This window comes from Macrotis lagotis, chromosome 1, assembly GCF_037893015.1.
Source record: "Macrotis lagotis isolate mMagLag1 chromosome 1, bilby.v1.9.chrom.fasta, whole genome shotgun sequence".
In the NCBI taxonomy this organism is placed as follows: domain Eukaryota; kingdom Metazoa; phylum Chordata; class Mammalia; order Peramelemorphia; family Peramelidae; genus Macrotis; species Macrotis lagotis.
Genome location: NC_133658.1, coordinates 431,589,670 through 432,082,099, shown reverse-complemented (window position 1 = coordinate 432,082,099; position 492,430 = coordinate 431,589,670). Strand labels below are relative to the sequence as shown.

At 37.0% G+C, this 492,430-nt stretch overlaps 4 protein-coding genes, 3 non-coding genes and 3 pseudogenes across 40 annotated transcripts; 6 read left to right on the top strand and 4 right to left on the bottom strand.

Moving 5' to 3' along the window:
• Positions 1–43,876: 43,876 nt before the first annotated feature.
• Positions 43,877–63,152, bottom strand: LOC141504321 (glucose-6-phosphatase 3 pseudogene; annotated as a pseudogene).
• A 6,993-nt stretch (positions 63,153–70,145) lies between these two features.
• LOC141518784 (large ribosomal subunit protein eL34-like) lies at positions 70,146–70,477 on the top strand (annotated as a pseudogene).
• An 89,540-nt stretch (positions 70,478–160,017) lies between these two features.
• PPP1R13B (protein phosphatase 1 regulatory subunit 13B) lies at positions 160,018–282,367 on the top strand. 5 transcript variants are annotated; one of them, XM_074213211.1, is made up of 18 exons: positions 160,018–160,132; positions 204,931–205,078; positions 218,187–218,306; positions 222,601–222,677; positions 247,338–247,439; positions 251,632–251,806; positions 253,806–254,002; positions 255,225–255,389; positions 258,417–258,597; positions 263,572–263,685; positions 268,910–269,079; positions 270,210–270,711; positions 272,125–272,882; positions 274,906–275,043; positions 275,134–275,267; positions 276,094–276,260; positions 278,321–278,520; positions 280,541–282,367. In XM_074213211.1, the coding sequence occupies exons 1-18, from the start codon at positions 160,124–160,126 to the stop codon at positions 280,580–280,582; spliced, it is 3,399 nt and encodes a 1,132-aa protein (XP_074069312.1). In that variant the 5' UTR covers positions 160,018–160,123; the 3' UTR covers positions 280,583–282,367. The 5 variants fall into 5 exon arrangements, with proteins under 5 accessions (XP_074069312.1, XP_074069311.1, XP_074069314.1 ...); XM_074213210.1 differs by having other exon boundaries at positions 274,903–275,043; XM_074213214.1 differs by lacking the exon at positions 160,018–160,132 and adding an exon at positions 160,594–160,694 and having other exon boundaries at positions 274,903–275,043.
• On the top strand, positions 170,812–170,947 carry LOC141510785 (small nucleolar RNA U109). The gene has a single exon (XR_012475185.1). It is a non-coding gene; the product is annotated as a small nucleolar RNA U109 (small nucleolar RNA).
• On the top strand, positions 231,508–231,652 carry LOC141510784 (small nucleolar RNA U109). The gene has a single exon (XR_012475184.1). It is a non-coding gene; the product is annotated as a small nucleolar RNA U109 (small nucleolar RNA).
• Positions 282,368–282,736: 369 nt separating the features above from the next.
• ZFYVE21 (zinc finger FYVE-type containing 21) lies at positions 282,737–328,602 on the bottom strand. The gene is given in 9 exon segments (XM_074213208.1): positions 282,737–283,380; positions 285,075–285,211; positions 287,641–287,694; positions 288,303–288,394; positions 290,284–290,359; positions 297,833–298,001; positions 301,625–301,675; positions 328,235–328,438; positions 328,441–328,602. Coding segments are annotated over 9 exon segments (975 nt in total). The 5' UTR covers positions 328,597–328,602; the 3' UTR covers positions 282,737–283,344.
• A 221-nt stretch (positions 328,603–328,823) lies between these two features.
• Positions 328,824–389,932, top strand: XRCC3 (X-ray repair cross complementing 3). 5 transcript variants are annotated; one of them, XM_074213205.1, is made up of 9 exons: positions 328,824–329,086; positions 338,363–338,456; positions 343,770–343,860; positions 344,016–344,153; positions 356,912–357,016; positions 380,801–380,955; positions 386,519–386,731; positions 387,050–387,096; positions 387,350–389,924. In XM_074213205.1, the coding sequence occupies exons 3-9, from the start codon at positions 343,806–343,808 to the stop codon at positions 387,567–387,569; spliced, it is 933 nt and encodes a 310-aa protein (XP_074069306.1). In that variant the 5' UTR covers positions 328,824–329,086; positions 338,363–338,456; positions 343,770–343,805; the 3' UTR covers positions 387,570–389,924. The 5 variants fall into 5 exon arrangements, with proteins under 5 accessions (XP_074069306.1, XP_074069304.1, XP_074069308.1 ...); XM_074213203.1 differs by having other exon boundaries at positions 356,804–357,016; positions 387,350–389,918; XM_074213204.1 differs by lacking the exon at positions 328,824–329,086 and adding an exon at positions 329,280–329,362 and having other exon boundaries at positions 356,804–357,016; positions 387,350–389,918.
• LOC141510469 (U6 spliceosomal RNA) lies at positions 330,005–330,112 on the bottom strand. Its single transcript, XR_012474954.1, has one exon. It is a non-coding gene; the product is annotated as a U6 spliceosomal RNA (small nuclear RNA).
• On the top strand, positions 348,593–353,541 carry LOC141506426 (small nuclear ribonucleoprotein E-like; annotated as a pseudogene).
• Positions 375,243–452,984, bottom strand: KLC1 (kinesin light chain 1). 26 transcript variants are annotated; one of them, XM_074213191.1, is made up of 16 exons: positions 452,894–452,984; positions 433,081–433,342; positions 431,991–432,221; positions 427,860–427,938; positions 425,352–425,577; positions 424,262–424,349; positions 423,405–423,506; positions 422,149–422,322; positions 421,922–422,021; positions 418,490–418,539; positions 418,340–418,407; positions 411,395–411,503; positions 409,584–409,745; positions 403,399–403,529; positions 384,660–384,732; positions 375,243–383,080 (listed from the first exon to the last, which is right to left on the bottom strand). In XM_074213191.1, exons 2-16 carry the CDS (start codon positions 433,339–433,341, stop codon positions 383,078–383,080), a joined length of 1,857 nt encoding a protein of 618 aa, XP_074069292.1. In that variant the 5' UTR covers position 433,342; positions 452,894–452,984; the 3' UTR covers positions 375,243–383,077. The 26 variants fall into 26 exon arrangements, 15 of the variants coding, with proteins under 15 accessions (XP_074069292.1, XP_074069288.1, XP_074069290.1 ...); XM_074213187.1 differs by lacking the exons at positions 375,243–383,080; positions 384,660–384,732 and adding exons at positions 396,904–397,599; positions 398,857–398,923; XM_074213189.1 differs by lacking the exons at positions 375,243–383,080; positions 384,660–384,732 and adding exons at positions 396,904–397,599; positions 398,857–398,923 and having other exon boundaries at positions 409,611–409,745.
• Between the last annotated feature and the right edge of the window lie 39,446 nt (positions 452,985–492,430).

The window sequence follows — 492,430 nt, the reverse complement described above, 5'->3', positions numbered from 1 at the left end:
TATTTCTACTAATCGGGAGGATAGTAGACTGTTCCTCGACCTTGCATTCCAAGTCAAGTTACATTACTTCAATAAGATAGTTATTTTCCTGAAGTTTATTCTCGCCATCTGGATGGTGATGTAATATTTTATGAAAACCTTTCATTCTTTTCTTTGTTGTTGGGGTACATTTTCCCAAGAAGAATTTAACTCTGAAGACTAACGAATGAGTTGATAAAAAGGGAGGACAGGGAGGAGGAGCAGTTCCTTTATCTTCACTACCTTTGTGAGACTTGGAGTGTGCCCTTCTCTTGAGAAAAGCAAATAAAAACCTTTCTTTTTCTCAGACCAGTCCCTGAAGGTTTTGTTTAGTGTATTTTTATCACACATATTAGTGATCAGAAATGAGTTCTAAGAGGGGAAGCAGAAACAGATACCAGCTCAAGTCACATAGTAAGGGTTATAATTTGAACACACTTTTTCCAATTCCAAATCCAGGTCTCCTTCTGTACCATCACTCAGATACTTCCATGTGTCATAGTCCCCCAAGTTATAAATTCATTTAGTGTCATGGAAAGGGAACTGGATTCAGAACCAGAAATCAATTCAAATTAACAATTATTTGCTAAAGTCCTCTTTATGTGAGAAGTACAGGGACATCACCCAGGATAACAGAGATGCAGGTAAAGTTCCAAAGTCCCCCCTTTCCTCTCTAGTATTGCTAAATGCCTCCTCTTTGAGACTTACAGAAGCTTCAAGGTAATTTACATGACTCAGGCACCTGCTACTGGGGCAATGATGAGAATGGAAGAGGGAAAGGAAAAGAAAAGCACATTTTTGTACTCATCTTCAGAAGGATTCAATTGCAGATGAGGACCTTGGTGGGGGCTGGGGAAAGACACATGGCCCGTACTCTTGGATGAGGAATATGTAGAATAATTTCACTAATTCACTAACCCAAATGCATCCATGCCTAGAAGTTTCAGGATGATTCTGCAGAGGGAGTAAGAAAGATCTTGATAGTCTCTTGAATGGCTCTTACATGGGTGAGGTATTTGTCTAACTAATAAAAGAAGCAAAAATATAATGATCATCTCCAAACATATCTAGCCCAGCCCCTGCTCACCACCCTTTTCCAACTCCCAGTGGTCAAGAACTCAGTAGCCCCTAGACACCTAGCTAAAGGATGAATGGCACTATTCACATCCCCTTCCTAGGCTCTAAGAAATCATCAACTATAAATCTTACTGAGAAAAGGACCTTACTAACTGCTCTGTCCCTGAGTCATGGTGACTATCATTCAGAGACTGAAGTGATGATCCTAAAGTACAGGTCTGACCATAGCACTCCCCTACTTAATATACACCAATAGCTCCCTATCATTTCCAGGATCAAATTCAAAATGCTCTGTTTGGCATTCAAAGTCCTTTGCACATAGCTCCTTCCTCCGTGTTCAGTCTTCTTACACCTTACTCTTCCATGCAGGGACACCAGCCTCCTGGGTGCTCCAGGAACAAGATTCTTCCATCTCTTTTGTTTTTTAAAGATTTTTTTCAAGGCAATGTGGTTAAGTGGCTTGCCCAAGGCCACACAGCTAGGTAATTATTAAGCGTCTGAGGTCGGATTTGAACCCAGGTACTCCTGACTGCAAGGCTGGTGCTCTATTCACTGTGGCACCTAGCCGCCCCCTCTTCCATCTCTTGACTCCAGGTTTTCTCTCTGGCTGTCCTACATACCTGGAATGTTCTTCCTCCTCTGCTCTAACTTTGACTTCCCTGACTTTCTCTAAGCCTCAACTAAAATCTCAACTTCTTCAGAAAGCCTTCCCCAAACCCTCTTAATTCCAGTTCCTTCCCTCTCTTAATTATTTCCTATTTAGCTTGTATGTAGCTTGCTTTGTATATATTTGGTTTCATGCTATCTCCTCCATTAGACTGTAAGCTCCAGGGGCAGCTAGGTGACACAGTGTATAGAGCACCCACCCTGGAATCAGGAGTACCTGGGTTCAAATCCGACCTCAGATGCTTAATAATTACCTAGCAGTGTGGCCTTGGGCAAGCCACGGTGCAGCAGGTAGAGTGTTGGAAGTCAGGAGGATCTGAGTACAATCCCAGCCTCATACACTTATTGTAAGTCCTTGAACAAGTCACTTAACTCTGATTGTCTCACCTCCAGGGCTATCTCCAACCATCCTGATTCATATCTGACCACTGGTCCCAGGCTCTGGAGGAGAAAGTGAAGCTGATGACTTAGTCCAGCATTCCTCAGTCAAATCTGATTCACATTCATGTCCCTGAGACAAAACATGGCTCATAAGCATTTAATAACTATTTATTGATTGATAAAGTACATGGCACATAGTAATGCTATATACTGTTGTTATTATTATTAGTCAGAAAAGAGCAGTGATGGATAGTGGACCTTCAGTGAAACAAAGATAGAACAAGGGAGTTCTGGAAATGAGCTGTAAGATGAAGAGGAAGGGGGCAGCTAGGTGGTGTAGTGGATAAAGCACCGGCCCTGGAGTCAGGAGTACCGCAGTTCCAATCAGGTCTCAGACACTTAATAATTACCTAAACTGTGTGGCCTTGGGCAAGCCACTTAAACCCATTGCCTAGCAAAAAAAAAAAAAAAAAAAGATGCAGAGGAAGAAAGCAAGGAAGCAGAGGGTATGGCTGATGGCTGAAAAACAAAGCCACAGGACAGACATCAGGATGGGGGCAGGAGGCCATCTGGCCAAAATGTTTATGTCAGCCTTAACCCATCCCACATTGCACAAAAAGACAAGACTTATGTAACTGGAGTCTGGCAGAGAGGCAGAATGCCTCTGATGCTGCTAGCACAATCAGAGGCTAGGGAACCTGCTTCCTAGTCAAGTTGAGATGACATGTAATGGAGGATGCATGCATTCCCAATTTTCTTCAGCTGTCCAGTCTTGTCTTAAATCCTAATTGTTTCCATTTAGTGAGGAACAAGGCTGTATGGGGAAAGTCTTTGGCCTTCTCCCCTCTGAGGCTGACATGGCCCCATGAAAATGGGGCTCTCTGCTATTAACTGTATGGTTGTTTCCTTTAAATTGAAGGGATTGGAGTCTGTAGACCTTATCATCCCATTGTTTTAATATCTGGATTTTGTAGCCAGTTCTTCTGGCTGACCCAAAGGTCAAGGAATGACTTTTAGGACCCGGTCCAGTGGTGATAATGATGATGATGTTTGTCATTCTTACTCAAAGAATTCCATGATGTAAGGGCAGTCATTCCATGACATATAAGTGAATTGGATTTGAGTCAAGAGAACACTTCTTCTAAGTTACCAGCCTCACTTTCTACTCTAGAACCATCTGGGTCCAGTGGCCAGATATGGATCAGGACAATCCGAGATGGCTCTGGATGAGAGGCAATCAAGGTTAAGTGAATTGCCTAAGGTCATACAGCTAGTAAGTGTTTGAGGTCGAATTTGAATGCAGGCCATTAGTGAATGGAATGGCAAGTAACTCTAGTGTCTTTGCTACAAAAAATTCGTATGGGATCACAAAGGGTCAAAAAAAGACTGAACAACATAATCCAGTGGTAGGTAAAAAAAGGACTCATGAAATAGTGAAATAGCATCTGGATATAAACTTGATGGGACTAAATCTATGCAAAAATTGAAATGAATTCGAGTCCACTCTCCAGAGACCAAAGTAAGACAGAAGTTAGTGTGCCCCAGAGATGCTGAAGCAAAATGTATTTCTGTTCTTTTTACATCTTCAAAGTAAATATCCCTTTAAAAAAATATTGGTGGTGTTCACTTCAGTAGCATATACACTAAAATTGGAATGATGAAGAGAAACATGTCATGGCCCTGTGCAAATCAGCACACAAATTTGTGAAGCATCTATATTTTTTGGCAGTCTTAAGTTTTTAGTTTTTAAAATCACTAATTTTTAGATGGAAACACCTTTTCCAAAAATCTCACAGAATTTTGAGACCATTAAAACAGTTTAATATGGAAAAGAAAATTTTTTGATGTTAGTTAAATGTAACTGGGGAGTTAGATACCATTGGCTAATAGTGTGGGGACACCATTGGTGGGAGACTGAGACAATAGCATGAAAGGAGACATTCCAAATCTCTCAGGTTACCTCTAGAACATTGAGAGAGAAAAGTAGCCTTCCTGGGTCTGGGGGAGTCCAGTGCAAACTCAGTTACTTGTGTAACTTGTAACTGTCATTGTGGTCCTGTCCTTTGGAAACAAAATGACTATTGCTTATATAGAATCACTACCTTTCTTCCAGGAGTTGTCCTGCAGCCTGTAGTATTATCTGATATAATATTGCTATTGATTGTATTTAAGGCATAAAACAACATCTTAGACATCAGAAATTAAGTTATAATTTGTTGTCATATTTCAGTTATGCTTGACTCTCTGTGGTCTCTTTTGGGGTTTTCTTGGCAAAGAGACCAAAGTGATTGTCAGTTCTTTCTTTGGTTCATTTTACGAACAAGAAATTGAGGCTAATCGGTCTTAAGGTTTAAAGTTCAGAACTTCCTGCATTCTATAACCCCCCCCCCTTTTTCCTGTTCCTTCTATTTTTGACCACATAGGTGTGCTTTGTACAAACCCTTTTAAATTTAATATAATCAAAATTCTCCATTTAAAATCCTATGAATCTGCCCACCTCCTTCAGGCCCCTCTAAGGGGGGCCTGACCTCCTCCTCAGAGGCCAGATCCGGGCCTTGAGGAGAGAAAAGAAAGAAAAAGCTTCTCCACCCTGCTGGGAGAAGGAGTTGAATGACCTAGCACATGACCCCCCAGCTCAGTGTTCAGCAGGTCCTGTTGGAGATGACATGTTCCATTGGCAAGCTACAATAATAGGACCAAATGATAGTCCCTATCAGGGTGGAGTATTTTCCTTGACAATTCATTTCCCAACAGATTATCCCTTCAAACCACCTGAGGTTGCATTTCCAACAAGAATTTACCATTCAAATATTAACAGTAATGGCAGCATTTGTCTTGATATTCTACGGTCACAGTGGTCACCAGCACTATTTCAAAAGTACTCTTGTCCATCTGTTTTCTGTTGTGTGATCCCAATCCAGATCATCCTTTTAGTGCCTGAGATTGCACGGATCTACAAATCAGATAGAGAAAAGTACAACAGAATACCTTGGGAATGGACTCAGAAGTATGCGATGTAATTAAGTTATTGGATAACCTCTACAAATAAAGATAGGGGAACTCTGAAAGAGAAAGCCCTTTTGATTTCCATTTGACTGCTTTCTATGAGCCCGCACCTCATCTTCCCCTGTGCACATGTTTACCTGATACAGCAGTGCTGAGTGTTGTACATACTTGGAACAACAAAATAGAAATACTGTATATTTCCTGTAAAATCCTATGAATCTTTTTGTTTATACATTCATCCCTTATCCATAGATTTAACAGGTAAAATCTTCCATCCCCCCCCTTAATTTACTTATAATATCACCCTTTATGGGTAAATCAAGTGCCCATTTTGGCTTTCTTTCCCAATTTTGACAACCCCCATTCCTTCAAGCAACTCAGGGGTCATGATCTCCAGTCCTCTTCTGGAAGTGTGTGTACCACTGTGGTCGTGGCCTTTGAAAGATTTGTGCAAGGGTGGTTATGTGGATAGAGTCAGGAGGACCTGAGTTCAAATGTGACCTCAGACACTTAATGACCTAGCTGTGCGACCTTGGGCAAGCCACTTAACCCCATTGCCTTGCAAAAACTAAAAAAAAAAAAAAAAGATTTGTGCAGAAAGACTGAACAGGCTTTAAGTTGAGTATAATGTGGAGTCCAACTCTCATCATACAAACTGACAAATGAGGCCTCCTGGGATGATTGTGGACATGTAGGTTGCTCAGGAGCCAGAACTCTGGGCCTTAGAGGGGTGATTATGACCCCAGGCAGGTCCCTTCGACTTGCCCGCCTCAGTTTCCTCATTTGTAAACTTAGCTGAGGAAGGGAATGGCAAACGTCTCCAGGAGCCCTGGCCAAGAAAACCCCAAACGGGGCCCAGCCCCAGGAGGGGACGCTCCTGGAGGCAACTGAGCAGGTTTCCCAGGAGCTGGGGCGCGAGCGGCCGAGGCGGGCGGCCCAGCCGTGACCTTGGACAAAGCGCCCCCCGAGCCCCGCCCCCCGCTGTGCCCGCCCACTGTTCCTCCCGCCCCCGTCGCTCTCCCAAGCCGCGCGGAGCCACCAGGCGCCGCTGGAGGGCGCCGTAGCGGGAGGCCGGCGTCCGGCCACAGCGACGAGGCCCCGCCTTTTCCGGCGCTCGCCGGGACGCTTTTCCCAGCGGTCCCCGCGCGCCTCGGGCTTTCGGGGTCACCTTTCAGAGGCCTTGGCCTTCCGCCGCCGTCCGGGCCCCCCGCGCGCGCCCCGTCCGTGCAGAGACCGGCCACGGTGAGAGAGGAAGCCGAGTGGGCCCCGGGCCTGGGGGCAGGGGAGGCGGGGGCCGAGGGGAGCGCAAACCCCGTCCGATTTGAACTTGGCCCCCCCTTAAAAAGGAGGCGCTGTTGTCGTCCTCGCCTTTGAGGGGGGCGGGCAGGGTGAGGGCCCCAGCCGGGAAGTGACCTGGACGGGGTTTGACTCGACTTAGTGCTTTTGGGGCGCTTCCATTTTGAGTCGGGACAGAGAAGAGACAGGAGGGGAACTGGGGGGAAGAAAGGAAATGGGGCGGAAAGCTAAAGCCTTGGGGAATCGGCTTGGCCGGGGGACATCGAGGTGAGCGGGAAGGGATGGAGGGACCAGGGAGCTTTGGCGCCTGCCAGAAGGAAAGGTGAGCCCGAGAGCCGAAGCCTGCCCGCCTCGGAGGAAGGCCCGGGGCCACAGCCCGCGTAATAATGCATCTATCCAGAGCGATCTAGAAAGAGTGGGATTCCGTCACTAACGGGGACCTAGCCTTGGAACAGAAAAAGAGTTCAGAAACTTAATAACTTTAGGCAAACCACTGGACTTGACTAAGCCTCCGATCTTTCACCCGTAAAATGAAGGATTTTGGGACGACATGACCTTGGAGATCCCTTCTAATGAACTCGATTTTACGATTGACTTCTTTCACCTGATAGTAATAATGGACACTGTACACAAAAACTGCATTCATTATTTCATTTGTTGAAAAGTAGTGTGAGATGTCATCAAAAACATTTATAGGGACAGCTAGGTGGTACAGTGGCCCTGGAGTCTAGAGGACCCGAGTTCAAATCCGGCTTAAGACACTTAATAATTACCTTAGCTGTGTGGCCTTGGGCAAGCCACTTAACCCCATTGCCTTGCAAAAACCTAAGAAAAACAACATTTATGATATGAAAAGGGGGTAGGCCCATCGTGTAGCAATTGTAACTAAAAAGATAGACTTCTAGTTGGATTTATGAAAGGTTATATATAAAAGTTGAGATAGTGAATGAATTGTATGTGACAGTGGAGGGAGTATTTAAATGATCAAGTTATCTCACAGTACTCCCAGCTTTTCTCCCTTGGTTTGGAAGACCTGTGTTTCAGTCCCTGCCCTACCATCGTCTGTAGGGGTATATCCTTCAAGGCCTGATGAATCTGCCACAGGAAGCCTTTCTAGACCCTTCTGTTATTGTCTCCTTTCTTCTACTGCCCAATATAGTTTCTCAGTAGAATATGAGAATGTACTATCTTTGAGGGTAAGAACTAAACTTGAATTCAGGAATACCTGGGCAAAACACTTCTCTTGTGTCTCTGTTTCCTTTTATCTGTAAAATCATGGTGCAGGTGAAGGAGGATGGTTCCTTCTAACATTGAATTTGTGTTTTTATGGAATTCTTAAATGATTATATGACTTTGTGCAAGTCTTTGTGCACTTTGGAAGTTGGTTTCTTCATTTGAGGGGATTGGACTAAATGGGTGTCTCAGATCCTTTCCACTCTGAATGTATATGATCCAAAGGTCCTTACCACCTGATCATTTATGTTGAAGGCACCTGAAGGCAAATGTCTAATTCATAAATTTCTAACTTGAAAGGATCCCAATTCAGGTCCAACCCCTTAATTTTACCTTTGGAGTACTGAGGTCTAGTTAAGGTCACACAGGCCTGGTTTGAGCCCAGGTCCTTAAGCTCCTAATCCAGCATCCTTCCACTGCACCTCTGAAAGCTGTGTAAAAAGGGAACTCAAGTATGAGGTAGAAGAATTAGTTTTGGTAATGTACTTTTTCACAAATGACTGCTGCCATTTACTTACAGGTTTCTATACCTTTAAGCAAATGTAATTCCTACCTCCTTAGGTTAAGATTGTGCCTGTAATGGCTCAGTGTTTTGAGAGGGCCAAGGGTAGATTGAAATGGCACCAGGAATTAGAGTAAATTGAAATTACATTACAGCCCCAACTCACAACTGTGTCCTATGAAGAACAATATTTGAAAGACTGTCTCCTGAAAGCATTAATTTTTGCTATATGAAAATACAACATGGTATGGTGAAAAGAAGAATAAACTGACAATCAAAGAAACAGCCTGGGCTCCACTGGACCATTTGTTTTGTGACCTTGATGGAGTCACTGAACCCATATTTCCCCATTGGGAATATTGAGGGATTGAGAAGTCTGGGGCAGAAATAATTGTTTAGGAAGAAGCATTTTGTAGTTTATATAATTCTGTGTTGGGTATATTTGACTACAAAAGGTACAACTGGGGGCATATTTAGAATTTATAGGGAAGATATTTGCAGCCTAGGTTAGGGGGAAGAGGCAAGTTGATGTAGTAGAAGTATATGGATTATTCTCTGTACTGAATATGTCACAAGTCCAGTCCAATATTATAAGGAAAAACTTTTAAAAAATAAATCTGTAACAATGGAATGAACTTGTCAATTTGAGTTCCCTATCACCAATAAATCAACAGACATTTATTAAGTTAATACTAGGTACCTCGATAGGCCCTGTGATGTAAATAGCAAAAATCCCTCCCTTCGTGGAACTTACAGTCTTCCAGGTGGTGTAATATGTACATATATATTATACCTACATACATAGGTACAGATTTCAGGAAATGGAGTGTTGCTGTGAGAAGAATTGAGAAAGGATGAGTTTGGAGGATGGATTAGAGACCTGAGACAAATCAATTTTTTAATAGTCTAGGCTAGAGGTAATGGGGGCCTGGACTCAAGAAGTTAATATAGGAGTAAAGAGAAGGAATGTAAAAATAGAAATGACTGCTTGAATATGTGAGGTTCATCAAGTCAATAAAAAATCAAGGGCCTATCATTTGCCAGATGCTGGAATACAAAAAAAGCAAAAGTCTGTCCCCACTTTCAAGGAGTTTATGATTTCATGGGGAAGATAATAGGCAAACAAATATATACAAAGCAAGTTAAATTAAAAGAGCGAAGACATTGGAATTAAGGAGGATTGTGAAGGTTTCCTGTAAGAGATTGGATTTTAGTTGGGACTTTAAAAAAAGTCAGGGAGGTCAGTCATCAAAATGTGATCATGGTATAGCCAGGAGGCTAGTGACCCTGGATCTAAGAGTATGTCTCAGTGGGAATAAAGTGTAGGATCACTGGGAATGTAGGAGGGTGCCAAATAGCCATAGGAATAGGAAGCCCCTAGAATTTATTGTGTAAAGAAATGACATGATCATACCTGTGTTTTAAGAAAAGAAGGAGCTGGAGAATGGATTGGAAACACTTGAAGCAGGCTGACCATCAACAGGGCTGTTGCAGTAATTGAGGTCTGAGATGATGAGGACCTTTTGTAAGAGGTCCTGGCATTGTCAAAGTAAAGAAGGGTACATATTTGAGAGATGTTGTAAACAGCTCGAATATGAAGTGTAGGGCTATGCTCTGAGGTTAACTTAGTCAAGGGGAGAGATAGTGAGAAATTCAAGATGGCTCCTCAGTAGTGGGCCTGAGGGACTGACTTGCTTAAAGTTAATAAATTGGGATAAAACCCCATCTTTTGATGTATTTACAAGTTTCACTACCCCATAAAAGCTACTATACTTTGAGGAGTCACAATTTTCCTCTTTTATGATACTCCTAATTATAAATTATGGTTTCTCTATGCTTTAGTAGATTGTAGTGAGTGACTGAAAAAAAGTCCTTCATCTGATGATGTCTAACAGGAAAAGCAAACAGACTTTTCCTCACACGGTTGTGAGGTAGATGGTGTGATTATTCCTATTTTACAGATCAGGTCACTGAGGCTTAGAGAAGTTCACTGACTTGAGTGGACACTGGATGCACATCAAGGGTTCATTCTGTTATTACTTTTTCCTCAATGAATGTAGGCAGAAGGTAATAGAATTTATAGTCCATAGTAGCCAGTAACATGTATTCTCTAAGAGACTCAGGTGTTTTTGTTTCCACTTGGGGTTTTTCAGTACCACAAGAGCTATACTTAGCATTTCAAAGGGAGAGGGTTTTGGGGGGTCTGGGTTTTTTTTCTACTTTTTGCCTATTAAACCACCACCCACCAAATCTGCCTCCCCTTTCTCTTATCTCTTCAAGATTACTTCTGATCTTTCCTTCCTTGAAATACCTTGTGTTTGAAAATGAGGCACAGCTACTCCACATCCACTGTTGGGTTAGCAAGCATTCTGTTAAACATAAACATAAAGCTAGGTGTTACAGGAGGTAGAGCACAGACCCTGGAGGCAGGAGGACCTGAATTCAAATCTGTCCTCTAACACAATATTTATTTTGTTGTGTGACCTTGGGCAAGACACTTAATCCAATTGCTTTGTCAAAAAAAAGTAATACTAAAATGAGTGGCACTAGATGGAGAGTTTTTTAAAGTTGAGCTTCTTTAATGAATCTCGGTGGTAGACTGTCTAGGGTATATGAATATATAAATAGACAAACATTCAGAGCGTACTGGTAAAGAAACTCCTAAGATGGGGATACAAATATAAATAGGAACGATAAGCCTTCAAGGAGCTTATTTTGTAATTGCGGAAAAAAATAACACTAGTAGGAAAATGGAGGACCTGGAAAAGTGTTTTATACTGGGCCTGGTAGTATTGCTTTGATTACTGTTATCAGATCTAGAGTGTAAAAGGAGGGGAGGATGGTTACTCCAAGCCCAACAGGAAGACATGGAGATAACTATGCAGTGGTGGTCAGCCTAAGACCAATAAGATAGGGGTGTGTTTGTGTATGTGTGTGTGTGTGTGTGTATAAAATGTCCTATCTTACAGGAATCTTAAGAATAGTGTGTAGCTTAATACCCTGATTTTACAATGAGAAACCTCTGGGTTTCTGATCCATGGTACTTACCAAGTCACAAAAATAACTGGAATGTGTGTCAAGAAGCTAAACAAAAACTAAGCAAATAAGAAAGTATTAAAATTTTAGATTGCTTTAGTTAAATATTTTTTGTAACAAGAAAAGGAGTCATAGAATTTAGAGCTGGAAAGAAATCTTAGAGGTCTTTTACATCTTTTGTTTTTTAAAGGAAGAAATTTATGAGGTGAAATTACTTGACCCAGATTATCTAGGATTACCAGAGTAGAGAACCCAAATTCCTTGACTGTGAATCCAAGACTCTTTCCCATTGGATATTACTGTTCTTCCTGTAGTCTCTCTGGTCAGACTTTAATCCAAAGTATTTTAAGCAGGATTCATGCTCTAGTTAAGTAAGGTTTAGACTAGACCTCAATGATGTGTTCTTCTGAATCTGGAATGCTTCTTATGATTCTGTGGAATAACAATGCAAACCTGCATATGATAAGTGCCAGAGATAGGAAGGGCTATTGAAAATTCAAGAGGGGGGTGACCTTCCATGAAAGGGGAGAGCTCAACCTGGGTCTTATGAAAGAATAGAAAGGATTTGGAATGTTGAAGGTTGGAGGGGCAGTGCAGGCATGCATGCAGAAGCTAGTATATGGGTGGGAGAGTGAGGAAATTCTGCTCAGTAAATATTTTTGAATGAATAATTATCTGAACTTTTAATAGAGTGAAATCTACTGCTATTATTAATTTTCAGATGTTACAGACCTTAATAAAAACTGTTTGGACTCCACTGAGGCCCTACTATACCCAGATTTACCAAGAAATCTGGGTAGGAATGGGTGTGATGGGGTACATCGTTTACAAAATCAGAAGTGCTGGTAAGTTGCATTATGTGTGGTTCTTGGAAAATGGGAAGGGAGAAGAGGGGGGAAAGGATTCTGGTTGGGAGTCATGGATTGGCATAACTAATTTCCATATAAATCTTGATTTTAGTAGGGATATATTTAGCACATTGGACAGCTTTATCCATCTCAAAACACTATGTTAGAAAATATCTTGCTTTGAGACCTTTAAATTATTGGATATTGCTACTTAAAGGTAAAGAAGACATAAACCTTTTAAAATCTAAGATTTGGAAAGTATTGTTTATAGCTTTTCTGATTTTCCTGATTTCCTTTTGGTAAACCAACGGAACAGGGTTGTAGAAGCCACCAGTAGTAATTTTATGTATTATATTAAGGTATGGGTAACATCCAGCTGATCTGGCCAAGTTTGGTCTGGCCAAGGCAACTGCAAGTCAGAACTCAGAATTCAATAAATCTAGTAGGTTTTAGGGTTGAGTAATTAAAATTAAACTATAGCCTGCAAATTATATTATATTATTATTATTATATTATATATATATTATATTATATTATATTATATTATATTATATTATATTATATTATATTATATTATATTATATTATAAATATCCAAATGGCCCTTGGCAGAAAAATGTTCCCCAACCCTATGATAAAGTGATAAAAATTATGATAGGTTATTTAATTTGGATTAATGGATAAAAAATGAGCAAATAACAGAGACTAATAATATGTTCTTCTAATTTTTAGATAAAAAAAGTAAAGCTTTGAAAGGTAAGTCTTTTGGGAAGGAATGGGATGGACATGGGTTCTATTTTTTTAAAATAACATTTTTAACACTATAGAAGGATCTCAGACATCCTTAGTTTTCAAAATATATATAATATATTGGAACTGGGGTTAAGTGATTTGCCGGAAGGTCACACAGCTAGGTAATTAGTAAGTGTCTGAAGCTGTACCTCCTGACTCCAAGGCCAGTGCTCTATCCATTGTGCCACCTAGCTGCACCCAAAATATATATATATATATATAATATAAAGGGAATTTTTTAGATGATCATATTTGAGTTATACATTTAGTGGCAGTAAAATAGAATTCTCAAAACAATTTTTGCTTTGAAATTGTCCAAGATGATTACATAATAAAATTTGAGCCACCAGATCAGCCTTGCTAATACTTTTAAATAAACTACTAATACTGAAGAATATTTAATTCAAAACTTGGTGGTGCCCTGGAGTCAGGAGTACCTGAGTTCAAATCCAGCCTCAGACACTTAATAATTACCTAGCTTTGTGGCCTTGAGCAAGCCACTTAGGCCTATTTGCCCTGCAAAAAAAAAAATCTAAAAAAAATAGCAAAGGGAGGAAGAAAAGCTTTGTAAAGGAACTAGATAAATTGAAATGGTCTAACTTGATATCAACTTATGACTATTTCATTATCCTGCCTGTTCCACATAGACCAATTTATATGAAATAAATTGTTTTTCTTTTAAAAAACTTCAAAATTTTGAAATATAAAACTTGTTAGAACTAATAGATAAACTAATAGAAAATTAACATTTATACTTCCTTTTTACTTTTATCTGTGCTTCCTTTACTAGCAGATTGCAATCTTTTTTGTTTTATTTTCTAAATTACAGTACCATTTGTACTATATTTTTGTTTCCAAAGGTTCAGATTCAGCTGCTCATGGACATCATTGAGTGAATTTACCTTAGGATTTTTCATAACATCAAGCTGGCTGTAAATTTGGGCATTTGACAATGGAAGAAATACAAGGATTTCCCATGTTAACTCTTAGGCTTCTGTTCATACCATGAAATAAAGTCATATATATATATACATACAGGATGATTATTGTGTTCCAATTTAATTAAAATATTATCTTTTTTGTTCATCTAGTTTTTACAGCTTTGATCTATGTATACATTGCAAATTCAGCATTTGTGTTGTAATGTATCTGGTGGATTCACTGTAATTACCTCTAAAATAAAATGATTAAAATTTTTAGAGCTATCAAATTTATGTAATTCTAGAGGAGCTGATTTATGTCAGTTAATAATTGAATTTTTTATTTTTTAGGTTTTTTTTTTTTTTTAGTGTTTGCAAGGCAATGGGGTTAAGTGGCTTGCCCCAGGCCACACAGCTAGGTAATTATTATGTGTCTGAGGCTGAATTTGAACTCAGAGACTCCTGACTCCAGGGCCGGTGTTCTATCCACTGTGCCGCCTAGCTGCCCTAATAATTGAATTTCTAACAAAGTTTTGGGGAAAAATGTATCAGAAAATATATTCAACTGTCCAAACACAAAAAAACCCCCACAAACCCCAAAATCGTATTTCCCATAATGAATTTTCTCTCTCTCCCTACTTCTCCCCAACCATATACACAAATATGTTTTACAACTGATTTAACCTGTAATTTAAGATAGGAGAAGTTAAAATGTTGAAGTGGAAATAAGCATTCACTGTGTCCTCCAGGTTTACAAGATTATTTCTTTTTGGGGTGGCTAGGTGCAGTGGATAAAGCACCGGCCCTGGGGTCAGGAGTACCTGGGTTCAAATCCACTCTCAGACACTTAATAATTACCTAGCTGTGTGGCCTTGGGCAAGCCACTTAACCCCATTTGCCTTTCAAAAACCTTTAAAAAAAAGATTATTTCTTTTGCTTTCATGGATTGAATGAGTACAGTATTCTCACTTCCTCATTAGTTTTAGTTTTTTTTTTATTTTTGCTTTATCCATTAAGCCACCTAGCCACCCCCCTCATTAGTTTTAATTGATCTTTGTACCTGAGAAAGTTTATTGATGCTTTTTTTTATATTGGTCATTTCCCGCCAAATTCCCTTTCCACACAGATTGACAGAAAAAAACCAATATATTACAATTTTAAAAAATTCTATTTTATTTTCAAAAAACAGCCTTCTCTCCTTCCTTCTTGTTTCTCCATTGTGAAAGCAAGAAACACGAAACTCCAAGCCAAAAAAAAAATGTGTTTTGGTACCCATTTCTTTATTTAAAAAGCATATTTCAGTCTACACTCTTTAAGTCCATCATATCTCTGTCGGGAGTTGTAGGTACTATATTTCATCATGTCCAGGAATTGTAGTTGTTTCTTGTGTTAGACTGAGTTCTTAAGTTTTTTTTTCTTTTTAAAAATATATTTGTTTTAATAGCCAACATCTGTTTTGCTAGCCTAGCCATCTCCCCCCCCCAAAAAAAAACCAGTTGCAAACACAAGAGAAACAACCCATTACACACATGAATAGACAAAACAATTTAATATTATCGTGTCCTAAAAAAAGTTTTTATCCTGCATCCTGAGTCCTTCATGTTTCCATCAAGACATAGATAGCATGTTTAATTGTTAGTCCTGGAAACCTGGTTGAGCATGACAATAGTAGTACTTCAGCACCATAGTATTCCATCATATTCATGTACTGTAACTTGGTCATCCAGTCCTCAAATATGGACATTTTATAATTCCCATTCTTTGCCCCCTTGAATAGAGAGTTTGTTATGAATTCTATCTCCCTTAATCTACCTACTTTCAATTCCTGTGCTTTCCCAATTTCACAGTTGAATGAAATGCATTTGTGTTTTCTTTGACCAGTTCTCCCATCATTCCCTCATTTGTATAGATGTTTACTTGTGTATCCTTGAGAGATATTTCCCTAATCTTCATTTTCCCTTTTGATATATCCTCTTTTTTTCTTTATTATGATCAAGACAAATGCTTCCAGATTTTTGTATAACTAATCCTAATGATAAGAATCAGAGGGAACATATATCATCTATTTATTATCGTCCATTTATTTACTTTTTTTATGTCTCTCCATTTCATTGTACTTGAAAGTTTCCAAGTAGCTCTGGTCCTTCCATAAGGAATGCTTGCATGACCTTTTTCTTTAAAGATCATTTTTTTCCTCTGTGATAGACTCAGTTTTACTGGGTGAATGCTTTTTTGATTCATCCCATATCATTGACCTTTCAGATAATCCTGAATGTGACAACATATAGAAGTATTTTTCTTTGCTTGCAGTATTTTGTCTTTGATGTAGAAGCTTGGAATTTTGGAATTTCTTTCTAGATGTGACCAGTGTATTTTTTTTTCCCGTCTTGGCCTTTGGTTCAAATCTGAGAAACGGGGGCGGCTAGGTGGCACAGTGGATAAAGCATCAGCCCTGGAGTCCAGGAGTACCTGGGTTCAAATCCAGTCTCAGACACTTAATAATTACCTAGCTGTGTGGCCTTGATATTTCTTCAGAGTTCAATGATACTTAAATTTTTTTCTCCTTGATCTATTTTCTAATATCAGTTCTAATATCTGTTTTCCAATATACAATATTGTTTTTGCCTGATATTCTATTTTTCTTTTTTTTTAATTTTTATTTAAGGCATGAGATTATATGACTTGCCCAAGGTCATATAGCTAGGCAATTATTAAGTGTCTGAGGAAAGATTTGAACTCGGGTCCTCCTGCCTCCATGGCTGGTGTTCTATACATTGTGCCACCTGACTGCCCCTCTACTATTTTTTCAACATTATTTTTACTTCTTTTTATCTCATTAACTTTGATTTCTATTTGGTCCATTCAAGTTTTCAGGGAGTTTGTTTAGACAAAGTTTTGTACTTTTTGTGCCAAGCTACAATTCCTTTTCCAATTATTCCATAATTCATTTCTTTTTTATTTTTTTTCTGTAATCACATAACCATTTCTTTTTTACAAAAAGATTTTATTTATTTTGAATTTTATAATTTTTCTCTTAATCTTACCTTCCACCCCCCACAGAACGCAATTTGCCAGTCTTTACATTGTTTCCATGGTATACATTGATCCAAATTGAATGTGATGGGAGAGAAATATCCTTAAAGAAGAAACAAAGTATAAGAGATAGCAAGATCAGACAATAAGATTTTTTTTTTCTAAATTAAAGGTAATAGTCCTTGATCTTTGTTCAAAGTCCACAGTTCTTTCTCTGGATACAGATGGCATTCTCCATTGGCAGACAGCCCCAAATTGTCCCTGATTGTTGCACTGATGGAATGAGCAAGTCCAAGGTTGATCATTGCCCCCATGTTGCTGTTAAGAGTTCGGTTCATCTCAGTTATCAGTTCATGCAAATCCCTTCAGTCTTCCCTGAATTCCCATCCTTCCTGGTTTCTAATAGAACAATAGTGTTCCATCACATACCATTTCTAAAAAACATTTAAAACTTTTCAAAATTTGCTTCATTTCTTAAAAGTTGAGTTTATACCCAGGTTATGGTTTGTTATTTTTAAAGCAATGTTTATAGATGTCTTTGAGTCATTTTCTTTTGTATTTGTGCCTTGGACATCTTGCCACTATAGTAGGTCATTATATTGGGGGGGGGTGGCCAGGTATGAATTGGAGACCTCTTCTTGGGCCACACTGTCTTCCTGAGCCCTTGAAAGGCCTCTGTGCTCCTATGTCTGATCCATCTCCATTGTCCAAAGACTTCAGTACCAAGTTGGACTGGATGAACTCACCGTGAACTTTTCTGGATTTACCCATCAGGATTTAATCTGGTGAATTTTCTAGATCTAGGAAGCTTATTGAGAGAAACTTCCTATCACTACACAGTCTTGGCTTTGCCTCTCAGTAACTTTTAGTATCTATAATAACTGCCCACCTCTTCTACCAAGACAAGGAAAATGTGACTGATCCTCTGGAGTCAACATGGGTCATTGCATTTAATTTGAGTTTAATTGTTTTCATTTATATTATAGTTATATTTTCTCCTGGTTTTTTTATTCCTTGTCAATCCACACAAATCTAACCAATCAACAAGAATTTATTAATGGGTCAAACATAATGTTAGGCACTGGAGTTACAAATACCAAAATTAGACAATTTTTAACAGCTTATCTTTTCTGGTGTTTATTTGAATTATCTCTTGCAGTGCAATAATATGTTCTTACTTACATATCCCAGTTTGTTCATGTATTTTCCAATCAACAGGAAACTCACGATTTTGCCCTCTAGTAATAAAAGTTTTGCTCCACTTAGCTAAAGTAGTCTTTGGACAATAATCTGTCAGGTATCCTCTGCCCACTCTTAGGATAGTATAACCTACCATTACTTACACCTTAAAGAACTTTTCTGGCACAGTGAAGCATGAGAGCCTGATACTAATTAACTAGGCATAGTTATCCCTTCAATATCATTGGGTATAAGGTGCATAATGAACCAGAAAATCTGCATAAAAAGTTTGTATTACAGTATTAAGTGATAAAATATGTTAATATTATATAATGCTATATCATATGTATTTCTGAATTTTTAAACTTTTTCTGTGCATGCTACTGTCTACAATTTCCACAAAACTCCCCCCCCCAATTCCCATTTAATCTCATGCCAATCTGCATTATATCAAAACTACTATGGGAAAAGTCATAATGTGGAAGGGATAACTAAATTATTTTTATAACTTTTATAAAAATCTACCTTTTATCCCAACTCTGCATTTTCTATTCATTGATATATATATATATATATGTATATATATATATATATATTATATTGCAGTACTGTTGTGCTCTTAGACATCAAAATTTGCATCAAAGAAAGTATGCACGTGTTTATTCTTTGAGAAAATAACCAAAACGACATAATTCCCTCCCCAAACTAAAAGGCAAGTTTATGAAGCAAGTTCACCTGGTTTTGAGCAGGGTAGCATCTTACCCCACTCATTGAGGATCAGAATTGCATCCAGTTTAACTGGAGATAAAAATAGGTATCAGTGAGAGAAAGGTAAATGATTTGTGCAACTTGATCACTTGAACTGCCTTCTTATCTTTGCCTTTGAGAAGCATTGTATGGGTTTTAAGAGAATCTCTAGGTTCAGGACAAAAGTGACAGGGAAGAACAGAAACAATGAAGAGAACTGTCCTAAAGACTTAGTGAAGGTAACCTCTTTATATGGGGTCTCAGAATCAATACATTAAAATTAAGAATCTTTGAAATCTCCCTCCAGCCCAAAAAATTAGAGTATCTTGGTGAATATGGAATGGTAGAGTTGAGTCCTGAACCCACATCTTTAGTCTCCAGGAGCATTGCTCTCATCCCATCTCCCTTACCCCTAAAATATTCTCCCCACTAAACTTTACCTTTTATTCATAAGTTCCCTGAAATCCCAGCAATTAAAAATCTAAAAGGTTAAGTTTTGTTTTTAAAATGAAAATACTTCTGACATTCATAAATTGGCATGAATTATTTTGACTGAGCTTTGCTAAGTTTCTTTGCTCAAGGTGGAAGATGACGGGACATTGGGAAGCCTGAGAAGAGCAGTAGGAGGTGGGCAGCTACTAAGTGAATTTCCTATTTCAAAATAGAACATATGGTCTGGTCTTTATCTAAAAAAGGTCATGGAGACTTTCTTATTCCTCTCCTGGCCTCTCCTCAAATACAAAGTAATACTATGAATTGGCTATATTGAGAATAAAATGGACTTATAAAACTCAGTTCTGTTAAATCTGAAAAGTACTTGGAGATGATCAGTTCATTACCCTTTTACAAAGGAAAACTGAGGTTCAGGGGAGGAAACATAATTCAAATTCATGTCATCTGGATAGTATAGGCTTCTTTCCATTCTACTATGTAGCTCTTAAATTTTGATCATTTGAAGAATGCATGTTTCATCAGAAACATAAAATTGCTTTAAATTTTGTTTTTGACTTAGAATTACTTATAGACCAGCTCAAAAATGTGGTGGCTAAACCATACTAAAGGATCCTTGCTTTGACTCAGAATATTCCATGTCAACATTAACTGTTCTATTTCAGTTTCATTAAATATCTCCCAATTTCATTTTGATCTGCTTTTGGAGAATTTGGGTGCATTATGTATCTGGAATAGACCAAGCACAACCTGTTTAATACCTCTGGTAGGGAAGAAGAATATTTTACTCTCTAGGTCTTTTGGTAGTGAGGAAGTTATGTTTTTGAGGGTGAAAATTTAGGAAAATTATACTCAAAATGGGAAATCATCAGGCATCTATTAAATGCCTTCTATGTACCAATTGATTTGCAGAAAACAATCACCAGTGATATTTTTTGATCAAAATACTCATCTTTTGACATTGACCAATAGCATGTCCAATATGGGAATTTATTTTGTTTGACAATTTGTTAAAGGGTTTTTTTTTCTCTCAATTCTGAGCAAAGGGAGACAGAAGGGAGAGAAAATACATTTTTGTTCATCTAAATAAAAAAAAGCTATTGCCAAGCCTAAATTATATATGATAACTTCTGTATGAAAACTCATTCTAGCAATGCAGGTCATTAACCTATTACAAGTGACTTGACCAAGGTTGCATAACTAAGGAAGTGTCAGAGATGGGATTTGAATAGAGCTCTTCCTGACTATAGCATTCTGTCCGCTAGGCTATTTTGCCTCTCCAAGTCTGAGCTATAACAACTTGAAAGAAATGTGGAAAATATTTATGGTATGTAAAATAAAATGGTTTTGAATTTATGATATATATCAAAAAAGTTATTTGTATGTAGTAACTGACCTCTTCAACTTCACAGAAATTTCACTGGATTACCAGTCCATCTTATCTTTAAAACAGATCACAAGTCCCCTTTTGTCATCCCTCTGTCTTTCCATACATAGCTAATAAGCTGTTTCAATAACAGACACATAGTCCCTCATTGATCCTATATTTGAAGCCTTTCCAACCTGTTAAGACTTGCTAGAGCTTACGTGAATAACTTTGGAGAGCTTTGGGGCATCTCCATGCCATGAAGGAGAAAAACTTTAGTAGAGGAATGACTTGTTTCAGAGAACAGTGTGGTTTTTATGTGTGTGTCATATGGTGGTAGTGTGTGTGTGTGGGGGGGGTGTTGAACTTTTTAAAATTGGCAATTAGATTTTAATTAAATCAATTTCTAATTCTAATTTACAAACATTTTAATTATCCATCTCATTTTTATAGAAGGAGAAGTAGAATGTCTTCATTTCTCTTATATTAATAGTATATTGAGAAAAAGAACTCTCTTACAAATTGCAATTGCAGTTTGGTTTTTTTTTCACATTTTGAAAGAAGTCTGCTATCACAAAAGCATTCTCTAGAATTATAGCCCATTTTTATAATACAGTATATTTAGCCATAGCTGAGAGCATCTGATCAGATTGGTACCTGCTGTGTTTTTAAAAGGTTAATACATCATGCCTTCAATCTAGATTGATTGAGAGACCTTGAAATGCTTTTTTTTGGCAGAGAATCTTAATCCTTATTTATGGATTTTCTTGAATAAAGTGCAAAGTCCTCAAAAACTGAATTCTTTTTAATGTTCATGTATGAGGCCTATGCAGCTTCTTTTTTTTGAGACTTGATTTCCTTTTTCCTTTTTAATTTATTTCCCAACACACACATCCCAGTTACATGTCAAAACAATTTTTAACACTTGTTTTTAAAATTTTTGAATTCCAAATTGTCTCCTACCCATCCCTCCTCATTGAAATGGCAAACAATTTGATTTGGTTATATATGTATAGTCTTTCAAAACATTTCCATGTTAGTCATATTGTAAAAGAAAACAAAAAAACCAACCAAAGAAACAAGAAAAAGAAGTTTAAAAAAAAATATGCTTCAAGATGATAGAAACCAGGAAGTTGTCTGTAATAGGGTAAATATGAGTATGTATATTATTTCCTCTTCCAGTTTCCAACTCTGTGACTCACTACCCCACCTTGGAAACTCCTCCAACTTCTTCTCCACTGTAAAAGTTCTTTAGCTTATCTTTGTTGTGAGAAATTTTACCACAATCTACCTCTTCCTTTCCCCTTCTCCCAGTTTCCCTTGGAAACCACAGATTCTGGAATGACAGAACTCACAAAAAGGCTGAGTGAAACAATTTTCCAGCTAAAAATTTCTTGGAGGGATTTCAGGAGAGGTTGGTCTCACTTGGGTGAAAGGGGACCACAGCCCAGCACAGGAGGGGTGAGGGCAAGTCAGAGGAAGATTTAGCTGATCTGTAACCAAGGCCCATGAGTCCTGACTTGGCATGCCAATGGTACAGTGGACCAGCAGTGAGGACCCCAGCCCCAACACAGAAAACAAATTACAAAACCCCAGAAACCTGCAGCAGGTGGGTCTGGATTAGCTACCCTGGTGCAGAGAGCAAGCTATTAACATTTGAGCTCACTAGGCAAATCCAACAACCAGACCACCCCCCCACCCCCAGCACAAGAAACTTAGGACTATTCTTACTGTGCCCCTGAAGTAGAGCTTAACTTTTAAATTTCAACGAAAAACAACCCTAGAAAGGTACTATATCAACAAAAAAAAAAATCAAAACACAAACTCAGAAGATGAAAATGGAGAAATGCCTATATGTGAAGTTTGAAAGGGGAATACAAATTGGTCTCAAGTCCAAAAAGCCTTCATGGAAGAGCTCAAAAATGATTTTAAAAACCAACTAAGATAGAAGAAAAATTGGAAAAAGAAATGAGTTATGTAGGAGAATAAGGAAAATATTGTCAACAGCTTGGAAAAGGAAGCACAAAAATTGACATGAAAACAAGTCCCTAAAAAATAAAATTAGCCAAATGGAAAAGGAGATACAAAAGTTAACTGAAGAAAATAACTCCTTAGAAATTAGATTTGGTCAAGTTGAAGCCAATAATTCTGTAAGACATCAAGAATCCATAAAAGAAAATCAAGACTGGAAAAATGGAAGAAAATGTAAAGTACCACATTCGAAAAACAAGTGACCTGGAAAATAGATCCAGGGGAGAGAATTTAAAAATTACTGAACTTTATATAATATATATGTATATATTTTAATATAAACATTTTGAAATTCTAACATTTTGTTTTCCAATTATATACAATAGTAATATGTACCTATCATTTTTATAAGGTTTTGAATTTAAAAATTTCCCCCACCGTCCCTTTTCCATGCTATACATTGATCTAAATTGAATGTGTTATAAGAGTAAACATTAAACCCCCCCCCCCAGAAGATGAGAAACCTCAAGAATAGAGAGGAAAAAAAATGTACTAAAATCTGTGTTCAGATTCCAATGGCTCTGTCTCTGGGGTGAGTTGCCTTCTTTATCTTAAGTCCCCCAGAGAAGTTGCTTCAATATTTTTCCCACAGCTGCAATTACTAGCTGTACCTCCACTCTATTCCTCCCCACTCTCATTTATTCTATTCTCTCTCTCCTTTCATCCTGGCCCTGTCCAAAAATGTATTGAATCTGAGTAGCCTCTCCCTCTATCTTCCCTCTCTTCTGTCACCTATTCCCCTGTTCCCTCCCCCCACTCCCCCTCATCCCATCCCTTTCTTCTTATTTTTCTCTAGGGTAAGATAGATTTCCTCACCCTATTAAGTGTGTATGTTATTTCCTCTCTGAGCCATTTCTGGTAAGAATGAAGGCTCACTCATTCCCCCTTGCCTTCCTGCTGTTCCACTCCATTGAAAAAAGCCTTTTCTTGACTCTTATGTGAAATCTCTCAGCTTCTTCATCTCCTTTTCCTTCCTCCCAGTACTTTTCCTTTATCACCCACTGACTCCATCTCTTTACCACACCATATTCTGCTCCTTCTTATGTCCTGTCTATATATGCTCCTTCTAACAGCTCTTATAAATGAGAAAGTTCATATGAGTTATCAATATCTTCTTCCCATGCAGGAATACAAACAGTTCAGTATTATTAAGTTCCTTATAGTCCTTCTCTTCCACTCCCTCTGTGGTTCACCAGAGTCCTGTATTTGGAGATCAAACTTTCTGTTCAGCTATGGTTGTTTCAATAGGAAAGTATGAAAGTCCCCTGATTCATTGAAAGTCCATCTTTTCCCATGAAAGAGGATTTTCAGTTTTTCCTGGGTAGTTGATTCTTGGTTGTAAACCAAGATCTTTTGATTTCCAGAATATCATGTTCCAATCCCTACAAGCCCTTAATGTAGATACTGCCAGATCCTGTGTAATCCTGACTATGGAGCCTCAGGAGCTGAATTGTTTCTGGCAGCTTTTAGAATTTTCTCTTTGATTTGGGAGTTTTGGAATTTGGCTATAATATTCCTGGAAATTTTTCTTTGGGAATCTCAGGAGGTGGCCAGTGAATTCTCTCAGTTTCTATTTTACCCTCTGCTTCTAGGATCTCAGGGCAGTTTTGCTCTATTACTTTTTGAAAAATGAAGTCTAAGCTCTTCTCCTGATCATGGCTTTCAGATAGCCCAATCATTTGAAAAAATTTTTTTTCGATCTGTTTTCAAGGTCAGTTGTTTTTCCAGTGAGATATTTCACATTTTCTTCTAATTGTTGGCTTTTTTTTGGAAGAGTTTTATTTCTTCCTGATTTCTTGCAAAGTCAGCAGCTTCCTTTAGTTCCATTCTTCATTTGATGGAATTATTTTCTTCAGAGAGCTCTTTTATCTCCTTTTCCAGTTGGCCAGTTCTCCTTTTTATGGCATTCTTCTCCTCATTTGCCTTTTGTTTTGCTTTTACCATTAGGCCTAAACTGGTTTTTAACATATTTTCTTCAGTATTTTTTTGTATATCTTTCACCAAGCTGTTGATTTGGTTTTCATGATTTTTCTGCATCACTCTCATTTCTCCTCCCACTTTTTCCTCCATCTACCTTAATTGCTTTTCAAAGTCTTCTTTGAGCTCATCCATAGTCTGAGCCTATTTTCTATTTCTCTTGGAAGTTTTGGATATGGAAGCTTCAATTTTGTCACCATCTGAGGATGTTTTGATCTTCCATGGGACTAAAATAATTCTCTATGATCAGATTCTTCTTTTTCTGTTATTTACTCATTCCTCAGCCCAAGATAGCACTTCCAAAGCTTTGAGGATTTGTTTTGGTGGGGGACAACCCACTGGACCTTTATTCCTCCAAGGTCTTATGCTCTCTTGCCTGTGCTTTGATATGTAGATGGCCCCTTTACTTCCCTCTGCCCTGGAGCTATAAGGAAGATCCTGCTATCTTAGTATAGAAGCACAAACTGCCACCTGGATCTGAGTGTAGGCAAAGAGCAGAGTCCTACCCAGAGGGAGAGCAGAGAAATCTCTGCAGTCTTCCCTGACCCCTTGCTGTCTCTGAGGGTGCAGACTGCTTTCTCCAGATTCTCGCTGCAGATTCTGCCACCAGTGATCCTCACTCCACACTCATTCTGGTGCAGCAGAGTTCTCTCCCCACCCCTTCAAGCTGTTGCCTGTGATCTCTGGGCTAGGATGGGCTGGGATGTGGCCACAGCTTTTCTTCCAACCCCTGGTCCTGATGAAACACACCTTTCCCAAGGAACTTCTAAGTTATCTTGGACTGGAAAAATGGATCACTCAGTCTTTCTGTGGGTTTTGTCCCTCTAAATTTTGGCTAGAGTCATCATTTTTTGGTTTTTGGAATTTGGGGAGGGAAGGAGTTCCCAGGAAATACTGCCTTCATGCCACCATCTTGGCTCCACCCCTATATATTTTCTTCAAAAAAAAAAAAGAATTACTGGGCTACCTGAAACGTATGATCAAAAAAAGAGCCTGAACAATTTCAAGAAATTTTCAAGGGGACGGCTATGTGGCACAGTGAATAGAGCACCAGCCCTGGAGTCAGGAGTACCTGGGTTCAAATCTGGCCTCAGACACTTAATAATTACCTAGCTGTATGGCCTTGGGCAAGCCACTTAACCCCATTTGCCTTGCCAAAAAATCTAAAAAAAATTATCAAGGAAAACTGTCCCATTACCCTATTTAATATTTATTTATTGTCATTTTGTACAAATAATGTTTTTTATACATTAATAAAATATTCTTGTTTAAGAGTAAACGAAATACGCCCTCTGCCAAAAAAATACAGACTCGCTTGAGAGATAAAGGGGAGAGAAAAAAATTAAAATTAAAATAAAAAAAATAGTAGTAATAATTGTAGGCATGGTGAGGTGGTGCAGTGGACAGAACACCAGCCCTGGAGCCAGGAGCACCCAAGTCCATATCTGGCCCCATACACCCAACAATCACCCAGCTGTGTGACCCCATGTAAGGCAGCCCAACCCCACTGCCCTGCAAAAACCAAAAAGAGAAAAAAAAATCCAAAATAAAATAAAATAAAATAGTCAAAATGGAAAGGGCAGCTGGGTGGCAGACAGAGCACTGGCCCTTGAGCCAGGAGCACCCGGGTCCAAATCTGGCCTCAGACACCCAGCAATCACCCTGCTATGCAGCTCCAGGCAGGACACCCAGCCCCATTTGCCCTGCACCCCCCAAAAAATAATAACAATAAAAAATGTGCTTCAGTTTGTGTTCCAACACCACCAACTCTGTCATGGGTAGATCACATTCTTTATGATAAGTCCACAAAAATTACTTCCATATTTTTCCACCATTGCCATTGCTGATCGCAACTCCCTCTTTTGATATTTCTCCACTACCATGTACTATATTTTCTCTCTCCTTTCACTCTGACTCTGCTGTAGCATAGCTGAGTAGTGCAACAGATACATCCCTGGCCCTGGGGCCAAGAGGCCCCGAACCCCCATACCACCCCTTAGGCCCAGCATCCACCTGGCCCTATGGTCCTGGACAGGCCATCCAATCCCAGCCCCTTGCAAGAAGTAAAAAAGAAAATGTGTTATATCTGACCACTCTGCCCCCATAGTCCATCCTTTCCTCCTTCATTCACACACCCCCCTTCCTGCTGTCCCCTCCTCCTTCTTACTCCAAATGTCTATACTGCATTGAGTATATATGCTGTTTCCTCTCCTAGCCACCTCTGATGAGAGCGAAGATTCCCTTATTCCCCCCTTGCCTTCCCCCCTTCCATATTACAATGAGCAATAGCTCATTGTAATAAAGAAAAATCTTTTTATATGAAATATCTTGGTCTATTCCACCTCTCCTTTTTCTTTCTCCCATTCCATTTCCCCTTTTTTCTGTTGACTCCATTTTTACACCATATTTTATCTTCAAATTCAGCTTTCTCCTGTACTTCATCTATAAAATCTCCTTCCACCTGCTCTGTTAATTGAGAAGGTTGATATGAGTATTATCAGTGTCATTTTTCTATGTAGGAATACATGCAATTCATCATCATTAAGTCCCTCATATTGTCCCCTTTTCCTCCAACCTCTATGCTTCACCTGAGACACGTATCTGAAGATCAAACCTTCTGTTCAGCTCTGGCCATTCCAACAGGAACATTTGAAATTCCCCTGGTGTATTGAAAGTCCATCTTTTTCCCTGGAAGAGGACATTCAGTTTTGCTGGTAGTTGATTCTTGGCTGCATTCTAAGCTCTTTTGCCTTCCGGTATATTATCTTCCAAACCCTATGGGCTTCCAATGTAGTTGCTGCTAAGTCCTGTGAGATCCTGACTGCAGCTCCACAATATTTGAACTGTGTCCTTCTGACTGCTTGTAATATTTTCTCTTTGACTTGGGAGTTCTGGAACTTGGCTATAATATTCCTGGGGGTTGATTTTTTTTTGGATCACTTTCTCAGGGGGATCTGTAGATTCTCTCCATATCTATTTTGCCCTCTTCTTCTAGGATATCAGGGAAATTTTCCTGTAGTAATTCTTTGAAAATGATGTCAAGGCTCTTTTCCTGATCATGACTTTCAGGTATTACAATAATTTTTAAATTATCTTTCCTGAATTTGTTTTCCAGATCAGTTGTTTTTTCAATGAGATGTTTTGCATTTTCTTCTAATTTTTCATTCTTTTGGTTTTGAAGTATTGAGTCTTCATTTCTCGTATATTCAGCAATCTCCCTGAGTTCTATTCTTTGTCTGAAGGATTTGTTTTCCTCAGAGAGCTTTCTTATCTTTTTTCCATCTGGCCAATTCTACTTTTTTAAAGCATTCCTCTCCTCAGTAACTTTTTGAACTGTTTAATCCATTTGACATAAGCTGGTTTTAGCATGCTATTTTCTTAAGCATTTTTTTGGATTTCCTTGACTAAGCTGCTGACTTCATTTTCATGTTTTTCCTGCATCTCTCTCATTTCTTTTCCCAGTTTTTCTTCTAACTCCCTCATTTGATTTACAAAGTCTTTTTTGAGCTCTGTCATAGCCTCAGTCCAATTTCTGTTTTTCTTGGAGTCTTTAGATGCAGGAACTTGTGTTTCCTCATCTTCAGACTGAGTGTTTTGATCCTTCTTGGGCTCACAGGCAAAATATTTCTCAATGGTGTTCCTCTTGTTTCTCTGCTTGCTCATTTTCCCAGCCTAAGCCTGTTTTGGGGTGCTTCCTGAGCTTTTGGGACACTCTCACAAGGATCTCCTCAGTGTGTGAGGCTCTGTCCTCCCTCCTGGTTTATGAATGACCATAAGTGACCCCCTCTGTCACGGGGCTGAGGTGTGGGGCCCCTGCTGTTCTATAGGGGGGCCTAGACAGCGATCAGGATCTGAATGTGGTCAGAACCCCAGAGTCCTGTTCCAGGGACAGAGCTCTGCAGTCTCTCTCTTCACTCCCCTCCCTAGCTTCACTGGGCTCATGCCCTGGGGGCTCCTGCTTACCAGCTCCTCCTGCTTGTGTTCCTGGATATGGACTGCCTTGGCCAGGCTGCTTGCTGTGTGCCCTGAGGGCTGGGCTTCATGTGCTCACTCTGGCAGAGGTTCCCCCCATGTTCCCCCAAGTTGTGCTCAGTGTTCCCCGGGGTGTAGATCAGGAAACTCCCCTGCTGCTCTGAGCCCTGGCTCCTAGCGACCTAGGGCTGCCTCCAGGAGGCTGAAGTTCTTTTACTCTGGCAGGCCACCCCTCTGGCGGTCCACCCCTCCAACCCTGGGGAGCAGAGCCTTTCTGCTCTTTTTCAAGTTACCTTGAGTAGGAGAACTGCCTCGCTGGGTCCCTCTGTGGGTTCTGTCTCTCGAAAATTTAGTTAAGAGCCCTTAGTTTATAAGTTTTATGAGAGAGTGTCTAAGAGAGGATCCTCTCTTGTCGCTATCTTGGCTCTGCCCCCCCCCCCCATTATCCTAGAATGAGAGAGTAAAATAGAATGAACTTTGAAAATTATCTTTAAGGGGCAGCTAGGTGGCACAGTGGATAAAGCAACGGCCCTGGAGTCACGAGTACCTGGGTTCAAATCCATCTCAGACACTTAATTACCTAGCTGTGTGGCCTTGGGCAAGCCACTTAACCCCATTTGCCTTGCAAAAACCTAAAAAAAAATACCTTTATATGTAATTGGAATTTTTTTAAATTCCTTTATAAAAAAAAGTATGCTTCAATCTGCCTTTTGACACCATCAGTTCTTTCATAGTAGCCAGGTAGCATTTTTCAGTATAAGTTCTTTAAGGGGCAGTTAGATGGTACAAACCCTTGAGTCAGGAGGACCTGAGTTCAAATCCAGCCTCAGACACTTGATATTTACTAGCTGTGTAACCTTGAGCAAGTAACTTGACACCATTTCCCCCACCCATACACACACACACACACACACACACACACACACACACACACGAAAAAGAGACTAAATAAGATTCCTTCTTTTGCCACTCCAGAATTTGAATTGTTATTTAAAGGCTTTTCTCTGCCATTTTGCTACTGTCCTCAAGTTATAAATTTCCAAAGAAGCAAATTGGTCAAGGACGATAGGGTCATTGGGCCTTGATTTTAAGTAAGCAAAGGAATGTAGAAAGCCTTGAATAAGATACCCATGGCAATCAGAAGAAGGTATAAGAAGAGAAGAAAATAATCTGGACCAAAATCATTAGATCAGGACACATCAAAACTTAGGGGGCAGAGAAGGGGTGTTCTGATCTCAGGTGAGATTTTCTACAGGCCATGACAGAAGAAGGAATCAGAATGATGACCTGTGTCAGGTGCACCCACGTCAATTCAAATTTCTAATTCTAAATAAGCACAGATTCCCTCCCACACAAATTGGCAGCTCTGAAACACAAGAAAGAAGCCAGGAGTTTTATAAAGGAGAAGGAGAGAGGAAGAAGAGGAGGAAGAGGAAAAAAGGAAAAAGAAGAGGAGAAGGAAAAGAAGGAAGAGGAGCCTTTGGCAGTTTTCTAGCAAATATCTGATTGATATTCCACCTCTGACATGACAGGGAAGGAAAAGGCTAGGGGCTAGATAATTTTTCTAGCTCAGAAAGTTTCAGAGAAGATGCAGGCAGTAAAAGGAAGGATGTAAAAGTGCCAGGTAACATATTGTAAAATAAGTATAATGTATTCAACAAAGACAAATTGTCCCCCAAAAAAAAGGCTTCACCAAAAATGACTTGTCTTAGGAAAGGCTAGGGTCAGAAAACTTTAAGTTTTCTTCAAAACTCAAGTCCAGACTTCCTGCCAAGATGGCAGAGAGAAGACAGGCACAGTTCTAAAGTCTCCTGATCTTTCCCAATCTATCATATGAAATAAAACTCTTAACATAAATCTGACCCACGAAAGCCAGAAAGAAAAGCCAGGAGAAAGAACATCTACCTCAGGATTTGTCTCGAGAAGCAGCATTGGACGAATTCGGGCGGGTGACTCAGGGCTCAGAGGGAGGATCAGCCCCAGATCAGCCAGATTAGCAGCTGAATTGGAGCCAGGAGTCTGAGAGCCTGAGAGCCCAACCTGCTGGATCAGCGGTGGGGCTAGATGGCAGGGGCTTGAGTCAACTAGGGAGCAGAGGCACTGGTGTTGGCGCTGTCCCCCAGGAGCTTGCGGACAGGGCTGGGGGGAGTGTTCCGGTGCAGGAGAGCAGGGGACACCATCCCTGGGCTCCTCTGGTCTGAGGACCTCAGAGTCCACGCCTCCATTACAGCTGAGGCCTCTACCCAGAACAAACAATTGCAGGCTACTTCTGCCTCAGGCCCAGGTATGTGAGAAGAACCAGCCCAGCTGACAATCCAGAAAAAAATGACCTCAGGCCTGGGTAATGAGCACCATTAATTGAAGGCAAAAGAATTCAATAGCTCCAACCCCTCCCTTCAAGCAAAGGGAGAAGGCCTCAATCAAGGTCACAGACACTCCAGAGACAGCAACCAGCGCCTCCTACTGGCCAGCTGAGAAACTGCATGCAGTGAGTAAAGCCTTTAGTGATCCCAAGCCCCTGTGAACCAGCCCCTCCCCACCTCAAGGTATTAATAAAATGAAGAAGGGTCAGTGGAAAGGTGGATCCATAGAAAAATTCTTGGAAGGGAAAGACCCGAACTCAGAAAGACCTAGAACCTCTGAGGAGAATACAATCTGATATTCAGCACAGAAAGACTTCCTTGAAGAAATTAGGAAGGAGCTTAAAAATCAATGGGAGGGGAGGCTAGGTGGCACAGTGGATAAAGCACTGGCCCTGGAGTCAGGAGTACTTGGGTTCAAATCTGGTCTCAGACACTTCATAATTACCTAGCTGTGTGGCAATGGGCAAGCCATTTAACCCCATTTGCCTTGCAAAAAAACTAAAAAAAAACAACTGGAAAATTTGGGAGAGACAATTAATACCTTGCAAGAAGAAAACAAATCCTTAGAAAATAAAACTGGACAAATACAAAATGAGAATAAATTTCTCAGATCATCAATTGGACAATTACAAAATGAGAATAAATCTCACACATCATCAACTGGACAAATACAAAATGAGAATAATTCTCTCAGATCCTCAACTGGGAAAATGCAAAAAGGAAATAATTCTGTCAAAACCTCAATTGGTCAAATGGAAAGCTCTTTCAAAAGTAGAATTTACCAATTTGAAAAAGGAGTTGCAAAAGATTAATGAATAAAACTCCTCCCTAAAAAAAAGAATGGAGTCTGAAGAAACTAATGACTCCATGAGACAGCAAGAGCCAGTTAAACAAAATCAAAAAAATAGAAAAAACAGAAGAAAATGTAAAATACCTCATCAACAAAACCACTGACCTCAAGATTAGATCCAGGAGGGGCAACCTGAGAATTATAGGACTTCCTGAAAACAAAAGCCTGGACTTAATATTACAGGATCTAGTGATGGAAAACTGCCCTGGTATCATGTAACTGGAGGGCAAAGTAGTTATTGAAAGAATACATTGATCCCCACCAGAAAAAGATCCTAAAATAAAAACACCAAGGAATGTTGTGGCCAAATTCCAGAACTATCAGATAAAAGAGAAAATCCTGCAAGCAGCCAGAAAGAAACAATTTAAATATCAAGGAGCCACAGTAAGGATCACACAGGACCTGGCTGCATCAACATTAAGGGATCGAAGGGCCTGGAACAAGATATTCCGAAGAGCAAGGATGCTTGGAATGCAGCCAAGAATCTACTATCCCACAAAACTGAGCCTTCTCTTCCAGGGAAAAAGATGGACATTTAATGAATGGAAGAATTCCAAAAATTCCTGATGAAAAGACCAGAGCTAAATAGAAAATCTGGACATCAAACAGGAGATTCAAGAGACATATGAAAAGGTTAAAAAAAAGGGGGGGGGGGGACGGTAAAAGGAACAAAACTCCTATTCAGTAAGTTGAAATTAGCTATATCCCAGCACAGGGAAAAAAATTCTCATAAATCTTGAGAATTGTAATGCTAACAGAGAGAATATACCTAGCCAGAAATGATGGACATTCATGATCTATCCATGAGACTGCTATCTAATGGAATGTAACTGGCTTTAACCCCACTTGGGAGAAAGACTCTAATAACGCTCAAGAATTTTAACTCTATTAAATAGAATATACTTAACTAGAAGTGACAGACACTCAGAATTTTCTATGACTCAGATAAAATGATCTAAAAAACACTACCTCCTTAAAAAGGGGGACAGGAAAGAGACTGGAGGAGGGAGGGGATTGAATGGGGAAAATCTCATTATACTAAGAGGTACAAAATACCTATGGTAATGGAGGGGAAGAAGGGAGCAGATGAGAAACCCCTGAATCTTCTTCTCATAAGACTTGGCTTAAAGTCAACCTACACATATTCAGTTAACTTATAAAACATCTAACCTTTCAAGTATTAAAAGGGGAAAGGGAGAGGGGGGATGGAGAAAGGGAAGGGGAGTGGGGAAAAAGGGGGAAACTAACAAAAGGAAGGGAAGGGAAAAGGGAAAAAGGGAAAGGGGAAAGAAAGGGGAGGGAGTGATATAGGAGGGCAAGCACACTGAAGAGGGTGGTATTCAGAAACAAAATACTGGGGAATTTGGATAAAGGGGGGAAGGGGGGAAAATACAAACAGAGTGAAGATAGCATGGAGGGCAATAAAGAATTAGTAATCATAACTTTGCATGTGAATGGGATGAATTCTCCCTTAAAACATAAGCAAATAGCAGAGTGGATTAAAAACCAGAATCATACAATATGCTGCTTCCAAGAAACTCATTTGAAGCACAGATATACATATACAGTAAAGGTAAAAGGGTGGAACAAAATATATTTTGCTTCTGCTGAAGTAAAAAAAGCAGGGGCAGCAATCCTTATCTCAGACAAAGCAGCAGCAAAAACAGATAGCATTAAAAGATATAAGGAAGAAAACTTTATCCTCCTAAGAGGTACTATAGACAATAAAGTTATTTCAATACTGAATATATATGCACCCAGTGGGACAGCATCCAAATTCTTAGAGGAGAAGCTGAAAGAACTACAAGAAGACATAGACAGCAAAACTCTGCTAGTGGGAGACCTCAACCTCCCACTCTCAGATCTAGATAAATTGAATCATAAAATAAAGAAGAAAGGAGTTAAGGAGGTAAATGGATTGTTAGAAGAATTAGATATGGCAGACTTATGGAAGAAACTGAATGGCCATAGAAAGGAATATGTACTAGGACATAAAAACCTAATGATCAACTGCAGAAAGGCAGAAATAGTAAATACATCTTTCTCAGATCACAATGCAATAAAAGTCATATGCAATATTGGGCCAAGGAGATATAGACCCAGAACAAATTGGAAACTGAATAACCTCATATTAAAAAATGAGTGGACCAAAAAACAAATGATAGAAAGAATTAACCATTTTATCCTAGATAATGATAATAATGAAACAACATACCAAAACCTATGGTATTCATTCAAAGCTACTCTCAGGGGATATATTATAGCTTTAAATGCTTACATGAATAAATTGGAGAAAGACGAAATCAATGAAATAAACATGCAACTAAAAAAATTAGAGAAAGAACAAATCAAAAATCTCCAATTAAATACCAAATTAGAAATTCTAAAAATTAAAGGAGAAATTAATAAACTTGAAAGCAAAAAATCCTATTGAATTAATAAATAAAACCAAAAGTTGGTATTATAAAAAAACAATAAAATTGATAAACCTCTGATCAATTTGATTAAAAAAAAGAAAGAAGAAAACCAAATTGCTAGTATCATAAATGAAAAAAGTGAACTCACCACCAATGAGGAAGAAATTAAAGTAATAATTCAAAATTATTTTGCCCAACTCTATACCAATAAATTTGATAATCTAAGTGAAATGAATGAATATTTACAAAAATATAAGTTTCCCAGTTTAAATAAAGAAGAGATTAAATACCTAAACAACCCTATCTCAGAAAAAGAAATTCAACAAGCCATCATTGAACTCCCTAAGAAAAAATCTCCAGGGCCTGATGGATTCACAAGTGAATTCTACCAAACATTTAAGGAACAATTGGTTCCAATTCTATATAAACTCTTTGGAAAAATAGGGAAAGATGGAACTCTGCCTAACTCTTTCTATGAAACCAATATGGTGCTGTTACCTAAACCAGGAAGAGTTAAAACTGAGAAAAAAAATTGTAGACCTATCTCCCTGATGAATATAGATGCAAAAATCTTAAATAAAATCTTAGCAAAACGATTACAACAAGTTATCCCTAGGATAATACATTATGATCAAGTAGGATTTATCCCAGGAATGCAGGGTTGGTTCAATATTAGGAAAACTGTTAGTATACTCAATTATATCAACAACAAACTTATCAGAAATTATATGATCATATCAATAGATGCTGAAAAAGCTTTTGACAAAATACAGCATCCATTCCTACTAAAAACACTAGAGAGTGTAGGAATAAATGGACTGTTCCTTAGAATAATTAGCAGTATCTATCTGAAACCATCAACAAGCATTATATTCAATGAGGAGAGGCTAGAGGCATTCCCAATAAGATCAGGGGTGGAATAAGGGTGCCCATTATCACCACTACTATTCAATATTGTATTAGAAATGTTAGCTTCAGCAATTAGAGAAGAAAAAGAAATTGAAAGAATTAGAATTGGGAAGGAAGAGACAAAACTCTCACTCTTTGCAGATGACATACATGATGGTCTACTTAGAGAATCCCAAGAAATCATCCAAAAAACTACTGGAAACAATAAGCAATTTTAGCAAAGTTGCAGGTTATAAAATAAACCCTCATAAATCCTCTACTTTTCTATATATGTATAACAAGATACAGCAGGAAGAGCTAGAAAAAGAAATCCCATTCAAAGTAACCTCAGACAATATAAAATACCTGGGACTCTATTTGCCAAGACAGACTCAGAAACTTTATGAAAACAATTATAAAACACTTCCCACACAAATTAAATCAGATTTAAATAACTGGGCAAATATGAAAAAGGGTAAAAACATCACTTGTACAAAAATATTCATAGCAGCCCTGTTTGTGGTGGCAAAGAATTGGAAATCAAGTAAATATCCTTCAACTGAGGAATGGCTTAGCAATGACGATTCTACCAAAACTAAACTATCTGTTTAGTGCCCTACCAATCAAAATTCCAAAAAAAGTACTTTAATGAGTTAGAAAAAATTGTAAGGGGAGGGGCGGAGCCAAGATGGCCACATGAAGGGATCCAGTCTAAGGAACTCTCTGATAAAACTCATAAGCTAAGGACTCTAACTAAACTTTCGAGAGACAGAACCCACAAAGGGACCCAGTGAGGCAGTTCTCCTACTCAAGGTAACCTGGAAAAGAGCAGAAAGGCTCTGCTCCCCAGGGTCAGAGGGGTGGCCCACCAGAGGGGTGGTCCACCAAAGCAAAAGAACTTCAGCCTCCCAGAGGCAGCCCCAGGGCACTGGGAGTCTCCTGAGCTGCACCCTGGGGAGCACCGGGCACAAAGTGGGGGAACAGCTGGGGACCTCTGCCAGAGCAAGCACATGGAGCCCAGCCCTCAGGGCACACAGCCAGCAGCTTGGTCTTTCCCCAGCCCTGATCCAGGAAACAGAAGTAGGCGGAGCCGGTAAGCAGGAGCCTCCAGGGCATGAGCCCATTGAGCTGAGGGAGGTGAGTGAAGAGAGAGAGACTGCAGAGCTCTTCTGTCCTCTGTCTCTGGAACAGGACTCTGGGGCTCTGACCACATTCAGATCCTGATTGCAGTCTAGGCCCCCCCATAGAACAGCAGCAGCCCCCCCACCTCGGCCCCATGGCAGAGGGGGCCACTTATGGTCATTCACAGACCAGGAGGGAGGACAGAGCCTCACACACTAAGACCCTTGTGGGAGTGTCCCAAAAGCTCAGGAAGCACCCCAAAACCAGGCCCAGGCTAGGAAAATGAGCAAGCAGAGAAACAAAAGGAAGACTATTGAGAAACATTTTGCAAATGAGCCCAAGAAGGATCAAAATACTCAGTCTGAAGATGAGGAAGCACAAGCTCCTGCATCTAAAGACTCCAAGAAAAACAGAAATTGGGCTCAGGCTATAACAGAGCTCAAAAAAGACTTTGAAAATCAAATGAGGGAGTTGGAAGAAAAACTGGGAAAAGAAAGGAGAGAGATGCAGGAAAAACATGAATATGAAGTCAGCAGCTTAGTCAAGGAAATCCAAAAAAATGCTGAAGAAAATAGTATGCTAAAAACCAGCTTAGGTCAAATGGATAAAACAGTTCAAAAAGTTATGGAGGAGAAGAATGCTTTAAAATCAAAATTGGCCAGATGGAAAAAGAGATAAGAAAACTCTCTGAGGAGAACAAATCCTTCAGACAAAGAATAGAATTCAAAGAGATTGATGAATTTACCAGAAATCAGGAATCAATACTTCAAAACCAAAAGAATGAAAAATTAGAAGAAAATGTGAAATATCTCATTGAAAAAACAACTGATATGGAAAACAGACTTAGGAAAGATAATTTAAAAATTATTGGAATATCTGAAAGTCATGATCAGGAAAAGAGCCTTGACATCATTTTCAAAGAATTACTACAGGAAAATTGCCCTGATATTCTAGAAGCAGAGGGCAAAATAGAAATGGAGAGAATCCACCAATCCCACCAAGAAAGAGATCCCAAAAAACCAACCCCTAGGAATATTATAGCCAATTTCCAGAACTCCCAAGTCAAGGAGAAAATATTACAAGCAGCCAGAAGGACATAGTTCAGATATTGTGGAGCTGCAGTCAGGATCACACAGGACTTAGCAGCAACTACATTGGAAGCTCATAGGGCTTGGAATAGAATATACCGGAAGGCAAAAGAGCTTGGAATGCAACCGAGTATCAACTACCCAGCAAGGCTGAATGTCCTCTTCCAGGGAAAAAGATGGACTTTCAATGAACCAGGGGAATTTCAAATGTTCCTTTTGGAATGGCCAGAGCTGAACAGAAGGTTTGATCTTCAGATACAGGACTCAGGTGAAGCATGGAGATTGGAGGAGAGGGGGGAAATATGAGGGACTTAATAAGGATGAACTGCATGTATAGAAAAATGATACTGATAATATTCATATGAACCTTCTCAGTTAATAGAGCACGTAGAGGGAGCTTTTATAGTTGAAGCACAGGAGAAAGCTGAATTCGAAGATAAAATATGGTGTAAAAATGGAGTCAATAGAAAAAAAGGGAAATAGAATGGGAGAAAGAAAAAGGAGAGGGGGAATAGTCCAAGATATTTCACATAATAAGATTTTTTTTTTATTACAATGAGCTATTGCAATGATATGGAAGGGGGGAAGCAAGGGGGAATGAGGGAACCTTTGCTCTCATCAGAGATGGCTAGGAGAGGAAACAGCATATATACTCAATACAGTATAGACATTTGGAGTAAGAAGGAGGAGGGGACAGCAGGAAGGGGGGTGTGTGAATGAAGGAGGAGAGGATGGACTATGGGGGGAGAGTGGTCAGATATAACATATTTTCTTTTTTACTTCTTGCAAGGGGCTGGGATTGGAAGGCCTGCCCAGGACCATAGGGCCAGGTGGATTATGGGCCTAAGGGGTGGTATGGGGGCTCAGGGCTTCTTGGCCCCAGGACCAGGAATCTGTATGCTGAGCCAGTCAATGACCCTACAGCAGAGTCAGAGTGAAAGGAGAGAGAAAATATAGTACATGGTAGTGGAGAAATAAGAAAGGAGGGAGTTGCGATCAGCAATGGCAATGGTGGGAAAATATGGAAGTAACTTTTGTGATGGACTTATCATAAAGAATGTGATCCACCCATGACAGAGTTGTTGGTGTTGGAACAAAGACTGAAGCACATTTTTTGTTATTATTATTTGAGGGAGGGTGCAGGGCAAGTGGGGCTAGGTGCCCTGCCTGAGGTCACATAGCAGGGTAATCTTTGGGTGTCTGGGGCCAGATTTCGACCCAGGTGCTCCTGGCTCAAGGGCCAATGCTCTGTCTGCCACCCAGCCACCCCTACTATTATTACTATTTTATTTTATTTTGGGCCTTTTTTTTTTCTTCTTTTTTGGTTTTTGCAGGGCAGTGGGGATCAGGTAGCTTGCATGTCACATGGCTGGGTGATTGTTGGGTTTAAGAGGCTGGATATGGACTCGGGTCCTCGTGGCTCCAGGGCTGGTGCTTTGTCCATTGTGCCACCTGGCCATACCTACAATTATTACTATTATTTTTTTTATTTTAATTTATTTTCTCTCCCCTTTACTTTTTTTGCCCAAGCAAGTCTATCTATATTCAAGGGGGGGAGGGGTTTTTTTTACTTGTAAACAAGAATATTTTATTAATGTAAAAAAAATTGTACAAAATGAGAATAAAAAATAAATTTAAAAAAATTGTAAGTAAATTCATATGGAGAAATAAAAAGTCAAGAATTGCCAGGAGCTTAATGAAAAAAAGTGCAAAAGAAGATGGTTTAGCCCCACCTGATCTAAAATTATATTATAAAGCATCAGTCATCAAAACTGTTTGGTATTGGCTAAGAAATAGAGTGGTGGACCAGTGGAATAGACTAGGTGTAAAAGCAGGAGATGATTATAGTAATCTGCTGTTTGATAAACCCAAAGACTCTGGCCATTGGGATAAAAACTCCCTCTTTGATAAAAATTGCTGGGATAATTGGAAGTTAGTATGGAAGAAACTTAGATTAGACCAACACCTCACACCCTTTACCAAGATAAGATCCAAATAGTTACAGGATTTAGATATAAAAAAAATACTATAAGCAAATTAGAAGATCAAGGACTAGTTTACCTGTCAGATCTATGGAAAGGGAAGCAGTTTATGACTAAGGAAGAGTTGGAGAATATCACCAAAAACCAATTAGATGATTTCAATTACATTAAATTAAAAAGCTTTTGCACAGACAAAACTACTGTAACCAAGATCAAAAGAAATGTAATAAATTGGGAAACAATCTTTACAACTAATGATTCTGACAAAGGACTCATTTCTAAAATATACAGAGAACTGAGTCATATTTTTAAAACAAAAAGCCATTCCCCAATTGACAAATGGTCAAAGGATATGCAAAGACAATTTACAGATGAGATCAAAGCAATCCATAGCCATATGAAAAAAATGCTCTAAATCATTAATTATTAGAGAAATGCAAATTAAAGCTTCTCTGAGGTACCACCTCACACTTCTCAGATTGGCCAATATGGCCAGAAATGATAATGATCATTGTTGGAAGAGTTGTCAGAAATCTGGGACACTATTACACTGTTGGTGGAGCTGTGAACTCATCCAATCTTTCTGGAAAGCTATTTGGAACTATGCCCAAAGCCCAAAGGGCAACAAAAATGTTCATACCCTTTGACCCAGCAATACCACTACTGGGTCTATATCCTGAAGAGATGATGAAAAAGGGTAAAAACATCACTTGTACAAAAATATTTATAGCAGCCCTGTTTGTGGTGGCAAAGAATTGGAAATCAAGTAAATGTCCTTCAATCTGAGAATGGCTTAGCAAACTGTGATATATGTATGTCATGGAACACTAGTGTTCTATTAGAAACCAGGCGGGATGGGATTTCAAGGGAGGCCTGGATGGATTTGCATGAACTGATGCTGAGTGAGATGAGCAGAACCAGAAAAACACTGTATATCCTAACAGCAACATGGGGGTGATGATCAACCTTGAAGGACTCACTCATTCCATCAGTGCAACAATTGGGAACAATTTTGGGCTGTCTGCAAAGGAGAGTGCCATCTGTATCCAGATAAGGAGATGTGGAGTTTGAATAAAGTTCAAGGACTATTCCCTTTAATTTAGAAAAAAGCAGATATCTTATTGTCTGATCTTGTTACCTCTTAGATTTCTTGTCTCTTCTTTAAGGATGTGATTTCTCTGTCATCACACTCAATTTGGATCAAGGTACAACATGGAAACAAAGTAAAGACCGACAGATTGTTTTCCGTGGGGGGGGGGGTGGTGGATGTAATTTTGGGGGGGGAAATTGTAAAACTCAAATAATATCTTTAATAAAAATAAATTAAAAAAAAAAAACTCAAGTCCATTTTGCTACACATATCTCAAATTGGAAGGAAGAGCCTCTTTCCCTTCCTAAGGCTGAGGAGAATATGACTGATAGCACAAGTATTTTTTTCTGGAACATGTATTTCTCACTGGTTTGGGGAGAGTGACAGTCACTGCTATTCCCTATCTCCCAGCTGGGCAAGAGGAAGACTTTGACCTTGAAGACCCCAGAAAAGAATAATGATTAAAAATCAACCAAATAGAACAAAGCAAAAACTAGATCTTGGAGCCAGGAACAGAACCCTAACTAGGCTCCTCATCCTGAGATTTTCTAGGATGGAATCCAGTACTGACTAAGAAGTTGTTGTTCCCATGATTTCCAGAAGTTGGAAATTTCTACAAGTTCCCAGGTGCTGGAGCAATGCAATGCAGAGTACTAACCAAACTGGTACCAAATGGACAAGAAAAGGGTGAGACAGCTGGGTCCCTCCACTGCCACTAGCACTCCTCTGGGACACAAGACCAACTTTTCATTTTCATCCATCTCAACAGAGAAGAACCTCTCAAAGTAGGTTCACTGAATTTCTTGCCTTGCAAACTATCTGACACCCCCCTTACTGTGGCATACGGAGTAACCTGTGTGTTTAGTATGATCTCTTTAAATAGTGTTTTGGGGTTCTTGTTATTTGTTTTAAATTTTTAAAACTATTATATCTGTGACAATTATAATTATCTGAATAAGTGTGAGATGATTGCAAAGGAGGGAGGATAATCTTGAAAGGAGGAGATCTAAAAAAATGAGAATTTGTAAATCCTAATTTGGATTTGGACAGTGCAAACTAGCTGAGGATTTAGAATGACATATTAGAGATGAAAGTTTATGAGAGAGGAGAGAGAAGAAAGAGACAGAGAGAGAGAAAGAGAAGAGGAGAGAGAGGAGAGACAGATAGAGGAGAGAGAGAGAGAGAGAGAGAGAGAGAGAGAGAGAGAGAGAGAGAGAGAGAGAGGAGAGGAGAGGAGAGAGAGAGAGAAGAGAGACAGGGCTAGAGAATCAGAGACAGAGATGAAGAGAGAGAGGGATACGGAGACAGAGACAGAGAGAGAGAGACAGGGGAGAAAGAGAGAGAGAGAGAGTCAGAGAGAGAGAGAGAGAGAGAGAGAGAGAGAGTAGAGTCAGAGACACAGAGAATCTTTTGGAAGATAAAACCAGTAGATGTGGGCTGATACTGACTCAGGAGGTAGGTAAGTTACAGAGGTAACCATTACTTTCTTTTCCCTGAAAGTCAGTATATGCAGATTTTGAAAGGAAAACCTGCCAGAGAAAGGAATGAACTGTTGCATGTACTGTCAGACATGGTGGCTAGATTAGTTGATTTTACTCAACTATTTTCCTTTGTTGCAAAGGTGGGTTCAAAATAGAGGTAGTATTAGAAAATGATTAATGTAAAATAAGTATCATGTAAAAAAATTTTAATTTTCATCTTCTCTACAAAAAGCTAGAGTAAAGCAAACATTTCTTTCTGTCAATAATCAATTTAAAAATTGGAGAATAAAAGGTATACTATCACTGATATATATAATCAAGCATCTGGACAATTTTGCTTAACTATATTTAGGGAACATACTTTTTAGGAAGGGTTGTTTGCATTTTTATTGAAAAGTGTCTATTGGATCCCCCCTCCCTCCAATAAAAAAGGAATCAGGAAAAATGATGAAATTCTAAAAATGAGTTTCAGTCTTACCTAGCAGATAATTCTGGGCTAAAAGTCTACATTTCTTCTTTTTGTATGTATTTCATTCCATTTTTTTCTGTTTGTTCCTCATCCTCTTTGAAATTTGCCTTAGTAAATTTAGTTTTAAAAATTACCTTAAGACATAATTCATGATGCTTAGGCTCCTCAAAAGTGGTTTCACCAAATTTCTTTTCCTGATATTGTAGCTTGAGCAAAGGATTATTATCTCCTTTTAGCATATAGGAAACTGTTCTGTCTTAACAACTTTGAAGTTCACATTTTAGTTTTGTTTTCAGCTCCTAACCCCAAACAAATCACAAGTCAATGAGTAGGTATCCTAGTATAAAAAGACCTCCCTACTGATTTCAGATTCCTAATCTGAATTTGAATTTTAGACTAATTTGGAATTTGGAATAGACCAGAATAAAAGATATCTTTGTAGAAGTAAATCTCTTCATTGTAGTTAGTGAAATTAGTGGTCTAAATTGATAGCAGGGAGAATAGCTAAAGTGTTTCTTTAGATTTAGTGGATCTGTGATCTTGTCATCATAGATAAACCCTCCAGGGGTAAAACTTTTGTTTGGGGGCTCTTCTGTTTACCACAAATCATCTGTGCCTTCTCATCTATTGTGACTCTTATCCATGTCTTCCAAAAAATCCTTCTAGGAGTGTGTGTGTGCTGGGGTAGGGGTAGGAGGGGGGGAAGAGGCTCAATATGCAGGAGGACTTCAATGAGATCAAAAGAGCATGTGAGCTGTTCATCAGTCATTGCCTATTTGTGGGATAGTTCACTTCACTTTCTAGCAATTCCATTCTCTGATGACTACCACATGTCTCTATTGACCTTGGGTTGACCTGTAGCTGTAATGCTTCAGAGACTGTGGTATTTAATATTTCATAGTATTTCCCCATTACTGGAAGACTAGTGGAGTTATAAAAATGAGCTTTTGTTTCAGGGGAAAATTTGGGGTTATTTGAAACATTGTACAATTTCCCAAAGTCAATCCAGTTAGTCAAAGTCTTTTCAGGTCTTTGACTCTTGGATAATTTTCCAGATATCCCTTCCAACTTTTGGGATATTTTTAAAAAATTCTGAACTTAACAATACAAATTAAGAGAAACATTTTCATATATAAAGTAGAACTGGAAAAAAAGAATAGTTTTTGTTTTGTTTTTTTGCCACCAGATTTTATTGGGGCCTTTGGGGATTGGCCCCTCACAGTGTTGGCAGTTCTTTTGTCCTTTTTTTTTTCCAGTCTCTTAAAAAATTCAAACTTTTTTTTTGGGGGGGGGGAGTCAGGGTTTTGAGAAAGGGGAAAGATGGACAGGGCCAAGTCCCCTTCCAGGTAGACATTCCCCTCTCTGAGGCTAAGTTCAAGTGATTGGGGTTGGAATAGGCATGTTGGGAACACAAAAGAGTCTCCAGAAGAGTGAATGAAAGGAAGCCTTCATCTTGGGCAGGGGTAAGTAGCAGTCACAATGGCAGCAGGGTGTGGAGGTGAGGGGGGGAGTGAATAGGAGAGGTCTCTTGAGTGAGGCCTCTTTGGTGGGAGGTAGAAATCATTGGGAGTGTTGGTTGGGGGAAGGGAAGGTGGGGTCACTTGGATTTGATGAGTGGGGCCTCTTGGGGACTGAGGGAGAGGATCATCCAGGGCACTAAGACAGTGACAAGGCAGGGCCAAAGGGTAAACTTGAGAAAGTTAAAGATGTAGAAGAGGCTGATCTGGGGTGGGTTACCCAGCCAGTTAAGGAGCCCCAAAAGAGTTAGGACCAACAGCTGGCAAGCAGCTTGCTGTAGGATTCCCAACTGTACCCGCCTGATCTGAGCATAGAAGGGTGAGTGCAAAGCAATGGCCAGGCCTAGGGCAGCTCCAGAATCCCGATTTAGGGAAGAAAAAGGCCTTGTTTCCATGTGCAGCCACTCTGGGTGCTCACACCACTTGGAAGCCAGGTGAATGGACCAAGTCAGATCTATTCCCAGGGAGATGAGGCTCCAGTAAATGAGGCTGTCACTGAGCAGAAGTGCCAGTGCTGTCAACCCATAAAAGCTGACTGGATGATCAACAGGGACACGTGGAGTCATCAACTATCCCAGTGGAGCACCAGCTATCAGGCCACCTATCACCTGATGGGGGAAGTGTGCGAGGATGAAGATTCCCGAGAGTACAACTGCCAAGAGAAATGTGCTATAAGCCAGGCAGGGCGTCAACTTAATCCAGCAGCTGCGACTTTGTTTTGCAAGCTGGCCTGAGGCGGCCATCATGATGGGCCAGAGGGCAGCTCCCATGATCATGCCATGACTGGAGGGACGGCCTGGCCCAGTTTCACAGGATACAGGGAACTGGTGAACTCGGGCAGGTGCTTCATTATAGTATCCAGATTCATGAACCCACCAAAAGGGCCTGTCTCCAAAAAGAAACCACTTGGAGAGGAGGTTGAGCCACTTGGTTGTCAGGGTGATTCAGAGCAGGGAAATGCCCACATTGGCGGCAGGCATGGAAGGTCAAGGGGAAGTCAAATAAGAAGATGCACTTGGGTCACCCAGGAAGGTAACCCAGAGCCAGACGTCCTCCAGTCAGGCAGGGCAGCTGTCTCTGCAGAGTCTCTGCCACGTGATGCCTGCTCCCAGGGTAGATTCCACGCCAGGAGTGGCGGGCTCTGGAGGCCCCGGCCTGGCAGTGGGGGCCGCTTCTCCTTCCACCACCCACTTTGCACCCCTCAGTGAGCTTCTGCCAGCGGGTCAGCGTAGCGGACAAGCCTCTAGAGAGGGCATTTTCTCCCAGTTCCGACCAGGCCACAGCGGGCTTGGGGAGGCGGCTCTGGAAACTGTGGATCTCTGTTACATATGGCTTATTTTTGCTTTTAAGTATTTATTTAATTCAGCATGTTTCTTTCAAAGCTGTTACACTCATCTGGGTTTTTTTTTTCCTTTCACTCTTGGTTGCACTTTTAAAAAAATGCTTCAGTGACCCTCTTTTTTTCTTTTTTTTTACAACCCTTATCTAGGATCTCTCTCTCTCTCTCTCTCTCTCTCTCTCTCTCTCTCTCCACCCCAGTCCCCCACTTCCCTTGTAACAAACATGCATAGTCAGACAAAACAAAATTCCCACATTGGCCATGTCCCAAAATATTTTCTCCATCTATTATCTCTCTGTCAGGAGATGGGTATCCATTGGTCCTTTGGAATCATAGGTGTTGTTTCCAATGATCAGAGTTCTTGAGTCTTTAAAAGTTTTCTTTAGAATTTTTTATTATCATATAAATTATATTCCTAGTTCTCACATCATACTGCATCAATTTATACAAATCTTCTGAATTTTCAAACATTTCTTATGGCACAGTGTTATTCTATTACATATAAAATTTGCTTAGCCGTTCCTCAATTTATGGGACCCCCTTTAGCTTCCAGATCTTTACTTTCTATTTATTCTCATTTTGTACAATTAATGATATTTTTACATTAGTAAAATATTCTTGTTTAAGAGTAAACGAGATACCCCTCCCCCCATAAATATAGACTTGCTTCAGCGATAAAGTAAAGGGGAGAGAAAAAAATTAAAATTAAAAAAATAATAGTAATAATTGTAGGTATGGCCAGGTGGCACAATGAATGGAGCAACAGCCCTGGAACCACGAGCACCCGAGCCCACATCCGGCCCCATAAACCCAACAATCACCCAACCGTGTGACATGCAAGCCACCGGATCCCCACTGCCCTGCAGAAACAAAAAAAAAGAAAAAAAAGACCCAAAATAAAATAAAATGGTAATAATAGTAGGGGTGGCTGGGTGGTGGACAGAGCATTGGCTCTTGAGCCAGGAGCACCCGGGTCCCAATCCAGTCTCAGACACCCAAGGATCACCCTGCTATGTGGCCCCAGGCAGGCCACCCAGTCCCATTTGCCTTGCACCCCCCCAAAAAAATAATATTAAAAAATGTGCTTCAGTCTTTGTTCTAACACCAATAACTCTGTTGTGCGTGGATCACATTCTTTATGATTAGTCCATGGCACAAGTTACTTCCATATTTTTCCAACATTGCCATTGCTGATCGCAACTCCCTCCTTTGGTATTTCTCCACTACCATGTACTATATTTTCTCTCTCCTTTCACTCTGACTCTGTTGTAGGGTAGCTGAGTGGCACAGCAGACAGATCCCTGGCCCTGGGGCCAAGAAGCCCCGAGTCCCCATACCACCCCTTAGTCCCAGAATCCACCTGGCCCTGTGGTCCTGGACAGGCCATCCAATCCCAGCCCCTTGCAATAAGTAAAAAAGAAAATGTGTTATATCTGACCACTCTCCCCTCATGGTCCATCCTCTCCTCCATCACTCACATCCCCCCCCTTCCCCCTGTCGCCCCCTCTCCTTACTCCAATTGCCTATACCCCACTGAGTATATATGCTGTTTCCTCTCCTAACTACTTCTGATGAGAGCGAAGTTTCCCTCATTCCCCCTTGCCTTCCCCCCTTCTATATCATTGCAATAGTTCATTATAATAAAGAAAAGTCTTATTATATGAAATATCTTGGCCTATTCCCCTCTCCTTTTTCTTTTTCCTATTACATTTCCCTTTTTTTCTATTAACTCCATTTTCACACCATATTTTATCTTCGAATTCAGCTTTCTCCTGTGCTTCAACTATAAAAGCTCCCTCTACCTGCTCTATTAGCTGAGAAGGTTCATATGAGTATTATCAGTGTCATTTTTCTATACAGGAATACATGCAGTTCATCATCATTAAGTCCCTCATATTTTCCCCTTCTCCAATCTCTATGCTTCACCTGAGTCCTGTATCTGAAGATCAAAGCTTCTGTTCAGCTCTGGCCATTCCAAAAGGAACATTTGAAATTCCCCTGGTTCATTGAAAGTCCATCTTTTTCCCCTAGAAGAGGACATTCAGGCTTGCTGGGTAGTTGATACTCGGTTGCATTCCAAGCTCTTTTGCCTTCCGGTATATTCTATTCCAAGCCCTATGAGCTTCCAATGTAGTTGCTGCTAAGTCCTGTATGATCCTGACTGCAGCTCCACAATATTTGAATTGTGTCCTTCTGGCTGCTTGTAATATTTTCTCATTGACTTGGGAGTTCTGGAACTTAGCTATGATATTCCTAGGGGTTGGTTTTTTGGGATCTCTTTCTCAGGGGGATCAGTGGATTCTCTCCATTTCTATTTTGCCCTCTGCTTCTAGGATATCAGGGCAATTTTCCTGTAGTAATTCTTTGAAAATGATGTCAAGGCTCTTTTCCTGATCATGACTTTCAGGTATTCCAATAATCTTTCCTAAGTCTGTTTTCCATATCAGTTGTTTTTTCAATGAGATATTTCACATTTTCTTCTAATTTTTCATTTTTTTGGTTTTGAAGTATTGATTCCTGATTTCTGGCAAATTCATCAATCTCCCTGAATTCTATTCTTTGTCTGAAGGATTTGTTCTCCTCAGAGAGTTTTCTTATCTCTTTTTCCATCTGACCCATTCTGCTTTTTAAAGCATTCTTCTCCTCCATAACTTTTTGAACTGTTTTATCCATTTGACCTATGCTGGTTTTTGCATGCTATTTTCTTCAGCATTTTTTTTTATTTCCTTGACTAGGCTGCTGACTTCATTTTCATGTTTTTCCTGCATCTCTCTCCTTTCTTTTCCCAATTTTTCTTCTAATGCCCTCATTTGATTTTCAAAGTCTTTTTTAATCTCTGTCATAGCCTGAGCCCAATTTCTGTTTTTTCTTAGAGTCTTTAGATGCAGGAGCTTGTGCTTCTTCATCTTCAGACTGAGTGCTTTGATCCTTCTTGGTCTCATTTGCAAAATATTCCTCAATTGTGTTCCTCTTATTTCTCTGCTTGCTTATTTTTCCCAGCCTGCGCCTGTTTTGGGGTACTTCCTGATCTTTTGGGACACTCCCACAAGGGTCTCAGTGTGTGAGGCTCTGTCCTCCCTCCTGGTCTGTGAATGACCATAAGCGCCCCACTCTGCCATGGGGCTGAGATGGGGGGGGCCCTGCTGTTCTATGGGGGGGGGCCTAGACTGTGATCAGGATCTGAATGTGGTCAGAGCCCCAGAGTCCTGTTCCTGTGGCTGAGGACAAAGCTCTGCAGTCTCTCTCTCTTCACTCCCCTCCCTCCCGAGGTTCAATGGGCTCATGCCCTGGGGGCTCCTGCTTACCTGCTAGCCTGCTTCTGTTCCTGGATCAGGGCTGGGGAAAGACCAAGCTGCTTGCTGTGTGCCCTGAGGGCTGGGCTCCACGTGCTCACTCTGGCAGAGGTTCCCCGCTGTTCCCCCACTTTGTGCCTGGTGCTCCCCAGGGTGCAGCTCAGGAGACTCCCCCGCTGCTGTGAGCTGTGGCTCCCAGCGCCCTGGGGCTGCCTCCGGGAGGCTGAGGTTCTTTCGCTCCAGTGGGCCACCCCTCTGGCGGGCCACCCCTCTGACCCTGGGAAGCAGAGCCTTTCTGCTCTTTTCCAGGTTACCTTGAGTAGGAGAACTGCCTCATTGGGTCCCTCTGTGGGTCCTATCTCTGGAAAGTTTAGTTAGAGTCCTTAGCTTATGATTTTTATCAGAGAGCGCCTAAGACTCCATCCTTTATTGTTGCCATCTTGGCTCCGCCCCCATTTTTTTCCTACTTTCTATTAAGACATCTTTTGGGTACATATTTTGTGTCCATTGAAGATCTACCAAATTCACCATCTTTATACAAGTCAATATTTAAAATGTTGAATAGTGCCAGGGCCAAGGATAGAGCCCTCAGTTATTCCAAAAGAGATTTCTCTATTAATTTCTAACCTTCTGGATCCAGTAAATTCAGTAAATATGTACTAAATAAATGCTTGATGATTAATGGATTACTAAATCCACCTACTGTATTTTCATTTGTGTCCCTCCTTCTTATCCACAAAAAATAATATAAGAAATGCATGCAAACTAAGGCTTCTATTTTGATTATTCTCCTAATCTATCATTCTAGTAACCTGGTCAAAAATAGAGGTGAGGTGAGTATGCCATGACATATTCTTGATGAATCCATGTTTGGTTCCATGGATTATGGGTCAGCATTTTCCACCTTAAATACTCATGAGCAATCTTTTTAATGATATGGTTTAGAACAAATAAAACCACTGCAATGTTTCTGACAAAGGACTCATTTCTAAAATACATAGAGAATTGAGTCAAATTTATAAAAAAAAATCATTCCCCAAATGATAAATGGTTAAAGGATATGGAAAGACAATTCTCAGATGAAGAAATGAAAGCTATCTATAGCCATATGAAAAATTGCTCTAAGTCCTTATTGATTAGAAAAATGCAGATTAAAACATCTCTTTATACCTCTCAGACTGGCCAGTAATGACTAGAAAGGAAAATGATCCCTATTGGAGGGGATGTGGAAAAACTGGGGCACAAATGCATTGTTGGTGGAGTTGTGAACTGATCCAGCCTTTCTAAAGAGTAATTTGGAATTATACCCAAAAGGCAATCAAAATGTACATACCCTTTGATGGTAATACCACTACTGGGTCTTATCCTGAAGAGAGCATGAAAAAGGGTAAAAATTCCACATGTACAAAAATATTCCTAGAAGCTCTTTTTGTTGTGGCAAAGAATTGGAACTTAAGAGAATGCCCATCAATTGGGGAATGGCTGAACAATTTGTGATATATACATATGTGCATGTATATATTATATATATATATATATATATATATATATATATATATATATATGATGGAATACTATTATTCTATAAGAAATCATGAGGGATGGGACTTTAGAGACTGGAAAGGCTTGCATGAACTGATGCTGAGTGAAATGAGAAGAACCAGAAGAACATTATACATACTAATAATTACATGGGGTCATGATCAACCATGATGGACTTGTTTATTTCAGCAGTACAATAATCAAATACAATTTTAAAAGACTTGTGATAGAAAATATCGTCCATGTCCAGAGAGGATGCTGTAGAGTTTAAAAGAAGACCAAAGCTCATTATCTTCAATTAAAAATATATATATATGGTTTAGAATTTTCTCAGGAATTAAAATTCAAAATCATTATTTTCCTCTTTCCAGTTCTGCGGTACCTCTCCTATTTTCCTGGATGCTTCAAAAGTGATCTTTCCTCTTGTTTCCATCAGAAGCTTGCCTCATTGATAGGGAAAAGGAATAAACACTAATTAAATATCTACAATGTTCCAGGCATTATGCTAAGACCTTATTAAGTATTTATTATCCCCATCCACCCACACACATTTATCCCCTACCTAGTGAGACAGATACTATTATTATCATTCCCATTTTATAGTTCAGGAAACTGAGGCAGATAGAAGTTATGTGATTTGTCTAGGGTCACACAGTTTATAAATTTCTAAGGCCAGAAGTGAAAACAATTCTTTTCCTGACCCAGAGTTCTAGCCCTGTGCCATCTATCAGAGCCACCTCTCTGACTCTCTCTCTGTCTTTGTTTCTTTCTCTCTTCCCCCCTCTCCATTTCTGCCTTTAGTTTTTCATCCTTCACACTACTTCCAAAGTAATATTTCTATGGCTTTTTTTATTATCTCTAGGATGAAATACAAACTGTTCAACTTAGAATTTAAAGTCCTCTTTAATCTAGATCCAAAATTACTTTTTCTAGACTTTTTTACAAATTACTCCTCTTCATGTAGTTTAGATTCTAGCCTCTGTTTCCCTCCTTGCTATGCTGTCTCCCATCTCTGTACCATCTGACAGACTTTTTCTCCTACTGAGTAGCTTCACCTTTCATAATCTTTCTAAGCTCCACTCAAATGCTACTTATTGCCATTTCTCTACTTTCCTGTTTGAAAGTGTTTCTCCTTCCTCAGATTTTCTTGTTTTTCTTTTTGTATTTGCAAGATAATGGGTTTAAGTGACTTTGTCAAGGTCACACAGCTAGATAATTATTAAGTGTCTGAGGACTTATTTGAATTCAGGTCGTCCTGACTCCAGGGCCGGTCCTCAGATTTTCTAAAGCATTTCATGCTAAAAGTAAGTTGCAATATTTTACCAACAGAGATTTGTACAATAGAAATACTTTCCCAAAGGGTGTTGTCAGAGACCAAATACCACAGAGCTGCCTAATCATATCCCTGCAGCCCAGCTGGGAAGGGGGGGGGGGGGGAAGTCAGGCATTCTTTCCTGCTGGAGCTGGGAGGAAGTTGGGGTGGGGCTCAACTCTCTTGGGGTGAAAGCCAGCTTGCTCCCTATTGTTGCCCCATCTCCTATAAAATTCTTTTCCTCCCCCAGGTGAAAACATTCCTAGTCATGCCTCTGAATAGAAACTGTCCTAATAACCTAGATAACTCATCCACACTTATTAATCAATGCTACCAGAAAATGACTGACATGATAACAAATTGGAGGAGTTCCAAACCTCTGGAAACACCCAATCGTTTGCCGAAATAACAGTTCCTGTTCCTCTTGCCCTTTTACATTGACAAAAGTATTTCCTTACCCTAGTGTGTGAGGGAGATGATAGAAGTGTTCCTGGTCTGGTGGGACTTTGCTTGTTCTCTGTGAATTACCCAAGGACTTGAAGTGTACTTTTCACAGAGGAGTGGCAGCCAAAAAAACCTGCTGTATTGCAGGGTAATCTTCCCCCTCTCTGACCTCTCTCCCCAACTTCAAGAGTCAGCAACCCCTTTGACAATGAACTATTTATGTAAGCCAAACAGATAGTCAAAAATATAAATTATATAATATAAATTATAAATTCCTTACTAGATGCCTAAGGACAGGATTATAAATTTAAGCAAAGAGCTTGTATTCTAATCGAAGAAGACAATACACAAAAAGGGAAGATCAATGAAGGAAGGCGCAGAGGGAAAGGTACCCAATGCAGGGTCATGATGGAAAAATCTATGGGAGTAATCCAGGTAGAAACAAAGAGATGGCTGAAAAACAGATTTTATTGATTTGTGAGGGGGAATACAGTCACTGTTTCAACTGGGCAAAGAATAGATACACACTATTTTAGAGATTCTTGTATGAATGTCATCTCATCAGTTAGGAAAATACTTATGACTGGAACATTGTGTTGAGCTTATCCTGGAACAGAGAAGAAAAGTGGTTCTCAGGAACATTGTGCTTCATAAACGATTTCTGTGGCTGACAATTCTAACAAGGTCATTTTGCTAATACAGCTCTGTTCAGTCATGCCTTTGAATGGTCTCCCTCTCCTTTTCCCCCTTTACAACAACAGTGTTGCCAAAGACAAGATAATAGGGATGCTATCCATGTGAATGAGCTCTTTTGGTCATTCAGACTTCTGGTCATGAGGCAAAGAAACAGATATCACAGAACCAGAGTTTGTAAGGAACATAAAAGATGAATGAATCCCATTCTCCACCTTGGCAAACCTAGAAAGTCTTGTATTTCTCCACATTCTTTTATTCCTGAGGAAGGACAGTATGTGCCCTTTGCCTCCTCCAATTTCTTTTACAAGACATGATTGTATGCATGTACTCAGTGGAGAATTTCCCCAGCCCTTAGAAGATCTAAAGGGGAAAACAATCATGAAAGAAAAAGAGTTAATTTTGACTATCTTTGTTCTGATGAGGAAGGATTTTTCCTATTTTCATTTCATTTTAGGTATTTCAACTGCTACAATCAGATACTAAGGATCTAATTATATGAGAAGGTCAAATATTATTCCCAAAGAACTGGAGATCTAGAGCCAAAATGGATTATTTCCCATGATTTAATGGTTTGCTTCATCCTCGAGATCAGAACTTGAGACAGCGAATTAAAAGGTTGCTATTGTGTCAAAAGGGCAAAGACACCTGCTGCCATTTTGGAGCTGGCAAAAGTGATTCCCCGAATATACCTTTCTAGATCTCTTTTCATGTTCCTAATGAACTGTTAAAAAATGAAATGAGCAGTCCCAGGAGGTAGTGTAAGTAGCCCATCATCAAAGCTGAGACTTGACTTCTTGTTAGAGAGATTATAGCAAGTATTTCTGCCTAGGTAGGCATTAGACTTGATGCCTTTTGAGATCCCATGATTTTTTCAGTTAAAAAATATTTAAGCACCTACTATGTGTTAACCACTGTCTGTGGCAAGGGCTAGGAATACAAAGAAAGGTAAAAGAAAATCCCTGGGGGCAGCTAGGTGGTGCAGTGGATAGAGCTCCAGTCCTGGAGTCAGGAGGACCTGAGTTCTCAACCCCATTGCCTTGCAAAAACTTGAAAAAGAGAGAGAGAGAGAGAGAGAGAGAGAGAGAGAGAGAGAGAGAGAGAGAGAGAGAGAGAGAGAGAGAGAGAATCCCTGCCCTTGACAAATTCACAATCGATCAGGGAGAAAACATAAACATGAAAATGACTATATTCAAACAAGCTACAAACAGGATAAATTGGAAATAATCACAGAGGGAAGGCAAGGTCACATAGATGATACTCTGAGTGGGGATTAGATCCAGTAACTCCAAGATCAGGTGTATTTTTATGATAACATGATCACTATGTCTTATAAAATAAAGGGATTAGATAAAATTATCTCTGAACTTTCTGCCAATTCCTGGAGAATCCTAGGATTTCTAAAGTTTCTTCTGGTTCTAAAGGCTATATTAAATGCTACTAATTTAAGATCCTCTGAATATAAGAATATTGAATCCACTATAACTACTGAGACAGAAATAGATTCATTATGGTCCTGGACAGTCCTTTAGAGGGCAGTGAGGAACTGGTTCCCCTCAGGTACTAGGAGGAGTGTCTGGAGACTTTTAGAACAGGGATCAGACCCCAGCTAAACAAGGTTCTACATCTTCCTGGCAACAATCCACCCTCTTTCCTTATAACACCAGAAAGATGAGTGATAATCAGTCAAACAAGGTGTAAGAGAGGAAGCTTCTCCTCCACTCTCCAGGAAATTGTCTCAGGCAAAGGATTAAAGGATTAAAGCTATTGGTTTACATTCTAGGTTGAGTGGCACTGTTGTCTGAACATCTAGTTTTGGGATACTTAGATGGTCCTCTATTATTATACATTATATATAAAACATATATAATTCAATATGTTACTTTCAAAACAATCCTGCTTGTCTATGATTCCTTCAATTTTCATGTTCTTCTTAAGTTTCAAAAAATATGTGAAGACCTTTATTTGCCAAGCAAAAAAGTTTCCTTAATGATTCCAAACAATTTTTCCCCAAATACATGCAAAAATAGGTGACAACATTTATCTTTTTGCAAACTTTTGAGTTTCATATTTTTCTATCAACCTCTCTTCCAACTCATCTCCCTATGGCAGAAAACAATCTGATATAGGTTGTACATATACAATTGTGTTTAACAAATTTCCTTATTAGTCATGTTATGAAAGAATTATACCTAAGAGGGAAAAAAGCATGAGAAAGAAAGTAAAACCATAAAAGAAGGTTTAAAAAGTAAACATAATATACTTTCCTCTGCATTTTCTGGATGTAGTATTTTCCTTAACAGGTCTCTCAGAATTTGTCCTTGAACTCAGTGAAGATTTTTTTAAGGGTAATTGAGACATAAGTGTGTTTGTAATAGGCAGTAGGAACCAACCGAGTGGGAGAAATTGAAGATGAGAGGCAATAACTGATGGAGTGAAATCTAAGGAATTCAAATAAATCAATAAGGATATAAGTAGAAAGACTGGCAAGGAGAAGGGGTATCTTTCCAGTTCCTCTTAACAAAACAAAAGTAAAAACAACCAATCTTCTCATAAGTTTTCTTTCCACTTAAGCTTTTGTCATCTTTGTGACTTCCGAGACCATAACTCTCTAATATGTGTTATTTTCCTCATTTAGAATATAAACTTCCTGGGCTGCTAGGTGGCACAGTGGATAGAGCACTGGCCTTGGAGTCAGGAGTACCTGGGTTCAAATCCAACCTCAGACACTTAATAATTACTTAGCCATATGGCCTTGGGCAAGTCACTTAACTCCATTGCCTTGAAAAATCTAAAAAAAAAAAGAATATAAACTTCCTGAGAGCAGGGCCTAAATCACTTTTGTACTTTTATTATTTTTTTCAAATGTCCAGTACTTTGTGACTCCATTTGGGATTTCCTTGGAAAAGATACTGGAGTGGTTTGCCATTTCATCTCCAACTCATTTTACAGATGAGGAAACTGAGGCATATAGGATAATGTTCAGGGTCATATGGCTAGCAACTATCTTAGGCTGAATTTGAACTCAGGAGTCACCTAGCTCATTCATTCATTTATTCATTGTCCTTGTTTCTCAGGTATTGAGTAAAAAATAGCTAATAGTGTTTTACAATGACTAATTATCTCATCTAATCCAAAACACATTTCTGGATTAATTGATCCAGGATAGAGAAGGCTACAATCCCTGTCCACATTTCACTTCACATTCATTCCTCATGTTTTTGAGATAGAAAAAGCTTTTGATTTGGATTGAGAGGTCTGGGCTTTGAATCCTGTCTCAATCACTTGCCATCTATATGACCATGAACAGTCCAAGTCACCTCTCTTCTCTGGGCTTCAGTTTCCTCATCTATAAAATGAAAGACTGGACTAGATGATGACAAAGGGACTTTTAGGATTAAGTCTATGATCCTAACTCCCCTTTTTAATTTATAATTTTTTATAATTATATGTAAAGACAGTAAGATTTTGTAAGATTTTGAGTGGATTCCATATTTCTCTGCCTCCCTCCCTTCCCTCCCCCTTCCCTAAGACAGCAAGTAATCTGATATAATTATATCTGTATAATCATGTTTAACATATTTCTACATTAGTCATGTTGTGAAAGGAAAAATAAAGGGAAAAAAACCAGAAACCATGTAAAAGGGAAAAAATACTAAACAAATTTTTAAAAGTAAAAATAATGTGCTTTATTCTGTATTCAGTTTTTTCTCTGGATATGGATGGTATTTTCCATCACAAGTAATTTAGAATTGTCTTTGATGTGATCCTAACTCTCCATCAAAGTTGGGTTGAGTTTTTCAGTTTATCTTTAAGTATAAAAATAGCTCCATTTTGGATCTGGCCCAACATAGACCAAAAAAAAAAAAAAGACATTTTTCCATGTCAAAAACCTGAGGAATGAATATGAAGTGAAGTATGTGCGCAGGGATTGTAGCCTTCTCTTCCTGGATCAATTAATCCAGAAGTGTGTTTTTAGCACTTGTTATATTCCAGACACTATTGAGGTAATAGGTTATATTACCTCTACGAACTTGGGTGAGTTACTTTCCCTCTTTGTTTTAATGTTCTGGTATCCTAATCTATAAAGTGAAGGAGTTGGATAAGTTTTTTTTTTAAATACCTTCTTAGATGAAATCCAACTCGAGACTATGCATTCTCTTTGCTATTCCAGGGATCTTCCTGAAGGGGGCCCCCATGGTCCATGAAGGGTGATGAGAGGACCAGGCCTAGGTCAAAGTTAATGTACTTGACTCAAGAGGGCACCCACGTAACCTCCCTAGGTTAAGTTGTGAGGGAGTCACCCAAAAGGATCCAGGAAATAATGTTCGAGCTGAGGGGGTCATAGAAAAATATATTATAAATCTTCAAAGCTGGAAGGGACTTTAGAGATCATCTTCACCTAGCCCATAATGAGGAAATGGAGACCCCCAAGAGGGGAAGGCCACACCCCTAGTCCATGGAATAGTTCAGACTGGATACCAAGCATCCTGCCTCCCATGCCAGGGTTTTTTCTAAGAATGTTAACATAACAGGTGATTTCACCTATAATGTAAAAATTTAGGAAGGCAGGACAGGGGATCCTCCCAACAAGGGGAGAAAGGTTAGTCTCACTTCTCCTTTCATGGGAATCTTTGGGGTGATCTTTCCTTCACACCAATGTCCTGGTTTCTTTCCTATTAAGTGACTTCCCTGCTCAAAACCCTCATTTCCCAGCCTAGGGCTTTTTTTCTTTACACCTCATGAATACAGGGATGCTTGCTATGGGTGGAGGCAAAAATCTCTAGGAGTCTCCTATGAAAACATCTATCTATTATTTAATAGGTAACACAATAAGCGTCAGCATCCATTAATTGGTGAACACAGTGATGAATTGGTTGGTTGACTGGATGGCTCCAGCCTAGTGAGCTGCCAAGAGAGAATGGATGCAGAAATGGGTCACTGGGGAATATAGGAAAGGGTCCAGAGCCTAGGCTATGGGCTCATTGTGAAGAGTCCTTGCTATCCAGGGAAAATAAAAGACAGTTGTTCTTTGGGTGATTTTGAGAAAGTCTCTTTCCTTTTCTGGGGAAGTTAGATCCTTAATTACATCATTTGTAAAAGGATGGCTCAATTTAGCAAAAATGGACAGACCACTGGACCTGGGAAAGTTGTAAGGCTTGGCACTGCCCACAATATACTTGATTAGAAACCCCATTGAGTCCAAGTTTTTTTCCCCTTCTATTGTAAAATGAGAAGGTTGAACTGGAGATTGAATAAAGGTTCTTCCAGGTCTGATTTTTTTTTTTAAATCACTAAAATTCAAAATCAGAGATGACCATAAAATGAACTAGGCTCTCTTTGATGATGTGTCCTAGTGTCAGGTCTGTTTTACTCTACCTTCTATTTAGTAGCAGAAAATCTCTGGGGTTGTGCAATGTTTTAGAGCATGCTTTGGCCCAAGACTCTGGGGGTCTTGTTCCAGTTTTCTCACTATCTAATGAGTAAGCCCCTTACCTTCTTGAATCTTCTCTGGGCTTTAGTTTCCCCCATATTTAAAAGGCAGGCAATAATACTTGCCCTGCTTCCCTCCCAAAGCTGTTGTAGGAATCAACTGAAATAATATATAAACAAGGTTCACAACTTGTAAAAACTTGTAGATGTGAAGGATTATTATTATTAGTCACCACCCCCTAGAACCAGTGTGACCTAGGAGTCACCCCAAGGACAGCTCACTTGGCAAGGAATCAGGAAGGCGATGGCACCACACTTCCTCACAATTCCCCAGCTAGAGTCAAGTTCATAGGATTCTAACAAATCTACCATTCCTGGGTGGGATAGCTAGCTGGCACAGTGGAGTCAGAAGGATATGAGTTCAAATCCAACTTCAGATGCTTGACACTAACTAGATGTGTGGACAAGTCACTTAACTGTTTGCCTTGCATCCAGGGCCATCTCCAGTTGTCCTGATTCATGTCTGGCCCCTGGACCTGGATGTCTTAGTACAGCCCCTCATTCAAATCTGGTTCAAGTGCTTGTCATGGCTTCACCTCCCTGATGTCATAGTATTCTTTGAGACTGAAGGACAAACATCATGCTAGGCTCAAGGGGCTCTACAACTGCCCCCTCTTCATTGAATCTTCTATGCTTTGGACACATTTACATGGTTGGTCCAGGTTTATTCCTAGGGTTTTGTTTTTGGTTTGTTTTGCTTCCACACCAGTGGTCTAGGGAAGATTTACCTATAGCTTAGGTTTGGTTTATGTCTAGGGTCTCTCCAAAGAGGGAAATAAAGGGATACTCACAACAAAAGATTCTCATAAGGGTATGTTAACAGACTTAAAACAGGCAGCTGTAATAACCACTGCTTATCCTCTCCTGCAGAGTTGACACAAACATTAGAACATGATGCATTTTGCACATTTGCTGAAAAGGCATTTTCCATTTTCCCTCAGCTCTGTACTGTTTAAACAATTCTATCCAGACCCATGTCGTCTGACAAACCTAACCAGGAGTGATATCTCTGACTCAGAAACTTCCCATGTCTTCAGCCGGCTCCAACTAAGAGACCCTAAGCCTCTGAGACTGGCTAAATGTATGTAATCTGGGAATTGCTATTCAATCACCTCTTTCTCTCTTTCTCTCTCTATGTGTATGTGTATGTGTATGTATGTATATATATATGTGTGTGTGTGTGTGTGTTTGTGTGTGTGTGTGTGTGTATGTGTGTATTTGTTTGTTTGTTTATTTATTTGAAGAGTCTGGAAATATATGTATTTCCAGACTCTTTAGTTGATCATGGCTTTCAAATAGTCCAATAGTTCTTAAATTATCTTTCCTGGATCTCTTTTCCAGGTCAGTTGTTTTTTCCTATGAGGTACTTTACATTTTATTTCTATTTTTCCAGTCTTATGATTTTGACCGATTCTTGATGTCTTTTCGAGTCATTAGCCTCCACTTGCCCAATTATAATTTTTAAGAATTTATTTATTCATCTATTTGTCTTGGTGAATGGGTGGGTTTAAGTGAGTGATTCTCCCAAGGTCACATAACTAGTAAGTATCAAATATCTGAGTTCACATTTGAACTCAAGACATTCTAACTCCAGGGTTGATGCTCTATCTCATGCACCACTTAGCTGCCCCTGGTTTCTTTTCTTTTTTTTTTTTTAAATTTGTTTTTGTATCTCTTTTTCCATTTGTCCAATTCTACTTTTTGAATTCACTTCAATGGATGTTTTTCCTGTTTGGCCATGGCGGCTAGTTGGCGCAGTAGATAAAGCACTGTCCCTGGAATCAGGAATACCTGAGTTTAACTCTGGCCTCAGACACTTAATAATTACCTAGCTGTATGGTCTTGGGCAAACCACTTAACCTCATTTGCCTTGCAAAATACAAAAAAAAAAAAAAAAAAAAAAGATGTTCCTCTCTAGATTCAAGATCATGTCCCTATGAAAGACAATAGTATATTTCGATCTTTCCAGGAGGATGAGAGGAAATATGAGATCGAGGATTGAAGGAAAAGTAGGAACAAAAACTGAACTGAACCTAGAGTCACGGGCTTGCTATTTATTCTTTATCATTATTATTATTATTTATTTATTTTCATCCATTTGTACATGCATATTTCCAAGTTACAAAATTTGCCTCCACCATCCCTTCCCACCCTGCTCCCCTCAGTAGGGAAGTTAGGTTAGCATTTTACATACATTTGTTAAATATATTTACAAATTAGTAATTTTTGGCATGAGGAATTAAGATTAAGGGAAAGAGATACATAAGAGATAATTTTTATAGAGTGTTCATCAGATTCAGAATGTTTTTTTTTTTTCCTGTATGTTATGTTTTGTTTTACTTCCTTTGGTTGGGGATAGTATAGTCCATTACCAGTCTAATACAGTTGTCCTAGCTCTCTGGACTGCTGAGAGGAGTTGCATCTATCAAGGTTGTTCATCTCCCATTTGTTGTTGATTTGAACATTGTTCTTTTGGTTCTAATATCTCACTCAGCATCAGATCCCATTAGTCATTCCATGCTTCTATCGTTTATGGTTTCTTATGGAACAATAAGAACAATAGTATTCATGTACCAAACTTGTTTAGCCATTCCCCAATTGATGGACATCCCCTCAATTTCCAATTCTTTGCCACTACAAAAAAGAGCTGCTATGAATATTTTGGAACATGTAGAACTTTTCCCATTTTTTTATAATTTCTTCTGGATATACACCTAGAATTGGAATTGCTGGGTCAAAGGGTATGAACAGTTTCATTGCTCTTTGGGCATAGTTCTATAGTGTTCTCCAGAAAGGTTGGATCCTTTCACAACTCCACCAGCAATGTACCAATGTCCCAATCCTCCCACAACCTCTCCAACATTGATCATCTTCCCTTTTTCTCATCCGGGATAATGTAATGGATGTGAGATGATGCCTCATTGTTGTTTTAATTTGCATTTCTCTAATCAATAGTGATTTGGAGTATTTTTTTATATGATTATATATAGCTTTAATTTCTTCTTTTGAAAACTGTCTGTTCTTATCTTTTGACCATTTATCAATTAGGGATTTACCTGTGCTCTTTAAATTTGATGCAATACTCTATATATTTTAGAAATGAGACCTTTAGGGGGCGGCTAGGTGGCGCAGTGGATAGAGCACCGGCCCTGGAGTCAGGAGTACCTGAGTTCAAATCTGATCTCAGACACTTAATAATTTCTAGCTGTGTGGCCTTGGGCAAGCCACTTAACCCCATTTGCCTTGCAAAAAAACCTAAAAAAAAATTCTTAAAAAAAAAAGAAAAACAACATGTGCATAGAAATGAGACCTTTATCAGAACTCCTGGTTGTGAAAATTGTTTCCCAGCTTTCTGCTTTTCTTCTAATTTTGGCAGCATTGTTTTTAATAGTGCAAAAGCTTTTTTAATTTAATATAGTCAAAATTATTCATTTTGCAATTTATCATGTACTCTAATTCTTGTTTGGTCATAAATTTATCCCTTTCGTGCAATTTTTCTTTTCCCTTTATCAAAGGATAAAGGATAGTGAGAAACAAAGGAAAACCAACCTAGAATTCTCTCTTCCTTATCCTTTGCCTGTTGAAATCTTATTCATTTTTCAAGGCCCAGCTCAAATGTCCCCTTTTCCAGAAAGATTTGTCAATCTTGGAAGGAACCTTAGAACACAGAACAACAGAATGAGAAGGAGCTCTTAGAGATCATCTGGTATAAATCATGTATTTGTCTCTAAGAAAGGTAGTTAGATGGTGGTGTGCCAGTCCTGTGTTCAAATCCTGCCTTATTTACTTATTATGTGACCCTGGGCAAGTCACTTAATATTGCTTATTTCAGTTTCCTCATCTATAAAATAAGCTGGAGAAGAAAATAGTAAACCACCCTGGTATTTCTGCCAAGAAAACCCCAAATGGAGTCATGAAGAGTTGGACATAGCCGACCCACTTGAACAACAGCAGCACTAAGAAAACTGAGGTTACACAACAATTAGATTACACATTTATTACATTCTGTCTTGTACTGTAATGGTGTAGAACCCCATGGGAGTAGGAAAGGGAACTAGATGCGTGCAAAACTAACCATAAGTACAGCTGATCATATATGCTAGTAAAGACATCCCTTATTGATCACTGAGTAGGAAGCATATGTCATCACCAAAGAGCCCAAGGGCTGTCCTATAGGAAAAAGGGTCAACTGAGACCTTAATAGTATTGTATAGGTTCTTTTCAAACTGCTCAGCACTGGACTACAATAGGTATCTACTAGGTTGATTGAAAGAATGAAGAGAGATCAGAAAAGCAGTTGTTTTAGACTTTCTTTGTTTTTTATGTTTTCCCAAAAAAAAAGCATACATTTAAAATTAAATATTGATATCAAAGCAGTTTTTCATTTGGCCCTGTCCATTACCCTGTGAGTGCCCCCTCAATGGACACCCTGGGGGGCCTCTCTTCTCTCAGTGTCTCAAGTCATGAAAGCTACTTGGACTTCCATTCATTTGACTGAAAAAAACTCCAATTCTGTTGTACAAGCTGGACTATCCTGAGAAGAAGAATTAGGGGGATGAGCAGACTGGAATTAATCCCAGTTCCACCTAGCTGTGTTTAGTCTGGAGAAGAGATTTGGGGGGTGGGGGCATTACTGTTGTCTTGGAGGCTTTGAAAGTCGATCTTGGGAAAGAAGGGCTACATTTCTTCTCAAGGGCCCCAGAAGAAAGAACAATGGGAGGAAGCTACTTTGGGGAGACTGATCTCAATAAAAAGTAAGAAAGAACTAATTTTTAAACATCCAGAACTGTCCAACAATGAATCTAGCTGCCCAAGGAAGTTTGGTGTCCCTAATGTTCAAACAAAAACTAGAACACTCCAATGGGACACAGGGGAGACAATTCCTGTCTTGAATTGCAGAGTATTGAAATAACAAAAGCTTGTAGCATTTATGGTGTTTTAAAGTTTACTGCATTGTCTTAAGGGATCCTAGTCTGTGAGACAGGTATTATTGTTATAACATTTTATTTAACAGCTGAGGAAACCAAGACCCAGAAAAGTAAAGTGATTTGCCAAGTGACACAGCTATTAGTTCTGGTGCAGGATTTGTGCACAATTTTTTTTTCATATCTCCTTAATACTGCCTATCATACAACCTTGCACAGAAGAGTAAAATTTGAGATAGAGGAAGGGGAAAGAATTAAAAAGGTATGTGCAAAACTGACCATCACGTAGCTGACCACACATACTAAAATCGCCATGGCCATCTCCTTTATAGATGATCACTCAGTAAGAAGTAGCCAAGGTTGTCCCACTGTCCCTCAGAGGTGGAAATGATGACTTCCAGAGACCATTCTAACCATAAAATTCTATGGTTTTGGGAGTGGGCTGGATTAGAAGGGATCATACTTGGAGTAAGTGAGCAACAATAATAAAATGAGAGGAATTCATTCCCACCACTACCCAACAATTCTGAGACTATATATCTAGTCTGTTAGGTCCCATAGTATGCTGGTGAGTAGTGTGGAACAGATGATTAGGGTAGGGTAGAAGACTATTTCCTTCCTTCTCTCCACCCTAATTAGTAATTTGGTAATCAAAACTTGTTATGGGGAAGTGCTTTCCATCTGGACACACCCTTGTCCAGGCCAATTAGACTGGTATTAAAATCTCCATTACCCTAAGTTCCAAAGACAGGGGACTTGAAAAAAAGGCTTTGGTAGGTGTGGCTGAGGTGACCAGACCTGACTATCTTGTTTCACCAGCTGGGTCAGAGGAAGGTCCATGAACAGGTAGAAATAAAATTCATGGAGCCTGAACCTAGAAAGTCCACTTTAGACCACTGCACATACTACATAAGAACCTCTCTCAGTCACTTTTCCTGTTAATCAAGATGCCAAGACACAATGACATCAAAGCAGTCTATGATGAAGCTTTCTGTAGTTTTGGCATGAATCACAATATTAGTGACAACTGATTTAAAAAAAAATTTTTTTTGTTATAAATTTAATAACCACCAACAACCATATAAACCCAAGAATGAAGAATTATCTTAAAGAAAACTCTTGGGGCGGCTAGGTGGTGCAGTGAATAGAGCATCTGCCCTGGAGTCAGGAGTACCATCTGGCCTCAGACACTTAATAATTACCTAGCTGTGTAGCCTTGGGCAAGCCACTTAACCCCATTACCTTGCAAAAAAAAAAAAACAACCCTAAAAAAAAAAGAAAAGAAAACTCTTAACAGTTAACAAAATAGAGCTAAACAATTTAGTGGACAAGGAAATAAAAATGAAGTCTATGTATCCCATTCCAAGTCTACTTGCTTTACATTTTTAAGACACACAGTCATAGTCAGCGTATATAGAATTTTTGTCACTTTTTATTGGCTTGCCGTATTTCTATTTGTATTTCATATTTAGGTTTTTATATTTTCTTTTAAAAATTATTTGACAATATTTTCAATACCAAATTCCCTCTTCCACTTACCCACACTGAGAAGAAAAAAAACTCTTTATACATATTAAAGCATCTTGCTTCACATTTAGTATTTTTGATAGCATCAAAATATTCATACATTAATATACCATGATATTGCCAAGTCATACTACCTATTTTGATTCTGTTCTCTGCCTCTCTTCCCAACCATTAAAAAAAGAAACAGGAGAGGAAAAGGTCAAGAATAATCCAGGCTACCCTGTCTACCAGCTGTAGACTCAGGTTCCTGAGACCTCTTTAACATGTATGCTGCATTTGGAGTTTCTTCCAGCTTCTCTGTACTCAGGTTCAGATTTCTCTCCTTCTTCAAGAGTCATTGGCTTTGTGGTAATAGGTGATGAGAGGAACCACACCTGAAGCTGGGACTGTGGAGATTCAAATATTGTCACCTCTTAGAGGATTTTAGGCTCTAGTTGACTCTAAGCTGCATAGATAAACTTTCCTACCATCCCACAGATACTAGAAAGTCTGCTTCATTCTGAAGTTATGACCTTCATGAAGGTTGCCAGATTCCCAAAGTATTTTGCTAATAGGTTCAGTTCCTATTCAGGGCCTTCTGAAATACTTTTATCAGCACTCTGTTATCCCCAGTCAAGATAGCTCAATTAGTGGAATTCATTTAAGCCAGTTACCAAAGAAAGTCCTCCTCCCTGAATTCCAAGCATATTAATAGCTGCACCCTGTTTGCAATGGGAATATCCTCAAAAAGTCAGCAATTCCACCTTACATTTCTTAACACCAGGGAAATTAAACCAGGGGAGACCGGTGATTCTTTTAGGTTTCTAACCTGCAGTTTATAGATGTACTACATGAACACATTTCCGTACATTACCAACAATATCTAGAAAGAAGAGATAGAGAAGTTCCATCAACAAAGCTATTAGGGAGCTTATTTTCCAAGAAGCTATTCAGATATAACTACAAAATATTCTTTATAGATATATAGACCTAAATAATTATAGACATTATTTGCCAACATAATGAAATGGTCATACTATCTAAATTTTTATATATATTCAACACCACAGGCATTGTGCCACCAAAGATTTATTTCATAGAAAAAATAATGAAATTCATTTTGAAGAATAACATCAAGAATTCAGGAAAGATAATGAAAAAAGAAGGGAAGAAAGTGGCTGAGTATAGCAGATGTCAAACTATACTATAATGCACTAATCATTAAAACTGTTTGGTACTAGTTAAAAATAGATTAATCGATGGAACAGAGTAGGTACATAATGTTCAGAAGCAACTGTACATAATGGCATGGTGTTTAATAAATCCAAAGATTCCAGATACTAGAATAAAAACTCATTATTTGACAAAAAAGTTGGGAAAACTGATAGCAACTTTTTTAGAAATTAGAAGTATAGATCAATATTGCATACTATACATACCAAGATAAGTTTAGAATATCACAAATGAGTTTAGAAGAGCAAGAAATAAATTTACTTTTTTTTCCTATGGTAGGAGAAGAATCTGTGGCCAAACAAGATATAGAAAGGATTACAGAAGATAAAATAGACAATTTTGATTACATAGAATTTAAAAGCTTTTGTATAAACAGAACCAGCTAAAATTAAAAAGGAAAGAGTTAATTGGGGAAAAATTCTTTGCAGCAAGTTTCTCGTATAAGTTTCATATCTAAGATATATAGGGGATGATTAAAATTTATGAGATGAAGAGCCATTCCCCAATAGACTTATGGTCAAAGAATATAAAGGAATATAAGGAAGAAATCCAAACAATGATGTGTGTGTGTATGTGTGCGTATACATTTATATATATATATTTTTTAAATGCTTCAAATTGTCAATAATTAGAGAAATGACTCTATACCCATCAGATTGTCAGAGACAAAAAAAATGGAAAATGGCAGATAATGGAGAGACTGCAGGAAACAGCACAATGATGTTTTTGTTAGTGGAGCTGTGAAGTGGTCAAGTCAATCTGGAAAGAAATTTGCAATTAAATATCCAAAATCACTAAACTCTGACCTGGCAATACCCCTACTGGGCCTATACTAGGCCCAAACCCAAAAATGATCAGAGAAAGAGAAAAAGGATCCATATGTAAAAAAAAAAATGTAGTACTTTTTTTGAGAGCAAAAAACTGGAAACTAAGGGAATACCATTCAACTGGGAAATGGACGAATTCAATTATGGCATATGAATATAACAATATTATTGCACTGTAAAAAAAGACAATAGGGAAAGTTTCAGAGGACTAGGGAAGATATAAACAGATACAGAAGAAGTGAGAACAAGGGTAATTTATACAATAACAACACTATAAAGAAAAACAATTTTGAAAGTCTTAGGAGTCAGCTAAATGACCAGTCGCAATTCAAAATACCAGTGGTACTGCATACCACCCATCTCTCAATAGAAGAATTATAATGAATTATAATGAACTCAAGATGCAGAATGAGATGCAGAATTTTTGTGTTTGGTCAATACAGACATTTGTTTTGCTTAACTAGGTATGTTTGTTACAAGTGTTTTCCTTTTCTATTTCTTTTCATTTGGGGGGAGGGAGGTAGAAAGCAGAGAGGATCTAAGTTTAGGATTCTCCCCTCCCAAAAAAAAAAATGGAAAACAAATAGAAGAAAGGTCAGAAAGACCAGCAGTTTACAGGACAGGTTTGAAAGTTACATTTTGAATTTATTATATATTTCTGAAGAAATACAACCTTTAGGGGTGGCTAGGTGGTGCAGTGGATAGAGCACCGGCCCTGGAGTCAGGAGTACCTGGGTTCAAATCCAGTTTCAAACAATTAATAATTACCTAGCTGTGTGGCCTTGGGCAAGCTACTTAACCCCATTTGCCTTGCAAAAACCTAAAAAAAAAGATACCAAGTATCTGCTTTGTTCCAGAAACTGTTCTAAGCTTTGGGAAATATGACAATGTCAACTAAGAACCTCAAAAACAATCATATTTTTTAACCTAGTGTTTCCATTGCTAGGACTTTGTCCTAAAAATACCATGAAGTGGGTCAGGGATGAACTGTTTCTACAAAATATTTAATTTGTTTTATTTGTAATAGCAAAAAAACTCTAAAAAAACTAGAAACATCCTTTATGTCCAATGATTGGAGAATTGTTTCATTTCTAGGGAATGAACTAATATCTTTTCCATTAATCAATTAATAAACATTTATTAAGCACCTTCCATGTGCTAGGCACTATGCTCAGTATATTTTTTAGAATGTCATGGGGGGGGCTAGGTGGCGCAGTGGATAGAGCACCGGCCCTGGAGTCAGGAGTACCTGACTTCAAATCTGGCCTCAGACACTTAATAATTACCTAGCTGTGGGGCCCATTGCTCTGCAAAAAAAAAAAAAAGAGAGAGAGAGAGAGAATGTCATCATGGGTAGGAAAAACAAACAAATAAACCCAGCCATGTTCTAGCGCTGCTAGAAAAAAAGAGGGAAAAAAAGTGATGCAAATGAAAATTGGAGTAGGTCTAGAGTCAAAGTGCCTTCCAAAAGCAAGTTCTTGGTTGTGTTATTTCCCAAAGCTTAGAACAGTTTCTGGAACAAAGCAGAACTCAGTGAAGCAAACTGCCTGGTCAACTTGGAGAGCCAGAGGAATGATAAAAGCTTATATAAATGCATCATACCTTGTAAGGTTTGGAGAAGGTGCTGAATAGGTTGAAGTAAGACACTGTGGAAGCAGAGCAAGAGTAAAGAGGATAGCAGCCATAGAGTAGGGGCAGAGATGAAAGAGGGAACCTGCCTGCCATGGAACAAGAGAATGCAGGATATTCAAGATGGGATTTTCTTTAAACTTTCCCATTTGGTGGTATGAGTTTGCAGGATTATTATATTCACCTAGAAGTAGGTTACTTAAGCCAATTTTTTTTACTAAAGGGCTGGAATATTAGGAATACACTGTTTGTTAGGATCCTGACTAAATAGTAAATGTTTTTAGTAGTTATTATAAGCTTTATTTTGCTTATAAGAAAGAAATTAAAAAAGAAAAAAAAAAAGAAAGAAATTAAATTTATCCTAGGGGAAAATCAGAAATGAACCAAATTCCATATTATCTTTTTTTTTTTGCAAGGCAGTAGTTAAGTGACTTACCCAAGGACACAAAACTAAGTAATTACTAGATGTCTCAGGTTGGATTTGAGCTCAGGTCCTCCTGAGTCCAGGGCCGGTGCTTTAATCCACCATATTACCTAGCTACTCCTAAATTCCCTATAATCAAAGAGAGTCTGGGTGGGGACATGACCCAAGGAGAATGAGAACCTGATTTCATGCTAATTCAGAATCCTAATCTGTGTAATGATTATTATATGTAGCAATTCACGATTCCTATAATCAGCAACTCAGGTCTGAAAAAGGCAAGGTAAGACGTTCTAGAACATATAGAAACATATAGAAAAATATCTTTCTTTTGATTACACTGAAGAGAATGTTTGGAGGTTTTTTTGGGGGGAGGAGCACCATTAGGGGTTGTGATAGAACAGATATAAGCCATGATCCATTTTGGGTCCTCTGAAAATTCTATAGCTAAAGCTTGGCACTAAGGTAGAGGTATTTGGGCTACATTTTATCATTTTCTTCTTCAAGCTAAGCTTGGTCATTATATTTATACTGGTTTGTTTTGTTCTTTTTTGCTTCATTCTCTCCATTTTCTTTGATGTTTTCATTGTGTATGGTTTTCCGGCTTCTGCTTGCTTTATTTTATATCAGTTCATATAGGCTCTTCTAGGTTCTTTTTTGTTGTTGTTGTTGTTCAATAATAGCCCATTGCATTTGTAATTGAGAAATATGCTCAGACCTTTTAAGCATGTGCAGAGTATGTGTCTGATAGGATCCTCAGATGCACTTAGGAACATGTATGTGCTACCATTCTAAGGTCTTAAGAGTTGAGTTCATTGGCTAGTCCCTTCTTACACATTCATAATCTTAATTTGTTTAGCCATTCTCTCTAATTGGTATCCACTTTGTTTCAAGGCCACTATTACTATAAAAAGTGTTATAAATATTTTGTTGTATATGATTCAATTCAATTCAATAAACAATTATTAAGCACCTATTATGATCCAGGTACTGTGCTGGGGACACAAATTTTTTAAAAAAAGGCAGTTTTTGCTCTTGAGGAGTTCATACTTTAATTGGAAAAGACAACAAATATAGGAGGGTTCATTTTCAGGGCAAATGGAAAAACAAATAGGTCCTTAGGGTATCATAGCAAGGCAGATTGTCATGCATCTTTTTTGTAGTAATATTTCCTTTGATAAAAAATCAAATCCATTTCTGATGTTGAAACCTTTGACAATGCCAAAGCCTTTGGTAGTGAGAATTTTTTCCTTTTAAGTCTTCAGTAGCTGAGGCTGCTGAGGGGCCAGGAGCTGTAGTTCCTACAGAAGTAGTTGCTCAGAGACTTCCCCATTAGGATTACTCTCCTGGAGGATGGATGGCGTTGGGGCCAGGATGGAAGCAGGGCTGGTAGTCTGTAAGACATTGCTGTAATCAAAATTCTTGGATTTGAGCTGCCTCAACCAGGGTCTGAAGGAAGGTGGTAGTTGAATTGGCATGCCTTGTAGAAGGCTCTTCCAGTTTTTTTCTCAAGGCACATTATTACTTTGGGTAGACTGACTTGCCTACCTGATGGTGGTTGAGGTTAATGGTGATCAGGATAGCAGACCCATCACCACAGAAGGTTCCTGGACAGTGGTTAGAGACTTCATATAAGACTTCTAGGACACTTTCTCTTCCTTCTTCTGGTAGAGGCCTTACAAGGAATTAAAAATGGATCAGCTCCTGACATATTGTCGTAGGTTGCCCTATAATATAGCTCTCAACAAAACTAGACTGTCATGAACCCCAGGTAACAGAATTGTTTACCTTTACACCAAGAAAGTTGGAAAAGCACCAAAATCAGCTTGCAGTGTGTGCCAAGGAAGACTTCGAGGTGTTTGTTCAGCGAGACCTAAAGTTCTTTATGAGGCTATCAAAGACAAAAAAGCATGTCAGCAGGGCTTATGGTGGCTTCATGAGTGCTAAATGTGTGTGCTTTCCTGATTGAGTAGCAGAAAATTGTTGTGAAAGTTTTGAAGGCACAAGTACAGTCAAAAGAGTAAATAAAAAGGATTTTTTTTGAATAATATAGAAAATTAAAATGTGGGGAAAAGAGACTTCTGGAATCTCTGGGTCAAAAAGTATTTAAGACTTTAAAATTTCACCCTCCACCCAATTTTGATAGGGGATGGGGAAAAAGCTATTAGGAACCCATAATTCATGCCCTTCTGGAGATATAAAGGAAGCAGGAGTGATTATTAGTGTGATCATTACTACAAATAAGCACTTTGGGAGAGGGACCAGGAGGAAGAGTGATGGAAAGGAGCAGTCAAGAGTGCTAAAATGAAACCATTAAAGGCTATATATTCAAAGTCACTGGCTCTATAGAATGGAGTCAAATTTGCATTAAATACATATGGTAAACAAGAAAAGACCTTTGCTGACCCTACCAGGAATAGACTGTGAAGCAGGGGCACACTACAATACAGAAAGAAAAAGGAGTAGAGGCAGCAGATGAAAGCATGTGGAACCTGAATCTCTTAAGATGATATTTAGACTTGGTCCATTCTATGGTTATGATTGATCTGGGTGGTTGGGTTTTTGTTTTTGGTTTGGTTTTTTTTTTGGAAGCTATGGGATTAAGTGATTTTCCCAAGTCACATAGCTAGTTAATTATTAAGTGTCTGACCTAGCTACTCCAATCTGTGCGTTTTTTGAAGGTGAGAGAGCAAGAGGAAGTGGGGAGATGATCTCTCCTGTGACAGAGCAATTCAACTCTGGTTACCTGGATAGCTTTCTCTGGGCATCTGTGTTGCTGTGGGTACCATTTTGTGCATACAAGCTTCTTGTGATCTTAGGCACTAAATAACCAAAGGAAAGGGCAATGACTCACAAAAAGAACATCATTCCTTCTAATGTGATGAAGGACCACCAGCCTTGCCTTTTGTTCTACTACTGCATCTTGAGATCCTCTAGGCCTTACCATCTGTCCTGTCAATGCCTCCTAACTTCCTTCAGGCATGATCACCTGCTCTATCTCTATGTTTTGAAGTCCCCTTGCCTTGTCATCTTAACTATTTTAAATAACCTAAGGATCTCTGGAATTTGCCATCTATCCTACCTCTGAACCTTCAAGACTTCTTTACCATCTATGCAGAAGCTGAACTTTCTTTTCTGTACTGTCTCTTTTACTTCTTTTTTAAAAAAAATTACTTAAGGCAATGGGATTAAGTGACTTGCCCAAGGCCACACAGCTAGGTAATTATTAAGTGTCTGAGGTCAGATTTGAACTTCAGTCCTCCTGACTCCAGGGCTGGTGCTCTAGCCACTGTACCACCTAGCTGCACCCTATCTTTTCTACTTCTAATTGGAATTGTGAACTCTTTGGAATGTGTGGATTCATTGAGATCAAGGACTGTCTTGATTTTTCTAGACATTCCAAAATAGTATAATGTTTAGGAGCTCTTGATATTTTTTTTCACTCATTCATTCTCTTAAGGATACCTTTAGGACTGGTACTGGAATTTTGGGCTTTGGTATTATGGGGGACTCATCCTATGATTCTATTCTGGCTTTGACATTCTATGGTTTTGTAATTATCCAGTTATTGGAGAGAAGATCCTCATGTAATAAACAATCAATCCATTAATATACAAGACTACTTAAAATAAAGTGCAACTAGAGCAACAGGAAATAAAAGGGCTTGACTTAAGCTGAATTAAAATTTTCAGAGAGCAGAAAAAATAAACGTCCAAAAGTTTTTTCAGACATTTTGCTAGCTTATCATTTTCAAAATTACTGGAATAGACCTAGCAACAGATTGACCTCCCTTGTTTTCTTCTATGTGGATATTTCTGGCATGACCCATTCTCATTAGAAAACTTGACCTCATCCCTGCCCACTTCCTTTGCAACTGGTTCCCCCACTCCCCCAGAGGGTCATTATATTCCATAACTACTGGTTATCTTCTCTGCCTACAGGACTTCTGAGCCTTGCCAAATTTCTTCTTCATGCTGACATACAGATGAATATAAATGTAACCAAACTTCCTGCATTAGGCAAGGTGGTCTTGGATTTCCATGTCCTGCCCCTCCATTGAGCCCCATACTCTAGAATCATGGAATGACAGAGCTGGAACAGACCTTAGAAATCTAGCTCCTTTACTGTAGTCCAGGTTTACCCACCTTGAGTGATTTGATGATACAAATTTGAGTTTGAAACAAAATGAGAAAATCATAATCAGATATTTAATACAAGGTTTACTTGAGCCTAGCATGCAATGGAAACTCAGCTTAGATATAGTGCTGATTCAAGTAGATGAAATCCCTCTCCTCTCCATCATAATTGAGGTTATGTTGACTCAAAGGGCACTGGAACACCCAGAAAGTCTGAAGGTACTGACTCATTGGTTTGCCTTTTTATGCCCTAGGCCATTGACCATAAAAGACATGGTGAAGACAAGTCTTAAAGATAGCTTTCTTGTCTTTTAGGAAAAACTAGCCTAGCCTTCCGGGCAGGGCTTAGAAGAAATGAGCCTACACTTTGGGCTGTAGTAGATGCAGCTATATTTCACAATGAGAACACTCAATGGTATAATCATAGCTAGAGAACTAAATGTCTTCTACTAGATAGTTCTAAGGGAAGTTAGATGATGCCATAGTGCAGTGTGCTGGGCCTGGAGTCATCTAGCCCTAGACACTAGTTGGGCAACCCTGGGCTAGTCATTTAACCAGTTTGCCTCAGTTTCCTCATCTGTAAAATGAATTGAAGAAGGACATGGCAAACTATTCTATTATCTTTGTCAAGAAAACTCAAAACGGAGTCACAAAGAGTCAGATACAACTCAGAAACACAGATACAACACAACAACTCTACTTCCTTTTCTTTCCTTCTTTCTTTTCCCTCTTCAACCTTTCCTTTCCTCTCCTTTCTTAAATAAAACTAATAGACAACAGTTTAAACTCATTCTGCTTGTCTCCATAAGGAGAAACTAAGAGTTAAGGACAGAAGTTTCCAGAGGGGCAGATTTTGACTCAGCAGAAGGAAAAATAATTAATATAGACCAAAAGTAGAATGGGCTATCCTCCATTAAAGAGGCCAAATGATCGTTAATGGGGGAGACTAGAAAAGGGACTTGTTCAGGTTCTAGTTGAATGAGATGACCTCTTAAAAGTCTCCTCTAGCTCTGTGATTGTGGAATATTTACCTACTAAACTTTGATATGGACTCATATTATATATCTATATATATCTCTATATATTATATATATTATATATCTATATATTATATATAATATAATATTATATGTTATTATATGTTATATCTTAGATAGCTGTTAGATATGGATAATGAGTTGAACTCAGAAGTGAATAGGAGAAAAAACAGATTCAATTCATTTAGGAAATTGTGCAAAATTTTCAATGTTTCCAAACTATTTAGCATTTGAGGCAGGGTATTGTATAGTAAAATGATAAACTACTCAGGGCCTCCCAGTCTGAGGTCCCTGTCTAAGGATACAAGGCCAGTAAAAGATTCATCCATGACAATATCTTCTGAGCTATTCCATATTATTTTGACCTGTCCATGTCAAAAGTCATGAGAGCAGAAGCCAGAAATCAGAGATAATGGTATACTATAACACTTTCCTTATGGTCTGAATTTTGTTAAAGTTAGAAAGACTCACTAATCTAATAATCCAATCTGACAAGCATTTATTAAATGCCTCCTAAGTGCAAGACATTGTATTAGGAAGGTACCAAGCATATTAAAAACAGCCTTTACCTCCCAATCAATTGACAAGCCCATCATTACCTCCTATATATTTTCTTTTCTTTCTTTCTTTTACTGGGGGTGTGAGGTGGGGTTGTGAAGCCATGGAGTTAAGTGACTTAGCCAAGGTCACATAGCCAATAATTTCAATTTTAAGGCTGAATTTGGCCTCAGGTCCTCCTAACTCTAGGAACAGTGTTCTTTCTATCCTGCCACCTAGATGCCTCTTCTTTTTTTTTTATTTTCTTTCTTATTTATTTATTTATTTATTTTTCCATCTACATGCAATGGTAATTTTCAACAATCATTTTTTGGCAAAGTTTTAAGTTTTATAATTTTTTTCCTTGTTTCCCCCCTCCCTCTTATAGCAAGCAATCCAATATAGACTATACATGGGCTAAACATAAATCCATATTAATCGTGTTGTAAAAGGGGAATTATACCGAAATGAGAGGGGGAAAAAAACAACACCTAAAACAACTTTTAAAAATTGAAGATAATAAACTGTGGTCTGCATTTAATCTCCATAATTCTTTCTCTGGATATGGATGGCATTTTCTATCAGAAGTCTTTTAGAGCTGTCTCTGATTATTATTGTACTGCTAAAATGAACAAGTCTATCAAAGTTGATCATCACACAATGTTGCTGTTCTGGTTTGGCTCACTTCATTCAGCATCTGTTCATGTGAATCTTTTCAGGCTACTCTGAAGTCCTGTCCCTCATGATTTCTTATAGAACAAGAGTGTTCTATCATATTGATTTAACACAATTTGCTCAATCATTTCCCAATTGATGGGTATGCCCTCAATTTCCAATTTTTTGCCACTATGATAAAAGATATGTTAAAAATCCCTTCCTATATATTTTCAATTATATTTCCATTCTACAGTAGGAAGCTGATGGGAAGAGAAGAAGGAAAAGATAGAATCTCTCAGTAGCCTCCAGCCTCAGTAGATATGAAACTCATACACAGAGACAACAAGCAACAAAGTATTACTTATCCTTTGTTTATTAGATCATTTATTCTTTGTTTCCCAGGTAGCTTTTTAATCGAACCTCAGTCAGTGTCTTTTGGGTTGGGTATCTTTGGCAGAACTCCATGTTATGGGTGAATCTCAGATAGAGCATTGGTTCTTACTAGCTCCATAACTTGGGCAAATCACTTAGGGCCTCTCTGGGCCTCCGGCATCTGCATAATGGGAAGAATGATACTTCCTCTACCTCCCCCTCAGAGTAGATTTGAGGAGCAAAGGAAACAATCAATGTAAAGTGCTCTCTCCAGAAATGGGAATTATTTAATTTCTGTAATGAATTTCCTCCCACTTTCCCCACCAATGTGACTAATCCCTCCAATATAGTCCCCTCCAAGAAATGAACAGTTACGTAGATCCCATTAAAGTTCCCTTCTAAAAGGTTACTTTTCCATAATTCTCATTGGATAGGCCTTTCTTCCTCTCACTCAAATTCAAGTTATGTGCTTGTTATGACATCACCTCCCTGATGTTATGGACTTCTTTGAAAATGAAGGACAAACATTTTTATTATCTATAAGGTCATATGTCCAGCTTTGGATTCATCTCTTTTTTGTAGGAGCCCAAGAAAAGGAGAAAGTGTGGCTAAGGGGAAAGAAAAAAGGGCTAGAAATCACAAGACATTGTTTTCCTCAGCTCCATTATTTACCAGTTGTGTCACTTAGGCTGAGCAGCAGGTTCTTTTGCTTCCCTGAACCTCAGTTTCCTTATCTAAAATATGTGTGTTGGTTGGGGTGTGGGAAGAAGGCTGGATCCAGGATAATCTCTAAGATCCCTTCCAGTTCTGATGTTTGTTCTGTGTACAATCTTTTTGACATAAGGAGCCATATCTCTCAGGGGCCTAAAGATAATTGCAAGGGTTCTGAGTAGCCATATATGAACCAATCATAGTCAAAATGGTCATCCTGACTCAGTATGAACAACTTCTGTAGAAGGAAGGAAACTAAAATTTACTAAGTGCCTATTAGGCATTGTTCTAAGTGCTTTATAAATATCTCATTTTTAATCCTCACAACAACCCTAGGAGATAGGTGCTATTATGATCCCCATTTTACAGTTGAGGAAATTGAGGAAGAGAGAAGTGACTTGCTCAGAGTCACCCAACTAGTAGAGTCTCTAAGACCAGTTTTGAACCCAAGTCTTGTTGGCTCAGGGCCCAGTGAGCTATTTATTGGACCACCTAGCAGTCTCTATAGTTGTTAGTAGTCTGACTCATACACATACAAAACTACATTTGTGTGATATTGTGATCAGTGAAATAAAATTTCACTTTAAGATGTTTTTTAATTAGGGGCAGCTAAGTGGCACAGTGAATAGAGCACTGGTACTGGAGATAGGATTAAATTAAATTAAATTTAAATTTAAATTTGGTCCCACATACTTACTAGCTGTGTGACTCTGGGCAAGCTGCTTTACCCGATTGCCTCCAATTAAAAAAAAAGTTTCTGAATTCATATTAGTTTTTTGTTATCATGTATTTCTCAATCAATGGATAATAGTAATATATTACTGTCATGAAGGGGTCCTCTTCCAAAAAATTGAAAGCCTTTCTTTTGGGGTCTAAAGTCCCTGTCAGCACTGATGATTCTTTCTTCTATGGTTCTAAAAAATTATTCCCCAATCAGATTATAACTTGGTTCAATTCATCCTCAAGCATTAATTAAGTACCTCAGGTATTAGGGCCTAGAAATACAAAAAAAAAAAATTAACACAAGCCCTGCTCTCAGGGCCCTTAAAAAAGATTAAACTTACAAGAGTTTGCAACATGCAACATAAGCAACTTTCAAGGAATAAAGAACTCCACAAGGGTTGTGGGAGGCGAAGCAAAAAACTGATTTGTGAAATGTCCAAGCTTTAGAAAATATTAGACTTGACTTCCAAAGCCAAGATGGCGGTGCAAAGCTAGCATGCTCCCAGACCCTACACATGCTAAATGAAGCCTCTACAAAGACATTAAAGCTACAGCTCTCAGTAAAAAAAAAAAAAAAAAAAAAAAGAAACAAGTTTTCAACTGTAGACATCATGGAGGATCTTCAATAAAGGTCTGTCTCTTTGGGGAAAAGGGGAAGTAAAGCCCTGCTAGATGGAAGGGCGGGAAAGTCCAGGTCCCCCTCAGCTAGACAACAGCACAGATCCTAGCAGCTAGATAGCAAGCCAGCAGGGAGGTTCTTAACCCCAGGTCTTAACCCCTGGGAACACTGGGGCAAAAGACAGGACTGGGTGGGAATAAACCATACTGCATAGGCAGCTCCTGGACTTAAAAGGAAGAAACAAACCTTTATATAGGCAACACCTTGGTCAGCTATACACCAGGTAGCAGACCCCAGCTTCAGCACAAAAAATTTGGAACTATATTATCTATACCCCAGGAACAGAGCTCAACAATCAAAATGAACAAAAAAACTAAAAAAGCACTGACCATAGAAAGCTACTGTGCAGAACAAGATGATAAAAATGTCACCTCAGAAGAAGAAAGCAGTGACAAATTACCTATTTGGGAAGTCTCAAAGGAGTCTATGAATTGAACTCAAATCCAAAATCTCTTAGAAGAACTTAAAGAATTTAAAAACAAAAGAAGAGAATAAGAAAAATGGAAAAAAGTAAGAGTCATGTAGGAAAATCAGGAGAAAATTGACCAAATAAATCAACTCCTTTAAAATAAAAATAACCAACTGGAAAAATAATGCAACTCTTCAAAAAATAAAATTGACAATGCCACTACTGGGTATATACCCTGAAGAGATCATGAAAAAGGGTAAAAAAACATCACTTGTACAAAAATATTCATAGCAGCCCTGTTTGGAGTAGCAAAGATTTGGAAATCAAGGGAATGTCCATCAATTGGGGGAATCATTGAACAAATTGTGATATATGTATGTTATGGAACACTATTGTTCTATTAGAAACAGGAGGGATGGGATTTCAGAGAAGCTTGGAAAGACTTGCATAAACTGATGCTGAGCAAGATGAGCAGAGCCAGAACATTGTGCACCCTAACAGCAACATGGGTGTGATGATCAACTTTGAAAGACTTGCTCATTCCATCAGTGCAATAATCAGGGACAATTTTAGGGTATCTGCAATGGAGAATAACATCTGTATCCAGAGAGTGGAGTTAAAACAAAGACGAAAGACTACTATCTTCAATTATAAACAAAATTATCTTATGTACTACATAATTTTGCTATTTTTAATATTTTATTTTTTCTCAAGTATATGTTGTTTCTCTCAACATATTCAATTTTAATCATTGTATAGCATGGAAACAATGTAAAGATGATCAGACTGCCTTCTGTGGGGGAGGGGTGGGGAGAGAAGGAAGGGTGGGGGGAAAAATAGTAAAATTCAAAACCTTACAAAAAAATGATAGAAACTACTATTGCATATAAATGTAAAACAAAATGTTAAAAAAATAAAATTGACCAACTGGAAAAGGAATGCAACTTGTCTAAAACTCAAATTGATCAACCAGAAAGGGAATGCAACTCAGCAAAAAGTAAAATTAGCCAATTGGAAAAGGAAACATAAAAGCTAACTGAAGAAAATAAAACCTTAAAAACTTGAATTGGATTAATAGAAACCAGTGAATCTATGAGACATCAAGATTCCATCAAACAAAATTAAGTATCTGAAAAAACTGAAGAAAACATATAGATCCAAGAGTGATACTTTATGAATTATTGGGCTACCAGAAAAATTTAAAAAAAGAACCTGGAAAATATCTTTCAGGATATTGTCAGGGAAAACTGTCCAAATATACCAAACCAAAAAGATAAAATAGCCCTTGAAATATACAGAACACCTCTAGAAAGAGATCCCAGGATAAAAACTCCAAGGACTATCATAGTCAAATTCCAGAATCCTCAAATAAAGGAAAAAATACTGTAGCTAGCCAAAAGGAAGCAATTTAAATACAAAGAAAGCACAATCAGAATTACACAGGATTTATCAGCTTCAACATTAAAGGATAGGAGGGACTGGAATGATATTTCAGAGGGTAAAGGAGCTTGGATTACAACCATGAATTTACTACCCTGCAAAATTCAACATATTCCTTCAGGGGAAAAGATAGATGTTCAGTGAAATAGAAAAACTTCTAATAATTCCTGACAAAAAAGATAAAAAGACCAAACAGAGAATTTGATCCTCAAATACAAAACTCAAGAGAAGCATAAAAAGGTAAATGGAAAGAGGTAAAAAAAAAACCCAATATTAGTCAAGAACATTAAATTGTATACATCCCTACAAGGGAAGATAATATATGTTGCCCTTGAGAACTGTATTTCTCTTAGGATGGTTCAAGGGTTGAAAATAATTGAAGAAATTATACTTTGAGAATATGGGTATGTTTGTTTCTTGTCTTTCATTATCAAAGAAGATCAAAATGATATCACTAAGTTTGAGACAAATTATAGTGCATCCAACTGTGGCTGATCAGAACAATTCAAATTTAGAATGTTTTCCCATAAGTGGGACACAAATAGTTCAGATGATATTTACTCTGAATTTATGTATCTCATGTTTCCTTTGAAACTTACTCAGAGAGCTCTTCACATTCTCTGATGAGGGTACCCTATGATGGGTGCTCCTATACCAAGGTCTCTCATGCCTTACAATGCTAAAGTTCTTTTTTTTTTAAGGTTTTTTTTTGCAAGGCAAATGGGGTTCAGTGGCTTGCCCAAGGCCACACAGCTAGGTAATTATTAAGTGTCTGAGACCGGATTTGAACCCAGGTGCTCCTGACTCCAGGGCTGGTGCTTTATCCACTACACCACCTAGCCACCCCTAATGCTAAAGTCCTTAAGGGAGATCTTCAGAGTGTTCCAGTACTTAGAGTACTGAAAGGCTCTATACATAATTAAATCAGACATGACTTTACCAGAAGTTTATAGTACAATAGGGGCAGAGAATGGGATTGTTCTTAGAAGGGGTTGAACATAAAGAGATTGAGAAATGATTTTTATCTTAATCTGTACTTTAGTTAATTAGGGTTTTAGTACCCAGACAGGGGTGCTTAAAGGGAAGGTGGGAGAGAATGTACTTTGACTGATAGTACTTCTATGAGTCAGATAAAAGGAGTACATTTTGATAAAGGGAATGTATGTACAAGACAGGGTTAAAACAAAAAAAAAATATGAAAAGAACTATACTAGAAGAAGGCATTAGTGGATAAATGATACCAGTTAAAGAGGCAAAAGGCCTATTATGGTAGAGGGAAAGAAGGGAGGGTATGAATACTGAATAAATTCTTCTCAGTAGATTTGACCCAGGGCTGCTAGGTGGCTCAGTGGATAGAGCATGGGCCCTGGAGTCAAGAGCACCTGAGTTCAAATGTGGCCTCAGACACTTAATAATTACCTAGCTATGTGGCATTAGGCAAGCCACTTGACCCCATTTGCCTTGTAAAAACCTTAAAATAAATAAATAAAATAGATTTGACCCAAAGAGGGTCAATGCCAATTGGGCTTAAAAATCTATTCTACCCTACAGGGAAATAGAAAAGAGAAAGAAAAAGAAAAGGGAAGAAGAGACTGATAAAAGGGAAGAAAACAAACTTAACATTTAAAAGAAAAGTTTTTTTTTAAAGAAAAGGTAAAGAAGGGGCAGCTAGGTGGCAGTGGATAGAGCACCTGAGTTCAAATGCAGCCTCAGACACTTAATAATTACCTAGCTGTGTGGCCTTGGGCAAGTCACTTAACCCATTGCCTTGCAAAAAAAACTAAAAAAAAGAAAGAAGAAAAGATAGAGAAGAAATGAAACAAAACATTAGTAAGTAGGAATAAGAGGAAAGGAAAGAGAAAAGTACAGAGAAAGATAACATGGAGTGAAATAAAGATTTAGGAATCTTAACTGTACATGTGAATGGAATGATCTCTCCTATGAAAGGGAAGCAGATAGCAGAATAGATTAAAAACCACAATCCTACAATATGTTACTTACAAGAAACACATTTGAAATAGAGAGATGGGCAGCTAGGTGGCGCAGTGGATGGAGCACTGGCCCTGGAGTCAGGAGTACCTGGGTTCAAATCCAACCTCAGACACTTAATAATTACCTAGCTGTGTAGCCTTGGGCAAGCTACGTAACCCCATTGCCTTGCAAAAAAAAAAATAGAGAGATACACACAGGTTAAAGGTATGGAGTATTATTTTTCTATAAGAAACCATGAATGGTCAGACTGTAAAGAATCATGAAAAGAATTATAGGAAGGGAGCAGAACCAAGAGAACATTGTACACATTAACAATTGTGAGTTGATCAACTTTGATGGATGCAACTCCTTTCAACAGTTCAGAGAACCAGGACAATCCTGGGAGATATGTTATGGATAATACCATCCACGTCCAGATGAAGAAAATGAAACAAAACAAAACAAACAAACCTACAAAATCTGAATGAAAACTATATTTAGTTTTTTAAAATTTCTCTTATGCTTTTCCTTCCTCTCCCATTGTTTTCTTTCTTTTCCCTTGATCCTAATTCCTCATACAAAAAAATTGACATCCTAAACAGAAATGTACATATAAAATGTTCGGTAAACTGTTCACAGCTGAGGGGAGGAGGATGAAGAAAATTTTGTAACATAAATATGTATATGGATGAATGTTGAAAAACTTTCATAACATGTAATTGGAAAAATAAGATAATTATAAAAAATTTAGAAAAAACAAAGAAAATATTAGACTTGAAGTTGAGTCTTAGATTCAAGTTCCTGTTCACAACTGGGACACCAAGCTTGTAGGCCTGTAAAGGAGGAAAATTGCCTCAGTTTCCCTATTTATGAAAGGGTTTAATCTTGCCTATACTATCTATCTCATAGGCAATTATAGGGAAAGCACTTTTGTAAGTCATAAAACAATATGGAAAAAGCAGCTAGCTCTTAATATCAAAGATCCATGACCTGCTGGATTGAGTATTGTACTTAAAGAATTCAGGAAGACTTGGCTCAAATCTTCCTTAGACACATACCAGCTATGACTCTATGAGCAAGTGACCTAATCTCTATGTGCCTGAGTTTGTTCGTCTGTAAAAAAGGAGAATATAATACCTCTAATACTTAACTAATTTACATTTGTGAAACTCAAATACAATAATATGTGTCAGATGCTTTGCAAATGCTGTATGAAACTCTGTTACTGTTAGTCAGGGAAGGCTCCTTGGAGGAGGTGGGTCTCTCATATTTCTCAATTTTATGATATGATTCAGTTTCTTTCTGTGTTTCTCTTTCTCTCTCCCCCCCTTCTTTAATGAAGAGAAATTCTATTAATAACCAGTTTCCTCCTCCCCTTTTTGCATGATTCATTTAGCCTCATGATCCACAGGTCATAGTCTCTTCACTGATTCACCTTCAGCCTGAATCAGGAAGGTGACCATTTTAATTTATAAACAGCAACACACACAGATACATACACCCACACATACCAGCAGTTTCCACAGGAAGGCTTTGAGGAAATGTAGGTGTAGATTAGAAAGACTCTTAGTATAATGACTCTCTCTCTCTCTCTCTTTCTCTCTCTCTTTCCATGCTACTGTGTATTTTCTTGATCAATGGATAATAATAATAATAATAATAATAATGTAATTACTGTTATATGGGGGTCCTCAAAAACCCCTCTTTTGTGTTCTAAGGTCCCTGCTGGTTCTAGTCATTTTCTGTTCTATGGTTCCAAAACACTATCCCCAGTTAGATTATAATTTGATTCAATTCATCCACAAACATTACACATACATATATAAACATACAAACAGACACACATACAAGGCATATATATTGTTGACATACCTGTACAATGCAGGTATACAATGCATACATATAAAATGTGCATGCACATGAATACATAGAGCATACATAATACCTTCATTTATCTACATATCATACACATATATACTTAGATAAACATATAGGTTGCACACATGTGTACATGTATAGCATTGAATTGTATCTTGAATATGTTCCAAGACTAGATATTTTGTATATTTTTATCTTTATTTCCTTTCCTCTTGGAAAAATTTTTTTTTATCTTTTTTTATTGAAATTTATTTTTATTAAAGATATTATTTGAGTTTTACATTTTAAAATTTTTCTTTTAAAAAAGTCTATATTTTATTTTATTCTTGGTCTAGACCTTATGACTTCATTCATGTGGGGAATTCCTGGTGAAGAAAGTTCGTGCTAATCTGCAACTATTCTGCAGTTTAATAGTCTGAGAGCATGGCTAGGGTCACTTGAAAAGTTCCTGGCTAGTCTGGGATCACTGAGCTAATATCAAAATCATAATGAACTTGTCTTTCTGACTCTGAGCTCGGTCTCTATTGGAATGCTACACTTTCTCTTAAAGTGATATAGAATTATTATATACTTTTTTCCCTCTCCTGAGAAGAGCTCTTCCTTAGAAGAGCTACAGGTGTAAAAACATTCATGAAAATGTATGAGTTCAGTGTCACTATCATTTCATCAATCCATTTGTAAATTTTTTAAAGCACTTATTGTGTCCTAGGGTTACTATCTTAAATACTGAGGATACAAAAATAAGGCAAAGGATAGTCCTTGATGTCAAGGATCTTACAATTTAATTGGGGTGAGGGGGGGAAGTGGAGGGGGAAGAAGAGCATACAAACAAGATACATACAGGATAAATCAATCAATCAATGTATCTATCTATCTATCTTTAAATATACAGGATAAATTTATAAATAAATATACAGGAAATAATCAACAGTGGAGAGGCATTGCAATTAAAGGGGTTCAGGAAAGACCTTCTGGAGAAGGTAAAATTTTAGCTGAAATGTAAAGCCCAGGAGGAGGAGATGAGGAGGGAAAGAATTTCAGGCCTGGGGAAAACCAGAGAAAATATCCAGAGTCAAGAGATGGAAGATTGTGGGCAGACAAGATTTAGGAGGCCAGTGTCACAGATTATATAGAGGGGTGTATTGTGAAAAAGACTGAAAAGATTAGGAGGGGTTTGGTTATGAAGGGCTCTAAGTGCCAGAGGATTTTTCTATTTGATCTTGGAGGTGAAAGAGAGTTTATATAAGGAAGAGGAGTGACATGGTCAGATCTATTCTTTTGGAAGATCACTTACATAGCTGAGTAGAGGAAGGACTAGAATGGGGACTAAGCAGAAGCCCACTGCAATTGTCTAAATATGAGGTGAAAAGGGACTGTATCAGGATGGTGGAAGTGTCAGCAGAGAGAAGGGAGCATATGCCAAAAATGTTCCAAAGGAGGTATCTAGGTTGGGGAGGAGAATAGAACTCTGAACTTAAGAGTCAGGAAGACCTGAGCTCAAATCCACTCTAAGAAACTTATTGTTTCTATAGTTCTGAGCAAGTCATTTAATGTCTCTGTGCCTCAGTTTCTTCATCTGTAAAGTGGGTATAATTAATACCATCTTGGGTTGTGTGGATGTGAGGAATATAGGGTATTGGTCTTCACAGGGTGTGGAGGGGAGCCCTTAGGGAATCCATTACAAAGGGGGGAATGGCCCAGCCAATCACAAGACTGGGAGAGTTGTCCTAATCCCATTCCAGGGATAGCAAACCCCAAACTGGTTTTCAACTGGTCAAGAGTGACCTAGAGATCTTGACCTAATGCTACTGAGTTTGCACAATTAGGTAAGTGAATATTAACCCACACACCCCTGTGACAATTGGGGTTCATTAACATATCATGTGTTGTGTGATGTGGGGGGGAATCATATTAGGGGCATATCATGGAATGGATGAACCTCTTAGATTGTAACTCAAACTCTGAAAGCCTATGAACATCCAAGAGGGAGGGCAAAGAGTTTGTGAAGACCATAAATTACCTGAGGTTCCAAGACGAATTCGTGCCTCACGCCAAGGTGAGGTACACGTACCTTGTAAGGTGTATCTTGCAAGGTTCATGAATAAAATGTACAATTTTCTCTCACTTTAATAGGTTTTTCTTTTCATTCATTTATAACAGTGGATAAAATGAGATAATGCTTGTAAGGTGATCTATAGACAGAGTAGGTCACCTATGCCCTAGGATTTAATGGAACTATAAAGATTTTTCCTGTTCAAATAATATTCTTCTATTTGTTCTGAGGATCCCTAAAATCTCTTTCCCGAGAGTTAAACACTTTCATCACACAATAAAAGAAAAGAAGATTCTAAGATCAGTGCAATGTGATTCAGTGAAAAGAAACTTGGATTGTTAATTCTATCTAGCTCCAACCTTTCCTCTGACTCAGTGTGTGACCTTGGACAAGTCACTTCCTTCTCTTTGTTTCAGGTTTCTTATTAGCAAAATGTGTGGAATGAACTAAATGATCTTTCAAGTCCCTTTTAGTTCTGACCATCTGTTACTCCATAATTTCCTGTTTGTTCAGAAACTGTTGGGAGAGGGATGCCAGGGACATTCCCACTGAAGTTCAGAGAAAGATAAGAAAGCAAGTATTGTTGTTGTTTTAAGGCACTCAACATTCTGGCTTCAACCTATCTTTCCAAACTGATTACACATTACTCTCCTTAAAGTACCCCACACTCCTGGCTCAACTGGCCCACTTGATGGAATCTTGTCTCCCAACTTCCATGACTTTGCACAAGACATTCCACTACCTAGAATGTTCTTTCCCCTCAGTTTCTTTGAAACTTTAGCTTCCTTCAAGACCAGAATGGATTGTATCATCATATTTTTTTTTGGTTTGTTTTTTAGTTTTTGCAAGGCAATGGGGTTAAATAGCTTGCCCAAGGCCACACAGCTAGGTAATTATTAAGTGTCTGAGGTCGGATTTGAATTCAGGTACTCCTGACTCCAGGGCCAGATCAACTGCCACCTAGCCGCCCCCATCATATAATGTTAATAATATTCTAATGGGGAAAAGACACAAAAGTCACTTTAGAAACTTACTGTCTTCAATGGCTACTGAGGGAGAAAAGTGGAGTTGTTGATTGAGTCTTTTCTGAATATCTACAGAAGTGGGGGAAAGAAATACCATAGGGGGCGTGGCTAGGTGGCACAGTGGATAGAGTACCAGCCCTGAAGACAGGAGTATCTGAGTTCAAATTCGACCTCAGACACTTAATAATTATCTAGCTGTGTGACCTTGGGCAAGCCACTTAACCCCATTTGCCTTGCAAAAAAAAAAGACAAAAAAAATACCATAGGGCAGAAAGGAGGAAGAAGTGGGGTAGAATTTGTTAATTCTCATAATTGTAGCTAGGAAGAAAATTATATAAATATGATGAAAGGGGTGAGAGGAGTACACATTAGATGAATCTCACTCTTATCTGAAACAGATAAAGGAAGGTTAAACATACACACAGTTTGGAGTAGAAACAAGTCTAAAACAGGGAAACAAAGTAGCTCTGGGAGGGTGGTTAAGAGAAAGGATAATTCTAGGGAGGAAATAGCTACAAGGAAAATAAACTTCCTGGCCCTGAGGAAGATATTAAAAAGGTTAAAAATAAAAGCAAAGAACTAGAATCTAAATGTGTATATGTGGGAGGAAGAGGGGAGTGGCCATCATTTGGAAGATGTTTATACAAATTGCGGAATGCAATATTATTTCTCTATAAGAAATGACGAATGAGCTGATTTCAGAGAATCTTGGATACTACTGACTGATTCAGACTGAAGTGAGCAGAGCAAGAACAAGATTGTAAAGAAAAACAAGGAAAGAATACTTAGTGATACAAAGAATGACCAGAAGATTTATAATAAAATGTTACCCATCTCCTGACAGAGAGGCATCAGACTCAAGTTGCAGAAAGAGACATACATCTTTGGACATGACCACTATATAGAGATTCATTTTCATTGATTAAGCTTATTTATTACAAGGGTTATACAAATATATATTTATACATATACACTATATATTTGTACTGTATACCTATAGTGTATATATATATACATATATATACATATATAATGTGTATACACATACACACACACACGTTAGTTCTTGTCCTTTGTTATCAAAGTAGACCAAAAATGACATTACTGTGTTTGAGACAAATTACAGTGTGTCCAACTGTGACTTTTTAGACCAATACAAGCTCAGAATGTTCTACCACAGTTTGAGCATAAAATAGTTCATGTGAACACCTGAAATGCTTGCTCTAAACTTACATAGGTCACGTTTCCATTGAGCTGCAGATTCTGTCAGAATACATACACAGAATATATATCTGTGTGTGTGTGTGTGTGTGTGTGTGTATGGGGGGGAGAGAATGAGAGAAGAGAGATTTATTTTCTGAGTTCAAATCCAGGCTCAGACACTAGTTATGAGAGCCTGGGCAAGTCACTTAACCCTGTTTGTCTTAGTTCCTCATTTGTAAAATGAGCTGGAGAAGGAAATGACAAACCACTTCAGTATATTTGCCAAGAAAACCTCAACTAGGGTCACAACATGACTAAACAACAACAATAACAATAATAAGAATAGTAGGAAATTCAGAAAAATTTCTGAGCAGGAAGTTTTGAAAATAACCTGTAAAATTTATTATATAAAAAAGATATATAAATATGATATCATCATCCATATTTTATTATTATTCATTTTTAATGATGGTTTTCATTAGTTTGATTTTATTATAATTTATTATATTTTATTATATAATATATTTGATATATTTCCATGTTTTAATTTATTATAAAATAATTTTATTTATTATTGATTGATTATTATCATTATTATATATAATATCATTATCTCTATTTTAAAAGTAAGCCATATGAAATGAAATTCAAGGATCACATGTAATCTTTTTGTATTTTACTCAGCTCCATTGTCACCTTCTCCAAAAGTCTTTTCCTTGTTTCTATTAGTTAGTTCCCCTGACTGTATATTCATTTCAAAGATAGATTTATTTATCTGTGAACCTATCCTAGTCCCCTCAGTAAAATGCAAGTTCCTTGAGGGCAAAGAGTATCTCACTTTTATTTATGGATCCATAGGGAAGGGAAGAAAAGGGAATAAGCAGTCATTAAGTGTCTACTATATACCAGCCACTGTGCTAAGCACTTTACAAATATTATTTCGTTTGATCCTCAAAACAACCCTGGGAAGTGGATGTTATTATTAATCAACATTTTACTGTTGAAGAATCTAAGGCAAACAGAGCTTAAGTGATTTGCCACAGAGTTACTAAGTCCCTGAGTCTGGAATTAAACTCAGTTCTTCCTGAGAGAAGACCCACTGCTCTATCTAGCTCATAGTTGGCACCTAAAGAGCAACTAGGTGGTACAGTTGATAGTGCCAGTCCTGGAGTCAGGAAGACTCATATTCAAATCTAGCCTTACACATTTAGTTCTGTGACCCTGGACAGGTCCCTTAACCTTCTTAACTTCAGTTGCTTCTTTATATGCAAAATGAGCTGGAGAAAAAATTAGCAAACCATTCTATATCTTTGCCAAGAAAACCTCAGTGGGATCACAAAGAGTCAAATACAAATGAAAAATGAACAACAGAAAAGTGGTTGATGGATCCAATGACTGAAGGAGAAAGCATAAATGGGGGTCCTAGAAACCTTAATAGGAAGAAGGGAAAATATGCTTTGCCAAGTTCTCAGCTTTTCTATCAGTTTACCCTGAACTTTTGGGAAACCAGAAGGATAGAATTCATGGTAGGGTCTAAGTGTTGGGTATGGATTTAGAAGCATTGAGCTCAAATCCCAACCACACCACAGCTTGCACCCCTACCCACCTAATTCACACACAATCTCTCTGGCACTCAGCTTCCTCTGCTGTAAAACAAGGAACTTGGAAGAGAAGTTCTGGAAGGTGCCTTCTAGCTCCTAATTCTTGGATCCCTATATGTTTTTCTACCAGCTGCAGATATTATTGTGAAGTCTGCTCATAGAAGGTGTAAAATTTTTTGCCTGGGAAGACTGAGTGGGCTGGAGTGGAAAGATAACATTTGTTAGATGTGGTAGCTGTTACTAATCATGATGTCATTCCCCCAAGTGGATTCTGTTGAGACAGTCATTCAATTTAACTTCTTAGGCTTCAGGTTCCTGGCTTATATCATGTGCCTTCTAGTCATCCACAAGGAAGCCTACTCAGACATCTTGCCATCCAGCTATTGTCCCTTTTTTTCCCTATGGAAAAACAGCTACCTGGACCCCCAGACACCATGCCCCTTTCCTGAGGGAGTTAATGTATTCAACTTTGGTGCTCTGAATCTAAACTGTCCTCATTGAAGACCCCTATATACTTCGCCAACCAGTGATATCAGCCTCCTTTCTTGTCCTTCAAGATAATTCATGTCCTAACTCTAGGTAGTGACATTGATTGACTCCTATGCCCCCCTTCATTTCCACCTCCTAGTTTCCCTCAAGTCCCAGATAAAAATCTGACCTTTTATGAGAAACCTTTCTCTAGTTCCTTCCCAAAATTGAAATATCCAATTTACCCTGTATAGGACTTTTTGTCTCCCCATTGGGTTGTGAGTTCTTTGACAGCAGATTGTCTTTTGTTCTTTGTATCTCCTAGCACAATGTCTGCTTAATAAATGTTGATTGACTATTGACAGGTTGGAGAGGGTGAAAACTCAGCTCTCTGGTTATATTTAGCCAGTCCCAGACTATGCTTTACATGCCATCTAGTTATCTTCCAGGAAATGAAGGGTGTCTCTGGCATTTTGCCAGCTGCCCTATGATTGTGCTTACCCACATTCTCCCCATGCCTCTGCCTCTTTTTCTGGGAACAGAAATTAAATCAATGTCATTATTGTTCCCAAAAAGGGTGGGACCCACAACTCATCCTCCTTGTGACTTAAACTTCTTTCCCTGATTTCCACTCCCCTGGGCTGTCTTCCCATTAAAATCTATGCTCTTTGAGGAATGAGGGAAGGAATTGTCTTACTTTTGTATTTGTATTGTCAGTGTCCAACATTTTACAATGCTTCTTCTATTCAACCATCTAATTCCCCCTCAAGTATTTTTTGCTGTCAATTAAAGGTCCTTCCTAGGTCTGGATTTGTGTCAGTAAATAATCTTTTTTTCAATACTATAAAAGTGTTATAATTACATTAATATATGTCAAAGGTTATACTTCCTTGGAGAAGTCCTCCCTAGTTACCCCAACATAGTCAGCTCTATTCAGGTTTTTTTTGCTGGTAAATGTTTAACAAGCAACTTTCAATAAAAAAAAATACCCATAACACACTTTAAAATTTAATCTGAATTATTAAAATTATCTCTTTCTTAAGTCTAGATAATCATCAAAAACAATAAACCAAGCCCTGATTTGCAGTGTTTGCCAATATTCACTAAAAAAAAAAAAAAGAACAAATCAGCCAGTACAAACTGATTCCAGCAAACCACTCCTTCTCTAAACTTCTTTACAATGTATGTGTTTCCTCCTCAACTAAACTTTGATCCCCTTGGAGACAAGGACCAGGTCTTGACCTTCCCTTGTCAAAGCCTCAGCCTGCTATGTAGCCCTGAGCTGGGCTTGTAGCTGACCTACTTGCTGACTGAATAGGAAATGAGTACAGGAAAAGTTCTGGAAGAGCTAGCAGCCCTGGGATTGTGGGTGTGTCATAATGAGCAGCTCTAGGCAAGAGAATATTGATTTTCAAACCAACCAATGACCTAATAGGAATTTCAGCTTTGGTTTACATTCTCAGAGCTTCTATTTTTATATATACGTTTTCTGGTTCTGAATAAAAGCCAATCATTTCCCAACTGGGTTGGGAATTTCTCTAAGGGACTAAAAATAATCTAGGACTTCACTAACTAGTGCCATTACTCTGATTCCTCAACACTATCCCTGGGGCAAGCTTCCAAAGTATGATGTTTCTAAAGGTGGAAGGAATATATGTTTTTTCTTGGGGGATCCATGGGGCTTCCTTGTTCAGAAGCAGCAGCAAAGATCCTTCCTGTGCTAGTTAAAGTCATAATCAACTGAATCTGACAGGGAGGAGGAAAGAGGCACAAGGCAGCCTCCCAGGGAGGCAGACCTCAGTTGGCACTGCCCCATCAGTCACAATTAATTATGCTTCTATGTTCTGGTCTGTCCATCCCATCATGATCACCATTGCCCAAATCAAGCTCCATGGTGGGAAGGAGAGAGGAGGGCAGGGGAGGGAAGCAAGACAAGTTGAAGATGGACTAAGGGAGGAGAAAGAAAGCTCTGGGATAGAGTTGCACTTAGCTTGCTGTCCAGGGCTACTTCAGACCTACTAGTGAGAAACTAACTTTCTAGTACCCTTCTCATATCCTCATTCCCTCTGCTCCTTTTATCTCCCAGAGGAGAATGTGTCCCAGAACCAAACCGGCTTTTAACAGAAAAAGAGGAGCAAAAGAGTACTATTTTGTCACTGGCAAATCAGAGGCAAGGTCAGATCAGAAAACCCAGAATTTCCAAATCATTTTTTTAAGAACAAAATTTCTGGAGAATTGAAGGCTAATACTCAAAGCTATGTTATTATGAAGATCAGAGGAATGTAGTGAGAAGCCTGGAAGCAAAACTGAATGGGGAGAAAGAATTAAGATTTGTTCTGTGTAACCCAAGAGGGTAGAAGACTGGATATAAAGAGATAAGAGCTAAGCAGCAGCAATGTATGGGGCTACTTTGTAAAGAAGTCAAGGTCCCTCTCACTGGAAGTCTTCAAGCACAAGGTATGCCCCTGTGGACATGCTGTAGGGGGGGATTTCTGTATGACTTTAGCCAAGACCCTTTGCTTTGTTGGGACTCAGTTTACTGACTCATAAAACAACCATATTAGACTCTCCATTAGACTCATCCAGCTCTAACCCTAGAAAGCCTAGGACAGTTTAAGAACTCTTGGGGCAGCTAGGTGGCACAGTGGATAGAGCACCGGCCCTGGAGTCAGGAGTACCTGGGTTCAAATCTGACCTCAGACACTTAATAATCACCTAGCTGTGTGGCCTTGGGCAAGCCACTTAACCCCACTGCCTTGCAAAAACCTAAAAAAAAAAAAAAAAGAAAGAACTCTATACTCTTGAACATTCCCTGTATGTACCACAAGGTCCAGACAAAAGATTTTGGAGTTTTGCTTTTGTTTTTGTTTTAAAATTTAATTTTTTTCTATTTACTCTCTCACATACACAAATACACACACAAAGAAAAGGAAAAATAAAACTTTTGTAACCAATATCATGTAAAACGAATTTTCACATTGAACATGCAAAAGTCATGTAGAAAAAATTCTCATATTCAATATGTCTCATTCTGCACTTTCCATCCATCATCCATCTGGATGGGGTAGCATGCTTCAGTATCTGTCTTCCAGAATTATGATTAGTCCTTGTATTAATCAGAGTTCATACCAGACATAGAATTTTAATGTATGAGAGAAGAAAATCAGAGAATTACAGCCCTCTGTACTTTTTAAAAGAACTGACATAGAGACTAGAAAAAAATTTAACTTTCTTGTCCCTTTATCACACTGGGAACAGGTCCCTGCCCCTTCCTCCAAGACCTTTTACTAAGTACTATCTATTTAAGCTTGAGAGTCTCAGAGATCCCATTCCATGTCATCCATAGAGTACTAGCATTGAAAGGGACCAACATTTAGCCTGACTCATTTTACAGATAGGGAGATTGAATCCTAGTGAGGTGAGATCTGTCCAATATCATACTGTTTGACCTGAGCCTAGGAGGAAGCCTTTTAGCTCCTAACCTAGAGACTTAAACATTATATCATGTCTCCTCTTCATCAATTTAACACATACTAAGCATTGATAACAACAATAATAGCTGGTGATCATTTATACAGTGTTTAATAGATTACAGAATTTTTTTTGGCACTAGTTAGTGAAGTCCTAGATTATTTTTAGTCCCTTAGAGAAATTCCCAACCCAGTTGGGAAATGATTGGCTTTTATTCAGAACCAAAAAACTTTTTTTTAATTTATTTTACTGTGATGGGGGATACAGAGAGAGAGAGAGAGAGATGTTTCCTGCCTTCCAGGATCTAGCAATCTTGTAAGGGGGATAAGGCATGGAAAAAAAGAGAACTATATATCAGACAGATTATAATAAGGGTAAGACATAGGTACAGGACTGTAGGTGTTAGGGGAGTAAGAGTCCTCTAAGCAAAAGAATGAGGGATGACATTTTGATGGTATCTGAACTGAGCCTTAAAGGGTTGGATTGGATTGGATTGGATTGGAATTAACCTGATAGAGAGGATGTTGGTAAGAGAGAGCTATTCCAGGAATGAGGAGCCATAAGAGTAAAGAGGGAAAGTTTGGGGCAGGCTCCAACTTGACTGGAACAAAGGGGAAGTAAATGGGAGCAAGATTGGGGGGGGGGGGGCTTGACTACCAGGCCAAAAGGTTTAGACTTTATATTTCAGGTAATGGGGAGTCATTTAAGATTGTTGAGCAGGGAAGTCAAAATCAGAGCAGCACAGTCAGAAGATTGATTTGGCAATGGGGAGAAGGCTTCAATAAAATTTGGAAATGTTCATGTGAAGAGTGTATTTACTCATTGATCATAAAGTATTAGAGTTGGAAGAGACCTTAGAAACGATCTCATCCAACCTCCTCATTTTACAGATTGCATTATATAGATAAGGAGCCTGAGACCTAGAGAAAGTGACTTGTCAACGGTTGCATTAAGTTGCAAAGCCAAGACTTAAATCTGGGTCTCTTATCCAGTCTTCTTTCCTCCAGATGATGATGTGATATCCTTTCTTTGAGGATTATCAAAACAAAATAAAACTTGCCTCAAACTTAATATGACATACATTGAATGATATGCATAATTATTATTATGCTGTGGGATAATTACAGGTAAGTAGTAAGCAGTTAATGCAAATGACCATAATTAGTATTACTTTTACAAGAATAAGTCAACAAACATCTATTAAACACTTCCTAGGCATACAGGCACTGTGCTATAGCTCTGGAGGTTAGAAAGAAAGGCAAAAGCAGTCCTTGCCCTCAAGGAGCTCAGAGCCCCCAGGCAGCCAGGTATTTCTGTTCTCAATCAATAGGGTGGCCATGGTCCAAATGTTCCAGGAACTACTGGTTAATATGTGGTCCTCCTCATTAGATGCTAGAGGAAGCCCTGAATGAACTTGATTTAGTTTGGTTCAGTGGGAATAATAGATCTTTGTCCATTTAGGAAAAAAATCTATTAGAGAAACCTAAACCTTAGAGAGGAGAAGACATAGGAGCCTGTGTGATTCCTTCAGTAGGGAAAGGGAGTGGGAAGAGGAAAGGACAGTTTATGGCTCTCAATCTCAGGGAAGTCTATTAGTTTTTTATTGTTCAGTCATGTCTGATTCTTCTTGACCCCATGGGATATAGCACACCAACACTTTCTATTCTCCACTACCTACCAAAGTCTATTCAAGTTCATGTTCATTATTTCCATGACTCTCTCCATCCATCTCATTCTCTGCAGCTCCCTTTCCTTTTGTCTTCAGTCTTTCCTATCAAGGTCTTTTCCAATGAATCCCATCTTCTCATTATGAAGCCAAAGTATTAAACTTCAGCTTCAGTATCTGACTTTTCCATGAATAATCTGAATAATCTGAATTAATTTCTTTAAGTATTAACTGATTTTATCTCCTAGTTCTCCAAAGGACTCTCAAGAGTCTTCTCCAGGGGCAGCTAGGTGGTGCAGTAGATAGAACACCAGCCCTGGAATCAGGAGGACCTGAGTTCAAATCGGACCTCAGACATTTAATAATTACCTAGCTGTGTGAGCTTGAGCAAGTCATTAATCCCATTGCCTTAAGTAAATAAAAAAAATTTTTTAAAGAGTCTTCTCCAAAACCACAATTTAGATTTTTTTTTTGGCCAGATTTGAACTCAGGTATTCCAGACTCCAGGGCCAGTGCTCTATCCACTGTGACACCTAGCTGCTTCCCAACACCACAATTTAAAAAAACATCAATTCTACTGTGATCAGTTTTCTTTATAGTCCAACTTTCATAGACATACATAGCTAATGGAAAAACTATAGCTTTGACTTTATAGACATTTGTTGGTAAGGTGATTTTAGTATAATGTCCAGATTTGCCATGGTTTTCCTCCTTCCAAGGAACAAGCATCTTTTAATTTCATGACTCCATACCTTAACAGAGCTAACTTTCCTATCAGATTGCTTTCCTGTCTCTAGCAGAGATGCACTGAGGAAATAAAAATTCTAATTGGCTTGTTGCCAATGAAAGGTAATTTTTTATCACAGGGCCTTGTTGGGGTATTAAGATGAGTGTTGAGTTGCATTTGATTCAGGCATTATGAGAGGGGTGGATAGGAGAGAGTATAAATAGGTATAAAGGATAAATCAGTAGGAAAATAATTCAGGATGGGATGGGAGGAATTAATCTTAGAGTAGGAAGAATTCTTGAAAATCATTGTGTTCAATCTTCCTACCCTTAAGGGGAAGTATTTTCCCTACTGCTCGTAGTAGATTTCTTGTCCCCACCTTCATCTTCTCTAAATTTTCTTTCTTCCTGGGCACACTTGAAAAAGATCCTGGACCAGTTTTCTTTCCACTGTGAGTAGACTTGATGAAATTCAATATAATTCACTTTATAGTTTCATAGAATCTCAGAACTGAAAGAGAACTTCAGAAGGTGTCTGTCCTGATATCCCATCTCACATCACCATCTGTCTTCTGGACATCCCATCAGTATCTCAAATTCAGCATTTATAAAACATAACCAATCTTTTGCCCTGAATGTGCCTCTCTTTAAAACTTCCCCATTTCTGTCAAAGGCATCTCTGTCTTTTCAGTCACCTACATTTATAACCTCACAGCCATTTTTAGGTCTTCCACCTTTTTCACCCCACACCCATCTAATCAGTTATCCAGCCTCCACAACATTGAGCATCTTTTCTCCACTCTGATTTATCTCTCCTCAGGTATTGTCACTGGAATCCTATTTCTATGCTTTCTTCTCTCCAATCCATCCCATGCTGCCAAAATATTCTTCTCTCTTCTCAGTCAAGTAACACTTCCGATTCAGAAATCTTCAGTGGTTCCCTACCTGCTTCTAGGATAAAACACAAACTCTTCAGTTTGACATTTAAAGTCCTCCATTGGGGCAGCTAGGTGGTGCAGTGGATAAAAGCACTGGCCTTGGAGTCAGGAGTACCTGGGTTCAAATCCAGTCTCAGACACTTAATAATTACCTAGCTGTGTGGCCTTGGGCAAGCCACTTAATCCCATTTGCCTTGCAAAAACCTAAAAAAAAAAAAATTAAAAAAAAATAAAGTCTTCCATGATCTGCCTTCTTTCCACCTTTTCTACTTTACTGCATATTGCTTTGCTCCACACCATGTAAATTCCAGTCCTTATTAGCTGTTTCCCAAACTTGGCAACCCATCTTCTACTTCCCTAGACTAAGGACATTAATAATTAATAATAATAATAATAATGATAATAATAATAATGAACAGTTAAGTGGATCATTGGCTAATGTACAGACTCATCTTGCTGAGTTCAGATTCAGCCTTAGACACTTACTAGTTGTGTGATCCTATTTATTTAACCTATTTGCTTCTGTTTCCTCATCTATAAAATGAGCTGGAGAAGGAAATAGCAAACCACTCTAGTAACAAAATTCAGACATGATTGAAACAACTCAACAAACCAACAAACAACAGCTAACATTTATATAATGCCTACTACCAGGCATTGTGTTGCTAAGTACTTTACAAATATGTCATTTTATCCTCAAAACAACATGGGAGTTTGGTTCTATTGTTATCCTCAATTTATAGTTTAGAAAACTGAGACAGAGGGGTGGCTAGTAGTGGATAAAGCACCGGCCTTGGAGTCAGGAGTACCTGGGTTCAAATCCTATCTTAGACACTTAATTACCTAGCTGTGTGGCCTTGGGCAAGCCACTTAACCCCATTTGCCTTGCAAAAACCTAAAAAAAAAAAAACTAAAAAAAAAACTGACACAGAGTTTGAGTGATTTGACTAAAATCACAGTTATTACATGTCAGAGGTTGGTTTTAACTCAGATCTTCTTGACTCCAAACCCAGTCCTCTACCCATTGAACAACCTAGCTCTTCTCAATTTCTTTCTTTTCTAATTTTGTATCTTTTTCAACTGAGTAGAATTCCATTCACATATAGAAAATTCCAACTGGATTGCTGCTGATGGAGTGAAGGAAGCTGAAATTTTCCAATGGTGCCCAAAAGGTTGGTAAATTGAATTATTTATCCAAGATGCTCTGCCACCATTTTAGCTTTATAGTTAATATAATTAGAATTGCATTATATTATAATTATGCTATAATAAATATAAAGTATAGCACATTTTCCCTTGTGGGAAGAGTTATTGTTCCTGGAATCAGGATACTTGAATTCAAAGTCTGCCTCTTACAATTAGTAGCAATGTGACTTCATCTAGGACCATTTGGAGTCATCTTACCTATATCTTGTCACTGAACCCAGATGGCTGCAAAGAAGAGAGTGGGGCTGGTGACTTAAATTCAATTCACTTGCAAATCACTGCATCCCATCCCTAAAGTCATGGTCCTCTTGGAGAACAAGACAACAAATGGCCACCACCTTATTTTATACCTTACTTTCCTCCAAGGATTTCCATTCAGTGATACTGACTTCCTTGATGCTCCTAAGCACATCACACCCTATCTCCCAGCATTTTCACTAGCTATCTCCCATCCCAGAATGTTCTCCCTCATTTCTGTCTCCTGGCTTCCATGGTTTTCTTCCAGTCCAAGCTAAAATCCCAACTTCTATATGAAGCCTTTCTGAATCTCTCAACTTTAGTGCCTTTAGTGCCAATTTACCTTGTTTGCTTTTATATAGTTGTTTACATGTCTCTCTTGATAGACTGTTTCTTTGAAAGAAGAATATGGCTTTTTTTTTTTGCTTTTCTTTGTCTCCCCATTATTTAGTTATGGTGCCTAGAACATGGAGTGCACCTAAATAATGTGTCTTAACTTGATTTTGCCTCTTAAAATTCTTAACTTTTTCCCAAAACTTGTCAGGTGTTACCTCCTACAAAAGTTGTTTCTTGTTCTCTTAGTTGTTAGCACTTTCCTTTCTCAAATTACTTGATATTTATCTGTGTACAAGCTATATCTACCTAATAGATTATACATTCCTTGAATGCAGTTGCTATTTTTTATCTTTGTATTCCTCTATATACTATGTAATTAATAAATGTTAAATTGAATTGAATTTTTTATTTTTAATTTAAAATTTTTAATTTAGAACTTAAACATGAAATGATCATTTCTATATATACAGCCTAATGCAAAAAGAGAATTCTATATAAAACTGTGAATCTTTATTTCATATTTATTGCTTTAAAATATATATATATATATATATACTTACATTTATAGGCATAGATAATTTTACATCTTACTTTCAAAACTGTAGGCAATACTTTCTTCTGTTCATTTCTGTGCATTTTTAATGTGCAATTTTAATTTAAATTTGTTTTGTTTTTTGCTAGACAAATGGGGTTAAGTGGCTTGCCCAAGACCACACAGCTAGGTAATTTTTATGTGTCTGAGGTCAGATTTGAACTCAGGTACTCTCTAATCCACTGAGCCACCTAGCTGCCCTCACTTCTGTGCATTTCTCAAAAAGGAAAATAGTACTCTATTGGAATATTATCATTGATAAACCTTCCTCAATCTGATCATCCTTCCCCCTTCCTTTCCCCCTCTCCCCCAATTAACTGAGGGAAAGAAAAAATAAAACAAAACAAACCCTTATAACAAATAAGCATAGTCAAATAAAATAATTCTATTTATTGACCATATCCAAAAATATATGTCTTCTTCATATCATCATAGTTCCTTCAGAGACATGATTGTTCATTACCACAATTAGAGATTTTTAGTTCTTCAAAGCTGTTCTTCTTCATAATATTGTTGTCCTCATGTCCTCCTGGTTCTACTTACTTTATTCTTTATCAATTTCTATTATTTGGAATTTCCTGAAATAATTTCTCATCATTTTTACAGTACAGTAATCTTTCCTCCCCCAACCATTCCCAATTTTTTCCCTATAGAGTTTGATGTATTTCTATACTCTCCTTTGTTCAGATAGGAGTGAGGTTTATCTGATGCACCCTCATGCCCCATCTCTTCCTCAGTGTTGGTATGTTTTTATGTGTGTATGAAATAGCAAGTTCTGCTTCCCCTCTACTTTCTATACTTATTGTATAGTCCTCATTTTACCATTCCTTCTTTTCTTTCTTCAAAGTACTCAAGAATATACATTATTAGCATTATATTATCATAGAGTTCCTTCCAATTGTCCCCCCTCCCCAAATTTGCCTTTCTAGTTTTCTCTCAATTCTAATGTTTGTATTTCATGACTCTGATCTTTTTATTAGGAATGCTCAAGAGTCATCTGTTCATGATAATCCATTTTTCCATTATATTCAGTTTTCTGAGTAAGTTATTTTTCTTTGAAAACCTATCTTTTGCCTTTTGGAATATTGTATTACAAGTCTCTTTATTTTTAGTAGAAGTTGCCAAGTCTTGTGGATTATGACTCTGGTTCAATGGAACTTGACCTTTCTGGATGTTTGTGAAATTTCTTTTTCGCCTGTGGGAGCTCTGGGGTTTGGCTTTGATATTCTGGGGAGCTTTTGTTATAGTGTTCTTCTTAAGAGGTAACTGTTTATCCTTTCCTGACTTGACTATCTTCCACATCATTTGTTTTTGATACCAATTATCTTAAATTTCCTTCTGCTTTGCCTTCATTTGATCCTAATGGTTCTTGCTTTCTCATAGGGTTATTGATTTCTGTGTGATCTATTCTAGTTATACATTACTCAGATCATGTTGACTACTTTGTACTCTAAGCTACTTATTCTCCTTTTAGTTCTTCTCTCCAGAGCTCTTATTTTATTTCTATAAGTTTGTCCTTGTGGAAAAATTTTCCTTTAGGTATCTGCTAGCAGTTATAGAGTTTGATATTAATTTACAATAATTATTCGTACTAAATTTTTGGTGTTTTCTATGGTTGACTGATAGCTCTAGGTTTCAGGTGAAATCTGCCAAGGTCAGATTCAATTTTTTTGCCTATTATAATCAGTCCTACTTAGCCATCTCTTGTGTTTAGACTCTTTCACTGATCTTCCTGTCTCAGTCCTTCTGAATCTTTGAGGTTCCAAGTAAAAGATCCTCTCTAGCAAAACAGGAGAGAATATTAGAGACATCAGAATCCCTGGGTCTGTGTTATTGGCACGCGTAAGGAGGGGTTGGTTGCTGTTCCTTGTAGTTTCCAAATTACTTTCTCAGGGGAGCCCTGGCTTGCTATCTTTGGAAATAAGAGCATAATAGGTTGCATATGCTTTCCTGACCTTCTCTCTTTTAACTGGGAGTCTTCCCTGTCTTGGTTCAAAATTGAATTGAAACTTATCTGAGCAGAAATCCCTTCTACAGAATCCTTGAGGAGTAGGTGAACCACCTTTGCTTGAAGACATCTAATGATCTGTGAAGCAGCATGATCTACTTTGGAAAACTTACCTTCATGTTGAGTTGAAATTTGCCTCAACCATAACAAGTTTGGTCTTTCTTCCCTATGACATCTCTTCAATATTTGGAGACACTATGCACTATATATTAATACCATCACTCCCCAAGTCTGCCTTTTTTTTAGACTAAATGTGTCCCCCCTTCCTCCAATTTATCCTCATCTAGTAAGGTCCATCCCCCATACTGGCCATCCTGCTCTAGCCTCAATATCTTTGCTAAAATGTGGTGATAACTAAAAAAGGAATCAAATTCAAATGTTTAATAACCTCCTAGATATGACGGGTAAATAGGTGGCAGTGTGTAGAGTGGTGGACCTGGACTCAGGAAGACCAGAGTTCAAATCCAGCATCAAACACTTCCTAGCTGTGTGACCTAGGGCAGGTCATTTGACCCTGTTTGCCTCAGTTTCTCCTCTGTATAAGGAACTGGAGAAGGAAATGATAACTACTCTGTCTTTGCCAAGAAAATCCCAAATGGTGTCCTGAAGAGTTAGATCTGACTGAACAGCAACAACTATAATAAAATGTGAAGAGTAGGGACTATGTGGAAAGAGTTCTAGGCTTGACTAAATAGGAGACCTGCTTTCCATTCAGAGCTCTGCTATTAATTTTGTATAGCTTTGGGTGAGTCACATCCCCTCTCTGGGCCTCAGTATTCCTCATCTGTAAAACCAGGATAATAATCCCTGTCTCACCTTTCTCACAGGGCTATTGTGAGGATCAAATGAGAGAATGAATGTCAAGCATTTTGTAAGCATAAGATGTATAAATTGGAGGGTGGGGTGTGAGGATCAAATGAAATGATGGTTGTGAAAGGCTTTGGAAACTAAAGGGTGCTTTACAAATGTGAGGAATTAAGGGGTTAGTAAAGTATAGATGCCAAGGGAGCTTTCATAGGGAGAGGCTCACTAAGTCTCTCTCTCTCTCTCTCTCTCTCTCTCTCTCTCTCTCTCTCACACACACACACACACACACACACATATAAAAACCATACTCAACACACCCTTAGTGTGGATGATGGTTAATGCCAAATAAACAGTGAATCCCAAGTATTTATTAAACACTAGTGTATGCAGAAACAGTGATAGATTATGGAACTATGAAGATGAAATCATCATTGGAGGCTGAATGGATTGGAGGGATTATTCTGGGGAGCATAAGCCTATAGCTCCCCTGGAAATTTCTGAGGACTCTCAGAACTTGATGACTCCTGACTTGGTCGTGGGGGGCGGGGGGAGGATGAAGTTCCTGGCTGCTTCTGACCATGTATGTGAGGTCACCATGAACAGGACAAGCAAGGACCCTCTGCATACTCTTTACTGGAGCCACAGGATACCATATAGAGAGTTGTAGTCCAAAGGGAAGCCATTCCTTCCTTTATTTAACACATGAAATTCCCATCTCCTTGTTGCTTAGGAGTTGGGGGAGGACCAAGAGACCACTCAAAGTCTATCATGTCATTCTAACCCTTAAGTCCTTTCAGTGCTGAGCCACCTTTGGCTCGAAGCAGCAGGAAGTTCTTCATTTTCCAAAGACTGAAGCAATGAGTCACCTTGTCCTTGAAGTTTGAAGATTTTTCCAGGAAAGATCTGAGTTCATGCTCCAAGGAATGGTCCATATTGGGTCATTCAGTCTCCAAGGCAATTCAAGTATAGACCAAGTACAGGCAAAGTAAACAAAGGTAGCTTGGGGAAAAGGATATGTCAGACCCTAGCATCTGAGGGCAGGGAATAGGAAGGGCCTCATGTTGGAGGAGGTCTTTGAGTGAGGTGGGTATTGATGGAAACTTGGAATTCTAAGATCCAAAAGTAAAGAAAGAGTATATCCCAGGCAAGGGAATGGCCAGTACCTAGTCACCAATATGGGAGATGGCATGTCCATGAACCACAACTTAAAGGGCTTTTTGTCTGGACCAATGTGTGAAATAGAGTTTGTGGAATAGACCTGAAAAGGTAGGTTGGATAATGGTAGTAATGACTTTTAAATGTCAAACAAGAATTTGATCCTAGAGGCATTAGTGAGCATATATGGCTTTTTTCTTGTTTTCTCTCTATATAAATGAGTCTTTATTCCCTAGCCAGTTTATGAATACTGCCATCCTTTTTCTACTTCCTCAGAAAAAGGAATATCTTCTCTCTGACAGGGAACCCTTGAGGCCTTAGTTTACTAGTCATCCTATTTCCATAAAAGAAAGACTAACACTGGCCCGAGCATATAATAGGGGCTGGAAAAGTAGTTTTGATTGACAGATAGAAGCCTAGACGTTTACAAATTTTCCTAAGCAGGAAAGACCTGCCCCTCATCAGATTCACTAGGGAAAACCCTTTCCCCCAAAGCAAACAGTCCAGTCTTATCAGAGAGACCATATGGAAAATCAAGCTATTTTTTTCCAAATGTTTTTTAAATCTGCTTTCCCCAGGCTCAGCTCCAAAAAGATGCTCTGTTTACTGACAGCATTTTGTCCATGGCAAGGATACATTTGGTAAATCCCTAAATACAGAAGTGGCGATAGATCCATCTGTCCCTCTTCTCTCTTCTGCATTTTCCTCAGTACTTGTTCCAACTCTGACCTGTTACTCTTCTTAGCCTGTTCAGAGCTTCCTCTGGTTCTCAATTCTTCCTGACAGGGCAAATCAGAGAACTTGTTGGGCACCTAAGCTCAATTTTTACCAACTGCCCTCTTGGAGTAGAGAGCTCTGGTCTTAGAATCACAAGGACTTCAGGGTCACACAGCTTATGTCAGAGATGAGATTCAAAAACAATTCTTGGGCTTCAAGACCTGAATTCTTTCCACTCTTCCAAGCTGCGGCAAGATATGTTTCAAATATTGCTAAAACAAAATGCCTTGCCTCAAACGTGGGATCTTGCCTCACCTCATTCCTTTGCACTGGTTCCAGTTCCCTTTTCAGGTTGGATCACATAGTATTTAAGAAATAGCTTGAAAAACAATTGTTTTTCTAAATTTTACCATCTCTTTGGCCCAGAATCATTGCCTCTAGGCCTTTATCCCAAAGAGTTCAAAGGAAGAAAAGCTACTATATATATATATATATATATATATATATATATATATATACAAAATATATATATGAAGGAACTCCCTTTATGACTTGGCCATTGTAGGAAATTGTTTTGCTCCACTATGCATACATATTACAAGGGAGGAAAGGTGGGAGGAAAAGAAAGTAAGTATTAAATGAAAATTTTTTGAAAATCAGAATATTTGTATTATTTATTAGAGAAATGCAAATTAAAATGCAAACTCTTAGGTGTTACCTCAGTCCTATTTGATTGGCTGTTGACCCAAAAATGGAAATTGATCAATATTGGAGAAAATGTGGGAAAACTAGAACACTAATGCATTGTTGATGGAGATGTGAATTGACCCAACCGTTCTGGAAAGCAATTGGGAACTATGCCCAAAGAACAATAAAACTGTACATAGCTATTGATCCAGCAATACCACTACTAGATCTATATCCCAAAGAGATCATAAAAGATGGGAAAAGACTATTGATAGCAGTTCTTTTTGTAGTGGTAAAGCACTGGAAATTAAGGGGATGCTCACCAACTGGAGAATGGCTGAACAAGTTATGGTATATGAATGTGATGGAGTCCTATTGTTCTGTAAGAAATGAATGATCAACTTTAGAAAAGCCTAGAAAGACTGATATTGAACTGATGCTGAGTGAAGTGAGCAGAACGAGAATATTGTACACATTAACAGCAACATTGTAAGATGGATCAACCAGTACATGCAACTCCTCTCAACAGCTCAGTAATCAAGGATAATCCTGAGAGAATTATTATGGAAAATGACATCCATATAGAGTCTGAATGCAGATCAAAGTATACTATGTTCACTTTTTAAATTTTCTTTTTCTCCCCTTTATTTCTCATGGTGTTCTAATTCTCTTTCACAACATGATTGATATTAATATGCTAAACACGACTGTACATGTACAAGTTATATGAGGCTGTTGCCATGGGGAGGGGGGAGAGAAGGGAGGGTGGCAGAAAAATGTGAGACTCATATAACTTTCAATGGATAAATGTTGAAAATTACCTTTGCATATAATTGGAAAAATAAATAAGGGGAAATTATTTTTAAATTTAATAATCTCTATTTCTGTTATGCTTTGACATTTATAAAATGTTTTTCATCAAAACTGGACTGTAAGTAAGAGGGCCACTCAGCGAAGGGTTTGTGCAAGTCAGCTATGGCGAGGGCATCAAGGTAAAGATCCAGAGATTGAAGTACATTTTTTTGTGGGGATATGAGTCTATGAAAAGCCTTCAGAACAAATTAACAAAAGGACAATTCATTTGTTATGTTATGTGAGCTATCTGATGTCCAAACTTTGGTGCTTTCCCAGGTCCTCAGAGATATCATTATTATTATTATTATAGGAAAATTAAGAGTGGCACAGTGGGTAGAGCACTGATGCTGGAATCAAGAAGACCCAAGTTTGAATCTGGCCTCAGACATTGATACTTAGCAGTTGTGTGACCTTGGATAAGTCACTTATCCATGATTGCCTCACACACACACACACACAAAGAAAAATCATTCTTTTCATTTTCTTCAATGGATTTCAGACAGAAATAGCCCTAACACAAGTGATCATTCTATTAATATTCTCTTGCATTTAGCATTCTGTAAACTATTGCATTATTATTATTAGCACTAATAAAAATTGACATTTATTTGGAGCTTTCAGGTTTATTAAAATGCTTTCAAACATCTCTTTGAATAGGGAGGTGAGGTGATTGTACCTGAATATGTTTAGTGTCGTTTTTTATTATCAGGGGAAGAATGTAGAGGATATATCCATTAAGAGCCAGGTGAAACACTTTTTAAACACTTCCTACAAGTCCTTAATCCTTTGATAAAATGTTCATTTGACTACCTTTTTGTCTGCTTTTTTTTTCTCTCAATAATGCTAACTTAAGGATGATTTTTGGCTAGTTCATCATATGGCATATATTCTTGAACTTAACCTTTAAAAGAAAACAGAAACAGATAAATGGAAACAAAACTGAGGGAATCCAGAGAAGAGAGAAACTGCTCATAGAGAGACTTGGCTTTAGTTCCCTAGAGGGGAAGGTTGTACAGTGCTCAAGATGTTACTTAGAGTAGGGGCTTCAGGAGAATGAGGAGTTCCAGGGGCCAATATGAGAGTGGAAGGAATGTGATCTGACAGCACCAGCCAAGTAACCAGTGCTTCTTGCAAGGGATGTGCTAATATATGTTTAACAGCCAGAAGCCTGAAAAAAAAAAGATGTACACAGAACACACTTTTAAGTTTAATCTGTATTAGTGATATTTTCTCCTCACTTTCTTTAAGTCTAGACAATCAGCAAAACATTAAACTGAGTCCTGAATTGTAGTGTTTACTCATTTCTGAAGTGTAAAAGCTCTTTACTGAAAATTTTACACTCAGCTCTCCAGGACCAGTAAGACCTGACTTGAGCACCCCACTGGGTGACTGGACCCAGAAGAGAGGAGATCCTGGACCCAGTGGGAGTGAAAGCTAAAGGGGAGAGGTTGAGATGGGAAGGAGGAAGCCAACATGCCTTTCTTTGGCACTGTGAGTGATGTGAATTAGGTGAAAGGGGTCAACTCTCTGGTGACTCCAAGCACTTTCAACTTGTGGGGAAGGGGTGGGGGGCTGAATTCAGGATAGCAATATAAGTCTGAGATATAGGGAGGGCCTGCCAGATTGGGGGATTTCTTAAGTCTCCAGCAGAGTCAAGTGTTTACCCCTCTCATGGGGCCCCACCTAGGCTAGAATTCTAGACTTATTAGGAAGACCTGAGTTTGAATCCTCCTGCATATACTTGCTTCTGTGTGATCCAGGATAAATCACCCAAATTCTCTCAACTTCAGTTTCCTCATCACTAAAATGAAGATCATAGTAACACTTAAACCTAAAGGACAGGAGATGACCTGGAGTCAGGAGAACCTGAGTTCAAATTAGACCACAAACACTACCTGTGTGACCCTGGGCAAGTCACTAAACCCTGTTTGCCTCAGTTTCCTCATCTGTAAGATAATCAATCTTTGCTAAGAAAATCCCAAATGGGTCCAGGAAGAATCACACAGGACTGAAAAAAACTCAATATCAAAATAAATATCAATACTTTTGTTATGAAGATAATTAATTATCAGATAAAACATTTTAAAAACCACTTTGTAAACCTTTCTATAAAGGGTGTTGGTTAATTTAGATATATATATTCACATATTCATATTTGTAATTTTATATGTAGTGATTACTGTGTATATATAAATATATATTTATATATTTATATAAAATATATTTACTAAAATAAATGCAAATAAAATATCTATAAATGACTTTCCTTTTTGAGTCTGACTTCAAGTATATATACAATTCTTCAGTTATAATAATAGTAATAAAATTAACATTTTTATAATGCTTTGAGGTTTACAATTTTGTCCCAAAGTTTGACCAGAGTAACTGAGAAACAAACAAGGATTCTGGTTCCAATTTCCCCTTTTCCATTCTTCCAGAAGGAGAAAAGTCACGGAACCCAGAATTTAGGGACAAGGAAGCCTTCCAGATGGTAGAGGTCAGTTTCCTACTTTTATATAGAAAGGCCTAGGAAGGAGAAGGGACTTGACCAGTTAATTACTAGCAAACACCTGGCTTTGACCCACATTTTCTGACTTTTCGTTCAGTGTTATTTCCACAGCCGTACCTTGTCTGTTCCAGACAGGAGAATTCACAAACAGGCTCGTCAGGTCCTGGAGAGTAGGGAGGTGGTTTCTGCATTGGTCTCATTGTATGGAGCATGACTTGGAAAAATAACACCACCATGGGAGGCCCCTCCCTGAGGAAAAACAAGATCAAATAGAGAGCAAAGGATAATAAACAGAGACTGGCAGGCTCACAGAGACAGCCCGCAGTTCCCCCAGCCCTTTATTCTCTTGTGCTTCTCATTTGGGGAAAGAGCTTTGTTGAGCCTTACCCACATAGAGACTCTAGATTTGTGTCCAGAAGATTTGAGTTTTCATGAGACTTTGCTCTGTGACTAGAGTCTGGGAAAACTCCTTTTCCTGAGTTCAAATCTGGCCTCAGACACTTATTAGCTGTGGAACCTTGGGCAAGTCACTTAATCCTGTTTGCCTCAGTTTCTCAATCTTAAATTGAACTAGAGATGGAAATGGCAAACCACTCTACTGTATTTGCCAAAAAAAAATTCCCCTAAAACCCTGCTGGATCATAAAGAGACACAACTGAAAAATACCTTAACAACTGCAAATACCTTACTACGTGAAAGTAGGTGCACATGAAAGTAGGTGCATCTCTCTGAATCTTAGTTTTCTTTATTTGTACTGTGCTTTGCCTTCCCCCCAGGGTTGTTTGTGCAGATCAAATGAAAGAATAGATATGGAACTTTGTAACACACCCACTTTATGTAAAGTCAGCTATCATTGTTATTAAGTTGAGAATAATCTTTTTTGTTTTTAAATTGTATTTATTTATTATTCCAACTACACCCAAAGATAGTTATCAACATTCTTTTTCTAGTAAGATTTTGAGTTCCACATTTCCCCACCTCTCTCTCTTCCCTTCCCCCTCACCTTGACAGGGAGTAATCTAATATAGGTTATATATGTATAACTAGAATAAGCCTTCTGTTAATCTCACATTTAGTTTTAGACTTTCTCCCTTGGCATCAAACATTCCTTGAACCCTAATTTCAGATATATTTACAGTGGGGATTTACAGGGATGAATAAAACTTAGTCTTTGTCCTCAAGAACCTTCAGTCTAGCTCTCAGACTTCATTGGCAATTCCATTTTTACTTCCAAAAACAATGATTTCATAGTAAAGAGTAGAAGTACAAGGCAGGTAGTATCAAGGGTAGAAATCAGCTGGATATTTTAAGTCCCATGAGGAGAGGGAGTCAGATGTGGGCCCTATGTAAGCAAAGTTTTATAAAAATTAGAACCTGATAAAAATTAGAATGATCTATCTTGGGTAAATGAGTTATGGTGGCCAAAATAATTCATCCCTTCTTTGTGACTGAGCCTCCCCCTGGAAGTATTCAAGTTCAGGCTAGGGGACTCATTCTTAGGGATATCATAAAAGGGTTTTTTGAACCTGGTGGGCTGCTTCCCAGTGGCAGTGGTTCAGAATCCATTTGTACCCTCTTCTCCAGCTCCCACTCCAACTCCTTGTTGAGTTTTCCCTGGGAGTAACAATTTTTGGTGATGGTAGTTACCTATCTACTGTAACATGATCTTTCTTCCTCTGGGCTTAAAAAGGAGGCATCTATTCCTTCTTGCTTTTTCTCCCTCTCAAGTAAAATTTCCATTCCTATTTCTTTAAGAATAGTCCTTCATTCTGTTCCTTGCACACAATGCTGTTTCATTCTGTTTCTTTTGGTTGGTGGTCCTATGTTCCTGGATTGCTCTCTCCTCACCCCTGGAGTAAGGTATCTTGGTGTCTGGGGCTAGATTTTTTTTCTTCCCTATTTATTCATTCTATCATTTCTCTTCCCCCAAAAACCAAACAAACAAACAAACAAACTAGGGCAATTAACTCTTGTCTCATGTAGTTTTGGCCAATGATACATCCCAGTCCTAGCTTCACTTGCTAATTGGGCTTTGATTGCTCAAAGTGAGTCTAAATAGCAATTATTTCAGTTCTGGTCAGAAACTAAGAGGTCTTTCCCTTCCTTGATTGATCTTTTATACAGGCAAATTAGGACATTTTTTGCTTCAATTCTTTTTTTTTTTTAAGGTTTTTGCAAGGCAAATGGAGTTAAGTGGATTGCCCAAAGCCACACAGCTAGGTGATTATTGTCTGAGACTGGATTTGAACCCAGGTACTCCAGACTCCAGGGCCTGTGCTTTATTCACTGCACCACCTAACCGCCCCTTTGCCTCAGTTCTTACCTTCTTTTTAATTACTGATTTGGCATTGCCTCAGACAAACTCCCACTGCAACCAAAGTCATCACCAGGCATCTTGATCTATGTCTTGTTCCTGGGACTCCTATGACTCTACAAGAGAACTGAGTGTGGCTGATGAATCTGCTTAGCTCCACCTCACTTAAATTCAATTTATTTGCAAGTTAAAACATCACTGGTCCTTTAGGACAACAACAACAACAATAGCTTCATTAGCTTTCCCAATGCTGGCAACCAACATTATCTTCATTTACACTATATATTTTATATATACAAGTTATCTGTATGCTGTCTCTCCCATTAGAACATGACTTCCTAGAGCCCTGTTTTTGCCTTTCTTTGTATACATCATGCTTAGCACATTGCTTTCTCATTGGAATCTTTGTTAATGACTTCCTCTGTAATCTTAGGTAAGTTGCCTAACCCCTGTGAGGGGAAGTTCACCCATGTGTAAAATGACAGCAATACTCCCTAGTTCCCCAATATGCAAAATGAGGGTAATATCCCTGGCCTGTCTCCCTTCTAATGCTATGAAGATGCCAAGAGATAACAGCCTAGAAGACCTTGACTTTGGTAAACAGGAGAGGTTCCTTGTTTTATTTATTGTAAGTCAACAAGAAGTAGTGGAAAGACCCCTGGACTAGTATCAGGAGCCATTTTCAAGCTCTCTCATCCTTATATTCTCGGGTACGTTACACAATCCTTCCAAGCCTCAGTTTCCTTATTTGTAAGATTATAGGTAATCATTCTCCTACTCCCTGTTTCCTACATCCCTGCAATGTAAAGATGAGAACTGTGGTTAGTGTTATCTCCCTTCAGAAAGCCCCAATAAATGGGAATTAGGCACATGCTTTGGAGTTTGTTGATTCAAGTTTTATCAATCCCAAGGTAGCTAAAAGTGATTTTTTTTCATAATCTGTCCAAGATAATGACTTCTGGGCTTAGATCCCAAAAAACAACTTGAAGCCAATGATCAGCTTTCCCAGTTAATGATTAAATTTTAAAAGCCTAATTTAGAGGGAATGCCCATGGAGATTTGCTCACCAAGGCTACAAAAGGGACCCTGGGAGGTTCTGGCCCCTGGCCAGTTGCCTTAAATCCTTTTACTAGGGCCTCATCTCCCTGAGAGGGAGAGGGCCACTCCCCTCTGCAGGGGAGAGGAAACATTTCTACACCAAGGATAAGTCAACATGGTCTCATTCCAGAACCCAGTGTCCCACACAGAGTCTTCCCTGTGAGATAAGCAAACTCTCTGTGCTCAGGCCAAGCTCCACATTAGTGGTGAAGGGAGGGGAGGGAGGGAAAGCTGAGGCCTGGGCCAGCATCCACCAACACTTAGCATTTACCTGGACCTGGAGCCAATTGGCTCTATTTATTATCCTTGGAGTCCAAAGGTCAGAATTTAAATGACATTTCTGCTATGTCACTGAGGAGGGAGGGAATTGACAGTCTCCTCTGCCCCCCCCCAATAAATTATAGTGATTCAAATGTTCAACATAAATTCAGATTCAAATATAGAAAGCCTCTGTTTGTCATTTAATACCTTTCTCCTACCTTTCCATTCTTTTTATTCATTAATCTCTTCCATTCACTCTAGGAATGCTATTCCTTTTCCAGGTCCCTCTATCTTGGGTCACCAGACCTTTGCAGTGGCCTTCCTCCTTCCTTTTCTGGTTTCCTTCAAGATTTCAGCTCAGATCCTTTCTTCTGTACTTTCCCAGAACTTCATCCCCTTCAGCTGCTAGTATGTTCTCCATAAACTGTTTACTTTCCATATATACCTAGTTATTTATATGTTGAGTCCCCATTTGAATGAGAACACCTTAAGATCAAGGACTATTTTTGCTTTTATATCTTTAGATTTTTTTTTTTTTGCAAGGCAATGGGGTTAAGTGGCTTGCCCAAGGCCACACAGCTAGGTAATTATTAAGTGTCTGAGACCGGATTTGAACCCAGATACTCCTTATTCCAGGGCTTTATCCACTGCACCACCTAGCCTCCCCTGCTTTCATATCTTTAGCAGGAAGCACAGTCCTTTAAGTTAGTGCTTAATAATTGCTTTTTACTTTGAACCTTGAACCTTTATTTGTTTATCTCTAAAATAGGAATAGTAATCCCTGCTCTGTCTCCCTTATAGGGCTCTTGTGAGGATGAAGCAAGAAAATAGATGCATAGTGTTTTATAACCCCAAAGCAATATATATGCAAGTTATGATTTATGATTATTATTTTTATTAAGAGGAAGTTTCTTGTTTTGTCATTTTGGTTGTGTCTGATTTTTTTGTCACCTCATTTTGGGGTTTTCTTTTAATTATTATTTTTTTAATTTTTCAATTTTCCCCCTAATCTTGCTTCCTTCCCCTCACTCTCCACAGAAGGCAGTTTGATAGTCTTTACATTGTTTACATGCTATACAATTTTGGGGTTTTCTTAGCAAAGATACTGGAGGAACTTGCTGTTTCCTTCTTCAGCTCATTTTACAGACAGGGAAACTGAGCCAAGTCACCATTGTGGTTCAGAGTCACATAACTAGTAAGTCTCTGAGGTCTTTTTTTTTTTTTTTTTTTTTTTTTAGGATTTTGCAAGGCAAATGGGGTTAAGTGGCTTGCCCAAGGCCACACGGCTAGGTAATTATTAAGTGTCTGAGGTCACATTTGAACTCAGGTACTTCTGACTCCAAGGCCGGTGCTTTATCCACTACGCCACCTAGCCACCCCTCAAATTTGAAATGAGGTAGAGAGTCTTCTTGATTCCAGGTCCAGAGTCCTATCCATTGCATTAAGAGGAACTTTAGGGCACTAAAGTGAACCTTGAATTTAGAATAAGGAAACCTGGGCTCACCTGTGTGACCTTAGGCAAGTCACTCCATCAAATTCAGACACTTTCTTGAAATTCAAGGTTAATAAATGATACAGTTCCGCCATCCTAGCTCACATGATTTTTAAAGTCCATTCCAATTATGAATTTATAATCCTTTAACCTCAAAAGGTCTATAATTTCATCATTGTGGGAGCCTTCTCTATTGAGCCATTGTAGATCCTAACCCTTCTATATTTTAATAGAAAGTTTCAGAACTGTTGTAACCAAAACAATTCATCCCTTCTTCATGGGCAGCCCTCTCCTGATGAGTTTCTCAACAATGATCTAAATTGGATAGCTGTCACAGAAAGAATGGTCCATTAAAAAGTATGAAAGGCCAGTGGATAGAATTCAAGCCCAGTCTCAGACACTAATTACTTATCTATGTGACCTTAGGCAAGTCACTTAACCCCATTGCCTTGCAATTAAAAAGGCATGATGGCCAAAGAAACAACACAGGTACCATCAGGTGCAGAGTAGGCAGAAGACTCTTCTAGCACATTCTGCCAGCAGTGGGCTTTGCTGATTCACTGAGTTGAGTTAAAATAAAGCTTATTGCTTAAGCATTTCTAACAGGGTATTAAAGGGATCCAGGTATTGGAAAGTGGTTGGGATACCTGGGATCAAGTTATACCATATATCAGAGAGTCAGTTGGCTAGCATGCCAAGACCATGTTATACTCTGGGAATACAAATAGTAAAATAGTCCCTCCCTTCAAGAAGCTTACATTCTAACAGAGGAAGTCAACACATGAAAGGAGGGGGTGTGTAGAACCCAACAGTAAAGAAATGTTATAGAGGAAGTGAGGAGTGTATCCTATAGAAGAAAAAGCCATGGTGGGCTTAAATGGAGATCTTGGCATGAGCTGTTGAATCAGGGAAGCAAGTTGCAAGGTATTTCTAATGTGTGAATTCAAGAGTGGAACTGGGGTAAAGATCCAGGGAGCAGGCTGGAGAGGAGATATAAGGTTGAAGGAAAAAAAAACAAGTACTGATAAAGACAGGTTAAGGCTCAGAGATACAGGATGGACTCTGCATCAATTCTACTGAGCCCTGCATCTCTTTTCCCTCACAAGAACTAGGACTGGAAGGAACTTCATTTTCAGATGATAGGCTTCTTGCTGCAAGAGAACTCAAATGCCATCTAGTGCAACACTCTCATTTTACAGAAATGAGAAAATTGAGACCAAGGGAGTTTAAGTGACTTGTACAAGATTATAGTTATTAAGTAGCAAAATTTCAAAGCCATGTCCTCTAGTTCTAAATTCATTCGCTTGCCCTTTATGAATCTCCACTGTGGCAAATGGAAGCATAAATGGTCTCTGTGTTCATCAACAATGAGTATTTTTCCACACTTCTCCCCTAGAAGCAATGATGCTCCTCATTTCCCATTGGATGTTCCTTTGGAGATGTAGGGTTCAATTGCTCCTACAGGATGGGACACTCCCTCCTGTTATGATTGCTGCAAGAGTAGGACTGTCCTCTGTGCCTCTGAAGTCACCTCTCCCATCCCAGCCTCCAATTGTCCTCATTATTAGACTTCCTCCATCAAATTTGTCACAGCTATGATTTTGAGAAATTATGTTTATCTGGGATCCCAGGTGATGCTGTCCTGGAGCCTACACAGCAAAAATGGAGCAAAAAGGATAAACTATGGTATGATCTATCTTAGTGCTTCTGGAATAAATGACTCCCTATCTTTCCTCCTTTGGTAACTGTCCTCACTCTGGTGACATAACAAGGGATAGTATGATTGGATTATAGCTGTGATGATTGAAAGATTCTAAGAGCCATAGTAAGCCCAACATGTTTATTAATAAAAGGATGGTCATTTGGTCATTTCTCTTTGGGCAGTGGATAGAGCATCAGCCCTGGAGTCAGTAGCATCTGAATTCAAATCTGACCTCAGACATTTGACTCTTAACTAGCTGTATGACCTTGGGCAAGTCAATGAATCCTGATTGCCTCACATCCAGAGCCTTCTCCAGTCATCCTTATTTGTATCTGGCCACTGGACCCAGATAGCTCTGGAGGAGAAAGTTAGGTTGGTGACTTAGCACCACATTCTCTCACTTACATCAAATTCATTTGCATGTCATAATATCACCTCCCTGATGTCAAATCTTCCAGAACAAAGGGCAAACATCATCTCTTAGAGCATGGTGATGGGTTCATAGTTCCTTTTAAAAGTAGGTGCTATTCAACTCTGATTGGTTAACAAGTAATGAGAAAATGAATATTACAGTGAGAGGCTGGGCTATATTACAATGAGGGGTCTTGGGGTTCAGACTTGAGTCAACCAAATCTTGATCAATGGAGACATCAATTTCCATATCTCTTGACCAACAAAAGAGAGAATCTACACTTCCCAGACCTTTTGGAGCAGACACAATAAGCTGGAATGCACCCATTAGTTTAAAATTTGAACTTCTTTCACTATCATTGATTAGATCTTAGTCATTTCAGATGGATGACTGTTTTAGAAAAATTTCCCAAACTGGTTGGTTCCTGGATGACAAAGTAAACAAAGGGGAAAACTTTAGTCCTAATACAATCATTAGTTATTAATTACAAGAGGAAAAATACTCATTTCTCACAGATCTTAGATCCTGCATTCCCAGATTCCATAGATTTCCAGATCTTAGAGTCCTTTCTCTGAAGTGAGATGTCAGTGAAAGTTTCAGATGCATTAGAGGAAATTTTCTTTTTTTTAAAAAAGTATTCTGGGTGTGCCCTAGGTGGATAGAGCACCTGACTTGCAGTCAGGAGTACCTGGGTTCAAATCCGAACTCAGGCACTTAATAATAATTACTTAGCTGTGTGGCCTTGGGTAAGCCACTTAACCCCATTTGCCCTAAAAAAAAAAAACCCTAAAAAAAAGTATTCTGGGGGTGTCTAGATGGTATAGTGGATAGAGCACCAGCCCTTGAGTCAGGAGTACCTGGGTTCAAATCCAACCTCAGATACTTAATAATTACCTAGCTGTGTGGCCTTGGGCAAGCCACTTAACCCCATTTGCCTTGCAAAAACCTAAAAAAAAAGTATTCTGATATACATTCAGAGAATTTTAGAGTTAGAAGTGATCTTGGAAATTATCTAACCCAACCCACTCATTATTACAAAAATGTAAAATAAGATCCTTAGAAGGCAAATGATTTCTAAAGTTCCTCTAGGGTAGTAAGGGCCTGGAAATACTTGTGGTTTGAAAAAAGGGAGAGTGGATTGAAAACTAGTCTCAGAGTCAGGAATACCTAAATTTCTTCTGACATAGGTGCTATTTGTGTATGCCTGAGTAAACTGAGCTTTCAAAGAACCAGGAAACAGTCTAAGACTAGGGGTTGCCGAGCATATGTTTATCTACATTGGTAGATGGAATTTCTTCAGTAGGAGTCCCTTCTACTTCTCCGGAGATTATAAGATCACAAACAAAAATTGTTTAAAGTTATTGGAGCTTCAATCTACTGAAAAGGAGTCAGAAATGAAGATTCCAAGTCAACAGGAAGATTATATTCAATTCACAGCAGGTCAAATTCCCTACAATTCTTCCCTGAGACAGTTAAAAATGAAGCTCACCTGAATCACTATCAATAGTGAGGGGCAGAGTGAGGGGAATGGAAACAATCAGGCCAGCTAGCTATGCATGTCTTTCTTGGTCAGGAGCCAAACATTTGTTTGCCTTTCTATGGGATGGTGATGCAAACATCCAGGGGCCTTCTCAGACCTGACCTGCCAAATAAACGTTTCAGAGTCTCAGCTCACTGCCATGAGAATAAAGGGAGCAAAGATCCTGACCCCCAGATCAGAGGAATACTTGGGCTCAGGTCTTCATCCTTGAGAGTCACCTGAAACCTCAGAATCACAGAATTTCAGAGCTGGAAAGGATCTTTGTTGTTGTTCAGTCGTTCCAGAAATGTCTGACTCTTTGTGACCCATTTTTGGGTTTTCTAAATAAAGATACTAAAGTGGTTTGCCATTTCCCTCTCCAGCTTATTTTTCAGATGAGGAAACTGAGGTAAATAGCTAGTAAGTGACTGAGAGACCAAATTTGAACTCAAGAAGATGAGTCTTCCTGATTTTAGTCCCCACTGCTGGATAGGATACCACACTTAGCTAATCCAGAAGAGACCTGAGGCCAGTTATTCCAACACATACTTGACCAAGAATGTTTATTTTCTTTTTTTAATTATTTGTTTTATTTTGAAGTTAAGAAATAGACCATTTCCATATATTGCTTTTAAAAATATAATACAGGTATCATGTAATTTTCTTCCCTTCCCCCTTTTTTCTTCCTTCCCCACCATTCTAATAATCAGTTTTTTTTTTTCCTTTAGATGCAGTTATTGTCTTCCTTTACCCATCTTTTTTAGTAAATTTGGCTATTTAAAATAGTCCAAGAATGCTTCTACAGAATCCCAAGAAGTGATTGTCTAGCCTTCACTCCAGTGAGAGGAAATTGGCCATCTCTCAATGCAGCCCATTTTATTTTTGATAATTCTAATTATTAAAAAGTTTCTATCCCCCTCCGCCCCCCTCTCCCCTCCCCCCCATATCCAGTCCAAATCTGCCTTCTTGCAAATTCCACTTTTTGGCTGCTGGTTCTGTTCTCTGGGGCCAAGCCAAACAAATCTAATCCTTCTAGCACGTGACAACCTTCAAACATTTGAAAACAGCAATTGTTCTTTTCCCAAAGCCTTTTGTTCTCTTAATAAACATCCCACTTTACTTTAACTCAGCTTTGTTGGGTTAAACTTCCCTAATTCCTTCAGGCCATTCTCAGAGTGGTCTCCAATTTGTCTGTATGTTTTTTCAAGTATAGCTCCAAGAACTGAATAAAGTTTGTATGGAGCATTGAACAGCACCTTTTTTTCCTAGACATAATCTTTCTTTCTGTCAATGCCTGTTTAACAGTTTAACATTTTAGGCTGTCACATCATCACACTGACTGAAATTGTAACTAGAATCCAATAAAATCCCTGATCATAGTAATGGGAATGGTGGTTTTGCCATGCCGCCCACATTCTGTATTTGTGTGGTTGATTTCTGGAACCCAGTTTAGGTAATGTTAATCACTATATCATTGTTGACTTTAGCTACTTGTTTAGATAGAATGTAGGGAGGGGTGTGCTAATAAATTTTTAACAATCAACTCTCAAAAAAATGTACACAGATAGCACTTATGAATTTAATCAGCTTTAATAAAATTTTTTCCATTACTTTCTTAAATGTAGAGTAGACATCAAAAAATAAATCAAGCTCTGATTTACAGTGTTTCTGGAATACTAAAGTGGAAATGCTCACACTGAAAATTCAATAAGTCCTCATGAATCATTTTGAGCTGATTCTAGCACTTCCTTGAATATAGGTTTAGAAGTTTAAACTGGGGCCATTTAGTTGTCCTTCTAAATAGTATAGTATAGTGGAGAGAATATTGATTTCCATCTTGGCTAGGCCTCTGACATACCATGTTTTACCAGTCATTTAAACTCTCTGAGTCTTAGAATCTTTATGAGGAAAGTGAAAGCAATTGTTGTTTGAAGTAAAAGGCACACACTGAGAACTAGCTTCTGATTTATGAAGTCCTCTATCATATATAGACTGCATGATACAGAACCAAATCAGTTAACCTCTCAGTGCCCTGGAAAACTCTGAAAAAGACTATAAATTGGAGACTGGTAGCTAATGTTCATTAATAGAGGGTATTCACTCTTTGGAACTTCCTTCCACTAGTGAAGTTATATCTGGAACAACAACAAAATACTTGTGTTAGCTACCTCCAAGTATCATTGAAAGGAAAATATTTTTAATGAGTTTTTTTTGTTTTTAACTCGACAAACAGATATGAACATTTAATATACATAGAACAGAAAAAGAGGATAATATATAATAACTGAATCTTCATTACATACAATTTTTTTTTAAAAAGAAGTATATTCTAAATTCAGCATTTCAGTTCCAAAGCTTTCCTATTTGTCTATGTTTTCCTCTGAACCTATTTTTGTTTTCTTCTGGGCATTTGAAAAAATGTTTTGTTGACACTATTTTCTTTCTTCTCTTTTTTTGGCATCATTATTACTTGTCCCTGCCCAAAATTATAAAAAAACCTTCCCACAATTTAACATAGCCAAGCAAAATAAATAAAGGAGTTGATGATGTTTGAAAATGCATGTCTCATTCTATACCTCTCTAGTTCATCATATCTTTGTGATGATGTGAGAAGCATGCTTCATTATCAGTCCTCTGGAATTGTGATTGATCACTGCATTCATTAGCATTCTTAACTCTTTCAAAACTGGGGGCAGCTAGGTCACAGTGGATAAAGCACTGGCCCTGGAGTCAGGAGTACCTGGGTTCAAATCTGGTCTCAGACACTTAAAATTTACCTAGCTGTGTGGCCTTGGGCAAGCCACTTAACCCTGTTTACCTTGCAAAAACCTAAAAAAAAAAAAAAGTTTGATCTTAGCTTGCCATTCAAAGTTCTCTCCAAATGAACATCATTCTCTTTCTCCCTTCAGCTCATTATTTCTGGTCATGTACTATCATTCATTGCTTTTAAGTTTTGTTTTCTAGACAAGTCTAATTTCTCTAGGATATCTTATTTTTTTTTTCTATAGGATAATTTCTCTCTTTCTCCTCTGTCTCTGTCCATCTGTCTGTCTCTCCCCCCACCCCCAATTGCCCTAATTGGATTAGGTTGGAAGTGTGAACAATCAGGGACCTAATTCCACTAGTGATTAAAATGATTGAACTTCTCTGTTTCTTCCCTGGGTCATTTTGCTGCCTCTCAGACTGGTGTTTAAACTTACCAAATGTGTAGCAGGATATAAAATAAACCCACATAAATCATCAGCATTTCTATATATGAACAACAAAGTCCAATAGCAAGAGATAGAAAGAGAAATTCCATTTAAAATAACTGTAGATGGGGCGGCTAGGTGGCATAGTGGATAAAGCACCAGCCTTGGAGTCAGGAGTACCTGCATTCAAATCTGGTCTCAGACACTTAATAATTACCTAGCTGTGTGGCCTTGGGCAAGCCACTTAACTCCATTTACCTTGCAAAAAAACCTAAAAAAAAAAAATAAATAAAATAAAATAACTGTAGATAACATTAAATACTTGGGAATCTACTTCTCAAGACAAACCCAGAAACTGTATGAACACAATTATAAAGCTCTCCTCATCCAAATAAAGTCAGATCTAAATAACTGGAAAAATGTCAAATGCTCATGGTCAGGTCAAGTTAATATAATAAACAATGACAATTTTACCCAAATTTTATTTAGTGCCATACCAATGAAACTACCAAATCACTACTTTACCAAGCTAGAAAAATAGTAACAAAATTCATCTGGAGCAACAAAAGGGCAAGATTAGCAAGGGAACTGATAAAAAAAAATGTAAAGAAAGGTAGCCTAGCTCTACCAGATCTAAAACTATACTATAAAGCAGCAGTCAACAAAACTGCCTGGTACTGGTTAAGAAATAGAGCAATGGATCAGTGGAGTAAGATAGGGGTTCAAAAGAAACTGTGGTAAATGATTACAGTAATCTATTTGACAAACCCCAAGATAACAGCTTCTGGGATAAGAACACACTATTTGACAAAAATTGTTGGGAAAACTGGAAATTAGTATGGCAAAAATTAGGCATAGATTCACATCTCATACCCTATACCAAAATAAGGTCAAAATGAGTACAGTATTTAGACATAAAGAGCAAAACCATAGATAAATTAGTAGACCAAAAATACTCATCAATCGAATCTATGGAAAAGGGATAAATTTATGACCAAACAAGAATTAGAGTAGATATAAACTGCAAAATGAATGATTTTGACTGTATTAAATGAAAAGGTTTTTGCACTAATAAAATCAATGCTGCCAAAATTAGAAGAAAAGCAGAAAGCTGGGAAAAAATCTTCACAACCAGGAGTTCTGATAAAAGCTTCATTTCTAAAATATATAGAGAGAATTGTATCAAATTTATAAGATCACAAGTCATTCCTCAAATCATAAATGATCAAAGGATATGAATGGACAGTTTTCAAATGAAGAAATTAAAGCTATATATAATCATATAAAAATGCTCCAAATCACTATTGATTAGAGAAATGCATATTAAAACAACAATGAGGTATCATCTCACACCCATTAGATTAGCCAAGATAAGAAAAAAGGCAAGATGATCAATGTTGGAAAGGTTGTGGGAGGATTGGGACATTGATGCATTGCTGGTGGAGTTGTGAATGGATACAACCTTTCTGGAGAGCAATATGGAACTATGCCCAAAGAGCAATAAAAACTGTTCATACCCTTTGACCCAGCAATTCCAATTCTAGGTCTATGTTCAGAAGAAATTGTAAAAAAATGGGAAAAGTCCTTCATGTTCCAAAATATTCATAGCAGCTCTTTTTTGTAGTAGCAAAGAATTGGAAATTGAGGGGATGCCCATCAATTGGGGAATGGCTAAACAAGTCATGTACATGAATATTATGGAATATTATTGTTCTATTAGAAACCATAAATGGTCAGACACTAGAGAAGCATGGAATGACTTATGAGATCTGATGCTGAGTCAAGGGAATAGAGCCAAGATAACAATGTACACACCAACAACATTATGAGACGAACAACCTTGATGGAACCAGCTCCTCTCCACAGTTCAGAAAGCTAGGACAACTGTATAAGACTGGTTATGGACTATACTATCCCCAACTAGAGGAAGAAAAACAAAAACAAAACACCCAGAAAAAAAAACCAACCCCTCCAAATCTGATGAACACTTTATAAAAATTATCTCTTTTTGTATCTCTTTCCATTTATCCTAATTCCACATACCCAAAGTTGTTAATTTGTAAATATGTTTAGTAAAATATGTATGTAAAATGCTAACTTGACTGTTCCCTGCTGAGGGGAGGGGGGGGGTGGGAAGGGAGGGTGTAGGGAAATTTTTAACTTGAAAATATGCATGTACAAATGGTTGAAAATAAATAAATAAAAATTTTTAAAAAGTTTACCAACTATGTACTAAACTTAGTATAAATACTCAACTGACTTTAAACTCTACTGCAGCTTAGTACTCCTGAGTTTAAGCAGTCCACTAATCTTGGGTTTCTTAGTTTCTTCAACTTCATAATGAATTGGAGAAGGAAATGGAAAACCACTTCAGTATCTCTGCCAAGAAAACCCAAATGGGGTCATAAAGAGAACTAAAAGGATTCAATAAGAACAGATGTTTTCCTTGCCTATATTAAACTTCACCTAATTAGATTCATTCTAGTCTGATTTTTTTGATATGATATGTTGTAAATTCTTTTTGGATTCTAATTTTGTCATACTAACTAACTTTTCAAAGTTAGTGTCATCTTCATATTTGATACAAATGCAATTTCTACTTTCATTTAAGTCATGAAGACTTCTGAGATCTTCCCCATCTCAGGGGACTCTTTCTGTTCTCCCTCTTGGTTTGTATTATTAATCATTGTAATTGTCTCCCCATTGAGACCTGTGATATCACGGACATGTCTTATCTAATTTTTGATTCTTCCTCATGCCTAGGACAATGCTCTACCCACCTTAGGAGTCTAATTAATGCCTGTTAAATTAATCCCAAAATGTGAATTGAATTCAGTTGACTTGAAACTTAGTCCAATGCCACAGATCCTATAGCTGAATAATTAGGATTTGTAGTGTGATGGAAAGAGTGTCACATAAAATTAAAAGACTCAAATCTGGATTTGAACTGTCGGATTGATTCATTGTTTTATGACTGTAGTCAATTCATTTCCTCTTTCAGTCTACTCAACTGAAAAATGAAGAGGATTGGACCTAATGACCTCTGATGTCATATTTCCAACATCATATTTCCGACATGCCATGATTTTAAGGAAGTACTTTAATATGTCAGTAGTCCCATGATCTCATAAATGTAAATATTTTTACCTTATACAATAACCAGCTGTGACACCGTGAGCGAGTCAGTCAGAGATGTGTTGATAAATGTTCAACAACTCTCTGGGCGAAAAAAATCATAGGCAGGCCAGACATTTAAGTTTAATCAGCATTATTGACATTTTTCTCCATAACTTTCTTAGGTCTAGAAATCAACAAAACAATTACTCAAACCCTAAATTATATAATTTCTTTATTTGAGTTGAAAATTTCATACTAGAAATTTGATGAGTGACTCTCAGGAGCCCCCAGCATACCTTTGCAGTCACTTAATCTCTCAGAATACTAGTTTTCTCATCTGTAAAATGGAGACAACCCTTGCACCACCTATCTCTTAAGGTTGTTGAGAGTAAACTGTTTTGCAAACCTTAAATCCAAATGATTATAATTATTATGTCCTCTGTAAATATCATAACCCATCCATGTCTTATCCTTTCAATAAGCACTAAGTGTTTACTCTGCACCAGTTCTAGGTTATTCTTGTCCATATCCCCATATTGATCACACATAAGTTCTAGTCAATTGTACTAGAAGACTCCCTCTAGGACTTCTTACATCTCATGGGTGTAACCTCTGTTTCACTTAGGTTGTCCATTTGTCATCCTTGGCATAAATAAAATGCTTGATGGTTGTCTAAAAGGAAAAAATTCTACAGGGAACATTCCATTATGTTGGTATGTTTCTATGAAGAGCCACTTTCATTGGGCCAAAGTTGACTCTTGCAAAGCAGGAAGATCCAAAGAGATTTGCCAGTGGGTGGGGTTCTAAGGAGGTGGAACTGAAAGATAGAAGGCTATTGACTCTGGCAACTGTAGAGAATAAGGAGCTTATATGGTACTTCTGTCCCTGCTGGGCATGCACAAATGAGAGACACCCCTCCCCCCCCTTAGGCCCCAGTGAATATTAGGGCATAACTGATACTTAAAATAAGTTTTATTTCTGCCTTTTGTTTTCACATTTCTGGATAAATACCCACAGTCCAACTACCACACTGAAACTGAACCCTTCTTCATAACAAAGAAACATTGTTAAGCCTAAAAGAGCCAATAGAGACCCTTTCTTTCTTCCTATATTCTATCCATCTAATCTATCTATCATCTGTCTGTCTATCTATCTACCTATCTATCTATCATCCATCTATCTATCTATCATCTGTCTATCTATCTATAAATCTGTCTTTCTGTCTGTCTGTCTACTTGACTGTCTTTTGATCTGTCTCTATAAGTAGTTTGTCTATCTTTGTTGTGATTCAATTGTACCTAATTCTTCATGACCCCTTTTGGAGTTTTCTTGGCAAAGATGCTGGAGTGGTTTGCAATTTCCTTCTCCAACTCACTTTACAGATGAGGAAACTGAGGCAGGCAAGTTAAGTGACTTACCCAGTATAACACAGCCAATAAAGTGTCTGAGGCAGGATTTGAACTCAGTGAAGTCTTCCTGACTCCAGGCCTGGCCTTCTATCCACCTAACTGCCCCTAGATAGCCTGTCTGGTTATAAACAGATATAGATAGATATAGACCCACCTTTAGATAGACATATAAACAGATAGATATAGCATTCTATCCCTAATATCTCCAACATTGTCTACATCTGGGGTAGATCATTCAGGTTAAAGCAAAGAATACTGAGCTGGGAGTAAGGAGGTCTAGGTTTGATTCTAGTTCCCTGTGGGAACTTGAGCAAGTTATTTCCTATTCTGGGTCTAAATTTCCTTCCCTATAAAATAAGAACATTAAAATCAATTGCAGGGGCAGCTAGATAGCACAGTGAACAAAGTACCACTGGAGTCAGGAGGACCTGAGTTCAAATCCATCTTCTGATATTTAATAATTACCTAGCTGTATTACCTTGGGTAAGTCACCTAATCCCATTGCCTTGCAAAAACAAACAAAAAAATAAATTGCATCTAAGTTCCCAAACAGTTGTGACAGTCTATATTCTTTTCTGCAACTATTCTGTGTTTTAAGCCCAGTGATATATTGTAAAGACAAAATACAGATAAAGATTGATTGAAAGAACTGGGGATGTTTAACCTGGAGAATAGAGGATGTGGGGGAATATCCAAACTATGGTCTTTCAGAATCTGAAAGGCAGGCATGAAGAAAAGGGATCAGATGTTCTGCTTAGCTCTAGTGGTCAGAACTAGGAGGAATGGAAAGCAAATTAAAGGGAAACAGATTTTTTTGCTTATTATAAGCAATCCATTTCAGAGCTGTCACAAGTCACAAAGGACTGACTTAGAAGGTAATGAGTTTCTTCCCATCACTGAAGCAGGTCTTTGAGCATAGGTTGGATGATAACTTGAGGGAGGTCCGACAAGACATTGAATTCCCTTTAGCTCCAAGATTTTGGAAATATCTGAATAGCTGTATTGAATGTAAGATATTGTGGGAAAAAAGCAAGTCACTTCCCCTTAATAATTCTTGCTTTAGGTCCCTCTCTGGATTGTTTAATTATCATTGCTAGAGTTGGTATTTGTTAATGAAATGGAACTTTTGAGGGCAATGATGGTGAAGCTTTAAAAAAATTCATTCCTACCCACCATTATTCTTGTTTCCAAAACAAGCTTCATTTGAGTCCAAAATGATGGGAATGTTTTCAACAAAATAGGAAAACCAGAAAGAACACTGAGTTTGAATGTTAGACCAATTTGTAGAAAGGAAGATTAATGAGAGGTGAAAATATATCAAGAAAGGATCTGTCTCCTAAAGTTTGCTAAATCACTGTATTTAGCCTGACTAGCAAGTGGGTCCCTGCTGGTCTTTGTGAAAGTTCAATGTTTGACAAGGTCTACTGAGTTTCTTGAGAGGAATAGCCCATCTAAAACAGCCTGCTTGGGGAAGAGGACTGACTTTAGTTTCTTCTGCCATTCATTCAACAAGCATTTCATATATAACAAATTATGGGAGAGAGATGAAGATGGAGAAATCTTGCCCTACCCTCAGAGAGCTCAAAATCTAAGGGAAACAATCAAATAGCAATTTTAGGGTCCAGGTCCTGCCCTTAGACAATCCACAGAATGTGGGAGAGAAAGAGGAAGAGAAAGTCACGTGATCTGTAGGATACAGAGATAAATAAGATATATTCCCTGCTCACACAGCGTTTACAGACTAATAGAGGATACAGATAACAGCAATCCCAGGTCATACTACCCAAAGGGACAAGCACAGGACTGTGGATATTCTCCTGGTGAAGGCATAGAGATTTGTTGAGATTTGAAAGATAGGAGAAAGTTGAGGTAAGGACAGAGGTTTGAGGAGAGAGAACTTAACAAGAATAGGAAACAGGATGAATGAAAACACAGGCAGAAGCCAGAGGGTTGAATGTTATTGTTGGTCTTTTGTTCTAGAAGAAGACTATGAGATGAGGGAGGTGATGCCATGACATACACTTCTTCTCTGGAGTCATCTGGGTCCAGTAACCAGATATGAATCAGGACGAGTGGAGTGTCTGAGACCAGATTTAAACTCAGGCCCTCCCGACTCGGCAGACCTTGGGAGTTTAAAAGGGATTGCCCAGTAGATTGGACTAGATAATGACTCATTAAATGCCAGTTCCACAAGAATACATAGAACAAAGAGCAAATAGTGATGCTATCCACTGCACCACCTACCTGCACCTAAAGAGTCTGCTTTGATTGAGGCATAGTTTATAAGCTTATTGAATTTAAAGTTAGTAGAAATTTTGTTGTTATTCAGTTATTTCAACTTTGTCTGACTCTTTGTGACACCATTTGGGGCAAAGAACTGGAGTAGTTTTCAGATTCCTTCTCCAGCTTATTTTATAGATGAGAAAACTGAGATAAATAGGGTTAAGTGACTTGTCCAGGGTCATACAGTTAGTAAGTTTTTGAAGTTGGATTTGAATTCAGGTCTTTCTGACTCCAGTCTGCTCTATACAATCTAGGTTTACCCCTTTAGCTGTTTGTCTAAGGAAACTAAGATCCAGATTAGGAAAGTGACTTAGGACAAAGAATATGTGGTTCTTGAAAGGGCAAAAGGGATCAGAAAGCCCATGGTTTAAGGAGGATAGCAATGGAGGCAAATAGAATGTAAAGTTGCTTATTGAAGGAAGGAAGATGAAATGGGTCAGAACAGACTCCAGTAATGGTTAGTTGGGGAGCACACTTTTTATGGCATATGGACCATAGGAAACAGGGTGGTACAATTTCCATAGGGATTGAGTTGTTTGAGATCTACATGGGGAATGTAATTTGTTCGGGGGGGTCTTCCTGGAGATTGAGAGTTGTTTGAAGTTTTTATGGAAGCTAGGATTCATTTTCTCAGGAAACGATACTCAACCAGGAAACTTAGGTCTGGATCTAGTAGTTCTTAAGTAGTAAAGCTAGGTTTTGGACTACAAATTTAGTATTCTTTCTGCTATGTTGTACAGTTTCTTCTGTGTGGGAATATTTAGGAACAAGGTATCCTCTAAGACCTTAGTGCAGTTTTAAGCTATTAAAGCTTAAACTTTAATGTCAAATTAACATTTTATTACACATTAAGATTTGTTTTAATATTAATATGTTAATGTTAGTGTGTTAATATTAATGTGTTAATATAAATTAATATTTTATTTAATATTAAAGTTTAAGAACTGACTCTAAGGCTTTTGGACAACCTATCCAAATAAGAAATAGAGTAGATCAGTTTTGATGGAGGAAGAATCTGAAATATTTGGAACTGTTTTTTGTGGAAGTTTTGGCAGCAGGGGGTGGGGTGGCGAGGTGGATAGGGAAGGCCTGAGAGAGAGTTGTACATGTGGGAAGAATTCTGGGCATCTGACAGAGGCTGTCAGGAGAATTCAAGGTGCTTCCAGGGGAAGTAGCTGAGAAAGACCTAGCTTCTCCAGGGCAAATCTAATCTTGCTGAGTTAGAAAGCGGCAGCAAGCAGTCAGCTACCACTGATTGTTACACTTGGAGATCAGAAGGCATTAAACATATTCTTTGTTACCCTAAAAGACAGATAAGACCAATCAGAGGAAGTCCTGGGGAGACAGAGCAGCTCAATAGAAGGAAGTACTTCCTAACAATCTGAGTTATCTAACAATGGAAAAGACTACTTCTACAGAGATTGTGAGCTCCTCCTCCTTGGGCAGCACCCAGGAGTTTAAAAGGGATTGTCCAGTGGATTGGACTAGATATGACTGAACAAATGTCAGCTCCACAAGAATACATAGAACAAATAGCGAATATACCCATTTATCCAAATTCATAGCAAAACCGAAATCAGAGAAGGTATACATAGGAAAATATATACTAGACAATACAGCGTGAAGGAGTTCTCCCACTGGGAGCAAGGCTCAAAGAAGAGAGTCCTGGATCTCACCCAATAGGAAACTCCCCAAAGTCTCTAGAGTAGCAAACTGGGAATAGAAACATGATAGAGACTGTGGTTCCTCTTATATCTTCTCAGAGGCCTTTTCCTTCCATAATGAAGTGGGTTGACCTCTGTCATTTTCTCTTTTGAAGCTGGAAAGCAGAAGCATCCAGAAGTGAATCAATGCTCAAAGAAGACTTGAAGCCTGACTGGTCCTTGAAGAATCTTGAAGGGGGTTGACCAAGGCTAGTGCTGTCTCACCCCTTGCCCACTCTTTCCTAAAATCCCCTTGCAAGTGGCAGGAGTTAACGTGGCTTTAGGCTGCATTGAGGGACATTGCCTTCAGGAAAGAGGAGATGGTAATCCCTCTGTACTCTGCCTTTGTCTGACCTCTGACCTCACCTTGGATGATTGGGTTCAGCAAGAAAAGGCCACGGAGAGAAAGAAAAAGGAGACACACACACACACACACACACACACACACACACACAGAGAGAGAGAGAGAGAGAGGGAGACTCAGGGAAGGCATGTTAGCTGTCTTCAAATATCTTGAAGGGTATTCATGTGAAGGAGAGATTAAATTTCCTCTGGTCTTACAGGGTAGAACCAAGAGCAACTGGTAAAAGTTGCAAAAAGGTTAATTTAGCTTTGACACCAGGAAACATGTTCTTACCATTTGAACTGCCCCAAATCAAATCAATCACCTTGAAAGGTAGTAGGTTGTCTTCAGATTACTTGTCAGGTATGATATAGATGACTGCTGAGGTGCTTTCTCAAAATTCTACAGTGTCTTGCAGTTCTAAAGCTATGATCTTAGACTCTCCAAAGTTGCTACCAGTTCTAAATCCTAAAACCATATGAGTAACACTGAAAACTCTGTATCTATGTGGACCCTTGTTCTGGGGATGTGACTACAACATCCCAATCTTAGCACTAAAGAGATTGGGGGAGTTTCACTGGTCCTAGGAGAACACTAGGCTGCTTGGTTTGTTATTATAATCGTTCCTCCCAATGAAGGACTTGCATTACCTGAACATAGTTGAGCAAACTCTATTATCTTTGCATGTTTTTTGACTGCTGCTGATGGAAATTAGCAGAAATGGGTAGAGTAGGATAGACAAAATTATGTTGTTGTTTAGAAAAGAGTCAGATGAGATTTAGAATGAGGTTTTCTAAGGAAGGAGGGGAGATGCTGTGGAGTCACCTACCATGATTTTCCCATGATAGATGGAGCATAAGAGAAAAGGTCTCAGGATGTCATTACTACCTGTGAGAAGAAAAGGTGAGAAAATGGATTTGGCAACTATAGCAACATATTATTACACTGCCCACACTAGCTAGAGGAATCTGGCTCTCTTCCTAACTACAGCTCTCTGTGGAGAAAACTTAAAAAAAATGATTGTGTTGTTTAGCCTAAAGAACAGAAGATTTGTTGGTAGAGGAGGGGAGGTATGATAGCTATCACCCCAGCAGTGCAATGTAGTAGATGGAGTTCTAGATTTGAATCAGAAAATGTATATTCATATACTCTTATTTTTTAGTTGTACGACCTTAACCTTTCAGAGACTTAGTTACCTCATTTGTAAACGAAGGATTGGATTAGACTCTATCTATGATCGCTCTAGGGAAAACATGGAGTCAGGAAGATCTGAGTTCAAATGTAGCCCCAGATTAGCTCTGTGACCTGGACTAGCCACTTAATTCAACTTCAGTTTCCACATCTGTAAAATAACCTGGAGAAGAAAATAGCAAACCACTTCAGTATCTCTGCCAAGAAAACACTAAACGGGGTCATGAAGAGTTGCACATGACTGAACAACAACAAAGTTCCTCTAAATCTAAATCCATGATTTTATAAATCTATGAATGATAGAATGATTCTAATCTGAACCATTCTTTCTCTCCTCCCCCATTCCCCTACTACAGCTAGGTAAGCCCTCAGTGAAGACTGGTGCAAGCAAGACTTTCAAACAGCAAATACAGGAGAAAGGCAGGGAATGGTACTGATTCAATTAAACAAATATTTTTTTATAGGTCCAATATGTATAGGTCTTGGGTTCACTGTCAAGGATAAAACAATTAAAAAATGATGCCAGAGTAGATGGAGGAACAATGGGGTTTTTATCAGAGTTCTTGTCAGAGCTCCAATACTACCTCTGTTATTTACTATCTGGAATCTTGGACAAATCACTTAAGACTTTTCTTAGCCTGAGTTTCCTCATGTGAAAAATAATCACTCCCAATTTTATAAAGTGCTTCAATACATGTACCCTATAAGGAGTTGTGGATATTATCATACTCATTTTCTAGAGAAGGAAATTAAAACTCAGAAATTAAGTGACATGTTCAACATCTCATGATAAGTATAACTCTTGCATCTACTTCTCCTTTTCTGACAGGAAGAGATTGATTATAAACTGAGAAGCTCCTACAACTTCTTTCTCTAACTTGTTTGTTCTCCTTTAGTTAACCCTTGGAAATCAGCTTATATAGAATTTACCCAAAGGGTAAGCTTTTTGTCCTTTGTTGTTTGTCCTTTGTTCTTGAAGAGGATCAATGACATTAGGAATGTGATTTGCAAGTGAATTGGATTTAAGTGAGGCTGAGCCATACAAAGTTATCAGCCTCACTCCAGTCATTGGAGTCCAGTGACAAAACATAAGATGACTGGTGATGCCCCTGATTTGTGCCATAGAGATCACTGAAAGGACCTGTACATGATCTATAGATAGTCAAGAAAATCCTTTCTATTTCTTTTCTTTTTTACGTTATTAAATATTTTATTTGAGTTTTACAATTTTTCCCCCAGTCTTACTTCCCTCCCCCCCCACCTCCCCACGGAAAGTAATCTGTCAGTCTTTACTTTGTTTCCATGTTGTACATTGATCCAAATTGAGTGTGATGAGAGAGAAATCAAATCCTTAAGGAAGAAACAAAAAGTGTAAGAGATAACAAGATCAGACAATAAGATATCTGTTTTTTTCCCTAAATTAAAAGGAATAGTCCTTGAACTTTGTTCAAACTCCACAGTTCTTTCTCTGGATACAGATGGCACTCTCCTTTGCAGACAGCCCAAAATTGTCCCTGATTGTTGCACTGATGGAATGAGCAAGTCCATCAAGGTTGAACATCACCCCCCATGTTGCTGTTAGGGTGTACAGTGTTTTTCTGGTTCTGCTCATCTCACTCAGCATCAGTTCATGCAAATCCCTCCAGGCTTCCCCAAATTTCTGTCCCTCCTGGTTTCTAATAGAACAATAGTGTTCCATGACATACATATACCACAGTTTGCTAAGCCATTCCCCAGTTGAAGGATATTTACTTGATTTCCAATTCTTTGCCACCACAAACAGGGCTGCTATGAATATTTTTGTACAAGTGATGTTTTTACCCTTTTTCATATTTGCCCAGTTATTTAGATCTGATTTAATTTGTGTGGGAAGTGTTTTTATAATTGTTTTCAAAAAGTTTCTGAGTCTGTCTTGGCAAATAGACTCCCAGGTATTTTATATTGTCTGAGGTTACTTTGAATGGGATTTCTCTTTCTAGCTCTTCCTGCTGTTTCTTGTTAGACATATGTTGAGAGCCAGGGTCTCTAAGCTGTTTGACACAGTTGCAGCAAGAAGACTCAAGGCAGTCACACTGCCTGATGGAACAACATTTCCTTCTTCAATATATATAGGGATTTCATGCATAACAATATTCATAGGTTTATTATTGATTACAATATTTACTCACCCTAATACTGGAATGACTATAAAAGAAGGATTTCAGAAAAATTCCTTGAATAAAACAGATTGTAAACTCTGTCCAAATTTAACAGGACTGCCTCTCTCTGAGGCATACAAAAGGCTTCAATATTATGAAATCTCTGGAAAACTCAACACTGGGAATTCCAAGGAGATGTCAGAATATAAACAAGGAAAACAGATACAAGATGGGTCAGATAGAATTCCAGGGGAAATTAATAGTTTTGCCCCCCCTTACCATACACAGGAATATATGAAAAAGACGGTGAGAAAATAGTACAGGTGACTGATATGTGAACTCAAGCAGCCTTAGTTTCATGGGAAAGAATTAAAAAGTCACAGAAACTGTGGTTTCTACCAACAAGGCCTGAAAGAAAAATTGGTTATTAGTTAACTGATGGGTGGACAAGCATAAAGACCCTCACTATAGATTGTTAAGGAAGTGCATCTAAAATCATTACTTACACAAAAAATATAAAAAACTTTCCATTAAAAGAATTGTCTAATTAATAACTTTAAATGAATTAACAATTATACAATGTAGTAATAAATAAGGTAACAAACAGGTTAAGGTCATCATGGTCTGAGTTGGAATAAGAAATCAATTAACCACATGATTATTACATAAACTTGTAATCACATAATTAAAACTTGTAACCATATGAACTATATGATTGATGATGAAAATTGTACACTCTTGTAACCAAGGAAATAATCTCAGCTTGCTTGCTTGAAACATACATGATTCTAAAACTATAAAAATAAATCCAAACAGCTGACAGTCAGTCAACCTGCTCCTGCCTTTACCCACTTGTTGACTCAACTCATTTCCCCGACTCTATCCCTCCTGTCAAGTTCCAAGGACCCCGTGGAGGCTAGACCCCCACAGACATATATAGAAAGGTTGAGGATTTATGAGGGTTTATTTTATAACCTGCAACTTTGATAAAATTGCTTATTGTTTCCAGTAGTTTTTTGGATGATTTCTTGGGATTCTCTAAGTAGACCATCATGTATGTCATCTACAAAGAGTGAGAGTTTTGTCTCTTCCTTCCCAATTCTAATTCTTTCAATTTCTTTTTCTTCTCTAATTGCTGAAGCTAACATTTCTAATACAATATTGAATAGTAGTGGTGATAATGGGCACCCTTATTCCACCCCTGATCTTATTGGGAATGCCTCTAGCCTCTCCTCATTGAATATAATGCTTGTTGATGGTTTCAGATAGATACTGCTAATTATTCTAAGGAACAGTCCATTTATTCCTACACTCTCTAGTGTTTTTAGTAGGAATGGATGCTGTATTTTGTCAAAAGCTTTTTCAACATCTATTGATATGTTCATATAATTTCTTTTAAGTTTGTTGTTGATATAATTGAGTATACTAACAGTTTTCCTAATATTGAACCAACCCTGCATTCCTGGGATAAATCCTACTTGATCATAATGTATTATCCTAGTGATAACTTGTAATCATTTTGCTAAGATTTTATTTAAGATTTTTGCATCTATATTCATCAGGGAGATAGGTCTATAATTTTCTTTCTCTGCTTTAACTCTTCCTGGTTTAGGTAACAGCACCATATTGGTTTCATAGAAAGAGTTAGGCAAAGTTCCATCTTTCCTTATTTTTCCAAAGAGTTTATATAGAATTGGAACCAATTGTTCCTTAAATGTTTGGTAGAATTCACTTGTGAATCCATCAGGACCTGGAGATTTTTTCTTGGGGAGTTCAATGATGGCTTGTTGAATTTCTTTTTCTGAGATATGGTTGTTTAGATTTTACCCTTTTTCATCATCTCTTCAGGGTATAGACCCAGTAGTAGTATTGCTGGGTTAAAGGGTATGCTTATTTTTGTTGACCTTTGGGAGTAGTTCCAAATTCCTCTCCAGAATCCTTTCTATTTCTAATGGGACTTTCCTTTAAGTGACCTATAGTGAAATCATGAGTCAACTGGTTTCATGAGTCAACATTCTCCAGGACCTGCAAATTTCATGTGATTTGCCATGTGGACCATGAACTCCAAATCTCCCTCAGAGAGAGAGAGTTCACCCAAAAGGCAATAAAACTGCATACCCTTTGATCCAGCAATACCACTTTTAGATTTATATTCCAAAGAGATCATTAAAAGGGGGGAAGTTACACACACACACACACACACACACACACACACACATATATGTATGTATATATATGTATATATACATATCTATCTATCTAACTATCTATATAGATAGTTAGATAGATAGATATATCTTTTTTTGTAGTAGCAAGGATTTGGAAATTGAGGGTATGCACATCAATTGGGGAATGACTAAACAAGTTATGGTATTATATGAATGCTATGGAGTACTATTGTTCTGTAGGAATGCATGAGTGAACAGGCTTTGGAGAAGCCTGGAAAGATTTGCATCAACTGATGCTGAGTGAAGTGAGAATCAGGAGAAAATTGTACAGCAACACTGTGAGAAGATCAACTATGATAGATGCCACTCCTCTCAGCAATTCAGAGATCAAGGACAATCCTGAGAGATCTGTTATGGAAAGTACCATCCGCCTCCAGAGGAAAAAAATTTAAGTTCAAAGGCAGAACAAAGAATAATATGTTCACTATTTAAAATTTCTTTCATGTTTTTTTTTCCTTTCTCTTTCATGGGTCTCCCTCTTCATCCTCCCAGTTCTAATTCCTCTTTCACAACATAACTAATATGGAAATATGTTTTTTTCTAAAAGAGGGAGACCATCTCAGGCATGTCCTTATTGCTGACCTGGTTGCACAACTTTGGGATTTCTCTGATTGACTTCTTTAGCATGTCTCACTCCCTCCTCCCCCAACCCCAACCCCAGCATTTTTATTTAGATTCCAAGTTCCTTGAGGGCAAGGACTATTTTTGTATTTTCATTCCTAACATTTAGCACATAGTAGGTACTTAATAAATGTTAATTGTTTGATTATCTTATCAAATCTACCTCTCACTTCTGAACTTCCTTATTAATAATAATGACCTCCAAGAATGGGAAGACTTCTCCAGGTGGAATGGGCAGATAAGGACAATTTGTTCCAATGGCTGTGAAGGTGACTGACACAGATGTGATAGAATGCTTAGAATTTGGTTCAGACATCAAATACACCAAAGTTATTCACTGCATCCTAGACCATAGTCAGTTGTTTTGACTTTTGACCTGCTACTGGATTCCAATGATTATGGAAGAGAGAATGAGGCTGCAACTCTATCTCACTTCAGTTCAATTCATGTGCAAGTTAAGACATCATCCTGTAAAGTCATTTGTCTTCTTTGAAAGCTTTGCTACCACTGTGGTAGCTCTGCTTGCTCTGTTTGCTGTGGAAACATACTACTCCTTCTTCCCCACTTAGGCAATGTATTAAGGAAAAAAATCTTATGACTGTACTTTAGTCTTTCTTATCAATTTTGAAATGATGCCCTGAATTGAAATCTTTTTACATCATTCTTAGATTCAACCAGTTTCTAAAGGGAAAGTCCAGATCAGCTCAGTGAGGATTGGATAAGGCTATGATCAGACTAAAAGCCGGAATATCTTTTGATTAATTCAATTAATGGAAGTCTCTTTTGAGATCACCTTCATTAAATTGAAAGAAGAATTTTTAGAGAGAATGGTTCAAAAGGGATTGAATGTTTGAGGAAAATAATTCTCCAGGTTCACTGAAGTTTGTTTCTATGGTTCCCTCTGATGACTCAAAAACTGCTGCCCACGTGTACCCTTGTTTAATCTTGACTATAGAATTTCATCTTTTTTCTTGAACTCTACTGGGTGTGACTTGAAAGAAGAAATATAAGACACTCCCACCTCACCTCTTTGCAGAGGTGGGAGATTCACAAGGGTTGCCCATCGTACATATATTCAGACTTTTATGATTTATTGATTTTTTATGCTGATTTTCCCTCTTTTACTTTCTTGTCTTTAAAGATAATATGTACTTTATGGAATGGCTTTTCTGATTGGGGAAGAGAGAGAAGTACTGGGGAACCTAGGGTAATGTAAAAACAAAAGACATTCATAAAAATGTATTTTAAAAGAGAAAATGTCTTGAGAAGTAAGATTTTTTTTTCAAAAATGGGATAGATCTCATTCCTTTTGGATTTCTCTCTCTAAGGAAGAAGTTTAGATTAAATAATTAATAAATGTAGTTTTGAAAGACTAGTGCCAAAGTACAAAGGTTTTCTTCTATTCTATACCTCTAAAGAAAATGCAATAGAATGGAAGGTTCATGAACAGATGTAGATGTCTTGTTAAGGAGAAGTTCACCTCTTTATCAGACACCAAGATGAAGGAACACACAGAGAAAGATGATGTCAAGGAAATGTGAGATGAAGAGAAGAACAAAGTCTTGGTGAATGATTTTTTTTTTGGTAAAGTTTGAAACTAGGTCCTTAGCTATTAGAGTGAGGGCAATAGAAATTGTGGGGAACTTGAGAAGTTTTTTTCAGGTAGGTCAAGGTGTGGGATAACTCTGGATCACTTTTGCCCTAGTCTCACTACCCCTTACACTCTACACTTTGGTTGATGTTGGAATTTTCCTTTGTATCATTCATTAAGCAATTATTACATGTCTACTCTATCTCAGATATATTTGTATATATGCATGTTTGTGTATATTTATGCATGTACATATGTATGCATATATGTACATATATACATATATATGTATATATGGAGTGGGGAGGGAGAGGTTGGGTGACACAGTGGATAGAGTATGGTCAGGAAGACTTGTCTCTAAGTCCAAATTTGATTTCAAACTCTTACTAGTTATGTGACCCTGGGCAAGTCACTTAACTCTGTTTATCTCAGTTTCCTCATCTATAAAATGAGCTGGAGAAGGAAATAACAAACCATTCCAGTCTCTTCCAAGAAAACCTCAAATGGAACAATATCATTTGGGGAGATTAGGAAAGGCCTCATGAAAATGTGGCATTGGGGGCAGCTAGAGCACCAACCCCAGAGTCAGGAGGACCTGAGTTCAAATTCAGTCTCAGACAATAATAATCTAGCTATGTAACCCTGGGCAAGTCACTTAACCCCATTGCCTTGCAAAAAAACCCCAAAAATCTAAAAAAAGAAAGAAAAATGTGGCGTTGCTGCTGAACCCTGAAGGAAGCTAGGAATTCTGAGAGGCTGGTAAGGAGGGCACACATTCCAGGGACATCTGGCTTATTCAAGAGCTGATAATGAAAGATAGAGTGTCATAGGGAACAGAAGACTGGTCAGTTTAGTTGGAAATTGCAAAAAAAGGGGAGTGATGTGTGTAACACAGTTTTCCAAGTCTGGGACTTTTTGTGTACTTCTGTGTATTTGTGACTTTAGAGAACGCTGACCCAAGGCTCTGCATAAGGAGCAGAGCTGGTGTGAGAGTTTTGAAGAGGAGAATAGATCTTTGAGAGGGAACACATGTGGTGCTAGACCCTCTTGGGAACAGATTCCTCTTATTGGGGAAAGAGATAGAGACAGACAGACAGACAAACTTTGGATGCTGCTGACACATTGGAAAGTCATGAAAGTCTCATGACTCCTCATCATATCCCAGATTTCCAACTTGTCTCCCTCCCCCAGGGAATTTGGGGGGATCTCTCTCTGAGATTCATGAAAGGGAGACTGGAGCCAGATTGTGAAGAACTTGACTCCATATTTTTATTCTAGGGTAACCATGGAGGACTTCACAGGAACTTTTTGAGGAGGGGAGTGACATGTTCAGACAGGCACTTTAGGAATACTATTCCAGCTGCTATATGGAGAATGGATTGGAGATAAGAGAGATGGGAAGCAGAGGCCAATCAGAAGGCTAGATTAGTCAGGGCAAGAGCTAGTGAGGGTCTGAATTAGGGGGTGGCTGTAAGTGGACTCAAGAGGACAAGGGTAAGAGATGTGATGGTTGAACCAATTCTTGGCAATTAATAGTATGGGGAGAGGGATGTGGTGAAAAAGAAGGAAAAATCAAGGATGATGTGAAGTTGAGAACCTGGGTGGCTGAAAGAACATGGGTGCTCTTGAAATAAGTAGGGAAATATGAAGAGGAGTATGTTTGTGAGGAAAGGTGATGAGTTTTATTTTGGACACGTTGAGTTTCATATGTTTAAGGGTTATCCTTTTGGAAATGTTTTATATGAAGTTGGTCAGGAGAGTGACTAGGGCTCATGATTTAGATCTTGGAGTTATCTGCATAGAGATACTAGAACTCATCAGAGTTGATGGGCCTAATGAGAGAGGATGTAGAGAGAAGAGAAGGATTGGGTTATATCTTGGAGAATGTGCATTGGTTAGATATAAGCATACAGATGAAGCTCCTGCAAAGGAAACTGAGAAGGAGCAGCTGAGGACTCCCTTCAGGTAAACTCATGCCGACTCCATTCTAATTTCCTTTTTCTCTCAGAGTCTGGGCAGTGTGCCTTCCACTCAGTCATTATTTCCAAATGAGTGGTTTTGTTTTGTTTTGTTTTTATAATTCAAGAAAAGTCTTTGTATTTATTTTCCTTTTGACGTGCCATTTCCCATCTTCCTCTGTGGCAACTAGCCAGATTATGTAATTCTCTCCTTCACTCTTCCCAGACTCTCTCCAAAGGTGAGTTCCTTTGCATGTAGGTATCTGCAACTGAAGTACCCAATTGAGGGGTTTATGGTCAAAGAAGAGATTCATTCAGACTTTATTATACGGGGATCTCTAGAAATCTGCAGTTTAATAGCTGAAAACTATAATAAAACTTTTGGAGTATCCTGTATAAATATCAGGGACAAAATCTTAATCTACTTCTGCTTTCAAGTCTATTGTTCACAAACTTCATGCAGGGGATAGGGTAAATGATCTCTAAATCACTTGGAGTTCTAAATAACTCTGATGCTGGAATCCCTGTCACCTGGGAGTTTACAGTCTATTAAAGGAAATAAGCTACATAGGTCACATTTCATTTTTGTCTTTCTTTTAAGATGTATGAAACTCTTTCCTCATAATGCTTTGAAGTGAATATTGCAAATATCATTAACTCTGTTTTTAATAGAAGAGGATACTGAGGCAATAAAAAAGTAAAATGATTTTTCCTAGGACACCCTAACCATCACCTCTTTGGTGTATCCCTCTCCCTACCCAGGAGTTTGTTTTTCATAAGTTATACCTTAAATTCTTTAGGTCCTATGTTCTTCTTTGTAATATAGCATGTATAGGCTATCTTATGTATATAGTACATTTTGCATATACAATATAATATAGTATATATGTATTGATGTTAGTTTTATATTATAGTATATACATACTTGTTTACATAGCATGTGTGTACCATTATATCCATGTGTATATACATATCTGTATAATGCATTATATGTATGTATATTATTTGTGTACACATGTAAGTCACTTTAAGGTTTTCAAAACACTTTACAAATATGGTCTCAGTTTAGAATACAGTGTCTGTGGAGAGGAGAAGAAGGAGATGTCACCAGGGGCAGAATAGAGTTTATCTCTATGGTAACACGGTATGGTGGAACGAGCACTGGACCTCTACCTGGAATCAGACACTTCCTAGTTCATGCCACCATGAACAAATCATTTAATCTCTCTTAACCCTCAGTTTCCCCATCTATAAAAAAGAAGCACTTACCTCACAGGATTGTTGAAGTAGAGCAAGCATTTTAAAACCACAAAAAGAAAGAGATAAATGCCAGCCAGTATTGTCCTAGCAGTTCTTGAATTCCAAGCTAAAAGGTTTGAACTCTATTTTGCAAAACCATTAAGGAGTTTGGCTTGGGGGAGGAGGAGAGGCTATGATCAGAAGCAGTGTTTTAGGAAGATTAATCTGGGAATCACATGGCTCCTTAGATCCTTGGTGGTTGTGTTTAGCTCTTCTACTGTGTTGGCAAGAGTAGTACAACCTGTTCCCTTTTGGCAGACATTATTTCAGCTCATCTGTCTACTTTAAAAGCAGTCTGCCCAAGATTCTTGGCAATGATTTGTGAACCTTTGACCAGGGCTGGTGTTTCAAATATGGGGAAGATTATTTTTCCTTCTGGCTCCTTTGGGTTTGCTCTTTCCTTTTGGTTTTGCATTGTACCTAAGTTGGACTTCAATTATTTTATTTGAGATTTGCTCATTATTTAGGAAATGTATTTGGGCAGAAGGCTGTGGTTGTTTCTCTTTGTTTATATTTTTAATATAGAGGAACTTTTTCTAGGCTCAAGGAGCTGGAGTATTTCACCCACTCCCTTTTCCCAAATAGAATCCCTGTTCTGGACCTAGTACACTGTCCTTAACCTGGTTTATTTCTGGGGGATCCTGACTTCTAATAAGAGAAGGGGTTGGGCTCCCTTTACTACTTCTTGTCAACTCATTGAGGCATGACTCTGGGGATGCATTGATTAAAGATTAAGATTGTGCTTCTTTGTTTTTGGTTTTTGTTTTTGCTCATGTGAAGGCTGCCCCAAAGAGAATGTAGAAAGTTATCCAATGCATAATGCAAATCAGATATAGGTCAGGTATCCTACACACAAAATTAAAACTATTTCTCAAAGATTCATTGACACAATGACTAAGAGCACCACTTCAGTGACTTAATATGTAACTACAGTTAGAATCTTTCAGAGGCAGAGCATAAAACAGCTTGTGAGTTTGCTTTTTTTAGACATTTTACATCTCACCTCAACTCTGCACTATCCAAATAATTCCTGATACATGTCAGCCTGGTTGGTGGTTAAATTGTCCAAAAGTACTAGAGAAGTTGCTCCTTCCCAAACCATAGCCAGGTGCAGTCAAAAGGATTCTGGATCTTTAGACCTCTTGAACTCATTAGGTTGCCTTAAGCTTGGACACATACATCTCTGGATGGATCCTTATTTACCTAAAACTAGAAAAGAAAACTTGAAGCAGAAGAGGCAGACAGGGACCCAAGTGCAAACATGATCAAAGTAACTGTGATTCCTGTGGTTGGGAAGGATTAGTTCTCCCCTCTTACTCCCTCCTCCTACCCCCAAATTTTGGAATTATATGAGGGTCAAAAGAAAAGAAACTGGAAGCTAATCCTACCCATTAAGAAACCAATGAGAACAATGAGAAAATTGTTGGGTTCTGAGCTATTGCCTGAAAATTTACAACATAGATCTAAGTCTACCTTTCCTATGGGCAATACAACATCTTAAACACAAAATTATTGGCATACCAATGAGCATACAGATAAACTCACTCCTCATCCATGGGGACAACTAGAGTACTTGTCACAAAACAATCCACTCATTGATCACTTATCAGAACATGAGTTTATGGTGTTAGTTATCTTTTTATGCTCAATAAACATTTATTAATCTGCTATTATGTTCAAGATAATGTGAAAGGCACTGAGGAGACAAAGTCTAAACAAAAAAAAAAAGAAAGAGATCTGCCCTTAAGGAATTTGTACTCTAGAGTAGGAACTTACATTCAAGTGGTGTGTATCAGTTGTATGTACCCAAGCAAAGGACAAATTTTTTGCTATAGATCATCTTATCTTTGTTACATATACCTCTGCATAATATAGTGTCTTTCATATAGTGGGCATCCCATAAATATTTATTGGTTGGAGAGATGATTGTATAAGATAAATATTGGAGATGGGTGACACCAGGTGAGAGCAGTCCCTCACCCTATAAATATCCTTACTCTCTGATGAATTGCTGCAAGGGGAGACAGGTGTAGGAGGAGTATCCTGCCAAAGGATTCCAAAAAGGCAGTTCCCATGGCAACAAACCTCTTTCCCCTTCCTCTTTGTCCCAGGCTTTAACTCACTAATGCTATTGGCTTCAGGTTACTAACTATTCTTTGTGTTTTTATTTCTCCAGTTTATCATCTCAGACTGGCTAGAGAAAACTTTTGAAAGGTGACCCCAGGATTATGATGGTCCATTATTTTGTAGCCTTCCTTCTCCTTCTCCTCTGGAGGATCAGCCTCTTAATCCAGAGGGGGAAGAAGAGGAAATAAGACAGAGATGGATAGAAAGACTGATGAATAACCAAGAATAGAGCCCTTGATTCTAAAGGACTTCTGCCAACCTCTGTGCTTTATCTGCTATTGAATTAATAAGAAAATCTCATTTTCTTTGTCCACCTCCAGGTAACCCTTAACATCTCCAGGCCAGTCATTCGTCAGGTTGTTGTGTAGATAGAGCTGACTCTCTGGGAGCAGTTCCTGGGCTAGTCAAAGGGGGGAAGATCCAGTATTTTGCAATGGAGTAGATTTATATATTTTCTTATATTCTTTCTACATGCAAATCTACAGGACATGTATATGATTAAATGAATCCTGTAGTCAGCTTAGGGTATGGTGGTCTTTTTGTTGAACTCCCAAACTTAATCAACATACTAAGTCAAGTAAAATATTAGCCATTCAATTATAAAGTCATTATGCTTTATAAACCATGCAGTAGGGATTTGATATGCCATTATTAGTGTTATTTTTAAAAATAAGAACACCTTCGTTTATAAGCATTAGGTCTGATGCAATGGAAAGAACCTTGAACTGGGAATTCAAATTTGGATTTGACTCTCAGTTTTGACACTTATTAGCTAAAAGAACTTGGTAATTCATTTTTCACTAGGGATTAGTTCCCTTATTTGCAAAATGGGCTCAAAAGCACCTGCTTTCTCTAAATTCCTTGATCCCTATGTGTGCAAATATTCCCATCTGGCATAACATATTCCATCTCTAGATTTTCTGTGAAGTGGAATGTAAGTGTAGACTTTTTTTCCTCCTTCTTCTTCACCACTGTTCATATTTAGCATGTAGACTCAATGAGGTAAATTTGTGCCTATGACCCTGGCTGCCTTTTCCACTTTATGATTCCTTTTTTGAATAAATTAGTGAGCATCAACTTCAAGGTGGATATGTCCAGCCTTAGAGGTAATCTTGTGAGTTCAAGAGGTCAGAACATCCTGGGTCTATTGAATGAAGCTTAGTAATGACAAAGACAGGTGTTCCCTGGAAACGACTTCTGTGCTCTTGGAGGAAATGACCAAAAACAAACAAGAGGATTGGCTCAAACTAGGTCATTTTACCAGCTGACCAGTACCATGAGTTACTGGGTAGTGCAAAACTAAGAAGAAATGTAAAGTTCTGAGTGAACAATCCTTCAAACTGCTGATAAAGTTTAAACATCTCTTTCCTTGTTGATGTCAGTAGTTATAATTTTATTTTAAGTTTTTGTTTTAGTCAAATGAATACTTGTGAGTATTCCATGTTTAATTTTCTTTTTGCATATGGAAACGAATATACTCACTTCATAACTGATTCATATTGTAGAGGGAATACTTTTCTATCCTTCAGTTTGGGGGAACCCTGAACATGTCATATTTTAATCTACAAATGTTTTCCCCTGGGTTTCCCCAGGATTGGTGGTTTAACTAACTGAAGTATGTTGACAGAGAGGAGTTTAATCCTTCTCATTAGAGACTAGGCTCTTCTGTGACTGAACCTAGTCCAAACCACATGCATAGGCATAAGTTTCTTCATCTATAAAATGGGGGGATTTGGATTCAGTGCCATTAAAGGTCTTTTCCAGATTCACATGAGTGATTGATATGATTCACACATACGTATAATTTAGAATTAAAATAGACATCAAAGATCATCTTATTCAGTCCTCTTATTGGGGGAAACTGAGACCTGGGGCCAGGAAGTCACTTGCCCAATGTCATATAAATATCAAGTAGCAGATTAGGATTTGAACCTAGGGTCTTTTATTCTAGACCAAAGTTCTTTCTTCTACATCAAAGGTATTGAACCTCTGGCTTCTGGGTTGCATGTGACCCAAGTTTAGTCTGAAGCAAATTAAAATATAATTGGAAAATATTTAACAAAACATAATAAAATAATGATATGATATTAAATAATGTAAAATATAAATTAAGATTATAATAATATAAAATAGCAAATATTATAACATAATATAAATATAATAAAACATCAATAATATTAACATGTATTTTTCTAAGTCAATATGTACCAACAGTACATTATAGGTGGCTTAGTGACTCCAAACATTTGTATTTGAATTTGATACCACTGTTCTACATCCTCATCTTCCCCAGTATTTTCATGTGTTCTCCCACAAATTATTAAGCTTCTTAAATTTATTTTTGTTTTGGGGGGGGTTGGTTTGTTTTTTGCAAGGCAATAGGGTTAAGTGACTTGCCCAAGGTCACACAGCTAGGTAATTATTAAGTCTGAAATCAAATTTGAACTCAGGTCCTCCCAACTCCAGCCACGTAGCTGCCCCCTTCTTAAATTTATTTTAACTTGCTCTGTGAATTCATAACTGTAATTCTTTTTCTAAATTTATTATGAAAAATCTTAGATTTGTAAGCAAAATAATATTCAGTGATATTAATTCTCAAATTTAAAAGGTCTTCAATTCTCAACCAGCTGCTTACTTTCACACAAGCAAAAAAAGGAATGGAGCAGCCTGTTCTTTCCACTTAACAGTTGCATGGGGGGAGGCTTGGATTGAGAAAGAGAGGAAAAAAATACCACTGGTTACATCGATGGGATTTTAGACAAGAGCTGGAAATTCCCACAGCTTTCAGGGCCCTCCCTCTAGACAGTCTAGGGACTACTGCACCCAGATTGGTGAGGACTGGCCCAGGAACAAGAAGCTTTGGAGAGGCGTTGTAAACACTTAATAGGGTTATTTTCTTCCTGAAGAATTGTTTCTAATTAGTTGGTTTCAGGGAATGCAAAATGGGTTCCTGAGTTCACTGGAATATACATGTGGGTGTAGTTCAGGAGCTCCCATTTCTAAAACATTTTCCTCAAAGTGACACAGGGATGGGGGAAGCAGGTAGCAATAGCAGGAGAGATCAGAAAAGGGACTAATGGAGGAGGTAGCACCAGAGCTGAGAGGTGAAGCAAACAGTAATTAAAAGTGGTAGAAGTGAGGAATGACAAAATCCCAGGTATGGGAACAAAAAGCAGATGGACAGAGATGGGAGATGGAGTGCCATGTAAGAACAGGAAAAGAGCCAATTTGATTAGAATACTTGAAGGGGATTAATGTATAGTGAATCTTCAGAGATAAGTTGGAAGTAGATAGTGAAATGTTAAATATCCAACTGAGTAACTTGTATTACATCTAAGAGGTATATATTTTTATTAAGCAGAAAAATGACATGATCCTTTAGAGCAGCATTTGAGCAGCTGTGTGGAGGATGGACTGGGGATGGTAGAAATGGGAGGCTGGAAGATCAATTAATTGTGATGGTTCAACAATCTGAACCAGGGTAGTGGATGTGTGGGTGGTAGTAACCTGTCCTTCATTTTTTTTTAGGTTTTTGCAAGGCAAATGGGGTTAAGTGGCTTGCCCAAGGCCACACAGCTAGGTAATAAGTGTCTGAGGTCGGATTTGAACTCAGGTACTCCTGACTCCAGGGCTGGTGCTCTATTCACTGTGACATCTAGCCTCCCCTGGTCCTTCATTTTCAAAGAGGATCAAGGTCATCATGAGGGTGATGTCTTGTCTTGCCAATAAATTGTATTTAGATGAAGTAGAATTGAGTTAAGTTGTCATCTTCAAGAAAACAGAAGAGAGAGCTATTTTAACTTCAGAATGGACAAGAGGGTGGGTTGGGGAGTGAGAATAAAGAATTGAGAATGGCTCAAAGGTTGTCATCCTGGGTGACTAAAATGATTGTAATGTGCCCTTGGTAGAAGTAGAGAAGTTTGGAAAAATGTTGGGTATAGGGGAAAAGATATGTTTTGTTGTGGACCAGATGAATTTGTGTGAGATATCCATTTTGAAATAATCAATAGGCAGTTATTCTTATATATTCATAATAAGACTAGAGCTCAGGAGAGCTATAAAGGTTGGATATATAGATATCTGAGTTATATGCAAAGAGATAAATCCATAGGAGCTGATGAAGTCATCAAATGAGAGTTTAGAGAAGGAATTATAAAGAGTTCAGAACAATGACTTGGAAGAATATAGATGATTCAGCAAAGGAAACTGAGAAGGAGCTGTTTAGGTAGGAGAAGAGAGCAATATCAAAAAGACCCAAAGAGGAGAGTTTGGTCAGTAGTGTCCAATGCTGCTGGTGAATCAAGAAGGATAAAGTCTAAGAAAAGCCCATCATGGTTGACAATTAGGAGATTACTGGTAAATTTGGGGAGAGAGTTTGAATTGAGTGATGAGATTGTAAGGCAAGCTACTAAAGTCTTGAAGAGCATGTCCTTACTAGCTCTAACAAAGAAGTCAGGAGACTTGGTTTGAATCTGAACTTTGAGGTGCAAAGGAAAGATCACAGATTTTCAATTTGGAAAACCCAGGGTTCAAAACATATCTCTGCCATGATTTTTTCCTCTTGGCCTCATTTTACTTATCTGTAATATGAAATTGTTGTTAAGGAACAAATTGGATAAGTTGGTCTTTGAGGCAGAGGTATGCCAGTAAATTTTTACCAACTTATTCATTGGAAAAAATACCATAGGAGGTACTATTTTTTTTTAATGATTGGAAAAGGTGGATGGTTATGTCTTTTTTTTTTTATGTTTTTGCAAGGCAATGGCGTTAAGTGGCTTGCCCAAGGCCACACAGCTAGGTAATTATTAAGTGTCTGAGACCGGATTTGAACCCAGGTGCTCCTGACTCCAGGGCCAGTGCTCTATCCACTGCACCACTTAGCCGCCCCAGTTATGTCTTTTTTTACAAAATGTATTTATTCATTTTCCCAACTACATGCAATGACAGTTTTCAAGGGTCATTTTTTGGATAGGATTTTGAGTTTCACATTTTTCTTCTTCCCTTCCTTGACTCCTCCCCTTAACAGAGTAGTCTGATATGGGTTATTCATGTATAACGATATTAAACATATTTCCATTATAGTCATCTTGAAAAAGAAGAATCAGAACAAAAAGTTAAAAAAAAACACGAGGGGAAAAACATAAAGCATAAAACACATTTTAGAAATTTAAAATAAAATCCTTTGGTCTGTATTCCGGCTCCATAGTTCTTTTTCTGAGTGTGGATGGTATTTTCACAAGTACAGCATACTTTTAGGTTTGTCCTACATTATTAACATTTTCTTTATCACTTTCTTAAGCTTAAACAATAAGACAATAAATCAACCCCCAATTTGTAGCCATTGCTGATTTCCAAGGTGCAATTGCTCTCACTGACCATTTAACATTTGATTCTAATGAACCTACAGGAAGAGGCTCCAGGACATCCCTGCTTTTGAGGTCCTTTCTAAACTTTGAGAGTTTCTGATTCTGTGAGTGATAAAGCTTGTCATTCATCAGAAAATATAAGAGCAATGGAGAGGCCATGTGTATGCAGTGTAAAGATGAGCAAGACTATGGCTAGGAGTAGAAAGTGGGAAGACTTCTTATAGGGAATTACTGGAAAGCAAAATTGAAAAGCTGATTATGGCTGATGCTTAGGGAGTAGGAAAGATAAAGCTGTGAGCTTGGAAGGCTTCCTGCAAAAAAAGCAGCATTGGAACTGGGGAAGATTTTTGTCAATTTGAGAAGGACAGAGGAGGGAAAACATTCCTGTAAAATGGAAAAAAAAACCCAGAAGCATTTGAAAATAGTATCATAGTGTTCAATAAACTCAAGGACGGTAATTTCAAGACTTCTTGTTTGGTAAAAGGGAACAAACTGAGTAAAGGATATATAATGTAGAATATGTACATATAATGTAGAAGAGGATAGAAAAGAGGTACAAAATGTAAGTGAGGGAAGAGAGAAAGAATGCTAGCATTTTCCATAGCCAATTTCAGTCTTGGTCAAAATGAGTTAAGGAAGAGAGATGGGAAATGTCAAGCATTTCAGGGGAATAATGAATAGTTCTATTTGGTTGGTAGGTAGAGTATGTATATAGATCTAGATATTTAAGCAGTTTGGAACCTGATTCTAGGACTCTTCTTAAGTAGTCTTGGCTCATTAGAATTAGCATAGCCCTTAGAGATCATCTAGTTCAACTTTGTTCATTTTAAGTTTAGGAAACTGAGCGAAGTCTATGATCCTAGAAAGATTAATCTGAATGCCAGGTTTGTGAGAGGAGGGTGAGGAACAGGAGAGCAAAATGGGAGGTTCCTTGTCCCAAATAGGATGCAAAGAATCCTTTTTCTTCTTGATAAATTTGGCAGAAGTGAGTGAATATGGCACTTTGTCACATCCTCTTTCCCACATCCCTCCTTTCACAGCACTTAAGGAAGTAGTAAAATAGAGGCTCCTCAAGGAACTTTGGGATTGTAGCAATGGTGAGATGGGGTGGGGATCAGGGGAATTCAACCACCCCTGTTTGTCCCCTTTATCGTCTTACTGACTCAATCATTGCCTGGATGGGTTTCCTGGGGTACTACTCCATCTCTGTTCTGGAAAGTTTTATCACAGCATCTGCCAATTCTGTTTCTCTCTGTGTCTCTCTTTTAACTCTGAGTGGGAACCAGAGACAGGACCCCAGAAAAATACTTTCTTCTTCTTCGGAGCTTTCACCTTCTAAAATGCATTTTGATTTCTATTTCAAAAAGATTTTATTTTGAGTTTTACAATTTTTTCCTTAATCTTACTTCCCTCCACCCCCCCCCCCCCACAGAAGACAATTTGTCAGTCTTTACATTGTTTCCATGGTATACATTGATGCAAATTGAATATGATGAGAGAGAAAACATATCCTTAAGGAAGAAACATAAAATATAAGAGATAGCAAGATCAGACAATAAGATATCAATTTTTTTTTTTCTAAATTAAAGGTAATAGTCCAATAGTTCAAACTCCACAGTTCTTTCTCTGGATACAGATGGTATTCTCCATCGCAGACAGCCCAAAATTGTCCCTGACTGTTGCACTAATGGAATGAGCAAGTCCATCAAGGTTGATCATTACCCCCATGTCGCTCTTAGGGTGTACAGTGTTTTTCTGGTTCTGCTCATCTCTCTCAGCATCAGTTCATGCAAATCCATCCAGGCTTCCCTGAATTCCCATTCCTCCTGGTTTCTAATAGAACAACAGTGTTCCATGACATACATATGCCACAGTTTGCTAAGCCATTCCCCAATTGAAGGATATTTACTTGATTTCCAATTCTTTGCCACCACAAACAGGGCTGCTATGAATATTTTTGTACAAGTGATGCTTTTACCCTTTTTTCATCATCTCTTCAGGGTATAGGCCTAGTAGTGGTATTGCTGGATCAAAGGGTATGCATATTTTTGTTGCCCTTTGGGCATAGTTCCAGACTGCTCTCCAGAAAGGTTGGATGAGTTTACAGCTCCACCAACAGTGTATTAGTGTCCCAGATTTCCCACAACACTTCCAACAATAATCATTGTCCTTTCTGGTCATATTGACCAGTCTGAGAGGTGTGAAGTGGTACCTCAGGAATGCTTTAATTTGCATTTTTCTAATAAGTATGCATTTTGATTTCTAGTAAATACCTTCAGACTAGCAAAGCCTTGTGGTTAACACAATTAATAAAGACAAATATTGAAAACAAAGAAAGGTAAATAGACTTTAACCATACTCAGAAAGAAAGGTGCTCAGGTTTCCTTGAGGAAGTCCAAAGGGAGAAAAAAGCAAAAATGGCAACTAGGTGGGGAAGGGGATAGAACACCAGACCTGTAGTCAGGAAGACTCCTCTTCCTGATTTCAAATCTGACCTCAGACTAGCTGTGTGACCCTGGACAAGTTGCTTAATCCTGTTTGCCTCAGTTTCCTCATTTGTAAAATGAACTGGAGAAGGAATGGAAAATCACTTTCAGTATCATTGCCAAGAAAACCTCAAATGGGGCCACAAAGCATCCAACATGATTAAAGGAATGACTCAACAACCATAACAAAAAGGGAGAAAAAGGAGATACTGGATTACCTGTGATATTCCTTATCCTTTGTGGCCTACACACTTTGGCTTCCAGAGTCTTTTCTGGCCCCTATATTGTTGTGGTGACTATAGCTGTTCATGTTTTCTACTTTTCTATGGCCACCCAAGTATGATTTACCATTTTCTATCTGAATGCATTTTCTGAAGTTCTGAGGGAACTTCTTTGAATTTTTCTCCTGGCCTCATTGAATTGACTTTTAAAAGGTTACCTGGAAGTGTGGCCTATCATTCTTGTCCTTTCTGATTCATTCAAAGAACCTCCTAAAAGGATCATCTGGCGTCTCTGTGTACACATTTTAACAATGACTTTGTTCTCTGGCCCCTTTTCTGTGGTTAGGATTGTGAAAGACCAATTTCCTCACTCTGAAAGGGTAAAGAATGCTGCACTTGGAGTTTGAAGATCCTGACTTTGAGAATTGACTGACCTTTTCTATTATGTAACCTTGGGCAAAGTAAACAGAATTCTAGATCCTGAGTGGAAGGGACATTACAATCAATTCTCCTCTGATCCTTGCTTTACTTATTTGTAAAATTAATTGAATTCATTCATTCAACAAATATTTATTATTTTCTTGTCCAAATCACCTTGAAAACTAGGGAAATGGAAAGTTTATCTAAGGAGAATCAGGTATGAACACCATTAATATAAATGTTAAGGGGGGACCTAAAGTACAATGAAAAAAGTATCAGTTTACAATTTGAATCCCAAAGTAATAGATTTGAATTACAAACTTGTTTACTACCTACTAGACTTTGGGCAAGTCACTTGATAGTTCTGAGTCTGTTTTCCCTTTGTAAAATGAAGTGTGATGGACTAGATATTTCCCAGCTTTAACATTCTATGATTTTCCTTTAGCCTCCAGAATTACTGATTCTGGCATCAGTCCTAAGTGGCTCTTTGTTAAAAGAAGCCTCATCTAAAGAAAGAGGGGAAAACTGAGGCTCATAACAGTTCTACTTCTCAATTTGTATCTACACTGTTCAGTAGACATGCTGGATATCTGAATATATTTATAACTATGATAAAAGTAAAAAAAATTATTAAATGATAAAAACAAATAGACACATTTAAAGTGATTTAACCTCTAAGGTCACAGAACCTAGGATTCAAACTGAGATCTTCTGTCTTTAATTTGAGCTTTTTTTCCTACTATAATATATAACACATAATAAATGATTAATATTCTCAAATAAATCCCTGCTCTTAAGGAACTAATAATCTAGTAGGAGATATGGCAAACACATTACCAATGATATTTGGTTTTTGCAAGGCAAATGGGGTTAAGTGGCTTGCCCAAGGTCACACAATTAAGTAATTATTAAGTGTCTGAGGCTGTATTTGAACTCAGGTCCTCCTGACTCCAGGGCCAATGCTCTATCCACTGCACCACCTAGCCATCCCCAGATTACCAAAGATATTAATGAAAGAAAGTGTCCTTTCAGGATTCATTTTCCTTAGCTAGGCAGGGAATGGGACACTCAGCATAATTCAAAGAAGCACAAAATATTAGCTCTTCAAGAATATATGTAGACCATGCTTTGGAATTATTCTCTGGGGCAGCTAGGTGGTGCATCAAATAGAGCACCGGCCCTGAAGATAGGAGGACCTGAGTTCAAAACGAGCCTCAGACACTTAATAATTACCTAGCTGTGTGACCTTGGGCAAGTCACTTAACCCCATTCCCTCAAATAAATAAAAATTTTTAAAAAATGAATTATCCTCCAAAAACTCTATCTATACCGGCAGATTGGGCTCTCAGAACATGATTGCTATGAATGTTCAGGGTTCTAGGGTTAACTCAGAAATTCAGAGGTATGGGTATTTTTTTAATATGATAAATAACTCATAAGCCCCCTATAGTGTGCTTTCTTCTTCAATGATTATCAGTTGTGAATGACTTGGCTATTTTCAGTGATCCAGTGATGCAGGACAATTTCCAAGGACTCATGTGGAAAGATGCTATACATCTCCAGAAAAAGAACTGATAAAAGTCTTGAATGTAGATTGGTTGAAGCATAGTACTTTTCACTTGTGTGTTTTTTTCTTTTGATCTTTCACACTATGAGTAATATGGAAATATGTTTTGCATGATTGCATAAGTATAATCTACATCAAATTGTTTACTGTCTGAGGGAGAAGGGAGAGGTGGGAGGAAAGGAGAGAATTCAGAACTGAAAATTTTAAAAAATAAATGTCAAAAATTTTTACATGTAATTGGGAAAAATAAAATATTGTCAAAGTGAAATACAAACATTATCAATTGTCATCGGTCAGACAGATTTAGCTTTTAGAAAGGGGTATTTTCCTTCCTACTCTGTGTCCAGAGGAAAGTAGGCCCAAGTTGGAGAGCTTGATATGAAAAAGTTGTTGGACTTTTTGCCTAATCCTGAATCTGCTTTTGTCACTTCATTCAATCTATCCTTAACTCCCAATTCTTAATATTCTGCTAGGATATTGTAGGAAGATGGGAAGTTCAAAATTCTTTGGGCTTTAAAGTTTATGGGGTCTTTCTTCAGTCAAGTGCAGGGGAAGAGAACAAGATCACAGATGAGTCCCAGGGCTTTGCTCCTTTCACTCATTCAATTACTTATCAGGAATTAAATTGGAATTCTCCACTCTTCTCTACTGCTTAGCACACAGTTCTTAGTTCCAAACTAATTCAATATTTTGTAGGAGATTTACAAAGATTTACAAAAGTTTTCCAATCATTATTTTCTCAATCTGAACATTTGCTGTTGTTCAGTTGTGTCTAATTCTTCATGATTTCATTTGGGGGTTTTCTTGGCAAAGATACTGGAATGGTCTGCCATTTCCTTCTCCAGTTCATTTCATAGATGAGGAAACTGAGGCAAATAGCATTATGTGATTTGACAAGGGACATACAGCTAGTAAGTGTCTGAGATTACATTTGATTTCAGGTATTCTTGACTTCAGGATCAGCACTCTATCTCATCTAGCTACCCTATTGATTGATTTAATAGAGAAGGGATTCAATAGAGAAGGGTTAAATATCTTGACACTTACTTTAAATAGGGAATAATGATTCAATTAATTTACTCAATCACTTTACCCTTTCATATAAAACATAATATGTCAGAATAGGAAGCATCTTCAGAATCAAAGACTATATATATGTCAAAAGTAGGAGAAACTACAAAACTTAGAATATCAGGTTTAGAAGGGCAATTAGAGCAGAAAAATATTTAACCTGAAAGTTCTTCAACATTCTAACTATAAAATATATCTAGATATATTCATAACTATAATAGGCAAAATGTGATAATGGCCTAAGAAAGGTACAAGTTGGTTTAGAGAAGGGGGTATTGCTAGTAGTTGGGAAAGCTTCATTAAGAAGAATCCCCTGAGCTAGGATTTGAAGATAAGTGATATTTTAATGAATGAAGATGGAAGGACATTCCAATTAGAAGAAAAAAGAAAAGACCAAAGCTTCCTATTGCATGTGGGGTCATCTCCAATTGTCCTGATCTATATCTTGCCACATCTTAACTCAGATGGCTCCTGAGGAGAGAGTGAAACTGGTGACTTCACACAGCCCTCCCTCATTAGATCCAATTCACTAGCAAAACATGATATCATCTTCCTGATGTCATTGGTCCTCTTCAAGAACCAGGGCAAACAACAAAAATAGAAGCAGAAACATTTTGGGCCAGTAGCTTGATGGTAAATATTTAACAACTGGCCTTTGATGATTTTGGTGTGAATGTATGAATACACACATTTTTTTTCAAAGAAAGATTTTGTTTATTTTGAATTTTATAATTTTCCCCCTAATCTTGCTTCCCTCCCCTCAACCCCAACAAAAGGCAGTCTGTTAATCCTTACATTGTTTCCATGATATACATTGATCTAAGTTGAATGTGTATACACACATTTTCAAGTTTAATCTGCAACATTAACAGTTTCTTAAATCTAGACAAGGGATCAACAAACTATTGCCAACCCTTTGGAATGTCAAATCTGTTACTGCTATTTGTTAGCTAAATTTTTTTTTTTCATTTTTAAATGAAGATTTATCTAGGGTTCTAAAGCATAAAAGGAAAAGTGTAAATAATATTGCTCTGTTCAATGCAGTATAATATACATATAAATAAATGTATGACTTCTGAATCCTATATTGTTTGTTCCAGTGAGTAATCTGTTTTTTAACCAATACTAAATTGTTTTATTACTGTATTGCAGTATAGTTTGAGATTCAGTACTGCCAGACTCTCTTCATCCCATTTTTTTCATTATTTACCTTGTATTCTTGACTTTTTGTTCCTCCTTATGAATTTTTTTTTAGGTTTTTGCAAGGCAAATGGGGTTAAGTGGCTTGCCCAAGGCCACACAGCTAGGTAATCATTAAGTGTCTGAGGCCAGATTTGAACCCAGGTACTCCTGACTCCAGGGCCAGTGCTTTATTCATTATGTCACCTAGCCACCCCCCCATATGAATTTTAATATTTTTTTTCTAGCTCTAAAGTTTGGAAGCTTGGTGTGTTATGTATAAGCAAATTGATTTAGGTAATATCACTTTTTTATATTGGCATGGTCTACCCATGAGCAGTTAATAATTCTCCAATTATTTAGGTCTATCCCTAAACACTGTTTTGTAGATGTATTTGTATAAGTCCTATGTGTGTATTGTACTGCTAAAATCCCTCCATTTGGAGTGGCTAGGTGGTGCAGTGAATAGAGCACTGGCCCTGGAGTCAGGAGTATCTGGGTTCAAATCCGGACTCAGACACTTAATGATTACCTAGCTGTGTGGCCTTGGGCAAGCCACTTAACCCCATTGCCTCGAGAGAAAAAAAAGAAAGTAGTAAAATCCCTTCATTTTTCCAAACAAGGAAATTGTGAATTGAGAATTTATGAGACTTGTCCAAAATCCCAAGTGAGAAAGAGATTTGAACCCAGACCAATTCCAATCTGATACACAACCTTGATTTCCTCAGTTGTTATGAACTACTCTCTGCCAGCAGATGGTCCATGGTTGGAGAACTTTTCAGTATACCATTTCCTATTCTCAACTTTGCTGTTATTTGTGCAGGTACTGCCATTCTCCCCGTTCCCCAGGCTTCTAGTCTCAGTGTCATTCTTAATTCTTCACTCCTATTAAACCCACAAAGTCAATTTCTTGTTAAATTATTGTCAGTTCTACCTTCACATCTCTCCTCGTCATTCATTCACTTAGCCACTACCCTCGTATAGGTTTTCATGCCTGTACTATTTCAATAGCCTTCAGGTTGTTCTTCCCTGCCTCATATCTCCCCTTGCTCTGCACTGAGCTGCTAAAGTAATTTTCTTAAATTGAAAATCTGGTTATGTCATCTTTTACTAATTAAGCCTTTTTTTTTTTTAGGTTTTTTTTTTTGCAAGGCAAATGGGGTTAAGTGGCTTGCCCAAGGCCACACAGCTAGGTAATCATTAAGTGTCTGAGGCCAGATTTGAACCCAGGTACTCCTGACTCCAAGGCCAGTGCTTTATCCACTACGCCACCAAACTGCCCTAATTAAGCCTTTTTGTTGGTGGTGTTTGGTTGATTCAGTCAGATCCAATTCTTCATGATTCCATTTGGGGTTTTCTTGGCAAAGATACTGAAAGTCATTTGCTATTTCCTTCTCTAGCTCATTTTACATATGAGGAAAACGAGGCAGATAGGCTTAAGTGATTTGCCCAGGGTCACACAGCAGGATTTGAACTCATGAAACTAAATCTTCCTGACTCCAGGCCTGACTCTTCATCCACTGGGCCAACTGGCTACTCTACTGCCTCTAGAACCAAATATAAAATCTGTCATTTAAAACCTTTAATAACCTGAACCTTTTTAGTTTTCTGATCATTTTGCACTTTACCTTCCTCTACTTTACAATCTAGATAAAGTGATTTGTTATTCCTCAAATATGGAATCACCATAACTGATCTACACATGTTCATTGACTTTCCCCATTTCTCTTCATTTCTGCCTTCTGGTTTTCTTAGCCTCCTTCAAGACTTAATTTAAATCCCTGTCTCCAGAATTATTTTAAAATTTTCAAACCTTATTTTCCCACCTCAGTCTTAATTTTCCTAAGTCTATCTGCTGCATCTGAAACTGTTACTTCTCTTGATACCTTCTCATGAGATTATCTTCCATTTACACTGTATCTATCTTGTCTATATGTAGTTATCTACATGTTGTTTCTTCCACTGATTGAGTCAGGACTTTGTTGATAGTTTAGTAGAGTTAAGAATGAACCCACACATTTATTAAGTATTTACTAAGTGAAAAAAGCCCTTACCTTCAAGAAGTTTATACTCTAATAGAAGGATATGATACATATAGGTGAGTGGTAGGTAGCTAGGGAAGGGTATTTTATTCAGGGAAGTCCCAGGGGATGGTAGGTGAAGAATGGAACAGTCCATTGACTTGCCCTTTTCAGAGGTAAAAGGGTAGTGTTGATTTGATTTTATTGAGCAGATTATTGATATGGTCATGCATATGCTATAGGAAAATTAATTTGCAACTGCTTAGAGAATGGATTGGAGAGGGAAGAGATTTGAGGCAAGGAGACCAATTAAGAGACTATTGTTCAGTCAAAACCTGTATAGGGTGTTTGTCACACCCTCACTCCTTCTTCTCTGGACACCTCTTAAGCATCCTCACAAATACCTGGCCACCCACATCAGAGACCATGACCTGGAGTCACTCCCACCCTAATTGGTGACAGCCTCTTCCAGGTCACTAGATTAGAAAAATCCTAACCATGCTTCACTTTATTCCCTTTTCCTCTTTCCTCATCCTCCAAAGAACCTCCTTGTTCTTGTCTATTCAGCCTTTTCTTTTCCTCCTCTCCTTCTGAATCCATGAATGATGATTAATCCATCAATCAACAGATATTTGTGGAGGATCTACATTCTAAAGGGAGGGGAGATAAGTACAAGTAATAGACATATGGCAGACATATGAAACAAATAAATGTCAATATATACCAAGTAATTAAATATATTTTTGGTATGAGAAGGCACTAGGGAAGAGGAGGGGCTAAGTGATCAGGAAAAGCTTCATGAAGTGGAGTCTGAGATGCATGTTAATGGAAAAGAAGGATCCTAAGAGGAAAAGGTAAGACAATAGGTATTTTTAGGCATGAGTTCCATCCAATGCAATGGTAAGGATACCGAGAATGGAATTTTGTTTGTGAGGAATAAGGAGAAATCCATTTTGGCTAGATTACAAATTGCAGGAGGGGGAATAATGTCCAACAAGGATGGATACTTAGTTTTGGGCTAAGTTGTGAAAGATTTTTAAAAGCTAGAGGGGAATTTATATTTTATTCAATTGAAAGTCAGTGGAATTGGTCAAATAGGGGAATTATATAGTCATATCTGTGTTAAAAAAATAACTTCGGTTGATGTGTAGAAGAGGGACTGGAGAGGTTAGCCACCTGAAGCAAGGAGATTGATTTGGAGGCCACTGTAATAATAATCTAAGCAAGAGTTGATAGGGGCCTAAACTAAGGGTGTAGTTGTGGAAAGGAAGATTTGGATTTGAGAGCAATTGTGAAAGTAGACACGAGATTTGACAACTGATTAGATATGTGGGGTAAGGGAGAGCACATATACAGTATAATGCTGAGATTACAAACCTGAGACATTGGAATGGTGGTGATGCCTTCCAACAGAAATAGGTAAGTTTGGAAAAGGAGAGTTTAGGGAGAAAAGATAATCATTTATGTTTTTGATATATAAGTTTTAAGATGTCTTTAGGGCATCCAGTTTGAAATATCCAATAAACATTATTGATTTGAAATTTAAGCAAGACTGAGGCTATTTCTCTATGAGTGTAAAACACAGAGATGTATATATTTATGTGCAATTATCCATTGTCTGTCATCCCCTTATCTTTCCTTATCCATCCATACATCCATCCATTTATCTGCTTGTCTCTTATCCATAGAGATGATAGTTAAATCCATGGGAACTGATGAGGTTACTGATAGAGAATGTAGAGGGAGAAAAGGACACAGGAAGAACCTTTGGCAACACCCACATTTTGGAGGAATAGTGTGAATAATGAGCCAGCTAAGGAAGCAGTCAGACAGAAAGGAGGTCAGCCAGGAGAGAATAGTGTCATCAGAACCCAGAGAAGAGTTTCCTGGGAGGGAGGTTGGGTCAACAGTTTCAAATGTAGCAGATAGGTTAAGAAAAATTGGGATTAAAGAACAAACTATCAGCTTTGTCATTTAAGAGATCACTGCTAATTTTGCAGAAAGCAATTTCAAATGAGGGAAGTGGTTTCGGAAAACAAAGGATTGAGGAATGAGTGAAAGGAGAAAGTGGAAGTCACCTAGATAACTTTTTCAAAGAGTTTGAGATAGAGGATGATTTCTTGAGGGAACAGTAGGGTCTAATATATATATATATATATAAATATATAAGGGTGTGGGAGACCTGAGAGTGCTCGAAGGCAGTAGAGAAGAAATCATTTAATAGGGCAAGAGAAAGACAAGTAGATGTTTGAGAGTGTGATCTGCTGGAGAAGACAGGAGAGAATAGGATCTGGTGCACATGTAGAAAAGTAGGCTTTGGTCAAGAGACTTGGGGAAAGAAGACAGTGGAAGATGATATTAAGGGATTTGGGAAAAGAGACTTTTCTCATTTTCACTAGTTGTTCTCTATATCTGGAATGCTTACTATCAATCCCAAATCTTCGGTATCTAGGCCTCCTTCAAGTTTCAAAGTTCCACCTTTTGCAAGAAATTTTTCATGGTCCTTTAGTTCTTTACCTCTGGGAATTTCCTTCCAATTCATTTTTTATGTATCTCATTTGTAAATAGTATAAATTGTATATTATCTCCCTTGATAGACAGTGAGCTCCTTGAGAGTACAGTCTGATTTTTGCCTTTCTATTCTCAAGAACTTGACATGAGATCTAGTATACAGGAATCACTTAATGAATGCTAGTCAAGTAAAGAATAAAGACCCTTAGGGGGCGGCTAGGTGGTGCAGTGGATAGAGCACCGACCTTGGAGTCAGGAGGACCTGAGTTCAACTGTGACCTCAGACACTTCATAATTACTTAGCTGTGTGGCCTTGGGCAAGCCACTTAACCCACATTGTGTTGTAAAAAAAAAACAACTTAAAGAATAAAGACCCTTAATTGAGAAAGAATGTTTGCCTTCAGATCTCATAGCTCCTTCTCTGGCTGTGGATGGCATTTTTCATCGAGTCCTTCAGAATGGTCTTTAGATATTGTACTGCAGAGAAGAGCAAACCCATCATAGGCGATCATCACCCCCATGTTGCTGTTAATGTGTATGACGTTGTTCTGGTTCTGCTCATCGAGAAGTTAATTTTATTCTAGAGACAAGAGGCACCGGGGTTCGAGTAGAGGAGTAACCTAGTCAGATCTGGGCTTGAAGAAAACAAGCTATGTAGAGGGTGAAGTGGAGTGGGGGAGGCTGGAGGCAGGGAGACCAAGGAAGAGATCTTTATGTGCCGGTGTAAATAAGAAAGGATCGTATAGGCGATGGGAGTTAAATTGCCAAGATGGATGGGTCCCTTGGTAGCCTGAGATTCAAAACCGCCTCCTGCCTCCGAACTCAGGAGTCTGGACCACGAGGCCCCGCCTGGGAGGACAACTCGTGGAAAAGGCAGTTACAGCCCGGCGGGTGCGTGGCGTGTGCGGGCGTGTCTTTCTGCCCCCCCAGTCCCCATCTTCACTGTGGCGAAGACCCGAGCCTGGTCCTCGGGGCGCCCTCGGCACGCAGCCCTCCCTGGCCCGGGCCGGGCCTCGCGGGCCCGGGCTGCCCAAGGCCTCCGAAGGCGCTGCAGGCCCGGGGTTTGGTGCGTGCCCCGGCCCGGGCCCGAGCCCGAGCCCGCTGGGGGAGGGGATGTCGGGCCCCGCAGCCGGGCCCGGGCGGCGGCTCCCCAGCCCAGGCCGCCGCGCCCCTGCCCTCCGGGTCGGGCACCTGCGGGGCTCGGGCCTGGGGGCGGCGTGCAGAACGCGAGCCCGGGAGGGTGGGGCCCGGGGGCTCGGAGCGCGGCGCCCCAGGGGGCCGCCAAAGCGGGCTAAGTGGGAGGGAAGAGGCCGCAGGAAAGGGCAGGGCGCAGCGCCATGGTGGCCCCGGACCGTCCTCTCCCCTCCCGGAAGGGAAGCGGTGCCCACCGCCGGCTGGCGCATTGCCGCGGCCCGAGCGCGGCGGGGGCATCCGGAGGGGTGGCTTGTCGGCCCTGCTCCTCCATTTACAAGACAATACGGCCAAGAAACGTGGGCACGGAAGCGGCCGGGGGGACCGGCCGGAGCAACGGGGCGCTGCGAGCCAGGCCCGTCCCGGAGCGCGCGGGGCCGCCAGCCGGGGGGAGGGGCGGCCTGCCGAGGCCCCGCCCCCCAGCCAATGAGGAGGCGGGGCGGCCCTCGGGGCGGCCGGGCGCGGGGGCGGGGCCGCGGCGCCAGGAGCAGCCTCGGGAGCGGCGGCGGCGGGAGCGGCGGCGGCATCTCCGGCCAGGCGGCCGTCTGGGGCTCTCGGCGGGGGAGGCAGGGAGGCAGCGAGGAGGGGCGGGGGTCCGCAGCGCTGCCGCAACCGCCGCCTCCCCCACCCCGCCGCGCTGCGCCCCCCGCCCTCGGCCGACGCTGGCCGCGCGCTCGTAGCCAGCTCGGCCCCGAGACCCAGCCGGCGGCGGCGGCGGCGGCGCGGCCTGTGCGGGGCGCCGGCGGCCGCGCCTGCGGAGACGTGAGCCCGGCGGCCAAGCTCTCCCGTGCGGCGGCGGCGGCGGCCGAGGACCCGGAAGCCTGTCCGAGATGATGCCGGTGAGTGAGGAAGAGGAGAGAAGGCGGGAGTGCACGCCAGTGTGAGTGTGCGCGTGTGCGCGTGGCCGGCGGGGCCGCTCCATCCCCGCGGCCTGTGCGCGCGCGCGCGTGTGTGTGCGCGCGCGCGTCCTGGCGCGGAGCCCGGCCCAGGTGCGCAGCGGCGGGGGAGGAGGCCTGCTCTCCCGCTCCGGCGCGGCGTGCGTGCGGCCGGGAAGGAAGGCTGGTCCCCGTGCCCCGGGGGCTTGTCCGTCCTCCCCGCGCCGGAACTCCCCTTCCCCCGAAGCCCGGGGAGGGGGTGAACGGCGGGGGACCGATGTCACGTGCAGGCGGGTGTGCGGCGGCGGGGCCGGGCACGCGTGCCCTCTGCCCGCCCGGCGCAGCCGCCTCGGGGGGGCCCTCCTCGGGCCGCCAGCCGGCTCCCTGCCCCGCAGGAGGGCACGGCGCCGGGGCCCCAGCCCCCAAGGCCGCCGGCGCAAGCGGCTAATGACACCTGCAGAGCGCTGCTGACTCAGAACTCTGTGTCCGGACTGCGGAGAAACACAGACGAAAGCATTTTAAAGGGGTAAATGGGCTTATCTTTTGGAGAAAGTCCAGTTTAAATTGCATTTATATGGCTATGCGGAAACATTTCATCTTCCTGGGTATCCTCTTCTATGTGCTCAGTTTTATTTTGTTACTTATTCCTATTGACATCCCTTTTATCCTTCAGAGTTTGCATTTAGGGCAGCCTGATTTTGGTACAGAAAACTATATATTGTTACAGGTGTATATATGTCAGCTGTGTCCCAAAGTGCAGATGAGTTATTAAATTCAACACTTTCTTTGGCTTATAGATCATTGGGATTCTTTGCCACTCATTTTTATTGGTTCTTTTAGCTCTTTTAAAAAAAAAGTTTTCAGAGAACAATTAAGATGGAAATGTAAATTAGTTATTGCACTTATTTATTTTGGGAGATGATTAGTTGGAAGAGAATGTTGTCAGTTGGTAAGGTATTGATATTGATATTTGGATCAACTGAATTTCTTTCATCCCAGTACCTTTTTCTTTAGTTAATTCAGACTTGATAATTTCTTCTCTTTTTATTCCTGCATTTTTTTAGTCCATCACTATTTAAGTTCCCCAACCACTTTGAAATTCTGTCATCTTCAGTAATTCAGTGAATTGATTTGATTAACATCCCAGAAACTAATTTTTACCATGTATTATTATTGTTTGTATATTTTGATGTGACAAGGTTTGTTAATAGCTATTGTCAAAGGGAGAGAAGGGTTGGAAAAAATCGTTATGATTCCATTGCTGTCTTGAAATGAACGCATCTTTTTTTTTTCCAAAAAGAATTCATTGAACTGCAATACTTGTAATTTTTGGGACTCTCCCCCCTCCCTCCCATTTAAATAAGAATGACTTTTAAGTCAAAGTAATTTTACCTGCTATGTCTATCTGGCATTTTCTTCCGGACACCCACGTCTTTTGAAGATAGGAATCCCATTTTATGTGTCTTTCCACCCAGGCTAATAGAACTTAGTGTATCAATTAGACTTTTTGAATTTTTTTGGTTTGATGCATACTCATAATTTTAGAGCAGATAAAATCATGTAATAAATCTCCATTTCCAGGTGAAAAATTGAGACCCAGACTTTTCCTATATACCTGATTTAGCAAGTTAGAGCTTGAATTAGAATCCAAAACCTTGCATCCCATTAGAATCATATACAACATATTTCTAGTCTTTTTTGACATCTTTAAATTGAAGTTTTTCCCCCCAAGAAATTAGAAGCTATATTAAAAAAATACCACATAAGATGATCTTATCCTTACCTCCCCATGAGGTAAGTGTTACAGATGTTGTATCCGTGTTTACAGATGAAGAGAAACTGAGGCTGAGAGAGATGGTGATTTACCTAGCTAGTAAATGTTAGGGTTTGAATTTCAGTCTCCTGACTTCATGTCTAGAACTTTATCTACAATGTCAAAAACTTCTCTGGTCGAAAAGAAATTAGCCCAGCCCTAAACTAATTTAGTCACAAACAATTATTTTAATAAAAACTAAAAATATGACCCAGAACTTTGAAACTATAATTACAGTGATTATAGATCTATAATATAGATACTTAACTATAAATGTTATCTTACAATAGAATGTGTCACTTATTATATGAAGGGGTGATGAAAATATGCATCTGAAAACTTTTGGTATGGCCAGATAGGGATAGAAATTGATGTAAATAAATCCAAAACTAAAACCTGGTTTTAGATGTTTGGAATAGGGAAATAAATCAGACAGGTAGAAGATTGTGTTAATATTAGTAGAAGAGACTAATGGCTGACATTTATATAATGTTTTAAGGTTTATAGAGTATTTTTCCATTACATTTTGTTTTATTTCATTTTATGGGAACCTCACTTTACCCCTCTGAAGCAGGTGTGATTTCTGTTTTAGTAGAGGAGAAATATAAATAACAGCTACATAAATTATAATATAGCTCGGTATAAAAAAAAGCAATAAAAATAGTTCCTTTTTGGGGGAATTTACTGTATATTAAAGGCATAAGTTTACATGGAAAAGTAATTGCAAGAAAATCTGAGGAAGGAGAAAGGGCAAATAAATAGGGCAAAAGGGAAAGGTTTCCTTTGGAGCTGGTACTTGAATTTGTTTCAAAAGGTTGACTGTAGGGGGTGGCTAGGTGGTTCAGTGGATAGAGCACAGGCCCTGCAGTCAGGAGTACCTGAATTCAAATCTGGCCTCAGACACTTAGTAATTACCTAGCCGTGTGGCCTTGGGCAAGCCACTTAACCCCAATTGCCTTGCAAAAACCTTTTAAAAAAAAAGGTTGACTATGAAGGGTCTTATTCTTTTCTCTTTTTTTCCTTTTCTATTTTTTTGAGGGAGGGCTCAAATGGAACCCCAAATCTCTGATAAAGTGCATTGTTTTATACTTCTATAATAGTGAGGATGGGTGACTTTTTGAAAATAGCATAGCAGGGTGATTAAATACCTTAGGAAAAGTTGATGCCAGTTGCTGAATTGTTTACTCTTTTACATTCTAAAATTTAGCTATCTAGCAGTTGTATTAATTTGTACTTGTTATGTAATCTTGTCTGCTATTAATTCATTTCACGTATATATTTTTCCCTAATTAATGAACTTTTTGTTTTGTTTTGTTTTTTTTAGGTTTTTGCAAGGCAAATGGGGTTAAGTGGCTTGCCCAAGGCCACTCGGCTAGGTAATTATTAAGTGTCTGAGACCGGATTTGAACCCAGGTACTCCTGACTCCAAGGCCGGTGCTTCATCCACTATGCTACCTAGCCGCCCCTGAACTTTTTGAGGATAGAATTCAGTCTTTTAATTTTTTTGTAAATAATGGTTTGCTTGCTTAGTATGCTGTTTTTCATGTAAGTACTTACTGTTCATTGTTGATTAAATAAAAGATTGAGACAAAGATTAAAAAGTACAAAGCTAAATACTACAACTTACTTTCTACAGTTTTTTCTTTATTATCAAAATAGAAGTTACTTTATGTTACAGAAGATATTTTTCTTATTAATATTTACTTTAAACTTTTGTTCTGTGGCTAATGGGGATGACCTGTTATAAGACTTGGACAGTCTAAAATATTTTATATATATATATATATATATATATATATATATATGTTTTAATAGGTAATTGAATTAAATGTACAGAATGCCTTTATTCTGCATTCCGAGTTTGACCAAATTACATCTTAATCCTGATTTTATAGAAATCAACTATTAGAGAGGCATTGTGGTAATAATGAAAAGAACATTAGGTTTTTATGCCCCAAACTTGAGTTTAAATTCTGATTTTGCTGCTCACTTTAAGGAGACAAATCTTGTGACTTAAGACAAGTTATTTAACTTAACTTATTCACTTTCTTCATCAACAGAAGGATATTATGTTCTTGCCTTTCTTCTGAAGGGGTTCTTAATTTTTTTTGTGTATGATGCATGAACCCTGATGGTGAAGCCTGTGGATCCCTTCTTAGAGTTAAGTTTTTAAATTCATAAAATAAAACACCTAGGATTACAAAGAAAACAAATTATATTGAAAGTTATTTAAGAAATCAAATACAACACATGCACAGAACCCAAGTTGAGAATCCCTGCATAAAGGATTGTTGAGGATTCTTTTTTCTTTTCTAAATGAGACCTGTGATTTTTGTTAGCGTGGGCAGCTCTGTAATTTTCAGTTGCTTGGGTGTCCTGAGAGGTTAAGGACTTGCTTCTGCTTACACTGGAGATGCAGGGCTATCACCTCTGAGACCCTTCTCTAGCCAATATAGGTATGTGTTGTATAGATAAACAAGGTAGTAAGTGTGGAGAAAAAAAAGAGAAATAAGAATTGTATTTTCTGTTGATTTAGTGAATTTTCTGGTGAGGAAGCTTCTTTTGCCTCTTAAGATCTCTGAACCTTCTTTGAGGTCTGGAAAATTGCCTGGAGCATTGAGAGTTTAAGTGACTTGTCTAGGGGATGCACAGACTATTGTGACTTGATAAGTAGTTCTTTCCCTGAAGCTGGCTCTGTAATTCACTAAGTCTGCTTCCTGCTCTTATACTTGGAAAGGTTGTTTGTAAATATGTCTAAAAGGTAACTTAGAGGAAGAGACTGAACTTTGAAATCCGGAAGATCTGAGTGTCAGTTCTGCCTTAGACATGTAATAACTGTGTGACTCTGGTCACTTAACTTTTTTGTGTCTCAGTTTTCCCTGCTGTAAAATGAGGGGATTAGTTAATAATTTATAAACTCCCTTCTAACCCTAAATATAAAATTCTATGATCTAAAAAAGTATTTAACTGAGTTATCAAAGGACATTAGTGTCAAATAATTATTCATTTAATATAGTAGATGTGTCACCAGAGAAGTTAACTTGCAAATCTGAGGCATCTAGGTGTTTCAGTGGATAGAGTACCAGCTCTGGAATCAGGCAGTTCTGAATTCAGCTGTGGCCTCAGACACTTGATGCTAGCTAGCTGTGTAACCTTGGGCAAAATACTTAAACCTGATTGTCCTCCCATCTCTATTCACCTGATTCCTATATGGTCACTGGGCCCAAATGCCTGGAGGAGAAAGTGAGTCTGGTGACTTAGTACAGCAACCCCCTCATTCGAATTCAATTCTTGTGCATGTTATGGCATCACCTCTCTGATATCATAGTCTTCAAGAATGAAGGAGAAATATCAATTTGCAAATAAAATTTTGATGAATCAAATATTTTGAACACCTAGGAAAAATTTTAAGAGTCCTAGATTTTCTGTTTCAACTTCTCATGCCTTCTTTCATCCCTTTGTCCTGATTCTGAAGCTTTAAAATTGAATATTAAATAAAATGTATTTTTTACATCACTCTAACAATTACATATTTGTTGGTATTATCAAGATATTTTCTCATAAATACCAACACCTTTGTATCTTGAGAATTAAGTGTCTGAGGCTGGATTTGAACTCAGATTCTCTTGACTCCAGGGCTGGTGCTCTATCCACTCTGCCACCTAGCTGCTCCCAAACTAGTTCTTATTGTAAATTTTGCTTTGTGTGGTTTGCACAGATGAGGAATGATTTCTAAATGTGGCTGACAGAATTCTGATACATTATAATTTTGTTTCATTAGTTATTTCACATATTACCTTTAGGGGCAGAGCTATTTAATTAGCCTCCATTGCAAACACTTTTTTTATCTCACTTTCTTTATTTCCTAGCAAAGAAATAAAATAATAACCTTTATTTGAATTTTGTAAGGTAATTTTTGTGGACTATTGTCATGTAGATTAATAAGGGTTTTTGGAAAACTAGAGAAATGAAATAACTTGTAGAAAATTTGTATTGGAAACCTTAGTGTTTAAGAGTTTTTTAGTATCAGACTCTATTGGCATTCTGGGAAAGGCTGAGGACCCTTCTCAGTTTTAAAATGCATAAAATGGGGACAGCTTAGGTAGCTAAGTGGTTAGAGCACCGGCCCTGAAGTCAGGAGGACTTGAGTTCAGATTCAGCCTTGGACACTTGATAATTGCCCGTATGTGACCTTGGGCAAATCACTTAACTCCATTGCCTTAAATTAAAAAAAAAGAAAATGCATAAAATAAAATATCCAGAATTGCAAAGAAAATCAGCTATCTTGATCTATAGTTATCAAAATATTAAAAAAACCCACGTACAATGGTACTCTGGGTTAGGAACATCTAGCAGACAATACATTCCATTCAATTATGTTGTTTCTCCATGTTAAAAAAAATTGGACATGGGTTCAGAAAATTTGTAATTTTTCCTGTGCAAAAACAAATATAGTTGGGGAAAAAATCATCTCAAAGTGGAATGTGTGGATTGCACAAATGAAAGCAATATTCATGATGAAATTTACAAATTTTGATTTTTAAGGAAATAAAATATTATGAACCAGACAATCAGAATCCTTACATTAAAAAGTACCATTTTTGCCAAATTATTTTTCTTTTGGGCATTTTTCCCTCTTTATTCTTTCAGTATTTGTTTTCTCAGAATAATTTCTTTCCATCTTTTCTCATCTCTCTTCTCTTTTGCTGTGGAATAGTATTTGAGGTAGCAGTAAAGGATCTTCTGCACATAACTCTTTTTCCTCACCAAAAGAAGTAGCCATCCTCTTGTCTACTATCTGGGATGGTATAAGAAGAAAGAAATATAATCAGTACTCACAATTCCATTCTGTTTATCATTGATTCTCTCCTTTTATTTCTCTCTCAATTCTGTATACCTTGGAAAGTTCTAGGCTAAACTTTCTGGTCTTTCCGGCCCAGTCTGTGGTAAGATGCCAGCAGAGAGCTGGAACTACAGGGGCTCTCATGTCTTCCCTCGGAATCTGAGGCAATTGAGCCTCTGGAAACTTGGGAATAAAATAGATCCTGAATGTAAACACCATTTGTTACCTAGAAATAATTTCCTTCTTGACTTTATTTGTGAAACTAACCTAGAATTGAACAACATGTCAAAGCTAGAAAGAACAATACCAACATATAATTGTTAGAATGATGTAAAAGATACATTTTATTTAATATTCAATTTTAAAGCTTCAGAATCAGGACAAAGGGATGGAGGAAGGCACTAGAAGTTGAGACGGAAAATCTAGGACTCTCTTAAATTTTTTCCTAGGTGTTAAAAATATTCAATTCATCGTTTTTTTTTTTTATGAAGAAACTGAGCCCCTTGAGAGGGACAGTGATTTGCAAAAAGTTACCCAGTTATTAAATAGTCAAAATTAAGTATTAACCCAGATCTTTCGGGTGTAAACCCAGTGTTCTTTCTACATTTTTAATATGAAAGTGTGAATCACTAAGAGCTTGTATTTCTGTGTGTGTGTGCGCGCGCGCACACACAATTTAATGTGGTAGTATCAACATTATCTTGCTCTACTGTGTTTTTAAAAAATGTTTTATAGGTGCCTTTTACTTTCTTTTTACTATTTTTTAATTAAATTTCACTTTTATGATCATCTCTTACATTTGATTTTTTCTATTTTCAACAATTTTATTTTATTGTTTTATTTTTTCTGCAGTTACATATTGAGAAAATTTTCACATTCATTTTTACAAGATTTTGAATTCCATATTTTCTTCCTCCTTTCCCTTCCTTCTTTTGAAAGTGGTAAGCTGTTTGATACGGTTTATATATGTGCTATCATGTAAAAAAACTCCATATTAGTCTCAGTTGTGAAAGAAGAAACAAAAAGTAAAAAATAATCACAAGACAGAATAAAGTAATTGAAAAAATATGCTTCAGTCTTCATTGAGTTATCAGTTCTTTGCCTTATATATTATATATATATGTAGATGGATAGCATTTGCCTTTGTGAGTTCTTTGTCCTGGTCTTGGATTATCTTTTTACTGTCTTTTAATCTTAGTGCCCTTTTTTGGGAATGGAGGAATTGCTTTTTTTTTTTAAAAAAGCAGGGTGGGGGGTGGGGGTAGAAATCTTAGATTTATATTTTAGATGGTAGAGGTAGTAGAGAGAAGTATACTTTGATGTGAAATGTATTGAACTTCAGTTCCCTCATCTGTAAAGTGAGAGTTTATACTAAATGATCTTCCAAGTTAATTTCCAGCTTTAAAAATATTGAGTTCTTTTATATCCTATGAGGGAGACTTAATTTGAAGTAATTGAATTCTTCAAAAGTGACTGAGATGGATTGTTGTGAGACTCAAGTGGTAAAATATATATATAAATAATTCTATAATGAAAATCAGTAGAGCTATTCCTAATTTAGAGGGCAATATTTATAAGAAATAAAATTAAAGGAAATTTCCGCCAATATTAATTGAATTTGTATGATAGTCAATAATAGTGCAAAAATTAGATGGTTGCGAAAGAAGAGAAAGGTCATGAGTTTGTATCCATTTTTTTTTTTTCCTTTAGGTTTTTGCTAGGCAATGGGGTTAAGTGGCTTGCCCAAGACCACACAGCTAGGTGATTATTAAGTGTCTGAGAACGGAATTAAACCCCGGTACTCCTGACCCCAGGGCTGGTGCTTTATATACTGTGCCACCTAGCCGCCCAAAACTGAACATGATGCTTTAGGTTTTTTTTTTTTGCAAGGCAAACAGGGTTAAGTGGCTTGCCCAAGGCCACACAGCTAGGTAATTATTAAGTGTCTGAGATGGGATTTGAACCCCAGGTACTCCTGACTCTAGGGCTGGTGATTTATCCACTACACCACCTAGCTGCCCTGTATCCATTATTAAAACAAATGTATCTTAAGGTTAATTGGTAATACTGTGTTACTGACTTCACAGGGGTAGTGCACAGGGTGATAACCTTGGAATCAGAAGCTACCTCAAACACTGTCACCCTGGCAAGTTGCTTTTACTATCTCAACCTTAGTTTCCTTATCTGTAAATGGGGATAATAGCACTTAACCTTGTTAAGATCAAAGAAGATACTATATGTAAAGCTGTATGCAAACTTTAAATAGCAGAACTTTGATTTAGTGCTTTTTAAAGATAATATTGCTTAAAGTCCTGTATTAATTTTTTTCTCCTAAATTGACAGGTGTGTAATGTTATTCCCTAGCTCAAAAGTGCTGTCATAATTTAATGACTAAAGGATTTTGGATCATACTTAAAATAAGAAAATATTGTGAGGCTATAATTAATAAAAATCTAGTAGTCATTGTAAAGCTTCCAGTTCTCATTTAGAAATGTTTTATTAATCCTACTAGGTTTGGGGAAAATTTTTCAATTTTCCTCAACATCTTTTCAGTCAGGTGTATTCATTGCAACACATAAGATTACTTGGATATTTCATCTTATGTTACATTACATTGTGAATGTAAGTCACAGGCATAAATTGTGCCTCAAAGAGCAATTGACTCTGATTTTGGTGCAAAATAATGATATGTAACTTGACTTATTTTCCAGTGTTATATTGAGTCAATCACCTTAATCTTCAGTGTTACTGAAAAATAACATTAGAGTTGTATTTTCTAGCTAAGTAACATTTTTTAAAATAAAATTTTATTGATGTCTTGTTTTTTACATCATTATATTTATCCTTTTGCCACTCAAGAGAACCATCTCATTTAGCACTGTTTTTCAGCACAATTGATTGGAAAAGACTGAAAACATGTGCAATATATAACAACTGTGGACATCCCATCTCCAGGAAGGTGTAGGTTGGGATTGTTCTCTCATTTCTCTTCATTCAAGACTTGCTTGAGCTTTATAATTTTGTTACATTCACTCTTGATTATTTTGTGTCTGATAGTTCTTTCTGTTTATATTGTTGTAATCACTGTATTTTTTCTCAGTTTTATTTATATAACTGCGTCAGTTAATGTAGATCTTTCTATTTTTCTTTGTGTTCATCTTACACATTATTTATTTCAGCACAGTAATGTTTCATGTACAAGTAGATGTGTATCTACAAAAAGTACTACTATAAATATTTGGGCATATACAATAACTTTCTTTTTAATAGTTAACTATGGGGCGACTAGGTGGTGTAGTGGATAAAGTACCGGCCCTGGAGTCAGGAGTACCTGGGTTCGAATCCAGTCTCAGACACTTAATAATTGCCTAGCTGTGTGGCCTTGGGGAAGCCACTTAACTCCATTTGCCTTGCTAAAGCATAAAAACTAGACTCCAAGGCCCATGCTTTATCCACTGCGCCACCTAGCCGCCCCTACAAATATATATTTTTTAAAAATTAAAATTATAGTATTATACAGGACCTTTTTATTTCCACATAAATCACTCTAGTGACTATAGAATCTTGGGGTCATAAAATTTGTCACAGGCATAAATTTATGTTTAAAAATTCAGTGCTCAAAATTAATTGACCTTATTTGATTTTGGTACAAAATAATGATTTGCTGCTGTTTCTTATTTTCCATTATTACATTGATTCACTCAGTTTAATCTGCTGTGCTATTTAAAGATCATGTTAGGGGGCACCTAGGTAGTGAAGTGGATAGAGCATCAGCCCTAGATTCAGGAGAACCTGAGTTCAAATCCAGCTTCAGACACTTAATACTTAGCTGTGTGACCTTGGGCAAGTCACTTAACCTCATTCATTGCCTCGCCACAAAGAATAAAAGATCATGTTATGGTTGAATTTGGAAGGTAGCTAAGTTTAATCACTTTGTTTAATTTCTTCATTGTATATTTGATAGCTAGTGTTTTATTTTAATTCTTCCTGCATGTAGAATTTTTTGTGCTTCTAACTGATAGGAGCATAAATATATTCAAAACATGCTATATAAAATATTGGAGTGTTCAGGGCTGCCAGCCTTTCAGAAAAGGCTGAGTAGTAGTATAATTCTCCTACATTGAAGAAACGTGAATTTTACCATCCAGCATATTAAGATTACAACTTGTGATAGTGTAGGAAATGTTACAGATTTTCCACTGTAAAAGATCCACTTTTAAGCTTCATTGTAGCATGGAGATAGCCCTAGGGTCTTGAAGGTTATGTAAGTAGAGCTTAAGATCTGATAGGTTTATTTCTAGTAGGGTGAATTCTTTGACTTTGGCAACACATGAAAAAAAGAGGGATTGAAAAAGGTCCTTGGTGACCATTTTTTTTGATTCTTCAATGTTGATTATAGTGGTTAAGAAGGAAGAAAAGCATGCTGAGCACATTGTTCTGAGACTACTGTAAATGTGAGATTTTGGTCCCACAGCAAATGAGCCTGATTTGAGCCCTGTCATTGTTTTTGTTTTGTTTTGTTTTGTTCTTAGGTATTTTGCAAGGCAATGGGGTTAAGTGGCTTGCCCAAGGCCCCACAGCTAGGTAATTATTAAGTGTCTGAGGCTGGATTTGAACTCAGGTCCTCTTGTTTCCAGGACTGGTCTCTATTGTGCCACCTAGCGGCCCCAGCCAAGTCATTATTGATTTACCACAGGAACTGGAAGAAAAAAGGAAGATGTAAATAAGTAGAAGGATGCTCTCCTTCATGTTAGGGAGGCAAATGAAGCAAATAGAGTTGGTGTCATTGGTGCACATAAAAGCAATGAAACATCATTTCATGTGATACTCTTTTTGTCTTGCATGCTCATGATAATCATAAACAAAAAAAGCTTGGAGACAGTTATATTTTTATGCCACTGTCTAATGCAGAAGAGATTTTTTTTTTAGTTTTTGCAAGGCAGTGGGGTTAAGTGGCTTGCCTAAGGCCACAGCTAGGTAATTATTAAGTGTCTGAGGTCGGATTTGAACTCAGGTACTCCTGACTCCAGGGCTGGTGCTCTATTCACTGTGCCACCTAGCCACCCCCTAGAAGAGATATTATTTGAAAATATATTTAAAAAATTAAACTTAAATATCTTAAAAGACAAGAATGTTTAGGAAAATCCTAAGAAAAGACTTAAAATCCTGTGCTGGTAGCCAGTCATTTGTGCAGTTGAATCAGTTGAATCATTATCTTCTAAGCGCATAGGCAAAAATAAACACAGAATTGGGAGAAAATTTACTAATGAAAAAAGATATACTACTTGAGTGGGTGGGATATTCCCAATAAAACCTTCTTAGGTCAATATTTCTAATGAAGTCCTCTTAGGGTTATGAAATAGTTAGAAAACCATTATTCTTAGAAGAAAGACCTTGCATTCCAAATGAGATTTGTAACACCTGTTTTCTCGATAAGGATATTTCTACTAACTGGGAGGATAGTAGATTGTTCCTAGACCTTGTTTCCAAGACAAGTTACATTACTTCAATAAGATAGTTGTAATCCTGAAGGTTATTCTCACCATCTGGATCGTGATGTAATACTTTATGAAAAGCTTTCATTCTTTTCTTTGTTTCTAGGGTAGATTTTCCTGAATAGAATGTAACTTTGAAGACTAACCAATGAGTTAGAGAGGGGAGGATAATGTTAGGCCATTATAATCTTGCTTGACTGTCATTTTGGGGCAGCTCCTTGATCTTCACTACCTTTGTGAGACTTCTCTGGAGAAAAGCAAATAAAAACTTGTCTTTCGCTCAGACCAGTCCTTGAAAATTTTGTTTAGTGTATTTTTATCACATAACTGTTAAAGATTTATTGGTGCTGAAAAATGCAAATTGGTAAAGGAAAAGATCTTGATATAGACTAACTTGATTGTCTATGAAAGTTTGACTGATAAAAATAGTCTCCACAATGAGGAGGCCTTAAGAACTCAAAATTTAGTTTTTAACCACTAGATACTAGGTTTCTTTGAGAGAGAGAGAGAGAGAGAGAGAGAGAGAGAGACACTTGATAATTAAGTTTAACATCAGTTTAGAATATAATCTCATTTGTAAAACTTGTTCCACAATAAAGACTTGTCCCATAATAAAGCATTAAAAATACTCACTTGAAAACTGGATATAAGACCAAACTAAGCCAAATTTATGAGTTGAGGAAGACGAGTTGATAAGTTGATGAGTTCAGGAAGACAATAAGATGACAAAAGTAGAAGCTCTGTCTGATACATTGTACATGATTTTGACATGTATAATTGATATCCTATTGCTTCCCTATACAGTTGGATTGGGGAGAGATGGGCAGGAGGGAGGGAGAAAATTTGGACCTCAGAATTGAAAAAAAAATGAAAATAAATACTTCAAAAATAAGATAAGGAACAGATTTGTCAGCATTTCTAGAAAATATTTTCATAATCAGTGACTGCCTTGAACCTCCAGTAAATTTAGATGCAATACCTATGGTAGAATAGGAGCAAAATAAAATGTCTCTCAAAGAAGATGGACTGGAAAAGCAGCTAGAAAAGACAAATAACACATGGAAGAAATCTATTTCAGAGGCAATAGAATTTTGAAATATGGTCCATATTATTACTCCCAACAAAGATGATTGAAAGGACATTGGTAACTACTGATGTATTCCTACTTGCTCAAATTTTTCTCCAATCTTTATGAATATTCAACATATGTTTGAGGGTATATTTGATTAAAATGTTAGAATGTGATGGATCATTTTTGTAAAGGTTTCTCAATAGCAGTTTACTTTTCAGAATCACAAATTGAAGGTTGTTTAAAATAGAACCCCATTGTACAATTTGATTTCAAAAATATTTGACTCAGTAGGACAAGTAGAATAAAAATGCCTTCCTAAAAGTTTTCCTACAAATATCTCCCATATATATGCTTATTTGATTCATAAATTTTATTTTATATAAATATATAAACCAAAATCACAGATTACTATTTGTTGCATAGTCATTTTAGTTGTGTTGACTCTTTTGAATCTTTATGACCCTAAAGGGTTTTTTTTAGTAAAGATTCCAAGGTAGTGTGCCATTTCTTTCTCCAGCTCATTTACAAATGAGAACCTAATAATACTGTTTGTCCTTCCATTTTTGAAGAAGACCACAACATCAGGGAGGTGTGATACCAAGACAAGCATGTGAATTGAATTTGAATGAGGGGGTTCTGTGCTAAGTTACCAGTCTCATTTTTTCCTTCAGAACCACTTGGGTCCAGTGCCAAATGTGAATCAGGATGATTGGAGATGGCCCTGGATTCAAGACAATCAGGTTTAAGTGACTTTCCCAAAGTCACCCAGTTAGTAAATGTCAAATGTCTGAGGCTGAATTTGAATTCTGGTCTTCCTGACTCCCAAGGCCAGTGCTCTTACTATCCCACAGATGAGGAACTAAGGCAAACAGGGTTAAGTGGCTTGCTGAGAGTCACACAGCTTAGCTCCTAAATTGTCTCAGACCAAATGTTAACTCAAGAAGGAGTCTTCCTGATTCTAGGTTTGGCACTTTGTCCACTGTATTATGCCTGCCCTAGATCACCATTTTATTTCCCCCAAATAGTTAAGCAAAATGGGTATAGTATTGTGGCTGTGTTTTAAATTTTTTGACAGGATTCTGTCAATATAATCCCCTGTATTTGAATTTGCTGCTTTAAATGTCAGTATTCATTAGATGTAATCAATATATGCATTATTCTCTTGGTTCTGTTTTCTTTACTCTGCATTTACTTGATATGTCTCTCTGTTCCACATAGTATTTTACCGAATTCATGTACCACTGCGCCATTTGTTGGACACAGGGTTTCTTTCCAACCTTTGCTAATAATATAAGTAGCACTACTCTAAATATTTTTTTTGTTCAGAAAGATCTTTTCTTAGTCTTATTGGGTGTACAAATATAAACCTAGTGAGATCACAGGGTCAAATGGTTTGAAAAATTTTGTAATTTTTGTTGCAGAATTCCATATTACTTTCCAGAATAGTTGTTGGGTCATTTCACAGCTTCACTAGAGGTGAATTAATATGCATATTTTCCCCAATTCTACCTAGACCTACTTTTTTCTCATTTTATGCCAAGTTGACTTATTTTTGTTATGAAGTTGTTTTAATTGGCATTTCTTTCATGATTAATGCCATGCTAGTTTTAGGATTATACAAGATTCCTTGATAGACATACAAACTGTTCAGTGACGCTGTGATTATTGAAATCAAGTGAGACATAAAACAAAAATGTTTGCTGAATCCTGGTGAAGTAGAAAGAGAAATGAATTTTGGAGTCTGAAGACTTAAGTTTGAATTCTGACTCTGCAACTTTACCTTTTGTGACCCCTGGCAAGTTACTTAATCTCTCTGGACCTTAGTTTCCTTATTTAAAAAATGAGATGGTTGAACTAGATGGCCTTTAAAGTATCTTTCATTCTGAAGATGAGTTTTTGCGATCTTGAACCCAAATGGAAGAATTCTCTGAAGATAGTAAGATTTTCCAAACTTTTATATTTTTAGATGACTTTAAAATTATTTCATTAAATATAAGAATGTCTAGTTTCTTAAGTGAGATCTGTTGAGATTTGCCTAACAGTCTGGAAAAGAAAAATTAAAGAATACTTTTTTTTAAAGGTTTTTGCAAGGCAATGGGGTTAAGTGGCTTGCCCAAGGCCACATAGCTAGATTATTAAGTGTCTGAGGTCAAATTTGAACTCAGGTACTCCTGACTCCAGGGCCGGTGCTCTATCCACTGAACCACCTAGCCTCCCCAAGAATACCTTTTTGTCTAGCGTGTGATATGTAGTTGAATGGACAAAGTCTTTAGTCAGTGTATATTGAGGTGTGTGTATTTATATATATCTATATGTATCTATCTCTGTGTGTGTGTGTTTGTATGTATGTATGTACATATTTTGGTGAGGCCTTACAGCTAAGTGATGAACTGGACCTTTATTTGAATTAGTTTTAGCTTTTGGAAATATGTGAAGCTCTTTTAGTGCTCCCAAGCTGCTTCCTGAAAAAGAAACATTTTTATAGCCAAGAGTTCGCTGATATGATATGCTGTGTTATGGCATATACATTCTGAGGGTACAAAGTACTGTGGCTATGATTCATGGAATATCACAGTCTCTGAAGTAAAAGAATTCTGGGTGACTCAGAGGGCAGTGTCCCATGGTGGATACAAGTAGGCTGCAATGATGACATCTACCTATGAAAAATGACATAATAATGTAAGACTGGAAAAAATAGAGGGCTGGACACGTGGTGGTGGTGCTTATCCTTTATTTTCTTTTTTTTTATAGTTTTTTTTATTAGAGGTATTATTTGAGTTTTAGAATTTTCTCCTCAATCTTACTTCCCCCCCCCAAGGAAAGCAATCTGTCAGTCTTTACTTTGTTTCCATGTTGTACCTTGATCCAAATTGACTGTGAGAGAGAAATCACATCCTTAAGGAAGAGACAAGAAGTCTAAGAGGTGACAAGATCAGACAATAAGATTTTTTTTTCTAAATTAAAGGGAATAGTCCTTGAACTTTGAAAACTCCATGGCTCTTTATCTGGATACAGATGGCACTCTCCTTTGCAGACAGCCCAAAATTGTTCCCGATTGTTGCACTGATGGAATGACTGAGTCCTTCAAGGTTGGTCATCACTCCCATGTTGCTGATAGGGTGTACAGTATTTTCTGGTTCTGCTCATCTCACTCAGCATCAGTTCATGCAAATCCATCCAGGCTTCCCTGAATTCCCATTCCTCCTGGTTTCTAATAGAACAATAGTGTTCCATGACATACATATACCACAGTTTGCTAAGCCATTCTCAAATTGAAGGACATTTACTTGATTTCCAATTCTTTGCCACCACAAACAGGGCTGCTATAAATATTTTTGTACAAGTGATGTTTTTTACCCTTTTTCGTCATCTCTTCAGGATATAGACCCAGTAGTGGTATTGCTGGGTCAAAGGGTATGCACATTTTTGTTGCCCTTTGGGCTTTGGGCATAGTTCCAAATAGCTTTCCAGAAAGATTGGATGAGTTCACAGCTCCATCAACAGTGTAATAGTGTCCCAGATTTCCGACAACCCTTCCAACAATGATCATTATCCTTTCTGGTCATATTGGCCAATCTGAGAGGTGTGAGGTGGTACCTCAGAGAAGCTTTAATTTGCATTTCTCTAATAATTAATGATTTAGAGCATTTTTTTCATATGGCTATGGATTGCTTTGATCTCATCTGTAAATTGCCTTTGCATATCCTTTGACCATTTGTCAATTGGGGAATGGCTTTTTGTTTTAAAAATATGACTCAGTTCTCTGTACATTTTAGAAATGAGTCCTTTGTCTGAATTGTTAGTTGTAAAGATTGTTTCCCAATTTACTACATTTCTTTTGTTCTTGGTTACAGTGGTTTTATCTGTGCAAAAGCTTTTTAATTTAATGTAATTGAAATCATCTAATTGGTTTTTGGTGATATTCTCCAACTCTTCCTTAGTCATAAACTGCTTCCCTTTCCATAGATCTGACAGGTAAACTAGTCCTTGATCTTCTAATTTGCTTATAGTATTGTTTTTTATATCTAAATCCTGTAACCATTTGGATCTTATCTTGGTAAAGGGTGTGAGGTGTTGGTCTAATCTAAGTTTCTTCCATACTAACTTCCAATTATCCCAGCAGTTTTTATCAAAGAGGGAGTTTTTATCCCAATGGCTGGAGTCTTTGGGTTTATCAAACAGCAGATGACTATAATCATCTCCTGCTTTAGCACCTAGTCTATTCCACTGGTCCACGACTCTGTTTCTTAGCCAATACCAAACTGTTTTGATGACTGATGCTTTATAATATAATTTTAGATCAGGTAGGGCTAAGCCATCTTCTTTTGCACTTTTTTTCATTAAGCTCCTGGAAATTCTTGACTTTTTATTTCTCCATATGAATTTACTTACAATTTTTTCTAACTCATTAAAGTACTTTTTTGGAATTTTGATTGGTAGGTCACCAAACAGATAATTTAGTTTTGGTAGAATTGTTATTTTTATTATATTAGCTCTACCTATCCATGGACAGTTGATATTTGCCTAGCTATTTAAATCTGATTTAATTTGTGTGAGAAGTGTCTTATAATTGTTTTCAAAAAGTTTCTGAGTCTGTCTTGGTAAATAGACTCCCAAGTATTTTATATTATCTGAGGTTACTTTGAATGGGATTTCTCTTTCTAGCTCTTCCTGCTGTATCTTGCTACCTGTCCTTCATTTTCTTTTTTTTAATTTTTTTTTTTTTTGTTTAGGTTTTGCAAGGCAAACGGGGTTAAGTGGCTTGCCCAAGGCCACACAGCTAGGTAATTATTAAGTGTCTGAGACTGGATTTGAACCCAGACACTCCTGACTCCAAGGCCAGTGCTTTATCCACTACGCCACCTAGCTGCCCCTTGTCCTTCATTTTCAAGGAAGATTGTAGCATCAGGGAGGTGATGACATGACAAACACATGAATTGGATTTGAATGAGGAGGTTATGTGCTACGTCACCCGCCTCACTTTCTCCTCCAGAGCCATCTGAGCCTAGGGGCCAGATATGAATCAGGACAACTGGAGATTTCCTTGATTGTGAAGCTGTTAGGATTAAATGACTTGCCCAAAGTCACACAGCTAGTAAGTCTTGAGGTTGCATTCAAATGCCTGTCCTGACTCCCAAAGCCAGTGCTCTATCCACTTCTCCACCTAGCTGTCCAATGAAGGATCACAGATTGACATAGCACCTCTGAAAGGTTCTAAAACTTCCGAAATGGAAATATTTCTCCTCCCTCCCCCATATTAGAAAGGTCTTGTCAGGATTTATGGTAGAAAATGAAGAAGAGCTATCTAGGAGAAAGAGATCTAAATGAGTTTTGATCTTGAATTATTGAAATCATGGACTGATTATTTCTCTTTGCAGAAGCTATAAATGAATGCTTTTTTATATGTGCAAAAACTCATTAACAATTCATGTTTTTATGAATTTAAGTTTTGCAATGTGCTTTCATGGACGAAAATTGTAGAGACAATTTTACTTGAAATAACGGGGGGAACTCACAAATGGAGTTAGTCCAAAGTCAAATGGACTGCCTTTGGAAAGAGTGCATTCCATCTGCTTTGAAGGTCTTCAAACAAAAGACTTAGGTGATAATTTGTTGAGTATGTATAGGCAGGACTAGATGGTCTCAGAAGTACCTTTTGAGGTTCTCTGATTCTGAACACTTACCTGAATTGAGTCCAAATATGTATTTTAATGGATTCATAACAAACTAAAATGTTTTCCTTTACTGAGATTTATAATCTGTGTTGATCCTTGGATTGGTAGAGCCAGAAGTCAGTCAGGTGACATTAGATTTTGGTCTAACACTACTACTGTCTGTTTATCAATTTTTTTAATCTAGGGGATGGCATTTTTTTCTGGGCTTGATTCTTCGTGTGTGTGTGTGTGTGTGTGTGTGTGTGTGTGTGTGTGTGTATACATATATATAGTACTAGCTAGATAATGTTTAAGAATCCTTTATGGACCTAACATTTTCTGTAGCATAGCAGAGTATTTAAGAATGTTGGACTTGGAATCAGAAAGAAAAGGAAAATATCTCTATACTTTCTGCTTTATAGAGTTACTATAACATTTGATTGAGCTTTTGTGTGTGTGGTTTTTTTAATTTTTGCAGGGCAATGGGGTTAAGTGGCTTGCCCAAGGTCATACAACTAGGTAATTATTAAGTATCTAAGACTGAATTTGAACTTAGGTCCTCCTGACTCCAGGGTCAGTGCTGTATTCACTGTGCCACCTAGCTGCTCCTTTAACATTCAACTGAAGTGAGGTATATAAAGAAAGGACTTTGCAAACTTTGAAAAACTTTTTTGTGCTGCTGCTATTATATAATTTTATTGTTGAAATTCTTGTCAGATAGCCCCTAATGGTATTGTTGTAAAAGCTAGTAGGAGATAGTAGCACTGAAATTATTTCGCTTTTCCTGGTTTGGGCTGTGATTTGAAGGAAGGAAAGATAGGCTCACTCTTATGAAGAATGAAGATCAATCAACAAGCATTCATTAAAGTACTCTCTTTATGCAGGCACTTTACTATGCTTCTAGGTATAAAACAAAACAAAACAAAACAGTTCTCCCCCCCAAGAAACTTAAAATGCATTGGGAAACAATTTACACCTAGAACATTACATACAAGATAAGAGTTAGAAAGTAGAGAAGAGACTTGGGAAAATCATTTTTGGCAGCCAGGTGAAGAAGGCAGAGAAAGAATTGAGGAAAAGAGTTCATTTAGAAGCTTTTGGAACAGTGTACATAAACCCAATTTTGGTTGGGATTATGTGAGTGGAGAGATGTAGGAAAAAGAAATAACAAGATTTAGTCACTCTTTGATTATGTGGGGTGAAAGAGTTGAATATGACAATTTTTTGCAAAGTTTTGAACTTGTGCCCATAGAAATAGAGAATTTGGGAAGAAAGGGAGGATGAGGGAAGAAGATGATTAGTTTTGAATTTGTTGAGTGTGGAATACTTGCTTGACTTCCAAATTGAAATGTCTAAAATGTCTGTGATTCAAGACAGGAGTTCAGGAGAGAGATTAGAGCTGGTTATATAAGCTATGGGAATCATCTGCATAGAGATAATAATTAGATCCATGAGAGCTGATGAGATCAGCAAGTAAAACAGTAAAAAAGAAAAAGACTCCAGGATAGATCCGTGGCAGACATTAAATCTCAAGAGAAAAGAGTAACAAGTATTACAGAGGTAGTAAATTGTATAATTGGGATTTGAAAGCCATTTACCTGACTCTAAGTCCCATGCTCTTTTTCACAAGCACAACAGATTTTGTTAGTTAGGCAGAACTAGATTAATATTTCCTGACTTTCAGTGTAAATCTTACAGATTGGCCATGAATTTTCACTCTGAGCCTAGCATCTGGATCAGGTCTCTAAAGAGGTCAATTTGTATTTCATTCATTTTCAGTTCTGTCCAACTCTTTGGAACCCGTTTTGGAGTTTTCTTGGCAAAAATACTGGAGTAGTTTGCTATTTTGCCATTTCCTTCTCTAGAACAGGATAAAAGTGCAAGAAAATATGAATGTTCCATTTTTGTCTTATCTTCTAAAGGAATTTTTTTTTGCAGAAAATTGACTAGACTGACACTGAATAATTAACTTGTGATTATATGATAAATATCCACCATGATTTGTTAAATTAATGATAAATAGTAAATTTTTTTTTTAAAGGTCTGTGCTCTCTAATGGAAAAACCCTGGATGAATTCACAATATACTCTGGCTTCATTCTCTTCTCATAAAGTTTGAAGAAGATTTTTTCTTATAATTTTTTTCAAACAATATCAGATGAAGAGTGTGTTGTAATTTGTTGTAAAATTTCAGTGTCTTTAATCTGACTTGCTCAGATAAACTGAGTTAGACTTAAGCAGTTACATATATATCCAGTGTGGGTTTATTGTTTTTGTGGACTCTGTTCCCAGAACTAATTGTGTCTGTCAGCAGCTTGTACCTGAAACTTAGCCACAGTCTTGGTAGAAATATAATCCTGTAGGTGAACAGTGCCCCATAGAGTGAGAATAGATTGAGAGATATTTAAATTTTAATTTTGAGACTTGGTCATTTTATTTTTTGAGAGACACTTATGATATAGTGGTGAGAGAGGGGAGAATTGGAGTAAGAAAGATAGAGGTTCCAGCTGTGCCATTGATCCATTATATCTATATAACTGACCATGGGGCAAGACATTTAAATTCTCTGGACGCATTTTTCCCTGCCACATAGGGCCATCATGATTCTTGGATGAGATAACTAAAGTGCTTTGAAAACTTTAAAAAATATTTTAAATAGCTGAATTACTATTAAGTTTTAAAATGTCTTTTAAAAATGGACATTTTTCTAGGATTCTTTTACAAAGCATCATATCATTTTTGGAAGAGTTTCATAAGGAAATGAAAGAATGTTTCATTTTTTTTTTGCCTTTCATTCTTATTCCTAAATCCTAGTTGCACATAGTTATTGAACAATGTTAATGTCAAACTTTCTCTTCCATGGAACTTACCTAATTAGGTGAAACTTTATCTATGATATCACTCTGCTGTCACCACTGTAGTCTGGCTTGTTTCGCTAGAACATCTTATCATGTCTCATGTCCTTAGTATTTGAATTTAGATGCCAGTTGGCCTGAGAGACATCTATTTAAGTATTTTTCTTTTTTGTAGTGAACAGATACTTTTGTTTTAGACTGTCCTTTTGTTTTACACTTTAGCTTAGAAAAATATTTTTTTAAATGGTGACGAAAAGGATTATAAACAAGACAAAAGAAAAATTTTGGTTTTCAAGAACTGGATTTAAAACAGAAAAGGAGAAAATTGGAAAGAATAATTGTCAAAAAGGTAGAAATAGTGTGGAATTTTGCTTTCTATTGATATTCCATTTACCAGATTAATAATATTACCTGTGGTAATATAGAATTTATATGTTTTTCTCATCCAGAATTTTTAGTACTCTTAATTTGAATCTGAGAACAACCTAGTTTAGGGCTATTATGCTTTGTTTTAGGAAAAAATGCTAAGTATAAACCTAGTGTAATAGATAACTTTTTTTTGTAGTCATAAATGTTTCTTAACTATGGTCAAACAAGGTGAAGAAATACCATCTTGGAATTATTATTCATTAAAAAATATGATGTTTATACTGTTTGAATATTTGAAAAAAGCTTTTTGTCTTTAATAGATGTACATATATATATATATATATTTATGCAACTAACCTCCATAGAATTAGAATATAGATTTTCGCCTTCTTTTCACATAAAATGGACATGTACCAAGAACAATCCAGTCAGTAGATGTTGGAGATAATACTTTATGTGACCAGGATTGTTTTAAATGGTGAAAGTGGTTTTGTTGGGAAGATTATAGTCTTTTTTTATTCATGATTTAGCTATTTTCTGTTGCAGGTAATGTTAAGAGTTGAATGGATCTTTAGAGATCATATGGTCTGAATTCCCTTTATTGAACAAAAGAAGAAGCTGAGAAGTTGTAATTTTTTCAAGGTCACACAGATAATGGTATAGACAGAATTAGGATCTGTACCATTTTATTAGGGTATCTTGAATTAGAATTAGAACCTGAGTTAAGTCCAGAAGAAAAAAAAGCCTTAAAATTTCAGATTTTTTTTTCCTCAAATATAAATATTCATGGATAGGAAAAGGCATTAGGAATTGGGAAACAGATTAGATAAAGAATAGGAAGAAACTTTGTGAAACTTTAAAAATCATTTAAAAAATGATTTTTCTTTTAGTTTGTCTTTTGTTTTTCATGGTGTTCAGTGTATGGAATTTTTTTCCCTCTGCATGGGAGTGACTTAAGCTTTTATACTGAGATTCCAAGTTCTATGAGATTATTTAGAAGAAAGTATCATTATAGTGAACGAGTTAATAATTTGAATGAATCCTTCCCAGAACATGCGGTTTTGAGATGTGAGACATTACAGAAAACTTGTGTAATATCCAGATGTGAAAACGATTGTTAAACTGATGAAGTTTGTCCTTTGTTCTCAAGAAGACCTTGACAGCAGGGAGCTAATACTATGACAAACATGAATAGAATTTGAGTGAGGGGTTGCTGTGCTGAGTCATCTGCCTCACTTTCTCCTCCAGAACTATCTTAATCCAGGGACTGGATATGAATCAGGACAACTGGAGATGGCCCTGAGTGTGGGGCATTCAGGGGTTAAGTGACTTGCCCAAGGTTACACAACAGACACAACAAGTGTCTGAGGCTGGATTTGTATTCCTATTTCCCTGACTCCAAGGCCAGTGCTCTATCCACTGTACCACCTAGCTGACCTGATTGTTATAGTGTATATAGTGTTATAGTGTATGGAGAACTCCCACAAGGCAAGCACTCCACAAGGGAGTCAGAAGAAATGTACTGAGACACTCTAAAGGTCTCATTGAAGAACTTCAGAATTGATTGTACAGTATAGGAGACACTTGCACAGGACCACCCAGCATGATGTGCCCTTGCTATGAGAAAGTAGAATTAAAGCAGTTCAAAGGAAATGAGACGTGCGTAAGTTTAGAGTACCCACCTGGGGGCTCACATAGACCTGTGATAGAGCATTCTGAGTTTGTATTGGTCTGATCAGCCACTATGGGACACACTGTAATTTGTCTCAAACATAGTGATGTCATTTTGATCTTTGGTAATGAAGGACAAGAATTAACCAGTGGTGTTATAATACCTATCATTTGTGTAGTTCAACTACTCAGTGAGGATTGGTGAGATAACAGAGATATGAAACATTTTGCAAAACTTAAAATAGCAAATACTTGCTGCTCTTATTAGCAACAATTTGGCTAGAGGATGGAAAACCAGCCTTTTAGCCAAGACAATTTTGAGTTCAAGTCCTGCTTCTGTCACATCCTGACTGTGTGGCCTTGGGAAAGTTACATAACCTAGGGATTGGCCAATGCTCTAGGCCAGGGATTGGTATACTTTTCTGTAAAGGATCAGATAGTATAAATGTTTTGTAGCCCAAGAGACAAAATCAAAGATATTATGTAGGTACTTAGGAAGAGAGCAAATTTCCACAAATTTTTTATTTCTGAAATTAAAATTTTAATAATAATAAAAATAATATTTTTTCCTAATGAAAAGATATTTTTTTGGAGGGGAGGAATGTAGGACATTTGCCTTAATTGAGGTTCAAAGTTAGTATTCCCTATCATAAAATTGATTGTGAATGCCCTATTTATTGTTGATCTGTAATGGGATTTTGCTCATTTCATTTTTGAAAATGTCTTTTCACACAGATTAGGTACTACCGCAAATTGATAATCCATGAGTTTATGATTTTAATTGAAGCACAAAGCATGTATAGTCTTAAATAAGTTTAAGACTTATTTCTTCAGTTGTTGCAGTCAAACACAATTTAACTCATTAATTCAAATTTTCCTTGCATGACTAATAAAGTCTACTCAGAAACCTACTTTAGTTGTAGCCTCGTTTTCATTTTTTCTTTGTCAAGAAATTCGATTGTGATGAGATATTCCCTTTTAAATTTTCTAATTTTTCTGATAACTGAATTTCCATGAGTTGCTAATGTGATGTGCTTAATCTGGTGATGTATTCTTTTAGCATAGCTATAGAATCAGTCATTGTGTAATAAAAACAATACTTTGTCATTTAATTCTGTAACAGGAAAGTACAGTGCAACTTTTACAATCCATTTTTCTTGTTTTGACATGATAGGTATGTACTGTTAATAACAAATAAGCAATACTTGCGGCAAGAGTTATAACTATCACTATAGTCTGCAGTATGATGAAGAACAATAAGTATAATGAAATGAGAGTGCCAGGTATAATCTCATATCTGTTGTAGTTAGCCCCAAAGAATTGATAGACAATATGTAGATTCTCATCATTCACATATTGTTTATGAAATTTCATACAATTTTCATGTCATGAAATAGTATTCTTTTAAAAAAGATTTTCCTCCCAACCATTTAATCATGTAAAACCATTGAATCCTGCTGCAGTTTGCTGACCCTTCTCTAGGCCACTTTCTAATAGTACAGGTTTCAGAGAAGCTACCAATCTGTTCTTAGAGAAGGAGTTTCCTCACTGGAGAATTCCCTTTACCAGTGAAATCACAAGTCAGGATAAAAAGTTCAACCATTTAACCAACATTTGACCCTCAAGAGATAATTGATGAGATCTGGGAAATCATTGTAATGAGTACTTCTCCCCCCAGCTGTCTAGACTGGAGTCTTACCCACACCTCTTTATCCTGTGTACCTCCTGGCAGTATCCTCCAGTAAATCTTCTACCAGGGATTTGCCTAACATGCTGGGGTGGGAGAAGGGGGATTCTGCTAGATCTTTTCACCCAGTGTTGGTATATGTAAATAGAGAAATAACTATGAAGTAATTTGAGGAGGAATACTAACAGTATGAAAGTATCATGGAAAAAGAAGGTAGTACTTGAGCAGAACCTTAATGGGAGATAAGAATTTGAGAGGTGGAGCTGAGGAGGAGGCACATAAGGAGCTAGTATGTTCCTCCTAAGGGTGGTAAGGGGAGAATATTAAAACTGGAAAACTAACTTTTGAAACCCTAGTTGTGGAGGGCCATTGGCATGTTGGGGAAGCTTTTCTTTTGTATTTGGAACAATATAAAGCAACTACCAAGGATTATTTAGTGGATCTGTGCCTTAAAATGCTTTCAGTTATTTACATACATACATACACCACACACACGTAATTCAAAATGTATAGATTTTTTTGTTTCATATTTTTGTTTAATAGGATTCTAGATGTAGAATCAGGGAATTACAGCAGTGAGTTGGATTAGGTCAAATCCCAACTCAGCTATTTAGTACCATGGGCAAGTTAACCTCTCTAGACTTTTGTTCCTTATCTAGAGAATGAAGGGATGGACCAGAGGACCTCTACAGTCTCTTCCCACACTAGAGCTATATGATCCTAAACTGGTGATGGTTGTTCTTAACTACCAACAAAGAGCAAGAATATCATCCTGTAATCCTAGAGGTGTCATTTAATTCAAGCTCTTCATTTTGTAAGTGACCCTGACAGCCTGGTGTTGGCCTAACAACAGGCAACTGGTCAATCAAGGTGCATTTTTTTAAAGAGCTAGTACAAGCTATACCTTGCTCTCAAGGAACTGACATTCTTATGGGTGAGAATCATGTACATAAATCTCAAATTTAAATGGAAATTAGTCTTAGTGGGAAGATATTAACTGTTGGGGATCCAAGGAAAGACCCAAAAGATGGGATCAGAGCTGAATTGGAAGTAAGGCAGGAGAATGTGACAGGCATGGGAGACACCATGGGAAGGACCTTGAGTCAACTGATGAAAAGACATGTGAGAGGAACAGCAAGAAGGCCAGTGTACCTGGAGTCATTTCAAGGAAGGAGATGAGTATGTCACTGAGGTTGGGTGCCTGAGGATGGGGAGGGATAAGTTGCTGAATGAAACTGAAAGGTGGGGGTAGGGGGGGATGATAGGGCTGGTTGTGTAGGTCTGAAAATTTAACTATGAGCATTTAAATTAATTAAATCAAAAGAGGTCATAATTGAATCCGTGGGAAATGATGAGATCAAACATCAAGCAAAATAGTATAGAAGTAAAGAGAAGAAGGACCAGAATGGAACTGAAGGGAACATCTGTGATTAGCTGGAGTGACTTGGAGGAGTATTCCATAAAGGGGAGTGAGAAAGAATAATGGGGCAAGAGGAGGAGAATCAAAAAAGAAATAGAATCCTGAAAATCTACAGAATATTGTTCAGTACTTTGGCGAGAGTGCTGAGGAGAATGATAGAGGAGGATGTGGAGGTGCTGGTAGTGGTTGGCTCTCAGAGAGCTTGCAGATAGACTGGACTTGATGGAGTGAGAATGGAAGGTTGAGGTGGTTCCAATGTTTCCTGGTCAGGATGGAAGAAGCATCTGGTAGATTGGGAGAGACTGAATATTGGTGAGAAAGTTCATTCAACAGATTTAAGTGTTAAAGTGTTCCAGGTGCTATGCTAAGGGCTTAAAAAGAAAAAAACAAAAACTGGGTCTTATTTCCAGGAGCACCTAGTCTAACAGAGAAGACAATATTAAACAATTGTGGACCAACTAGATTTCATTTGTGTGTCTGTGTCCTAAATATCCTCCATTTTGAGCAGCCTGTTTTTGTCCAGTGCAACGATCATCCTTTCATTCAGCCAGGTCCCCATCACATATACACATATAATAAATTGGAGATAATCACAGGGGAATTGGGATCGACTTTTTGCTAAAGGTAGAAGTCATGAAGACCATGGTGGGATGATGAGGGAGAGAATTTCAGGCATGGGAGACAGCTACTAAAAATGCATGGAATCACAAGATGGAATGGCGTGTTCAAGGAACAGAAAGGAATCCAGAGGTATTAGATTATTGAGTATATGGAGATGAATAAGAAATAAGAAGAATGGAAATGTAAGAGGAGTCCAAGTCATGTAGGGCTTCAAAAGATAGAACATTTTATATTTGATCCTGAAAGTAATCAAGAACCACTGATTTTATTAAAGGGTGCTAGTGACAGTCAATTTGACAGCTTTTTGGTAAATGAACTGGAGTGGAGAGACATAATGGCTGGGAGACCATCCAATTGGCTATTGTAATAATCTTGGAGACATCGGCCTTTATTAGGATTAAGGCTATGTTAGAGTAGAGAATTGGACCTCCAGAGGAGACGAACTACTGGAGAAGATGTGATGGAATGTGGTTATAGGTTCTTTTTACAAGGATTTGTCTTGGAAAGTGAGGGCTACCTCTTTGTGTGAGACAACACCGAAGGAAGAAATAGCAGGGTAACACATCTGAGTGATAGGAAATATAGGGCAGAGAAGAGGGAACTCTTGGCACATGGCCTCAGTCTTTTTCAGTGATTTAAAGAGGTAAAGAGTGGAGATAGAAGTCCATGAAAGACTTAGAAGGATAACAATGTGATAGTCACTGTGGTTCATAGGAAAGCAAATCAATTAGGAAGTTATAAAAACATTGCCTTGTTGCAGAGGGACCAGACTGGCTATTTGAAGTTCCATGTCAGAAAGCTGATCACTAAGTGATGAAAGGCTTTGGTACAGAAGGTTAGGGGGGGAAAAGTCTTAGGCATGGAGGGATTGAGATCTTCATCTGTGGCGATAGGACCAATATAGACAAAATTGTGGATTTTTTTGAAATATCAAAGCAGTTACTATTCAGTAACTATGGTGACCATGCCAAATGTGTAAGTCAAGCCAAAGACAATAGTTTAGATTCATCTGGTTGCATAAGCATTCTAAACAGTCATGTTTTTTAGGTGGTCTAGGGGTTATTTTTGTTAATAAGAATTAATAATAATAATAATAATAGCTTAAGTTTGTATGATACTTTAAAGTTTAGTAGGCATTTTATATGCATTACCTCATTTGATTTCCACAGCAATCCTGTGAAGTTAGATATTATAGAAATTATTATCTCCATCTGAGTTAAGAGAATAAGAAGTTAGGATTCCAGGAAATAACCATAACAACTTTCCCTCCTTCCATCCTCCATGCTTTATGACTTTAAGACTCACAGCCACACTGCATCAGTAAAGTCTTAAAAATATGAACATGACAGATTGGTAAACATGGAAAAGAATTATTAAAAACTTTGTGTTCATCAGTCACCTCTGATCATAGGCTCAATTGTATAGTAGTAGTAGTAGTAGTAGTAGTAGTAGTAGTAACAATAATAATAATAATAGCAAAGATGATATTTATATATAGTATTTTAAGACTCACAAAGCTCCTTATATATATTATTGTATTTGATCCTTAGAACAATTCTGATAGGAGACTAGGTTATTTCTTTGTTACTCTTTAGGGTCAGAATTATAATCTAATTCCTTTGCATGTGTTGAGAGAGAAATCATATCCTATAGGAAAAAATAAAATATAAGAGATAGCAAAATTACATAAGATAATGTTTTTTAAAATTAAAGGTAATAGTCTTTGGTCTTTGTGTAACCTCCACAGTTCTTTCTTTGGATACAGATGGTATTCTCTATTGCTGATACCCCCAAATTCTTTTTGATTGTTGCACTAATGGAATGAGCAAGTCTATTAAGATTGATCATCACCCCCCCCCCCCCATGTTGCTATTAGGGTTTACAGTGTTTTTCTTGGTTCTGCTCATCTTGCTTAGTATCATTTCATAAAAATCCTTCTAGGCTTCTCTGAATTTCCATTCCTCCTGGTTTCTAATAGCACAATAGTGTTCCGTAATGTACATATACCACAATTTGTTTAGCCATTCCCCAATTGATGGATATTCATTCAATTTCCAATTCTTTGTCACCATAAACAGAACTGCTATGAATATTTTTGCACAAATGGTGTTTTTACCCTTTCTCCTGATCTATTCAGGGTATAGGCCCGGTAGTGGTATTGCTGGATCAAAGGGTATGCACATTTTTGTTGCCCTTTGAGAGTAATTCCAAATTGCTCTCCAGAAAGGTTGGACGAGTTAACAGCTCCACTGGATTACCCACATCCCTTCCAACATTGATCATTGTCCTTTCTGGTCATATTGCCAGTCTGAGAGGTATGAGGGTGGTACCTCAGAGATGCTTTTTTTAATTAATAAAAGATTTTGTTATTTTTATTACACATTATTTATTATTTTTATTAATAAAATATTTTATTAATAAAAGAAAGATTTTATTTATTTTTACAATTTTTTCCCTAATCTTGCTTCCCACCTCCCCACTCCCCACAGAAGGCAGTCTGTTAGTCTTTACATTGTTTCCATGGTATACGTTGATTTCTACCATCTATCCTGAGGTGTTAACAACTCCACTTATTCTTTGGACTTGACCTTTTCAGCAGTTGCTTTCTTTAGTTCAGTTTAACTGATTGATCAATTCCTAAGTTAACAAGGAGCCATTGGTTCATTTTTCCTTCCTTTCTGATTTTACTCATTCTCTAGTTCTCTGCTTCCTTATTTTCCCTATTCTGATACTTCCCTACTTCACTTCAGTTCCTTTTTATCTGTTGTCTTTTCCCTTTAGGGAGCTGGCACTGTCTTGTTTGCTTAGCACAGCCTTGGCACATAGTAAATGCTGAATAAAAGTTCCATTGTATTCTCTGTTCCTCTCCCCTCATTTCCACTTTTTCATCTCTTCTTTTAGGTACATTAGTTGTCTTTATTGGGCAAGGCCCCCCCCCCCCCCCCCCTTTGTAGCCTTGCTTATATTTACTCTTTCAGGTTTTTCTCTTGGGCCTTTTTAAGTCTATAGTTCTTCTGGATTTGTGTTTCATGTTTTCTTTTGTTTACTCATTTTCAGATTCAATTCTCGGACTAGTCCCCTCGGGTCTTCTGTAGTCTTGTCTGCTTTTTAGTTTCATTAGCCCAACAATAATAAAGTGCTGCTGCTTATCTGGATAGGGTGGCTGTTATTGGCTTCCAGTTTCTATCTCAAACCCTGGTTTCTATTTTGTCTTGTAGTGATTCACTGGGGATTAGGATCTTGCTAATCTTTCAAGATACCTGTTTGGGGCCTGATTCCTTTCCTGTGGTGTTCTTAACAAGTCCCAGTGCATGGTTGAAGGTCATGTTTTCCAGCCTGCCTTGATTCCCTCAATATCCTTACCTCCATCCCAAGTGTTATGTTGGCTTTATATTCCATTGTATTCCCATGAGCTGATCCTGCCTCCCTGCCCTCCTGTCCTGACAAGTAGGGGCTGTGATGGTTTCAGGTCCTCAATGATAGAGCTCCATTATATTCTCTGTTATCAGGCCTCTTCTTTTCTCTGTAACTTTTTTTTTTTAAGTTTTTGCAAGGCAGTGGGGTTAAGTGGCTTGCCCAAGGCCACACAGCTAGGTAATTATTATGTCTGAGGCTGGATTTGAACTTAGGTACTCCTGACTTGAGGGCCAGTACTCTATCCACTGTGCCACCTAGCCACCCCTCTCTGTAACTTTCTATGTTTACCTGAATTCTGGGAGAAACAATAAAAAGAGAGGATAAAGATAAGGAAATAGGATGGAGGGAAATGCACAGTAAGTAACTTTGAATGTAAATGGAATGAACACACTCATAAAATGGAAGTGTTTGGTGGAATGGATTAGAAATCAGAATATAAATAATAGGTTTATAAAAAAACATATTTGAAATGTACCCATGGAGTTAATGGGAGGGATTAGAGCAGAATCTGCTATACTTTAACTGAAGGAAAAAAAGGCAAGGATAACAATCATCTCAGAAAAAGCAAAATTAAATATAGACCTACTTAAAGGAGATAAGCAGGAAAACTACATCTTGCTAAAAGGAAATAAAATCAATACTTAACATATTTGTACTAAACTGTGTAGCATCCAAATTCTTTTTTAAATGTTATTTTTAACAATTACATGTAAAGATAATTTTCAGCATTTATTCTTTTGTAAGCTTTTGAGTTCCATATTTTTCTACCATTCTCCCTTCCCTTCCTCCTTTCTTCCCATGGGCAACAAGATCTTATATAGCTTGTACATGTACAATCATGTTTAACATATTTTCTTATTAATCATATACTAGTGAGAGTCCTCAACTTTCCCCCTTCAGAGGTAAATAAATCTAACCATAAAATAAAAAAGAAAGAAGGAAGTTAAGGAAACGAGTAGAATTTTAGAAAAATTAGATACAATAGACTTCTGGAGAAAATTGAATGGAAATAGGAGAATACCTTTTTCTCAACTGTAATGGTAGCTTTAGGGCAGTTAGGTAGCACAGTGGAAAAAGCACTGACCTTGGAGTCAAGAGGACCCAAGTTGGAATACAGCCTTAATCACTTGACACTTAGTAGCTGTGTGACCTTAGACAAGTCACTTAACCCTGATTGCTTCACATCCTGGACTATTGCCATTCATCCCAGTTCACATTTGGCCACTGGACCCAGATGATGCTGGAGGATAAAGTGAGGCTGGTGACTTTGTACAGCCCCCCCCCCCCCCCCCATTCTACTGAAAGTAGATCAAAGATTAATATGGGCAAGATTTTCACTCCAGTTGTAAGTAAATGAATTTTACTCTGAAATAGTCTTTATGTCACAGTCATTGCCGAACCATAAATAGCTATTTCCTGTTGGAACATATGTTTGGAAAGCTTTAGTAGAGTTACAGTTTCTGTTGGAGAAGTTTTTAGGAAAAATCAGGATAGTAAATCCCATAAACTCATGTATTGTTTTCTATGCTAAATAAAGGTTATTTTTCCATTTTTTTCCATTTTTTTCTGATTTTCTTTTTTTTAAATTAAAGATATTATTTGAGTTTTATTTACAAACCCCCCCCCCTCCCTCACGGAAAGCAATCTGTCAATCTTTACTTTGTTTCCATGTTACAACATGGATCAATGTACAAATTGATCCAAATTGGGTGTGATGAGAGAGAAATCATATCCTTAAGGAAGATACAAAAAGTCTAAGAGATAACAAGATCAGGCAATAAGATATCTGTTTTTTTTTTCCCTAAATTAAAGGGAATAGTCCTTGAACTTTGTTCAAACTCCACAGCTCCTTATCTGGATACAGATGGCATTCTCCTTTGCAGACAGCCCAATATTGTTCCTGATTGTTGCACTGATGGAATGATCAAGTCCTTCAAGGTTGATCATCACTCCCATCTTGCTGTTAGGGTGTACAGTGTTTTTCTGGTTCTGCTCATCTCATTCAGCATCAGTTCATGCAAATCCTCCAGGTTTCCCTGAATTCCCGTCCCTCCTGGTTTCTAATAGAACAGTAGTATTCCATGACATACATATACCACAGTTTGCTAAGCCATTCCCCAATTGAAGGACATTTACTTGATTTCCAATTCTTTGCCACCACAAACAGGGCTGCTATAAATATTTTTGTACAAGTGACTTTTTTCACTTTTTTTAAATTTATTTTTTTATTCTCATTTTGTACAAATGTTTCTTTTACATTAATAAAATATTCTTGTTTACAAGTAAACAAAATGCCCCTTCTCCCCCATGAATATAGATAGACTTGCTTTGGCGAAAAAAGTAAAGGGGAGAGGAAAAAATTAAAATAAAAAAATAATAGTAATAATTGTAGGTATGGCCAGGTGGTGCAATGGACGAAGCACCAGCCCTGGAGCTACAAGCACCCGAGTCCATATCCAACCTTGTAAACCCAACAATCACCCAGCCGTGTGACATGCAAACCACCTGATCCCCACTGCTCTGCAAAAACCAAAAAAAAAAGAAAAAAAGACCCAAAATAAAATAAAATAGTAATAATAGTAGGGGTGGCTGGGTGGCAGACAGAGCATTGGCCCTTGAGCCAGGAGCACCTGGGTCCAAATCCAGCCCCAGACACCCAAAGATCACCCTGCTATGTGGCCCCAGGCAGGCCACCCAGCCCCACTTGCCCTGCACCCTCCCCCAAATAATAACAAAAAATGTGCTTGAGTCTTTGTTCCAACACCAACAACTCTGTCATGAGTGGATCTCATTCTTTATGATAAGTCCATCACAAAAGTTACTTCCATATTTTTCCACCGTTGCCATTGCTGATCGCAACTCCCTCCTTTCTTATTTCTCCACTACCATGTACTATATTTTCTCTCTCCTTTCACTCTGACTCTGCTGTAGGGTAGCTGAGTGGCACAGCAGACAGATCCCTGGTCCTGGGGCCAAGAAGCCCTGAGCCCCCATACCACCCCTTAGGCCCAGAATCCACAAGGCCTTATGGTCCTGGGCAGGCCATCCAATCCCAGCCCCTTGCAAGAAGTAAGAAAGAAAATGTGTTATATCTGACCAGTCTCACCCCATGGTCCATCCTCTCCTCCTTTATTCACATCCCCACCCCTTCCCCCTGCTCCCCCCTCCTTCTTACTCCAGATGTCTATACCCCATTGAGTATATTTGCTGTTTCCTCTCCTAGCCATCTCCGATGAGAGCAAAGGTTCCCTCATTCCCCCTTGCCTCCCCCCTTCCATATCATTACAATAGCTCATTGTAATAAAAAAAAATCTTATGTGAAATATCTTGGACTATTCCCCCTCTCCTTTTTTCTTTCTCCCATTCCATTTCCCTTTTTTTTCTATTGACTCCATTTTTATACCATATTTTATATTCGAATTCAGCTTTCCCCTGTGCTTCAACTATAAAAGCTCTCTCTACCTGCTCTATTAACTGAGAAGGTTCATATGAGTATTATCAGTGTCATTTTTCTATGCAGGAATACATGCAGTTCATCATCATTAAGTCCCTCATATTTTCCCCTTCTCCTCCAATCTCCATGCTTCACCTGAGTCCTGTATCTGAAGATCAAACCTTCTGTTCAGCTCTGGCCATTCCAAAAGGAACATTTGAAATTCCCCTGGTTCATTGAAAGTTCATCTTTTTTCACTGGAAGAGGACATTCAGCCTTGCTGGGTAGTTGATTCTCGGTTGCATTCTAAGCTCTTTTGCCTTCTGGTATATTGTATTCCAAGCCCTATGAGCTTCCAATGTAGTTGCTGCTAAGTCCTGTGTGATCCCGACTGCAGCTCCACGATATTTGAACTGTGTCCTTCTGGCTGCTTGTAATATTTTCTCTTTGACTTGGGAGTTCTGGAACTTGGCTATAATATTCCTAGGGGTTGGTTTTTTGGGATCTATTTCTGGGGGGGGAGGGAATTGGTGGATTCTCTCCATTTCTATTTTGCCCTCTGCTGCTAGAATATCAGGGCAATTTTCCTGTAGTAATTCTTTGAAAATGATGTCAAGGCTCTTTTCCTGATCATGACTTTCAGGTATGCCAATAATCTTTCCTAAGTCTGTTTTCCATATCAGTTGTTTTTTCAATGAGATATTTCACATTTTCTTCTAATTTTTCATTTTTTTTGGTTTTGAAGTATTGATTCCTGATTTCTGGTAAATTCATCAATCTCCCTGAATTCTATTCTTTGTCTGAAGGATTTGTTCTTCTCAGAGTTTTCTTTTCTCTTTTTCCATCTGGCCCATTCTGCTTTTTAAAGCATTCTTCTCCATAAGTTTTTGAACTGTTTTATCCTTTTGTGGTTTTTAGCATGCTATCTTCTTCAGCATTTTTTTGGATTTCCTTGACTAGGCTGCTGACTTAATTTTCATGTTTTTCCTGCATCTCTCTCCTTTCTTTTCCCAGTTTTTCTTCCAACTCCCTCATTTGATTTTCAAAGTCTTTTTTGAGCTCTATCATAGCCTGAGCCCAATTTCTGTTTTTTTTTTTGGAGTCTTTAGATGCAGGAGCTTGTGCTTTCTCATCTTCAGACTGAGTATTTTGATCCTTCTTGGGCTCATTTGCAAAATATTTCTCAATAGTCTTCCTTTTGTTTCTCTGCTTGCTCATTTCCCCAGCCTGGGCCTGATTTTGGGGTGCTTCCTGATCTTTTGGGGCACTCCCACAAGGGTCTCAAGTGTGTGAGACTCTGTTCTCCCTCCTGGTCTGTGAATGACCATAAGCGCCCCGCTGTGCCACGGAGCCAAGGTGGGGGGGGCCCTGTTGTTCTATTGGGGGGCCTAGACTTCGATCAGGATCTGAATGTGGTCAGAGCCCCAGAGTCCTGTTCCAGGGGCAGAGGACCAAGCTAGCAATTTCTCTTCACTCCCCTCCCTCAGCTCAATGGGCTCATGCCCTGGAGGCTCCTGCTTACCAGCTCCGCCTGCTTCTGTTTCCGGGTCTGGGCTGCAGAAAGACCAAGCTGGTCCCTGTGTGCCCTGAGGGCTGGGCTCCTCGTGCTCACTCTGGCGGAGGTCCCCCACTGTTACCCCACTTTGTGCCCAGTGCTCCTCGGGGTGTAGCTCAGGAGACTCCCCCGCTTCTGTGAGCCTCCGCTCCCAGCGCCCTGGTGCTGCCTCCAGGAGGCTTAAGTTCTTTCGCTCTGGCTGGCCACCCCTCTGGCCTGCTGCCCCTCCGACCCCCGGGGAGCAGAGCCTTTCTGCTCTTTTCCAGGTTACCTTGAATAGGAGAACTGCCTCACTGGGTCCCTTTGTGGGTTCTGTCTCTTGAAAGTTTAGTTAGAGTCCTTAGCTGATGAGTTTTATCAGAGAGATCCCCAGACTTGATCCCTTCTTGTCCGCCCTATTCACAAGTGATGTTTTTACCCTTTTTCATCATCTCTTCAGGGTATAGACCCAGTAGTGGTATTGCTGGGTCAAAGGGTATTCTCATTTTTGTTGCCCTTTGGGTGTAGTTCCAAATTTCTCTCCATAAAGGTTGGATGATTTCACAGCTCCACCAACAGTGTAATAGTGCCCCAGATTTCCCACAACTCTTCCAACAACGATCATTATCCTTTCTGATGATATTGGCCAATCTGAGAGGTGTGAGGTGGTACCTCAGAGAAGCTTTAACTTGCATTTCTCTAATAATTAATGATTAGTCAGTGAATTTATTAAAGATCATGAGAACAATGAGACAAGGTACCAGAATTTGTGAGATGTAGTCAAAACAGTGCATAGGGGAAAATTTATATTTCTAAATCCCTATATCAGAGAGAGAGAGACAGACAGACAGACAGACAGTCAAAGAGATCAATCAACTGGACATGAAACTAACAAAACTGGAAAAAAGAACAAATTAAAAATCCCCAGCTAAGCACCAAAATGGAAATCCTGAAAATCAGAGAAAAGATTAACAAAGTTGAAAATAAAAAAATAAATCTAATAAAATTAGGAACTGGTTTTTTGAAAACAGAAAAAAAAGTATAAACCATTGGTTAATTTAATTTTTAAAAAAACAGGAAAAATTAAATTGCTGGTCTCAAAAATAAAAAACATAAGTGCTTCACAAATGAAGATGAAATTAAAGCAATTATTAGGAGTTATTTCATCCAGTTATATGCCAATAAAACTGACAATCTAAATGAAATGGATGAAAATTTACAAAGAAAAATCAGTTGCCCAAATTGATAGTATTATTCTATCTTAGAAAAGGAACTTGAGCAAGTTATCAGTAATTTATCTAAGAAAAACTTTCAGGGAATGGATTGATTTACAAGTGAATTTTTTTTAGGTTTTTTTTCTTTTTCAAGGCAAATGGGGTTAAGTGGCTTGCCCAAGGCCACACAGCTAGGTAATTATTAAGTGTCTGAGATTGGATTTGAACCCAGGTACTCCTGACTCCAGGGCCGGTGCTTTATCCACTGCGCCACCTAGCCGCCCCTACAAGTCAATTTTTTTTAATTGAAATTTTATTTTTTACTATATATGCAATGGTAATTTTCCAACTTTCATCCATTCACAAATTTATGAGTTCCACATTTTTCTACCACTCTCCTTTCCCTCTCCCCTCCCCATGGTGGCGAACTTCCCCCTTAAAAACACTGCACATCACAGGAATAAATGGAACCCTTTTTTGTGTGTATATGCATTTTGCTTTTTCTAATTTCATTTAAAGATTTTTGAGTTACTGGAGCCTTTCTTAAAGTGATAAGTAGTTATTTATCAGTAATGAAGATCAGGTAAAAGTCTTCCCAATAAAAGCTTACCTATAAAACTACTTAACATTTGAGCACTACTAAGTCTATATTCCAAAAAATGAAAGAAAAAGCAAAAAGACTTATAAGTAGAAAAAATATTTATAGTTGCTTTTTTTGTGGTGGCAAAGAAATGGAAATCTAAGGGGTTGCCCGTCATTTGGCAAATGGCTGTACAAGTTGTATATGATTGTGATAGAATACTTTTTTGTTCTGTAATAAAAATGATGATTAGGATAAAAGTTTAGAAAAACCCAGAAAGACTGATATAAACTGATGCAAAGTGAAGTGAGCAGAACAGGAAAACACAACACACAATAACAGCACTGTTTGATTATGTTAAATTGTAATAGAATTGGTTACTCTAAAAAATAAAATAATCCAAGATAGTTTCAAAAGACCCATGATGAAAAATGTTATCCATTTTCAGAAAGATAACTGAGTGCAGACTCAAGCATACTTTTTTCTATCCTTTCTCATCTATCTCCACCTCCTATATGGAATTATGTTTTCCCTGACCTCACAAGTATAGTTGATACTGTATTGCTTGTTTTCTCCGTGAGATAACTGAGTCTGAGTTGGGGCAAGTATTTAAACTACAATTTAAAAAAACTGAATGTTAAAAATAAAAGCAAAATTAACAGGTACATATTCTTTTTACCTGAAAAATATCATTACTATGTGTATCAGTGTCTAGTTTTGGAAACAGTCAAATTAGTATTGTATTGTGTTGTGTATAGGAAAGAGAAGTTGAATGTTAACTAGGATTTTAAGAAAATAGTGCATGTTGATTTTTAAAAGGCTAGTTTTGCTGTTTTTCCTGGATTGTTCCAAACTTGAGCAAAGATGATACAAACTGTAACTTGCATAAACTGTTACACAATATGCAGGTTTTCTTCACATAATGTCTTGTTGGTTTAGTTGTACACAATAGTGTGGCTGTCAGGTGACAGATCAAGTGACTGCAGAGACAGAGGCTGCTCTGTGTTGGATGAACAAAACAACAATCCTTGGTATTGTGGAAATGTTTCTAAACTTTCTACTTCTTAGTAGATGATTCCTTAACTATAAAAGTATCACTGTTTGGATGTTACCTGTTTAGAAGCCATACAGACTTTATAAATCTTGTTCTGATTTTTTTCTTGTCAAAAAATGGATATTCTTGTTGCTGTTAAATCTTTTTTTTTTAATTTTTAAAACTTTTAAAAATTATTTTTTTAATGCTGTTAAATCTTTATCCTATTTCCAAAACCACAGGTAGAAGAAAAGCAGTTTATGTTCAAATGAACTCATTTGCCCATATTTCATTCTCTTCGCAGTGGAGTTAGCTTCCAAAGCCCCATCATTGGTTCTCTCTAAAATTGTGAATGAATCCTTTCTCTTAAAATTAAAAAAAAAAGTTTTTATATCACCCTTTTGGTATTTATATCTTGTTACCACCTTCCCTGGCATGTGATTCTTTATTACCAAGAATGAATAAAAAAGGTGAAAGATGCTATTCAGCAAAACTAACCCAATGATAGTATATGCATGTATTGTTCTGAGTCCATATTATGCCTCCTTCAAAGAATAGGTAAGGGTTGCATTTTCTCATCCCTTTTTTTAGGGACAGGTGTTGTTGATCTCTTAAATGTGATGGATTCCCTCCCCCCAACTCCATTTTTATCCTTAATGACTTTCCTTCAGCTTTTGATACAGTTGATCACTTCCTTCTCCTGATTATGGTTTCCCTCAGTCTTCAAGACATTTCTGTCCCATGGTTTTTCTCCTTCCTGTCATATTGCTCCTTCTCAGGCTCCTCCTTTGTTGGATCATAGTCAGTGTCCTGTTTTTAACTACTTGTTTCCTCCTAAAGTTCTGTGCCTCATCTCTCTGTACCCACTCCTTTTGTGATTCATCAACTCTCTAGATTCCATAGTCATTTCTGTTCAGATGAATTCCAAAACTATATATCCAGCTTTACTCTTTTGTAATCATAGAACCATCATTTCTATTCCTCTCTTCCCAGACTACCATATCAGATTAGTTGCCAAAGTGCCTCAGTTCTACTTCCTCAATATATTGGATTCCTATCACATCCACTCACCTTAGTCTTGACCTTCATTATATTTCATGGACTTTTACAGTAGTCTCATACTTTCTGATTCTAGTCTTTTATTAATTTCCTACCCTACTATCAAAGTCAGTTCCCTGAAGCATAGGTTTAACTATGCTATTTCTCTGTTCAAGAAACTCCTGTTTCTCTGTTGCATCTAGAATGAAATACAAACTCTTCAGATTGGCATGGAAAGTCCTTTGTAATCTGACTCCTACTTACTCTTTTTTTCTCCCTGAATTCTCCTTGGTGTAGAAGTCTAGTTATCACCTCAAAAATCAGCCTGTTTTATTTATTTGTTTATCTATCTATTTATTTATGGTTTTTCAAGGCAATGGGGTTAAATGGCTTGCCCAAGGCCACAGAGCTAGGTAATTATTAAGTGTCTGAGGCTGTAGCCTGTTATATTTAGTTCCAACATTTAATTAATTGACCTCTAAAAAGCTCCTAGACTTATTGAATTTTGAGTTTTGCCTGTGGTTGCCATGGCAGTGCCAGACTAAATGATTCTGTGGGTCTTATACAGCCTGGTCAAACGTTCCCAGCCCATTTTAGAATCATTTGTTTAGTTTTCTTCAAGACCAGTCTCAGGTGTCATCCTTGTAGGATGTCTTTTCTGCTCCCTATGTTATATTATTTTGTATTTATATGTGTAAAGGTTGTATTCTCCTTTTATTATGTAAGTTCTTTGTTGAAGTCAAGGCCTGCTTTTTAAGTTTCTTTGTTTCCTTAGTGCCTAGCACAGTATCAAATACCTACTAGATGATATAACATTTTGAATGCATTTGAGTTAAATTTTTTTAAACATCTGAATGCACCTAGTTTATGTTAACAAAATTAGAACCATTTTCTAAGTTACTGTTGTTAGTCTCATCTCTTTTCATAGGTGCATTTTATTTTGAGGGGGAGGAACCAAAGACACCTCAATGCAGTGAAGTTCTATATATGCTACTTTTTTGTCCTTTGCCTTTTTTTGTAACTCAGGGAAAATAAAAAAATTTCTAGTATACATGTAGAGAGCCACTGATCTACCAAAAACTTAATTTGAGGTTAAGGATGAAGAGAAAAGCTAGTTGTTGGGGTTTTTTTTTAAGAAAACCAGAAAATGATCAACTCACTTTTTTAACTAAAAAGAAGCATAAAACTTTATTCAATAAATACATCAAAACCTAAAGTCAACTTTTATTTATTTTTTATTTTTTTCAAGGCAATGGGTTTAAGTGGCTTGCCCAAGGCCACAAATCTAGGTAATTATTAAGTGTCTGAGGTTGGATCTGAACTCAGGGGTTCCTGACTCCAGGGCTGGTGCTCTATCCACTTCGCCACCTAGCCGCCCCTAAAGTCAACTTTTAAATCCATATAATTGGGTTTCAGTAGATACTGTAGGAGAATGGTACATATTTTTAAATAATCACTGTGGTTATCCCTGGGTGTTTAAGGTGTATATTTCTTTAGTCTGACTTAACAGTTAGTAGTTCTTTTCCCTTTCACCTTGATTACCTGTTTAGTCCTTATTTATTCAAACTGCTTTTATTCTGTGTGTGTGTGTGTGGGGGGGGAATGGAGATAAGTGATGTGTGCAAGGTCACACAGCTAGTAAGTATCAAGTGTCTCGAGACTTGATTTGAATTCAGGTCCAGGTCTGGTGCTCTATCCACCAAGTCATCTAACTTCCCCTACTTTTATTCTTTTTTTTTTTTTTTTTTTTAGTTTTTGCAAGGCAAACTGTGTCAAGTGGCATGCCCAAGGCCACACAGGTAATTATTAAGCGTCTGAGACCAGATTTGAACTCAGGTACTCCTGACTTCACCTAGCCACCCTCTCTGCTTTTATTCTTAAAACAGAAGCTATAGGAGCAGCTAGATGGCGCTATGGGGTGGCTAGGTGGCGCAGTGGATAAAGCACAGGCCCTGGAGTCAGGAGTACCTGCGTTCAAATCCTGTCTCAGATACTTAATAATTACCTATCTGTGTGGCCTTGGGCAAGCCACTTAGCCCCATTTGCCTTGTAAAAATCTTAAAAAAAAAAACAAACAGAAGCTATTGATAGATGGAGTTCCCTTTGCATGTAGATTACTTATTTTGATGTTTTCAGCAATGTGGGTTGGAACTATATGGTAGGTTACATTATAGTATTATAGAATTGAAGAGTAAAAAGAGCTGTCATAGGCCATATAGGGGCAGTCTTTGCTAAAGAATGATTCCTATTTACAATTTATCCCCAAAGTTTTCATTTAGCCTCTGCCTGAGAACTTCCAGTGATAGGAATCCATTATTCTCTTTGGTTTTTCCTTCCTTTATCAATACACTTTATTTTTGGACCTCCTTTTTTTACTTAGTGAATTAAAATCTGTTGCCCTATAATGTCCACCTACTTATTCTATCTTCCTCTTCACGATTTTTAAATATATTCTGATACTTCCATCTTATCTTTCTTTTCTTCTTTATGTCAGACATTCATAGTTTCTTCATTTTATCCTTGAAAGGCAGAATTTCAAATGTCCTTATACTTTTGGTTCTAGATCTATTTAGAACTTGTCAGTCTTGTAGTCTTCCAGAATCATAGTTAGTTTTGACATTGGTCAGTGTTCTCAAGTCTTTTAAAGTAATAATGGTATGATACTTTGAGTTGTTGTAGCTCTCTTTGAAACTGCTGCTTCATGTATTCATAAAGTAGAAAAAAAGTCCATTATATTCACTTTCCATATTTTGTTCAGTCATTTGTTAATGAAGAATTCTTAATTTCCAGTTAGATATACAGTTAAGGGCAGCTAAGTGTCGTAATAGTTAGTGTTGGGCCTTGAGTCAGGAAAGCTCATTTTCTTGAGTTCAGAATGTGGTCTCAGACACTAAATTAGTTGTGTCACTCTGGGCAGGTCACTTAACCCTGTTTTCTTCAGTTTCCTCATCTGTAAAATTAACAGGAGAAGGAATTTTTCAAACCACTACCAATATCTTTGCTAAGAAAACCCCAAATGGGGTCATGAAGAGTTATACACGTGAAGAGTTAATCACCAAAAAGCAACAGCAGATTATGTGGTTAAGTGATACTATAGATATTTTTGCACATAATAGTCCTTTTCCTTTTCTTTGATCTTTTTGAGGTATATATGCTTAGTAGTGGTCTTTTTTTTTAGGAATAGTTCCTTAGTGACTTTTTTAGGAATAGTTGATTTCCAGATGCTTGTTTATTATTTTGCCTATCCAATGGAAAAGAAACAGAATCTCAGAATTGCTCTAATTGTCATTTCTTTAATAGTTTGGTGTATTTTTTTCACATGTTGAGAGCTTGGATTTCTTCTTTTGAATAATGATAGTATACTTTGACCGTTTATCTTTTGGGGAGTGGAAGTATTTTCAATATATTAGGAAAATACAATATGTATAGAGATGTAAATACAAAGTGTGTGTGTGTGTGTGTGGTAAATATAAGGTAATTGGGAGTAGAAAGTCATTTGAAGTTGGGAGAGATTTGGGACAGGGAGACCAGTTAGAGGACCATTCTCCTATAGTGAGAGTGAGAGATGCGAGTGGAGGTAAGAAGCAAAATTTTATAACTAAGGGGTTTGGTGAATAAAAGTTTCTCTGTTGACCTTCGGTTTCTGATCTTTGGTTCTCCATCTTTAACTGCCTTTCAGATATTTTGAACTAGATGTCCAAGTAGATACCTGTAACTCGTTATGTACAGAACAGAACTCATATCTTCCCCCCAAATCCTCCCCACCTTTCTTGATACTGTAGAGGGCAACACCATCCTCAGCCTAGCTCATATCCAAGTTGTCGCCAATGTCTGTTGTTTTCAGCTTTGCAACATTTTTTGAATATTCTCCCATCTCTTCTGATACTGTCACCAGTCTAGTGCAGGCCCTCATCACCTCACTTTGGGTTATTGCTTTAGTTTACTCATGAGTCTGCTTGCTTCAAGACTCCCTATTCCAAGCCATTGTCCATTTGCCCACTAAAGTGATTTTCTTTGAAAGCAGTTCTCCTTAAGTTTCCTTTCATCCTTCCCTCAATAAACTCCATTGGCTTCATGTTGCTTTCAGGATCTAATTAGAAAAGGCTCCGTTTGACTTTCAAGGTCCTTCACAACCTAGTTCCCTCCTACTTTTTTATTTGATAACATTTTACTCTCCTATAGATACTCTTAGATCCAGTGGCAGTCCATCTCTCAGCTCCAGGCATTCTCTCTGACTGTTCCTCATGCCTGGAATATTACTCTCCATCTTCCACCCTGACTTCTGATCTCCCTTGCTTCATTTAAGTTCCAGTTAAAATCCAACTTCTACGGAAAGCCTTACCCAACCCCTCTTAATTGTAGCACCTTATCTCTTTTAATAATTTCCTTTTATTGGGGCAGCTAGGTGGCACAATGGATAGAGCACCAACCCTGGAGTCAGGAGGACCTGAGTTCAAATGTGAACAAAGCTACTTAATAATTTCCTAACTGTGTTGTCTTGGGCAAGTGATTTAACCCCATTGCCTTGCGACCCCTGCCCCCTCAAATATTTCCTTTTATCCTGGACATAGTTTGCTTTTATTTATTTATTTGCTTGTTGTCTTTCCTATGAGATTGTAATTTCTTGAGGGCAAGGCCAGTATTTTCAGCCCCCCACCCTTTTTAAGTTTTTTTTTTTTTGCAAGGCAAATGGAGGTTAAGTGGCTTGCTCTAGGCCACACAGCTAGGTAATTATTAAGTGTCTGAGAACCCAGGTACTCCTGACTCCAGGGCTGGAGCATTATCCACTACACTACCTTAGCCGCCCCTTGGCCTCTTTTTCTATCTGCTATTTAGTACATTTTTTGTACTGCCTGACTCTTAGGTATTTAAACAATGCTTATTGACTGATTTAAGTTGTTCTTAAAGGTTAATTTTAAATTAATTACTAATACCCTCAAAAAAGTGACTTCCTGTATGAGTTTCATGGTTCTGTTGAAAATTAGTGACTTTAATTGGGGATTTTTTCTTACAGGTTATATTAACAGTGTTCCTGAGCAACAATGAACAGATTTTAACAGAAGTTCCAATCACACCTGAAACAACATGTCGAGATGTTGTGGAATTTTGCAAAGAGCCTGGAGAAGGAAGCTGTCATTTGGCAGAAGTTTGGCGGGGAAATGGTATGTAGAACATTTTTATTTATTTAAAATATTTTTAAACCACCATGTATTTTATGTATTTATTTTCTTCTCCTTACCCACAAACTAATGGGGAAAAAAATCTTTGTAACAAATAAACATAATTAAATAAAATTTATTTCCACATTGACCACAGGCAGAAGTCTACATAAGTGGTAGAGTTTGTCTTTCTGTTAGGGGCTGGGCAGCATTCTTCATCATTGCTCTTATGGAATGATGGCTGGTCACTACATTGATCAGAATTCTTAAGTCTTTCACAATATTTGTTTTTGTGATTTTGATGTTACAGTTGTTTTCCTGGTTCTGCTCATTTTACTCTTATCAATTCATGCATGTTTTCTCCAGGTTTCTCTGAAACTATCTCTTTTCTTCTTTTCTTACAGCATAAATAATGTTTGATTTCATTAATATATTATAATTTGTTCACCTGTTCCCCAAATTATGGGTACCTTTTGAGTTTTCTAGGACTTTGCTACCACAAAAAGAGCTGATTTTGTACATGTTCATTTTTGTGTATGTAATATGGGTATGTATGTATGTATTCCCCTTTTCCTCTTTCTTAATCTCTTTGGAGTTTTAGTTTAGTAACTGTATTTCTGAGTTAAAGAGTCCAATATAGATTCATGAGCTTTTGGCCATAGTTCCAAATTGCTTTCCAGAATTCTCTACCTATAGTATACTAATTAGTGTTTGTTTTCCCCTGGCTTCTCTAACATTTGTCATTTTCCTTTTTTGTTAACATTGTCAGTTTTGTGTGTCAAATGGACCCTTTACATTAACATTACTTTATTAGTAATTTGGAGTGTTCTTTAATTCCCCAAGGCTCTGTTTTAGCCTTCTTCTCATATACTCTATACTATGTCTCTTGGTAATCTTGTCAACTTCCAAATCTACTTAACCAGCTATATTATCCTTTCTAATAATCTCTGGTCTCACATCTTCAATTGCCTCTTGGACATTTAGAATTGTATACCCCATGGACATCCTGAACTCAGCAGGGCCAAAACCTAACTCCATAATCTTTCCCCCTCTCTCCAAACCCTCCCTTCTTCCTAACTTGCTTATTATTGTTGAGAGTACCACTGGCCTCCCAACCTAACTCTGTCACTCCTCCTTTCCCCAATCCATTCTTTTGCCAGGGCCTGTTAATTTTACCTTGGTCACATCTCTTGCATATGCCCTCCTATTTCCTCTGAAACTATTGCCATCCTGGTACCAGTCCTTACTAACACACTTGGACTATTGCCTATCTTGTTGATCTCCTGCTTTAAGCTTTCTTCTTTCCATCCTTCATTCAGTTGCCAAATCAGATCAGTTGATTTTCCTATAGTGCAACTTGGATCATGTCTCCCTTTCCCTCCTCCCACTTGTGGGCAGCTGTGTGACATAGGATAAAGTGTCACCTTTGAAGTCAGGAAGACTCATCTTCCTGAGTTCAAATCTGGTCTTAGTCATTTTATAACTGTATGACCCTGGGCAAACTTTTGCCTATTTGCCTCAATTTCCTCAGCTGGAGAAGGAAATGGAAAAATCACTTCAGTATCTTTGCCAAGAGAACCCCATATATGGGTCAAGGAGAGCTAGACAAGAGGGAAACTATTGAACAGCAACAGCCCCCCATTTAGAAAACTCAAGTTGCCTTGTTTTTTTTTCCATTCAATTATAAAATGCTTTATTTAGTTTTTTAAAATACTATCTTACTTTTTGCTTTCCTACCTTTCTGACTTTTCTTACACCTTAGACCCTTCCACTGTAATCCAGTGACACTGACTTCCTTTCTGTCCTTAAAGGAATACCCTTTGCATTTGACTTCATGGATTGACTATCTTCAATGCCTGGAATTTTACATCTTCTTTTTTCCCCACTTACTGATTAAGCGGATTTTCTTAAAGGCTCAACTAAAATTTTACTTACCAGAAGCTTTCCTGGATGTCCCCAGTTCTGGTGCCTTTCCATTGAAATTATCTCCAGTTTATCCTGTTCATATATTATTTGTATATAGTTTTCTTAATGTTCTCTCTTACACCTTTCTTTGTATCCTCAATGCTTAACAGAGTACTTGTTGTAATAATAAATACATAAAAATTACTTATTTTGACTTGAAAAGGTAAAATATTATATCAGCTTAGTTTTAATTATATTAGCTTAGTCTTTCCATGAGCAATTAACATTTCTCCAATTATTAGATATGTCTTTTATTTCCTGAAAACAATATTTTGTAAGTATAGCCAGCCCTATGTTATCTTGGTATGTAGATTCACAAATACATATTCTATATATATTTGTTTTAAATAAAATTTCTAGGGTTGTATTAAATAGAAGTAGTGACCAAGGTAATCTTTGCTTCATCTTGTTATTAATAAAAGGTTCTAGTTTACATTCCTTCTCCATGTAGTACTTACTCTTAGTTTTAGTTATATGCTAATTATCTTTGAGAAAAAGTCCATTTATTATTATATTTTCTAGTGTTTTAATAGAAATAGCAATTTTATTTCATTAACAGTTTTTTATTTTTTTGTCTCTATAAATTTTTTGTCCGTGTTATGGTTAATTACACTGAGTTTTTCTAATATTAAAACAACACTGCATTCCATCTTTATGATATGATGCTGTAGTTTCTTTGCTAATATTTTTTTTTTATTAAAGATATTATTTAAGATTTACAATTTTCTCCCCAATCTCACCCCCCCCCCCCCCCCCCACGGAAAGCAATCTGTCAGTCTTTACTTTGTTTCCATGTTGTACCTTGATCCTGTCCTACTGGGTGCATATATATTCAGTATTGAAATTACTTTATTGTCTATGGTACCTTTTAGGAAGATAAAGTTTTCTTCCTTATATCTTTTAACGCTGTCTATTTTTGTTGCTGCTTTGTCTGAGATAAGGATTGCTACCCCTGCTTTTTTTACTTCAGCTGAAGCAAAATATATTTTGCTCCACCCTTTTACCTTTACTAATCTCTCTGCTTCAAATGAGTTTCTTATAAGCAGAATATTGTAGGATTCTGGTTTTTAATCCACTCTGCTAATCACTTAGTTTTACAGGAGAGTTCATCCCATTCACATTAAAAGTTATGATTACTAGTTCTTTATTGCCCTCCATGCTATCTTCCTCTGTTTGTATTTTCCCCCTTACCGCCTTATCCATATTCCCCAGTATTTTGTTTCTGAATACTACCCTCTTCAGTATGTTTGCCCTCCTATATCACCCCCTCCCCTTTCTTTCCCCTTTCCCTTTTCCCTTCCCTTCCTTTTCTTATTTCCCCTTTCTCCCCCCACTCCCCTTCCCTTTCTCCATTCCCCCCTCCCCTTTTCCCCTTTTAATACTTGAAAGGTTAGATGTTTTATAAGTTAACTGAGTATGTGTAAGTTGACTTTAAGCCCAGTCTGATGAGAAGAAGATTCAGGTGTTTCTCATCTGCTCCCTTCTTCCCTTGTATTACCATAGGGTTATTGTACCTCTTAGTGTAATGAGATTTTCCCCATTTAATTCCCTCCCTCCTCCCGTCTCTTTCCTATCCCCCTTTTTTAAGGAGGTAGTGTTTTTTAGATCATTTTATCTAAGTCATAGAAAATTCTGAGTGTCTGTCCCTTCCAGTTCGGTATATTCTATCTAATAGAGTCAAAATTCTTGAGAGTATTAAGAGTCTTTCTCCTAAATGGGGTTAAAGCCAATTACATCCCATTAGATAGCCGTTTTATGGATAGGTCATGAATGTCCATCATTGCTGGCTAGGTATATTCTCTCTGTTAGAGGTACAGTTCTCAAGGTTTATGAGAATCCTTTTCCCCATGCTGGGATATAGCCAATTTCAACTTACTGGATAGCATTTTTTTTCTTTTACCCCCCCCTTTTTTTTTTTACCTTTTCATGTGTCTCTTGAATTTCCTGTTTGATGTCCAAATTTTCTGTTTAGCTCTGGTCTTTTCATCAGAAATTTTTGGAATTCTGCATTTTGTTAAATGTCCATCTTTTTTCCTGTAAGAGAAGGCTCAGCTTTGTGAGAAAGTAGATTCTTGGCTGCATTCCAAGCCCCCTTGCTCTTTGTTCCAGGCCCTTCATTCCCTTAATGTTTATGCAGCCAGGTCCTATGTGATCCTTACTGTGGCTCCTTGATATTTAATTTGTTTCTTTCTGGCTGCTTGCAGGATTTTCTTTTTTTTTATCTGATAGTTCTGGAATTTGGCCACAACATTCTTTGGTGTTTTCATTTTAGGATCTTTTTCTGGTGGGTATTGATGTACTCTTTCAATAACTACTTTGCCCTCCGATTCCATGATATCAAGGCAGTTTTCCATCACTAGATCCTGTAATATTAAGTCCAGGCTTTTTTTCTCTTCATTGTTTTCAGGAAGTCCTGTAATTTTCAGGTTTCCCCTCCTCGATCTATTCTCAAGGTCAGTGGTTTTGTTGATGAGGTATTTTACATTTTCTTCTGTTTTTTCTATTTTTTTGATTTTGTTTAACTGATTCTTGCTGTCTCATGGAGTCATTCATTTCTGTAGACTCCATTCTTTTTTTTGCGGGGGGGGGGGGGGGGGGGTTCTTCATTAACCTTTTGCAACTCCTTTTCCAATTGGTCAGTTCTACTTTTGAAAGAGCTTTCCATTTGACCAATTTCATGGTTTTGAGAGAATTATTTTCTTTTTGCATTTGCCCAATTGAGGATCTGAGAGAATTATTCTCAGTTTGTATTTGTCCAGTTGATGATGTGAGAGATTTATTCTCCTTTTGCATTTGTCCAATTGTACTTTCTAAGGTTTTCTTTTCTTGTTGCAAGGTATTAATTGTCTCTCCCAAAATTTTAAGCTCCTTATTTTTTCAAGGAAGTCTTTCTGTGCTGACGACCAGATCATATTTTCCTCAGAGGTTCTAGGTCTTTCTGAGTTAGGGTCTTTCCCTTCCAAGAATTTTTCTATGGATACACCTTTCCACTGACCCCTCTTCATTTTGCTAAGACCTTGAGTTGGGGAGGGTCTGGTTCACAGGGGCTTGGGATTGCTAAAGGCTTTACTCACTGCATGCAATTTCTCTGGCTGGCCAGTAGAAGGTGCTGGTTGCTTTCTCTGGAGTGTCTGTGACCTTGATTGAGGCCTTCTCCCTTTGCTTGAAGGGAGGGGTTGGAGCTATTGAATTCTTTTGCCTTCAGTTAATGGTGAGTTTTACCCAGGCCTGAGGTCATTTCTTTCTGGATTGTCAGCTGGGCTGGTTCTTCTGCTCACATACCTGGGCCTGAGGCAGAAGTAGTCTGCAATTGTTTGTTCTGGGAAGAGGCCTCAGCTGGAATGGAGTCTTGGACTCAGAGTTCCTCAGACCAGAGCAGCCCAGGGATAGTGTCCCCAGCTCTCCTGCACCAGAACTCTCCCCCCAGCCCTGTCCGCAAGCTCCTGGGGGACAGCGCCAACACCAGTGCCTCTGCTCCTTAGTTGACTCAAGTCCCTGCCATCTAGCCCCACCGCTGATCCAGCAGATCCGGTTCTGGGGCCATTAGACTCGCGGCTCCAATTCAGCTGTTAATCTGGTTGATAAGGGGCTGATCCTGCCTCTGAGCCCCGTCTCACCTGCCTGAATTCGTCCAGTGCTGCTTCTGGAGACAAATGCTGAGGTAGATGATGAAAAATTATTAAGCGACTAAATTAGTTTAGGAAAACACTTCATTTTATAGAAAAAAACTGAGCACCAGAGAGGAAAAAATTACTTGCCCAAAGTACCACAACTTATCAGTGATAGATAGGGTCAGAATTAGATATCCTGACTCAATCTTGGAGTTTTCTAAGACATCACAATGCCTGATATAATAATAAATACTTGATAAGCCAGGAAATAGCTCATCTCCATTAAGAGATGAATCGGTAAAGATTATTCATTAAATACCTAGATATAGTACATTATATCTCTTACACTTTAGAAAATATATTTCTTACCCAATTTATATTTTTATAAAGCATTAATTAATGCAATTTTTTCCATTAAAATTATTTCTGTACTCAACTTCAAGCATAATAGTTGGAAGGGGCTTATATTTGAGCTTTATGGCAATCTAAATTTAAAGTATCTCAGAATGAATGAGAGATAGGTTTCTGTGTCTATACTAGTCTTACCTCTCCCTTTAACTTTCTCTATCATTTAAACTATTCCCTAAATTTCCAAAGGCACTATTACTTTCTGCAGCTTGTAGAAGGGGTTTATGGTCAAATTACTCTAATAGTTTTTCTAATATTAAAACAACACTGCATTCCATCTTTGTGATATGTTGCTGTAGTTTTTTTGCTAATTTTTTAAAATTTATTTTTATTAAAGATATTATTTGAGATCTACAATTTTCCCCCCAATCTTACTTCCCTCCCCCCCACATTCTTTATTGTTCTTTTCAGTGTATTAAGCTCAAATTAGGAGGAGAGCAAAGGGGGAGTTTTTCAGAAATACATGGTACATAGAACAAGCTAAATGTATTTTCATGTTAAAAAAATTAGTACTCATATTAAATTATAGCAGCCACAGTATTTTTATATAATTTCCTAATTATTATTTTAGGTGGAAAATATTGCTGACAATATTTTTCTTATAGAATCTAATTTCATGATGCAAAACTAATATTTTTTGCCTCTTTCAACCTAGCTTCTCTGATTTATATAGTTCGTGATTCTGAGATACTACTTTATATTTGTTGGAATAAAATAAAGCTAGCAGAATTACTCTTTAGTTTCTCATGATCATCCTTTGAATCATAGTATCATACATTTAAGTTGGAAGGAACATTAGAGATCATTTGATCCAACCTCATTATTTTTACGTAAGGAACTGAGATCTAGAGTGATGAAACTTGTTCTAGTTTGCACCCTGGTAGTAAATAGCCAAGATAGGATTGAGAACCAGGTCTTCTGACCACACATCAATATCCTACACCATGCATGCTGTTTAACAGTGAATAAAAGTTATCTTATTTGGCTGATGATGTTTTTGAATTTTTTATGGACTATTTTATATTAATAAAATGTTAGCATTATTACACAGCAGATTCAGTGTTTGGAGTGAGTTTGGAGTTAGAAGACCTGGGCTTTTATCCTAGTTCTGCTAGAATTCTAGCAGAATTCTTTATTCTTTAATTCTTTATTCTTTAACCAATTCTGCTAGAATTAGCAAGTAGTAGGTTCTAGAAGTAAAATCAATTCTAGTCAGAATTACTTTTGACCTTTCCATATGTGCCCACAAAGTGTAATGTAATATCTATAAACAGTTGTAGTCATTATGGGGCAATTTATTTTAGAGATAGGTAAGGCTGAGATGGATTACTTTGAAAACTATTAAATGTAAATTTTATATTTTAGCACTCCCAACTAAGCTATTGATTTAGGAAGGAGGTGATAGGTGATTAGGATGAAGACTTCTGCTAAAATAGAAGAAAACAAAAACAGATTATGAGTTTTAGTAGGCAAACTAGAGAAATAATATTTAAGGAACTTTATAAACATATGATTATATTATAGGATTATCACAACCACATACATAACCATTCTTTCTTTCTTTACCAGGAGGCAAGAGAAAGAAGGAAATCAAAGGATATGTTGAGTCTGTTTTAAGTGATGAGGATTGTAGGAATGCAAACTATTACTATCCTTGTCATTAGCTCTACTAGGTTAAACATAATGTATAGACTTTTAATATGATGAATAGGAGGTTTTATCTTATTTTTTGATTGATATTTATTTTTCTTCTTACATGTTATGAAAGTGTTTCAACATTCATCCACTTGTATATTTATGTTATACAATTTTCTTCCACTCTTCCTTTTCTACCACCCTATTCCTGCTGCAGTGAACAGTCTAATAAATGTTGTATATGCATGTTTGTGTGCAGCATATTTATATATTAGTCATTTTGTATTGGAGGAATTAGGACTAAGGGAAAAGAAAGAAAACTGTGGGATAGGAAGAAAAAACATAAGAGAAATTTAAAAGAAGTGAACATAGCATTCATTGATATTCTGTGTGTGTATTTTTTTCTTCTGTATATGAATGGCATTGGCAATAATAGATCTCCCAGTGTTGTCCTAGCTCTCTGAAGTGCTGAGAGGAGCTGCATCCATCATAGTTGATCAACTCACAATGTTCTTGCTAATGTGTTTAGTGTTCTTTTGATTCTGTTCCCTTTTGTCAGCAATCAGTTTGTGTAATTCTTTCCATGCTTCTCTAGAGTCTACCTTCTTATATAACAATAATAGTATTCCATAATATTACCATAATTTGTTCAGCCATAACCCAAATGATGGCCATTCCCTGGATTTCTAATTCTTTGCCAGTAAAAAAAGAGCTGCTATGAATATTGAATGTGTGGGACTTTCCCCATTTTTTATAATTTTATTTGGACATAGACCCAGTATTGGTAATGTTAGTATAAGTTTTATTGCTCTTTGGGCAGAGTTACATATTACTGTCCAGAACGGTTGGATCAGTTCATTACTCCACCACCAGTGTTAAATGTCCTAATTCTTGAAGGAGATTTTAGAATCACTCTCAGTGAGCTGTTCATACTTTAAGAAGAGACACTTAGGAATAGAGATTGACTGAGGGAACAGCAGATTCAAGACTTCTACCTTATTACCCAGTGATTCTGGGACAGATCAGTTAGTCATCAAGCAATTATTAATACTTTGTCAAAGGCAAAAGTCTGTTTCTGTTCTCAGGAAACTTACAGTCATAGGGAAGAGGGAACATGCAAACAACTTAGAAAATATTATATTACAAAAGTGGCATGTTAGCTGAGATTTGAAAGAAGCAGGAAAGTCTGGAGGCTAAAATGAGGTAGTAGAGAGTTCTAGACAAGGATGGGTGTGAATGTCTGTTGTTGGGAGGTCAAGTAGCTAGTGTGAGGAAAAGCAGATGCTATCCTTGAATGAAATGACTGAAGGGGGTAGTTTGTTTCCTGACAATTTTCTTTTTTGGTGAATCTTAAGTATTGGAGTGATATCTCTAGGTTCTTTATAAAGGTAGTGCCTCAGAATTGTGTATCTTCAAAATTAGTATGTGAACATCTGGTTTCCAAAGTCAATATTTCTAGGTCTGGGTGGAACAATATAGGCAAAGGAAATGAGAATGACTTTAAGGGCTGGATCACTCAAAATACTTGGATATGTTTTCTCCTATCTCACTCATATTCTGGGGTAGAGTGGCAAGCTGCCCATATTATTTTAGTTATTATTTCCTTGTAATTTTGTGTTATTTAAATTCTTATAAGTTAAATGTGTGTATGAATTGACTTTTTTTTTTTTAGATTTTTCAAGGCAATGGTGTTAAGTGGCTTGCCTAAGGCCACACAGCTAGGTTATTATTAAGTGTCTGAGCTTGGATTTTTACCCAGGTACTCCTGACTCCAAGGATGGGGCTCTATACATTGCACCACCTAGCTGCCCCACCTTTTTAAAAAAAATTTTTATTTCTTTATTTATCTATTTTTGTTTTATACAAATTTTTTTATACATTACTAAAATATTCTTGTTTAAGAGTAAACATAATACCCCTCCCCCAAAAAATAGGCCCTCATGAGCATAAAGTAAAGGAAAGAGAAAAAATTAATAATGATGATGATGATGATGATAATAATAATGACTGCAAGGTGGCGCAGTAGACAGAGCACTGGCCCTGGGCCCAGGAGCACCCAGGTCCAAATCCAGCCTCAGATACCTAAAAATCACCTAGCTGTGCGGCCCTGGGCATGCCACCTAATTCCACTTGCCCTGCAACCCCCCCCAAATAATAATAATAATAATAATAATAATAATAATAATAATAATAATGATAATGTGCTTCAGTCTGTGTTTCAACACCTCCAGCTATGTCGCAGGTGGGATCACATTCTTTATAAGTTCATCACAAAAGCTATTTCCATATTTTTCCACCATTGCTGTTGATGATCGTAACTCCCTCCATTCATACTTCCCCACTACCATATACTATATTTTCTCTCTCCTTTCACTCTGTCCCTCTTCTTAAATGTGCTGTAGGGTAGCTGAGTGGCATGGCAGAGAGATCACCAGCCCTGGGGTCGAGAGACCCTGAGCCCATATACCACTCCTTAAGCCCAGCAACCACCCAGCCCTGTGGTCCTGGACAGGCCATCCAATGCCAGCCCCTTGCAAGAAGTTAAAAAGAAAATGTGTTATATCTGACCACTCTCCGCCATGGTCCACCTTCTCCTTCATCACTCACATCCCCCCCTTCCCCCTGTATCCCTTCTCTCCTTACTTTAATGTCTGTACCCCATTGAGTTTCCTCTCCTAGCCACCTCTGATGAGAGTGAAGGTTCCCTCATTCCCCCTTGCCTCCCTCCCTTCCATATCATTGCAATAGCTCATTGCAATAAAAAAAATCTTATTATACAAAAAAATCTTAACCTATTCCACCCCTCCTTTCTCTTATTCCCATTACATTTCCCTTTTAGCCATTGAGTGCATTCCGAGCTCTTTTGCCTTCCGGAATATATTCCAAGCCCTACGAGCTTTTAATGTCATTTCTGCTAAGTCCTGTGTGATTCTGATCACATTTTCTTCTAATTTTTCATTCTTTTGGTTTTGAAGTATTGAGTACTGATTTCTCATAAATTCATCAGTCTCCCTGAGTTCTATTCTTTGTCTGAAGGATTTGTTTTCCTCAGAGAGCTTTCTTATCTCTTTTTCCATCTGGCCAATTCTGCTTTTTAAAGCATTCTTCTCAATAAATTTCTGAATTGTTTTCTCCATTTGACCTATACTGGTTTTTAACATGTTATTTTCTTCAGCATTTTTTTTGAATCTCCTTGACTAAGCTGCTGACTTCATTTTCATGTTTTTCCTGCATCTCTCTCATTTCTTTTCCCAATTTTCTTTTTATCTCCTTCACTTGATTTTCAAAATCTTTTTTGAGCTCTGTCATAGCCTGAGCCCAATTTCTGTTTTTCTTGGAGTCTTTAGTTGCAGAAGCTTGTGTTTCCTCATCTTCAGACTGAGTATTTTCATCCTTCTTGGGATTATAGACAATGTATTTCTCAGTGGTGTTCCTCTTTTTTTCCTTCTTACTTATTTTCCTAGCTTGTGCCTGGTTTTGGGGTGCTTACTGAGCTTTTGAGTATTATTGGGACACACCCCCCCCACACACACACACACAATGGTCTCTGTCTTCCCTCCTGGTCTGTGAATGACCATAAGCGCTCCCCTCTGCCACGGGGCTGAGGTGGAGGGGCCCCTGTTGTTCTATGGGGGGGCCTAGACTGTGATCAGGATCTGAATGTGGTCAGAACCCCAGAGTCCTGTTCCAGGGACAGAGGACAGTTTCTCTCCACTCCTCTACCTAGGCTTGAGCACTCAAGGCTCCTTTGCCTGGGGTCTAGTGCTTAGCAGCTCCCTGCTTCTGGTTCCTGGATTTGGGCTGCTGGGGCCATGTTATTCGCTGAGTGCCCTGAGGGCTGGGCTTCACATACTGGCTCTGGCAGAGGGCCCCCACTGATCTTCCAAGTTGTGCCCAGTGCTCCCTGGGGTGTTGGTCAGGAAACTGTTCCTGTTGCTGTGAGCCTCGACTTCCAGGTGCCTTGGGGCTGCCTCTGGGAGGCTGAAGTTCCTTCACTCTGGCCGGCTGCCCCTCTAACCCTGTGGAGCGGAGCCTTTCCACTGTTTTCCAGGTTACCTTGGGCTGGGGAATTGGCCTCACTGGATCCCTCTGTGGGTTCTGTCTCTCAAAAATGTATTTAGAGTCCTTAGTTTATAAGTTTTGAGAGAGAGAGTACTTAAGTGCAGATCTTCTCCTGTAGCCATCTTGGCTCTGCCCCACCATGAATTGATTTCTGTCTTATATGGGTCAGATATTTCACTTTTCTTGAGTCTCATTTACCTTATGTGGAAGACCCAAGTTCATTTTTGCTTTTAACTTGCTGTGTGACCTTGGATAAATCACTTCTGTCTGTCTCATCTGTAAAATGGGGATAATAATAACACCTACCTTCTTGAGTTTTATGTGAGGATAAAGTAAAATGATATTTTCAAACCTTAAAGTTTAAAGTTAATTCTGGTTATGATTGTTATTACAACAGTGTTAAGAAAATTTAAACATCGCACAAAAGGACAGTGAAAGGAAACAGTGGTTTTGAGTAGACTAAAGAAGAGCAGGATGCAATCAATATATAAAGGTGTGGCCCTTTTGTACTCTAAATTTTGATGATCAGAAGGGGCAAAGATAAAGAAAACTGAATTTTAAGTTAACCCCCCCCCCCCCCCCCCACTAAGAAATTATTTACTGTGTGACAAGTCATTTAACCCTCATTGCTTTGCATACAGGGCCCATCTCCAGTCATCCAGATCCATAGCTGACCACTGGACCCAGGTGGTTCTGAAGGAGAAAGTGAGGCTGATGACTTAGCAACACCCCCCCCCCCCCCCCCCCCCAGCTCACAAATCCACTTCATGTGCTTGTCATGGCACCCTCTTTCCTGATGTTGTGGTCTTCTTCAAAAATGAAAGACAAGCATTAAGTGTTGTGTGTATATGTGTACATTTGTGTGTATAAAATTGCTCTAATAATCTAAACTCTTTTTAATAGACTTGATATTACTTAGATTTATGAGTTCTTTCTTTACAGTGTTTCTTAAAACTTTACAGTTGAAGCAATTTTTTTTTTCAGATAACTGTCAATGCTGAGTAAAATTATTAGCTCCCTGCTTTTGGATATTTTTGATTTTGTAGAGAAGTCCCTATTCTTTGCTGAATGAATAAAAAGAAATCTTCAAGTAAGACAAGGCCATTTGTTCAGAAAAAATGAGGTTAATGTTACAATTTGAAGTTGTGCTGGACTGGGAGAATGAACTGCAGAGATTTTCAGGGTGGAATTCATACATCATGGGAACTATGTGGATATGGAAGTTTAGTGAAAGAAAAGAGGAAAAATATCTAGGTTTTGAGCTTAGAGAACTGAGAAAATAGTGCCTCAGAGAAATTAGGAAGCAAAGGAAAACTTTTCAAATGTTTGTAACACCTTAAAGTAATCATTTTATTTATATTTCCTTTTGTTCATGCCCTGATCCTTGACTCATTTCTGGAATAAATGAGGTATATACTGTTTTGTTTTAGAACGTCCTATCCCCTTTGATCATATGATGTATGAACATCTACAAAAGTGGGGGCCCCGAAGAGAAGAAGTGAAATTTTTCCTTCGTCATGAGGATTCCCCAACTGAGAGCAATGAACAAGGTAGGTGTATTTATGTTAGTTTTAATGAAAAGTTTATTTAAGAAAGATCTGAATGCTGTCTTTACTTGTCAGACTTGGTTTTTCCTCTCTTAAAATGATAAGCTTTATAATAAATATGCATATCATCTCCTTAATATCTGTCATTACATCCTGCAACTATAGTACTCGGTGGAGGTGAGCCACTAACCTCACAAGGCACAACTCATTTCATTTTGGGGGTAGCTCTAATTGTTAGGAACTTTTTTTTTCTTATACACTAAGGCTTTTTCTTAGATGCTTTTCTTTTGTGTTAGGGATGTCTAGAATGTGCTTCTCTAGTCTCTCTAGTCTGCCTTCCTTGCCCCAGGTTACCTCACACAGGCAAGTATGGCTTCCTAGAAAAGGGTCACTACCATTTGACTACATTCAGCTCAAGTTCTTAGTAGTTACCTCTAGTGGGGGAAATACATGCCTCTTTCATGTCACACTACTTATTGAGGCTCTGCTGATGGACTTTCACTTATACAAAACAAACCACTAACTTATCTTGACACAATCTTATTTAAAATCTAAATCTAATTCTTTCTATAGTGGCAAGGGAAATAACATCATAGGGGGACTTAGGCATTAAAGTAAATGCAGGAGTATCTATCACAATCCATATAGAAAACTGGGTCACATTCCTCTACCAATGAGCTTGATGGTCAAATCTTAACTGAGGTTTATGGGTGACTCACAACTCCAGAATTCAGACTTTTAATTCACTGGTCCCTTTAGATACCAGTACCACAGAAAGTTGCCTGCTTTCAGACAAAGAAATTGAAGCTGTTTCTAGTCATATGAAAAAGTATACTAAATCACTAATGATTTGAGAAATTCAAATTAAAACAACTCTGAGGTACCACCTCATAGAAAATGATAAATGTTCTGGAGGATGTAGCAAAATTGTGATACCTACTGTATTATTGGTGGAGATGTGATGTGAAAGTGATCCAACTATTCTGGAGAGCAATTTGAAATTATGTTCAAAAGGGTAATGAAACTGCATACCATTGATCTAGCAATTCCATTACTAGTTCTGTATTCTGTATCCCAAAGATTTAAAAAAAAAAGGAAGGATCTATTTCATTAGAAATGTTTCTAGAAGCTTTCTTTGATAGCAAAGAATTGGAAATTGAGGGGGATACCCATGAATTCGGAAACACTTTGCAGTATATGAGCTTATGGATTGTAATAGAATTCTGGTATGCTATAAAAGAAATGACCAGCAGGATGCCTTGAGGAAAAACCTGGAAAGACATGAACTGACAAAAAGTAAAGTGAACAGAACCAGGAGAATATTGTACACAGTAACAGTCTCATTGAATAATGATCATCTATAGCTTAGGTATTCTCAGCAACCCAATGATCTAAGATGATTCCAAACGTCTTGGAAGAAAAATGCTACTTAGACCCAGAGAAAGAATTGCTAGAGTCTGAAAGCAAATGGAAACCATGTTTTTTTTTCCCCTTTTGATCTGTTTCTTCTTTGATAGCATGACTAATATGGAAATAGTTTTACATGACTGCACATATATAGCCTATATCACATTTTTGTCTGTTGAAGAAAGGGATAGGTAAAGGAAGTTGGAAGAAAATTTGGGATCATTCTTTTAAAATGAATGTTAAAATTTGACTTTATATGTAATTAGAAAAAATAAAATACTATTTTAAAAAAAGAACTTAATTTCAAATTTGGTCTCTGACATGTTCTAGCTATGTGATCCTGGGCATATCACTTAACCTGTCTCCTTAGAGTAATTGTGATGTTAAAGTGAGATAATATTTTAAAATCTTAAAGCATTATATAATTGTTATTATTAAGTCAAGTTCATTAATTCATAGTTTGTAGAGTCTGCTCTTCTCTTATTGGAATGTAAAAGAAGTGGAAATTGGATGGAAAAGCATTCCAGGTTTATTCAGTAGCATGCACAGAGACTTGGAGAAATGAATAGACCTGATAAACCACAGACCCTCCTGGTTGATATAGCAGCAAACTTTTCAGAGAGAGCTGACATTGGGTAGCATGGATGGGAATAGATCAAGGAAGGATTTGAAAACTAGCCTCATATTATTTCTTTTCCCAATTTTCCCACTACCACTCTTATCTCTTTTAACTCTTTCAGGAATTTTTGCTGACCTTGGGACTAGTTAGCATTCTTCTTTGAGGCTTTGATTGTACATTGTTGTCTACAAATTTAGATCTTAGTCTTCCTATCACCTATAATTTTTTTTTTATTGTTTTGGCTGCTTGTGCATTCTTCCAGCCTATTCTTGATTTTGAACTTTATGTTAAAGTTGGACTCTGCTTCCCTGTGGGTGGAAAGACATGCATTATGCCAAACTTTAGGGGTTTTTGGCTGCTTATTTTCAGAGTTTGTTCTGGAGGTCTGCAAGGTGGGGATTTTTTTCCCCCAGCAAGGCAGTGGGTTTAAGTGACTTGCCCAAGGTCACACAGTAATAAGTGTGTGAGGTCAAATTTGAACTCAAGTCCTCCTGACTCCAGGGCCAATGCTCTATCTACTAAGCCGCCTAGCTGCCCTGGGTCTGCAAGTTTTGGGGCATTTCCAAGTTATGATTGGGAAAGTTATGCTTTCCTGATCAGTGCTCTGGTCTTTACCCAGGAAGGGCCTTTGCTCTCCTTCTGCTGCAAGCACTAGCACTCCTCTTCGCCCTGGAACTGTGACCAGGGCCCTGTTCTTCTGCCCCTGCAAGCACTCTGCTCCTCTCTGGCTTACAGCTGTGACCAGGGCCCTGCTCTCTTGTAACCCACCTCCAGTGTACCTCTCCCCCTGTCTACAGCTGAGACCCAACCTATTTATGTGCATTAGAACTGGCAGTCAGTTTCAGCTTCAGTCAATGCCAGCAAGGAGTGCCCTTAATCTTTCTGACCAGTTGTCTGATCCCTTTACTGTCTCTTGACTTAGAGCTCCCAAAGCTGCTGCTGCTTCAGAGCTCCCTCAGGGTCCTACTGTACCCCAAACCTGTGCCCCTTCTGGTGTTACAGACCTTTCTCTGTACCTTCTCATTTGTCATGGGCTGGAAAAATGTTTCTCTCTGAACTGTTGTTGACTTTGCCAGTCCAAAATCAGAGTGGAGAAGTTACTTAATGTAGTTTGGCAAGAATATTGGGACAGTTCAGCTCAATAGAGTCCACTATCTTGCTCAGTATGCTCTTAGTCATTAAATAGTTATTATTATATACATTATTATATACATTCATTGAGTGCTTTTTTGGTATATGGGCATTGTACTAAGTACTGGGGACCTTGAGTTATAAGACTTTAGATGGAGAATTAGCTGTATTTACAGACATACATATACCGGAAGATAAGTGTAATAAGTTCTCTTTGTTTTGCAAACTCTATTTATGTTTCTCTAGGTAGGAACTACTACTTGAAAATTAAAGTTTTGTAATTTTACTTTTTTATTTTCCTCCTTTTTTGTTGTCTGTTTTATTCTTCTCCAGAAAAGTGGACATATATGCCACCCAAGCAATGGAGACTAATATTAAAAGTAAATTCTGCTATTGAAAGTGTTAGCTAACTAGATCATACTTTCTTTGTGAATGGGGAACAAAATGCTAGGAACTAGAATTTTAAATAAATAAAATTTAAGGTTAGATAGTAAATGAATTGAGATTATTGAACAAGGTGGTTCACAAAACTGCCATATTTGAGGCCATTGTATCCATTTTATAATATAGGAGTGTAGCTGTTTTCTTAAAAATGTTTTTAGGATACTATTAATATTTTTCCACTGCTAAGTGTTTGAATTAAATTTTGATGTAATATGGATTGTCCTAAAATTTTTGGGTCACCCTATACAAAATAAAAAAGCTTGTCAAAATAGCTTACCAACTTTAATGCGTTATGAAACTTTAGTAGAAGAAAGGCTTAGCTTTACCCTTAACTGAGACATTTGCGGTATTGTTTTTTAAACTGTTATGTAGTGAAAAGAATACTGGACTTGGATTCCAGAGACTTGGGTTTGAACCATAGCTTTACTTTGTCCATCTTTGGTGACTTCCAGGCTCATCACTTCTTTGCCTCTGTTTCATCTTCTAAAATCGAGGGGGTTCAACTAGATTCTTCCAGAGATTATCTTCCAATTCTAAAGTCTCTGGATTCTGTGATTTTATCCTGATTGACTACCAAGGTGTCATGGAAATTCCAATTTTGTGATAAAAGTTTACTGAATAAATTATAATTAATAAATTGGGGAAATCTATTTTTCATTTGAAGTTTTTAGTAAGAATGATACTTATACTTTCTAGGTGGCCGTCATATCCAAGATCTAAGAAATCAAAGAAATGGAACAAGTACATCTGCTGAGAAACATACTGAAAATGGGGTAGGTAATATTGAATACAATTTAATGTTTAAAGTATTCTTTATTGATAAATGTGGTTTCTGGGATAGCTTTAATCTTTGAAAAAATAGGTTGGTTTTTTTTTGTTTTTTTTTTTTTAGTATTTATTATTTCTATTAATTGTCCAAAGTGATTTAGCATTGCAAAGCTATGCAAGCAGAGTTAGTCCTTCCACTCATGGATTGAATAGGAACTGTGTCAACTTGCAGTGCTCCTGAGGAAAGATTGTAGTCCCTAAGATTCTTGAGCCTTAGAGAGTCAGAAAAATTACAGGTAGTTTTGTGCCCCATTTTTGTTTTTTCTTGTGGGAATTATTTGAGTCCTAGAGTAAGGCTGTGTGCCTTTTACTAGATTAAATCTTATTATTTCTTTTAGCTTCTGAAGCTCTTATCTTATCACCTGTAACTTAGATCCTTTATTAGTGTTTTAAAATATTTGTCTTTCATCTTGATATATATCCTTTGATCAGGTGCTTAAAAGAAGATAGGAATTTGTAGTTGAGGAGCAGGTTTAAAAGAAAAATATAAAGCAGTAGTAATGATTAGGGACTAAAATTGAATGTATATGGGGAGTAAATGGAGAATTAGAGCTTTGTAGAACCTTGAATTTAGAGGAGACTTAAGGGACAATCTAATCTTTTACCTTATGAATCCCCTTTACGATATTCCTGACAAGTGTTTTTCCAGCTTCTGTTTATATACTTCAAGTGACAGGAAACTCACCACCTTGCAGAACAATGCCTTCTATTTTCAGGTGGCTGTAATTATTAGTTTTAACCAATATATAGTTTTCCTTCTTTCTTGAGCAATCCATCAAATATTTAAATATTGTAAAGATTTCCGTTTTTTTGTCTTCCTTTTCTACCTGACTTCCCAAGCTTCCTTTATTGAGGTCTTAGCATTCTGTTAAGTCATGCAGGTGTGGGTTTTTTGGTTCCCTCTTACCTAGGTCTTGTTCTCTTGAATGTATTTCCTTTTGTCCATCACCTTACATACTGCCCTTCTGACTCCAAGACCAGGGTTCTATCTATTGCACCACCTGGTTGCCTTACTACACTATACAAGTTAAATCCTATTTCAGACACTTCCCAGCTGTATGACCTTGGACAAGTCATTTAAATTTTGTTTGCTTGAGTTTCTTCAACTGTAAAATGGGAATAATCATAATAATAATAGCACTACCTCCTAGGATTATTTTAAGTACTAAATGATATAGTTGAGAACTGTTTAGCATAGAGCCCGGTGAATAGTTAGCACCATGAATATTTCTGCTTTTGTCATTGTTGTTATGACATTTTCAGAGTAGTTTTCCTTTTTTGATGTTTCCTTCTGTTCTCTGTTCCCTTTTTATTTCCACTTTCCTTTCTCTGTTAGAAAAGCAAATATTTAGTCAAGCAAGACAAAATCTGACATTGACCTTGCCCAAAAATGTATGTCTCATTCTATACCTGTTATTCATTGCCCATAGGAAAATGACATAAGACAGTTATTCTATATAAGGAACCTTTTGTGGTGAATGGTTTAAAAAAATGATGTGAGTTAATAAGAGTTAATTTGTCCTGTGCTGTGGTGGCAAACGTTTGGGTTTTTCCTACTTGCTTCTTAGAAACTACTGTGATTTCTCACATAATCCTGGGACAAATGGTACAGTGTAGACATTTAGGCTAGGATGATCTATAGTCATTAGTTGTTTCCTTTTTAAATTTAATTTTAATTTAATTTTCCCAATTACATGCAAAGGTAGTTTTCAACATTCATCCATTTGCAAGATTATGAATTCCACATTTTTCTTCCACCCTCACTTCTCTCTCCCTGTTGTCGAACAGTCTGATAAAAGTTTTATGTGTACAATCATAATTTAACATAGTTCCATATTAGTTATATTGTAAAAGAGGAATTAGAATTGAGGGGGGAAAGGGGGCGGCTAGGTTGCGCAGTGGATAGAGCACCGCCCTTGGAGTCAGGAGTACCTGTGTTCAAATCTGGTCTCAGACACTTAATAATTACCTAGCTGTGTGGCCTTGGGCAAGCCACTTAAACCCATTGCCTTCAAAAAAAAACAACGATGTAAAAAAAATTGAGGGGGAAAAAGAACCATGAGTAAGAAAGAAACTTAAAACAAGTTTTAAAAAGGGAACTCCATTCATACTCCATAGTTTTTCTCTAGATGGGATAGCATTTTCTATAACAGGTCTCTCAGGCTTGTCCTTGATCTGCTGAGAGGCGCTGCAGCCATCAAAATTGATCATCTCATAGTGCTATTGCTAATGTGAGCAATGTTCTCTTGGTTCTGCTCACTTCACTCACCATCAGTTCAAGTAAGTCTTTATGTTTTTCCATTGAGATAGTTCACATTTTTCTTCTAGGTTTTCATTCTTTTGGTTTTGTTTTATCAAAGTCAGTGGGTCTCCTTTGCTCTATTCTATACTTTAAGGATTTTCTACTGTTAGATTTTGTGTCTACTTTTCTACTTAACCAGTTCTGCTTTTGATGGCATTCTTGTTTTCATTAGCTTTTTGGACCTCTTTTCGTATTTGGTCCAGTCTGGTTTTTAAGATGTTATTTTCTTTAGTATTTTTTTTGATATCTCCTTCAAACTGCTTACTTGGTTTTCATGATTTTCCCACATCGCTCTCATTTTTCTTCCCAATTTTTTCTGTACCTCCCTTACTTGATGTTGAAAATCCTTTTTGAGCTCTTCCATGGCCTGAGACTAATTCATATTTTTCTTGGAGGCTTTGGATGTAGAAGCTTTGAGTTTGTTATTTTCTTCCAATTAAGTATTTTGATCTGATCTTCCTCATGACCCTTGTAAACTGTTTATTGGCAGATTTTTTTTGTTGTTTACTCATTTTCTCAATCTGTGACTTGATTTTAACTTTTTTTTTTTAAGATGGGGCTCTACTTTTAGTGTAGAAGATGTACTATCCAAAGCTTTTGGGGTTCTTTTGCAGCTGTTTTCAGAGATACATCTAGGGACTTGCAAATTTTCAGTTCTTCCAAGGTCTTATAATATAAAGAGAGGGTATGACTACTCTCCTGGCCTGTGCTCTGGTCTGTGGATGACTACTAGCATTCCTTTCTGCCCTGGAACTGTGAGGAGGGTCCCTGCTCCCCTGTGGCAGCAAGCTCCATTGTGCTTCTGCTTCTTTTCCTGGGACTGGAATCCAGATATGGGAGTGGGCAAAGCAACAGCCTTGCCTCATTTAGCGCAAAGAGACCCATGTAATCTCCTTCTGACCCCTTACCTTTGGTGGATTTTTTTTTGGATTTCCTTGACTAAGCTGCTAACTTCATTTTCATGTTTTTCCTGCATCTCTCTCCTTTCTTTTCCCAGTTTTTCTTCCAACTCCCTCATTTGATTTTCAAAGTCTTTTTTGAGCTCTGTCATAGCCTGAGCCCAATTTCTGTTTTTCTTGGAGTCTTTAGATACAGGAGCTTGTGCTTCCTCATCTTCAGACTGAGTATTTTGATCCTTCTTGGGCTCATTTGCAAAATATTTCTCAATAGTCTTCCTCTTATTTCCCTGCTTGCTAATTTTTCCAGCCTGGGCCTGGTTTTGGGGTGCTTCCTGAGCTTTTGGGACACTCCCACAAGGGTCTCAGTGTGTGAGGCTCTGTCCTCCCTCCTGGTCTGTGAATGACCAGAAGCGCCCCCCTCTGCTACGGGGCCGAGGTGGGTGGGGGCTAGACTGCGATCAGGATCTGAATGTGGTCAGGGCCCCAGAGTCCCCACTTTGTGCCCAGTGCTCCCTGGGGTGCAGCTCAGGAGACTTCCCCACTGCTGTGAGCCGCCAGCGCCCTGGGGCTGCCTCTGGGAGGCTGAAGTTCTTTTGCCCTGGGCCGCCCCTCCGACCCCGGGAAGCAGAGCCTTTCTGCTTGTTTCCAGGTTACCTTGAGTAGGAGAACTGCCACACTGGGTCCCTTTGTGGGTTCTGTCTCTTGAAAGTTTAGTTAGAGTCCTTAGCTTATGAGTTTTATCAGAGAGCTCCTAAGACTGGATCCCTTCTTGTGGCCATCTTGGCTCCGCCCCCCTCCCCAAACAGTAGATTATTATACTCATTTACTACTCTTTCTTTTGTACCTAATCTAATTCACTGATCACGTCTCTATTTCTTAGTCAGTACTAGATGAATTTGATGACTGTTATTTTATAATATAGTTTTAGAGCTGATACAACTAGACCTCCTTGATTTGTATTTTTTCATTAAATTACTTGATATTTTTGACCTTTTGTTTCTCCAGATGAATTCTGTTAACTAATTTTCTAGCTCTGTAAAATAATTTTTTGGTACTTTGATATGGCACTTTAAAAGTAATTTAATTTGGGTAGAATTGTCATTTTTATTATATTAATGCAGTCTAACCATGATTAATTGACAGTTTTCCAGTTGTAATTGCCTTTTATATGGTCTTTCAAAACACCTTATATACTCATTTGAACTCAGAAAAATCCCATGACATGTTATTATTTCTACTTTATAGATGAGAAAAATGAGAATGCAAGAAGGTGTCTCATAGCTAGTGTCAGAGGTCGTATTTAAATCCACACCTTCCTGACTTTTCATTTAGTTTACTTTCTAATTTATGACATGCTGCCTTTGAGTAGCCTCATGGAGTAGACTTCTATGTAAGGTACAGCTACTGAGAAGATCTACCTGTGTATCTGAATTGAGATACTAAATTTAGGTGGTTGTATGCCATTAGTGTATTTACACTCATAATATATGGTAACTGATTAATTCTTGTATCATATTTATCTTGGATGAATTTAAAAATTTAAAAAAAGCCCACATTGAAATTAGGCAGTGTACTTTGTGGAACTATGAATTCATTTACCTTTTCTGGAAAACATTTTGGAATTATACAAGAAAAATTATCAAATTATCAAAACCTTTTGACCCCAAAAATGCATTCATTTCTGTGCATGTACCCCCCCCCCCCAAATCAAAGTCAAAGCGATAGATTCCACATATGTGGAAATATTCATAGCACCACTTACTGTTTGGAAAATATTGAGCAATTTGTGATTATGTTAATATTAATCAATATTATTTTGGAGGAAATAACAACTGAATTCAGAGGTACATGGAAAGACTTATATGAACTTATATTAGAACAAAGAGCTAAAATACAAGAACCTAGGTTCTAATCATACAGGATATGCAAGAAATTTTACTGTAGACCTAATAACTTCAGAAATATAAATGACACAAACTTATAAAAAACTTGAAGGATTAATTTAAAAATAATAGATTTTTTAAAAATCACTAAAATACTATTTTGTGCTCTTTGACTAAAGTTGATTATTTACTAGATTCAACTACAGATCAGTGATTGGAAAGATTCTGTTTCTTAATTTTAGCTTTAAGGTAATCCAAACAATAAAATTTTGAGATATATATGGAGAGAGAGAGACAGAGAGACAGAGAGAGACAGTTTTGACAGTACCCCATAAGAAAAAAGTTAGATATAATTTAGGTGATCAGAGTCATACAACAAGAGCTCCTCTATTGATCCATTAGTCTTGGGAAGTGTTGTCATGAAACTTACATACACAGTGAATAAAGATAGCAAGTTCCTGTTAAAATCTTTTCAGAATTTATAGTGCTAACCAAATGTAAAAGAAATGTAAATAATTAAACTTTCGAATGATGTCTTTTGTAAGTTTTGTAACATTCAAATACTTTGGAAGTTAATGACACTTAAAACCACATTGACTTATAAATAAAGTTTAAAAGCAAACCAACATTAACTCTAGAGTTTATGATGAAACATTCTTTACTCTCAGTGGAAAGGGGGGGAATGGATAGCAAGGCAGTCACAGACTTTGTTATTATCAGTTTTGCTTGACTATTTTTCTTTTATTACAAGGGATGATTGTTCATTCCAATGGGGGAGTATATTGAGGGATGAGGTCTAAATCTGTCAAACAGTATATTTATTGTATTTAAATGCTTCCTTGTTACAAGGGAGCACATTTCTGGGGGGGGGGGAGGTTGGGATGACTATTGGGAAGTGACAGTGATATGGTTAAAAATTAAATTAAAAAATGAATAGCCTGCATTCATGAAATGAGATAGGTTTATTGTACTGTTTCAGATGGAGGAGGGGATAGTTTAAAGTTCAAGGGTTTAATCAGCTTACTCTTATGCAACACATGATATTTATTCTATTGGAATTGAAAAAGAGCCAATTTTAGAAAAATATCAGCACTAGAAAATGGTGGAAAGCTTAAAGCTTAAGCATTATCTAATGTCTTTTAGGCTGAGTATGGTCAGAAATAATTGTATTTTGCTTTTCAATTATTTCTTTAGAGAACTTATTCTTTGTTTATTAAACCTTTCAAATAACAAACACTAAACCCTCAGAAGTATTGCAAGATGGGGAAAAAGATTGCTTATTTTTGAATATAAATAAATTATTATTTTTCTATTTTAGGGACAGTTTATGTAAATAGTAAAGTTAATTTTTGAGCATTATATTATTTCTTAGGAAATGTTCTTAGGAAAACAGATTATAAGTTTTTAAAACCTCAAGATAAAATTTAAGACATCTGAATTAATAGAATAAATCTTCTGTTTTTAAAATTCACAAGTAAATGCTTTAAACTAGGGATTCTTAACCTTTGTGTTTTAGATCCCTTGTCAGAATGTTTTTTAATAAACAAAATATATAGGATTACAAAGATAACCACTATATTGAAGTCATTATCAAAATATTTTTTAAAAACCCTGTAAGGTAATGACTCCATATTTAAGAGATCCTGCTTTAAATATATTCATATGAAAGGCCTAGGCATTGAGAGTCAATGAGACTGTGTGCTTAGAGTTCAGATCTGTGACTTTAGGAACACCTTTACTTAGCCCTTCATCCTTGGGCAGTTCACTTTATACCTCTTTGCCTCAATCTGTTCTTCTGTAAACTGGATATTATAAGGTGTACTTCACATGGCAATGATTTATATAATGTCTCTGGTAAATTTTTAAATGCTATGGAATTGTCAGTTATTTTTAAGGCATTTGCCTTTTCTTTCTACATCTTGGAGGGAAAAGAAAGGTTTCCATTTAAGTGTGTGGTGATATGGGACCTTATCAGGGTTGTAACTTCTTGAATGGAGAGAACAACTTGTGAAGGTTGAATGACAAGATTTGGTGATAAATTGGTTATTTGGAGTAAGAGTGAGAAGTCGAGAATCATGCCCAAGTTTCAGGCCTGGGTGAGGAGTAGTGCTCCTTAGTAGTAATGGAAATAGTTTAGAAGACTGTGTTGCAGTACATTTCAAATTTCATTGATTTGAAATTTCCTTAAGTGATGCTGTTCCCAACCCTCCTGTATGTATCTCATCTGTGCCTTATTCTAATCTCAGTCTCTCTCTCTCTCTCTCTCTCTCTTTTTCTTTTTTGCAAGGCAAATAGGGTTAAGTGGCTTGCTCAAGGCCACACAGCTAGGTAATTATTAAGTGTTTGAGACCGGATTTGAACCCAGGTACTCCTGACTCCAGGGCTGGTGCTTTATCTACTGCACCACCTAGCTGCCCTCCTAATTTTTCCCAAATTAATCCACTCGATATATACATTGGACATTGCTCACATTTTCATGACATTGTGAAGCTAGCAGTCTAGCCCATGGACACCGTCTTTTGGTTCTCCCTCACTTTCATCAAATGACTTCCTATTTTTTTAAATTATAAGTGAATCTATTACATACAGCTTGTTTTTCTTTTTGCCTTAATTTTAAATTCCTCCATAGGAGAACTAACATCCTGCTTTTAGAAAAATCAACTCATTGACCCTTTTTCTTTTTTCTTGTATTACCATCCTCTAAGTACTGCCCCCACCCTCAAGTTCCCAGTAAGCCTATTTTTAATAACAGATAAGTAAATCAAGCAAAAAAAAATTTGTGTTGAATTGGTCATCAGCTCAAAATAAATATTTGATTCCCTATTGTTCATCACCTCTCCAGGGTGGGAAGCATGCTTTATCATTAGTCATTATGGACCATTGCATTGATGATTGTTATTAAGTAGTCAAAATTGTTTTTGTTTACTTTTTTAATTGTATAAGTTGTTTTTCTTTTTCTATTCACTTCACTTTGCTTCAGTCCATAAAATTCTTCCCAGGTTTCTCTGAATCTTTCCTTTTTTGTCATTTCTTATGGTTCAGTAATATTCCTATACTATAATTGGTCCAGCTATTCTCTAATTAATGCACATATACTTTGTTTCCAATTGCTATAAAAATTGTTTCTATAATTATATTTTTATATAGATATATAGATTCTTTCCCTTCGATTTTGATCTCTTTGCTAGTAGTGCTAGTAGGCAAAGGTTATACATAGCTTGGTGACTTAGTATAACTAGATTGCTTTCCAGAATGATGGGATCAATTCACAGCTCTCTCAAGCATTCATTAGTGTTTCTTGTCCTAAAATAACATCTGCAAGAATTGTTATTTTTGCTAATCTGATGAGTGGAACTTGAGATGTTTTAATTTTCAACTTGAAAAATTATTGGTGATTTGAAACATTTTATATGATTATTTAATATGGCTTTAGTTTCTTCATTTGAAAGCTATATTTGCACACTTTTCTTGGGATGACTCTTGTATCTTTTTATTTTTGGTATTTTTTTGGGGGAGCTGGGTTTCTCCTAATGTAACCTTCCTATTGCTATCTTTCCCAGAAGTATGTACCTAGACTTTTGAGACCCACATAGTCCACCTCTACCATTTACCATTATTTTGGTCAAGGTCATTACTGAGTGTTTATTGATGATTAAGTTTTTAACCATATTCATTTACTTTAATTCTGTTTCTGCATGTTGGAATTTAAAACAAACATACTTCTTATTGCAATGGAAGTATGATTATAGCCAGTACATGCTACATAAAACATAGGAGTTTTCAGGGCTACCAACCTTGCAGTAAAGGTTGAGTAGTAGTATATTTCTCCTACATCAAAGAAATTTCTTTATAGAATTTTCTTTCAGTGAGAACTAATGTAAAAATTTTATTTTTTGCGTGTTTTTGTACTGTCTTTAAATTTGTATTTGTGGAAAAAGACCCAGTTTGTAATGTGTACATTGTGATATTTCTGGAAACACAATAGTTTTCATCACAGCCATATACCTCAACCTGTTCAGCCAAGGATTGGGTATCCCCTTAATTTCTAATTTAGTCACCACAAAAAGAACTTCTCTAAATACTTTTATACAAATATGTCCTTTTCTCTTTTCTTTGATCTCTTTGGGATGCTGTCCTATTCGTGGTGTTTCTGAGTCAAAGGATGTGCACAGTTTTATAGCCTTTTGGGCACAGTTCCTTGTTTCCAGAATGGCTGACTATTCTCTCCTCCACTAGCAATGTGTTAGTGTTTCCATTTTTCTATATCCCCTCTAACATTAGTCCTTTTTCTTTTCTGTTATGTTAGCCAGTCTGATGGTGTGAGGTGATGTCTCAGAGTTGTTTTAATGTGTATTTCTTTAATTAGCTGTATTTTAGGGCATTTTTTTCACATGATTTTTGATAGCTTTGATTTTTTTTTTCTGCTTATTTGCTCAGTTCCTTATATATTTGAGAAATGAGACCTTTGCCAGAAAAACTTGCTATAAAATTTTTTAACCCAGTTTCCTGTTGCCCTTCTTACTTTGGCTGCAGTAGTTTTGTTTGTGCAGAAGCTTTTTAGAGCCATGTAATCAAAATTATCCATTTCATTTTCCATGTTAATATATATTAATGGAAAAGTTCTATAGATGATTCACACTGGTGTGTATATGGTAGTCTGGACAACAAGTATTATTCAATTTTTTTTTCCCCATGTGAATAGTTAGACTAAACTTTTCAGAGTGTCTATGGATCTCATTTAGGAGACTCTGCATTTTTCTGGGACTTGTTGCAAAATCAATATAATATCATTAGCAAAAAGGTGCATTGTTAATTGCTCCATGGAAGACCTCTTGCTCTCATTGGCTGCTGCCATTTGTATTGACTTCCAGTTCTCTGATTTGCTTTCCAACCATCTTTGGAATTTCTGAAGGAGCCTTCCACTTATGCTGCTTCTCAGTTGAGAACCCTGTAGGCTATACATCCTGCCTGGTCTCATTAAGAGCCTGCTGGCTCATTTGCTGGATGCTGACATTCTCTCCTTTCCTATTTTTGTGGGCTTCTGATCAACTTTTTAATGCAATTATGAGATGAAAAAAACTTTAAAAATACTGTTTCGTATTTGGATTTCTTGACTGTCATTATTTGTCTTGGTGTGATTTTAAGATTTTTTTGTTGGTGTATGCATGGATGAGCTGATCTGCCTGCCTCCATTCAGGTAGTCATCTTGACAAGAAATATTGCCACATGGATCCTTCTGAGGTAGTAGCAAGAATAACCTGAGTGATCCACAGGAAGATGAAATAATGAAAGGCTACAGAGAGTTCACTGAAGCTATATCCAATGATAGTCCATCATAGACTATCCTTGACAGGATCCTGTTTTCTTGATTGATAGATCCAAGAAAGGAAAGGAATACTCCCTATCTTTTGGGGAGTGGTGCCAATTTATCAGAGATGTAATCTTTGTAAGATAAATCTCCTAACCCTGCTTGACAGTCTGGTATATGATGAAGAAGCTATCATAATTGCTATCTTATGGTGATATGGAAGGTAGAAAATTGAGAAAATATTGCAACAGCAGGCCTAATTTAGGATTTCTTTGTAGTAAAATGTGAACTCTGATCAGAGGGGCTGATTAGGAAGGACGAGTTAGTCTTGATAGTGACACAGCAGGAACAGACCAAATGGCACTATGCTCTCATGTCCTGATGACAGCCATGACTACTGCCAGTTCACATTTATATAGCACCTAATATTTGCCCATCTGAGACTGGATTTGAACTAGGGTTTGTTGGCGGAGGGGAGGAGGCAACCAGAGTTTGGTGACTTGCCCAAGGTCACAACTAGTTCAGTGTCAAGTGTCTGAGACTGGATTTGAACTCAGATCCTCCTGACTCTACATCCTGAGCTCCATGTGCCACCTTAGCTGCCCCCATATAGGTAGGTATCTGTAGATATGGCATTTCTCTTCTCTTTATTTAGATAAAGGCAAATAGCAATTGTGATCAGTAGTAGATAGCTAAGTGGTGGCTTATCTCATTTTAAATCAGCTTTAGACACTTTCTTATTGGGTGATCTTGGACAGAAGATCACTGTCTGCCTGTTTCCTTAGCTGTACAATGGGCGTAAGAGCACCTGCCTCTTGTGGTTGTTGGGAGGATCAAATGAAATAATAATTGTAAAACTCGTGGTGAGTTGCTTGGCACATAGGAGGTGCTTAATAAAATGCTTTTTCACATCCCCAGAAATGTTCAAGTGCCCCTGAGGTGATATGCTGATCCTTGAGAGCGAGGTGCTTCAAGGGGCACTAAAGATGGCAGTGGGGACTACTTTCTCTTTGGTTAACTTAGTAACAATAAATGCTATTCTTATGAGAATAACAACCAATTATTCAGTTGGGCTTCTGCCTTCTGGCAGATGATGTCTCTGGAGATGGGCACCTCAACCTTGACCCAGCCCAGGGCTCCCAGGACAGCTCCCATTTCTTCATAGCAGTCTTTCTGTATAGGCAGTGCTTCTACCCTTTGATCACATCTTCCAATTAAAGCCCATAAACTCTATTTTAGTAACTTCTGCTGCCAGTCACCTTCAACCTTGCGTTAGCCCTTCCCACCCTTTCTACTCTCCCCTCTCCCCACCCTTTTTAGAAAACTTTCTTTTATGAGGGTGTTTTCTCCTTATATAAGGTGTTTGAGGGTAGGAACCATCTTTTTGTTTGTATTTGAACCATCTTTTTGTTTGTATTTTTATTTCCAGGGTAGCACAGTGCCCTGGAATAATGCTTTGTCTTTAATAACTAAATAAATGCTTTATTAAAAAAAAGAAACATGTGTATGTTATGAGAAACATCTGCAGAATTTTTAAATTCTTTCACTGATTGTTAACACCCACTCCCCTCAAGTTCACCTCTCTTCTTTGAAGACCGTAACCATTCAGCCAAATGCATTGTCACCACTAAGAAATGAGTATAAATGAAAATTTTATTTGCTCTGTCCCTCAGGGCTCTTTTATAAATTGGTCTTGTTTCTCACAGTTGGGAGAATGCTGTCACAATTGATAGTTCTTTCTCTTAACTGGAAGAATCACCAGGAAACCAAGCGAAACCAAAGCGAACAGTCCTTGTCAAAAATGAAGACATTTTTAGGAAGGGACCTATTGAACTGATGGAGGAGAGCGAATCACTAGGACTGGGATTGGAGGTCTTAGTGCCTGACAATGACTCTTTTCATGAAAGGTACTAATACTTGGAGGCACAGTCCTGAAATGTATCATTTTCCATTTAATGATGAAAGCCTGTTTCTTCTATAACTTATTAGAGGACCTTCTTGGGTTGAGCAATTCTGAATGAAAGGTAAATAGTGTGGTCCTCTGTCATTTTTCAGGGGTAGGTAAATAGTGTGGTCCATTGTCATCTTTCAGGGGTACCCTGGACCCAGAAACAATAAAAGCTGTTGTTTCTCAAAAGATGAGTGGCTTCTTCAGGGAGTTTATAGCTATAGAAGCACAATGATCGTTTAAGCTAGTTACCTGATCATTATGAATAATGAATAAGGACCTCCAAGATTAGAGACCCCCATAGAGTCATAAGGAAACAGGCATGTAGTACCCCTTCCAAAGTCATTAAGTATAGGCAGTTCTGACATAATGTGATGTGAGTTGCAAAAAAACTCACCACACTATGGAAAATCACAGAATAAAAACCAAAGATTCTAGCATAGAATTGGGGTTCAGGGCACAATACTCAAATCTTTTTTAGTTTCAATTAGTGAAGAGGTAAGAATCTAATTTTTAAAAGTGGTATTTCAGAATTGGACATATTTAAATGGATAAGAAAGATATCAATAATATAATAGGTAGTTACTGTGTCTTTAGCCAAAATAGTGACCCTGTGGGACTTGGCCTGGGACTTGTTATTGGCTAATCAAAGAGAGCTAGAGTGATTTGGTTTTACAACAAGGCCTTTTAGAAAGAAATCTAGCTGATAAATCCAGGATATCTTGCAAGGTTTCTGTGCTCAAAATGTATATTACTTTGGGCAGAGCACCCATAGGTAAGGGTTTGATCTGGCATGTGGTTCTTATGAATACCATTGGCAGATATAATACTTGCTTTTATTCCTTGAATTAAATGCTATAAATGGTTTTGAAATTTCATATTCTAAATTTTGTTTACTTGTCTTCTTGAGATCATTCATTGAAACATTAGAATGCTGGGAAAAATTGAAAAAGCAAGTTTTTATCTTAAGTAGATCTAGTATTTACTGTTGGAAATATTGAAAAAAAGATTCAGAGTCAGTAGACCTGGATTCAAATACTGGCTTTGTCACTTACTATCTGTTTGCCCTTTGGACAAGTTATTTCATATTTCTCATTTGTAAAATGACTGTTGGGAGAGAGAACTTCATTAATAAAAATAGCATATCTTCTAATTTATTCATATGCTTCAGATCTCTTGTTCTTTACAGATCTCTAATACTTTACAGAATTACTAGATTGGAGTCCTTTTCCAACTTAAAACCATATTCATCAAATTATTCATATATAGTAGGTATTAGAATAATAGTTATTTAGATTCTATCTTAAATACCCACATTTAGGTAAATTTAAAAATAGTCCTATTTATCAAATGAATGTTGAAAATTACAAATTTCCTAACCTACACACTTTATAGGGTGAGGAAATCTATCTTATCTTAGAGAAAAATAAGACAGGGATGGGATAAGGGGGAATGGGGGAGGAAAGGGGGGTATAGGCGGTAGAAAAGAGGTAAGATCAAGGGATAGAGCACATTCAGATGCAACACACTTTTGGACAAGGCCAGGTTGAAAGGAGAGAGGGAATAGAATAAATGAGAGTGGGGAGAAATAGAGTGGAGGTATAGCTAGTAATAGCAACTGTGGGAAAAATACTGAAGCAACTTCTCTGGTGGACTTATGATAAAGAAAGCAACTCACCCTAGAGACAGAGCTATTGAAATCTGAACACAGACTGAAGTACAATTTTTTTTTCTCTCTATTCTTGAGGTTTCTCATCTTCTTGGAGGGAGCGGTATGTTTATTCTTACAACACATTCAATTTACAGCAATGTATAGCATGGAAACAAGCTAGAGACTATCGAGACAGCCTTCTGTGGGGGCTGGGGGGAAGGAAGGGAAAGTGGGGGGAAAATTGTAGAATTCAGAGTCTTGCAAAAAATGATGGGTACATATTACTATTGCATAGAATTGGAAAACCAATAAAATGTCAAAATGTTAAAAAAAAATGGGGAGGGGGGAATGAGGACCAAACAGAATGGGGTATGTATTTTCATTAGGATAAACTAAAACATCATTTTTTTTATATTTTGCTTAAACAGAAGTCTCAGGTCACAAAACTGGCTCAGGGCTTAATCTGTCTCTCTTGTACTAGAAATAGTCCTAAAAATAAACTTACTCTGAGAAACCTAAAAAATGAATAAAGAACTAAAGAAATTATTCATGTAAGCCAAAAAAAATAGTTACAAATTTCCTTACATAGGTATGTTTGATTCATTAAGTTAAATTATCGTTGTGCTTTCACAATTTATTTGAAAAAAGTTAATGCTTTATTAGGAAAAAAGCAAGTATAGACCAGTCATGGTTGGATCATAGGCCATATAGAGAGGAAGACTGGAAAGGTAGGAAGGAGCAGGCCGTGAAGAGCTTTAATTCTGGTTAGAGGAGTTTATATTTCTTTCTTGAGGGTATAGGAAATTCCTGGTGGCATTTATTGAGCAGTGCCAGCATCAGTCTGGGCTTTTCTGAGGATGGCCTGGGGCGGGGGGAGTGCCACAAAAAGGAGGCTGTGCCATAGACCTGACTGTGCTATAATCTGGGAGAGAGGCCAGCTGTCTTTCACTGGGATGAGAATGAGTGGAAAGAAGGGGGATCTATAGTAGAAATGTTATAGCAGTAGAACAGATAATTCAATTAGATATATGGAATGATGAAAGTACAGAGTTGTGGAATGATTGAAAGTGAAGTTGTTCTTTTATATATTTTCCCCTGCTTTATGAAGGTGAATAATCTTTGTAATAGAAAGAACTGAACAACAATGGCTTATATGTAGTTGAAATTCAGAATAAGTAGGAATATAGTAAAATAGTTGCTAGTTGCTTTGCTGGAATTCAATTCCCCAGACTTGTATAAACTACAATACTGAAGGATTAGAACAGATGCTATAGATGAGACTACTGAGGGTGATCTCTGAATGTTCTGGATTTTTTTTTTTTTAAGACAAGAAAGCAGAACCTACAAGTCCTAGCTAGTGATCTTGACTTCAATTCCCAGCAAAAGATAGAACATATAATTAAAGAGATTTTTAGTGAATGTCTTGGAAAAGAAGGTGGTGATTACATAAGATTACATGACTTTATCGAAAACCAATATCCCACACTAGAATCATTGCTATTTTGAGAAGGTGACCAGATTCCACGGTCAAAGAGTACTTTAAGTAGTTTACATAGATATTATTAAAGCATTTGACAAAATGACTCTGGCTATTTTTGTTGAAAATATATAGAGAGTAAGTAAAGTAAGCAAGCAGTAAAATGGATTGAGAACCAGATGAATCACTGGATCCTGTAAGAATTGGAATCTCAGAAGGAGGACAACAAATAGTAGAATGTCTCAGGGATTTATTATAGGTCTTTATATTTTTTTGAAAGATTTTATTTATTTTGAATTTCACATTTTCCCCTCCAATCTTGCTTCCCTCTCCCCATCCCCACAGATGGTAGTCTGTTAGTCTTTACATTGTTTCCATGGTATGCATTGATTTAAATTGATTGTGATGACAGAGAAATCATATCCTTAAGGAAGAAACAAAAGTATGAGATAAAGCAGAATTACATAATAAGATAACATTTTTTTAAAAATTAAAGGTAATAGCCTTTGGTCTTTGTTCAAACTCCACAATTCTTTCTCAGGATACAGATGGCATTCTCTGTTGCAGATACCCCCAAATTGTGCCTGATTGTTGGTATGAGCAAGTCCATTAAGGATGATCATCACTCCCATGTCACTGTTAGGGTGTTTTTCTGGTTCTGCTCATCTCACTCAGCATGAGTTCATGCAAATCCCTCCAGGCTTCCCTGAATTCCCATCCCTCCTGGTTTCTAATAGAACAGTAGTGTTCCATGACATACATGTACCACAGTTTGCTAAGCCATTCCCCAATTGAAGGACATTTACTTGATTTCCAAGTCTTTGCCACCACAAACAGGGCTGCTATAAATATTTTTGTACAAGTGATGTTTTTACCCTTTTTCATAATCTCTTCCAGGTATAAACCTAGTAGTGGTATTGCTGGATCAAAGGGTATGCACATTTTTGTTACCCTTTGGGTGTAGTTCCAAATTTCTCTCCAGAAAGGTTGGATGAGTTCACAGCTCCACCAACAATGTAATAGTGTCCCAGATTTCCGACAACCCTTCCAACAATGATCATTATCCTTTCTGGTCATATTGGCCAGTCTGTTGTTCCAACCTTTTACCTTTATATGTATCTCTCTGCCTGAGATGAATTTCTTGTTAGCAGCATATTTGTTGGATTCTGGTATTTTAATCCATTTTGCTATTCTCTTACATTTTAAGGGAGAGATCATCTCATTCACATTCAAAGTTATAATTACTAACTCTTTATTGCCCTTCATGCTTTCTTCCCTCTGTATTTTTCCCCTTTATCAATATTCCCCAGTATTTTGTTTCTGAATACCACTACCTTCAGTGTGTTTGCCCTCCTATATCCAACCCCCTTCCCCCCACCTTCCCTTTGCCCCTCCTTCCTTCATTTCCTTCTGTTGGTTCTGCCTTTCCTTCCCCCCTCCCCTTTTCCCCTTTTAACACTTTAAAGGTAAGATAAGTTTCTTAACTTAACTGAGTGTATGTATCTGATGAGAGTAAGATTCAGGTGGTTCTCACCTCCTCCCTTCTTCCTCTCTATTGCAGTAGGTCCTTTGTACCTCTTAAAGTAATGAGATTTATTTCATTTAGTCTCCATCCTCCCATCTCTTTTACTATCTCTCTTTTTAAGGAGGGATTGTTTTGAAATCATTCTCTCTGAGTCATAGAATGGCCATGAATGTCCATCACTTCTGGATAAGTATATTCTCTCTATTAGAATTACAATTATTGAGAGTTATTAGAGTCTTTCTCCCAGGTAAGGATATAGCCAGTTTCATCTTATTGGATAGCAGTTTCTCGAATAAGTCATGAGTGTCCATCTCTTCTGGCTAATTAAATTCTTGCTAATAAAGTTACAGTTCTGTAGTGTTATTAAGTCTTTCTTCCAGGTAGGGTTACAGTCAGTTTAATCTTACTTCTTTTTTCTTTTCCTCCCCCCTCCACTTTTTTATTTTATTTTACCTTTTCATGTGTCTCTTGAGTATCCTTCTTGTAGTCCAAATTTTCTATTGAGCTCTGGTCTTTTCATCAGCAAAAATTGGAAGTCTCTTATTTCATTAAATGTCCATCTTTTGCCCTGGAAGAGAAGGCTCAGTTTTCCCAGATGATGAATTCTTGGCTTCATTCCCTGCTCCCTTTTGCTTTTCAGAATATTGCATTCCAGACCCTTCAATCCCTTAATCTTGATGCTGCCAGGTCCTGTGTAATCCTTACTGTGGCTCCTTGGTACCTAAATTGTTTCTTTCTGGCTGCTTGCAGGATTTTCTCTTTTATCTGATAATTTCGGAATTTAGCTACAATATTCCTTGGCATTTTCATTTTGGGATCCCTTTCTGGAGGGGATGGTGTATTTTTTTTTTTTTTTTAGGTTTTTGCAAGGCAAATGAAATTAAGTGGCTTGCCCAAGGCCACACAGCTAGGTAATTATTAAGTGTCTGAGACCAGATTTGAACTCAGGTACTCCTGACTCCAGGGCTGGTGCTCTATCCACTGAGCCACCTAGCTGCCCTATGATGTATTCTTTCAATAACTATTTTGCCCTCTAGTTCCATGATATCAGGGCAGTTTTCCATTACCAAATCCTGTAATATTGAATACAGACTTTTTTTCCTCTTCAATTTGTTCAGGAAGACCAATAATTTTTAGGTTATCTCTCCTTGTTATATTATCGAGGTCAATGGTTTTGTTGATGAGGTATTTTACATTTCTATTTTTTTCCACTTTTTTTGTTTTGTTTAACAGATTCTTGTCTCATGAAGTCATTGGTTTTCACAGACTTCATTTTTTTTTTTTTAGGGAAGAATTTTCTTCATTTACCTTTTGCAATTCCTTTTCCAATTGGTCAATTCTGTTTTTGTAAGAGTTTTCCATTTGACCAGTTGAGGTTTGGAGAAAATTATTTTCTTTTTGTATTTTTCCAGGATTTGTTTTCTTGTTGCAAGGTGTTAACCTTCTCTTGGGTTTCTTTTCCCAAATTTTCCCAATTGATTTTTAAATTCCTTCATGATTTCTTCAAGGAAGCCTTTTTTTTTTGTGCTGGAGACCAAATCATATTCTCCTCAGAGGTTCTATGTCTCTCTGAGTTTTAGGGTCTTTTCCTTCTAGGTACTTTTCTATGCCCCCCTTTCCGCTGGCCTTTCTTCATTTCCCTAAGATCTTGTATTGGGGGTGGGGCTGGGATAGAAGAATTTCTGCAGAGCAAGATGAAAATGGTGGGGGAGGAAAGATTTATTATGGGACCCCTTAATAGAGTGAACCATGTTACTTTGTGCTCTCACACTCACCAGTCCAAGCAGCCACAGTTCTAGAATTACAATGACAAAGCTGAATATAGGGCTAGTAATGTAGCTTCTCGGTAAATAATAAGAAGATACGTTATTTGTGCCCATCTGTTTATGAGCAGTTTGTCTCTTTTCTGTCTCTCCCTCCCTTCTCTCTTACACTGTTCCCCTCTCTCATTCCTCCTACCATTTTTTGTCCTTGTTTCCCTTTCCATAACAAGAATGTTCTATTGTTTTTATTTATTTAAATTTTTTTTTTATTTTAGAATTTTTCCCCCAATCTTGCTTCCCTCCCCCACCCCACCCCCCACCCTCAGGAGGCAGTATGATAGTCTTTACATTGTTTCCATGCTATACATTGATCAAAATTGAATGTGTTGAGAGAGTAATCATATCCTTAAGGAAGAAAATAAAGTTTAAGACATAGCAAAATTACATAATAGGATAACGGGGTTTTTTTTTAAATTAAAGGTAATAGCCTTTGGTCTTTCTTCGAACTCCACAATTCTTTCTCTGGATACAGATGGTATTCTCCATTGCAGGCAGCCCCCAATTGTGCCTGATTGTTGTACTGATGGAATGAACGAGTCCATCAAGGTTGATCATTGCCCCCATGTTGCTATTAGGGTGTACAGTGTTCTTCTCATTCTGTTCATCTTGCTCAGCATCAGTTCATATAAATCTTTGCAGACTTGAATTTCTATCCCTCCTAGTTTCTAATAGAACAATAGTAAAGAACATTTTATTGTTGCACCTTCATGACTGGAGAATATGAGGAAGACTTCTAGTAGGTTAGGTAGACAGTAGACAATTTCTGGCAACTTTTTGGGTGAACATGGACAAATCTCATACAAGTAGTAAGTGTCTGAATTGGGAGTTAAACCCATGTTACCTGACCCCAGGAAGTCATACCCCAAATGTGGAATTATGTGATATTGTCTTATAAACCAGGGAAGCTATGTAGTGCAGTGGATAGAATTCAGGGCCTCTGTTCTGGCCTCAGAAACTTACTTACCCGTGTGACCCTGGGTAAGTCACTTAGCCCAGTTTCCTCATTTGAAAAATGAATTGGAGAGGGAAATGGCAAACCACTCCAGAATCTTTGCTATGAAAATCTCATGAATAGACCCAAAGAATTGGACACAACTAGAAAAACTGAACAAGTCCTTAAAAACAGTACTTTAAGCAATGGAAGTCCTTGTTTTTCACTCCTTTTGCAGGTCTTTCCAAAGCAGTATCAGTGACCAGCATTTTATTTATTCATCCAGTGAGTGTACACACACACACACACACACACACACACACCTGCACCCCTCCCACACACATGCATTCACACACACGGAGCTGTGTGCTAGTGCTACTCCAGCCTTCCTGAGTAGTTTGTCTCTTTTTTCATAATCTCTTCTCAGAGGAACTGCCAAGTCAGCTCTTTTTTGACTGTTGTGAGGTTACTAATATGTACCACTCAATCTATCTGTTATATTTTGCTTCCCATGTTATGTTCCTAACTGCTTGGTTAAGATGATTTTTTGAGCCATTTTTCCTAGTTCAAGGCTTTTTCCTGTAAAGTGTAATAGGTTGTTTTATTAGGCCAGAAGGATGTTCCTTTTGTAATAGTAATACTGCATTCATGGGATTTTACCCCAAGAGAAAGTGGTGTCTCAAAGTATCATTAGTTATATTTAAATCAAAAAGGATTTAGGTAGATAAATGAAGAAGTATAACAAATTGTCTTAGGTGTGTGTTGTGTGTGTTGTGTGTGTGTGTGTGTGTGTGTGTGTTATACACATACAACTACTGACACATCTGATATGTGTGTACCATATACATTACAAACATATACCCAAATCTATTATGGGTACAGTAAATTTTTATAGTGCCAACATATAGTGTGTAATCATTAGTTTCTACTTAGAAATGTAAAATCAGGAGAATTCTGTGAATTTATCACTGTTGCTTTTGTGTTTGTGAGTTTTTAGAGGAGTAGACAAGATGATTATTGTCCTTTTCCTTTCCATAGTGGTTGTAAAGAAGTATGTTTTTCTTTTAGAGCAATCAAGTCAGCATAATTTAGATCTTAAGTGAAACAGACTAGACAGCATTATGATAGAGAGCAATGTTTTTAGACTAGAGCCACTCAAACTCTTGACAACAGAATTATTTCCATGAATAACTGACAGTTTCATTGGCAGTGCTAATTCTTTTTTGTCTCTTGTACTTCTCCAGAGTCAGTGCTGAGGGGAGGCTAAGTGGCCAGTAGATAGAGCAGATAGGCCCTGGAGTCAGGAGTACTTGAGTTCAAATCCAGCCTCATACACCTAATAATTAGCTGTGTGGCCTTGGGCAAGCCACTTAACCCCATTGTCTTGGAAAAACTAAAAAACAAACACAAAACAAAACAAAAACAAAAAAAAGTCTGTGCTGAAAGAAATATTAGAGAATTTGTTATAATCTTGTGAAAGTTTTTCCTTCCTCTTTTTTGTTCTTTTCATATTGGGAGACTTGCTCTTTAACCTCCAAAAGGAAAAGCAGTGGCCGTTTCAGGTCATTTAATAATTTGGATATAATTTTGAATGTGATTGTATAGTTCCCAAAGGAACTATGTATGTTGAATATTACAAGGAAATATATTTGGATATAGATAGTAAGGAAGAAACTGAGTAAAATGACTATGTTGTTAGAGTGGCAACCAGAGTCTATTGATACTTCTCATGTCATCTGGAGAATTTCAGATGATGATAAAGTGAGTGAATGTTATTTGTCTATTTTAAAGGATCTCAGTAATTTTGACATTTCAGCATGACTATTAACCTTCATCATTAAACTGTCTGTGGAAAGCACCAGGAAGATTGTGATTTTGTTTTTTTGTTTTGTTTTTTGAAGGAAAGGAGTATTTTGCTCATATTTAAAATATAATCACGTTATTTTTTAAAGTTTTTCAAGTTGAGTTAAAAATCTATCTTGCTCACAGATTCTGTTACTTAAACATGGCTTATTTTCCCCTTTTAATTCTTTGTTTTCTAATAAAGTTTTTTTAAAATTCTAAGCTTAACAAACATCAAATAAAGTTAATTTTTTTAAAAATTTACATGGTAAAACAGAAAAAGAGGAGCATGCATTTAAAACTTATGCATGACTTTCTATTTAAGAGATTCAGTATATAATTTTTCATAGATGTTCTGCATGTCTATGATTCTTTTTGTCCTTCCTGAGGTTCTCTTCTGTACATTAAAAAATATCTGAATTCTTTTTTAGTCTTTATTCTAGATTTCTGTCTCAGCGTCTCAGCATACTGCCTATATTATGTTCCTCCTAATCCTTTTTGATATTATGAGTCACTAGTGATATTTGTACTTATCTTGAATCTTTCAAAAATAGCTTATTGAAAGTAAAATATAAAAAATGAACTATTTATTAAGTGAAATTGTTTTTCTCTAATCAAAAATAGCTTTACAACTCAAATCATGAGTTGAAAATTTTTTTAAAAGTTTAAAGACAAGTTTTGTTGTTTTAGAAAATTATTGGAGACTATTATAGGAACTCATATTTTGAGGGGAAATACTGTTAGATTTGTAGAAACTTGGAAGGATAGCTAATATAATGGATGACAGTCATTTTACAAGACTTTATCTTAGAACAATGGTCTTAATAAATAAAATGAGATTTAAAAGGAATAAATGTAAATTTATATACTTGGGTCAAAAAATCGGTTTTTGCACTTGATAGTATAGAAAGCATATTTAGATAATATTTCCTGTAAAGGACATTTTCTGGTCATTGGTTTGAAATGGCAGTCATACAGAAATACAATTCTTGGCTACATTGAGCAGCTTAATAATATTCAGAATTAGGGAAGAATAATAGTCTTAATATGTGTAGACCACATTTGGAATGTTTTCTAAAACCAGTATCTTTATATTAATATTAAAAATAGAACTAGACTTTCAGTCTTACTACAGCTCTAGCTTTTCCTTTTTATTTGGAGTAAAACTGTCTCTCCTTAAGTGGAGATCGCTGTATAGGTAGTTGGAAATTTCTATTTTTGTAGATGATCTCAGACTGAGTAAGCTTTCAAGGATTTTTATCATTACATAGATTAGGGAAACATTTAAGGAAGAAAACAAGCCCAGATTTAAGTTTAACTTACTGTGTGCCAGTCAGTGTGCTATACTCTTTACAGATATTATTTGATTTGATCCTTACAAGCACCCTGGGAGGTATACTATTATGATCCTCATTTTACATTTGAGGAAACTGAGGGGAAAAAAAAGGTTTGCAGACTTGCCTAGGATCACACAGCTAGTAAGGGTCTAAGGAAGAATTTGAATTCAGGTCTTCCAGATTCCAGATCCAGCGCTCTATCTGCCTCTGAGAGGGAGATTGTATTGAGACTAAGTTGTACAAATCTAAAGTTCTGTATGTAATTTTAAATTGTGAATTCTTAGACTCCAAAGCTACTGCAGATATTAAAAATATTTCAAAGAGCTGGGTGTGACAGCAGTTACATGAATTTGTTATGAGATGTGCAGAAATGGAGATGGGAGGGGCAGCTAGGTGGTGCAGTGGATAGATCACAGGCCCTGGAGTCAGGAGTACCTGAGTTCAAATCTGCCTCAGACACTTAATAATTACCTAGCTGTTTGGCCTTAGGCAAGCCACTTAACTACATTGCCTTGCAAAAACTGAGAGAGAGAGGGAGGGAGAGGGAGAGGGAGAGGGAGAGGGAGAGGGAGAGGGAGAGGGAGAGGGAGAGGGAGAGGGAGAGGGAGAGGGAGACGGAGAGGGAGACGGAGAGGGAGAGGGAGACGGAGACGGATGACCATTAGACAATAGGCCATTAAGGATAATGAGTTGTGCTGTTTGAATAATCATTGGTTTTTGTATTTATTCCTATAAATAAATGTTAACATGAAGTGATTTCCCTGCTTTAAAACAAGTCATATTCATCAGCACTTTATGAATCATAAATGAGTTGTAATCTTAAAAATTGGCTTTATGGGCAAAGTATATAAATTGAAGGGGGATATATGAATGGAAGTGGGAGGTATGTGTGATATATTCAGAAGAAGTCTCTTCCCCAAAATATCAGCTGCAGTTTTGAAGCCTATTAGATCTTATATTTACTTCAAATGTGACTTAATTCTGTAATATATTTTATTATGATTTGCTTAGTTTTATAAAGTTTTTTGCATAATTTTTTTTTTATTATCTCATTTTTGAGAAGTTTGTTTAGAAGCAGAGCTTTTAAGTTTTTTCCTACCACAGGACAAAACACCTTCTATTTTGTATTTAGTAGTGTTAAGCATACTTCTCTCTCTCTCTCTCTCTCTCTCTTTTGAAGGTTTTTGGATTTGAACCCAGGTACTCCTGACTCCAGGGCCGGTGCTTTAATCCACTACGCCACCTAGCCGCCCCTTCTCTTTCTTGAAATTGAAAATTTACACTGAGAGTTGAATACTGATTTTAAGAACTTAGATATTTAAAATTTTTTGGCATCTTAAATTAGCCAAAAACCTTGGGAAGTAACTTTTTGATAGCCTAAAACAAAAATATCACATCTTATGAAGTTTTGAAATTTTTGCTGAGTCAGGAATGTTTGTTAGAATTTCTGCTTATAGTATCTATTATTCACCTTTTAATGGGAATATTTTACTCTTTTTCATATTTAATCACCACAATCATGCATTTGGGTACAATCTTTGGAAAAAAATGTATTTTTCCCATGAGGAATCTACTGGAAGGCCTGCTTTAATTTAAGAATACCAAAGTCTATAGTGTATCTTCGTTTTAAGCAGTTGGAGTAATACTTCTGATGAATATGATTGTTCTTTTCTTTTCAGGTTGGGAATCCCCGGGTTGAACTTACACTTTCAGAACTCCAGGATATGGCTGCTCGGCAGCAGCAGCAAATTGAAAATCAACAGCAAATGTTGGTTGCCAAGGTAAATTTTGAAATGAAAATAGGGAAAAGACTCTAATACCTATAATAACTTACTTTCTGTTGTGATCAGTGTTATTGATTATGCTCAATACACATACATTGTAGCATAGTGGCAAGTATTCCTACCATCACTGATATGACAGAGTAATGGTCCTTAGGACTGCATCTGACCATTAGAACTAAAACAGGTCTTTTTTTCTTACCATTTTGTAACTTTCTTTTTGTCTCTGAAATAAATTTTCTCTCCTTGTCATAGTCATTTCTTTTTAAAATTTTTTTTATTTATTTTTAATTTTTACCCCCCCCAGCTACAAACAAAAAATAAGTTTCAACATTTACTTCCAAAACTTTGAGTTCCAAATTCTCTACATTTTCCCCCCTCCTTGAGAAAGCAAGTTACTTGGTGTAGGTTAAAAACGTATAGCCATGAAAAACATTACTACAATAATTATGTTCTAAAAGTAAACATAATCCTTCTCCTGCCCTACACACACACACACACACACACACACACACACACGAAACCTCAAGAAAAATAAGGCGATGGCATCACTAGGCCAAAGGTAGACATTGTTTTATAATTCTTTGGGCATGGTTCCAGATTGCTCTACAGAATTGTTGAATTATTTCACAACTCCAATAATGCATCAATGCTTTTCCCTATATCCCTTCCAACATTTGTCATATTTTTCCTTCTGTTCTATTACCCAATTTAATAGGTACCTTACAATTGTTCCAATCCACATTTCTTCTGTCAATAACTTTCTTGTTTTTGCAAGGCAATGGAGTTAAGTGACTTGCCCAAGGTCACACAGCTAGGTAATTATTAAGTGTCTGAGGCAGGATTTGAACATAGGTCCTCCTGACTCCAGGGCCAGTTCTCTATCCACTGTACCATCAAGCTGCCCTGGCTTTCAGTATCTCCCCCACCTACCCACCACATAGTTACTATTATTAACTATATTTCTTTGCATTCTATTCTTCCCCTTCCCTTATTCTATTCTTTCTCTCCTTTCACCCTGTCCCTTCTCAAAGGTGTATTTCATCTGATTATTCTCTCCCAAGATCTTCTCTCCTCCCTTCTATGAGCTACATCCTCCCACCTTGTCCCTTTTCTTCCATCTCTTTTCTCCATTTTCCTCTAGATTAAGGTAGATTTTTATACCCAGTTGAGTGTTTATGTTATTCTCTGAGCCAATTCTAATGACAGTAAGGCTCATTCACTCTGCCTCACCTTCCCCCTCTTCCACTCTACTATAAAAGCTTTTTCTTGCTTACTTTATGTTAAATAACTTACCCCATTTTACTTCTCCTTTCCCTTTCTTCCAGTATATTCCTTCTCCCCCATTTATTCTAAAAATATATTATACCTTCAAATTCAGCTCCCTTTTTTTCCTTGTCTATATATGCTCTTCTGACTGCCCTAATAAATGGAGAAGGTTCATATGAGTTAGTTATCAGTATTACCTTCCCATGCAGGAATACAAGTAGTTCAACATCAAGTCCCTCATGAGTTACCCTTCCTTTCCACTTTCTCTGTATTTCATTTGAGTCCTGTACTTGAAGAACAGACTTTCTGTTCAGCTCTGTTCATTTCATCAAGAAAGTTTGAAAGTCTATTTCCTTGAATATCTATCTTTTCTCCTGAAAGCGTATATTCAGTTTTGCTGGGTAGTTGATTCTTACTTGTAATCCAAGCTCTTTTGCCTTGCCTTATCATAATAATCTAAGTCCTACAATCCCTTAATGTGGGTCCCTTGTGTTATGCTGACTGCAGCTTCATGATATTTGAATTGTTTCTTTCTCGCTGCTTGTAATATTTTCTCCTTGACGTAGGAGTTCTGAAATTTGGCTACAACATTTTTAGGAGTTTTCATTTTGGGATCTCTTTCAGGAGGTTATCAATCGGATTCTTTCGATTTCTATTTTACTGATTCTGGGATATCAGGGCAGGTTTCCTGCAGAATTTCTTGAAAAATGTTGTCTAGACTCTTTCGGTCATGATTTTCAGGTAGTCCAGTAAGTTTTAAATTATTTCTTCTAGATCTGGTTTTTCTAGGTCAGTTGTTTTTCCAGTGAGTTATTTCATATTTTCTTCTAGTTTTTTATTCTTTTGGTTTTGTTTTACTGCTTCTTGATTTCTCACAAATTAGCTCCATTCTACATTTTAAGGAATTCTTTTCTTCAGAGAACTTTTACATCTACTTTCCTATTGACCAGTTCTCCTGTTTTAAGGCATTCTCCTCATTGACTTTTTGAACTCCTTTTTTCGATTTGATCCAAACAGGTTTTTAAGTTGTTATTTTCTTGAATATTTCTTGTGCTCCTTCACCAAATCATTGATTTCAGTTTTCATGATTTTCTCACATCACTCTTGTTTCTCTTTCCAATTTTCCCTCTACCTCCCTTACTTGATTTTCAAAATCTTTTTTGAGCTCTTCCATAGCCTGAAACCAATTCATGCTTTTCTTGAAGGCTTTGGATGCAGAAGCTTTGACTTTATCATCTTCTGAGTGTGTATTTTGATTTTCCATAGGACCAAAGTAATGGTAAAGGTTGGATTTTTTTCTTCTGTTGTATGCTCATTTCTCCAGCCTATGACTTGATTTTAACTCTTTGTTAAGGCGAGGCTTTGCATCTGGAATGAAGGACACGCTCCCAAACTTTTGAGGGTTTTTGTAGCTATTTTAAGGGATACCCTCCAGGGATCTGGAAGTTATCGATTCCTTCAAGGTCTTATGGATGAGAAACTATGACTGCTCTCCTGGTTTGTGCTTTGGTCTGTGCATGACCACAAGCACTCTTTTCTGTCCTTGAACTGTGAGGAGGGTTCCTGCTCTGCTGCCGGCAATAAACTGTTGTGCTTCTGCTCCTTTTCTTGAGACTGGGGGCCCCAGACTGTGACCTGGCAATGATTAGAGCATTGGCCCTGATATTAGGAGGACCTGAGTTCAAATTTGGCCTCAGACACTTACTAGCTGTGTGACCTTGGGCAAGTCATTTAATCCTGATTGTCTCGCATCCAGGGTCAGCTCTAGTTGTTCTGATTCATATCTGACCACTGGACTCAGATGACTCTGGAGGAGAAAGAGAGACTGGAGACTTACCACTCACTCAAATTCAATTCCTGAGCTTGTCATACCATCACTTCCCCAATATCATGGTATTCTTTGAGAATGAAGGACAAATATTATTATTTGAAAAAAGAATAATTAGTGACTTTGGAGTAACTTAATTTTTTAAAATGCCCTAGATTTTTAGCATTGAAAAATTCTGTGAATTAAGCAGAAATATTCTACTTATTAAACATTTTCTCTTTACCTCATATAGACAGAGTCCATAGTACATAGGATATAAGAAATTTTAGTACAGTTTTTTAAAATGTGTAAAGTAGTTGATTTGTCAGATTCATGTATTTGATGTACTTAAGGTGATTGAACTTTTAGCATTGATATTGTCCTGAAGCAGATTTTGATATAATGGTAAAACTTTTCCATTCTTGCTGATTGCTAATGTTGTCATTTACCACTACCAACGTACATATTTTGTGCTTTGTATTACAAAAGGATTATGCTCTTATAAAAATATAAAGCAAGTGCAAATTATATTTACTAACCTCTTCAGGAACTCATCTAGAACAAAAGATACACTCTTATTTTTTTAGAGGTTCTTAGAATATTAGAAGTTATACTTGTAGAGGATCTTTTCTTTTTGAATCTAAAATTCTCAGTACTTCATTTCCTTTGGGAAACTGAGCAATGTTTTGGGAACTATTTTGTAACAGCAGGAAATGTGTTACTAAGAGCAGGAAATCAATGTTAGAGGAAACTTAGCAGATGTATTATAACGAATGACTGTTTTGATAGATTATATGAATATAAAAGTTGGGATTGACTGTATTTAATATAATATTCTCTTTGGACTTTTTTTTTTAAAAAAAAGAATAACAATTGTTATTCTGCGTTCACTGTATTCCACAGATCAGCTTGTATCTAATTCTTAAAATTGTTCTTATCTTGTACCTATAATAAATAATTCAGTTTTTTGTGTACTCCAATACATATCCAATAATCCTTGAGGCATTTCTTTAATATGTAGAATTGATCCTGAAATTGATTGTGTCATTTGTTGTATAAATAATAATTTAATTAACTTAGAAAAATATTATTGTTAGACTTTTTTCTCTTTGTTAGGAGCAGCGATTGCATTTTCTAAAGCAACAAGAACGTCGCCAGCAGCAGTCTATTTCTGAAAGTGAAAAACTCCAAAAACTTAAAGAAAGAGTCGAGGCCCAGGAGAATAAGCTGAAAAAAATCCGTGCCATGAGAGGCCAGGTGGACTATAGCAAAATCATGAATGGCAACCTGTGTATGTATCATGTTTTCTAATTCAGAGGCACCATGGACCAAGTGTTTTCTTTCTTTCTTTCTTTTTTTTTTTTTTTTTTTGACTTATTTCTTTAAAGTGAACTTAGAGGGGCAGCTAGGTGGTGCAGTAGATACAGACCGACCTTGTAGTCAGGAGGACCTGAGTTCAAATGTGACCCTGGACACATAATAATTGTCTAACTGTGTGACCTCGGGCAAGTCACTTAACCCCATTGCCTTAAATAAATTTAAAAAAAATTTAAATTAAATGCTAAATTTCTTTTTCCTCTTTTATTTTTTTAGTGAAACTAGTGATGAGCATTATGTAACATACTGTAGTAGGATAAATTTGGAGTTTGCCTCCTGGCTGTATGATTTATTACCTTTCTGATTTTGGACAAGTCACATTACTTTTCTGGGCCTTTTTATTGGTAAAATAAGGGGTTTGGACTTGGCCATTTCTAAGATCCTTTCATCTCAAAATAGTCTCCTAAAATCATTCCAAAACTTAACAGTCATTGAATGTATTCTTAGATTCCTTACTTTGGTCTACCTTTTAGACAGAATCTCAACATTTTCTTATTAGAATTGTTACCATTTGTCGTTGGTACTAACATGAAGCAGTTTTGTCTCTCCGTGTTGACAGTGTAATAGGTAGAAAGCCAGCTTCAAGGTCAGGAAGACTTGCTTTAAGTACCCTCCTCTAATATGTGCTACTAGGCAGATCACTTAATCTCCTAGTGCTTTGGTGTATTACTATGTCTATGAGCTATAGAGAAAGGGGGCTACTGACCTGCTTCTGTAGTAGAAACTTGATTTCCCAGGAGTTCCCTATACAAATGAAATTGCAGATCTAATTCCTATCCATATTGAACACATTGTTGTAATTAGTCCTTTGTGTAAATTGCCCTTTTGCTCTTTTTTTGCATTTTTTCCATATAAATTTCACAAGTTTCTCTGAATCCTTCTCATTTCTTATGGTATAGTAATATTCTATTACATTCATAGTTCAGCAGTTCCTCAGTTATTGGACATACTTTGTTTACAGGGTTTTGTTAACATAAATTATGGTGTTAGGAACATTTTTGTGCATATAAATCTTTGGTTTTCTGTATCATCCTTATGGTCCTAGTTGGGAAGTCACTGAAGTAAGGTTATATGAATAATTTGTATAATTTAAGATTGCTTTCTATAAGGCTGAGCCAATTCAGTTTCCCTCACTGTGAATTAATATGCTTGCTTTCCATAATTTTGTCAGCAATGCATTTTCCTATTTTTATTAGCTTAATGGATGTGTGATGATACTTCAGAATTTTAATTTTATTTCCTTGCTCATAAGGGATTTTGTATGGTAATTAATAGTTGTATTCTTTTGTGACCCCTCTCAGGATTGGACAGAATGGTTCAATTTTATTTGTCAATTCCTTTCAGATTTTGGATGTCAGACTCTGATCAGGCATAAAGTCTCTCCTCTAAACCTCCCATTCCTCCTATATAATCTCATTTTCTTAGTCTAGCTGCATTTTATGTAGAAATACTTCAGATTTTGTACATTCAAGTATATTTTGCATTTTATTCTCTTTCTACTCTGTACCTGATGATTCTTTAATATCTGTTATTGTGAAAGCTGTTATTTTCCATTTTCTCTAAATTTTTTCATGGTGTGACTCAATATTTTGATTTGATACAACTATGCTTTTTAGACTGATCTCCCTGTATCACTAATGGGCATTTCTTTAAGGAAAGGCTAATTATCAAAAGTAGAACAAATTTTAATATCAGAAAAAAAATCTAGAATTACGACGAAATATGTGCATAAGGTTGTACCAAATACATTGAGATTAGGAAGTTGAATTGTCAGTGGTAATATAGTTACTTGATTCATATATTTTAAATAATCTTCTTTGCTTCCATAAAATTACCTTTGAAACTTGAGTTCTTTTTTTTAATTACATCATTTTAATTGAATAATTTTTTACTTGGGGATGGGGCTATTACAGCTGCTGAAATTGAAAGGTTCAGTGCCATGTTCCAGGAAAAGAAGCAGGAGGTACAAACTGCAATTCTAAGAGTGGATCAACTCAGTCAACAGCTAGAGGATTTAAAGAAAGGGAAACTCAATGGATTCCAGTCATATAATGGCAGATTGAGTGGACCTGCTGCTGTGGAGTTGAAACGTTTATATCAAGAGCTTCAGGTAACATGTTGGAGTTTGACTGTGCAGTGAGGGATGCTGAAGAAGATGAGTGTACTGGAGCTCAAAGCCAGGAGCAAAGCTCACTTATCAACAAGTTCTCACAGGTGTTTTTTGTAGAATAACTGAATCTGATGGATTTTCTTGAGTTTGTTTGGGCCCGATTTCTGATTTCACTAATATGGGTACTCTGAATGTAGAAATTCCCTTTGTCTGAAACTCAGAGTCCTAGTGAGATTGGCCTGAGGCCCTGATAGATAGATGAAGTGAGTAGCCTAGAATCATCCAAATAATATGGATCAAACGTAGCAATAGAGCCCTGCTCTTCCAGATTCCCAGGCCAGCTCTATAAAATGCCATGCTTTCTCTCTGATTTACTCATTAGCTATGTAAAAATATAAAACTATATGTACTAAAGTCTCTGTGTAAACTAAAACTTGGTAAACTAAATTTTTATATGACTCTAGCCTATGAAACATCAGCTACTAAATTATTCAATTGTAAATTTTGAGAAATTTTCTTGAAAGTCAATTACTTAAAATTAATTGCTTTATCATTTGTTTTTCATGAAATGTTTATCATAATTTGCAAATTGAGTTATAATTTTTAGTGAACAACTATGTCATTTTTCATTTTTTTTATTTCCAGTACTTTGCTACAATTGTAGGTACTTAATAAGTGTTTGTTGAAATGAATTAAAATAAGCGGCATAGCAAAAGGAAGTAGCAAGACAGGGCCGGTCACCAGCTGTCCCAAATGAGTGTCATTTAGATAGACTTCCTAAATACAGTGCAATTTATCTAGCATTGGATCTTTTGCATGGACAGTGAGAGTCAGGATGAGGCACTTCAACCTTATATAATAAATGAGCAGATTGACTGGCAAAAGGAATTCTGTTATAGTTTCACATGGTTCAGTCTACCAGACAGTTCAGTGTGTGAAAATTACAACAAATATGTAGATCATATTTTCCATGCTTGCCTTGTGTTTTATGAACTATGTGAGTACTTAGAGATGTCTTCCTAAAGAATCTTTAGGCTTCCATTTATGTAGGTATGAAGCAGTCAGTTTGCAAGTTATATTTGGGTGGATATGTACCTGGACCTAATGTAGTCATGTAGTCATGCTATATACCTGAACTTAAAATATATATTTTTGTTTACTTTTCATGGATAATAAACATTTTAATTAATTAAAATTTAATTGAAATAGTATTTTTTTTCAGATTCGAAATCAGCTTAATCAAGAACAGAATTCTAAACTCCAACAACAGAAGGAACTTTTAAATAAACGTAATATGGAGGTTGCCATGATGGACAAACGAATTAATGAGCTGCGTGAACGCCTTTATGGGAAAAAAATTCAGGCACGTCAAAAAGAAAACATTCCTGTAAGATAAACTTTTCCAAAAGACCCATCTCCAAATTTTGTCTAAATTATCCCTCAGACCCCTTGTTAGTAAAAATCATGAAAAACACATGACCTAGGAAACTTGACAAAATCTGAAAGTTCAGTAGCAGAGCCTGAGAGCAAAGTTGGCATTAAAAACCACTGGCTAAAAAGGGCACCCTGTGTTGCTCCTCTCCTCTGACTTGCACACATGTAGACCTTTCTCTTCCCTGGTAATTGGTCCCCTTTTTAATTTTTTCTTCCTTGGTATCTTTCTTCTCTGTCAACAAATGCAATGCCTGGAAGAGATTCATAGATACTGCTTGGCACCGAGGACCAGTTCTTTTATTTTTGGTTCCTCTTGTTTGGAGTAACTGGAAAGAATTAGTGACACCCAGGTCGTTAATATCCTTGTTCCTAGGAAAGTATTAGTAAGGCCAAACCCCCTCAGCTTCCACCACAAGTAGTTGTTCTGCCACCAGCTCACGTGCCCTCTCAGCTTGGGGGCTTAGCATTGCTTCTCTGGATGGCAGGAAGGTGGAGAATGAGGATGGAGTCTGCAGGAAGAGGCTTACATTTTCAAATTCTTTTTGTCAACATTTTCATGATGTCTGCTTACTCAGTCCATGGCCATTAAGGTGACTTGTGCTTTTGAGGGATTCCAAAAACCATGAACAGCATTAGCAATGACACATTTGATTATGATTTCCTTAATGAAAGCTATTAGCTAATAGGTAAGGCTATTCTAGACTAAAAAAAAGGACAGAAAATTTTTCTTCTGATAATGCACATGCCTTCTGTCATTAGCCTTGGGGAAATCTAAAGAAATTATCTGAGCTTTGCAAAGCTCCTTCTTGAGTAACTCTTCTGTATGCTCTCAAACACTTGCCTATAATGATGATACTTGCTACTATAGGAAGAGTATATGATTGTACTAAGACTGAAAAACCAATTCATACTGAATCTTAAAGTGCCTCCAGAGAGGATAATCTATGCAAATCCATGCAAACAAATTGCACAGTTTAAAGTATGCTGCCAACCACAGTATGGATGATGACTTTTTATGGTGAGGTGGGGCAAAGTTGTTTTTGTGAATTGTCACTAATGTCTCCAAAGCTCTCTGTTGTCTTGTGATAAATCTGTTCAAGTCTTAAAACTGGTAGGCTGTTCCATGAATGTTCAAAAAAAAAACCTGAAAATTGATGTTGTTGGAGTTAGTCTCCATGTAAAAAGGGATTGTATTGATTCCAATATTTTTGTCCAAGTAGAGTCTGTGACATGGGTTCAGTCTTTCAGGGAGGGAGAAGGGAAAGATAATGTTAACTTGATATTTGCAGTGTCTTTCTTGGTTCTGAAGATGTTAAATTTAAATTTGAAAAGATCTAGCTTTGGGCAGATATGCCTTTTGACTCTGGAATGAGAATTATAGGCAGATACAATGTTGTATGTGTTTCACCAGGCAGACATCATATTGCATCAGCTTTCTGGTTTGAAGTTGATATCAATGGTCAAAATATTGTATTAAAGGGATGGATATAGATTCTGATGATGAAGAGGATGAAAGTAATCAAATGATCAATTTATCATCATTTGATAGGCTATATCCTCATATTTTCTTCTGCCAGACAACTTATTCAATTTTCAAATACACTACTCAAAAAATATTGTTTGTTATGACTAAATCAGGATAGTCTAAGTAATGAATGTCTAATATCCTTACATAGATGATATTTCTTTGCTTAGCTGATAAGGTAGTTCTTGTCAAAGCAAAAAGGGGCCTGCTAACTTAAGAATTTGCCTGCTTAGACCTCACTAACCTCTATAACACCCCCTACCCACAATTATTTGTTTCTTCCCCTCCCTTCCTCTTTGCTATAGAGACAAATTAAAAATGCAGACTGTCAGGTTATATGCAATAGTATCAACTCTAAAATTCCAACAGCTTTTTTTTCTTTGGAGTAGCTATAGTGGTATACAGGGGAAAAATGGAGAAGGAAAGAAAAGGAAAATTAGGAGATTTGGTTAGATTAGGAGATTTAGTCCTAAAGACTGGAAAAGTTGAAATGGACTATATAACTGCAGGCTGCTGAGCAAGTTAGCTACTAGTTTTCTATATATTATTGCCATTTGACCCTTGCCCAAACTTTGGTTTTCTTTATGATTTGAAATAATTTTCAAAGTGTTCTCAAGTGTCTGTATTCATTTAAAAAAAATTAGAAAACAGACTTCAATATCATTGATTAACTTTCAAGAGTTTATTTGGAAGATTGCCTTTTTAATTTTTTTATGATTAATAACTTATCTATGTGGTTTTTTAAGATGCACATTCCTGTTGATTTTTCAGTTATCAATAAATTTATGTTATACCATTATGAAGAGAGAGAAGTGGTTCTCATTTTTAGAGATTTGATACCTGTAGATCTTTCTGTTCCTAAGCAGTTATGTGACTCAAATGAGATATTATTTTATCCTATCATGTTGTTGCTTATAAATGTAGAGTATTTTGCAGTAAATGAAGATAGATGTATAGTTCTATGTAGTAAAGAAATAATAATTTCATAATCATAACCAGTGACCAATATTGGATCATTGGGGAGTTTTTCTTTAGAACTGTTCTTTTTAAAAAAAAATGTTCATTTAAAAATCATTATAAGAATTCAAATATACAAACAGTAACAAGAGTACAAATAAAAGTAAAATTTAAAAATACTAAGGAAAATATAAATTGTGCTTGTAATTGTATACTTCTATTACTGATTTAATTTTAAGAGAAGACTCTTCAGTTTTTATAATATCTTTCTCCCATTATAATTCCCAAAAGGAATTTTATTTTGTATTGTTAGGTAATATCCTCATGCAAATCTTGATATGTCCTAATATTTATTACTTAATATTCTTGGTTGTACATTAATTCCTAAATATGAAATGGCCACTGTTAGTGTGGGGCGGTTCATCAGTAGAATTATCTTGATTTCTCTTAGCTCTGCGTTCATGCTAATCATTCCTTCTCTTTTCTTTTTTAATATAGTTAAATCGGGTTAATGGAACATCATCGCCACAATCATCCTTGAGTGCATCTGGCAGAATTGCAGCCGTGGGACCTTATATACAAGTTCCTAGTGCTGGGAACTATTCTGTACCAGGTGATCCAGTAAAGCCACAGTCTCTCACTATTGCTTCAAATGCAGGTCATGGAAGATCTAAGTCTGGTAAGTAGAATTAACTCTCTTCTTATTGGGAGAAACCCTAAAAGTTTTAAGGAAATAATCATATATGGTTACAAATGGAGGTTTGGGTGGCATTTTCAGTATTCCTGATACTGATGTGTAGATTTCTTTTTTTTTTAATTTAATATTTATTTTATTCTCATTTTGTACAAATAATGTTTTTTTATATACATTAATAAAATATTCATGTTTAAGAGTAAACAAAATACCCCCTCCTCCAAAAAAATATAGACTTGCTTGAGCAATAAAGTAAAGGGGAGAGAAAAAGATTTAAAAAATAATAGTAATAATTGTAGGTATGGCCAGGTGACGCAGTGGACGGAGCACCAGCCCTGGAGCCAGGAGCACCCGAGCCTATATCCCTGTACACCCAACAATCACCCAGCTGTGTGACATGCCAGCCACCCCAACCCTACTGCCCTGCAAAAACCAAAAAGGAAAAGGAAAAAAAAGACCAAAATAAAATAAAACAGTAATATTAGTAGGGGCGGTTGGGTGGCTGACAGAGCATTGGCCCTTGAGCCAGGAGCACCTGGGTCCGAATCTGGCCTCAGGAACCCAACGATCACCCTGCTATGCGGCCCCGGGCAGGCCACCCAGCCCCATTTGCCCTGCACACCCCTCCCCCCAAAAATAATGTGCTTCAGTCTGTGTTCCAACACCACCAACTCTGTCACGGCGGGGAATCACATTCTTTATGATAAATCCATCACAAAAGTTACTTCCATATTTTTCCACCATTGCCAATGCTGATCACAACTCCCTCCTTTCTTATTTCTCCACTACCATGTACTATATTTTCTCTCTCCTTTCACTCTGACTCTGCTGTAGGGTCGCTGAGTGGTGCAGCAGACAGATCCCTGGCTCTGGGGCCAAGAGGCCCCAAGCCCCCATACCACTCCTTAGGCCCAGCGTCCACCTGGCCCTATAGTCCCAGACAGGCCATCCAATCCCAGCCCCTTGCAAGAAGTAAAAAAGAAAATGTGTTATATCTGACCATTCTCCCCCCATGGTCCACCCTCTCCTTCATTCACATCCCCACCCCTTACCCCTGTCCCCCCCCTTCTTACTCCAGATGTCTATACTCCATTGAGTATATATGCTGTTTCCTCTCCTAGCCAAATATGATGAGAGCAAAGGTTCCCTCATTCCCCCTTGCCTTTCTGCTTCCATATCATTGCAATAGCTCATTGTAATAAAGAAAAATCTTATTATATGAAATATCTTGGCCTATTCCCTCTCTCCTTTTTTTTCTCCCATTATATTTCCCTTTTTTCTATTGACTCCATTTTTACACCATATTTTATCTTCAAATTCAGCTTTCTCTTGTACTTCATCTATAAAAGCTCCTTCTACCTGCTCTATTAACTGAGAAGGTTCATATGAGTATTATCAGTGTCATTTTTCTACACAGGAATACATGCAGTTCATCATCATTAAGTCCCTCATATTTTCCTCTTCTCCACTCCCTATGCTTCACCTGAGTCCTGTATTTGAAGATCAAACCTTCTGTTCAGCTCTGGCCATTCCAAAAGGAACATTTGAAATTCCCCTGGTTCGTTGAAAGTCCATCTTTTTCCCTGGAAGAGGATATTCAGCCTTGCTGGGTAGTTCATTCTTGGCTGCATTCTAAGCTCTTTTGCCTTCTGGAATCTTATATTCCAAGCCCTACGAGCTTCCAGTGTAGTTGCTGCTAAGTCCTGTGTGATCCTGACTGCAGCTCCACGGTATTTGAATTGTGTCCTTCTGGCTGCTTGTAATATTTTCTCTTTGACTTAGAAGTTGTGGAACTTGGCTATAATATTCCTGGGGGTTGGTTTTTTGGGATCTTTTTCCAGGGGGGATTGGTGGATACTCTGCATTTCTATTTTTCCCTCTGCTTCTAGGATATCAGGGCAATTTTCCTGTAGTAATTCTTTGAAAATGATGTCAAGGCTCTTTTCCTGATCATGACTTTAAGGTATTCCAGTAATTTTTAGATTATCTTTCTTAAATCTGTTTTCCATATCAGTTGTTTTTTCAATGAGATGTTTCACATTTTCTTCTAATTTTTCATTCTTTTGGTTTTGAAGTATTGAGTCCTGATTTCTCGTAAATTCAGTAGTCTCCCTGAGTTCTATTCTTTGTCTGAAGGATTTGTTTTCCTCAGAGAACTTTCTTATTTCTTTTTCCATCTGGGCAATTCTGCTTTTTAAAGCATTCTTCTCAATATCTTTTTGAACTGTTTTATCATTTGACCTATACTGGTTTTTAGCATGCTATTTTCTTCAGCATTTTTTTGGATTTCCTTGACTAAGCTGCTGACTTCATTTTCATGTTTTTCCTGCATCTCTCTCATTTCTTTTCCCAGTTTTTCTTCCAACTCCTTCATTTGATTTTCAAAGTCTTTTTTGAGCTGTCATAGCCTGAGCCCAATTTCTGTTTTCTTGGAGTCTTTAGATGTAGGAGCTTGTGCTTCCTCATCTTCAGACTGAGTATTTTGATCCTTCTTGGGCTCATTTGCAAAATATTTCTCAATGGTGTTCCTCTTGTTTCTCTGCTTGCTCATTTTCCCAGCCTGAGCCTGGTTTTTGGGGTGCTTCCTGAGCTTTTGGGATACTCCCATAAGGATCTCGGTGTGTGAGGCTCTGTCCTCCCTTCTGGTCTGTGAATGACCATAAGCGCCTCCGTCTGCCACCGGGCTGAGGTGGGGAGGGGGCTGCTGTTCTATGGGGAGACCTAGACTGTGATCAGGATCTGAATGTGGTCAGAGCCCCAGAGTCCTGTTCCAGGGGCAGAGCTCTGCAGTCTCTCTCTCTTCACTCCCCTCCCTAGTTTCAATGGGCTCATGCCCTGGGGGCTCCTGCTTACCAGCTCGGCCTGCTTCTGTTTCCTGGATGTGGGCTGCTGTGGCCACACTGCTTGCTGTGTGCCCTGAGGGCTGGGCTCCATGTGTTCCGCTCTGGCAGGGGTCCCCGCTGTTAGCCCAAGTTGTGCCCGGTGCTCCCAGGTGTGTAGGTCAGGAGACTCTCCTGCTGCTGTGAGCCATGGCTCCCAGTGCCCTGGGGCTGCCTCCTGGAGTCTGAAGTTCTTTTGCTCTGGCGCCCGCCCCTCCAGAGCCTTTCTGCTCTTTTCCAGGTTACCTTGAGTAGGAGAACTGTCTCACTGGGTCCCTCTCTGGGTTCTGTCTCTCGAAAATTCAGTTAAGAGTCCTTATTTCCTAAGTTTTATGAGAGAGTGCCTAAGGAGAGGATCCTCTCTTGTAGCCATCTTGGCTCCGCCCCAGATATGTAGATTTCTTGTTATGTTTTCTGTTAGTTGTATGATAGAGGATAGAGTTCTGGGATTTTAAAGTCAGGAGGACCTGATTATCCTGTCTCAGATGCTGTGTGATCCTGTGCAAATAATTAACCTCTCTGTAGTTTGGTTTGTAAAATGATCTTAGATTTAATTCCCTTCCTTTACCATTTCACAGCTATAGAGAGCTATCCCCTAAAGCTTTATCTTGGACCTCCAGCTCCATTATTTCAAAGAGAAGAATTGCAGTCCTGTTCTATTTAGTAACAAATAAACTCTCTCCTGAACTTCAGGACTGCCTCATCAATCTCTTAGTGGACATTTTGTACTGGATTTCAAACTAACTGTCCAAAAGAAAACTGTCTTTGGAACCCACCCAGGCGGAAACACAAAACATTTGTGGTTTGACTTTATCTGTCTTCACATATCTATCTTTATTTGCTCTGTAGCCAGCCAGACTGATTTGATGTACTTTACCTAGCCTGGAGGATACTCCTTCCTCACATGTGTTCTTTGGCAAGCTCAGCTTAAGAACCATTTCCTAATCAGTCTCTCCTGGTCCCTTAGGGCCCTCCAAAATCTGTGGATTTGGGGGCGGCTAGGTGGCGCAGTGAATAGAACACTGGCCCTGGAGTCAGGAGTACCTGAGTTCAAATGCGGCCTCAGGCACTTAATAATGTGTGGTTTTGGGCAAGCCACTTAACCCCACTGCCTTGAAAAATCCAACTGCCCATAAAACTGTGAATTTGTTTTTTTCATTTAATAAGTATACTTTACAAGATTGTTTCCACATATAATGATGCTGATCCAGATTTATTATCAATAGTTCATACATATATATTGAGTACTTTCCCCTAATGAAATTAGGGGATTTTTGTTTATTTCCATTTTCTTCCTTCTAATCATTGTCTACATATGTGAAATAATTGGCAAGAGTAAAATGTCTTCTCCTGTGACTAGAATAGGAATAAAGGTAAAGTCTCCTAACTAGGGATCTAACATCCCTGGAACATTGGTCTCTCTTATACTCTGTCCTAATTAGCCACACAAAATCCTGTTTACATGCAGTGTCTGTGAGTATGCTGTTGGGTATTTGGAGAGCTCTTTTCCTTTAAGAGAATATAAAAATTGTATTTATTTTGTGAACTTCTGTTGGCAGTGTCCAATTAAGTAAATTTTTATTAAGCACCTACTCTGTATAAGCAGCTGTGCTAGGTGCTTGTGCAAAGATAAAAACTTGGGATAGTCTTGGCCTCTAATGAAAATAATATTTTTACCAGGGTGCATGTGTGGTAAGTGAAGGTGCGTGTTTTTTATATTGCAGTAGCTAATCAGTTATTTATCTCTTATCTTCTTGACTCTTCAGTGTGTCTCTTCTTAAAGTAGTGAACACTTCTTTTCTTTTTCCATGTCCCTCTAGGAGGAAAAAATACACCAAAAACTACTGAACCACAACAAATCTTATTTTGCATTTCTGCTTTAGATGTCAGTAACAAGACTTAAATCTTTCTATTGTGATTAATGTGAGTTACCTCTAGGTAATCTACTTAAAAATATGATTTGGAGTATTATGACTCTGGAAAGTTTGAGATAAGTTCTTGACCAATTTTGAATCCATGATAAAAGGTAACTACAGTACTAGTTTCTGATTCCTCCTTTTTTGACTCTTGTATTATACAGATGGTCATAGTAAACGCCAGAGGCGTAGTTCATGGACAGTGTCAGATCTTGATGTTGGACCTGACTGCAGCTCTTCACATCATTCTGCAAATTCTGCAGTGCAGTTTGTAAACTGTATGTCAACCAGAAAATCTTGGGAGAGGCTATGATCATCTTTAATTTATACTAAATTAACAATCATTTTTTATTTCTAAACTGATAAAAGTCTAATACTCACTGAAACTTGACAAGTTCTTTTTAGAAAAAAAAAGCAAATATATGAATGAAAATTAGTGAAACTAAATCACCAGAAATATCTTAGAATGAAAACAATTTGTAAGAAATAAGTGTGACTTAACTAGGTAAATATGGATATTGAGATAGACCAGTAATTTGATTAGAAATTACTAAATTTAACTAATCTTGAGATTAGACTTTTAATATAACCTTGAGTATAACATTAACTGTCAAAATCCTCTTGTTAGGCTTATACATACAAATTATATATTATTGTTCATGTTGTCTTCAGCTCTTCAGTTTATTCACGATCACTTAAGTTCTTCAATTTACATCACAAATTATGAAATAAACTCATTGTTTAACACTTAGAATTTCTAGCTTTTATTAAACTATCTAGCTGCAATAAGTTATCATTTATCAATAGCTGAATCATGTTTTCCAGTAAGAAAAGACCTTAGAAAGTCCAGCTGTTAGTATTCTACTATCATGTAATTCTTTTCATAGGTTATCTGTAATTACAGTCCAACTGCAATAAAAACAAATATTTATAATATATTTTTTGCACTAGGCATTGAAAAAAAATTTCTAAACTTTTGGCCCATATCAGGGAACAGTACATGTAATTAAAATTCTGGATTTGTGCCATTAAGTTATTTAGTAAATAAGAAATGGAGTAATTAGATAAGACAAATGTCCTTGGTTTCATGGAACTCAGTGAAAATACATAAAACTTCAGTTATAAATTCCAGGTGCTTACTGAGGTTTAAGGGAAAATATCCATTATGTACAAAACAAAGTGATATGAATATCAAACTTATGTATTGCAAATGCCATAGCAATTCACTTCATAAAAGAATAATTAACTTAATTATATGAAGATAAAGAGATTATCAAAATTATAGAAGATTTTAATGCCCCTTTCTCAAATTTGGATAAACCCAACAGAAAGGTAAAAGAAAAGAGAAAATATAGAATTGAATAAATTGCTAGAGAAAGTAGAACTAAAACTATCTTATATGTAGGATCACTAACGAATCTTACTTTCTCTCAGGACCTCATGGAATTTTTTAAAAAAATTGATCATACAGTACTGAAATATTGCAGATAAATATAAAAAGGCAGAAATTGTAAACACTTCCTTTTCAGATCACAGTGCAATAAAGATAGCATTTGGTTCAGGTTAAAAAAAAAAGACAGTCCCAAATGAAGACTTTAATAATTAAATCCTAAATAATGAGTGAGTCAAAGAACAACCATAGAAACAACTGTTAATTATATAAAAGATAATAACAGTTGTTGAGAACATACCAACATTTATGAGATACAGGTAAAAGTAGTCCTTAAGGGAAAAGTTCTATCTCTAACAATATATATTATCAAAATAGAAATGGAGATCAGTGACTTAATTGTGATTTTTTTGGGGGGGGGAGTTTGTTCTTGGAAAATTGTATAATCCTTTTAGCCAATTTAAAATCAGCAAAATTAATAATAACACATGTTAATTGAAGTCTAAATAGATATCTTAAATAATATAGCCAGGAGAGGAAGAAGGAAGTAGACCTAGCAATAGTAATTAAAAAACAACAGTAGTAACTAAAAAAACCTGGTTCTGATGAGTTCACATGAGAATTCTTATCTAAGACTCATTAATACCAGTGCTACATAATTATTCTCAAATACTGCAAAAGAAAGTACTCTACTAGACTTGAGTTATAAAATAAATGTAGTTCTAATGCCAATGCTAGGCAAGGTTAAAGTAAAGGAGAACTATATGCTAATATCATTAATGATCAGTTAATTTAAAACTATAATCTTGTCAAACATAATAGTTCCTTCAAGAAATAATTTGTTGTGACCAAGTTGGATTTATAATAGGAATGTTATATGTGGAAAACAGAAATGTTATTTAAAAAAAATTCCAATACCACATAATTATTTTGATGGATACAGAAAAGGACTCTGACAAAATATAAAATTAATTTATGCTAAAAAAGGTACAGAGGATGTTTTTTAAAATATTAGAAACCCATCTGTTGAAAACCAAAAAAAACCCAAGTATCATATACAGTGGGAATATAATAGAAGCTTTCACAATGAATACAGGGATTAAAGTATTCTTTGCTGTTATTTGATATAGTTCTAGAAATGCTAACAAGAGCAGTGACATAATTAAGGCTATAAATAGGCTAAGATAATACCATCCGTATTTGCTGATAATATGTTGGCTTACTTAAAAAATTCTAGTGAATCAACAAATTGACTAATTGACACTAATTGACTGATCAACTGATTGACACAATAGCTTTAACTAATTTGCAAGCTATAAAATAAACTCAGAAACAAACAGCATTTCTGTCTTATATCAAAATCCAAGAGGCCATATACATAATTCATTTTTTTCATATACAAAATTCAAAGAAAATCCTATTTAAAATAATTACAAAATGCTTAAAATATTTGGAGATCAATCTACCACAAAATACTTGAATAGGCTTAACTGTAAAGTACTCCTTAAAGAAATGAGGAACAATTTAAATTGCTGCAGGAATCTTTATTATATTGGCATGGCTACTCCATGCCAATATGAAAATACAAGTGACAATACTTTTGAATTTAATTTCCAGTTTTAATGTTGTACCAATCAAATTACCAAAGAATAATACCTTATTTAACTCAAAACAAAATTCATTTGGAAAAAATAGCAAGAATGTCAAGGGGGAGAAAGTACTCTGATAAGGATTATCAGGAAAACCATAAAGCAGTCAATCATAAATTAGGTTCATATGAAAACTTTTACACATATTATACACTGCATTCTAGGTGCAAATGCGAACCTTATATTGAAGGGCATGCAATTAATTTAAACAATTAGAAGAGAAGCACATCATCATACATCTTTTCACAGCTATGGCAAGGAGATACATTCCTACAACCAAAGTGTAACAGCAATTACAGAAGATAAAAACAGCTGATTACATGTAATAAAAAAGCTTTTGCATAAAAAAAGCTTAATATACCTAGAATGAAAAAGGAACTGGTCAAATGGGGGGGGGGGGGACTTCTTTTGTACCAGATTCCTAAGATATGTTTGGCATTATGTTGACAACTAAGACTTGTACATAAGATCAAAAGCCATTCTCCCAAGAGATATGTGGTTAAGAATTACAACTCAACTAATAAACATAAAAATGTTCAAAATTACTAATATCAATTCATCCTTGAACTTTTACTTAAGATCCCATCTTTTTGTCACCATTGTTCTTCTGGTGAGTGTACATTTCTATGAATCATGAAACATGATAGTCTCAGAGGAGTCAACAGTGTGTAACCTCTAAAATTGTGAAAAGTTGTATGATGGATAGGTTACATGTTGCCAAGGATGATTTGTATTTAAGAACTGTTTTGAATGGATTTTTCAGGAAAATTTTAGGATTGGAACCGCTAGGAAGCTGGGCATGTAGTGACAATGAACAATAATTAATACACAGATTATCCTAGGTGTTACGTTTAACATTCTTACTGAATGTTAAAAGACAAAGTCTCCTGTTTATTGAGTAGACAACATTCTCCTTGATTGGATGAGAAGGTACGGATGGACTGCTGTCTTATCAATTGGAAGAAGCATCAGTGTGGATGATATCCAAGTGCTTTTAAGATACACTTTCTTGTCTTTATTTTATCATCTGTTTTCCCCATTCTCTTTAAAAATGTGTTCTTACAGGGGGCAGCTAAGTGGCACAGTGGATAGAGCATCAGCCCTGGAGTCAGGAAGGCCTGAGTTCAGATTTGGTTTCAGGAACTTAATACTTACTTTGCTGTGTGACCTTAGAAAATTCACTTAACCCCATTGCCTTGCAAAAAACAACCCCCCCCCCCCCCAAAAAAAAAAAACGTTTTCTTACATAAAGGCTTTTCTAGCCTGGGCAAGGAGAATGAGAGTTCTTATTTCACAGATCTTGAGCAACTAGCCCCTTCTCTTCAATCGCCTGTTCTTCAAAACTTAACTCATTAACAGCTTTTACTATCTCCTTCTCAAAAAAATGAAAACAGTAATTTAAAATTATCTGAAGACTTTAAAATTTTAACCCCCCCCCCACACACACAGTGTCAAACTTCAGTTCTGTAGACCATTAGCTTCATAAAAGGTTGTATCCTTATGAAATGTTGCTTTTAAGGGTTACACTTAACTTCCAAAAGAGAAGCATGTATGTCACTTAAAGTGACACTTCCCCCAAAATTTCAAAGGCTATTTAAGAATTTATAGCAGTAGGGGGAGGCTAGGTGGTGCAGTGGAGAGAGCACTGGCCTTGAAGTCAGGAGTACCTGAGTTCAAATGTGACCTCAGACTTAATTACCTAGCTGTGTGGCCTTGGGCAAGCCACTTAACCCCACTGCCTTGCAAAAACTTAAAAAAAAATTATAGCAGTGACATAATGACTTTTATCATAGTTTGGAAAATATCTTTTTTAGTGATTTTTGGTAAATTTACTGAAAATTGGTGGCTTGAGAATTTTCTTAAATCATATCATTCTTTTAAGTAGTGATTGATTTAAATCTGATTTGAACTTTTATGCCATATGATTTTTGGGGAGGAGGAACTAGAAATTATTTCAGTGTTTTGGCATTTTCAACAAATTGAGCATAAGAAATTCCATTTGGGAATTTGGAACTGCTTTTCTCATATGTTCTTAATCATAGTTTCATTAGTTTTAATGTATTTTTATCTGTTCTTTGGGGGAAGAGAGATTGGAGGGGACAGGGTAGGGAAGTGAAGGATTTCTAAAACACTTAAGGTAAGTGAAATGTTAACTTGACTTAAAAATTGTCAAAGATGAGATAGGCATAATGAGTATTCGTTATTTTTATCAAGTCTGCTTTTTTTTTTTGATCACCTTAAAATTAAGCTCATACAACACAATTCTTTCCAGCATATTTAAGGAAGATAATGAGCAGCATGACATGCTGATTGGGGAGCAGTTTTTCTTTTTCTGCTGTATCACACTGAGATCAATGACTGTGCTTTGGATTTCTGACCTGGTGTTATTTCTACTTTAGAATTATTTAAATTAATTACTTCTTTGTTAAGAATAAGCATGACTCATCTTAAATTCTTTTTAAGCTAATGATGGAAATTGGTCAGCATCAAAACAAAATGCCAGCACTTCAGTCAAACCAGTTCCAGCAGCCAATGTGGAATGGAAGGAATCCAGCATGGATGGGGCTTTCAAACAGACAACGATATCAAGCCAACCTCTCCCCTTGGCAGCTTTAGCAAGCACAGAGAAGCTGGTATGTTTGTTTTCATCCTTTTGTCCTCTTGGGACATATTTTAGTTGATTTTATTGTATGAGGATAATGAAATTATTTATTGCTAACTATAGTTTTCATTAGTGGAAGATTTCTCCACTAGATTCAGCCTCATTTCTTAAAACAAGTAATTCTGTATGAAGAGGCAGTGTGGTCTAGTGGAAGGTCCCTGAGCTGGAATGCGGAGTCAGAGATCTGGTCCTAGATCAGTCCCTGCTGCCACCGCGAACTTTTGTCAACTTCCTTATTCTTGAGGAGCTTCACTCTCCTCATCTTTACAGTCAGGGGCCTGGATTATATAGTAACAGAATACCCTTCTGAGGTCTAAAATGAGAGAATGTTTCTCAGTAATAGAAGCATTGGACTCTTGGGTTGGGTCCACAGCTAAGTCAGAAACTAACTGGCATGTGGCGTAAGTTGGGTCTTATTTTTCATATCTCCTTGGAGCACAGGCAAAAAGCTGAACTCTTCCAAAGTCATGGTTGGGGAAGGTCTTATTCCCAGGGCACTTTTGAGCTACTTCTCTTTTTGTTTTTGGAGTATAGACCACATTTAAAAACTTGTCATCCAAATCAAACTGTCAGCTTCTCAGCAGAGTTTGAGTTTGTAATTTTTTATTCTATGAAAGTGACTAAGAATATAGGTTCCCTTGTTTATTCCAACTGGAAAAAGATGCTCATTGTCATTAGGTTATATTTACATTTGTGTTTACAGAGTGCTTTATTAAACATCAGTCAAACACTAGCTAGGTAGACGGGTTCATAAGCCTTTCCATACTTTCCATACATGCATATATTGTCTGAAGGGAACATAAGAACCATTTCTTTTCCCTTATATAAGTCATGAATGTCAGTGTTAGACTGCTATTTAGTATAGATAATGATACCCAAATGACTTCAGTAAATGAATGGTTAAAATAAAGTTGCGTATAATTAGATCTTTGTGATAGAACCCCTTTCTTTTTAGTTTATATATATGTGCTGTTAACATTTCCTGGGTAACAAACTGACTAGGCATTATTTTAAATCTTAATTTTTTTTTCAAATCTTTTCTTTGTAACAGGTGTACGTATGTTTTTTTCATCTTCCTTTCTCTTTGAAATCTAAATTTAGGGTACTGATATTGGGAAGGCACCACCCCCCATTCCGGGTACTACCAAACAGTTGCCTCCAAACTATGGAACCTATCCAAGCCCTGTTCCTTTGGGTCCAGGCTCCACAAATTCTTTGGAACGGAGGAAAGATGGCAGCCTCCCCAGATCTGGCACAGGCATAACGAATCGGCAGAAACCTCCTCCCCTTCCCTCTTCAAGCAACTTACACCAGCCTAGTTCTTCACAACAGATTCAGCAGAGGATTTCTGTACCTCCAAGTCCTACATATCAGCCATCTGGTCCACCATTATTTCCATCTGGAGATGGCAGGCCTGATCTCCCATTAACTGTGGCTATTAGACCGTTCTTGACTGACAAAGGATCAAGGCCTCAGTCTCCCAGAAAAGGACCTCAGACAGTGAACTCAAGTTCCATTTATTCTATGTATCTTCAGCAAGCTACACCTCCTAAGAATTACCAACAGGCTGTGTATAATACTCTAAATAAGTCCGTTAAAGCAGGTAGATTGTATTCATATTATTTTTTTCCTTGATAGAAAAAAAATAGGACTTAAATTTTTATAATCAAAATCAACATGTTTCATTTGAAGTTAAACATTCAGTTATGGGCTGTGGAGGAGTAGGTGCATAGGGGAGAAAGTACATTTTAAAATAGTCATGCAAATTAATAAATTCACTTCCTTGTCTAGTTTCTAGTCTTAACTTCTTGAAGTTCAGTCAGATAGATATTTTATATTACTATGAAAAAGTTATAATATTTCAGCAGGAGCTTCCATCTTTGCATTTCTTGAATGTTGAGATATTGCCACTGCTACAGTCAGAGAGACTACTAAGATCAATGGGGGGGGGTGTCAGAAAATTCTTTCTTCTTAATTGTGGGATGGGCTACTTCCAGTATATGGGAGAAAAAGGCAAAAGGAACCTCCTACTCAGACAAGAGCCATTTTCTGGGCCAGTAGATGAGAAAGGCATTGGTTTGAATTCAGTTTACTTTATCTCTACCCAGTGAAAAACTTTATGTTGAATTTTAGGTGCTATGGGAATACAGTGAGTTTGAGGGTATCCAGAATAAAGACTGGCAGCATCTCTGAGTCAGATCCAGTGTTCTCATCTTGACACCAGAGAAACCCATAGAATATTGGGTCCAGTGTGGGACCTAACAAGATATTCTAAGATGACTGTGGTTGGAAGTGGGGATAAGTTTCTGGACTTTGGGGGGGGGGGGGATTTAACTATCTACCCAGCAACCAGCTCAGGAATCTGCAGTACCATTGGGAACAAAATTTTCACAGAGCATCTTAGAAACCCCAGTATGTCAACAGGGTGTTTCTTCCCTTAGCTCCCAGATGAAGAAAGCCCATAGGTTTTTATGGGGTTTTTCTGAGGGAGATGTTCTGGCATAAGGTAAAATTTTCATAAGTAGCTATTTATAGATTTTTTTTTTCCTCATGAGATCTTCATGCATTAAAATCAGGTTTTTATTTACACTTAATTTGCTACAAACACATCTGTTTAATGTAGTCATCTCTGTTTTCTCTCTTCATTCTCTCTTTACTTTTTTCCACTTCTCTTTGTCTTTCTCACTCTATGATTTCCTTGGCATAGGGAAGCCCAAGAGAAAACTCCCTCCATCTTTCCAGGTGGGCATCTGCTCTGCAGCTTTTAAAGTCAGAGAGCTTCCTGAACACTGTGGTTCACACCAGATCACTTCTAAACTTTTTTTTTTCAACCTGTCCTTGTGATTTCATTAGTATTGGTGCTTCCAGTGAGGAACTTGGCCTGGCAATACCTTGTCTGTATTTTTATAGTCCCAGAGAAGGTAGTACTTCTATTCTTCACAAGCAACTATGCAACATGCATGGTGGGTATGGTGTCACTTGAAATGCCCTTCACCTTGATTCTTGTTTCCTTCAGTTTATGGGAAGCCTGTCTTACCATCTGGCTCTACTTCTCCCTCACCGTTGCCGTTTCTTTATGGGTCGCAGCCACAGACTCCTTCTGAACTTACTGAGAAAGAGCAAGAGCAAGAAAATATTCCACCATCTGGTGAAAACAGTAATGTGGAAAACATTCCTCGGCCCCTCAGTCCCACTAAACTCACCCCCATTGTCCACTCACCTCTTCGATATCAGAGTGATGCGGATCTGGAAGCTCTGAGAAGGAAACTAGCCAATGCCCCAAGACCCTTAAAAAAACGCAGTTCCATCACAGAGCCAGAAGGTCCCAGTGGACCAAATATCCAGAAATTGCTGTATCAGCGTTTTAACACCCTTGCTGGTGGGATGGAAAGTGCACCTTTCTATCAGCCAAGCAACTCACAAGACTTCATAGGCACTTTAGCAGATGTTGATAATGGGAATACAAACACTAATGGAAATCTAGAAGAACCTGTTTCTGCACAACCTACAGTTCCTCCACCTGAAGAACCTCCGCCATCATCAGATGCCAATGATAATGAATTACCATCCCCTGAAACTGAGGAAATGATTAGCACTGAAACTACCAACCAAAGCCCTGAGACTGCAGAAGATAACAACAACAACGTGGCTGTGTTCCCAGCTAGTGAGCAGGCACCACGCCCCACTGTGGAGGTCAGTTCTCCAAGAGAAGATGAGGCCCCTGCTCCGCTGTCTCCTTCCCCAGCTGGTCTTCCAGTCACCTCCACTACAGTGGTGAGTGACTTGCTATGATCTTTTTTGAGAAAATCTTGAGCTCAATGGGGTCCTTGGTCTCTAAAGTTACAAGGGACTGGGAGAAATCTACTTGTTTATCTTTCTCTTCCCCCTAGTGGGGACACATTTCAATCAGGAAATTCAGTTCCATTCAACAAATGGCTATTAAGTATTTGTTCTACATGAGGCCTTGTATTGGGTGCTGACGATACTAAGACAGGGAACAGTCCTGCCCATATTTGCTGAGGGACTTAGTGTGTGCACAGATAAGTAAGAAGGAGGTGATCTAAAGAAGTAAATATGATGAGTATTTGGGGGTAAATCCAAAGATTCTGATGTGGCCCCCCTACCATGTTAGTGATGAAGATTCTGAGAGGGAGAAATGAGAAAGTGGATTTGAGCCAGGTCCAATTAACATGTAAGATGGGAGATGTAAAGTTATGTTCTAGTTTGACAGGAACATAGGGTGTGAAAGTGAAAGAAATCTGGAAAAGCAGATCTGAACCAGATTGTGGAGGGCCTTGAATTCCAAGCTGAGAAGTTTAAATTTTGTCCTAAAGGTGATTGAAACCAGTGAAGATTTTTGAGGAGAGTATGTGGGTGGGAATGGGAAATGGAGGGTGATGACATGGTTTGATATTTCTGATAGCCATCCACCTTCTTTACAGCAAGGTGACCTTGGTGACTGAGGATGGCCTTAAGAGAGGAAGAGAATGAAGAAAGCAAAATTTCGCAAAGTTTAGGCAGGAGGTCTTAACCAGGTTATTGGCTATGGGTACAGAAATAAGATAAGATGAGAGATAATTAATGGAGGTATAATTGATAAAACTTGACAACTGAGAAGCAGAATGAGAATAACTTCAAGAGTATGACTTGCTTGTTTCAGAAGATGGGATAGTGCCTTTTCTGGAAGTATGGAAGTTATGGAGAAAGATTAGGATGAGATGGAGAATAGTATTTATTTTATTGTGGATATGTTGTGTTTGAGATGTTTGATGACACTAGGAAAAGAGTCATTTGTTAAAAGGACAGAGAAAGAGGGAAATGAGTTTTTGAGGATAATCTGCAAGAGAAACAAGGAGGGGAGTGGGATTAAGCACAAGGTCTCCAAATTGCCTCCCAGTTTTAAATCTTCCATCAAAAGATGGGATAGGACTTTATAATGCCTAATGATCTTTTTAATACTAAAATACTAGGTTTATGACTTTATTCTTGGTTTTCTTCCTGAGTTCAGTAAGCCTTCCAATTTTTTAAAAATACACTTTTAGGTTTATTAATGGCCCTTTCAGCTTTAATTTATAAATTGTCATATATGTATACATTTACGAAAGTTAAAAATCAATGACTTGTGGGGTCCAAGGGTCCAGCTCATCAGTTGGTAGATATGGGTATGAGGAGGGAGTAGGGAAGGTTTTTTGGCAGACCAGCAGAAAAAAGGAGGAACACATGCCAGGTATGGGGATGGGGAGAACAGACACTTTAGCCATGGTTTGGGGCAGTTTTGTAAAATCATCCAAAATGAAATATCTACTAGGGATAGGAAAAGAATGATTTGGTTGTTACAAAAACAGCCTTGAATATCAGGGTAAATTGTCTGAACTGGATCTAGATAGGCAGGGTTTAAAATTTAGGAGGTACTTAACAAGAGTTTTTATTTGGAAGATAAAATGGTGGGACTGAGTTTTTGAAGATTTTTTTTCCAGCCCCAAATCCTATAATCCTTACCTAACCCTGCAAAAGATCTGGTAGGAAGAAAGAAGGATGATATTTCCTATTAAGAGGCTGTTTAGTAGTCTGTGGTGGTGGTAGGGAATGAAAAGGGAGAGAACTGATGGGAGAGATTGTAGATATAGAATTGGGAGGTAACTGATGGGATGTGGTAGGTGAGAGAGGGCGGGAGGGAGGAGGAGTCAGATCACCCAGTGTTTCCAGTTCCCATGGGTTTTATAGAGATTGTTTCCCAATGTTCTAAGGACTTTTGATAACAAAAGTTAAATCAAAACATATGCTTTCTTCACAGCAGATTAAGCGTACTAATCTGAAGAAACCAAATTCTGAACGGACTGGTCATGGACTGAGAGTTAAGTTTAATCCTTTGGCTTTGCTCTTGGATGCATCTTTAGAAGGGGAATTTGACTTGGTACAAAGGATAATCTATGAGGTGAGACTCTAAGCATTAAAAACCTTTCCTTATTTGGGGGTAATGAGAAAAAGTTCTTTGTGTCTTCACAACAGTCATCTTTTCTCTTAGGTGGAAGATCCCAGCAAGCCTAATGATGAAGGCATCACTCCTTTACATAATGCAGTGTGCGCTGGTCATCACCACATTGTGAAATTTCTGCTTGACTTTGGTGTAAATGTGAATGCAGCTGACAGTGATGGATGGTGAGTGTTTTTTTATTCCATATAGGACTCTTGTTGAATTGATTTTAAAAGTAGACTTGTTGAGATTTTCCTAAATGAGAAAACACATTAATCCTTCACTAAGGAGTCTTATTATAGTGGAGAATGGTATGAATATCATATTTTTAGTCTGAAGACACAGATTGAATTATTTGGCTTCTTGCAGGTTCTATAGCCTTGTGTCACTTAGCTCCTCTAGGCCTGAATTTCCAAATTTACACTTTATATATATATTTTAGGTTTTTTGCAAGGCAAATGGGGTTAAGTGGCTTGCCCAAGGCCACACAGCTAGGTCATTATTAAGTGTCTGAGACCAGATTTGAACCCAGGTACTCCTGACTCCAGGGCCGGTGCTCTATTCACTGCGCCACTTAGCCACCCCGATTTCCAAATTTATAAATTGAAGATTTGGATGATATGACTGCCAAGCTGTCATCAACTAATAGTCTAAGATGTTATGTAAATAAATTACTGTTATTAATAATTCTTTCAGCATTTGTTTCAAAATTTATTACTTAAAAGAAATTTTCCCAGAAATGTTAGTCCAAATACTTTGCTAATAGATTATTTTGTAAATGTAGATAAAGTGACCAAAAGGACTACTGAGTAATAAATAGCATCTTAGGGTTTCAAAGGGACCTTTTATTTTATCCTACAGGAATCTGAGAAACAGAGAGAAAGGGACTGATAATTAATGGTAGAGGCAGGATTATTGCTTTTCTTGTATGTCAGTTGTGCCCCATTCATACGGACATATTCACTCATTAGTTCACTTTTCCATCCTGTGTTTTCTTTCCTCCTATTTCAGGACACCTCTACACTGTGCAGCTTCATGCAACAGTGTTCACCTCTGCAAACAGCTGGTGGAAAGTGGGGCAGCAATTTTTGCTTCAACTATTAGTGACATTGAAACTGCAGCTGATAAGTGTGAAGAGATGGAAGAAGGCTATATTCAGTGCTCCCAGTTTTTGTATGGTAAGGTCCTTGTATGTGAGTAGTTTGGAAGCAGGGGAGAGAAAGTGTGTGATATCTGTAGATACTGTTCTCAGGTATTTCATCTGAAAACCTTCAGTATAGTTGAATTTGGTTAAAAGCTTGGTCATCAGAAGATGCAAGTGACTGTTTTGCAAATGAGTCAAGTAAGCACATTAACTTTCTCATCAAGTTAAAGAGAATGTGTAAATCTGATAGGAAGGATAACTTCCTGTTAATTATAGGAAGATAAGAAATTGATTACAAACTAATGCAGAGAGCAGCGAAAATGTAATCAGGAGAGGTCATTGCGAAAGGAACTTCAGGAAAAGAGGGGTCCATGGGCTTCACCAGCTGCCAGAATGCTCTCTGACAGAAAACAAACAAAGAAAAAGAATATGAACCCAGCCTGGAGAGAGCAAATTTGGTGCAGCTGTGCCCATTGCTCCCATTTAGAGCAGGACCATCTGTGGGACAGTTGCGCTTGTGGAGAGCAAAACAACGACCTTTTCTTTAGCACTAATATACTTCATTGATAATCTCAAGGCACCCCCCCCCCCCCCACATACATGCTTTCAACTTGCCTCCAGGGAACACTTCCACCTGTTAAGTGCAGAGACTTGTGTCCAGGCCTGACGAGAAAAGTAATCGGTTAAGGGGCAGAGAAGAAAGGGAAGAGTCCTGTGTCCTCTGAGGGCTCCATTCATATTTAGGAATGGGAAGAAGTGGGAAGGGAACAAACTGCTTGGCTTAGAAATGTTTTGGACCCATGCCAAGGCTACTGACATTATGATAGAAAGTGTTGGAGCCCTTAATGTGAGAAAATGAGTCCAAACTTTCCAGCTGGGTAAAAGGTAATGAGTTTAATGTCATGCGCCACCTTTCTTTATAGTAGTAAATAGTCCCTGCTCCCTATAAATATACAACCCTTATGATTTTTTTTAGGGTTAAAATTTCTAAGGCTAAACTGAATTCAGGTGACATTAAGAGTATATTTATTTATGAGGTTTCCCCAGTGGCTTCTATTTCTTGGAGAAGTAATGCCATGTGAGTGAAACCTAGAGAGGATAAGTAGTTAGATAAAAAAGACAGATGGAGAGAAACAGAGATAGAAATAATTCCAACAAATTCTTCCAGTCAATTAATAATAGTATAGTCTGCCACTGTTCACTGGAGCTTTTTGCTTGTTTTTCAAATATTTGAATTGATTTTCATATTTTTTTAACTTTTTTTTTCATTTTGGAGATATATTGGTGACAGGGTAGATAGATCACTAGACTTAGAGTTAGGAAGACCTGAGTTTGAATGTTGCCATAGATAGATACTAGCAATATGACCCCAAGAAAGTCACTTAAGCTCTCTGGACCTCTTTTACATCATGGAAAAAAATGAGGGAGCTGGACTCATTTGGCCTCTAAAATCCCTTCAACTCAAAAATCTATGAGTTTTCTTCCTTTTTGCTTTCTTCCATTATATTCTCTGTTGGTTTGAAGTTTCAAAAGAAACTCATTAGTACTATGTGGCTGCCCCTGATTTTTTTCTTTTAGAAAGTTTGATCCCAGGTTTTACTTCAACATGACACTTAAGAACAGTGACACATTGTCATCATTTCAGTGAGGCTTCTGTGAACTACCATTTTGTTGAAATATAGGAAAACTCATCATCCTTTAAGCGCTTCTCACTTGGCCATATCTTATTCATTTAAGCCTCGCTAGGTGGCGTAGTGGATAAAGCACCGGCCCTGGAGTCAGGAGTACCTGGGTTCAAATCCGGTCTCAGACACTTAATCATTACCTAGCTGTGTGGCCCTGGGCAAGCCACTTAACCCCATTTGCCTTGCAAAAACCTAAAAATAAAATAAAATCCTACATTTAAGCCTCTCTGACCTCTATGTGATGTAATCAGATCTGAACTTCTTACTTACAGGCACCATGTTAGGTATGTTTCCAGTGTGACTACTGAACCTTCACACCTTGAGCAGAATTATTCAGTCTTCTGCAGTATTAAGACTATGTGTTTCATATATTCTTGCTTTTTATTTAATATTTATGTTTTGTGAACAGGTGTCCAGGAAAAGCTGGGTGTAATGAACAAAGGTGTGGTGTATGCTCTTTGGGATTATGAAGCTCAAAACAGTGATGAGCTATCGTTCCACGAAGGGGATGCCATTACTATCTTGAGGCGTAAAGATGACAATGAAACAGAATGGTGGTGGGCTCGCCTTGGAGAAAGAGAAGGTTATGTGCCTAAAAACCTACTGGGGGTATGTGATTTGTTACATATGTGTTATATAGTCTTCCTTTTCCTGTTGTCTTCTCTGTCCGAAAGGTTGAATCCACATTCATTTAATATCCCCGTTTATTAAGTGCATTTATTTATTATGTGTAAGCTGAAGGAAATACAAAGATAAATCAGATATTATCCTTGCCCTCATGGAGCTTACAACATGGTAGGTAAGTTATACCCCCAAATTACTGTACTATAAAATTGAAAAATGGAGGATCACAGCATTAAAGTTGATCTCAGTGGTTATCTAGGGCACATTCCATATAGGACTCCCCTTCCCCACATTGTCAACGTGTAGTCAATTATCCTCTGCTACTAGCAATCTCCTAAGGGAGAGCTACCACCTCCTCAGACAGCCCAGGGCACTCTGGAAAGGTGCCTTGCATTGCCATCTTTCACTTACTAGTTACTTCTAGTTTTGCTCTCTAGGCCCGAGGAAGAACAAAGGCTGATCATTTCTATGGGACACAGAGTGCTGGTCCTTAAGAGACAGGAAAGTCACTTAACCTACTTACACGTAAATGTAATCATCTTGCTATCTTTTTTACAGATTAAAATCAGATGAGATATTTGTAAAAAGGGCTTAGTATAGGTGTCTGTCTACCACATAGTAGGCATAATTTCGCTAAACAGGTTTACTCAAAAGCAGATGAAAAATATATATCTTGAATTAAGTTTTAGAAAAGTTCACAAAAACTCAAAAGCTGAAAAGGACTGGAAACTCCTTTACAGCATCTGGGAGATGGCCACCCAGCATCTGCTTACAAAGTTCAAATACAGGGAAGTCATCTTCCCATGGGCCCATTCTACCTTCTTCACCAAGCATCTTCAAAGGCTTGTGACAAAGGAAAAAGTAAAATTGATAACCTCTGGCCTCAGAGTTTACATGCAAATATAGTCAGTAAACTTTAATTAGATACTAACTACTTACCAGGCACTATGCCAACCCTGGACACATAAAGAAAGGCAAAAAGATGAGGTTTTGCTCTTGAGAAGTTTATGATCTAATAGCAAATGGAGATAGGCAGTTCTAATTTCACATACAATGAGTTTATTTCATGCATAGTTAGGACTTAAGCTCAATATATGTTGTCTTTTTCTAAAGCCAATGCCTTTTGTCTTCTACATTGCCTTTTCTGTCATTTGATTAGAGTATAAACAATATTATTATCCTCTGAGAGAGAGGTCCAGATGAGAAAAGCCTGGTTACCTAGTGCTTCAGCAAGGGAAAGGGGAGACAAATGTTAAATTCTAGTAACTTTCCATAACAACTTATGGGAAGACATTTTCTGGATATAGTTCTTAAGACTTAAAGAAGAGTTCAGGAGTTTAGTTTTGATCCTTCTCCACTCACCCTTTTAACCTTTCTGTGAGACTACAATCATTTTCCCCTCAATTCAAAGCGGTTTCCTTTTAGAAGGAGAATAGATAGCTTAAGTCACTTATTGCCCAATTCTAAACCATTCAGAATATCTAGACTACTTCACAACCCTGTTTGTCTTAATGTGCTTGTCTTCCCATAGCTTCTGCAATATTGACTGCTACCATTTTTCCAGGGTAATTTTTCCCATTTTGGGAAATAAGAGACTCTTATCAGTGAAATTTGATGGAAAGGTTTTTTCCATCTCATTTGAGTTTCTTAATCGATCTGCATTGATGTTCTTATGTGTATTGAAGAATTGATTAGGCTGCTATTTTTGATTTGCTCCTGATCAATTTTGCTTTCCTTCTATCCTTGAACTAACTACTAACTAACTAGTTGATTTGATGAATATGAATAGTGCTTTATTGCAGTATAATTTTAGGCCTGATAATCTAAGTGTAGAACAATGGTGATCAAAGTTGGGTGCTATGGGAGAGGGAGTATCCAGCGACAGAGTGGGGGCTGCTTCTGCTTTTTTGAAATGGGTGTCTGACTGACCTGAGATTTCTCAAAAGCACTTATTAGTAAATGTCCAGTAGCAGTATTTCCTAATTTAAATTTTCTTGTTTTCTAGCTTTATCCACGAATCAAACCTAGACAGCGAACTTTAGCTTGAACCTTTCTTTGGAGCAGTACAGTTTTGTCATGAACAGAAATCATTGAAGACCTATCCTATAAGAGAATTGAAGCTGAGAACTCTCATTTTAATGGTGCTCTCATTAGCAGAAGAAACCTCTGCAGTTTGTAAGTGAGGCCCTTCCTTTTAATCTGCCATCATCCATGCATGGTACTTATTTGCCTATGAATTCTGTATTTTGCCAGTTACACCAAATCAAAATTAAGACTAGGCCTTCAAAACAATCACTCCTGTTGCCAATAGAAATCCCATAAACTAGTTGTTAGTTGCCAAAAATTAAATCAAAGTTTGTAAAAGAATTAATTGCATCATAAAAAAGTTAATAGAAGTATCAGATGATTGATCATAGTCATTATCCAGAGTTGAGAAAAGGCATTGGTGCCCCCTAGGCATGGTTGGAAAATTGCCCCAGGAGCCTTGAGGCTAACACATTAGGCGTTATTTATAACAAGTATCTCTTTCAAGCCATTGAGAATGGAGTTTTCTGGCATTCAAAGTGTAGTTATGAAGTTTTAATCAGTGTTCCCAATGGCTTCATGTGTATGTTCCCACCCCCTAGTTAGTCCCCATTTTATTTAATACCAGTAAATTTTTTTAAATGTACATTCTTCTCCTCTTAGCTCCTTAAGACACATTGCTGCAAACTATCATGATTGCAAAGTCAGAGGCTCTTGTAGCACTTTTTTCCCTGTTTCCCTTTTCTTTCCCTACTACCCAATCTCTTTATTTACCAAAAAGGATCTCTTATGGGAACTTATCAGTGTTAATTATAAAATGCAGGTGTGTTCTCTCTTAGGTCTAGATTTTTGATATGCTATTTTCCATTTTGTTTGGATCTGCCAGAGACTGTCATTCACTTCCACTGTTCATTTATTCAAGCCTTTGTATTTCTTTGAGACCTGGTATTAAGGGGCTTTTAAAAAGAATGATTTAATTTATTTGAAGAGTTTTAACCTAAGTAGGTTTGACCAAGTTTGTTTATAAAATCTTCACTGATCTGTGTTTATTATTACTAATAGCTTAAATTTGTTCTGAATCTGAAAGCAGTCAGTAACACTGGAGCTAGAGTCAAATTAAATCATGGTTTAAAGGTATGTCTGAATAGTTGGGAATAAAATAGTTGAACAGAGTCAGAGCTTGAGTAAGTGACTAAGGGATGCAGGGTTAGCAGTTGAAGGACTGAACTTAACCCTGAGAACATCACTCAGTGGGAATATTGTGGTAAAAAAAAAAGGAAATGAATGTATGAGATGGAAATTTTCAACAAAGGGGTAAAAAAAGGCAGATGCATTGAGCCAGGAGGACAGTTGCTATGTCTCAACAGTCCCTCACCTAATTCTGGGCCAGTTATGCAATAATGTCCACTATTTTGTAGGGAAGAGGAAACTAAAGCACTTCACTGGAGTTTGAATTATATGTATATGCTTTTATATACCAAAAGTATTTTTTTTTTTTTGAATTTTATCTTTTGAGTTTGTGGCCATGTTGGAAATATGTTTCTCATTAAAGAAGTGTAGGATTTTTTCCATGTATAAGTCTTGTGTATAATTTATATATGTATATCTATATATATCTATATTAAAAACAATTGATGCAGTGCTGTAACTGATCACATTTTAGCATTATGTGTGTGTGTGCGTGTGATGGAAAGTAAATATATTATTGAAAAAACTTGTATGAATGTGACAGAATCAATATTTCTAAGAGCCTTGATGATGCTAATTCTGATGTAAATGTGCACAAATAAACTATGGTCATCCCTGACTTGGGTCTGAATGTGTCTATATTTGTTTTTATTAAATCGAGAGTACTTCTGAAAGTAGTCTATTCTAATTTGGTTTTGAGCCAGGAGGAAGTTCTTCTGACCAATGAGGCATTCTCCCCCCCCCCCCCCCCCCCCCGCAATTGATTTTTGCTTATTTAACCCAGATTCAGTCTCTTAAATAATGAAAATAATTTAGACTTAGGTTTTATCCCAGTTCTGCTGTTAATTACCTATATGGCATTGAGAAAATCACCTCCCATTTCTGGGCTTTAACCTCCCCATTGGTAAAATAAGGAGGTTGCACTAAAGACCTGCAGGGGTCTCTCTCTAGAAGTTACATGACAAAAAAAATGGAACATGGCTATGAATTTTTCAAAATAGTTTTTAATCATGTTTTATGCACAAATTGCTGTACAATCATTTAATCAGGTAAAAGTATAAAACCTGGACCATAAAAGCTACAAACTTTCAGAAAGTATCAAAAGTTTGTTTAGGAGGTCCAATTAGTGACATCATAAAAGAACATTATATAAAACAATCTAAGGCAGATTTTGTTGGCAAAGAATAGCTCAACATCAGGATATATTAACTTCAAATATAAAGCAAAAATCCTGAGTGATTTACTCCCATAAGAATGCAAAAAAAGGACACTGAAATGACCTACTAGTAAGGAATCTATAGTAAACCCAATATATATTATATAAACATTGAACAGATTATCTTAAAAATACCTGATAGTTTACAGTAGTGTAAGTCAGATTCTTCTCTTTTAGCCCATAAGTACCAGCGAGATAAAATATACAAAGTCAAATGTGAAGCTGCATTTTAAAGCATTAATGAACTGTATACATATTGCACTAGATCAATGAACACTTAGGTTTTTCCAAACACTTTGATTGCATTTCCCAGCATTTACAGAATTAATCAGTTATGAACATATAGGAAGTCTCACAGAGCTTCTCAAATACTTCCACAATCATTGGTCCCGCGATTCATAGAGCAGTTTGGTGGCCTATATTGCAAAAAAAAAAAAAAAAAAAAAAGAGTTAAGATAAAGAATGTGCTTAACAGCTGACTCCTAGGTCAGGAGCAACAAAAACAACAAAGGCAAAACCCCCAAACATTTATAACTGTATTTCTTTTCATACACAGCAACCAAATCAAAGGGTTATTTAATAAAGGAGAAAATTAGTTCTCATAACTAATCTGAGTCAAATACAAAAATTGAGCTTTTTTAGTTTTATCACCTATAAGCAATGGAAAATTTACGTGCCATTTAAGGAAAAGAAGATTCCTAAGAATCACTATCAATTAACACATTTGGCTCCTGTCTCAGAGCCCAGTCAATAATTAGGTATAAAAACCTATGGATAAAGGGACCACTTGAGGCAACATATCTGGATTCAGTAGCCCTGGGTTCGCATTATCACTTCTGCGCCATTCAATTTTCTCATGTTTAAATTAAGGGCATAGAGTTGATGCCTCTTGGGTTCCTTCTTATGGTTAGTGGCTTTTGAGGATCTCAGATGTACTTGTGGTCATTCAACAAATCTCTATACATCTTACATAATACATATACATATATGTATGTGTGTATGTATGTATATATGTATGAAAGCCTTTTGTAGCAGGTGCTCAAAGGAATATAAAGACAAATTAAGTATACTGAGGTTGTAATACCTGTTGGGAATCAGGAGAGACATGGTTTTGGATCTTGGCTCTACAGTTTAACATTTAACTTCTTCAGAAGTAAAAATGGGAGTAATAATATACAACAATATATTAGCTAGCAGTGGAGGAAAGTGCTTATGGACATGGAATCTGTTACAAACATCCAGTTAAGTTCGTGCCTAGTAACTCAAGTTATGTTTAGAATTACTTGCCCAACCCCCCCCTCCAAAAAAAAACCCAACTGCAATCTGTAGTTTTCTTTTGTGCTTGTGATCAAAAATAGTGTAAATAAAGGTTATCTAAAAAGCATCAAAATTGCCTGCCTTCACCTTATTCCTCTTGTTTGTCTTCCATTCTCTCCCCAAAACCAAAGAAAAACACTTTGAAAGTATCAGATTAAATTCCATCTCCTTTTGAAATGAACAGAAAAATACTTGTCTTTACTGAGTAAGACCTCTCCCAGATAAACTGGACTTCATGGTTTTTAAAACCACTTGGGACTTTGTCCTTACTTAGAACTGTATTTAAAATTAGGTATGGATTCTGATTCAATGAATTCTCAACCTATTTTTGTTTTTGTTTTTAGTAAGCAAGGGACCCGATTAGGGTGGGCTTGTTACCCCACCTGGTAAATAGCTAGGAGAATGGAAAGCTTGTTTCCTCTGCCCAGAATTAACTACATCTTCCAGTTGCACAGCTTCTCATTTATTCCAACAGATGCTAAGATATAGCAGGTTCCTCTCTTTCTTCTGGACACTGAAGTGACTCTTCCTGAGGCAGAAGACTTCCCTTGATCCTTGTGTTCTAATATCAGACAGTACTAAGGTGACAGCTATTTTTGGTTTGGAAAAATCTCCTTTATATTAAATAGATAACCGGAAAACCTAATTTTAGACAACTTTTGGGGAGTGCTTTAGGAGAAAATATTCTTCTGATGTAACTTTTTCCAATGGGCTTTGTATGATAACCCCCTTAAATCTTTTTGCCAGGCACCAGTTAGTCAGCTGATAGGAAAGTGAGTGCTTTACAAAGTACCTTATGCATGGCTGCTAACCAGGTAGTTGACTGCTTTTTGTTAGAGTCTTCGCTGGCAGTGAACTTCATCTGGGTCACATCCTGAGCTCCTGGCTCTTTGTACTGGAGAACCATACCAGTCGCTCTAGCATTGCCTCCTGGAAAAGAAGATAGAAGATCCTTCCTTACTTGACATCTATTAAGTGTGGGGCCCTTCTCTCTGAAGAGCAAACACTTAATATTTTAGTATGCCTGTCCTCTTACCTGTTCAAGGTATCTACTTACATGCTCAATTTGCTCCTTCCATAGAACACCAAGGTCTGTTATCTAATGCTACTTTTAAAACATAAGGTTTGTTGTTCAGTATAGTCTCTCTACCATCTACCATCATCTACCATTACTAAGTAGCCTAAAAGGCTTTCTGCTAACACACAAATAAAGTTTTCCTATTTTATTTCAGTGGAAGCTTCCAACCACTCAAATCAACCACCTAATCTAGCAAGTCCTTTAACAAGGACTAAGGTTAGCATTCTTCTTTTTGAACAATCATTTCTGGATTTAGAATATTTAAAGATGGCAGTATTTCCTACCAAACTCCATTTTCCCCTGCTTTCTTTAGCAATTAGTAATTCTAGAGTGGGTAGTACACAATGTCACTTGGTGGTTCAGTCAAGTCTCCTTTAAAACCCACAAGATGGAATAGGATAAGTTTTAGAATTGAATAAATTGGATCACATGTAGTCTTGTCCTATGGCTGATGGCCTGAATATTGGGAACTGATTGGCACCAAATAGAACCAAATCTCACTGAAAAAGAAGGTATTCTGTGAATACCAAAAAAACCTAGCATCTTTCTTCAGCCACATTCCAGGAAAAAGGAAAGCTCTCTTTAGGCCTCCTGTGGCTTTCTGGGTTGAATCCTGAGTGCCATAGTTTAAATGACATTAATAAGCTGAAGAGTATGGAGAGGAGGGTAATCATAATGCTGAAAGGACCTTGAGTTACATGTCATCTAAGGATCAACTGAAAGTGAAGGAAAAAAAAGACAAAAGGGACAGGACAACTATTTTTTAAGTTTAAGGGACTAACATTTTATTCAGCGAGAGAAGGCAGTCAGGCCATGACTGGCCTACTGCATAAGCAAATTAGGGTTTGAAAAAAAACTTAATGTAATAGATGCTTTGAGAGGTGATGTATTCCCACTGTTCAACAGATGCTGGTTGAATATTTCTTAGGCATGTTGGTTAGGAATTCCTTTCAGGAACTGAGCAGTCAAATGACCAAAGTGACTTCCAACTCAAAAATTCAGTGATTCTATGACCATATAGGGAAAAAAACAAATTTACAGTAGAAAGCACCAAACTTCATGACACACTCCACATATTTCTGACACATATCTGCACCTCTAAATAGCTACTGGTCTTACTGTTGTTACTTGCTTCATTTAAGGATTATTTACTTAAAATAGTTGTAGTACTAGAAGGAAAAACTAAGATTAATTTAAGCAACAAAATGATAGGGGAAAAAAATCAAATCTGAATGTGACCTGAAATAGCCAATAAAATGCATTCGACCAGAAGACCTTGCTTTTATGTAATGCATTCCCAAAAAGTTGAATAAAGAAAATTTTAAAGGATTGTTAGGGATTTTTTCAGAAGACTCATATGTAGAAATAAAAATGACCACCAGATGGTGCTAGTCTTTTGTTAAAACCGAATCTAGTTGTCCCAGCTCAGCCCTACATCACTATAGAACTTATTATATTGGGCAAACTTCTACTTTTCTGTGACCCTCTCTGTAAAATGAAGGGATAAATTACAGCCCTTCTATTTGCCCAGCCCCTGAGCCGGGTCTCTAGTCTAGTTTCCTCTTTGTTGCAGAGAAAAGACAGAAGTGGAAAGCAGGAACAAATCTTTCATCTATAAATTTAAGCTTCTACATTTCCACTAGGGTTCACCCTGAGGAAAGTAGCATAGACAGAAGCTTCCTCTTTAATCTAAGTCAGAGAGCAGTTTGGAAAACTCTCAGAGGGCCTTCTTTGGAAACCCTGATCTGTTATCTTTGCCATGAGCTGTCCACCTGAGGGCAAAGTTCCTTCCTACCTTTGGCTTAACACATCAACATCTAGGATCATAATTTGTAGAACAGGTCCTAAAGAGAAGAAGGATCCTAAGAAAACTAAATTGTGATGGAAGGTGGGGGGGAGAAAAAATTTAGATGAGACAAAGTTGGGGGTCTCTGATGAAGTATCCTGGGCAGCAGAGAACACCACAGGGTAGAGGGAAGACGAAGGCTGGGAACTATTCAGCACAACATAGCCTCAAACCTTGCAAAGGGTATTTATGCAGGAAGCATTTTTGGAAAAACAAATGAATCAATAAATGTTTTAAGTTACATTCTTTCTAAATAACTATTATCCAGATATGACCTCATATCATTCAGAGAAGGGAATTAAAATGTAATGGCACACAGAACTTTTATAGGGATCATCAAAGGTGAACAGAAAGAAGGAAATGAGGTTGGGGAAGGGGAGAGAAAAATCACAAAAGCATGCTGTGAGGACGGAGGCTCACATTAACAGTGCTGACCTTCAGTAATGTGTTGGCTCTCCAGGAGGCTGGTATAAGTGTGAATATCTTTTTCTACATCAAGAAGATAGGCAGGCAGTGAGAAGAAAGAGCAATCAAGAGACCCATCAGAAAACAAAGTAAAGTTGTTTAAGTTACACGAATTTATTACTGACCTACTCATTTCACAAGCCCTAAATGCTGACAATTTTCAAGTAAAAAGGGTCCTAAAATTAGGAATAAAGTATAAATGGGAAAAGATTCACATCTAATCAACTATTAAACAAACACACAAAGAAAATAGATAAGGGAATGTTAGAAATTCAGGCACTAATTCAGAAATTTTATATAAACCAAAGCCTTGAGGAATGAGGGTCCTGTTGCACTGAGAGCTCCAGTCTCAATTTTAACTGAATGGAAAATGGAATGGAACATTAAAGGTCTAAGCCAAAAGAAAAATCAATACATACATACAAATACTTTGCTGTCTGCTAACTGGACTAATTGATAGAATCTATGGAAGCCAACACTTTTGCCCCCTAAAGACTGGTTATTTAAGATGAATGCCATTATCCTGTGCCTTTTAAAGGGCATGATTAGAAAGGTCAATTTTCATTCAAAAATGTAAATCCTATAAATATTAGACAATCTTATTCATTAGCACTTTGAAAATTAACTTTTACCTCCAGGAATAAAGCCATCGGTTAGTATTTGGACAGTTGAAATTTGAGCAATTTCAATTTCATAATGGCTGTCTCCATCCAGAAACAGGTATCTGCAGAGAATAAAATGCAAAGTTTTTTCAAATCAAGACAATTTCTTTTATATTCATGTAATAATGACATTACTGAATAACTACTGTATATTAACTATGAAGGCTGCATGTTTTCTGCAGTGCTTCCTAGGTAGAAAGATTCTGCTTGGGCAGCTAGGTGGCACAGTGGATAAAGCACCAGCCCTGGAATCAGGAGTACCTGGGTTCAAATCCAGGCTGAGACACTTAATAATTACCTAGCCGTGTGGCCTTGAGCAAGCCACTTAACCCCGTTTGCCTTGCAAAAAAAAACAACACCCTAAAAAAAAAAAGATTCTCAAGAATAGAACACAGTCCAATAACCTTAGTATATAAGATGATATCAGAATTTTTCCTTCTCCTTAGTCACATACAATGAAAAGGTGGTAAAGCAGGTGAAAAGAACAGTGGGTTTGGAGATCAGAAGATCCTGGATTCATATTTCAGCTGGTGATACCTGGGCAACCTTGGCCTTGAATAGAGACTAGATCTTCTGAAATTTTTCCCAGTTCTAAATTATATATATATATATTATTCTACACTGTTTTAGTATTAACCACCCTTACCCTTCTCTGAAACTTCTCAATTTAGAAGGATCCTAATAAGATTAAGGGAAGGAAACCTTGAGTCCAGCCTTTCTGTATGGTCATCTATTGATGTGATTTTTATAATTTAGTGAGTCTGTGGCTTTGGGGGGGGGGAGAATGGGTGGGCAGCATTCCTTGGAGTAATATTTGAACTTTGAATGAAATAAAGCTTCTTTACAGCAGAACCAAAGTGTCATACTCTCCATAGATTTTACATCTGGGTTTGGAGGTATAAATGGGGTCCCTACCAACACCAGCCATTAGGAACTTATTTAACTAATTCAGGAGCCATCAAGAAATACTATTACAAAGGAACCACAGTAACTGGGAAGAATTATAGGTAACCACTGCTAATCCCTAATCACATAGGCCTAATTACAACAGAGAATTGTTGTGTCTGAAGGAGCTGAAAGTCATGATGAAGAGTTTTTTAGGTCTTGTTCTCAGAGACATTTTAACATATGAAGGAAGACAGCTAGCTAATAGAAATATTAAAAATATTAATAAACATCACTATCACTACCACAGCCTTTGCTAACATTAACATGCCTCATCTATTACTATTACAACTTGTATTTTTACAGTGTTTTCCATTGCAAAATACATTTTCCTCATTTGCCATCTTATGAGGTAAGTATTCCAAGTATTATCTTTCCTATTTTCTGTATGAAAAAAACTGAGGCCCAGAGAGAGATTAAGCCAGGTCTTTTACTAGTCCTCACATCATTTTTGCATAACATACTCTTTTCAAAAACCGAATTTTCAATTTTCTACTGAAAACTGAAAATTTTAGGTCAAAAACAAAATAAGTGAAGGCAAAGGACGAGGCAAGAAAACAATGGATATGTAAGTATTAGCAAGACTAGGAGATTAATTCTGATTAGCAGCTCCAAAGTATTTATTTCAGCAAATAGCCCTTAACAACCCTATTAGCACAGAACTCAACTCACAAGTCAATGAATAAATTGCCTAAATGTTACATATTCTTATCAAAACTAATGTATGGGGGCAGCTAGGTGGCGCAGTGGATAGAACACCAGCCCTGGAGTCAGGAGGACCTGGGTTCAAATCCAGACTCAGACACTTAATAATTACCTAGCCGTGTGACCCTGGACAAGTCACTTAGCCCCCATTGCCTTAAATAAATTTATTTTTTTCCTTGGGTTTTTTTTTTTTTGCTGATCTCTCAGAGGCTCAGCTTTCTCATCTCATTTGGAACTAAGTGGATTGGCTAAGATAATACAGCACATGTCGTAAGTTCTAAAGATACCAATATTTTCTTACCTCTGATTATTAGAAAGGCGACAAATCATCATTTCAGATTTTTCTGATGTTCCTAGTGTTACACAGAAAGTAGCTCCTTGAAACAGAAAGAAATTTAAGAGAAAATACTTATAAGCTTCTTAGCTCTTTAAACAATTCTTTCTCCTTTTTTTTTTTTTTGCCAGGCAATTGACTGGAAAAAATCCTATATCCCAGTTATTGTATAAGAGGTAGATATCCTATTGAATTTTAATTTTATAATAGTTCTACTTAACTTTGTAAGCTGTCTAATAAAGCAGTCAAATAAAACCTGAAAGTTTTAGGGTTATATTTAATATTCAATGAACGTTAAACATGGATTTATTTCTATCTTTTTTTTCCTCCCACACACAGCCATCCTTGATAGGTAGATTCATGAAACAAATACTCTGTCATGCATCATGTCAGGAAGCAAAGACAGAAAGGCAAAAATTAAGTCCTTCCCATCAAGGACCTTCAATTCTAAGAATCCTTATAGGAAAGAATCATAAAGAGAAAAAAAAAATTCAGCAAAAATAGCCAACGTGTCAGCCAAGTCTTCTCTAATGTGTCCTGTTTCACTGCACATTCCTCCATTTTTGCAAAGATGGTTGGGAGATGTTTTCTCATAGCTCTTAGTTATTATAATTTCACAACATTCTATCTTGATTTTTACTGCTGGTCTTTCCAGTTACAGTATTTTAATCACTGTGCATATTTTATTTTTTTTAAATTAATTTTTATTAAAGAGATTATTTGAGTTTTACAATTTTCCCCCTATCTTGCTTCCCCCCACCCCCACTGAAAGCACTGAGTCAGTCTTTACATTGTTTCCATGTTGTACCTTGATCCAAATTGGGTGTGATGAGAAAGGAATCATATCCTTAAAGAAGAGAAGTCTAAGATGTGACAAAAGACAATAAGATATGTTTTTTTCTAAATTAAAGGGAATAGTCTTTGCACTTTGTTCAAACTCCACAGCTCCTTATCTGGATACAGATGGCACTCTCCTTTGCAGACAGCACAAAACTGTTCCTGATTGTTGCACTGATGGAATGAGCGAGTCCTACTGTGCATATTTTCTTCCTGTTTCTGTTTACTTCCCTTTGTATCAGTTCATGAGTCTTGCAGTGCATCTCTACATTCATCATTTTTTATAGCACTGAAATACTAGATTTAAGTACACAATTAGGTTGGCCACTTCCTCAATCAATAGACATCTGTTTTGTCTAAAGACCTTTGCAACTATAAAAATGTGCTGTTAAAAATATTTCGGAGTATATGTGGTCTTTCTTATTATCACTAACCTCCTTGGGCCAAATGCTTAACAATGGGGCTTTTTGATTGCTTTTCAGAATGATCAGGCTCACTAAGTTCTATCAAACATCAATTAGTGTTTCTAACTTTTCCCAACTCTTGCCAACATTGACTATACCAGTCTTCAATCATCTTTGCCAATGTACAATGTATGAAATGAAACTTTAGAGTTCTCTAGATTTGCATTCTCTTATTATTAGTGATACGAAGTGATTTTCACAATGGAATAAAAAGTCTTACTTCAGTCTTAAGCTACTGAAGTTTTAAGAGGTTTTCTTTATTTTGGTCCTGGGCAGTGAAGACCAGAAACTTCCCTCAAGTAACTGTGTGTTTTTAATCATGCAAACAGCATGTCCCATAAACAATTATTTAAGAGAAGTTTCTAGTTTTCACTGTCCAGGAAAAAAAAAAGTATAACTTCTAGTTATCTAGAAACTAGCTTCCCAGAATTCTTCAGTGTTAGTTCAAGCATAAACCTAGAGGGAGTTTAAGAAGAAAGAAAAGATATGACTACACAAATCTTATGGACAACTACAAATTTGGAATCATTTAAAAAAAGGCAAAAGCAGCTTGGCCTAGCAAAAAGAATACATGTGACTAAAACTAAAAACCTTTGGGGAAACAAAGAAAAGAAGGTGAAGGCAACTACTTAAGCTGTTGTTAACAATGTATAAGTATAAATAGTCATTTATGTGGATTTTTTCTTTATTCAAAGTTGAGACCACAATAAATTATTTTTTAAAAACCTTCAGTGATATACAAATTACTTGGGATTAGAAATCACTGAGATAGGGGCGGCTAGGTGGCGTAGTGGATAGAGCACCGGCCCTGGAGTCAGGAGTACCTGAGTTCAAATCCAGCCTCAGACACTTAATAATTACCTAGCTGTGTGGCCTTGGGCAAGCCACTTAACCCCATTTGCCTTGCAAAAAACTAAAAAAAAAAAAAAATCACTGAGATTGTTTAATTTTTTTTGCCAGCAATTGGTCCTGTATATGGGCTCTTCAGTTAATTCTTTGCCAATTGAGTGCTGAGTTCCACGTCTCACACGTGTTCCCTTGCTTTCTTTTGTTCTGTTTTAATAAAGCAAGATGCAACAGCTGTAGCTTTTGAAATACAGCTTCAATGCTTACAAGATGCTGCAGAAGCAGCGAATGTAGGGAATTTAAGCATTTTAGATATTCCTCTGGTCCATGAGGAAACAGGATTGGCTGCATTGAACCACAAAAAGTAAATGCAGCTGAAGTCAACAAACAAGGCCAGGAACTGAATAGCAAACTATTAGGGTGAAACAGCTTAATTAATTTCCCCAAAACAAGCAAAAACCTTCAGAGGGATCTAGTAGCTAGAGTTAGTGATTCTTCTAGAAGCTGAAAGACCAAATAAGATGATGGTAAAAATTTAAAACTACCAAAAGTTTCTATGAAGAAAAAAATGCTTTTAGTGGGCAAGAAATTGAAAGAGCAAATTTCTTAATCTTTCATGTAAGTTTCAAGGTTGTATTATATATTTTGGCTCCATTTGGGAATTTGTAATTCTGTAATTGTGTAAATTGTGTAATTCTATAGTAATTCTGCTTTTCAGAATTACCAATTTATTTATCAGAATTCATTATTTCCTCATTGAGGATGTCTTTCAGGTTCACTGGAAGTTAAAAATTTTCAAAACATTTTTTAGGATGAACTTTTTGCATACTGATGAAGATACCCAGATCATACAGGCTGACATGAACTTCTGACAACAGTTTGGGGATAGCTTTAAATTGAAAAAGTGATTTCATTAGTAAAAATTACCTTTCATAATCTTTAGTACTATTCCTCTCCCCTCAAAATGGGACTCCAGATTGACAATTCCAAAACCTTCAACTAATTCTTTGATGGCACGGTTTCTAGTTCCCTGCCCTGGCCCAGTCTTGTTTCAGCTTATCAATATTCTTTCCAAAATGAGTCCCAACTGAACACAATATTCCAAATGTGGACTGACCAAGGAAGGACACAAAATACTGATGGAAATTTCTCTTTTCTGGACATTTATAAATGTGGTCCAACATTGCCTTTGGCTCCTGTGATATTGCTGACTTATTCTAAGCATGAGTCCACTAAAACTACCAGGTTTTTTTTTTCCACAAGAAGTGCCATCTAAGGGGCAGCTAGGTGGCTCAGTGGATAAAGCACCGGCCTTGGAGTCAGGAGTACCTGAGTTCAAATCCGGTCTCAGACGCTTAATAATTACCTAGCTGTGTGGCCTTGGGCAAGCCACTTAACTCCATTTGCCTTGCAAAAAAAAAAAGACCCTAAAATATAAAAAAAGAAGTGCCATCTAGCTATGCCCACCCTATGGATTAACACTTGGATTAAACCAAATAAAATAGCTTCTCAAATGGACAACTATACTTTATTCCTACTAAAAGTCATCTTATTAGATATGGCTCATCCATTTAGCCTGGCATTATCTTTTAAGAGTCTCATTCTGTCACTCAATGTTAGTTATCTCTAACTGACAAAGATCAGTTTCTTTCCAGATCTGTAAAAATGTAGGGTCATTCAAGTTTTCTATAGGTTACTCTGGCAACAGAGAATATTCTAAGACTCCAGCAAACTCCTTTCATCATACTAAAAGTCACCTCTGACCATAGCAGATAAGTTCGAGGGAGCTTCTAGTGGCACAGGGACAAAATCATAAAGTCATAAGAGATCAAATTTGAACCCAGATCTTCCTACCCCTAGAATTTTACCTGCTATGTCATGCTTGCCTATGGCAATAAACAAAAAGAGCTACAAAACTCACATCTTTTGATCACATCCCTATTGAGGAAGGTCCAGTTTCCTTTTATTGACAATATCAATCTGTATTCATAGATGCTTTAGGGTGAAAATCAAAATTTTTATATATCTGAAACATTTATATATTAAAGAATGACTAAATTGTGGTATGTCATTGTGATGGAACAGGATAATGTCATTAGAGTATTAAATATTAAGAATACAAAAAATACATTTACGCAAAGCAAGGTTAACAGCTGGAAGAATATACATACTGCTTTTAACTATAATAAGTTACACTCAAAGGACAATAAAACTGCATACCTTTTGATCCAGCAATACCACTACTAAGTCTGTTTCCTAAAGTGATCACAAAAAAGGGTAAAAAAACCCTACATGTACAAAAATATTTATAGCAGCTCTTTTCATAGTGGAAAACAAAGAATTGGAAATTGGTGGGATGTTCATCAACTAGGGAACAGCTGAACAAATTGTGGTATATGAATGTGACAGCACTATAGTTTTTTTTTTTTAAAGGTTTTTGCAAGGCAATGGGGTTAAGTGGCTTGCCCAATGTCATATGGCTAGGTAATTATTAAGCGTCTGAGGCTGGATTTGAACTCAGGTGCTCCTGACTCCAGGGCCTGTGCTCTATCTACTGTGCCACCTAGCCACCCCAGAGCACTATAGTTCTATAAGAAATCATGAGTGGCCAGAGTTCAGAAAAGCCTGGAATGGAAAGACTTTCATGAACTGATGCTGAGTGAAGTGAGCAGAACCAGAACACACTGAACAGCAACACTGTGTGATGATCAACTATGATATACTTGCTCATTTCAGCAGTACTACAGTGATGTTTGTCCTTCATTATTGAGGAGAGGGTATGCCATGACAAGTACATGGATTGGATTTGGGTGAGGGGGTACTGTGTTAAGTGTCACTAGCCCCATTTTTTCCTATAGAGCCATCCAGGGCCAGTAACCAGATATAAATCAGGACAACTGTAGATGGCCCCAGATGTACGGCAATCAGAGTTAAGTAACTTGCCCAAAGTCACAAGTGTCAAGTGTCTGAGGCTGGATTTGAACTCCCATCCTCCTCACTCCAAGGTCAGTATCTATCCATTGCACCACCTTGCTACCCAGTACTATAATCACAGATAATTCCAAAGGGCTTGTGATGACAAATACCATCCATATCCAGTTAAAGAACTTTTTTTCTAACTTTTGCAGACAAAACTTAATACTCCAATTTTTAAAAGTTGTCTCCTGTATTATGTTTTTTTCCCCTTTAATGGTTGCTCCCCCTCTTTCACATGATTTTTTTCCCTTATCACAACATGATTAATAAGGATATATGTTTAACACAAGCTCTTTATTGGGGGGGAGGGGGAAGGAGGGGAGGCAAGGAAGGAAGAAAGGGAGAAAATGTGAAACTCAAACCTTACCAAAAAAATGACTGTTGAAAACTATCTCTGTAGGTAGTTGGAAACATAAATAAAATAGTTAAAATTTAAAAATCCAATAATAAAACCATGTGTACAGAAATGAAAAGAGATTGAAAGGGGATTGAACATATTCTTACTATCATATTTTTTTTTAAATCAAAATATAAACAGCTCAGAATTTGGGGCTTTATCTGGAGTTCAAAGTAGTTAAACTATTTTATTTATCTATGACAGATGTTAAGTTTGTGCCCCAAGAATTTATTTTTAAACTGAAAAGAGCCCTGGACTAGAAACAGGGAGACCTTAATTCTAGTTCCAACTTTGCAACTGCATGACTTTAGGCAAGTTATTTTAATTCTTGGAGTCTTGGGTTTCCTATCTGTAAAATGAAGACTTTGGGCCAGATGATTTTAAAAACACCTTTAATCTCTGATACCCTATAGCAGCCTCTGTGAAGAGTCAGTTGTTGTATGAAGAGAGGAGTGGAGTGCTCTACTGCTTTATCTGGCCAACACAGAAAGCAGAGAAGTTTGGGAACATAAAAATTTTAAAAACAAATGTTTTTACATGTAACTGAATGAAAATAATAAGATAGTAAAAAAACAAAAAAAAGCAGAAAAACAGAGAAACAAACAAATCATAGGACAGAAAAGAGAAGAGAGAATAAAAGCAGGGAGAAGATAGTAGAATGGTCCCAAGGGATGCACTGAAAGAAGAATGGCTCTGGAGTCAAAGGAACTAGCTTTTAAACCCTATCTCTGACAATACTTGTCAGACCTTGGTTAAGAAATGACACCTCTCTGGGCTCAGTTTCTGCAGTTGTAAAATAAAGGGGTTGGACTAAATGGTCTCTGAGACCAAGGCCTGCCTGTGTCTGTCTGTCTGTCTGTCTCTCTCTCTCTATATATATGTACATATGTATATATATATATATATATATATATATATATATATATATATATGGATCCCTGTGTGTTCATATTGATTTAGAAAACCACATAGTAATAATATGTTTTATTTTACTTTTATTTCTCTCATTAAATATATTTCACATCACATTTTAATCTGGTTCAAACCACACTGGGATCTATTGTGGGATGCTTGTTTGAACTCTTCTGATCTAGAACACTCATCTCCATACTTCTTTGATCATGCCAAAATCTTTGACCACACCTCCGTGTGTGTGTGTGTGTGTGTGTGTGTGTAAAACATACATATCCAACATTTTTAAGAATAAAATAACAATGAAACATTTTTGATCCTAGCACCAAGAAGATCTACTGAAGTCTGTTGAAAAAGGAAATGTTGACATGTTCAGACCATGGCTTCAGGAAAATCTCTTTGGCAGATTATGGAGATGGGTATGAAGCAAGGAAATCAATTAGGAGGCTATTATTTCAGTAGCTGAGGTGATATGGGTCCCAACTAGAGGATGTAGATATGAAAGATGTTCTGGAGAAATCATCATATTTGGCACCTGTCTGGATATGTGGGAAGATGAAGTGTAGAAGATATGGATGTGAATGAATCTAGGTAATGAGAAGGATAGTGGTACTTTTAATAGAAATAGGAAAACTGAGAAGAGTGGCAAATTTAGGAGAAAAATTAATGTAATAGGGAACTTCAATGAAGATAAATAACTCAGTGTTGAAAATGCTCATTCTATGGAACTCCATATTTTAAGTAACAGTTACTGTAACCAAAAGGTGATCTATATGGAGGGGAATTTTTTGCATAACAAAGAAAAAAACTACTTGGAACAGGAAACAACACGATGGAGTCACATTATAATACTCTCCACATGCAACAGCAATAAAATAAAACAATTTTTTGAAGAATTTACTAAAAGCTTTTGAAAAAAATGAAAAAAGAAAAAAGGTAAGGAAAGGTATAAGAAAGGAAAATACATAAAACACATTGACACTAGATGTTAATCGTTTTAATTTAAAGGACTGTCTTGTTAATTAATCCTCTTCATAAGACTGAGGGTTTAACCATTCAGATGGACCACTCAAATAAGACTTACCACTCATGAGCACTTTGAGTTGCTTGTCATAGAATTCCATTTCTTTCTGAGACACAAGCACACACTCGGAGCACTGTCGTACTGGGTCCACAAAACACATCCGAGGCAAGGGTACTTTTTTGCTGCAGCATTTATCACAGAAACACTTTCCACAGCGGCGACAATGATGCTGGGCAAAGAATCAGGAGATCATTCATTGGCTGGGGATTAGGAGTAGGATGAGTAAAAACAAGGAAAATATGGAAGTAGAGAGATGAAATGAAGAAGGGGAAAAAGTCATGTCATTCAGGACCAGATGTTGAAAATACCACCAGTGATGCCTAGTCCAAATGGCTGCACAAATATAGAAGTCACCAGTTGTGAACTGATCCAACCTTTCTGAAGATCAGTTTGGAACTACACCCAAAGGCAAGAAAATGGTACATACCTTTGATCCAACAATAACACTACTAGGTCTGTATCCCAAAGAGGTCACAAAAAAAGGAAAGGGACCTACATGTACAAAAATATTTAAAACAGCTCTATGTGATGGCAAAGAATTGGAAACAGAGATGCCCATTAATTAGGGAAATGGCTGAACAAATTGTGGTATATGAATATGACAGAGTTCTGTATGAAGTCATAAACAGGTAGACATTAGAAAAGTCTGGAAGGATTTGCATGAATTGATACTGAGTAAAGTGGGAAAAACCAGTATAATACTGTATACACTAAGAGCAACACTGTGAAATGACCAACAGATCTCTCAGCAGTTCAGTGATCAAGGACAATTCTAAAAGATTTGTGATGTGAAATACCATCTACATCCAGAGAAAGAACCATGGAGTCTGAATGAGGACCAAAGCATACCATTTTCCCTTTTTAAGACTTGTTTTTTGTTGGGGGGGGTTTTCCTTTCTTGTAATTTTTTTTCCCCTTTAGATTTCATTCTTCTTTCACAATATGACAAATATAGATACATGTTAAACATGATTATATGTGTATAACCTATATAAGATAGCATCCTATCATGGGAAGGGGGAGAAGGTAAGGAGGGTAAAGAAAAATGTGGAACTCAAAAGCTTACAAAAAGATGGATGTTGAAAAAACTATCTTTGCATGTAATTGGAAAAAAAATAAAACATTAATTTAAAAAAGAAATCACCACTTAAAAAAATCACATTTATGACAAAAATATCCAGTTGGAGGGGCAGTTAGGTGCCACAGTGGATAGAGTACTTGCCCTGGAATTAGGAGGACCTGAGTTCAAATTCGGCCTCAGACACTTAATTAGCTATGTGACCTTGGGCAAGTCACTTAATCTCAGTGCCTTGAAAAAATTAGCCAGTCAGGCCAATATGACTAGAAAGGATAATGATCAATGGTGGAATGCATGTGGGAAATCTGGGACACTATTACATTGTTGGTGGAGCTGTGAACTCATCCAACGTTTGTGGAGAGCAATTTGGAATTACACCCAAAGAGCAATAAAAATGAACTTTGATTCAAGAATACTAATACTAGGTCTATACCCTGAAGAGATCATGAAAAAGGGTAAAAATATTACTTGTAAAAAATATATTCATAGCAGCCCTGTTTATGGTGGCAAAGACATGGAAATTGAGTGAATGTCCTTCACTTGGGGAATGGCTTAGCAAACAGTGGTATATGTATATCATGGAATACTATTGTTCTATTAGAAACCAGGAGGGATGGGAATTCAGGGAAGCCTGGAGGCATTTGTATGAACTGATGCTGAGCAAGATGAGCAGAACCAGAAGAACAATGTACCCCTAATAGCAACATAGGGGTGATGATCAACCTTGAAGGACTTGCTCATTCCACCAGTGCAACAATCAGACAAAATTTTGGGATATCTGAAATGGAGAATACCATCTGTATCCAGAGAAAGAACTATGGAGTTTAAACAAAGACCAAAGACTATTACCTTTAATTTAAAAAAAAAACCCCAATATCTTTATTATGTAATTTTGCTATCTTTTATACTTTATTTTTTTTCCTTAAGGATATGATTTCTCTCTCATCACATTCAACTTACACCAATGTGTACCATGGAAACAATGTAAAGACTTAACAGACTGCCTTCTGTTGGGGATGGGGGAGGGAAGAGAGATTAGGGGAAAAATTGTAAAATTCAAAATAAACAAATAATTTTTTTAAAAAAATTAGCCATTCAGCCATGACAATGAAAATTAATGAGGTACTCAAATCCATTACACTTAGGCAAGCAAGACTTTCTATGTTTGTCCTGGTTTTGGGGCTCACTAACAATTATGACCTCTGAAAGGTCACTTCCCCTTCTACCTGGGCTTTTAGAATGAATGGGCTGTTCTAGATTGTCAGGAATCCAGATGATTCCTTTTCTTACTCTAAGTAGTACAAATGCCTAAAACATTAGTACCATTTCCTTTTGTCAATAGGAGGTAGTGTCCAGGGTAGAGGGCTCTCACAGTTTGAATCATGAAATCTTATATTAGAAGTTTCCCAGAAAAGTCATCAAGTCCACTCTTCTATCAAATATAGGAACCTGACAAGTGATTGCTAACTCTTTTCAAAAGACTTCTAATGGCAGAGAACTTTATTTTTGATGAAATAAGATTTTTTTCATCCTTTGGACAGTTCTTCATTGTATTGAGTCAATATTTGCCTCCCTGTAATTCCCACCAAATTCTACCCTCTGCCTACTAGTCCTCCACAACTACAGAGATAACCTAAAAGAATATTTTTTATTATCTTTTAGATATAAAGATTTCAAACCTTTTCATTTTATAGATGACAAAACTGAGACTCAAAGGAGGAAGAAATGACATATGACCCTTAAGGTCTTTAATCAAGGAGCAAAGTCAGGATTTAAAACCAGGCTCTCTGCCTCCAAACATAAAGTCCTTTGTTCTTAAAACCATGTTCTTTTTAATCACCTTTCTTGAGATTCAGGTTTAGTTAAAATGCACAAAATGCACAAAACTCAAATGAAGAAGAATTAGGTGATGACACTTTAAAATAGAGGAACATTTCATTTTTATTCCCAGACATATGGATAAAAAGGAAATTAAAAATATAAACCCAGGAACCCCTTTGAGAACAGCAAACCTTTTTTCCTTTTTGTATTTCTAGCACTTAGCAGTACTTGGCAAAGATCAGGCACACTAAAAATACTTGTTGAGTATCTGATAAGATATCTCACACACACAGAGAAAGAGACCATTGGATCATTCTGCAATATTTGCTTTTAACTCTAAGGACTAAGAATTAGTTATTTGAATAGTTTTTCATTTGCAGGCTGTGAAGTACTATGTGAGCTAACCTTATACTAAGACATTTCTTTATTTGCTGTTTGAGTGTGTCTGACTCTTCTTGACCTTGTGTACCATAGCACACCAATACAATTCATGGGGTTTTCTTGAAGTGGTTGGCCAAGTGGATTAAGGCACATGGTGTTTAAGAGACTTGTCCAGGGCCACACAGCTTGTAGGTGTCTGAGGTGAAGTTTGAACTCAGGCCTTCCTAATTCCAGGCCCAACACTATTCCCTTGAGTCACCTAGCTGACTCCTTCTGCCTATATATCCCTGTAACTGTGTATATACAGATATATGTGTATACACACACACATATAATATATAAACACATACATGCATATGTTTTTATATATATATATATATATATATATATATATATATATATATATATATATATATATATATATATTTTACCTACATACACTAAATACATGAACCTGTCCCTCACTCTGCCTTCCCTCTCCCCAATGTCTCAGTTTCTTAATATGACCTTACCTTTCTGGTTATGAAGTCAAACTTGATGTCACACTGCATACATCTTGGACACTAAGAGAGAAGAAGACTATGTATTAAAATAAAACATACTGCAGTACTGATGCCAGGGTTTTTTTACTCAAAAGTGTTGTGAGTCTAAAGATCAGAAAAACTAATTCAAGAGAACAAACTTTTTTCCCTGGGCTAGACCCCAGCTAAATGACCTTGGTGAAAGGATTTCCTCCTTTGAGAAATAGTGATAATCCCTGTTGCTTAAAGCATACTTAGGATATGGTAAGAAGGACTAATAAGTTATACTCATATAACAATTGGACACAATCAGTCAGGGGCAAGAGATGCAAGACTTAGTTCTACTTGATCGAGCACACTGAACTATCTATATTAGCAAGTCTTAAACCTGTAAGTCAAAAAAATCATTAACAGTAGCTTACATTAGGAACTCATTCTGTACACAGAAATTTTAAAATAAATTCTGAGTTTCATTGTTTCATTTACAGATAGAAAGGATTAAAATCCTGAATTTAAGAGTTGAAAGTGATCTCAATAGCCATCTAGTCCAAAAGAATCCCCATTGTACCACACTCACTAAGTAAGCATTCAAGCTTTTGCTTGAAGGTCATAGATTTAGAATTGTAAAGGACCTCAGAGGTCACTTAATCCTTTTTACAGATGAGAAAACTGAGGCCCAAGGAGGTTAAATGATTTTCCAAAGTTCAGACTCATTAAATGCCGAATTAGACCTAGGTCCTTTAAATTCAGTGCTGTTTCTACCATGCCAAGCTTTCTCAATCTCCAATGAAGAGGAACTCATAATCTCCAAGGCTACCCAATACATACTTTTGAATAGCTCTAATTGTTAGGAATCTTTTCTTGACATTAAGTCTAAATTAATTCTAAAATTTGTAGCTAGAAAATGGCCACATAACAATTAACTCAAATAACCTCAGATAGTTTTGCATTTGTTTCCCTCTCTTAAAAGAAAAAAAAAATAAGAATGATTTTGGGGTATAAAAATATTAATCAAGAGCTGACTGCTTAAGGTCTTCTATGAGTAAAATTTCTTTCATGCAGTGGAAATTCTTTTAAAATGAGAACAGTTTTACAAACTGATAGGCTTTAGTCATTAGAACTTCTGATGGAGTACTACATTCCAATGAAATCAAATTTGTAAAAAATTACAGGAATTACACTTATTTGAAGGCATCTTCAAGCTATCATTCTACTTCAAGGTAGTAAACTTTGAATAAATTTATAGCATAACCTAAAATTCAACAGTCCTACATATTTTTTTGTTGTTTTTGTAAGGCAATGGGGTTAAGCGACTTTCCCGAGGTCATGGGGTGGCTAGCACTGGCCCTGGAGTCAGGAGTACCTGAGTTCAAATCTGGCCTCAGACACTTAATAATTACCTAGCCATGTGGCTGTGGGCAAGCCACTTAACCCCACTGCCTTGCAAAAACCTTAAAAAAAAGGACTTTTCCAAGGTCACACTGCTAAGTAATTATTTTTTCCAAGGTCAAATTTGAACTCAGAACCTCCTGACTCCAGAGCCAGTGCTCTATCCAGTGTGCTACTTAGCTGCTCCTAGTCTTACATATTCTGATACTGAAACTTGATCTGGTACACTAGATTTGATAAAAAAAAAAAGATTCTATTCTTTTCAAATTTGTAAGGGAATAAAAAAATAAAAATGAAGACTGCTCAATATTAAGTCTAAATATTTTATTCTGCTGTCTACAAAGTAGACTTCTATGATCTTGTACCTTTCATACCACAATAGTCGCTTAATAAAAATTTGATGAATTTGATGATTACCAAAAGAATTCATTAAAATAGTGTCTTCCTGCATGGATCCCTCTTTCCCTTCATCCTGTCTAGGGAAGGAATCACTCCAACAGATTTCCTAATCTCTGTGCAAGTTCTGAGTGCAATGCCTGGCACACAGCATGTGTGCTGACTGACAAGTGTTAAATTAAAAATCTCAAGAAAAGATGATTGTTTCAGTGCTGTCTGTGAAGAGGTCAACTACTGCAGCATTGTCTCTGCCTCCAGAAGGGCGGCTACACTCTGACTCCGACACACACCTGACTGAAGTCTAGTATGGTATTCTTTGCTCTATCCTAACAGTCTAAGTTGCATAAGATTGAAGATTTGCATGAGAAGAAGGATTTTCCTCTTTGGGAGTGAGTCACAGTGAAATCCCAGCAGGTCCGGACCTGCTACTACCAGAACTCCTCAGGGTCATTCAGGTTTCAAGTATTTCATTATTAGGGATAATAACCTACATTCAAAAAAACCCAACAAAGTCTGTATAAGCAGACACAGCATTGGACTAGTCATGTAGCATTAGTGAGGGATACAATTCAGAGGAGTCTGAATTGTACATTAGCAACTACAAGATGTTAAAGAAGCTCCAGAAAAGTATTTAATGTGCTAGGTAAATTTTTTATGGATAATTGATAGAAAGGGACAAAAATCACAGAGGAAGAGAGGGAGTGGAGAGTTTGCTACCTTGATGGTCAACTTATTCCACAGATATTTCCTATCTATATATCCTGCACAAGTCACTTAACTTCTGAGCCTCAGTTTCTTCATCTGTAAAATAAAAGGGGTTGGATCCAATGGATTCTAAGATCCCTTCCTGTTCTGAATCTATGATCCTATTATGTAGTCACTACTAATACTAATAATCTTTCATTTATGTGTTGTCGTGTTTACAGAATAATTTCCATACAACAAAATTTTGATTATATATTAAATATCAGTTTTATGTGCTGTCTCTAGCAGCTTAAGAGTCAGAGGACAGCCTCTGATGCTTATCACTTGTATGACCTTGAGCAAATTACTTAATCTCTCTCCCTCAATTTTCTCATCTGAAAACTGTGAAAATTATACTGTAACACTATCGTCTTTAAAGAAATGAGGAAATAGATGGTTTTGAAGAGAAAGTACACTTGGATTGAACAAAGCTAGAAAAACAATTTATATTTTAATATCAGTATTAGCAAAATAAACAATTATGAACTTTTACAAACTAATAAAGAAAATGAAAAGTAACAAAAGAACAATTTGCATAACAAAAACCACTCTGCAAAAAACCCCAACAACTTTGAATGTTAAAGTTTGAAAATTTAATTAATAGAATACAATGGAAAAATGATGAAGCATCTACCTACCAGGAAAAAAAAATGGTAGACTCAGGACACAGAATCAGACACATATTCTTTGGATAAAGTCAATGAATGAATTTGTTTTGATTGATTATGCATATTTGTTACAAGGATCTTGCTTTTCTCCCCTCCCTTCCCAATGGGGTGCAATGTAAAAAAAAATTTAATGTAAAAAAATGGGGGGGATGTGAGACTGGAGTTTAAAAGACTAATAGATTAGACTTAGAAATAAAGATCTAAGAACCATCAGCATTCATAAATGAAAAAAAGAAATGAGAGTTTTTCAGAGTCACTGTGTTTAACTGAAATCAAAATAACCTACAGTTTAAAGTTAGTTAAAAATCAACAGTTTAATACATACTTAATAGGGTATAGAAATCTATCTTACCCTAGAGAAAAATGAGAAGAAAGGGATGGGATAATGGGAAATGGGAGGGAGGGAGGGGGGAACAGGTGATAGAAGAGAGGGAAGATTGGGGGAGAGGGTATTCAGATACAACACACTTTTGAACAAGGACAGGGTGAAAGAAAAAAGAGAATAGAATAAATGAGATCAGGAAGGAATAGAGTGGAGGGAAATACAGCTGGTACTAGCAACTGTAGGAAAAATATGGAAGAAATTTCTTTGGTAGACTTATGATAAAGAAGTCAACTCATCCTAGAGACAGAGCCAGTGGAATCCGAACAGACTTCTTTCTCATTATTCTTGAGATTTCTCATCTTCTTGGGGGGGGGTTGTTTACTCTTACAATAAAATTACTGTAATAATATAAAATAAATAATCCAGATTTAAGACAAAAAATAACATTTTAACAAAATCCAAAAGATAACAAAATTCAAAGGAAATCCTATTCAAAATATATGCAAAATGCAAAAAATATCGAGATCAATCTACCAAAGTACACAATGTACTAGTATGTATCCAATTGCAAAGTGTTCCTTAAAAAAATCAGTGACTTAAATAGTTTGAAGAATCTCCAGTGTTCATAGCTGAGCCATGCCAACATAATTAAAATGAAAAAAATATGAAAGTTAATTTATAGTTTTAATGCTAAAATAATCAGACTTTCAAAGAAATACTCTACAGAACTCAATTAAACAAACAAATTATATTTGGAAGAAGAAAATAGGCTATTATGGGGAAAAATGATAAAAGACAGGAATGAAAAGTTAATGGCATTCTCAGACCTAAAATTACAAAACAGCACTCATCAAAAGCAATTGATATTGGTTAAAATAGAGAAGTAGAATAATGAAACAAATTAGACAAGGGAGAAATCAAAACAATGGAACTCAATAAGGCAGTGCTTGATAAACCAGAAAATATAAATTACTTAGGAGAGCACTCCCTATCTGATAAATTCTTAGGAGGACTGGAAAGCAATTAAGTAGAAACTAGACCTAGACCAACACTTTAAAAATATATTCCATAAAATATTCTAAATGGATATGTGACCTTAATATCATGATTAAAAAATAAGAGAAGTGGATCACATACTTTCATTTATAGAGAGAGGAAAGACTTTTTTGATTTTTGCAAGGCAAATTGGATTAAGTGACTTGCCCAAGGCTACACAGCTAGGTAATTATTAAGTGACTGAGGTGGGATTTGAACTCAAGTACTCCTGACCCCAGGGCCCATGCTCTATCCACTCTGGTGGCCTAGGAGGAAAGATTTTTCTGGTCAAACAAGGGATAAAGGCAATTAAGAAGAAAATATAGATAACTAATTACATGAAATGGAAAAGCTCCTACAAGACAAAATTAATTTATTGAGAATAAGAAGTAAAGTGGTTGAATGGGGAACAAAATCATATCAAATTTGTGGTAATAATTGGCTTCTAGGATATGGAAATAATTAAGAGACCCTCATAAGACCAAAAACCATTTGTCAACAGTTAATGGTCAAAAGACACAAAGAGTTTCCTCAAAAGAATTGCAAACTATTAACAATTATATCAAAGAATGTTCCAAATCATTAAGAAAAGTATGAGACAAAACACTGTGAAATTTTACCTCATATCCAATATACTGAGAAATAAAAGATGAGAATTGTTGTTTTGTTTTTTGTTTTTAGGTTTTTGCAAGGCAAATGGGGTTAAGTGGCTTGCCCAAGGCCACACAGCTAGGTAATTATCAAGTGTCTGAGACCAGATTTGAACCCAGGTACTCCTGACACCAGGGCCTGGTGCATTTATCCACTGCGCCACCTAGCTGCCCCTAAGAATTGTTAATGTTAGAGATTTGTGGGAAAATAAACACACTAGTGAACTGTTGGAGGAGCTGTGAAGTAACACAAAGGGTACAGAAAGCAGTAGAGAATTATGCAAATTAAAATGTCCCTAAAATGGCCACAGAAGGAGAAGGGGAAATGGGTGGCAGAGTGTATAGAATGCCAGACCTGGAGGCAGCTGAGTTCAAATCCAGTCTCAGACACTTACTAGCTTTGTGACCCTCTCTCAACATGTCACTCAACCTCTGTTTGCCTCAATTTCCTCATCTGTAAAATAAGGATAATGATAGTTCCTATCTTCCAGGGTTGTGAGAATCAAGTGAGTTAATTGTAAAGCACTTAGTATAATGCCAGGCCGATGTTAAATGTTGCTGTTGTTCTTTATATTTCTCCACTTCCTCTTTGACTCAGAGATTTTACTACTAGGTAGGTTTAGGACCAAGGAGGGCTTTTTGAGAAAGTAAAGAATTGGAAACAAAGTAGATGTCCATCAACTAAGGAATGACTAAACAAATTTTTTACATGAATATGATAGAACATTATTGTGCTATAAGAAATATTTTACTTGATGAAACAATGAAAATGAACTTAATGAAAAAACACAAAATATATTTAGAAGAAGATCTGGGTTATTAAAATAAAATATGATAAAGACATAAATGAAAAATTAATAACATTTCCAGATCTCAAATGATAAAGTAGCACTCATCAGAATCACTTGTTATTAATTTTTGCAGACAAGGAGGAAAATTGAAAAAAACTGAAATCTTACTGTCTGATCCTGCTATCTCTTATATTTTATGTTTCTTCCTTAAGGATACGATTTCTCTCTCATCATATTCAATTTGGATCAATGTATACCATGCAAACAATGTAAAGACTGACAAATTGCCTTCTGTGGGAGGGTGGAGGGAGGGAAGTACCGTTAGGGGGAAAATTGTAAAGCTCAAAATAAATAAAATCTTTTAAATAAAAAAGAAAGAAAACTGGAACTCAATAACTCAGTGCTTGATAAATCAGCAAGCATAATTATTTACAAGAGAGTCAAGAACACAATATGCATAATGATTGCAACTAGAGAAACAGATAGAATCACCAAAATAAAGCAACTGAAAATGAATGTTGCAAAATTCCAAAAACAAATATGACATCAAAGAAAAAATTTGAGAGGACATTGCTACACCATTCCTTTGCAGAGTTGAGAGAATTAAAGATATGGTTCTTTGTACATATTTTTAGAAATTCAGAAATATTAAAAACATTATTGATTTCTTTTCTTTAAAAATATTATTTGTATATAAGATGGCTCTCTGGGAAATAGGGAGGGGTACAATGGGAAATTTTGATGACATAAAAAAGACTAATAAATAAAAAGAAAATAAATGTTTCACATACATCACAATATTTTTACAGTAGCAAAGAAATAGGGGAAAAAGTTAATGATTATCAATTAGAGAATGGCTAAACAAGTCATAGTACTTTAATATAAAGTAATACTGATATGCTGAAAGAAACATTGTCTATATACTGATGTAAGCAGAGGAATAGAATATACACAATGACAGCAACAATCTAAATAGAATAACAACAAGATGGAAGTTGAATGTTGTTAAATTATGATGCCCAAGCTTGATCCCCTCCCCAAAAGATAAGAGAATTCACCTTTTTTTTCTTAAACTGAAGAGATAGATAATTGTGGTAGGAGTTGGATTATATTTTGGTTAGTTTTTGAGGACTGGCTCGGGGAAAAGAGATGTAATGTTCTAGAAAAGGAAAGCTATAATAAAAACAAAAAGAAATAAATGTTTTTAAAAAGTCCCTTCTCAATATGCAAAGGCAATTTCCAGATGAGGAAATCAAAGTGAGCCACAGTCATAAGAAAAATTGCTCTAAATTATCACTTATAAGAGGAAAAGCATCTCCGAGGTACCACCTCACACCTCTCAGACTGGCTAATGTGACCAGAAAGGACAATGATCATTGTTGGAAGGGATGTGGGAAATCTGGGACACTAATACACTGTTGGTGGAGTTGTGAATTCGTCTAACCTTTTTGGAGAGCAATTTGGAATTATGCCCAAAGGCCAACAAAAAATGTGCCTACCCTTTGATCCAGCAATACCACTACTGGGTCTGTACCCTGAAGAGATGATGAAAAAGGGTAAAAAACATCACTTGTACAAAAATATTCATAGCAGCCCTGTTTGTGGTGGCAAAGAATTGGAAATCAAGGAAATGTCCTTCAATTGGGGAATGGCTTAGCAAACTGTAGTACATGTATGTCATGGAACACTATTGTTCTATTAGAAACCAGGAGGGATGGGAAGTCAGGGAAGCCTGGAGGGATTTGCAGGAATTGATGCTGAGCAAGATGAGCAGAACCTGAAAAACACTGTACACCCTAACAGCAACATGGGGGTGATGATCAACCTTAATGAACTTGCTCATTCCATCAGTGCAACAATCAGGGACAATTTGGGACTCTCTGCAATGGAGAATACCATCTGTATCCAGAGAAAGAACTGTGGAGTTTGAACAAAGACCATGGACTATTAACTTTAATTTAGGGGGAAAAAAACCCGATATCTTATTGTCTGATCTTGCTATCTCTTATACTTTATGTTTCTTCCTTAAGGATATGATGTCTCTCTCATCCCATTCAATTTGGATCGATGTATACCATGGAAACAATGTAAAGACTGGCAAACTGCCTTCTGTGGGGGGTGGGGGAGGGAAATAAGATTAGGAGAAAAATTGTAAAACTCAAAATAAATAAAATCTTTATAATTCAAAAAAAAGAAGTATATTTTGCTACTTAGTAATCTTCATTAAACCACTGATCCCTGAAAGCTTTTCCATTTATAAAAGATTCAACAATAGATTCTAGAGAGTAGGTTGCAACTTTATTAAAGAGTATTAAATCATAATGAAATTCATTGGTGCAAAGTTAAATATTATTAATATTAAATTTACTGAATTAAATCAAAGTTTTCCAAGGAAAAATAAGCTCCAAATATATGCCCTTTTTTCTCTTGGAATTCCTAGTTATTTTAATTCCTAGTTATTTTGCAGGTATGCTTTATACCAAGAATGGCTAGAGTTTAAATTGTTAGGATCTCTACACAATTTTTTCCAGGTGAATCTATTCAGGTATCAACATAAAGATGGTAATTGAAATGTTGAGGTGAAGCATCATTCCCCCCCCAAACCAAACAAACCCTAAAAGCCCAAAACCTGTTTTACTTGCTCTGATGTTATTTTATATATACATATATGTATATTTAGGTTTTTTGCAAGGCAAATGGGGTTAAGTGGTTTGCCCAAGGCCACACAGCTAGGTAATTATTAAGTGTTTGAGACCAGATTTGAACCCAAGTACTCCTGACTCCAAGGCCAGTGCTTTATCCACTTTGCCACCTAGCCGCCCCTAAAATTAATTTTTAAAAAAACCTAATGCTTAGAGGCTATTGTGATCATGGACAAACCACAACCTTTCTAAACCTCAACTTCAATGTGTAAAATGAAAATAACTTGCCCCATTTACCTGAGAACAGTTGTGAGAGGCAAGTATCATATTGACAATACTAACTCAGCAAAGTGAGCACAACCAAGAGGACACTGTTCACATTAACAATAACATTGTGAGATGATCAACTATGATGGATGTAGCTCCTCTCACCAGTTCAGTGATCAAGGACAATCTGGAGAGACATGTTATGGAAAATGCCATCCACATACAAAGAAATGCAAAGCAGAGCATATTATGTTCCCTTTTTAAAAATTTCTTTTATGTTTAATCTTTTTCTCATGGTTTTTCCCCCCTTAGGCTTAATTCCTCTTTCACATGACTAATATGGAAGTATGTTAAACATGATTATACATACATAACTTTTACCAGGTTGTTTGCTGTCATGGAAAGAGGAGAGGGAAGTGAGGGTGATAGAAAAATGTGAAACTCATAAATTTGCAAATGGATCAATGTTGAGAACTACACCTTTGCATGTAACTGGAAAAATAAAATTAAAAAACAATACCAATTCTGCCACTAACCTTCCATGTTTGACTTTCAGCATGCCATGTTTATTGATAAAATGAACCTTTAAATAGAAATCCCATCTTAACCCTCAGCAGCCTACCTAGCCCTCCCTCCCAGATTACCTTATGGTTTCAGAATGTGCAGGTGCCCATGAAATATAAAATTAGTTCATCTATAAATGCCAATAGTCTTAAAATTTATTACAACATTTGGGAATCCCATGTTACAGAATATTGCAAAGAAACAAAAGCCAGATTTGCAGTTAGAGGACCTTAAAGAATTTTTGTTATGGTTCAATGTCAATATTAAAAGGATGCCTACAGGGGATTAGTCTAGGATATATGTTTATTCAGGCCATTAAATGTTTTTCTTTTATCAATGACTAGGATAAGGATATATAAATGAAGACTCATAAATATCTGCATATGACACAAAAGTGGGAGGGATAAGTTTACAACACAGGTTGACCATCTGGGATCCAAAGGGTCTAGACAGGCTAGAGCACTGTGAGGAACTGAATATAAAAATCAACTTTTAAAGTATCAAATTTAGGAAGCATGGTTAGGCAACAGCTGCTTTGGAAAAAATCCAGGGGTTTTAGTGAACTGCAAGCTCAACATGAGTCAACAGTGTAATATGGAAGCCAACAAACTAACCTTGGGCTTCCCTGATCAGATCTCCTCTGAAGTATTATGTCCAGTTCTGTCCATCATAATTTAAAAAGGTCACTGAAGAACAGAATGTCAAAGCGGGGCAAGCTGAAGGGTTAAATTCCTTGAGTCCATGTCTTTAGAAAGGGCTTGCATGTAGAGAAGGGATTAGGGTTTTTATGTTGGTCCCTGAGGGCAGAACTAAGAGCAGAGGTCAGAAGTCACAAAGAGGCCAACTAGGTTTAATATTAGGGAAAATGTCCTATCAATTCCAGGTATACAAAAGTAGAATAGGCTGCTATCAGAGATCTTGGGTTCCCTCTCCTTGGAAATCTTCAAGTAGAGGCAGCATATCCATCTTTGGGTTGTTATGGGTGCTTTGTATACAGGTGGCACTTGATGTCCCCTGGATTCTTTTACATACCATAATTCTTTTTTTTTTTTGCAAGGCAAATGGGGTTAAGTGGCTTGCCCAAGGCCACACAGCTAGGTAATTATTAAGTGTCTGAAACCAGATTTTTAACCCAGGTACTCCTTACTCCAGGGCCGGTGCTTTATCCACTGCGCCACCTAGCTGCCTCTATTAGAGTCCCACCACTCCTTCAAGCCGGAACATACCATAATTTTGTAAACTGAGTTCATGTTGGCTTTGCAAACACTTTATATTTCTGACTCTAGATGAATTATCTCCTTAACTTTATAGATATGAAAGTAAGATCAAGAGTTAGAAGACCTCAGAAGTTTCTTCTAACCTCTGATATAGGAACCTATAATTTGCATTTCCTACATTTAAGATGACCTGGTTAGCAATTAAAACAGTTCACTAATATGATAAAGAAACCAAGAAATGACTGGAGGAATGTGGGTAAGGAGACAAGTAAAACTTGTGTCTAGGTAGAGAAAGAGGGAAGATTATATTTGGAAACGAAGGTGATATAAGATATCAATACATGTTTAATAGAAGTTAAAATTAATTTTTAAAGGTTTTTTTTTTTGCAAGGCAAATGGGGTTAAGTGGCTTGCCCAAGGCCACACAGCTAGGTAATTATGAAGTGTCTGAGACCGGATGTGACCCCAGGTACTCTTGACTCCAGGGCCAGTGCTTTATCCACTCTACCACCTAGGCGCCCCTAAAATTAATTTTTAAAAAAATCAATAAAAAGTCCAAATAAGTAGAGTAGCAGTACTTACAAAGTATTTTTAATGACTTATGTCTCTCACTTTTCTTTATAATACAACAGATATTTTAAAAGATGGAAATGAAAATCAGGAAAATCTCAGAGCAAAGAAAATAACTGAGACTATTTTAAATAAACATAGCCTTGAGTTCATATCAGACTACTTCACAATATCATCCAAATAAATCAAAGCCCCAACCTAAGGCATATTTTACCTCCTAAGAGAGTATTATTTTAAAAGGGCAACAGGGAGCTATGCAACAGGGTCAAAGTCTCTGGATCTGGGCCCATAAGGGCCGGTAAATAAAAGCAGGCATGAAGGAAGTTAAGTGAAGTCATCTGGGCAAAGAAGAAAGCAAAACAAATAGAGGAATGAAAGAAATTGGAGCAAAAGAAGTCAATCCAATTCAATAAACAACACTAATGAAATCCATCTGTTAGTTCACTCACACGTGCTTTGTATGAGCAGAGGCAAACTTTCCTTCTACTGCTTAATAGATAAATCCAAAACAAAACAGAATCAGTTCCAATGGATTCAACTATTCCCTCTGTGGCAGATTAAACCTATATATTGTTAAACTTAAAAATTGAGAGTTTAAATTGACAAAAATATATTAGGTGTTGTAGGTGGAGGCTGTCTCTCCAAGATGACCACATCAAACAGAGAGAACGAAGAAATGTTTATATATTAAAAAGTTTGTAGTGGCTAGCGAATCAGGTTCCTCACAAATATGTCATTCTGACTTAGCACATAGAAGATGGCTATCTATCACATACCTGATTTAATATTTAACAAATGCCAGAAACTGTTGTGGTTCTCATAAAGTTAACTAGGTTTCCCAATTTCTAATCACTTTTCTTTCTGTGATTGTTAGAATAATTAACAATAGAAAAGATAGAAATTCCAAACTCACAATCCTAAGTTATAGATTGAGAATTTAGACTTTGGCCAGTAGCACTGGCTGTAAAAATTATTAACTCTGACATTCTCCCATTCTGATCAAAGATGACATCACTTATGTAAACTACAGATCAATTAAAGAAAAAAATTGTAGGGAAAATGAAGGACAGTTTGGGGGGTATCATATCTTGGATTAGGAGATGGGCAGCCAACGTAAGGTTTAAGAGGAGCAGAAGAACAGACAAAATATAGAGTCAAAGGGGTAAGTTACAAGATCAAAAGGGGATAGTTCCCTTTGATTAAATAACCCATATAAACAAGAACAAAAGGGAGAAAGCAAACAATAACATAAAATTCTGATCCATTTCTTTTACTTCTGGAGATATTTGATGGATTTCTTTATCTCTGGTGAGTGTCACTAACTAGACTTAACTTGTAGATATCTTCCATTCAAATTTTAGCAAACAAAAACTTATACTTCCTTTATTAAAAGATGAAATTTCGAACATCTTAAGACCATGGAAATTACTATTTGATTTGCAAATTGCCACACTGAGAACTTAGTTACAAATAGAAAATTTGAGAACCAAGCCAAGGGTACTTGACATTATTCATTTATTTCTCCACATATGGAGGATGTTGTTACACTAATAAAATAATGTGCATAATATTAAAGATTCTCCTTAAAAATTTACATATTAATTGAGTGTAACATATACATTTGATAATCATTTTAGAACAGTATATATCCAATAAATGATTTATAAATAAGTTTTAACATTTTTGTCCATGTTTAAAAATAATAAAACACTGGACTAAAAATGGATTGCTCTTTAAAATTTTTTTTAGTGACCATAAATTATCATATTTACTTAAATATTCCCTTAGCATTTTGAAAAACTAAAGAAAAGATCTCTTAATTCCCATAGGAACATGTAGCTGGCACCAGATGACAAGACTATAGATTAGTTTAGCTACCTATTAGAATTTAGATAGATGTAAGCAAAAATGGCATGGATTTATATTATTTTTATACTGATCACCTGATATTACAGGAATTTATCATAAGGACCAGTGGGTGTCAGTTTCCAGGTAAAGTTATGTGAACAAGCTGCCTTGAGTCAGATTTTAAATCTGTGAAGTGCTAGGTGGCACAGTGGATAGAGCACCGGCTCTGGGAGTCAGAAGTAGCTGAGTTCAAATCCAGTCTCAGACACTTCATAATCACCTAGCTGTGTGGCCTTGGGCATGTTTTCATGTTTTTCCTGCATCTCTCTCCTTTCTTTTCCCAGTTTTTCTTCCAACTCCCTCATTTGATTTTCAAAGTCTTTTTCAAGCTCGGTCATAGCCTGAGCCCAATTTCTGTTTTTCTTGGAGTCTTTAGATGCAGGAGCTTGTGCTTCCTCATCTTCAGACTGAGTATTTTGATCCTTCTTGGGCTCATATGCAAAATATTTCTCAATGGTGTTCCTCTTGTTTCTCTGCTTGCTCATTTTCCCAGCCTGAGCCTGGTTTTGGGGTGCTTCCTGAGCTTTTGGGACACTCCCACAAGGATCTCAGTGTGTAAGGCTCTGTCCTCCCTTCTGGTCTATGAAGAACCATATGTGCCCCCGTCTGCTACGGGGCTGAGGTGGGGGGGCCCTGCTGTTCTATGGGGGGGGGGGGGGCTAGACTGCAATCAGGATCTGAATGTGGTCAGAGCCTCAGAGTCCTGTTCCAGAGGCAGAGGACAGAGCTCAGCAGTCTCTCTTCACTCCCCTCCCTCAGTTCAATGGGCTCATGCACTGGGGCCTCCTGCTTACCAACTCCGCCTGCTTCTGTTCCTGGATCTGGGCTGCCAAAAGAGCAGCTAGCTGTGTGCCCTGAGGTCTGGGTTTCACGTGCTCACTCTGGCAGAGGTCCCCCCACTGTTCCCCCAATTTGTGTCTGGTGTTCCCTGGGGTGTAGCTCCGGAGACTCCCCTGCTGCTCGGAGCTGAGGCTCCCAGCACCCTGGGGGTACCTCTGGGAGGCTGAAGTTCTTTCGCTCTGGCAGGCCACCCCTCTGAGGGGCCACCGCTCCGGCCCCAGGCAGCAGAGCCAACATCACGCTCCTTTGAAAGTTTGATGTCTGTCTGGATGGTTCTGTATGACTTTTGCCAAACCATCATATTCCTGGCGATTTTTTCAGATTCATTTTGCTTGAAGATCTGCCTTTTGCACTCAGCAATTTTTTCCATGTGCTCCAGTTATGCTATTTTCAATGTCTTTGTAAATTTTTTCATAATTTTCTATTTCTCTGAGATTCATATCATATATAAACAGGGTTTTTTCCATTGAAAATTCATATTAAGACAACGTACTCAGCATACACTGGTATTGGCTATAGCATTCTTCCTGAGATCCAGCACTGCACCATTTAATGAAACTCTTCACATCACCAGCACCAACACCATCAATTAAGAGACACTTTCTAGGGGTGGCTAGGTGGTACAGTAGATAGAGTACCAGCCCTGGGGTCAGGAGTACCTGAGTTCAAATTTGGCCTCAGAAACTTAACAATTACCTAGCTGTGTGTCCCTGGGCAAGCCACTTAACCCCACTGCCTTGCAAAAAAAAAACAAACCTAAAAAAATAAGAGATGCTTTATAATAACTTCATTGTCCATCACAGCCTCCATGGTATCCTTGGCAAATGCGACTCATCTAGCGGTGGCAGCGGCTCGGCTCAAATTCCCAAAATGCAACTGGGCAAACAGCCATGGAGGCCCAGGTTATTTTTGATCATGGTTTTCAGGTAGTCCAATAATTTTCTTTTCTTTTCTTTTTTAGGTTTTTGCAAGGCAAATGGGGTTAAGTGGCTTGCCCAAGGTCACATAGCTAGGTAATTATTAAGTGTCTGAGACCTGATTTGAACCCAGGTACTCCTGACTCCAAGGCCGGTGCTTTATTCACTATGCCACCTAGCCGCCCCCTCCAATAATTTTTTTTTGTTTTTTGCAAGGCAAATGGGGTTAAGTGGCTTGCCCAAGGCCACACAGCTAGGTAATTATTAAGTGTCTGAGACTGGATTTGAACCCAAGTACTCCTGACTCCAAGGCTGGTGCTTTATCCATTACGCCACCTAGCCGCCCTCCAATAATTCTTAAATGATCTCTCCTAAACCAATTTTCCCGGTCAATTGTTTTTCCAATGACATATTTTGCATTTTCTATTATTTTTTCATTTCTAAAAAAATTTTGCTTGACCGATTCTTGATGTTTCTTAGTCATTAGCTTTATTTATTTTCCTTCAGTTAGCTTTTGCATCTTATTTTCAAGTTGGTCAATTCTATGTTTTAAGGAGTCATTGTCTTTTTCCATTTGCCCATTTGTATTTTTGATGGAATTATTTTCTTCTGTCTTTTTTTTATGCTTCCTTTGTCAAGATGTTGGATTTCTCTTGCATTTCTTTTATCAATTTTTCTACTTGATTTTTAATATCATTTTTGAGTTCTTCCAAGAAGTCTTTTGAAGTTGGAGACCAATTCATATTTCCCTCTAGAACTTCACATGCAGTAATTTTTCTACTATCCTCTTGTGAGCTGGTCTTGTGCTCTTCCTTATCTTTTTTTTCTTCTGAAGTCTTAATTTATTTAAGTATTACCTATTAGTATTTTTTTAACAGTTTATTTTAACAATTTTATACAATAGTAGTTTCCACCTACCATTTTTTGTAAAGTTTTGAATTTTACAATTTTCCCCCCACCCTCCCTTCCCTCCCCCATAGAAGGCATTCTGATAGTCTTCACATTGCTTCAATGCTATACATTGATTGAAATTGAATGTTATAAGAGTAAACATAAACCCCCCTCTCCCCCCCAAGAAGATGAGAAACCTTAAGAATAGTGATAAAGAGAGAGAGAAAAATATATACTTCAGTCTTTGTTCAGATTCCAATGGCTCTGTGTTGAGTTGCTTTATCATAAGACCACCAGAGAAATTGCTTCAATATTTTTCCCACAGTTGCTATTACTAGCTGTACCTCCACTCCATTCCTCCCCACTCTCATTTATTCTATTCTCCCTCTCCTTTCATCCTGGCCCTCTCCAAAAGTGTGCTGTATCTGAGTACCCTCTCCCTCGATCATCTCTCTCTCATCTTTCACCTATCCCCCCCTTCTCTCCCCCCATTCCCCCTTATCCCATCCTTTTCTTCTCATTTTTCTCTAGGGTAAGATAGATTTCCTCACCCTATTAAGTGTATATGTTATTTTTTCTCTGAGCCATTTCTAAAGAGAATGAAGGCTCACTCATTACCCCTTGCCTTCCCTCTTTCCATTCCATTGAAAAAGCCTTTTCTTGATTCTTATATGAAACATCTTAGCTTCTTCTTCATCTCCTTTCCTTTCCTCCCAGTACTTTCCTTTATCACCCATTGACTCTATCTTTTTACTGTATTATACCATTATATTCTGCTCCTTCCTATGTCCTGTCTATATATGTTCCTTCTAACAGCTCTTATAAATGAGAAAGTTCATATGAGTTATCATTATCTTCTTCCCAGACAGTTCAATATCATTAAGTTCCTCAAGTCCTGTACTTGGGAGATTAAACTTTCTTTTCAGCTCTGGTTGTTTCAATAGGAAAGCTTGAAAGCTGCGCTTCATTGAAAGTCCATCTTTTCCCCTGAAAGAGGATGTTCAGTTTTGCTGGGTAGTTGATTCTTGGCTGTAAACCAAGATCTTTCTCCTTCCAGAATTTCATATTACAATCCCTACAAGCCCTTAATGGAGATTCTGCAAGATCCTGTGTAATCCTGACTATGGAGCCTTGGTAGTGTATTTCTGGCAGCTTTTAGAATTTTTTCTTTGATTTGTAAGTTTTGGGATTTGGCTATAATATTCCTGAAAGTTTTTGTTTTGGGATCTCTTTCAGGAGGTGATCGGTGAATTCTCTCAATTTCTATTTTACCCTCTGCTTCTAGGATCTCAGGGCAATTTTGCTGTATTATTTCTTGAAAAATGAAGTCTAGGCTCTTCTCCTGGTTGTGGATTTCAGATAGTCCAATAATTTTCAAATTATTTCTTCTGGATCTGTTTTCGAGGTCAGTTGTTTTTCCAATGAGATATTTTGCATTTTTTTCCCTAATTTTTGGTTTTTTTGGAAGAGTTTTATTTCTTCCTGATTTCTTGCAAAGTCATCAGGTTCCTTTAGTTCCATTCTGCATTTGAAGGAGTTATTTTCTTCAGAGAGCTTTTTTTTATCTCCTTTTCCAGCTGGCTAGTTCTGCTTTTTAAGGCATTCTTCTACTTATTTGCCTTTTGTTTTGCTTTTTTCCATTAGACCTAAACTGGTTTTTTTTTTTTTTTTTGGTAAGGCAAATGGGGTTAAGTGGCTTGCCCAAGGCCACACAGCTAGGTTATTATTAAGTGTCTTGAGACCGGATTTGAACCCAGGTACTCCTGACTCCAGGGCCAGTGCTTTATCCACTTCGCCACCTAGCCGCCCCCTAAACTGATTTTTAACACATTATTTTCTTCAGTATTTTTCTATATTCCTTTCACCAAGCTGTTGATTTGGTTTTCATGATTTTTCTGCATTGCTCTCATTTCTCCTCCCAATTTTTCCTCCATCTCCCTGAATTTCTTTTCAAAATCTTTTTTGAGGTCATCCATAGTCTGAGTCCATTTTCTATTTCTCTTGGAGGTTTTGGATATGGAAGCTTTAATTTTGTCATCCAACTATGGCTAATTAGACCAACATAAGCTCTGAATGCTCTGCCACAAGTCAGGCACAAATAGTCCATGTGAACACCTAGGATGGTTATTCTAAATTTATGTATCTCATGTTTCCTGAGTATGTGTTTTGATCTTCAGTGGGACTAAAGTAATTCTCTATGGTCATATTCTTTTTTTTTCTGTTGTTTACTCATTTCCTCAGCCCAAGACTAAGTTACAGCACTTCCAAGGCTTTGGGGTTTTGGGGGCTTTTTTGGGAGGGGAGACACCCCACTGGGATCTGTATTCCTCCAAGGTGTTATGCTCTCTTCCCTGTGCTTTAATATGTAGATGACCACCTCATTTCCCTCTGCTCTGGAGCTGTGAGGAGTGGTCATGTTTGGCTATCTTAGTATGGCAGCCCAAAGTGCAATCTGGATCAGAGCATAGGCAAACAGCAGAGTCCTATCCCAAGGGAGCACAGAGAAATTTCTGCAGTCTTCCCTGACCCCTTTACCATCTGTGGGATTTGCTCTGGGGGTGCAGGCTGCTTTCTCCAGATTCTCACTGAACCTGCAGCTAGAGCTCCCTCACTCCACACTCCTTCTGGTGTCGCAGAATTCTTTTCCCGCCCCTTCAAGCTGTTCTGGGGCTGTGCTGCGACCAGGGCTGTTTCTGACTTCCATTCCTGGTGAAACACACCTTTCCTGCAGAACTTCTAAGTTATCTTGGACTGGGAAAACGTATCACTTGGTCTTTCTGTAAGTTTTGCCCCTCTAAATTTTGGCTAGAGTCATAATTTGTTGGCTTTTGGAGTTTTGGGGGGAAGGAGTTCCTGAGAAATGCTGCCTTCATGCCACCATCTTGGCTCTGCCTCCCTACCTTATCTTGATAGTAACTTTCTATAGTCCCAGCTTTTCTCACTTCTCTTACTCATTTTGAACTTTGCTCAAAATTGTCTAATCTGAAATCTGTCAACCAATACATAACTTTGAAATAGAGTGGGGAATTGAAAAATTACAGACTCTTTCCTTCCAAAGTTAAATTTTTTTCAGGCAACAATTTACCTGATGTAGACCATGACTAGGAAGAAGAAAACCTGTCCCTCTTCAAATCACTGACCATTATCAAGTACATGGCACCAAAACCATTAAACTTAAAAAACTGTGGGTTAAAATAAAATGATAGAAATATGGGTTAGAAAAGAAATATAGGGGTAGCTAGGTGGCACAGTGGATAAAGCACCAGCCCTGGAGTCAAAAGTACCTGGGTTCAAATCCACTCTCAGACACTTAATAATAACCTAGCTGTGTGGCCTTCAGCAAACCACTTCAGTCTTCTATGTGGGTAATGTTCATGTTTCATAAAAAGGGGAAAAGGCAATATTAATCATTTTTGAGATGCATAAGTGATCAGATGACTTTTCTCCCCATGGTCTGCTGATGGGTTCCTAGCAGCAAAAGGGCAGGACAAAAAAAAAAGAGGAAAAGAAAGGCATGTTTCACAGCTTAAGAATACCAAATAATGTTTTAATCAGGATGGGCAGCAGAGTCTAACCTGGGAGCATAAACTTGAATGTGGTAGTCAATATTAGATTTTGTTCTCTAAGATGACCCCATAAACAATCAATGCTATTTAATAATAAGACTGGGGGGAAAACATATATGAAAAGCTAGGGTTGTACAGCACCCTGCATACTGGCAGACCTAGGTCTCAAATGGAACAAGAGATAAATATTTCAGAGAATGATGAATACAGAAAGCTAGATAAGTTGTTTGTTTGCTTGTTTTAAAGAGAATGTCTAGAAAGATAAAGTAAACAAAATCTATCATGAAGCTTGGTTGGTTCTAATCCTTTATTATCAAAAAGGACCAAAATGATATCACTATATTAGAGATGAGTTACAGTATGTCCAACTATGGCTAATCAGACCAATATAAGCTCTGAATGCTCTGCCACAGGTCAGGCACAAATAGTCCATGTGAATACCTAAAGTGGTTACTCTAAATTTATGTATCTCAAGTTTCCTTTGAGCTGTTTTAACTATGCCTTTTTCATAAAGCACAGCACCTCTCTGATGCAGGTATGCCATGCTGGGTGGTCCTGTGCCAGTGTTTCTGTCATGTACTTGTTTACTATATACTATCTATCTAGATTTGTAGGTACATATGCTATCATATATATATATATATATATATATATATATATATATATATATATATATATATATATATATATATATAGACACACACACACACACACATGCTTTAAAAAGCCAAAGTTTTAGGGGCAGCTAGGTGGTGCAGTAGATAGAACACCAGCCCTGGAGTCAGGAGTTCCTGAGTTCAAATCCAGCCTCAGACACTTAGTAATTACCTAGCTGTGTGTCCTTGGGCAAGCCACTTAACCCCATTTGCCTTGTAAAAAAAAAAAACCTCAAAATTTTTAAGAGAAAATTTAAGATATATAAAACAAAGCACCACATTATTTCTTTATTCCTCATCTGGGCAGATCCTGGAGGCCATATATCAGAGAGCTCAAATTCTGATTGATCCAACAAATTAGAAAGGGTTTGACCATTGGTTGACTATTTAGTTTGAAATTCAGGTTATGTTTTAGAATTTTCGGCCAACTAACTTGGCAACAGGCTGGTAACTCTTCTGGCTGCAACTATCTTTTCTAGATAGATACATTGTAACCTGGGCAACCATGGCCAAGAAACTGCAGCTAATTTGAAGTATTGTTACTAGGTGTGTTTACTGTTACTTCAAAAGACCCTGGAGAGAATCTCTTGGAAGATAAGAAAGATAAGAACAAGGCCTGCAGAGGATGAGAGACTACCTTGATGTGCTATAATTGCAAAAGCTGCAGGGACTTTACAAAGCAGGGAGTAAACAAACATAATTCAGCATGGCCAAGGGCTGATGTTGTATAAATTCCAGTATGTTAAATCCATAATAGATGGAGAACAAGAAAGGTAACCAAGTAACTTCCATAAAACTTGTTACCAAAGGTCAACAATAGAGGCTGGATGAAAGGTGAATTTCATATAATGATTTCTTTTTTTAATGTGTCTAATATCTATATCTATCTATATAGCCATAATTCCTTCCCTCGAGGGGTTTTCAGTCCAGAAAAGAAAGTAAGATATGTACACAAATAACTATAACTTATATTAGAATATGATCTCTTGGATAAATTTCATTAATAGCAAAGAAAAGTAGATGATATTCATATGTAGTTAATGAACTTCAAAAATAACTGAGGAAGCTAGACAATTTTAAATAATCATGTTTTATATGTCATTCACATTGTTCTAGTGGCAAAAATGAGTGTATGTTCCTGCGAGAAAGAATAATTTCCATGACTATTTAATCCAGGGGTGTCCAACCTTTTAACTATTCTGGGTCACACTGCCCAACAAAAACCCCTCAAGGGCTGAATACAGTATTTGATACCCATTCATGAATACAGAGGCAATACTTCAGAGTTGGCCTTGCATGGTGCAGTTTGTACCCAACTGATCTAATTAATAAGCATTTTATTAAGCACCTAAGTTCTAGGCATTGACTAGATATTGTGAATTCAAATTAAAAAAAAAATGAGTCAGCCCCTGTTCTCAAGAAGTTTACATTTAACTAGCGAATAAAATGCTCACATTTAAGTAAACACAGGATATATAAAAAATAAATTGAGTTTTTCTTTGAAATATATAAATTGTCATGAAACAAGGAAGTAAGGATGTTCTAAAAAATGAAGTTTAAGAAACTGAAGGCTGCAAACAGGATAACCAAAAATTAGATGACATAAGGAAATAGAAAAGATCTGTTTCATATAATACAGGAATGAATAGTAGGGGTGAAGTCATGTATAAAATCAATGTAAATTGTTTATGAATTTAACACCACAGGAGAGGAAAATGCTCTGGAATGGGGAACCAAAGACTTGAAAGACTATAGGGACAAAGCCCTATTTGGGAACTCAAAAAATTTGCAACCTAGTGACATAATACATATAAAGTAACTGTCAGGTAAACTTTGGAAAGAAAGAATAAAAAGTATTATGAAAATAAGAGGGGAAAGAAAACTAATTTCCTATGAGAGAAGAAAATAGAACACAGGTGAAAGTAACACCTAAATGCTGTCAGAAAATGTAGCTAGTTAAAGGTTTTAAGTAAATGTCAATGAATTCATTTAATAGACCAATTCTTGACCCAGAAGAATTTAGGGACAAAAAAAAGTTTATTCTGTTAAAGTAACAAAGATATGAAACAGAAATGGAGATTTAGCTAAGCAAATAGAAACAGTACAGTTGGCTGATAGCTGCAGTCATCAGGGGTTAAGCAGCAGCAGAGGACAGAACTTAAGGAGTTATAAGGACATTGCAAGTGGCCCTTGGGAAGAAGGAGGGTACCAGTAGCATCAAGAGGAAAGCTTAAAGAAGGAAATTAAGGACAGTGGCAAGATGACTGCAACTGGGCTGATCCCCTGAGGAGATGAGCAGCTAGCAGAGGAAAAGGCCAAATTTATACAGAGCAAATATCATGCTGGGTAGGAGCCTTCCCCCTTGGGGGGATGGGAACAACATCTGAAACTGTCACCAAGATACACTGGATTGGAGTCCCCAGTCCTCATCTTGGTAAGATAATTTTGAGTTTCTGTGAGATAAATCTGAACAATGAAATGTGGGCCCATGTTATTAATGTAAGGTCAAATCAGAGAAAGGTTAATTATTTAACATGGTCAGCACAGAAAGAAAAGATTAATGATAGAATCTATATTTCTAATATTTCCTCTGCTACAAGAAGAATGTCTTGAATGATACGTAGATTAGTTAGAGTGAGTGGGGAGTGGGGGTTCTTTTCTAGGGAGAAAAAGATTAAGCTAAAATTCAGAGAAAGGAAGATTTAGGGCAGGGTTTGTCAAAATGCAGCCACAGTACTTTAGTAAATGCTAGCTACTGCAGAATTCAGACTAAAATGGCAAATCAAAATATTTTGTCTATTGCTTTGATAAAAACTTTTAAAAATAAGGTTGGACAGCCCTGATTTAGGGTATACTTAAAGAGTAGTAAGTGGTCTAGGAAGTGTGAAATGAAATGGGAGATAAAGCTGGAAAAATAGGGTAGAGTCAGACTGTGGGAATCCCTTGAAGACCATATTGAGAAATCTGGATAAGATAGTCTAAATCTGTCTTATTATCATGGTAATTAGCACCAAATTTAGGGGATACCAAAGGCTCATACCAAATAGAGACTTGATGTATTTTTTTTTTAGGTTTTTGCAAGGCAAATGGGGTTAAGTGGCTTGCCCAAGGCCACACAGCTAGGTCAGTAAGTGTCAGAGACCGGATTTGAACCCAGGTACTCCTGACTCCAAGACTGGTGCTTTCTCCACTATGCCACCTAGCCACCCCTGACTTGATGTATTTCAAAAGAGAAAAAGCTTCTGCAATTTTGAATACACAAAAGGTTTGGCTACAGTCACTACTCACAAAAATCTTTTATTTGCTTTTACTTGGCAAAAACTTCCCTAGATCACCGGATTTCACTCTTTCCTATTATCAAAAACCTTAACAAGATCTTGGTTATTAGGTTATGTTAACTTTACTTCCACATTTATCTCATTCATTCTCCCCTATTTCAACCATCACCATTTTAGTACATATTCTCAATTCTTTACACCTTCGCCATCATCCCCAATCCAAAAATCCTATAGAATATTCTCACAATAAACTTTCCTACTCACAGATCAGAGCAGGCATTGTAGTAATTTTCAATTTGTTTCCCCAAGGTGTAGTACTGTCTGGCACAGAGTGCTTAATTAGTGCTTATTGACTTGACAGAACAAAATAGGAACTTGAAACCCAAAAATAGAAAAAAGGAAAAGGGTCCTTAGAGCTCTTTTATATTTGGTAAGCTCAAGTTACCAGGTCTGAACAAACCATTATAATAAAATAATTTAATGATGTGATCTAACCCAATGTGAGTGATCTATGAAAAATTATGGAGAATAACACAAAACTGAGGAATAATAGGTTGTCCCAGTATTTAAAGAAAAGGAGAAGAAGGAACCATCTACAAATGAAAGATGGCAGTGAAACTGGTTTATGAAGACTTAGAAAGGGAAGCAGATATCACCAAGAGTCAGTATAAACAAGGGTCAATTCAGATGAATGAGCCTCATTTCCTTTTTTAACAGTGTTATCAAATCAGTAGGTCAATAGAGTACTATAGAGATAGTTTAACTAACACTTTATCAAAAGTTGTCTCTGTGAACAAGAGGGAAAATATATAGCTAGTCAACAGTTGAGTTAGATTTAGAAATGGTTGAATGAACAGATGCAAAAAGTAGTCATTATGACATGTCAACCTAGGTCTCCAGTGGAAGTTCTTAGGGATTTGTCTTTAGTGGCTTTTTAAAGAAAAATGATTTGGCTTAAACAGGTTACCAAAGATCTTTCTAGTAGCTCTTCTGGTTTGTTTGTTTTTTTAAGTATTCACTCTCCCCAAACCTTCCTGCAGCTTTCAATTGCTTCCTTCCCCTGGAAATTCCTCCTGAGTTCTCTCACTCTCTCTCTCCTGGCTCTCCTCTTGCCTCCTTTCACTCATTCTTAAGTCTCCATGGCTGGATAATCATCTGCATCTTCTCTTCTAATTGTGGCTCTTCTGCTTCCCTAGGACTCTCCTCTTTCTTTTCTAAAGCAGGAACTCTTAACCTGAGCACCATTGACATTGAAAAAAAAAACACTTTGATAACTCCATAATTGGTCTCCTTTGTAATCTTACATCTTTTTTTTTGTACATTTAAATACATTGTTCTGAGAATGGGTCCATGGGCTTCATCAGAGGTCCATTAAGAATCTACAGTATCTCTTGGTGCTCTCCATGGGTTAAGTGATCACAGCTGTGATCACTCTCAGATCTAAATATCCAGTCATACTCTCTTTCCTGAGCTCCATTCCCACATCATCCATTACCTATCAGACATCTCCAAAGAAGACAAATATCATTAAATACTTAGCACAGAGTCTGGCACATTATAAGTTCTTAAAAAATGCTGGTCCCCATTTCCTACTTCTATCCAGGTGTCACATAGGCACAGTGTGTCTAAAACAAAAGTCATCTTCCCATCTAAACCCATTTCTGGCTGACTCCAAACTTCTGTTGATGGCACAATCATTGTCAACCGGCTTTGCTACTTTCAACTCTTTATTTTTTCTTTCTTTCCCTTCATTTCCCACATACAATCTGTTGCTAAGTCTTGATGATTTTACCATCACATCTCTTGTACCTGTCCTCTTTCTTCTACTCAGGTATATTTAGCCTCTTCTTACCTCTCACCTGGACTACTTCGAAGCCCTCCTAACTGGTCTCCTTGTCTCTCCCCCTCAAACTATCCTTTACATAGCTGCTGAAGAAAATTTAAATAATGCCCAGGTCAAACCATATCACTTCCCTACTCTTGATAACCCCTATTACCTCTAAGATTAAATTGGCTTGGCATTTCAAGCCTTTTATAATCTGACTCCTCCCTACCTTTTCAAACTTCCTTTGATTACCCTTCATGAACTTGCTCCAGTCAAGGTGCTTCTGTACAGGCTGACCCCTTGCTCCAAATATTCCCTTTTACTTTCTAAGTATCTTAGAATCTTCGATTTCCTTCAAGGCTCAGTTCAGTTGTTAAGTCCTAAGGGAAGTTCCTCTTAGTTTCCCAAATTGTGGGTACTGTTCTTCCTCCTTTTATATTTTCTGATCTTTTGACCTGAAGGTAGAATGTAAACATTCTCTGAGGGTAGCAACAGTTTTCTTCCCTTTTGCTTTTTGGCTTGTTTTTTTTTTTTAATTCGTAGTGCTGTAAACACATCATGCATTTAATAAAGTTTCCTGAAAAGGACTAAATTGAAGGAAGGCACCGAATGAATGTCAATATTACTACTGAAGATGCAAAGTTGGAAAATTAATCCAATGGATGACAATCGTAATCCAAACAGCTCTTCAGAGTCTAAGATAGCCTAAATCTATTGAGATGCATTGAAGAGAAAAAACATGAGATCCAAAAAACTGTCTTTCCAAATATAAGACGGGGTGAGTAAAAAACAGCTCATGTGACGTGGCAGCTAAAGAAACTCACTCAATCTTCAGCTGCGTTTGGAGAAGCAACATGTCCAGGAAAAAAAAACAAACGGAAATAATCATTTCCGATGTACTTTGCCCCTGCCAACTGCCAACCCTCTTTTGGTGTACTATCTTCGGTTTTGGGGTGGTATATCTTAAGATGGACATTCTGGCTAGCTGGAAAGAATCCAGAAGAATGTGTGGTCAGGAAAATAGCGAGATTATGTTCTCTGGGACGGAATGAGGATATTTGGTGAAAAGAAAACTTAGGAAAAGCTAAGAGCTGTCCTCCTCACCCCCACCCGCAGGCGCCCACACCCCGATCCCCGTTTAAATACTTGGAAGAGGAATCAGAAACAGAATTTAGTCAAAAAAGAAAACAAAACAAAGTGCAGAGGATGGAGGAGCTCCTGAACAGAACAGTCTCAGCGGCTCCGAGGGGGAGGCGCCCAGCCCGATGGGGCATCACGATCCCCAAGCTAATGGCGAAGATTCTGGCCCAGGGACAGCTCCGAGGCCAGACTCGGGGAGCCTGCAGCCTGTGGGAGGGGAGCCCAGGGCGGGGAGCGGGCGCAGCGAGGCGGCCACAGGCACCCGGAGCGGTGGGGGAGGGGAGAGCTGGCGGAAGGGGCCCGAATCCCTCCGCCCCGTTACCTCCTTGTCCGGCACCCACTGGGGTTCTTCGAGGCCAAAGGGGCTGCCGAAGGCCCGGTGCTCGGGGACCATGCGCAGCCCGCTGGGCGAGCGCACCAGCTTCTTGCCGTCGCGGCGCAGGGCCGCCCCCGCGGCGGCCGCCACAGACGAGGAGGACATAGCCCCTCGGCGCGCTGCGGACTGGCCCCAGCGGGTACTTTTCCACCCTTGGCCACCCCGTCCCGTCCCACCGTCGGGAACGGTTCAGCGGCCCAATCGCCACGCCCTCTGATCCCCGTCGCCCAATCGCCGCTGCAGCTCCGCCCTCGTCCGTCTTCTGCGAACGAATCCCGAGCTAGGACGGCCCCCATCCTCCCGCTCATGCGCAGGGAGGGCGGAGCGGGGCGGGGAGGCGGGTCATGTCCCTAGAGGCGGAAAAGACGAAGAAGGAACCAATGAGCAAGCGGCGCCGCGGAGGCAGCCACGCAGGTGATTGGAGGAGGTGGAGTCGTCGTCCATCATTGGTCCGCGCCGCCGCGCGGAGGGCAAACGCGCCAAGAGAGCTGGGCTGAAAAGCACCGAGGTGCTGCGGCCGCTGAGGTGCCTCTCGGGGCGGCCCGGCCGGGGTGTCTGGTCGCCAACCCTCGAGGCGGGCCCTGGAGCTCCCGCGGCCGCCGGAAGGGAACCGGGAATCCGGCCAAGGCCGCCCGGGGACCGAGGACCGAGAGAAGCTCCCTCCCTTCCCGGGCCCCTCTACCCACCCCCCAGACTGAACCGCAGAAAAATTCCCCGCCTTCATGTAAGATTATAAATATGGCGGCCCGCGGGCAAGGACGCTGAGGCCCGCACGGGGAGGCTGGCGTCCCGGGGCATGTGAGTACTGTGATGGGTCAGGCGCCTCAAGCCCGCAGCCGGTGGGTGGGAGCGGGAGGCCGGGAGCCGCGGAGCAGCCGTCCGGCACGAGAAGACTTGGCCACGTACGGGACGGGACAGTTCCACGAGAGCCGGGCGTCCGGTGGTGACGCGGGTGGGGAGCGCGGGAGCCTCCAGGGTTGGGGGCAGGATGAAATTGGGGCGAGGAGCAAGACGGAGTCTGAGATGCCCTAGGGGCATCCGGGTGGAGGCGGCGCGGGCCTGGGGCAGCTCTGGGTAAGTCTGCCCTGAGATGGTCCTTGGACCTGTGGAGCTTCTGAGGTTCTCCGAAGAGGCTGGAGTGAGCAGAGAAAAAGAGCCCTGAGAAACACTGATAGCGATCCGATAAAGAAAACGAAAAGGGGTCTCACAAAACGTCAACTCCCCTCTTTGGCACTTAAAGCTCTTCACAACCTGACCTTTCTATTCTCCTCTCAGTGTTCTCCACAAGTCAGATAGATTTGCATTTCCTCTTATATGACTTTCCACCTCCTGGCTCTTCAAATTTTTACTTAGCTGAAATGTTCTCCCTCCTCACTCAGGCTTCTTTGGAGTCATTGGTTTCCTTCAGTGAGACTTTATTCTCAGCTCAAGTGCTTTTGCCAGAGATCTTTTTTTTTTTTTATCATGACACTACTTACTCTTTAGTTATGAGTGCTTTCCCATCTGAGGTTACTTTGTTTTCTGTGTATGTGTTTGTTAACTTGTATATATACTCACTTTGTCTCTCCCAAATATACAAACAACTGTTTAATTTGTGTCTTTGTATCCTCTATCCTTAACCCAGTACCTGACACATAGTTGGCAATTAATAATGTGTTTTTGAGTGCCACGAATACCCAGGCAGAGGTTATGGCTTGAACCCACAGTTACTGATAAGAGATATTGTAACTCTTCATGAATTTGAGTGTCATCCTTGTTGCAAGGGCCATGCTAATCTTCTCTATATCATTTCTATTTTAGTATATATGCTGCTGAACTGAGCACAATAAGAGAGAAGGAATTCTTAATGCTTTTTGTGTCTTAGTTTCTGTTGGACTAATATTTATAAATTAAAATAAAAAAACAGGATTATAAAGGAAAGCAATTAAAGAGCTCCTGCTAAAGAAAAAAAAGAAAAGAGGTTTTAGAATGGCATAGTTTGTTGAGGGCAAACAACATGTACATATGCAAGTTTATACAAGTCATATCACAAAGCAGAAATCCAAGGAGCCATCTAACTCTAAATTTAATGTTCAAGTAATTGGTAATTCCTTATTGGACTGGAAACTCCCTAAGGGCAGCAAATGATAAGAACCAATTCAATCCTATAAAACCTCTATGCAAATTGTCAAACTTTGTATCATCCCCAACATCCTGCACCTGTAGATATTATAATGTTGAATGGCTTCTTAGTACTTTAAAAGTAGAAGGAATATTGGTGATCTTGTAGCATTGTCATTTTATAGAAGAGGAAACTGAGGGGAAGCCAAAATCCAGGTTCCCTAATTATTTGTCCAGTATTCTTTTCATTGTAAAATTATGCCTACAGAAACTAGTACTAGGCTTCTTTCCCTGTTATCATTTCCCCTATCCATTTTGATGTCCCATATCAGCTGCTCTGTGCTTGACCCTTCCCAGTGACAACTGTCTGATTTCCCTTTATCTCCCTGTCAGCACAATGTCAGAAAGGAGTAAAGATGAAGTTCAAAAGAAAACCTAGGTCAAATACATGATGAAAGGGAGGTAGAATCTGCAGTCTTTTTGTGGATATGTTCAGCATCTACTTTCAGTGGTCCATTGTATAGCTCCATCAAAAAACTTCCAGTGCCATATTATGGCATGGAGGGAACCCAGGATTCTTGAGATCCATCCCAGCATATAGCCATCTCTGGAAACCACCACCAACCTGGGGAGAACTTGAGAACAAATTGTAATTTAGGATCTGCCTAGCAGAATGTATGAGGTCTTTATTACTAGAAAATTAGTCACCACTTGGTCAAATTTTTTATAGCAATTCATGAAACTATTTATTATGGAGGATATTTTTTTTGGTGGGAGAGTACATAAACCAGTGAAGTTATAAATCTGAAATATTCAAGATATATGCCATAACCTACTGTCAGATTGTAAGGTATGCTCCATGAAGCCACAGCCTGGAAATTATTGAAACATTTAACAAAAAGAATTTTGTAAAATTTAAATTTAATACATTTTGTTTTTCCATTACAGATATTTACAGATTACTCACTTAATAAAGTCTTCTGTAACAAAATAAAAGTTAATTCAAACTAATAGTATTGTGACCTATCTTTAGACCTCTTTGTTTTTAAAGAAACAGAAATCTATCTTCTCTCCCTCCAGTGAAAAAGATTTCTTGAAATACACATTGACAATATTTTTTCTTTTGACACACTTTTTACCAAAGATATAAATAGTTCCTCAAGAACAAAGTACATTTCTCTAAAAGAATTAAGCAAAATCATTCTTAATCGCATGATTTTATCTCATAGAACTTGTTTTTTTTCTACATTATAGAATCCAGATTGGTGATAAAAAGGATGAAGATGTTCTTTAATTTTGGTAGTATGGTAACAACTTGTACTTAGCCAACATTGTTGTCTTTATTTAAATTACAGGAGTAATTTGTGCATCTGGTTGTTATATGAAACTTTTTCTTTCTATATGATGTTAAACCACTGATTGTTAATTGTTGACAGCACTTTGATTTTAGTCTTTGTTAAAAAAAATTAGTACTGCTATGAATATTTGTGTACATATAGGTCTTCTGCTGTCAGCAACTTTTCTAAGAATGTAGTCTTGGGTCCAATGGTATGAACAATTAGTCATTTTTATTGAATAATTACAAATTATTTTCTGAAAATGTTGGACTATTTCTTTAGCAGCATTGACTTAGTGTTCAGATCTTTGCACAGATCTTCCAATGTTGATTTTACTCCCTTTTGCCATTTTAGGGGGGCAGCTTGGCAATGTAAATAGAGAGCTAGTCTCAGAGCAAGGCCAAGGTCCATCTCTCACCAGGCCTATGACCCTGGACAAGCGACTTTACCTCTCATTGCTCTCTTTTCTGAGACTAAGTTTCAGATAAGTATAGATCAACATTGGCTAAGGAAATTCCTCACCTCCATGTACTAATGAAAGCATAGGTCTAGTTCCTTCTCCTATTAATCCTCTTTGCTAATTGGATTAATGTGAGGTTTACTCAGAGTTGTCTTAATTGCATTTTTCTGGTTATTAGTAAATTAAAATTTTGAAGATGGTTGACAATTTAAATTTCTTCTTTTGAAAATTGTTCATATCCTTTGACCACTTTACCTTCTGGTTAATAGGTCATAATTTTACAAATGCACAACACTTTGCAAGACTTAAAATCCTAAATGCTAGTAGTTATTTTTTTTATTATGATTACTGATGAATTTCCTAGATTTTTGAAGACCCGAATCCATTAAAGTTTATAATTGAGTTTGTTTTTTTTCCTTCCCTCACATTCTGTCATATTACCTTCTATCTTTTCAGTCTTTTCAGTCTTCTGACACTTTACTCCCCTCCACACACTCTGGAATCCAGATGTACTTGGCCTCCTTGCTTTTCCTCCTTCCATCTCCAAACTGAGCATTTTCACATTCTTCCATCACTGAAATGCTCTCCTTCCTCATCTTTGCCTCTTGGCTTCCTTCAAGTCTCAGCTGAAGTCCTACATCCTGCAAGAACATCGAAGTCCTCCTTGTCTTCCCCCTTTAAGACTTCCCCCATTTTCTCCTGTACATATCTTATTTGTACATCTTTTAAACAAGTTGTCTTCACTATCAGTGGGCTGTTTGAGAGCAGGAATTGTTTTCTGTCTTTCTGTCCACCTGTGCCTAGCATGGTACTTGGCATAAAATAGGTACTGAAAAAATTAGTTGACTAAAATTTTATTTAATTATCAGTAGGTATATATAGCTTACTTGCTTCTTTTTTTTTTTTTTGCAAGGCAAATGGGGTTAAGTGGCTTGCCCAAGGCCACACAGCTAGGTAACTATTAAGTGCCTGAGGGCGGATTTGAACTCGGGTCCTCCTGACTCCAAGGTCGATGCTCTATCCACTACGCCACCTAGCCGCCCCATTTACTTGCTTCTTGATTCTACTTTTACCAGTAGATTATTTTTTTGTTTCACTGCTCAACTCAGTGTGATACAGATGTGCATGAACTCTTCCTACTCCCCTTTTCCATTTCTCTCTTTACTCTTTGTTTAAATCAAGTTTATGATTTCAATATAGTTATTTCAACTCCCTTTTCTTACTTTCCCTTCTTTATTGTAGCTTTCTGTCTGGTAACCTTTCATGAGGTGGAACTATTAAGGAATGGAATTATCTCCTCTTTGTAGGATGTAAACAGTGATCCAGCACTTACTTTTTCTTATAATCAATCAGATAACATTTATTATGCTTCTACTTTGGAGCCAGACCTGTATTAAGTCCTGGATATACAAAGAAAGGCAAAAATGGGGGCAGTTAGGTGACGTAGTGGATAGAGCATCGACCTTGGAGTCAGGAGGACCCGAGTTCAAATCCGGCCTCAGGCACTTAATAGTTACCTAGCTGTGTGACCTTGGGCAAGTCACTTAATCCCATTTGCCTTGCAAAGCCCAAAAAGAAAAGGCAAAAACCATTCCTGCCCTTCTGGAACTCACAGTGTATTGGGAGAGACTACAAATAACTATGCAAAAACAAGATACACAGAGGATCACTTGTACATAATCACAGTAGAAAGGCACTAGAATTAAGAAGGGATTTAGGGGCAGCTAGGTGGCACAGGATAGAGCACATGCCCCAGAGTCAGGAGTACCAGAGTTGAGACACTTAATAATTACCTAGTGTGTGGCCTTGGGCAAGCCACTTAACCCCATTTGTCTTGCAAAAACCTTAAAAAAAGGGGGGGGGACCTAGAAAGACTTCATACTTAAGATTTTAGCTGAGGCTTGAAGCCAGGAAAGCTAGGAAATAGAAAATTCCAAAGATATGTGGGACAGCCCTTTAACAGTTTATAGAGACAGTTTGTTCTTAGAGGAATAATAGAAAGCCAGTGCCATTGGATCATAGAATACTATAAGGGGAGTACACTAAGAAAATTAGAAAGGTAGGGAAGGATCAGATTGCAAAGAGCTTTAAAAGCCAAAAATAGAATCTTGAGTTAATCCTGAAGTTAATCAAATAATAAGCAGCCATTGAAGTTTATTGAATTGGGGTATAGGGCAGAAGGAAGAATTGACATGGTCAGACCTGTTCTTTAGGAAGATCACTTAGAAGGGGAGAGACTAAGGCAGAGAGATAAACCAGAATGTATTCCAATAGTCCAGACATGAGGTGAGGGCCTTAACCAGGTAGTAGCAATGACAAATGAGAGAAAGAGGCATGGAGGAGAAATATTAAGTACAGTTGACATAACTTAGCATACTTTGGGTATGGAGGGTGAGAGATGAGTTGAAGATAGCACTTTGCCTTGGGGATTATAATGTAATAGTGCCCTCAGCAGTAAGAGGAAAGTTTGGAAGCTGAGAAAAGTTTTGGGGAAATGATAATGAGTCCAATTTTGGACTTGTTGTGTTTAAGAAGTCTGTAGTATATATAACTCCAGATAGACAGCTGAAGATGTGAGGCAGGGGTCCATAGATCTGAGAACCATCTTCTTAGAAGTGATAGTTGACCCTAAGGAAGTTGATGAGGTTATGAAGGGAGAAAAGGAGAGAGTCTGGGGAGGGGGCACATACATGGTTAGCAGATATGACTTAGAAGAAGATGCAGGGGCAGCTAGGTGGCATAGTGCATAAAGCGCCAGCCCTGGAGTCAGGAGTACCTGGGTTCAAATCCGGTCTCAAGACACTTAATAATTACCTAGCTGTGTGGCCTTGGGCAAGCCACTTAACCCCATTGCCTTGCAAAAAAAAAAAAAAGAATTTAAATTCATTGATCTGTGACCCCATTTGCCTTGCAAAAACCTTAAAAAAAAGAAGAAGATGCAGCAAAGGAGACTGAGGAGCAGTCAGAGAGATCCAGGAGAGAACAGAGGCTGAGGGAGAAGAGAATATTCCAAGAGAAGAGGGTGAAGAGAAACATCAAAAATTGGAGAGCAGTCAAGTTGAGAAAAGACTGAGATAATATTATTGGTAACTTTGTAGAATGCAGTATCAATTGATTTATGAAGTTGGAAGTCAGACTACAGCATTGAGAAAAGAATCAGAGTCAATAAATTTATTCGTTACCTACTCTGTGCAAGGCACTGTGCTGAGTGCTGGGGAGATACAAAGAAAGTCACAAGACAGTCCCTGCCCTCAAAGAACTCCTAGTCTAATGGGGGAAACAACATAAAATGAGGACCAAATGCTGGGTGCTGGCAGGGTTGCCTGGCATAGGAAATGATGAAGTCATGCATCTGGAATGGGAAATGATCTGAGGAGGGTTGAGTTTCCAAGTTAATTTCATCTTGCCGAATGATGAGTTTCTGGAGATAATGAAATCCAGGAAAGTAGCCAGTTGGGAAATGATGAGAATTCCTGGATCATCATTAAATAATGGAGCATCTGTGAGGAGATATCTAACCTCCATAGGTTCACTCTTTCCAATCAGATGATAGAGAATGAGAGAAAGGAAGTGGAATCACAAAACAAGTGATCCTCTTAAGGAGTTTGCCACAAAAGGGAGAGAGATATAAGATAATAGCTAACAAAGATTGTTAAATTAACTGAGTTTTTTCATAGTGATAGAAACATGGGCAAGTTTGTAGACAACAGGAAAGCAGCTCCTTAACAAAAAAATCAAAAATTACTGAGGAAGGAGGTCCTAAGGAAACAATCTGTTGAAGAGGAAGGGAGTAGAATGGAATCTCTTGCCTTCTTAGAGGTATAATGACTTCACAGGCATGAAAAAGGTGATAATGGGGGAAGCAGAGTGCCCGAGAAATGTAAGAAAAGGATAAGGGGAAAGAGGGAACTTTTGACAAGTAGCCTCAGTTTTTTTCAGTGAAATATGAAGTAAAATTTTCATTTTGATCAGTTTTCCACTGATTTTGTTTTTCAGAGTCCTCTGACTTTCTCATGAGAAATGAAAGCAAATCACCAATTTTACTTATAAGTCCACCTTTCTTCACGTAATAATGTCCTTTGCCAAATTAATTCTTCTTAGATTTGAGTTGTCTCTCCCCCCTTTCATTTTGGTGCATCACTCAACTTTTCTTTAGTTGTCAAATTATTGATAAATAGATCTGGCTATTTCCCACTGACTTTTTTTATTTGTTTTATCCTCTTGATAATTTGCTGGTTTTATTGATTCCCAAAATTAAAGAGCCTGAGCATACACATTCTAAGTAAGTTAAACTTAGAAATTCTGTTGTACTATTCTTTTCCCACAAATTCCCACAAATTCCAATAGTTCTGGGCAATTTTCTTGTGTATACCCAAAATATAGTATTCAGAATTTTAGCTTTTATAATTTTTTTCAAAGACCAGTGATTTTTCAAATGCTCTTAATCTATCTTCAAACTCAGTTTGTTTACTATGTAGAGATCTCAAGCATTCTTTCAAACTGTTCTTTTTACCCTTTTCTAATTTACTTGTGTATTTTTTGTTCCATCAGCTATTTTCTTTTATCACGTTGTATTCTGCTTCATTAAGATTTTACATCTTCTGTTCTTCAAAGCTTAAATTTCTCCCATTTCTTTTGAATTCTTTTTTTTAAGCTTCTCAAGCCACTCTCAGGATTCTTATTATAGTCCCATTGTAGTTTCTGGAATTCTAGTTCTTGTTGCAATCTTGTTCCTTATCCCTACAGGTCTCTCATCAGCTTTTATGTCATGATATTTCTTCATTGTATTATGAGACCTCTTTTATTTCTTCCTCTAAACTCAGTCTCTTGGTAATCTCATCATCTCTATGTAGATAATTCCCAGATTTACATAGTCAGTCCCAGTCTTTCTTTGTCCTCTGTTGCTTATTGGATATTTCAAACTGGATATCCTTGAGACATCTTAAAATCCACATGTCTTAACACTGTACTTGACTGTCTACCTAACCCCTCCCTACTTTTAGATATCCCTATTTCTTCAGCACCCTTCCAGAGACTACATTCATCTCTCTGTGTCACAGAGTGGATATAATATTTATACTACCTACTTTATAGATTTGGATTGAGGATTGAATGAGATAATATATGTTAAATGCTATATTCAATTACAGCTCATTTAGATAGCATTTATGGTTTACAAAACATTCCATATACATTAACTCATTTAATGCTCCCCACAATCTTCTTAATGTATGTAATGTTAGCAAAATTATGAGCATTTTAGAAATGGGGAGATTGAGACTCAGCAAAATGAAGCCATTTACCAGTTCACAGGAAGTAGTAAAGTCAGGATTCAAACCCACTTGATCTACTCCCAATCTAGTGGTCTTTCTGTTGTATATGATATGATAGACTACAGACTGACAAGGCCTGTTCTCAAAGTCCTTCCAGGTTGGTAGGACCAATCAGACCTTTTTGGGGTCCCTGACATAAATTTTGAAAAATCAGGATCTGCTCTATACCATGATGAAACATTTCAGGAGAATTTTAGTGCTTGCTCAGAATTTTCATGAAATAACCAAATGTATGATACATGTCCTTTGCCCTTCAACAAACTTACAAGATAATAACTTCCTGTTGCCTTCAAGATAAAGTTTGATTCACTGCTTCCTAATAGGTATTCTTCATGCTAGTTAGGAAGATTTTCTGAACATCACATCTGCATTGTCCCATTCTAAGGCAAGTTCCATGCAGTTCTTATTTGAAATGTCCTTCCTTCTCACCTCTGCAGATCTAAATTCTATTCACCCTTCAAGGCCCAATTCAACTTCTGTCATCCTTAAAACCTGTTCTGAAATATTTAAGAAATTAAAGTAAGAAAAAAGTCACCTTATTCTGTCTGCATAGGTCTGGAGAACTACAAGCAGCTTAGTGGAACCTACTGCTTCAAGAGCTAGAGAACTTCCTATCCCCAGGAGTTTTCAAGCTGAAGTTGGAAGGATATTTTTCAGGAATGTTTTAGAGGTGATTCCTACTCAGATATAGGTTCAACCTTTGAGGTTTGTTTCATCTCAGAGTCTATGGTTCTGTAATTAAACTTTCTTGGCTCAGTCTATTATAATTGCTTTTGATGATATTACCATAGAGTTTAAACTTCCCTGGGTATCAGAAATAAAATTGAATTTACTGTCTTTACAGGGAGGTTTCATGGAGACAAATTTAAAGAAAATCACTCTGGAGGATACAGAAAATGCATCAATCAAGTGATCTTTTTCATGCAATTGAAAGCTGAGTATGTCAATGATAAATAGCATCTTTTTCATGTTAATAATTGTGTAAATTTCCTACTACTAAAGTTATATTTTCCCTTTTGCATTTCATTTGTTGTCTTTTTTAGCTGTCTCATATGACATTTTAACAAACTTGTCATTAATAAATATTAAAATTATTTTTATATTTGTTGTAAAACAACTGTTTTGCTTTCATAATTTTACAGGTTTGGGTGATTTCTATTTTTTCCCCTGTTTATTAGCATAAGCGTAATTTTATTGGTCTAAGATCCTGTTACCAAGTTATCATCCCAAATTATGTTTTTAGATAATTGAAAATGACACTATTGAATTTTTCTTAATTTTTCTGAATTAATTTTCTAGATTAAAAAATTTTCTAAGTTTTTCCTAAATCTAACAACCTTATTAAGCATAGAATCTTTTTTATCAAAGATTTTATTTGAGTTTTACAATTTTCCCCCCAATCTTCCCTCCCCCCAAGCCCCCCACAGAAAGCAATCTGTCAGCCTTTAATTTGTTTCCATGCTGTACATTGATCCAAATTGAGTGTGAGGAGAGAGAAGTCATATCCTTAAGGAAGAAAGAAAAAGTATAAGAGATAACAAGATCAGACAATAGGATATCTGTTCTTTTTTTTTTTTCCTAAATTAGAGGGAATATAGTCCTTGAACTTTGTTCAAACTCCATGGCTCTTTATCTGGAAACAGATGGTATTCTCCATTCCAGACAGCCTCAAATTGTCCGTGATTGTTGCACTGATGGAACAAGCACGTCCATCAAGGTTGAACATCACCCCCATGTTGCTGTTAGGGTATACAGTGTTTTTCTGGTTCTGCTCATCTCACTCAGCATCAGGTCATGCAAATCCCTTCAGGCTTCCCTGAATTTCTGTCCCTCCTGGCTTCTAATGGAACAATAGTGTTCCATGACATGCATATACCACAGTTTGCTAAGCCATTCCCCAATTGAAGGACATTTACTTGATTTCCAATTCTTTGCCACCACAAACAGGGCTGCTATGAATATTTTTGTACAAGTGATGTTTTTACCCTTTTTCTTCATCTCTTCAGGGTATGGACCCAGTAGTGGTATTGCTGAATCAAAGGGTATAAGCATAGAATCTTTGATGGGATATATTTCATCAGCTCATAGTACCACATCCTTTGTGCAATTTTTATTTGATTTTTAAGTTTGGTTATAAAAAGTTTTCTTGTAATAATAATTTTATTATGAACTTGTTGATTTAATATACTCCAATTTTTGGTTACACAAAAGCTCTAAAAATACTGTACAAAAAATATAACTCCCATAATTTATGTTTAAGTTAGTAAAGCAGTATTAAACTCATCCTGTTTGATTTTCCTGTCCTCCCCGCTATGATTTACTGCATATTTCCAGATTTTGTCTAGTTATTTTTCTTTAGACTCCTAATACCCAAGTCCCTGAGAGAAGAGAAATAATAGTAAAGAAAACAAAAGAAGGGCAGCTGAATCCAACCAAGAATTGATGTCCATGCAGGAGATAAAAAATTTGCAAACTTAGTGAAAGATTTTATCATTTCTCAAAAAAAGGGGGGAAGGTGATAAAAAACAAGAAAAAAATCAGATATTAATTTTTACTGGAAAAAGGTGACTGAGAGGACATCAATAATTATATCTCAAGTAAATAAATGTAAGAAAAATTTATTAGCATAGCTAAGAGTATCCTTGATGAAAATAAGAAAAGAGATTAGGCAGGCCTTTTACATATGATATTCTAAAGCATAACCCATATTTACAGTCACACAGTTGATTAAAATGAACAGAGAATATAATATTCCACTGTTTGTTCTTGGTTACAACTTTTAAAGAAAAATGTATCCTTCAGGGATGATTTGTTTTTTGTTTTCTTTTTTTTCCCCCTCTCACATCCATTCTGGAAGCGTTCATTCATGATCTGATCCCCAACACTGGAAGTTTTTACCTAGTCTGTTTTTCTCACCTCAGCTAGAGTTTACCCTTCCTTAGACAGCCTGGTGCCCTTTCACACCTGGTGTCTCACTATATTGGTAAACATTAGCCCTCTTGTAACTCTGAACTTCCTAACTTAAGAGCCTTTTGTCTCTGCCTCCTCCAGTATCAGGGACTACAGATGTGAGCCACTATGCCTGACTTAAGTATGCTTTTTCTCTATAGGGGCATGCCCCTAGGGGTATAAGAGCCCCTATTACAATTATAGAAGATTCCTTGATATATGATGTAGCAAAAATTTTGCGTGACAGCCTTTTGCTTACTAATAGGAAATCAAGTATAAAACTGGACAACATTGTTGTCAATATCATGGAGGATATCTCAAACATAATCCAAATTGAAGAGGTATTCTCCATAGATGGTGAAGTCCTTTGGATTTTTCTGTCTATAAACAACACAATATGCTGTAACATGACAAAACTTCTTAAATGAGATACCCAAATCAGTCAAAAACATTTAGGTCATACATACCTGAGCATAAAAACACCAAAACAATAAAAGTTTTTGTCCAAGTATTCATGGTCATTTCAGATAGACAACCATGGAGCAGATCCATCAGTCCATGTTGAATCTTTTGATTAGACATTACAGATGTATAGTGAACTTAAAGCCTTTCATTTTATAGGCAGAAGAGAGTAAATTGAATTGTATGTGGGGAGTTAATGTTTTCAATGATCCCAAATTTTTATTCTTGAAAGTAAAGTCTATCTTCTTATCATAAATATAATCCTGTTATTGATACATGACTGTGAATAGGAGAATAACATAATTACTGAAGGTCCTTGGAGAGGTGCATATTAGGCAAAAAAGAGTTGGAAGCATCTCATCAATAATGAATTATTAGTCTATAAAAAAATCTCAATAAAGAGATATATATATCATTAAAGTAGGAAGTAGGTAGAATGGTAATTTAACAAGAGTGAAGGACAACACGTAGAGACCATGCACATACAATTTATCATCCATGTAATGTCACGAGACTCCACCCCTGCACATTGGATAGTCCCCACATAGGATTTATAGAAAAACATAGTTAAGTGTTTCATAGCATAAGATATGGATGAATTGTGCTTCCCATCATTGGAGAGAATACCTACAGAGCCACCAAAAGCATAACAATGACTAGTCATATAGTTGTAATCAGTGTAGGTATTTTGATTCTTTCTCCACCCTGCATTACTTCATTCTTCCATGGATTTTTTTTATGTGTTTTTTTAATCATGAATTGTTGTCAATAAAAACAAACATCACCAGGTACAGAAAAAATCAAAAGAGATGTGTGTGAATTTGTTACCTTTGGTTTGTTGAGTGTTTAAGTTCATCTCAGAAATAATAAAATTACCTTGTTAACTTCTTAACTCTTCTTTTTCTATATATAATTTTTGTATCTTTAAGATTCTTTTTTTTCACTTTTGTCACTTCCCACTTAATCCCCCAATAGAAGCCCTCTCTTATAACAAATAAGATTAATAAAGGAAAATAACATGTTGGTCATGTCCAATTGTTCCTATTCTTTATAATCTTCATATTTGTCATTTCTTATTATAATAACATTCAATGTTAATCTACCAAAATGTATTCAACCATTCTGTGATCATTTGACAGTTATTTCTAGTTTTTTTGCTACTATATATATAGATAGATAGATAGATAGATAGATGCTGCTAACAGTATTTCTGTACAAATGAAATTTAAAAAACTTATTGAGGAAATCTTTATGATGTAATCTCTACAATTATATCACTAGTTCAACAGGTATGACTATATTTTTTTTGTATTTTATTTTTTCCAATTACATGCAAAGGTAGTTTTTATCATTCATTTTTTGTAAGATTTTGAGTTCCAGATTTTTGTCCCTTCCTCCCTTCCCTCTCCCCCAATCAATCTGATCTAGGTTGTACATGTACAATCATGTCAAACATATGTTCATAACAGTCATGTTGTAAAAGAAGATTCTCAGAGTGTTGCTGTTAATGTGTACAAGGTTCTCCTATACTCACTTCAGTCAGCATCAATTCATATAAGTCTTCTGAGGTTTTTCTGAAATCTCCCTGCTCATAATTTCTTACAGAATAAAAGTATTTCATCACATTCATATATCACAAATTGTTCAACCTTTCTCCTGTTGACATTGAGGCATCTCCTCAATTTCTTTATCACCACAAAAAGAGCTGCTGTAAATATTTTTGTATTTGTGGGTTCTTTTTACTTTTTTTTATGATCTCTTTGGGATACGGACCTAGGAATGATTATTGCTAGACCAAAGGATATACACAGTTTTATAGTCCTTTGGGTGAAGTTCTGAATTGCTCTCCAGGATGGTTGAATCAGTTCACAGTTCCACCAACAGTGCATTTAACTCTAATTCTTGTTATCTAACACCATATTATTTTATAAAAGGATCATTATGAATTCACAACTTCATTAAACTTGTATGCCTATTTTTCTCTAGCCCCCCCCCAAAATCACTGAATTTTTATCTTCATTGCAAATTTAAAGGATGTTAGGTAGTCAGTTGTTTTAACTCATTTCTCTGATTTGTAAATAATTTAATAATTTCTTAGGAGGTTAATGCTAATATTTTATCTTTTGAAAATTATTTATATTTAGGAATGAATTATATATTAATAAACCTGTATCAGTACCTCATAGATCATGGATATCAAGCATCTATTAGAATTGTTTATCAAAAAGATTTCTTAATCTGGGTTTTGTTTCCTTTTTTATTCTTGATGGATTGGTTTTTTGTTATACAAAAGCTCTACATTTCAACACAGTAAGATTTATGTATTTGTATTAGTTCTCAAAATACTTCAAAGAGAAGAAGATAACATGACAAGAAGAAAATTTTGGCCATATTTTTGTCAAAAAAAAAGGTGATTGGGAGAACAAGAATAATACTAAGTCATGTGCCTGCTTTTTCATCTCTATAAAATCTTTATAATAATGATCTATACATAATTTATGACTTTCCTGACTCCAGATTTGGAGACATACAGAGAGACAAAGAGATAGGGGATAGGATTTCCAAACACTAACAACAATTAAAAAATGGTGGGGAGAAAGAATGTCAGGAGGAATCATAATCAGTTTTGGAAGTTATATTTTAAACTTACTATACACATGTAAAAAGGAATGGAAATTGTCCAGAATAGAGTTGCAATTTCATGTACAATCTTATTTTACTGTATATTGAAATGATCATTTTATTTGGATTTTGTTAAAGGAAAAATAATTTTAAAAAAATGTTTTTTGGATAAAGGTTTTTTTTTTGGTCTTATGTTTTGATGTTTCTTTTATTCATAGAAGACTACTTGAATTAATTGTATATACATTTAAGAAATGGATTGGGACCAACTAGAATTGAATCCTAAAGTTATCGCTGCAATTAAGAAAGGTAATTTTAGATATAATTGTAAAAAACTATTTTTAATAATTGATGTAAGGTTTGTATTCCAATTTTTTTAATTACTAATTAAAATCTGCAAAAAAGAATTTTTGTTTCAACAATTGTTTTGATTCCCCTTACTGTATTTATGCTCCTCATTTCAGCCAAACTAAAATCAATAAAAGAAGTTTTGCACCTTTCTGGACCAGATTTGCAGAGACTAACAAAACTGTCCAACACTGATGTCCAGCATTTATTGAAAACAGTCTCATTAGCACTAAGAAACAACTGTGTTTTGACAGGTAACAACAGATAAGAACATTTTATTTGGCACTTTTAAATATCATAAAAATTGATTAATATCAGTGTGGGTCCTGGGATGACCACTGACACAGAAGATTTTGTTCGAATCTTGCTTCATGTTTCAAAATCTGCATGCTTATCATGTAACAGATAAAAAGATGTTAATGGGAGACAAGAAGGTAGTATAATAGAGAGAGTCCTGCACCTAGATTCAGTAAGAACTGAATTCAAATCAAACCCAGGTCATTCATAATTCTAAGACCCTGGGTAAATCACTTATTTGCTGGCTGCTTCAGTTTCTTTGTCTGTAAAAATGCAAGTGTTGGGGCGGCTAGGTGGCGCAGTGGATAGAGCACTGGCCCTGGAGTCAGGAGTACCTGAGTTCAAATCCAGCCTCAGACACTTAATAATTACCTAGCTGTGTGGCCTTGGGCAAGCTACTTAACCTCCTTGCCTTGCAAAAACAAACAAATGCAGGTGTTAGCAGCTACTTCCCAGGGTTGTTGTGAAAATCAGATAATTTAAAGCATATGTAAACCTTAAGGTACTAATTACATGTTAGCATTTGTCATTAGACATTTACCCTTTTTAAAATTTAATTTAATTTTTTTGGTTACCTTTTAAGTCCTGAACCTGTCTACCTTTCTCCTTTTTTTTTCCCTCCCCCCCACCATGTGACACATATATGCATATTTATTTTTTTTTTAGGTTTTTGCAAGGCAAATGGGCTTAAGTGGCTTGCCCAAGGCCATAATAATACTCTTTGAAGTATTGTGAGAACTAATACAAATACATAAATCTTACTGTGTTGAAATGTAGAGCTTTTGTATAACAAAAAACCAATCCATCAAGAATAAAAAAGAAAACAAAATCCAGATTAAGAAATCTTTTTGATAAGCAATTCTAATAGATGCTTGATATCCTTGATCTATGAGGTACTGATACGGATTTATTAATATATAATTATTCCCTAAATATAAATAGACAAAGAATGTCAAAAAGAATTTTCAAAAGATAAAATATTATCATTAATAATAAGTAGGTAATTATTAAGTGTCTGAGACAGGATTTGAACTCAGGTACTCCTGACTCCAGGGCCAGTGCTCTATCCACTGCGCCACCTAGCCGCCCCCAATTTTTTTTTTTGTTTGGTTTTTACAAGGCAAATGGGGTTAAGCGGCTTGCCCAAGGCCACATAGCTAGTGTCTGAGGTCACATTTGAACTCAGGTACTCCTGACTCCAGGGCCAGTACTCTATCCACTCAGCTGCCTAGCCACCCTCTGCATATTTCTTTCTATTAGTCCTTTCTCTGGAGGTGACTAGCATCTTCCTTCATAGATCAGTATTTATAATATTCAAAATAACTTAATCATTCACATTCTTTAAACAGTATTGCTTTATACAATATTCTTTTGGTTCTGTTCATTTCACTCTTTGTTATTTCATGCAGATCTTCCCATTTTTTTCTAGAATAAACTAGCTCATCATTTCTTAAAGCACAGTAATTCTGTCAAAATCATATACCACAATTGTTTAGCCATTCCCCAGTTGATGGACATCCCCTCAAATTCCATTTCTTTCCTGCAACAAAAAGATCTGCTATAAATATTTTAGAACATCTAGGTTCTTTTCCTTTCACCTTGTGAAAAAGACTTAATAGTGCTAATGCTGGCTGAGAGGGTATACACAGTTTTATAACTCTTTGAGCATAATTCCAGATTGTTCTTCAAAATGTCTAGATCAATCCTCAAGTTCACCAAAACTGTATTGGTATCCTAATTTTTCTGTATCCCCTCCAACATTTGTCATTTTCCCCTTCTGGTATCTTAGCCAATCTAATAGGTGTGAAATAATATCTCAAAGTTACGTTCTCCATATATATGTAAGATATGAAAACTTTATTCGAAAAAGTGTCTTTAAAATTTTTCCGCAGTTTTCTGGTTTCCTTTCATCTTAGCTACATAGGTTTTAATTGTACAAAATTTTAAATTTATGTAATCAAAATTATCCATTTTATATTTCAAATTATTTCTATCTTATTAATAAATTTTCATCTCCATAAGTTTTATAGGTAATATGTTCCATGTTCTTTTGATTTACTTATGATAGCTCCCTTCATAACTAGGTCGTGTATCCATTTGGTCCTTATCTTGGTAAATAGTATAAGATATTGGTCTATATCCAGTTTCTTTTTGTTTGTTTTCAGTTTTTTGCAAGGCAATCGCGTTAAGTAACTTGCCCAAGGCCACAGGACTAGGTAATTATTAAGTGTCTGAGGCTGGATTTGAACTCAGGTACTCCTGACTCCAAGGCCAGTGCTCTATACACTGCGCCGCCTAGCTGACCCCTTATATCCAATTTCTGTCAAGAGACTGCTTTCCAGTTTTCCGAACATTTTTTACCAAATGGTAAATTCCTTTCCCCAAAACTTAAATCTTTACACTTGTCAAATACAAGGTTATTATAATCATTTGCAACTATATTTTGTATGTTTTCTCTGTTCTACTAATCCACCTTGCTTATTTCTTAGCCAGGACAGGATAGTTTTGATATTTACTGTCTTATTAGTATATCTCGTTCCTTCACATTTTTTCCATTAATTCCTTTGATAGTCTTGACCTTTTGTTCTTCAAAATGAATTTTATTATTTTCTTCTAGCTCAATAAAATAAATTTTTGATAATTGAATTAGAATGGCATTGAATAAGTGGAATAGGTAGAATTGTTATTATACTGACTCTACTCGTCCAAAAATAATTAGTATTTTTCCAGTTATTTAAATCTGACTTTATTTGTATAAAAGGTGTTTTATAATTATGTACCTGTAGTTGTTGAGTTTGTCTTGGCATATTTACTCCCAGATTGTTTATGCAGTCTACTGGTAGTTTAAATGGGGTATTTCTGATTATGTCTTCTTGAGGGATTATTCTTGCTTTGCTGGGTATTTATTCTTGTTTCCAAACCTAGCTCCTTTGCTCTTTGGAATATAATTGCCCTATGGTATTTTAAAGTAAATGCTGGTAAATCTTGTGTTATTCTGACTGTAGCTCTATAATATTTTTTTAAAAAAATGTCCCTAGTTGCTTTACTGTATTTTCTCCTTGACTTGAAAGATCCCAAACTTAGCTATAATATTTCTGTGAATTTTCATATTAAGGATCTTTTTCATGTAGTGACCTGTAGATTTTTTCAATTTTTATTTTACCCTCTAGTTCTGGAAACATTTTAGGGTAGTCCTACCGTTATTATATTGTCTCCCATCAATCTGTATTCCAGGTCAGTTGTTTTCCTAATGAGATGTTTCACATTCACTTCTATTTTTTCATTCTGTTTTATTATTTCTTGTTGTCTTATGAAGTCATTAGCTTTCCCTTGCTCAACTCTAATTTTTAAGGAATTATTTTCTTCTGTGGTTTTGAATCTCCTTTTTTTCCACTTTATTGACTTTCTTTTTTATCATGTATTTATTTTTAAAATTTTACCCTCATTACATTTAAAAGCAAGTTTCAACATTTACTTCTAAAACCCTAGGTTTCAAATTCTCTTTCCACCCCACTCCCCCCATTAAGAAAGCAAGTTACTTGATGCAGGTTAAAAATACATAGCCTTTATAGGGGCAGCTAGGCGGCACAGTGCATAAAACCTTGGAGTCAGGAGTACCTGGGTTCAAATCCGGTCTCAAACACTTAATAATTACCTAGCTGTGTGGCCTTGGGCAAGCCACTTAACCCCATTTGCCTTGCAAAAACCTAAAAAAACACAAACAAACAAACAAATAAATAAGTAAGTAAAAATACATAGCCATGAAACAAATTACTACAAAATTCATATTGTAAAAGTAGACATAGTTCCCCCACACACAAAGGAGAAACCTTAAGAAAAATAAAATGGGGGGGGGGGGGTGCTTCAGTCTGTATTCAAACACCAGCAGCTCATTCTTTATGGTGAGGTCCATCAAAGAAATTGCTTCGATATTTTTTCCACAGTTGCTATTGTTAGCTGTATTTCCCTTCATCTTATTCTCCCCTATCCCCATTTATTCTATTCTCTCTCTCCTTTCACCCTGTCCTTCCCCAAAAGTGTATTGTATCTGATTGCCTCTTCCCCATTCTTCCCTCTCCTATCATTTATACTCTTTTCGCCTTTCTGCCATTCCTTTCCGCTTCTCTTTTCCTCTAGGGTAAGATAGATTTCTATACCCTCTTGAGTGTTTTTGTTATTTCCTCTCTGAACCACTTCTGATGAGAGTAATGGCTCACTCCCTCCCCCTCACCTTCCCCTCTTCCACTATATTGCAAAAGCTTTTCCTTGCCTCTTTTATGTGAAATAATTTAGCCCATTCTACCCCTCCTTTCCTCCCAGTACATTGCTTTATTGCTCATTAACTTCATTTTAAAAATATATTATATCTGGTGGCTTCCCTGAGGCGTGCTGTACCCAGAGCTGTCACTGTATACTCCTGCCATGGTGTACTGTGGCCAGGGAAAGACAGTGCAGAAGGTGATGGTGCAGCCCATCACCGTCATCTTCAGATATCTCCAAAATCGGTTCTGAATTCAGGTGTAGCTATATGTGCAAGTAAAAATGTGAATAAAAGGCTGCATAATTGGTTTTGATGAGTATATGAATATTGTATTGGATGATGCAGAGGAGATTCATTCTAAAACAAAGTCAAGAAAACAACTTGGGTGGATCATGCTAAAAGGAGGTAATATTACTTTACTACAAAGTGTCTCTAACTAGAAGTATATGGTCAGTGAAGTTAGAAGACAGTTGGAAGGCAATATTTTTTTTCTTAGATTCACAGGGATGCAATAGTGCTACATATTTTTTCATGTTATTTTGGTCTTTCTTTTATGGTTTAACAATAAATGGGTTCTTCTGGGGTTTGTTGCTATTAAAAAATTCTGCATTGAAAAAAATATATATTATAACTTCAAATTCAACTCCTTTCTGTGTCTTGTCTATATATGCTCCTTCTAACTGTCCTAATAAATGAGAAGGTTCATATGAGGCATCAGTATCATCTTTACATGCAGGAATGCAAATAGATCAATATCAAGTCCCTCATAATTTGTCCATCCTCTCCACTTGTCTCTATGCTGAATCCTGTACTTGAAGAACAAACTTTCTGTTCAGCTCTGGTTGTTTCATCAGGAAAGTTTGAAAGTCCCCTGTTTTGTTGAATGTCCATCTTTTTTCCCTGAAAGACTATGTTTAGTTTTGCTGGGCAGTTGATTCCTGGTTGTAATCCAAGCTCGATTGCCTTTTGGAATAGCATGTTCTAAACCCTAACACCTCTTAATGTAGATGCTACTAAATCTTGTGTTATCCTTACTATAGCTCCATGATATTTGTATGTTTCTTTCTGAATTCTTATAATATTTTCTCCTTGACTTATGAGTTCTAAAATTTGGCTATAATACTCATAGCACTTTTCATTTTGGGATCTGTTTCAGGAGGCTATTGGTAGATTATTATTTCAATTTCTATTTTACCCCTTGCTTCTAGGATATCAGGGCAATTTTCCTTGAGAATTTCTTGAAAAATGAAGTCTACAGTCTTTTTTTGGGGGGGGGGCATGACTTTCCGGTAATTCAGTAAGTTTTAAATTATCTCTCCTAAATCTGTTTTCCAGGTCAGTTGTTTTTCCAATAAGATACTTCACATTTTCTTCTAGCTTTTCATTCTTTTGGTTTTGTTTTATTCTTTCTCGATTTCTCACAAAGTCATCAGCTTTCCTTAGCTCCATTTTACATTTTAAGGAATTGTTTTCTTCAGAGAGCTTTTATATCTCCTTTTCTACCTGGCCAATTCTGATTTTTAAATCCTCATTGGCCTTTTGGACTGCTTTTTCCATTTGAACTACACTGTTGTTGTTTTTTTATAAAGATTTTATTTATTTTGAGTTTTACAATTTCATCCCCTGATCTTACTTCCCTCCCCCTACCCCCCACAGGAGGCAATTTGTCAGTCTTTACATTGTTTCCATGGTATACATTGATTCAAATTGAATGTGATGAGAGAGAAATCATGTTCATAAGGAAGAAACATAAAGTATAAGAGATAGCAAGGTCAGACAATAAGATATCAATTTTTTCCCCCTAAATTAAAGGTAATAGTCCTTGGTTTTTGTTCAAATCCACAGTTTTTTCTCTGGATAAAGATGGTATTCTCCATTGCAGAGAACCCCAAATTGTCCCTGATTGTTGAACTGTTGGAATGAGCAAGTCCATCAAGATTGATCATTGCTATTAGGGTGTATAGTGTTTTTCTGGTTCTGCTCATTTCACTCAGCATCAGTTCATGCAAATCCCTCCAGGCTTCCCTGAATTCCCATTCCTTCTGGTTTCTAATAGAACGATAGAGTTCCATCCCATACATATACCACAATTTGCTAAAGTATTCCTCAATTGAAGGACATTTACTTGATTTCCGATTCTTTGCCACCACAAACATGAATATTGTTGTACAAGTGATGCCAAATTGTTTTTTTTTTTTTTAATGTTATTTTCTTCGGTATTTTTTCGTATCTCTTTCTCGAAGCTGCTGACTTGGTTTTCATGATGTTCCTACATCACTCTCATTTATCTTCCCAATTTTTCTTCTACCTCCCTTACTTGATTTTCAAAATCTTTTTTAAGCTCTTCCAAAGTCTGAGACCGATCATATTTTTCTTGGAGACTTTGGATACAGAAGTTTTGACCTTGTTATTTTTTAAATATGCATTTTGATACTGCATAGAACCAAAGTAATTGCCTATGATTGGATTTTTTTTCTGTTGTTTGCTCATTTCTCCAGCCTATGACTTGATTTTAGCTCTTTGTTAAGGTGGGGCTCTACTTCCAGGGTGGAGGGCTCACTGTCCTAAGCTTTCGAAGGGTATTTTTAGTTATTTTCAGGGATACCCCCAAGGACCTCAATTCCTCCAAGGTCTTATGAGAGGCTCTGACTGCTCTCCTGACCTGTGCTCTAGTCTGTGTTTGACCACAAGCACTTCTCTCTGCCCTGGAATTGTGAGGAGAGTCCCTGCTGTACTATGGCAGTATGGGGCCCTAGACAGCAACCTGAATCTGAGTATGGGCAAAGCATCAGAGCCTTGTTTTAGGGAGAGCAAAGAGACCTGTTCAATCTCCCCCAACCCCTTTACCCTTTGTGGACTGAGCACTCTGGAAGCAGCTGCCAGTAGCTTCTTGCTAGGTGACTCCCCAAGGCTGCTCCTGGTCCCTGGGAGCCAGGTCTGAAGGCCCACCTGGACTGGGCTCTGCTCTCCCTCTGGTACTGCCAAGTTTTCCCACCAACCTTCCCAATTGTCTTTGGCAATCCCTGGACTTGAGGGGTCTGGAAACTGCTACCACTTCTTTGAAAGACTCTTTTTTGGGCTTGTGGCCATTTTACTTTTTCTTTGAAATAGAAATAGCTGTTTTGACTTCTCTGTCTTCTGAGCCTGAACCCAAATCTATCTTCTATCACCATAGTAACTATTTATAATTGGATTCTTTCTTTTTTCTTCACTCATTTTTTTTAGTGACTTTTTTCTTGACTATTAATTTATATTAGGATTGGACTCTAGTCCCAAGGTGTGGGGGATAATGTTTTTGTCTTGTTATCTGAACTCTGTCTGGAAGCCTGACCTCAGGAACCCCTCTCTGCCTCTGAGTCATGACCAGGGTCCCCAGAAATGCTCTCACTTCAAACTTCTTACTCTCTGCAGGCCCTCCTGCTCCAATCTTCAGCTCACTCCTCTGCCTGGGACTCTGCTGTCCTTCAAGGGGCCACAGTCAGTGGGTCTCACCTCTCTGAGACATCACTTACTGAATGTACGTACAGCTATAACCTGGGATGATATCTAGTCAGTGCACTTGGTCCCTCATCCACTGCCATCCAGAGGAAGGCATTGCAGTATCCCCTTGCCCACACTATCTGTGGGGTAAAAGTTCCTGAAGTTGAGGCCAGCATATGTAGTTTGATTTGGTAGAGGTAGCTATACATCATTCAGGCCAGGTCACTACCCCTGGAGGTTAGGTTTTTTCCTAATGTCCTCCTAAGTTGTCTTTAGTCAGATAGCTGCTTGACCTCAACTTTTATATGTTTATGTGGCTCTATTCATTTTGAGGCATTATTTTAAATTATTTGTGGGGGGGGAGCTTTAAAAAAGCCAGGTAATTTCCTCCATCTTCCATAATCCTTTCTATCATTGTTATTAGTACCACAACTATGATACTGACAAGTATTACTACTGCTACATCAGGCTCATATCTGCCAGAAACAGTTTTATTTAATTTGTCATTAATCTGTATTCATGTAGTTTCTGTATGGAGATATATGTCCTAAATGGCATAGTACTTCAGTTCGTTGATATGGTTCTTTGCTCCAAGACATTGTCAAGTAACATAAAAATGTTGAACTGGGAAAGTATCTTAAAATAAAATCTGGGTTAATATTCCAGAATTGTTAAGTAACCAAGTCTCTGTCATTCCTCCTACACCATTTCTTTCATTTCAGGAGTTAAACTAAACTATCTTCTTCCTTCCATTGACATCTTAATCCTTTCTCAATTGGGAAGAATAGATGCTAGCAAAGCAATCACTTAACTTGGTCAATTAAAGAGGAGACTGTCCTTAATTTAGTCACAGACCAAATCAGGGTGAGAAATACAATGATGTAAGCAAGAGATATTCCATTTCCTTGAGAAAAGTCATTTTATTCAAGGGACATTTTCAAGCATTTGGAAAAGAGTATTAAAGAAAAATATTATTTTCTACTATTTTTACTTTTGCTAAAAACCAAAAAGGATATTTTTTTAATAAATGCTTCTACAACATAGAATCATCATGTCTGTTTATTAGAGTAAACTAAGGTCCAGAGAACTGATTTATAAATGTGGTTCTGACTCTTGCCTATATGTCTCTTCCATATTATGCTAAATTAATTAGACTAGCTTTATAGAACTTCTTCCCTATTTTCAAAATCTTAAGATTTAAGTAAGGTTTAATTTAGCAATTATTGCCTGATATGGTGATATAAGCCTAATATCCCTGTTCCTGGGGAGGGCTGAGGTTAGTGGATTGCTTGCCCACTGGAAGGCAGAGTTGCAGCTTGGCCAAGCTGACCACTTGTCTACACTAAGTCTAGCACTCATATAGTGAGCCCTTAAGGGTAGAAGGACATTTGGCTGCCTAAGGTGGGGTGAGCTGACCAAGGCAGAAATATATCATGGCATTGTGTCAGTGACTGCTGTACTTGCAACCTGGGCAAGATAGAAAGATTCTATCTCAATGACAACAATAACAAGACCTACCAAAAAATCAATTCAGCAAAGATTTTTGAGTTCTGCCATGTTCAGGACAGATATGACTGTCATTGTTGCAGATAGAAAGGTGAATAAGAGACATTCTCTTCTCTCAGTAACTTACAATCAGTTTGAGAAAGAAGCTTTGCATGAATAACTATAATGCAAGCTAGCTCGTTACCTTTCTTGTTCTGTTTTCACAGTCTGTGTTAGTTCAGAGAAAAGAAAGGTTATTTGAACTGGGGAATCCAGAAGGCTAATCAAGAAAAAAAGGCATATGAGCTGGACTTTGAAGGATTGATGGGAGTCAAAGAGAAAGCCCAGATGGAAAAGAACCTTCTCATCACATAATGAGTCAAGCAATGAGACATTAATTCTGAAATGTGCACAGGATCTTGGAGCATTAAGTGATTCACTTATTAATAGGAAGCACTATTCTTCATATTCAAAGATAGCTTTACTGTAAACCATGCATCATCTACCTAGATTCTCACTGTCACAGGACTTGTGTGTACTGTGATTGCAAGTGAGGTTCCCTTTCTCCCTACCTTATACCTGCTGCTACATTTCTTAATGAGATCCCCTAGCAGTCCTAATGAAATGGCATGGAGAGCACTGGTCTTCAGAGTCTGGCAGAGAGGACTGTGGCACCTGGAACAGTAGACCATCAGCAGAAGTGTGTAAGGATGCTGTAGATCAGTGTCATGCAGGCAAGAAAATAAGGTATAAAGTAGAAAAGAGATGCCTCTTCTGTACAGAAAAGAAAGAGTGAAGGACAGTGACATTGAGAAAGAAGCTAAAGGTAAAAACAAGGAGAACATGGGCCTTTTGTTAAGTGGAGAATGTTGTGGTTTGTGCATAGAATGAATAAGTTCAGGGGCAGTTAAGGTGGCACAGTGGACAGAACACTGGCCCTGGAATCATGAGACACTGAGTTCAAATCTGATCTCAGACACTTAATAATTAACTAGCTGTATGACCTTGAGCTAGTCACTTAACACCACTGCCTTGCAAATCTCCCCCCCCCCCAAAAAAAAAAGAATGAATAAGATCAAGTTCGGGTTCAAGAGGACTGACCTTTAATCTTCTAAATCCCTTAGCATAGTGCCTGACACATTAGAGGCATTATCTAAATGCTTATTCTTTTTCCTTTTCCTAGACCACATGGTTCCCTAGATCATTCAGAGATTGTGATATTAATGATGCTATTATCTTTTGTACTTTGATAACTATTTATAATTTTTAGAGTGCTCTCACCTTTATTTGCTGAGAAGCAGCCTGGCATAATGGAAGGAGAAGCAATCTTAAAATCAGAAGGCTTGAGTTCAAGTTCTGATTTTTGCATTAAATAAGTCACTTAACTATCTTTACCCCAGTTTCTTCATCTGTATAATAGGAATAGTAACATTTCAAAACACTAAATAATATGAGTTGTTACTGTTATTATTTTTATTTTAACATCTCATATTGTTGTTATGTATTATTCTTATCTAAACTTCTCATTTGAACCAGGTGAGATATAGAGGGAATATTTACCCCCATTTCATAGATGAGCATTCGAGATTGATAAAGAGAAATTGAACTTCTAGTGTAAATCCATAAAGCCCCATAATTGTGCTAGCAAAGACTTTATTCTTACTTCTTGCCAAACACTCACTCCCCTATAAATGCAGATGATCTTTCAGAATTAAAACAATTATCTGGGGCAGCTAGGCGGTGCAGTGGATAGAACACCAGCCCTGCAAATGCGGCCTCAGACACTTAATAATTACCTAGCTGTGTGGCCTTGGGCAAGCCATTTAACCCCATTGCCTTGCAAAAACTAAAAACAAATTTTTAATTAAAAAAAATAAAATAGAATTATCTACATGGTATAATTAGGTAGGATAAAAAAAAACCCTAAAAAAATAATAATTACCTAGCTGTGTGGCCTTGGGCAAGCCACTTAAACCTTCATTGCCTTGCAAAAACTAAAAAAAAAAAAATTCTTTTTTAAATTAAAAAAATAAAATAGAATTATCCACATGGTATAATTAGGTATGATATATTTGATCAAATTAATAACATCTTTCTTTACTTGGTCTACTCATTATAACAGAAATTTTAGGCCTGTTCTGTCTCAAGTTTAGTTATATAAATTTTTAGGAGGATTTTGGTTCCTGAATTAGTACCAGACTATACACATAAGCAGCTTTTCTTTGTGCTAGACAACATATTTCATCCTTCCTCTGACTTTATTAGCCTTTTGATTGTATCTCTCTGACTCATTTATGCATTATTTTGTATTGTGGTTATTTGTTTTATGGGTCATAAGCCCCCTTCATTTAGCACTTAACAAGCACTTAAAATAATAATGATTGGCTTTTAAATAACATCTTGTAGTACTTTATACATATCTCTTTTAATCCCCACAAATTTGTGAGAGAGACAATACAAATATTATATCCATTTTACAGGTGAGGAATTTAAGACTTAATATAGTGATTTGCTCAAGATCATAAACCTAGTATGTGGCAGAACTAAAACTACATGTCATTTGACTCTATCAAGTGTTCTTTCCATTAAGCTTTACTACATTGCTTTAAAAAGTTTGCTGAATTCAATGGAAATTTCAAAATGGTGTTTCATGGGACACTTTCCTCATTTTTAATATTGAGTAAATATGGAATATATTTCTGTAGGGTATACTTTATGAATAAAGTACTAATATTGCCATTGAGCCCTACTGATAGATCCAGAAATGCTTAATAAAATTAGTGCTACTGATTTAATAATTAGTAATTCTATTATTTGGATTGAGCCCTACTAGTAGGTCAAAAATGTTGAGTAAAGATTAAAGTTCCTCCCACCCCTGCCAAGTAAAACAATATTTTAAAGCCATTTAAAAGTATCATAAAAGGGCAGCTAGATGGTGCATTGGATAGAGCGTCATGCCTGGAGTCAGGAAGACATCTTCCCGAGTTCAAATCTAGTTTCAGACACTTACTGTGTGTCTTGCTAAGCCACTTCACACTGTTCGCCTCAGTTTTCTCATTTGTAAAATAAGCTGGAGAAGGAAATGGTAAACCACTCCAGTATCTTTGCCAAGAAAACCCCAAATAGTGTTACAGAGTCAGATATGACTGAACCACAACAAACTAGTATTATAAAAAGTTAGCTAACCAGTGATCTTTACTAACGAACTTTTCTCCCAGGAATTTTATTGATAACTAGATAAACCAAAATAAGCCATTGGTATGACAAATAGAATTATGACTTGCCTAAAGAAAACAATTTTTATAAAATTTGAATGTTAATTTGATCATTTTAATGAAAAACTGTTTGATGGTATTTCATTTTCTTTTTTAAATCCTTAAGCACTTCAGATATATTTACAGAAAGAGGAATTCCCAACACAACATAAGAAACTCAGCTTTGGCTGTTCGGTACTTAATAGACTTTTAAGAGGTGGTCTTCCTCTGGTAGGAATTACAGAACTTGTTGGACAGAGTTCAGCTGGAAAAACTCAGATTGGCCTGCAGCTCTCCCTCTGTGTGCAGTACCCTTATGAGTATGGAGGACTAGAGTCAGGTAAGTAGAGGACACTTATCTACCTATATGTTTACTTTTGTGTAGAGCTGGAGGCTTTCAGAGTTAGCTTATAAATAAAGAAAAATTCTCTTGAAATGAGTTCCCAGGGACAGCTAGGTGGTGCAGTGGATAGAGCATCGGCCCTGGAGTCAGGAATGCCTGAATTCAAATCCAACCTCAGACACTTAATAATTACGTAGCTGTGTGACTTTGGGCAAGTCACTTAACCCCATTGTCTTGCAAAAACCAAAAAAGAAGAAAGAAATGAGATCCCAAATAAAATGGAGTAGGGTCCTCCTTTGGGATTTTTCCAAGAGCTAAAATCTGGCATAGGAATTTATGCCATAACTTATTTACATGAAAAACTCAAGTTACCTGGTGATTATTATTACTATCACTTCTACAAAATACAAAAAGGCATTAAAAAAGGCCACTGATCGAGTGGATTCTTTGTATGGTATCTGTGGAAGAATGTAATCTGGTATTTCAATTTTAGGAAGATGAACAGTATTATTAATGAGATCACAGATTCAATAAAGTGTTAAACTCCTGAACTCATATAATAATAATATCATGTGATAACAATATAGTACATTTCTATAACACTTTAAAGTTTATGAAATATGTTTATAACAATAACCCTGTAGAGTTAACTGTGTAAAAATATATATCTGTATTTCAAAGATGAGCAAACCAGGGGCAGCTAGGTGGATAAAGTACCAGCCCTGGAGTCAGGAGTACCTGGTTTCAAATTCCGTCTCAGACACTTAATAACCACCTAGCTGTGTGGCCTTGGGCAAGCCACTTAACCCTGTTGCCTAGCAAAAAAAAAAAAAAAAAGAGCAAACCAACGGTATTGCTAGTTATTGGCAGAGCTGGATTTCAAATGGAGGTCATCTGATTCTAGGTCCAAATTCTTTGCTTTTTTTTTCCCCCCCTCATATACTTTTGTATTTATTTACACATTTCAGGGCAGTGAGATAGTGCAGCAGATAGAATACTAGCCTTGGAGTCAGGAAGACAGGAGTTCAAATCCAGCCTCAGACACTTGATTTACACATTTCTAAAATAGTCTTTCTGTAAGAGTAAACATAATCCCCCCCTCAATAAAAATAGAAAAACTTCACGAAAAATAAAGTGAGATAAAGAGCAAAAGAAAAGTATACTTCATCTGTGTTCAGATATCATCAGCTCTGTCTCTGGGATGGATAGCATTTATTTATTATAAGTCCATTAGAGAAATTGCTTCAATATTTTATTCCCAGTTGTTATTGCCAATTGTATTTCTCTCCATCCATTCCTCCTCATTCCCCTTTATTATTCTTCTCTCTCTCTCTCTCTCTCTCCTTTCACTTTGGCCCTCCTAAAAGTGTGTTATGGTGTAGTGGACAGAGCACTGGCCCTCAGGCCAGGAGGACCCAAAACCTGCCCCAGACACCCAACAATTCCCCAGCCATGTGGCCCCAGGAAGGCCACCGACACCCACTAGCCTGCAAAAAACAAAAAAGTGTCTTGTATCTGACTACCCTCTCCCACAATCTTCTCTCTCCTCTATTACCTACTCCCTCCCCCTGTCCCCTTTCTTCCATTCCCTTCCTCTCCTTTTACCTCTAAGGTAAGATAGAGTTCTATACCCTATTAAGTGGGTATGTTGTTTCCTCTCTTGAGCCATTTCTGATGAGAATGTAGGCTCAATCATTCCGCCTCACCTTCCCCCTTTTACTTTATTATAAAAGATTTTTCTTGACTCTTTTATGTAAAATATTTAAGCCCATTCTACTTCTCCTTTCCCTTTCTCCCACTACATTCCTTTCTCACCCATTGACTCCATCTTTATATATTATAAATTTTTCCTCTACCAAAAAAGGGAAGCTGGGAAGCTTTTTTTTGGAGGAACTGTCATAAACTGTCATATCACTACATCAATTTGTGGAATTGCCAAACCACAGCCCCATGCTGAATGCAGATTTGGAGATCTATAAGGCCTGCTGTCAAGGGTGGGCATACAGCCCCAATACTCAGTGGATCCTCAATCAGATAAAAATATAATGGGAAATGTTTAACAAAATAAATAAGAGTACATTAAAACAAAAAAAAAGATAATGTTAATTTGTGGTTTTCTAGGTCAACATGCCATTTTCAAAAATCTTTTACCATTTGAGTTTGAAGTTATTAGTCTATAGCATCCTATTTTGATCTTTAGCTGACTGTAAAGAATATTCTTTAATAAATTTGTTTCAGATGCCCAAATCTTACATTCTTACTTTTCTCCCATGCTCTTAATTGTACCAAGCAATCATTCATTTGAATTTTTTGATGCTATTTTTCATTTTGGTAAAAAGTTTTATTGATAATAGCCCCATTGATAATAATATATAAATAATTTCTATAAGGTGTTTTACATTTGGAGTCATATTGGACTAGACATTTGATGTGTCTGGGTCTTAGTTTCTTTGTTTGATAAAGATGGGAGTTGAATGTTATATAAGAAGAAAGATCATTTAATTTAATTTTTCATATTGCTGAAGTCGAGTACATAGTAGGCATTTAGTAAATGTAAAGGGCATTCATATTCACATAGTCTTGTACCAAACTTTTAACAAATACCATTTCATTTGATCCTCACAACAGCCTTCAAAGTAGATGCTATTATTATCTTTCTTTGTACTGTTTGAGGAGATTGAGGCAAACTGAGACTGTGATTTTTGTTGCCCTTTGGGTGTAATTCCAAATTGCTCTACAGAAAGGATGGATGAGTTCACAGCTCCACCAACAATATATTAGTGTACCAGATTTCCCACATCCTTTCCAACATTGATCATTGCCCTTTCTGGTCATATTGGCCAGTCTGTGAGGTAATATGTTTAAATTGTTACAGAAAAATTTTGCAAGTTAGCAGGCTTATCTCATAAAATCATAGACTCTTGGAATTGGAAGGGACTTTAGAAGTCTTCTAGCTCAGTTTGTCCTTAATTAGAGAGTCCTTAAAAATTCATTTCTAGACATGGTCATACCACCCTAACTTGAACTTCCTCCACTTTCCTTTTTCACTTTTGAATAAAGTCTTTTGGAAAGTTTTGCATTAATTGACCCTAAATCAACTGTCAACCAAAGCTTCTAATTTTATATTCTGGGATTAACCAGAACAACTCTTGCCCTTCTTCTCCCTGACAGCCATTCAGATGTTTATTAACCTCTAAGCCTTCTCTTTTCCATGCTAAGTAACCTGCATACCTTCTTCAAATATCTGAATGGCATTATTCCTCCTCATCTCTTCATCCTGGTTTACCCTTCTTTGGCTACTTCAGTTTGTCTCTATCCTTCCTAAAATATTTGATGAGGACAGTGAAAATCCTTCCTTAAATTGAGCCAGATTCTACCTTCATATAAATTCTTTCCCACTGACCCTAATTCTACTTTCTGAAGGTAAATAATAATTGCTCACATTTCTATAACATATTACATTTTTAAAGATAGATTCCTCACCACAATCCTATAAAGTATGCATGAGTATTAGTGATCTTATTTTATAGATCAAATTAATGAGGCTGTGGTGGGGTTTAGTAGTAAATTTTCTAGTTTCTTAATAAATGTTGGAGCTAGAATTCAGACTTTTATTTGTGTGTGTGTGTGTGTGTGTGTGTGTGTGTGTGTGTATGTGTGTATTAGGTTTTTGCAAGGCAAATGGGGTTTAGTGGCTTGCCCAAGGCCACACAGCTAGGTAATTATTCAGTGTTTGAGGCCAGATTTGAACTCAGGTACTCCTGACTCCAGGGCCAGTGCTCTATCCACTGTGCCACCTAGCCACCCCCGAATTCAGACTTTTAAATTTAGCTTTCTCCAAATTTCCAATCTGATACTCTTTCCTATACACCACATTCTTTCCTCACTAGGGCTGCATTAGTAGAACACTCAAAATTAAACTACAGTGGCCAATTTGAATTAGCTAAGAAGTAGGACATCTGAAACAACTCTCATGGAGACCCTAAACTTATCCTTGAGGACTGTTTAAATTATTTTTACACTGAAAAGTTTAACTTTTATCCAACTCAAGTATGTTTTGCCCTATTTCACAAGAAATTCAAAGTGCTTCATGCTTTTTTATTGGTCTCTCTTTTTTCAACCCTTCCAGTTCTTTGAGGTAGCATTCTGGTGTTGTGGAATCAGCACTACAATAAAAGTCAGAAAGAGTGTGTTATAGTTTTGGATGTGTATTAACTGCCTGATCTCGAGTAAGTTACTTCCCCTCTTGACCTCAGGTTTTTATCCATAAAATGATGATGTTGAGTAAAAGAAGTCAAAATTCAAGTCAGTGCAATGACTAGTCTGGATTCCAGTGGATTGATGATGCATTCTCAGTTTAAAAATCGTAGACCTTAGTTTTGAATGAGGTACCTTCAGTCAGACATAATCATTTTTCCAAGAAAATCATATTTGAGGTAAAGAATGGGAAGTTTAATAGGAACTGATAGCAACGTGTATGTGGGCGAATTATCAGTAGAACATTAGATGAAAGGTTTGAATAAGAGACCTAAGATCTTCTAGAAATAAGATCTTGTAAAATTTTAAGTACGATTACTTCCCTTATAAATAATGGTTTTATATTTATATATGTTATATATAATACATAAAAGGCATTGTAGCTTTTTAATGGGATTCAAGCTACTTGATAACAGGGAACATAAAGTGTCCTGTGTTGACCATATTTTTGTAATTCTTGATGACACATAATTTATGATTTTGAAAATAGGAAAGCTGATAATATGCCTAAAGTGTTTTAATTTTTAAAAATTAGACTGTGACTCTATGTAAATTATTTAATCTGAATATCTGTTTTCCTGTCTGCAAAATGGAGACAATTATATTCATACCATCTTTGTTACAGACCTCTTGTAAGGAAAGTGCTTCTTAAACTTTCAAGTAGGATAAAAATATGAGTTGTTATCATTACGAATAACCCAAAATAAGACAATGAACACATTTGGAACTAAGCTTTAGAATAGTTCCTTCTATTATGTATAACTGACATTTATGCAAAAACTGTAGCCTGGGAAAATGCTGTATTTTTTGTGGGAAGAAGAATTATTTTCTGGCACTAACAACAGATGGCAGGTGACTTCCAAACAGGACTAACACATTCTAAGAACGTTTTCTTTTAGGAAGTAAGGAAATAGATTTATTTTGTGCTATTAACTCAAATACATAGACATCTATAGACAATAGATAGCAGGTGACTTCCAAAAGGGACTAACACACTGTAAAAATACTTTCTTTTAGGAAGTAAGGAAATAGATTTATTTTCTATTATTAACTCAACTACATTGCCATCTGTAGATAGATTTTGTGTCCATTATCAGCAAGTTACATGACAATTTTTAAACCTCAATAAAAGAAAATTGTGATGTTACATATGCTTCTTAAAATTTTCTTTTCAATTTTTTCTGCCTCCCACCTTCTCCCTTATCCCTAAAAGTAGTAGAATATAAACCATTATAATTAAACAAAATAAATTCTCATATTGCCCATGTCAAAAAATATGTGTTTCATTCTACATGTTTAGTTCATCACTTCTGTTACCAACAGCATGTAGGTAGCATGCTTTATCATCAGTCCTAAAGAATCATTTTGATCATTGTGTTGATCAGAATTTTTAAGTCTTCCCAAAGACTGAAAATCTTTTGGTTTTGCAGTATTTTCATTATAATTTAAATTTTATTCATGAGTTCTGTTTATTTCATTCTTCATCATTTCATACATACTTTCCAAGATTTTTCAGAAACTGTCTTTTCATAATTTTTAGACTGATAATTTTCCATTATATCCATATACATACCATAATTTGTTTAACCATTCCCCAGTTGGTGATTATTCTCTTGATTTCCATTTGTCACCACAAAAAGAGATGTTAAAAATATTTTTTTATTTATAGGATCTTTTCCTCTTTCTTTGATTTCTTTGGGGTATAGACCTAGTTTTGCACAGTCGAGTACTTTCAGAGAATGTGTTCCAGAATAGCTGTACCAAACTACCAGACCAACCTGGGAAAGACCTAGCTTTAAGAAGCCAAGATCTTCACTGCATACAGGACCATCCCCAGTCACCATCATCCATATTTGGTCACTGGACCCAGTGGTTTCAAAGGACAAAGTGAAACTGGTGACTTTGTTCAGTTCTCCCTCTCTTAAATCCAACTCTCTTGCATGTCATGGCATCATCTCCCTGATGTCATGGACTTCTTGGAGAATGAAGGACAAACTATTTAATAACCAAACTATCAGCAGTGCATTAGTGTGCTCATTTTTCTGTTGTCCTTCCAGCATTTATCATTTTTCTTTTTTATCAACCTTGTCAGTCTGATATGATATATCACTGAAGAGTTACCTTAATTTGCATTTCTCTAATTATTAGTAATTTATAGGTTTTTTAGATGTTTGTTGATAGCTTGTATTTCTTTTTTTGAAAACTATCAGTTTGTATCCTTTGACCACTTATCATCTGAGAAATGGTTTTCAGTCTTATAAATTTGAATCTGTTCTTTATTTTAAATGTGAAAGAAAGATGTTTTTAGTGGTAACCTGAGAAATGACCTGCTGTTTATTTATATAGACTTTCCTTTGAATAGTCTTTCTTCAAGCAACTGCAAAATCCATTTCTTAAAAGCTCCATTATTTATCTCCTTTTTTGACAATTTCTTGGTATTATCTATACAGCAAAAATTAATTCATCTTTGCCCTCACCCCTAACCTTGTCCCTTTTCCCAGATTCCTTATTTCTGTTGACATGAGCATGATCATCTTCCCATCTACCTAAACATCCTCTTCTCAACTACCCCATACAACTGACATAAATTCAAATTTGTTCTTCAAGCTAGACTCTATATGTCCTTGGGAGTCAAAACAGACACTAGGCAGACTGCATCAGACTGAGAAACTGTGTAGCTGGTTCCCTTGTAGATAAACAGACCATTCTATCTTCAAAATCTAGCAGACGTCAACGGAAAAAAAAAATTGTTGCTTTTGTCATCTTACTTATTCATGATTACTTCTTCCCTTTGAATGGAATTGATCCTTTTCTACCTCTGTTGCTCTTTCCCTCCTGCTATGCCAGTCTCATTTAAGGAGGGGGTTTCTGACTCTCTTCCCTTCTTTGTTGTAATCTCTAAGAAAGGTATTAGTCTAGATCAGTTTTCTTAACCACTTGAGGAGAAGGTACATAAGACCCTCTAGGAGGAAATGAGCAAAATTATTGGACATTTTTAAGTACTCTCTCTTTCTCTCTCTACATACACATACAAACAAACACCTACAGATATACAGAGATATAGATATAAACACTCACACAATTTTTATTATTCAGTCATTTCAGTAGTATCTAATTCTTTATGACAACATTGGGGTAATTTGCCATTTCTTACTCCAGCTCATTTTACAGATGAGGAAACTGAAGTAAAGAGGGTTAAATGACTTGGCTGGGTTCACATAATTAGTGTCTGTGACTAGATTTGAACTTTGGTCTTCCTGACTCCAGGCCTGGTGGCTCTATCCACTGTGCCACCTATATGTATGTATGTATGTTATCTATATATGCATACACACAGTGTCAACAGGAAATATCAACTTCATGAAATGTGAAAAACTGGGTTTATTACAAGAGAAATGAACATTACATGCAAGTGCAATGAGTTTGCAATTCATATTGAATAGAATTCCTTCTTCCAGAACTTCCTTGTGTGTGCCCTCTTCTAGAGAACAGCTAAAGTAGCTTCTTCTCTTCTACCCTCTCAACAAAGATAACCATTTGCCCATTATTCTGTCCTGTGGCTTTCTTTCTTCATAGTCTATCATCTCATAAATTCTTAGGGCCTCATTTATTATCTTTATCTTCACAGAATCTCCTATTTGGAAGAGCACAAAGGAGCTACCTTGTCTGACCCACACTGCTTAGGAATCCTTCCTTATAACATCCTTAATAGGCAGCCAGTTCAGCTTTCCCTGGAAGAGTCCAGGGAAGAGAAAAACCTATCCCTTAGGAGCAACCAAAGCAGCCCTTTTCACCTTTGGAGAAGACAATGGAAAGGGATGGAAATAAATGCTTAGTTTATGGAGCACCTACTATATGCTAGCCACTTAATGAATAGCATTTCATTTGATCCTCACAAGTCCTATCATTACCCCCTTTTTATCAATTGAATAATCATGTCAATTTTAGGGTATCTGCAATGGAGAATACCATCTGTATTCAAAGAAAGAACTGTGGAGTTTAAACAAAGACCAAAGACTATTTAATTTTTTTTAAAAACTTGATTATGTACTACATAATTTTGCTATCTTTGTTTCATATATATTGTACTTAATCTGTTCCACTGATCTCCCATTCGATGTCTTAGTATCAAATTATTTTGTTGATTACAGCTTTTGTAATACAGTTTGAGGTCTGGTACACTTAAGCCACTTTCCTTCACTTTTTTTTCCCCTTTAATTTCCTTGATATTATTGACCCTTTGTTATTCCAGATGAAATTTGTTATTTTTTTAGCTCTATATAATAATTTTTTTGATAGTCTGGTACGGCACTGAATAGATTTAGGTAGAATTGTCATTTTTATTATTGGCTCAGCCTACCCATGAGCAGTGAATATTTTTCCTTTTGTCTTGTAATTATATTCATATGGTTTCTCATGTATTGGTAGATAGACTCTCAAGTGTTTTATATTGTCTGCATTTATCTTATTTTAATTTTTTGTAAATTTATTTATTTTTCCAACCATATGCAAAGATAGCCAACATTCATTTTTGGGTAAGTTTTTGAGTTCCACATTTTTCTCCCTCCACCTTCCCCTTAACAGTGAGTGATCTGATATAGGTTATACATGTATAACTATGTTAAACTATGTTAATTTTACATTTGATAAATACAAGGAATCAAGGATTTGGGATAAGAACTAATATTCACAACATATTAGTCATGTTGTGAATGAAGAATCAGAATAAAAGGGCAAAAAATATCATGAGGGTAAAAAAGCATATAACAATTTTAAAATGCCTGCATTTATTTTTATTTATTTATTTTTTTAGAGTTTTTCAAGGCAATGGGGTTAAGTGGCTTGCCCAAGGCCACACAACTAGGTAATTATTAAGTGTCTGAGGTCAGATTTGAACCCAGGTACTCCTGACTCCAAGGCTGGTGCTCTATTTACTGTGCCACCTAGCCGCCCCTCTGTGTTCATTTTAAATAGAATATTTTTCTATCTCTTGCTGCTGAAATATATAGAAATGCTGATAATTTATGAATTTATTTTGTATCCTACAACCTTATTGAAATTGTTATTTCAAGTAATTTTTAGTTGATTCTTTGATTCTCTAAGTATACTGTCATACTGCAAAGAGTGAGCTTTTTGTTTCCTGTCTAATTGCCCAAATTCCTTCAATTTCTTTTTCTTCTCTTATTCCTAATACTAACATTTCTAGTATAATTCTGAATAATAGTAGTAATTATGAGAGTCCTTGTTTCATCCCTGATCTTATTGGAAAAACTTCTTGCTTATTCCCATTAGAGATGTTTGCTTTATCATTTTTAAGGAAAGCTCCATTTATTCTTATGCTTTCTAGTATTAATAGTAGTTAATAGTATTAAATGTTGGAATTTGTCAAAACTCTTTTTCTGCACCTATTTATTGCACCCAATTTTTGTTGGTTTTGTAATCAGTATGATCAGTTATATGATAGTTTTTCTGAAATTGAACCAGCCCTGAAGGCATTTTTTTTTTTGTAAATTTCAACTGGTCTTGGTGTATGAACTTTGTAATATATTGCTGAAATCTTACATTTTATTTAAAATTTTTGTATCAATATTCATGAGAAATTAGTCTGGTTTTCTTTCTCTGCTTTTTCTCTTTCTGATTTAGTATTAGTACCATATTTGTGTTGGGAATTTGATAGACCTCCTTTTTTCCCCCTATTTTTTCAAATAGTTTATATAGTATTGGTATTGTTCTTTATATGTTTCGTAGAAATCACTTGTGAATCCATCAGGTCCTGTTGATTTTTTCTTAGGAGTTTGTTGATGGTTTATTCAATTTCTTTTTCTAAGATAAGGTTAAGTATTCTGTTTCCTCTTCTGTTAATTTGGGTAACTTTTTTTTATAAATATTCATCCTTTCCACTTAGATTGTTAGATTTATTGCCATATAATTGGACAAAACAGCTCCTAATAATTACTTTAATTTCATTTTCATTGGTGGTGAATTCACCCTTTTCATTTTTGATGTTGATAATTTTCCCTTTTTTTTGAAATCACATTAACCAATGGTTTATCATAGTAGCTTCAATTGTTTTGGTCGAGTATAAGGTGACGTTCTCAGCTGAAAAGAATGAGGAAGGTTGACGTGGTGATCTTGAGAAGAGAAGGTTTGGAACATATGTTATGGGGTTGGGATAGAAAACCAGTTAAGAAAGAGTAGAATTGATTAGCTACTCTGGGGGCCCAATTGATGTTTTTCTACCAGACCCAATCAGCAATATTTTGTGATTTCTTCCACCCTCTGTTCAACATTGAAATAGGATACTAGAATGTCTAGTAGCTTTGAGGTCATTGCTATCATATGGACCCTATCTTATTTCCCATTCAGCCTTTCTATAGCAATTTAATTTTACCTCTTTGATACACTTATTCTTATAGGTAAGATATCTCACCAATGTGGCTCCTTTCTTCAGAAATGCAACTTGTCCATTCCTGCCCATATTATAGGAGTCTTATTCATGTCTTTTCACAGCTTAACCACATCAAATGCAATGCATATGGTGGGAATTTTGTTTCTTTATTCTGCATCAGATTAGTGGACAACTTGGATTGTTAATCGTCCATTACCTTTCATTGTTATCTTGTGATGAGCCCATCTTTTTCAATCAGCCATTTCTTTTTTTAATTTTTCTTTTCTTTTTCTTTCTTTATATTTATTTATATTATTCTTTTTATTTCATAGTTATTATTGTGTATTATAATTATCTTGATGTAATGAAAAGGAGGGTGTGAATAGGAAGGCAACAGTACTAAACAATGAAGCTAATTTCTCACTTATGCAAAATCATTTTAAGAGTGATCTATGCAAATTTTAAAGGTATAGATGTTGAAAATAAGAGAAAGGAAATACTAGTAGGCTTCACTAAAGTAGGATGCTTCCTTGTATACTATGCTCTGATGGGAAATCTCTTATGCATATGTTGAGATCATTCTAGATTCTTTGATGAGCATGACTGCACGGAGAGCTCTTTTCACCAGGTTGCTAGTTGTGTATAGCCAACAGGGAATGGGACAAGAAGATGTATGGTTTTTTCAAGGCAAATGGGGTTAAGTGGCTTGCCCAAGGCCACACAGCTGGGTAATTATTAAGTGTCTGAAACTGGATTTGAACCCAGGTACTCCTGACTCAAGGGTCAGTGCTTTATCCACTGTAGAAAATGTATGTTTTAGAGTATTTGTCACTTTCTAACATTCTATTCATCTCCTTAACTTCATTCTTGTTTATTTTATGGTTTGATTTATCTAATTCTGAGAGAGGGGGGGTTTAGGTCCCCCACCAGTAATAGTTTTGCTGTTTGTTTCTTCCTGTAATTCATTTAGTTTATCATCTTAAGAATTTGGATAGGGGGCAGCTAAGTGGCGCATTGATAGAGCACCAGCCCTGGAGGCAGGAGTACTTGAGTTCAAATCCAGCCTCAGACACTTGATAATTACCCAACTGTGTGGCCTTGGGCAAGTCACTTAACCCCATTTGCCTTGCAAAAAAAAAAATGTGGATGCCATATCACTTGGTACATAAATGTTTAGTACTGTAATTACTTGTCTGTAGTACTTTTAGGAGGATGAAGTTTCTCTCCTTATCCCTTTTCCTGAGCTCTATTTGACAAGGATTGTTACCCTGCTTTGTTCACTTCAGCTGAAGTATAATATATTCTGTTCCAGCCTTTTACCTTTACTCTATGTGTATCTCTCGGGTTCACAGGATTCTAGTATTTAATCCACACTGCTATTTATTTCTGTTTTATGACAGTTTATCACATTCACATTCACAGATTTATATCTCTTTATTACCTTTCATGCTATCTCCCCTCTCTTTGTACTTTTTTCTTACTCTCAAAGAAAATTAGGCACTTTCCCTGTGTTTAGGATAAATAACTCCTGAATGAGCAATACTTTGTTGATTGTATCAAGTTGCAGAATAGTCCATAACCTTTTCAATGAAATTCATAACCAATTAAGAGATCAACCTAACAGTTTATATAAGGCTTATGACATGTACTTAGTCAATCCTTTGAGTTAATTCATCAAATAGATGTATCTTGAATGGGCCCTGTATATGGGATAGGCTCACAATTGAATAGGGGAAAGAGAATATAGATTATTTATTCTTGGGCAGCTACAGAGTACTAAATTAAGGGTTATCAGGGGAGATATTGAAATGAGGGCACTCTTAAGTTTGAGGAGCTTAAAAATTGATCAGTTTCACCTACTCATTTTATTTACTCATTTCTTACTTAGAAGCAGATGCCTCAAAGATGATGGAATAAAGGCAGGGATGTGCACAACCTCTCTCCCAAAATACTCTAAATACCTTTAAATAATGACTCAAACCAAATTCTAGAGTGAGAGAACCACAAAGAGACTGAGTGAAACAATATTTCCATCTAAGACAACTTGGAAGATCGATGGGAATGGTCAGCTGCACCAGGGTGAGAAAGGTACAAAGGGCAATACTCTGTGAACCAGCCCCAACCATCCAGGAACAGGTCCCTGGCCAGTGGCAGTGATTGTATTGTTGGTGGTTACCAGACCTCTCAGGCCAGGGATTACCAAGGATCATTTGGAAGGTTGGCAGGAAATGTCTGCTGTACCAGATGAAATTGGAGCATAGCCTACCTCAAGTCTCAGCAGTACAGCCCCGACACCAGTAGACCAGGAGTAGGCCTTGGAAACCATTGAATCAGCAGCAGTAACTGCTTCCAGAACTCTTAGGCCATGGATGGTAAAGGGGTCAGAAGGAGATTATAGGGGTCTCTTTGCACTCACTGAGGCAGATCTCTGGTGCTTTGCCCCAGTCCTAGGAAGAAAGGAGCAGTGAGCTTACTGCCATAATGAAGCACGAACCCGCCTCACAGCTCCAGGACAGAGGAATGTGCTTGTGGTCATCCACAGACCACAGCACATGCAAGGAGAGTAGTCATAACCTCTCATAAAACTTTGGAAGAATTGAAAACTTTGGGGTCCCTAGAAGTATCTATGAAAAATGCTGTAGAAACTCTCAGAAGCTTGGGATCGTGTGTCTTCCATCCTAGAAACAGAGCCCCCACCTTAACAAAGAATTACAATCAAGTCATAGCCTAGGAATATGAATAATTAACAGAAGAAAAAAATCCCAACTATAGCTTCTACATGGTAAAATGGAAGATCAAAATATACACTAAGAAGAAGTCTTAGTTTATACATCCAAAGCCTCTAAGAAAAATATGAATTGCACTCAGGCTATGAAAGTCTTTAAAAAGAACTTTGAAAATCAATAAGGGAGGTAGAAGAAAAATTTGGAAAAGAAATTAAAGTGATACAGAAAAATCATGAAAACCAAGTCAGCAGCTTGATGAAGGAAATACAAAAAAAAATGCTGAAAAAATAACAACTTAAAAAGTCAGACTGGGCCAAATGGAAAAAGAGGTCCAAAAAGAGATTGCCTTAAAGATTGCCTTAAAAAGCATAATTGCCCAAATGGAAATGAAGATACAAAACTCACTCAAGAAAATGATTTCAAAAACAACTGACCTTGAAAACAGATCTTGTAAAGATAACTTAAAAATTATGGGGCTACCCAAAAGCCATGACTACATAAAGAGCCTAGATGTCATTTTTTAAAGAAATTCTACAGGAAAACTGCCCTGATATTCTAGAAGCAGAGGGTAAAACAAAAATTGAAAGAATACACTGATCTCATCCTAAAAGAGATTCCCAAAAAGAAAACTGCTGGGAATATTATAGCCAAATTTCAGAGCTCTCAAGTCAAGGAGAAAACTTTGGGAAAAAGTGAGAAAGAAGCAATTCAGTTATCGGTAGCCAGTCAGGATAATACAATATTTAGCAGTTTCTACATTAAAGGATCATAGGGCATGTAATATGATGTTATGGAAGGCAAAAGAGCTTGAATTACAAAGGAGAATCAACTACCCAGCAAAACTAAACATATTCTTTCACGGTAAAAGATGAACATTCAATGAAATAGGTGTCTTTCAAACTTTCCTGACGAAACAACCAGAGCTGAACAGAAAATTTAATATTCAAATACAAGACTCAAGCATAAAAAGGTAATCAGGAAAGGCTAATCATAAGGGGTTTAAAGATGTTGAACTGCTTATATTCTTGCATGGAAAAATGATAGATAACTCATGTGAGTTAGGGCAGTTATAAAGAGTAAGGCACAGATGGGAGTTGAATTTGGAGGGATAATATATTAAAAGATGGAATTGATGGATGAGAGAAGAATATATTGAGAAGAAGTAGAATGAGATGCTATTGCACATAAAATAGGTAAAAAAGTTTTTGTGGTGGAAGAGAGGAGAAGTGAGAGAGTGAACCTTACTCTCAGCAAAATTGTCTCAGAGCGGGAATAATATATACACTCAATTGGATATAGAAATCTATCTTATGAAAGAAGTACAGGAAAGGGACAGAAGAAAGGGGGTGGAGGGGGTAGGTGATAGAAGTGAGAGAATAGAATGGGGATAGAGAAAGAGAACAGTTAGCAATAGTAACTGTTGGAAGAAAATACTGCAACAACTTTCTCTGATAAAGACCTCAGATAATTGAGTCAAACATTCCCTAATTGATAAATAATCAAAAGATATGAACAGTTTTCAGATTAAGTTATCAGTGCTATCTATATAAATCATTTTTTTTAAACATCCTAATTCAATATTTTTTTCCTTAATTCACTATTGACAGGAGAAATGTAGGTTGGAAAAATTCTGAGGCACTGCTTTATACCTATTGGTTTGGCTAATAAGACAGAAAGAGAAAAATGAAAAATTTGTAGGAAAATTGAGAAATTAATGCAATCAGTGCTGGAAGAGTTGTGAAAGGATTCAGCAATTCTGTAGAGCAATTTGGAATTATGCCCAAAGGGCTATAAAACCCATGCACACCTCTTGACCTAGCAACCAGATCTATATTCCAAAAGAGATGAAAAAACAGGAAGAAATGTATAAGGATATTTATGTATATGTATAAGGATATTTACAGCACCTCTTTTCTGGTTGCAAAGATCTGAAAATAGAGGGATGCCTATCAGTTGGTGAATGGTTTAATAAATTGTGGTATGGTTGTATGTGATTAAGATGAAATGGAATCTATTATAAGAAATAATGGGGCAGCTAGGTGACACAGTGGATAGAGCACCAGCCCTGGAGTTAGGAGGATCTGAGTTCAAATACAGACTCAGATACTTAACAATTACCTAGCTGGGTGACTTTGGGCAAGTCACTTAATCCCACAGCCTTGAAAAAACCACAACAAAAAAACGATGAACAGGATGATCTCAAAAACACTTGCATGAGCAGATGCAATGGAAAATGTACTATATACAAAGTAACAGCAATGTTGTAGGATAATCAGCTATGAAGATTTATCTTTTCTCTGAAAAGGTACCAAGAGAACTCTGAAGGACTTATGATAAAGAATATTATCCATCCCCAAAGACAGCTGATGGTGTCTGAATACAAATTTGAGCACCCTTTCTTTTTACTTTATTTTTTTGAGTTTCTTTTGTTTGGGGGGGGGCACCAGGTATGTTTACTTTTACAACATAACTATTGTGGCTTTTCATGACTGTATTTTTTGTTTTGTTTTTGCAAGGGTTAAATGACTTGTCCAAGGTCACACAGCTAGGTAATTATTAAGTGTCTGAGGTTGGATTTGAACTCAGGTCACTGCAGGGCCAGTGCTCTATCTGCTGTGCCACCTAGCTGCCCCATGACTATGTATTTTTTTTTTAGGTTTTTGCAAGGCAAACGGGGTTAAGTGGCTTGCCCGAGGCCACACAGCTAGGTAATTATTAAGTGTCTGAGACCAGATTTGAACCCAGGTACTCCTGACTCCAGGGCTGGTGCTTTATCCACTACGCCACCTAGCCACCCCTATATTTTTAACCTATATCAAATAACTTGCTTTCTCAATGAGGGGGATTGGGGTAGAAGGGAGAGAATTTGGTTTTAAAAGTTTTAAAAGTAAATTTTAGTGTGAGGGGAGGGGGGATCAATTAAAGTTTTGCTTAAGGAGATACAGCCAGCCACAGAAATTCAGAACTGGAATTTAGGTTTGCTGAAATTTTTCATGAATAAAGATGGCTTAATTAATTCCAAAAAAAAAATAAGAGAGATAGGTTTAATTACATATTGGAAGAGATTTTTTGACATCTAGTCCAATAAATCAGTAAAACAATAAGTATTTCAACATTTTTTAAGATGACTGTTGGTTCAAAGGATAGAAGGCTGAGCAAAGAATCAGGAAGACCTGAATTCAGATCCAGTCTCAGGCTCTAACCATGTGACCTTGAGTAAATGACAATCTATTTGCATCAATTTTCTCAAATAGTACAAATAAAGATAATACTAGCATCTGTTTTGAAAGTTGTGAGGATCAAATGAAATGGTCTTTGTTAAAAGTTTGGTACAAGACTATGTGAAGGGGCAGCTAGGTGGCACAGTGGAGAGAGCACCGGGTCTGGAGTCAGGAGTACCTGGTTCAAATCCGACCTCAGACACTTAATAATTACCTAGCTGTGTGGCCTCGGGCAAGCCACTTAACCCCAATGCCTTCCAAAAAAACCTTAAAAAAAAGACTGAATATGAATGTCCTTCGCATTTACTAAATGTGCTATAAAAAATAAAATTGAATAATCTTTTTTTTTGTTTTGTTTTTGCAAGGCAAATGGGGTTAAGTGGCTTGCCCGAGGCCACACAGCTAGGTAATTATTAAGTGTCTGAGACCGGATTTGAACCCAGGTACTCCTGACTCCAGGGCCTGTGCCTTATCCACCGCGCCACCTAGCTGCCCCTGAAACAAATTTATTAAAGAATATTCTTTACAGTCAGCTAAAGATCAGAAAAGGATCCTATAGACTAATAACTTCAAACTCAAATAGAAACATCCCTGAAAATGGCATGTTACCTAGAAAACCACAAATTAACCTTATTTCCTATTACATTTTTATCTGACTGAGGATCCATTTTAGGAGTATTGGGGGCTGTTATATCCACCCATGACAGCTCTGCTAGAGACCTCCAAATCTGCATTCAGCATGGGGCAGTGGTTTGCCAATTCCACAATTTGATGTAGTGATATGACAATTCCTCCAAAGAAAGCTTCCCAGCTTCCCTTTTTTTGTAGAGGAAAAATTCTATCTCTGCTATATTTTTTTATTTATTCTTATTTTGTACAAATAATGTTTTTTTAAACATTACTAAAATATTCTTGCTTAAGAATAAACATAATACCCCCTCCCCCCAAGAAAATTTAGACCTGCATAAGCGATAAAGTAAAGGGGAGAGAAAAAATTAAAAGTAATAATAATAATTGTAGGTATGGCCAGGTCTCGAAGTGGACGGAGCACCAGCCCTGGAGCCAGGAGCACCTGAACCCAAATCTGGCCCCAGGCACCCAACAATCACCCAGTTGTGTGGCCCCAGGCAGGCCACCCAGTCCCATTTGCCCTGTAACACCCCCCCCAGAAAATAATAATAAAAATTGTGCTTCAGTCTGTGTTCCAACACCACCAGCTCTGTCACGGGTGGATCACATTCTTTATGATAAGTCCATCTCAAAAGTTACTTCCATATTTTTCCACCATTGCCATTGCTGATCGCAACTCCCTCCTTTCATATTTCTCCACTACCATGTACTATATTTTCTCTCTCCTTTCACTCTGACTCTGCTGTAGGGTATCTGAGTGGCACAGCAGACAGATCCCTGGCCCTTGAGCCAGGAGGCCCCGAACCCACATACCACCCCTTAGGCCCAGCATCCACCTGGCCCTATGGTCCCAGACAGGCCATCCAATCCCAGCCCCTTGCAAAAAGTAAAAAAGAAAATGTGTTATATCTGACCACTCTCCCCCCATGGTCCATCCTCTATCACTCACATACCCCACCTTCCCCCTGTCCCCCCCCCCTTACTCCAGATGCCTATACCCCATTGAGTATATATGCTGTTTCCTCTCCTAGCCATCTCTGATGAGAGGGAAGATTCCCTCATTACCCCTTGCCTTCCCCCCTTTCATATCATTGCAATAGCTCATTGGAATAAAGAAAAATCTTATTATATGCAATATCTTAGCTTATTCCTCCTCTTTTTCTTTCATTACATTTCCCTTTTCTCTTTTGACTCCATTTTTACACTACAATATATCTTCAAATTCAACTTTCTCCTGTGCTTCATATACAAAAGCTCCTTCTACCTGCTCTGTTGAGAAGGTTCATATGGGTATTATCAATATCATTTTTCTATGCAGGAAAACATGCAGTTCATCCTCATTAAGTCCCTCATATTTCCCCCCTCTCCTCCAATCTCTATGCTTCACCTGAGTCCTGTATCTGGAGATCAAACCTTCTGTTCAGTTCTGGCCATTCCAACAGGAACATTTTAAATTCCCCTGGTGCATTGAAAGTCCATCTTTTTCCCTGGAAGAGGACATTCAGTTTTGCTGGGTAGTTGATTCTTGGTTGCATTCTAAGCTCTTTTGCCTTCTGGTATATTATATTCCAAGCCCTATGAGCTTTTAATGTAGTTGCTGCTAAGTCCTGTGTGATCCTGATTGTAGCTCCACGGTATTTGAATTGTGTCCTTCTGGCTGCTTGTAATATTTTCTCTTTGACTTGGGAGTTCTGGAACTTGGCTATAATATTCCTGGGGATTGTTTATTTTGGATCTCTTTCTCAGGGAGATCAGTGGATTCTCTCCATTTCTATTTTGCCCTCTGCTTCTAGGATATCAGGGTAATTTTCCTGTAGTAATTCTTTGAAAATGATGTCAAGGCTCTTTTCCTGATCATGACTTTCAGGTATTCCAGTAATTTTTAAATTATCTTTTCTAAATCTGTTTTCCATATCTGCTGTTTTTTCAGTGAGATGTTTTACATTTTCTTCTAATTTTTCATTCTTTTGGCTTTTGAGAGTCCTGATTTCTCATAAAATCAGCAGTCTCCCTGAGTTCTATTCTTTGTCTGAAGGATTTGTTTTCTTCAGTCGGCTTTCTTATCTCTTTTTCCATCTAATTCTGCTTTTTAAAGCATTCTTCTCCTCAATAAATTTTTGAACTGTTTTATCATTTGACCTAAGCTGGTTTTTAACATGTTATTTTCTTCAGCATTTTTATGGATCTCCTTGACTAAGCTGCTGACTTCATTTTCATGATTTTCTTGCATCTCTCAAATTTCTTTTCCCAATTTTTCCTCTGTCTCCCTCACTTGATTTTCAAAGTCTTTTTTGAGCTCTGTCATGGCCTGAGCCCAATTTCTGTTTTTCTTGGAGTCTTTAGTTTCAGGAGCTTGTGCTTCCTCATCTTCAGATTGAGTGTTTTGATCCTTCTTGGGATCACAGGCAATGTATTTCTCAGTGGTGTTCCTCTTTTTTCTCTACTTATTTCCCCAGCCTGTGCCTGGTTTTGGGGTGCTTCCTGAGCTTCTGAGTATTAGTGGGATACCCCCACAAGGATTTCCGTGTTTGAGGCTCTGTCTTCCCTCCTGGTCTGTGAATGACCACAAAGTGCACCTCTCTGCCATGGGGCTGATGTGATGGGGGCCCTGCTGTTCTATGGGGGGGCCTAGACTGTGATCAGGATCTGAATGTGGTCAGAGCCCCAGCATCTTGTTTCAGGGACAGAGGACAGAGCTCTGCAGTCTCTCTCCACCTCCCTACCTAGGTTCAATGGGCTCATGCCCTGGGGGCTCCTGCTTACCAGCTCCACCTGATTCTGTTCCCTGGATCTGGACTGCCTTGGTCAGGCTGCTAGCTGTGTGCCCTGAGGGCTGGGCTTCATGTGCTCGCTCTGACAGAGGTTCCCCCTCAGTTCCCTCAATTTGTGTCCGGTGCTCCCCGGGGTATAGGTCAGGACACTGCCCCCGCTGCTGGGAGCCGTGGCTCCCAGTGCCCTGGGGCTGCCTCCAGGAGGCTGAAGTTCTTTCGCTCTGGCGGGCCACCCCTCTAGTGGGCCGCCCCTCCAGCCCCGGGGAGCAGAGCCTTTCTGCTGTTTTCCAGGTTACCTTGGGTTGGAGAATTGCCTCACTGGATCCCTCTGGGTTCTGTCTCTCGAAAATGTAGTTAAGAGTCCTTAGCTTATAAGTTTTGCTCCAGAGCAACTAAGAGATGGTCCTCTCATGTCACCATCTTGGCTCTGCCACCCATCTCTGATATTTTAGAGATGTTCTCTGCTTTTAGATCATTCCAGAATTGCCATGGATGGTAAGGCTTTCTCCACTGCCAAACTAACACTTTGGGATTTCTGAGCAGAGCAGCTGCTTGACAGAGATGAGAATGTCGGCATAGAGTATTTCCCAGTACTATATATGATTTGCTAACAAGGGAGGATTTTATCTGGGATCCCACACTGACAAACTGTTAGAGCCAAAGTGTTACTAAGCACAAACCACAAAGATCAGACGTTAGGGAAAGAATGATTCAAAGCTGATCTACCTGTTATACCTGGATATGGTATTCTTTCTTCTCCCTTTGCACAGATAGTCCACAAAACCAGAAATGTTTTCCCTCTCAGTTCCTCTCCTTTGGATCCCTTATTCCCTCCAAGATTCAGCTGAAGCATCACCTCTTTAAAGAGGCCTTTCCTAATTCCCTCCAGTGTGTTGGTGTGTACACAACTTGTATTTACTTAGCTGTGGACATATATAAACACCTTGAAGATAAAGACTGGCTCACTTTTATATTTGTATCCCTGGTATCCAGCAACACAGTTGGCACTTTGTGGTTTTTGTTGGGGTTTTTTTTTTTTTTTTTTTAGATTTTTCAAGGCAATGGGGTTAACTGACTTGGCCAAGGCCACACAGCTAGGTAATTATTAAGTGTCTGAAGTCAGATTTGAACTCAGGTACTCCTGACTCCAAGGCCAGTGCTCTATCCACTGCGCCATCTAGCTGCCCCCGCTTTGTGTTTGTTAACCTAAATAATAAACCACCCCTTATCTGAAACCTTTTTTTTTAAAGAAAAATTTATAGTTAAATTTTCTTGTGACAAAATAGACCCTTCCCCAAAAAAACTCAACAGAGAGGTAACAAAAAATTTGGAATCTTAGGAGGTGCTCTTCAGTTAGCAAATGGCCAAACAAGTTACGGTACATCATAGAAAACTTGGAAGATAGATGAATTGATGCCAAATGAAGTAAATAGAACCAAGAGGCAACTTCAATTTTGTTTAGACAAACAGCTTTGAAAGACTTAGGTGCACTAACATAATGACCATTAGTCATTTGACCAGTTGACTAATGACTGGGGACTAATCATAAATATGCTACCCAACTTGTAGTTGAGAGGTCCAGATGGGTTAAGACTGAAGAGAAAGATAAGACGTGTTTATGTGTAATTTTTCTACCTTTTGGATATAATGAGGAAATTGGTTTTGTCTAATGGCCTGGGACAAGTCCTTTATTCTCCCTGCCCTCTAAATTTTCTTCCAGCTCCAACTCTGATTTCTAGGTTGCCATGATCTTTTCCTTTCTCCCTTTCTCTTCCTGGGAAGCACTGAGAAAGGAGTAAGAAGCATTAGGACAAGGATTTCTGGCAAGGGACCAGGATAAAAAAAAGGCAGACCTAGAAGCTCTGCTTTGTGAAGAAATAGAGGCAGAAATTTTACCTTGAAGTATTGTGAGAAACATTCCTTCCTGAAAACTAATTCTGAGAAGAGAAGTAAAAATTGCCTTTTAGAGTTAACCACACCTGAAATATATATAATTGGGTAACAGGAAAGTAAGAGAATGTTTTGTCCAGACTGTATTTGAAGCTTACATTTAGAAATGAAGTATAAAACTTAATAAAAAGGGAAAACACAGATGACCTAGTGACATTCAGTCCACCAGCCCATTTGTAATCACTAGTCAACCCAGCCTGTGCCAGGATGCACAGCAAAGCCATATAAGGAGACAGAAGGTGGATGGTCTCCATGAGATAGATGGAATCTTAATTTACATGGATGCTAATAAAATTCATACCCGTATGAAGAAAATTGGAGAGCCAGTTATCTGTTTCTTAAATCATAGGTCTTTAAGATCACCTGATCTAATTCTCTCATTTTATGAATGAGGAAAATGAAACCCATAGATGTGATTTCCCCAAGCTTATAGAAGTAGATGGAAGAGCTGGTACTTGGAAGTAGATTCCCTGACTCTTGGCCTTTCCAACAAGCCAGCACTCTGTAAGGCTAAGCCATGAGGCCTATGGAGAAGACAATACCAAATATGGTCCCTCCATCCATCCTTGCCTGATAGCTTTGTGAATGCCCAGGATTTAAAGCCACCACCTGTAAGAAACTTTTCCTCACTCCATTCCCTAAGAACTAGGAAAAGCTGGGATTACACTTCTCTTTAAGTTCACATGGATTAGAAAAAGTCATAAAGAAGCCTTTCCAACTTAGAAAGTCTTATCCTTTACTTTACATCTTTTATTGCTTTCTATTATATTTAGTTAAGTGAAGGTAGTGATGAAATCTTGTCTAAACTTTGTAGTTTACTTACACTAGAGTATAATTAAGAATGAGGTACAAATCCTTTCTTGGCCATTTATCAACTGTACAGCTTAGGATGAGTTCTTAATCATCCACAAAACAGTGATAAGCCCTGCTTCACCTATCTCATGAAGTTTCTCTAAGGATTAGATGAAACAATGGATGCAAAACGTTTTGAAAGACTAAATTTTTCATAAGCTCATAGATTCAAAGGTAAAAGAGACTGAGTTGACCACCTTCACTTAATAGATGAGGGAAACTGAGGTCAAGTAACTTGGCCGAAGTCACAAAATAGTAATTGAAATTTACCTCAGGTGTCCCCATGACTCTTGTGTCAGCTCCTCTCCAGGGCCCACAGACTCACATCACAGGTACAATTCTTTGGCACTGATTCAGACAAGAGTAAAAGTCTGTTCACATGGAACAGATAATGAAAGCACAGAGAGGGGATGATTGGGCTTCCTGGGATGTATGAAGAGGTTAACGGCAAACATAATGACCCCACAGACTTATAACTAGTAAGGAGACAATTATGTAGGCAGTTTCTTTACCTACAGCCCCCCCCCTCAAATTCTTATTTTGAAAGGTTGTCTGCTCACACTTTGTATGTGATCAGTAATGCATCTCAAAAAGCTTGTGATTTTATTGATTTGGTTTTCTCTCTCTACAACAGATTTTAAACCCTTCATGAAATAAAGTTTTTCATGAGTGACTGGTGAGAAAAGTCATCATCTGATGGACAAAGTTCATATGAGTTAGAAAGAGTCATAGAGAAGCCTTTCCAACTTGGAAAGTCTTATCCTTTATTTGAAGGGCCTTCAAAAGAGCAGGGCTACTTCTGTTCCAGAATGAGGCAACAAAGAGGAGCATCACTAGTAGATGACAAGGAATACAAGAAAGTATAGAAAAACGGGGGGAAACAGGGAGAGGAGAGAGGCTAATTACTATAGAACATATATCCAATTAAATAAAAACCTCTAAAGTGAATCTTTGGAATAAATAGGGGACCTGTTTTTGCATTTTAGGTGTGATCTACATATGTACAGAGGATGTTTTCCCAGATAAGCGTTTGCAGCAGCTAATAGCTTTACAGCATCAACTGAGGACAGATGTTCCACAGGAGATCATCAAGAAAATTAAATTTGGTAACTCTGTCTTCATTGAGCATGCAGCAGACATAGTGAGTATTCTGGCCCTGCCCTGATCCCCTACAAGAATGAGGGGAGGGGGTGGTTGATAAGCCTGGGTTTTGAGATGAAATGAGAGAATAAAAATTCTCCCACATAATATTAAAATAAAGGAAAATGACCAAGGATAATTAGAATGACCAGTAGAGCATAGGTCATCAGACTACTGCCTGCTTTTGTATAGGGCCTATAAGCCAAGAATGCTTCTGTTTTTAAATAATGTTTGCTTATATATAAAAATGTAAAACCATGCTTAGCGTGCAGCTTTTCAAAAACAGGCAGAATACCAGACGGAGATTCTGACCAGAGTCTGCTGATCTCCACCATACAGGGTAGTCTTATTTCTAGGCATTTCAATAACCTGTACAAAACAGGCTGTTTTCAGCTCCATATCAGCCCCATTTAAACAGGAAGCAGTGCATGGAAGTGCCTTGGAAGAACATGTCAAATGGCAGGGCCAATGCAATGAATCTCTGAAACTTTACAGCCAGCTGGATTCAGGATCCTAATCATAATCATAATGCCGGGGCGGCTAGGTGGCACAGGGGATAAAGCACCATCCCTAGAGTCAGGAGTACCTGGGTTCAAATCCAGTCTCAGACACTTGATAATTACCTAGCTGTGTGGCTTTGGGCAAGCCATTTAACCTCATTTGCCTTGCAAAACCCTAAAAAAAAATAATCATAATGTCCATGCACACTTGTTTGGTGCCAGATGCTGTGCATCTCATTTGCTCCTCACAACAACCTTGTGAGGCTATAACTGCTTCCATTTTACAGATGAGGAAACTAGGGAAGTGACTTTTCCAGGGTCACCAAGCTAGTAAGTATCTGAGACTAGTTTTGAATTCACTTCCATAGTGTGCATGTGTACATGCTCCCTAAAGTGAATTTTTTAGATTGTATTGGTCATTATGATTAGATGATATCCTTTACAAAATCATACCTAGAAGCTACATTTCCCAGCTTTCTGAGTGAAGAATTTAGTATGATAAAAAGGAAGTTTGGCAAAATTATCATTGAAGAAAAAGTAAAATTTCAGCACAGGAGATGCAGCATTCAGCTCACTGAACAGTTGAAAGCAGATGGAAACAGTTTTAGTGCCAAAAATCTGCCCCAATCCAGACTCCAGGCCTTTTTGCCACCCTGGATGGTGAAGCCGAGCATGATTGCATTTGGAAGCCAAGTTATCTGAGTTTTTTAGTCCTCCACTCTGTGAAAAGGGGAGATAGTGGTCTAAATGGTCTCCTGGATCCCAGCCCTGATATTCTATGGATCCAAGTTGTGGGAACATAGACTCATGAAGTCTGACATTCAAAGGAATAAAGAAAGAACATTTAGTCCAGTCCAGAGGAGAGACAAAAAAAAGGTCCTAAATAAAGGGAATCTGCTGAATCTGGGACAAATTTGGATAGTGAGTCTAAGGTACACATGTTTTTTTCTCATCTCTGGCTCTGCTCATCAGCTGAATAGAAGAAGGGATTTTAAAAGGTGTCTGCAGTTTTTTGATAAGGAATTTAAAATAATGATTTTAAAAATAAAAGGTATAGAACACATAAAATTTAATTTTAAAAATTTACAGTAAAATACATTAACACTCATAGCTCCAAACAAAATTACATAACAGGATATTATACACAGAGACACAGACCTTTTCAATGCAGATTCAGTACATGGCAAAGCCACAGACTTCAACCCTGCAGTCAGCCCCACAGAGTCTCTGGGAGAGTTGGGGGAATAAATGATGAAAAGGAAGAAACCAGCAGCATTCTCCTTTAAGAGTAGAGGCTGAATACAAAAGGCATTCAGGGACACTGACCAGCTCCTCAGGTTTTTTCCTGTCATCTAAAAAGACTCAGAAAGGTTGTGGCCCTGTGTGACTCTGACAAATCATACAGAGGTTAGTAACAAGTCCCCACAGCAAGAATAGTCATAATGAAACCTTGTTAAATAACCACCAGATCCCGAGGGGGTGCTCCAAGCCTTGACTACAGCCCTACTGGCTCCAGATGGGACAGTGTTCCCAGCAGCGAGAGGTTACAAAGGCAGCAGCTGTGCCCCTGGTGAGTCTCGGGAGAATGTGGATACTTCTGATAGCGAGGTCACTGTAGAAAGGTCACTGAAAGAGAAGACAGCATCAAAGGAAATGGACGATGTTCTTTCTGTCTGTGGGATTCCTGAAAACTGCCCAGAATCTATCCCTTCTGAAGCTCATTCTGATGCCTATGAAAAAAAGAAGGGTTCCAGAAGCCAAGATATTCAAAGCCAATTGAAGTGAAAGCCTAAAGAAGTGATCAAGACCTCATGGCATGCTGCTGGCAGAGCAGGGATTTCTCAAAGCCTAGATTCCTCACAAATCAACAAAGTACCAATGATTTCCTCTTTGAAATGACATCTAAGGAGTTGTCATCCAGCCTGTGGTCTGTCCTGCTCGCTTAGGCTTTTGTTGTCCTCACGCCTTTCTGGCCATGTTCATTGCCTGCTAAGTTACCAGTGGGAGAACAGGGTTGCGAAAGTAAAGGAGTCTCAAGTCAATTCTGTGCCTGATTGACTGCTCTGACAAATAGATAAGCCTGAAGCTTATACTGAAAAGCAATAGTATTTCTTTTTCCATTACTAGAATTGGCTGCATCCTATTTTCAGGGGGGAAGACCATGCACATGTTTGTACCAACATATTGTAAATGTAAAGCATTTTTTGTAGTGTTTTACAAACCTTCAGTAAGGTATATAGTGCAAACTGGCTCCAAGAGTGCCAGCAGATGGATCTGAACAGGGGAAAGGTTTATTTCATATTCAATGGAATTTCATTCTGCTGTACTCCACAGCAAATGCCATTTATGAATTGACTTCCTTCTCTTTTTGTTGCTAAAAGAACATTGTAGCTGTCCCTCAAAAATCTATTTTTAGTTTGGGTGGCCCCCTGCCATCCACAGGGACAGACAGGGTCTCAGTTTCCTCAGCTGTAAAATGAGAAAGGTGTGTAGAGGCCTTTCAGGTTTTACATAATTTACTCTTCCTCTCCAGCTCATTGATAATAACCAAGTTTGATGTCTCTGTGTCTCACCCTTGAGCTCTTATCTCTGCTATGAAAGGGATCACAGTGATGGTTCTTCTATTGATTACAGTTCTCCTAAGTTCTCAAAGGACCTCACTATGTCAGATCTAGGGTACTTCTGCTCCAGTCTAGGCTCAGTGCTGCAGGCTGTGCTCTCTTCCTTTCTTTAAAAATACTGAAAACCGAGAGTCACAAAAGCTACTCCTCACAGCTCTGGTGGCACATGTACTGCAAATCTTTTTATCTTCCTTATACATAAGAGGAAAGGGAGAGAACTCCTTGTTCTTGGTGTTTTGTCTAAATATCTAGGTGTGTGTGGATATGAACATCACTGACCTGACCTTATGTCCCCAGCCCTAGCTCAGTGACTGAAAAAGTTGGCCCTCTGGACCCTGGCCTGCTGTGGCTACTTCTGCCAGCTTGCTTATGCCTTCTTTAATTAATTGCTTAGACACAGATTCAAATGGAGGACAATGTCTAGAGACATTGTCAATAAGTTCCTCCTAGAGGGTAGAGTGCTGGTCTAGTCTTGGGCTGACTTGTTCCAAGTTCTGGACACTTTAATCACACCCCTCTCTCCTAAGCACAGACATGCACATGTACACATGCACCCCTAGGGGAGTGGAGGGGAGGTAACTCACATTAATGGAAGAATCTTCTAAACCACTACTGCTGCCATCATTTTCGACAAAAATAGGTTCTATTGGAGATACCCTAGAGATTTAAACAAAGAATTAAATTTAGTTGATGGGGCTTTCAACGCAAACACAGCAGATAATTTGTTAACATTTAAGCTTGTTTTTCAAAAAGCATCTGAGAGCTCAAGGCTTTCCAAATCATAGGCTCAGGGTTCCGTATCATGCCTTTCTTTCCTTGTATGGGCAGAAGTCTTACTTTCCCTCCAAAATAATAACAGCCCATTGATTCAGGGAAATGAGTGGCACTTCTTCATTGTTGCGGTTTCTGTTAGTAGAACAGATGTCGTTTTTCTTTAAGGGAGGTAAGGAGGGTGAATTCTCCTTTCTCTCAATCTGTGCTTTCCTAGTTTAGTCCAGGGATAGTCACTGCCAGCATCCATTGTTGGGCTTTGTCTCACCACTATTATGCCTCACCAAAAGCCCTTAGAAGGTTCTGACTCTAGTTCCTTTGGCATGAATAGAATCCTACCTAACACCATCACCCTAGTTCTTAACTTCTATGAGCCTTAGTTTTTCTCATCTACATAATGGTAGATTCTACCACAAAGGGCTGTTGTGAGGCTTATGTAAAATAATGTAAGGTTCTTTGTAAGACTTAAATACAATTGTTTCTCTAAGGCCTTTTTTTTAATGTCCTCAGCAAGTCAGGACTAACACCCTCAACTAATGCAGATCAGTATCATTCAACCTGAGGTTCTTAATAAACTTATTTTTTATATCTTGATAATTTCATTATAGTTGCTTTCTTATATATGCTATGCACTTAAAACCATTGTTTTGAGAAGGGGGTTCATAGTCTTCACCAGATTGCCCATGAAATGCAGAGGGTAAAAAGGCTGAAGAACCCCTGCCTGAGAGAGTTGCTTGTTACACAGAGATTGCTACTTACCCAGGATCACACAGTGAAAACTCATCCAACTCCAAGGCCGCCTCTATCCGTAGTGCCTGGTATCCTCATGGGCATTACCAACACATTTTCTTAAATTCCTGCCACCTTCTCTACCTCTTATTTTATATTGGTCAGAGTTCATTTGGGAATAGGAGAATTAAAGAGTGAACTCGTCTGTCAACTCTTCAGTATATGTAGACTGTCATTAATTATCCATGAGAGTGCCTATCAGTGAAAGGAAAGTACAGTTCTCTAGACCAGATAGAGGATGATACTGAGTTAATTTCTTCTGGTGTCCTGCCAAACTGAAACTCTAAGCTGCTGCAGAAGAACCAAAAGGACTGTAGTTCGGACAGGAAAGTTTTGAGAGCCTGATAGAAGTTATAAGATTTGAGTAGTTGTTCTAGGACTCAACATAAATCATTTTTCTCCATCTAAATAATTTAGAATTTGGTCTAAAAATTGTGATCTGAAGGGACCTTCCTTTTTACATCACAGTTCATTGTATTTATGGTAACCTTAGACATGTATTCATGATTTGTTGGTCCCATATACAGGCTAGTTACAAACACCATCTTTAGCTTGACCTTGTTCCAGATTCATTTTTCCAAGCCTGTTTTCCATGTCTTTACTTTCAGTATTCTAGGACAAATTGTCTAAAGTAAAAATTGAGAGTGTCTTATCTGTGGGCTATTATTACACACTCGATTAGAAAACTGGACAGGTGGAGCCTCTCATAATCCCAATTGTATTTTTCCCTCATAATGTCCGACTATAGAGCTTTAAAACCATCCTTAGTTACTGTAGAAAGGTACCTTTGGTGAAAATGGGATGTCAAATGGTATTAGGTTATCAGCCTAGGGTATAAGTAAGTTTCTGCTGCATGTCCCTACTACTTCATCTCTGGTTCCAGGACACATTGATTGAGTGCATTACCAAGAAGGTTCCCATCCTGCTATCTCGGGGAATGGTCCGACTGATCATCATTGACTCTATTGCTGCTCTGTTTCGCTGTGAATTTGGTATCCAGCATTCCATTACAAAAGCCAAATATTTACAGACCATTGGGGCAAAGTTACACCAATTAAGTAGCGGATTCCAGAGCCCAGTATTGTGCATCAATCAGGTATGAACCTTCTTTACATAGAAATATTCTCATAAAAATTTGTTTGGCGTGTCTAAATTTTTTTTGAAGAAAAGGTCAATGTGGTGGTAATACAATTTGGCCTCTTGGTCACATCATTAGAGTGCTATTAGGTATTAATGGACGAATCTAATTTCACTCTGCTGTCTCCCATAGCAAATGATCACTATGTTTCTAAAATACCCCAACCTATTAGTAGTTTGGGTGCTCCCTGCCATGAACAAAGACAGTCATATTCTTTCACCTACCAGACTTTTAAACAATAAATTTATCAGGATGGAATCTGATTTTGTTTTCCAGATAACCAGTACAATGGATGAGAGGGGGCTTGCTGGCACTAATTTGAAGTAAGTCCCATCTATTTTGGTTAGTCATATCTCTGTGTATTATTATGAAGAGTGCTTTTATGTCCTAGGTGTAGGTGAAACCATGATATCCAGATTGAGCTACCCTAGTTTAAAAGAAGCTGCTAGACTGCACTCAATAAAAAAAGAGAAACTGAAATCAGACAGACAATGTATATTGGGGTATTTATGATTTTTAAAAAGATTAATGTATACAAACCCAGAAGTGACCAACTGTGCCTATCTTGTTCTTTAGTGTACTTGAGAGAGTTTCTCCAGCTCTTGGAATAACCTGGTCCAATCAACTACTAATGAGACTGATGGTCAGTCGCCCATCTTCTGAGTTTTTGAGAGATACAGATGCTTCAGCTACTGGAATTGTTGTTAGGACACTGAGTGTCATTTTTGCACCACATCTGCCCCAGTCCTATTGTCACTACACAGTCAATGAAGAGGGTGTAAAAGGAACAGAGTAAGGCAATTACTATAGTTACACCAATTTAGAAGTATAGAAGAAATGATACTTTCTATGAAAAACCTTTTTTGGTATTTATTATATGTGCCTATGTGTACATACTACCAAGTAAGCCCTGTTTTCAAATAAATTTTTTTGAACACTGAATAATAAGTTGAGTCATTCTGTTAGCTTCATGAGTTACTCCAAAGAGGATTAAATTATTCATTTTTATGGAATTTTTTTAAAATAAGTTAATTACTTCTAAGAACATATATTCCCTTGCTGTAAAATTAAACTATCTAGCCTGAGGCATCAAATACCTACAACAAGAATTATGACTTTTAACCCCTATAACTTTCAAGTTAGTCACTAATGAAAAAAGAATTGCTTTTAAGGATAAACCTTAATTTACCATTTAAAGCATTTAACTTCACAGACTTGATTTCACATTAATTGTTCCTTCTATATTGTAGTCAAAATGGTCACTTGCTATATCTCCCTCCCCTTCCTGTAAATGATATTTCTAATGCTTTGGTGCCTCAGCCCAGGCTATCCCCATGTTCTCTTTCATTTAATTACTTAAACTCTACTAACCCCTTTTTTTCTTGACCCTCACCTCCATCATTAATTTTTTTCCTTTTCAATTTTTTACATTCACTTGTACTTGTTAAAATTCCATTCTAGGGGTGGCTAGGTGGTGCAGTGGATAGAGCACTGGCCCTGGAGTCAGGAGTACCTAGGTTCAAATCTGGCCAAAGGCACTTAATAATTACCTAGCTGTGTAGCCTTGGGCAAGCCACTTAACCCCATTGCCTTGCAATAATTAAAAAAAAAAATCCATCCTTGTCCCCTGCCCCCATAAAAATGAAAACTCTTTGAGGAACAGGCACTCTTCAGTTCTTTATCTTTGTATCCTTGCCCCTGTGGCTTGAATTGTAGGTGCTTAATAAATAGTTGTTGAAGTTCAGGTGTGCTCTAAAGACTCTTTATATCTACATTAACCAGTACCACTGATGGAAAATGGAAAGTGTTCAATCAGCCTCCCTCAAAACCCCTAATGACTATAAAATGTATATGAACTAATGAAGAGTGAAGTAAGCTGAACCAGGATACCCATATATATGATGGCAGTAACAATGAAAATGAAAATATAAATATTAAGCCTGGCCCAGGGTGTGCTATAGACATGGAATATCATATTGGCTAGTTTTTCTTAATTCTTCATTCTTGCAAGGGATAGCTTACTAGATAGAAGAAATTTAGTCAGAAGTGAAGGTGATACATGAAAAAGTAAAAAATACATAGTCGGGGGGGAGAGCCAAGATGGCGGCATGAAGGCAGTATTTCCCAGGAACTCCTTCCCCCCCAAATACCAAAAAAAAAAAAAACCAAAGGATGACTCTAACCAAAATTTAGAGGGGCAGAACCCACAGAAAGCATGAGTGATACATTTTCCCAGTCCAAGATAACTTAGAAGTTCTGTGGGAAAGGTGTGTTTCACCAGGACAGAGGCTGAAAAAAAAAGCCGTAGCGCAGCACAGCCCAGAGTCTATAGACTTCATTTTTCAAGAAATAATACAGAAAAATTGCCCTGAGGTCCTAGAAGCAGAGGGTAAAATAGAAATCAAGAGAATTCACCAGTCACCTCCTGAAAGAGATCCCAAAAGAAAAACTTCCAGGAAAATTATAGCCAAATTCCAAAACTCCCAAATCAAAGAGAAAATTCTAAAAGCTGTTAGAAACAAACAGTTCAGCTACCGAGGCTCCATAGTCAGGATTACACAGGATCTGGCAGCATCTACATTAAGGGCTCAAAGGGATTGGAATATGATATACCAGAAGGCAAAAGATCTTGGTTTACAACCGAGAATCAACTACCCAGCAAAATGAACACATTCCTTCAGGGAAAAGATGGATTTTCAATGAAACGGGACTTTCAAACTTTCCTATTGAAACACCCAGAGCTGAACCAAAGTTTGATCTCCAGGTACAGGACTCTGGTGAACCATCGAGGGGGTGGAAGAGAAGGACTAACTATAAGGAACTTGATGTTGAACTGCTTGTATTCCTTCATGGGAAAAAGATATTGATAACTCATATGAAATTTCTCATTTATAAGAGGTGTTAGAAGGAGCACATATAGACAGTGCACAGAAAGGAGAAGAGTATAATATCGTAAAAAGATGGAGTCAATGGGTGATGGGGCAAAGTACTGGGAGGAAGGGAAAGGAGAGGAAGAAGCAGCTGAGAAATTTCACATAAGAGTCAAAGTTTTTTCAGTGCAGCGGAAAGGGAGAAGGCAAGAGGGGAATGAGTGAGCATTCATTCTCAATGGAAATGTCTCAGAGAGAAAATAACTTTATCTTACCCTAGAGAAAAATGAGAAGAAAGGGATAAGGGAATGGGGGGGGGGGAGAATAGGTGATAGAAGAGAGGGAAGATCAGGGTAGAGGGAAGATCAGGGTAGAGGGTGCTCAGATACAACACTTTTGGACAGGGCCAGGATGAAAGGAGAGAGAGAATAGAATAAATGAGTTGTAGGGAGAATAGAGTGGAGGCAAATACAGCTAGTAATAGCAACTCTGGGAAAGATATTGAAGCAACTTCTCTGGTGGACTTATGATAAAGAAAAGAACTCACCCCAGAGACAGAGCCATTGGAATCTGAACACAGACTGAAGTACAATTTTTTTTCTCTCTATTCTTGAGGCTTCTCATCTTCTGGGGAGGGGAGAATAGGGGGTTTATGTTTACTCTTATGTAGAGACTATCAGACAGCCTTGGGGGAGAGGGGTGCAATAAAAATTGAAGAATTCAGAGCCTTGAAAAAATGATGGATACATATTACTATTGTATATAATTGGAAAACTATATATAGAGAGAGTCAGTGATACTCTATGAGTTCTATCAGCTGGAACACATGCTAAGTAATCACCATTCTAACTAATACATCTTCTGGCCAAGGTTACTGAAAGCAGACAGTTTGAGCCATTATGAAACTCTGGCTCTAAGAGATTTCAGAGAATTTCAGCTCTTCTTCCTTTGAGCCCTTGGTGAATTTAAAATAAGAGTATGAACATTTTACTCCCCAGAAAAAAAGATGAAATATGCTACAAAAAGTTAACTTTTGGTATGCACAAAAAAATTTAGTAAGGAAAGGTCTGAATTAGCCTCTGCTCTAAGTATATTGCTCAACCTTTGCCTCTTACTCATAGCCAAGTTTATGAGCCAAGATTAAGAATAAAAGCATAATGGGAAATATTTTTGGTCTTTTCATTCTAAAATATCAAATAAGATAGAGCTTTGCTATTCCTAACTCTAAAGCAAACCACCAATAAACAAGAGTTTCCAAACATAACATTTTTCTTAGTCTTACTTTAAAGAATCATTTCATCTTATCTTCCCACCATCAGGCTCCTTTAGGATTTTGAAGAAATGCTCAAAAATACTTTTAAAACGAAATGAGTAAATCTGCCAATGAAACTATGAAACACTGAAGAGTGCTTGAGAGAAAAGAGAACAAATAAAAACAAAAAAAACAACAGATTCAAATTTGAATTATTTTTTCGTCTCCTTTTAGTCCTAGACTAGTTTCCTAGCCCCTGCAGCCAAAATCAGTAGGGCAAACTGGTCTCTTGAGACTTTTACTTTTTTTGTTTGCTTTTTGGTTTTTTGGCAACGAAATGGGGTTAAATGATTTGCTCAAGGTTACACAGGTAAGTAAGTATTGTGTCTGAGGCCTGATTTGAACTCAGGTCCTCCTGACTTCAGGGCTGGTGCTCTATTCACTGTGACCCCTTGATACTTTTACTAATAAAATTACATTACCTAGAAATTCTACAGTTGTTAATTCATCTTATGATCTGAAAACAAGGCATAAGCCAACAATTTAAGAGACACATTTCACCTTAAGAACCAAGCATCAATAGTGACTCTTCATCTCAACAGATTTTTACAAAATATAACCACTGGTAATATGACAGACAAATCCCTCAAAGCAGAATCGTGCAGTCATAAGAATGATTGTGGGACAAAATTATTCATCATACCTAACAGTTTCCCTTTACCCAAAAAAGCTTAAGTAGCATATTAATAGTTGTAGTTTAGAGAGTACATATATTACAAGGTGCTATATTACCTTCACTTGATCCTTAACCGTATGAGATTGGAACTATCCTGTTATCCTCATTTTATAAACAAATGAGACTTATTCACAACTATATAGCTAGTAAATGCAGGTAGAAAAATATGAACCTTAGTGTTTGAGGCACTCCTACTCTGTCATACTGCCTCTATGCCATACTAATTCTGCTGTATTTTCCTGATTAGGAAAATGAAATTCTGACAGAAAATATTAAACATCTACTATATGAAAACAATTATACAACAATTACACATTCATATAACAGAAAATAGTATTATGCAAGGGAACAACTCTGAATTTCCTTCTGGGGTGGGGAGGAGGGAAAGACAGTGAACAAAGGGATTTTAAAAAGTGGCTTTTTTGGTGTGCCCCTCATTTTTTTCTAGAAGAATCTAAATTCTGACAAATCACTAAGATTTTCAACATTAAAAGCAGGATTCTCTGTTAGGCATTCTCTAGTTGTGATTCACAACTTGTGACATGAAATATCAACCTGAAAATTTAAGGGAAATAAGATCAGTCTGATGGTGTGTTTTATGAGCATTCATGCAAAGCACAATGAATTTTAACTGTAACAAATATGTTTATTTTTATAATTTTTGAGACAAATACCAATGAGTCATCTCTACAAGGTAAATGACATGTTTAAAAATAAGACCAAGGCACTGAGGTGCAGTACATCAATTTAATAGAAATGACAGATGCTTCTGAAAACATGCAGTAAATCCCAAATCAATGTAAACATTCAGCTTTGACACTACTATCAATAAGAAAAATATGGTTATAGAAAGTTAGTGAAAACATTTATGCCAAGCTTAACAAACAGCTCCCGGACAGGCACTCTGTCTGTGCCCATCTCACTGCCTCAAATGTCTCTAACAACTCACATCTCTGCGGCACTTCCACAACAGCCATGTGAGGAGGCAACAATGCTGTCCCATCCCAGCTCAGCAATCCTGACTCCAGAGCATAACACTTCTTCCACCATTTCTCCTACACTGTGCTGCCTATAAATGTCTTTCTAGAGCTTTTATCAAGCAAATAGTATATGTGCAGTTTCCCCTAAAAGGTTTGGTGAACAATATGTATTTTATGCCTTTTTTTTCAGCAGAGAAACAAACATTTTTAAAACTCATGAAATACACAGTAAATATTTTGTAAAATGTTATCTGGGCAAAACTAGTATCTTTTTTTTGTTTTATTTTTTAGATTTTTCAAGGCAATGGGGTTAAGTGGCTTGCCCAAGGCCACACGGCTAGGTAATTATTAAGTGTCTGAGGCCAGATTTGAACGTATTCCTGCCTCCAGGGCCAGTGCTCTATCCACTGTGCTACCTAGCAGCCCAAAAACTAGTATCTTTTAAAGGGAAACTGCAAAAAAAGTGACTACAGCATCACAGAGTCCAAAGTGCTACCAAGAAACAGCAATTCCCTGACCTCTCCAAATAGTCTTTAGCATTAGTAGCTTGGTTTAAAACATTGTCATCCTAGAAAGGAATTGGACAGACTTCTGACCTCCAACACAAGAGCTAGGCTAAAATTTTTACACTATCCCAGAAAATTAACTATTCTTACCTTTAAGTCTGTCTCATGAGATTTGTAATTCCTAGCTTATCTTCCTATCTCTTTATCAAATACTTAAATTATCCCTCAAAATTCTGAAGAATTAAACAGTACAGTGTCTACGTTTTTCAGCCTAGACTGTCTTCTGATCACTTTGTGATACAGTTCATTTTCAAAAGACTTGTATGTATTTACTTCAAAAATGAACTCAGGAAGAGGGATATCTAGATGGTGCAGTAGATAGAGAACCAGTCCTGAAGTTGAGAGGACATGAATTCAAATCTGAAGTTGTGTGACCTTGGACAAGAAACAAAACCCATTGTCCCACAACACACCCACCCACCCCCAAAAAAGACCTCAGGGGAAAGCCCTACATGATTATTTTTTAAAAATTCTAATCAATGTAAACATCTTGGAAATATTAAATTAGTTTCCTAAGTTTCCTACATGTCTAACAGCAATCTCTACAGAACTTATAAACCTTCAGTCACAAGTTTCTAGCAATATTTGTACTCCCTTTCATAAATAAACCTAATTTAACATAAAATTTAAAGCAAAACTCTGACAAGTTACCAAAAATGTACCCAAACTGTACACGTGTACAGGTGAACATGTGAGCCTATCTTATATTGTAAACATACATCAGAACATGTACATGTGAACCTATCATACTGTAAACATACATAAGAACAAGTGCTAATATGCATTTTCAACAACAGAAACTTGTTAAACAAATGTTAAAAACCTACTCTTTAGTAGGCTATTGTAAACTCATTAACTTTCCTTTATTCATCAACCATATAAATTTTAAATTAACTTTGTTTTGTGATTTTTCACTGATCTCTCAAAGTGAGGAAATGATTGATAAAAGAAAGCCACACAATATAAAAATTGCTTACCTAAAGTCCTATTCATAATCTCATTTAAAAACAGTAATATATTCCCAGGGAGTTAATCAACCTTGGAGCAAATAGATTCCTTTCTGAAGAATTCACTAGAGGATAGTTTTAGGTATGACATCAAAGTATTAGTCCACAGAAACTTCACCTCTAAAGTTTCTTATTGATTTTTGGTGCTCACTAGTCATCATAACTCTTGTACAAGTTGCAATTAAGAAAATAAGTGCAAAGACATATATAGAAATGTGTGCAGTATTCCCTTCTCTCCAATGATGGTGATAAAATCTTTTTTGGCCAAACATTAACAAGAAACAAATGGGTTGTTTGAAAATGTAACAATATTAATATAAAAAGACACCTAGGGGCAGCTAGGTGGTGCAATGGATCGAGCACCGACCCTAGAGTCAGGAGGACCCAAGTTAAAATCTGGACTCAGACAAAAACTGCCTAGCTATAACCTTGGACAAGACACTTAACGCCATTGCCTTAAATAAATTTTAAAAAGAGATATATACTTGGATGTTTTTTAAAAAAGCAATTTCATTTCAGACATCCAATTAAAATAGCAACATACTGGTGGATTTGTTTGCATTGTTCTGAAAACCTAATTCAATCAGTATTTTCCAAATTAAACTGTCATCTCAAAATGCAACTAAAAAAGAATGCAAAGTTCTCAAATGGAAAACTAGTTCAGTCTGGTTTCATAAATAATATTTTTCTAATTCTTATGTTCTCAAATGTTACAAAATCCACTTACATAACTTCTAATCAAAAAAGTTATTGAAAGATGAAAGTCTTAACTATATAACTACAAAGAACTGAGACTACCCTAAATTCTTTAACAAAGACATAAAAGTAGGTCTAATAACTTTAGAAATTTAACATGAAATTCTACTTCCAAGTCTTTAGTTCTATCTTTTCTAATTAACTGGCCCTGGCTTTGTTATACAATTTGATAATCAGTCATTAGGCTATTGTTTGTATTTCATGTACAATGCAATCAGTTTTGATTAGGGAAAGGAAAGAATTTTAATAACATGGTACTGGACAGAACAAAATTTCCTGAAGAAGCATGCAGAATGGTCTATTTTCCCTTTTAAAAAAAATTTTTATTTACAAGGTAATGGGGTTAAGTGACTTGCCCAAGGTCACACTGCTAGGCAATTATTAAGTGTCTTAGGCCAGATTTGAACTCATGTCCTCCTGACTCCACAGCTGGTACTCTGTCCTCTGTGCCACCTAAATGCCTATTTTCCTTTTTTAAAAAATAAAACCTATACCTGTGCTTTTTACAGTTTAAGAAACTCCTAGAAAAGAACTCTGGAACTAGTTCTACAAGGCAAATTGACCCCCTTCATTTCAATTTATGCCTGCCCGGGCCACTTAGAGGATAAATAATGTGCTCAGAATCCTATAATCAGTTATATCTCCCCATTGTGTTTTGTTGCCTGTCATTTTCTCATGTGAAATAAAATATGTATTTTATTTATCAAATTGAGATACAACACACCTTATTCTAGAATAGAGCCTTGAAATCAAACAGTCCCTGGTTGGTTCTGCTATCCTTTTACAACTCTTAAGTACAGCTAAAGCATATCTATTTCTATAAAATTTTAAAAGCAAAGGATATGTTCCAGTCTTATGGAACTTATGGGAAGTTTAAATGCTATCAAAATGGGCAATTTGTAGGCTATGTCTCTAGTCTCATTCTTAAGGAAAGAAGGTAGGAAAAGATCAGGCAGTATACTGAAAAAATAGTGATCATCTAGTAATGCTAATGTTGAGGGAACATGAAGTTTCTTATAAATGGTACAATAGACATTTTGATATTCAAAGTTGATGCATATAAATGGGAAAAAAAAGTGCATATATACCCCATACAGATAATCTTCCCATTCTATTACAATATATTACTAACTATACAAATGCTTTTTAACAAATTAACTTTTAAAAATAAAATTGCCATAAAATAATCCCAAAGAGTTTGTTCTCTTAAATTCACCAATAAAGTTTGGTATACAACGAGAAAACTAAAAATTAGCAGCATTATCACCATGTGTAAAATTTCTACATTAGATAGATCCAACTTCAAAAAATTCATTATAGAGATACTAGTAGCAAGTATTTTATAGGAAACATTTAAGTGCAATATATATATATATGTATATGTATATGTATATATACATACATATATATATATGATTTAATTGTTGCATTAAAAAAAATTCCCAATGTTACTCATCTGTATTTAACAATAAGGATGATCATAATCTTTTCTTTTTAGCCTGCTCACAAGCTAAAATTTGTAGATTCTTCTCTAACACAAAGTAAAATTTCTAATCTGTGTGATCTGTTATCTAAATTAATTCTTGCCTTTTTTCTATCAAAATGCTCAATCACTGATGACAGCTTGTAGCTTATTACACTCTCCAAGTCATACAGAATTTCTTAAAGAGTGATCTGAAGTCAGCCCTCATTTCATGAAGTGACCCAGATGAATCCTCTCTTTTAAGTATAGCTTAATTGTTTACAGTAAAGCCTAAAGGAAGACAATAGAATGCCACTTATTGTCCATCCAGAAACTCTCTTGGGTGTAATGTAAGCTGCTAAGGTCTCCAAAAGCACCAAGCAAGACTATGACACAGGAAATGTCATTTAGGAGCTGTATTTCCCACTCTGTGTAGCATCATGGTACAGCACAGAATCAATTATTTCTCTACTTGGCCAAAAACAAAACAAGTAGTCAATATAATTTTAGTGCAATTAATGACTACAGGGAAGTGTGACAGACTGTCTTCACTGCTTGCCAAGCCCCTTGCCATGGATAATCCAATCTTAATTATACAGATGTCCAAAAGTACATTTTTTTAAAGCATGGCTTAAAGCATGTCCAAGATTTTTGGAACATACCTAATACATCTACCTAGAAAGCCTAATTAAAACACTACACTTTGAATGTCTACTCAGGGAGCCAGGCATGATGTGACAGCATGAAATGGGCTGCCAGTAGCAGTGGAGTTCCCCAACAGTAGCAAGCTCAACTTGTCTATACTGTGCCACAGTGAAAAACCAATGAATTTCTTCTGATTGGCTGTTTCAGTCCTGGGAATCTAGAGACCATCCATCCTGTTCTTTCTGTGATAACAAAAACCTATTAGTAACAGCGCTCAGTATAAGCATGGAAAGATAGCCATGACCTAAGTCTCTGTAAAACAAGGGGAAAAGTCACTACATTTTAAAAATTATTTTATATAAATATAAAAAAGCAGAGTCCTTTGTAATGGAACCTCTAATCTACATGTTGCTAACAAGAATGAAGAGGAACCAAAGCTTTGAGAGTCTCAGAGCTTCTTTAATAGCTAGCTTCAGTCCCAGCACCTCAATGGGCTAAGTCAGTGTGACTGGCACTCAGAACTCTCGAGTCTGTCAGACAATTATTTCGTTCCTGCATGAAAATAAAATGGGAAAAAGTTATATTTCATGTAGAATTTCAAATGACTTAAGTAAAATGCTTCAATTGATCTTAAAATACTACTAGTATTAATATAAAGCTAAAGTTGATAGTCATTTTGCTCAATCTACATATGCAAAAACTTAAGACTTAATGTCATGTTAAGAGGCATCAATTACTTTTAGAAAAACAATGTTTTATTTTATTTCTATTGAAGCAGACTCTTAAAAGGTTTTCTTAATGTGCCCTCTAAGTAATTCTCAGGATCAAAATTAGGGTTTCAACTGAATGTGAAGACTTGCAGTTAAGAAATGTGCCTCTCATTAGTTACTTACTTGTTCACCTTAGTGGCATTTTAAGATGAATGGAGGTTGTCACTCTTATGGTGAATAGAAAAAACAATGCACCAATGTAATTAAAGGACTTATGGCCAAAATAGCAAGGAAAAAATAGATAATATTTTTATCATTTGGTATTCATATGGGCAGCCTATTTTTCTCAGGAACAAAGTCAATGATTTAGTAGGGACAATGATCAAATGAGTTATATTGACAGGTCAGAAGGACAAACTCAAACTATGATTTTTTTTTTTTTGGATCAGGATTGGCTTCAACTTAAGGCACTTAGCTGTAATTCCTTATTCAAAAACTCCCAAATCATTCAGTAAAAAGTAAAAAACTAGGCCTATATCAATCCCACAGAATCTTTTAAAGGAAGTACTTTAGCTTTGATGACATTATGATAAAATTCAGACTATAAACTAAATCTTTCAAAGAAATGGGAGTACAGATACATGGTGCATACACTAAGACAGGAAACTGAAAAACACAATGCAGAATATTTGTGAGACATTTCGGCAATCCAACAAAGTGGTAAGTTTCGAAACAATTATTAGTCTAATGTTAGTCGAAGGTTAACATGTTAGTAAAATGTGGAACATTTTAAGACCTTAACTGGACAATACATATATTAACAACCTTTTTAAATGCACATAGTTACAAAAAAGTAATGATTAATATCCTTCTCATTAATGTGGTGAGTTTTTAAAGACAATAATAAAAATTTAGCTCAAAGATTATTAGCTATTTTGCTAATTTGTCTAAGAATTAAGGGTTTAAAAGTTCCTGAAACATTATAAGAATTATTTAAAAGGTATGATAATCCTGTAATTAACTCCCTATTTAAATATTTGGGGCAGGATCTTGCTGATGGTATTTACACATTTAAGAATATCATTTTAGGGCTCCTTACTTGAAAGTGATCTTCAGCAGCCTTGCCACCCATATTAAGAACATTCAGAGAACTGGCACGCTTCATGCTGCAACCAGGACATCAAACATGCAAGGATAAAGCAATCAGAACAATGGAAAAAATCTAATCTCTCCAAACACAAGCAAAACACGGTTACAGCACAGGGTTTTAAGTGTCTTTGGCAATGCTTCAAATTAAAAAAAAAAAAAAAAAGAAAACTTAGGAAAAATATATGGGGCACAATTTTTTAAATGATCTGTTGAAAAGACAGAAAACTGGGATTTCTAAGTCAGACAGTGGATCTACATTTAATATTATGGTCTAGTAAAAGTAGCTGTTTTATGTTTATCTTTAAAAAGTAGACCACATCTGATCAAAATCTGTTTTCTGGTAACAATTTTGCAAAAATATATTTACAAATCAGGTTTAGCAAATGTTTTAAGCTGTATTATTTCACATAAGTTTATAAATTACCTGAATTTTTACAAATTCATCTAAGATAGTTCTTTCAATGTTTCTGAAAAGATTTTCTTTAAATATCTGCTTTAGAACTTCATTCTCATTTGTGGGGAAAAGCAATTCTATTTTTATATCAATTATACTTGTGTTAGGAAAATTGGAACAGTTCATATAGTGGCTATTAAAAATAATTCCAAATTTTTCTAGCTAAAAATCCAAAGTTCATTATTCAAACTACTTTAAATTATATTATATGAATATATATCATTAGAAGTTACTATGAAATTTATTATATCCTTTAACATTCTTCTCAGTATAAAATAATCTTTTTTATAATTATGTTATTGTCATAAACAATTATTTATTTAAACACAGTGTTCTGGGAAACATCTTTAATATGTTTAAAGCAGTATCTTATAGTTTGCTGATTCTTAAGAATCCACCTATTTCAAGTCAAAAATAGTTGATATTAAGGATCTTAAAATGTTTGAGAGTGGGGCACTAAATTCTGAACGTGAGAACATAATAACAATTATCAGTAATATTGTTTTAAATGTAATTAGTTTAAGTCAGTAGCTTTAAGACATGGACACACATTTTGGAAGGTTAGCAACAACCCAAACAGCAAGCACAATGATTCTACTCTCAATTGTTACATTAAAAGTTTACATTCAAAATCCATGAGAAATTTCATTAATATAAAGAGAATAAATATACCCAAACTACCAAATCTTTTTTCCATCTCCTTCCTCTACACGCAAAAAATAGCTGCCGCTGCCCCCCCATAAGAAGGAAGAAAACCCAAAGTCAAAGCAAAGACATTTAAAAATGCAATCTTTACTTCTTAATATTTTGAAGAAGTTATAAATAAACCCAAATCAGAATCAAATGACTTCAAATTATCAAGAATATATTCTTAGGGAAGGCAGCAGTATAAAAATGCATAATCTGTGTAGCCCAATCTGAGCTCAGCTACCTTATCTAATAATCCCTAAAATGCCTTCCAGGTTAAATTGTATATGACTCAGTTCATATATTTTCTTCTACATGGATTGTTTATACCTCTTCTTAATTAAATTGATACTGTTCTTTTAAACAGATAGGAAACACAAAGATAAAAAATTCAGGAAATAGTCCAGAATGTGTGGGACCTACTAATAATTTTAAAATAAGAAAAATTATGTTGGGAATTGATGTCCATTCTGATAGCATTCTGTGTTTTTGGTGAACCAGTAAACACTATTCAGATTTAATGGTTCAAAACCTAAAATGCCTATAAAAAAAAATTAACTTAAAAACAGCATATTCTTTCAATGACTTCTACATAATGCTACTAAAACAAGAAAAATTTTTTCAAGGTTATTATTATAATACTGTTAGCATATAAAATTCCATTTATAGATCATGGATATAGTCATGGTTGGCAATATTTTCCACACTGTACACCAAATTACAATGGTATATAGATATTGGAATTAACCTACAGATATTACAAAGTAACATTTCTGTTAATTCTAGATGAAGTAAATACATAAAGAAGAAATAATACAGTTGGCTTCTAAATATGCCATATATTTAACATTAAATGTTAAAGTCATCTAACATGAGAATTTCCTTTAATTTACTACTCTGATACCTCATCATATTGTGGAAGGTCGCACAAATCTTAGTAGAAGATGTTAAACTAGAAAGGCATACATACTGAGGACCAGACTAGTTAAGTTCTGAGAAGCTCATCAATAGATTTTTTTTTTAGCTACAGGTGTTATCAGAAGACATATCTACTAAGTTTTAAGAGATTTTGATCTATATTCACAGAGGAAATCATAGATTCTTGAAGAATAAGACCAAAATCTATACAGTGAACATTTAGTCCCAGATTCGGCAATTTGATTTTTTTAACTTCAAAAGCATGAACCAAAGTGAAATAACTTCATCTGGTGATTGCCTGAAAAATAATATTCATATTCTCTGACTACTAGAAGATAAAATATTTTAACACCCTTTACAATTCACTAGGAAACATTTTCATCAGTTTTGGGAAAAATCATCATTTACAAAAAAATTGATGTTAAAATGTTATTTGAATCCTAAATATCTATTGGCATTTAGAAATAAAGGCAGGTCCATTTGATTTTAAATATCAGTTTCTTTAGATTATAATCTTACAGCACAGATGTCAAATTTGGTAGGAATGCATACAAAATTGAAGAGGAAAAGAATCACAAATCCAGAGATGTGGGCTTCACCAAAAAGTAGAAAATTTTGAAAACAGATTCTTTTTATTTTCTTTTTTCTAACTTAAAATGTTTATAGAGCTCAATCTATGATAACCAAAGAATACTTGGGCTATATGTCTGTAAAGCAGAATGGACAGCTACTTTGACAACATCTAAGCACGTACCACTATTCCATCTAAACAAGTTTTCTAGCAAAGAAAGAGAGCAAGAAAGAAAATATGCCAAAGCACAAGTTTTAGGAGCCACTTGAAGTTTGACCCCCCCCCAAGTAAAAAACATTCTAAAGACAAACAGAATTTACATAAAAATTTCTTCCAGAGATATGCTCTCCAGAGTATATCACTAACCAACTAGATAAGAGTGCTATCAAACCCATTAAATATAAAAACAAGCTATTGTGCTTAATATTCTAGATGTCTCATAGCTATCACAAGAATGCCTAGATACTAAATACATCCTCAGAAATGTAACCTAAAAAGCTGATTAAATTTACACTAAATCTTCCATACTGATGCAATGAAAACTAGCTGATTAGCTTTATATTTACTTTAAATTCACTTCTGAAAGTTTAGAATTATGTCAATAAAACAAATAAGATTGAAAGCTAATTTTTTTAAACTGGCTAAGCAGCAAATTAATCCACCAGAATGAATTATAATAATGATCTTTTATTCCTGCCTAGTTATCCAAATGAAGACCTCTTAACCCAAGATGAAAAGAAAATAGAATTCACCTTCTAAATATATTTTCACAGAAAATAATCTAAAAATATCAACCTAATCATCAAAGAAGATGCTAAAACTATAAATTACAAACAATATAACAATATGGTAACTAGAGCTTCCATGAAAAATTCTTTGAAAAACATATTAAGTTATTTATACTGGTCATGTGGCAATTTGTTAATTACAAAGCAGTTTAAGTAAAAGAATTTCAACTATGGAAATATCAAATAGAAACAATTTTATTTACCAGTAAAAGTTCAGTATTTTAAGACTACTTTAAAATAATGGATAAAACTGAATTTTGTCTCTCAAAAATAATATATCCTCCAAACTGAGTCATAAGCTCCAAAATGCATGTTTCTCAGGATTAATATTAGTTTTGTAGTTGAAATAAATATCTATGAGCTTTAGAATCCTGAGAAAAATTTTCCAATTTAACACCCTGCAACCCAAAAGCTTAAATCTTCTCTACCATTACTTTCTGAGTCCATTTTGTGTGCAATTTCTTTTTAAAGTAGAAAAGGTTCAATTATCTGTTATTTGGCAATAATTAGCTAAATGTTTTAACTAAATCATAATCTATATGTGAAGCTTCACTATCTTCAAAATTATTCTAATGATAAAAAGATAAAGTCTAAGGAAATTAGTTTCTTAAATAAACTAGGTGGCGCAGTGGATAGAGCACCAGCCCTGGAGTCAGGAGTACTTGAGTTCAAATCCAGCCTCAGACACTTAATAATTACCTAGTTGTGTGGCCTTGGGCAAGCCACTTAACCCCATTGCCTTGCAAAAAGCTAAGGGGCCTAAGCATTAATTTAAATGTTTAACCAATATGACCGAAAATTATTTTCTATAACATCCTTCCAAAGACTTGCTCTCTCTAACCACGTACATGGGCAATTTTTTAAGGTTATCAATTAAGTAATATTTCTTAATTCATACAGGAATAGGTGATATTAAAACTAACAAATCTTTCAATAATAAAGAAACAATTAAAATGGAATGCCATTTAGATGTTTGTGTGTGAAAAAATTTGTAGCTACCAAGAAAACGACCTTGGTCAGCGTTTAGTTTGCAAAAGGGGGCAGGTATCAGCATAGCTAGGAAAATATAATTACCCAGGATTCTTTGGTTCACTGTCTCGTGAACTTCCTCCCTTCAGCTTTCTAACCAGCTTCTCACTGCTGCGTCTAATTGAAGCCCGAAGTTTGCTAAAGGAACCACTGCGCTTTAAAGATCCAGTGCCATCCTGAAAAAGATGTTAACAAATGTGAAGATGCCAACGGTTCCACCCTTCCAAGCCTCCCACAGCTAAAACTGAATGAAAATATTTCACTTCAATATTGAGCTGTTCTCAGTTGTTGCTGATAACAGTCACTATTGTGAGCAGTTTTCTAAATGATTTCTTTCATTTGCAAATAGACTTTAAGAACTGGCAAATCTAACTAAGTGATTAAATGTAATCCATGATCCTGAAAAGACTAAAATAAAAAAGCTCATTCATACCAAAATAATAACACCTAAAGAGAAAAATTAAGGACATTTCTGAATTAAGACAGAAAGGACAATACATTAAAATTATAATAGAAATAAGGAAGCTTCTAGGAATACCATCAAAACAAAATTCCACTTTAATTATAATGTAGTCACTAGGTCCAGTAAATGATGTAGCACCTAAGACATTTAGACCTGGTATAATTAAATTACTTCTAATATTTTAATCCAAATACAATACTCATTTCATGTGTACCATTTACTAAGTGAACCTTATAGAATGATTTTGTTAATTATAGAATATGAACTCTGTTGTCCCCCCAAAAACTCATTCTGGATATGAACAGTAAATTTCACAATATAATATGGAAAGATCAAATCTGAGTTTAGCTTTAGAAATCACAATTTAAACATTTTTACATAATTAAAGTTGCATTATCTTCTACCTTTTGGGTATGGAAATCAAAACCACATAGCAAAGACCTGATTTTTATTCACAAAATCAATCACTTAGTAAGTTTTAGCAGTAACTATCTGCTACTTCTAGAAGCCATATAGTTTTGCATGAAAGGAAAAAAAGAGTACTATGAAGCAGACAGACACCAAGATGGGTCAGTTGGAGTGAGTTTATTAGAAGTTAGAAAGACAAAGATACACAAATCACTGAACACTTAAAGATTAGTAGAGAAAAGCATATTTGCCAAAATTTCACACAAAGACTAAACAGCAATGCTACTTTAGAATAATTATAAGTGAAGACATCCAGAATTCCATATTGATGTTAACCAAGTTATAGGTCTCTAAATACAATTTAAAGCACTTGGAGCACATGCCTTACTTTTACAGTTTAGTAATTCTCAAAATGTCACCATCATGCCATTTTAATAATACTTTGTGTGATACTTTTAACTACCTTTTTTTCATAGTGAACAGCTAGTCGTTCTTACTTTTTTTTTTAACTCATGTTATACACAGTAAATGATTTTATTAACACATTTTGTAGTACTAAATACCTATCTGGCAAAGCTACACATGTACAGAAATAAACCTCCAAAGAGAACAACAGCACTGAAAGGAAGGGCCAGTATACAGAGAAGTGTAGCTCTGACAAGAATCATAGAGGTTTGCTAAAAGCACAGCAGTCAGTACTGGAGAGAGAAGTTAAAGCTTGACGATGGAGCACGCCCGTCATGCAGGAGACAGTATAAGAATCACAAAAGGCATCTAGGCCTGTTAGATAGAAACGAAGAAAGAAAATCTGAATGAAACTGTTTTAAATTTTATTTTCAATAGATTTCTACTTAAAATAACTTTGTTTATAGTATTTCTAGGTCACAAAATCTTTAATTCTTTTTTAAAAAAGAAAAGGTAGTCAGAATTACTTTCACCTACAAGTGATATTTTAATTTTAAATAGATATTCTAGGCATGCTAATGTTTATAGTTTTACTTAACTCCTAACATCAAAATAAAAGTAAATCATTTTAGTCAATGTTAAAAAATTTTCTTAAAATAAAATTCTACAAATGATCATACTTAAAAGAGTAAATCTGCAATGAAAAAAGATTTAAAAAAATAAAAATATAAAAGATGCATTCATTAAACTTTTGTCAGAAATGTTATCTTATTCAATACAAGGGAGAAAATTTTTTTTCCCTTCTGTAAACAAAAAAAAACCATTTAAATTCTTTAAGAAACTAACAGACAAAATGACGTTTCTAGGAACCAAAGTTCCACTAATCTGAAATATTTATGGCACATTTTAAAAGATGAACATATAATTGATAAAATAAAATGAGCTATGAAATTATAATTTCCAAAGGAAGAAATGTGTCATTGGTCTCTGTAATGGAAACAAGACAGTCCAGTGCAAAAAGCCCTAGACAGAATCCAGAGACCTGAATCAATTTGCTAGCTCTGACTCACCATGGAACGTTGAGCAAGTCATTTAACCAGCCCGAGCTTCATTTTTCTCATCTTTAAAATGGAAAAATAAAACTTGTTACCAACTCCCCACGGATGTTGGGAGGACAAGAAACATAAGTAAAGCTCTTGCTGTTCTTCAGAAAAAAAGTTCTACTATAATTTAAAAGTATTACATAAACAATATTAATTCTAATTCAGTCACTTTTAAAAGAGCTGAACCTTGAAGTAGTTCTATTTCTAACATTTCAGAACTAGATGTTCAACAAAGTATGTGAAATGAGTTTTCCTCTTTTGAAAGAGAAAAGCATTTGATATTTAAAAAGCACTAACCTGAAAGGCTCTCAGTAATTTTGATTGAAGTGTCCTTGTACTAACTCTAAAATTTTCTCAAAAACTAACAAATCCCTACCTTTTAATGAAGCTGTTGTTGCTTATTATCTGGGGCTTTCCATTTAAGCCTAAAGGCAATTATGATAAAAATCAATTTATCTAGCATTTTATTGCCTGGAAATGTCTATTTAATGACACTTTATTTACAACATAATTATAACTGATGTCCCAAAGAGCCTTTAGAAAGTACTTTACAAACTGAAAACACTACAGGAATGTGAACTATTATTATAACTCAAATATATGTGTGTATAAAACATATATACATACATACACACACATATATTTGTAAAGTTACATTCCATGTATTTGATGTTAAATAGGTCATTGTCAATGAACACTAGATAAATAATTACAGCAAATACCTTGAATTCTAAATAAAAACTCTAGAAATGACTTTCATCTATCTAGAAAATTTAGTAAGACAAAGAAACTCTGACTCAAATACTTTAGTCGGAAACAAGCCCCAGGTCATATTGGATATTAGGATATATTTCATTAAGTTTTATTTTTTTAGATACTCCCCCCTCCCAAGAAGATAACTACACTATGAAATGGAAATAGGAAATTGTGGATCCTTAACTTATAATTCTGATGACTAGAAGAAAGATAACAATTTTAGTTTACATAGAATTCAACATGTTCAATTGTAATTATTTATCTAACATTCATGTTAAGGGAAATCTGGAAGAGTAAGCTTTAAACATGTTACTAAATTTTATTCATAAACCACCCAAAAGGATTGCTCTGTATTACTAGTTCACATAAGGGTCCTAAGATATGCATGTACATTAACACTTTATGTGAAACACAGGACTACCCTTTTCAAGAAATAAGTCCAACTTTACATTCAGAATTTAAAAGTAACTCTAAGGTTCAAAATATGGGACACTGAAAAAGCAAAATAAATTTGTCTTAAGTGACTACTTTTCAGGTCCTTTTCGAGCAACTTACATTGTAAATAAACAATTATAATCTCAAGTTCAAAAATTATTTCCTTTCAAGTCAATGAGATTTACTTAAAACCATCTCACAAAATGAGATATCTACCTTCTTAAACAAAGGAACCATGTTAAAAATTGGGGTATAAATCTCTGAATTTCCTTAATGATATTCCTTCTCATATTTTTGAGGAATATATAATTCTTCTCTAAGTGGAATTAAAGCATATTGACATACACATCTTAATTTTATGTTGTAATTTCCTTTCTTAGACCATTATAAGTCATATGTTTACATTTTCTGAATATTAACATAAATGGGCTCAAAAATTTGTATGAATTATTAAAAATTAAAACATCCCATTATTTCCTACCATAGCTTTTTCCTTACTGCTCTCACATCCCATCACTCATCACCTTTATAGGTAGAGGAGCCATGATGTCAAAATGAGATTGACCAAGTGGACAATACCAAGCTTGTATTGTAAAATCTTAAAAGTAACACGACAGAATTTACTGCCACTAAAAAAGCACCTGTAATGTATTTTATCAAAGCAGATGGTCCATTTAGAGATTAAGGGGTCAAGAATATTGCCTCTGAAAAGAAAAACATTATGTTAGTTTCTGATAAAAGGAGTTTGTGGGAAGGATAAAATAACATCCAAATATTGTAGTAGTGCCAGTGATCCTAAGTTGTAAAATGAAAATATTTGAGAAGGAATAGGAAGAAAATAGGAATCCATTTATAAGAAGGTAACCATTCTTTTACTCATTTGAAAATTATAGGTATAATGATATTATGTATAATTCTAGCCTAAAATCCCAACTGACAGGCCAGATATTATAGCCCACTCCTTCAGAGAAGAAAATCCCATGAGGCAAAACAGTGGGAATAACTACTGGCAGAACTTAATGAAACCAGAAAATTATTTCTAGTCAAAGTTATCAATGACTTTATCAACTCATTTTCAGGCAAATATATTGACCTAGAAATACCGTCTCAAGAGTTTTTCAAGACCTTCTATTAAGAATATCAAGATCTACACACTTTGATTAAGAGAAAAGAATTATATTTTCTCCTGGCATATAAAAGCATGCAAATAAAACAGCATATTATAGGGAAGAGTACAGTACACAGTTCCAATATCAACTGGACAATATTAAAAACTACTCAAATGTTTTCTTTTGGGGCCCGCTATATGTCAGATATGAAGGTATCAAAATGGATGCTGATTGTCTTGGCACTGAGAAAACCAATGCCAAGGAAATGCCAGCTAAAGACAATGATGAGAAGCTCAACCTGTAATTTCTGCAGCATAATTGATTTTTTTGAAAATATCCTTTAGAATAATTTCTATCAGGCTGCCATAGATATATAAGATCCTGATAAATAGACTCATATAGTAAACAGGCTAACATGCTAAATCAAAAGGAAAAATGGTTAGATAATGAGATCCCATCACTAAACCAATATGGAAAAAACTTCTTTATGGAACTACAGTTGACTAAACTGCACCCCTTTTCTTGAATGGCATAACAATGTAGCTTTTCTTCAAGAAAACAACTGGATACATTCTAGCAAATCCTGCAATGAAAAACTACCTGATGCAAATAAAACTCAAAAATAGCTAGATATAACTTGGAACTGCTCATATCATAAACACTCAAATGGTAGAAGCCACATTTGGCTTCTTTTAGCACACAGACCTGTGATGTAAACATATATAGTAAAATGTAGTTATTTAAAGGTTCAAAATATGTTACTAGTTTCTTCATATTTAGTATCTAAGATTCATCTCTGATATTCAAGTCTGAAATTTTTGAAATATGATTTCTAAAAAACAGTAAAAAACTAAAACTAACTTTATGAAAAAGGATTAAAATGGCACCACAACACGTTATTTCCTATAGGGATTGGTATATAGGTTAAATAAGTTAATGTAAATAAAATTCTTTATAAAATATAAATGTACCATTCTGGATATTCTCCTATCTCAAATGGAGACAGATAAAGTTTTTTTTTTTAAATTGAGAACATGTATAAAGAAAAGGCAGTTATTTATACAATTTTAATTTATAAATTTATTTTTCTTTAATGTAAAATGATTCAACTGAACAAAATGGATAGCAATCTTAGCAGTGAAATAAAAACAATGAAGTTAGTGAAAGAAATGAGTATATAAAAGCAAATCAGTCAATTCTTGTACTACTCCTAATACTCAAAAGAACCTCCACTTTATGGATTATGCTCTATGGATTGATTATGAGCATTTAAATGCTCCTAGTTAATATAGCCTAAGCTTTCAATTCCTAAAAACAAAATTATCATTTCAAACTAGTTTATATGAATAACAAAATGAATAACAAAATGCTAATTAGCAAAAGGCAGGATCTTATATTTTCTTAATTCTCATTTGATTTTAACAATGATAAAAAAAATGAGCTAGAAAAACTACTTAAAAATGCTAATGGAAAGAGGGCTATAAAGAAAGCAGATTTTGTTATAGCAATTAACTGCCTACATTATACTTGAAAACTGTGTACTGTACTTACCCCATTCCATTCTACGCTCATACTCACTTCCTCCCCTCCATCAGGACCACTCTCGTACTTTACCACATCAACATTGAGACTTTCTCGGCTTCTTCTTTTTTCTATGCTCTCAGGGTCATTTAGCACTTCAGCTACTCTCTGTTTGTGAACATTGTCAAGACCCTATGAGCCAGGCAAGGGGAAAAGGGATTTATATTTTAACACTAAAACTGTCTTGGAAAATTTACAAGATCTAGAATTTCTATTGGAAAAAAATGCATTTTTACAACAAAGTTACTTAGTTTTCCGCCATTCACCCCACATTAAAGCATGACTGAAAATCCTAGGGCAGGTGGTATATTGAAAAGAAAATCTGACTATTGAGTAACATACCAGGATTAGGTTACTTATTCTATTAATAGGGAAAGATATAACCTTGGACAAGATTCTTAATCTCTCTGAACCTCTATTTCGTTATCTATAGAATATTACTTGTACTTTTTACCGCACAAAATTATGAGACTCAAATGAAAATGAATATGAAATATTTAACTTTTGACAGCTTTAAAAGTGTCGACTGTTAATTTTATTATTTGCAAACAACTTAATATGATATAGCTCAATTTATATTAAAATAATGTAACTAATTTTCCCAGAAGAAACTATATTAGTAAAATAAAGCTAATGTATATCTACATTTCAGTTAATAGAAAGAAATATAGTTAAATAATGTTCATTTTACATTTGATGTTTTTTAATGGATTTTTAGTTATTTGCTAGCATAATATTATTTTAGGTTTAAAACAGAATTTAACTCAAAGGAACTTACATTAAGATGACATTTGTCTATTTTAATATAACTTTTCTTTGTTATAAAGGACAAATCTCAAGATGACTATTTAAGAATCAAAGGTAATCTAAAACCAAAATCTCACAACCTATTGTATATCTTTGTTGATTCATCTTACAAATAACACAAAAATTCCTATTACAATATGCTGGTACTTTATAACAAATATTTAATGGTTGATGTTATTAATAATCAAAACACAATTTATAAATAATGGGACCACATCACTGAATATTAGAAATAGAAGGCATTTGAGAATTTTGAAGAATTTGGCTATTTAATAGGAAAAATGGAAAATCAGGATTCAAATTAATGACTAAATATCTCATTTTAACCAATTCAATGAATGACTTTCTTCCTCTCAAGCACATATGAAAAAGAACTGAATGCCAGAAAAAAAAAATAAGCCTCAACACTAAATGAGGATTTTGAAAGAAAATTAAGAAGTCAGTGTGGAATACAAATCTTAGTTATTGATTCTTCCAACTTAAACAGAGACAAGGTAACATTGTAGAGAACATGTGCTATAAAAGTGGCATTGCAGGATCTCATGACCTCAGCAAAGTCACTTTATCTCTATGGGCCTCAGTTTCTTCATTTGTATCATGAGGTCATTGAACCGGGTGATCTCTAGGTTCCTTTTGCCTTTTGGTATTGTATGATGCTACAATTTAATTAAAAAAATGAAAATAATAACCAAATATATGACATTTTACTTTTATAAACTTTTCAAAATAGAACTTTCAGAAAATATAATAAATAACAGTAATTATCATTTCGATCTTACAAGTACTCTTCAAATATTATTTTAATTGATCCTCACAATGACCCTATGAAGTAGATGATATTTGGTAGGCAAAGGTTTAAGTGCCTTCTCTGGCTAGTCTGAGGTTGGATTTGAAATTTTATCATCTTCCTGACTCCAGGTCCAGGGCTCTATCCACTGTCTCACTTAAATTAAAAGTTCTGATTTAAAATTTACCTGTTTTCGAGACCTCATGGCTGCTTCCTCTAATGTTTCAGCAGCTTCAAACTTCCCTTGACGTCTATAAAGTGCTCCAAGGTTCTTTAAAGTGGTTGTCACAGTTGGACTGTAGAAAATTAAGTGTTAAACAGATTTATAATTAATACAGTAGAAAACAAAGTGTAAAATTATTACTGCCATAGATACTATTCTAAAGACTAAGAGTAGGTACAAAATTTAACTTGGAAACCATTAAAATTATATTCCTGGATTATTTATAAATTTGCAAATTTCTTTGGAAATCTTTGTCTAGAAACTTAAATCTGTGATCTAAATTGTGGGGCATAAGCATCATAATACTATATTTGATAAGTTATAAAATATATTTATCTTAAGATTTTTCTCAGCACTGCATATAACTAATTCATGAGTGGCAAAAGTCAGAATCATGCCTTGAGATGTATTCAATTCCTAATTTCTCTTATACTACTAGATTATAAAATTAATGAATATAAACACTAAAATTTAATGTTTGAATAACCTAGTACACAGTGCTTTTGTTGGACTGTTTTTTATATATGACCATAAAGATCAAATCACATTGAGAAGATGCAAAATCGCTTATCAGATAGTGATATCATTGTGCTAGGAATGTACATGACACAAAGGACATAGAGATAAAAATGAAATAGCCTTTGTAATCAGGGACTTTACATCAGGGAAGACAACACATGTGTCTATACACACATGCATATACATAAAGCTCAGCAGAAAGACTAACACTGTATCTATCCATATTCTCCACAGTGCTGCCAAAGTAATTTTCCTTAAGCAAGATCTGACCATGTCACTTCCTGATTCAAAAATTCTAGTGGCACCCTAACACTGCTAGAATAAAATATTTTTGTCCTGGTTGTTCAGTCATTTTCAGTCGAGTCTGACGCTTTATGACCCCATTCAGGGTTTTTTAGGCAAAGATGCTGCAGCAGTGTGCCATTTCCTTCTCCAGCTCATTTCACAAATGAAGAAATTGAGGCAAACAGGGTCACACAGCTAGAAAGTGCCTGAAGGCAATTCAGTACTGAAAGGGCAGCAGATAAATAGGAACTCTATTACACTGTTACTAGATCTATATTTGGTGCAAACTTTTGAGAAAGCACTAGACAATTACAGCAAGTCAAAAAATTAATTATACCCTTTGATACAGCAATTCATTGATTAAGTCTTTAAAGATATCTTGAAAAGGGAAAAAAACACCTATCTACATAATAATATTATAACCACTTTGTTGATAATAGCAAAATTTGGGCACAAGCTATTATGTTCAATAACTGCTGAATAATTGATAGAAATGTAATGAACTATGACATTATAAAAACTATAAACACAAATACAAGGAAATAAGAAAAAATGAGATGAAATGTAAGAAATATAGACAACACTAGACAAACACTGACTACAGCTATATAAAAAAGAATGAGTAAAGAAAACTAAACTTCAGAAAAAAATCAAAGGGCAAATGTTTTTTTCTTTGCTATAATTTGTCAATATGTATAATAAATGGCTTTAATCATTGTTCTACATATTTATCTGAATTTGACCACAATTAAAACACTTTTGAATTTAAAACACTTTTTTTGCTAAGGATTATTAAATTTATGATTGAAACAATCACCACTATCAAATTTCCCTTGACCATGTTATCCCATCGAATTCCATGTATCTTTCTTTTTTCATTGCTACACTACTATGAAGAGTATGTTATACACTCTGCTTTGACTTCATTACCCATTCATTCCTCTGTCCCTTGAAATATGGCCTCTGATCCAGTGTCCTGAAACTTAAAATTTGCCAATTAAGTCTTAGTTGCTACATTCAATGATATTTTATCAGGTTTATCCCTCCATAACATAGCTAAAACTTTTAACACCACACTACAACACTGGTCTCTTTTAGTTCTCCCTTCCTTATTTGACTATAATATGCCTTTCTGAGTCTCCCATACTAGCTCATCTCCTGCCCAAGTCTGAATGTATCCCTCAAGACATGTCCCAGTATCTTTTTTCTTCTCTTTCCTTTTTTCCCCTGTCAGGGGTCACACCTAAGCAGATGACTTCCAAATTCTCTATATCTATTCCTAATCTCTCCTCGATTCCAATATCATGGAACCTCCAACTGCCTGCTCAACATCTCCACCTGGATATCTCTCTAGCATTTCAAATTCAATGTCTAAAACCAATTTATCACTTCCCCCTTAAATTTTGATTTGACAAATTTCCTTATTTCTGCTGATGGCACCATCATCTTTCTCTTGATTCCCAAGCTCTAGAGCCTGAGGGTCATGTTTGATTCCTTCTTCTCCATTCACTTGTACATATCCAATCAACTGCCGAGGCCCATAATTTTCTATCTCCACCCTATTCTCTCATAGTAATTAGAAAAATTAAGTTAAATTTCAATTTAAAAAATAATCTAACTCTTCTCCCTAACAATCTTAGGCTGGGGGCACTTTGCTTTTGCTTTTTTTGTTAACTGAGTTATAATGGCTCAAAGTATAATACTCAGAGTAAAATAAGCTGACACCAAAGAGCTGTTATCATGCATTTATGCACACTCCCTAATAAGAGTGTGGCTTAAAAGTCAACACACAACAGTGCTGGGGTTGAAATGGCCATTGCTACAATGTTTACCATGTTATTTCATAAAATTACTTTGCTTTGAACTATGAACTCTGGATGTTATTAAGAATAAATTCATTACTGGAAGCAATGTGTTATAGTTTTGGATTAGAGTAGGCACAAAAGAAACAGTAGTAAATGACTATAATAATCAACAGTTTGACAAATCCAAAGGTATTAGCTTCTGGGATAAGAACTCATTATTTGACAAATTTTCCAGAAAAACTGATCAATGTAGGAGAGAGAAGTTGGCAAAATTGGGCCAATTAGTCACTGTTGGACAAATTGTGAACTGATCCAACCATTCTGAAGAGCAATCTGTATCTATGTCCAAAGAGCAATAAAACATCATTCCCTTTGAGCTGGCAATACTAATACAAGGTCTATATCCAAAAGAATCAAAAAATGAGAAAAATTTCACAATTCAAAAATATTTAGAATAGCTCTTTTTGGAGTGGCAAAGAATTGGAAGTTGGGATGCCCATCAGTTGGGGAATGGATGAACAAGTGACGGTATATAAATGTTATAGAGTACCACTGTTCTATAAGAAATTGGGGGGGGGGGGCGGAGCCAAGATGGTGGCGTGAAGGCAGCATTTCCCAGGAAATCTTAACTCCAAAACTCCAAAAACCAACAAATTATGACTCTAGCCAAAATTTATAGGGGCAGAACTCACATAAAGGTTGAGTGACATATTTTCTCAGTCCAAGATAACTTAGAAGTTCTGCAGGAAAGGTATGTTTCAATAGGACCAGGGGTTGGAAAAAAGCTGCAACGTTAGTGCAGCCCAGCCCAGAGATCACCAGCAACAGCTTGAAGGGGCAGTGAGAGAACTCTGCTACACCAGAATGAGCGTGGAGTAAGGAGTACTGGCTGCAGAATCTGCATCAAGAATCTGGAGAAAGGGGCGGCTAGGTGGAGTAGTGGATAAAGTACCAGCCTTGGAGTCAGGAGTACCTGGGTTCAAATCCGGTCTCAGACACTTAATAATTACCTAGCTGTGTGGCCTTGGGCAAGCCACTTAACCCCATTTGCCTTGCAAAAAAAAAACAAACCTAAAAAAAAAGAATCTGGAGAAAGCAGCCTGCACCCCCAGAGCAAAGCCCACAGACGGTAAGGGGGTCAAGGGAAGTCTGCAGACATTTCTCTGTTCTTCATGGGGTAGGACCCTGCTGTTTGCCTACACTTAGATATTGCAGTTTGGACTTCCATACTAAGATAGCTGGATCCCTCCTTATAGCCCCAGGGAAGAGGACAGAGCTGTGGTCATCTACATATCACAGCACAGGCAAGAGAGCATTAAGACCTTGGAGGAATAAAGGTCCCAGTGGAGTATGCCCTCCCCCCCAAAAAAACCCAAAGCCTTGGAAGTGTCTTGGGCTAAGGAAATGAGTAAGCAATAGAAAAAGAAGAATCTGACCATAGAGAATTACTTTAGTCCCATGGAAGATCAAAATACATAACCAGATGATGACAAAAATCAAGGCTTCCATATCCAAAACTTCCAAGAGAAATACAAAATGGGCTCAGGCTATGGATGAGCTAAAAAAAAAAAGACTTTGAAAAGCAATTAAGGGAGAAGAAGGAAAAATTGGGAGGAAAAGTGTAAGTGATGCAGAAATCATGAAAACCACATCAAAAGCTTGGTGAAAGATATACAAAGAAATACTGAAGAAAATAATACGTTAAAAACCAATTTAGGCCTAATGGAAAAAGCAAAACAAAAGGCAAATGAGGAGAAGAATGCCTTAAAAAGCAGAACTGGCCAGCCGGAAAAGGAGATAAAAAAGCTCTCTGAAGAAAATAACTCCTTCAAATGCAGAATTGAACTAAAGGAAGCTTATGACTTTGCAAGAAATCAGGAAGAAATAAAACTCTTACAAAAAAGCAAAAAATTAGAAGAAAATGTGAAATATCTCATTGGAAAAACAACTGACTTCAAAAACAGATCCAGAAGAAATGGTTTAAAAATTTGGGGGCTATCTGAAAGCCATGATCAGGAAGAGCCTAGACTTCATTTTTCAAGAAATAATACAGCAAAATTTCCCTGAGATCCTAGAAGCAGAGGGTAAAATAGAAATCAAGAGAATTCACCAGTCACCTCTTGAAAGAGATCCCAAAAGAAAAACTTTCAGGAAAATTATAGCCAAATTTCAAAACTCCCAAATCAGAGAGAGAACTCTAAAAGTTGTTAGAAACAAACAGTTCAGCTACCGAGGCTCCATAGTCAGGATTACACAGGATCTGGTAGCATCTACATTAAGGGCTCGTAGGGATTGGAATATGATATTCCGGAAGGCAAAAGATCTTGGTTTACAACAGAGAATCAACTACCCAATAAAATTGAACATCTTCTAACAGGGGAAAAGGTGGACTTTCAATGAAACAGGGGACTTTCTAACTTTCCTATTGAAACAACCAGAGCTGAACAAAAAGTTTGATCTCCAAGTACAGGACTCTGGGGAACCATAGAGGGTGTGGAAGAGAAGGACTAACTATGAGGAACTTAAGGATATTGAACTGTTTGTATTCCTGCATGGGAAGAAGATACTGATAACTCATATGAACTTTCTCATTATAAGAGTTGTTAGAAGGAGCATATATAGACGGGACATAGAAAGGCACAGAATATAATGGTATGATGTGGTAAAGGGATGGAGTCAATAGGTGACAGGAAAGTACTAGGAAGAAGGAAAAGATGAAGAAGCTAAGAAATTTCACATAAGAATCAAGAAAAAGCTTTTTTCAGTGGAGTGAAAAGGGGGGGGAAAGCAAGGAGGAATGAGTGAGCCTTCATTCTCATCAGAAATGGCTCAGAGAGGAAATAACATATACACTTAATAGGGTGAGGAAATCTATCTTACCCTAGAGAAAAATGAGAAGAAAGGGATGGGATTAGGGGGAGGGAAGGGGGGGAATAGGTGAAAGATGAGAGACAGATGATTGAGGGAGAGGGTACTCTGATACAGCACACTTTTGGAGAGGGCCAGGATGAAAGGCTTAGAGAGAGAGAGAGAATAGAATAAATGAGAGTGGGGAGGAATGGAGTGGAGGTACAGCTAGCAATAGCAACTGTGGGAAAAATATTGAAGCAACTTCTCTGGTGGACTTATGATAAAGAAAGCAACTCACCCCAGAGACAGAGCCATTGGAATCTGAACACAGACTAATGTATATTTTTTTTCTCTCTCTCTATTCCTGAGTTTTCTCATTTATTGGGGGGAGGGGGTTATGTTTACTCTTATAACACATTCAATTTCGATCAATGTATAGCATGGAAACAATGTAAAGATTGTAAAATTCAAAACCTTACAAAAAATGATAGGTAGATTACTACTATTGTATATAATTGTAAAACAAAAAAAATGTTAATTTAAAAAGAAATTAAAAAAAAAAGAAATCGTGAGTGATCAGACTTCAGAGAAGCCTGGAACTGATGCTGAATGAAGGGAACAGATCCAAGAGAACATAAGACACATTAATCACAACACTGAGATGATTAACTATGATGGATGCCACTCCTCTCAGCAGTTCAGAGATCAAGGACAATCCTGAGAGATCTGTTATGGACAATGCCATCCACGTCCAGAGGGAAAAAACCTACAGAATCTGAATGCATACTATGCTCACTTTTTAAAAACTTCTCAGGGTAGCTAGGTGGCATAGTGGACAGAGCACCAGTCCTGGAGTCAGGAGAACCTAAGTTCAAATCTGATCTCAGACACTTAATAATTACCTAGCTGTATGGCCTTGGGCAAGTCACTTTTCCATTCTTATGTTTTTCCATCCTTTCTCATGGTTTTTTTCCTTTCCCCTTAGTCCTAACTCCTTTCACAAAATGACTAATACGTTAAACACAAAGGTACATGGTCCAACTTTTATCAGACTGTTCACCATTATGGGGAGAAGGGAGAGAAAGGAGGGTGGTAGAAAAATGTGTAAGGCGTAAATCTGCAAATAGATGAATGTTGAAAAACTACCATTGCATGTAAATGGAAAAACTAAAATTTCAATTACCAACCCCCCCCCCAAAAACAGATCCACACAGTACAAATTTATATACTTCCCCCACCCCGAGTAAAATGAAAAATTTCTTAAAGGTAGAAACTAGTCATTAAGAAAAAATTTTTACATGTCTAAAACCTTGTACATAAGTGACCAATCAACATGTGTGTGGTTTTCAAATCACTAATTTAATGCTAAGGAAAAGTTTGAAATGATTTAGTATAATGCTTAAAATATCTCCAACAACTTCAAGTGTATGCCAATATAAAACATACATACCTATCAACTTTGCAAGCTTTATACCAGCCACCATATTCCCCAAAAGATGTCCCATCCTTTTGTTTTCCCTAAATTGGAAATGATACAACACTTAATCTTGAATTCACACAAAAAAATCGTGATCAATCTCTAAAAATGTTATGATCTTACTTTGCATTCTTCTCTCTCCTCTGCATGCATCCAAATGGGTTTATTTTCATCTGGGGGAAAGTAAAGTCAGAAATTAACTAAACACAAGAGAGAACATTTCTATAGTGTTAGTTGACTTCAAAAGGTAATATTTTTATGAGGGAATAGACAAGATTTAAATAGCTACTTTTCACTTTATATAGTACTTTAAGATTAATTCAAAGTACTTTTATCACAATACTTCCATGAGGTAGGGCAGGAAAAGAAAAATGGAAACTGGTGACAGGAACAATTCTATTCTTGAAAGGTCAATGAGTAAAAAAATGGATTGACTGTAAATGTTAATAAAGTTTTGAAGCTACATATACAGAGGTAAAACAAGTGATCAGGAATTATTAATTTAGAGTACTTTCCTTACTCACTTATGCCTTTGGGATTCCCTTCAAAACTCTGTATATGGACCCATACTATGTGTGTATGTGTCTGTCTCAACTTTATTTTGGACTCATTCTACATATACAAACATGTTTGTGTGTGTGTGTGTGTGTGTGTGTGTGTGTGTGTGTGCATGCGCACGCAATCTCCCCTAATTGAATTAGACTCAGGATAGAGACGATGGTTTCATTTATCCTTGTAGCCACAGAATAGTGGCTGGCATGTAAGTAAGTGGTTGTTGCTTAAGGGTTTATATGACTCTTATTACAGAAGATGGTATTTTAAAATCTGCTAACTTTTAATCAAAATTCAAAGTGAGAAAATCACATATTTGAAGAAATATACCTCAAAGAATATCTAATCAAATCCTCTAATTTAAAGGAAGGGTAAGCTGAAACACAAATTAAAGATAACCCTGGAAGTAAATGGTAGAACTGGTATGAAAAACTCTGGTCCTTTGCGACTCCATATCCAGTAATTTCACCACTAAGTCAGGATACTTAGTGTGAGGTCCAGGAATGGAGATCTTCATAAACTTGGATGAAGGAGAAAGATGCCTTTGTTTTCACTAGCTTCTAATTGAAATTTATGATTTCCTTTGATTATGAATATAGGTGACCAACACGATTCTGGGCCATAAAAGTCTTCCACATTTAAAAGACTGCAAAAAACTAATTAATCTTCCTTCCTCCAGCAACAAAGTAAACACTAACTCTGTCCCTCAAATTTCTGGGTTTAACTCTGCCATAACAATCACATCAATTCCCTTATGGCCCGTAAATCTATTTACCAGACTACATCTAGCATCACTCTCTTCCCCTAACTCTAGTTCTGTATTTTCAAGTGCATACTAAACATTTCCTTGTGGATGCTCCATAACTCTTGCCCCTCCTTCATTTTCTACATCTAAATGAGTAAAAACAACCCCATCCTCTGTACTCCCATTCCTTGTAATTCAGGTTCTCATTTAGAGTGGCATGGCAATAAAGTAAAAAGATAACAGAGTAAAGAGAGCTTTCAAATTCTACCTTAATAAATGCTATGAGACCACAGGAAAATTACTTGTTATCTCAGATATCAATAAGTGAGGATAATACCAGCTTTAGTACTTACCTCAAAATGTCTGTTATGAGGAATGAGGTAAAAGTGCCTTTAACACTTCATTCCTCACATTATTATAAAAGTCTAATTAACCTGCCTCATTTTAATCTTCATTCTCCAACTTATCCTTCGTATTAACCACAAAAACAATTTTAAAAGACTCTCCTCAAAAACCTTCAGATGGCTCTCTATTGCATTTTAATAGAATAGAGTGCATTTAAGGACTTTGTGTTGCTTTTAAATTGTGTTTGACTTTTCATTACCTCATTTGGGGTTCTCTTGGAAAAGTTACCAGATTCTCCAACTCATTTTATAAGTAGAGGAAACTGAGGAAATAGGGTTAAGTGACTTGCCTAGGGTCACACTGCTAGTAAGTGAATTTTCTTGACTTCAGACTCAGCATTCTCTCTCCATTGTGTCATCAAACTGCCCTAAGGACCTTGTAATGTGTGTGTGTGTGTGTGTGTGTGTGTGTGTGTGTGTGTGTGTGTGTGTAGGCATGTATTTAAGTCACAACTTATTTTTAATTCATTGTATTCCTTCTTTGGGCCAAATAGATTACAAACAATCAGTAATACTATTACCTAGTCTTATCCTATATTATTCCACCTCTGTTCTTTAAGTTTTTCTTTGTTTGCTTTAGGTTTTTGCAAGACAGTGGGGTTAAGTGACTTGCCTAAGGTCACACAGCTAGGTAATTAAGTGTTTGAGACAGGATTTGAAGTCAGGTCTTCCTGACTCCAGGGCTGGTGCAATAACTAGCTGCCTCCACACAAGTTTTTGCAGAATCTAAAATGCATCCTTCACATCTCCACCTCCTGAAATCTTACCTTATTGCATTCTATTTTATTTTGTGTGTGTGTGTGTGTGTATGTGTACTCTTTATCCTCACTATTAAAACAATTCCTTCAGGGCAGAGACTGATATTTTTCATTTGTATATCGGCATCAGGCACAGTAATTTGAACACAGTAAGTACCTAAGACTGATTTATTGCATTTACTAATTTACTGAATTTGATATTCAGGATTATTAACCTATAAACATCTATAAGATTCTAAATGATCACAGAAAAATTAAAAATGTTCATTTGTGTACTCCTTTATGTTGAGAAAATATTTTAAAGCCAGAAAAGGACTTATATATACAGAATGCTAACACTAATTCTATCCAGACACAAAAGGATTTAGAACTGCAAGGGATCTTGGAGAATATTTCATTTTAAATCATTTTACAGATTAGAAAATGGAGACCCATCCAAGGAAATGAGATAAGAAGGTACTTCTGCTTACTTCTTTGCAAAAGTAGAAAACCATAAGTATAGAACACTGTATATGAGCATTTGTCTACTTATTTATAAATTATGTATACTATAAAACTTTCATAAACATAGAAGTTTAAAAAGGATGAGATAAAAAAAAAAGATAATATTTGATCTTATAGTCATTGTGAGTCATTAGTTACTAAGTACAGCAGTAGCCTGGTCAGAAATATCCTTTAGAAAAATCCCTTTGGTGTTGTGTATAGTAGAGGTGTCAAATCTACAGGCAAGGGCAACGTTCCCCAGTCTGGCTAAACGCAATTTTTAATTCAGAAATATGTAACAAAATAACAAAATAAATGTGCAACAGAAAATATAATGTTAATGTGTGGTTTTATAATGTGGTCTGCAGGAATCCTTATGAGAGAAAAAGACTAGAGACAATGTAGTATATAACATAGATATTTATTAAATCAAATCTAATTCCATTTAAATTTGTTTTAAGAATTATTTACCCCCCCCCCCCCATTTAGGCTCATTAGCAATATTTTTGACTGTCACAAAATCCCTGGTGGAAATTTCCACTCATTTAAAAACCAATTATTTAAAATAGCAAACTCTATTATATTTCATTACTAATGTAACTAAGTTTCTTACCATCTACAGAGCCAAACTCTCTCTCATGTGCACGAGTGAGAATCTCCTTGTACAGCGTTTCAGCCTGTTTGAATTTCCCTTGCTTCAGGTAGCAGGATGCCTTTATATAAAGTAAAATATAATAGACATCCCCTTAGGCAAAACTGAAATAGATCTTAATGTATGTAACTGAAAATAAAATTACTGAATGAAACTGATAAATTCTAAGTTAATTGCCATCTACATACCAAGTTATTTTTTGTTTTGGCCACATTGGGGTCATCTGGTCCCAGTTTTGTCTGGTAGATCTCAAGGGCTCTTTGATAATAATATTCTACCTCCTCATACTTGCCCTGGTTCTGGCAGAGTAAAGCCAAGTTATTTAATTGTTTGGCAACATCTGGGTGATCTTTTCCCAAAACCTAAGAATAAAAAACACATTGTATTATGGGGGAAAAAACTCCTTTGAGCTAAACAGTCATTTAAATTTCATCAGTCTCAATCTGAGTATTTTGTCCACATTTTTTCCAATTTATATTTTAAAATTCAACACCAAACTCAAAATTTACTACTTTGAATAATATAATATATAACAATATATAATATATATAATATAATATATAATATAATATATAATAATAATATATAATATATAATAAAGCTATGTCTATGTAATTTTATACCATAGTGGGCCCCTCTTTATTTCCTATACCTAATTCTCCTAATATCATAAATAATCAATTTAAAATGTATATCAATACTAACAACATATAAATGGAAATAAAAATATATAACGCTAAAGAAACATTTTCTGACCCTCTGAAACTCTTGTTTATAACTCACATCCTTTAGAACTATACTTTTTGGGATTTGGTGTCTTTTTTTAATTTTTGCAAAGCAATGGGGTTAAGTGGCTTGCCCAAGGCTACACAGCTAGGGAATTATTAAGTGTCTGAGGCCAAATTTGAATTCAGGTACTCCTGACTCCAAGGGCCGATGCTCTATCCACTGCACCACCTAGCCGCCCCTAGAACTATATTTTTAAAAGTTATAATACCAGTATAGGAAACTAATCTCTCTGAAAAAATATTTTGCTATCAAATTTCTTATTAAAATAAATTTCTTAACACAATATTATATAAATTCATTTTAAAATGCATTATTAAGTCATTTCTCTCTTGAAGATGAAATAATTCTTTACATCTCTGAAATTCTTCTGAATATTGATTTCCTCTTTAAAATCTTTTCTGAAATCAAGTCAGTTCCTAAAGACTTATATCTTCATACTTCCTAAATACCTACCCTATCCTAATTCTCATCACAATTCCAGATCCAGTATTTGAAACACTCCCAAGACTTTGAGAACAGTCAATTTCACAAATTATTCCCAATGAAGAATCAGTAATGACATACAAAAACAATCCTGGGGATTTGTGAACATTTGAACTAAAATATTCAAGAAAAGAATACTAATCTCAGAATATCACAATGTATTCTTTCCTACCTTCTCTCTGATCTCCAGGGCTCTCTTACACAAAGGCTCAGCTTCTTTGTACTTCCCTCTTTTACCATAAAGCACTGCAAGATTATTCAGAGTTGCTGCCACCTGTTAAAAGTATAAACATTAAGCACAATAAAACTGACCAAAATGAGTATTTGATGACGGCTAGCACTGCAAAAAAGATTCATTTAAATCCTAAATGTACAGTGGAGGACTCTTTAATTGGATGAAAATACAATTTTACTTTAAATAAATATTTAATCAAATTGTAAAGGGTAGTTTTTCTGCTTTAGATATACCAAAAGAATATATCCAATATGGGATAAAAATTACAGATAAGTCCAGGTACAATAAGAGTACCTCACTGTAAATTATATAAAGTAACATTATTGAGCATAATTAAACAAATCATAATGAATAGAGCAATCTCAACATTATATTTTGCTAGAAACCATTAAGCAAACCAAAAACCAAAAAGAAACCATAAAGTAAACAATAAAATTCATGGGCATTTAGGACTGATTTGGAAGGAAAAATAAGCAAAAATACAACTTTAGAAATTTTTTTCACAAGAACATGCAATTTGATTTAGAATCAAAAATGTGGTACTTGGTGCATTTTTTATGACACATTGCTTTAAATAGATTACATGTGCACTTGGATATGGTAAATATTAAAATGAAGAACACTTAGGAGTTGTAATTGGTAATCAGTAGAGGGAAGGCAGAGGGCTCCTACCTTTACCATCTAATGAATAGACAGGTCTTAACCCTTTCCTGTTGAGTTCAATATTAAAATGAGTTGAGAAAAGCACAATAGGGAAAATAATACATAAAACAGGTAAAAACAAATATACAAACCGCTGGATGATCTTTGCCCAAGGTTTTTTCACGAATAGCCAGTGCATCATTTAGTAGATTAGCTGCATCTTTGTATTTATTCTGATCTCTAAATTTAAAGCAAACATTAAGTTCATTACTCACTGAAATTTTCTCAAATGGCTTTGTAAGTTGAGATTCTTTCAAGAATAATAATCAACAATAAAACTGGGTACAGAAACAGAAGATAACATATGTGCAGCTTGAGCTTTCATGTTAGTAGAAGGTGTTAAAATTTCCTGGGTTCTCTAAGTTCCCAGACTTTTAGCTACAATGGCTTCAGGTTCAGCAGCAGCAGCGATTAAGAACTGATGAATCCCTGACCTAATCATATTCCCCTATCAAAGATCTTTAGTAAAAGGTGACAGGAGATGGCATCAGTAAATGGAGTAAAAGCCCCAATATGACTACAAACCTCAATTATTTCTACATAAAATCATAGGGGAAGAAAATTAATATTTCGAAACTTACCTGCATAATTAAAAGAAAACCTACTCAAAGACTATACCCAAATGGATTTCTCTGCCATTCTTTACTGTAAACTTATCTACACTGATGTCTCATATTTATGTGTAAAACTATTTGATAGAAATAAATATTTGTTAAGTTCATTTTCTTAAAAAAAATGGTTCCTAAAATTAAAAGATAAAAAAATTCAAAAATCTACCACTGATTTTAAAATTATTAAATAATTTTTCTATAGAACACACAATTTTCCAAACAAATAAAGTGAAGTATCATTACAATAGAAATGCATAAATTCACTGAAGTGAAGTAGCCAAGAGAAGAAATTCTGCTACGAATAATTTCTAATCCCTTGCTCCTTCACCTTAGCTGTGGCAATCCTTCTTTTTAAAGGTCTTTTGTTTGTTTTTGTCATAAGTTAATGGAGATGAAAGACAAAACACTAGAGCATTCTTCTATCCAAATCAAAGTCAATTTCCAAGGCACAAAGATTATCCAAATCTTAAATTACTAGAAGATAGACTGATTTTTAAAAAACAAATCTTCAGAGGTTTTAACTTTAATTTTTCTAACAAAGGCACAGATGACTTTTTATAAAAACACTTACCTATATACGAGAGCCAAGATATTTAGCATGGTGGCAACATCAGGATGATCATGACCAGAAGTCTTCTCAAGATCTTCAAGTGCTTGCTTGCACAATGGTACAGCAACCTCATATCTACCTTGGGAAGCATACTGAATAACAAGGTTATGAAGAGTTCTAAGTCGTGCAGGAATTTCATAGCCCCCTTGCTGGGCAGCAGCAGCTGCACTGCTATGCTGCTGTTGAACTGCAAAAGAGATGATTTTTAGTTATAATTTATTATAAAAGAAAAATTTGTAATTTAATCAAGAAAACTATTATCACAGTAAAACAATTATAACAGTAAACATGATGAAGGTAGTTTTTGTTAAGAATATCTGATCTGAGGGACGGCTAGGTGGCACAGTGAATAGAGCACCAGCCGTGGAGTCAGGAGTACCAGAGTTCAAATCTGGCCTCAGACACTTAATAATTACCTAGCTGTGTGGCCTTGGGCAAGCCACTTAACCCCATTGCCTTGCAAAAAAAAAAATCTGATTTTTTTTAGTATTTAATCTTATGCCCCAAACTTAGTTCATTTGATTTCTTAAAAGCCAGTACCCTAAAAACACTCTAAGTAACCTAAAGCTGTCTCACAAAACAAAACATAACCTTATTACCATGTACAAACACAATTTAAGTATCTTCTCATGTTTATAATTTTTCTATAATTCATAGCAAATATGAGGGATTGCATGGGGACCATGGAAAAAGGGAAGAATAAGTCAGAAAAATCAAGTCCATTGATGCCTCTGACACATTTATAGCTGTGTGACCACAGGCAAATCATATATAAACTCTTAGTGCTCCAGGCACCTTTCAAAGTTAAACAAAGTTCATGAACTTCAGTGGGAGAAATTTCTATACAATGAGTTTCTTGCATTAAATAAATCATAGATCCAGACTAAAATACATACATTTTATATATGTTTATGTATGCGTGTATGTATAATTACATGGCTATATCAAACAAATTTTTTTGAACAGGTACAAAACAGAAATATATAATTAATTCCCAAACACCTATCCTATGGATAGATACTATTTTAGCTACTTAGTTTAGGAATTGTTAATTCACAACAAGCTGCCATAACACAAAAATATGGCCCTGTTTTATAAAGCTAGAAAATTTGCCTTTGGGACCAAGGCTTGTGCTCCCAATATATCTAAGTAGAGCAGTTCTTTACCACAATTCCTCTTACAAAGAACTTTGTAGAAGAGTGGCTTTAAGGCTTTGTTACAAGGGTGTTTATAGAGACCACAAGGATTCCTGTAACAGACTGTTTGATTAAGATCTCAGATCTACAGAGTCCCCCTGCAGAGGAAATGGAACAATACCTTCAAGGCATGTATAATAAATCGTGTGTTTTAATATCAATCAGTAATTATACCTGTCTTTAAAGTGGAAAGTCAAGTTTATTTTCAAAAGGTATGGAAGACATAGCACTTATTTATATCAGTCTGACAAACTAAAAATGTGTATACTCTGGTAAAAAGAATGAATTTTCCAAATACAAAGGCAAGACAAGGTAAATTAACAAATGCTGAAATAGAAATACACATAAAGATGTAATACTAAAAAAAGATTATGTTAGGGGGCAGCTAGGTGGCACAGTGGATAGAGCATCAGCCCTGGAGTCAGGAGTACCTGAGTTCAAATCCGGCCTCAGACACTTAATAACCTAGCTGTGTGGCCTTGGGCAAGCCACTTAACCCCATTGCCTTGCAAAAACTAAAAAAAAAAAAAAAAAAAAAAAGTCTTAGATTATTTTAAAATTACAGCGATATTCTCTCCTTCATGCATTAAGGCTGGCTTTAAGTCAAAACAGACTTAAAAAAAACCCAAAAAAGGATATATTCTTTCAGAATACAATAAACCTTACATATTTTGTAATAATAAAATCAATCTAACAATGAATGGTTATTTAACTTAAAAAATCAATTTGTAACTTTCAGGCATCAAATATTTTATAAATTAGCTAAAAAAACACACCACAATATCAAGATTAAATTAATTTTCAAATCACAACTCACAACAGCCTTGCACTGAAAAGTAACATCAATAAACAAAAAAAAAAGCAAAAGAGCAATGAAAGGTTCAAGCCAACTAAAGAAAACTTTATTTTTTGAGTCTCTAATTTAAAAAAAAAAACCCAGAAAACAATCAATACCAATAAATTCTACTCATCAGTGTAACTCCAAAAACTTGGTGAGGGAGAAAAAAAAAATGACATTTTTATTCAATAACTTATACTACTATGATTCAATTATTATTGCAACTTCTATTTTATCAGAAATTAAATTAATGAGACTTTATCATAAGAAAAAACATTATAAATGAAGGAAAAATACAAACAAATAAATGCTAAAGAATATGTACTTTGTTCTACATTTACTATATCTCCCATTGAATACTAGAATTTACAAGTGTACACCACAAAGAAGAAATATACTTCTCATTTTATTACAGGAGACAACAGCTTAACTTACTTCCTTGACCTGGGTCATCTTCATCATTGGGGAAAAGGTCATCCAGAGGTTCTTTGGTAGAATCATTGTCTTTGTCCTCCTATAAAAAATTCCCAAAGCACAAGACTTAAGATTACAAGTACTATATAAATTTTGTACTAAAAAGGCACAATATACATTTTAATAAAAGATTTTAAAATGTATATATAGTAGATAAACACTAAGGAGTCAAAGATTTTAGATAACTAAACAAATGAACTTAATAACAGATGGATCCATGTCAACCTGAAGGAAATTCTCTAATAGAATGGGCTACACATGTACAAATTGATCTTAAAATGTTATTAAAGATCTTAAGCTAAGACAAAATCTAGTAAAATTAAACCTAACAGATAAATTTTAAGTCATTCATTTTTTTTTTAATTACACAAGATCAGAATGAAGTTAAGGTGGCTAGGCATGTGAGAAAAGATGGAGATTTTAGGGGAGTGCAAAATCAATGACTCAACAGTATGACAGAGCAACCTATATTATTTAAACTGTACTGTCCAGAACTGTGTGCTAACCTTGTTATACCATGTCACTTCTGGGTGCCACAATTTTGAAAAGGTTACTAGGCAAATCCAAGGGAACTTGGAACTTCCCTCTGGTAAGGGAACTTTCTAGAAAGCTTGTCATAGAGGCAGTCCTCAGATAAAGGAAATGGAAATGCTTAACTTAGGTAACATGACTAGGTAGGACTTTACAGCAACAAATGTCTGTAAGATTATCTTTTCAAAGAAAGAAGAATCAGGCTCATTGTGCCCCAATTCAGAGGGCAGAACTACAAGCTACAAGTTTAAATTAAAAAAGGAAAAGACTTTACCTCAAAATTTAAGGCAACTTAATCAGAATCATTAAAAAAATTAGAATAGTCTACCCAGGGGGACACACTGATCCCTTGACAGAGAAATTACAGAGAGAATGCTTGTTCAGGTACGGATTATGTATGAAGTTCCTTTCAACTATCATTCCAGCTATCTTAACCTCATTCAGCTTTAGTCCTCTTAAGTAAAATAAAATAAACCAGATTATATTATCTCTAAGCTCTCCTCTAGCTTAAAATTCTCTGATTTTATGAAATCTGTTTTTAACTTCTTGCTAATGATAACAGCATTTGTAGCAACAGAGCTTTGGAATCAAATATTTAGAAAGAGTAAAGTTGTCCATGAAAACATTATCAATCACCAGAATGACATGGGGAATTAAGGAAAAAAGGGGGTACAGAAATTGTACATCAAAGAGTACAAAGCTCCAAAGAAGACTCATGTGGAAAAGCTAGCAGTCAAAATGAGTTCTAATGACATTATAAATAGTAATGCTAATGTTCTTAGAACTGCAGCTTGAAATGCTGGAACCAAACAGTCAATGCTATATAAAAATCACCAGTTATCAATGGGAGCAGTCATGGAGGGCCACAGAAGAGAAATATATCCTTGGACAAATCCCTGCAATTACTCCAGGTATTCTGGATAATGGGAAAATCCTAACTACTTTTTAAAATTTTTAGATACGCATTTCTAAAACATATGAACCTTATAAACATTAAACTCCATAGCTCCTTCACCATGCAATAATTTTGACAATAAGACTCTTCTAGGACAAGTAACAATTTGCTGAATACATATTTTAAAACTACTAATTCTATCAAGACTACAAAAACCTATGGGATACCATAAAAGCAGAAATAAGAGGAAAATTTATCTCTAAATATTTACATCAATGAAATAGAGAAAAAAACAGACCAATGAATGGGTGTGCAATTTAAAAAATTTTCTAGAAAAAGAAAAAATTGAAAATACCCAAATTAAACATACATTGAAAGCCTAAAAATTCATGGCGAGATTAACAAAGTTGAATGTAAGAAAACCACTGACTTAATAAGGAGTTTTAGGGGAGAAAAATTGTTATTATGATTAGTTTTTAAAAAAGAGAAGAAAACCAAATTATCAGTATGAAAAAATGAAAAGTTAATATACCACAAATGAAGATGAAATCAAAGCAATTACTAGTAGTTATTTTACCCAATTACATGCCAATAAATTTAACAATTTAAGTGAAATGTAAGAAGACTTATGAAAATATAAAGTGCTTAAATTAACAGAAGGGAAAATAGAATAACTAAATAGATTTTAGAAATAAAAAACTGAATAGGCTACATAAATGAGCTTCCTAAGAAAAAAAGCATCAGGACCAGATAGATTTACAAGTGAATTTTTTTTTTTTTTTAGTTTTTCTGCAAGGCAATGGGATTAAGTGGTTTACCCAAGGCCACACAGCTAGGTCATTATTAAGTGTCTGAGGCCGGATTTGATCTCAGGTACTCCTGACTCCAGGGCCAGTGCTCTATCCACTGTGCCACCTAGCTGCCCCCTTACAAGTGAATTCTAATAAACATTTAAAGATTTACTAATTCCAATATTAAATAATTTGGAATAGACAAAGGTGTCCTACCTAATGGTTTTTATGAAACAATTATTGTAACAATACCTACACCAGAAAAAGCAAAAACAGAAATGAAAATTATAGATCAATTTCACTAATGAATATGGATTAGGAAAATTCTAAGCAAAAAAAAATAGCTGGCGCAGTGGATAGAGCACTGGCCCTGGAGTCAGGAGTACCTGAGTTGAAATCCGGCCTCAGACACTTAATAATGACCTAGCTGTGTGGCCTTGGGCAAGCCACTTAACCCCATTGCTTTGCAAAAACCTAAAAAAACCCCAAAAAACAAAAAACCTATAGCTAGGGAACTCAATATTACTTTGAAGTGGGTTTTATACCAGGAATGTAGAGATGGCTTAATATGAGGAAAACTATTAACAAAATCCATACATAAAAAATAAATGGAAAAAAAATCGAATTCCAATCATTTTTCTGTCAATGTACCTCGGGTCACTCAGGCTAGAAATCACAAATTTATCTCTTACTCTGCTATTTCTAGTCAACATTTAACCTCCAAACAATCGCCAAGTTCTGCCATTTTATGTCCACAAAATTATATATAATTCCACTCTTCTCCACCTACATAGCCACTAATGAAGTTCAAATCATCATCATCATCAACAACTTTCATCTGGATTTACATAATCACTTCTTAACTGATTTTCTGACCTAAAGTTTCTTTCTTCCTAATCCACATAGTTGACAAACTAACCTTAATGCAAAGATTGGACCATATCATTGCCTTGCTTCAAAAAAAAAATCCTCAATGGCTCTTCAATAAAAAAATACAAGCCTCTTAGTCTGACTTTTCAGGTATTCAATAATCTGGCTCCAAACTATCTTTTCAACTTTAATTAATTCTACCCTATTTCAGGCAATCTACCTTCTAGCCAAACTGCACTAGAAATTAGATCTGATCATATCCAACCCTCTTCCTTTTTTCTACAATCAAAAAGTCCATTCCCTCTACCCAACTACACACACTCTATTTTTGATCTCTCCTCTTCCTTCAGAACTCAGGTCAGATGCCACCTCATCCAGGAAGACATTTTTTTCCCTCCAAAGATAAAAGTAATCTAACACCTCAAATGTTCTCATCTTTGATCTCTCAATTTATCATGTTTATTTGCATTTTTGGATATTTAAAGTAAAAGTAAAATAAGCTCCGTGAGAGCAAGGAATTTATGGTTTTTCATCTTTGTAGCCCTAACGCAGTATAAGCACTTAATAAAATTTACTTAAATGCATATTCTTAAATTCCAGGTTACATAATCCCCTCTGAAACAGAAATCTTTAGGAGTTCTAAGTTCCCATCTAAAATGTATTATTTACAGCAACAACAAATAAAATAATGCCATTTTAAAGTTTTGTGATTTAAAATACTTTCACAATCATTATCTAAGTTGATCATAACATAGATGAAAGATAAGAACAGTTATATACATTTAACAGAGAATGTAATTAAGATACAGAATCCCAATTTCCCCAAAAGCATATAGAAAGTAACAGCCAGAACTAGAACCTAAGATTCTTTATTTTTGTCTTTTCTATAACATAATAATGAAAAGAAAATTTATACAAAAGAAAACATATGGCTTCATAATACCTCAGAATTGAAAGCTTCCAAATACTGATAAAAAGAACTAATTTTAATAAATAACTACTTACTGATGGAGAAATGTCATCATCATATTTTTTTAACTGATTCATGAATTCCAGGTGTTTCTTTTCTTCCTCCAATTGAGCCACAGATTGCTCACTTTTTTGTAATTTCTGCTGTGTGTTAGCTAACTCATCCCGCAGCCACTGATTTTCCTGGCATAGACGACGTACTTGGGCTCGCAATTTCTGTTTCTCTGACTCAACTGCATTTAGATGGTTTGACAAGGCCATCATGACCTAGGATACACAGAAAAAATTTAAACCCTGACTTATAATATTCATCTCCTTTATAATTTTCTACTGACTTCTTAAAATCAGAATTCAGAAAATTTCCTGTTTGAACATTTCTTTGATTTTAATTTTTCCAATATTTATATGTAGCTATTGTCCCCCAAGTATATTATATTTTGCTGTACAATATAAGTCCCATTCTCCTAACATATAAATGAAACATGTAACCAGAGATTATGGTTCATAATGTGCCCCAAAATTATACCAAGTTTAAAACTTTCTCCCCTTCAATAAAAGGTGTAAAGAGAACAAAAACCAGCAAAGTGACCATTAAAAACCCTACATTAAAAACTCATAACACGAATAGAATAAAAAAGTTTAAAATCAAAGTAGGGGTGGTCACTTTTGATAATAAATTCTTCTCTCAGTATAAATTGGTTGTGGCTCTTATTTTATGCCAAATGATAAACAAAACAAATAAATGGTCAAAAAAAGTCCAAGTATCTAATTTTTTAGAAGATTTCAAATTCAAAAAGGAAGAGGTGAGTCAAAAATTCTAAAAACCCATCTTTATATTGTAGAACTAAATTAATATATACATAAGACATCAGTCTAAGTCATCAATTAACCCAATAAGCTTTCCAAAATCTACATCTCAATTTATATAATTCATTTAATGTGAAGTTCTAACAATCATCTTCCCTTTTTTATATCAATGTCAATTCTAAGAATGGTCTTCCTTTTTTTATCAATATCAAATGTCATATTTCCCCTTATAGTTTCAAATAAGTTATGACTTCTCCATTTTCCATATATTTATATATATATATATATATATAAAACTCAAGATCATTTCCTAATCTACCTGTGCTTCACTCAGCCCAAGCTCCAACATTTCCAGTGACTTGCGAATCATATTTGATTTCTCTTCCACCAGATTACTCTCATCATCTTTCTTCAAACACTTAAGTGTCTCAAGTAAACTTTGCAAGATAGAATTGTGTTCATTCTTCAGAGCTTCCAGTCCCTGAATCACTTGCTTTGTCTTAGAAATGATTTCATCCTGGGTGAGCTTCTCCAACTTGTCTTCCTTTAGGTACACCATTGTGGACATGTTGTCATACATTCTAGAATTTTAAAAATAAATAATAAACATAATAAACAACCAGGAAACTCATGATGATATATGCTACCCAAATCTAGAGAGAAGAGGATTCAGACGTGGGTGCACAGATATAACAATTGCAGAAATTTGTTCTGCTTGTTATATATGTTTATAACAAGGGGGGGGAAGAATAAGAGGTATAGTTTACAAATGATGAAATGAAGGCTTAGAGATGTTTAGTTACTTAACCAAGTCACAATCTCTTTTGGGGTCAATTTCTTCTACTAAATGAAGGGTAGACAAGATCTCTAAAATTCCCTCTTTCACTAAATCCATGACCTTATGATCCTACTGACTAAGGTTTCATGTCTTTTTGACTCCAAGTATAGCACCCTATAAGCCAAAAAACAATCAAGACATAAGGATTATGTGTCCTGCACCATATGTAGGCAAAAATCAAACATGAAGAACAAAAAGACTAGTATAAATAGTACCTACTTGAATTAAATATAGAATTTTAAAATTCAATATTACAAAGTATGAGCCAATATGAGATCCATCACCTTATCCAAATATGAAAGAGGAAAGAGATTTTTTCAACTGAGCCATGAAAAAAAATAGACAATGTATAGAAAGTTTAAAAGAGATGAGCTGAAACTCAACATAAAGAATAACACTCTAATAATTAAAATTGCCCCAAAAAAGAACTGAGCAGGTCAGAAAAAAACATCCATATAATCAGAACTATCCAAATATCAAATGGGCTCTACTATTCAGGGAAGCAAATGAGTTCCCTATCACTAGAAGACTTGAAGCAATTGGCTAGATAACCAATACTGGTAAAGTTGTAAATGGAATTCTTTATTTGGGTAAGAAAATAGAACTTCAAACCTCTAACCCTCTAAATTCAACCTTCTTGTTGAGGGTACTACCATCTTTCCTGGTTGTTTTAAAAGAATGGATGTGAAATATTCAGTGTCTGTAACTGGGTAGTGTCTCAGTCATCTTCAACTATTCCCTCTCCCAAATACTTCCCCTTTTCAATCAATTGTCAAGCCTAATTAATTCTACCTACATATCAATTGAGGCATCATTTTCTTTTTCTCTCCATTCATATAGCCACTACTTAATTCTTGATCAAATTTTCATTTTTCACCAGATCATTGCAATAACCTACCTGAATTACCAGCTTCCAGTCATTCCCCTCTTCCTTCTATGCTCTTAATAAAACTACCAAAAAATAGTCTTCCTAAAGTTTAAACCTTGGTTATATCACTACTATGCTCCAGAATATTCTGTGATTCATTCAGCGTGACATTTAAAATCCTTCCACAATCTAGCTACTATTTATCTTTTCGGGCTTTTTGCACATTGTTCTCCATCACATATTCTACATTACAGAACATTGCCCTACTTACTTTTTTCCCCAAACTCAGCATTCTATCTCCTACCTTTGTAAGGATTACAATCCCATGTCTATAATGCACTTCCTTTTCACTTCCATCTCTTAGACTTCCTAGCTTCCTTTAAGTCTCAGCTATTCAATTCTTATCAGAAGTCTTTCCTTAATGAAATTTTGTGAATCTTAATGAACCAGTTCAACTCTATTCTACCTCTGCTGGTGAATCTCTTCAACTCCCTTCTCCTATCATTTACTTGTGCTTTACCAAACCCTGAATTACTCCCATCTTCTGTCTTCTTTCATCCTATTTACATGCTGTAGAATACATAAACCTGATGACTGAGTTTGCTACAAATTTATGTTCACTAATCTCAAATAGATCCTTCACGGCAGCAACCCAATCAATTTATTCTTCTCTAATTGAATCTATATGCCACTTACCACAGAGGCTATTTCAAATCTTCTCTCTAGAAGCCTTCCACCACTGTACACACTTTACTCATCCTTTCAACTGCACTTCAACCTATATTCCAAGAAACAGAGACTATTTCATATGCACTCCCTCTTGTCTCCTCATCTCTATCCACTGCAGCATCTATGTGCCCCCAAGGAATTCATATATTTAATCTTGGTATAAAACATCTCTTCAGACCTATCTGTGATTAATTGCTTATTTGGAGCTGTGAGAAAAAAAATTCTGCTAAGCATTTAGTAGTATTTAATAACAATATTATTGAGTTCCTAAAAATGATCCCTACTAGAGTACTCTTCCCCCCCTCTCCATTTAATAATTCTTTGTTTTTGCCAATCCATGCACCCTTAAAAAAAAAATGTGCATCCTAAAGGAAAGCATTCACTATTTACATGAAAGACAGGCAGCAGTGTCATAAATTATTAATATTTATCTCCCTTTTAAAACAGTGACTTTTAAAGCAAAAAGGTTTGAAATTTTTCATAGGAATACACAAAAGTACTCAAGGAAGGAATCTGTTTATTAGTGTTCTCTGATAGAAAAAAACAATAAAATGGTTTTGTTCAACTCCATGTTTTTCCAAATGTGGCTGAGTTAATTGGATCCAACAAAACAAAGATAACGTGAATTGTTATTTGTTTTTGCAAAAGGCAAGTAGTCTAGAAAATAATTTAACATTTGCTGATCAGTCTCACTGTGGAGAGGAGGGAAAAGGGAAAACAGATTGTGTCACTAACAGTAATTTTCCTTTGATAGAAGAGTGGTGTACAATTAAGCTACCAAAAAAAATAAATAAAATGAATACTTTGATTAGGTTCTATGAGGAAAGAAAAAGAATCTGAAATTCTGAAATAATTTACAGAGCTTCACTACAGTGCAAAACTCTATTAACTAGACCAGGGTTAGGATCAAGAGTTCAATCACATGCCAATTCAATTTAACCGTATCAAGGAATATCAGAGCATTCTCACTGTGTCCCATACTGGTAATAGAAAGTCAAAAACTGACACGGTGCTCAAAGGGTTAATAATCTAATGCTTCATGAGGAGTTGAACTCTTGAAAAATTAAATTATAGCACTGGTCTTGGAGTCAGGAGTACCTGGGTTCAAATCTGGTCTCAGACACTTAATAATTACCTAGCTGTGTGGCCTTGGGCAAGCCACTTAACCTCATTTGCCTTGCAAAAACATAAAAAATTTTAAAAAATTAAATTATAGGGGCAGATGGATGGTGCAGTGGATAAGAGAACAGGCCCTAGAGTCAGGAGAACCTGAGTTCAAATGCAGTCTCTGACACCTAATTACCTAGCTGTGTGATCTTGGACAAGTCACTTAACCCCACTACCCAGCAAAAATAGACCAAAAAAAACCTGCACAAAAATAAAAAGAAAATCAGATTATAAAATGTGGTCTCTCCAGGTTTCTTTCTATTGTATTATACTTGAACTATATTGTATGTATAGTTCGACTATAACTAAATCTGCTGGTAAGGACTCCAACTTTCTGGTACAGAATGGTTGCTAGCAAGCTTAACAGCTATTCAATTCATCAAAGCACCTATGAGAAAACAGAGTGGAATATCTTAAGGGAGAAAAATGCATCTAATAACAAAAATATTTTCCAATAAGTATGACTTTGTTAAAATAATTTGATGATTCTCATCCCTGCTCCATGTATCTCCAATCTAAAAAGCACATTTTCAATTAATTTCTGTTCTGTCCTCTGTACTTATGTGATTGTGTGATTTACAAAATACCTTATCATCTAGTCTAGTGGTTCTCAAATTTTTTGGTTTATGTGGCTTATATTTTTTGACATTTTTACCACATTAGAAATTAAATCTTAGCATTGTTGTGAAAAGTCTTGACCTTGTGAACCCCCTGAATTTCAGAGATTTCCAGGAATCTCCTGACTGCACTAGAACTACTGATCTAGGAAAACTACTGATCACATTACAGATGAGGAAACTGGAGATTAAAGCCAAGTAATTGAATTCCAAAATCAATACACTGTTTTGCTTTACCACAAGACCCATTGCCCTCTTAGGATCTTTTGACACCAAATGTTTATCTCCTTTCTAGAAATTTACTGTTTCTTTCACTTTCATAAACTATAAGAGTTCTACTTCTGTAACCATTCTACTTCTGCTTTGATGTTCCTCTTTTACCTCTTAACTCCAACATAAAGTTTATACCCCAAGGCTCATTCCTTAATGTTCCATTTGTCTTGTCAGTCTTTACTCTTTAAATGAAATAATCTTTTCTACTGTATGAAAACCTATCATGTTATTGGTAACATATGCATGTTAAATACCACCAAATTTTTATTCTACTTCCATATTGGATATAGCACTTCCCCTCAAAACTTGCTTAGTTCTTTCCACCATTCTCCATACTTCATACAACCCCTTCATGCTTATGACTTATTTGCTATAAGCAAAAAATATTCATTCTTCAGTGGCTCAGTGGTAATGAAACTTTCAGTTCTTAAGTAGTAAAATGGTCTTTAGACTCATGTGGACCCAACTTCAATTTGGTAAAACCTCCCAGAGCTTTCAACTGACAAAGCTCAAGAACCTATAATATAGCAAGACTCTGACTTTACTGTGGGATCTTAAACATTTAACACATATATAAAACTTATTATCTATTACCACGCCCCAAATCCTGATTTTCTTCAAAGCTCTAGCACATGATATTTAGTTGTATCTTATCCTCACATTAGATTGTAAAAGTCAAGAGGACAAAAATGTATCATCTAAATTGTCTATTTCCCCTGGTCCCTATTAGTGTTCTCACCATTAGATAATCTAAAAATCAACTCAAAAGCTGATTTCACTTAAGAAAATCCTGAGGATACTAGCCATGATTAGATTTAGGCTTTTGTAGGTCCTAGGTACTTCTACTGAATCAATCCTTTGTTAGGTACATTTCTACAAGTACATCCTATTTCATAAAAAATCTCAAATATTGATCTTTGCTGTTATTTTCATTTTTTAAATGAAATGACTGCCTCACTTTTTACCATACAACTTGTTTTCCAAGAAAGAATTCAAAGTGTTGCAAGAATGAACTGTTACTGGGTGAGATGAGCAGAACCAGAAGAACACTGTACACCCTAACAGCAACATAGGGTGATGATCAATCCTGATGGACTTGCTCATTCCATCAGTGCAACGATCAGAGACAATTTTAGGGAATCTGCTATGGAGAATACCATCAGTATCCAGACAAAGAACTGTGGAGTTTTTAAATAAAGACCAAAGCCTACTACCTTCAAATTGTTTTCCAAGGCACAGTCAAAAACAAAGTGAAAGTCAAGCACAATGAAATCATTGGTCTTTTATAACTGCATCTCTATACTATGTTGCCAACAACAACCACTAATGGATTTCTCCCTTCTCTAAATCCTTTACTATTACATCTGTACTCCACAATCCAGTATTTGCACATTAACTTATAAAGTTGTTATGCCCTATATGCTTCTAATTCCCTAATCCTTTCATGTGTTCTGTTGGATATATTCAATTCATTAACAGACATTAAGAGGCTTATATGTTCAAGTCACTGTGTCACTGGAGATACACAGACAAAAAAGGAAGTAATATCTACCCTCAAGAAACTTTGATTCTACTGGGGATAGAACATGTAAAAGATAATAAATACATAATATATATAATAACATATAATATATAGGTATATAATATAAACATAACATATAAAATATAATAAATATATAACTTGAGGAGGTCAAGAATTCTTAACTACTAAGAAGATCAGATATAGATGTAGGAGGTAGCACCTGACCTGATCCTTGAAGGAAATTTAATTAGAGGCAAGAGAAGTTCATTACAAGCATTAAGGACAGGCCTGCAAAGACATGGAGCTGAAGATAAATTGTTGAGTATAGGAAAGAGTAAATGAAGCTTTGTGATTGGAATATCCATAATGGAAAAAATATAAGTCTAAAAATGTAGGTTGAAGCCAGATTGTGAAGGGTTTTTTACATGCCAACCTGAAGAGTTGATATTTGGTTTAGAGATAACAGATAGACAGGCTCTAAAGATTTTTGAGCAAGGGAATGATATGGGTCAGATTTTTGCTTTAGGAAGACTTTTTCCAGCAGCTATATGACAAATGAATAAGAGGAAAGGGACTAGAAACAAGGAGCCATGTTAAGAATCTACTGCAAAAGTGAAAAGTAATGAGGACTGCAACCTGAAAAGGTAGTTGTATGAGTTAAGAGGTATAAAAAGATGCAAAAAAATGTACAAGTGGAATAAACAATATTTAGCAACTATCTGAATACAAAATGAAGCAGAGATAAGAGACAAAAATAATTACAAGCTCAGTAATCTGAATGACTCTGAGTATGATGACAAAAGAGGAAGAGTTAAGCTCTCAGGGGGAAAAAGGAGGGGATGAGAGAAAAGGCACAGGTAAAGCCTTGACAAAGAAAAGCCCCTCTTCATTAGAGAAAGGCTTTCTCCAAACAAACTGACATTCCTCTATGATTCTGAGGTATAAAGAAGAAAAGAAATTCCCTGCTGATGGTTTCTATTTTCTTAGTACAATCAATAGGAAGGACATCTATTGATTCAGGAAGAAATGGGAGCAATGGTGATTTGACAAGAAAAGAGTTTAAAACAGTCAATGAAGGACATAAAATAGTAAATCAAGAAAAGTTTAAAGTATTCAAAATAGAAGAATAGTTCACATCAATTAAATCAAAGTGTCATGATCAAATATTTTTTCCTTATCAACTAAAGATTAACATTCTAGAGAGAGCAAGACTTATACTTCCAGTCAGCTCAAATCACCCACCACAGTGGTAAACACATCACTCAAGTCTTCATGGGTTCAATGGGCAGACTAAATAACTCAAAATTCAATCCTACTATTGCTTCTAATTTTAGATGATCAAAAAAATACATTCACTTCACAGTTACATTATTAATTTAATTCAAGCCAATATAAAGATTTTTTCATAAATATTTATAATATATCCAGTACTATGATAGACAATAAGGAAGTTACAAAATAATTATAAACAGACATCTTTCTCTAAAAGAAATTAGATTCCTCTATTATCTGTTGATACTAGGCAGATTTAAATTACCATTAACATATTCCCAGAGAGTTGATATTATTTGTTTAACTTGTTCTTAATTGCTTTTCCAAACTCAGAAAAGCCTACCTGTAAGTGAAGCATTTCCAAAAAAAATGGAAAGAAGGGGGAGGCGGGGTTCTAAGAATATACAACCAGTTCTACCCAATTAAAATTAAGGAGAAATTCCAACTTAAAAATTGATAAAATATCAACCACAAAACCCAGGGAAAACATGATTAATTGAAGTTCACACAAAATCTAGAAAAAAAACATGAATTAAATAAGGCTAATTTAAGCTCATGGCTTCTACAAGCATTTTAGAAATATTAAAGTAGGCATGCTGATACTAAATATTAGGTCAGTTTCCATTTCCACTATTAAAGAATTAAAAGTAGTTAGTTTAGATCTGCATAAATAAGTCTTAAATTAGTCTTGACTTCTGACCAGCTATACAAGTCATCACTGGGGAATGATTAAATAAATTGTGGTATATCAAATGTAATGGAATATTATTCCTCAAAAAACAATGAATGTGATGAACACAGAGAAGCTTGAAGTAATAAGAACTGATACATAGTAAAGTAAGCAAAAGAAAACACATAATAAGATTATGACAATGCAAATGGAAAGATCTGCAACCACAAACCAAATGAAAATGAATGCTACAAAATTACAAAGTACAAGGATGGCCCCATAAAAAAAAATTCCCCTGACATCTCTGATAGATGACTGCATTTATTTTCAGATTTTTAAAAACAAATTGATCAGTTTTGCAGATTGTTTTTTCCTCTTCTTCCTCATTTTTTTACTCATCCGTAACATATTTGATAAGTTTAAGGAGAAATAAATTTGTGAAATTTCCAAAAGCATTCCTTTTTTTAAAATGGAAACTTAATTTAACTTTTAATTATTGACTGTCAGAAGAATAGAGTAGATTGGCAGTTAATTTCCCACAATATATCAATTCAATGGGGCAGCTAGTGAGCACTGGCCCCTGGGTCAAATCCAGGCTTAGACACTTAATTACCTAGCTGTGTGACCTTGGGCAAGTCACTTAATTCCATTGCCTTCCACAAATATATATAAAATCAATTCAGCATCAACTCATTTTTCTAAGTCTTTCTTTTTTAAATGTTATTTTATTTTTTCAATTACATGCAAAGATAGTTGTCATCATTCATCTTTTTGTAAAGACTTTGAGTTCTACATTTTTCAGCATTCATCTTGTTAAGCCTTTGAGTTCCACATTTTTCAACTTCTCTCCCCTTTCCTTCCCCCTTCTCAAGCTATCAAGTAATTTGATTTAGGTTATACTTGTACATTCATCATTTTCTTTTAAAAAATAAGAGATAACATATAGGTAAATTATTGTACATTTAAGATATATACTATTGGGATCTGGAAAGGCAACAGGACTTCAGTTGAGTTTTAAAGGAAACAAGGAAAACCAAGAGGCAATAGATGACGAGGCACAGCATTTCAGGTATTGGGGATAGCCAGCACAAATGCATATAGGGTTCTGTGTGAGGAATGGCAAGTAGACCAGAACACACAGATCACAGAGCTAATAGAGGAGAGGTAAAGTGTATAGAGACTGGAAAGACAGATAAGGGCCAGGTTGTGCAAGGATTTAAATTCCAAATAGAGGCTTTTTATATTTGATGCTGGAGGTAAAAGGGAACCACAGGATTTATTAAGGAGGAGGAGAAAGGGGGAAATGTGTGAGAATTGCAGTTTAGGAAGATTACTTTGAAAGCTGAGTGGAGGATAGCCTTGAATGGGGAAAGACTACAATAGTCTGGGCATGAGGTGATGAGAGTATTCTATACAAAGGTAATAGCTAGGTAAGTGGAGAGTATATTTATATATAAGGGTAACTGTGAAAAAGCAGATGAGAATTTCACTGAAATTATGGGCCTGGATATTTAAGATGATGATGGTGCCTTTGAGAGTAATTGAGAAGTTAAGAAAAGAGGAAGGTTTAGGAAGAAAAGATAAGTCCTGTTCTGAATATGCTGAGTCCAAGTGGCAAAGGTACTTCAAGTCTGAAGCTCAAAAGAGAGATTAGACCTAGAAATCAAGATCTAGAAATCACCTATGTAGACATGAGATAGACAAATGGAAGTTGATGAAATCATCAAGTGAGACACTAAAACAGAAAAAGAGGGCCAAGGGACAGCACTTTGGGGGGGGGGGGGATCATTTAGTGGTTATTATCTGGATGAAGATTCAGCAAAGGAAATTTAAAAAGAGTAGTTGCCCAAAAACTTAGAAGAGAAGCGATTAGAGTGATCAGTAGTGCCCAAAAGCGACTGTGAAGTCAAGATTTAAAAACGGTCATGGGGCAGCTAGGTGGAGCAATGGATAAAGCACCAGTCCTGGAGTCAGGAGTTAGGACCTAAGTTCAAATCCGGCCTCAGACACTTAATAATTACCTGTGTGCCCTTGCACAAGTCACTTAACCCCACTGCCTTGTAAAACAAAATTTTTTTAAAGGTCATTAGATTTAGCAACTATGATGTCATTTGGAACTTTAGAGAACAGTTTCAGTTTAATAAGGTGAAAAGACAGGGTTAAGAGACTGAGAGGAAAAGTAAAGGCACCTATTGTCCAGCACTATGTGCTAAACCCCGCCTGATATTATAACATAAGTGCCTGAGCAGCTAGATGGCACAATGGATAGAACACTGTCCCTTGAGTCAAGAAGACCTGAGTGCAAATGTGACTTCAGATATTTAATAATTCCCTAGCTGTGTGACCTTGGGCAAGACAGTTAACCCCATTGCCTTAAATGAATTAAAAAAAAATATAACACAAGTGCCTCTACTAGTCTGAATGGTTTTTTCCACAGAGGTTAACCAAAAAGAAGAGATATAAAATGATAACAAGAGGTAGTGACAGAAGGAGTTTTTAAGGCAAGGAAAAACATGAGCATGTGACTGGTAACAGAGAGAATGAAGATTAGAAAGATAGTGGATAGTGGGGTCAGTCTGATGGAGAAGAAACAGGATATTAAGGGTGCAAGTAGATGGGTTTGCCTTGGCAAAGAGGAGGGCCCCCTTTTACATGCAAGGCAGAGGTGAAAGAGGAAAAGGTAGAGGAAACATCTGAGTGACATGAGTAAAAGAAGGAAGAAGCAACAATTCTGGCAGAATGGCTTAAATTTTTCAGTGAAGTATAAAGCAAGGTTCTCAGCTAAGAGGGTAAGTAAAAGGAGTGCCATGAGAGGCTAGAGAAAGGACTGAAACAACTACTATAGATCAGAAAATTGAGAAGGGAAGTGTAAAAGAACTGTCTGGATAAAGTGAGGACACAATTGAGATTATTATCTAAGTTTATAGTGCACCCCATCAGGGCAATTACAAGATTTTCTACAATTCCATTTACATGAATATGAGCGAAAAAAAAAAGATGCTAAGATGGTAAGAATAACCTATGGTAGGGAATGGGCAACACATGTTCTGGGAGTCTGGCATCTAAAGTCCTGGGATTGGTCCAGAACAGTATGTCTGGACAAGGAGCTAGTCTAAGGTCCTGGGAGAAGGATCAGGGACAAAGGCTGAGGGATAAATGGAAAGGAATAGGAAAAACTCTTGGATAAAGGAGATAGCCAAGAGGCAAACTGATCCCCACTGGGCACTTGAAAGACCATAAGACTAAGATGATGGCCCAGAGACAAATGAATCCCCATAGGGTTCTGGGAGGACCCTGATGAAGATTGAGGCCCAACTGGCAAATATAACTTCTTATCTTTAGCTTATTAATCAATTAATTATTAATCTGTAACTGAGGAATTTCTAAGACAGTACAGAAAGGGTTTGACATTTAAACCATTAAAAAAAGTCTAAAGAACATACAGGAATCTAGGATGACAACAATAGACTATTTGACTATTTTATAATTTTTTAAAAATAGAAATAGGTATGATCTAAAAGCTTTCTCGAAAGTAACAAAAAATTCCCCAAATGACAAATGATCAAAGGATATGCAAAGGCAATTTACAGATGAGGAAAGCAAAGCAATCCATAGTCCTGAAAAATTCCTCTAAATTATTACTGATTAGAGAAATGCAAATTAAAGCATCTCTGAGGTACCACCTCACACCTCTCAGACTGGCCAATGTGACCAGAAAAGACAATGATCAATGTTGGAAGGGATGTGGGAAATCTGGGACACTAATACATTGTTAGTGGTGCTGTGAACTCATCCAACCTTTCTGGAGAAAAATCTGGAATTACACCCAAAGGGCAACAAAAATGTGCATACCCTTTGACCCAGCAATACCACTACTGGGTCTATACCCTGAAGAGATGAGGAAAAAGAGTAAAAACATCACTTGTACAAAAATATTTATAGCAGCCCTGTTTGTGGTGGCAAAGAACTGGAAATCAAGTAAATGTCCTTCAATTGGGGAATGGCCTAGCAAACTGTGGTATACGTATGTCATGGAACACTCTTGTTCTATTAGAAACCAGGAGGGATGGGAATTCAAGGAAGCCTGGAGGGAGTTGCATGAACTGATGCTGAGTGAGATGAGCAGAACTGAAAGAATATTGTACACCCTAACAGCAACATGGGGGTGATGATCAACCTTGAAGGATTCGCTCATTCCATCAGTAAAACAATCAGGAACAATTTTGGGCTGTCTGCAAAGGAGAGTGCCATCTGTATCCTGATAAAGAGCCATGGAGTTTGAACAAAGTTCAAGGCCTATTCCCTTTAATTTAGAAAAAAAACCCAAATATCTTATTGTCTGATCTTGTTACCTCTTAGACTTCTTGTCTCTTCCTTAAGGATATGATTTCTCTCTCATCACACCCAATTTGGAACAATGTACAACATGGAAACAAAGTAAAGACCGACAGATTGCTTTCTCTGGAGGGGTGGGGGGAAATTGTAAAACTCAAATAATATCTCTAATAAAAATAAAATTTTAAAAAAAGTAACAAAAACTTCATCCTTTCTGGAGAGCAGTTGGGAACTATGCCCAAAGGGCAACAAAAATATGCATACCCTTTGACCTAGAAATATCACTACTGGGTCTATACCCTGAAGAGATGATGAAAAAGGGTAAAGATATCACTTGTACAAAAATATTCATAGCAGCCCTGTTTGTGGTGGCAAAGAATTGGAAATCAAGTAAATGTCCTTCAACTGGAGAATGGCTTAGCAAACTGTGGTACATGTATGTCATGGAATACTACTGTTCTATTAGAAACCAGGAAGGATGGGTATTTCAGGGAAGCCAGGAAGGATTTTCATGAACTGATGCTGAATGAGATGAGCAGAACTGAAAGAACATTGTACACTCTAACAGCAACATGGGGGTGATCATCAACCTTAATGGACTTGTTCATTTCATCAGTGTAACAATCAGGGACAATTTTTAGGGTGTCTGCAATGGAGAATACCATCTGCATCCAGAGAAAGAATTGTAGAGTTTAAACAAAGACCAAATACTAATACATTTATTTTTTTTAAAAAGGGATCTTATTATATAATTTTGCTATCTCTCTTATTTTTTCCTCAAGTATATAATTTTCCTTTCAACGCATTCAATTTTGATCAATGTATAGTATAGCATGGAAACAATGCAATATCAGACTGCCTTCTGTGGGGGGTGGGGTAAGGGAAGCGAGATTGGGGGAAAATTGTAAAGTTCAAAAAGCAATAAAAAAAGAAAGTAACATAAAAAATTGAAAATTACCTTATTTAAGAAATAGGTAGTGGCAGCTAGATGGCGCAGTGGATGGAGCACCAGCCCTGGAGTCAGGAGGATCTGAGTTCAAATACAGCTTCAGACACTTAATTCCCTAGCTGTGTAACCTTGGGCAAGTCACTTAACCCCACTGCCTTGCCAAAAAAAAAAAGTATCAATGCCACAACGGTAAAGAAAGTAGATAAGGAAAAATCTATTGGAGGAAAAATGCCTTAATTCTGTTTTAATCAATAATGTTTTGTCAAAAAAAATGTGTCAGATGCTTTACCAATTGCTATAATGAATCATTCACAAAGGCAATTTTGAATTAGATACATTAAATTTATGAATTATTTGCAAACAAACGGTAGCTGAACCCATGAGAGCAAAATGACATGACCAAAATTTCTGTTATTAAAGGAAATTCAGAACACTAAGTAAGGTCAGATTACTGACCTATCCCTTAGACAAACTAAAGTGGACAATAAAAGCCTCTGATTGAAGACAATATATGAAAGTTACAAGAAAAATTAAGTAAATGTTACTTCTAGATGTATGTCAAAGAGTCTACTGTAAATGTGATACAATATCAAAAGCTGCAGAAATTTTTAAAAATAATCAATATGAAAGAGTAACTTTGACTCCATCAAGACTCAATGGCAACAATATGAAAGTCAGCAATCATGCAAAAGAGATAAAAGTCATGTCCAAGCTATAATGGCTTCATCTTAAATTTTAGATTTCAAAATGAAAGCATTTTCCCTGAATATTCCAAACACTCCAATCCATAACTGAAGAAATCACAGGAAATCTCTATAATCATTTACTTTTATTCTCTTAACCTAATGTTTTTCATGTACTAACAGATGCTTACTCAAAGGGAAAAAAAATTCCTAGAATGACTGTACTGGATAGCTATTTAAAATAAAATTTCTCATTTTCAGAGTAACAAAGCTTTTATACAGGGTGACATAATTCAGACTTCCAGCACCCTGCTTTTTTTTTTAAGTTTTGTGCATTTAGAACCAAAACTTACACTATAGATGTATAGAAGCTTTAAGGAAATAGACTAGGTCAAGTGACCAACAAATTGGAGGACTGAACAGTCTCTCCAAATCTTATAATCTCTTGTACCTCTCACCAAAATAAGAATTATGCACAAGAGATGGAACAATTGCAGCTCTCTCTGTGGTCTTGGACACTAAGAATCCAAGTGAGGTCTAACATCAGAGATTACTAATTCCTAACCCCTAGAACTTGCTTATTCAACAACTGGGCAGCATAATTCAACTGTAACTCACTAAGGCATTCAACCATGCCAGGGAAATCCAAATTCAAAAGTCAGAAAATTTGTTAAGGCTGCTGATAGAAGCTTATAGCTCTTGGAGCTACAACAGAGCTTAGCCAGAGAACTGATTGGAGGGAAAAGGGGCAGGGAATGTTCGGGGCTCCCTAGCACTCCACTGAGGCTGAAAGAGTACAGCATCTAGTTAGGTCCAGTTCTGTTCCCCCTTGGTCACAGAGAAGACAAAGATTGGTGAATTGTATATAGCCCAGAATAGGAGACTGAAACTCTCTGACTTCTAATATCCAAAGAAACAACCATCAAAGAGAAGTAGACAGAAGGTAAGTGATAGGAGAATAATAGGAGAAAGTAGAGGGAGGAAGAAGACCAAAATGACCAAAGTTCTCAGGAGGAAGAAAACTCAAAGATCTTGAGCATAATAAGCAAATAAATCAGCAGGGAAGGTATTAGTAAAAGAAAGAAAGATGGTCCCCTCATTTAGCTCAGTCATCTATAAATAAGTATTCTAAGACAGGGGCAGCTAGGTGGTGCAGTGCACTGGCCCTGGAGGCAGGAGGACCTGAGTTCAAATCCAGCCTCAGATACCTAATAATTGCCTAGCTATGTGGCCTTGTGCAAGTCACTTAACCCCACTGCCTTAATAAAATTCTAAGACAAAGGAAAATGAATCAAAACAGAGGACCCTCTGTTGGTTTCTCAACAAAGTATGAAATCTCACAGATGTTTCTGAATGGTTTAGGAGAAATGAGAATTGTGAAAGTACAATTTATTGCCTGCATATCAGAAATAATTAGGAGAATAGAAAAACTTAAATCCTCAGTTGCAAGTCTTACCAAAGAAACAAAAGCTAGGATAATTGGAATTACAGGGAAGTACACATGAAAGTGAAGTACAATCTGGGAGAAATAAAAAGCAATAAAAGAAAGAATGATTCTCCATAGGAGGAAAATATATTGATTTCAAAGATAGGATGCACAGGGACAACCTAAGGATCACAGGACTTCAATAATGAACAAAAAAGAACATTTTTTTAATGGAAGTAAATAGGGTATGTTTCACAATTATAGCTAAGGAGAAAATTCATAATCATAAATAAGAGAGGTGGTCACAAAAGATAAATATTTTGATTATGTGAATCTGAAAAGCTTTTGGATAAATAGATCATTGTGACTAAGTTTAAAATGGCAATTACTGATGGGGGGGAAATATTTTTGCATCAAATATGTTTGGTGAAGGTCTGATGGCAAAGATAAATAAATGACAACACTAAAAAAAGAACCCTTTCCCCATACATAAATGATTTAGGGATCAACAGTCCTCAAATTTGAATTTCAGTTAATAACCAATAAAACATTATAGAAAATAACTAACGAAGAGGAGACAATGGATAGAGCACCTGCCCTGGAGTCAGGAGTACCTGAGTTCAAATCTGGTCTCAGACACTTAATAATTACCTAGCTGTGTGGCCTTGGGAAAGCCACTTAACCCCATTTGCCTTGCAAAAATGTAATATTTAAAAAAAGAAAGAAAATAACTAATAAGAAATGCAATCTAAAAAAACTTTCAGCAAATTAGCAAAGATGACAAAAAGAAATAGTTAATAAGAGATGCAAAAATAAAAAGGAATTTCACAAATGATGGAAAAGTTATGAGAAGAGAGGCACACTAGTTTACAATAGCAATCTTCAAAATTAAGGCTACAACAATCTTTCCATTTTTCAATGACAAGTGTCTTATGGTAGTCCAGAAATTAATGTCTGTCTAACAAAAGGTAAACTGCCATGCAAAAAAATCACTTATTTTATAACCTTGTAGAAGTGTGTGAGTATATGTGTGCATACATTATGAAAGTATAAATGTATATATGTATAAAAATTTAATTCTGGATCTTCACACATCATAAAGAAAAGAGATGCATTCGCTCTCAATAACTTCATGTTAAATATGCTCTGATGGTTAGAAAACTAGGTCATTTACAAATAAATAGTTCTTAACATGATTTTTTTCTAAGTCTTTGCTCAAAAAGATAAATATAGCTTCTTTTTATGTTTATTTCTATGCCACTCAAAATGCCAATTCCATGAGTTTGCTTTTTAATTCTAATAGCATCAACTTAAAGACTTCTAAAATGAAAGCAATGGCCCAGCTTTGTTCTTTGAAAAAACTTCAGAGGCCACCTATAAAAGTTATGGAGGACATCTTTATCTTCTTTCAAGATAAACCTAAATCTAATCAGCAATACCAGCAAATTACTATTTAGTGACTGAATAAACAGGGGAGTTCTATGGCTAAAGAAAAGCTATCTTTTCAAATGGTTGCTCAACCTAGGGAACTTCCTAAAAGCAATGTGCTCTGACTACATTTCCTCATCTGAAAAATAAGAATTGGGAACTACATACAACAAACTCTGTAAGACATTTCTAAAAGACTTACAAAACTATACAGAGATTAGCATTAATCTACAAGTGAGAAAATATGAGACAGAACAATTCAATTGTCAAGTTTAAGTATTATTCATATAAATGCACAAACACTCCTACTTAACATGAAATGACAGCAAATTAATGTGATAATTAAATGTTCATCAACAGAATTTCTTCCTAATCAAAAAGACAATTGAAACTTGCTGTAGACTTTTTAAAAGGTCAATGTCTTCAGGTTTTAATTAGGGAGTTGTCACCTCCTATCTAGACTAAAAAAGGTGTTATGAATGATTTTTACCTTGAAAACACCAAGTCAGAAATTTTATGACAAATTCTCTTCCTTTTTTAAACATAAAATGTGAGGGGGAACCCTCCATTTCAATCACTGTAAATATATTCATTTTAATTTCTTTTCTACTTGCTTAAAATATTCAGATTTCTCTAATATTATTCCTGAACTTGAATTAAGTTAAACTTTAAAAATACAAGCAATTCCGTTAATAAGTATTTGAGACTAGATGAGAATTATAAGAGAAACAAAATATAGTTTCAGTCCTAAAAGAGCTTACAAGAACTAGAGAAAAACAAAACTATATATATAATAATAATAACAAACAGTTCAAGATAGTCATTATGAAACGCTATATTTTAATATGGCTATGAGTGCTAACAGAAAAAGGACAGATCAGAGAAGGCTTCAACTTGAAGCAGAGAGGGCCGCTATCTAAGAAAAATTGTGTCTCTATAGAATAGATAAGTATTATGAAAAAGGTAACAGAGGATAGAAGGGATTCTAAAAGCAAGGTATTCTGGTGGAATGTTGAGGTAAATCTAACAAAACTCTTGATCAGAAACATATAACCAGAATATGAATGCCCTTGAAAGTCATTCAGAGTAGTTTAGACTTTATGCCATAGAAAACAGGGAGCTAATTGAAACCCAATTGCTGAATAGTTCAAGTAAAAAAAAAAAATTTCATGTCTTTTGTCTATACTGTATTATGCTTAACAGTCTACTAAAAGAAATAATTGAGACATAGTTTTTCCTCTTGCATGACTACTGTATAACTACTTGTGATAATTACTGTAAATCTCTAGATCCACTGGTCTGAAGATATTTTTCACTCTTAAATACTGGAGAATTTCACCAGAGTTTTTGTTCATGTGGGTTACATCTATCAATATTTACCATATTAAAAATTAGAACATTTTACTATTATGAAAATAATTTTGACCTCAGGGAGACCCCTAAGAAGACCACACTTTGAAAACTTCTATTCTAGACAATATTCTAAATTGGGCTTTGGTCCAAATTATCTGTATTCATTTGTCTCTAAATTTGTGATGCAACTAGAGGAAATTCACCTTTTAATTTTATTTTTACATTTGAAAATCCAAGGACACAAACAGTAGAAGGCTACAGAGTCAATAGAACTTTTAAACTATTCCTAAAGTTTTTGAGTAGGAATATCAGAAAGCACTTGAGCTAGCATCTGTCCATTTGGGAGCAATAGGGCCAGGATAATTTCAGAATTGTTAAAAAGATCAATTATTTTCATTCACATTGGATACTTCAAAATTGTCAATCAATATTTTTTAAAAGCTGCGGGTGCAGTGAAGATAGTCTCAAATTCAATATTCTAAGGATATTAAACTTAAATATATATTTAACATTTTTCAAAAGGTACAGGTCAAATGAAGATAGCCTCAAAATTCAATATTCTAAGGATACTGAACTTAAATGTATATGTAATATTTTTGAAAATGGTTATCATCATTATTTGTTTCATGGAATAGTAGTTTTATGCCAAAAATACAGATAAATCACTTAACTTCTAAAAAACTGCTTAAGAGTTAGAATTATTCCTACAACTGGTTCAAAACTTGTTTCTACATTTCTTTAAAGAAATGAATTTCCATGTAAAGAAAACCTCTGAAGGGAATTGTGATGAACCCAGAATGATCTTATGACCATGTAAGGTTCAATATCAAATTCTCTTCATACCACCAATTTTCACAGCAAGGTTGCCAAACTTCAACTGCAACATGATGCAGAAATGATGTTGCATTCTTCAGTGACTTAGAGAAATTGGTTTTTATATCACCTATCCTACAGAGCAGAATACGACAATCTACAACACATTAATAATCATTTTTCTCTAAAAAAAATTTCACAATGAGGCATAATAAAGGACTCGTGTCCCTCTAATGCTGAATAATTTGTAAATATTACAGTTTACTAAACATAACAAGGCCATTTCATGTTTCCTAATGGGCATTTCATTGGCCTCCAGTGAAATGCTCATTAAAAGGAAATGAGTAATCCCAACACCTATAGAAAGATCAAGAAGGGTAATTTCCAATTAACTAGAACAAGGAATGAAGTAATTATATGGCCTATTTTATAGAGCAAGTTCCAAAATATTACAAAGTAAAAATGTTCATGTCTAACTTTCTCCAAAATGTCTTTCTGCAAGGTAACTTCATAAAAAAAATCTAAGTATATTTTTAATTCGATATCATAAGAGACAGTAAAAGATGCCTCAATAGACAAAACTACTAGAAAAAGTAACATTGGGAGAAATGCGGACATTAATCTGCATTATAATAATGCCATGTATCGGATTTTCTTTTATTACAAGAATTGTACAGATTTTATAACTGAAGAATTCCTCCGAGTTTGAGAAGTTCGGTTTAAGAGAAAAGGGGTCGCGTTCTGACAGCAGACACCGCCAAAGGGGAGAGGGGCCAAGAAGCCCGCTCGAGACAGGGGACGAGGAGGGCCCTGCCTTGGGATGCGGGGAGGGGAGCGGACCTTCCCTCCTCCGGGAATGCTGGTGTCTCACGGCAGGGCCCCGGTCCAGGGTCTCCTCCCTGGGCGGTGTCTCGCGGTGAAGGGGGGCCGGAACCGCAGCGAGGAGGAACCCGGAAGGAAGAGGCCACAGCTCGGACAAAGCGGAGCCGGCGCGGGCAGCGGGGGACCCCCGCCGCCCCCCGCCCCCCCCGCGGGGCTCCGGGCTCGTGTCCCCCCCCCCGCCCCGCCGCGGGGCTCCGGGCTCGTGTCCCCCCCGCCGCCCCGCCGCGCCCCGCCCGTCCCGGGGGACCGGCCCGGATGGAGATGGGCAGATAAGCGGCGGGCGCCCCGGAGCCCCGCCGCCACTCACCGTCCTGCTCCTGCGGTGACCGCGCGCCGCCGCGCTGACCGGGAGCCGAGGGCCGCCCCGGGCCTCCGCCCGGATCCGCCGAGTGTGGAGGCAGAGGGCCGGCCCCGAGGAGCCGGGAGGGCCGCCGGGCTGTCAGCGCCGCGCGGGGCAGGTCCGGCCGCCGCCGCCGCCCCGGCGCATCCTCGCCCCCGGCGCCGCCGCCTGCGGAGCCTCCCCGCCCGCCCCGGCCCGGCCCAACGGCTGCCGAGCGGCCCGCGGCGCGAGCCGGCCCGGAGCTGCGAGAGCGGCGTCCCCGGCTGTCCCGACAGCCGCCGAAGATGGCGTCCACACCCCTCCCCTCGCTCCCTTCTCCTCCCTCCGCCCCACAATGCCCCGCGACGGCCTCCGCGCCCCGCCTAGCCCTGCCCGATGATGTCATCGTGCCGGTCCGGCTCCAGCGCGCAGGCGCCCCCGCGGAGCGGAAACGCAACTGCGCTGAGCGGGGCTGACCCGCGCGGGGGGGGGGGGGGGGGGGGCGGCCTCGGGTCCCGGAGCGGGCGGAGGCGGGCACGCGCCGCTGACCCGGGGACGGACGGGGGCGGGGAGACGCGCGGAGCAGGCGCGAGGGCGGCCCCGGGAGGCGGCATTCGAACTCGGCCCCAGCCCCGGCGCGGTGGCCAAAGGTGCCCCGGGAGCTTGGCTCCGGAGGGGGCCTCCCTGCACAATGCGGGGAAGGCCGTGGACTGGAATTAGAGGACCCGAGTTCGAATTGCACCTCACGGCCCGAGTGATCTTGACCGAGGCGTGTTCACTGTTTACTGATCCGGGAAACGCGGCGGAAGGGCGACTTCCCTCCCTTCTTCCATCCTGCCCTCCCCTGCCCTCATGCCTTTTAGTCGCTTATTAAAAGTTGGTGATGCCCTTTACCCTTTGAATCCATTTTTTTTCCATTTTTTAAAAAGGTTTTTGCAAGACGATGGGGTGAAGTGGCTTGCCCAAGGCCACACGGCTAGGTCATTATTAAGTGTCTGAGGTCGGATTTGAACCCGGGTCCCCCCCCCCCCCCCCCCGGCTCCGGGGCCGGTGCTCTATCCACTGCCATTCTTTAAAACAAAGCTCATGCCACCCCCTCTCAGAAGCCTTCCCTGACTAGATCCCTCCCTCTGTGGCCGATCTTGCCACCAGATCCTGCCGGGAGCACCTGGTGTAGCACCTTGTGAATGCCCCTGTGTGGCAGTGAGTGTTCCGGTTGTCTGCTGTCCTTCCACAAAGGCGGGGTGGTCTCCAATACAAACCCCCCCCCCCTTCTCCTTCCCCTCGCCCCCTTCAGGTGCAAGCTGCTAGCAAAACTCATCTGCAGGGCTGGGCAGGGCTGGGCAGGGCTGTGCTGCGCCTCGCCCCGTCATGCCCTCTGGTCCAGGAGACCCTGCAGGGCCGAGCCACCCCCAGTGCCGGGCTGGGGCTGGCTCCTCCGGAGCCCCGACTGACGCGCCCAGGCACCCCACCTCCCTGGCCCACACCCCGCGTCCACTTTCCAGGCGGCCTTGGAGAGCTGGAGGCTCCCGGCCCCAATCCTGGGCTGGCTGGGTGGGGGGCGTTTGCATCACCAAAGGGGACCCAGCGTTGCGTGAAGACAAGGGAAAGCTGCACCCCAGAATGGAGCGTGAGCAGAGTGCTCACCGCAAGAAGGGAGGGGGGCTTGGATACCGTGTCAGCGCCCCCCCCCCCCCCCCCGAGAGCCCGGCTGGAGGCTTGGGTCATCGATTGATCTAGTGCAAATCTTTTTGTCCCGCAAGATTTCTCCATGCGGTGAAGACAGCTGGCTGGCATCAGTCATTCAAACCGAGTTTCTGAGCACTGCAGAAACCCTTCTAGTCCCAAAATAAAGTGGCGTCTCCATAGGTTTCTTATCGACCCTGAGAACCATTGCTCTTTGTTTGTAACCCTGTGTGCGGCCAGCTTTTTTTTCTGAGCATGTGGCTCCTATTTGTCGGGATGGATGCTTGTGCCTGGCCATTTGTGTGCACTGCTGTATGTCTGGTGTGTGGCTTCCTTGCCTTTTAGTCTACGCCAATATCAGCTTTGTGCCTTAGCATCTGTGTGTAGCTAAGTCTATGTGCCTATCTATGGAGGAGTCTTTGTGTCTCCTCAGCACTCATCTGTTGCCCTAGAGACCACCAGGATAGAGAACAAAAGAAAGTCTCTACTCTTCCCCCGGCAATTCAAGGAGAAGAAAAAGGGAAAGCTTCGATGGATACAAGGCTCCTCAAAACCTTCGGGAACTGAAAGATGGAGGTTTGGGCACCATTTTATTTAAGTAACACATACAGGACGCACATCTACTACAACAATGTACATGTAAAGACCCTTGCAGAGTTTTGTTTTTTGCCAATCCTTTTTTTGTTCTGGGGTTCCCCCAGAAGCACCCACCAAATGAGCACTTAACAATAAACCTCAAGATTCATTCACACACACACAGCCCCACCTGCAATAAGCACCTAACTTCAAATATAAATGGATTTATTCAATCATTGCCATAAATGTGCCTCTCCTGTTCTTTTATTCTTTTAATCAGGAAATCTATGTTTCAGTTGTGACTCTAAGGTGATCTTGAGGAACTCAGACCAGAAGTTATCTAAGGTCCCTTTCCAGTCTGATAGTCTGATCTTCTCCTAACTCTGATCTTCAGTGTTCTGTAACTCCCATAGGTCTCTAGGCTTTGGATTTTTCAAGGGACTAAATTCAGTCTCCCCAAACCATAACTCTGATTTATTTGGCCCCACCCAGACCTTCTTTGTGGGAATTTCTGAACATAGCTGGTGTCTAGGTTTCCATAAGTACTCAAAAAAAAATAATGCATAGGAGAGACGGTTTTTTTACCCCACTGGGAGGAGGAAGAGGGAGAAATCAGTCATGGTACCCTATAAAAAGTCTTTCCTCTCTAATATAACCCCACCTTTCTCCCTCAGGTAGCTAAATAGCCCTCCAGACTCATAGAAATCTTGATGGGATAGAGCACTTGAATTGGAATCAGAAAGACCCTGAGCAAGTCAACCTTTTTACCTAAGCTTGCTCATCGGTAAAATGAGGCACTTTAATTCGAATTCACTTCTAAATCTATGATTCTATGACTCCTGGGGAGAGAAACAAGTCATTAAAAGAATTGCTCTCCCAACATTTGAGCCTCTCTCAACAGGAAAACAAAACAGGTCACTAGAGAGGCATTTCCTTTATTAAGGCTCTGCACTATATAACTCACAGCAGTAGTGAAGGGTAAAGTTCTCATTTTTTTGGCCTCCATACTAAGTCATTTCTTGATGTGTTTCCATCTCTTGGTTCTGTAGCTGCCTCTCTATAGCTGAAATGGGGCCGGGGGTGGGGGTGGAGGGGTGAGCAGAGGTTAAATCAGTTTATCATTTTGTCCCTGAAGACAGAAGCATCCTCTAAGGACCAGAGTCTCTTTCAGGTCTTTGGTCTCTGATCTATCCTAGGATCCCACTCTTTAAAAAAAGGAGTTGTGCTTAGATTAGACCAACACCTCACACCCTTTACCAAGATAAGATCCAAATGGATACAGGATTTAGACATAACAATACTATAAGCAAATTAGAAGATCAAGGACTAGTTTACCTGTCAGATCTATGGAAAGGGGAGCAGTTTATGACTAAGGAAGAGTTGAACATCACCAAAAACCAATTAGATGATTTCTATTACATTAAATTAAAAAGCTTTTGCACAGATAAAACCACTGTAACCAAGATCAAAAGAAATGTAGTAAATTGGAATACAATCTTCACAACTAACGATTCTGACAAAGGACTCATTTCTAAAATATACAGAGAACTAAGTCATATTTTTTTTAAAAAAAAGCCATTCCCCAATTGACAAATGGTCAAAGGATATGCAAAGGCAATTTACAGATGAGATCAAAGCAATCCATAGCCATATGAAAAAATGCTCTAAATCATTATTAGAGAAATGCAAATTAAAGCCACCTCACACCTCTCAGACTGGCCAATATGACCAGAAAGGATAATGATCATTGTTGCAAGGGTTGTGGGAAATCTGGTACACTATTACATTGTTGATGGAGCTGTGAACTCATCCAACCTTTCTGGAGAGAAATTTGGAACTATGCCCAAAGGGCAACAAAAAACCCTTTGACCCAGAAATACCACTACTGGGTCTATACCCTGAAGAGATCATGAAAAAAGGGTAAAAACATCACTTGTACAAAAATATTCATAGCAGCCCTGTTTGTGGTGGCAAAGAATTGGAAATCAAGTAAATGTCCTTCAATTGGGGAATGACTTAGCAAACTGTGGTATATGTGTGTCATGGAACACTATTGTTCTATTAGAAACCAGGAGGGATGGGAATTCAGGGAAGTCTGGAGGGATTTGCATGAACTGATGCTGAGTGAGATGAGCAGAACCAGAAAAACACTGTACACCCTAACAGCAACATGGGGGTGATGATCAACCTTGATGGATTTGCGCCTTCCATCATTGCAACACTCAGGGACAATTTGGGGCTGTCTGCAATGGAGAATACCATCTGTATCCAGATAGAGTGTGGAGTTTGAACATAGTTTAAGGACTTTTTAATTTAGAAAAAAAACCAGATATCTTATTGTCTGATCTTGTTATCTCTTATACTTTTTGTTTCTTCCTTAAAGATATTTCTCTCTCATCACACTCAATTTGGATCAATGTACAACATGGAAACAAAGTAAAGACTGACAGATTGCTTTCTGTGGGGGGTTGGGGGAGGGAAGTAAGATTTGGGGGAAAATTGTAAAACTCAAAATCTTTAAGAAAAAAATTAATAAAAAATAAAAATTTTTAAAAGGAGTTGTGCATTTTTAATTGGCATAAGAGGAGATAGATCTAACCCACAAGAACCCAACAAAATGATTATTTTGGACTATTAAATCATTCCAATAACTGAAATTTGATCACTTCACTTAGAATGTTCACTTCTCTAACTGTGAATTGTGGAAGCAGAAATTGTTTTTTGCTTTTCTTTGCATCCTCAGCCTTAGTGCAGTGTCTGCTTAATAAATAAATGATTATTTGCTCAATAGTCCCATCCAGATGAATTGAAGAACTCCCCTAACCGATTTTCTATAGTTCTATTACTCTAAGGCTCCTTCCAGCTTTGAGATTGTGACTTATTTTGTATTGTGGCATTTGATGGTCCCTTGCAAGAGAATCATTCAGAGATGCCTAGTCAAGAATAGCCTCAACAAGGCTAAATCCTCTCCCCAACACCCAGATAAAGTATTCAGCTCCTTTGTATTAGAGCATTTCCTGGTGCAGTTGTCCCAGTTCAGCATTTAAAGGAACAACTACTACTACTGTGGATCAAGGTACAACACAGCTATCCTTTTGAAAGCTACAACTTGCTGTTTCCTGAACTTGACATTTAAAAGCCTGTTCTTAGAATTCTCTTCCTCCTCCATATCTTCATCTTAGAATAGTAGTCTTCAGTTGAGTTTTAGAAATAAAGCTGACATATTAATTAAAAAGGGAAAGCATAGAAAAAAAAACACTTTAAAAAAAGACGGAAAAGGTTTAGTAGAAGAAGGGGTGGAGTACAGATGCCAATGCATTGACTCGTTTGCTTGACTATACTTGTTATGAGGAAAGCTCCAGTGGAAGAAAGGAGTCATTGGGAAGTGATAATAATGTTAAAGCATTTAATACTAAAAAAGGAAGAAGGCAGCCAGAAAGTGATAGAGTAGTTCGTTTGAATTAAATAAAATTAAAATTAAATAAAATCTATGTTTTTATCATAATCTTACATGTATTAGCTTGGTCTCATGAGAGGCAACTAGGAGGCAGAGGATAGAGCACTGGAGCCAGGAGGACAGGAGTTCAAATCCAACCTCAGTCACTTGACACTTTCTAGTTATGTGATGTTGAGTAAACCACGTCATCCTGATTGCCTCAAATCCAGAGCCATCTTCAGTCATCTTGATTCATTTCTGGTCACTGGATCCAGATGGTTCTAGAAGAGAAAGTGAGGCTGGGGACTTAACACAGCCCCTCTCCCCAAATCCAATTCATGCACTTGTCCATGGCATCTCATGGTCTTCTTGGAGAATGATGGACAAATATCTTTATTCTCATGAAAAAGCAATCTGGGTGGGAGGTAGTTTTGTTTATTTTAGTATTTCATTATCCTTGAATATAGGTGTGTGACTATTACTAGAATCCAAGCCAAGTGGAAAAAACAGGAACCTGGGATATTTAACCTATGTAAGTATCACCTGCAAATATATGCTTTTGTGTACAGCACTATATAAAGGAACCAGGACAGAAAAATAAGCAAGACCTTAGGCCAAAGGCAGTAAAATAAAACTTGTCAACAACCCTCTAGAGTATTCTCATAATACTCAGTTTGATGGGCAGGGTGTCCTTAATATACATTCACTAACTTACAAAGGTTAGTCAGCCTATGGACAACATTAGGTAAAGAGACAGACAGACAAACAGATACAATGAGAGAGAGGAGCAGAGATCTTGTACCCAAGGTAACTCAAATCTCTAGCACTACAGAACCCTGTTGTTCTTAGGAGTTAGGTGATGAAGAACACTTGAGCCTGGACTCAGGAAGAGCTGAGTACAAATTCCATCTCATACTTACTAGTTATGTGACTAGACAAGTCACTTAAGCTCTACATACCTCAGTTTCTTCAACTGTAAAATAGAGATGATAGATAATAGCCCCTATCTTAAAGGTTTGGAAGGAGGATCAAAGGAGATTATGTTTGTAAAGTGGTCATTAATAAATGCTGTATCTTTCCTTCCTTCTTTCCTTTTTCTTATAAGATAAAACCAAAATAATCCTTAGGAAAAAATGTATAACTACTTTCATCAACAAAATATATTAAAAAATAGATAATAAAATGATCATTCAAAAAATCACCCAAAACTAGAAAAGCAACAAATCAAAAATTCCTAATTGAACATAAAAATAGAAATTCTGAAAATCAAAAAAGAGATAAACTAAATTAAAATAAAAAGTTGAACTGATGGCTAGAACTAGGAAATTTTTAAAGATTTAAAAAAATTATGTCATTGATTAAACCTGGTAAAAGAGAGGAAATCAAATTTGCCAGTATCAAAAACAAATCTCAAAAAATGAATAAGAAACAAAAGAGATTAGTAGAAAATATTTTGATCAGTTACATGGCATCAAAATTCATAACAATGAATTTGTTTTTTTAAATAAAAAAGATACTCATATTGACAGAACAAGAAAAAGAGAATTTAAATAACCCAATCTCAGAGAAAGAATTTGAACAATAAAAGAACTGCCATAGTAAAAGGTCTCAAAGAATCAGAAGGAATCAAAAGTGATTTCCAACATTTCAAGAATAATTAATTCCAATATTATATAAATGTTGCAAAATTAGAAAAAGAGTCAACCAAACACCTTCTTTGAGAGAAATATGATCTTAACACCTAAACCAGGAGTGATAAAACAAAGGAAGAAAATTATAATTCAATATTCCTTATAAATATTACTATAAAGTAGTTAAAAACTAAGTATATGACAGCATATTTTAAAAAATTTGGTCTAAAAATAATTGTAAAAACTCTTTTTGGAACTGGAAATTGAGGGAATGCCCATCAATTGGGAAATGACTGAACAAGCTTAGGTATATGAATGTAATGGAGTACTATTGTTCTGTAAGAAATCATAAACAAGGCCAGCTAAGTGGCACATCAGCCCTGGAGTTAGGAGGAACTGATTTCAAATGTGACCTCAGACATTTAATAATTGCCTAGCTGTGTGACTTTGACAAGTCACTTAAACCCATTGCCTTAAACAAATAAGAAAAAAAGAAAAGAAAAGAAAAAAGAAATCATGAGCAGTCAACGTTAGAAAAGCCTGGAAAGACTTACATGAATGATGGCTGAATGAAATCAGCAGAATCTGGAGATCATTGTACACCTTACCAGCAACATTATATATAATCAACTTTGATAGATTTAGCTCTTCTCAGCAACACATTATCAAAGACAATTCTAAAAGACTTTTTATGGAAAATACAATCCATATCCAGAAAAAGAACTATGAAGCCTGAATGCAGACCCTAGCATACTATTTTTCACTTTAAAAAATTTGTTTTTTCGCTTTTGTTCTGATTCTTCTTTCACAACATGACTCATATAGAAATAGAAGTATATTTAACATATACATATATAGGGGCGGCTAGGTGGCACAGTGGATAGAGCACTGGCCCTGGAGTAAGGAGTACCTGAGTTCAAATCCGGCCTCAGATACTTAATAATTACCTAGCTGTGTGGTCTTGGGCAAGCCACTTTAACCCCATTGCCTTGCAAAAACTAAAAAAACTATATATATATATATATATATATATATATATTTGATAAGGAAGAGAGGGAAGGAGAATATTGTGGAACTCAAAATCTTACCCAAAAAATGAATGCTGAAAAATATCTTTACATGTAATTGAAAAAATAAAATTAAAATAAAAAAGGTAAATATTAGATTTGGTTTATACCAGGAGTGTAAGGTTAGTTCAATATTAGGGAAAATGTAAATATAATAGACATAATATTAACAAAAAGCAATAAAAATCACATGATCATATCAATATATTCAGTAAAAAATTTTGAAAAAATATAAATGATAGGAATAAATTGACTATTTCTTAAAATAGTAAACAGTATCAAAACAAATAGGATATATACATATATGTGTATATATATATATATATGTGTATATATATATATATATATATATATATATATATATATAAAACTGAAAAATATTAGAAACATCTCCAAAAAGATCAGAGTTAAAGGAAAAATTGTCCATTATCAACACTTTTAAATTTTTTTTAAATTTTCAGTTCTGAATTCTCTCCCAAGTTTCTTTGATCTGAAAACTTTGAAATCTGTCCTTTTAAAATCTAGGGAACATATCAGACCGTGTTCAGTTTTTCTCCCCCCCCCTTTAAAATCACAAATTATAAGACAGAATTTGTCTTATTGGTCACTTCTCCTTAAAGTAGCTATCCTTTCCATCTAGAAATCAGCTCATTTTTGTTAGTGAGATTTAGATCCAGAATAGAAATAGAAATTCTCCTCAGGGATTCTTCTATTTTGAAAAGTGAAATTATTATTAGGATAAATTGGGAAATTATCTGCTCCTCATATTTTGGTAGAAAGAAAACTATAAGATTTCTGTTTAATTAAAGTTCCTCATCATGATTGTTTCATGTCTTTGTGTTAGGCTTCTGATTTAGTTCCCAAATTCTTTATTTCCTCTTTCTTTTCATGTTTCTATGGCCTCCTAGTCAGTATTGGAGTGCTACTCAATCGCAATCTCAGAATCACAGGATACCAGAATAACAGGATAACAGAGATAATCAGAGATTCTTAACTTGGGATACATTTCAGGGATATCCATGAATGGGAAGAGGAAAAAAATTACACCTTTATTTTCACTAGTCTCTAACTGAAATCTATCAATCCATTCAGTAATTTCAAAACACTGTTCTGAAAAGAATCCATGGACTTCATCCAGCTTGACAAAGGGACCCATGCCACAAAAAAAGTTTGAGAACCATAATTTTATCTCACTCATCATTTCCTGTTTTTCCCATTTTAAAAATTTTAGATAGTTTATTTATATAAGCTTAATATAGACATGCTTAATGACTTATTTTTAATCCATAAAAATGACATAATAAAGTCCTCAGTAATTTTTATACATTGTCTTATTCATTTTTGGTTACACAATCCTAGTGTAGCCTTTGTTCTTCTGATACTACATTTTTCTTTTTTGTTTGTTTTTTATTTAATATTTATTCTCATTTTGTACAAACAATTTTTATACATTAATAAAATATTCTTGTTTAAGAGTAAACAAAATACCCCCTCCCCCCAAAAAATATAGACTCATTTGAGTGATAAAGGGGAGAAAAAAACTAAAATTAAAATTAAAAAAATAATAGTAATAATCGTAGATATGGCCAGGTGGTGCAGTGGACGGAGCACCAGCCCTGAAGCCAGGAGCACCCAAGCCCATATGCAGCCCTGTACACCCAACAATCACCCAGCCATGTGACATGCAAGCCACCCCAACCTCACTGCCCTGCATAAACCATAAAAAAGAAAAAGACTCAAAATAAAATGAAATAGTAATAATAGTAGGGGCGGCTGGGTGGTGGACAGAGGACTGGCCCTTGAACCAGGAACATCCAGGTCTGAATCCAGCCTCAGACACCCAACAATCATGCTGCTATGTGGCCCCGGCAGGCAACCCAGCCCCATTTGCCTTGCACCCCCCCAAAATAATAATAATAAAAATTGTGCTTCAGTCTGTGTTCCAACACCACCAACTCTGTTGCGGGTGGATCACATTCTTTATGATAAGTCCATCACAAAAGTAACTTTCATATTTTTCCACCGTTGCCATTGCTGATCGCAACTCCTTCCTTTTGTATTTCTCTACTACCATGTACTATATGTTCTCTCTCCTTTCACTCTGACTCTGCTGTAGGGTAGCTGAGTGGCACAGCAGACAGATCCCTGGCTCTGGGGCCAAGAGGCCCCTAGCTCCCATACCACCCCTTAGGCCTAGCACCCACCCGGCCCTATGATCCCGCACAGGCCATCCAATCCCAGCCCCTCGCAAGAAGTAAAAAAGAAAATGTATTATATCTGATGACTCTCCCCCCATAGTCCATCTTCTCCTCCTTTATTCACATCCCCACCCCTTCCCCCTGTCCCCCCCTCTCCTTCTTACTCCAGCTGTCTATACCCCATTGAGTATATATGCTGTTTCCTCTCCTAGCCACCTCTGATGAGAGCAAAGATTCCCTCATTCCCCCTTGCCGTCCCCTTTCCATATCATTCCAATAGCTCATTGTAATAAAGAAAAGTCTTATTATATGAAATATCATGGCCTATTCCCCCTCTCCTTTTTCTTTCTCCCATTACATTTCCCTTTTTTTCTACTGACTCCATTTTTACAATATATCATATCTTCAAATTCAGCTTTCTCCTATGCTTCATCTATAAAAGCTCCTTCTACCTGCTCTATTAGTTGAGAAGGTTCATATGAGTATCATTAGTGTCATTTTTCTATACAGGAACATATGCAGTTCATCATCATTAAGTCCCTCATATTTTCCCCTTCTCCTACAATCTCTATGTTTCACCTGAGTCCTGTATCTGAAGATCAAACCTTCTGTTTAGCTCTGTCCATTCCAACAGGAACATTTGAAATTCCCCTGGTTCATTGAAAGTCCATCATTTTCCCTGGTAGAAAACATTCAGTTTTGCTGGGTAGTTGATTCTTGATTGCATTCTAAGCTCTTTTGCCTTCCGGTATATTATATTCCAAGCCCTACAAGCTTTTAATGTAGTTGCTGCTAAGTCCTGTGTGATCCTGATTGCAGCTACATGATATTTGAATTGTGTCCTTCTGGCTGCTTGTAATATTTTCTCTTTGATTTGAGAGTTCTGGAACTTGGCTATAATATTCGTGGGGGTTGTTTTTTTGGGATCTCTTTCTCGGGGGGGATCTGTGGATTCTCTCCATTTCTATTTTGCCCTATGCTTCTAGGATATCAGGGTAATTTTCCTGTAGTAATTCTTTGAAAATGATGTCAAGGCTCTTTTCCTGATCATGACTTTCAGGAATTCCAATAATTTTAAAATTATCTTTCCTAAATCTGTTTTCCATATCAGTTGTTTTTTTCAATGAGATATTTCACATTTTCTTCTAATTTTTCATTCTTTTGGTTTTGAAGTATTGAGTCCTGATTTCTTGTAAATTCATCAATCTCCCTGAGTTCTATTCTTTGTCTAAAGGATTTGTTTTCTTCAGAGAGCTTTCTTATCTCTTTTTCCATCTGGCCAGTTCTGCTTTTTAAACCATTCTTCTCCTCAATAACTTTTTGAACTGTTTTATCCATTTGACCTAAGCTGGTTTTCAGCATGCTATTTTCTTCAGCATTTTTTTGGATTTCCTTGACTAAGCTGCTGACTTTATTTTCATGTTTTTCCTGCATCTCTCTCCTTTCTTTTCCCAGTTTTTCTTCCAAATCCCTCATTTGATTTTCAAAGTCTTTTTTGAGCTCTGTCATAGCCTGAGCCCAATTTCTGTTTTTCTTGGAGTCTTTAGATGCAGGAGCTTGTGCTTCCTCATCCTCAGACTGAGTATTTTGATCCTTCTTGGGCTCACAGGCAAAATATTTCTCAATGGTGTTCCTCTTGTTTCTCTGCTTGCTCATTTTCCCAGCCTTAGCCTGTTTTGGGGGTGCTTCCTGAGCTTTTGGGACACTCCCACAAAGATCTCATTGTGTGAGGCTCTGTCCTCCCTCCTGGTCTGTGAATAACCATATGTGCCCCCTCTGCCATGGGCCTGAGGTGGAGGGGGCCACTGCTGTTCTATGTGGGGGCCTAGACAGCAATCAGGATCTGAATGTGGTCAGAATCCCAGAGTCCTGTTCCAGGGGCAAAGCTCTGCAGTCTCTCTCTTCATTCCCCTCCCTAGGTTCAATGGGCTCATGCCCTGGGGGCTCCTGCTTACCAGCCCCGCCTGCTTCTGTTTCCTGGATCTGGGCTGCTGTGGCCACACTGCTTGCTGTGTGCCCTGAGGGCTGGGCTTCATGTACTAGCTCTGGCAGAGGTCCCCTGCTGTTCCCCCAATTTGTGGCTGGTGCTCCCCGGGGCGTAGGTCAGGAAACTCCCCCACTGCTGTGAGCCATGGCTCCCAGCTCCCTGGGGCTGCCTCCAGGAGGCTGAAGTTCTCTTGCTCTGGTGGGCCACCCCTCTGGTGGACCGCCCCTCCAACTCTGGGGAGCAGAGCCTTTCTGTTCTTTTCCAGGTTACCTTGAGTAGGAGAACTGCCTCACTGGGTCCCTCTGTGGGTTCAGTCTCTCGAAAATTTAGAGTCCTTAGTTTAGAAGTTTTATGAGAGAGTACCTAAGACACGATCCTCTCTTGTCACCATTTTGGCTCCTTCTTTTCTTTTTCTGTTCTTTTTGCATTGCATTTTTTGTAAGGGCTCTTCCTCATTCACAATGGAGCATATCCAGTCACTACCCCTGGTTACAGGTGACAATGAAAAAGTTTTGGGGGTGGGGAAAGATGGTTCTGGTTGAGTATGAATTGGCTGTAATTGGCTGCAAACTGGAAGAATTAATGGCTTAATGAATAGCATACAAAAGGGAATGATTTGTTCTTCTCTCTTTCAGACAGAACCTGGTAAGTCCAGTGGAGGAAGTAGTGACTGTTCTGTCTCCCATTTGACTTTCTGTGTGTTTAGGAGCTAATAGTTACCCCTTACTTCTTTTGTAAAGGCAGATTGATACCCCATGATGAAACCAGGACTGCGAGTTTCAAAAAGTTTGAAGGATTTGGGACACCTTTGAGTGCACTGGCTATTGTGTTATCAGGGTGGTCATGGCTAGTCACAGTGAAAGATTCTGCATCAGTAAGAATGGTCATTACCAAAAGAATTGGTTTAAACCTGGCAACTTTGACCAATACTGGGAGTGGTTAGTATGATGTCAAGCCAAGGTGAAATATAACACAGTTAATTAACATATTGCAAAATTCTAATCAGAGCAAGGTTTCCCAGAACTGAACCTTATCCACCAATTTATAGTGGCAGAGCACAGAATAGGAAGGGGCAAGTGCCCAACATCTTTAATCCCATCAGTAATTCTTTCAATACTAGACATTATTTCATGAAAATTTTTGCAGATAATTATTGGTCTTTTCCACCTTATAGTATTCAGTCTCGACATTCATGTATCATAGTATAATTAACCATCTTCCTTTTATTTGGTCATTTAGATTATTTCCAGTTTTGAGAGTTTATGAGTTGGTTTTTGTCTGCGGTGAAGGAATGTGGGTTTTATAATTTCTGTTTTGAAAGTGCATATTATACTGCTCTGGAAATTTTTGAATAGAAGAATTTTCTATTTCTAGTAATAATTTCAGAATTTATTAACATTAGTGGAATGATTGAATCATAAGTCATGATTATTTTTATAAACTTTACCACATGTTACCAGATTGTTCTCCAAAGACTGCAATTCTATCAGCACTGAATGACAGGACCTGTTATTCCATAATCTCATCAGTAATAATATTCTCATTTTATAGATGAAGAAACTGAGATCCTTGTGCTCAAGTTCACATAGGAAATTAATGGCAGAGCCCAGAACTCAGATCATCTGTCTCCAAGTTCACTACTCTTTGAGAGACTAGTGTCTGTCCCATGCCTGGTTTGTACTATTCTCTTGCCAGTGTGACATAATGTTCCCACAGCAAACGACACAAAGACCTATTGTTCTCTAGGTCAGAGAGAGCAAAACTATACTCTAGCAACATCCTATGCTTTGCAAAGGCCTGAGTCAGCAAATCTTTCTGCTGACTCAGTCAGCAATATTGAACTCCGTTAGCAAGGCAGTGGATTGACAGAATTCTCCTTGCCAAAGCTCAAGGTTCCTGTGAACAGGTTTGTATCCAACTAATATTCAATGGGAACATCTATCTGGATCCCCCTCACAGCTAAATTTAAAATATTATTCTAAGACAACTGGGGAAAATGATGCTCAAATCACTGAAACTACATCTTACACCGAAATCTAGGGTCAGCTGTGACAGTCATTGGACCTGAGAAGGTAACCAAGAAGGGTCAAAAAAAAAAATCTTCTCCAATATATTTTCTGCTCTGGGTCAAATTTATTTATTCTTCCATTTCTTTGTTTGTTTGTTTGTTTTTGTTTTTGCAAGACAATGGGATTAATGACTTGCCCAAGGTAACACACCTAAGTAATTATTAAGTGCCTGAGGCTGAAATTGAACTCAGGTCCTCCTGACTTCAGGACCAGTGCTCTATCCACTGTGCCACCTAGCTACCCCCTCATATTTATTTATTAAGAAAAATAGGGGCGGCTAGGTGGCACAGTAGATAAAGCACTGGGCCTGGAGTCAGGAGTACCTGGGTTCAAATCCAGTCTCAGACACTTAATAATTAACTAGCTGTGTGGCCTTGGGCAAGCCACTTAACCCCATTTACCTTGCAAAAACCTAAAAAAAAAAAGAAAATAATAATAATGGCACCCATTTCTGTAATATTTTGAGGAAGACAAAGTCTTTTTCTCATAGGAACCCTATGAGATAGAAAGTTACAAGTGAAGAAACTGAGACCCAAAGCAGAAAAATGTCTTGCCTTTAGTCATATAGGGGGGAAGTGTGACAGCCAAGACCATAACCCAGGTCTTCATGTTTGAGTCAAGTGGTTTTGTTTGACAGGCATAGTATAGGTTTGAAAACATAGGAAGAAGACAAGGGAAAGGGTTTATAACAGAATTAAAGAAGAAGACCATTGATTATTGCTGAGAATAGGAACTTATAATAGGACAGGTGACAAATTGACTCCTTCAACCTATGCTGTTATTATCATTTAACCAAAATAGGAAGAATTGGTTGGGGACAAACTTGTGGAGTTATCTCAAAATTTACCATCCCTAAAAAAAAAAATTACTATCCCTGTACAAAAATTAAAAGCTCTGCCACTTAACATTAAGAAAACTTGGGTAAATCCATTAACTTTCCAAATTCTCAATTTACTCACCTGGCTTTGGGAAAAATAGCAACTGTACCTCACAAACTACCTTGTATTTAATAACTTTGTACATACTTGCTTTATATTTATATTACATTTATATATATGTATATGTATATGTATATATATATATATATATATATACTGTCTCCCCATTAGAATATAAGCTCTTTATGAATAGGGATTATTTCATTTCTCATACTGCACCTGCATCCCCAGCAAGTAGCACAGTGCCTGGCTTTTAGTAGATGCTTTATAACTACTTATTGATTGCAAAGGAGCCATTATAGGCAAAGAAAACAAAATGAGCAATGATGGGTCAGTGGTAAGAATGTACAGAATGTACACAGAAGACAAAAAGGAATCCAGTTTGGCTAAAGCACAAAGTTTCTCAAAGGAACAAATGTGAGGTATGCCTTGAAGGGTAGGTTGGTGCTTAACTATTAAGAGTCAAAATTTAGCTCCAGTCAGAGGCCCAAAGTTTGACTTCCATAAAAATTCCTACTCTCTTAGGTCTGATCTCCAAGCCATAGCCTCCAGGATACCCACTAATTTTTTTTCCTTTAACAAAAATAATGCATTTTGTGTGCATACCCTTTGATCCAGCAATACCACTACTGGGTCTATACCCTGAAGAGATGATTAAAAAGGATAAAAACATCACTTGGACAAAAACATTCATAGCAGCCTTGTTTGTGGTGGCAAAGAATTGGAAATAAAGTAAATGTCTTTCAATTGAGGAATGACTTAGCAAACTGTGGTATATGTGTGTCACAGAACACTACTGTTCTATTAGGAACCAGGAGGGACAGGATTTCAGGGAAGCCTGGAGGGATTTGCATGAACTGATGCTGAGTGAGATGAGCAGAACCAGAAAAACATTATACACCCTAACAGCAACATGGGGATGATGATCAACCTTGATGGACTCACTCATTCCATCAGTGCAACAACCAGGGACAATTTTGGACTATCTGCAATGGAGAATACCATCTGTATCCAGAGAAAGAACTGTGGAGTTTGAGGTTACCAAAAAAACCTGATATTTTATTGTCTAATCTTGTTATCTCTTATATTTTATGTTTCTTCCTTAAGGATATGATTTCTCTCTCATCACACTCAATTTCTATCAATGTACAACATGGAAACAATGTAAAGACTGACAGAGTGCTTTCTGTGGGGGGGAGGGAAGTAAGATGGGGGAAATTGTAAAACTCAAAATAAATATTTAATTAAAAAATAAAAATAAAAAATAATAATGCATTATGGTCTTATATCACCTTCATTTTAAACATATCCATCTTTTCTCCCCTCCCCTATTTTAAAAAAATTTAAAGAATAAAAAAGAGAAAAAAACTGTTCAGAAAAATTAACCAAAACATCAACTAGGCTCATATTCATATCCACTCAAATCAGCTAAAAAAATGAAAGTAGTTACATTTTCTCCACTCTTCTTTGGGGCCAACCTTGATCGTCATAATTATGGAGCATCTATTTTGTTCTTTCCAAATGACACTGTCACAGTCATTGTGCATATTGTTTTTCTAGTTCAGATTACTTCATTCTCCTTTAGATTCATATAAATCTTCCTATGCTTCTCTCTTCTTTTGACATTAATTTCTTATTTGGTAACTTTCCATTACAAACACATATCAGAATTAGATTAACCATTTCCTAATCAATGAGCATCTGCTTTGTTTCCAGTTCTTTGCTATCAACAAAAAGAACTGCTATGATTATTTTGGCATATATTGATAAAATCTTTATTTCTATATTTGATCTTCTTTGGATAGGTACACAGTAATCCATGAGTTAAAGGTCATGGAAACTTATCTTTTTTAGAATCATTCCAAATTGCTTTCCAGAATTGTTGGACCATTTCATAGCTCCTCAAACAATATATTAGCAAGTCTCTTTCTCTAATTGTAGTTATTTACATTTTTATCATCTTAGAGATTTGGTGAATGTGTTGTGGTTTGCATTTCTTTTATTATCAGTGACTGAGAATTTTTTTCATATTACTGTTAATAGTTCTTAATTTTTTGAAATCAATGAAGTAAATTTAAATAAAAAAGCTGTCAATTAAGGAATAAATCTTTCTACCATGTTCATGATACGGGTCTGTTATCTAAGATACATAAGGAACTAATAGGAATATATAAGGCCAAGAACCAAATAATCAAAGGATATGAAAGAATAATTCTGAAAAAAACACATGAGAAATTGCTTCAAATCTTTAAAATGAAGATTTAAAATAAGAAACTGTTCAGAAAAATTAGCCAAAACATCAACTAAGTCTGACAGTAACATGTTCCATATTCATCCCCACCCAAATCAGCTAAAAAATGAAAGAAGATACATTTTCTACACTCTTCTTTGGAGTCAATCTTTATCATCATATTATTGAGTATTTAGTTTTGACATTTTGCCCTTTCCAAATGACAGGCAAAGAAAACAAAATGAACAATAGTGGCTCATAGGTAAGAATGTCCAGAATGTACACAGAAAACAAAGGGGAATCCAGTTTGGCTAAAGCATAGTTTCTCAAAGGAACAAATGACTTGAAGGGTAGGTTGGTGCTTAGTTATGAAGAGCCAAAATTTAGTCTCAATCAGAGACTTTGACTTCCATTAAAATCCCTATGTGACTACCCTCCTCTCTTAGGTCTGGTCTCCAAGCCATAGCCTCCAGTAGGATACCCATTAATTTTTTTTCCTTTAACAAAAATAATACATTTTGGTTTTACATCACCCTCATTTTAAACATAACCACAATATGGTTATGGTAACCACTCCTCTCACGATAGCTATCCCCTATTTAAAAAAAATTAAAGAATAAAAAAGAGACAAAGAAGCTGTTAAGAAAAATTTACCAAAACATCAACTAAGTTTGAAAGTAACATGTTCCATATTCATACCCATTCAAATCAGCTAAAAAAGGAAGGAAGTTACATATTCTCCACTCTTCTTTGGAGCCAAGTTTGATCATCATAATTATAGAGCATTTAGTTTTGACATCTTGTTCTGCGTGTATAGATATATCCAATTTAGACTTTCATGAACTATGTGCTCCATTTACTTTGAGGACATTCTGTCCTCTTCCCTTCCTTATTGTTTTAATTTGTAATCATTGTACATATTATATTCCTCTTTCTGTTTACTTCACTCTGCATTAGGTTCATATAAATCTTTCTATGCTTCTCTATACTTTTGATATTAATTTCTTATGCAGTTATATTCTATTAAATACAAATACCAGAATGTTTAACCATTCTCCAATCAATGAACATCTATTTTGTTTCCAGAACTCAAATTGTACAACCAAATATAGTTTATTTATATACAACTCCTTATTCATGCCCATAAAAGTAAAAGAAATAAAATGAAATATATTATAAACAACTAATGAATGAGTTGTGCCCTCTCAGGTTCTTCAGACATAGATAGTCCTTTATCAAGTTGCAGACAAATACAAATCCAGGAGTTCTAGAAGCACACTTAGGGTGCTAAGATTCAGACCTCATCAATTAGGTAGCAAAAGTCCCGTGGTAGATTTTCCGCTCATTGCCTCTTATAGCATCAATGTCCCATCATTTGTGAGACTCTAATCTAGTGTCCTCTTGGTTGAAAAGCAGGCAAAATCTTATCTAGTTTAGAACTAATAAGTTTCCTAACCAAGCTGGTTGGCTTACTGCTCTTCTCCAGCAATATGGAGAATTCATATTACTAATATCATATTTCATATCAAAATGTTTTATATAATTGCATATATATGTATAACCTATGCCAAGACACCCTATTTGGATCCCCAGCTTTGTGTGCCTTGAGATACAGCCTTGCCATTCCAGTCTCCTTTAGAAATTTCATTAAAAGGGTAAAAGCAGGTTCTGCCCTGGTGGGTGGATTTTGTTTTCACTGGTTTTCTTCTCTTTTGTTCTTTTCAAGTCACCTATAAAAGTTTTATAAGTAGGACCTATTTGAAATCTCAGTCTATATATACAACTCCTGGATCACTGCCTTATCAAGCTGGAAGGACTTGTGTAGTTCAATGAAACTATGAGCTATGCTGTGCTATTTACCCAAGATGGACAGGTCAGAGGATGAGTTCTGACAAAAGGCGACTTTTTAGACAAGGAAATGGTAAACTGTTCCAGTTTTTTTTTTACTAAGAAAATTCAGATATTTACCAAGAAATTACAGTAATAAAATAATAAAAGATATGACAGCAGAAGATTAGCCTCTCAGGTTGGAAGGTATCCAATATGCTACTGGGGAAGAGAGGAAGACAACTACAAGTAGCTTCAACACTAATGAAGTAGTTGGTCCAAAGATTAAAGGAAGCTTAGCTGCATCTGTGTCTGATGACAAAAGGAAAGTTTAATGCTATAAAGATCAATATGCACAGGAACATGGATATAAGATTCATGAGCCAAGGCAAGATAGATTATGTGGTCAAACAGGAGATGAAAAGATTAAACAGCATTATCTTGGGAGACAGTAAACTGAAATGGATGGCAATGGGTGAATTTATTCAGGTGATCATTACATATAGTACTGATGGAAAAAACCACTGATAAAAAAAGTGGAGTGGCTCTAATAGTCAGTAAAAGGGTGAGAAAAGCAGTACTGGTATAAAATCTCAAAAATGGTAATTTTTTTTTTTAAAAAATTGAAGGTAATACTCTCTGGTCTTTGTTAAAACTCCACAGTTCTTTCTGTGGATACAGATGGCATTCTCCATTGAAGATAACCTAAAATTGTCCTTGATTATTGGAGTGAATTTTGAAATAAGAAGCTCATGATCTGAACCACAATCAGCTCCAGATTTTGTTTTAATTGACTGTTTTGACTTGTTCACCTTTGGCTGCAAAGTATATAATCAAAATTCAGCTTTAAATTGAAGAGAGCTTGGGAAAACCATCAAATCATACAGGTATGACTTAAATATCCCTTATGACATCCCTTATGAATATGAAGTGCAACCGGTAATAGATTTAAAGGATTAGATTTGGTAGATAGAGTAACTGAAGAATTATGAATAGACAAGTTATAGGAGGTAGCAACAAAAAACATTTCAAAGAAAAAGAAAAGCAAGAAAGTAAAATGGCTGCCTGATGAAGCTTTATAAATACCTTAGAAAAGAAGGAAAGGGAAAGGAGAAAAGAGAAAGGAAAAATATACTCAATTGCAGAAGAGAGTAGTTGGAGAGAAAAGAAGCTATTCTTAAATGAGCAATGCAAAGAAATAGAATAATGCAATAGATTGGAAAAGAGGAGCTCTATTCAAGGAAATCAGAAATATCATTAAAACATTTCATATAAAAACAACATGATAAAAGACAAAAATTATAAGGATTTAAGAGTATATGAGGATAAGAAGGGGCAAGAATTTACAGGAGAAATATACAAAAAAGATCTTAAAATACTGATAATCCCCAGGAAGATGGGATTAATTTATCTAAAGCCAGACTTCCTGGAGAAGGAAGTCAACAAGGCCTTAGGAAATATTGCTAATGGTAAAGCTAGTGAAGGTGATGGAATTCCGGCTGAGGTATTTAAAATTCTAAAAGATGTTGCTATTAAAAGTGCTGCACTCCAATAATCAGGAACAATTTTAGAATATCTGTGATGGAGAATGCCATCTGTATCCAAAGAAAGAACTGTGGAGTTTAAACAAAGACCAGAGACTATTACCTTCGTTTAAAAAAAAAATTGTCTTATGTACTATGTAATTTTGCTCTCTTCTATTTTATTCTCTTCCTCAAGGATATGATTTTTCTCTCAACACATTTTGATCAATGTATAGCATGGAAACAATGTAAAGTTTATCAGACTGCCTTCCATGAGAGGGGAGGGAAGGGAGGTTGGGGGAAAAATTGTAAAATTCAAAACATTATAAAAAAATGATAGATAGAAACTACTATTGTAAATAATTGAAAAACAAATAAAATATTTGTATTAAAAAATGCTGCACTCAATTTGCCAGCAAACTTGAAAAACTCCACCATGGCCACTGGATTGGAAAAGATCAGTTAATATCCCAAACCTAAAGGACAGTGTCAAAGAATGTTCAAATTATTGAACAATTGCACACATTTCACACATACACTTAAGATTATAAAAGCTAGGCTTCAGTATTATGTGAACTCAGAATCAACATAAGAGCAGGCTGGTTTTTAGAGAGACAGAGGAGCTAGAGATCAAATTGTCAACATTTGCTGTATTACGGAGAAGTCAAGAGAGTTTCAGAAAAACATCTGCTTCATTGACTATACTAAAAAGTCTTTTACTGTGTGGATTTCAACAAAATGTGGCAAGACTTTAAAGAGAAGGGAGTAGCAGATCTTCTTATTTCCCTGAGGAACCTGTATGTAAGTCAAGAAGCAACAGTTTGGGCGGCTAGGTGGTGCAGTGGATAAGAGCCATGGCCTTGGAGTCAGGAGTACCTGAGTTCAAATCTGACCTCAGACACTTAATAATTACTTAGCCGTTATCTTTGGGCAAGCCACTTAACCCCATTGCCTTGAAAAATCTAACAAAAAAAAAAGCAAGAGTTAGAACCAAATATGGAACAATTGATTAGTTTAAAATTGGAAAAGGATTTTGATTAGGCTGTATGTTGTCACCTTATTTATTTAATTTATACATATTATGCAGGATTCCAGGATGGACAAATCAAAAACCAACACAATTGATACCACTCAGAAAGTGAAGAAGAAGGGGAAAGAGCAGAATGTAAAAGCTGACTTGAAGCACAACATCAAAAACACTTAGATCATGGCAACTGGTCCCATCATTTCCTGGTATTTAGAGGAAGAAGATATGGAAGCAGTGTCAGATTTTATATTCTTGAATTCAAAGATCATTGTAATTCAGAGTTTGCAACCATGACATTAAAAAATGCTTGCTCCTTGGAAGGAAAGTTATGGCAAATCTGTACAGCATACTAAAAAGCAGGGACATCACCTTGCCCACAAAGGTTTGTAGAGTAAAAATTATGGTTTTCCCAGTATTAAGGTTTGGCTGTGAGAGATGGACTATAAGGAAAGCTGAGTGCCGCAGAATCAATGTTTTTTTAATTGTGGTGCTAGAGAAGATTTTTGAGAATCCCTTGGACAGCAGGAGGAACAAATCAGTCAATACTTAAATAGAATATTCTCTGGAAGGTCAAATATCAAAGCTAGAGATGAATACTTTGGCCATATTATGAGAAGGTAGGATGCATTGGAAAAGATCCTGATGATGGGAAAGATTGAAGGCAAAAAGTAAAGAGAACAGCAGTGCAGGAGAGGCAATGAACATGACCTTAAACAGGCTTTGGAAGGTAAAGGAGGATAGAAGGGTCAAGCATTCTGTGGGCCATGGGGACACAGAGAGTAAGGTGAGACTGAATGACTGAATAACAGCATTTCTCATTCTCTCTCTCTTCCCTAATTGCCTCACATCCTTATAATAATGAATAGAAGAAAGAAAGAGAAAGATAGTTTCATAAAAAGCATTTTTTAAAACACTTACTACTATGGATCAGGTATTGTGCTTTAAAAATATTACCTTACCTTATCCTCACAACAATCCTAGGAGATAGGTATTATTATTATCATTATTCCCTTTTTAACAATTGAGTTCTTTAGTGAGAATAAAGAGCATAATCTACTGCCAGAGGAAGAACTGATGGAATCTGAATGCAGACTGAAGTATACTATTTTTTTACTTTATTTTTTTGTAGAGTTTTTGGTCTGCTGTTTTTTTTCTCACGTTACTAATACGAAAATGTTTTGGCATAATCATGTGTATAACCTATATCAAGTCGCTTAAGGAGGGATAGAGGGGAGGGAGGAAGAGAATTTGGATCTCAACATTTTACAATATGAATGTTAAAAACTGGTTTTTTTTTAGGTAATTGAGAAAAAATAATTTTTAAAAAAGAGAATAAAGAGCATAGAATTTAGAGATAGAAGGAACTCTAGAGGTCACATAGTCCAGAGGAGAAAACTAAGAACCAGAGCAGAGGTAGAATGTCCAGTAGCAGGACAGCTTCTTTGTACAAAATAATGACCTTTTTTGGATTGAAGGAATTAGATTTGGGAGAGTAAGCCATGTTTCCAGATCAGAGCTCTTTCCACAGAAACATGTTGCCTCCAGTATGCTGTAATGTGCTGCTTATTCTTGTTATTATTGTTCATTCTTTTTGAAGAGGTCAAATGACATCATGAGGTGATGTCTTGATTTGGGTGTGCATTAGATTTAAGTGAAGCAAGGTTATGCAAATTCATCCACCTTACTCTCTCCTCCAGTCATCAAAATCCAGTGACTTTTTTTTCCTTCATGAAGGTGAGCCTCTTGATCTATTATTAGTGGGACATGAGCTCTGGTCACTCCAGCAGGGCGATGGGTTGCACTAAACCATTCATGTATTTTCTCTCATGGTCCTTGTGATATATGGTTCATGTGTGATCAGATGGTTGAGTTAGACCTCCTTATGGAGCTAGAATTAGATCTTGAGCATCATTTATTACTGGGCTTGGGTCTCTAGCTCAGTCACTGCAAGCAACTTCTTTATGGCTTTGTAAAAACAGGGAGGTGACTAGCACTCTTTTGGGTACTGTGAAAATATAGATCATCTAAATGAATCTCTAAAATCTAGCACCGATGCCTACCTTTTTAGTTTTGTTTTATTTCCTATAATTCTTCACAACCTTTACTTTTTGGTTATGATATTAAGGTTAATAAGGGTTCAGTCATTTGAAGATCCTGCTTCCAGGTTGTGTGAATGAAAGTGTCTCTATTTTAGAAAAGGCAGAGGTATCTTCTATTTCCTGTTGGCTTACTGCACTGTGAACAAAAAAAAAACCAAAACCCTTTTAGTTAGCAAGAGACAAAATTGAGTGTGAACACAAAGGTTCTCTTTCTCTGTGTCTTTCTATCTCTGTCTTTATCTCTTTCTTTCTTGGTAGGGGCAAAGCAAGAATAACTGTGGGCGTCCAAATGGAAGAGGTCTTCTTTCCCACTTGGTCATGTGCCTATGAATATATCATACCTTTACTTCTTTTGTTTCTGTTGTGTTTATTCCTTCCTGATCTTAGGTGAATGAGTATGTGAGACAGATTGCACCAGGTCGTGACTATGAGTTTTGAAAGTTTAGAAGCATTATCAAGGTCCTCCTCAATAACTGGTTATGGTATCTGCAGGAGCCAAGTCTGGTGAAGAGTCAGTCATCATCCCTGCTTTATTTAGTCTAGCTTTAAATTAACTTGGAAGGTGAGACACTTTGTCCCTTACATATAAGAAATACATTTGTCCATTGGCTATGCCATACACAGAAATGAGTCAATTGGGGACCCCTGGAATGGAAAAAAGGATTCTCTAAGTCAACAACAACTATTACCATCATCATCATCACTACCACCATATAGCATTTATGGTTAGGAAAGCAATTTACAATTACTATCTCTTTTTTATCTTCAAGATAACTCTTGGAGGTATGTGCTGTTACTATTCCCATTTTATTATCTCAATTTTACAGTTGAGGAAACCGAGACAGATAGAAGTTGCTCAGGATCACACAGTTAGCTGTTGTCTGAGGCCAGATTTGACTCAGATCTTCCTGACCCAGGTTCAGTACTCTATCCGCTGAATCACCTAGTTGCCACTGCTGCTACCTTTAGATGGGGGAGGGGTAGACAGTAACTATTTTAAATTTGAGTTCTCTTCTTAGAGTTTTGCTGTGTGTGTGCAAAGATGAGATGTTTTTATATTTCAGTCCTTACTATGCCTTCTTAATATAACACAGTGGAGCTTATATGAGGGAAATATTTATTTCAAAAGAAAAATCATAAAATATACAAGCTTATTCCCTTCAGCAGGTAGGAATATAATTCCCCTCCCACTCCTGTACCATCTCAGTCCTAAGGGAAAGGAAGGGGCATAAGGTTCAGAGTTTAGCTAAGTTTTTCACAGAGTACAGTCCCATTTCTGAACCCTTAAGGCTCAAGTCCCAGACACCATGAATGCTTGGGCCCTCCATTAATTTTTTTTTAATTTATTTAAGGCAATGGGGTTAAGTGACTTGCCCAAGGTCACAGAGCTAGACAATTATTAACTGTCTGAAGCCGAATTTGAACTCAGGTTCCCCCTGACTCCAAGAGCCAGTGCTCTATCCACTGTGCCACCTAGCTGCCCCATGAGCCCTCCATTATTGCCTGCAATCCTGGCTCCAAGGCTTGAGTTGCCTGTCCATGAGGATCATCTCTGGCACCTAAAAATGAGAAAGACAAATAACACAGAACAGAAAAAAAATATATATGCAGAGATTGCTTCATTCTTTGTACTTATATCTCTAGCTAAACATCCACCTAGCACATTAGTAAGTGCTTAATATTTGCTTATTGATTGATCAAGGAAGACTTCAAGGCTAAAGTCTTGAAGGAAAATAAGGATTCTGAGAGACAGAGATAAAGACAAAATCCACTCTAGAAATGGGGGACAACTTAAGCAACTGTACAAAGATGAGAGTTGGAATGCCAAAGTCAGGGAAGAGATAATATTCCAGTTTATTTGTGTAGCACAGGTTCTTGTCTCTCACTCTTTTAACTTACGTGACTGATCAGCTCCCCAGAGTCCAACTACCTTAACTACTTTAGGAGTATATCTGAGTAGCTGGGGGTTAACTATCCTTTATGAACTCCTGTCTGGTTTTTACCCTTATAATATCATTCAACAGTTAATTTTCCCAAAATTAATTAACCAATTAACATCAATTAAGTTTTACAAATAGGTAGTTACTGATAAAACCTGGCCTTTGAGCATGTCTCATTTATTTTACATGGAACTTGGCTTCCTTGTTTGTCTATGTCTTTAAAAGTAATGCCATCAAACTAATTATTCTCTTTCTACCATCTTTTAGGCCGTGCTTCTAGCTGCTTCACCTACAGTGTGCTAGGAAATGCTAGACTGGAGATACAAGTACAAAGAATGAAACAATCTCTGTGTGTATGTTGTACCCACCCAGTATAATCTAAGTACATCAGACAGAGACTTTTGTTTTTGTATATCTTTTGTGTAGCAGTTATATTAAGATAAACCAAGGTATAAAGTACTGTATTATTAAAATGCAAATTTAACAATAAATAGAATTTCAGCTTCCCCAGCAAAGCTAAGACCCTGAATAAGGGGTACAATGCTCTTTTATAGTTTTGATGAGTACAGAAAATAGGAAGATTAGCATTACAGGTGGAAGAAAATAGGACTGAGTAGAAGTTGGAAATGAGGGACTAGCAATAACCTCTTCCTTCCCTACTGTGACTAAGAAATGTTCATTGTTCTTTGTCCAGCTGTATCTGCAAGGACAGATATAGCAAACCAGACTTCTTAAGATAACAAACCAGACATTCTTGAAGGACAGTTTGGTGAAATAAAGATACTAGGCCAAACTCTATAGTGTTCACCTGCAACCTTTAAGGGTAACAAATTTGCTTGACATAAAAACAAAACAGTGATAAAAGGGGAACTGAATTTTTAAACTTAATTCATCACAAGCCAGCTAAATTTCTGAATTTAAGTTCAGAGACAATAATCATGAATTAGGCAGTCACAGGAAAAAAAATCAGTTAACTGTAAATAGTATCAGTTTTAAAAAGATACAAATCAATCTGATTATTTTGGTTGCATTGAATTCTACTGAGGGAGGGAAAGGGACAAGCATTCATTGAGCATCTGCAATGTGGATACCTGAAGAGAGCATTGCATACGGTTGTTTTTTCCCAGTGCTACAGTATTCTAAATAAGGGGGTCAGGAATATGTGGTGCTAGAAAGAATCCTTCACTCTAAATCAGAAGACTAGGATTCAAATATATGGAGACTGGGGACCTGTAGGTCCTGAGAGAAGAGAGAGATAGGTTTGGCTCTTTCTCCATTAAGTAATGCCCTACAATGAGAAACAAATGACAACAATTTCATGATGGATATTAAGGGATGTCCAGAAGGAGCCAGAGTGTTAGTACATGTCATTTGGTAATTCAGAAGCTGGTGGGGTGATAGGAGTGCAGTTAAAAAATACCTGTTTCCAAGAATTGACTCTGCTTACTAGTGGAATGACCTTGAATAAGACCTTTCTAAACCTCAGGATAGGATGTCTCCAGAATAGTTTTAAATGTTAATAGCTTAAAACTGCCTCAAGATTTTTGGGACACCCTGTATTTAATGCTGGAAAGGACTATCATTTTAATCCAATTTTCTTATTTTATAGGTAGTCTCTTTTGAAAGCTTCCAGGGCCTGCTGTATGCCAGATCCTGGACTGAGTATTGGGTGTGAAGTGGGGAGGGCAGAGAAGTAGCTCTGGGGCAGTTTAATATTTCACTGAATATTTAAAGTAGGACCTCACCCCTTGACTGGTGGTCAAGGAGACCATCTGGAGGGAAATTATTTTATGAAGCTTAAATTCCCAAAGTCAGAATGGACACAAAATCTAAAACTCCTTTTCACCAGTGTGGCTTTCATTTCTCTTGGTGGTAATCAACCTCGAGAGAGAAAGAGCCTGGTGGACCCTCTCTAGGGACATTCAGCAGCATCATACAAACAGGCTCAGGGTTTAAATGGTTCTCTAAGGACATATAAGCCTCAACCTGATTCCAAAGGTGGCATTCCTCCCACTGCAGCATGCTGGTCTTGATACTCTTATGTGAAATGGGGATAATGTTTTTCCCGCATAATAATAAAAGTGCTGAGATAATTTAAGTGCAAAGCTATAGATATGTTTATCTGTTTATTCTTATTCTTATTATTGTTACTGTTATCAATGGACATTTATCCTTTAAAAAATGCCTGCTGCTAGAAGGCAGCTAGCTAGGTGGTACAGTCAATAGAGTGCCAGACCTGAAGTCAGGAAGACAACCCTGTTTGTCTCAGTTTCCTTAATTGTCTAGCTATGTGACCTTGAGCAATGAGGAAATTGGAAAAAGAAATGGCAAACCTATCCAGTAACTTTGCTAAAACTGAAAAGGCTAAACAACAAAGAAGTCTGGCATTTTCTTCCTTGGACCTGATCCCTACAGCAGTTTCCAGGATTATGGATCTACCTGATGACACAAGAACCATTTCTCCATTAGCAGCTTCTTATTGATCCAGACCAAACTCTGGGCAAAGAGTCCAGTGGGCTGATGTCTCCACACCCAGGCTGGCCATAAGTTCTCCTTTCCTTCCTGCCTTGCCTCTCTTCACTGATGTTTAAAAATACATTCTCAGCCTTCTGGCAAATTCTTCACTCCCCACCCAGATGCCACTTCCCAGATCTCACTCCTTGTCAGACAGGCTAGCAGCTGAGCCCATGGTGTCAGGAGGACCAGCTGAGCTTCAGGGCCACATCCATGTGAGTCATTCCACCTGGCAGGCCAGGCTTTGGAGGTCAGACAGGCCTGAGACTCCCAGAGGGTAAGGCCTCACTCTGCCCAAATCAGGGCAGGAAGAGAGCCAAAGATTAGGATTGGCCAGGACTAACTTTGGGCAGCTCTAATTGTGTTTCCTATGTTCATGCCTTGACAGGATCTGTCGTACCCTTGCCCTTAATTTGCAAATTGTTTTTATCAGCTTTCATAATATCAGGGCTAGAAAGGAATCTTGGAACTATATTACATAAAACATCAGAGCTGGAAGGGGCTTTAAGAGTCCCAGAACATGGAATGTCAGAGCTGGAAGAGATCTTAAGAATCCAAGAACATAAAGGACCTTAGCAAGCATTTTGCAAATTAGGTACCTGGGGCCCAAGGAGACTAACCTGTTTTAGGGATACCCAGATAGTACAGCAGAAGCTTCGAAGCATCTGATTCAGCCAAAGGGAAGGAGGAGATGGAAGAAGCCTTTATTAAGTGTCTACTATGTACAACCATTTTTATTTATTTATTTTTAGCAAGGCAGTTATGTCCAGGGTCAGACAACTGGTAAGGGAAGCGTCTGACCTCAGGTCTTCCTGACTCCTAGGTCAGTGTTCTATATATTGCACACCTAGCTGTGTGAAGCACTTTTATAAACATTTTTCTCATCTGATTCTCATTACAGTCCCCAGGAGGCAGATGCTATAATTATCTCCATTTTAAAGTTGAGGAAACTAGTCTTTCCCAGTTCCCAAAGGTAGTGTCTAAAGTCAAATTTGAACCCAGATCTTTCTGACTCCATGCCTGCTACTCTTCCACTGGGCCACCTCATTGCTAAACACTTTAAAAAATTTTCATATTCACTTTGATTTTTTTCAAATATTAACTCATAGCTTTGATCCTCACAACTCTGCTATTCTAATCCCTGTTTTACAGCTGAGGAAACTGAGACAAAGAAAGATAAGTGTTTTGCTCTTGGTCACACATAGTGTCTGAGTGAACATCACCTAGCTGCCTCTAAAGCACAACTCAAAGGTTAAAAGGCAGTGTAATGGCATGCCTCTGGCTAGGAATTAGGTTTTTCTATTAGATAGAATAATATTCTAAAGTAGATTGAAAGCCTACATACTCCTACAGAATTAATATTTAGATAACATTCTTAAGTGCAAAGCACTTTATGTATATTATGATTTGATAGTGAGGAAATAATATAAGTAATAAGGGAAATGGTAGTATCAGGAGACTGAAAACCTGGGAGCTAACCCCAGTGGTACAACTTGAGTAGCTGTGTAATTTTAGGTAAGCAACTGACCTTCTTTCAATTGTTAGAATAAAACATTAACACTAGAAGACCCAGAGACCATCTAGCCCAGGGATTCTTAACCTCTTTTCTGTAATGGACCCCTTTGACTGTCCCTTTTGGAAGCCTATGGATCTCTTACTTCTCATGGTTTTAAAAGTATAAAACAAAATACATAGGTTTACAAGGAAAACCAAATAACTTGAAATAACTATGAAAATAATTTCAAAATAAATCTATGTTATAGTAATGCATTTAGTGGCAGGTCTAATAACCACAGTAATTTCAAAGTAATGACAAGCATAGATGTTATTTTAGGACAGCAGCAACAATTATTAGTGACAAAGCTACAGGAATAACTACTGTGGTTTGTTGCCCACATGAATAATGGAAGGAAATGCTAAATTTCAGTGTAGTGAAAAAAAGGATGCAATTTTTTTCTCAACCAAGTTGACAGACTTCCTGAAATCTATCTCCTGATTTATACCAAGAACCTTATTTTACAGAAGAGGAGACTAAGGCTTAACAAAGGGAAATGACTTGCCCGAGGTCATACATCAATGTCAGCACCAAGAACCCCAGGACTCCTGGTTCCCAGTCTTGTATCCTAATATGCCACAGCTGCCTCAGTTTCTCCCTTTGTAAAATGAGGTTGGGGCTAGGTAATGTCTAAAAACCTTTTCAGTTCTAAAATGTTTTTTATCTTATGGCTACAAGCCCAAGGTATACTCATTCTCAAGGGATTCAAGCCATAGAGAACCTTTGCTGAGCATGAAGTGGGACTGCTTAGCTGGGAGAACAATTATTGGGATTAGAAAGACACCTGGATTTTGGAGTCAAACAGGTAAGATTTGATGATGAGTTCAGCTACAGTACTTAGTACTTAAGTAATCTTTTACAAATCACCAAATCTCATTGACTTCAGTTTCTTCAGCTATAAAAGGAAGGTGGGGAGATATTCTAAATGATCTTTAAGGTTTTAAATCCTACTGACTTCATTTATCTGATGTGTTCATTTATAAAAATATCTTAACCATTCAGACATTCCCTCTTCTTTTCGTCTTCCCTCAAACTACAGTGAAAGGACAGGTCTAGGCAAGGCTTCAGGTTCAGGACTGTAAGGGAAACAAATAATGCTTGCTCATGGTGTCTAAAGATGGGCCTCTGAGAGAATGCTTTCACCCCAGCCCTGTGTCATCACTTTTGAATGCCAGGAGATTGTTCTGGGACTGACAAGAACTTCTAGATTCCATCTTGGCTGGAAAGAGCAGTCAAACAAATAAGATTCTCTTTGTCTCTGTCTCAGATACACACAGAAAGAGACAGAGACAGAAACAGTAAGAGACAGAAACAGTAAAAGAGAGAGAGAGAATAGAGAGAGAAAAAGAGATCAACACCATTTTTTAAACCTCTGTCTATCTCTCAGGGTCTTTTTTGCAATCAAGAAACTGGAATCAATCTCAACATGTGTTCCAGATTGTGTGACTGGGGCTTTAATAATGGCTAAGACATGAAAGAAGGGCCCCTGGACTCAGGCTTATGGGCAGTAACATAGGTCTTGTGAGAATTTCTTCTGTCAAGGCTGAAGTCAGGGGCCACCTGTGCTGTGTAGAATGATCCCAGGACTCTGGAAGGACCTCCCTGATCTATAAACTCTTTCCCACTGACCAACCATCCATCAACAATCACTTAATTAAACACCTACTAAGTGCCAGACTCTCTTCTATGCTCTGAGAATAGAAATAGATAGAAAAAGGGGGGCAGTTAGGTTGTCAAATGGTTAGAGCACCAGCCCTAGAGTTAGGAGGACCTGAGTTCAGATATGACCTCAGACACTTAATTACCTAGCCGTGTGACACTGGGCAAGTCACTTAACCCTACTGCCTAGCAAAAAAAAAAAACCAAAAAATAAAAAACAAAACAAAACCAAAAAAAAATAGATAGAAAGGGGAGGTGGGGTAGGTATCTCATACAAAGCAGAGTCAAGGTTCATCTTGATGGGTGAGGGGAGGTGAGATGGGGAAGAGAGAGTAGTAGAAGATGGAAGAAGCAAGAAAAACTTGGAGAAAGTGATACTTGAATTGAATGTTGAAGTAAACCAGGGATTCCAAGAGGCCAGAATAAGATGGGACAGCACTCCATGGAAAAGGAAAAGTTAGTGCAATGACGAAGAAGTGGCAGGCATCATATGCAAAGAATTGTTGGTCTATAAAATGCAATAACCTATAATTAAGATAGAAAGGTAAAATGGTGCCAGATTATGAAGTGATTTTTGTTAAACACAAAGATTTATTTATTCAGTTTTTTAGTTCCTAGTTCTCTCCTTTTCCCTTCCCTCTCCCCCATTCAGAGAGAAGGCAAGAAAAACAAAGCCTATTACAAATATGTTTAGCCATGCAAAGCAAGTTTCTCCATTAACCATCTTTTTTGTTGTTGTTCAGTCATGTCCCACACTCAGTGGGGTTTTCTTTAAGGAGATCAGTACTGAAGTTGTTTACCATTTCCTTCTCTGGCTCTTTTCAGGGATAAGAAAACTGAGATGAACAAGGTTAAGTGATTTGCCTATGGTCACATAGATAGCTAGTTTCTGAGACTCAATCTGAATGCAGGTCTTACTGAGTAAAGGTATGGCGTTCTATCTATTCACTGCATCACCTAGCCACCCATGTTATAAAGAATTTTAACTGACAAAGTTTATGTTTGATCCTAGAGGTAATGAGACCACTGGAATAGACCAAGTAGGGTGGTTTGGATCATGAAGGTAAGAGTTCCCATGTTGATGAATTTTGTGGATAATGGCATTGAAGAACCTTTAAAATGTTCTTGTTCACAGTCACCCAGTGTTTGCCAAACCAAGAATACAAACAAACTATAGGCAGCTAGAAGACAGTAAGTTGAGGGTCTGGCCTGGAGTTAGGAAGACCAGAGCTTAAATCCTGCCTTAGACACTTAATAGCTATGTAACCCTGAGCAAGTCACCTCCACTTGCCTTAGTTTCCTCAACTGTAAAATGGGAATAATAATAATAATAATAATAATAATAATAATAATAATAACGTCACCTCCTAGGGTGGTTATGAGGATCTAAGTGAACTATATTTATAAAGCACCTTGTATAGTGTCTGGCACATGGTAAGAGCTATATAAATGTTAGCTATTGTTATGATTATCATTATGATGATGATGATGATGATGATGATGATGATGATGATGGAAGGAGTTCCAATTTAATGAGAACTTCTAGAAAAACTAGAAAGCAGTTTTGTGGAAAATAGCTTTAGACCAAAATCTTAAATCATCCCTGTATGTGCATATGTATTTATATACATATATAAATATTTTATCTCCCCCATTTACAAGTAAAGATAATTTTAACATTAATTTTTAAAAATTTAACTTTCAAATTAAATTTTATATTACATCATATAATATATATTACAATAGTGCCAGAAAGTACTATAAATATAAAAGATATGTTATTTTTCAAAATGAGAGAATGAGAATGAAATACTTTTCATAACTATGGAAATTTATTACCAGATTAGGGATAGAGGTGTTTATAAAAGACAAACAACTGCAGTAATGTAAATTTTAAAATCATTTGCACAAAATCAATGAAACTTAAATAGAAAGAAAAACCACAGTGAAGCCAGTCATTTAATTTCTCTGGACCTTGATTTTCTCATCTGTAAAATGAGGTTGAATTAAATTGACAATAAGGTCCCTTCCAGGTATAACTCTATGATAATAGGATAGAGGGTCAGTTAGTTTGCCTGGAGCAAAGAGGACATGGAGGGGAGATAAACCTGGAGAGGTTGGTTGGAACTAGATGGAGAAAGACTTTAAATGCCAAAAATCGAGAATTTATACTTTCTTAGGTAGGTAGGGGAATCACTGAAAGCTTAGATCAGGGGTTCCTCATCCAGGGTTTATGGATTGATTTTTAGTGGGAAGGAAATTTGGAGGAGAAAAAAATATGTTTTTATTTCAATATACTTGGTTTCCTTTGTAATCCTGTGTTTTTTTACTTACCATATTGTTGAAAGGGGTCATGACACAAAAGACATCTTATCAGCTATTCCTTTCATGATGGATTGTACACACACACACACACACAAACACCCCTTTAGATGAAGCCTCTTTCCCTGCTCCTTTTAGCTCACTTACATACAATCTATTACTGCTGAAGTCACTACCCAGGCACTGACCCCTCACCTTATGTCATTATTTGCATAGTTCTCAACTACTTATGGATAAACCTGGTTTCTAAACTGAGCAGTATAGATTAAAAGACTTGGGGCTCAGGAGACCTGGGCTCTGACACTGATTCCATTTGTGATCCTGGGGGAATCATTTCATTCTCTCATTGCTACAGCCTCTATATCTGTAAAGTGAGAGGACTCAGAGACCAAAGGATTTAAAGCAGAAAGGGACCTTATAGATCACTTAGTATAACTTTTCATCTTAGGGATCTGGGTCCTGAAGATAATGACTTCCCTGAGGTCAAAGAGGTAAGACAGCAAAAGGGGAATCAAATCCAAGTCTTCTGAGCTTAAATCAAATGCCATTGCCATTATTACATAGGTGTGCCTCTTCCTAGAATCTTAGATTTTTCTAGCCGAAGGGCATCAGATCACTGAGTATGGGCTTCAGTTTCCTCACCTATCCTGAGATCATGATGATGTCATTTTATAAATGAGGAGACTGACGTCCATGGAGAAGTGAGTATCCAAGGCCACACAGGTAGGTCTGAGAGTAGACCAGGGGATCTCTAAAAGTATCTTTCAACCCTGGTCTAGAATTCTAAGAAGACTTGTGAGGACCAGGAGGGAAAGAGTCATTTGTTTGTATATTCTTGCCCACCCTTCAGCACTGACAAAAGACCTTAGGAATAATAGATCCTCAGGAAATGTTTGCTGAATGACTGACTGAACCAAACAGCATCTGGTCACTCCTGAAGCTTTCTGGGAATTTTTTTTTTTTGCCTTTGCTGTCCTATGGGCTCTGAGATGCTGCTATAAATGGTTTTTATAACCAAGTCTAGATTTCCTTATATCAGCAAGATTAAATACTAGTCATATTTCCTCTTTTTTGATGGCTGGGCTTGTTCTATCTCTTCTTTCTCACTCTTGTTTTGGTAAGCAGAAAGGAAGGATACACTGCTGCCTCAGGAGAAGAGCCTCCAGAAGATAGCAGGCACAGGTCATTCCTCTTGGGACTATCTGGTAAAATCTTTTTGTCCAGAAATTCTAAGAATAAAAAACAAAGATGGTGAAGCCTCTTGGCCAGTGCTCAGAGTGGTTAATTATAAGCTACTATTAATGATAATAACTTCTAACCATAAGGAAGTACCAATGTGGGTCAGGGAGAGAAATTAAGATGATGATGTTTGTTCTTCACTCTGGAAGAAGACCACAACATCAGGGAGGTGATGCCATGACATATAAAGAAATTGGATTTGAGTGAGGCAAAGGAATTTTATCACACTTAAAAGCAATTAATACCAGTGCTGTACAAATTGTTCTCAAAAATCGAGAAATAAAACTTTTATAAGTCAAAAAAGTGCTAATACTTAATAAACTAGATAAAATTAAAGCAAATAATGAATAATAATGCAAAAATGTTAAGCAAAATCCTGGCCAAAAAAAGTACATATCAAAAAAATTTCTCCCTATGATTAAAGTAGACACATACCAAAGACAGAGGTTTGTGCAGTATTAGAAAAGCATCTAACATAATTAATCATATTAAAATATTACAAAAATAATAATATTCAATTACAAAAAAGAAGTTATTTAAGCCATCTGTGAAATATTCTACAAAACATTAAATTTAAAAGAATAATATCAAGATGGTAATTTGTCTCAGGATCAGTCTATCTGAAACTCTACTAAGAAAAATAAAAACAATAAAATAGAACATTAAATATAAAATTTATATAAATATGTAAATATAATTTATGTAAATATAAAAGAATAATAACTTGCCCTAGGACAAACCTATCTGAACTCCATCAAATAAGATAAGAATGTTTTTCTCTAAGAATAATAATTGTGAAAATGTAAGTTGGATCAAATGAGAAGCAAAAAGCTTGCATATCATTAATATATTGAATGACAAAACAGGTTATATAAAGGGAGATAATTGAAACTCTAGCCTCTCTCCAAAACTGAGAAGCAGTAGAACCAGATAAGATCTATAATAATTGGCCCAAACACTTCACAGTTGCACATATATTATTAGCAAGGCACTTTGCTGGCTTCCTCTCAGATGTTAACCTGATCCAATCCTTCTTAATAGAAGGTGTCATGTTTCTATTACCAAAGGATGAGAACACCAGTGATCACTCCAAATATAGGCCTATTAATGTTTATGTGCTTTATACAAACTGTTCACAGCCTATGTTAATTTTTAAAATCTATAAACACTGACAAGAAAATAATATATAGACTGAGAAGCAAAAAAGAGTAGGCCAAAAAGTACCAGGGATATAAAGAACAATTCATTGTTGATTCAGTTAATTACTGGACAAGCTACCCAAAAGTAATGGCACATATATTCTACCTTTGTTGCAAAAAAAGAATTTTTGAAGAATGTTTTTTCTCAAACATTAGTAAAATAATATCCAAAAATTATTATTTTTTCCAACATTCCTATTTTGTAATTTTTGAGATTCAAATTTCTTACCTCCCTTCTCTTTGAGAAGGCAAACAATATGATATTTATCATACATATGCGGTCATGTAAAACATATTTCTATATTAGTCATATTCCAAAAGAAAACACAAAGCAACCCCCTTTCCCCCTAAACAAAACAAAACAAAAAAAGTTTTAAAAGTATGCTTTAGGGGCGGCTAGGTGGCGCAGTGGATAGAGCACTGGCCCTGAAATCAGGAGGACCTGAGTTCAAATGTGACCTCAGACACTTAACAATTACCTAGCTGTGTGGCCTTGGGCAAGCCACTTAACCCCATTGCCTTGCAAAAATCTAAAAAAAAAAAAAATGTGCTTTGATCTACATTCAGACTTCATCAGTTCTTACTCTGGAGGTGGATAACATTTTTCATAAGTCATTCAGAATTGTCTCAGAACATAGTATTGCTGAGAATAGTTAAGTAAGTCATTCACAGTTGTTCAAGGTAAAATATTGCTATTACTGTGTACAATGTTCTTCTGTTTTGGCTCACTTTGCATCAATTCATAAATATCTATGTTTTTCTGAAAGCATTCTGCTTGTTATTTCTTATCACATGATAATATCCCATTATAATCATATACCACAAATTGTTCAGTCATTCCCAATTGATTTTCCAATTCTTTGTTTAACATGAAAAGAGCTGCTATAAATATTTTTGTACATATGGATCCTTTTCCTTTTTTTATTTGATCTCTTTGAGATCTAGATCTAGTAATGGTAGTGCTGAGTTAGAGTATGTATAGCTTTATAGCCTTTTGAGCATTGTTCCAAATTGCTCTCCAAAATGGTTGGATCAGTACATTAATGTCTCAAACTTTCCACATCCCCTTCAATATTTGTCATTTACTTTTCTGTCATATTAGCCAATCTGATAGGAATGAAATGGTATCTCAGAATTGTTTTATTACAAAGCTTCAATTCATTTATGAACTTACGGGTTATTCACTCCTTCTCAAAACTGCCTTGAATTCATTTTGTCTATACTGTGCATATGCTTCTATATTATGTACAGATTGTTCATTCTGTTAGAATGTAAGTGCTTTGAGGGATTATCACTTTTGTCATTGTATCTCCATTGTTTATCATAATGCCTGTCACTTGATATATTCTAATTGAGGTTTTGCTTAGTTTCCCATGGTGCTTTCCTTTTTGAGATCGTCTTGTATATACTTTGAATGTATCTTGTATGTTGATGCATGTTTGTCTCTATTCCTGCTTGATGATCATGTGGGAGCTTGGGGGTAGGCTCTCTTGCACATTTGTTATATGCTCTTTTGGGCCCCTGGTGATCTCTTCTGTTTTTTATTTATTTTATTTTTTGATTTTTGCAAGGCAATGTCATTAAGTGACTTGCCCAAGGTCATACATGGCTAAGTAAGTATTACCATATAAGACACACCTTAATTTGGGAGCCCAAAATTTGAAAAAAATATATTACATAAAATTATTGAGCTCTAGGGGCAGCTAGGTAGTGCAGTGGATAGAACACTAGCCCTGGGGTCAGGAGTACCTGAGTTCAAATTTGACCTCAGACACTTAATAATTGCTTAGTTGTGTGACCTCGGGCAAGTCATTTAACCCCATTGCCTTAAATAAAAAAAAATTCAAATTATTTAACTAAAGTTTTATTCATCATAAAATTCATACAACTCCTCATCACTGTCAAAACTCTCATCCATTGGTTCATTCTCATCTGTTTGATGCTGTCTTAGGAGAGGCTTTGCCTGCTCTCCTGCCTGGTTTCTGGTCTGGGGTTGACCACAAGCACTCACTGGGCAAGTCTGGTCTGGTGCGTAAATGCATGCTCAGTTCATTCTGTTTCATGAACCTGAAGCTCCAATTACCTCCTTTGAAATCAGTCTCTTCTTGTTCATCAGCAATTCTTCTGGCCTCCTGTTGAACCATCTTTTTGGACACAGGAATTCCACTGGCCCTTTGCTCTTCAATCCATCTCTTCAATTCCCTCTCTAACTCAGGACATTTTGCTGACTTGCCTCTCATGGCCTTCTTCTGCTGGGGCGTTTTCAGTAGGGTTTCTTCTTCCCATAGCCATGCTTAGATTGTTTTCTCAGTTGGAGGAGAACCACACTGACTTTCAGCAGCATGATTTCCATTCACTTCTGCAAACTGGATCATTTTAACTTGAATTCAGCACTGTATGAAAATCTTTTCTGGGCCATTTCTAGGCAGAATGTGGCAAAACATAATTTAATATACTGGTAACAAATACAAATCAATGAGTGCAAAGACAATAAGCACGAAAAAGCAGGAAATGCAAATCAAAAATCTACAACCATTCCAGTTTTTAGACCCCAAATTTTTCAAAAAGAGTGCATCTTATACATGGGGAAGTACAGTAAGTACCTGAAGTCAAATTTGAACTCAGGGCCTCCTGACTCTAGGGTCAGTGCTCTATCCATTGCACCACCTAGCCACACACCCCCATTTTGCATTTCTTTTTGTGAACATATATGACCAAATAGTCCCAAGATGAGGCCAACCTCATGAGGTTGAGAGTTTGAGTTCTGGGTTCTTCAGTATAATCAGCACAAGAGGAGTTTCCT

Coding starts and splice junctions, on each gene's coding strand:
- PPP1R13B (XM_074213210.1), top strand. Junction 272,883..274,902: donor CAGTCACCTCCACTACAGTG/GTGAGTGACTTG, acceptor CTTTCTTCACAG/CAGATTAAGCGTACTAATCT. Junction 275,268..276,093: donor GCAGCTGACAGTGATGGATG/GTGAGTGTTTTT, acceptor CTCCTATTTCAG/GACACCTCTACACTGTGCAG.
- XRCC3 (XM_074213203.1), top strand. CDS start 343,806: ATGGATTGGGACCAACTAGAATTGAATCCTAAAGTTATCGCTGCAATT. Junction 380,956..386,518: donor TTGAGCATGCAGCAGACATA/GTGAGTATTCTG, acceptor CTCTGGTTCCAG/GACACATTGATTGAGTGCAT. Junction 386,732..387,049: donor CAGTATTGTGCATCAATCAG/GTATGAACCTTC, acceptor TTTGTTTTCCAG/ATAACCAGTACAATGGATGA.
- KLC1 (XM_074213187.1), bottom strand. CDS start 433,341: ATGTATGACAACATGTCCACAATGGTGTACCTAAAGGAAGACAAGTTG. Junction 409,746..411,394: donor CCATGAGGTCTCGAAAACAG/GTAAATTTTAAA, acceptor CCTGGCTCATAG/GGTCTTGACAATGTTCACAA. Junction 398,924..403,398: donor AGTGAACCAAAGAATCCTGG/GTAATTATATTT, acceptor TCCTGGTTGCAG/CATGAAGCGTGCCAGTTCTC.